Source organism: Mesocricetus auratus, unplaced genomic scaffold, assembly GCF_017639785.1.
Source record: "Mesocricetus auratus isolate SY011 unplaced genomic scaffold, BCM_Maur_2.0 Super-Scaffold_100014, whole genome shotgun sequence".
Lineage (NCBI taxonomy): Eukaryota > Metazoa > Chordata > Mammalia > Rodentia > Cricetidae > Mesocricetus > Mesocricetus auratus.
The window spans coordinates 42,192,426-42,769,141 of record NW_024429197.1 but is presented as its reverse complement, the minus strand read 5'-3'; the positions used below and the strand labels follow the sequence as shown (position 1 = coordinate 42,769,141).

General features: G+C 38.4%; 2 pseudogenes; one reads left to right on the top strand and one right to left on the bottom strand.

Annotated features, from left to right (window-relative positions):
- Positions 1 to 374,855: 374,855 nt before the first annotated feature.
- Positions 374,856 to 374,954, bottom strand: LOC121144211 (annotated as a pseudogene).
- Positions 374,955 to 569,908: 194,954 nt separating this feature from the next.
- LOC101841723 lies at positions 569,909 to 571,312 on the top strand (annotated as a pseudogene).
- The last annotated feature ends 5,404 nt before the right edge of the window (positions 571,313 to 576,716 follow it).

The following is a 576,716-nucleotide window of genomic DNA, read 5'->3' as shown; positions in this document are numbered from 1 at the left end:
GCTTCATAATTAATACAGCGTCCTGTGTGTTTATTTGGGACTGATGCAGATCTGGAACCAGGCGGGCAGGAAAGCTCCTATCTAAAGAAAAAGCTTATCTTAACAGAATGTAAAATGAAATTTAAAAGATTAAATAAATTATTAAAAACCAATTATTTGAAAGGAAAAGACATTAAACTATTGAGAATATAATACATTTAACAACCTAAAGTGGACCAGGTATCTTAGTGGTGAAACAAAAATGCTATCTCTGTGTTTCTATAGCTACAAAACCACAATTTTCCATCAACATGTAAAAAAAAAAAAGACAAAGTGTGAACTCAACCCAATAGACGGTAATTTTTTTCATAGAATCTGGAATGAGCTGTCCTAGACTCACATCCTTGTTGATTCTATTTATAGCATCTTGTTACTTTCTGGCTGTTTTGTAAGCTCAGGGATGTTTCATTAAGTTCTTGCTCTGTAAAATATGGCTGAAGTATATAGTGTCAGTATGTGTGGTTTATATATAGTAACAGTGAAGTAGTTATGCAGAAATACAGTCAGTGAACTCAGATACAATGAACAATTTCTGCTATTTTCCACAATGAGGGTAATTTCAGTTCAGGTCTCATTGGCCAGATACTGTGACAGACATATCAAGTAAGCAATGGACCCCAAATCAGAGGATCCAGGAGAGAAAAATGCTTCTATAATGATAGGAGAGAGAAAAGATACAAGAGGCCTCATTTTCTTAGGCATAATTCTCAAGGTTTTCAGTAACCCTTTGGAGGCATAGAAATAAATGGCTTGTTTCCATGTGCATTATATGTAGTTGAATATACTTTATAAATTCATTATGCCTACTACAGACTGTATGTCATTAGTCCATAAAGGAGCCTGCTCATGCCTTAGTGGTCTTGATAAGGTCCCAAGCAAAAGGAAAGGTTCTCTATATGTTTCGAACACTGATGGGTATATCTGAGAGCAAGTGTTGTACAATCACAGAATGGGAACAATCATGTAGGAGTCTTCAGGGTTGGTCATCCTTGAACCCTGAGGAGAAGCTTTGGAGGGTTTTGGAAGACTGACATTGACACTGTGAAGGGTGGCTCTGTGAAATGGAAAAGTTAGAAAAGACCAATTATTAGACACTGGTTTATGGATTTATTTAATGAAACTGCAGCTTGCCCCACGTATTGTAAAAAACGACTATATCTTGCTACCTGGAGCAGAATGACCTGGGCAAGGCCAAAGAAATTGAAAAGCCCTAACCCCAAAGTGGATGTTGCCTTTAGCATCTTGACCACAAAAGCTTACACCTGTCAACTATAGCATATGCCTTTGGAAAAAATAAAAGCAAAGCACCAAAACTACCTGATCTAGAAAGTTCTGCTTGCTTGCTTGCTTGCATGCATGCTTGCTCCACTTTGTGTATGGAATGAGAATGCAAACTGGACTGTAACCAAAGTTTTCCAGGAACTACTCTCCCACTCTCATTCATGGTGGAGTGCTAAATCCTGAGAGATTCCTGTAACAGTGAAAAGTAAAGTTCCCTACCCCAAGACAACAGGGAGCAAACTGCTAGGCAAAAGCAGCCGAAATTCACAACAAAAACTGTCAGTCACTCATTCACAGCACATGTCATACTCCAGACACCAACTGCTAATGTGTTAGAAAACGTTAATTAGGGATTACTGAAGCTGCCTATAAGATTTATGGTACCATTATTTAAGAACATCAGAAGTGAGTTGATTCTAATTCTACAAGCATTTTATGTTTGTCTTGTAGGTTTCAAATCTGAGAAAGTCAGCATTTATATTTAGATGGGAGAAGTGCTTATGTTGAATACATTATCAAAGAAGAAACTAACTTAATGAATGTAAGTATCCACTTTGCATATACTGCAGTTTTTGGAAAGTGATTTCTACCCTGTGCAAAATTAGAATTAGTCTGTTCTGGTTAGTTTTTGTCAACTTGACACCAAATTGACTCACCTGGGCAGAAGGAACCCCAGTTGAGGAATTGCTTCCATAATACTTGCCAGGTCAAGACCTGGGAGCATTTCTTCTTGATTAAAAGATTGATTTTGGAGGCTCCAGTCCACTGTGTGTCGTGATGTTCCTGGCAAGGTAGTCATGGGTTGTATAAGACAGCACATAGCTGAGTAAGCTATGGATCAAGACAATAAGTAGCATTCGTCTATGGCCTCTGCTTCAGTTCCTGCCTGCAGATTCCTGCCTTGATTTCTTGTTTGATTTCCTGTGATGATGAATTATGATCCTTTAAATATGAAATAAACTGTTTTCTCCCTAAATGGTCATTTGTTATGGTGTTTATCACAGTAACAGAGACAAAACTAGGACAACTTCCAAATTGGCTAAGTTCCACAGGGTTGGGCTTTTATGGGTTTCTTTGCAAATTGATATATGCCAAGTATATAGAATGTTTTGGTGTAAGCTATAAAGTTTCAATAGTAAATATTGTTTGACTTGAAGTAAAATATTCTTATATTTTAAAGCAAAAGTGAATTTATACTTGGTTAAATAGTTTACAGTCTAAAAAGTGGATGAGATAAATCTTCCTAAGGGGTTCATTCCACGGGAAACTGAAAGTTTGGAAAACTATAAGAAGTGAGAGTATAACAAGGTCTTAGGGTTGTTTGTCATGGCTTCTGTTAGTGAAAATTGAAGCCATTAATGCTAAACTTTAACAAAGCAGAGACAACCACATAGTGACTTTAGACACTGTTCTATCTACTTTAAGACAACAAGAAGAAGATATGGAAACAGGAAGCAAAGAAATATCAGTTGTTCACATAGGAAAACCCGTCTGTGCCTTCTCATAACCAAAAATCATTTATTGTTTGTGTTTCTAGCCATTGTTTAAATTATTTATTAATCAAAATCACACACTAATTACTTTCAGTTTGTTTAGTGTGATGATGTGGAAGATGGAAACGAGTCCAATATGGTACTGTCCTTAGTGAGCACTAAACCTGTGAGGGGCAAGAAAGCTCTGTCAGCCATTATAGTAATGCTGAGAGAGGACCTCATGACCCCAAGGGCACACAGAACAGCGCTCTCGAAATTAAGCTTGAGTGAGGCTATGCTTTCCAGAAGAGCAGATTTTGAAGTAGGCTTTTAAAGGAAAGTCTGAGTTGACCGAGGAACAAGGATGATAAGGTTAGCAAGTCTGAGGTATTTCAGAAACCGTGTTATTTAAATTTCTGGCTGACTAGATTGTATATTGAAGACTAAGCCTCTAAGAGAATAGGGCAGAGTGAAAGCAATAAGGAAAGTGATGACAGGCCCAGAGGGTCAAGTCAAGAAGCTTGAACTCTATCCTGGAAACTATGAGTATCCAAGACCACCAGCAACATGGGATCTTAGTGACTCCAAGCAGTTCTTCAATCCTGGCTGAAGAATAGCTTTAACTTTGTTCTGAGAGGTCACTGTTGACAATTTCTCTCGTACTAGACAGGCATGGAGTTTTCTTTCTTTGGTGTATCACTGGACTGGAGAACCCCTTGAGACATTCCTCACTGATAGAGAAAAAAAAAAGAGACTTAGAAAGGGCAGGTGACTGAACAATTCTGATCTCCCAGGGAAATACTATAAAAAGGACAGAGACTGCCAGCTGAGTTCAGATTTCAAACCTGAAGTATCTTTGCCCCCTTGAGAAATTTGTGCCAACTGTTTGAGCTTCAGTCTCCTTGTAATATAAAACAGTTAATGGTGACTGCTTCAATAGACATACTTGATGCTGGAAAAATGGGGAATGCTTATAAATGCCCCCCAAATGTGGTCTAGTTGGCATAAGAGTCTGAAACTTCAGTAATCTTTTCTTTAAATGCCATCTAGGATGGTGGAGTCCATATAACAACTATCTTTCTTTGATTTTTAGTCCACAGTTATTTACCATCATTCTGGTTCCAGGACCCAGCTGGACTGGTCCAAGGGGACCCTTTGAGTCAGGGAGGTTTTGTCTGTAGGGCATTCTGAAACAACCTCAGAGCAGCAAACTTGTGAGTTTCTAGAGTTAGGGTAGGTAGCAGGAACATGTGTTTCTTACTGAGAATTCTGGATGAACATTTCAAAGTAAGCACAGCCAGCATCTACCAGCACATCTGCAGTTGGAAGACAAACTCATCAGAAGCTGAACACTGGTCATCAATGATGACACTGCTGTAGAATGGGCAGCATGTGCAAGTGTGAACTTTACTGAGGACACGGAGGCAGAGGCAAATTTCTGAAATCAATTTTTCTTAAAATCAACTCACCCAAATGAAGTCATTATAAAGCTAACCAAGGATAACAGCTCCATCAATCAAATCTTTTGCCTTCGCAGCTGAGTGAAATTTTTTTCTTCCTTTTATAACCCAAACTCAGAAAGTCATTTAATTTCCCAGTTTGAGGAAAAGAATCTTTTTATCTGCCCCTTGCTCTTTACCTCCATCGAGCAGCTCACTCCTTTCTAATGCTGAACAGCCTCATTCATATCACTGGTATTGAAAATTATTCAGGGGTGGAGTGGTGTGGGGATGGAAGATACAACGATAAGTATCTGGCCTTTTATGCAAAGAACTAATCAAATTTCAGGAAGATGTGCCAATGTACTGTAGGGTTTCAAGGCAGGAGGTTAAAATAAGCTGTCCTCCCCCATGGTTGGAGAACCATGTGGTTAGCAAAGAATGAGCTTTCAGGGCTTTAGAACGAGAGTTCAAATAAGGAAGCAGAGGACCCTACTGGGTAGCAGCAGGGAAGAAACCAGGCTAATGTTAGGATCATTCCCTTTTGAAAAATTGCAATATACTGTAATAGCTATAGTGTATTCATTTTTGGTCTCATTCTAGGAAGAAATGAAGTTATTATGGAAGGGGTCTGCCTTGAAAAGGATAGTTGATGAGACGGGTTGATTATGGCAGATAAATTACATTTGCCTTATTGCATTTCACAAAGCCCAAAATACACAGGAAAATTCTCATGAGACTAAGCCAGGACCAGCCACGTGCTAGTATCCCGTACACAATAGTCAGAAATCCAGACAGGCCTGTGAAGTTTTTCCAGCTAATAATTCTCTGGGATTTCCAAAATGAAGGTGAAACAAACAAGAATTTTTAAGACATAGGGAAACCAAATAAACTCTTTTTTTTTTTGTTTTTTTGTTTTTTTTGGTTCTTCCATTATTTTTTTCTTTTTTTTTCTATTTTATTTTCCAGTTTAAATTTAGATAAGAAACGAGGTTGCTTCACAAGTCAGTTCCAGGTCCCTCTCCCATTCCCTCCCCTCCTCCCGTGCCCTCCCCCCAAACCCCCCGTTATCCCCTCATTCCCCCAGGGAGGGTGAGGCCCTCCGTGGGGGTGTCCATAGTCTGTCATTTCATATAGGGCAGGGCCTAGACCCTTCCCCAAGAGTTCAGGGTGAGAATGCATCTCACATTGTTCTATGGGAGTCCAAAGTCCGTGTGTATACTTGGGATGGGTACTGATCTGCTGCCCAAGGCTCAATAGATTACCTAGGCCTCCTCATTGACACCCACATTCAGGGGGTCTTGATCAGTCCCATGCTGGATTCCCAGGCTGATGCCTGGGATTCAAGAGTTAACCTTTGTCTGGTCAGCTGTTTCTGGGGGTTAAACCAGCCCAGTCTTAATCCCTTTGATCATCAGTCCTCCCTCTCTGTTACTGGCTTTCTTGAGTTCAGCTCAGTACTTAACCAAGGGAGTCTGCCTCTTCTTCGATCAGCCACTAAATGAAGTTTCTGTTTCCCAGACTATCTGGCCATAGAATTGTAGGCTGGCACTCCCCAGATCTATGTCTAAAATCCATATATGAGAGAGTACATGCAATGTTTCTCTTTTTGTGACTGGGTTACCTCACTCAGGATGGTTTCTTCTAGTGTCATCCATTTGCCTGCGAATCTCATGATTCCATTATTTTTTTCTGCTGAATTACTCCATTGTGTAGATGTACCACATTTTCTCTATCCACTCTTCAGGTGAGGGACATCTAGGTTGCTTCCTAGTTCTGGCTATTACAAATAAAGCTGCTATGAACATAGTGGAACAGACATCTTTGTTGTATGAATGGGCATCTTTTGGATATATGCCTAAGAGTGGAGTTGCTGGGTCTTGTGGTAGGTTTATTCCCATTTTTCTGAGGAATCTCCATACTGATTTCCAAAGTGGCTGAACCAGTTGGCACTCCCACCAGCAATGGAGGAGTGTCCCCCTTTCACCACATCCTCTCCAGCATAAATTGTCATTGGTGTTTTTGATTTTAGCCATTCTGACAGGAGTGAGATGGTATCTCAGAGTTGTTTTGATTTGCATTTCCCGGATGGCTAAGGATGTTGAGTACTTTCTCAAGTGCCTCTCAGCCATTTTAGACTCCTCTATTGAAAACTCTCTATTTAATTCTGCAGCCCACTTTTTAATAGGGTCCTTTGGTGTTTTGGAGACTTGCTTCTTGAGTTCTTTGTAAATTTTGGAGATCAACCCTCTGTCAGATGTGGGATTAGTGAATATTTTTTCCCATTCTGTGGGCTGCCTTTTTGTCTTGCTGACTATGTCCTTTGCCTTACAGAAGCTTCTCAGTTTCACGAGGTCCATTTATTAATTGTTGATCTCACTGTCTGTGCTACTGGTGTTATGTTCAGGAAGCTGTCTCCTGTACCAATTCGTTCAAGGGAGCCACCCACTTTCTCTTCTAAGAGGTTCAGTGTGGCTGGATTTATGTTGAGGTCTTTGATCCATTTGGACTTAAGTTTTGTGCATGGCGATAAACATGGATCGATCCACATTCTTCTACATGCCAGTCTCCAATTATGCCAGCACCATTTGTTGAAGATGCTTTCTTTATTCCATTGTATATTTTTAGCTTCTTTGTCAAAGATCAGATGTTCGTACGTGTGTGAGTTAATACCCGGGTTTTCAATTCGATTCCATTGGTCTACCTGTCTATTTTTGTGCCAATACCAAGCTGTTTTCAGGACTATAGCTCTGTAATAGAGCTTGAGGTCAGGGATGGTGATGCCTCCGGACATTGCCTTGTTGAACAGGGTTGTTTTGGCTATCCTGGGTCTTTTGTTTTTCCATACAAAATTGATATTTGTTCTTTCAAGGTCTGTGAAGAATTGTGCTGGGATTTTAATGGGGATAGCATTGAATCTGTAGATTGCTTTTGGCAGGATTGCCATTTTTACTACATTGATCCTACCTATCCAAGGGCATGGGAGATCTTTCCATTTTCTGAGGGCTTCTTTAATTTCTTTCTTTAAAGATTCAAAGTTCTTATGATACAGGTCTTTCACTTGTTTGGTTAGCGTTACCCCAAGGTATTTTATGTTGTTTGTGGCAATTGTAAAGGGTGATGTTTCTCTGATTTCTCTTTCAGCCCTTTTATCATCTGTGGGCCTTCCTGTTTAAATTCAAGTATCAGAGACTGAATATTTTGTGAGTTGTTTACAGTCGCAAGGATCAGGGCCAAAGGCAACTTGTGAGGTCATGTCTTGAGATTCAGCTGTGGTCTCCTTCTTACACTGCATGCCATAGTTTCTGAACATGACACAACTTATAGATGAGGTCAAGAGTTTGGGGAGTAGTTGGACTCAGTTAATGGATACTTTGAAGTTATCACTAACTTCTGTGTACATTTCAATATATGGATGCAGAAGTTGCAGCTCACACAAGCTAACTTGGCTAAGTCACCAAGGGATAAGACAGTGACACTGGAACCAGCTATATGTCAGCAATGCTCTGACTGTCACAGGCTAGCTAATATTTTAGTAGAAGGGCTCAAGGAAGTATCTAATTTCATATGCTGAAACAGGAATTAAGGAAAACCAAGGGTTTTCTCTGCAGAGCAATATTTATGAGTTTCTACTTGAATGACTGTAGATATGAATAACGGACTCCCTTACAATATATATAACCATTCTACATATGAGGTGTGAAATTTTCCCCTATCTGATTCATTAGTCTAGCTTTATAATACATATTCTCTAGTTCTTTCTGTTAGTTGTTTTAAATTCAATCATTTATTTGTTTATCCATAAGTGCATTGAAATGTATCTACTTAATATTAGGCACTATACTCTCCTGAGAATAAAATGCTAAAATACTACAACAAATACCATCTTTTGCCTGACATGCGTGCATGTGAATGTGAGTGGACACACACCATGGTGTGCATGTAGACGTTAGAAGACAACATATGGTTTTGGTACTTGCTTACATCCCATCTTCTTGTAGATAGAGTCTCTTGGTGTTTGCCACTGCATATGCCAGTTTGGCTGACTCAAGAATTTCAGGACCTTTCCCTGTTTCTATAGCAATACTGGAATTATAGATACAGGTGCTTTAATCACTGGGCCATACTCCCCAGCCCACTATTGCCTTCATAGAATTTATACTGTTTAAGTCAAGTATTTGAATAACAAGAATAGGGAACATGAATATCAGAATATATAGAAGTTTCAAAAGGATAGACTGAACTTTGAAATATGGTTTGCACAAGCATATAATAAAATATTTGTAAAGAAGGCCACTGACATGCCTCTGAGAATTTCTTAGAAGATGATGTGGGGAATAATTTTTCCTGTGAAAGCTACAAAATTCTTGCTTGGAGTCTTGAAAAATTTCCTCAGAGATCTGGTTGAGCTATGGCTGATGACATAGAGGAGTCCCAAGAAAAGGGCCTGGTTGTTTTGCCTCAGGTAAAATGTGTTATATATAAGGTATTCCATTGTGCAAATGCCAACTTCCAGGCTGATCCTGAGGTAGCACATCTTCAGATATCCTAACAGGAAGCAGGCTTGTTGATGCCTTTTCCATTGCCAGATTGAACAATGAACCCTATTGTATGCCAAGCCCTTTCTCTCAGATAATTTGTCAATAACACAGTGAAGAATGATATTGTTCATTCCTATGATGTCAATCACACTGGGCTCTTGTCTCTCAAAGCTAAGTCTTTCAAAGCACCAAGTTCATAACTTATCACAAAGTAGTTGAATTCCCAACCATGTGTTTTGACCGTTAGTTATATGCCATTTTGTATTGTAGGGTGCTGTTTTCCTTACATTCTGAGCATACAAACTACTGACTCCTCGACCCTTTGATTTAAGATTTAAGAGTAAGCAACTTAAAAGTAGAACAGTTTAATTTTGGGTACCTTCATTTGCATAGGGTCCTTTCCAGATCTGAGGTGGAAGGCCTTTGCAATTAAGCCACAAAAACCTTGCTTCTGAAAGATACCTTAACAATTGTTTTCTCTAAAATGGTCTTTACCTGGGCTGGAGAGATGATGGATCAGTGGTGAAGAGCATGTCTTCCAGAGGACCCAGGTTAGGCTCTGAGCATCCACATATCCACTCACAACTGTCAGTAATTCCAGTTCCAAGAAGTCTGACACTCTCTTTTGGCCTTTGCAGACACCAGACATGCACTTGGATAACAGGCATACAGACAAGCAAAAAACACATACACATGAAATAAAAATAAATAAATCTTTAAAAACTATTCCTTAGAATGTGGGCTATTTGAAAAAATGGGAGCAGTGGTAGTGGAAACCAGGATAGCCAATGATAATGAGCAATGACTGTGATCAAAGTACATTAAATAAATGATGAAGATATCAAAAGGAATCCCTAATTTTGTATAATTGATATTTGCTAATAAAATTTAAAAATCATGACCAGTTTGCTCCCTAAAATCTGTACTAAATTCACATATAGAAATACTTCATCAAATTAATATTTATTATCATATATTCATTGCACAAAATAATGGATTTCATTCTGACATTCTCATGTCTATGTACTAGATAGTTAGATCTTTTATTCACCTATTAATACTTTCTGTTTTCCTACTGTCTCCCTCAACTGGACCAATTATTCTCTCCCAAAGTTTTCCCTATGCTTTCAAGTCTTATTTTTAAGATCTATTTTTTGTTCATGTGAATGTATTTGTGTGCACATGTATGTTCACATGCATATGAAGATGCCCATGGGGGTCAGAAGATCCCTTGGTGTTAAAGGTGGTTGTTAGCTTTCCCCCATTGCTACTGGGAACTGAATTTAGTTCCTCTGCAACAATATCAAGTGCTCTTAACCGCTGAGCCCCCTCTTGTTTCCCTTTTAAGTCCAGATTGTGTACATGAGAGACAATGTCCAGTGTTTGTCAGTTTCCTGCTTAACAGACCTGACTGATGTAGAAAAGTTAGTGGTCTAGTTAATTGTGGCCTTGGACTTATGTTCCTCCTGCTTCAGGATCCAATGTGCTGGAATAGTAGGTATGTACTCAGCTCAAAAAGTTTTTATTAAGTATCTAATAGATGCCAGAATTTGTTCTAGATCTTTAGGAAAAAGCTATAGTTGTACGTTTTTACCTGTGGAGATAATGGCCTAAAGAACTATTTATTTCTGTCAACTTTGCTTCAGGACTATAACTGTAAAGTGGATTTCTTTGAAATGGTCTTTAGATGGGCTGAGGAAATAATGGATAAGTGGTTAAGAGCACTTACTCCTCTTCCAGAGGTTCTGTGTTCAGTTCCCAACATCCAGGTAGCCATTCACAACTGCCTATAACTCCAGATGCAGGGAGTCTGACCCACTAACATCTGACAGCAGAGGTGTGTGTGTGTGTGTGTGTGTGTGTGTGTGTGTGTGTGTGTGTGTGTGTATGTGTGTGAAGAGAACTGGTAGACAGGGAATGAGGTCTGAGGATTTTAGTTGACAGTCAATCCCCAACTCTGTGAGGAGGGGACAGAACATGCACTCAGCTTCATTTCCTTCTGTTGTCTGTTTACCTGATGACATTATTTGTTAATGATTAGAGAACAGATTAGCACAGCACCAAGGGTCTTACAGGAACAGCCTCCTAGACCACGAGTTGCAGAATAGTGGACAGCATTTCTGGGAGTAATGGATGGATATCTGACATACTGGTGTGTGGTGTTTAACACTTAGAACCCCAGCAAGGATGTATTTGGGGAAAGGGATACGTAAAATAAACTGTCCATTCTGATATGGGCATTGCTATGTAGCAGCAGCAAGAACAAACAGATGTGGCGAACAAACGTGCTGCCTTGTAATTCTGGGCGGGGAGTTCCCAGTATCTGATATCAGAGAAGTTTACAATCTAAAGAGATCTAGACTTTTTCCTTTTGCCAGTTTGGAGACATTGTTACTAGACACATAAAAGGTTAATCTGCCCAAGGGATGCTACTTTATATTCACTTACATTACAAATGAGTCCATGGTTTTAAAAGTCAGTTAACCTTGTATGTAAGTAATTTACAATCCCCACAGCCTCAGTGAGAATCATAAAATCTGAGGAAGCACTACTTGAAATGTGCATTTGGTGGAAAAAAATATCTTACTAACTCCTTGGTTGGCATTTAAATTAGATGTTCTACAGGTCCATTCGAGTTGGGAGACAGAGTTTGCAGGACATTAGACATTGTCTCCTTCTTGATGTGTTCTTAAGGAGAAAGACTATTCCCAAAAAAGAAGCAGCAGAGAATGGCCCACCCTTCACATTGAAATGATTTGTCCACATGAGAGACATGTTTCCAATATCTGAGGACTCTCTGTTGACTATGGAAATGAGATCCTCCAAGATTGTTTCAGTGTACCCTTGACAAAGGTAACAGTCACTCTCTCCACATGCAGGCACTAGCTAAACTAAATAGCCAGAAAGCCTTGCCTCAATTGAAGTAAATTAGATGCCTAAGAAAATCAAGGTAATGTGAATCCTAAATTAACTTAGTCAATTAAAGGAACTTTTAGGTGTAAATTGAACTTAAAAATTCTCTCCATGAACCCTATCATTTGGAGGAAGAGAAAAGTGTGGCCTAAAATTGGAATGTGGCTTTCTGAAGTTCACCCCTCAAGTCAGTAGCAGCTCTAAAATGGCAGAGTTGTGTTCTGCCTCACACAACAAGATTGTGGATTCTTGTTTGCTTCTTTTTCTTTGAGACAGGTTTCTCTGTATTGTTTTGGAGCCTGTCCTGGAACTCGCTTAATAGACGAGGCTGGTCTCGAACTCACAGAGATCCCCCTACATCTGTCTCCCCAGTGCTGGGGTTAAAGGCGTGAGCCACCAACACCCGACTTGGATCCATTTTTGGTGGTGGTTTTGTGTGTGAGTTTTTCCCCTATTTCTGACTTCTGGTATGTTGGGGAAGTCCTGTTACTTGCCTGTGCATTTGTCAATAAAGTACTGTCTGGCCAATAGAAAACCTAGATAGGAGGGACTAGGAGTCGAGGAAGATTCTGGGAAGGGGAAACACAAGAGAGTCAACATGTGACGCCATGGGGGTAGGACGCCGGGAACTATTCTCCAGTAAGAAACATACTTAGATTAACAATTATGGGGTAATTACTTAAGGCAGAGCTAGCCAGTAAGAGACAAACAAGGCCAACAGCTTCATAATTAATATAGCCTCCTGTGTGTTTATTTGGGACTCATGCGGATCTAGAACCAGGCTGGCACGGCAGAGCCCAGGCGACTGGCGGGGGATAAACCAAAGCGGCTAGCAAAAGAAAAAGCTTCTCTTAACAGAATGGTGTCAGGAGTGGGATCATGAATTTCCACGCAAAATAACAAAAGCTTTAAAGGAATTTTAGAAACAGAAGAACAGAGAGAAGCACAGATTATTGGTAGCAGCATTTTTCTCAGGTGTGCTCTGTTTTGCTATCGACAAGCCGAGATTCACGCGGCTTGCTTACCGGAGTCTTCCTGACTCGGCATAAAAAGAAAAAAAAATAAAACCAGCAAGGTTGTTTTAAGAGACTCTACTACCTATTGAAAGGTGTGTACATACAGTTGGAAGTGGCAGCTTTTGCTAGAGGTCATCATGGACTGAGGCGGTAAGCTGGAGTCACGCTTACGCCTGCCATCTTGACGAAAAACCGGCAGTTTAAACTGCCGCGGTTTTACAGATAAGACACGTGGCCAGAAAAACATAAAGATTTACTGTAAAGTCAGACTTGGATGAAGAAAAACCTCTAAAGGTTTACAGTGTGTTTAAAAATATACGTGAGATTAAGAGAGAAAATAAAACAGCAAAGTGGTATATAAATACAAAAGCCGGCGTTGTGGTGGCGCACGCCGGTAGGATTTACTCCAGAGGCAGAGGCAGGCAGATTTCCAAAGAGAAACCCTGTCTCAGAGAAAAATAAATGAAAGTGAAAGAAATAAAGTAATAATAGATAAATAAATAAGCCACGTAAAGATGGAAATCACACAGAGAGTCTGGATACTGTACACTATTGTGTTTTTCAGTTTTTTCATTGCTAAGGAAGGAGCAACTGCTAAAGTACACTTGATTATAAATGCTGCTGAATTAATTCAACTTATATCTTTTAAAAATGCCTTGACTTCAAAATTTAAGTATAAGGATATGTTACTCGGAAAAGGAGTTTTTGGTTATGTTTCCACAGAACATAAAAAGCTGAGGATTTCTTCCAGACTTCTGTGGTTTGACGAACCAAGACCCCCAGAAGCAGTGGACCAGATGTTCCAACAATTGAAATAGCTAAGATGATGCAGTCTTACAGACCCCGAAAATATGGACTTATACAGGTTTCTGAGATATGTCATGATCCCCATGGTGTGAACAGCGCCCCCTTCCAGCAGGAAGCAGTTTGGAATGAGCGACGTCCCAATTCCCATCTTGTTTATAAATCTTTGTTTTCATTTAAATGGGGTTGTTTATAATTGGCTAATGATCACAGCCAATATTTTTTTAATGGTAAAAAGGGGAATTATGGTATGGGTATTGTTTTTCATTTCTTGAGACAAAATCAAGGTCAATTTTGTGATGCTTATATTTCTCCTCTTGATTAAGTATTGTGCTTATACTGATCTTTTACAACGTAATGCATAATTGAATACAGACTATAGATAGTTACTTATAATAGAATTTCTAGTTACATAAGTTAGGTTTCTAGATATACAGAAATATATTTGAGATGGACAGTCTTCAAACCTCTCAAAGACCTTCAGAACATGGCATTTAAAATGTCTTAGGGTTTGTCTTGACAATGAGAAATGTCTGCTCCTGGCAGCACCAATTACGTCTGAGAGGAAGATGGGCATCGAAGAAACTCGTTATAAAGTTTGCTTTCAACATGGCAAGATTAGCCATTTGGGTAAGAAACTGCTCTTGCCTAGATTGTTTGACTGTTGTTGTATCATCTGGACATGCAGGACCCACAGGAAAGTGACTACTGAACTCAGTCTTACAGGGTTCCTGCTTGATGAAGAGTCTACGAGACTTTCTGCAGGACAAAGAAAAATGACTGACAGACTGCCAACGCAGATGGACAGTTTGAAATTTCCTGCTTTGCTGAGAAGTGTTCCAGACACATTGTGGCTTATGGGCTGAAGATGGATGCCCCAACCTTACAGAGGAACTTCGGGTGACTGTCCAGGCAGTAAGATGTCTCTGTCAATCCTAGTGTTTATATATTATCCTTCTGTGGTCTTTGATGGAGTTGAAGACAGATGGTTATAGTTTTCCTTAGTTATGATAAAAGATAAACTACATATAGAACTTTGGACTCACAAGGATGGGATGGATGATATTTTCTTTAAATCTTGCTAAAATATTGTAACTATGTTCTTACTTGATAACTGTTCTGTCATATACAATTTGACTATGTTAAAATTAAGACCTTTCTTTTGTTTAAATAGAAAAGAGGAGATGTTGGGGAAGTCCTGTTATTTGCCTGTGCATTTGTCAATGAAGTACTGTCTGGCCAATAGAAAACCTAGATAGGAGGGACTAGGAGTCGAGGAGGATTCTGGGAAGGGGAAACACAAGAGAGTCAACATGTGACGCCATGGGGGTAGGACGCCGGGAACTATTCTCCGGTAAGAAACATACTTAGATTAACAATTATGGGGTAATTACTTAAGGCAGAGCTAGCCAGTAAGAGACAAACAAGGCCAATAGCTTCATAATTAATATAGCCTACTGTGTGCTTATTTGGGACTCATGCGGATCTAGAACCAGGCTGGCACGGCAGAGCCCAGGCGACTGGCGGGGGATAAACCAAAGCGGCTAGCAAAAGAAAAAGCTTCTCTTAACATGGTAGAGTAAGATTATCTACTGACCATGTTATTTTGAGTGTAGTTAACTTCCTTGGTTTGGAGTTTTCCTTCTAGAACACTCTGTAAGGATGGATTTGTGGATACATACTGCATAAACCTGGCTTTGTCATGGAATATCTTGTTTTTTCCATCTACAGTGATTGAAAGTTTTGCTGGGAATAGTAGTCTGGGCTGGAATCTGTGGTCTCTTAGTGTTTGTAGAACATCTATCCAGGACCTTCTGACTTTCATAGTTTCCATGGAAAAGTCAGGTGCAATTCTGATAGGTTTGCCTTGGCCTTTTTCCTTTGCTGATTATAATATTCTTTCTTTATTCTGAATGTTTGGTGTTTCGATTATTATGTGGCAAGGAGATTTTTTTTTGGTCCAGTCTAGTTGGTGTTTGGATAAAAAAACTGAACATCAATCCAGCCACACTGAACCAATTAGAAGAGAAAATGTGAAATACCCTTGAACGAATTGGTACAGGAGGCTGCTTCCTGAACATAACACCAGTAGCACAGACAGTGAGATGAACAATTAACAAAGGAGACCTCCTGAAACTGAGAAGCTTATGTAAGGCAAGGGACACAGTCAACAGGAAAAACGACAGCCCACAGAATGGGAAAAGATATTCACTAACCCCACATCTGACAGAGGGCTGATCTCCAAAATTACAAAGAACCCAAGAAGCAAGTCTCCAAAACACCAAAGGATCCAATTAAAAAGTGGGGTACAGATCTAAATAGAGAATTCTCAATAGAGGAGTCTAAAATGGCTGAGAGACACTTGAGAAAGTACTCAACATCTTTAGCCATCAGTGAAATGCAAATCAAAACAATGCTGAGATACCATCTCACTCTCTTCAGAATGGCTAAAACCAAAAACACTAATGACAGTTTATTCTGGAGACAATGTGGAGAAAGGGGAACACTCCTCCACTGCTGGTGGGAATGCCAACTTTGGAGATCAGTATGCAGATTCCTCAGGAAAATGGAAATTGGTCTACCACAAGATCCAGCAATTCGACTCTTAGGCATATACCCAAAAAATTTACACTCATACAATAAGGACATCTGCTCAGCTGTGTTTATAGAAGCATTATTTGTAATAGCCAGAACCTGGAAGCAACCTAGATGTCCCTCAACTGAAGAGTGGATAGAGAAAATGTGGTACATTTACACTCAGCAGAAAAAAAAAAAAAAACAACGGGATCCTGAAATTTGCAGGCAAATGGATGGCACTAGAAGAAACCATCCTGAGTGAGGTAATCCAGGCACAAAAAGACAAACATGGTATGGAATCACTTATATATGCATTTTAGACATGGAGCAGGTCATTGCCATCCTACAATCCCACTGCCAGCGAGTCTGGGAAGCAGGGAGTACCCTAAGAGAGATATGCATGGTAACCCTGGAAGGGTTATGGGAAGAGATCTCCTAATTCTATTGGGAGTGGGGAGAGGGGAGGGCAGAAGGAGATGGGAGAAACAGGAGGAGAGAGGAGGACGTGGGAGAGCAGGAAGGTTGAGCCAGGGTAGGAATAGAGGAGAGACGGATGAGAGATACCATAATAGAGGAAGCTATTATAAGTTGGAGGAGAGTTCTGGCACTAGTGAGATCTTCACAGATCTACAAGAATGACACCAACTGGCATTAAGGCTACCTTAAATGCCCTCCCATTATAATGAGATTGATGACTACCTTATATGCCATCCTACAACCCTCATACAATGACTGTTGGAAGCAGAGACAGACACCCACAGCTAAAGACCGAATTGAATTCCTGGAACCCAGTTGCAAAGAGGAGTAATGAGCAAAAGAATCAAGATCATTCTGGTGAAACCCACAGAAGCAGCTGACCTAAACAAGGGGAAACACATGGACCCCTGATTGATGACTGAGAGGCCAGCACAAAAATGATCCAGATACCCCTCCTTTCCCGAACCTGGGTGTCAGAGAAGAGGCATTGGCAGAGTAAACCAGTATTTATTCATGACATACAAATATACTCTGGGAGCCCTTTTCACATGGAGGGATGGTGTCTTAGCATGGACACATGGGGAAGGACCTAGGCCCTGCCGGGATGATATGACAGACTCTGAAAATCCCTCCTGGAAGCCCTTACCCTCCCTGGGGAGCAGAGTGGGGTAGGGGATTGGAAGGATTGGGGGCCGGGGAATGAGGGGAGGGAGAGGGAACTGAGAGTAACATGTATAAAAAGCTAAATTAAAAAAAGATTGTAAAGACACATACAATTATCATTTAACTAAGGTTACTCTGTACTGGAGTTGGTATCAAGATTCCATGTAGTATAATCCAATATAAATAGGATTCAAAACATATTGCAGTTTTTCTTTAGCTGATTGATTCTTTAATTCAACAAATAGTAACTGAGTGTTTGCCAAATGCCATATATTATATGAATTGGTCATGAAAACATATGCCCTATGTTACAGAATTTTTTAATAAAAGGACAGCATATATATATATATATATATATATATATATATATATATGACAGAGTTCTATGCTTTTAATTATACATTCAGAAGAGGAGACATATACTTCTTTTGGAATAGGCTTAGAGATATATGCATGGTTTCCCTATGTGCTTCTCTGTATTATAACTTAACCTCCAGCATATTACCTTGGCTTGTGTTTAAAAATATGGAAATCAGCTGTCCATCAATACAGTAAACATCTGAGGTAGCCAGTTATATAAGGTAGACACACTGAACCTCTTGCAAGTGCCTTAGACCATTACAGGGGTATTTAGTAGAACAAAAATGATCACTTCCTGCCTAGGATGTTACAGGATGGAAGAGAAAGAGACTAGTGTCTACAGTTTCCTTCAAGGGCACACTTCAGTGGCTTTAACACCAATTCCTCACTAAACCTCCTGTCTTAAAGTTTCCACTACCCGAAAGGCACCACTTTGGGAAACAAACTCACTATATATGAGGGGATTTAAGATCCAAACTTCTGCCACACGACAACAAAAGGGGATCAAGGGGATATGAATTGGGAAGGAAGAGGTCAAACTTTCACAGTTTGCAGATGATATGATAGTTTACATAAATGACCCAAAGAACTCTGCCAGGGAACTCTTACAGCTGATTAACACCTTCGGCAAAGTGGCAGGCTACAAGATCAACTCAAGAAAATCAGTAGCCCTACTATATACAGATGATAAGAGGGCTGAGAAAGAAATCAGAGAAACATCACCCTTTACAATTGCCACAAACAACATAAAATACCTTGGGGTAACGCTAACCAAACAAGTGAAAGACCTGTATCACAAGAACTTTGAATCTTTAAAGAAAGAAATTAAAGAAGACCTCAGAAAATGGAAAGATCTCCCATGCTCTTGGATAGGTAGGATCAATGTAGTAAAAATGGCAATCCTGCCAAAAGCAATCTACAGATTCAATGCAATCCCCATTAAAATCCCAGCACAATTCTTCACAGACCTTGAAAGAACAATAATCAATTTTGTATGGAAAAACAAAAGACCCAGGATAGCCAAAACAACCCTGTTCAACAAGGCAACGTCTGGAGGCATCACCATCCCTGACCTCAAGCTCTATTACAGAGCTATAGTCCTGAAAACAGCTTGGTATTGGCACAAAAATAGACAGGTAGACCAATGGAATCGAATTGAAAACCCGGGTATTAAGCCACACACGTACGCACATCTGATCTTTGACAAAGAAGCTAAAAATATACAATGGAATAAAGAAAGCATCTTCAACAAATGGTGCTGGCATAATTGGAGACTGGCATGTAGAAGAATGCGGATCGATCCATGTTTATCGCCATGCACAAAACTTAAGCCCAAATGGTTCAAAGACCTCAACATAAATCCAGCCACACTGAATCTCTTAGAAGAGACAGTGGGTGGTACCCTTGAACGAATTGGTACAGGAGACAGCTTCCTGAACATAACACCAGTAGCACAGACAGTGAGATCAACAATTAATAAATGGACCTCGTGAAACTGAGAAGCTTCTGTAAGGCAAAGGACACAGTCAGCAAGACAAAAAGGCAGCCTACAGAATGGGAAAAATATTCACTAACCCCACATCTGACAGAGGGTTGATCTCCATAATTTACAAAGAACTCAAGAAGCAAGTCTCCAAAACACTAAAGGATCCAATTAAAAAGTGGGCTGCAGAACTAAATAGAGAATTTTCAATAGAGGAGTCTAAAATGGCTGAGAGGCACTTGAGAAAGGGCTCAACATCCCCATCCATCCGGGAAATGCAAATCAAAACAACTCTGAGATACCATCTCACTCCTGTCAGAATGGCTAAAATCAAAAACACCAATGACAATTTATGCTGGAGAGGATGTGGTGAAAGGGGAACACTCCTTCATTGCTGGTGGGAATGCCAACTTGTTCAGCCACTTTGGAAATCAGTATGGAGATTCCTCAGAAAAATGGGAATAAACCTACCACAAGAACCAGCAACTCCACTATTAGGCATATATCCAAAAGATGCCCATTCATACAACAAGGATGTCTGTTCCACTATGTTCATAGTAGCATTATTTGTAATAGCCAGAACTTGGAAGCAACCTAGATGCCCCTCAACCAAAGAATGGATAGAGAAAACATGGTACATTTACACAATGGAGTACTATTCAGCAGAAAAAAAGTAATGGAATCCTGAGATTTGCAGGCAAATGGATGACACTAGAAGAAACCATCCTGAGTGAGGTAACCCAGTCACAAAAAGAGAAACACTGCATGTACTCTCTCATATGTGGATTTTAGACATAGATCTGGGGATTGCCAGCCTACAATCCCATGGCCAGAGAATCTGGGAAACAGAACCTTCATTTAGTGGCTGATGGAAGAAGAGGCAGACTCCCACTGAGCTGAACTCAAGAAAGCCAGCAACAGAGAGGGAAGACTGATGACCAAAAGGATTAAGACTGGGCTGGTTTAACCCCCAGAAACAGCTGACCTGACAAGGGTTAGTTTGTGAATCCCAGGCATCAGCCTGGGAATCCAGCATGGGACTGATCAAGACCCCCTCAATGTGGGTGTCAGTGAGGAGGCCTAGGTAATGTATTGAGCCTTGGGCTAGATCAGTATTCATCCCGAGTATACACATGGACTTTGGACTCCCATCAAACAATGTGAGATGCACTCTCACCCTGAACTCTTGGGGGAGGGTCTGGGCCCTGCCCTGGATGAAATGACAGACTGTGGACACCCTCATGGAGGGCCTCACCCTCCCTGGGGAAATGAGGGGATATTGGAGGGTTGGGGGGAGGACACGGGAGGAGGGGAAGGAAACGAAGAGCGACCTGGAACTGACTTGTGAAGCAACCTTGTTTCTAATCTAAATTTAAACTTAAAAAATAATAAAAAAAAGCAAAGCAAAAAAAAGATTCAAACTTCAGCAAAACACAGGCAAAATGATTTAAGTTAGTACATTATTTTAAATATTAGTGTATTTATTTTTACATCATTATTATTAAATTGTTGAAGGATAAATTTATTTTTAGAATAGAACTATGAAAATATTGTGACTTTTATTTCTTGATTTATAAGATAATATCACATATGTAAATGTACTTCCATGTTAACCAGAAGAAAGTATGTGTGAGTTCTTCTTGGAGTCCTACCTCCACTGACTTTCTCCCCTAGTAATATTTATGGAATACTCATGTCCCACAGGTCTATACTTAAGAGCTAGCGATTGAGTCTATTATTTTATACAATGGTTTCTTAATTTTTTTTTCATGGTGTCTAGTGTCCAGATGTTTGGTTCTCTTCAGGGACAGGAGTTTCTTCAGAGAGTGCTGTTGCTTCTGCTGCCACAGGAATTCATTTACTGTAGTGAGATGAGCCCACAACAAGGTCAGACAGTAAATAGGAGTGAGAACATTTCATCTGCTTTTCCTTTGGGGAAGACTCTTGGCTCTTGGGGATTGGACCTACAGCCTCCCACATATGCGATGAGATTTTTTTGTTCTGAGTTGCATTCCTTGGACCCATCTAGTTTTCCTCTTGTGGATTTCTCTAAGAAGAAGGTGTTCTTTGCAGCCTTTTAAAGAGTGATGAATACCAAGCAAATGCATCTGACAGCAAAAGACCATTTCTTCCTGAAATCTGAAGAAAGGCATCTGGTCTAAGTCAGGCATCATGTGGCTTCTCACATTTCTTTCTCCTAGTTCACCTATCTTCTTCATTTTAAGCTTTTGTTCTTTAGATAGAGCACCCTCATTTCACTTCTTTGGCCCATGTCTTTCTTGGGAAAGTTGGCTAAAATGTGATTCTAGAACACAAGACTTTAGAACTACATTGCATCTTGGCTCTAAGCAAAAAGCATCCATGACTGGTAGTAAGATGTACAATGTAATTAGCTAAGTTTTCACTTGTGGATAATTGGCTTATCATCATTGGCGAATAAGACATCAGGACAAAAGATGTTATTCTCTTTAATTGGTAAAGCAGCAGAGTGGGTTGGCTGTATTTGATAACTCTGGAGGCATACCTTAACAAATGAAAGACTGGAGAGTCAGTCTAAACTTAAGGAATGATCTGGAAACAAGCAATAATTCCACAATAATTAGTTTTATGTATCAGCTTGGCTGTATTAAGGAATTGCTACATAGGTAATATAGCATCATTTCTGTGTACACCTATGAAGGTATTTCGGGGGGACATTGTGTGAGCTAATGGGCTGGGAGGAAAATTGCCCTTTTAAACAGTTTCTGTCAAGGATGTACTCATTTTAGGAGGTATAGAACCATGATACCTGGGATAATAATAGTTAACTAAATATATCTGAATGTTTGAGTTCTACCAAGTCTCAGATAAGGCCTGACTACCATTCACACACTTGGCCTTAAGAAGAAGATTATCAGTGCTAATGGAGACCAGGATTTGCCTGATTCCATCAAAAGCAGAAAAAGAGAATTTCTATAAGAAAATAAAGAATTGTGTGCTTAGTATTTAGTACCTTGACAAAATATTTAGTTTAGATATAGAGTCTGACCTGTGATTAGGATGTCAGTCATATGGTTGTCTTGGAACCAGTGCTGTGTAGTTAGCAGAGTGGGCTTGGAGGCAAATGTGTAGGTTATATTTGGGCTGATCTACTGAAGTCATGGCCAGGTGCAAGTCCATTTGTATCGAGGAACAAATCATGATTACTCAGACCAGACAATTGGGCCAGATTAAAGGCCATGCAAATCTTTTCCCTTGGAAAGGAACTTCATCTAAGTCACTCCTCATCTTTGCTGGGGATGGTTTTGAATCCCTTCCTGGATCTTGTCATTTTTGCTATTTGAAACCTTGTAGAAAACACAGCTTATTTTTGTGAGTCGCATTCAAAATTGCCTGTGACTAAGGAGACACTCCTGCAGCAAAAGAGGTGTCCCAGTAGACTTACTTTAGTGTTCTTAGTATGCAGTCTATTGCTAGATAACAGAAAGCCTTATCCACAACTGAGCACAAGTCTATCTCCAGGACATTATTTTCAGTGGTTGGACACTCCCTTCAAGATGTGGTGTAAGCCTTGAATTTGTGGGCACTTTTATTTATTAAAGTCCCATGACTGGCTTGGGAAGAAAGGGTGAGAGTGAGAGTAGCCTTGACACTTGTACCCATGGGCTACTCAAAGAATTTGTGCTTTCATTCCCATCAGCTTGAGCCCTGATTTAACTGGAAAATAAAGTTCTATATTAGAAATAAACCCTTCCCCTGGTATCATTTTAGGAGTGTCCTGAACACAGCTCAATTGCTTTGGGCTTATCCAATATTCGTGGAGCAATAGACGAGGAAGCACATCACTGTGCTGGCCATGGTTACTTATCCTGTCAATGCAAGAAGAGGTGATCACCACACTATGGGAATGTCTTAGTTGGGGTTTTGCTGTGAAGAGACACCATGACCATGATAACTATTTTAATTGTGGTAACTCACTTACAGTTCAGAGGTTTAGTCTATTGTCATCGTGGCAGGAAGCAAGGAAGCATGCAGGCAGACGTGGTGTTAGAGAAGGATCTTGGCTTACATCTCGGCAACAGGAAGAGGTCTGACACACTGGGCAGTATCTTGAGCATATGTGAGACCTCAAAGCACATCTCCACAGGTACACTTCCTCCAACAAGGCCATACTACTCCAACAAAGCCACACCTTCGAATTGTGCCACCCCCTTTGGGTGCATTTCCTTTCAAGTTACCACATGGAGTAAGCTTGGAATCCTCAAAATTCTTACAGAATAAGGGTAAAACAGTAAATGTTCAGATGTTGTAGAGACCAAGGCTTGAATTATCTCTACCAATCAAACAACCAAGCCTAGGTGAAAGGTTACACAAGGCTCAAAATAGGTGGGTGTCCATTATTGAGTTGCATTACAAAACAAGGCAGTGTTCCCAATCCAAGAAGCTATATTATATAGAGATGATCAGAAAAATAGCCATATAAATTAAAGATATCACATCACTCATCTGATTGAAATGCTACTGGGTACTTTATCTGTTCTCATGGTCAAAGAACAGATTACAGAAAGAGCAGATGAGTGTCAATTGTGTTCCCTATACAAATCGCAACAATGGCATAATGGTTTCTTATACAAATTCTCCCTTCTAACTTAGTCTTTTAAGTTTTATTTATTTAGTGTGTGTGTGTGTATGTGTGTATGTGTTGTATATTTGTGAGTGTGGGTACATACATTCCTCAGTATTCATGTGGAGGTGAGAATATAGTTTTCATAAACTTGTTTTGTCATTCTATAGTGAGCTTTGAGTCTTGTGCTGCAAGTTGATGTGGGATAATACTCTTGTTCACTGAAAAGATTTGTCACTCATATTGGTTTAATAAAACACTGATTGGCTGGTAGCTAGGAAGGCGGTATAAGTGGAACTATCAGACTATGAGAATTCTGGGAAGAGGAAAGGCAGAGATGCGGTTGAGAGCCAGGTGCAGAGGAAGCAAAATGAGAATGCCTTACTGAGACAAGGAACCTAGCATGTGGCTAACCATAGATAAGAATTATGGATTAGTTTAAGTTGTAAGAGCTTGTTATTAATAAGCCTGAACAACAGGCCAAATAGTTTAAAATTAATATAAGCCTCTCTGTGTTTATTTGGGACTCAATGACTGAAGGATAGGGTGGGACAAAAATGTCCATCCTCACCAAGTGTTTGTAACTACTGAGCAATCTTGCTGGCTCTTAATCTTCCTGGTGACCCCAATGTTTATCTTATTAAATTTGCATTGCTTAGACTTTACCATTCTCTTAGAATATCTCCATTGTAAACATGTGGTTAGTAATACTAGGATCCTTGAGCTTCAAATAGCAGAAGACAACAGATGGGTCAGACTAGTATAGATGTTGAATCTAAACCTCTTTTGCAGAAGAATAGTACTGGCTTCATCAATATCTGTTTGAATGTTCTGGTTAATCCCTGTGGTTTTGTTGTATACATAGATCCTGGTAAATCCAATCCAGATGCTTTCCTCAAACTCATAAATGGCTATAAGCAGAATATGAGTCATTGGTTAGCTCACACTGACTTCAGTTCAACTTATTAGCTCATAAGTATGGAAATTTGGCTTTAAAGGAAACAGTAGAAATAAAATATCATGACAGAAAAATGCCATAAAACACAGAAATCCAACTAGTGCTCACCAAATATTTTGTTAATTGATTACATGTCATATGTTAAATAATATAAATATACACCACAAAGCACAGTTTCTGCACTCCAGAATATATGTATTGCACAGGTGACAAGATATTTAGCAATGTAAGCTAAAAGGGTCAGTGATTCTTTTTTTTTTTTTTTTTTTTTTTTGGTTTTTACGAGACAGGGTTTCTCTGTATTGTTTCAGAGGCTATCGGTCCAGCCCGGCCTCAAACTCACAGCAACCTGCCTGCCTCTGCCTCCCGAGTGCTGGGATTAAAGGCGTGCGCCACCACTGCCCGGCAGGGTCAGTGATTCTTACAGACATACAAACAAGTTACTTTATAAGGTCTTAGATTCTCAGGAAGGCTGCAGAGGGCAGACACTTAGAAACCCAGGAGCTGTAAATTATACTTTAATTGCTAACTTAAGAGACGATGAGGTAGAATTATGAATAGACAGAAAGTTCCCCCTGGCTAGTGTTCTGGTGAAGAACACGGTGTTGCACACTGAACTCTCATACTGTCTCCTCTTTTTTTTTCCAAATAAGAACAGTTGTCTTCTGCAGGCTCCCAGAATCTGAGGCAGATGTTGTATTTCCTAGATGTGTGAATGGTGGGCCAAGAAGAGCTAAGCCCAGCGGTTGTCTGGAGAGCAGCACCCTTTCTTCTAGTTCAAAATGGCTTTATAACTTCAGTTTTAAATTACAGAATAAATTGGTGGTAGATAGTTAAGACTCCAACCAGTTTTAAGCAGCATAGAGCCTCTGGTCCTGCAGTGTGGAACTTATGTAATCCAGATATTATCTTTCCTGAATAAGTGTAATATAATTGTATGAATAGTTTACAAACAGAGAGAATTCCCTGGCTGTTACAAAAATATTTGAGACACTGTTTCTGGGTTAAAGTTGGAAGGGATCCTGTGACAGAAATCTGGGGAGGTTCAGAAAGCTGAAAAATTCCATAATACAGCTATAAAGCAAGCAGAGATGCACTACTACAGCTTTAAGAGGTAGAACATTGTTGGTAACAGAAATTATCTCAGAAGTCCCTGAGCTCCAGATAAAAATATGCTGGTGTCTTAATTTTAGCACAAGCGGAAAGCACAGCTACGAAGTGCTAAATGACTAGCCTATGGATTCATGAGATAGGATTAAGAATATATTTTAGTGTGTATTATAAGTATTATGAATAATATATGTTAGGAATATCTACAATATGTATTATTATATACACCAGGAATTAGAAAACATGTACTATGAATAGTATGTATATATTCATATATACATATAAATAAATTTGACTCATAAGATTGTTGTTGCAATTAAGTATGGTTCAGATGACAGAATACCAGTGCTTTGGTAAATGCCATTTGTAGTCAGACTTTCTATGGACCATCAGCTCCCAAATAATAACATGGAGACTTATTATTAATTATGAAAGCTTAGACTTTAGGTTTAATACCACCTGCTCTGAAAACTTAACCCATCTGTAATAATTTACATTCTTCCATGCAGTACATGACTTCTCCTCTATACTGTTTGTTCAGCTCTTCCACATCTTGCTGGCAAATTCCCCTCCTCTCCAAATTTGCACATATCTTCTCCTGCCCAGCTATTGGCCATTCTGCTACCTCTCCTGACTAAGGTGCCTGTTGATACTAAACCAATTAGAAGGTGCCTTAGGCTGGTGAGGTAAACAAGAGTCATCTTCAGAAAGTGAATGGTCATTTACCATACAGAGAGATTGATTACAAGAAGACCCTCAGGAAACATAGGAATTGCTAATAGTAAAGATTGTGGTCTTTGGAGGATTATATTTCTCAGATATATAAGCAACTGCCATGATTATTGTTGGAGAGAAATAGGTCAGTGTACATTATGAACACAGGTAATAACCTTGATGTCAACCATAGTAGAAACCAAGATATCTAGGGTCATAGATGAGACTGGCACAAATACAGTACTGAGAGTCTCACAAGTCTGATCTAGATTTGCTTTGAGGAATCTACAGAGTGGCAGTGGTGCCAAGGTGCCTATATCTTTGGTTAAGGACAGAGCAACTTTTGTTTTTTGTTTTGTTTTGTTTGTTTTTTGAGGTAGAGTTTCTCAGTAGCTATGGAGCCAGTCCTCGAACCCACTCTTTAGACTAGGCTGACCTCGAACACACAGAGATTTGCCTGCCTCTGCCTCTGAGTGCTGGGATTAAAGGTGTGTACCACCATCACCCAGCTAAGAGCAACTTTCCAAATATGCATTCCAAGGTGGATTCAGTGTGGGCTTGGCCCTGAAAGTCACCAGAGGTGCCCAGTGAATCAGAGTTTATTCATATTTCAGTGTCAACTGCTAATAGAGTAGTACAGATATCTGAGTTTGGTGGCAGAGGCTTGCAGTCTGATCAGCAGACAGACTGAAGCTGGAAGGTTGCAAGTTCTAGGCTACTCTGGACTGTTGTGAAAACCTTAGACTTGTCTCTTCACAAAAGAAATTACCAACTTTAATTTTAGATTCATCTTTGGCTACTGTTAGTTAGCAAGCCCTCGATTGCCTAAAGCAGAAAATGAGCCTACAGAAAATAGTAAGAACCATAGTAACTTACTTACACCAATAATTTTGAAATAGGAGGAATGTGGATGTGAAAAATCCAAAGAAACAATGGAGTACTAAGCTACATGAACAACTATGGAGGAACTGTCTTTAAAGGCTCTTTATAATCTGCTTCCTGCATAACCAGTCCTTATCCCAATGTCAAGAAGCTGCTTCCTGCTGAACTGTTACAGTAACAGAAACAGCCTCATCCCAGCATTGTGGACAACTTTTAGTAGTCTACTGAAGCAGGTGATTAAGACATATCTTATTTGGTTGTGACACCAAATTCAAATAGGGACCACCAAAGATAATCTAGTTGGATAATGTCTCTCATGATTAATCTTAAAAGATGTCCGTAATGCAAGAAGACATGCTGTGTTGTGTTTAGATACAATGTCTTGGATAGGCAAGTCCATCAAGACAGCAAGCAGATTAGTGGCTGTTGGGGTGGGCAAAGAGGAATTACATTTGTGAGACAGAGAAAGTTCTAGAACTAGTTTAGGGCAATAGTTTCATAGCATTGATAATATACATAATGGTATTGAAAATGGCTAAAATGATGGTATATGTGTATTACTGTAATATATTAAAGAAATTATATCAAGGGCAAGCTTGACAACCCTAGTTCTGCAGTTTACCTGACTTGACTTTCTAGTCACACACTGCCAAAGTCAACATAACACAACATCAGCAGTAGGCTGTCTACCTGCTGCTCCTCCCAAACAACTGCTTATTTCTTATATTTTGGAAACTACAGAAGTTGTTTGACTGCTCCAGTCTTTCATGAGAACCATATGGACAGGCAAAACCACACCACCCTGAAGTGGCCCCTTACATGGAATGCCATATGAAACACATCGTTTAGCAGTTACATATGCCTCTTGTCTTCTGTGGCAACCAGAAGCCTCTACACTACTGCTGGTTTTGTTCTTACTGGACTGATTTCTTTCATGGAATGTATGGTCCTAATTCTTAATTTTAAGGCCAACATCTTTTCTGACTAGTACCATAAATGTTTAACAAGTATGACTAAATCATTCCGGCTTTTCTACTTTTATTCTCTGGTGTTCCTCAGGAAAGCAGCCAGGCAGGAGATCAACTGTTCAGGTTGGGCACTTTGAAGTGACTGTCATCATCAATGTCCTAACAGCTGAGACTCTGCACCTGCTCCTGAGATCCTGGAACAGGAGCAAGGACACAGATTAAGCCTTCAGAGGCTCAATGGTGAGGAGTCTGTCCTCCATTTCCATAGACTAGAACCAGGTCTACTATTTTATGTACCAGCCTGGGGCCATGGAGAAAGAACAGGCCTTGGAGTTAGGATTTTCTTTGTTGGCATATTGTGTACTGGTGCTGAGGATTGAACTCAGCTCTCATGACTATCAAGTATATACTTCACCACTGAGTAAAAACCCCAATACCCCAATGTCTTCTAGCCAACTCATTGGTAGACAATGGGAAAACTAAATTATGTTTCACTGTAATATTCTTTTCTTGAAAATGAGGAATGTCATATTACTCTCTTTTCTTTTGCTATTAAAAATACATATAGATGAATAATGAATAAAGAACAAAAAACTTTGTTAATCTCACAGTTTTGGAGTCTCAGTGGTGTGATGCCAGCATCAACTTATCTCTAGTGAGGATGTCATGATGCATGATATTGCATGACAGGAGTGAGTGCAGAGGGAGGTAATGTGTTGAGACAGGAAATTGGAGTGATGATCCCCAACATGCTCTTTAACCGGAACCCATGAGAACTTATTGAGGTCCTATGGAAACTACATAATGCATTCTAAGGACTATGCTTTGCCTTACTAAATCACTTTATACCAGACTTCACCTCTTAAAGATTATAACACTTTCCAATCTTGGTAGTGGGGGGACACTGCCACTTGTAACATACTAACTGTTAGGTAACAAATTATATCCAAACCATAACTGTTGTTAAAAGAAATTAAAGTATGTTTGAGTGCTAACTAACCCAGCATATTTGTTCAATGAAATACTAGGCATAATAGTGATCTCTCAGTAAACAGAAATTATATTTGTCACAGCAGTAATCAGGCATTACTATCCAGAGAAGCGACTGAACAGATGTTTGAGATGGGGATTCAGCAATGTGCAGAATCATCAGTCCTTTACTCTTTTCAGTTCAGAACGAAAGAGCACGTGCTTTCTTCTGTTACAAAAATAATACAGTGAATTCTTTAAAAAGAATAGTATTTAACATTCTGGTTGAGTACCCCTACAGTTGATGCTAGAAGGAGAAACAAATGCATAAGGGTTTCATGACTTCAATGATAGAGGCTACAAACCCTTTATCTTTTCTAGTCTTATCTTGGAGTCCCTGTAACAGTAGATCCAATTTTGGTATTGAAAGATAGTTTTTCAGTAATTTAACTGTTAATTTTAGAGCTTTATTTTCCCTAAGAAGTGGTATTCTGGAATAATCTGCTAACATAAATGAAAAGAACAGTTTCTAGGGAAATAATGCTTTAAATTGTAAACTCATTAAGATGCATTAACCTCAAGGAAATTTTGTTTACTTTTTATTTATCCTAGGAAAGGATATTTAAATATCTGCTATTAATTCGTTGAGAATTTTATAGTGTGTTTTGAACTTATTATACCTCCCCAAACTTTTACTGTAACCATCTATTTCATGCCCCATCTATTCCAACCAAACCTTGAAGAGTCCTCTTTCTCCTCTGATTCTCTTCTTTCTCATCAAATTGTGTTGCCAGCTTACTTGCTTTTTTGCCATTATTATGCTTGTTTTTATTTTTTCATTTTTAAAAATTTATTTAAATTACAAACAAGCTTGCTTCACATGTCAATCCCATCTCCATTCACTCACTTTCCAGGGAGGGTGAGGCCCTTCATGGGGTTCTCCAAAGTCTGTCATATCATCCTGGATAGGACCTGGGCCCACCCCCATGTGTCTAGGCTCCCAAAGTCCATTCGGATGTCAGGGATCCTCATCTAGTACTCAAGGCCCTAAAGGTTGCTGAGGCCTCCTCACGTTCAGGGGGTCTGGATCAGTCCCATGCTGGCCTCTCAGCTCCCCCTTGTTCAAGTCAGCTGTTTCTGTGGGCTTCACCTGCCTGGTCATGACCACTTTGCTCATCACTCCTCCCTTACTGCAACTGGTTTCCAGGAGTTTTTAGTGGTTATCTGTGTGTGTCTGCCTTTGCTTCCATAAGCCACTGGATGGAGACTCTAGGATGGCATAAAAGGTAGTCCCCAATCTTATTATCAGGGAAGGGCTTTTAAGGTAGCCTCTCCACTATTGCTTATAATGCCAATTGATGTCATCCTTGTAGATCTCTGGAAATATCATTAGTGACAGATCTCTCCTCAAACCTAAAATGACTCCCTCTATTATGGTATCTCTCATCCTGCTCTCCTCTATTCTTCCCCCAACTCAACCTTCCTGCTCCCCTATGCCTCTTCTCACCTCCTCTTATCCCCCTCTCTTTTTCCTGGTTCCCTCTCCCCTCTCACGATGTTCCCAATCTGCTCAGGAGATCTTGCCTCTTTCCACTTCTCTGGAGTACCATGCATCTCTCTTGGGAATCTCTGTTTCCCAGACTCACTGGCACTTGGATTGTAGGCTGACACTCCCCTGTCCATATCTAAAATCCATATATGAGTGAGTACATACCATGTTTGTCTTTTTGTGTCTGCGTTACCTCACTCAGGATGGTTTCCTCTAGTGTTTTCAATTTGCCTGCAAATTTCAAGATTCCATTGTTTTTTCCACTGAGTAGTACTCCATTGTGTAAATGTACCACATTTTCTCTATCTACTCTTTAGGTTGCTTCCAGGATCTAGCTATTACAGATAACGCTGCTATGAACATAGTGGAACAGACATCCTTGTTGTGTGAATGGGCATCTTTTGGGTATATGCCTAAGAGTGGAATTGCTGGATCTTGTGGTAGACTGAATCCCATTTTCCTGAGGAATCTCCATACTAATTTCCATAGTGCCTGTACAAGTTGGCACTCCTACCAGCAGTGGAGGAGTGTTCCCCTATCTCCACATCCTCTCCAGCATAAACTGTCATTGGTGTTTTAGCCATTCTGACAGGAGTAAGATGATATCTCAGGGTTTCTTTGATTTTCATTTCCTTAATGGCTAAGGATGTTGAGTACTTTCTCAAGTGTCTTTCAGCCATTTTATTCTCCTTTATTGAGATTTTTCTATTTAGTTCAGTCCCCCACTTTTTAATTGGATCCTTTAGTGTTTTGGAGACTTGCTTGTTGAGTTCTTTGTAAATTTTGGAGATCAACCCTCTGTCAGATGTGGGGTTAGTGAATATATTTTCCCAATCTGTGAGGTACCTTTTTGTCTTGCTGACTGTTTCCTTTGCCTTATGGAAGCTTCTCAGTTTCAGGAGGTCCCATTTATTAATTGTCGATCTCACTGTTTGTGCTACTGGTGTTATGCTCAGTTCAAGGGTACCTCCCACTTCCTCTTCTAACAGGTTTAGTGTGGCGATTTATGTTGAGGTCTTTGATCCATTTAGACTTAAGGTTTGTGTATGGTGATAGACATGGATCTATCTGCAGTTTTCTACATGCCAATATCCAGTTATGCCAGCACCATTTGTTGAAGATGTTTTCTTTACCATTGTATAATTTTAGCTTCTTTGTCAAAAATCAAGTGTTCATAGGTGTGTGGGTTAATATCATGGTTTTCAATTTGATTTCATTGTTTGACCTGTCTATTTTCTGTGTCAATACCAAGCTATTTTCAGTGCTATAGCTCTATAATAGAGCTTGAAGTCAGGAATGGTGATGACTCCAGAAGTTCTTTATTGTACCAGGTTGTTTGGGCTATCCTGGATAGAGTGGTAGATTGTTGACCTGCAGGTATTATATCATTAAAGAAAATTGACCCTTGCTCTACAAGCAGCTATCAAATGGAAATAGCTCCTATGGTAGTGATGGGATTTTATTCTAACTTTCCCAAATCAATGGGGTTTGGGGAGAAACTAGGAGGAGTAGGAGGTGAGATTTTAAGTAGGATATATTGCATAGATACATTTTAATGTCTGACTTATTATTGTTGTTAGATGTTTTACAAATATTGACAGATTCTAGTACTCCAGATTTTCAAAATAAAACACTCAATTTTCTTGGATCTATAATTAAGAACATATAATTTCTACAATATAGTCAACTTAATAAATATTTATAGTAGAATTTTACAAATATTATTATATAATTCTCCCTGTAATTTTAGGATATTTCTATTTATTTCATTTCAAACTACATTTGCTGATGTTTTTCTTACTTATATTTTCAGCACATTAATATCTAACTAATTTTATAAGGGAACACTTCTTGATTTAATTAAGCATATAACCATATAACTAATACTTTAATATTAAGCATATAACCATATAACTAATACTTTAATATTTTAATTTATGAAAATCATTTGAATTTTCCTGTTGGTGTATCCTTGGCAAAGTTAAAGTGACTTCAGTATTAGTGTCTTAATCGTCTAATTTTCCTGGCACTTCTAAGTAGACTCTTTTTTAAAAAACAAATTAGGAGGCCTTGTCTACATTTTTTAGTGTACTTTTGGTGTCTGTTCTGTTATTTATATTTAGTATTGTTGCATTTAATAAAAATGTAGTATGTGGTAAGTTTTTTTAGTTTTATGGAACTTAACTTTTTATAAAATAGAATTATACAAAGCATCCAACTAATCTCTGAAAAGAAAGTGAAGTTTGTACTAATAGAAAAGGTTTGATTCAAGTCATTTTTATTTATTTGTATAGATATTTCTCTAGTTTTAGTTACATCTACTCCATATGTCAAATTACATGTTATTTGAGGTTTCTTTGCCTATAAGTTTAATACTATTTAGCCCAATTCCATCAGTTTTGCTCCATATGATTACATTTATTTCAATGATTTGAATGCCTTTAGAGTTATCACCAAGGTGTGGTTTGCCTTGAGTTCCAGTTTTGGCTATGTTCATAATGAAAAGTATGATCCTCACATTGATATTTTATAACATAGCATCTTTAGCTTCAGATACAGCCAGTTAAAGTCATGATAAATGAGGACCATCTTGTGCCTCTATGTTTATCCAGTCTTCATCTGTCTATGTGTGTTTCTATGTGTGAGTATTCATACAATGTGTGTACATACACAGGAAAGTCAAAGGTTGACATCTGATGTCTTCTTAAATCCCTCTCCACCTTATCTTTTGAGACAGGACCTCTCTCCCTCCCTCCCTCCCTCCCTCCCTCCCTCCCTCCCTCCCTCCCTCCCTCCCTCCCTCTCTCTCTCTCTCTCTCTCTCTCTCTCTCTCTCTCTCTCTCTCTCTCTCTCTGTCTTGTTTATATGATCTGGACATTTTGTATCTATTAACTTTAGCTAACTTATTGTCACTTTCATATTTTCTCATTTTTATGTTTGTTTTCCTGACAGTATATAGAAGTCATCATTGAAGGTTAATCTAGTTTGCATGGGTCAGTCCTCAACAATAGTCTTCTCATATCATTTTTTCCCAATTATTTTTTGAATTGTCTTTGTCCTTTGGGTGAACTACATTTTTGTTCAAAATTTTAAGGAAAGATATAGAAATGACTTATTTCAAGAGACTTTATAATCATTATAATATGTTGAATTTTAGCAGAATATGACCTAACCAAAAGGACATTTATCTAGCTTAAATAGGATTTTCTTTCTTCTACAAATTATAGCAGGCATATAGAGGATGAAACATAAAGAGATAATGTATCATATATTTAAGTGTTCTCTGAAACCATGCTTCTTAGGCATCATCTGACTTAGTTTTCAGATGTCCCAGATTAGGAATGTAGTATTCCTTCTACTGGAGGTAGGAAGTTGAAACCCAAAAGGTGGACGACTCTGTCTAAAGTCTCAGACCTCAGAGATGAAGTTGGCATTGTCTATTTTACTCTCTGGTCCTTCCCAGAAGAGGAAGTGACACATTAAAGCAAGAACAGAGTGCTACAGGACTGGGTGCAGCAGCTCTGACCATCAGTTCTACCATTTGGGAGCCTGAGGCAGGAGGATCATCAACTTAGGTCCAGGCTGGGCTATACAGTGAGAATCTGTCTCAAAAGCAAAATAGAAGTCATCACAGAGCAGAAGAATTAACAAATTCTTCCTGAGACCTGAGAGCCAAGAGCCGGGGAAGCAGGAGATATCAGATGATATGTGAGAAGAGTGAATTATTCATACATGTTTTCGCAGTGAGCAAGGAAGGAGAAAATATTCCAGGCTAAGAAGACAATAGGAACAAAGGACATAAAAGCTTCTATACTTTATATGTGTAAGTCAGTTTTTCTTTAATTTATTGTCAAAAATATCTTATTTATGAAGGATTATTGACTTTCATTATGCAATAGTGCAATAGTCCTCTTTGATGCATATAGTGCACATTTCATCGGCCTCTGTCATATTTTCCTACTCTTTCTCCTAATGACAGAACTAGTTTCATCAGCAGCAGAATATACTATATTTATTAACCTCCCTCGACATTTGTGGTCACAAACATATTACTGGGCAACTGCTGGAAAAGCTCTATTGGAGATTACTGAGAAACGACATTTCCTTTTACTTCCTGGCTGAATATTTTGATTCCTTCTCAAAATCTTGTATGTTTTAAACCATAGAGCAGACTTAATGTTGGAAGTTGCAATGTTAGTAATCATAAAATTGCAGGGCAACAAGAGTCTGGGTTCCCTGGTGACAATGACAGCTCACCATACAAATACAAATATCTGTTTCAACACGATCAATTTCTAACTCGTATTTTCCACATTTAGCAATTATTCTGTGCATCATAAGGCAGGTCCCTGAGGTGCTTACAAACTCTTAGTTTGAGGAAATACTATATGGAAAACGGACAGGAATACCAAAAGAGTTCTCATCTTGAACTTGATTTCCAAGGTGGACTCAAAGACATTCTTATAGCAACTGGGTAACCTGGAGTGAAGCCAGGAGCCTTTCAGGAAAAGAAAGTGTTTGTGTCACTGCTGATATTGCTATAGTTTAGGAGAAACTGAAGGGCTGGAGTGATGACCTTTCTGGAAGAACAAATGTTATTAAATAATGGATTTTTGTCCCACCTCCTGCTACAGTCAAGAGCAAAAGGATGAAAAGGGAATCCCATTCTTCTATTAATAACTCCTTAGTCAGCCTCATGCTGACAAAGCAGAAAGGCACTGTAAAATTAGCAATTGTGTCTGAAAATTAGTCCCTGTCAAAGCCATTAAAAGTGTAAAGGAATTAAAGAGAATTCTATTAATGGAGTCGAGGATGGAAAACCAGGAGTGTTAGAGTATAAATGCCCAGAAAACTGATTCTTATATTAAGAAAGGTATTACCCTGGCATTAAAGAGCTGGTTGCTGCTTTACGTGAGAAAAATGGTAATTTATAGCCCCTAGGTCAGTGCTTTTCTTAATGGCTCCGTGGAGCAAATCTATCAGAGCTTGGAAGCACACATGATGTACCTGCTGTTAATGAATTCTTCCCCTCCCTCCCTCACTTCAGGAATTTCCTGTTCTGCCTTAGAAAGGCAAAGCAAGCAGTGGAAAGACTTGGAATGTTAGAATGCAAGTGAAGTTTGAACCCAGCTCTTTCCCTCCAGTGGCCATGGGAAAGCCTCCTCACCATTTGAGACCTCTATATTGTCAGATTCCCATGTGTAACATTATTCAATATCCTGTGTTGGGCAATAACCAGTTCCATTCAATTTGATGCCCTCTTCTGACTTCCACAGGCACCGGGCGTACATAGGGTACACATACCTACATGCAAATGAAACACTCATGCATAGAAAATAAAATAAATAAACTTAAAGATACATTTTAAAACTCAAACTACACATGCACAGACATGCACACACATACACACTATACATTTGAGAGAACATTTACTATATATGCAAGAAGCAAGATTTCATCACTTACAGAGGATACTCAATTTTGTCCTGAATTTTTACTAAAGAAATTATTTATCATAATGTCAAAAGAAGTTTGAGTAGTCTGATTCCTAGTTTACACCTAACCACTGAATTGATAAAAGGGAAAAGGCATAGGACTTATGCTGTGTGATATAGTCTGTGCTAGATAAGTTTTGTATCATCTCACTGTATCCTAAAGCAACATGAAGGAACAATAGCATGGGCTTCAGAGTAAAGGGACATTGTCAGCTATGTATTCCCAGAGCCCTTTTCCTTTTTGTCTCCACTAGAGCTGAATGTGTCTTGGGTAAGGAATTCATTTGTTAGAATATCTGTAAGATGGGCATCAAGGTGAACCTGTGTTTTAATGGTAGTTTAGCAAAGATACCTTCACGATTATTCCTACTCAGTAGGACTGCTTTTCTTCCAAAGGTATAAGAAAGTAGTTCAAGCAAAGCTTATAGTATACCAAGGACTGCTTACTGCCCACTGCATGGGTTCATGGTGAGCCAGTAGCACCTCTTTCCATGACCCACTGAAACCAAAGGAGGAAATTGAGCCAGGCTCTAAGTATGGGAATCCATTATAGCATTTCAGTCCCTTGGTTGTGTGTTCCAAAGAACGAGGCTCTGCATTAGCTGGAAGTGATTTTTTACTTTCCAGACTCCGAGGTAGACAGCCAGTCTCCCCAAGGCCCTGCCGTTCCACCTGAGGACCTAGTCCAAGTGCCAGGTAGATGAGCTCTCCAGATGGGTTTTCTTTTTAGAGAAATCCTGGGAGATTTGCAGTTTGGAAGAGTAGAGGAACCATGGACTTGATGTCTGTTTCTGTGCTTTTTCCTTTTTACTATTGTCTGTATGACTTAGTCTGTTGGACACCAATATGAATCATAAAAGCTTTCCAGAATAATATATTTTTCTTATTCTTTAGGGCAGACTATCTTCAAGGCATTTTATGAGTAGTTTTCTCTGAACTTACTGAATAGACTATACTTGCTCCACTTGTCATGAACTTGAAGCCTATTTGAAGTAAAAAAAAACTAAAACAAAAATAAGAAAGAAAAATTTCTAACGAGTATTGTTGTCAGTTTGGGTCCCTAACTGTAGAAACCTCATAAAGCAGTAGATCTCAGTGGAGGGGTTGTCATACCTAAAAAGATGTTTGGGAGTGTCTGAGATGGCTTTTGTTAGTTGTCATAACTGTGTGTGTGTGTGTGTGTGTGTGTAGGGGATATCTCACCATCAATATTTTCTAGAAGAAATGATTGCTTCTAAATACTCCTACAGAAAGAATTGTTTTGTCCGAATATCATTTCCAGTAGAGCTGAAAAACTTCACTCAGGGGAATATGCTTTCCTTTAACCTTTAGCTGTTGGCAAGGAAACTGTGTAATAGAGAAGTGAATACAGTAGAATCTCCAGTAATTTGTGGGCCAGCTGGCTTGACTAAGTCAGACTTAAGAGACACTGTCTCAAACAAGGCAGAAAGACAGAAAGATAAGGACCTGACCTCCACACATGTGCCATGGCATTCACATGCTTGTAATCCTCTACACGAACACACACACACACACACACAGACACACACACACACACACACACACACATACACACACTCTGAAGTAAAGCCTATTGACTTACTATTACTTAACTATTAGCAATTAAACAAGTAGAAAGAGCACTGAAGGCCATTGTGAGCAATAAAAATACAGCCTTTATAATGCTGTTCTCTTTATCTTTTATTGTGTATGAAGAGCATGTCCTAATTTTAACACAGTGATACAAAGGTGACAAAGATGTACCATGCTGTGAACTATGCACCTCCAGTGCACTCAAGATCTCTAGTTAAGATTTCCACTTCTCAAAAATTCTACCAACATGTTATAGTTGCCACCCTGGGAATCAAACCTTTAATTACAACAGGACACTCCAAGGTCATAGATTCCATCTCTGTGTCCTCAATACAAGGCTATAGTCTTCTGAGCTTAGTCTAGGAACTTGGACATTTATTCCAAATTCTTGACTGTCTAATGTTGTACTATCTGAGGAACTTTAAAGTCTGGCTTCATTTTAAGCAAGACAGTAAATTTTCTACTCATTGAAGGATGTTTTAATCTCAAAAGCAGAATGGATGTTGATGCTTAAAACACAGGCAGGGTTTAAATCTTAGATTTAGCACCCACTATCTCATATATGGCCTCTTGTGGGGTGGATAAATGTTTCATACCTCCCAAGACCCATAGAATTATTGTGACCAATTATTAAAGGCACCAATGGAATATGGATCATAACAAAGCTATACTGTTCAATAAAATAAGGTCCTCTTAACACTATCGCACCAACTTTGCCAGGAGAAAGGCACACGATGGGATTCAGAGTTTTCATTTTGTTTACTTCTTCCACCACCTCTGTAACTGAACACTTCCATATTGATTTACTTTCTCAACTCTGAGAGTTTTACATCCTTTGATTGTAAGAAGTAACAGCCCCGGAGGCCTTGGTGAAAGCCTAGTTACTCTGTGGAGTCTGCAGAACTGAAAATGAGCACTGATCATAATCACCATGGCTGTGGGGATTGTTAGAAGAGAGAATGGAGTTGGGCACACAGGGACAGTGGAGTGCAGAGGGTGGGATGCGGTAGAGCATTGGGCAGGGGTCAGAGAATGTGGACCTGAATTGAGTATAGTACACACATTGCTTTTGTGTGGCAGCTTCCAATGTTGTCCTCAATGTTAAATTTACAGGCTCTCTCAGCTGATTCTGATTTGTTTGTGTCTGCTCACGACAATCTTCTGGATCCACTCTGCTCCACCCTGTTGTGTGGCCATCTTCCTTCTTCAATAGTTCTGTGGCCCCAGGTTTTAAGATGTCTTCGCATTTACCCACCAGTTTATTAACCATGTCTGGTTACCCGACAGAAATTCTAGAGTAATGCAGGGCACCTGTCTGATGTGCATAGATTACATTCAGCCTGATCATAATGAGCTAGTGGGACTAAGAACAGAAAAACGAGCTGATACGGAAGACCTAAATGCAACAAGCGAACCTTCCACAGAACCCAGAGAAGCTTAAGCAACAGCTGACCTGGAGCTGCCTGGAAGCAAATAAAACCAGGAAACAAATCTGTGACACACAGACTCAACCAAACCTTTTCCAGAGAGGCAAGAGAGAATTATGGAGACAGGATTCATTTAGAAGCAAATAGACAACTAAATACACCCACAGTATACAGGAATGGAGGGGCTTCCAGGAGAGGAGCCCTGGCCTGTCTCCTGGGTCAGAAAAAGGCATGGGCAGAGGAAAGTGGAATGCACCTATTTTGTCATGGGCATTGTCTTGTGTTGGGTATTTGTTAAATGCTTCCTTTTTGATTCCTTTTGACAGTTTAATACAGTATTCTTTTGTTCAGTTTTGTCAATGAAGAAAACTAAGGGTAAAACAGTTCAGCTAAGTCAACTTACATTATTCAGTGGCCCTTGATACTGATCAATTTTGTCTGGTTCCAAGTAGTAAATCTTTCTACCACACTTTGCTTTTATTTAAAGCTTTTTAAAGTGTTGTTCCCTTTAAGATTTTATTAATATTAATCTGATAAGACCTTGTAGTTTTACAGTATTTAAACATTATTTACATGGATGTACTTTAAACAAAGCTGTATAATACAGCTATACTGGGAAAACTGTTACTTTCCACACATAGATAGTAATTACAACAATAAATAAATGGCTGTTATAATTCTTATTATAGAGCTTGTGAGGCTCTGTGCCTAAGGCACACTTTCTGTGTTAAAAATGAAGTTAGCAAGTGTTTGAGAGCAGCTAATGATACAGAATACCATTCCCTGTAGTGTAACTGAAAGGATCCAAAGGCAAATTTAGGGACTTCTTATGGTGCATGCCATAGCTTCAGCCCTTTCCTAAGGACCTCCAGTCTCATGCCCACTTGTGAGGAAGCCTTGCCCATGGGAGTGATGGTAATTCAAACTTTGCAGTTCAGCAAGCAATTATACTGAACTTCATCTCTTCAGTTTGAATAGAAGGATGCAGAGCATCAATTGATCTGGGTTGTTCTAGAAAGCTCCTGACCTGGCTTCCCTACTGCAAAGTTTTTATATGATGTGTTGCAACTGGAGGTTATGATTGCTTTCTACTGGGAAACAAAATGGTTTCTTGTAGTGGATAATTAATTCTCCATTCCTAAGCCTATAATGTAATGCCTTGAAAAATGTTAATATGCCCTACAACCAGCTTCACATTTAAATCAGAGTAAATCAAATCAAATCAAATCACTCATGTTTGTTTTTAGACTGTCCTGTCTTCTGCTACTGATAATCTATTTTCTCTATTTGAAGAATCTGTCCTTGTTCCAACAGCATACCTGCATGTTTAATGATGGTATAGAGATGCCAAACTGGGAAGATGAGGGTAAGAGGAAAATACTGAGTTCACAGGGACATCTAGTTTACTGTGGTCCATTTTTATCTACAAGGTAAAGCATTGGAAACTTAAAAATAAAGTTAGCAAAAAGCTTTCACAATGTTTAAGTAAGTCTATGATTTTGTGCTTGGCTGCATTTGTACATGCTTGACTATGTGCAGTCTGTGGGGTATGGGTTCACATGCTGGGAAATGCCTACTGCGATTAGCAAATGGGAAGCTCCAAGAATATTTACTTGGGAGTGTTTAAGTGTAGCACTGGGAATATGTGAGGACTATTGAATAAATGGGAGCTGAGTAAACAGAGATAACAAATACAGTATTGACTAAGATGTAACTTGCAGCATAGGACATAGGGCAATACTTGGCATTTCTGGGCTTATTTTAAACTATAGAAGCCAAAAGTTTGAGAAGGAAGTACATTAGATTAAGAAGAGATGGGAGAAAAAAGGATTAAGAAAAATGAGTGGAAGGTGTATATCATAAAATCAATGAATTTCTTTATGCAGAATGGAATTGCCAGGCTGATTTTGTGTCACACATTTAGCAAGAAGTGGCCAGCAGGAAGTTGAGATCTCCCTAATTGTTGCCATCTAAATGTGATTTGAGGAAATTCAGACTGCTAATTCTATGTGGATTCACAAAAGAATGCTAAAGAAAGCACAGCTCTCTACAGCTATACTTGAATCTGTGTCATGTGGAAGATGTATGTCTAGTCTCCCAATCTAGGCATGGATTAATTTCCATGTGCAAGAGACAAATTACATTTTCAAAGACTTGGGTATCAGCATCCCACTCTTTTTCTTCCCTTACTCTCTCACTGTGTAGCCCGGATTGCCTTGAGGTTACAGTCTTCATAACTTAGCCCCTTGAGTCCTGAAACAGAAAGACCTTCTCTTAAATATGTATTGTCTACACTCCTGCAATATGCTGAAAATTTGTCCTTCATACTTCCTAAAGTACTCAAATTCCTCTCCAAATGGGATATAATGATGGATGCTTATTCGTAAACCAAAAGTACTAAATACTTGAATAATTTTTATTTTGACATATTTTTCAGAACAGTTTATTTTTAAAGGGATTTTTATTGTATATAGCACCTTCTATGTAATCACAATCCCCATATAAATAAAAGAGAGACATCATATTGATATGCTTTGATCAGAGAAAATTATTGTAGAGTTCATTTTAGGCACAGGGTTTCATTAAACTCTAGCCAAGTTGGTGATTGAGAGTTACTGCACACAAATTATATATGGGTAATCTCCTAAGACTTGTAAATATACAATCTTATTTAATCTTTATAATAATCCCACAGAGAAGAAACTGTTAATATTCCATTTCACAGATAAACAATGGGAAGCTGAGAAGGACTGATTAATCTTCTCTAAACTAGCAAGTGACTGAGCTTGGATTTGAGCTCAGGATTGCTTGAGAGGTCAAGCTTCCATGTTCTCATTCACAATCTCCATTGTGCTCCTGTTTGCTTTTTGCCCCCCCCCCCCCTCAGTGTTCTCTAGGTAGAGTTTTTGTATTTTTTTTATTCGTTTTTTCTTCCATTTCTTGTATTTTTTGTTTGCTTTTTCTTCCATTTCTTGCATTTATTGGTTTGCTTTTTCTTCTAGTTCTTGTATTTTTTGGTTTGTTTTTTCTTCCATTTCCTGCCTTTTTTGGTTCGTTTCTTCTTCCATTTCTTGCTTTTTTTTCTTCTTCTATTTCTTGCATTTTTTTGCTCTGTTTTTTCTTCCATTTCTTATATTTTTTGCTTTGTTTCTTCTTCTATTTCCTGCCTTTTTTGATTTGTTTTTTCTTCCATTTCTTGAATTTTTTTGGTTTGTTTTTTCTTCCATTTCTTTGAGGGATTTTCCTATATCTTCTTTTAGGGCCTCTATCATTTTCATGAAGGTGGTTTTAAGGTCATTCTCTTCTGCTTCATTTGAATTGGAATGTTGGAGTCTTGCTGGTGTGGTGTCTCTAGAATCTGGCTGTGTCATATTTGTTTGTCTGTTGCTGAGTGTGTTTTTGTATTGTCTGTTTCCCATCTCTTCTTCTGGTGGGTGCAGAAAGAGCCCCTTACTGGTTTGGTGGTTAGGGGACCAGAGTTCCCTTCTGGTGGGTGCTACCAAGTCCAATAATCTGGTAGTTCCTCTATTCCTCGTCCTCGTTCTGGTCCCATGGGTGGAGAAGAAGACCAGGAATCTGGGGTGCTTAGCCTCCTGTCAGGATTGGAAGCTCTGTGCAGTTCCCAGGCAATCCCCAGGCACTGGGACACAGGCCCAGATGTAGGGCCTATTTTACCTGGTCCTGCTGGAACAGCTGATCCCCTGGTCTCCCTGGGTCCACTGGTTTCTTGGTCTTGTTGGTGGGAGAGAAGACCTGGAATCTGGGGTGCTTGGCTCCTGCCGGGATTGGAAGCTCTGTGCAGTTCCCAGGCGATCCCCAGGCACTGGAACACAGGCCTGGATTCAGGGCCTGTTTTACCTGGTCCAGCCGGAACAGCTGGTTAGGTAGAGTTTTTAAATAAGGCTTTGAACACATAGTATGACATGGATATTAACATACTGACAGCTTCAGTTTAATAGATGAAATAATTGAGGATCAGTTTAACAACAGATAATTCTTAGATTCTGATGTAAAGCAGACACAGCACTGTCAACAGTGAAAGATAGAACCATATGAAAGTACAAACGCACAGCTCTGAACCTATAGGTCAAATTGCCCAACACTTTCTTATCAAGCAAAATATCCACTCATAATACCTGTTCAGGATAACAAACATGTCCTCTCTTGAAGGCTCTGGAGAGAAAGACAAGTTCTCTTTGAAGAGTTGTTACAGAGTCTAAGTCAAGGAGCTGACAGCCTCTCATGCAAACCATAGTATTCTAAAATGAATGTACCCATTGAGATGTGACATTGTTCCAGATAAATATTAATGATATGAAAGGAGCAATGACTGCATTTCATATCAAGAGGACCATGCTTTTACCAGGTCCTCACCAAGCTTTTAGCCAACTCTTCTCCCTAGAACATCCTCTGCTATCTTTCATATGTTAGCCGATGTCTGGAACTATCCTCACAAAGAGCTTATCTTTTGCACTCCTTTTGGCAGATGACAGAATCCAATGATTCTCATAAAGTGTTTTGTGATGTGCTTAGGCAGCCACTTGATATGATATCTTTAGAGTAAACCTGACTCTGCCTCTCAAGTTTTGTAGAGGACAATTATTTCATTATGTTATATTGTATAACAAGGGAACATCTATTTCAAGTACAGGGTTAGTGTAATCTACAAAGCATTCAGGAAAGAAGCTGAAGGTTTTCTCTCTCTCCTCTGCCCCAGAAGTAAAAGCGTCAGCCCTTCCTCAAATTCCAAAGAGCTCTTGTATCCTTTCAATAATCAGACGGGGATACCTGTTTCTTCACAATTTCTGTTAAAAAGAAATAAACTATCAGTAAAGACTTACAGAGCTTCTCATTAAATGGAAGTGAACTTTCCTGGGGCCAAGGGGCTTCACTAACACTTTCCAGTTCACTTCTGCTCAGGTAAAGGTGAAGTCTAAATCCTCACAAGTGTTAAAATGAACATTTCAAAACAATGGCTGCAGACCTCTGCAAAAACCATTGCTTTTCAGTACAGTACTATGTCAGAAGTCCCTCAGTAGCCAAAAATATCTCTGAATAAATGGAATAAAACTACTAGAAATTCCATCTTACTCTAGTGATAGACAGGATATCCACAAGGGACTATGATTATGTCTTAATCTGTGTGACGTGGAGCAGAGAAATGCTTCTAAATACATTGAACTATGCTGGAGACTGCAGTCAATAAGGCCATCCTCAGCGTTGGTGTTGAGACAACAGATTGTAAGTGTCTCCTATCAATTAGTTATTCCAATCAGAGAAGGGCTGGCTAAATGTGTGGGGGTGAGGAAGTGGCAGGGTTTTATGCCTTATTAATTGAACATTGCAATTTAAACTCTGGAAGACTCCAGATGGCTTTGGCATGCAATCAGGCCATAAAAGAAATGGACTCAAGAGGCAAAAAGAAATACCCTGAGTTAGGTTGTTTCTTGTTCCCCCTTAGACTCACACGCTGTATCTGGTATTGAGATTTCAAACCTCACTGAATACTCAGCTAGCCTTTTAATGTTGTCGCCACTGAAGCTCTGCAATGGAAACTCCTCTCATTTAAAGTCTGAGCTTCAGTACATGGTGACAGGAATAAACAACCATCTTTATTTTAAATCAGTCACTGGCTGTGTCTCTGCCTAAAGAATTTGCCCAACAAATAAAACTTTGCTTAGTTCCCTTTAAGGACTATCTGGCAGATTTTTGTCATCATTTCTTCCTTTTGAAACTGCTTTTTCTAACATTCACCCTAAAAAGGAGACCTCTAAACCAGTGCTTCTCAACCTCCCTAATGCTGAGACCCTTGAATACGGTTCCTCATGTGGTGGCCCCGACCATAAAATTATTTCATTGTTACTTCATAACTGTAAATTTTCTACTTGTATCAATTGTAATGGAAATACCCGGATATCTATTATATGTCTCTTGTAGGGTTCATGATCCACATATTGAGAACCTCTACTTTAATCCAAGTGAAGGAGAGGTTATGTTTCTGGGAAAGAAGGTGAGAAGAGATGCAGGTTAGATTTTTTCTGTCCCACCTGCTAGCTCTAAAATAAACAAACAGAGACTTCTTATTTAGGATGAGAGATGAAAGTTTGGATGATACTATAGGTTTCAAACTGGTTCTTTTATTATTTTTCAAAACAAGTTTCTCTTTGTAGCTTTGTAGACCAGGCTGGCCTCAAACTCACAGTGACCCGCCTGCCTCTGCCTCCTGAATGCTGGGATTAAAGGCATGCACCACTACTACCCAGCCTAACTGGTTCTTACAACTTCAATCAATCCATATCTTTTAATCTATGTTCTTTTACATGGTTTGATTACCTTTACTTTGTAAAGGTTATGATTCTTGCTCTGTATCCCTGACATCTCCTCATGACTCAGCTCTTCTTCCCAGTATTCTCTGTGACCCCAAAATCTTGCCTAGCTATTGGCTGTTTAACGCTTCATTAAACCAGTCCGAGTGACACCTCTTCATGGTGTACAAAAAGATGGTAGCACAACAGGGAGAGATAAGCATAGAGGTCATTCTAGTTTCCTTCCTTGAAAATAAAAATATGAGACCAGTCTGCTTCATCCATGAAATGAACAGAGGCAAAAAGTGCTGACACCCTGTCCTAAGTGTCACCAAGATCCATGTTCTTAACTTTCTTTCTTCCAGCAGATTGTATTATCATCCTTAGTCACAAGTATCAGGTCAGGGTAATCCTCCATGAAAGACTGAAGACATGCTGCTTAAAGTCTACTTACTAGGGCTTCTGGGAAGAGCTGGGCATAGAAGCCAGTGACTCCAAGTTCAATCCAGATGATCCACAGAGGGCACTGCTCAGGGTGATACAAGAGGGAAGGGGGAGCCCCATCTGTGCAGGCCCCTCCTCACACCAGATGTGATCCTAAGCGTTCCAAAGGTGGTGTTACACTTATACACCACACAAGCAGCTTGAAAGGGTTGTCATTGTCCCCATTTTATTGGCAAGGAAAGTGAAGTGAAGAAATCTTCAATGACAAGATGTGTGGTGTGGATGCTAAAACAGAAAGAGCACTCCTCTTCTGAAAGTCCTTGAAGCTTCTTTCCATGGTGCTTTTGTTGTTTCTTGTCACTGTAAGCACACTCCATGCTGATTGTTCTCTCCTGCTTCTATTTCAGTGACACAGAGTGGTGTTGGCTGGGTTTCTCAGCCCTTACCTTGAACTCATTGTCTTAGACTCTGATGACTAATGTTCTTTTCCTCCCAAATCAACTCCACCTGGACACTACCATCCTATTGTTTTCCCTGAAGGTTTCTTGACACTCTGTGAGGATACATGGATACCTTCATCAAGAAGAGATAAATTCAAAACTCTTTTACTAATTTAAGGTGTAGTTCGGCACTAACAATGTGTGCCTTTGGTTCATACACATGGGTATCCATTCTTATTAGGTGGTTCACCTTGAGTGTTTCTTGTGACCATCAACTTCAGCATGCTCACAATAAAATGTGGATGGGGATGTGTTCCTCCCTGGTTCATTGTTAGAAGCCTGGGAGACAATAGGTGGAAGCACTGAACAGTGTGTCACCTTCCCACAGTTCACTCTAAGTGGAAGCTCTCTCTTAGGGTGGGTATTTAGAATTAAAAGGTTACCATGTTTATTTTAGAGTTGATAAATGAAGCTTTGATTCAAGGGAGGAAACGACAATACAGTACTATGCTGACAGCCACTCACCTTCCCATGGGATGCTGAGGTCCTTTCTACCAAAATATTTCTTGCACTGCGATTTTTCATGTCTTCCAAGGTTCAGTCAATACAATAGATTTAATGATTAATTTATTGTGTCCCTCAGTAAAAGCCCAGCATTGACTTCTTAAAATGGGATTTCTGCATTTTAGCCAAAGGAAGCTAATTGGCATCAATCACTTAAAGGGGAAGCACAAAACATTATAAATACACACACACACACACACACACACACACACACACACAAGCACTAGCAAAGAAAAATACCTTGTCTTACTTTAGGAATGCAGCAATGGAGAGACGGGCTTTCATGGTCATCCTTTCTGACTGACTGACTTTGCACTTGAGCTGGGCAGTTGACCTCTGTGCATTGAGGATCCTCTTGACCTTTACTTCTAGCCCACTGTCAGTGCCTCAGAATTCTTTTCCCCTGCTTCTGTTATTATTAGGTGCAGTTCCATTGTTATTTGGGTCTCAGTTTGATTATTTTTGTAGGACAGACTATTATTAATGAGTGCTCTGTCCATTCATTCCCTTACAAAAAGATGGAAGTGCAATCCATGTCCTACTCAGATGTGTTCTTAGCTCTGCTCATTTATATTGTTTCATTTCTGAACCTGTACTTTTTCAACCAGTATTTCTCTTTGCTTCCCTTTTTGCAATAGATTATAAAAATGACCTTCTAATGGAATTTCAGACATCTTTTAAAATTGTGTGTTGGAATAACTTTCCTTAAAAAGTGGGTTTATAAACTAATAAATACATCAAAGCTGTTTAAAGGGTACATTTTCCATCCTCTATGTCTCAAACTAATTGGTGCGTGTAATTGGCTGGAGACGTGATTTCCATAGAGTACAAGGTGCCCTCTTCTATATTCTCCATGCCTGTGCTTGGCTCTTTGTTGGTTGTTTTGTAGCTAGTTCCTTTCTGAGAAGTCTAAGAGGCTGGTGAACTCTCACCTAGAGGTTCTTTGGCAGGTGACTTACAAAGTCCTGGGAGGCTGATGCAGCCACATGGTGTCAGTCTTGAAGCACTGGTAGAAGGACTCTGGTGTCCTCTTTGGCAACAGGGTATGTTCCCTGCTTCCGTCACAGATCCCTTAGTGTATCAGGGTACAATAGCGCCCATGGGAGCACTTCCTTGCCCTAGAGAGAATATATATACTATATATATATATATATATATATATATATATATACACTATATATACACTTCCCAAGTTACTCAATTCCTCCCTCCCTGATTCTTCACATTCCTTCTCTACATCCCCTCCCCCATTTATGTTTGTTCAAGGCAGTGGGAGAAATTGTACTTGCACAAGATCATTTTCTTTCCCTATAGTGCTTTTAGTGAGATAAAGGACATCCCCAGAAGCCACTGAGGCACCCAAGGCTGCTCAGTGACCCTAGGCTCAAGCTGAGTTTCAGTAAGTGCTTTCTCTGTACTACTGTACCCTTAGTTGTATAACCCCAACCAATTTTTAGACACTCTCTGCCTCAGTTTCCCAGTCCCTTACACAGAATATAAGGAATCTATTTCTGAAGAATTCTGAGACTTAACTTGGGTTGTATTTATAGTGTATAATTTATAATTGGTATTCAGTATAAGAGTGCAATTATTAATCAAATGTGAGGAATGATTGCAGCTTAATGTAAGTATATGGTAAGACTTTGCACCTTTTTCCAGTATCTGATGAGACAATGTAGAATTATGTGTACAGATGAGAAACAGGGCTTGATATATATATATATATATGTATACATGTATATACAGAGTTAGTCTATGAATATAGAGTTCAGATAACATGTACAGGAATCAAAGTATTTGAAGGGCTCCTGACACATTATGTGACACAGCTGCTAGACCGGTCCTATTCCACCTGACAGCTCTACAGCTTTGTTCAGTGGCAGCTAGTATTTGTGAAATACTCATGACAGGTGGTGGTGCAACAATGAGGAAGGATTAGTCTCTTCCTCAGAAACAACTCGCCAATCCTGTGCTCCAGAATCACTTAACACCAGTATCATCATACACCCATGGGTAGAGGGAGACCAAATCACAGGAGCATGGAGTCAAGGGCAAGTTGAAAAGCCAGCTCCTGGCCTCACTAGCTGTATGAAGAAGAATAGCCATTTACCCTTTGGAGTTTCTCTTTCATCATTTGTAAAGATGGGAGACTATGACTTTATTTTTAATGTTTCTTCTTGGAGATTAAATAAGAGAGTACAACAGTAGCACTAAAAGCAAAGGAAGTGTGAAGTCTTTGTGTTCTCAGTTAGCCAACAGGATTTAAGTAGATGCCTAAAACGGTAGTGTGAGTGAGACACAGGTTTTCTTTTGAAAATTCTGACTGGGGATTGGTTTGGTAGGCTGATAGAGGACTCTTAGAAGTTGCATAGATGGTGCATCACTTCAGAGGAACTCTACTTGGAGACTGGGAAGTCACTTCCTGTGCTATATTGTACTCAGATAGATACCTTCTTTCTGGACATGGTTTTCTGACTCTTCCCTCCCCAACTCAGTTTAACGAGTAACTGTCAGCTCTCTAGGCAGAAAACTGTTCTGCTTGGTCCATACACCTATAGGGAGTCAGTCCTTATTTTATTGTCTAGTATTACTGAATGCAGAATCTGCCTGAAAGTGACATTCTGCTCCATATACCATGGTTCCCTGACCTACAAATTGAGGGTGTTGAGATTCAGAAGATTCTAGACTAAACAGTGACATGATGTGATAAAATACTAGGGATATGCTGATAAAGTATGGTTGTGAACCCATCATCTATTTCATAAGTAAAAAATAGGCACAGCAGTCTAATTTTTCCCATGCCTGTGAGGCTCAGAGCTACCACATCAGACTGACTCATTACTTGCAAAGCAACAGGTTATTTCCCAGAGTGTGCCTGGGTTTGTTTCCTAGCACCCACACGACAGCTCACAACCATCTGCAATTCCAGATACCCAAAAGGCAAAATTAGTGCATCATCCTTCATACAGCCAACTGTGGTAGGCTACAGAGACCTTGACTGGCAAAATTCTTAATAATTAATATGAATCCCTGTGACATAGACTCAGATGGTCCTGGAATAAAAATAATTAACCTTCAAATGTAATGAACACAAAGACAGATATATTGAAGCTATGCAGTATATCTAGCCCAGTCTTGGCCAATAGTTCTTCCTATAATTATGGAACCACGGGTCCCTTGGGATGTTTGAAAAGGTTCTAAAAAGTTTTGTATACTCCCCCTTTCTCTCACATCCTTAAAGATTCACAACGAAAACAATGTATTAGTGTTTCTAATTCTAAATGAATCTGTTCAAAGTTCGTGTTATGTAGCTGTATCATCCAGATTGCATCAGACCATAAAGTGTAGAGCATGTGTTAACTTTCAGTAGACTAAATATTTTGAGAACAGTATTACACACTTGGAAATTTCTGAGTTATAAACATTGTCCTGGGTACACTATTGCTTTTTTACTTTACATCATGGTAATAATCCACTGATGTGGACATTATTTACAATCATTTTATATTGAGAAGGTGAAAGTTCAGAAAGTAAAACAATTTCCCTCTACCTCACTTGGGATTTGTGTGTGTGTGTGTGTGTGTGTGTGTGTGTGTGTGTGTGTGTCTAGTGTGACTTTATTGGTAATGGTAGCTATGACTGGGACTTGATGTCATCATTCTAACTCTAGTTCCAGAAGATTCAATGCCCCTTTCTGACTTCCACAGGCATTTGGAAAGCACATGTTATACAGACATATATGTAGGCCAATACACATACACATAAAATTAAAAAGAAAATCAAGTGTTGTGTATGTGAGTCATCTTTCTTGTAACCTGTCAATTCATTCAAAGTGGTGCTGCCTTCATTTGTCTTAGTATACAAGTACACACACAGTGCTGATATTGTGAGAAATTTATGTGTTTTTAAGCTCTGGTAGTTGAGGCTGAAAACATTTCTTGCACTTAAGAGAACTGTACTGCAGCCAGTTTTCTGTAACTTCAAAGACTCAAATGTTTTCCATTACATCACACTGCATCCCATTCCAGTCATAAAAGTTCTATTATGTTTTGGCCCAAATAACCAATGGACCCCATTTTTTCTCCCATGGTAGTTGATAATTCTGTGGAGAATTATAGGGAACAAATTTGGGAAAAGAGTAGGTAGCTACATTCATATTTCTCTGACAGCATGGATTGCATTAGGCATCTAAATATAATTCCTGCCATACAGGGCTGAAAACAAAGAGTGTTCTGAGTGAACATTAGCTGATATTTAAGCTTCTACAATCCAGAGAACAAGTTCAGTTATTGTCAGCAATACTTTTCTTTTCATAATGCCTTGAGTCAAAGGTTAGATTCCAGTATTTTTGATGATCAATGTCTTCTTGGCTGTGTAGATCAATGTAAAGTAAGATTCTGGAGGTAAGGCACTTGGCACACACAGATTCATGCTCCACCCCTCTCCCCTCCACACACACACACTTCCTGCAGAAACATTAGGACACATACAGAAGAACTATGCCTGGAACTTGAATTGAATCTCCCTTTTTTGTACCACACATAGCCGATCAGGAGAACAATTGACTTGTCCATAGTATGCAAATGTGACATTATAATTCTATGAGATTCGATTCCAGTGTTTTACTATTTATATCCATGTGTGTTATTCCCCTTCCCCAGGATGGTTTGAGGCATGCTCCTCCTCCTCTTAGCCCTGAAGAAGATCATTCTTATAACTAGATCCCCATCTTTCCTGTAGTCAGATCCTCACAGGATCATTTCAATGGGTTCTTGTCTTTCTGCTCCTAGCTTGGTTAAATCATGTGCATTTCATACATTTCATATTTAGATATCACCCATGAGCCCTCGGAACAGTTAGGACAAGCAATATTCTCTACCATCTATTCTGATTGCTCCTATGTCCGCTGCTTCCTTCATGGCTCCTGTCCAGATATTGAGGTGCACCTTGAAACTGCTGATATTCACCACTATGACTCTGAACACTCTTGGTGTCTTCTGTCAGGGATTTTCTTTCCAGGCCTTTAGTATTTCCCACTAGACACACCTTAAGCACTCCCTCCTGTGAGAATCCTTCTTTCCTGCTTTAAGACTCTGTGCTGCCAGGCCACAGTTGACATTGGCTAATGGGCAATTCTGCTGTTTTCAAGCAGAAAGAGCCTTCCGGAAATGCACAGAAAGTCCTTTGTTGGAACAGCAGAGGGATTCAAATGACTAACTACTTCCTGTGGTGTACTATTCTCACCTGCAGCTAGAATATAAGGTTTAGGCTTAGTGTGTTTCCTCCTGTTATCCCAAGACAAAGAGAATAAAAAGAGAGGGATTGAGCATCACTAGTGAGTAGAAAGAAAAATTGCTGGAGACTGGTTCTGAGCTCAGTCCTACAGGGATTTGCTAGACTCCATACAAAATTTCTATCAGACAATAACCAAAGCACACATGAATGGCAGGAATTTGAAGGTGTACCTCAACATCTGGATAGGAGCCATGAAAGATGCTATAGTCAGAGAAGTAATCAGAATAAATGGCGGCCTCCATTTTTAAATTATATTTTCTTTGGTACTTACATGTCCAAGCAAGGATTTTGGACACTTGCTCTATCACAACCACACAATACCTTCAATGGGATATTAAAGGGTATTGTTTCTGATTATTTCCCTTGTCAGTAAGTCTTCCTTTGCAGGGTTGAAGAAGCACATTGGACTTTGGGGGCAATCAGCTAATGCACCGATCTCATTCATATTTCTTCATGGAGTGAGCTTTCTGGAAAATTCTATGAGTTACTCATGTTCGAATTTCCCCATGCTCAAAGTAAGATCAGCAACTGTGTTTTTCCTATGTTAGTAACAGAATTAAGTGCTTGAATGAGTCTACAAAATATGTTTCTTTCAAGGCACAGAGTATTTCCCTATTAGTTATTCATCAGGGAGTCCTCAAAGCATTCAAAACAGAGTAAGCTACTGCCACTGCTCCATTTATGTACTATAACTAGACAGTAAGATCCCATTGCTGAAGATAACACTCACTTTGGATGAGAAATTAATCTTGAACGGAAACTCTCATTAATGGCTAGCTTACATCATGCCAGAAGATACAATAAAGGCTACTGGGGGATAAAAGACATCAGTGGTCTTACCTATCTCTGGACCCTGCGTGCTACAACACTTTAATGCTGTCTTGATGTATATACTGGTTCGAAAGTGGCATGACAGGGAGGTAATAAACTGCTTCTTGATTAGATTAGATATAAGGCTGGTTTCACAAGAGTGATTTTATGTCTGGTATTGTAAACCTTGTCAAAAGCCCCAAAGTGGTGATCATAGACTTCAGAGGTGGTCAAGGAAACTTCTTTTGCAGTAGAAAGTGGCCAGTGTAGAGCTTCCTCGCTGTTCAAAGTGCTGAGTGCAAAAAAAAGGGGTGTCCAGCTGTGTATCTGTATCAACCTGTATCAACCTCCCTCTATCCAAAGCTCAGGAAACTTGACAGAAGAGGAAGCTGAAACAATAAGAAAGTCATCATGATGGGGAGTAGAGCTGTGAAATGCAGACTTCTGAATGGACACGGCAGTTGAACATGTCAGCTCCCAGCAGCTTGGGTGGCCAACACAAAACCTGCGAGAGATAAAATTAGTTAGAATTCTGCATGGGCAAGGCATGGATACCTGAGGCCCACCCCTAAGTGTAAGAACTATTTTCTACTATGGAAGGTATTGTCACTTCCTTTGTGGATATGGCTGCCAGTAGTTTGCTTATACTCAGGATTGCTGTATATTCATGCGCATAAATGTGGTACTAGTTGGACTCAGTGTTTTATAATAATGATAAAAAAGACACGAAGTTGGGGGAGGTAAGTTGGGAGACCATAGGAGAAATCAGTTAAAGATAGTGGTGGATATATATAATCTATATACTTTGTATAAACTTATGTATAATACGTTCAAAAGATACAAATATTATTTTAAAATAAAGGGATTTGGCTAAATATTAATATAATTATATATCTTCTTTTATCTCCTCCAATTCCTCTTGGATCCCTCTGAACACATCTTTATTGCAACTTTATGTCCTCCTTAAAAAAAAAGACTCAGTGAGTGTCATTAGTTCTGTGCTTATATACATGGGTGGGGAACCATCAACTAGACTATGTATAACATCCAGCAGTTGTACTCTCAGAGAATTATTCTCCCTCTCCTATTAAATATCAGCTGTTAAAACCACTCCCACATTCATACTGGAACTTTGACTGGCTTCATCTTAATGTAACCACAGCTACAGTGCGATCATGGTATAGGCTCCAAATATAGAGTTTGACAGTAGTCACCCCATTCTCCAGCTCTTACATGCTTTCTGTGTCTTCTTCCATGTTGTTTCCTGAGTTTGAGGGAAGGGCGCAGGCATTGATAAAGGTGTCCCATTTATAGCTGAGCACTAACATTGATTTATTATTGGGAATTTGACTACTTAGGAATCTTCATTGACTGTTGGCTATCTACTGTAAAAAAAAAAAAAGTTCTTTGACTAAGGTTGAGAGCAAACCAAGTCTCTGGATATAAGCATAATTAGAAGGCAAGTTGTAAATGTGACTAGCTAGCAAAATAACAATACCAGGTTTCACTCTAGGGTCTATGATCTCTTTAACCATGGGCTTTGGACCTTATTTTTAGTTCCAAATATGTGATCCCTTCTGCGGAGCAGGCTTTTTTTTTTTTCAACTCCAGTCAGAAGGCAGCACATAACATTCATGTCACTATTTCACCAATGGGCACATATTATCTGGTTGGTCAGTATTGTACTATGCAGGGTCCAGTGCTGGAGAAGACCACTAATATCCTTTCTCCACCATACCACCTACCAGCACTGTGATAGTCAGCTGGGAGGGATTTTATGGACAGCTCAAGTTTGATTTCTCTTTGTCCTGGCATCCAAAGTGAGTGATGTCTTCAATAGGGTCTTACCATGTTCTTATGATGGGAAGCAAGAGCGATGACTCGAGGAGCTTATAGCTGTTCATATTCTTCTCAGACATGCTATTTTCATTGTCATATGTTAGCTAATAATAACAGAAAAGTAATTTAACCCTGGATGGCTAGTTTTGATGGTACCATATTTAGCTTGGTTTGGGGTAACGAGGCAAGGAAGTGCTGCTAAAATCCACGGTGGTGGCCAGAAGTAAGAGTTTCAATAGCTCTGACTTATTTTACTGTCACTAACATGGGTGTCATTTCATCTGTCTCAGCTCATACAACCTTATCTTTTCTGGAAGCGATCTGTATTGTCCCCAACTATTTTGTTTGTGTCTTCACACTTGCTCATTGTGCTAGTTTCTAGGTAAAGACCTAGATGAATGGAGACTTTGTAACTGAGTGAGAGGGAATGTGACATGGATATGTATGAGCCTTGACTCCCAACATCTGTACTTTACACATACAGGCTCTGCATATTTTGACTCAGAATTTAGTGTGGTCCTTTATTTTGTAAATTTGTAAACAAACAAGTTTGTATCTACCATTTCAATTATTTTGGGAGATACTTGGCAAACCCATCAATTCCAATATATTTTGAAAATAGGTAATTTATCTAGTAAATTCATTTAAATTTTAATATTGATAATAATTAAAACCAAAGATATTTACTTTAATTCAACATTTATCCAGATTTGCTAAAATGTTTAAGGAGATGTTTTTCTGAGGTCTGCTGTACCTGGCTGTTCTCTGAGCAAAGCAATCTACATCTTTGACAGTTCAGCTGTGCCCACTTAAATAGTATCCCAGTTGGATTTGCTGATTGTTAACAATCCCCCATAGATGAAGGGGAGGGAGGATCATGGAACCTTCGCTTGCATATCCAGTCACCCCATACCACTTTTTGTGTTACATTCCCCCCTAATTTCACATGGTCTCAGGGAGGGTTTAGAGTATATAGGCCAGCAAAGATGGAGGCAGGTGTGCTCCATCTATGTAGCCATGGAAAAGCTGGAGAGAGACATTCTAGTGTAGCATTTTGAGGGGAAACAAATATATGCTACCCTCATATATATTCTGTAAGTCAACCCAATAAGCTTATTGGCTCCTCAGGGTAAACTTTGTTGGAGTCATTCCTCAGTTGTCAGGACTTTAGTAGGAAAGATAGACATTGTTTACATTTCTGGGAAGGAACTTTATCACCATGCTGTTTTGGTGAAGAGAATTATCAGTTAAGACTATTTGGAGCTAGGAGGCAATGAGATGGGTTCCAATTGACTGAACACTCATTTTACCTCAGCCTTCCCAGTATCTGTTACCCTAACCATCACCTTGTTAGGCATCATCATGTCACTTACAAAGCATGAAACTGAGATAGACTGGAGGTGTAGTCATTCCAGAACTATCAGCAAGAACCCTCCTCCTTTTGTATGCCAACCTGTGTCAGGCAGCAACGGTAAAATTTCCCAGGGCCAAGCATGCAGTAGGGTCTCTGGGGTTGTCAATGATGTCTATCAAAATTTCCACAAGGACTAAGGTGTTAAAAGGTCATAGAGACAGGAAGAGGCTTAGAGATTTTAGGGAAGTAGGGAAGAGTCCCACTCTTGACATTGAAAGCCTAGACACTAAGAAAAGAAGTCTGTGTTCCAGACTTCTCCACTTCAGCCCTTTTGGCTGAGCTGACAAGTTAATTGCGCAGCTATCAAGAGACAACTTGGTTGCACTAACGCTTGTAACTGTGTAATTATCAAGGAGTTTCCATGAAACACCATGTGTTTGTAAATATACAATTAAGTGGTTGTCACTACCATTTACTATGAAACAATGCCAGCCTCTGGTATTTAAGGTACCAGCTGCTGATCCCTGCAATTAAACTTTTCTTAAAACAGAACTAACTTTCTCAAAGGTGCCAAGTCATAGGGCCCCACAAAAGCACAATAAATGGATACTGCCAATTATTCAATCCCTCAACCTGAAAAATCAACTTTGCTGTCTCCTCTTAGGCTTTAATGACCCATGTCTATTCCCTGAAGCTAGGCTCAAGGGTCTGTTCTCTTTCTTAAATTGTAGATTCCTTTGAACCAGATGTTTCTTATACCTCTTTTAGCTCCTTAGGTCTTTAATATCTCTTAAGATTTTTAACACATTATGCCTTGCTGCCAAACCACCAGTCTTGTCTCAGATATATTTGGGTCTTTGGTTTATGCTAAGCCCTGTTTAAGGAAATAGGTACAGAGTCATTAATAAAGTAGATATGACCCCGAACAACATAGAAGGAAAATAACTCTATTCAAATCACTGAATATATGACACATTTTCAAAAGATTTAAATTTTGTATTACATTTATTTGTGTGTTGGGGAGGTTGTGGGAGCATGCATGTGTACATGTGTGCCTGCATGTCACAGTATGTGAATGGAGGTCAGAGAACAACTTCAGGAAATCAGTCCTCTCCTTTTACCACATGGGTCCTGGGGATTAAACATAGGTTTCAGGTGTGGGGAGATAATAACGTAAGAGTATTTTTAAGCCAGGTGGTGGTAGCGCACAGACCTCTAATGTCAGCACTCTGGAGGTAGGTGAATCTCTGTGAGTTCGAAGCCAGCCTGTCTACAAAGTCTTGAAAAAAATTTTAAAAAGTCATAGATAAACACATTATACTATAAATATTAAATATATGTATTTATTTAATTTTACATAAAATACACTTGCATAAGTGTGTGTGTGTGTTTGTGTGTATAATTGGGTAGTTGTGTCACACAGGATGATAATATTTGCTCCAAGAGCTACAGACTTCCTAACAACACCCAAAACCTCCCTTTGAGTTGTTAGGGAAGTCCAAGAGATCTCCCCAAACAGTACAGGTTCTTGCCATTGCTCTTAGCTGCTTTCCAGAAATTGGAGGGTAGACCCTGTTGCTGAAAACAGCACATGTTTCAGAAAAAGGACATGGATGAATTGAACTGGCATTGATCTAGATTTCCCCTGCCTGAAGACTAGCTTTCATAGTCTCTGAATGTGCTATATGTGCTGCCAAGGGAGAAAAGCCCTACTCAGAAATCAAGCCTATAAACAATGACCATTCCAGCAATATATCAAAGTGCTGTAATAGTTATAGCCCATTCATTAAAAGGGAACTTATGCCCAGGACTATAAACATAGTCAACTGCCAAAGGCCAGGGAGACCATAGACTGGAGAGCAGAACCTACTACTGACATTTTCTTAAACAATACAACTAATTTCTAACAGTGTTTTAAATACTTATCTCTTTTTAATTTTTATTCATTTATTTTCCTGTTTTTACATCATAACCAAGCTTCCCGTCCCTCCTGTCTTTACAGCCCTCATCACACTTCTTCTCTCCCCTGACCCCAGCCACTTCTCTACTGTTTCCCTTTAGTTACAGGTGAGCATCCCATGGATATCAGCCAGCCATGGTATGTATATCAAGCTGCAGTGAGACCAGTCACCCCTTTCTCCACCAAGGCTGATGAGGCAATCTGGCAGGAGGAATACGTCCTCAAATCTGGAAACTGAATCAGAGATATCCCCTGCTTTCACTGCTAAGACTTCCAGAGTAAGACAAAGTTACACAATTGTATCATACATGTAGAGAGCCTAGGTCAATCCCTTGCAGGCTCCCTGATTGTCAGGGAGCCCCTATGAGCCCAGCTGATTTGGTTCTTGTGGTGCCCTTGACACCACTGGGTCCTACAATCCTTCCTCCCATTCTTTCACACAACTCCCTGAGCTCCACCTAATCTTTGATGTTTGGTCTTTGTATCTGTTTCCATTAGTTGCTGGGTGAAGCCTCTCTGATGATAGTTGGGCTAGACACCAATCTATGAGTATAGCAGAATATGATTAGGAAATATTTCATTATTTTTATGTCATTCATGTTTGATTCTATCCTACATCTCTGGTGTATCCTGCTTCGTGGTCCTGGCCCTCAGTGCGGGGTGGGGTGTGGGGGATGCTCTGGGGACATGGGTTTCCAGCTGGGCCAATCATCAGTTTGTCCCTCCCATAATTTCTGCTTCATGTTTACCCTAACACATTTTGTAGGGGTAGTAGTAGTTTAAAGCGTTTGTGGCTTGGTTGGTGTCCCAATCCTTCCATGGGAAGACTTACTTGGTTAAAGGAGATGGCTCATTCAGTCTCTGTATCCCCTATTACTATGAGTCTTAGCTAGGATCACCCTCATATATTCCCAGGAGTTTCCTTTGCTCTAGATTTCTAGCTCATCCCAGAGACACCCCAGATTCCAGTTGTATCTCCCAGTACTCTCTCCCTCCATCTTCTCCCCCACCTAATCCCTCCTGTTCCCATCCCCATTCCTGCTTCCAGGTCCCTCTTACCATCTGCTGGCAATGTGTATTCTATTTCTCCTTCATGGTGAGATTCATGCATCCCCTCCCCCCTGAGCTTTTCTTATTACTTCTATTTGTGTGTGGGTTATAGTCCAGTTCTCCTTTACTTTACAGCTAATATCCACTTATGAATGAGTACATATCATGTTTGTATTTCTGGGTCTCTCTCAGGATGATCTTTCCTAATTCCATCCATTTGCCAGCAGATTTCTTGATGTCATTTTTTTAACAGCTGAGTAATGCTCCATTATATAAGTATCCCACTTTTTATAACTATTTCTATTTCATTAAAGATTATGGGTCTATTTAAGTTGCTTATCTCTTCTTGATTTAATTTTGGTATGTGATACCTATTCAGAAAATTGTTCATTTCCTTTAAACTTTCCAATTTTGTGGAGTATATGCTGTCAAACTATGACCTGATGATTCTCTGGATTTCCTCAGTGTCCATTGTTATGTTTTCCTTTTCATCTGTGACTTTGTGAATTTGCATGTTCTCTCTCTGCCTTTTGATTAGCTTGGATAAAGTTTGTCTATCTTGTTGATTTTCCTCTAAGAATCAACTCTTTATTTCATAGATTCTTTGTATTGTTTTCTTTGTTTCTATTTTATTGACTTCAGTCCTAAATTTGGTTATTTCCTGATGTCTACTCCTCCTGGGTGAGTTTGTTTCTTTTTGTTCTAGAGCATTCAGATGTGTTGCTAAGTCAATAACGTGGGAGGTCTCCAATTCCTTTCCTTGTTCCCCAGATACCACCTAATCAGTAGGTCATAGCTAGTCAGAATGAAAGTGGATGATAAGTAGTGCCTACTAGGTCTCTCTCTACAAGTGAATGTAGGTGTCCTTGAGATTTTAGTATTCCAGTCTCACAATGTTTTATGAAACTGCCACTTTCCTTTCGTGGGAGCTATAAGTCTCAGAGTCTGTTCTCAGCACTCTTCTTTTCTAACTACTCTATCAGAAATCCCCACTGATTTTTACTTTCCTGAAATCCCTCTGTTTCATCTACCTGTTTCCCCTACTACTTCTGTTCCACCATAATTTTTTCTTCCAGACTGCTTTCTAATGGGTCTGCCTACCTCCACCCAAACATATGTTCATAATCCTTGTGTCTCAAATAAACTTTTATTATAAAATCCATATGTGTTACTTACCTACTCAAAACTATTCACTGTTCTCCTTTTTGTTTGTTCGTTTGTTTGTTTTTTCGAGACAGGGTTTCTCTGTATTGCTTTGAAGGCTGTCCTGGAAATCTCTGTAGACCAGGCTGGCCTCAAACTCACAGAGATCCACCTGCCTCTGCCTCCCAAAGTGCTAGGATTAAAGGCATGTGCCACCAAGGCCCGGCTTCCATTTTTCTTAAAGAAGCCATACCCTTAGTCCAGTGCCCTGCTCTTAGATAAAATTCATGGCTTTAGCCTATCTATAGCCTCTTTCCCTACCTCTACAACCTGCATTTTAAGACAATTAACCTACCTGGCAGTAGCAGAATCTCTACTTTCTCACACTAGTCTGTATTTCCTTTAGTTCTTCAAACTGCCAATGTTTTAGTCATTCTAGGAGTTTTATGGACATTGTAACTTTACCTTTCATAATACAAAAATATTAATTTTCTCTTTGATCACCTGGGAACTTTTTCTACCAATTCTTTCCACATTCTCTATTTGTGGGTTTCTATACCCAACAACCTTCATCTTCCTTCTAGAGACTGGATACCTGGTTTCTTCAACCGTTTTGCTGAAGGAGTTATCTGTGAATACAAGATAGTCCCCCTCTATGAGACCTTCAATGAACATAAGTGAAGGAGTTTGAAAGAACAGAAACCTTATTACCATGGGCAAAACATGCAGTCCAGCATTCCCCAGGAGCTGCCTGAAGTTCTCTCTACTACTTTGCGTGTAATCAAATGATTTTGATTTCTCTGCTTCTCTATCTACCCATTAGTCCAAGACTACCTCCCAAATATAGGTAGCAAATTCAGTAATAGTATCTCAAGGCCTGCCCACATCTTGTTGAAGTTACTTAGAAAGCTTGTATTCACTTTTTAGTTATCAGGCCAAACATTCTTTCTTAAGAGTTTTCAATTATCCAACATTCTTTCCTTACCCCAAATTATGAAACTATAGCCATAGTAGCATGTTCCAGTATAAACTGCATGTAAGTGGGTAAAATTCGTGGGATCAAAGATAGTTTATGAAGCATAGGCCATGTATGTTAGCTTCTTCTTTGTCCTCAATGCTTGCCATAGTAGCAAGAGATTCATCTATAAAGATTTATTAAATGATGAATGATGGCATATACTGTGTGTTATACATCTGATGATATGAAATTCTGAATTATTTATAATATAATTACTAAAGCTCTTTCATATAACACTAGAGTGTTAATATTTTCTTGCTATCTTACCCATAGTACACACTTTAGAAGTATTTGTGCAATGAATGAATATACTGAATACATGATAGTACATAAGCCAGTTCGCAATAATAAAATCACAATCCAGTTTGAAGATATGAGACGTGAGTATGTGAAAAACAACAGTTAGCAAAATAAACTCAGGCTCCTGGACATTTCTGAAGGTTTTCAAGTTGGGATTATATGTACCTTAACAGCAAGAAGATTTTCTTCTTTTTAAATACTCACTAGATGTACTACTTCCAATGTCATTTTAATTAAACTGGCTGAAATCAAAGTGCTTTGTAAAAGCTAAGGCTCATTTATAGTCCCAGTCTTTTCTATACTTTCAACCTCACTGCCAAGATTTTTGCCTTAACATAATCTTCTTTTACAACTGCTTAGAACTGAAAGCAGTTGAAGCCTCATGGTTTCATGCCAGTGTGTTTTAGAAGCACAGGGAGTCCTTCAGTTGGACAAACCATACCCAAGAGAGTGCACACTCCCATTTACTTTAGCAGGAACTCATAAACTAGAATCAGCAGTTCATATTGGAAGGCCTATATGTTTGTTCTCCTTAGACATTAGATTTAATTCAGAGTCTCATTCTTCAAATTCTTCCACTTCTCCAAAGTTGCAAGAATAAGCCTTTGCTCTTTTCCAATATTACAGACTGATTCTTCTTTAAAATTTTCACTTTCAAGCAGTATCAATTGTCTGTATATGAAAAATTTACCATCTATATAGTATGTAGATCAAGTGGATTAAACTGGAGTGTTGAAGAAAAATTCTAATTCTTCTTTTATTGGAATGCTTATTCTGGCTGGTAAGTGTGGGCTAAGGAAAGAGGACATTTTTCTACATGATAATTAGCAGTTGCTTTGATTTATGCAGATTGTGAATTTCTTGGTATGACTTAAGTTACTGTTTTCTTATGTGTACTTCAATCACAATGTCTACCAACAGCTACTGAACACTCATCAAATGAAACAGTTAAATGAAACAGTCACACAGACAAAGACATAAAAACAGATAACCTCAATTTTAGAGCTGTGTACAAGGACTTATTCTATCAGTTTCCCTCTCTCTGCCTCAATAGATCCCAGTCAACAGAAGTTTAGCTGGATTTGAATAATGTATAGATTTCTGCAGTGTCAGAACATGGAAAAAATGGGTCAAAGGGTCTGCATTCAAATTCCCCTTGCACTGTGTATTTTCTGGTTCAGAGGCAAACTGCTTGACTTTTACTATTGTGTTGTGGGGACACACCAACCTGAAATATGGAAAAAATAACAGATGCAACACCTTCTTTGTACAGATGGAATCAAATTAATGATATAATGCTTAGCAAATACAATTAAATGATTAACTCTGCCATTTGTTCACTGACATTGCATGTTCATGGAGAAACTCCTTAAAGTGTTTGAGTTTACTTTCTGTATCTGCAAACTGAGCCTAAAGATAAATTCTTCCACCAGCATTTTGGGAAACTATGTAAATGATCTGAGAGAAAACTCATTGTTGATCACAAAGCCCATAGCTTGAGATATAGTGAACATTTTTAAATGCTGCATGAAAGATTGAGGGAAATTGGGTGAATATGTGTCAACTTCATGGAATCCTCACTGATTTATTTCACAAAAGTCACTGAGTATCTTGTAAGTGCTGGCTTCTTTGTTAACTCTTAGAGAATGTGAAGAGAAGGTGCCTCTCATAAATATTGGTCATCATATGAGAAATAGACATTTGTTAAACAACCAGGCAATCTGTCATTACAGAAATGTGTGTTACCAACTCCACTGATGCAAGATATGTGACAACCAGATCCATCGGGTGCATTTATCTCATATTTCAAATGTAGAACAAGGGTTGGCAGAGGTAGATGAAAGTAAGGGAATTACATTTAAGCATTGTATTGTATGTTGAATGATGGCTCTTTTTATACCTCATAGATTAAATTTTGCATGTTAGGTCAAAGTGTGTAGCCTACTAAGGGATAAATAGACACCCGTTTACTAAATTGTCTTTTTCCATGAAAGGTAATTTCAAATAAAATAATATAAATAATCATGGTTTCCAACTGTCAACTACCTTATACCTACAAAGTACAACACCCTTTGTTTAAATTCTCATGACAACCTGAAGATAAGTATTATCAAAAACCAAAACTGGAATCAATTTTGAACAACTTAATTTAAGACCATGAGGCCAGCAAGTGACACCAACATTTAATATTTAATCACAGCATTGGTAATCTTTCCACCATAGCCCACACTTTCCGCCTAAGTTTAAATAATTCTCAGGTCGCATGATGCAGCAGATCATTAAGTGGTAAGATTCACATCTGAATTTCTGACCAGTGGGTGCTGTGCTGAGTACATATATGTTACTTGATCCCTTGAGCACATTATTTATTTTGTTCCTTGATGTGAGACACATACACTTGGGATTTAGGTATAAGGGGGAAAGAAAAAAAGGGACAGGAAGAAAATGATGACTACCTTATATGCCATCCTAGAGCCTTCATCTAGTGGCTGAAGGAAGCAGAGGCAGACACCCACAGCTAAACACCTAACTGAACTCCTGGAACCCAGTTGCAGAGAGGGAGGAGTAATGATCAAAGGAATCAAGAACTGGCTGGTGAAATCCACAGAGGCAGCTGACCTGAACAAGGGGGAGCCCTTGGACCCCAGACTGGTGTCTGAGAGGACAGCATGGAACTGATCCAGAGCCCCTGAACCTGGATCTCAGCAACGAGGCCTTGGCAATCAATGGGACCTTGGATAGTAGACCAGTACTTATCCCTGATGTACAAATGGACTTTGGGAGCCCATTCCACATGGAGAGATGCTCTCTCAGCCTGGACACATAGAGGAGGGCCTAGGTCCTGCCCAGGATAATATGACAGACTTTGAAGATTCCCCATGGATGGTCTCACCTTCCCTGGGGAGCAGAGTTGGGTGGGGGGGGGGGCTGGTGGGGGCAGGATAGGAGGGGAGGGTGAGAGAGCTGGAATTGACAAGTCAAGCAAGCTTATTCATAATTTAAATAAATTGAAAAATGAAAAAAATTAAAAAGGGAGGTTTAAGACACCAGAGGATACATCACATATTACAGAGAAATTGGGAAGAAATTCCAAAATACTTTTGGTGTTCTGAAGCTCATTAGTTTTCCAGCAGCTCAAATTAGTAGAGAATATGACTATATTTGAAGGAAATACTATACATAGTGTTGCTCATCTACAACTTATTCCTGAGTAGGCTATTCTCTACTAGTGCTCAGAGTCTCTACTTTGGGGGGAAATTCCTAAAAACATAGGAAATTTTGCGTCAGGCAAAGACTTATATTGATCATTCAAGAAGTCTCTGAAAAGAGCAAAATGACTTATTCTAAAGAAATCAGCCCTCAACTACACAGAAGAAGCAGAGACAAGTGACACATCCATTATTTGAGTCATGGGCCAAGCACTCTGTTAATATTTACATACACACTCATACATCTTACTTTCTGACAGTTCATTATATTCCCAACAAATCAGCTGTCATTCAGATGGTAGAGTTGAAATTTCCACACTAGAGAGATGGGTCAGAGGGTAAAATACCAGCTTCCAAACCTGTTGGGGAAGTCCTGTGTATATGTCAATAAATTACTGCTGGCCAATAGGAATCTAGATAGGTGGGGCTAGGAGTCCAGGAGGATTCTGGGAAGGAGAAACACGAGGAGTCGACATGTAACTCCATGGGGTAGGAAGCCCGGAACTATTCTCTGGTAAGAAACATACTTAGATTAACAATTATGGGGTAATTACTTAAGTCAGAGCTAGCCAGTAAGAAACAAGCAAGGCCAACAGCTTCATAATTAATACAGCGTCTTGTGTGTTTATTTGGAGACTACAATGCAGCAGAGCCCAGGCGACTGGTGGGTGATAAACCAAAGCGGCTAGCAAAGAAAAAGCTTCTCTTAACACAACCCTAATGATATGAGTTTGATTCCCTAGGAAACATATGGTGGAGGACAGAAGTGACTCCTGCAGCTCTTCCTCTGATACACACACACACCCACACCCCCCCCACACACACAAATTTAAAAAATGAATGAAAAGTTTGTTCATGGTAAATTCAAATGCAGTCTTTTTCTATCAGAATACATCAAAAATAGTTAACTATAAATGAAGGCGGGAACAAAAGGAAGCAGAGACAGTGGGGAGAGGCATGGAGGAAGAAGGAAGGAAGGAAATCTGGACTTCTGGCAAGTTATTTGTTCTTATGGCTGTAAGATCCTTCTTTGCCTTCCATTTCATAGTGCTCTGCCACTTCTCAAACAAACGCAGATTTCAAATGCTCCTAGGGGGACTTCATCATTAAAAGCACACTGGGGAAGGCGGCAAGAGTAGTGTTTCTGAAATCCATTACCATGTGCAAGCTGCCTTCTCCCACATCCCACTCTTGAAATATCACCACCCATTCAGTTTTATGCTGTCATAGTAGCTATAAAGCAGTTCTCTGAAAGATATGTGAGAAATCCATCTCTCCTCACTAGAGCAAAGAACTTTAAAATGCAAGGCTAAGAGGAAGAGGTGTTTTATAAAACTCAAACCCAGGGGGAAAAACTACATATGTGATGGAGGTAATATTTGCATGCATTTCTCCTCATAAACACTTAAACTTTTCGGGTCGGCCTTTCAGTAGGAGAATGCAATAGAATTTGTCTCCTAGTTCCATTTCTTTAAGCATGGAATATAGGGGGAAAAATCAACAACTGCAAATCAAACCTAGTGGCAATATTCATTTGCAATTGTTTAAAGATTAAGGATTCAGAACCAAAGTGGACTATACATACATAAAAAGGATTTAAGTAATGAATGACTTATATGATTATATCCTTGATGGTTAGAATATATTATATTAATGAAACATACATAATTCTTTTATTGTGACAAACTAATTGTTGCTATGTGTAATATGTCTACACCAGTATTCTTGAAATCAGCTGACAGTCCCAGGAGAAGAGAACAAAACAAAGGCTATGGGGAGTGGCTTTGGTCTTCTTGTTTTCCTTCTAGTTAAGCAACTTCAGTTTCTATTGTTCTCAACTCTCTGTTAGCAAATACAGAGTATTACACCTGATGCTAAATCCAATATTTCAGTGTTTGTCCTTTTTCATTACCTGTGAGGAATATCAAGCTCAATACAACAGAATCCTGGTCAGTAAAGACTGTGTCAATGGGTATGTGGTAGATTGTAGCTGGTGATTCTCAAGTAGTTATGAATCAGAATCATCTGGAGGGCTGGATTGAAACTAAAATTCCTGATTCATCAGGTCTAGTCGAGGTGTATTCTCTTGATTCCTATTGTAATAAAATCAATATAACTAAAAGAAACTTGAGGAAGAAAGAGTTTATTTGGCTTCCATTTCCATACCATAGTTCATCATTGAGGAAAGCCAATGCAGGAACTTAAGTCAGGAAACTGAAGGCAGGAAAAGAAATAATAGACAAGATGTAGTAGTCTTCCTTTATTTAGAGATATATGTTACAAAATTTTCAGTGAATATAGTACTCATAAGTATATATTTTCTCTGATTATAAACTAATAAAGTTTAACTATTACATTTTTTCACAAATAGATGAGCAACAGAAACTCATAACATAATGGTAAATTAATTCAATATACAATAATAAATCTGCCTCCTCCTGCTTCTCTCCTCTAACTTTCCACACAATCAACCATGTTTGGTGGTATGTGAAATCGTAAACAATGAACCTCTGGATAAGGAAAAGGCTATTACTTTCTGTTGAGTATTCTCACATGGAATCTAATTAGAACTTCACAAACAGTTATTGTAAAGTAAACAGCTCTTCCACTTTAAAGATGGAACATGAAATAGAATGGTAGCTTCCTGTGGCATGCAACTAGACTATGCAAAGCCTACACATCTGACTTTACAGTAACAATTTCTTAAAAATGTGTTTTAATTTGTATTTCTAAAATTCCTTTTAAATATATGTAAAATATTACTAAGATGGAGTTTAAAATGCATTTTAGAAGAAGAATAAAAAGGAGCTTATTTTTACTATAAGAAGGAGATTAGGCCTTTTCTTGGGTCCTAGGAAGAGAGATGAAAAGGCACCAACACATATATCTTTTGGTAGTCATTCTTACCATGTGTCTGAGAAATAGTTCTTAAAACATGCGGCTTATACTAAATTGATTTGCTTACTTCCTAAGATAGTTGATTGCTCTTGCAGTTTTCCCTTATCTCCTCAACATTTACAATATTGGACATAAAAGTAAAGCAATTTATTGAACAATAAAAATGCCCTTATAAAACAAAGGTGGTAAATCCTTCCAAGAGACAGCACAATGACATTCTTCAGGAGCCCAGAGAGAAGGCTTAAGTGTTGAAGAACTATCTCTACTGTGGGAGAATATTGAATCTTAATGTCACCAAGAAACAAGTAAATAACAAGTGTATGTTTAGACATATAATGTTGTATGTCAGGGACAAATCAAGACCCTGGTATGTCTAAACCACCCACAATATTTCTACTTACACATGATCTGCATTGACATTGAACATTCAAAGATGTTGTGAGTCACACTGGTAGCAAGATTGATAAGGTATTGTGCGGCAAACTCATTTAAGTGACAGCTCACCTGTCACAGGCAATGGAATTGTTTTAAGTAGTCTCCATATTCATACCGCTCTCTATGGCATTTTCCTTTAATAATACATTGTGAAAAAATAAGATATTTAGCCAAGCCTGATAATTCTTTGAAGCTCTAATCATTTAAGCTGTCTAGCCTTGTTCAGGATAATCATTTCTACCCATTATCTATCATGCTAAGAAATGACAGCTCAGGGACAAAGAGACTTTTCAAGTAAATGCTTTAAGACAGTGTTTCAGTATGCTGGCACTGACCAATGTTAATTAAATTATGTAAACAATGACTCATGCTATAAACGCGGAACAGAGAATCCTGAAAGAAAAAAAATACAGTTCAATAACTTTAAAACCATGGATTCTTCCAAAGAAAATGAAAGAGGACCTTTTTACACTTCTGAATTTGAGCTTATCTCCCTAAAATTTCAACTGTAAAAATGTATACTCTCTAAAAGTCTCACTTCTTTGATTATAGTAAAAAAATGAATATGTCTTTATTCTTCATTGCATGGTTCCCAAATAATGCTTCAGAAAGTCCCAGTGAAAATGTTGTATACAGGAGCTGCTCCAATTTGTACCCATGAAGGCTCACCAGAAGAACCAAGAATGGCTACAGGGTAAGGGGAGTAATAAGAAGAATGTCCTGTTTAAATCATCATAAACTTGAAAGAAAGAAATGCCAAAGGAAGAGAAAATTGGAATCTTATAGTCATGGGGCCTCCCCCTTCTGTTCCACTCATTTCCTCAGTTGACTACATAAAGGCCCCACATTTGGGGAGAGACATCTGCTTACTCAGATGCTAATGTCTTTCAGAAACACCTCAAAAAAACTTCCATAAAATCTCTATTACTAGATAATTGAATATCCTATGGTTTAACCAAGTCTACAAACAGAATGAGCAAACAGACCTCAAGTATAATTCAAATATAATATTAGAGGAATGATGGACATAATTCCACTATCATATAGGTTTTTCATTGGTAAAATGCCCACCAACTCATGAGGGAATTGTAGCTTTTTAAAACTCCTATTAAATTACAAATAAAACACAAATAAACAAAGAGCCAGAAAGTACAATGTATGAAGCTATGCCTGTACTGAGAGTTCACATCAATGGCTGTGGAAACTGTGGAAAAGTGAATTTTTGAGAAACAATTTAGTGTACTCAATTACCAGCAGTCTAGGCACAAACATAAATGGGCTTAGCAACACTGGTGGAACTTTTGTAGAGTAGCTGACTGCATGTTGATATGACCAAAATTACATACCAAACTTGGTCATTGATCTTGATAAAACATAATATTGAACAGTTCAACAGAACATTCCCTACTGAAGTTTTTACTTTACTCAAACTTTCATTAGTTTCTGCTTTATCCTAAGAGTAACTGTACCTGAAAAGTCAGCTACCTAATTGTCTTTATTTATGATGACACTGTTAAATGAAGGAAATCCAGTGGATAGGAAAACCTGGATTTCTGCTAAGGATTATCTTGTGACTCAATATTCTTTTAATGAACCTAAAATCATATTAAACTATTTTTTAACTATTTACTTGGGGTATAAAATGTCCTACTTCCTCAGTAGACTGAGGATACTCAAAGGAAAGAGGGTCAATTGAACACATTTGTTTTATAGAGAAGAAAACAAGAACAATGTACATATAATAATAGCTAAATGATGTTTGCTAAATGGGGAAATGACAAAAATGATAGTCAATTTGATAATTAAAAATGGTGATAAATGTCAAACCATACCCTTGATTGTGCTTTATCTGACACAATGAATGTGGTACAGAGGAAAAGTAGATAAAGAGGCAAACAGATAGATGTTTATGTCTATGTCTAAAATATATCAAAGTACATGGCATACTGCACAAGCAATGATCAGAAGAAAGTTTATGACATTGGATGCACACATTGGAAAAAATAAAGACATGTGATCAATTGATTAAACCATAAGAAATTAAAAACAGAAAATTAAATTCTTTGCAATCAAAAGGATATAAGCAAGAAAAAATAGGGCACAAATAAATTGTATATACAAAATCAATATAAAATCACTTAAACTAAATACTTTGCTAAAATCAGTTAAGGGATGCTAACTGTGCAATCTGAGGTCCTTTCCCTGTGCCACATGCCTGCTCACTCCCAAGGTGGTCCTCCCTTTCAGCTCCCTCTGGGACCATAGTACCAACCTATGACCTACACCAAATGCCAGCTTCATTTAAGGATAGCCCTCTGTCTCTCTCACTCTGAGAAACAGACACTACCATGAGTTGCCTTGAGTGCTTTCTCACCCTACAATTAACCCTCCCCTCATTTTCCTTCTGAGTCCCCAAAACCACCATGCGCACACATATACCAAGTGCCTGCACACTTGACAGGTAGATTCCATCTCTCCTTCCCTCAGTGACTTTCCAAGACTGTCATTTGAAGACCTGTATGGCAATCTGTGTGGTCTGTTATCACAGGCATTCTTGGACCCCAGCCACCAAATCATGACACAGGCTTATTATTAGTTATGAATGCTTGACCTCAGTTTAGGCTCATCCCACTAGGTCTTATAAGTTATTTTAACCTGTTTCTCTTCATCTACATTTTGCATTTACCTTTCTTTATTCCATTTGTCCTTCTTTCCCGCTTCCTCCATGTCTGTCCAGCCCCAGGCATCTCTGTCTCTTTCACACTCATTCTCTCTCTAATGCCTAACTATTGGCTGTTCAGCTTTTTATTAGACCAGTCTGGTGCCTTAGGCAAGCAAGGTGAAATATATGAAACACATCTTTACATCATTAACAAATCAAGCATAAACAAACATAATATATCTATACATAATTGGACAAGTGTTCCACAACCCTTTGTAAAAAATCTTTGCCTCTGCTTCTCTCCAGCACTCTAATCTTGACTTCTGAGGAGACACAGGAAGAACCTGTTCATTCTATAGAGTGCCTTCTGGGAAGAACAGTAGCTCTTCCTTTCCTTAGATGAAATAGGAACTTGGCTGCCTCAATCATTAGCCAACTTTCAGTGATCCCTGTTGTGGGATTCCCACCTGGGTCTCATTGCCACTTTAGTATCCAAATAACACACAAGACACTATATTAATTATGAAGGTGTTGGCCATTTTCTATGGTTTCTTGTTGGTTATCTCTGACTTAATTATTAATATATATTTTTATAAGTTCTTATTGTACCAAGAATGCCAGACATGTGACCTCTCCTCTTAGGGTCACATGGCAACTCTCTACTATTGACTACATTTCCCAGAATCCTTTTGATTCCTAGTCCAACTATCTTGCTCTCCTATTGGCCTACAGTGCTTTATTTATCAACCAATAGGACAACATATACACAGAAGGACTTCCCCCATCATATCCCAAGACTGAATTTCAAGCATCATACAGTTGACTCTAAATATGACAAGCCAGGGTAAGAACAAATAGATATCCAAATGCCCATTCAATAAATATGGGCTTTGCATATTAAAGAACACAACCGATGTCCTATTTCCATGTCTAACTATATTAAACAAAAAAGCACAACATATCTCCTGCAAAAATATTAATTCCCAAGTAAGGGTCCCAATTCAGAGTAGCTTGGATGAAACTTAAGAAATGAATTTAAATAACAATGTTAAATATGTTCAAGGAACTAAAAATTGATGAAAAGTGTTAAAATTCAGAAAAAAAATTAAAGTAAACTAAATAAAGAAGACAAACCAGGACATGAAAGTAAAATTCAGCAAGGAGAAATATAAGAAGTGAAACCAAAATAAAACTTGAATTGGAAAATTCAGTAAGTCTAGTAAGTTCTGATGGAAACCTCTGCAGTAGAATGAATAAAGTCAAGACAGAACATAAAAACAAGGTAAAGTAATCAGAGCACTTGATAAAGAAAATGACAAATAACAAAAATATCTCACAACTATGAAAGAAGCATGAGATATTATGAAAGATCACATCTATGAATCATAGGCATTGAAGAACAAATCCAACTGAAAGCTAAGAAAAATATTTTCAATGGAATAGTAAAAGAAAAATTTCAAAATTTAGGTAAATAGATGCCTATTCCAGTGTAAGAGTCACACAGAACACCAAATAAACAGAAACAGATAAGAAATCCCAAACATCATAGGATTGTCAAAATACTAAATGTATGAAAAATAGAAAATTTATTGAAAGCTGCAAGAGACAAGGACCAAGTCACTTATAAAGGCAGGTGTATCAGAACACAAACTGATTTTTTAGTGAAGACATTAAAAGAAAGAAGTTATTGAGCTGATGTCCTATGAGTTCTAAAAAGCCAAAGATGTCAACCCAGACTATTACATCCAGTAAAAGTGTGATAATTACATAAGCAAGAAGAAGAGCAAGGAAAGAGATACCTTAATAGAGGGAGCCCTTAAGGGCTTAAGGAGAAACCTGACACTAGGGAAATTCCCAGGAATCCACAAGGATGACCCCAACTAAGAATCTAAGCAACAGTGGAGAGGCTACCTTAAATGCCCTTTCCCTATAATGAGTCTGATGACTACCTTAGATGCCATCATAGAGCCTTCATCCAGTAACTGATGGAAGCAGAAGCAGAGATTCACAGCTAAGCACTGAGCTGAACTCCAGGAATCCAGGTGTAGAGAGGGAGGAGTGATGAGCAAAGCAGTCAAGACCCTGCTGGGAAAACCCACAGACACAGCTGACCTGAGCAAGCAGAGCGCAGGGACTCCAGACTGACAACTGGGGAACCTGCATAAAATGGAAGCAGGATTCCTGAACAAGGGTGTCAGTTGCAGGCTTGGGCAGTCTATGAGGCCACTGGCAGTGGAACCAGTATTTAACCCAAGTGCATGAACAGTCTTTTGGAGCCCATTCCCTGTGAATGGATACTCTCTTATCCTAGATAAAGGGAAGAGGGCTTTGGTCCTGGCCCCAAATGAAGTGATAGCCTTTGATGATCCCCATGGGAAGCTTCACCCTCCCAGAGAAGTGGATGAGGGGTGAGATGTGGAGAAGGTGGGAGAAATGTGAGGATGGGAGGGAGAAGGAACTGGGATTGGTATGTAAAATAAGATTGTTTTTAATTTAAATACAAAATTTAATTTTAAAAAACTTTTCACAATAAGAACAGACTAAAAGAATTTATGTACGTAAAGTTACCCCACCAGAGAAACTGAGACTGAAGAGAAGAAAACATGTTTAATAGGCTACTGGAAATAATACAAATTCTATGTTAGTTATACAAAGGAGGACTAAAACACAACCCCATAATATTAACAAAGTCATGAGAATTTACACAAATCTTCCAATAATAACTTTGTGTGTCAACAGTCTCAAGTTCTTGATCAAAGGACAGGCTGGTAAACTGGATTTTAAAAAGCAGGATCTATCATTTTATGGCTCCCGCAAAAATCATCTCAGCACCTAAGATACTGCGAAGCTATTCCAAGTAAATTCAACTAGGAAATAAATAGAAGTGTTATTCTAATATCAGACAAAATAGACTTCCAATCAAAACTAATCAAAGGAGATAAAGGAGATCACTGCATACTGATCAAGTAACAATCAATCATGAGGACATTACAATTCCAAACACATATGTTCCAAACACAGGTGCACCCAATTTCATACAGTATCAAAGATTAGTTCAGACAGAGTAATAGTAGATAACTTCAGGATTCTGTTTTCAACAGTGGACAGGCCATCCAGACAAAAACTAAATGGGAAATGTGGGCATTAAATGACACTGTAGAGCACATGGACATGTCAAATATCTATGTAATGTATGGCACCCAAATGCTAGAGAATAAAGTCTTCTCAGCAACCCATGGAATTTACAATAAAACATAACACACTTTGGGACACAAAGTCCATCTCCACAAATACAGGAAAATCAAAATAACTCTCTCTGTCTTATCTTACCACCATGGAATAAAAGTAGGCATCAACTGCTATAGAAACTACAGAAATTATACAAATTCATATACATATAGCATCGAGGTATTTAATGATGAATGAGTCATTGAAGGAATCAAGAAGGGGTATAAATAGGAAAAGAAGTCAAAGTATCTTTATTTGCAAGTGATGTGCTTCTATACTCAAGAGACCCTAAAGATTCCACCAAAATCTTGTAATCCTGATAAAAAACTTAGGCAAAGTGGCAAGTGGAAGGCTACAGAATTAACACACAAAACTCAGTAGTCTGTCTGCATGTCAATAACAAAGACACTGAAAAGGGTGACTGGAAAAATTATAAGGAATAATATCATCTTCCTAACTAAAATTTCATATAATAATTAATGTCTGTGTATATAATACATAGACATATATAGTTTAAGTGAAAATTTTCTATGTAGTCAGGGATCTCAAAGACTCTCAAAATACCATAGGCTATTGCTGTTGCTCTTAATTTCCCGTCCCCAGAATTTGAAAGGAAGTTATTATATAGTTTTGACACATGCCCTGAAGATCCCATCTGGATCTGAGCTGAAAGCTTCCTCCCTGAGGACTATGTTTTATGGTACTGGAAGTCATAATTAAACCTCCCATAGAAGCAAAGCAACAAATAGTCCTATGAACTATGAAACCTATGAACTACCACAATGACCAGCACGTCTCAATAATCCTAAGTGCACATACCTTGGCAGTTCTAATTAGACTTAAAGCCTATTCAACGAAAGGTAAAGTGTGTCTTCTACTGAAAATGTAGGCAATTATCTAGGATAATGAATTCATCAATCTTGGAGGAGAAGCTATAACCACCATTTCTCTAAACCAGCACAATTACTAAATACATTGTAAATGTTTATCCCTATACCTAAAGTACAGGTCTCACCTCTCTTCAAAGAAGTCCTTCCAATACTCATAGTAGTACAGAAAACTACAAGTAAATATGTGGACACATCTCCAACTGATATGTCTGTATCATAGCACCTGCACCTAAGTCTCGGCGATCATAATAGAAGAGTGGGTGGAAATATTACAACACCCAGAGGAATAGGAAGTTTACTACAACATTATGTCTCCTAGAAATTTAAGAGATGCTAAACCTATAAAGTCTCATGAATGTGGCTACCTAAACAAGAGCTGAACCAAGATAAAAACAATAGAAATGCTAGCATGGAAAGTAAACATATTATGGGGCCTCAACCCTAGACAAAAAAAGTATGGACCACTAAGGAATGTTGAGAATGGGGAGATAGTTTTCCCTAGGGAAGAACACACCAACTGGTCAGCCTTGAATTATGTACATACAAGTAACTGTATAGACTAAGTATATTTTGCTTATACAGTTAGGAATATAAATCTATAAACATAATAAATAATGTGTGACATATACATACACACATATCATAACAACAAAGAAAACAGAGGTCCTGAATTTGAGAGAGAGCAAGATAGTAAACCAGGGAATGTTGGAGGGAGGAAAGAAAGTTAAGGGTGAAATTATGTAATAATATTTTGATTTCAAAAAATAAAATATTTAACAAGAAGTCATGAAGTAATTCCATTCACAAGAGTCACAAAATAAAATATCCTGGAATAAACCTAACCAAAATTATGAAAGCACTCTAAATTGAAAGTGTTGACACTGAAGGAAGAAAGATAGTTGGAGCTGAAAAAACTTCAATACTTATGATAGAGAAGAATGAATATAGTTAAAACAGCTACTGTATCAAAAGTATTATATGCATCTAATGAAATTCCAGTAAAAATTCCAGGGTAATTCTTCACATACATTGAAGAAGTAATATTACATTTGTATCAGAACAAAAAATGTCATGAATGGCCAAAACAATACTGAACCAAATAAATACCCAGGGAAGTATCACCATCTTAATTTCAAGTTTTAGCTTTTAGTAATAAAAGCAGTGTGACTCAGAATAAAAACAGACAAATAAGACAATGGAATAAAATTGATGATATACTTTCACATAACTACAACTACTCAATATTTAAAAAATGCCAAAGTTACATTACCAAAACACAGTCTCTTCAACAAATGGTTCCAGGAATAGTGGTTATGAACATGCAGCAGTGTGAAAGTAGGTTTTATCTTGCCTTCTGTCCAAAACGCAAATCCAATCAGTCTGAATGTTGGACTTTATCTTTGAAAAAAAATACAGAGTTCACTTAAAAACATAGGCCCAGGTTCTTTCTGAATAAAATTCTGGTAGTACAGGGAGTAAGAACAATGATTGACAAATGGGACATCATGAAAACAAGAAAGTTCTGTGCCACAAAGGAATCAGTTGAGTAAAGAGGTAGTCCACAGAATGGGAAAAAAATCTTTGTCAGCTATACCTCCAACAGTGGCTTAATATTTAGAATATACACAAACAAAGAAAACTGAACAGTAATAAAATAAAAAAATCCAATAAAAATAGGTCTTCACTCTGAAAAAGAATTCTCAAAGAACAACCAAAGTGCTTATTTGTTTATTTTTATTTGCTGACTTACAATTTTTCGTACAACATATTTGCTATCCCCAGCTGGAGATGCTAGAAAGATTTTGCAGCTTGTGAAAACGGTGAACTTCATCTGAAGAAGTGAGTCACTGGGGAGGAGGCCCTCCAGCATTAAAGCTCAGTACAGTTTCCTGGTCTCTTTCTGCTTCCTTATTTCAGCCTCTTGATTCCACTGCCATGTATTTCCATCCTGCTTCCATACCATCCTCATCACCACAGAATAAGTCACCCAAACTGCCGTCCCAGGTGAACTAAATATTCCTCATTTTTTAAAAGATGTATCTTATTACTTTTGTGTATTTGTGTTTGTACATGCAAGTCCATATGTGTGCATGGTCTCCAGAAACCATAATAGTGGGTCAGATCCCCTGGTGCTAGAGTTACAGGTGGGTGTGAGCCACTTGATGAATATGGCTGTTGGGAGCCACTTACTCTATTCCTCCCATTCATTTACCTTTGATTTCTTCTTCTTTTTATTTTCTTATCTGGTCACTATGCATAGAGGAAGTAATACAGTAACTAAGGAAAAACAAGAGATGATGCAAATTACTAAAATACTTTCACTACAAATCCCTCATACATTAGAAAATAATAGTAAAATACTATTAAACGCATGCCCACGAGCTTGACATGTTACATGAAATAGATGCATTTCTTAGGCATTACGTATGGCTAAACATCTCAAAAGAACAGATAATTTGAATGTATATATATCTGTTAATGAGCCTTCATCCAGTGACTGATGGAAGCAGAGACAAACACCCACGGTTAAACATTGAACTGAACCCAAGGAACCCAGTGACAGAGAGAGAGGAGCAGTGAGTAAATTGGCAAAGAATGGGCTGACAAAACCAGCAGAGACAGCTGATCTGAACAGGGGAGAGCTCTTGGACCCCAGACGCACAGGTGGGAGGCCAGCATGGGACTGATCCAGACCCCCCGAATGTGAGTGTCAGTGAGGAGGCCTGGGCAACCTATGGGGCCCTGAGTAGTGGATCAGTGTTTATCCCTGGCATACAAACAGACATTGTGTGTCCATAACACAAAAAGAAATGCTCTCTCAGCCTGGACTCTTAGGGGAGTGCCTGGACCCTACCCTGAGTGAAATGACAGACCCTAGATATCCCCTATGTGGAAGTAATTGGCAATAAGGTGGGAGGCTGGGGGGCCATGGTGGGGGGGGTGCGGGAGGAGGGGAGGGAGAGGGAACTGGGATTGACATGTAAAATAAGCTATTTAAAATTAAAATAATAAAAAAGGAATAAGTAAATTTGTAACGACTTTTAAAAAGAGGTAACACCATGCCCAGATGAGTTCATTGGTGAATTTTATCAAACATTTAAGCAAGAAATTAAGGAAGAAGGTCTGTATTATCTCTTTAGGGAGAGAAAAGCACATTCTATGAAGCCACCATTATCTTAATACCAATGGTTGGTCATGGCATTACAAAAAAATAAAACCCACAAAACAAAGTACAACTGACTTTATGACTACAGATGCAAAAGTCACCAACAAAATATTAGTGTGTTGAAACCACTAATTTAATAAAATGGAATTCTATCCAAACAAAGACGTAGTAGTAATCAAGGACATGCCAAAAAAGTCTCTGATTCCAAACTCAAATATTGCACCCATTTCTCTAACAGAGCTATGAAAAAAATATTCACATTGTTGCAACAGTATATAAAGAAAAGACATTGAAAAGAAACTTATCTATAACCAAAAATTTAAAATAAAGAATAGACAGAAATATCTTCAATGTAACTAAGAATATCTATGACACCCACACTATTTTCATACTTAATATCAGAGATGAGGTCTATAGGTCTACCTTGACCAGTGTTTTTCAACAATACACTGGAAGTCTTGAATTGGCCTGGACCAGAAGGTCCTGAGCAGGAGGACAATGGGATCATAAATAAAGACAACAGGAAAGTTGGGGTCAGGAGGTGTTGTACAAGCTATGTCTATGCCAAGCAAGTATATTAAGAAGTAAGCAATGTGCAAACTGTTTACAGGGGCAGAATGGGACAGAGAAAGCAAAGAGCTAATTAAGCACTGCTGGCAAAGAAAGCATGAGATACCTCAGATCCAACTGCCTTAGGGGAAGAGTTGGCTCCCAGAAACAGTAACCTTGGCTTCTTCAAGGCCAGAAATAAAACCTGCCTTTCTCCACAGATGACTTGATCCTCTGTGTAGAAAACCCAAGATAAATGGAAAAAGAATGAGGAATAATTGGCGGCCATAGAAGATTTGCAAGAGATAAGATCATTCTGGACAAATACAACTTGCTACTTTCAATCAGCCATGAACGAGTGGGGCTTGAAAATGAAATCATATATATCAATTACATTTGCACCACAAAAATGAAATACTTAAATAAAAATATATATGTATATATATATTATGTCCATGAGAGGAAATTGCTAAAATCTATGTGATAAAATCTATCACCTGTGATAGCAAAATTCTTCCTACCAGATGCCAGCATCTTTATAGCCCACTTCCAACCTTCACAATTATAATAAATAAATGTCTAATCTTTTAAATTTACAAAGTCACAGTATTCTGTTATAGTATCATGAAATGGGCAAAACAAAAACAAAAACCAACATTACGATCCAGGAAAGAAAGAACTGATAAGCTAGACTTGGTGAAAATGAAGTTTCTACTCATCAAGTGACATTATCAACAGAATAAGAATTAACACATAAGTCACATGTTGTAAGGAAATACTTGAAATGGGCATATCAGATAATACACAATGACCCAAATCCACCCAGAAGTGATAAAGTTCATTATACAAACATATGCAATTCAGAATGGTCCATGTGGGGGCTGGGCAGATGGCTCAAATATTAGGCTTGCTATCCATTTGTAAGAGCTGTAGTTCTGGTTTTAGTAACTAGATAATAAGCTAGGCACTCCACAAATGTCTGTATCTTTATCTCTGAGTCTAATGGACTCTTCTGGCTTCCACCTGTGCAGATTTATACCCCCGTAATACAAGTGTGCATATACTCTAGACACACACAGAGAAATGATTAAAATAAGCATTTAAATACTGGACAAATACTGAAAGAGACATCTCAACTAAGAAGACAAGTATATGGCAAATAAATATATTAAGAACGATACGTATCATATGTCATATATTTAACAGTCTTAGAAATGGTAGTACAAGAAGAGGTAGACTTATATAGTGATCAGTTTGTCTTCTGAAGATTGTAAAATGATCTTGTGCTGTCCAGTCAACTAAATGCAAGTCAAAGTCAATAATCTTTTATTACTGTATTTTCAGTATTCTACCATTTCAAATATTAGCTTCAGTTTTCAACTTGATACAGCTGGTTAAATGGAGGCTAGGAAAGTAGGCCTTGGCTGTATGAAAAAGTAGATAAGTGACTCCTGCTCTCCCTCTCTCAGGTCTCCTGGCCTGGGGACTGCAGCCAGGTTACCTGGACCCCATAGGACAAAGCGACTAGGAGCCTGTTGAGAGAGCCAGTCTACTGCCCCCACTCAGGGCAGAGGGCAAAGGATAGAGAGCAGAGGCCACAGAATAATGGATTTGCTTGCAGCCACAGAATGGGAACCCTGGTCCCCTACCCACCAGGAGAGGAAGAAGCTCTTCCTGTACCCACTGGAAGAAGGGATGGTAAAGTGACAATGCAAAAACACACTCAGCAAAAAAAAAAGGAAGAAATATGATACTACCAGAGACTAGAGACTCCACACAAGCAAAACCTGAACACCCCAATGCAGATGAAGCAGAAGAGAATGACCTTAATAACAATTTCATGAAAATGATAGAGGCCCTCAAAGAGGATATGAGAGAATCCCTTAAAGAAATGGAATAAAAAACAAACCAAAAAGTCCAAAATATGCAAGAAAGGGAGGAAAAGACAAAACAAAAATTGCAAGAAACAATTTAAACAATGCAAGGGTTGAAAGCTAAAAGAGAGGGGGAGAAGAGGAAGAGAGAGTAGGTCATGGGGCAACAGGAAGGTTGAGTGGGGGGTAGAATAGGGGGAAGAGGGAATCAGGTTAGAAGACAGATCAGGCACCAGAGTGACCTCTAGTGATCTAAAGGGATGACACCAATTGGCAAGCTAAGCAATAGTGGAGAGACCACCTCGAATGCCCATTCCTGATAATGAATTTGATGTCTATAACCATCCAGGAGCCTTCATCCAGTGACTGCTGGAAGCAGAGGCAAACACCCACAATTAAGCACTGAACTGTACCCAAGGAACCCAGTGACAGAGAGAGAGGAGTGATGAGCAAATTGGCAAAGAATGGGCTGGCAAAACCAGTAGAGACAGCTGATCTGAACAAGGGAGAGCTCTTGGACCCCAGACACACAGGTGGGAGGCCAGCATGGGACTGATCTGGTGAGTGTCAGTGAGAAGGCCTGGGCAAACTATGGGGCCTTGAGCAGTGGATCAGTGTCTATCCCTGGAATACAGTCATCATGTGTCCATAGCACAAAGAGGGATGCTCTCTCAGCCTGGACTCTTAGGGGAGTGCCTGGACCCTACCCTGAGTGAAATGACAGACTCTAGATATCCCCTATGTGGAAGGAATTGGCAATAGAGTGAGAGGCTGGGGGGGATGGGGGAGTGCCGGAGGAGGGGAGGGAGAGGGAACTGGGATTTACATGTAAAACAAGCTATTTAAAATTAAAATTAAAAAAAAGAAAGCTGAAATAGAAACAAACACACACACACACACAGTGTAAAGGAATGCTGGAAGTAGAAAAGCTGGGGAAATGGTCTGGTAGTATAGATGCAAGCATAGCCAACAGAATACAAGAGATGGAAGAGAGAATCTCAGGTGTTGAAGAGGGAAAATAGATTCATCGACCAAAGAAAATCTTAAGTCCAACAAATCCCTAACACAAAATATTCAGGAAATATGGCACACCGGGAAAAGACCAAACCCAAGAATAACAGGTATAGAAGAAGGTGAAGAAAACTACCTCCTAGGGGGTAGAAAACATATTAAAAATCATAGAAGAAAACTTTCCCAACCTAAAGAAAGACATGCCAATGAAGGTACAAGAAGCTTACAGAATACCAAATAAAGTGGACCACAAAAAGTCCCCTCACCGCATAATAATCAAGACCCCAAGCATACAGAATAAAGAATGTTAAGAGCAGCTAAGGAAAAAGGTCAAGTCACATATAAAAGAGAATCCTATCAGAATTACACTTGACTTCTCCATGGAAACTCTGAAAGCCAGAAGGTCCTGGATAGATAGATAGATATTCCAACAACAATAAGAGACCATGGATGCCAGTCCAGACTACTATACATACCCAGGAAGTCTTTCAATCACTACAGATGTAAAAAAAAAAGATATTCTATGACAAAACCAGATTTAAACAATACATATCCACTAACTCCTCCCTACAAAATGTTCTGGAAGGAAAACTCCAACCCAAGGAAGTTAATTACAACCAGAAAAACATAGGCAATAATAGATAATCCCGCTTTACCAATGTCCAAAAGAGAAAAGGGGTGGAAATCCACATACAATTCCAGCATCAACAACCATTCCAAAACAAACAAGAATGAGCTATCAATGGTCATTAATTTCCTTAATATTAATGGTCTTAACTCACCCATAAAAAGGCACAGGATAGCAGAATGGATTCAAAGACAGAATCCATCCTTTGGCTGCATACAAGAAACACACCTCAGCTTCAAAGACAGACATTACCTCAGAGTTAAGAGTTGGGAAAAATTTTCCAATCAAATGGACCCGAGAAACAAGCATGGGTAGCAATCCTAATATCTAACAAACTAGAATTTAAACTGAAATTAATCAAAAGAGATGAAGGAGGTCATTTCATACTCATCACAGGAGAAATCTGCCATGATGAAGTCTCAATTCTGAACATCTATGACCAAAATTCAAAGTCATCCACTTTCGTAAAAGAAACATTACTAAAACTCAAACCACACATAAAACCTCACACACATATAGTGGCAGACGTCAATACCCCACCCTCACAACTAGAAAGGACTACCAGACAGAAACTTAGCAAAGAAACAAAGGAACTAAGAGAAGTTATGATCCAATTGGGTTTAACAGACATCTATAGAACATTCCACCCAAACACAAAAGAATATACCTTATTCTCAGCACCACATGGGACCTTCTCTAATATCGACTGCATACTTGGCAACATAGCTAACCTCAACAGGTACAAAATAACTCCATTTATCTTATCAGACCACCATGCTTTAATGTTAGAATTCAACACCAACACAAATTCCAGAAACACTACAAACTCATGGAAATTGAATGATGTGCAATTTCACCACTCCTGAGTCAAAGAAGAAATAAAAAAAGAAATTAAAGACTTCCTAGGATTCATTGAGGATGAAGACACAACATACCCAAACTTGTGGGACACTTTGAAAGCAGTGCTAAGAGGAAAGTTCATAGCACTAAGTGCCCACATGAAGAAAATGGAGAATAGCCACATTAGTGAATTAACAGCACAACTGAAAGCTCTAGAACAAAAGAAGCAAACTCACCCCAGAGGAGTAGATGCCAGGAAATAATCAAATAGAGGGCAGAACTCAATAAAGTAGAAACAAGGAAAACAATACAAAAATAAATGTAATGAAGAGTTAGTTCTTTGAGAAAATCAACAAGATAAATAAACCTTTATCCAAGCCAAATGGCAGAGTGTGAACATGAAAATTAACAAAATCAGAAATTAAAAGGTGATATAACAATGAACATTGAGGAAATCCAGAGAATCATTAGGTCATACTTTGAAAACCTGTACTCGACAAAATTTGAAAATTTAAAGGGAATGGAAAATTTTCTGCAAAGATATCACTTGCCATAATTAAATCAAGAACAGATAAGAAATTTAAACAGAGTCTTCGCCAAACTCTTTTTTTCGAGGCTCCAATACCCTTGATACCCAAACCACACAAAGATATAACTAAGAAAGAGAAGGTTAGGCCAATATCCCTCATGGACAGTGATGCAAAATACTCAATAAAATACTGGCAAATTTGACCCAAGAACACATCAAAACAATCACTCACCACGATCAAGTAGGTTTCATCCTAAGGATGTAGGGATGGGTCAACTTATGAAAATCCATCAATGTAGTCTACCATATAAACAAGCTGAGAAAGAAAAATCCCATGACCACATCATTAAATGCTGAAAAAGCCTTTGACAAAAATCCAACCCCCTTCATGATAAAGGTCTTGGAAAGATCCAGGATAACAGGAACATGCCTAAACATAATACAGCAAACCAACAGTCAACATCAAGCAAAATGGAGAGAAACTTAAGGCAATTCCTCTAAAATCAGGAAAAAGCAAGGCTGTCTTCTTTCTGCATACCTCTTTAATATTGTACTTGAAGTTCTAGCCAAAGCAATAAGACAATAGAAGGAACTCAAGGGGATACAAATTGGAAAAGAAGATGTCAAGCTTTCACTATTTACAGATGATATGATAGTTTACATAAGTGACCCAAAAAAACTCTACCAGGGAACTCCTACAGATGTTAAATACCCTCAGCAAAGTGGCAGGATACATGTTCAACTCAAGAAAATCAGTACCCCTGCTATGCACAGATGATGAAAAGGCTGAGAAAGAAATCAGATAAACATCACCCTTTACAATTGCCACAAACAACATAAACTACCTTGGGGGTAACACTAAGAAAACAAGTGAAATACCTGTATAGAAAGAACTTTGAGTGTTTAAAGAAAGAAATTAAAGAAGACACCAGAAAATGGAAAGATCTTCCATGCTCTTGGATAGGCAGGATCAAAATAGTAAAAATGGCAATCTTGCCAAAAGCAATCTACAGATTCAATGCAATCCCCATCAAAATCCTAGCACAATTCTTCACAGACCTTGATAGAACAATTCTCAACTTTATATGGAAAAACAAAAGACCCAAGATAGCCAAAACAACCCTCTTCAACAAAGCAATGTCTGGAGGCATCAACATCCCTGACTTAAAGCTCTATTATAGAGCTATCGTCCTGAAAACAGCCTGGTATTGGCACAAAAATAGATGGGTAGAGCAATGGAATCAAATTTAAAACCCTGATATTAACCCATACACCTATGAACACTTGGTTTTTGACAAAGAAGCTAAAATTATACAATGGAAAAAAGAAAACATCCTCATCAAATGGTGCTGGCGTAAGTGAATGTTAGTGTGTAAAAGACTCCAGATTGATCCATGTCTATCACCATTAGCAAAACTTAAGTCCAAATGGATCAAAGACCTCAACATAAATCCAGTCACACTGAACCTCTTAGAAGAGAAAGTGGGGGGTACCCTTGAGCAAACTAGTACAGGAGACTGCTTCCTGAACATAACAGCAGTAGTCCAGACACTGAGATTGACAATTAATAAATGGGACCTCCTGAAACTGAGAAGCTTCTGTTAGGCAAAGGACACAATCAACAAGACAAAAAGGCAGTCCACAGAATGGGAAAAGATATTCACCAACCCCACATCTGACAGAGGCCTGATCTCCAAAATTTATAAAGAACTCAAGAAGCAAGTCTCCAAAACATCAAAGGGTCCAATTAAAATGTGAGGTACAGATCTAAATAGAGAATTCTCAATAGTGGAGTCTAAAATGGCTGAGAGACACTTAAGAAAGTGCTCAACATCCCCATCCATCAGGGAAATGCAAATCAAAACAACTCTGAGATACCAACTTGCTTCTGTCAGAATGGCTAAAATAAAAAACACCAATGACAGTTTATGCTGGAGAGGATGTGAAGAAAGGGGAACACTCCTCTACTGCTCGTGGGAGTTCCTAATCATACAGCCCCTTTGGAAATCAGTATGGAGATTCCTCAGGAAAATGGGAATCAGTTTACCACAAGACCCAGCAATTCCACTCTTAGGCATATTTCTAAAAGTTACATATTCATACAACAAGGATGTCTATTCCACTATATTTATAGCAGCACTATTGTAATAGCCAGAACCTGGAAGCAACCTAGATGTCCCTCAACTGAAGACTGGATAGAGAAAATGTGGCATATTTACAAAATAGAGCACTGCCTACTCAGGGAAAAAAGCAATCGAATCTTGAAATTTGCCGGAAAATGGACAGCACTAGAAGAGACTATCTTGAGTGAGGTAACACAATCATAAAATGACAAACATGATATGAACTCACTCATATATGGATTTTAGGCATGCATCAGGGACGTTTCAGCTTACAATACCACTGCCAGAGAGACTGGGAAACAGGAAGGACCCTAAGAGAGATATGCAAGGTAACACAGAGAAGTTGGAATGGGGCAAGATCTCCTGAGCAGATTGGGAGCATGGGGAGGGGGAGGGAGCCAGAAAAAAGAGAGGCAAGATAAGGAGGGGAGAGGAAGACATGGGGGAGCAGGAATGTTCAGCTGGGGGAAGAGTAGAGGAGAACCAGAACAGAGATGCCATAATAGAGGGAGTAATTTTAGGTTTGAGGAGAGCTCTGGCACTAGTGAGAATTCCTGAAATCTACAAGGGTGACCCCAACTGGCAAGCTAAGCAATAGTGAATAAACTACCTTAAATGCCCTTTCTTGATAATGAGATTCACGACTACCTTGTATGCTATCCTAGAACATCCAGTGAGATGGAAGTAGAGGCAGACACCCACAGTAAACACTGAACTGAACTTCTGGAACCCAGTGACAGAGAGGGAGTGATGAGGAAAGGGGTCAAGACTGGACTGGTGAAACCCAGAGAAACAGCTGACCTGAACAAGAGGGAAATCTTGGACCCCAGGCTGATGGCTGAGAGGCCAGAATGGGACTGATCCAGACCCCTTGAAAGTGGGTGTCAATGATGAGGCCTAGGCAACCTAGGGGGCTTTGGGCAGTAGGTCAGTATTTATACCTGGCACACAAATGAACTTTGCATGCCCATCCCACATTGAGGGATGCTCTCTCAGCCTGGACACTTGGGGGAGGGCCTAGGCCCTGCTCTGAATGAAATGGCAGACTCTGGAGATCCCCCATGGATCACCTGACCCTCCCTGGGAAATGGATTGGGGATTAGGTTTGGGGAAAGGAGAGAAGGGGCAGGAGAGGGAGCTGGGATTGACATCTGAAGCAAGCTTGTTTCTAATTTAAATAAAGAAAAAAAGAAGCAAAAAAAAGTAGATGAGCAATCCATATATATATATGTGACAAGCAATCCACGTGTGTGTGTGTGTGTGTGTGTGTGTGTGTGTGTGTGTGTGTAGATATATGAGAGGACAGAGAGAGATTGTGTTTGTGTGTGTGTGTGTGTGAGAGAGAGAGAGAGAGAGACTGATAGAAAGGGAGAGAAAGAAAAGTATTCCTCCCTGTTTCCTGTTTCAGATCTTGCCTCTAGCTTTCAGCCTCAAGCTCCTGTCTTATCTTTTTCAAAATGAACTGTAACCTTGAAATTAATAAACCTCTTTCCTCCCCCAATTTACTTCTGGTCATTCTTCTATCACATCAATAGATACAAAGTTAAAAAATCACCAAAGTACTTCTTTTCTCTGACATTAGTTTATGTCTCATTTACATGTATTTATATCAAAGAAAGAAAATGTGCCTTGCTACAAATATTGAATGAGTTCAAATTTATTTTCCAAATGAAGAATGATGCGTAAACCCTGAGTTTGTTTGCTTTCATAGCTAGTAGTAGTACTGTTACAACAGCAGTTCAAGTACATGATCACTCACAGTACAAAATTCTAAAGGGCAATGTCTGTTCTGAGACTCAAGACAATTTCTTAATTGTAGCTACTTGTAAAATCAAAAAGCAAATGACAGAATTACAATATACAATGTCACATTGAATGGATATATGGTGAGGAATACCAAACCAAATCAATATTGAAATCCTGGAAGGTATACTCCAAATTCTGTAACTTATGCTTAATGTCAAAAGGCTTAGACCACTCAACTCTTCCAGTTTTGCTGACTGCAACACACTGCTATCTCTTAGGATGGTTCCACTCTCTGTCTGCAGCTCCCATCTATAGATATCCCTTGGCTCTGGCATTATCAACACCTTGGGGTCTCCGATACAAACATTCTAGGCTTCAGTTTCATGGTTTTGCACAATGGCCTTTCAGGGACTTGATTCAGGTATTCCTTTGCCAAATATCTGACGTTAGTGGCTGTTCTTAACCATGGAGGAAGATTCTACAATCCTTTAACTCCTGTATTCTTCGTGATTCTAAAACTACCAGAGAGAAAAAAACACCAAGTTCTACAGCCAGCTTGGGATGGAGTTTGCTAGCTTCCTTGAATTACATTTGCATAAGCTTTCCTTTTTAGGAGCAGAAAATTTCCCAGGCATTTCCTCTTTACAAATTAAAAGCTTAGTTGTGTGAGGTCTTATCCTCAGGGCACCATTCTTCTTATTCTGTTTTGGAACTGGCTTTTTAAAAATCTTTTCATCTCTTTCAGCCTTGACTCCAACCTTAAATTTCCTGGTGCTGTTTTTCTCCAACTGTACATTTTTTATTTGTTTTTGTTATACTTGCTATTTACATTGTAGAACTGCATAGGAGTGATTATTAATAATTATGCAATGGAGTCATTATTTGGTGTCTTAAACCTCCTCTGCCAGAAAGAATTAATTCATTATGTTTCAATTTAGCCCAGGGAAGTTTTTAGTATGAGGAGAGAAAGTGTCTACATTCTTTTCGAAAATATCACAAGAATTATTTCTAGTCCCATTGCTAATATTTTCCCCTTTGAAATATCTCGAAGTTGGCCTCCATAGTTCATATTGGTATCAGAAACACTATTCCAAGGTCCTTCTAGGATGACTTATTAAGTTCTGCTTATATCATCCAACTGCTTTCTTAATCCAAAATCTCCATCTTCGACATTCATTCCCAAAACAGTACTGTCAGGCCTCTCACAACAGTAGCCTATCTCCTGTACCACTTCTGTCTTAGTCACTTTTCTATTGTTGTAATACGACATCATGACATAGGCAACTAATAGAAGAAAGAGTGTTGGGAAGGTCATAATGCTTCAGAGGGTTATAGTTCATGAGCGTCACGGCAAATTGCATGGAAGCAGGTGGCATAGTAACTGAGATTTTACATCTTGATCCACAAGCACGATGCAAAGAGCTAACATAAAAGTGTGGACTTTTGAAACATCACAGTCTGTCCATAGTGACATACCTCTACCAGACAAAATATCCTAAACAATTCTATCAACTTGGAACCAAGTATTTAAACATATGAGCCCTTGGGGGCATTCTTATTCAAACTACCACAGGTAATAGTGAAGATATATGCTGAGAGAGAAGTGTTAGGTCATTGTGTTATGGAACTCAAGTTTCTTTATTTGTCTCTGTGCTTCTTAACTGCTGGGAGGTAAACAGCTTTTCCTCTTCCATGTGGTCTTGCTATAATGTACTGCACCAACACAATGGACAACAGGTCATGGACTTACAATCCTCCCAAAACTGTGTTCCAAAATCAAACTCTGTCCTTATCAGTCTATTAAGACATTGATTTTTATTTCAGTCATGCCAAGTCAACCAACACAGTTACACGACAAAGAGGAAGACATAGGAGTAAATGTCACAGCTCTGAAGAGAAAGGCTTCATCCTAGAAAGTGTTACAGCTCTGAGGGGGAGTGTTTCCCCAATGCATGTGTTAGAGCTATACTCTGTGGGGTGAGGTGTGCAGGCAATGAAAGTGTTACAGTGCTAAAGGAAAGGTATCCTGGTAGTTGGGAGCCAAGGAATGCCACAAAGTCATACCACATAACAGATTTCACACAAGAGATTTATTAGGTGGGAAAAACCCAGGAGGATGGCTGCCTCTGCTTGGATGAGAAGTAACAAAGAACTGAGCAATGGAGAACTGAGCAGAAGATAGGGCTTATTTGGGGAACAGGGCTTTCCAGGGTGGATATTTACAGGGTGTGATTGGTGTGATCTAAATTTCTGAACTTAGGCTGAGCCCAGGGATTGGTGGGATTTCATGCTCAGGGACTGGTAAATTTTGAAGTCCCAAACTTGTACTTTTTATACTACCAGATAGACCTTGGCCATCTGCATCTGGAGAGGCTGGGTATGGCAGTTATGGGCATTGGAGTGTTCTACAGGCAGAGTCTGGCAATTGGAGGTCCTCAGGGGTAGGGTCTGGCATGCTTCAAGGGGTTTACAAGAGGTAAATTGAAATCAGGTTAAAAAAAGGCCTAGTAACTAGTAGAGCTCAGTGCCATATCAATGAGGAAGGGGATATAGATTTCTCATCAGTACTCTCTGGCATCTACAGTGATGGGAAAGCCTTGTTTTCCTCATTTGGTTTGACTCTTGTCCTCTAAGAAATACAACTGCAACACAAATTCTAATTGGCCTTAATAATAAAATCTAGGAGTCAGCTATTGAGAGTGAAAGGTAAAGAAAGGATTAGAGAAGCAGAGTGACCAGGCACTAGAGTTCTTACCTCTATTATTGTTGAGAACAAAGGGGGAAACCATGTCATCAGACTGCCTCCCTAGACTGACTGCTCCTCAGACTGCAAAGAGCTTCTGTTTTTTCCAGCCTTATATATTCCTCTCTCCAACCAGGCATGTCCCTTCCTGTCTCCACCTCCTTATTGCTGGGATTAAAGGTCTGTGACTCCCATATACTAGGATTAAAGTTGTGAGCCAACACAGCTTGGCTGTTTCTCTTTTAGACTAAATCAATTTCATGTAGACCAGCATGGCCTTCAACTCATGGAAATCCATCTGCTTTTTGTCTCCTGAGTGCTGGGATTAAATCCATGCCACCACTGCCTGGCCTCTATGGCTAACTAGTATAGCTAGCTCTGCACTCTGATCTTCAGGCAAGCTTTGTTTGTAACATCATAAAAAACGTATCACCTCATACATCCTAGTCTTTCTTGTTACTAACTACTTACTTCCCTGCATATTTACTTCTACTTTACAATTCTTGGGGGAAATTTCTCCAACTGACATCATACAACTGGTTAAGAAATGAAAAAAAGATTAATTGGTATGACAAACAGCTACTGACTTCACAGATTCTGTTCAGTCTGTAAAATATTCTAGCACCTGCCCAGCCATGGATTCTTGGAGCAGGAAATAATTGGTCACCCCATAAAATTTATAGAACGATTACATCAGAGATCATATTTTTCCAGGCTGCTCATTATTCTCATTCATAGTGCTCATAATTTAGTAAGACTTTGATGACTTTGCTTCTTCACGAGTCTGCATACTGCTTCTTGGCACTGTGAAAGTTAACTAGTAGTGACAGAGTTTCTAGGTGGGTATTGATTTTGTTTCTCCATGTCTTGTGACCAAAGCATGTGATGTCTTCAGCCAATGGGCTCTTATCAACCTGGGAATCTCTTCTTTCTTTATTATCTAAAGAATGCCCTATTATAGTGATTGATTATTTTAAAAGACTGCTTTTTTACTATACCTTTACAAGAACAGGATAGAGAAAAATTTGCCTTCGCAGTGCCTACTTACAATAATTCCCAGCCTGTTAAAAAGTATCAGTGGAAAGTTATTCCACGAGGGATGTTAAACAGCTCCCTTTGTGTCAAAATTTTATATAATAACCATTAGAAAAACAGTTTCATTAAACTATAGTTTCTCATTATATGAATGATAAGTTACTAGCTGATTCAAATTCAGATACCTTAGCACAAATATTTGAGTAGGCAAAGAAAATTTTGCTTTGTTGGGAATTACAAATTACTCCTGAAAAAACATAAAGAAGAGATTCTACTAATTACCTACAATATAAAATAAGTTTGCAAGTGATTCTACTGCATGTGGATCACCTCAATCTTGACCTTGATTGTATTCTGGTTATTTTACCTTCTATACATTCTTCTATGGAGATTCTTATGCATAGATAATATAATATTATACAATATATATTTTCACATACAGAGTTAAAAAATTAAAGACCTATGTAGAAATGGTTTCTTAATCGATTTTGAAAGGAAAATTGAAAATTCATCAATAACAGGAATAGGACCAGCAGAAATTTTAGTACCTTTTATTAATGTTGAAATCACCTCATATGGGCAGAAAATGAACTTGTCAAAGAACTTGCAGTAATTTTTGAGGAGAGATTAGCAACAAATATCCCAAAAGTAAGAGACTTAAATTTATGAAAAGAACTAATTGAATTCTTACTAACATTTTTCATGGGACACCAATTTCTGGAAGCCCTACCTTCTATATTGATGTAAATAACTCATGAAAGGAATGATATAAGTGAGGAAATTTAAGTAAAATGGCTCAAAGCCATTATGATTCCATTCCAGTGTCAGAACTATATGATATTCTCATAGTATTATTAGATTTTTCAGAACCTTTTAATATAACTACTGACTCTCAATATTAAGAAAGACTGATTTTACATATTGAAACCATTGAACTTACTGCAGATGATTCAGAGTTAACTTTGCTATTAATTAAATTACAAGAAATAGTCAGAAATAGAAATCATCCTTTGTATATAACACGTTTCAGATCTCATATAAGTCTACCAGACCATCTAGAACAAGGTAATAATTAAATTGATCAGCTATTTGTAGGAAATGTGCTAGAAGCCTCAAAACTTTTGTAAGGAACACCATCTTAACAGCAAAGGTTTGAAGAAAAAAATTATCACTTGGAAACAAGTCAAGGAAATTATAAGGAAATGTCCTACTTTGGTTTGAATAACCAAAGTCCACTACCTGCAGGACATAATCCAAAAGGTACTCAAAGAAATGAAATTTGGCAAGTGGTTTTAACCACTAAAACAGACATATTAAAAAATTCTCTGCCATTTTCCTTTTTATGTGTAGGTATGCAGTTTAGTCTAAATGAGAGCAAAACATAATTTGCAATAGCTTAAGGATTTAAGAGTTTTCATACATGACAATGTCAAGAATAGTCAACCCTGGGTATATGGTGTATTCACAGCACCCAAACACTTGGATCCTTGCTATTGTTCTGCACCACCCTTCTGTAACTTTAGCATCAGTTCACTATTCAACATGTTTGGTAGAACTTGGGTTGTTTTGCCTACACTCAATGAAGACAAATTGCATGGAAGAAACACTAATTTTACATAGAACTGAAAGTAATCCCCAGAAGAAACCTTCAGAATATCTCTGAAAGCATTTGGCATTGAGCAGATACTTATTAAGAAGCACACCTGATTGCAAGAGTCAGCTGGACAATGTTTGTCTGAATAGCCACAGTGCCAACTTTTGAACTGGTTAGCCTGGAATAAACATGGATATGGTTCTGAGCTAGTTGGTTTGTAGTCTCTAGAATCTATCTTCCAAATAAGAAAACGGAGCTCATCATTATCACCTGATCATTTCCCTGCCCCATTTTATATTTGATCTATTTGATCTGAGTCAACCTAGTGTTACTAGCACATGGATTTAGGGTTGACCACTTTGGATTATATATAACTATATGGGGCTTGTCCCTGAAGAAAACTGATTCTCCCTCCCTCCTCCCCCCTCTCTCTGTGTCTCAGAAGCTGTTGCTTGTCTTTAGCTATTCAACTAAGGGTGAGCCCTTATGAAATTGCCCACATCTATGTTAGCATTGACTTTAAGCAACAACATTGTTGACATTTCGTAAGTAAAGTTTCCCTGTCCTGTCTAGAAGACACTATTTTGCAGTGGGTATCCTGGACCTCTGATTCTTAAAATCTTTCTTCCTCCCTCAGGAAGCCTTACATATATAGGGGTTGCCTTGTAGGTAAACTGATGAAGTTTGGGAATGCCACATTTACTTATTCCTGTATTTTGACCTGTTGTGCATCTCTGTAATAGCTTCCATATTCTGCAAAAATAAACTTTGCTGAGATATAGCTATAGCTATCTGTGGGCTTAACAATAGTTTCTAGAACAGTAAACATTTTTAAAGTTGTACTTTTAACTGGCTTAGAAAGTAAGAGTTTTCTATACAGATTTTTTCATACATCCTTGCTTTATTAATTCGCTTTCCCATTTGCTCACCCTCTTAATTCCTATTTAACCATTATGTCCCTGCTCTCTGCTTTCATGCCACTTATGCTTTTCACATTGTTTCCCTTTTTATAAACTCTAAACTACTTTTTCAGAAACATTTAACTGTTGTCATGAACTTGCACAACCGGATTATCTAGGATCTAATGGAATCCTTTAAAAAATAATTTGCTGTCTGCTTGATTTTGTTCAGTGAAAATGTTTCAAGTCAGTCCATGCTGTTAATGAATGTATCTATGTCAGTTTGCATCTAGAAAAACATATACTAAAAGAATAAGATGATATTTATGAGGAAAGCTTGAAGGTAAGCAGATTATTCAGCTGGTGAAGATGATTAATGGTGGGACTTCAAGCATAGAGAGAGGACTTGCTTCAACAAAGCTTGATATCCAAATTTTAATTCTTACAAAATCCAGAAGGATAAATAATCAGTCACTTCACAAGGAGATTTCTCACCTCTTGTTTATACAGGGAATATCACAAACAGAGACCAATCAAGTTCATAGAAATTATTTTGCCTAAAATATTTCAGAAATAAGATCCAGAGACCTAAATTTCATTTACACGAAGGATATCCACAATCAGTTTTCTAATAACCACAAGTTAGTCAATAAAAGATTGTATTCTAAATTATAAGATTCAAATTGATCTAGGGGAGACCTTCATGTCTATATTGGCTAAATAATTATGAGTTCTGAATAATGAAAGCAAGCTACAAGATTTACATGTTGTATTAGTTCCTATTCTTCTGGTGTGATAGAACATCATGTCCAAAAGCAACATATGGAAGAAAAAGTTTTGCTGGGCTTACAGCTCCAGGGGCACAAGTGTTGATCCTGGTTTGAAAGCATAGCTGCAAACAACAGCCATGTCAGCATGCATGGTGCCAGAAATAGGAAGCTGAGAACTCATATTCTTTTTTTTTCATTTTTTATTTTAATTTTAAATAGCTTGTTTTACATGTCAATCCCAGTTCCCTCTCCCTCCCCTCTTCCCGAGAACTCATATTCTTAACCTCTAGTAGAAAGCAGAGTGCAAGCTAGAAGTAACATGACGCTTTAGTCTCAAAGTCTATCACCAATGACATACCTCCTCCTCCATTAACTGCTCCCCTAAAGCTTTCCAAACAGTGCCACCAACAGGAAGCTACATGTTCAAATATCTGAATCTATGTAAGAAAATTCTCATTCAAACCACTATATCAATATTTCCAAAGCAAGATGAGCATCTCTTTTCTATCTAGGAAGATGGATTAGAATTTATCTATCTAAAGTTTGAGGTAGTTACAACCAACGTTCCCCAAGTCTCTGCAGAGTATAAGAAGCCGAGGCTTTGTGAGGATTGTTTATAGATAGCATTCATCAATAGTTAGTATTCATATATAGGACATTTCTTGCCACATGGAGTGTATTCACAACTTAAGAGTATGTGTGTCAGACAGAGTAAATAGATGGGCAGCCAAATGGCTGAAAGACATCTCTTTAGCAAATGAAATCCAGACTCATGTTTTGTCCATTTGAGTAAGACTTCTAAAGGAAATAGCACTTATTTTAATGATTTTCTGGAGAATTTAACAGGTTCTCAAATTTATGTTTAACACAGTTCAAAGGTACAAAGACACACAGAGACAAAAAAAGCAGAAAGGAGAAATTAAAAGAATATTTTTAAGTGTATAATAATACAACTCAAATATATCCATATGTTTTTTAATAGTATGGCAATACATGGTTAGTGCCTCGCTCTCAGAGGAGAAATTCCTTTGAAAGCAGTGGGTTGTCTCACTTTTTAATTTCTGTGATGTGCGTGCTTCCCCCCAACCATTTCAGATTACCAACAGTCTGTCAGAAAAGGCAGAGATGAAATTATACCTTTTCATGACATCTGACCCCCTCTCAGGCTTAATATTCACACCTCCCTTCTCTTTCTTGTGCTTCAATAAATGACTGCACTTGTCTAGTGTTTCAGTGATCTCCACAGAAAGAAGAATGTATGAACTATGGGCTTTTAAGTTCTAAGGTAAAATTAAACCCAATGTTGAAGAGCCACACCTCACATCCTTCATATTTATTTCACATTTCATTAGCTTATAAACATTACAAATATCACTGAGAAAATTAGTATCCTATTTTCTTTTGGCATCCAAATTCTGGTTTTGCTCAATTATTGGAAAAAGCATATTCAAAGATTTTGAACCACACTTATACCAATATATTAATATCTCACAATATTTCTGAGAAAATTTGTTGACAGAGGTATTTCTATATACTGATAGGTATGGGAATTTGCTAGACACCTATCACAGGTTTTTTCCACACTTAAGTGTGATTCAGTGAAGCAATGGCCACACTGTGTCTTTTTCTAGCCCCAGGCTGGCTTGCATAAGAAAACTGGATCTTCGACTATAGATTCATCTAGTGAAATCCAAGAGAATCACAGAGACAATGACCTAGAACCTTGAGGTGGTTAGCTGGCTGAGTCAACTAACCTCAAATTACTTGGACCTTGACTTTTGTTATACAAGACACTAGCTTAATGGATTCTACAGACTTCTCTAGTGTTCTGCCTTATGTCTTATGGGTTACAAGTTCTTCATTGTCTCATTTCTCCCCAGATTTTACTTCCTCTGCTTTCACATCCCAATAAAGGTAAGATCATGCTATATGGTTTCTTACAACTTTGTTTGAGTCTTTTCTTCATTTTACAGAAAAACCTCCACATTTGTCCTTAGAAAATTCCTTGTTGAGTCTTTAAGACATACCTTATCTAGGTTATCAATGATTTCCTTTAATATGAAATAATATTTCATATTAATAATATTTCATGTACTATATAATGTACACACTGCTACTGTATTTATATTACTCTTTTTTCTTTACTTGTGTGTATTTGTACATTTTTTTCATTTTATACCTAGTATCCAGTTTGGTGCCTAGAACACAGAAAATTCTCTGTAAATGCTTTTAAATTAAACTGGGTTGAGACTCATATAATACACACCTATTGTACTCAAGGTGGCTTTGAACTCACGGAGATCTATCTGCTTTTGCATCATGAGTGCTGTGATTAAAGGTTATGTTCTACCAGGCCAAGATGGCACCTGTATTCAATTAAGATGTGAATGTCAGTTTTCACGGGAGAGCAAAAAGATCAATATCTGACACGAACCATGCCTTTGGGGAGTAAGCGTTTGGCAGTGTTCAATAAGAGCCATGTTATTTGGGAAATAAGTATGTGAAAGTGTATGTTGAGGACTAAATATGAAGATGCTTATCCTGAATACGCCAGACCCTGTTGAACTCTTGGAATCTTATGTCATGTAGAAGACCTAGTAATGGTTGACATGGAGGCCCCAGCACTTCATCATTACATAATAATACAGAAATGTAAAACAGAGTGCTTTCTATTCCCCAGGTGTCTTAGTACACCAGTAGCACAAGAAGGAAAATCAGACCGACTGACTGTCATATGCACAAGAGATTCCTGTATTTTTGCTTCAAGTTGTCCTCAACCTACTAATTTGACTGTAGATCTGAGAATATACAGAAGCCAGGACAAGATCCAGCCTAAGGAAGCAATGATTAGTTCTATTGTATACACCCTGGAGACTTTCTAATCAACTCACTGTCGAATAGATTCTATAAACTTCTCTGGTGTAGTGTCTTATGTCTTTTTTTTCCATTTTTTAAAAATTTAAGTTAGAAACAAGCTTGTTTCACATGTCAATCCCAGCTCCCTCTCCTTCCCCTCCTCCCCTGTCCTCCCCACCACATCCCCCAGTGCCCCACCCAATCTCCACTCTGATCCCCAGGGAGAGTGAGGCCCTCCGTGGTGGATCTCCAGAATCTGTCATTTCATCCAGGGCAGGGCCTAGGCCCTCCCACAAGAGTCAAGGCTTAGAGACCATCCCTCATTGTGGGATGGGCACTCAAAGTCTATTTGTATGCCAGGGATAAATATTACCCAAGAACCCATAGATTACTTAGGCCTCCTCACTGACACCCACATTCAGGGGGTCTGAGTCAGTCCCATGCTTTCCACACAGCCATCAATCTGGGATCCAAGAGCTCCCTGTTGTTCAGGTCAACTGTTTCTGTGGGTTAAACCAGTCCTGTCTTAACTCCCTTGCTCATCAGTTCTCCCTTTCTGTCACTGGATTCCAGGAGTTCAGTTCAGTGTTTAGCTGTGGATGTCTGCCTCTGCTTCTGTCAGTCCCTGGATGAAGGTTCTGTTTCCCAGACTCTCTGGCCTTGGGACTGTAGGCTGGCACTCCCCAGATTCATGTTTAAAATCCATGTATGAGTGAGTACATAAAATGTTTTTCTTTTTTGACTGGGTTACCTCACTCAGGATGGTTTCTTCTAGTGCCATCCATTTGCCTGCAAATTTCCAGATTCCTTTGGTTTTTCACGCTGAATAGTACTTCATTGTGTAAATGTACCACATTTTCTCTCTTATATCTTATTGGGTAAAAATTCTTCATTATTTTGTTTTCCTAAAGGTTTCCCTGCATATTCTTGTCCACAAGCCAAGTCATATAGGAACTCAGAACTGAATACAAGCAGCAGTAAAAGGAGAGTAGAGGGATGACAGGAATATATTTATGGCTCACCAACTAGATACCTGACATTTGAAATGCATTGTCTTATTTAATTCTAAAAACATTGTGAAATGTAGCTATCTATTACTCTGCTCACAGAGGAGAAACCTGAGGCATAAGATGATAAAAGAGTTTGCTGGAGTCATTCTCATAGGAGACAGAAGTGATTAATTCCTCTCAAAGACTAGCGATGGATGCTTTCTCTCAATCTAAAATGAAAGACTGAAACCAAAACAAAAAGAGGGTACCAATCCTGTGCAAAGAATGATCTGGAACTTAGAGGTTGCAGGAGAGGCTGAAATGGAGGGAAGGAAGTGTGCTATATACTTATCATTTAGCATTCTAGCATTGCTCCCTAGACACTATTTCTGACTGACTCACCACATACAGATCCAACAGTACTTCAAATCTATTGTGCTTTAATTTTCCAGAGAAGCAGCTACTGAGCCCTTCCTCTGCAGAGCTGGTTATATAATTATGTCTAATGTTCACAGAGAGATAAAGTTCAATTTGCCAGAAGAATTTTATCCCAACCCATTGTAAGCTAGTTTAAGTTCAGTCACAATCATAAATTATGCCCTTAAAAGTTAAGATATAATAAGCTAGTTAGAAACAATTTGATAAATTAAGAGAAGCTACTTGTAGGATAGTAATAACCTTCGTTGTCAAGCCATTTCAATACCTCTAAAAGAGCAGACAGCTCTCAACTCAATAGACCCATGTAGAAATTGGTAAGCTCTTCTCAAGTGACTATGAAATGTGTCTGTTAAAGGATTTTGTGCAATCATGTTCAAAGAATATTAAACCTTAATTGATGTATTGGTGATTTCAATAATAAAATACCCAGTGTTGTCTACGAAAAAATGGAAAGCACTAAACCAGTGATTAGATTTATAGCTGAATAAATCAAATATACTCATACTCATCAGGGAACTCACTCTGCCTATATATGTCCTTAGTTTAGGAAACTCCCTCCCAGACCATGAGACATTCTGTCAGTGACGCTCTGCTCACAGGAACTTGGAAAACTGCAATATAGAGGGTAGCTGTATGGCTGCAAAGTGACTCAAGAATCCTATTATTTGATGATCCTAGTAACTTGTGTATATGTGTACTGTGCTAGAGGGATTTAAGACTAGAGCTAGGATGAGATACAGAGGCCGTGGGGCCTGAGCTTAGTCAGTATAGAAGCAGCTGCATTGAAACACAGGAAAAACAAAGAAAAAAACCCAAGATTTTTCTTATGAATATATTTAATGTGTTAAACAGATTCTGGCAATTTCCTGATGGATCCAAAAGAAGCCTGAGCTGAGATTTTCACAGAGAGTGTTCCAGGCTCTGAATACTGTACGTCATGTATTGAATCACATCTGCTACGGAGAGGAAGCAATGAATAATTAACTCAGTCTCCACATTACCACCACAGATTACAGCGTCCTTACTGCTGGACTGCCTCGTACACATAGAGCATTTAAAATCCCAGTTCCTCTCTTTCCCTTTAAATTTGTCTTGCTATCACTTACAACTTAAAAGGGTAAATCTTCCTTTGGTTTCAATTAAAGCATTTAAAATAATTTACATTGAAATCATATGTGCTCGGGTCTGTCAGAATTGATGCTTTAATAACATGCCATCCTTTTCTCCATTGCCCTGAAATCTGTTAAATTACCACTAACCTAATTGGGAACAAAGTTGTCAAATGCATGCAGCTCTGACAGTTTGTCTTTCTGCAAACTGCCGACAGATTGCAAGTTACGCATGTGTTGAGCAGATGGGTAAGTTAAAAGGAACACCCCCCCTCAAAAAAAAAAGCAATTTATTAAATCACCTGGAACCAGCAGCTCGGGTCCAAAAATAGTGAGAATGAAATATAGCAGGAGCTGGGAGTGCTGGCACTAGAATATACCAGAAGGTACCGGTTACAAAACAAGATAAACATTTGGAGATGCCTCAGCTGTGTTACAGAATAATGAGAAGTTATTTAACCCGATATAGATTACCAGCCAAAATTAATTTAGGGTGCAGCTTTTTTGGAAAGCCATTTACAAAGTGATTGCTTTAACCCTTTGCTGCCTTATTCTTATTATACAAAGAGGAGCATAATTTTATTCTTCCCGTACTACAACCAGTAACAAACATACACACACACACACACACACACACACACACACACATGCACACACACGTATACACATGCCTACAGGCATCTACAGGCATACAGCACAGTGTCATACATGCATGCATAAATTCATATGTTCATATGAGAATCTCTATGTAAACCTATATATGCAATGTATGAATATATGCACTGATTTGAATATCACATGCAGTCATGGAGTATATATGTGTATGTATGAATATTGATCTCTCCATCTACCTTCCTGTGCCCAGGAAGGAGTGCTTCTTTTTGTGATTTTCGGCAAGGCCTAGGATGCACACTCAGTCATGCTGTTCCACAATAGTTTTCATGTACTGTATGGGGAACTAAACCCAAGCAGGAGATGAGAGAGAGCTGGTATAAGCACTGGGAAAAAGGAGAATAGAACAAGAGGGATGACACATCCAATGGCATCATTTAAGTAGGCCAAGTTTGCATGATCACTTGAAGATTTATGCAGATTAATGTTATGAAACAAAACAAATAGAGAATGTTGTCTCTGGTATTTGTGTTATTTGAACAATCCAAACCCATATAAAAGCATCAATTTGGTTTTTAAGAGGGCAATAAATCAAAATTAAAGATTTCTTGTGTTTCTACTAGTGAATCTTGATAGGCCCATAAATTAACAGGCTTGACAGGCTAAGAAAATTAACCATCTTTCTGTCTCTGGAACTGAAAATACAATAATTCAAGGAGAATCTCGAACTGAAAACTTGGTCTGTCAGCAAAAAGCCAAGAATCAAAAGTGGACAGACAACACAGTGATTCAAATACTGTTGCTGCTCTTGGCATACTTGCTCCACTCTTGAAAACCGTGATAGTCCAGAGTGGCAGCCGCCATGTGTTCTCATGGCTGACAAATCTGCTTCTCTAGCCCTGGTCACTCTCTCGTGGAGTCAATCCTATATCCAATTACCTGTGACAAGTTACCACCTGGATGAACATTCCTTGGACCTCTCCATCTCTTTGTGCACTATAAAATGATATTCTTCAAACCCTCTGCTGGCTTACTGTGTTGGTTGTTACATCACTTGAAAATGTGTCATTCACAGTAAAGTTATGGGAATAATATTTATCACCTATCATATTAGCTATAACAAGTTACCAAATACAGTAAGCAAGATGATGTTTTTGACATTCAATGTCCCCATAAATTTATCTTTTCCATTCTAATTTGATAAAGTAGTTTAGACTTTGCTCATTATTTGGATGGATATAAATTTCCTATCTTCTTGATCCATTTTCTACATAGTTACTAAGGTACTTATCTAATGGTTCTACCATGTTCCTTTGATATTCATTGTAGTGTACTTTTATGTTTGCCCCAGCATATCTGCTATTTACCTTTCTCTATTAGACATTAAAGTAGATTACTCATTTTCCCATTTTAGCAAGTCAAAGTCTCTGTTGAGCTAACGTCTACTTCTTTAATCCAGCTGTGTCTGGATCTTCCTTCAAGTTCTCCTAAGTCTTCCCTCACTTGGTAATCCCAGAATGGTTTATTATTATCATTTCTTAAACTCTTTGCTCTGCAAAGTCATTTTATTACACCTTTCTCAGCTGTATTTTGGTGGAAAGCACCTGTTTTCTCATAGTGTCCTAACTGATACATTCATCCCATTAAAAATGGGTGGAAATTTCCACTTATATCATGGCAAATAGAACTCTTTAAAATCTAGCTCTTTTATTCATGACTAAAAAACGTGGTGTTGCATCTGGAAATTCCATAAGGAAATTAATTACATTGCATGGTAGGCAAATAAAATATAAATCAATAAATAAAATCTAGTGCTGGCTAGCTTCCCCACTCTTCGGGCTGTTGTCCTCACTAGCTCAACATTTAGGCTACCAGGTGAGTACCAAGGTGCTTCCCCATTCTCTCTCTCTTATCATCCTTTGCATTGAGCAATGTGCTCAGCTCCCCTGTCCTTCCCTGGAGCATCTCTGTTTACTCTCTCTGGTTTCCATTTCCTTTCTTTTGATTAAAGTTGATGTTCAAGTATCCTTTTTCCCCCAAAAGTTTCCCTACCTTAAGCCATGGTCAAAAGTTTTTGGAAATTCACAGTGAATGTTACCTATTAAAGGTTCTGAGTTGTTTGAACTATAAATTAATTTTGAAATCTTTCTCCCTTTACTTCCTTCACTCTTCTCATTAGAGTCTCTCTGGGAAGTCAATGAGTATGGTATTTGACTCATAAATTACTTTTCAAATGCTTCCCTTTTTCTTTCTTTGCAGATCTGGGCCTCTAACTCAGGATTTATACATGCTATGCCAGTTCAATCTCACGCAACCATTTCTCAGACCAGTTGTCTCTCATTCATTTTCTTTGTTTAGTTAATTGTTTGCAATTATATTATTTAATATTGAGAAAATTATGTAAGGTAAATGATATTATTATGTCCTTTTGAAACAGTAGAAAGTAAGAATTAAGTACGACAGATGTCCTATAGGTAGCATAATCACAAGCCTGCATAGGAACCAAGATTTGAAGCTGAGTTACCCTTTACACTTTCAAAGACATGGATATGTGACTATATCATTTATATTAAGTATATGTGGAAATAAGCATAAGATTTCATGTAGAACTAGTATCAACATCAAGTTTGTAATTAAATATTTTTCTCTGACCCACTGGTCCTCCCTGGACCAGTTTCTCTCCTGATCATGGTTCCCCACAGCAGCATATGAAATGATCACTCAGAGGCTAATATTAAATATAATTGTTTGGCCAATGGCTTAGCCTTATTACTGGCTAGCTCTCTCTTATAATAAATTAACCCATTTTTAATAATCTGTCTATTACCACGTGGCCATGGCTTATCCCTTCGGCAGCTACATGGCATCTCTCTGACTCTGCCTTCTTATTTTTCTATCTCTATTTGGATTTCCCACCTTGCTATTTTTGGCTTGGTCATTGACCAAATCAACTTTATTTATCAATCATTAAAAGCCATACATATTCACAGCATATAGAAGGATATCCCATATCACAAGTTTATCAAAACAGAGATACAATATGCATCTTTTATCTTAATAGATTAAATTGAACAGAGGTTGAAAGCCGGAGTTAAATAAAAGATCCTTCTGAGTGATATTTAATATTTGGCAGGTTAATATGTGCTTAATTGTTTTGTTTTCAGACTGGTAATTTCTTACATATCTTGACAGTAGAAGAAATGTTAAGGGATCAGATAAGCAGTAGAGAAAGATAGAAATAGTTACTACATATCTTACAGCAAAACTAAAAGGATCTAAAACTTTTAGTTATCAGCAGGGAGCTTTATTGTGTGTGAAAAGAAAGACAGAATATAGGAAACAAAATACAACTATTTCTAAAACCATCAAGCACAGTGAGAAAAAGGGATGTGAATGAATGACGGGAGAGAAAACGACCTATTGTGAGTTAGATTAGTAGTCCCAATCTTCAATGTATTCACATATTCATAGCTTCCTATTAAGAGATATTAATACCTTACTGAAAATAAAAGTACTTGTATAAACTGATGTACAATGCCATGCAAGATTTTATTGTCCTATCCCTCCAGGTAGATTGCAGTTAGAAGGGTACAGAAAGTTACTTTATTATCCTCTTGTGAAATAAGAGGAAATCTCCAGTGAATTGTAAACTAGATAAACAACATGATGATATTCTGATCACCAGTTTTGGATGAGCACTAGCTTCAACAGTTTGGAAGATCTCTCTAGATGAGTGCGATTGTTGCTCACTTCTTCTAAAATATAATTCAGGTTATGCTGCTGTAACAAAAATAAAAACAGGTATCATAGCTAAAGTTCACCTCTTGTTCATGTCACATGGAACCAGGGGAAACAGGGATTGCCATTGTTTGGGACTACATCAGGTTACCTCCTTCTATGATGTTAACAACAGTGAGAAGGCATATGATGGATTATAAATTCAATCTTAAAGCTTCTGACTACTTCTCACGTTTCATTGACTGAAGAAATCACATGACCACCTTTGATCTTTGTAGTAGAAAATATGTGATAGTGTTATTCCCACCTACTGGAAAGAAAGTAGACCTGGAAATGTCTGTGAAAAACTCTAATGGCTGCCAAAAATATTTGATTAAGAATTATGAGTTCAGCCCATTTAATTGATGAAGTCACAGAGATATTAAGTGAATTTACAAAATCACACATAAGAATAGTAGGCTTAGGGTTAGCATGATAGCTTCCTGACTGACAACTTATTTCCCAAAGACTTCCAATTTTACTTTTACACCCTAACACTTATTTCCTCCTTTTTACTATCCTTTTCCAGAAAGATTTCAAAATCAGAGAACTTTCTTCTCTTAAAAATAATTTAATGTTTGTGATTTATTCAGGGGTAGATGTAAATAAGATGTTTTTAACCCCACTTAGAAACAGTACTAATTCATGATTTATAACAAGTCTCTTTCTCTGGCAAATTAAACTCATTTCTTAGGAAATGACTCACAGCTAATCACACTAAGAAAAAATTAGGTATATTGTCCTCTTTGTTATAAAATTAGTGTAAATAACTTTTAAGGCAATTTTTCTAAAATCAGAAAAGCATGTAATAGTTCCCAATTCAGCAACATTATGTAAAACAGCCGAGCATGGGAGCAGTAAATCCAGATGCTGGTCTATTGTTACATGAAGCAAGGCAGAAAAAATGTGCTTCTCTTTTATTAAGCCAAGCTCTATCGTTTGGATTTCTTTGTGGAAATGCTCCATTTTGGAGGGTTAAAGTACCATTAAAAATTCTTAGGCTAAACCCTGTTGTACAGACTTTTTTGGGCCCACTGGAGAGATATAAAACCATTACATTTAAGTATCATAATAGCTAGCATATGCTATTTCTTAGAAATGACACCACCATCTGGATTAAGGTCTACTGATGATTTCATATATTACTCCAGTTTTCTTTGGTAGAGAGAGGCCAAATTGTTCTGACTTTAACCACCCTGTTGTGCTAATGAAAAATAATAAAAGGTTGCACTCATGTTTGACCTTCTTGCTGGAGATCACATGTGACTTTATTAATAAATGATGTAATTATTGTAGTAGTGGGGAATGCAGAAGGCAAGCCAGCCTGCAATAAGAATGTGAGTTGAGACTGCTCGCCATTTTCTAACCATTTCTTATCTTTCATTTCTAACCAAGTAGAACCCAGAGTTTTCTGTTTACACTTCAGAAGCCCTATAGTGGATAGTTGCAGCGGAAAGCCTACCTGTCTTGTGTTCAAACCTTGACTCCAGGTTCCTGACCATGTTTTCAACTTTCTCTGAGCATTGGTGTCCTGAACCACAAAATGAGAATAAATTCTAATAACCATACATTTACTAAGAATCTTAAGAATCATGAGTGTGAAATCTCTAGGAAAGTATGTTTTATGCAGTAACAGATTAAAGGCTATGATTAATAATTTTCATCTTTCCTGTTGTCTTTGTTTCATTTGGTTTACACATAGAGAAGCAAAGCAAGAGACTGGAGGCAATAATGATATGGGATACACAAGAGAGAGAAAATTGGATATACAAAGGTACATGACATGTCTCATCCTAGAATAGCATCTTTGAGTGATGAAGTCACTAAAAAATAATAATACATTCCTGTGTGTGATCTTATAGGGTTACTGATTATGGACATGGTAAGCTAAGTTAGTGGCTGTCTGTCTCTGACAAAAACCAGTTTAATCCTGATGATCTTTCCACTTATTGGGTAATAGTGGGGGCTGTGACACACGAATGCAGAATGATGGTAGAAAGGGAACTTTCACCTGCCTGCTTCTTCCACACCCGTTGGCTACTGCCTTGCAAGCAGCAAACCCTCTGGGCCAATCCATCTGACTGGCTGTTCAGGGGATGGGGCAGCCTGGATAATTGATGGGCTCAATCTGACCAGGCACAGGTGGCAGGGAGACAGCATACAGCAGCTTCTCGGGTTTGCCAGTGCCATCTGTTGCAATAAGAACATCTGTCATCAAGGTCACCCTGTCACCCTCAGTTAAACTTACAGGTTTGGTGAGTAGGATAATGTCACCCAAGAAGAAATGGTATGGATGCTGGGGGTTGGAAATGCAGCAGAAGAAAGACTGAGATTCAAGAGGACAATAGGAACACTCTCCTTTCAAATTATGAAACATGGCTAATAGGAAAAATCATCAAATAAAAAATACTTATGATTTAGAGGGGAACTTCCTCAAAAAAGCTTTGTCAAAAGATTGGTATTACTGCCCTCACTAGCTAAAAATGAGCTTGTTTTACAGAGTAAGAGCATTTTATTAGAGGCATGGAACACATTTATAAGAAAAAAATCTGATATGCAGCTATAGTGGGACTCATTTGTAAAGATAAGCGCTCTGTTCCCTGTTTACTGAGGTTAAAACTAATTTGATTCTTTTCTGTAAGTACATTCAATTAATAAATCCCTCCATCTCCTCTCTCTCCTCGTTTCAATCTTTATTGCTCATCCCCTCCCCGCCGTGTGAGTGTGTGTGTATGTGTGTGTGTATGCATTCCCAGCATGTACAGAGAAGGAACAGAATGGAAAGGGGGTATTGCATTTATCAAACTATTTAAGTGGCATTTGAGCTTTGCTCTGCTGCCAGAGAGAATGACCCATTTGTTAATAAAGAACAATTAAGTTAATAGACTCAAATGAGCTGACAGACAAAGTACTATAATGAAGCAAATGCAATATTGGATTCTTAAGCAGCGACTATTCCATGTGGCCTGACTTCCAGCAGCAGCAGTGTGTCTTCCCTTCCCCGTGTATATTGCTGATGCTTTTTAAAGCAATTTCACCCATTGGCAATGAAAACATCACTCCCATCTGTTTGGAAAGTGCGAGTTTACATATTGGACCAATATTGCTGGCACTGTGGGTTTTCAGGGACTTAATGATTATTATTGGATGGTGAGATGAGAAGGGGAAGATAATCTGCTGGATTTTATCAAATACAGTCACATCTGTCCCATCTGAGCTGAGGGCAATAGATGACGACAATATGGTTTCACAAAGTGTTGGGGCCGAAGGCAAGAATGAAGCATATGGGGTCTTTGCCCTATTTGTTCCTGCAGCATGGTCAGCAAACATCACTCAGAAGGAGAATGTGGGGCTCTTGCCGAAGAGCAAAACCTTGGTCTGGGTGTGGCACCTACCACCAGTCCCAGCTACTTTAAAGGCTGAGTCAGGGCGGGAGGTTCAAAGAAAGCTGTGAAACATAACAAGACCTCATTTCTGAAAACAACTACACTGGGCAAAACAAGGCAAAATACCAAAACAAAACAAACAGTGAAAACACTAATGAGCTGCTACAGACCTGGAGCTGTGAAGTGTGAAGGACAAGGCAGAACTCAGTGGGGTCCTTGACTCAGTACTTCCCTCTTTGATAAAAAAATGACTAAAATCAGGTAACTGTAGTCTTTCCTCTAGTTCTTCCTTTAGTCAAGGCCTCCTAGAATGTGTCTCCCATTCTCCTTTCCTTGGCCATCACCCTGAAAGTTTCTGCACACAGAGATGCAAAACTTAATTCAGACAGAGAAGTCATAACCATTGTTATCTATACTTGGGATTTCAAATTACTTAGTGATAAACATTTGAATCTATATTATAAAATGGAAAATAGATTGTCTCAATAGTTTCATTTCATATACTCCAAAATGTAATTTTTGTAGAAGAAAAGTCCTATGGGTACAACCAGGCCTTAATCTTGTCAAGTTGTTTACAGTGTGACTCTATAGAGAATTGTGATGCAGTTACAAAACAACCATACTTGGAGACTCACTTAATATCTGGGGATTCTGACACAGGCCACCTATCTAAATCTGGATTCTTTATGTACAATTGATTTGATGTGTTTTCCCTCGTCCAGTTTGTAACCTGGTGTCCCTGACCCGGCTTCCTCATTTGATTTCAATATGCTAGCTCAGTGCTCTCTTGGCAGCTGTATTATACAGCTATATTGAACCTTTTTGATAGAGAACACCAGAGGAGCTAGTATTTTGCTTTGGAGCCCTTGTCTTAGACTTAATCTCACTCAAAACTGAGTATAGGTCAGTCCGCTTAGTGACTGACTGACCACAAAGAAGATGTTTAACCTTATCAATCCTTGGGATACTTACCTATAATTAGGAGGGAAAGTGAAGAATTTAATGCCTTACATCACTAAGTGGTGAATAAATAATAGAATACAACATGATTGATAAATTGTTAGCTTAAACTGTTATTCAAAATCCAATGCCATTATTTCTTAGGTACAAATATTCCTGATGCCTGACTTAATTATAAGAATATCAATTCATTTGATTACTTCTTTATATGTAAAGTGGACTTAGCTTGTTTTCCTGAACCTTGAAGTTGTGTTAAATATTCATCTCTATTTTTTTAATTTTAAATAGCTTGTTTTACATGTCAATCCCAGTTCCCTCTCCCTCCCCTCCTCCCACACTCCCTTTCCCCCCCTGCCTCCCACCCTATTGCCAAATCCTTCCACATAGGGGATATTTAGAGTCTGTCATTTTACTCTTGGTAGGGTCCAGGCACTCCCCTAAGAGTCCAGGCTGAGAGAGAATCTCTCTTTGTGCTATAGGCACACGAAGACAGTTTGTATACCAGGGATAGACACTGATCCACAGCTCAGGGCCCCATAGGTTGCCCAGGCCTTCTCACTGACACTCACATTTGGGGGGTCCAGATCAGTCCCATGCTGGCCTCCCCCCTGTCGGTCTGGGGTCCAGGAGCTCTCCCCTATTCAGATCAGCTGTCTCTGCTGGTTTTGCCAGCCCATTCTTTGCCAATTTGCTCATCACTCTTCTCTCTCTGTCACTGGGTTCCTTGGAGACAAGATCCTCTGAATGGATGGGGAACACGGCGAGGGGTGGGGGGGAGTGGGACCTGGGAAGAAGAGAGGGGGTGAAGAGGAAGAGAGTTGGTCATGGGGGAACAGGAAGTTGAGGGGGTGGGGGTAGAATAGGGGGAAGAGGGAATCATAGGATCGAAGACAGATCAGGCACCAGAGTGACCTCGAGTGATCTAAAAGGATAACACCAATTGGCAAGCTAAGCAATAGTGGAGGGACCACCTCGAATGCCCATTCCTGATAATGAACTTGATGACTATAACCATCCGGGAGCCTTCATCCTGTGACTGATGGAAGCAGAGGCAAACATCTCTATTTTCTGAGTCTAGAAAACTTTTGGGTTGTGCAGTCCTTCTCTCAGTAATTCTTTGTATGCAACACAAATGGGCAAAATTACAGGACAGCCAAGATCCCCAACATTGCTGATCACACTGCCTGGCTTACTTTAAGAAATACATCATCTGAAATACTACAATGCATTTGAACCCTGCTGGAGATGATGGTCCCCAAGTTCCAACTCAGTGTGGCTACTCAGACTTCATTGTTATAGTAGTAGAACATATTACACTACTTTTTCACAGGAAACAGTCAGATTAAAATGTATTTTTTATACTTGTTAATGGCTCAGGGAATTCATTCTGAAAACAAGAGTTCTGAAGTATAGGGGGAAGAATTGCAGGCTCCACTTGGCTCTTTTTCCCTTTAGCAAACAACCTCGACTGTGTTACGTCTTTGAATGTTCTTGTTAATCAGATGTTCATCTGTCACCTCTCTTACCTCTTTCAATTTGCTGCTTCTGGTGTGCTGTCTGTCAAATAAGGCACTAAGTGTGTGCAAACCGAGACTAATAAAGCTGTGGGTGAGGACATCGAGATCTCACCCTAGTGAGACACCCACACAGATTTTGTCAATTGGCTGCTCAGTAGTTTTATAAGGGATCATTTTTGTAAGGAGGACCGGCAGAAAATGACACAATTAGATAGGGACGAAAGAGCCTTTATAGCATTTGCTAATTCTTGTAGCATGATAATCTCCTTAGGGCTGATTTTTGTGTGCCATTATCCAGCAAGTTAATATGTGTATAATGCAGTATTCACAGAGATACGTACACACGTTTCCCACTTTGGTTAAGGAAAAGATTGAGAGATGTTTTAAAGTGTAAGACATATTTTGGTTTCAATTGTCTTTTCTGTCCATAGTCCTTCTTTAATTTCTGACAAATTGAATCATCTCAGTTATTATACATGCCTGCCTATGTCAGCAGCTATGGAAATAAAAAGAGAAAAGAAAAAATAAATACATGATTATTGTAATCAAAGTCCACTAACTCAAAGTACCATAATAGATTTTTAGCTTGAATATAATACACTGATGAGCATCACCCAACCACATGATTTGGGCATCCATAAATGCAATGCCATATTGCAGAGGCGTCTAATTTAATTAAATTTAATTAGGCCAAAGTCAGTCATGTGCACATCTCTGCATAGACTGTACTAAAAGGTTGCTTCCTAGAAAAGAGAACAAACCACAATATTTGGAAGAAATGGCTAGCCCTTTTTGGAGGACCATGGAATTGGCTAAATATTAGGACTGAAACATCTTTTCTGTAACCAGAGGATATAGATTTGTCTAAGCTGATTACCAGCTCAACCCCTTAAGAGATGGTCTAGAAAAGCATGTTTCATCATGATTTAGATCTTCTTCTTAACCATGATCCTTGATAACCTACAGGTAGAAATAAAAACTCTTCATAGAAACCTGTCAGACTGGATCCTATGCATGTACAACACAATCATTTTATAGTAAAATAAAGGATGTATACACATGTATGCATATGCACCAATGCACACATACTGGTGTCAGCTTTGCCAAGATGACAGAATTCCAGCCTCAGAAGCACACACTGAGAGGAGTCTGTGAAGTTCATGTGGAGGGGAAATCACAGCTTCCCTCCTTATCCCACAACTCTCCACCCCTCGTACAAATAGGTAGCCATACAATCCTGGTGGCCTCACCCTAGTTAGATTTTTAAAAAGAATGCAGTAAGTTCATTTGTAGCAAAACTGTACACATTTCTTTGCGTGTACCTGGGGGAAAGGGACAAATACAGCTTCATTCAACATCTTTACAAAAGATCAGTCATATTTCATTCACACCCACATGCCTCACGTCACAATAACCCTCCCATCCTGATGCCCAGAGCCACACCTTCCCATTGACTGGAAGGTTAGCTTTCAACAATCATCTTATACCTGCAGACAGATACATCCAGGGTCTATGAAATACCCAGATGATTATTTAGGATTAATGGATCATCCAGAGTGCCAGTTGGCATGATTTGAGTAAAAAGTGTAACAAATGCAGCTGTTTACTAATAAATAAAGCCTCAGCTGTAAGAGAAATAAATGAGATGCATTTAATTGGTAGGCTGCAATACTCCCGTCTTTATTATAATGCAGCTTCTTGTTATTTTATGATGTCAGGGTAGATGGCGGACTGACAGAGTGTTTATGAATCACAGTTTGCAGATGGCACTCTTGTTTGTCAGCAGCTAGGAGCACAAGAAGCACGAGGCCTTAATAACAGATTTTGCCAAAGACGACCCCTGAGAATTAGCTGTCTCCATTCCTCTTGTGCCAATCTCTCCTTGGCAGAATGCTACTTCACAAACCCACCTTTAATAGATTCCAGCTTTCTGGCAGGGATTCAAGGAGAGTCCACACCCATAAATGCCCACAGCTAGAGGCAATTTCTTTGTTGCATCTTGTGCACAATCCTCAGAACTGTGTACTACAATTGCTTTTGGGAAAGATAACCAAGAACTAGGCAGGGTGGAAGCTTCTAGCAGCCCACTTACTTGGCTCCCTACTTGCAGCTGACAGGAGTGATTTCCTGTCTCTCAGTACAGCATAAGGTCTTTGCACTTTGAAGTCAGAGCGCTACTAACTACTGACAGTTTTGTCATAGTACAGCTGGGGGTGGAGGAGGAGGACTCATCCAACCCAAGAAGCTGAGACTTCACAGATTCTGCACACTCCACATTCCCCTGGTCACTAAGCACCTCTGTGACTGGAAACAGGATGCAAGAGCTACCCAGTCATAACTGTCAGCAGATTTGTATATTATTGTCACCAGTTATACTAAAATAAATTTATTTTAGTAAGTTAATTATTATAAAAATGGGAGACTCTTTTTAACTATTGTGTTTTTTATAAATAAAAATAGTATATTATTTCCTTCCTTTCCTCCTTTTAACACCTTCTAAGTATTCTTATAGCTCCCTTTCATATTCATGGACTCTTTTTCTGTAACTACTATTGTTACATATATGTATAAATGCATAAATATATAAATATAACCTGTTAGTTCCATTAAATGTTCCTTGCATGTACATGATCTCAGGCCCAAGCACTTGGAATTGGGTAACAAATTAGGGGGCTCGTTCCTTGGGATAGCTAATTATCCATCTATCAGCAGTCATAATGTGCCGGTAGTTCTTTTAAAAAAGGAACTAAAATGAATAAAAATATGAGGATTTAATTCTTTTGGAGGAAAAGAAACTATCATTTGTATAGATAATAGCAATAAGAGTAATGATGATAATGATATTAATATATTAGCAGCTTCTGTTTGAGTATTCAATATATGGTAAGATAAAATCAGATCCTACAGGGACAAAGAAGTTGTGGCTATTTAAGATATAACAGTGCTACCCTTTATATGGTTTTGCTTCTGTTTCCTATTTTACAAAAGTTAGTCACACAAGTGCTGGCCATAGTCCAAAGGAAACTAAGGAAAATTCTGCTCTTACTGGTTTCCCATTATGTCTGTGTGCCCATTGGTCTTCGGGTGTCTTCTGTAGTTTCAGTGACAATGGACAAATCAGACTGGGGGAAAAGGTACACAAGAAAATACGAATTTTATTTACTGGTCTGAAGCTATGTGAGAAACAAAGACTTCAGATAGAAGAGAAAAGAAGTCCAGAGTTTTAATTTTAGATGAGACATTCTTTCCCATAATAATACAAAATTAATTTCCAATAAGATATAGTTTTACTAGAGTTACACATCAATATGTGCTTTCTTAAATGTGCACAAAGCTCTGAGTTTGACTTTCAATTCTGGAAAAAATTAAATGAGGGATAAGTCATCTATGCAGTATAAAATATGCATGCATTCTTCCAAAGATCAAACATAAGGCAAGGAGCTTGCTATCACCACTTTGACATTGTACTGGAATTTCTAACCAGCAAGAATAGGCAGTCCATGAATATATATGTAAGTGTAGATGTATATAGATGAGTTCAGATGTCAGGAAACAAGAAGGAGGCCAAGAAGGGGAGGCAAAAGAGACTTTCATGGAGAGTACTAGGGAGGGTAGTAGATCATCTGTGACATGAGTGAAATGGGGAAAGCTGAGGTAGATGGACTTAGGGGTGGAAGAGGATGGGGAGGTACAGAAGAAAGGGAGGTGGATACAAAGATACCTTCTACTTTGGATGCTAAAAGAAAATAATTAAACAAAAGCTAAATTATCTCTCTTAAAATAAAAGTAACCCAGCTGTACCCTACTTTAAGAAAAAACAAAGGGGGAAAACAGGTTTGTAAATGCATAATAAATCATTTACTTCAGCATCTTATATAAAGCTGAAGCTCTCATATTGGAAGGGAAGTAAGAAAGAATTTGTTCATACATAATATGCTCCATAATTATTCTATCAAAAACTAAGAAATTATTTCAATTCCATCAAAGGACATAAGCACAAATACAAGAAAAATGCCTTTCTTCTTCCTAGCAATGAACAACCTGAAAATTAAGTGAAGACAATTGCACTCAAATTAAGAAAACAAAGAACCAAGTACTTGAACAACACCTAAAAAAACGTATGTCTGACTTCTTACCCTGTATCAATAAATCTTTGCTCAAAGTTATAGATTAAATAAAAGTTCAATTGTAATATAATTCCTATTGTTTTTATAGATATTTTGTAGAAGCTGCATGCTTATTCAATATTTTATATATAAATGTAGGAATTATGGAACTTCAGTAACCAATATAATCTTTAACTGGAGTGATTAGATACATGGATCACAAGAAGAGATTTTTAGAGTTCAGGACTATAACTGTATACCTATAATTAATGATAGTTTAACAGAGTTGACAAAGGAATCCTGTAATACTTTCAACAATGATTCAGAGACATTTGGATTTCTACATGAAGAAAGATAAATTTTAGAGCTTACCTCACACCATATGAAAAATTAACCTCTAACTAAGCAATCTAAATGTAAGGGCTGAAATTCTAGTGCATCTAGAAATAAGCATGGAAAAATAAACTAAAATGACTTGGAGAAATTTAAATAATTCTAAATAGTTTTCAATAGAAATTGAAAATTTTGGCACAAAAATGTTCTGTGCAGTTTCTCCAAATTAGAATTATTTGAAATACCATCAATAAGCATGTCAATTAAAAATTGTGGTCTATGCATATGTTGGCACGTTGCTCAATGATTAATGGAGAAAGTATATAATCATGCAGGCCACCCAATATTCAATTTTTTATTATATTTACACTTAAAATAACCCATTATACCTTAGTAGTTCCCAAAGCCTTAGCTGAATCCAACATGAACTCAAAAGTCAAAGAAGTCTGGAGTCTCATTTAAATATTATCTGAATTGGAGATGTGTGAAGCACAAGGGAGGATTCCTTTGAGGGCAATTGCTCTCTAGCTTATAAGCCTATAAAAATCAAACATTTTATGTGCTTATAAGGTACATCAATGAGATACACATGTGCAGTCACAGAAGTAGAAATAGGAAAAAAGAAAAGAACAACAGATTCTAAGTGTGTCTCAAAACACAAAGGCTGATAACAATTGTCTAATCTTTAACTTGAGAGTGTCTTCCTAGGTCCACTGAGCAAAGCTGCTTCTGTAGCTTTACCAGCTATCAACAGTACTAGTCAGCCTTGTCCCCATGGCTTTAGGGGACACGACTCCACTAACTTTCCTGTGGCTTGGAACCAAATAAATGCTGATGACCCTTTAAGTCAGAGTCAGTTCTACCATATAAGTGTCTCTACCTCTATGGTGCCACCTCTGTGTGGTTTCTCTGATTTGTGTGCTAATATATGATAGGACACTGCATGTACACTGCCAGGACTCACTGATTATGTTTCAGTGGCTACCATGGCCTGTGTTGTACCTAGCTCAACAGAAGAGCCTGGAAGGGCCTGTACTGCACTGTGCTCCATATAAATGCATAGAAGTGCCAATAATTCTAAACTGGAATACAGGCTTAGAATCTTGGAGCTGTTCTTTTCTGATACATATATATATATATGTATATATATACATATATATATATACATATATATATATGTGTGTGTGTGTGTATTATTTAACTTTTTACGCATGTCACTTTCAGTTCCCTCTCCCTCCCTTCCTCCCCCATCCCCCAGTCCTCCCAAACCCTCATGCCCACTCCATCCCCCCTCTGCTCCCCAGGGAGGGCAAGGGCCTCCATGAGGGATTTTCAGAGCCTGTCACATCATCCCAGGAAGGGCCCAGGTTATTCCCCATGTGTCCAGGCTGAAAGAGCATCCCTCCATGTGGTATGGGTTCCCAGAGTCCATCTGTATGTCAGTAATAAATACTGCTCCAATCTCTAAGGACTCACAGATCGCCAAGGCCACCTCTCTGTCACCCAGGTTCGGTGGGAGGGATGTCTGGATCAATCCCATGTGGGCCCCTCAGTCATCAGTCTGGGGTCCATGTCTTCTCCCTTGTTTATGTCAGCTGCCTCTGTGGGTTTTCTAGCCTGATCTTGATTCCTTTGATCATCATTCTTCTGCACAACTGGGTTTCAGGAGTTCAATTCAGTTCACAGCTGCGGGTGTCTGCCTCTGCCTCCATCAGCCAATGGATGAGAGTTCTAGGATGGCATATAAGGTAGTCATCATTCTCATTATCATGGGAGGGCATTTACGGTAGCCTTAATGCCAGTTGGTGTCATTCTTGTAGATCTGTGAAGATCTCACTAGTGCCAGATCTCTCCTTCAACTTATACTGGCTCCCTCTTTTATGGTATCTCCCATCATTTTACCCCCTATTCTTACCCTAGCACAACCTTCCTGCTCTCCCATGTCCTCCTCTCCCCTCCACTTTTCTCCCTATCTTTCTCCCATTTCCTTCTACCCTCCTCTTCTCCCCCCAATCCAATTAAATCTCATCCCCTAACCTGTATCTGGGTTACCATGTATATCTCTCTTAGGGTCCTCCCTGCACCCCAGACTTTGGTGGTAGGATTGTGGGCTGGCAATGCCCTGCTCCATGTCTAAAATCCATATATTAGTGAGTACATACCATGCTTGTCATTTTGTGAATGGGTTATCTCACTCAGATTGTTTCTTCCAGTGCCATCCATTTGCCTGTAAACTTCAAGATTCCCTTTTTTTCTGCCGAGTAGTACTCCATTGTATAAATGTACCACATTTTCTCTATCCACTCTTCAGATGAGGAGTTTCTAGGTTCTTCCCAGAATCTGGCTATTACAAATAATGCAGCTATGAACATAGTTGAGTAGATGTCCTTAGTGCATGAGGGTACATCTTTTGGATATATGCCTAAGATGGGAACTGCTTGATCTTGTGGTAGACTGATTTCCATTTGTCTGAGGAATCTCTATACTGATCTCCAAAGTGGCTGCACAAGTTGGCATTTCCACAATCAGTGGAGGAGTGTACCCCTTTCTCCACATCCTCTCTAGCATAAACTGTCATTAGTGTTTTTGATTTTAGTCATTTTGAAGGGACTGAGATGGTATCTCAGAGTTGTTTTGATTTGCATTTCCCTAATGGCTAAAGATGTTGAGCACTTTCTCAGGTGTCTCTTGGCCATTTTGGACTCCTCTATTGAGAATTCTCTATTTAGTTCTGTAACCCATTTTTTAATGGATTCTTTGGTGTTCTGGAGTCTTGCTCCTTGAGTTCTTTGCAAATTTTTGAGATCAGCCCTCTGTCAGATGTGGGGTTTGTGAATATGTTTTCCCATTCTGTGGACTGTCGTTTTGTCTTGTTGGGTGTGTCCTTTGCCCTACAGAAGCTCCTAAGTTTCAGTAGGTCCCATTTATTAATTGTCAGTCTCCATGTCTGTGCTACTGGTGTTATGTTCAGGAAGTGTTCTCCTGTACCAATTCATTCAAGGCTACTTCCCACTTTCTCTTCTAACAAGTTCAGTGTGGCTGGATTTATGTTAAGGTCTTTGATCCATTTAGACTTAAGTTTTGTGCATGGCGATAGACATGGATCTATTTGCAGTCTTCCACATGCCAATATCCAGTTATGCAGGCATCATTTGTTGAAGATGCTATCTTTTTTCCGTTGTATAATTTTAATTTCTTTGTCAAAAATCATATGATCATAGATTTGTGGATTAATCTCAGGGTTTTCAATTCTATTACATTGGTCTACCTGTCTATTTTTGTGCCAGTACCAAGCTGTTTTCAGGACCATAGTTCTATAATAGAGCTTGAAGTCAGAGATCGTGATGCCTCCAGACGTTGCTTTGTTGATCAGGGCTGTCCTGGCTTGCCTGGTTTTTTTTTTTCGTATAAAGTTGAGAATTGTTCTTTCAAGTTCTGTGAAGAATTGTGCTGGGATTTTGATGGGGATTGCATTGAGTCTGTAGATTGCTTTTGGCAGGATTACCATTTTTACTACATTGATCCTACCTATCCAAGAACATGGGAGATATTTCCATTTTCTGGTGTCTTCTTTAATTTCTTTCTTTAAACACTTACATTTCTTGTGATACATGTATTTCACTTGTTTGGCTAGTGTTACCCCCAGGTATTTTATGTTGTTCATGGCAATTGTAAAGGGTGATGTTTCTCTGATTTCTTTCTCGGTCCTTTTATCGTCTGATTTTCTTGAGTTGATCTTGAATCCTGTCAATTTGCTGAAGGTGTTAATCAGTTGTAAGAATTCCCTGGTGGAGTTCTTTGGGTCGCTTATGTAACCTATCATATCATCTGCTAATAATGAAAGTTTTACCTCTTCCTTTCCAATAAGTATCCCCTTGATCTCCTTTTGTTGTCTTATTGATCTAGCTAGAACTTCAAGTACAATATTGAAGAGGTATGGGGAGAGGGGACAGCCTTGCCTTGTTCCTGATTTTAGAGGAATTGCCTTGAGTTTCTCTCCAATCATTTTGATGTTGGCTGTTGGTTTGCTGTATATATCTTTAATGATGTTTAGGTATGTTCCTGTTATCCCAGATCTCTCTAAGACCTTTATCATGAAGGGGTGTTGGATTTTGTCAAAGGCTTTTTCAGCATCTATTGAGATGATCATGTGATTTTTGTTTCTCAGCTTATTTATATGGTGGATTACATTGATGGATTTTCATATGTTGAACCATTCCTGCATCCCTGGAATGAAACCTACTTGATCATGTTGGATGAGCTTCCTTATATGTTCTGGATCCGATTTGCCAGTACTTTATTATAGAGTATTTTTGCATCAATGTCCATAAGGGATATTTGTCTGAAGTTCTCTTTCTTAGTTGTGTCTTTGTGTGGCTTGGGTATCAATGCTATTGAAGCGTCGTAAAAAGAGTTTGGCAAAGACCCTTCTACTTTGAGAAGAATTGGTGTAACATGCTCTTTGAATTTCTGGTAAAATTCTGCACTGAAGCCATCTGGCCCTGGGCTTATTTTTTGGTTGGGAGACTTTTGACAACTGCTTCTATTTCCTTAGGTGTTATTGGACTATTTAAATTGCTTATCTGTTCTTGATTTAATTTTGGTAAGTGATATTTGTTCAGAAAATTTTCCGTTTCCTTTAAATTTTCAAATTTGGTAGACTACAGCTTTTCAAAATATTACCTGATGATTCTCTGGATTTCCTCACTGTCCAATGTTATGCCTCCCTTTTCATCTCTGATTTTGTTAATTTGCATGTTCATCCTCTGCCTTTTGGTAAGTTTGGATAAATGTTTGTCTATCTTGTTGATTTTCTCAAAAATCAACTCTTTGTTACACTGATTCTTTGTATCGTTTTCTTAGTTTCTACTTTATTGATTTCAGCCCTCAATTGAATTATTTCCTGGTGTCTGCTCTTCTCGGGGTGAGTTTGCTTCCTTTTGTTCTAGAGATTTCAGTTGTCCTGTTAATTCTCTGGTGTGACTATTCTCCAGTTTCTTCATGTGGACACTTAACACTATGATCTTTCCTCTTAGCACTGCTTTCAAAATGTCCCATAAGTTTGGATATATTGTGTCTTTCTTCTCACTGAATTCTAGGAAGTCTTTATTTTCTTTTTATTTCTTCTAAGACCTAGGAGTGGGGCAATTGTGCATTATTTAATTTCCATGAGTTTGCAGGTTTTCTGCGATTTGTGTTACTGCTGAATTCTAACTTTAAGGTATGGTGGTCTGATAAGATACATAGAGTTATTCCAATTTTTTTGTACCTGTTGAGTTTTGCTATGTTGCCAAATATGTGATTGATTTTTGAGAAGGTTCCATGTGGATCTGAGACGAAGGTGTATTCTTTTGTGTTTGGATGGAGTGTTCTATAGATGTCTATTAAACCTAATTGGGCCAAAGCTACTATTAGGTCCTTTGTATCCTTTTTAAGTTTCTGTCTTGTGGTCCTGTCTAGTGGTCAGAGTGGGGTGTTGAAGTCTCCTACTATAAGTGTGTGAGGTTTTATATGTACTTTGAGTTTTAGTAATGTTTCTTTTACAAACATGGATGGCTTTGTATTTGGGGCATAGATGTTCAGAACTGAGACTTCATCTTGGTTGATTTGTACTGTGATGAGTATGAAGTAACCTCCTTCATCTCTTTTGATTGATTTTAGTTTAAAGTCTAAGTTGTTAGATATTAGGATTGCTACCCCTGCTTGTTTCTTGGGTCCATTTTATTGGAAAATTTTTTCTCAACCCTTACCTCTGAAATAACCTCTGTCTTTGAAGCTGAGGTGAGTTTCTTGTATGCAGCCAAAGGATGGATTCTGTCTTCGAATGTCTATTGCCTATATTTTTCTGGTTGTAGTTAACTTCCTTGAGTTGGAGTTTTCCTTCCAGAATTTTCTGTAGGGCTGGGTTAGTGGATATGTATTGTTTAAATCTGGTTTGGTCATGAAATATCTTGTTTTGTCCATCTACATTGATTGAAAGCTTTGCTGGTTGGAGCAGTCTTGGCTGACATCCATGGTCTCTTAATGTTGGTAGACCTTCTGGCTTTCATAGTTTCCATGAAGAAGTCAGGTGTAATTCTGATATGTTCACCTTTATATGTTACCTGGCCTTTTCCCCTAGCTTCTCTTAATATTCTTTCTTTATTCTGTATGCTGTGGGTCTTGATTATTATGTGTTGAGGGGATTTTGGGGGATCCACTCTATTTGGTGTTCCCTAAGCTTCTTGCACCTTCATTGGCATATCTTTCTTTAGGTTGGGAAAGTTTTCTTCTATTATTTTGTTGACTATGTTTTCTGGCCCTTTGAGGTGGGTTTCTTCATCTCCTTCTAAACCTATTATTCTTAAGTTTCGTCTTTTCACGGTGTCCCATATTTCCTGGTATTTTGTGTTAGGGATTTGTTGGACCTAAAATTTTCTTTGGTCAATGAATCTAATTCTCCTAGTGTATCTTCAACACCTGAGATTCTCTCTTCCATCTCTTGTATTCTGTTGGTTTTGCTTTCATCTGTAGTACCTGACCGTTTGCTCAGTTTTTCTATTTCCAGCATTCCTTCAGACTGTGTTTTTTTTAATTGTTTCTATTTCAGATTACAGCCCTTGCACTGTTTGAATTGTTTCTTGCAATTTTTGCTTTGTCTTTTCTTCCATTTCTTTCATTTTCTGGATTGCTTTTTATTCCATCTCTTTAAGGAATTTTCTCATATCCTCTTTGAGGGCCTCTATCATTTTCATGAAGTTGTTTTTAATGTCATTCTCTTCTGGTTCATATGTGTTGGGGTGTTCCAGTCTTGTTGGTATAGGGTCTCTGGACTCTGGGGGTGCCATATTGGTTTTTCTGTTGCTCCTTGTGTTTTTATATTGTCTCCTTCCCATCCATCCGTGCAGGGGTTTCCAGAAGGTGCCTCTTCCTCTCCTGGTGGGTGTGGGACCAGGGTTTCTTTCTGGTGGGTGTAGGCAAGTCCAATGTTCTGGTAGCTCTCCACTTCCTGGTCTCGTGGGTGGAGAAATGGGTTAGGATGCTGGGGTGATTTGGATCCCATTGGGATGGATGGCAGCCCCAGTGGTGTACCCCAGGCACAGGAGTGTGGCCTGGAGACAGGCCTGATAGTCCTTGTCCCGTGGGTGGAGCAGGAAACTAGGGTACCTTGGCTCCTGCCACCGCCGGGTTGAAAACCACAGTGCAGTTTTCTTTCTTAAAATGCCCAAACTTTTGTAACAAATTATCTTGAATCTGACAGCAAGTGGGCAACAAAAAGTCACTCCTTCCAGTTTCATAGACTGGGAATATCATAGTCAATCCTCTCTAATGTCATGTCTGGTGACTCTTATTATTCCATAGACAGTGTTTTCTTGTGTTGTCCTCACATGGGGAGAAGTGATTCTTGAATTAATTCCATTTAAAAGGACTCTTAATGACTTAGCCAGCTCCCCAAAGGAACCATCTCCTGATTCCTTATTTTACAATCTAGCATTTCAACATTTAAACACAGGGGGATGATAAACATTGATCATAGATAGTAGACATGAAGTTTTGATACATTATCCAATAAGTAATCAATGATAGAGATCTTCTATATTACACACAATTTTGAGATCATTTATAAAACCCATCAACCTGTCCTATGAGTCCAGTAGAATACTGAGACCAAATAAACAAAAAGTTGTAAAAGGGAAAAAAGAACAACAGGTTAACATCTGATAAATACATACAAAAATAAAATAAAATACAGGAAGAAAAAGTATTGCACAATATGCTAGAAATGAACTCATACAGCTACATTTTCCTAGCAGAGTAGTGTACATTACCTCTCTCTCTCTGCACAGATAGATCTGATTAATTGTCTAATCAACACCAAGGTTTTTGTTTTATTTTGTTTTACTCTTACTCCCTGACTTGCTCAGGGTAATAAATCCATATGATAAACTGTCTCTCCTACCTCTTTCATGTATTGCTGTTCATACTAAGACTAGTAGTCAAGACTAGGAAATCATCCCTTCTATAAAGGAAGTACAGTCAATTCATAGACACACATATATGTAAATATCAAGCAGTAATTTGCAACCATGAAATAAATGATGTAAGGATGAAATCACACTCAGGACAGCTGAGGAAAACATGCAATGTCTCTGTTCATCTTGTTGACATGGCCATATTAAAACCATACTTTCCAATTTTCAGCTTCCTATGTGTGAGAATGAACAAGTTCCCAACTAATATATTACATAAAAATGAACAAAATCCCTACTGCCTAAAAGTGTTTCAAACTATAATGAGTAAAGTACTGTGCTTCGTGCTATTAATGTACAAGAGATGAGTGTGTTGTTAGACTATGTTACTTACACAGATAGAGCATGATGTTTATGTCTACACATTCATCTATGTATCTATCACCTATCCATCATTATCTGCTTTCTATAATTCAGGCATTTAAAGTAAATGCCACACTGCGGAAGCTCATTTAAAGGAGCCAACAGATGAAGATTGACTTCAGGAGAACAGATGTGACTACCCAGTGAATATTCTAGAGTCGGGTTCTCTTTGCCTTCATGGCTCCATAATAGTACCCATTTTCTTAAGTCACAGATCTTCCCCAGCCTTCCATTTCCATAGTTGGTCTCCATCACTTTCTGCTCCTCTCGTATCCCTGTCCCACCCTGTCACAAGCTGCCACCTGCTTCCTAACATGGACCTTTCACAGTTGTTAAAGTTTTGCTGACTTACTCCTTAATTCAAAAGTCAATTATCTTGATAATGCTCCATATTCCATCCTCTGCTCTCCTCTGCCATCCATTTATGCTGATTGATTAGGTCAGAGAGCCCAAGCTTTTCATTTAGTCTTTCTTAACACCCTTGTCATTTAAGTCCATTAGTATTTGAACAGTGGATTTTAAAATATTATATTAAATTTTATTGCTTTTTGACAAAGGCAGTTTAAGAATAATTTCTAAGTATCTTATGGAAACCATAAAATGTCAGAAGACAAGGACCCTTGGAGAACAACTGCTGTTAACTCTTGTTTTACTGATGGAGCTACTGAGTGATCCATCTGTCATTGCACATCTCTTAGGGCTAGGATAAAACCTTATAGCTTGCATCTTACTCTCTAGCTATTCAGGCATCCTTGGTTGTAGTACAGCTAGCCACTGTTATTCATCTTACTCTGTCTATTAATGAAGTACTATGCATCCCTCCCAGAAGGAGATGGTCTGAAAACCACAGCTCCAGTATAACTTTTCTTGCTGTAAGCAGCACAATGCAGGGAAAATTAATTATCACCATAGAAATTTAGTGAGGGCCCGGTAACTTTGCTTTGAGCAGTGCTGACAATAGCATCTCAGCCACACATCCCTCCTTTCCCAATGCTGCTGGCTGGACCACATGCGTACATACTTCAGACTTTCATGCTTCTAGCATCTGAACTTCAAGAGCACAGACAGAGTCACTGCAGTCAGCTCTTCCATATGAAGCTTTGTAGAGGAAAGAAACCTTTCTACCATTTTAATGTTTACTAGCAAGAAAATTGATACTGTAATTTAATTACCATTTATTTCTTTAGTCTGCTCATGGAAGATAAAACCCCTACAAAGGAGAAGGATTGATGAATTGGACTCATCCTACTACTTAATTTTTACCTCTGTTTTTAAAATCTTCTATGTTCAAGATAGAAATCTTACAGCAGAGTACCAGTGAAGAGGGGCCCTGGCATGCAAATAGGGCCAACACGAAAATTATATTTCCTACTATAAATTCCAGTTTAATTTTTGTGAAATCTTCCCAATTGGTTTTCTGAAAATTTTATGATTTAAGCAACCTGTTGGAGAAAGTATATAAATTAGAAGATTATTTAATGTGCACATATAGAGTGATTCCAAATTTTGATTCCATAGAATAAATGACACAACAAAAATCTGGAGACCATTGACCTTGAGCTTCAAGTTCTTTGTGTGACATTTAACGGTGCTCAGGTTCCTGTTTAGCATTTTAGTCTTGCCTTTCTTTTGTTACATTTTCAGCATATGTCTTCCAGTTAGTGTTTGTTAGTCTTTATGTACCAGGTACAGCAAACAGAAGGAAAGGGACAGTCCTCTTGCTCATGGATTTCACTTCCAGCTAGAGCTGAGAACGCACACTGCTCCTCTTTATAAAGACGGGATTTGACTTCTGAAGAATAGGTTCTTTCTGGTCATAAGTGACAATGTAGTGGTAGGAAGATAGCTCACTGGGAAAGAGTGCTTGCTCTGAGTTCAAATCCCCCATAGAAAGTTAGGTGTGATTATACAGTCCTATAATCCAGCACTGACAGGCTCAGAGATGGGCAGATCCCAAAAGCTTGCTGGCTAGTCAGGCAAGCTGGTGAGCTGGGTAACCAAAACCCGTCTGAAGTCCATGAAGTGCGGAGTGACAGAGAAGGACAACGAATGCCCTGATCTGATCTCAGTATGTGGAGCCACAGGTGTGGCTCAGGTGAGAGCAACCACACACTCACATGCATGGACCCCTCCACCACCTTCCCCCAAAAATAGCACGATGGCCATGCAATGTGTCAGTTTCTCACTAAAGCCCCCTTGCAGGACTTAGTCCCACACCTACTCGATCATCTCATATTTCACACTCATCTTAGATTTCTCTGGCCCTTCACATTCATCTGTGCCTCATTGATTCTTCCCATTGGCAGCACATTGCTTAGACTTGAATATTCCACACTGAACAGGAACTGCCTGAAGTTCAGTCACATTTGGCTGTTTTTTTTTTAACTTGTTGTTGTTCATGCCAAAACAGGTCTTCCTGGTCTCTTTCTCTTTTTAGGTGTGTTACCTGATGCCACTTTTCCATTTTGTTGGAGGCTTTTTCAGAACACATGATGCAGTATTCCATTCTTTCTTCCTAGACTTCTACCTCCTAGAGTTGCTGACCATTACACAAAATAAGTAAGACTCAGAACTAAGAAAAAGGAAAGTTATAGCAAATCCATGTAACCCATAGTACTTATTTGTTTGTTGTAGGGTTTTTTCTGAGTTTTATTTTTGTTATTTGCTCTTTTGTAGGGCCTGCCACCCAGCTCCCAAATAAATACACACAGAGTCTTATTTTTATTGATGAATGCCCAGCCTTAGCTTGGTTTGTTTCCTGCCAACTTTTCTTAGTTTATCCCATCTGCCTTTTGCTTCTGGACTTTTATCTTTATGCTGTATGCCTTTCTTTACTTCTCACTCCATGCCTTGCTGTGTAGCTGAGTGGCTGGCCCCTGGAGTACTGCTCCTCTCATTCCTAGATCCCTTTCCCCCAGATTTCTCCTGTTATTTATTCTCTCTGCTTGCCAGACTCACCTACCCTTTCTTCTGCCTTGCTGTTGGTCATTCAGTTTTTTATTAGATCAAACAGGTATTTTAGACAGGTACAGTAACACAGCTTCACCGAGTTAAACAAATACAACATAAAAGAATGAAACACATCTTTGCATCATTAAAACAAATGTTCCATAGCATAAACAAATGTAACACATCTTCAAATAATATTCTACAACATTTTGTAGGCTATATTGCTTTCTGAGAGCCAAGTCCCTGGGCCAGAGGCACTGTCCATGTCTTTAGTTCCTAAACATGCCTGGTACATAATAAGTGATTGGTTAAAAATTTTAAATGATTAGTAGATATTGCTTATTTAAACTGATACATACAAGCAGACTTCTAGGAATTTTAAATAGTTTCTTCATTAAGACTTCACAATAACTGTAGGAAGTGAGCAAATGGAGGTCACAAATGGGATGGCATCCCCAAGGTACTCTAACTCATATGTATCTAGGCAGTCACTCAAACCCACATCTCTTTGGCTCCAAAGTTTGTAAATATATTTGTACAGCCAAATATATTTAAATTTGAAAAATTTCTTGTGGATACATTTCTATATTAATCTTATTTCTAGTTTTAGAGGGAAAATCTGTAAAGCAGGAGTAATTATACCATCTTGTATATAGTGAATCATAAACATATGAACAAAGTATAAATTAATTACGACCAGAACATGGCCACAGCCTGGCTCTGAACAGATTTCTCAGCCACATAAAAGACAATAGAGCGGACCAGAAATCAAGGTAGGCTGCCCATTGATCTGGCTCATACCATGAGAGGGAGCCCATGCCACTGGATAGCTAGGAACTGGGCACTGGGTAGCCCAGAGACCTAGGGTAGAACCAAATATGACTGGCAAACCAAACAACAACATACAATCAATGAAATGATTCCTAGTAGATGCATGTCATGTCCAGTAGTCATCAGAGAGTCTTCCCCTGGCAGCAAGTAGAAGCAGGTGCAGATACCCACAGCCAGACATTATGTACAGAGAGAGTATAAACTGGATGTCTCCATCAGGTCCTTCCCCTTAGAGTTCAGGGAACTCCACTAAACGCAGAAGGAAAGATTGTAGGAGTCAGAGGAGATGGACGACACCAGAAGAACATGACCCACCACATCAACTAAGCAGGGTTTACATGATCTCACAGAAACTGCAGTAACAAACATGGGAACCGCATGGATCTGTACCAGATCTTCTGCCCATATGTTGTAGTGGTTAGCTTGATGCTTTTGTAGAACTCCTAAGAATGGGAGCAGGGATATCACTGTCTTTTTTTCCCTGCTTTTGAGACACTTTTCCTACTATTGGGTTACCACATCCAGCTTCAATAGGAGGACATTTGCCTTGTTTTACTGTGCATTGCTTTGTCCTATTCGGTTGTTGTCTTTTGGAGGCCTTCTCTTTTCTGAAGAGAAATGCAGGGAGTGGAGTCTGGAGGGGGGCTAGAAGGAGTGGTTGGGAAGTGGTGTGTGAGAGAAGAATTTAATAATGAAAAATAAAAGACAACAGCGTAGGAGAACTGTCCACATGTGGTACCATACTTTCCTATTTCACTTCTGGGGACTAGAACAACTTTTCTTATGAAGTGGTTAGAGATACATCTTCTCTAAATGCTTTAAGGTGACTTTAATCCCCCATTTTTTGGCTTCTAAGAAGGGCATCGAGGACACAGACAAAAAGCAGTCTGCTTGATGTTGCTTAATGTCAGATAGCCAGGCTTTTGTCTGCCTTTGCCAATTTGTTCAGGAACAATGGCTTCTTTTGCTATACAGTCTTTTTTTTGTTTTGTTTTGTTTTTTTTTGTTTGTTTGTTTGTTTGTTTTCACGAGACAGGGTTTCTCTGTATTGTTTTGGAGGCTGTCGGTCCAGCCCGGCCTGGAACTCACAAGAGATCTGCCTGCCTCTGCCTCCCAAGTGCTGGGATTAAAGGCGTGCGTCACCACCTCCCAGCCAGTCTTTTTTTCTAAACTGACTTCTAGAATCAATTTTGCTCCAGGGCAGCAATGAACTCTTTCATATTCCCATGGATGATAACTTTGTAAACAAAGACAAATGGATACTGAGTGTCATGTGCCATGTTTTCTTACTGGGAAAAATACATGGTGTCAAATTTTATATGATGACACTGGCAACTTCCGAGTCTGATGGCTTGTGATGGAGTTGCACATGAGTAATCTTCAATATTCACAGATGAGCATAGAGAGGCAGTAAAGTATTGGAACAAAGAATTCTAACTTTATCTTCTTTTGATAATTACAAGCCTCTGTTGCTGTTTGGCTGTTTTTCTTACTTTTGTTTTTTGTTTTCTTTTTTCTTTCTTTTTTTTTTTTGGTATATGTCTTGATATATGTATCATTTCTGGATTTCCTGAAATTCATTATCCTCCCACCTTAGCCTCTCATGTACTGTAATAATAGATAAGTACAACCATGCGCAACTATTATGTACACCTTTTTAACACTGTCCACATAGTTACATATGTTCCTATAGCAGTGCATGCATATGCACACAGGGAGCTCTGTGTAGTCTCTGAGGAGATTATACTCAATAGAAAACATATTAAACTAGGTTAAGGTTCAAATCAGGGGCCTGGTGATAAGGCATGGGCCACATGAAGGCTCTAAAAATGAAATTATGAAATTCTCAGAAAAGTGGCTGGAGTTAGAAAAAAATCATGTTGAGTGAGGTAACTCAGACCCAAAAAAAGACAAATTTTGTATGTATTCTCTAATATGTATTTTCTTTAAGTCTTTGATAGACATGCCATAATCCATATAACCACAGAAGTTAGGTTCAGAGCAAGGGACTGGGGGCATATCCCAAGGAGAAACAGAATATATAGTTACGGAGAGGTAGAGGCAAGAAAGGAATAGGAGGGTTAAACAGGTTAAGTAGGAGGGAAGAGGGGAGGGAGGGAGGGAATCATGGAAGGACAACTAACACTAAGCACCCTTTGAGGGATCATATGGAAACCTAGTATAGAAGCATGATATATATATATATATATATATAGTTAGATAGATAGATATAGATATAGGATAGAGTCACCAACTAATGGGAGAGGCAATGCCCCAACTAGACACTATACATCTTTTGCCACCATGAGAAAATTTTAGTGCCAGGAATGTTTTACATTTTACTGAGTTATTGGACAAAGGGACCTCATAGAAACTTCAAAACAACTTGTACTATTGCCAAGTTTATTGATATCTCCTCACAATCTGATGGTAAGGATCTACTGCTAAAGACAACAGTAATATATCTCATTGAATATGGAGAAGTCAAGCTAGCATCTAACTAGAGCCTTCACCCCTACTGGTTAGTGTTCTTAGTTTTGGAAGGTACTTTGCATGCTACACAAGGAGAAAGGTAAGTGCCAACCTATCAGGAAACACTTGATCTACGGCAGCGACAAGCATGACATGCTAGGGAACAGTGGCACAAGTGTTGGGGGAGTAACCAACCACTCTCTGACTAGATTTAAGGCTCAGTCTAGGAGATGGCACCCGTTCCTGACACAGCTTCTTTGGCCAAGAACATAAGGATAGATAGGTCAATAGCCTAGGGGAAAACCAGATAACATTGTTACCTTAAAAGAACATAGCAATAAAATGACTCCTACAGACATTTTGCTGTACCCATAGTTGAGTGACTCCCTCAGCCATAATCAGCAAATGTTCCTCTTGCAGTAGATGGGCACTAATACAGACATCTACAAGTGGAAGGTGTGGAGAGAATGAGATACTTTGGAACACTCTGCACTAAACCCTTCACTTGGGGCTCAGGGAACTGTGGAGAAGAGGAAACAGAAAGATTATAAAAGCCAGAGGAAATGGATGACACCAAGTAAACATTATCTTTTATACACAATAGGACTAAACTAACGGAGACTGGCAGCACATACATTAGTTTTTTTCCAATAACATCTCCTTGGTTCTGGTGATGCAGGCTGGTAGGATTTATTGAAGGAGGAAGAGGCAGGGGGATCTGGAGTTCCAGTCACATTTTAGCCAGGCACTGGCGACACACACCTGTAATCCCATCACTCATGAGGCAGAGTGTAAATTCTGACAGGCTCCAAAGCTACACAGAGAAACCCCTGTCTCAGAAAACAAAACAAAACAAAAAGAAGAAAAAAAAAGAAACCAGATGCTTAGGAAGTGAATTCTGGGACAGGCGAGAGACAATGGAAAGACCAAATAATGGTTAAGGAATCCATCCCAATTGTTTACTGACAAAGGTACCATTTAACCACAAACAACCCAATTTATACTTTGATGAGATATTTTCTTTGGAACAATATGACTTTCAAAATCTGTTGGACAGAGATCTTGCCCTTGGGACACAGAGATTGGCATATTGCAAAGAGCTTTTCTAACAGACACTAAATATAGGTTTACTTTTAATGGTGTGCTATGTTTAGTTTGAAAATTCCTTAGCGTTTTTGGATTTTAGTACTACTGTCTCATAAATGAGTACCAAGTACCAAAGCCATAGTACTTTATGAGAATAAAGTTACAGATCGAATTTAAGGTAGTACATCGACCATAATTTCCTTTTCTACAAAGAAAGTTGATTTGGGAAAACTTACACTATATCTTGCGTACTGGTTATTACTGATCAAAAACTCCTGTGTCAAAAAATATAAGTAATAGTCTCTACTGTAGTCCATGGTTATAAGAATGAAATGACAATTATGGCAGTCACTAATCTAAGGGGAAGGTCTGTTAAGACACCCTGTCCATTATTGCTAGGAGTCTTAGTTGGGGTCATCCTTGTGGATGCCTGAGAATTCCTCTAGCAACAGGTTTCTCTCTAACTCCATAATGGCTCCCTCTATCACAGTATCTCTGTCCCTCCCTACTCTCAGTGCCCCACCTCCAGCAACTGATGGAAGCAGATGCAGTGACCACAGCTAAGCCCTAGACTGAGCCCCTGGAGTCAGTTGAAGAGAGAGAGGAGGGATGTTATGAACAAAGCAGGTCACTGACCAGAGATAGATGTAGCTCACAAACTATGAACTGACAGTTTGGGAAACTGCATGGCACTGAGCTAGACCTTCTGAATGTGGCCGACAGTCATGTGCTTTGATATGTTGGGGCAGAGCCTGGTAGTGGCACCAGGACCTAAACCAGGGACATGAACTGGCTGTTTGGAGCCCATTCCCTATGGTGGGATACCTTGCTCAGCCATGATACAGAGATGGAGGGGCTTTGTCCTAACTCAACTTGGTATGCAGACTTTGTGGATTCCCCTCTGAGGAGTGAATGGGGATGGGAAGGAGGATGCAGGGACAAGGAGGCAGGAGAAGGGGAGGCAGGGGTAACTGGGTTTGGTATTTAAAAATGAAAAATTATTTTTGAAGTAAGAAAATAAGAATGAAATTAATTAATACCTTTGGATATTTTTAAGGTCTAGTAAGTATTATATGATGCTGAAGTGACCATCCAGTCCCTTGGGGGACTGGGTGAGAAGGCGCAGAATTAGTGGCACAGACTCAGGGAGTCAGGTGACAAGCAAAAGTCAACTCCTTCATTTGAGGGTATGGGCAGGGCTCTTACACCCTCTCCTGGGAGCTAGGGGCACTGCCAATCTGGAATGTTGGGTTCTCTCTCTCTTTCTCTCTCTCTCTCTCTCTCTCTCTCTCTCTCTCTCTCTCTCTCTCTCTCATTGGTTCTAGTCATCATGACATCATCAGTCTCCAGGCCTTGGAGCAGACTTCATGTTTGCTCAAGAGGAAGTTAAGCAAGTGCATGTTCTACTGGCCCTGAGGGTGTGTTTCCTCAGGCACCAGTTCTAGCTGGCTGGTCAGCTTCCTCCTATAATACACTGATAGAAATCATTATTTAATTTTAAATATAGAAAAATACTAGGAAGTAGACATAACTGCCCACATGTGATTAATGATGCTGACTGTGAAGTTGAGCATGGGAAAGATGAAGAGGAAGGTAATGATGATGGTGCCTAGGATGGTTCTGGTATAGAGGTTGAAAACAACTTTAAGTATACTTTTTAGCAAACATAGAACATATCCATCTTATTCATAACTTGTGAGTGAATGAATGAATGATTGCTTGCATGAATGAACAGATGAAGACAGAGCTGTACTTATTCTGGCATATCCTTTGGAAACAACTACTTTTTTTAACCTTTGAACATTGGGACTCTGTTTCTTCCAAGAAGCTGTCCTCTGTTGAGTTGGAAAAAAAATTTCAAAATCAAGCAGGCAAATCCTTTCTTTCACTCTGAGAATTTCTGGGAAAGAAAATAGGTCAGCATAAACTAAAGTAATATATTCAGCCTGACAAATTGGGTTCTTTGTGTACTTTGGCTGTGCTCAAAGACAGAAATTTAAGAACAGTGTTAAAATGCAGGAGGTAACAATCTACCCATGTCCAGTTTTGGACTTGACTTGGTTCCACATCATATTTAAAAGGTGACATTGGCACAGCAAGACCTCTTTGGAGGTTGATTGACTAGATGGGAAAGGGATGAGGCCCAAGATAAATAAAGAACAGAAGGGATCAGAATGGAAAAATATTTCACCTGTTAAAAAAAAGGAAGCAACTTCTTACTACCATTTTTACTGATTAAGAGTGTTACAAGAAGACCAAGTCTAGGGGTCTCCAAAGGCTGTTATAAGACCATTTCAGGTTGAAGAGGTAAGTTCATGATTAGTGATGATTCTGAGGTAGGGGAGTATAATTGGTCGAAAGTTGCCCTTTGTACTTCACCCAGTGGCAGCCATCTACACAACAGAACTTAAGAGGTTGGCTTTGTGTATTTTTTTCTGCATGGATATTAGTCCTCTCTGGGACTCATGTACAACATATTCATACCAGGGACCAGAATTAGATAAGTAAGTTTAAGGAGAGTCCTCAGAGAGCTGCTGGGAGAATTCAACATGCTAAGGACCTACAGTTTTCATCTTGAAGTCTATCCTATAGCTGCTTAATAAATATCGAGAATTGTAAGAGGTCTTGTAATTTAGGCAGACTGGTCCAAACACTGAATGAGGTTTAGAGACAACAACGCATAAGAGGAAAATACATGCACCCAAGGCTTAAGGTTCTCACTCCATTGGGTGTGGATTCCAGTAAGTACATGGGCAAAAGCAACATAAAAGTTGTCCCAGTGATAGACATCTTGACCTCACAACACTCTTCCTAGGCAAGACATTTACATTTACATTTGGTGTCAGACTGTCTTCAGACAACCTTAAAAATCTAAGAAAAAGGTACAATTACTTTCCTAGCCACACTAGATTTGCCCTCCTTAGGGGGTAACAACTGTTAATGGAGGGCTATTGAAAAATATAATAATGCCCCACACAGTCAGGACAATAGTAACAAACACAGAGATTATATTCACAATAATGAGCTCTGCCTTTCTGGAAAAGCTTCAACTGTAAGTTGGGAAGCCATCCCACAGCTGCCAGAGAGTGAATGCCAGCACTAGCTTAGAGATTAAGGAGATCACCTAGACATTTCAGTTGAGCACACTTCCTTTTGTCTGGGAGTGATTTGAACTGTTGTACCGATAGAAGCCTTCCTTCTTGACTTAACCTACTCATTGCATTTTCATTTGGAGTCAACATTGCACCCATTTCCCAAAAGTATCCAGTCTGTCTGTATACTAAATGGCAATGCTGACAAAGAAGAAAAACACAGCTTGTTTTTCAAAGCCAAACATACCACATTTGTTTTTCCCTTCCCAAATACACAGTTTATTGAGAGAACCCAGTAACTTGATTCTTGTTATATATTATTCCTAGACATGCTTGCTCATATCCGTGAGTCTGCTCTGTGGGAGAGTTATGAGATTATTCCTTCCATTTCCCCAGATTATGTTTAATACAGATGCAAACCAGATTTTTGGTAGAGTGGCATAGTCTCTTTAGAATGATCAATTTCTCCTCTTTCAAATTTGATGGGCATCCAACCTTGCCTAAGAGAAAGTCTTACCGGGAAGATGTGAATTCCCAGATCACTTATTTTTTTCACCAAGAGAAATGTTGCAAGGCCAGATGCACACAGCTTCATTCCTTTGAGTGTACGGAGACATTTCAGGTTGGTTTAGCTCAAACCGCTGGGTGAACAAGTGCATCTGTGGAAGTTAATGTCCTGTAGCTTAGCCCAGATGAATAAATCGAGGTCTTTATTGGCACCATGAAGACTTTCCATTTTTTTTAAAATATTTAAAGTTCATTTTATGTATTTGGAGAAATATTCAGCCAAGACCACCTGATTTCTGAAACAGAGTTTTTGTGTGTTCCCAGTTGAATAGAAATATCCAAAAAGAAATATTAAAATAATAAAAAGAAATGGAAAAAAGCAGGAAATCTAACCAACCACACTGAAAATCATTTAAGTCCATTTCTTTATGGACTAACTTTCCTCAAACACAGAAAAAGCCAGGAATTTGGAAGCTTGAATTTTTTCCTTCTTTTTAAAAATATTACTTTCTTAAATTTATTTTTATATTGGTAGATGATGTGAGAGTCATTATATTTTACAGGCCTGAACGAAATCTTACAATTTCTTACTAATATTATGTAATGACATAATGCCATTTGTAGAGGTGTCACAAAAAGCAATTGACTTTTACTGGCTTCTGATGGCAGGCCTTGCCATTTTATATTCTGTTTTATGTAAGCTTTCCCCAAATTTATCGACCTCACAGGATTTCTCAAGTTGCTTAATTATGGTAGGAAGAAGATATCTCTGTGGCGACACAAAAGCCTATTAAAGCCATTTAAAGGAGGAGCACAAGAAGTGGAGAGGTGACTGCAGATGATGTTTAGTTTAATGCATTCTGCCCATGGGTTGGATGTTGGAACACTGGGAAAAAGGAAAAGGAGACTGTGATTTACTTGTCACTGCAACTATGTATTTATATCTCTAACTTCATAGTTGAACAAAGTAACACCTGGTTGTTATGTACAATGTCACAGTGTCTATTAGGTGGGGGTACTAAGACATTCACTTAGATTTGACTATGAATCCATGCCATCAAAGAGCAGTGGTGCTTCCTCAAGGTAGTTTGGCCTCTCTCAGGAATGTTGTGAAAGCAGGTACAATCACATTGTGAGATTGCCTTATAATAAAGGGGTACTAGATGTGTCTTATGACTATGATTGTGAATTGAAACAACAAAAGAGTTGTTTTTTTCTATGATCTTCATTCTTCGATGTGTTGGTTAACATGGATTGTCAACTTCACAGACTCTCAAATCATTCAGAAGGCAAGCTTCTGGGCATGCCTCTGAGGGATTCTTTAGACTGGTTTGCACTCTGCAAATTATCATCAGAAGGTTAATAGAGGTGGAAAGACCCATCCTGAATATGGCAACCTCATTCCACTGGTTAGAGGACCACATTTCTTTCTGCTTCCTGTCTGCAGATACAACATGACCCGAGTGCTCTTGTCACCACAATGGACTTGCCCTCAAACCACACCCTAGAATAAACTCTTCCTACCTTCTTTCCTGCCTTCCTTCCTTCCTTCCTTCCTTCCTTCCTTCCATCTTTAATTTGCTTCATTCAGGGCATTTGTCATAGCAATGAAAATGTAACTAATACAGCTGGATCACAAAGTTTAAAACAAGATCTCTGGGATAAACAAAGAAATATCACTACACTTTGCAGATAAGATTTTATTTTAGATTATTTAAAGGTGTGTGTGTGTGTGTGTGTGTGTGTGTGTGTGCATGTGCATAAGTCTGTGTGTGTCCACAGAGTGCAGAGGTATTGGGTCCCCTGGAGCTGGAGATTAGGGTGCTTGTGGGCTGCCTGTGGATGCTGGCAATCAATCTCATTCCCTTTGCAGGGCCAGTGTGTGTTTTTCTCAGTTTGCCAGCCTAAGAGTTTACTTTTATATTGGAGAAATTTGAGAATAAAAACCTAATTTATGCTTTGATTTATCATCATTCATTGATACACTCCATGGAATTAGGTCTGTCCATTGGAGACATATGTATTGCTACAAATTAATGGCCAGGTAGACAAATTTTATCTCTAGTAAGAATGGTTAAATCTCTAATGCTGAGTTTCCTACTCTGATATCATTGACCTGAAGTGTATAATTTTACTAGTAGTAACAGTGTGTGTGTGCGTGCATGCATGTGTGTGTGTGTGTGTGTGTGTGTGTGTGTGTGTCTGTTTATCCTGTTCTGTCTGGTCTTCATGACTACTTCTCTGCTTTTAGTTATAAAAATGAATCTAAATTAAAATTCAAGGAAACCATTTAAGGAGAGGAGGAGTCCCAGATTCTTGCATGCCTGATATCAGATAATTCTGAGAAACGAGGAAAGCAATGAGAAAACAAAGATTCAGCTTAGAATGGAGAAGTTCAGTTGAAAGAGATTAGGTATGTATTACTCCATTTGGAAGACTGAAGAAGCAAATTTCACTAGAAATCAGGAAGGAAATGGAGAAAATATAGAACAAGATATCATTGCATGTGAGTGTCCCACTAGTTGGATGTCTTGCTTTTTGGCCTTGTTTGACAACAGTTAGTCAATGTTTAATGACTGAACAATGAGAGAGAAATTAGTCATATTGCTGGAGTTAGTGTCAGAGAGAAACAACATAGCTCATTGGTCAAGTGAGAACAAAGCAGATTATAATTAGGCAGAGAAGGGCGGGTACCATTATACCAACACAGCACACAGGTTATGACACTCTGTCACATTTTCTTTTTTCTTTCTTTCTTTCTTTCTTTCTTTCTTTCTTTCTTTCTTTCTTTCTTTCTTTCTTTCTTTTTCTACAAGAAACTAGTTAGAAAGCCATGTTATCCAAGCATACACATAGCTAGTTATAAAAGTTACTCATGTTCATCAGGCACTTGGGGGAAAACTCTGTTGAAATATTGACAATATGTGAAGTGATTTGTCTAAATTTACAGTTTGATGCTATAACTAAGATTCAAATTGAAGTCTAGTGGTTTGCCTAAGTGGTTTTTGTCTTTTCACAAGATAAATAAAACAGAGTAGAAAAGAGCTGCTCTCATTAAAGCAGGAGTTATGAAGGATGCTGTCTGAAATATAGTCTTCTATTACAAGCCGTAATTTTGCTCAACCTAAAGGCCACCCTATCAGAGGATAACGCTACATTCTAGGAAACAGGTCCAACTTATATTGAGCAAGTAGAGATTCCATTATAATATTGAAGACAGAAGGATAGACTCATGACTTTGAGACTAATGACTTGAGTTGTTTCTTTCAAGGACAGTACTGTGTCTTTTCTAGGATGTGTGAAGAGTTCTGTAGACCAAAGTATCTCCAATATCAGTTTAGTGAAATTCAATTCCTAGAAATGAAACAAGACAAACTAAAAAAGTTGTTTTCATTTTTTTCCTCTATTTTTTATTTAAATTAAAATAACCTTATTTTACATAAAAATCCTGGTTCCCTCTCCCTCCAGTTCTCCCATATCCCCCTGCATCTCCCCATCCCACCCCACCCTCTTCCCAGGGAGAGTGAGGCCTCCCATGGGGGGGGGTAATAAGTCTGTCACATCATTTGGGGTAGAGCCTAGGCACTCCCACATGTATATAGATGTCTCCATGCCCTCTCATGGCAGAAATAGGAAACAGGTTCTCACTGGCGTTTCTTAAAAGGGTACTAATTCCTGAATAGAACCCTTTCCTTGTGACCTTATGTTCCAATGGCCCCACACTAATATTACCACATTTTCAATTAGGTTTATGATGCTTGTGTTTGGGGAACACCGAGATGTAGCCTACAGCACAGAAGATAGTCCTCCCTAGAGTGCCACTCCATACCCCACCATGCACAAAACCATTTGTAGAACAAAGAAATACTTGCCCAAAACTCTCAGTAACATTGTAGTTAGAACTGCTAATCTATCTTTAGATTACTAGAGAGATATTTCTTGTACAGTACATCTAAGATGGAAATGTGTAGCCTTGATTTGAGTATTTCTAGAAGTTTCATGTGAGTATATCCTTTCAATGATACCTTGGTCTAGTACTGGATGCCAGCTTAATTGCTTTTTCTTAGTACCACAGAATGCTGCTTCACTACCACCATATTTACTTAACCATTTCTTAGTATGTATCTTGTCTTGATAAGCTCTTTGAAAGGCCAGATGTACTTCATATTCCTCACCACACTTCAAGACTCTGGATAATACTTCAAGTAATCAAATCAAGGAATAGAGCTGTTATATTTCAAGTTACAATCTATTTCAAAACTGGTACCCTTATGGGAAGAGGGTCAGTTCTACCCAGTGAAAGTTTGAAGTAGGGCAGACAGCATACTTCACGGACTCTACTTTGCCCTTTGCCTCCAAGCTGTCCTTTTGAATTTGAGAAACGATACATACTCTTTCTTGGCATTTTTCTTTATTGAAAGTAAAACTTACTATGAAAACACCGACCCTGGAGTAATATGGAAAATATTTTATAATCTTTGAGTTCAATTTGCTAAGTGCTGTACTATAATCAATGAAGTAGTTGAGCTGGCCAATTCCCAAACTCCAGGGCCAAACTGAGAAGTATTTTTTCAGTCTTGCTTTAAGTGGCCATGAGCCATTGAACCACCGAGGTTGGATATGAAGGTCAGAGAGTGGAAACCAAACTTCTCATAGCATTGAGAAGGCCAGAGTAACTGACCATGCCTTTTCAACTACAGTGTAAAGTCTGTAAATAACAATGTATTTCATACTTGGGAAGAGGTTGTGTAGGTCTTATCTACCTTTCCCCAAATTTAAAAAGTAGATTTTTGGAGCAAATTTGTTATGTTAAAAACACTAAGGGATCATGGTGTAGGATGTAATATTTATATAATATTTTCATATATCTTCAGAGAAACTCATTCATGGTAGAAATGTACAGGTATTTTCTTGATCATTCTCTCATTTAATTGTGATTATTTTGAAATGTTTTTTCTACATATGCATATATTTGTACCTGTGCCTATGGACGATAGAAGACAGCATCAGATTCTCTGAAGCTGAAATTATTGGTTGTTGTGAACCTCTCTACAAGAGTGTTGGAAAACTGAGGTTCTCTGCAAGGGCAGTACAAGTTCACACCTTTGGTGCTGAGTCATATCTCTAACACCATCCCTCACTTGCTTTTATGAATAGAGTTAGTGGAAAGCTGGGCATCATCTGACACAAATTGTATCTTTACATGGCATAACTGATCCTTTTCCTCCTCTTTCTGAATTTTCTTTTGTCCTCTCTTTCAAACACACTGATATTTCTTCTCATTTCAAAAGTTACTTCCTCTCTGATGACTTGTTTGAATTCCCAAACAGTTGCTTTTTTCTCTGTATCCCATTTGCTTATATTCAGCTACAAACTACTTTGTGATCATGTTTGTGTATCACCAATGCATGGAGATCTTGTGGGAGTGGGAAGTGTCACACCCTATCCTCCACTCAGATTATCACATTATGAAAACATTCTTAAAGGAATACATGATAACAACTTCACCTCATAATTTGACCAAATGATGAGAGTCCCCACAAGACTTTGCTCACATCATCTCTTGTTTTTATTCATTGATAACTTTTTAGTTAATCTTCTTTAAATTTTGATTGATATTTATTTTTAAGGTTTCAGTGTGGACTACATAAAATTATTTTGGTTATCAAAAAATGTGAAAGAAACCCTTAAAATTTATGAAGCACTTTCTCTGTCAACCACCATGCCAATACCAAATAAATAGTAGCTCGTTTGTTTCTTATAACACCCAGAAAATGGATAATTAAACCAAGGAGTACATTTGTCAACAAATATTTGCTGAACTTCTACTATGTATTATATTCTTGGAACATAAATATGTACAAGTTATAGGGCTTACACCTAACTTTTTTCTTGTCATTCCCTAATATGTGCCCTTAGATCCTAGCTAAAGGTCTAGAGCATATGAAGTCAGGCTACTTTGATCGGATCAAGGACTTGATTACTCCTTTAAGACGTAATCTTGAGCTGGCAAGATTGCTCAGTAGTAAAGGGGTTTCTTGATAATTGCAATGACTCAAGTTTGATACCTATGACCTACAGGAAAGAGAGAACCAATTCTTGAAAAACTATACATTTATTCTATGCCAATCACACCCCCTTATGCAAAAATAAACAAACAAACACACAATTACATAAATAAACGTAATAAAATTAGAAAACAATGCAACCTACGTCAGGCCTCCAAATTTTGCTGTCTAACATGACAGTCACACACAGCTCCTGAAAGTTAAAACTACACAAAGGAGAGGGGATTAATTTTTACTGTATTTAATATTTAATACAAATTTTAACATACCTAGTTACATTTTGTGAGTGATCTTCGTCAAAGAATAGCAAAAAGAGAAAATTTGTAATTATTGAATAACACTTATTTTCTTGATGTACACATTACCCAAGGTCTGAGTTATCAAACAGTAATTCTTTCCTGTATCCAGGAAAGCCATAATTAGTAAATTATTTTCCATGTAGCCTAGGAGCTATAATTCTAAGGCATGGTTCGAGGTGCCAGGCACATCCCCAAGAATTCTTAGCTTCTTGCTTAACTTCTAAAATCTTATTTCATCTATGCTAAAACAGTGAAATGTGAGTAGCAGGCAATTATTGTCTAACTTTAGTTCCTGTGATTCATTGAATATGTTTGTTCCTCCTGTTCTTAAAATAGCCAGGCACTAATTTAGTCGTCACACCTGTAGTCATTCTCATTATAGAAATGCTTGCTAGGCTGTGGCTATGCTGACTAATTTTTGTGTGAGTAGTCAAATGATCAGCTTGCAAAAACCTCTTCAAAATATAGGATGGGTAAATGCAGGAGCTTTATTATTTTCAAAACTGGTAAATAAATATAGGGGATAAAATACATTTCAAAACAAAATGTATAGTAGAAAGAAAAAATATTTCAAAATACTCAATTATCATATGACCTAAATTGTTGGAGATTCTTTCCAAATTAAGTCAAATTATTTGTCATTGTTGCATTTTGAACTCAAATGTAAGTCACTTTAAAACACATATCTGAAAAATATAAGAAAATAAACATACACTATATCATTATTCTAGCCATATTGCAGTATCATATGTACTGCTTCATATATACTATGTTCTTTTATATAGACCACACTGACCTTCAATTCACAAAGATCCACCCGCTTCTGCCTCCCTACTTCAGGTATTAAAGGTGTGTGTCATCTTTGGTCTAAGTAACTTCTAATTGCCACTCCTGTTCAGGGCCCATGCCTCTGGTCAGGAATGGCCTTCATCTTATTTTCTAAAACCAATATGCTTCTATTTGGTTTGTTCTTCAAGAGCCAGGTTGAGTACGACCTCCTTTATTTATATTTCCTTAAATTCTCCATAGATGAGGTACAATTTGTATATAACTTACAGGAACAAGTTAACAGTTGTGGATATTTGAGGTGGTTCAAGTGAAAACAAGCACCAAAATTTGGTATTTCACATTAGAATATGTCACTTAAAGTATACTCGCCTCTTGCAAAATGCTCTGTCTTTGATAATACTATGAATTCCCTCTTTCTCCATCAGAAGTAAAATTATCTCCACTTTCAAGCTTAGAGCCCCTGGCTAATTTGACTAAGTAGAGTGAGTCTTTATTGAAATCAGATTCTTCTCTCATACAATACATCATGACTAAAGTTTCCCCTCCTTCCACTCCTATAATGCCACCCCCCAACAGCCTCTCTCTCCCAGATCCATTTTCTCTGCGTTTCCTCTTCAGAATAGAACAAGTTTCCAAGAGATGACCACCAAACCAGAAAAAACAAGATACAATGTGATAAGACAAAAGCCCTTACATCCAAGATGGACAAGACAAGCCAATAGCAGGAAAACAGTCCCATGGGCAGGCAAAAGAGTCAGAGAAACGCCTGCTCCTGCTGTTAGGAGTCCCACAAAACACCAAGCTAACAGCCATAACAACATGCAGTGGACCTGGTGCAGACTGTTGCAGACCCCGTGCTTGCTGCTTCAGTCTCTGTGAGCCCATGTGAGCCCAGCTTAGTTGATGTGGTAGAATGTGTTCTACAGGTGTTCTCCATTCCTTGTGACTCATAAAATCTTTCCTCATCCTCTTCTGTGGGGTTGCTATCACTATCTGCCATAGATCCTTACATTTAGCTAGTATACTGGCTAATTTTGTGTGCCCACTTGACTCAAGCTAGAGTCATCTGAGAGGAAGGATCCTCAGTTTAGGAAATGCCTCCATGAGATCCAAAGGCATTTTCTCGATTAGTAATCAGTGAGGGAGAGTCCAATTCATGGGCGTAGTGCATTTTCTGGGATGGTAATCCTAGGTTCTATAAGAAAACAGTCTGAGCAAACCAGGTGAAGCAAGCCAGTATGCAATACTCCTCCATGGCATCTGCATCAGCTCCTGCCTCCAGGATTCTGCCTTGCTTGGGTTCCTGTTCTGTCTTCATTCAGTAATGAACAGGGTTGGGGAAGTAAGCACAAGCCAAATAAACCCTTTCCTTCCTAGCTTGCTTATTTATTGGTCCTGGTATTTTATCACAGCAATAGAAAACCTAACTAAGACAACTAGTCTAAGTATTACAAAGGAGATGAGATTGTCTACATAAAATATCTACTGATAAAATATATAAATCTCCTCAAAACAGGTATTCCCTTTTATTTGATGACTGACACAAGCTCAGAGTCTACATTAGTACTTTATGTCTAATAAACACTCAAAATAGTTAAAATGACAATCATCAATTGTAAAAAAATAAAAGTCTATATATTATCTTTTCACCTTACATTCACTTTAATACCTACAACATTATTTATACTATCATTACTACTACTCACACTGTGGTCTCTGTCATGGCCCTTGCCACTTCTGCCCTGTTCTAGATAGCAGAACATCACCACACTACCAAGTGATGTTTCTGCAATATCATTATGTTCCCTTGTGACCCCCTTCTATTTATTTAAATTATGCATATGCAACACACATGCAACTCTAGGATAATCACGGTAAAGGAAACTTGGATAAGGAAATGCTCCAGTAGGATCTGGTAGCATAATTGAAACTACAGCACTTGTCAAGGGCCAGAGTCATTTGCCAGGCCCTTTCTATTATTGTGAATTATTTTCCTTTTTGAAAACTTCATTTTTCTGCCGTTAGTTGAGGCATTCCCATGAAGTTCTAGATTATTGTTTACTATTAATCTGTATGTGTGGTCTCTTTCATGAGACTTCTGCCCATCAAAAAGTGTATTCAGTTATCTGTTTTGTTCTAATCAAGTTTGGTCTTCCCAGACAATATAGGAATTCTAGGAGTGGCCGGTGGAAGAAAACTCACTGTTAGAAGAAAGACTTCTTAGGGAGCAAGCTATTCAAAAAGTCATCATTTTTAATAAGATCATGATTGAGGCTAAGGTCTGAACTGACATGGCATTTTAAATAATAGTTTACTATAGAATGAAGAACGGAAATTAGAAGACTGGGTTTCTGTAATGATGTTTCTAACATAGTGATTCATAATATTTGTGGGTTTGTATCACCTGAGAGTTTGGTGCTTTTTCTATTCTCTCTCTCTCTCTCTCTCTCTCTCTCTCTCTCTCTCTTTGTGTGTGTGTGTATCATTTACCCCTTAGCCCAAAAGTTTCCCTTCCTATATGCAAACAAAAATCAGAAAATGGCAAATCTTATATTGCTTCTCCAGTGACAGTAACTGGTGCCTTGAAGTACCATTCAGAGGGGTTTCCAGCCTGACCAGAGCCAGCTGAATGACTGACAGCTGAGACGATTCACCTGAAGTGCTACTGCTTATACTACATTGAGAAGATTTGATTCATAGAATGTGTGATCTGGCTCAAACATCTGTACTAGCCAGCAATAACTCTGAAGGAGACCACATTCACTTCTTAGATGCATACTCCTTGAATAATGTTGCTTAAAGAAAAGAGTTTCAAATTTTTAGAAGACTAAGACCACAAAAAGATTTCTATGAGTTTTGATTATATATATTCCAGTTCAAACACCTTACCTTAGAATTCAACACATTCTATGTTGGGGGTTTTCTTTTAAAATAAAATTCTTTCTCTTGTTCTTCAGATATCCTAAAGCAAGAAGAGCTCCCATTATTTACCAATGACAATTCAGTGTTTTTCCATGATGAATGTGTTTTACTCTCAAAACTGATACTTCTCCTTCACCACTATGCTTTATGGGTCAATTAAAATCCCATTACCTTCACTGAATGTTTTTTGGTCTTCTGAAGAAATAATTTTTTCTTATATGTATTAAAAGCTCTTGGTTAGCCTAACTATCATAGATTGTTATAGTATTACTACTTGCGTATGATTCAATTAGTTAGGATAATCTTTTTATACTAAATGGACACATATTTAAACTGACTCCTAGTGACTTATCATAATAGTCATAAATTACTGAAATCTCAACCCTCAACAGAGATGCATTCTGCAGAGGATGACAATTTAACACAGAGACCTGTAACTGATCAAGGTGCAGAGAATAGGGGACAGTGGAAGGCAAAGCCTTCTATAGTACAACTATATCACACCCTGTGCTGATTAGTTTTCTGTCCATTGACAGGAGCTACAATCATCTGTGAAGGGGGAACCGCAATTAAGAAAATGTCTCCATAAGATTGGCCTGTAGGCAAGTCTTTATAGCATTTTCATGATTAATGATTGCTATGGGAGGGCTCAGCAACTAGGGGCAGTGCCACCCCTGGACAAGTGGTCTTGGAGGTATATATAAATAAAGCAGACTACATAATCCAAGGAGTGAAAGTCAATAAGCAATATTCTTTCAGTCCCAACCTCCAGGTTCCTGCCTTGGCTTCTGTCATTGTTGACTGCAAGCTGTTAAGACGAAACAAACATTCCCAAACTCCCAGTTTTGTACTGGTCACAGTGTTTGTAAAAACCAAGAGAGAAGTAAGCTGATAGATCCTCTCCTTGAAAAGCTCAGGGATCATTGCCAAGGAGAGGGCAGAAAGATTATAAAAGCCAGAGTCAGTGGATGTTTACGAGGGCACAGTATATATTTAGGCTATAACTGCTTGATTATACATATAAAATCACAAATTATTCATAGAACTGCCTAATTTCAAGTCAAACAAAATCTCAGCTTAGAGAGAGGAGTTGGGCATGTAGTTAGTTCCACCCCTACCTGAGATTCTGCTGGCAATTTATATCTGCTAGAGTAGGGAGAGTAAGTTTTCTTTAAAGGTTTGTCCCTACATTAGCCAAACTTCCTCCAGTAGATGTCTACATAATCAGGAGTATATGGGCAGCTCAAATTTGAAGAAAAAAGGAAACAAGGTTGTTTAGGTAGGGAAGTGGCGCATCTGGCAGGAGTTGTGAGTGTGAATATGGTCAAGATACATTGAATGAAACTCAAAGAAGGATAAAAACTAAATAAAAGAAATAGGCTTAGATTTAAGTCTTTTCATTACATATATAACCTTCTAAAATTATTTAAATTTGTTGTGTTTAATTTCTTAAAATCTTATTAGTATAAGGCTATCTATCTTGCAGTCTTAACAAAAAGAGTAGACCTCATATTTATTGCCTTTGTTCTTGCTAATGTGACACTGTAGTTCACTCTTCAGTAGCTGAAGCATATGTCTCCAACTCTTGACTTTTGATTGGACTTGAGGGTTGCTTTGTCCTTTGGAACATGATGAATGGGGATGTTTGCAGATTCTGGACCTAGGCTCCAGGATTCAAAAGCTTTTAAATGTTTCTACATGTTATCTTGGATCCAGTTCAAATGTTATGTAGATAAACTAAGATTATCTTTATTAAACAGTGAAGACCACATAGAACAGGCATGTGCTGTCCCAATTTAAGATTATAGATGGACTAACTCCGTCTGACTCAACAGTAGATTATGAGATGTGAGTCCACACAATTGAATTGTGTACTAGAGATATATGCTCTGAATCTTGATCAGTGTGGGTCTGGGTGTTACATGAAAATCTCCTACAGACAAATTTTCTCTGAGGAGGTTTGAGACAGACACTGATCTGTATTTATAACAGTAAGTCATTAGGTGTAGAGTGAAGCCTTTTTCTTTTCTGCCGCTTTGGTTTTTCACCACTGCCAGTTGCCTGGGCTCTGCCACGTTGTAGTCCCCAAATAACACGCAGGAGGCTATATTAATTATGAAGCTGTTGGCCTTGCTTGTTTCTTACTGGCTAGCTTTGACTTAAGTATTTATCCCATAATTGTTAATCTAAGTATTTCTCTTACTGGAGAAGTTTCCGGGCTTCTTATCCCTATGGTGGTTACATCTTGACTCCTTGTATTTCTCCTTCCCAGAGTCCTCATGGACTCCTAGTCCCACATATCTTGCTTCCCTATTGGCCAACAGTGCTTTATTGACATATATACAGGACTTGTGCATCAATTAGGCATAAGTTTATACACCTAACTCTTTTGAGATAATGCTTCCCAAACTTTAGCTTTGCATATGAAACACTTTAGGGGCTTGTTAAGATGGAGTCCTGGCTCTTGGTGGAGGGCCTAGACCCTGCCCTGGATGAAATGACAGACTCTGGAGAGCCTCCATGAAGGGCCTCACCCTCCCTGGTGATCGGAGTGGGGATTGGGTGGTGGCCTGCGGGGAGGAAGGGAGAGAAAGGGAGTTGGGATTGACATGTGAAGCAAGCTTGTTTCTAATTTAAACAAAAAATAAAAAAACATAAAAAAGAAATGAGTTGAATATGTTAAAATACATGAGATTATAATGATATTTAAATATGTTAAAATACATGAGATATAATGATGACACCATGCCTGGAATCCAAGTACTCAGAATGACAGAGCAGAAAGATTTACATGAGTTTGAATCAACATTCTCCCTCAAAAACACCAAAAAATAAAACCCAAAAAACAAAAAAGAAAAAAAAGATGGAGTCCTGGACCCTAATCTCAGAATTTCTGATTGATATATCCTGAGTGGGTCCCTAAATTTGCATTCCTAACAAGCCCCCATTTAAAGTGGGGGAGAGAATGACTATTTTGCATTATTAGGTTACAGTTCAGGTTGCCATAGCAAAAGCTATCTAATAAACATGGATATTCTAAGTATCTCCAGATTTAACAGGTATTGTTGTTGTTATCTTTTAAAATCATCAGATAATATCAAATTTACTTGATGAAAAGACACATAAGTGATTATGCCAATTTCCATATTGCTTTACCTCCTCACTGCAAGGAACCAGGTGTCAAGCACAGTCACTTTACACTTTGTCACTATTGTCTTTTGTAATATGAAAACATTTTAAAAATCATTTAATATCCTTTAATGAAATCTAAAATCATTTGATACATCCATAAACCTGTGAATATCGGTTCAAAAGAGATCATAAAGGGGTCAAAGTTTTAAATGGTGATTGAATATGTACATGAGTAGCTTGAGAAGTTGAGAATTCTGCTAAGAAATTAGCTTAAGTAATACCCAGGAAAGGAAAAAGTCAAGGAGAGAATTAATGGACCAAAGGAAAACGAAACGACTAACAGTTCACAGGGCTCTCTGAGGTCTAGAGGTGGCTGGCGTAGGAACACACATAAGAAAAGGAGGAGTACGTTTCTTATCTTAAAACATTTAAGAAGTTAAAATATTCCTCATATATAATATATTTCATAATAATATCCTGCTATTTTTTCTACTGTTGTTTTCTACTGCTCATTGAATCCAGAAACATCAGCAGAAAAGAATTCATTTTGGAGAGACAAAGCAGTGATGCTTCCTACAAATTCCATATAAAGAACTTCCAAGTTGGTGTTGGAAGAAGCAAAATTCGCGTGTCTTTCCTGAGGAATGCCGTTTCTTCCTCTGTGGTATTGTAAGCTGTAAAACTCATCAGAGCTACAAAGTCCTGATAGCTGCTAAGTAGGTAGGAGACAAAATTGAAGCTAGAAAACTTCCATACCATGTTAAGTACACCCTTTGCCTAAAAAAGCTCATGGGAGTAAATCCAAATTAGCACTTACATACTTCAGTTCAGTTATTCATAAGCTAGATAACTTCCATATCATGTTAAGTACCCCCTTTGCTCCAAAAATCTCATGGGAGTATATCCAAACTATTTCTTACATACTTCATTTCAGTTATTCCTTGAATGGATTTTTGCTGCAATCCCTTATAGTTAGGAATCATTTCTTTTACATCAGTGTCTTTATACTAAGTAGTATTCTATCTAATCTGTTCTAGGCTCTGGGGAAATGTCTGCTAAATTGTGAAAAAAAATTTATGGCAGATATTAAAGTTATGGCTTGTATTAATAATATTTGGTTGTAGGATTTCTATTTCCCTTTTTGTGGGCTTTTCACTTATATTAAATTCATTGAAATAGATAGCTGAAACACAGCATTATATATTCATACATGCATGTGTTTTGTAATGCTGAAACATGGACAAATACAAGTATCTTTTCAAACATTTACTATTTCCTTGTAGTGAAACCATTCAAAGTTCTTTCTTCTGGCTTTGTGCAAAACACTGCATTGTGTGTAAGCGCAGTACCATCTAATTAACTTTGTGTTTCAAGGAGGCAAATCTTTCTTGTTTCTCATGATATATTTGAAGGAGGGGGGACAGAAAGAAGAAAGAAAGGAATAAAGTGAAAGAGAGAAAGATACTGAGAGACAGACATAGAAAGACAGAGACAGACAGACAACCAGTGTCTATAGTCAGCCCAGAAAGTTGGATTGACTTATCTATTTGAATAATATGAAGAAGCTGAACAAGCTATTATTAGTCTCTGTCCTCTACCTTCCATTTTCCCCAGTTTCGTCTTTTCACTATTCTGTTTTTATTTGGTATTTCCCCTTTTAGTCTTCTATTAATTCCCACTGAACCCTAACTGGCTTTCTAAATTTTTGTCTTGCCCCTGATTTCCCATTATACAAACAATGGTGAATAATATAATGTTGAACCCCATTTTTTTCTAGAGTAGCTCCAGTAATAGTATCTGTTGATAAAACCCTTATGGTTTCTGAGTCAGCTGGTCTTGTAAGCCAAGGTACAGTGTATATGCATCTTTTGGCATTTTGAAGCCTGAGGTTTATGGATCACATCTCTGCTTTCTCTGCATCGGGAGCACTTGTGTCTCTAAGTTGATAGTGGCCCGAATTTCTCTTTATTTGTTCAGGTATAAGAGTCCTTGTTGTTAAGTAAAGGCATGTTCTGGATCTCAGATACTCAGAAGCATTAACTGCAGTGGTATAGTGAAGCTTCAACAACTCACTTTAGAGTAGCCATTTGACTGCTGGAGCATGGGGTTTTGCATCAAGGGAAGGTCAGGACCACTCACTGAAAGATCCTGTGTGTCATAATGGTAAACAGCTCTAGCTGACAGGCACAATACATGAAATGATAATAACCATACCTCAGATGTCTGATTGAAGCACACAAAGCCTACTTAGTAAAGGAATTTGAAAAACAAAAATCAGAAAAAAACCCAGACAAGCATAATCCAAAAGGCAAAACAAAACAAAAAAAATTATGATCCCAGACTTAAGCAAGTGGCCCCAGGGACCCTATAGCAGTGTTTCCCATTGTAGTTGAAGTTCTTACACAACAAACCAGAAGATAGGGGACAAACCCCATCAGCTTTCATCTTTACCGTGATAAGAGTTAGAGGGTTCACATCATAGGCTGGTTATAAATGGAGCCCTAAGACAGATGTATCCACCTACCTACAGCCATAGCCACATACCTGTGACCCCCGGAGGAGACCCCCGATCAGCGGAGATGAAGTGATGAGGGTTGCTACTAATTTGGTGGGTCTTCATGAGCAGATCCGATCTTAAAAGCAAACTTCAAGAGGTTAAGGGAAACAGACTCAAGACAACTTTTGCTGATCAAGAGCGTTTATTCTTGGGGGTGAAATAGTTTTTATAAGTAGAAAATCTCAGGGGGGTGGTATAAGCATGTCAATCAAGTCAAAACTCAAATATATACCAAATAAGGTAAAGACGAAGCTGTAATTTCCATCAGTTGCATTCCGCAAATGTTCATCAGCATAAGCCAGGTGCAGGAAATAGGAAGGGGTAAAAAGCATCCAAAGGAACACATTAACCTTTTGCCAACAAAGGCAATTGTTCTATAAGGGTTACTTCCCCCTGGCTAGGCAGGTGGGCTGCCCTGTGTAAATTTAACTTGTGTGGTTAGCTATTTCCTTTGTCTCAAGGGCATGTGTGCCCGCAGTCATGTAGGCAGAAGGCCAAGAAATGGCTGACAGACTCCATTTTGTTCAAGGTTCTTAGCAGTCCCTAACACATACCTACAGCCTGTTCAACCTGGCAGGACCCCATGAGGCAATGTCATCAGGGATTAGGGAGAGGTGCTGTGCTCCCTGAAAGTGACAAGCATCAAAATGTCTGCGGACCTATTCTGTACATGCCTAGGCTTGTTTCCCATTTTCTTATTGCATGTGCTTGCATGCCTAGCTTGTCTTCCTGATTTTCTGTCTCATGCACTTGCATGTCTGTCCTCTTTCCTTGGACTGGGAAATGTAAACAGAGGGAGATACTGTGGAAATGTGAGAGATACTAAAGAAAGATACTTAAGTCAATCAATACATATGAATGAAAGGACAAAAATGACAAGTAGAAAGAGCACATTTATTTGGCAAAGGTATATTTAGGTAGAAAAGTTTACTTAGGTATAAATCTTAGAATATTGTTTCAAATATCAAAGCACATCTTTATGAGCATTTTTAATTAAAAATTTTTTTTATTTATTATTATTATTATTTTTTATTTTCCATTTTAAATTTAGATAAGAAACAAGGTTGCTTCACAAGTCAGTTCGAGGTCCCTCTCCCTTTCCCTCCCCTCCTCCCGTGTCCTCCCCCCATCCCCCGCCCCGTTTTCCCCTCATTCCCCCAGGGAGGGTGAGGCCCTCCATGGGGGTGTCCATAGTCTGTCATTTCATATAGGGCAGGGCCTAGACCCTTCCCCAAGAGTTCAGGGTGAGAGTGCACCTCACATTGTTCTATGGGAGTCCAAAGTCCGTGTATATACTTGGGATGGGCACTGATCTGCTGTCCAAGGCTCAATAGATTACCTAGGCCTCCTCACTGACACCCAGATTCAGGGGGTCTTGATCAGTCCCATGCTGGATTCCCAGGCTGATGCCTGGGATTCAAGAGTTAACCTTTGTCTGGTCAGCTGTTTCTGGGGGGTTAAACCAGCCCAGTCTTAATCCCTTTGATCATCAGTCCTCCCTCTCTGATACTGGCTTTCTTGAGTTCAGCTCAGTACTTAACCAGCCACTAAATGAAGTTTCTGTTTCCCAGACTCTCTGGCCATAGGATTGTAGGCTGGCACTCCCCAGATCTATGTCTAAAATCCATATATGAGAGAGTACATGCCATGTTTCTCTTTTTGTGACTGGGTTACCTCACTCAGGATGGTTTCTTTTTAAATGAATACTATACACTTTGTACAGACAATGTATTACATGGCTGGCACATTTCAAGCTAATATCTTGCATAAACACATATATAATCTCTTTTTTTACATTTTTTATTTTAATTTTAAATATCTTGTTTTACGTGTCAATCCCAGTTCCCTCTCCCTCCCCTCCTCCGGCACTCCCCATCCCCCCCCCAGCCTCCCACCCTATTGCCAATTCCTTCCACACAGGGGATATCTAGAGTCTGTCTTTTCACTCAGAGTAGGGTCCAGGCACTCCTCTAAGAGTCCAGGCTGAGAGAGCACCCTCTTTGTGCTATGGACACACTATGTCTGTTTGTATTCCAGGGATAAACACTGATCCACTGCTCAGGGCCCCATAGGTTGCCCAGGCCTCCTCACTGACACTCACACTCAGGGGTCCAGATCAGTCCAATGCTGGCCTCCCAGCTGTCGGTCTGAGGTCCAAGAGCTCTCCTCTGTTCAGATCAGCTGTCTCTGCTGCTTTTGCCAGCACATTCTTTGTCAATTTGCTCATCACAACTCTCTCTCTGTCACTGGGTTCCTTGGGTTCAGTTCAGTGTTTAACTGTGGGTGTTTGCCTCTGCATCCATGAGCCACTGGATGAAGGCTCCCGGATGGTTATAGACATCAAGTTCATTATCAGGAATGGGCATTCGAGGTGTTCTCTCCTCTATTGCTTAGCTTGACAATTGGTGTCATCCATTTAGATCACTAGAGATCACACTGGTGCCTGATCTGTCTTCTAACCTATGATTCCCTCTTCGCCCTATTCTACACCCCCCACTCAACCTTCCTGTTCTCCCATGACCTATTCTCTCTTCCTCTTCTCCCCCTCTCTTCTACCCAGCTCCCACTCCCTCCCACCCCTCGCCGTGTTCCCCATCTGTTCAGAGGAGCTTACCTCATTCCTCTTCTCTTGGGTACTATGCAAATCTTTTAGGTTCTTTCCTGTTTCCCAGACTCTCTATCAGTGGAAGTGCAGACTGGCACTCTCCTGATCCATGTCTAAAATCCATATATGAGTGAGTACATACCATGTTTGCCTTTTTGCGACTGGGTTCCCTCACTCAGGATGGTTTCTTCCAGTGCTATCCATTTACCTGCAAATTTCAAGATTCCATTGTTTTTTCTGCTGAGTAATACTCCATTGTGTAAATGTACCACATTTTCTCTATCCACTCTTCAGTTGAGGGGCATCTATGTTGCTTCCAGGTTCTGGCTATTACAAATAATGCTGCTATGAACATAGAGGAGCAGATGCCCTTGTTGTATGAATTTGCCTCATTTTGAGATATATGTAAGAGTGGAATTGCTAGGTCTTGTGGTAGCTTGATTCCCATTTTCCTGAGGAATCTCCATACTGCTTTCCAAAGTGGCTGTACGAGTTGGCACTCCCACCAGCAGTGGAGGAGTGTTCTCCTCTCTCCACATCCTCTCCAGCATAAATTGTTTTCGGTGTTTTTGATTTTAGCCATTCTGACAGGAGATAGATGGTATCTCAAAGTTGTTTTGATTTGCATTTCCCTGATGGCTAAGGATGTTGAGCACTTTCTTAAGTGTCTCTTGGTCATTTTAGCCTCCTCTATTGAGGATTTTCTGTTTAGTTCTGTATCCCACCTTTTAATTGGATCCTTTGGTGTTTTTGGAGACTTGCTTCTTGAGTTCTTTGTAAATTTTGGAGATTAGCCCTCTGTCAGATGTGGGGTTAGTGAATACCTTTTCCCATTCTGTGAACTGCCTTTTTGTCTTGTTGACTATGTCCTTTGACTTACAGAAGCTTTTTAGTTTCAGGAGGTCCCATTTGTTAATTGTCGATCTCAGTGTTTGTGCCGCTGGTCTTATGTCAGGAAGTGGTCTCCTGTATCAACTCGTTGAAGAGTATCTCCCACTTTCTCTTCTAAAAGTTTCAGTGTGGCTGGATTTGATCCATTTGGACTTAAGTTTTGTACAAGGCGGTAAACATGGATCTATCTGCAGTCTTCTGCATACCAGTACCCAGTTATGCCAGCACCATTTGTTGAAGATGCTTTATTTTTTCCATTGTATAGTTTTAGCTTCTTTGTCAAAAATCAAGTGTTCATAGGCATGTGGGTTAAAATCAGGGTTTTCAATTCGGTTCCATTGGTGAGCCTGCCTATTTTTGTGCCAATACCAAGCTGTATTGAGGACTATAGCTCTATAATAGAGCTTGAAGTCAGGTATGGTGATGCCTCCTGAAGTTCCTTTATTGTAGAGGGTTGTTTTGGCTATCCTGGGACTTTTGTTTTTCCATATAAAGTTGATTATTGTTCTTTCCGGGTCCTTGAAGAATTGTGATGGAATTTTGATAGGGATTGCATTGAATTTGGAGACTGCTTTTGGCAAGATTGCCATTTTTATTATGTTGATACTACCAATCCAAGAGCATGGGAGATCTTTCCATTTCCTGCTATCCTCTTTGATGTCTTTCTTTAAAGGCTCAACATTCTTGATATATAGATCTTTCGCATCCTTTGTTAACATTATCCACAGATATTTGATGGTGTTTATGGCTATTGTAAAGGGTGATGTTTCTCTGATTTCTGTCTCAGTCACTTCCTCATCTGTATATAATAGGGTCACTGATTTTTTTGAGTTTACCTTGTATCCTGCCACTTTGCTGAAGGTGTTTATCAGCTCTAGGATTTCCCTTGCAGAGTTTTTCGGGTCAATTATGTAAACTATGATATCATCTGCAAATAGTTAAAGTTTGACTTCTTCTTTTCCTATTTGTATCCCCTTCATCTCCTTTTGTTGTCTTATTGCTGTAGCTAGAACTTCAAGTACAATATTGAAGAGATATGGAGAAAGTGGACAGCCTTGTCTTGTTCCTGATTTTAGAGGAATTGCTTTGAGTTTCTCCATTTAGTTTGATGTTGGCTGTTGGTTTACTGTATACAGCTTTTATTACATTCAGGTATGTTCCTGTTATCCCTGATCTCTCTAGGACCTTTATCATGAAGGGGTGCTGGATTTTGTCAAAGGCTTTTTCAGCATCCAATGAGATGATCTTGTGATTTTTCTTTCACAGTTTGTTTATATGGTGGATTGCATTGATAGATTTTCTAATGTTGAACCATCCCTGCATTCCTGGGATGAAGCCTACTTGATCATGGTGGATGATTTTTCTGATGTTTTCTTGAATCTGGTTTGTGAGTATTTTATTGAGTGTTTTTGCATTGATGTTCATGAGGGAATTTGGTCTATAGTTCTCTTTCTTACTTGTGTCTTTGTGTGGCTTGCGTATCAAGGTAAATGTAGCCTCGTAGAAAGAGTTTGGCAGTGAGCCTCCTGCTTCTATTGTGTGGAATACTTTGAGGAGTATTGGTATTAGCTCTTCTTTGAATTTATGGTAGAATTCTGCACTGAAGCCATCTGGGCCTGGGCGTTTTTTGTTTGGGAGACTTTTCATGACTGCTTCTATTTCATTAGGGGTATAGGTATGTTTAGATTGTTTATCTGCTCTTGATTTAGTTTTGGCAAGTGATATCTATTCAGGAAATTGTCCATTTCCTTTAAATTTTCAAATTTTGTGGAGTACAGATTTTCAAAGTATGCCCTGATGATTCTCTTGATTTCCTCAGAGTCCGTTGTTATGTCCCCTTTTTCATCCCTGATTTTATTAATTAGCATGCTCTCTCTCTGTCTTTTGGTTAGTTTGGACAGAGGTTTGTCTATTTTGTTGATTTTCTCTAAGAACCAACTCTTTGTTTCATTGATTCTTCTCAATGTTTTCCTGGCTTCTACTTGATTGATTTCAGCCCTCAATTTGATTATTTCCTGGCATCTGCTCCTCCTGGGTGAGTTTCTTCTTATTGTTCTAGAACATTCAGGTGTGCTATTAATTCTCTAATATAACTGTTCTGCAGTTTCTTCATGTGGGCACTTAGTGCTATTAACTTTCCTGTCAGCACTGCTTTCAAAATGTCCCATAAGTTTTCATATGTTGTGTCTTCATTCTCATTGAATTCCAGCAAGTCTTTAATTTCTTTTTTTATTTCTTCCTTTACCCAGGGATAGTACAATTGTGCATTGTTCAATTTCCATGAGTTTGTAGGGTTTCTGCGATTTGTGGTATTGTTGAATTCTAATTTTAATGCATAGTGGTCTGATAAGATACTGGGGATTAGTCTAATTTTTTTGTATCTGTGAAGATTTGCTATGTTTCGTATTAGGTGGTCAAATTTAGAGAAGCTTCTATGTGGTGCCGAGAAGAAGGTATATACTTTTGTGTTTCAGTGGAATGTTCTATAGATGTCTGTTAAACCCAGTTGGGTCATAACTTCTATTAGCTCTTTTGTTTCTTTGTTAAGTTTCTGTCTGGAGGTCCTATATATCAGTGAGAGCAGAGTGTTGAAATCTCCTACTATTAGTGTGTGAGATTTTATGTGCAATTTGAGCTTTAGTAATGTTTCTTTCACAAATGTAGGTGCCTTTGTATTTTGGGCTTATATGTTTAAAATTGAGACTTCATCTTGATGTACTTTTCCTTTGATGAATATGAGGTGTCCTTCTTCATCTCTTTGATTGATTTTAATTTGAAGTTTAGTTTGTTAGATATTAGGATTGCTATACCTGTTTGTTTCTTGGGACCGTTTGATTGGAAGATCTTTTCCCATCCCTTTACTCTGAGATAACGTCTGTCTTTGATGTTGAGATGTGTTTCTTGTAACGAAGACAGAACGAAGGTTTCTGTCTTCGTATCCATTCTGCTGGTCTGTGTCTTTTTATAGGCAAGTTGAGGCCATTAACATTGAGGAATATTAATGACCATTGATTGATGATTCTTGTTTGTGCTTGATTTATTGTTAGTGAAGTTATTTTGTGTAGTTTCTACTCCCTTTTTCTGTTGGTGTTTTGTAAAGTGGGATTATATATTGCCTGTGTCTTTGTGAGTGTAGTTATCATCCTTGGATCTAGCTTTTCCTTCTAGCACTTTCTGTAGAGCTGGATTCATGGATGTGTATTGCTTAAATCTGGCTTTGTCATGGAATATTTTGTTTTCTCCATCTATGGTAATTGAAAGCTTTGCTGGATATAGTAGTCTGGGCTGGCATCCTTGTTCCTTTAGCATTGTAGGACATCTATCCAGGATCTTCTGGCTTTCATCGTTTCCATTGAGAAGTCAGGTGTAATTCAGATAGATCTGCCTTTATATGTTACTTGGCCTTTTTCTTTAGCTGCTCTTAGTATTTTCTCTTTATTCTGTAGGTTTGATGTTTTGATTATTATATGGCGAGGTGACTTCTTTTTCTGGTCCAGCCTATTTGGTGTTCTGTAAGATTCTTGTATTTTCATAGGCATTTCCTTCTTTAGGTTAGGGAAGTTTTCTTCTATGATTTTGTTGAATATGTTTTCTGTACCTTTGAGTTGTATTTCTTTGCCTTCTTCTATACCTATTATTCTCAGGTTTGGCCTCTTCATGGTGACCCATATTTCCTGGATATTTTGTGTTAGGGATTTGTTGGTTTTTATGATTTTCTTTTGTTGATGACTCTGTATCCTCTAATGAGTCTTCAACACCTGAGATTCTCTCTTCTATCTCTTGTATTCTATTGGTGATACTTGCATCTGTAGTTCCTGATCATTTACCCAGCTTTTATATTTCCAGCATCCCCTCCTTCTGTGTTTTCTTTATTGTTTCTATTTCAGCTTTCAATCCTTCAACTGTTTGAGTTGTTTCCTTCATTTGTTTGGTTGTTTTTTCTTGGTGCTCTTTAGATTCTTTGAGAGATTTGTTTATTTCTTGAATTTTTCTCCCATTTCATGGATTTTTTGTTTGTTTTTTTCTTCTATTTCTTTAAGGGATTTCTTCATTTCTTCTTTGAGGGTCTCTATCATCTTCATAAAATAATTTTTGAGGTCTGTCTCCTCTGCTTCATCTATGTAGTGCTTTTCAGTTCTTGCTGGTGTTGGTTCCCTAGATTCTGCTGGAGTCATGTTGGTCTTTCTATTGCTGAGTGAGCTCTTATTCTGTCTTCTTCCCATCTCTTCTTCCAGTGGGTGCTGGTGGGGTCTTTCCATCTCCACTGGTCTCCTTTCTTCCTGAAGCTGAAGCTGGGGATCCTGACACTGAAGCTTAATCTGAAGCTGGGGTTGACTGAGGTTGGGGCCTGGAAGGGCTGATGTCTTTCCTGTGTGGGTGGGTCTTCTGGATGCCAGGAGCGGTCCCTGGAAGCTATAGGGGATGGGTGTTGGGCAGGGGATGGGGATTGTCCCCCCCACCCCTGAGACCCAATCTCACCTGAAGCTGGGCTCACCCATATATAATCTCTTACCTGGAAAGAGATGACAGAGATATAGATACTAAACTTTATATTTTCTATCTATACTGTTATTCCCAAACTCACACTTTAACTTCATTGAAACTATTTGTGCTAGCCTTTCACACCATTTTATTCCAAATGATTGTCTTCACATATTCTGAATCCTACATACAACATGTATGCCATCTATTAGGATTTACATCCAAGTCACTAATGAAAATGGTAATTTACATACAGTCATAATTATAACCAACATTAAGCTTTATGAAACTAAGAATGAATGAGGCCTGGAAATATGTCCATTAAAAGGGCAGAACCATAACAGACTCCTGAAAGGCTTCAGATATATCATAAATTTCATGCAAGGTATATAGACTCATTGAAACTAAACAAACAAAAAAAACTATCCTTGCCTGCAAGGATCTGGACTCTAACAATATCATCAGTATGACATGCTACTAATTAGCTGTAAATCTAGAATATGCAATTGCTCAATGAAGTATCATGACATCACCTGAATGATCAAAGTGGCTTGCATTAAGGAGCATGTCCTGACTCCAGGCATTTGCTCATACTTGAGTCTTAAAATAACCACAGGTGTGAGGTATCAATACCCCATTTTATTTCATTTAGGGGAAACAGGGCTAAGTAACATGCCCATTATGCCAAGAATAGCAAAATGAGGCTTTGACCTCAGATTGACTTATTGTGAAATGGTTGTTCTTCTGTGTATGCCAACCAAAACACATCTATAAATACTAAGGGACAGATTACGAGAACCCAAGGACCCTTTGGCTCTCATGTTTCTCTGACCTGACAGTGTAAAAGCTCCTGGTATTTGCTGCTAACCCAGATAATTGTTTTCCTTCTTTCCTCCTTTCATTAGTTCTGCTTCTTCTCTATTTGGGAGTTCCAAAGAGCTAATTGGAAAGCACTTGCACAAATACAGTAAAAATCATTATGAGGTTATCCAAAGGACAAAATGGGGAGGGAATGTACGTTACAAATGGACAACTGTTAAGTCGGATTCACAGTGTGTTTGGACCTGTTTGAGATTAACAGTGAAAAGACATCACACATCAGGAACAGGCTAAATAGATTTATTTTAAAATCCAAGATACAGAGCAGGTTTTAATTAAAATATGGAAGACAAATGTTTCCTATATTGATTGTTATATCTCAAAATTTGAAAGATCTCTAAACAATGACGGGGAATCAGAATGATCCTCATCCAAGGACATTCCCGGAAGTTCTTATCATGTGTATTTCCTAACAACTATTGTGCTGGGAAGCACTGACCTTACAATCAAAGATGGATGCTTCTACACAATGAAAGCTATGATAGTTTGTCTCTCTAAAATTTGATTCTTTTTGCAAAAGACCAAAATAGTACTTATTTTTACAAACTCATTTTAAGTGCCCAAAGAAAGTTAAAAACATTTAATTGCTCCTTTTAGTGCCAGGTTTCTGGGTATTATTAATAAATGATAGACTGCTTGAAAAATCATTGAACATACATTTTATGATTTCAAAATTTCAGATAAATTTTTGTTTGAGAATTGCAATGATGTTGTTAAAACTAAAGATAAATTTTCCTTTTTGTAATTATGTCTTTGACAGGTGCTCTTTTGGTGCTGAAATTATGTCTGGTGGTGTCTTAGACTCTCTGTCTTTACAAATTGATAAAGCTACCAAGTTGTTTACAGCCTAGTAGAGAAAATAGACAATCAGGACTATCATCAAGATGTAGGAGGTAGAAGGATTCCCCTATAAAAACTGTAACTCTAAGAGAAAAATAATTCTAAATATAACCAGGAGTAGTGAACAGAATCATCATTTAGGAAGATACACTTTTGGACAAATCACCTTTTTGAGACATTACTCTGATCTTATAAATTGAGAACATAACATATGCTCTTAGATTCACATGGGATTGAAATTAAAATTGTATATTGTGTCTGAGTTCATCACTTACCAGTCATCATTTAGTCTAGATATATCTATGAACATAGATGTCTTCTCTCTATGAAAGAGAAATCTTCTCTATCTTTCTGCTATCTCTGTCCCCCCCTCTGTGTATGTGTGTCTGTATGTATGTATAAATTAGAGTGGGATTTTAATTTATATAGAATTGTAAAGGAACTCATTTGTTATATTCAAGTCAATAGCAATGTTGTTATATGACTAATTATATGAAGGAAAAAGGAAACATATACATATAACAATAGAGCTGAAAGGTCATGGTAAGTCAGAATTTATCATATGGAACACTGTTTGGTGCTAAAAGGTTCCATCTCTTGGGCTAGTGGTGCTTTGGTTCAGGAGGACTAATATCAAATATGCACATGAACATTACCAAAAGGGACATAGCTCCTTGACCAATGTTTCTTCCCCTACTGAAATCAAATAATATTGCAAAATGTTTCCCAACATGCCTCTCCAGGAGCGTTTCTTGTATATCAAATTGATTTTCATATAGAAACTTACTAGTTGATGAAGAAAAGTCTCTCTGATAGTAATTGTGATGCCTTTTTCTTAATTACTCCTTGCAAGGTTCCAAGCAGCTGTAGGTAATATTAATAAAAAGGAAAAGTTCATTAGGAACGTGTTTTGAAATTATTGTAACCAGATCTGTATCTTCACCAACGCACTCAGTTGTCTGCAGGTGTCCTTACTGAGCTGAGCTACACACTTGATCCTTAGGCCCATGTGTGCTTTATGGTAGCCCTATTTCCCTTAAGGAATTACCTATGCCAAGAAAAAAAGCTGCTTTTAATACATTGGTCATTGGTACAACTAATGTCTATATCTCTATATAGTGTATTTACTTTGTGTTTTTGTATAAATTTCCCCATTTGCATACAGAATACAGAGATTTTAAAACTTATTTCTAGGTACTTTTTACTGCTTGCAATAATGTAATCATTTTTACTTTAGTTCCTATTATAAGCAGCCAGTGTATTACTTGGCTCAGGCTATCATAGTGAGATAACATGCTCTGGGTGGCTTAAACAATAAAAAAATATTTTCTCATAATCCCAGAGACTAGTATTCTAAGATAAAGATACCAGCAGGTAAGTGCTCACTGACATCCTTTTTCTTACAAATAAACACCTTCCTGCTGCATTCTCATATGGTTTTTGTCAGGGAGAGGGAGAGAGAGAGAGAGGGAGACAGAGAGAGAGAGAGAGAGAGAGAGAGAGAGAGAGAGAGAGAGACAGAGAGACAGAGAGACAGAGAGACAGAGAGACAGAGAGACAGAGAAGAGAGGAGCAGAGACAGAGAAAGGAGACAGACAGACAGAGAGGTTGCTGATATCTTCTACTCTCAAGAATACCAGTCTTACTGGATTAGAGCCAGTCTTATGATTCCATTTAACTTGTTTTGACACCTAAATGTCTCATCTCCAAATGTTGAGTAGGACTTCAGCATATGCCCTGGGAAGAGACACAATGCAATCCTTAACAGCTAGGATGCAAAAATTACTTTTTATGTGTTAACTTATATCACACTTCCCTTGAGAAACATATACACTAGTTTTTGAGCATTTTTCTTACTACTCAGAAATCTTCTATAAAGAAAATGAAGCTAGTGGCAAATAGAGAGATTTGTGTATTTCTTTTCACAATGAATGCACTTATTGCTAGAGTTTCTGGTACCATTTCCTACAACATGGAGGTGAAGAGCTTGGGTGTCGTCATTTATTGTTGAACTTAAGGAGGAAGAATTCACCTTCTGTGTGAAGTGAACATTGAGTTTCACTGATCTCTTGACTCAAATTGAAGAAGATTCATTCTATTATTAGTTTGCTGAGAAATCTTATAATAAAAATATTTTGGACTTTAACAGTTTCATATATTTAGTAAAATGATCATTGAGCTTTCATTTTATTCCACTAATTATATGAGTCAATTGATATGTTAGTGTAGAATCAGTTTACACCCTGTGATAATTCCTACATGTGTATGAAATATTGTCTCTGATGTTTGCTGACTGAATGTGAGGGTGGTGCTTATGGAAGCTGTTGTTATATTGGCTTATTTTTGTGATTATTTTGAGTCTTTGGATAATGCTCACTTTATAAAGTGAATTTGGAATCCTTTTGTTTAACTTCTTATAACACTTTTCCAACTATTCATTAATTAATACGTGTTCTTTGTATGGTTGATAGTATTCACCTATGACAGCTTTTTTTTTTTTGCTCCACAGGACATACTGAAGTGGAACTGCAGTTTTGTTCATGGGTACACAATTATTCAAGATGGTTCTAGGCCCTTAAGCACTAGCAATATTCTCTTTGTTTTAGTATGTGTAAGATCTGTTCAGGTAGCCTTTCATTAATGATATTAAAGATTGTATTTTCTCCCATTTCTCATTAGTATAATTAAAGATTTATCACTTTTATTGGTCTGCCATAGAAATGAGATTTTTTTGTTTTTTTTCTCTTTTGGTTTATTTGCTTTTACCTATTTCATATCTATTAGTTTATTTTTATAATTTGTCTTTTAATTAATTTGAAATTGATTTAGTTTTGAATTTTCTTGAATTACTTTTATTTTTTCCTTATAAGTTTTCTTTATGATAAAATAACAAGCTTCAAAAAGACAAACAAACATAATAGTATGAAATCAATGTTCAGAGACATTCTAGGATGATCCCAATTAAGAATCTAAGCTATCTTAAATGCCCTTCCCCTATAATGAGACTGATGACTACCTTAAATGCCATCATAGAGACTTCATCCAGAAACTGATGGAAATAGAACCAGAGACCCACAGCTAAGCACTGAGCTAAACTCCTGGAATCCAGTAGTAAAGAGGGAGAAGTGATGAGCAAAGAAGTCAAGACCATGCTGGGGAAACCCACAGAAACAGCTGATATGAACAAGGGGGAGCCCAGGGACCCCAGACTGACAGCTTAGAAACCAGCATAGGATGGAAGCTGGCCCCCTGCACATGGGTGTCTGGGAGGCCTGGGCAGTCTATGGGGCCCCTGGTAATGGAACAGCATTTATACCTAGTGTATGAGTGGACATTGGGAGCCCATTCTCCGTAGAGGGATACTATCTCAGCATAGACACATGGGGGAGGGCCTAGGCCCTGCCCCAAATGATGGGACAGACTTTTATGATCCCCATAGAAGGCCTCACCCTTTCTATGGAGCAGAAGAGGGATGGGATAGGGGTTGGTGGGGGCCATGGGAGAATGGGAGGTAGAGGGAACTGGAGTTGATATATAAAATATGATGGTTTCTAGTTTATATTCAAAAAGGAAAAAAGAAATATAATAAGATAAAACAAAAACTACACATCAAAGTTTCATAAAGCAAACCAACAAAAGGAAATGAGCCCCAAGAGAAGGCACAAGAATCAGAGATGCCGTCAGTCACTCATGCACTCATGAGTATCATAAAAGTAGTAAACGGAAATCTATAACCTACACTCAGAAGACCTAATGTAGACTCATGCAGGGCCTGTGCTTGCTGCTTCAGTCTCTGTGCATTCATATGAGCCTTGATCAGTTGGTTTAGAGAGCATTGTTTTGGTGTCCTCAATCCCCTTTGTCTCTTACAGTTTTTCTGCCTACCCTTCTATGGGGGTTCTCTGAGCTCTAAGGGGAGGGATTTGATGGAGACATCACATTTAGAGCTGTGTGTTCCAAGCTCTCTCTCTCTCTCTCTCTCTCTCTCTCTCTCTCTCTCTCTCTCTCTCTCTCTCTCTCTCTCTCTCTCTCTCTCTCTCGCTCTGTCTCTCTCTCTGTCTCTCTGTCTCTGTCTCTCTGTCTCTGTCTCTGTATCTTTCTCTCTTTCTCTCTCTCACTCTCTCTCTGCTAGTCTTTGTATTTGTTCCTATCTGCTGTAGGAGGAAGTTCCTCTGATGATGGCTGAAAAAGGCATTGATATATGAGTATAGCAGAATCTAGTTAGGAGTCTTTTTACTGTTAATGTTTTTCTTTAGACCAGTAGTATTAATTTTAGAATTTATTTGTATATATGTATGTTTGTGTGCATATATGTTTATATACTACACTCATGTAGTACTTGGAGGGCACCAGATCCCTTGGAATTGGAGATGAAGACCATATGAGTGCTGAGAATCAAGTGTGAGTCTTCGAAAAAGCAGTAAGCACTCTTAACTACTGAACTGCCATAAGTCTCTCATTTTTCTGCATTGAAGTGAAGAAGTACATAATTTCTGTTATTAACTTCTAGTTTAATTGTATCTTGGTAACAAAATATATGCATCATATTATTTCAGTCTTCTTCAGTTTATTATAAATTGTCTGTACAGCAGCATTTGGCCTACATGTGAAAATAGTCCAAATGAAAACATGTGTGTGCTTGTGTGTGTGTGTGTCTGTGTGTGTGTCTGTGTGTGTATTCTGATTTATTTTGTAGAGTATTTTACAAATGTCAATTCAGACAAGCTTGCTTATTTTATTCAAGTTCCCTGTATTCTTCCTAACTTGTTTGGTTACTTGTTCTCTAAAATATTGTTTGTTAAAATTTCAACAATGCTTTTGGTTCTTTCTTTGAATTTTTGTTTCTATTATTTTTGGTTTGAAATTCTGTTTATATACATATATATGTATATATATCATATATGTGGAGAATTCTTACATTTGCAGAGCAAATGCACCCTTTTATCATTATGAAATGACATTATGAAATGTCCCTGCTTAATGTTAATTTATTGATTAGATTTCTCACCTAAAAGTCTTGAGGAAAATTAAATTCAGTAATGGATTAGTTTTGATGGAGGCAAGGAATCTTAATCAGCCATCCTGATTGCCACAGACAAGCCATCCTACATTGAAGTTGAAGAGTTATATGCATGAAGGCACAGAAGTTTGGAAGTATAGAAAACTCATCCTTGCTGTTTGCCTTTATAATAGGTACTTTACATCTTTGGGACTTTCTCACCATAGAATAATTGTCTCCTGTTTCTAAAGGCCACAGGGATCTCCTCTTTCTAGAGAGGTTGCTTCCAGTGTTTCCCCTAGAGTTGCCTTTTATGGTGCAGAGGCTTTCATTTGGTGTGCCTTGCTCCTCACTTGCTTAACACCTGGTGATACTCAGCATTTGTGGAAAGGATGACAGATGGTATTGAAGGTCTTTTATAACTAACCTTCTGCCTGTGAACTAACCAAGTGAAAGCATGTGAACTAATTGGAAGAATTGTTATTACTAAATCTTTAAAGACAAACTCTCAGACAAAGGTAAATTGAAACATGACCAAAAATCTAAGTGTATGGGAAATGCGAGAAATTCCTTCAGCATCCTATGAGCAGTTCTACTTCTAGTCAAGTTGCAAGCTTGGCTCCAAAAATGTTTTAATCTACCTGAAAAGTGTCATCCTAGAATCCTCCCATTGATCACAAGGCACTTTGTGTCTTGCCTTGAGCATTAAACATACTCTATAAACATCCCTTTTCTCCTGATCTTTTTGTCTATAATAAGCTCTTTCTTTGGTGCCCCTTCTTGAACTGAAGAAAATACTTCTTTTCTTACCTTTTCTTACCTTTTCTGAATGTTTTTCTACCTTTTCCAGGCCAAAAATTCTTTTTACTTTTTCTAATGCTTTATAGCTGGTGCTTTTACAACAAATATCATATCCTATTATATTTTCTAGATAATTTATATATATTTGTTTATAAACAGAAATTATATTGTATTCGTTCATGTTTGTTTTCTCTGAATTTCCATTAACTAGAAGAATGTCAGCATCATAAATATTTTCTAATATATTGGTTGAGTGAATGAATGCCAAGCTCAAGGGTTTGTAGTCTGGAGCAATTATGGTGGCCACCCTAGTGTTTATTAATTTTTTATAGCTTTTGCCATTTAGTCCTATTCAACAGGTAATAGGTTTTATAGTCACATTTTCATATATGTATTATTGTATCTCATTCACATCTATCCCTCTGAAGTACTTCCTCCCTATTTGTCTCCTTCCTCACCCCAAATAGTCTATCCTTCTTTTGCAATGTGACATATATTATATTAATCTTGTTCAACCAATCATCTCTAGATTTATCTCCATCTACTTTTGTGGGAGAGTTTCCATTTAACTTACTGTTGGTCTTCCTGAGTTAGGGTTATTTTGTTTAACAAAATTAGTTCCATCCATTCCCTTTGAGTAGAATCATATTATATGTATGTACCATGTTTTCTTATGTATTCTTTTCTTGGTGGATGCCTATGCTGGTTACATGTCTTGACTCCTGTGAATAGAGCACTGATGAAATTAATATGCAGGTGTCTCTGTGATGTACTGACTTAGAGTCCTCTGTGTACGCACCTAAGAATGGTATGAATCACATGGCAGTTTTATTTTTGGTTTTCTAAGAACTTCCGGTTTAATTCTATAGCAGCTGCACTAGTTTGCATTCTGACAGCTGTATTCGTATTTCTCTACACCACCACCAGCATTTGGTACTGCTTATTTTCTTCATAATACTCATTCTTACAAGAGTGAGATAAAATCTCAATACAATTTTACTTTACACCATAAATATTTGTTGATTATATTTCTGTCTCCTTCTTTTGCAAACTGTCTATTTATCCCATTATCATGTTTGTTGATTGAATAGTTAGGTGTTTAATAACTACTGTTCATCATATATATTCAATGTTAATCATATGTCTAAAATGTAGATGCTAAAATATTTTTCTGTTATGTAATCTGTCTTCTCACTCTGGTGATGATCTCAGATACTCTGCAGAATATTTTTAATTTCATATAATAATATCTATCTGTTATTGGGGTTATTTCTTATGTTATTGGAGTCATTTTCAGAAAGCCCTTGCCTGGAACTATATTTTGAAATATTGTCTGTTTTCCTTCTAGCAAGCTAATAATTACAAAGTCAAATATTAAAGCTATTTGGTGTATTTTGAATGGATTTTTGTATAGGCTGAGAGATGTGAATCTAGTTTCATTGTTTTACATGGTACTATCCAGTTTTTACAGTCCACTTTGTTGAGAAGTCTCTTCAAACATGGCTGTTTGGGTTTATCTCTGGGCTCCTTATTCTAGTCTGTTGGTGTGCATCATTGTTTGCGGGCTTTTACCATGCTGATTTTGTTTCATGGCTGTGTAGTATGATTTGAGAGTAGGCATTGTGATGTCTCAAGTATTGTTCTTTATTTTAGGATAGCTTTGAATTTTCAGGGTCTTTTGTGCTTCCTTGTTGTGAAGTTAGGAGGAATTTTTTTCTAGCCCTGTGAAAAACGCCATTAGAAATTAACACTAACAATTTTTTTGGAAAATTTATGTGCATTACACTAATGTAGAAGCTTCCTAACATACATAGGTACACATATAAAACAAGTTTAATTTGAGTTTATTCTGTAAGAGGGGTAATACCCCTATTAGATACCACAGACTAACCAACAAAAGACCACTACCAGTAATGGAATTTTTCATTTGAAGTTTTCCCAGCAACCCTCAAACATTACATTTCTCTTGGTTAGTCTCTGGAACTTGATGGTAAGACCCTGTTGATGAAAATTTCACATACTTGAGCCATGTTATGTGGAGAAGTTAAGCTGGTATTTACCTGGAAACTTCTTCCCCACTGGCTAGCTTTAATAGTGCTGTAAAGGGCTATGAACACTATAAGGGGAAAAAAGTAGTTATCAATATTATCCCCCTGTGAACCTTATGAGCTACAGTAATAATTAGCCTGGCAAGACATAAGTGTTATCATAGTATCACTTCCTGACTGACTTTAAGTATTGTTCTACAAGATGAAACCCATACATGGTCCTATTATGGGGACAAGCACCCATGACCCAATAAGTCACAGGCCCTAAGGAAAAACCTACAACTCTTATTATGATAAATAAAAAGTTATTAAACTTATTCCAAATGACTTATCACTATACTTATAGAGTAATGCATCTTTCAATTCTCATCAGAGAAGATTCTCTTTGCAGTAGATAGTGATTAACACAGAAACACAGAATCAGTCAAGGTACAGAAAGTAATAAACAGCAAATTTCTCAGCTCTAAATGGAAAACTATATCATATTCCCTCTTAAAAAGGCTCATGGATCCTTGTGGAAGAGACAGCAGAAAGCTTGCAAGAGGCAGAGGCAGCAGAATACTTCAATGTAACAGTGTTTTCTGGAAACACCAGGACAGTTGTACATATTAACTCACAATGGTTATGACAAGTCATCTAAGACCTCCTAGAGCTCAGAATGGTAGGGAAGAGTAGACATGAAATCCCTTTCTTAGCTGAGAGCTAATGGTGATAGATAACTTAAGGGAAAGGGAGGGTTAATTTTCTTAAAGGATATGGTCCCTGATTTGTTGACCACCATAAGTTCTAGAATACACAGTCAGCATAAATGTAACTTGATTAGTTTAAGGGTAAAAGGAGGAAACAAGTTGGGTGGTTAGAGAGACTGAAGGGTTGGAAGGACTTGGAAATGAAGGCATAGATATGATCAAAATACTTTGTATGAAATTCTCAAAATATTAATAAGATATTTTTCTTTTCTATTTATTCTTTTAAGTTTCTTTTTTCCTTTTTAAATTTAAATTTAAATTACACATCAATCAAAGTATTCTCCCTTTCCTCCCCTCCCCTTCCCCCCACTAGCCCCTATCCCATCCCCTTTCTGCTGCCCAGGGAGGGTTAGGCCTTCCATGGGTGTTCTTCAAAGTCTATCATATCATTTAGAGCAGGGCTTAGGCCCTCCCCCACGTGTCTAGACTGAGAGAGTATCCCTCTATGTGGAATGGGTTCCCAAAGTCCACTCATATACTATGGATAAATCCTGATCCCCTGCCAGAGCCCCATAGTTTGCCCAGCCTCCTAACTGACACACACGTTCAGGAGATGTGGGTCTGTCCTATGCTGGTTTCCCAGCTATCAGTCTGGGGTCCGTGAGCTCCCTCTTGTTAAATCTCATTTTACATTTCAGCCACAGTTCTCCCTCCCATCCCTCCTCTTGCCCCTCCTCACATACCTCCTCCCAATCACCCTCCACCTCACCCCCCAGTTCAGCTCCAGTCCACTCCTTCTCACAGGTAAGGACTCCCATGAGGAATCAACAAAGTTTGGCATAATAGGTTAGGGTAGGGTTAAGCCCCTCTCCCATGCATTAAGGTTGACCATGGCACCCCACCACAGCCAATGGGCTCCAACAATGGGCTCATGTAATAGGTTTGGATCGTGGTCATATTGCTAGGAGCTCCTCAGATAGTCTGAGCTTCACAACTGTTTTCCATATTTGGAGGGCTTAGTTTGGTTCCTCTGGAGTCTCCACAGCCATCAGTCTAGAGTTCCTGGGTTTCTATGAGCTTGGTTCAGCTGTCTCTATAGATTCTCCATCATGATTTTGACCTCCCTTGCTCATATATTCCTTCCTCCTTCTCTTTGACTAACTTCTCAGAGCTCTGCCTGGTGCTTGGTTGTGGATCTCTGTATCTGATTACATCAATTACTGGATGAAGTCTCTAAGATGATGGTTGGGGTAGTCACTAATCTGATTACAGGGGTAGGCCAGTTTGAGCATCTTCTCCATTATTGCTAGGAATCTTAGCTGGTGTCATCATTGTAGATTCTTGGGAATTCCCTTAGCACCAGGTTGGGAAAATGAACTCCAAACTATTCATACAAATTGTAATGTCAAGAAGCCATAAATAAATATATTGGATGAAATAAGCCATTCCTGAGTCACGTGTGGGAGTACACATCTATAATCCCAGCACTTGAACACATAAACTACAGGTGCTCATCACACTCAGGAGCAAGAGAGAACAGAAGAAAAGAGACAACATTTAGAATTCCATAGGTTTGAAGTAACTTCTGAATTAACCAGGATTCCCATGCCTTGTATACATTTATCATACTTGCTAACTTTCAGTCATTGTCCTGTCAAATGAAATGTTATAACCTACAAAGACTATGATTGTGAAAGTATTCAAACTTAAGTGTATAGACATATGAACATGTAGTACTCAATAACAGCACATAAATTCAAACCAATCACAGTAATATATCTTCACACAGTGTAAAGGAATATTCTACAACATGTCTCCATTTTGTCTAAATAAAATGGAAAGGTTTTAACTCTAACATAATAAAACTATAAGCAATAAGAACAATTATTAGGTAAGAGTTATATTTACAATGTCCATTGTTTTGGCTGATGTGGAGAAAACACTCCTTATTTATCCCTGACATTCAAATGGACTTTGGGAGCCTATTCCACATGGAGGGATGCTCTCTCAGCCTAGGCACATGGGGGAGGGCCTAGGCTCTGCCCCAGATGAAATGACAGACTCTGAAGCTCCCCCAGGGAGGGTCTCACCCTCCCTGAGGAGCGAAGTGGGGATTAGGTGGGGACCTGGGGGGTTAGGAGGGAGATGGGGTTGATGGTGAGGAAGATGGAGCTGGGATTGACCTGTGAAACAAGTTTGTTTCTAATGTAAATAAAAACAATCAAAAAAGTAACATGCTGATCTGCATTAGCACAAGTACACAAGCCAGCCAACGATCATTTTTTGGCTTATTTTTGAAGAGGTAAAAATATATGTCACCTGTCTTGTAGTTATTTTAGATTTATTTCTTTATGTCTGTAATCAGGATTTTCAGGGGCTCTTCCCTAATTGACACTGATCTCTATCCATCTTGAACAAATCCACAGCTTTTCATTTCCTGTGAAAACAATAGCATAATACCTTCCCCAAAGCAATACATTTTTTGAGTTCCATTTCATAGTTAAGGCATTTATAAAGTTTCTAGGCTCAATTATTTTACATTCATCTTCACAATCCCATGTTTCTCAGAAGCTGTTGTTTGCTTATACTCAATCAAAAAAATTCAAAGACAACACAATAACACAGAGGATCCAGACTCCTTTTGTATTTTCCATCTCTACACTACTTATCCTTTGTATTATTTTGTTTTCTCTTTAAAGACTATTTTTTATTTATAAATTATTTATTTGTCTGTGACGGTTTGTATCTTTTTAAAGCCTATGAACATTTTTTTAACATACTGTAATTTGCCTAAACAAACTAACCTGCTTAGAGGTTTTTTTCCCACCTGAATATATCTTTACTGAGCACCTGCAACATTCTCTGATTGTATGAGACAAATCTTAAACTTCTATTCCAGGCTTGTGTGGCTCAGCTTAGAGCTTGGTGTTAGTAAGTGGTGCTGGCAGCTGACTCTAGCCTGCAAGCAGTTGCTGGGAGATGTGTCTGTACTACAGCCTGCCTGGGAATCTTCAGGACTAAGAAGTCATGTTTGGCTCTTTGTGTGTGTGTGTGTGTGTGTGTGTGTGTGTGTGTGTGTGTGTGTGTGTGTGTTTAGTTTCCTTTTTTAGGCTTTTTCAGGTCTTATGTGGAAAAACATGTCCTCATGTTGGACACCATTTGTTGCTGGTCTTTCTCTGTTGCACATTACCCTTGTCAATGTTAAAGTGTGCTCCATTTTTTCCTAGTTCCTTCAGAGATTTTCTCATGAAGAATGTTGAATTTGCCAAAGATCATTTCTGCATTAATTGAGACAATATGAGATCTTCATGTTTATATGCTACATCACATTTATTGATTTGTATATTTAAACTATTATTGTGTCCCTATAAGGAAACCAATTGGGTCATGAAACAGTCTTGTTAATATGTTCTTAAACTAGGTTTGGAAGTATCTTGTTGAGATTTTTTTCTCTGTGTGTTCAACCAGGGGATATATCTACTTTTAAAAACAGTTATTGTTCTGGGTTAGATAGATGGCTCAGCCATTAAAGGCTAGGATCACAATCAAAAACAGTTATTTTTGTCTTGTCTGATTTCAGTATCTGGAGAATGATTAGTGCTCATTTCGTGTCTTTTTTTTGTGGAACAGTTTGAGAAGCATTAGCATCAGCTCTTAAATGTTTGGAAATTCTTTCAGTATAGGGCTTCTTTTTGTTTGTTTTGGGATGATATTTTTATTACTATTCAATCTTATTCTTGAAAGTCCACAGGATAAAATTTCACTAGGATAAACATAGTAACGAATGGTCTTTATAGCATTAATTTTAGTGTAAAAACAAGATGACAAGAAAACCAGTGTTCATCAATAATTGGATAATTAGTTATTAACAATAATAAAAATGTTGTAGATAACAATCATGGGTTGAAACAAGCAAGGCCAACAGCTTCATAATTAAAAAAAAAGAATCATGGGTTGAAGAGCATGTAGTATGATGTTTCTTTTAGAAAAAATGGTAAAAGTTCTTTGGATATATGCCTAAGAGTGGAATTGCTGGGTCTTGTCGTAGATTGATTCCCATTTTCCTGAGGAATCTCCATACTGCTTTCCAAAGTGGCTGTATGAGTTGGCACTCCCACCAGCAGTGGAGGAGTGTTCTCCTCTCTCCACCTCCTCTCCAGCATAAATTGTCTTCGGTGTTTTTGATTTTAGCCATTCTGACAGGAGATAGATGGTATCTCAAAGTTGTTTTGATTTGCATTTCCCTGATGGCTAAGGATGTTGAGCACTTTCTTAAGTGTCTCTTGGTCATTTTAGCCTCCTCTATTGAGGATTTTCTGTTTAGTTCTGTATCCCACCTTTTAATTGGATCCTTTGGTGTTTTGGAGACTTGCTTCTTGAGTTCTTTGTAAACTTTGGAGATTAGCCCTCTGTCAGATGTGGGGTTAGTAAATATCTTTTCCCATTCTGTGGACTGCCTTTTTGTCTTGTTGACTATGTCCTTTGCCTTACAGAAGATTTTTGGTTTCAGGAGGTCCCATTTGTTAATTGTCGATCTCAGTGTCTGTGCCACTAGAGTTATGTTCAGGAAGTGGTCTCCTGTATCAACTCGTTGAAGAGTATCTCCCAGGGCATCTGCTCCACTATGTTCATAGCAGCATTATTTGTAATAGCCAGAACCTGGAAGCAACCTAGATGCCCCTCAACTGAACAGTGGATAGAGAAAATGTGGTACATTTACACAGTGGAGTATTACTCAGCAGAAAAAAAAAAACAATGGAATCTTGAAATTCGCAGGTAAATGAATAGCACTGGAAGAAACCATCCTGAGTGAGGTAACCCAGTCACAAAAAGGCAAACATGGTATGTACTCACTAATATATGGATTTTAGACATGGATCAGGAGAGTGCCAGTCTACACTTCCGCTGACAGAGAGTCTGGGAAACAGGAAAGAACCTAAAAGATATGCATGGTACCCAAGAGAAGAGAAATGAGGCAAGATCCTCTGAACAGATGAACACGGTGAGGGATGGGGGGGAGGGGGACCTGGGAAATAGAGAGGGGGAGAAGTGGAAGACAGAGTAGGTAGTGGAGGAACAGGAAGGTTGACTGGGGGGGGGTTAGGATAGGGGGAAGAGGGAATCATAGGTTAGAAGACAGATCAGGCACCAGTGTGACCTCCAGTGATCTAAATGGATGACACCAATTGGCAAGCTAAGCAATAGTGTAGAGACCACCTCGAATGCCCATTTCTGATAGTGAACTTGATGTCTATAACCATCCTGGAGCCTTCATCCAGTGACTGATGGAAGCAGAGGCAAACACCCACAGTTAAACACTGAACAGAACCCAAGGAACCCAGCGACAGAGAGAGAAGAGAGATGAGCAAATTGGCAAAGAATGGGCTGGCAAAACCAGCAGAGTCAGCTGATCTTAACAAGGGAGATGTCTTGGACCCCACACCGACAGCTGGGAGGCCAACATGGGACTGATCCAGACCCCCTGAATGTGAGAGTCAGTGAGGAGTCCTGGGCAACCTATGGGCCCCTGAGCAGTGGATCAGTGTTTATCACTCGAATACTAACAGACATCGTGTGTCCATAACACAAAGAGGGTTGCTCTCTCTGCCTGGACTCTTAGGGAAGTGCCTGGACCCTACCCTGAGTGAAATGACAGACTCTAGATATCCCCTATGAGGAAGGAATTGGCAATAGGGTGGGAGGATGGGGGGGATGGTGGGGGGATGCAGGATGAGGGGAGTGAGAGGGAACTGGGATTGACATGTAAAACAAGCTATTTGAAATTAAAATTAAAAAAATAAAAGATGGAGGAAGAGGAAGAGGAAGAGGAGGAAGAAGGAAAAACATTAAAGGCAAGTCTCTTTGGAAAAGTCAGCTCTCCTGTATGTCTTACTTTCTTTGCTAAATACCTCTTTCTCTTACCTCTTATGCTTAAACCAATCTGGTTGATGTGTGTTTTTAATAAACTCCAAGTCTTTCATTAAATAAAATAAATAATAGTTAAGTAAAAAAAAAATAAAGGCAAATGTGGATGTCTGGGCACACTACTATGAAAATTTGAGTAAAAAAATACTCAAAGTAGAAAAAAATGGTAAAAGTCACTGTTGGCCTAGAACTCTACTTAATTATGGTGAGGAGTAGTCAAAAATTGTGCAATGATGTTTTGGGAAGGATAAGGATAAGAAAAGTGGCAAGATGTGCCAACTGTCTGGGCTGCTTCTCTATGGCCTGCACCTATCCACACTACCTAGCAACTGCTTCTGGATGCTTAGGCTTTCATTATGGCTGTAAGTTCCTTGGACCCCTTGCCGTGTCAGCTTCATGGTCTTAGCAATATTTGCACAAAGTAGGTATTTAATTGTCAATTATCATATGGGGAGTTGTGCTGAGATGAATAGTAATAACCTGCAATGAATCCACATATGAATGATGGGCATTCATTAAGGGAAAGCACAACACTCTGCCATTTTTACAATATGATCAAAATATACACAACAAGTACTATATAATGGTCTGAAGAACCTGAAGCTTTGTTTTGAAAATGACAAGTGGCTGTGCATGACTTTCTTCAGCATTGTTATTTAGATAGAGCCATAGAAATACATTGAAAAAAGTAATACAATGTTAAACTATCTTGGTTACATACTGTGATATAGTTTTTACCCTTTACTATATGTTCTTTCTCAAACTGAAAAACAAAGAAAACGAAAGGAAAAAAATACATACACCTCTCCATGCTGTTCTCATGTAAGGTATGAGCCCCAGCCACCGACACCAAGTAAAAAGGTGCCTCTGTCTTAGCTTCTTTTACTGCCTGAATCTCTTGACACCTTACCTGCTACTAACTCTGGCCAATGAGCCTTGATCCTCATGGTTTCTTGGACTCCCTGCCCCTTCAGCCTCATGGTCATAGCACATCTAGTATAGGTAGGTATTCAGTAATCATGTGGTTAACTGTACAGTGAGGAATTGAATTAAATGAACATTATTTACATAATGTAAATGAGAAAGTGATTAAAATAGAACAAAATAAGTGTATATTGCCCAAAATATCCAGTCACTTATGGTGTGACAATGGGACTAAGTAATTAACTTTGTAATTCTTATCTGGGCAAAGCTAAACAGCCAAGAAAATGAAGACATATACATAATGTGTGTGCATCTATGTATATGTATCATGTATATATAAATAGACATGAATAAGATAGATTGCTTAATGAATACAGTTGCACTGAGTCAATTGTATAAACACTCTTGCATACCAGAAATGCAAAATATTAAGAGCAGACTTTCTGTAAAACAATGATGTGTTAGTCCACAGCATATAATTAACCCACAATTGGTCCATCATGTAATCCACGCATACTTAATCTGATACTTATAGAGCTCTGACATGCTCTCAAACAGTGCTTTTTTTGGCACAATGAGAGACATTTGATGATCTCACTGTTCCCTGTCTATGATCTCCTCATCTCTCCCCATGCAGGCCAGGCTTTTTTCTCAGCTGGCAAACACAGGCCCCAGATGCCAGGCTGTGGAAGATATGTATTTGCTACATCTGGTTTCTCAGCAGATTCGACAAGCCTCTGTGCTGGCAGCTTCAGAAATGCCCTTGGGCTGATCACACTGTGAAACCTTCCAACTGGGTGAAACAATTGATGACCATAATTTGGGTGGACACTGGATAGAAGGAGAAAATGGCTGGTTTTGTTCATCGACTGACAATATCTTGGGTAAGTGATTTGTGGCTTTTCACTTGCAAAGTGCACTGCTCCCAAGGACAGTTCAGATTGTCCACCCCCACCCTACACAATTATATAAATTGCACCCAACTAACTTTTCTTCTTTCATCAGAGAGGATATACCCAGAAATATGGGTTATAGCACATCTATCAAACTCAGATCCCATCAGCATCCTAGATTTGGAATGAAAATTAAATCATTAAATCCATCCTCCTACATTTCTGATGGAAAAATAAACATGCAGGCTCTGAAATGGGAAAGGATTTTCACTAGATACATAGAAAACAGGAGAACACAAGGTCCACTGGGTGTAAACACAGCAAGTGAGTATTATGGAAACAAATGAGAGAAGAAATTTGCAGACAAGGGGTTTTGTGCAGTCTCTGTTTCGGGGAAGGCAGCCTGTGGACAGGAAGATCAGTAAAGCTGACACTGTCCCATGCAAGTTACCCTTAAGCAGGCCACCTAGTTTTAGAGGCTTGAGCTCTTACAATGTAAAATTATGTAATTACTATCTGAATTTGTTGACCTTTTGATGGTTTAAATAAGATAATGCATGCCGTATACACAAGAGTATGGTTTAAAAATGTAGAGAGCTTGCTGTATGATGTGCACTATGTATGCTCAACCCTTTATAAAAAGTGATTATCATAATTTAGAAGGTTAAATTTCTAATGAAAGAAGATGTGTAAGAATAAGGCAGAAAAATGAGTTTTCTGAGTGTGCTCCTTGTGGGAAGCATGTGATCAGCCAGCAAGGATGTACTGACCCACACAATGCAATCACAGAGGCCACAATGTTCCAATTCCCTCAGCTGCAGTGAGCAGCCATTTCCAGCAGGGGACATCCACAGCTCAGACAAGAGAAGCACGTCCAAGATGATGAATGGAGATGATCAAGCATCCAGATATGAATGTGAAACCAGCCTGCTAAGACACTCATTCCATAAAATCAAAAGTTCCGGAAAAAGGACCTCCCAAGCCTCCTGTCAGGCACTTGGAGATTTCTTTACTTCTGTATTTACAAGCTGAGGCTGGACAGAGATTTCAACCTTACTAAACTAATGGGTTGGGGGGGGGTGGGGAATATAACATATTCCATTCCATCTGCAGCCAGGCAAGGTAACCAAGTGTCAGAGACTCACAGCTTTGGTAGGGCCATGCTGGGAATACTGTGTGGCTTCAACTTTGCTTTTGCTACTGTCTGGATCCCAGGCTTTGTCTATTGTCTTCTCAGAAGCCATAAAGATGATAGCTACAAGTTAGATGCATCCTGAAGACACTGTAAAACTGACAAATATTTAATAACCATCCCTGTGGGGAAACATGTACAAGTAGATACATAACTAAATTCATGTTTTAGTCTGATATAGCTGTGTAAGATCAATTTACCCAGCTTTATAGCATATGCCAGGAAGCTAATTCTCATACTTAATTAATTTTGCTAAATTCTTTTTTAAATGATTATTATTATTTATTACCTTTTTTAAAATTAGAAACAAGCTTGCTTCACATGTCAATCCCAGCTCCCTCTCTCTCCCCTTCTCCCACACCCCTCCAGCGCCCCCAGCCTCCCACCCTATCTCCACTCCCTTCCCCACAGGGGTTATCCAGAGTCTGTCATCATTCAGAGCAGGGCCTAGGCCCTCCCCCAAGTGTCCAGGCTGAGAGAGCATCCCTCATTTTGGTATGGACACACAAAGTCAATTTGTATGCCAGGGATAAATACTGATCTACTGCCCATGGCTCCACAGATTGTCCAGGCCTCTTCACTGACACTTACATTCAGGGAGTCTGGATCAGTCCCATCCTGGGCTAGCAGCTGTCAGTCTGGGGTCCAAGAGCTCTCCCCCTTGTTCAGGTCAGCTGTTTTTGTTGGTTTAATCAGCCCATTCTTTATTCCTTTGCTCATCACTCCTCCCTCTCTGTCACTGGGTTCCAGGAGTTCAGTTCAGTGTTTAGCTGTGGGTGTCTGCCTCTGCTTCCATCAGTCACTGGATGAAAGGTATGCAATTCTGATGTGACACAATCAGAGTGTGTGTGTTTGCTTGCTATCAGGGTTAGCAAAGAATGTCTCAATGAGTGAGGTTTATATAGGCATGTTTGCTGGTGTTTTTATTTATCTTATCAAGGAGTGATATGGTAAAACAGCAGAGATTTATGCTAAAAATTTATTTGTTTATTAATTTCATGGAACAAAACTTCTCGGAATCCTCTGAATTCGGTCTTTGGAATACTGAAAATATTTCTTCAATTATTCATCCTATATATAATGCAATCTTTGAAGACAGGATGTAATCTCATTAAACAGCCAATACATGTCTATAAAAGTTTACAAAAAGTAAATCAATTCCTTCCTTACAGTTTTTGTCAGTTTCAGGGTTGTAAATAGCTTCATAAAGAAAGGTCATGGCACTAAAAACAGTGTTCAAAAGAGATGCCACCTAGTGAACTATTACATAATGCTTCCAGCATATGTTAAAATGTTAAGCATAATCCTTCAAGCGTATAACATGATAGTAAAATAATTAAGAACTTGTGAATTCTCAGTGCTCAACATTATATAAAGAATACTGTCTACCTCATATATTCGTTATGAGTACATGGTAGTCTACACAATACTTAGCACATGGCAATCATAATTATAAAGGAAGGAGAAGGCCAAGAGACAGATAGGCACATCTAAAATTGGGAGGGGTGTCATATTTTAGAGAGCTATTGCAGGAATATGCTATATGAAAATCACTGTGATTTACATGGAGTCAGCTACATACTTCTTCCAGGGGCCAGAAAGTATGTTTCACTATATCAAAAGGAAATCTCTAACAGAGGAGAACCTCAGGCCTAAAGAAGCAAAGGGACTCATTTGAGTTCAATTAGCTAAGACAAATTAATCTAGGCTAAGAAGACAGTCTGGCTTTAAATACGTGCAACAAATAAGGAAAACACCACTGTCCAATTTCGGTTTTGGAAAAAAAAAACAAAAAACAAAAAAACCCAAACCTGAAGGAGGATGCCTGAGAAAGAAAGAGACATCTGTTCTTGAAATTTTTGAGCAAATAAATTGCTTTTCTAATTTGCTACATGAGTGAGGCTGGAACTTTGGAACCCTATGGAATGTACTCCACTGTGGTTCAAAGCCAAGGCCCTAAAGGCGAACAGCTTTGATGCAGAGAAAAGTGCTGACACATTCTACCTAGCTCTAGCTACTGATGACACCACAGCTACCAAGAGCTGACATGGTAAGATGAGTTAACTGCTGTGTTCCATTCTCCATTCTTCTGTATCTTACATTGTCTGCATTCTTTTTCTCAGAAGACAAGAGGAAGTTCCAGATAAGAACATGAGAACACAAATACCAAATTATTTTCCTTTCAAGATAAAGATGCAAAACTAAAGTTTAAGAACCAAAGAGTCAACCCATGTTTGTTTGTTTGCTTGCTTGTTTTTTGACCACATGAAGCTTCCATCATCAAGGAGACAGGCAATCAGAATTGGAACATACTGAAGGAGAATAAAGACTCCTATGAAAAATTCACCTTCTGGCTGCCAATGCTAGGAATATCTCAAAACTGTACAATGGAGCAGGGACATATCTCAGCTATAGAGTTAACATTTGTAAAGTCCTAAATTCAATCCCCAGTACTGCAAAATATGACTTCCCCAACAAGCAAACAATAAGAAAAGCCAAAACAAGTAAACAAACAAACAATAAGTAAAAGTGATCTTAAATGGCTTTTATATTTAAGAGCCCACAGTGTCACTCAGAATGGACAGCTTTCACTGAGGGCTGCTGATAATATCCAGAACAATGTACTCTGAAAAAAAATCCCAGGAAAACAATATTCCCTCCAATACTCAATGGTTCAGAGTATTTGCATTGCATTTGGGGCCCTGGAAAATGAATTACAAGCATTTCTATGAGAGTAACAGCAAATAAAAGTTTATTAGAAGCTAAGGTACATGATTGGCTCACCTCCATATAGATATATACTCTTTGAGAAGGTTTTATAAGCTATAAGTTACTTCAAAGAGTTATTTATATGTGTTGCTCCTATTATATAAATAGATCTTAGAAAAGTCAGTATAATACATAGGACAGTAGAAGGTTGTTCTCATAGAATGAAAAAACAAATCAACTGGACAGAGCCAGAAATGTCTATGTAATAGTATATAGTCAGTGCTGTGAGTTCCCTATCTAATGAATTAATTGTAAACATTTGTGAAACATAATCTGTATCTATACTCATAAAAATGTTTCTGCATTATACACCTAGTCACCTTAAAAAAGAATCCATTTAAAATTACTTCATTGACTTGAGCAATGTAATTAATCTAAAAATGACTTAAAGTAAAAAAGTAGGTTGTGCATAGGCATACACAAATAGTATACCATTATACTTAAAGGACTTGAGCATTTGTAGATTTGTGTATCTGCAGTGCCGCTGAAACTAATTCCCCATTGGTATGAAGGGGCAACTGTAGCTAACACAAGAGGGAATTGAAGTCCAAAGATAAAATGAATTTCTCAAAAGTCGATATTTACAGACTTTGAAAGAACAATTCTCAACTTCATATGGAAAAACAAAAGACCCAGGATAGTCAAAATAATCCTGTACAATAAAGGAACATCCAGAGATATCACTATCCCTGACATTAAGGTCTATTATAGAGCTATAGTTCTGAAAACAGCTTGGTATTGTCAAAAAAAATAGACAGCTAGACCAATGGAATCAAACTGAAAATCCTGATATGGACCCACTCACCAACAAACACATGATTTTTGATGAAGAAACTAAAATTGTACAATGGAAAAAAGAAAGCATCTTCAACAAATGATGCTGGCATAACTGGATGCTGGTGAGTAGAAGACTGCAGATAGATCCATATCTATTGCTATGCATGGACAAAACTTAAGTCCAAATGGATCAAAGCCCTCAACATAAACCCAGCCACACTGAACCTCTTAGTAAAGAAAGTAAGTAGTGCCCTCAAACGAATTGGTACAGGAGACCACTTTCTGAACATAACACCAGTAGCACAGACACTGAGATCGACAATTAATAAATGTGACCTCATGAAACTGAGAATTTTCTTTAAGGCAAAGGACACAGTCAACAAGACAAAAAGGCAGCCCATAGAATGGGAAATGATATTCACCAATCCCACATGTGACAGAGGGCTGATTTCCAAAAAATACAATGAACTCAAGAAGCTAGTTACCAGAACAACAAATAATCCAATTAAAAAGTGGGGTACAGAGCTAAATAGAGAATTCTCAATAGAGGAATTTAAAATGGCTGAAAGACAAGTAAGAAAGTGTTCAACATCCTTAGTCATCAGGGAAATACAAATCAAAATAACTTTGAGACACCATATTATGCCTGTAAGAATGGCTAAAATCAAAAACACAAATGACAGTTTATGCTGAAGAGGATGTGGAGAAAGGGGAACACTCCTCAACTGTTGATCGGAGTGCAAACTCATGCAGTCAGTTTGGAAATCAGTATGGCTGTTCCTCAGGAAAATGGATATCAGTCTACCAAAAAATCCAGCAATTACACTCTTAGGCATATGTCCAAAAGATGCACATCCATATAGCAAAGATATCTGTTCAACCATGTTTATAGCAGCATCATTTGTAATAGCCAGAACCAGGAAGCAAACTAGATGACCCTCAGCTGAAGAATGGATGGAGAAAATGTGGTACATTTACATAATGGAGTACTATTCAGTGGAAAAATTTGCAGACAAATGGATGGAACTTGAAGAAACCATCCTGAGTGAGGTAACCCGGTCACAAAAAAGACAAACATGGTATGTACTCGCTCATATATGGATTTTAGACATAAAACAAAGGATTACCAGCCTATACTCCACACCGTCAGAGAACCTAGGAACAAGGAGGACCCTAAGAGAGACATATATGATCCCCTGGAGAAGGGGAAAGGGATCTCTAAGGATGACCCCAACTAACAATCTAAGCAATAAGGAAGAGGCTACCTTAAATGCCCTTCTCTGATAATGAGATTAATAACTACTTTATATGCCATCTTAGAACCTCCATCCTGTGAGAGATGGAAGCAGAGGCAGACACCCACAGTTAAACACTGAGCTGAACTCCTAGAATCCAGTTGAAGAGAGGGAGGAGTGATGAGCAAATGGGTCAAGACCAAGCTTGAGAAACTCACAGAAACAGCTGACCTGAACAAGGGGGAGCTCATGGACAGCAGATTGATAGCTGGGAAACTAGAATAGGACTGTTCCAGATCCCCTGAGCATGGATGACAGTTTGGAGGTCTGGTTAATCTATGGGGCCTTTGGTAGTGGATCAGAATTTATCCCTAGTCCACGAATGGAGCCCATTCTGCATAGAGGGATACTCTCTCAGCCTAGACACATAGGGGGAGGGTCTAGACCCAAATGATGACAGTCTTTGAAGATCCCCCATGGAAGGCCTTTCCCTCCCTAGGGAGCAGAAAGGGAATGGAATAGGGGTTGGTGAGGTGCAGGGGAGGAGAGGAAGGAGAGGGAACTGGGATTGACATGTAAAACAGGATTGCTTCTAATTTAAATAAAAATGGAAAAAAAGGTTGAACTTTAGATCTTTCTCAAATCCCAAGTTTCACTAGTTTGTTAACACTGTGTTAAGACAGAAGGTTCATATTAATATTTAGTTTTAATTATGCAATTCTCAGATAAGAAATGAAGGATAATATACTTACAAAAAGTTTTTGTCATTTGTGTCAGAATCATGTTTGACTTGATTTGCAGCTATGCAAAGGTGGATCTGAACAGACAAAGGTTGTTCATACATGTGTGTACACATCCAAGTGGTCAAATACAGGTTAGGCTATTAGAAAAATGTTTTCTGTAATGTGGTGGCTGGTGAATCTCCTCTTACTGTACTGTAGAAAATCTTTTGATCAACCTAAAATAATCTTGATTCTAAAATTAGTTATTTTTCTTATTCCTCTGACCAGAATACTTGATAAGAAACAATTTGAGATCAGGAGAGTTTATTGAGCTCAGAGTTTGAGGGTATAGTCTATCACAGTAGTGAATTCTTGGAAGCAGGGGTATGAAAGTTCTGGTCTGACTGTAACTGAAATCATGAAAAAAGAAAGGTAAATGCTGGTACTCACCTTGATTTCTCAGTTTATTGAGTCCTGGCCCAGCCCATAGGATGATGACATTTGCATTCATGGTGGGTCTTTGTTCTTCAGTTAAACTTTTGTGGGAGGAAAATACTCATACTGATAGGTATGTTTTCAAAGTGATTGAAATCCCAGTCTTTTTGGCAGCTAAAATTCAGCATGACAATGATGGGGAAGTCCTGTGTATATGTCAATAAAGCACTGTTGGTCAATAGGGAAACAAGATAGGTGGGACTAGGAGTCCAGGAGGACTTTGGGTAGGAGAAACACAAGGAGTCAAGATGTAACCGCCATAGGGGTAAGATGTCCGGACACTTTTCTCCGGTAAGAGACATACTTAGATAACAATTATTGGGTGAATACTTAAGTCAGAGATAGCCAGTAAGAAGTCAAGCAAACAGCCAACAGCTTCACAATTAATACAGCATCTTGTGTGTTATTTGGGGACTACAATGCAGCAGAGTCCATGTGACACTCTTCAGATAGGAATGGAAGTCATGGAGAGTTTCTTCTTTGCACTGTATGAAAATAAGAGTGAAAATAAAACCTCTGGAGATAGTGGCTTCTTGTTGGCTTTAAAAGACAAGTTTGTTTCCCTTAAGTGGAAATGGCGTTTGAAGGTCCTACTTCCTTTTTTTCTGTTTTGCACAAGTTTACTTCCAGAATGCTCAAAATACTGTTCAAGAGCCAAATGTTTCCTCATTACAGTAGAACTTGACTATTCGGCAAAGAACATCAACATAAATGATACAACTAGTCAAGTTCTATGAGACAAACACAGGGAAAGGGGCAGAAAGTTAAAGTAGCTCTAAACCAAGCAGTCATCCTACTGGATGATAAAAGAAAGCTGCAGTTGTCTGAAACAACTATAGAAGCAAAACAAAACAGAGATGCATCTGGGCTTACCTTGACAAAGATCCTAATTGATAGGTGATGTGTCTTAAGTACACTGGGACAAAACATGGCTGTAAAGTGCCAAGAGTTTCAGACTGAGAGTACAAAGAGAGCAATGCTAAATGAAAGAAAATAATGTGACTGAGGAACTAAAAGTTTTGACTCTTATGGTTTTTATAATATCTTATGTTGTCACCTGAAGGACAATTATGTATCTCCTTTCTTAACCAAGGTATCTAGCCAAGTGTGACATGAATGAATGAATAAATGCATGCAGTTGTTATTCTACAAAAGCCATCTCAGATGTCATAAATAGGATAAACATTTCATTTATTATTGAGTAGTTACTGGTAAGATTGAGGTTTATCTTTTTGTTTGTTTGATTTTAATTCAACTCTAGGATGAGCTTTTTTAGGGCATATACATTGATGTGGAGCATGTCCTGCTTTTCTTCTGCAGTTTGGATCTATCTCTATTAGTAGGAGTCTGGAGTTCTGTTGCTCATATTGTTCATGTTGCCTCATCTAGCTGACTTGTAATTGGTTTTGTTTTCTCAGAAAAACTTGAAGCAGAAATAGCTCTCACACAGTATTACCTTTCAATTCTAACTCAAGAAAATTAACCTGAAATTTGGAATGTAGTTTAGTTTGTTGAGTCCTTGCCTAAGATATACAGAGCCCTGGAAGATTAAATCAGCATAGCATATAATGGGTCTGGTGTTGCATAACTGTAACTCCAATGCTCAGGGAGTGGAGATAGAAAGGTCTGGAGTTCAAGATCAGTCCTCAACTATGTAACAAGTTCCCTCAAGCACCTGCTTGAGACCCATCTCCAAAAGGAAAGAAAGTAAGAAAATGTGCTGTGTGTTTTTTTGACAGCTTGGCACAAATGTAGAAGTATCTGGGAGGACAGGATCTTAACTAAGAAAATGCTTCATGAGATTTGCCTGGTGAGTCTGCAATGGGTTTTCTTAATTAATGATTGAGATGAATTCATCCATCTGACAGCAGTGTCATCACTGGGAAGGTGACTCTGAGGTAGATAAAATGGGATGAGCTAGCCATGAAGAGAAAGGCAGTGAGCAGCACTCCTCTATTGCTGCACTTCTATACCTGCCCTGACTCCCTTTGATGATGAACTGTAATATGAAAATATAAATGAATGACAAACAAACCATTTCTTCTCCAAGTTGCCTTTGGCCATAGTGTTTTATCACAGCAATGGAAACCTGATTAAGAAAAGCATATGAACATACAGGAAGAAAGAAGAAGTATGGAAGAAAATAAATTTAATTCAGATAAAATTATATCAAAGAGGAAAACATTTAATTAAACCATTTTAAAAATCTGTTTCCAAACTGAAAGTTTTATTTCCATTTTGGCACAACATTAACTATATCTTACAAATTCCTACCATCCATTGTTGCAACCCATATTATACTAGAGAACATGGTTCTCAAGACTTGGTAGTTGCCACAGTCTAGATCTCTGTGGCCATCCCTCTACATTGTGTATGGTGGCCATTGTCTCTCAAAGATATCTAAACAATCTTACACATTTGATTCCAGACGTTAATACAGGTAGGCACCCTGAGCAAACATCAATGTCAAAGCTGAAGCAATGAAAAAATCAGTTGTTGGTGTTTCTTACTTTTATCTTATGTCTTCTCTGATATTGCAGTCAACAGAGTCATTATTCCTTCTTTCTTAGTTTTCCAAATCTACAGGACTCTCCAAAACATGTTTAAAAAATCACAACTTCCCAAATAGGTGGGTTTCACTACACAAAGGCTTAAGTGACTGTCATCCCATTCTGCATTTGCATATACCCATTTATTCCTTCCCCATCTAATGGACAAAAAAATCGATATCTATCTGAGAGCAAGGGTATAGGGAATAATTGTTATAATAATCTCCTTGTGTAAAAGCTCCTACAGAAATTGATATTAAAAATATCCCCCAATGTGTGGCTTCTATTCTCTAAGGACTATAACTCACTCTTAAGTCAATTAGTATGAGGCCAGGAGGAAAAAGGGTCACCTTAAATCATTCAGCTACAGGCTTTAACTGGTGTAAGGCACACTAAATTCACCCAGAACAAGGCAGTGTTTCCGACAGGCAGGAAAGTGAGAGTTAAGACCCACCTCACTCTATCCAACTGCTGAAGGCAGGGCACTCATGCATCCTTTTAGTGCTTTTCTTTCTCTCCTTTCAATTTGTGTCCTTGCACATTTATTATGCATTATTCCTGTGCTTGATCGTAATGTCACTGGGGGCCCTTCATAGAATGCCATATCAATGTGGACTCTGTTCCCGTCTCAAAGATTTTTAATGTCTGGCAGAGTCTATTCCGTTGCAATTCTTCCTTTCAAGTTAGGCCCCCATGTGTGTAGCATTAATTTCTCTGGCTGCATGTAATTCATTCGGGGACTCAGACCAGCTGAGAACCACATATGGGAGTCCAGATTTACAGGGCGTTTTTTATTTTGTCCCTTGCCAGCCCAGAGGAAACAATTTTCTATTTGAATTTTGAGTGTATGCCTTCCTTGTGTAATCTACTAGAGATGGTTGATTAAGGAGCTACATTTAACAGGAGGCCCATCGGGGTAGCAGGTTGGACCACTCAATAATCTTCCACAGGCTTTGTTGTCCTCTCTTTAAGCATCATTCTTTCTCCTTGTCCAAATAAGCTCCAGCTGTTGCTTATGCATGTTGTTACCATGGGCTTAAATGCCATCTTGATATGGATTCTCCTACAAAGAATTTTTTAAAGTCTCCCATGCCTATATTACCTAGTCTTCCTTTAGCTATTTGACCTTGGCATTTTTTCTTTTGTACTAAGTAGGATCTTGCTCCATAGCAAAAGCAGTGCTCATTCCAATCAAGGAAGGTAAGAACTGGAGTCTAGACACACCTTGTAGAATGGAAATTAAATAAATAGTCTTACATCTCTAAGATATTGTGATTTCAATTAAAATTCCAGATCACATTATGATCTCATAGAGCAATCTCGTTCCCAACAGACTGATCTTGAATTTGCTGTTTAACCAGTGGCAACCTTGAACTTCTGATCTTCCTGCCTCTGCCTTCTGAGTTTATTTGTGAATAAAGCCCAGGGCTTCATACATGCTAGGCTTGGATTCTTCCACCTGAGCTGTATGCCCAGCTCTGCCAATAAGGATGGGGCTCAGAACACAAAAAGCGATGCCAGAGCTGGGATTCAATATCATATATGTTAGATGTACTCCCACTTCAAATTTCTAAATAATCTGCCTTTATTCTCCCCTTGATCTTGACATTCTTCCCTGTATCATAAGACATTGACAGGAAAACAAAAGATGAAGATTATTGTCATAGGATGTGTACACCATCTGGAAGAGAATTCTTGACCGAGCTTCTACAGACAAGTTTTTGAGCACAAAGCATGCAGCCCCATGAAGAGTTCATGTTTCTGTAGTTAGAATATGGGGTTTCTTTCTGTCCTATGTTTACCTTGAAAGGCCAGCTTGAAAATTATATCTCTTTTCTGTTATGCCCACGTGGAAGTTTCATGCCCTTCAAAACATACTGCATGATGAATACACAATTATATTGGATCTGGAACAGGAGTATTCCGTTCTGTTAACTGTACTTACGTTGAACATTTATCATGATTCTGCAGGAGAGTTAGAATAAAAAGTGAGACAAAAGGCTGTAATATCCCTGGTCTAAAATTAAGAAGCTAATTGAGCAAATGTGACCAAGGAGGACAGCATAGGTAAGGGGTATAATTAAAGAAGTGATACGCTATGGAGGTGCTTGAGAAGTAGAACACAGCCATCAAATTGCATGGGGGTGGAGGGAACAGCAGTAAATCAAGAGCCCTGGATCAAATAAAATGGGAACAATGGAAAGCAAAAGCAGACTCTTGCTCCACAGCAAAGACAATGCTCACTCCAATTAAGCAAGGTAGGAGTGGGGAGTTCAGACACGCCCTATTTTGCTTAAGATTCTAATTGAGACCCACATCTTAGCTCTAAAGCCACTTTAAAGTCCTCATGTAGGTTAAAATAATTCATTAGACTTCTGTTAGTCATTGACCTACAAATGCATTTACATGGTAATTGTTCCTGGTCCACTTAACTTAATCATTTGGTTGTGTCTCTATGCTTCAGAAGATTACACCTACTGGGTTATGACTTCTACCATCATTTAAGAAAAAAAACTTTGGCTGTGTAACTGCCATGTAATAAGCTGTATATAGTTAAATTGTTATAACTGGTATTCCTGGAGCATAAATATACAATGGTGAAATAGTCACAACAATCAAAATACGCTTATATCCATAATTCCTAAAGTTTTGTCCTTGGTAATCTTTTCCACTTCTCCCACTCTGGTTCCCAAACCCAGTAACCCTCATCTGCTTTTCATAACTATCAGCTGATATTTTATATTAGTGAATTTATATTTTATATTTTTCATGGTCTCTCAGGAAGTTATTTTCAGTTTCATCCATGTTGTTCCATGGGTTAACATTTCTTTTTCATTAATAAATATTTAATTGCATAGAGACACACTGCAAATTGTCTATACTTGTACTTGTTGATAGACGTGTAGGTTGTCTTCACTTTCAGTCTTTTACAAATACAAAGCTTCTACAAGTCCCTGTTTTGAAATATTGGACTATGCACACATTGTTTTCTCTTAAATATGTACAAGAATGCTTGGTTGACCTGGTAACTATGTAGAACTTTAATGTTTTTTTCCAAAGTGCTTGTATGATTTCACACCTCTAGTAACTGCATATAAGAAATTTAATTTCTCCTTGTCTTCAACACTTGACAATTTCACCTTATTCTTACTGAAAAGGAAAACAACAGGAAACATCAAGGTGCCTTTTATTCACCAGCTGAGTGAGTACTGCAGGATAATCCCAGTAATTGGCCATACACAAATGGAACAAAAAAACTAGGAAAAATCCATTATGAAAACAGGACATACAAAAACAGCTGCTAAAATTCCAGAAATCACAAGCTCCAGTGGGGTTAGGAACAGGACTTCAGTCCTCTTCTTGGCCATAAGCGCCATCTCTCAGTGATGCATAGAGTGCCTGTGACAGGGAAGGGGGATGCATTTAAAACGATGACATCTTTACCCTCTCATTAGTGTTTGCTCAGTTCTTCCTGCCAGGCAGGCTCTGCTCACTTCCAGGGACAATAAATAACAGGATTCCTCTTGAAGGATTCCTTGCTGCTTGAGGATGATGTGTGACCAATGGATCCATAGGAAAAAATATATACTGAGAACTTCTGGGGAAAGTACCTTCACCAAGTAAAAGAAAGTCCCAAGAGGAAGTATTGGTCTTATTTGATAGAGAGGGCCATTGCTATAAGCCAGATAGAACAGCCAAGCTCTAGCTCTGAGCAGAGAAGCTGAAAAGAAAGGTAACTGTCCAATGGGCATGGTTGAACCACTACATCTGCCAACTCTAAAGTTGGCCTCACACAGACTTCTAACAGCACAAGATACATTTTCCGTATCATTTAATCCACTTTTCTTTTTTTCAATTATTTATTTTTTTATTTTTTTATTTTGTTTTCCAGTTTAAATTTAGATAAGAAACAAGGTTGCTTCACAAGTCAGTTCCAGGTCCCTCTCCTTTTCCCTCCCCTCCTCCCGTGCCCTTCCCACAACCCCCCCCCGTTATCCCCTCATTCCCCCAGGGAGGGTGAGGCCCTCCATGGGGGTGTCCATAGTCTGTCATTTCATATAGGGCAGGGCCTAGACCCTTCCCCAAGAGTTCAGGGTGAGAGTGCACCTCACATTGTTCTATGGGAGTCCAAAGTCCGTGTGTATACTTGGGATGGGTATTAATCCACTTTTCTTTTGACTTTCTCTTCCATGCATTGAAGCATCTTAATTGAATCAACTTAAAAATTACAGGGCAACCACCAGACTAAGTCCCTTCAAATAAGTGAGCCCATTTAATCTGCAAGACAAGGTCATTGGATAATTATTGCTTTGCTCATTTCAGAGATAAGGAAACAGAAACTCTGAGAGGTTAGCTGACCTACCTAAACTTTAAGCTGATAACAAGTGGTGAAGAGTCAAACCAATGACGGTTTGAACGTGAAGCCCATGAACTTTTTATTAAACCATGACAACTCACAGGCGAGACTGTAGTATAAATGCAAATTTAATTAGAAAATACATTCATTTAATTAATTATGAAGACAGCAACATGCTGACTATTTTATTAAGGTGACAGGGTTCAACCATACTTTTATATATCTCTGCAGTCTGATCATAGCAATCATGAAAATGCTCATATAATCACATTCTTTCACTTGCGATGTTTAAGTGCCGGCTCCCTGTCAGGCTCAGAGCTCAGCGTTGTTAGATGCTAATATTTATGATACAGAGACTGGGAGTCTAATTCTCTTCCACAATATTTGGGTTCCAGAGAGGGCACACAATACCTAGCTAATTCCCAAGTAACAGCATTACATTAAATATTACTGTAACCTGGTTTTCAATTTTTTATATGCTTAGGGTTTAAAGTCCAGAAACTTTCCCACAGACCTCCAGAGGAGAGGAGCTAATGCATACCCAGAGAGCTTGCCAAAAGGAGGCCTCCAGGTGTTCTTCAATGTTTCTCTTGATGGCTTCTCTATGTGTCTCCCAGAGGAAATTCACCCAGGGATCTTGGGGTGGGACTGAATTGGTGCAGCAGTCTTGAATTACTAGGAGTCTGATCAGAACTCCATGAGAACTGAGTTCACAATGAAAAGCATAGGTTAAGAAACCAGCATGTGGTAACCTAATTCTTCCCAACATAGCGGGTTCTTGGTAGAAAATAACAAATAAATTTAAAAAGGAAATTTTCGTACCAACCCAACCAGTGCAAAACAGTGATGTGTATCAGACCGCAGAATACTCTCCCCCTATGGAAGCTGTAAAAATCCTCTCCACCTGAGCCATTTAAAAGTAGCCTGGTTAAAATAATTGAAAATTTGCTCCAGGGAATAATCCATTAGTGGCCAAGGATGTGAGAGATGAATGGATAGATACCTTAAAGTCCTGGTTTCCATGGCACAGCTTTCTGGCCATTTACGTATTTGTTACCTTCTTCGATTTTTTAAAAAAACTTTTTTCTTTGAGTCATTTCCAGTCATTGACTGAATATTAATACAAAGGTGCATTCTAGAGTGAAAATAAATCTCTTTAGGGTCACAGAAAAACACTGTTCTTTCTCATCTTGCAGGCATGGGGCATATAGGAAGGGCAATCAGACATCATCGATTCCTTAAGCAACCCAAGGATGTCAGGGAGGGCAGAAGGACTGAATTATTGACTTCCCCACTGATGCCTTGTTTGAAACAGGCTATGACTTACCTTCATTACACTGTTGTTTTTCTCAAAGAATAAATGAAACAATGAGTTTTATGGAGAGCTGGTAGCCTTTTTCGTGATAGTCATGTGCTCTGCAACACAGCCAACTACAGTGCTTTAAAAAGCCAACTGTAGACAAATTCTCTGTCAAAACCAAGATTTACATGCAGGTTCAAGGCCATGCAGGCCATGCAGGGAATAACAGAGGTCTTGTTCCTTTAGCTATGCTGACTGTGAAGACAATAACTCCAAGGAATGAACAGTGAATTGTACAAGGTCCATGGAAATCGGCCCCTTGAAATAGAGTTTTCAGTAACTCATAGTTTTGTTACTTTGCTCCCCTGTGACTATCCTTCCTATGTATTTCCTCTTCTACTTTTTTCCTATATGAGACTTATGTTACACAGGAAACATTCTGCCACATACTGAGAGTGCAAAGACAGTGGTCTGGGCGGAATGCATGCTGTGTAGAAAGACTCCGCAGTTCAAATTTTATCTCCCAAAGTGATGGTGTAAGATTCATTTGAAAAGAGATCAGATTGTGTGGACTCAGACCTATTCCATATGACTAAGACCCTTATTAAACAGTACCCATTCTTCGAAATTGAGGGAAAAGTTGCAACATTCCCAAATCAACATAAACTAAAGCAAGTGGAAGTACTAGATCAGTCTTGCAAAAGACATTGAAGAGAGTGGAAATGATGCTAGCTGCTCTTTGAAGCAATACAAAGAAATATGTTTCTTTTTTCTTTTATTATTTTAATTTTAAATAGCTTGCTTCACATGTCAATCCCAGCTCCCTCTCCCTCCCCTCCTCCCGCACCCCTTCACAATCCCCCCAGCTTCCCACCCTATTGCCAATTCCTTCCACATAGGGGATATCTAGAGTCTGTCATTTCACTCCGGGTAGGGTCCAGGCACTCCCCTAAGAATCCAGGATGAGAGAGCATCCCTCTTTGTGTTATGGACACATGAAGTCCATTTGTATGCCAGGGATAAACACTGATCCACTGCCCAGGGCCCCATAGGTTGCCCAGGCGTCCTCACTGACTCTCACACTAGGGGCTTTGGATCAGTCCCATGCTGGCCTCCCAGCTGTCAATCTGGGGTCCAAGAGCTCTCCCCTGTTCAGATCAGCTGTCTCTACTGGTATGTTTCTTAATAAAGGTAAGAGCATGGGCAACTGAGAAGCTAGCCTTACTGCAATTTGGATTCAAAGCTCCAAAGTTCATTTTGTATATAATTTAAATAACTAGTGAATTAAAATTATGACTTTGTATTTTCAGATACAATGTATATAAAGCTGAAATAGCATGATGTCACTAACTAAAAAGGATTTGGACAGAATTTGGGGGCGGAGCTTTAATATATTACTCAAGTTAAGCTGACATAAATTTAAATTGGAATGTTACACTTCCATGTTGTTAAATAGAATCATAAAGATAATCACAAAGACAGTGGAATGGACTATCTATAAAAGCAAGAAGAGACAATGCAAGTCTATAAAAAGTTAACTGAAAATAAGAGACACCAATCTAGGAAATAAAAGTTGGGAAACCCTAAGTAATACAAACAAATGACAAAATTTAAGTTCCTTCTTATCACTCATTACTTATTTAAGTGCATTAACTCTTTAATAAAAAAATCAAGATTAATACATCCTGTAGGAAAGGTACTATTCAGAAGAGATCCATATTAGATTCAAAGATACCCAGAAGAGAAAGGAAGGTTATGTTGTAAGAAAAGATAAATATGTTGTAAAAATCATAACAAAAAGATATTAGAGTGTCTATATTAGTATCTGAAAAACTAGACATTTATACTATGAACTAAAGTATGACGGCTTGCATGCCCGAATAACGCTGAACTTGAATAACCAGGTCCTGTTAAACTAAAGCTTCAGGCCAGTTATATGAAATGTCCTCATGAGTTGCTTCTCACAAAGTCACCAGAAGTTTCCAAAACAATAGAGACTGGAGCCATTCTTGTTAGGCACCCATCTGAAATATTTGATAAGGTTCTATTGCTCAGGATACTGCACACCTTGGGTGCAATAAGATGAAGTAAAACCAAACTGGAACTGAGCTTGATGTTCCTTGTATGATGCTTAACTCTAGAGTGCCACAAGGTGTAATGCAGTTGTCTGTGGAAGAAAAGGTAACAGTCCAAACCAGCTGAGAAGCTATGAAGTGCAATACTAGATTGTCAGGAAAATGTGCTCACTGGTGTTAGTATTTAGGCATTTGAACTGGCCTGCTTTTGGTGTTCTGACAGAATACACCCCAGGTGTTGCCACTAAGAGCACCACCCATGGCTGTTAACTATGCTCACTTTTAAAAGGGTCCTGCCCACCTCCAATCCCTCCTTCTTTCTTTTTCTCCCTCTGTCTGTCTGTTCCTTCCTCCCTTCTTCTCTTTATCTACCTCTCTTTCCTCTCTCCCGATGTTCTTCTCCCTGGAGGGTGATCTTCCCAACCCTTTTCCCTTTTTATTTCCCCTAATAAAAACAACCCTCCACTTGAACTCTGTCTCATGGTGTCTTTATCTCTAGAGCCACTTTTAAAAATTACAACAACTGGTACAATAGAGTACAATAGAGGCATGACTGTTAAGGTGGCAACGTATTCATTTTTATGCATGTTACAGAAATGGAATTAATGATAGTTATTATACACTTGGTTAAAATTCCACAGCTCAATAGTTATTATTATCTAGGGAAGAACTTGCTTTTTTTGTTAGATTAAACTGACGCAGCACCAAGCTGTCTTCTAAGTACTTATGTTTACACTCATAGACAAGTGATACTCTCAGTCTTCCTCAGAGAATCTTCTCTCAATGAAAGGTGGTAAATGCAGGGAACCATGAATGCTTGAGATACTTAAAGTAAGTGACAGTCAAGCCCTAAAAAAGACGTTTATACCACCCCTCTGAGGATCACAGAACAACACAGAAGAAAAGGAAACAGGAATGCATGAACTGAGAGACAAGGAGTTGTGAATATACATAACACAGTCCATGAAAAATGACCATACAGCAATGGTTACTTGCAATGGGCCTGCACACAGTCATGCGTGTTGAATCAGTATGGATGGGGAATAGGTCCCAGCAGTACAACTTCCTCCCTACTACACTATGAAATACTGATTGATTATTGGGAGATACACTTATATACCATTTGATGAACTCACCATGCTCCAAGGAATAGAAGCAAAACTACTGCCATATAGATGGTCCTGGGTAAATTCAGTGAGTCATAAAATAAAACAAAAATATGTTGTGGGAAAGGGACTTGTAAGGTGAAGAGGGTATAGGAGTGGGACAGAAATTGAGAAGATTCAGCAACCAGCACACTATTTATGTGTGAATTGTCTGCAAATAAAATTTGATAAGAAAAAGAAAGTGATAGTATGGAAATAGATATGCTGTAGAAATAATGAGAGATAATCAGACAACATAGACATTAATATTACATGTAATATATTTATAATAATGACATGTTCAGTAGAACCCAGGACCTGTGCATGTGATTTGAGTATTCTGCCTCTGAGTTACACTCCTGCACCTTATATGCACTTTAAGATTAAAACAGCTTCTCAATATGTGTGTAGTAAAATTATATATTGATGACTGTTTTAATACAAGGGAAATACTTAATGATTGTAAATATTTACTTAATAACAGACTACAAACACATATAAGGACAAAATAATAAAGTTTAAAGAATAAATAGACAATCCTAAGTGAACATTTGGAGACATGAGACACCTCACTGTCATCAGACACAGCTAAAGAAGGGGTTTGTAAAAGACAGTCGATATCACATTCTTAATAATAGAAAGAATAGGTTTAATATAAAATAAACAAGGAAATAAAGGAATCAATATAATAATCAAGCTAGATCAAATAATGACACACAGAATACTTTACTCAATTAGTCTTCTCTCTCAAATATTCATGTGATTCTCTCCATGATAAATCACGATCCTCACCAATAAATCATCTCAATATATTTAAAAATACATACATTTTATCAAGTATCCTATCTGATCACCATTAGATTACGTTAAAATAGAAAATCCAAACAGCAGGAAAATTCAACAATTTGTGAAACATACTATTCACCAATAGGTACTCTCTGGGTCAATGACAAAATCATTATGGCATTGGAAGAGAACTAAGGTGAATAAAATGAAAAGGCAGCGTACCGAAACTTCTGATACTCTATCCAAGCAATACAGCCTTGAAAAGAAAAACAGTAGGCATTACCTCCTGATTTGAACACTTGTTCCAAAGATATAGTAATCAAGACTGTGGAGCACCATCAGCAGGACAGTCACATACCAAAGCAATAGTACTAGAATGTCATGATAAGCATTTACATACATACTTAATAAGTTTTCACAGAGATACCAAAACTACTTGGTTGGGGATGGGATAATGGTGCTTCTAAAACTGTATATACACCCATAAAACAGCAATGTTATATCCTTATTTACTATCACTTAAGAAAATTGAAAGTAGATCAAATATTTAAATAATAAGAGTATAGACTATAAAACTCTTGGAAGAAAACATACATCAAACCCTCATGACAGTGGGTTGATAATCACGGTTTGGATTAGACAGTGAAAGGGAAAACAGATAAATTGGACCTGATAGAAATGAATTTTTTGAGCACCGTTGATGAGAAAAAACACTATACAGGATGGATATAAATATTTGGAAATTGTTAAACAAATGACCATTTGGAATATATAACAACTACTAAAATAACTACCTGATTCAAAAGTGTAGGGACTTGAACAGGTATTACTCCAAAGAAAATATGAAAATGACCAATATTATTTAAATCAATATTATTAATTAGGAAAATGTAAATTGAAACTACAAAACATCATCTCTTCCAACATGATGGACAGTATTTTAGAAAAGAAAATAACAAGTGTTGGTGAGGACATGCAGAAATTAGTACTTAGGGTGGGTTGATATGGCCTCTAAGGGAAATAGCATATCATTTTCTCAAAATAGAATTGTCATATAATTCAAGAATTTCCCCTGAGTGTGCATCCAGAGGAATTAAATCCTATAACTTAAACATATATTTGATTTCATGTTGATAACCATATTATTTTCAGTAATTAAAGTGTAAAAGTGGTTTAAGTTTCCATTGACAGATGAGTGAATTATCAGCTGTGGTATATGCATTCAATGGAGTACTACTGTGCATAAAAAATGAAAGAATTTCTGACATATGAACTAATACAGACCAGTGTTGGTGATATGCCAGATGAAATCAGATAACCATAGAGAGAAAAGATAATAACCCTTACTTTTTTGAGGAAATTCACAACCTCAAAATCACAATCAAATGGTAGTCTTCAGAGCCTGGGTGGCAACAGGAAATGAAAAATAATTGCTTAATAAATACCAAGTTTCGTGTTTTTGAGAGTTCTGCAGATACATGCTGGTGGTAACAGATGCAGAACAATAAATGCATACTCAACATTTTAAGTAATTATGATACCAGCATTTATGCTATATATAATTTTTTATTTGTTTAAATTAAAAAGTATGCCAGGCTGAAATACAATTTGTTAGTTTTCAGGGCTGCCTGTTCACTAGCTCTTATGCTGAAAATAACACTTAACAATTTGGAGGGTGCTAGCCCACAATTTATTAAATTTTCTGCCTCTGTCTGCGACACTGACTTCTAGTTTTTTGCTTAACTTTTTTACACATCTTGTTATAAGGAAGCTACTAATAAGTAATCACTTTGGCTATTTTTGAACTGCTTTGTGTTTGTTTGTTTTATTTTGTTATTCTTTTTCATGTCATGAATCTGGTACTTTGGGAGTACAAATAGCTGCTCTAGTGCTTTTTTCATTTTCCTGCCTAGAAATACCTCTTATATTTAAATTAAAACTTCTTTGCAGCAATGAAGTTGTGTTTTACCTGGTTACCTTACTTGGCAGTCCTATATGTGTGTGACATCATGGTAAGTATGATTTGTTGTTATTGGGTATGCATTTCATGAGGGGAGAGGGAGTTAAGAGTAAGAGAAGGGGAGAAGAGGAGGGGAGAAGAGGACATGAGAGAGCAGGAAGATTGAGTCAGGGAAAGAATAGAGGAGAGCAAGAAAAGAGATACCATAATAGAAGGAACTATTACAGGTTTAAAGAGAAATCTTGCACTAGGGAAATGTCCAGAGATCTACAAGGTTGACCCCAACTAACAATCTAAGCAATAGTGGAGGGGCTACCTTAAATGCCCTTCTCTGATAATGAGATTAATGACTACCTTATATGCTATCTTAGAACCTCCATCCAGTGAGAGATGGAAGCAGAGACAGATACCCACAGTTAAACACTGATCCCAACTCCTGGAATCCAGTTGCAGAGAGGGAGGAGTGATGAGAAAAGAGGTCAAGACCATGCTGGGGAAACCTACAGAAATAGCTGACCTGAACAAGAAGAAGTTCATGGACTCTAGACTGATACCTAGCAAATCAACATAGGACTGGCCCAGACCCCCTGAATGTGTGTGTCAGTTAGAGGGCCTGGGCAGTCTATGTGACCACTGGTAGGGGATCAGTATTTATCCCTAGTATACAAATGGACCTTGGGAACCTATTCCACATAGATGGTACTCTCTTTATCCTAGACACATCCTCCAAATGATGTGACAGACTTTGAAGATCCCCCATGGAAGGCTTCACACTCCCTGGGGAGCAAAAAGGAGATGGGATAGGGGGTTGGTTTGGGAACCGGAGGAGGAAAGGAAGAGGTAACTGGGATTGACATGTAAAACAAGATTGTTTCTAATTTAAATAGAAAAAGAGAAGAGAAAAAAAAGACCATGCTTGTAATGTTAAATTCAAGCTATGGCTGTTTAAATATAAGGGCGCCTCTTAATTGCTCTGAATTTTTTGTAAGTAATAGAGATGTCGTACTCACTTTGCTTACCTCATGTATTTTTGAGAGTTTCAGTAAGAGCTTTTAAAGGGGATTTCATTGCAGATGCTCAAGTACTATAGACATTGCAGGGATTGGGATAATGATAAAAATTATGGTTAAAAAATAATGGTAAATATGATGATGAACTCCTTTACAATTAAAAGGGAAGTAAAGAGGCTTAAGGAATGCCGTAGACTGTGCCTTATTAATGAAGCTTGTTGGCACTTTTTTGTGACAGCTATGACCACGTGGGTTTTCACAAGGAAAGCATAAGGACTTGGAGCTTTTCTCTCAAAACAGTGGCAAGACCTAGTAAATCATGTGGAAGTCGTACACAAACAAAGTTGCCGCATTTGCAAAAAGCAAAGGCACAGTTCCTTTTCGATTGAATTATCCTCAGTCATATGCAATTACCAAAATGCAGTTAGGTCGTTCATTGTGGAGGGAAGAAAGACGCAGCATTGCTTGTACTATTTCAGCAGCAGTAAAGCAAGTGAATACAAAGCACCACATTATTTTTCTCCTGGTGTTTCTTTCTGGGACTTGATATTTCTCAGAAGAAAAGAAAAATCACTACCATCTTTTGTATACAGCCTTCCATGTTTCCTGTTTCCAAGCTTGTGTGAGAGCTCTGTTAACATTCCACAGCCTCCCAATATGCATCTCTACAGCAACGTCTAGAATGTTGTAAAATATTAAAGTACTCTGTAAACAACTAGAACTAGGATTTCATAGCACTGCTGGACTCAAATACTAATGGGTCAGTCTCAGTTCTGGGATGCTGTTGGGGAGTTATTCAGCCTCTTTTCCATGTACAAATCCTTGACTTCTTAACTTACTGAGTATCTTTGCCAAGCTTTTATTTCCTCAGCTACAACATGGAAACACAACAGAACCTGTCATTCAGAGTTCTGAATATTTACCATTACTACATACAGGTAATTTTAGCAAGGGCATGGAGCCTGGTAATGCCATATGATCAGTGCAGTAAGGATGAGGAGATGGTAGTGAGGGTGTTCAGGTCACATTTAGTTTTCACTTTACAAGTGCCTTGAATGATTTTATCAAATGTGGGACTGATGTCTGAGGAAGTGGACCTTTTCATCTTCAGTTTCCTACCATCAAATCCAGACCACAGCATTTCTAACCCATCTCTCTTGAGATTTGTTTCCTTTTCATTAACCCCTACTGCAAATGTTTTTCTTTATAGATTTGCATCTTTCCTGGAACATTTCCATAGACTTTTAACATTCGTTTTTGAAATAGCATAAAAAGTAATAGATTCCTCACCCAGAACTCTTGGGAAAGGGTCTAGGCCCTGCCCTATATGAAATGACACACTATGGACACCCCCATGGAGGGCCTCACCCTCCCTGGAGAAATGAGAGGATAACGGGGGGGAGGGGAGGGCACGGGAGGAAGGGAGGGAATGGGAGAGAGACCTGGAACTGACTTGTGAAGCAACCTTGATTCTTATCTAAATTTAAACTGGAAAATAAAATTAAAAAAAAAGTAATAGATTCCATGAGAGCATTTTCATGAATGCATTTTTTTTGTTTCATACACACTGTTTTTGTTCAGCATCTTCTCAGACTCCCTTTTCCCACTCTCCATGGCTCCTGCTGGCCATTTTCTTCTTTGTATATGCCTCTTTCTGCTTTCATGTCACATCCAGTGTATTACCTACTTATCCTCTCCTAACCCTCTTCTAAAGCATCTGTTCCCCTCTTAGTGTGCCCTCTTAGTTTCATGAATTATACCTCCACACATACATATGCACATATTAAAATAGAAATTCAGGATCCATGTATAAGAGAATACCTTTAGCTTTCCAATGTATTCTCCACTTTGATGCAAGGGAGGACATTTTTAAACAAATATTAAAATAATATTAAAAGTATTTAAAATATGTTACTAAAATGAATTTGAATTGTGTATCTAGATAAAGTATTTGTATCATTCAAACAGCCATACACTCTACACAGTGACTATTAATTTAGCTAAATGAAATCAGATCATCAAATGTTGAATTATTGTGCATGTGCATATATCAAATTGTCAAATACATAGCCGGACGTAAGGACGGATGATCTGATAAAGTGAGTGCATGGTTTACAATTAAGGAATGATTTCCCATAAAGTTTAAAGTAAAATATATTCATTTGTATTTTGAACACACTTCTATAGTGCCTGCTTTATGCTAAATGTTGAAATGTCCTCTGCTATTCAAAAAATTAATGAAGATAGAGTTCCCTCACCTGAAAGATTTTGCAATCAAACTAAGTTGTCAGATTTATTGAAGACAATATGGTTCAAAGTGTGAATTTACAGAATTCAGAATGCCTATCATCAACACAACAAGAATACAATGAATGTTAGTAAGAGTACGGAAGATGAAAGAACACTTATAGAAAGTTGATGTGGTGGTAAACTAGCTAAATTACTATGGAAATTAATATAGATTTTTTCCTCAAGAACTAAAGCTGTCATATGGTCTATATGATTAATGCATTCAAATTATGCACTCAAAAGAATGACAGTCAAGCTTTTTTATAAAGATGCTTTCCTGTGAACTCATACAGATTGCTGCACCAGTCATAATAAGATACAAATCAGCCTGGGAGTACAGGTGAGTGCATGAAATGTGATATAAACTCATGTGTGATATAAAACACAATGGGGTCAAACTCATCCATAAAAATAAAATTCTGTCATTAACAGGAAAATTAATTGAACTCATTTTGTAAGTTAAATAAAATAAGCCAGACACACAAAGATAATCACATTTCCACACCTATGTGGAATTTGAAGGAAAAAAAGGGTAAATGATATAAATGTAAAAGAAAGACTATTAGGAATGTTGATGGTAAAGAAGTGTGAGAAACAAAGGATAAGAAAAACTAATGTAGTGTTGAATATGATCTAGGTATATTATATTCAATGGCAGAATTTCATAATGAGATTTTTAATAATTAATATACAGTAATAAAAATATGCCAATCAGAATAATGTGAACACAATGACCAAAGCATTTGTGGTTCCTTCACAATTGTAAAGAAGAAATTCCTTATTTCATCAATGATTAGATGTTTCAAGAACTAAGTCTTGAGTTACAAGCCCTGGATGAAATGGCAGAGTATGGACATCCCCATGGAGAGCCTCACCCTCCCTGGGGAAATGAGGGAATATTGGAGGGGCTGGTGGGAGGGTGTGGGAGAATGGGTGAGAAAGGGAGAGGGACCTGGAATTGACATGTGAAGCAACCTTGTTTCTAATTTAAATTTAAATTTAAAAATAAAAAGAAGTAATTAAGACAGATTCAATACAGTCCCTACCAAATTTCCAAAGTTGGTCTTCACAGAAATAGAACAAAAAGTAAAATTCACTTGGAAGCAGAAGGAACCTGCCAAAGCAGTTGTGAGTAAAACTAAAAATGCTAAGTATCACCATTTTGGGAAATATATGTCGTAGTGCAGAGACACATGAACAAAAATATCAGATGAATCATCCATCAGTGGGACAGAATTTAGGGACTGCAGATAGAAATACACAGCAGCTAAAGCCATATGAATTTTGGTAGAAATGCCTAAAATATATATTGGACAGGAGAGAACCTATTCACCAAATAGTTTTGCGAAAACTGGAGTTCACATGTAGAAAATGAAACTAGACCTGTATCACTGACCCAGTATGAAAATCAATTCCAAATGGACCAAAGACCTTAATATAAAACTTTTAACTTTGATATTATTATAAAAAACAGTAAAGTTTCCAAGATATAGTTACAGGTAAGGACATAGTGGATTGCACCACATTCTCACAAGAAAAGTCAAAAATTGACAAATGGATCCTCATGAAATCTAGTTTTCTGCTCAGCATAGGAAACAGTGAAGAAACCAGAATAGTCTTCGTGAGTCATGAATCTAACTGAATAGCATTATGTAGCATATTCAAAGGACTCAAAGAAGTAAATAAGTCAAACAACCCATCTAATGATAGGATGCTCAAATAAAAGACCCAAAAAATTCCATTGCTTTTTTCCGATGAGTAGTGCTCCATTGTGTAAATGTACTACATTTTCTCTATCCACTCTTCAGTTGAGGGGCATCTAGGTTGCTTCCAGGTACTGGCTGTTACAAATAATGCTGCTATGAACATAGAGGAACATGTCCTTGTTGTACGAATATGTATCTTTTGGGTATATTCTTAAGAGTAGAATTGCTGGATCCTGTGATAGACTAATTCCCATTTAACTGAGGAATCTCCATACTGATTTCCAAGGGGCTGTATGAGTTGGCACTCCCACCAGCAGTGGAGGAGTGTTCCCCTTTCTCCACATCCTCTCCATTATGAACTATCATTGGTGTTTTTGGTTTTAGCCATTCTGGAAGGAGTAAGATGGTATCTCAGAATTTTGATTTGCATTTCCCTAATGGCTAAGGATGTTGAGCACTTTCTTAAATGTCTCTCAGTCATTTTAGACTCCTCTATTGAAAATTCTCTATTTAGTTCTGTAGCCCATTTTTTAATTGGATCCTTTGGTGTTTTGGAGACTTGTTTCTTGAGTTCTTTATAAATTTTGAACATCAGCCCTCTGTCAGATGTGCGGTTAATGAATATTTTCTTCCCATTCTGTGGGCTGCCTTTTGTCTTGATGACTTTGTACTTTGTCTTACAGATCCTTCTCAGTTTCAGAAGGTCCCATTTATTAATTTTTGATCTCATTGTCTGTGCTACTGGTTCAGAAGCAGATTTGCAGGCAAATGGATGGCCCTAGAAGAAACCATCCTGAGTGAGGTAACCCAATCACAAAAAGGCATACATGGTATGTACTCACTCATATATGAATTTTAGATATGGATTAAGGAAGTGCCCAGTCTACAATCCCACTGCCAGAGAGTCAGGGAAATAGGGAGGACCCTAAGAGAGATATGCATGGTACCCCAGAGAAGGGCAATGGGGCAAGATCTATCGAGCAGATTGGGAACATGGTGGAGGGGAGAGGGAGCTGGGAAATAGAGAGGGGGAAGAGGAGGATATGGGGGGAACAGGAAGGTTTTGTTGGGGGAAGAATAGAGGAGAGCAGGATGAGAGATACCATAATAGAGGGAGTCATATAGGTTTGAGGAGAGATCAGGCACTATTGAGATTTCCAGAGATCTACAAGGATGGCACCAACTGGCAAACTAAGCAATATTGGAGAGGCTACCTTAAATGCCCTTCCCTGATAATGAATTGATGACTACCTTATATGGCATCCTAGAACTTTCATCCAGTGGCTGATGGAAGCAGTGGCAGATACCCACAGCTAAACACTGAACTGAACTCCTGGAACCGAGTTACAGAGATGTTTCTGTTCACTATTGCTAAGTTTGGGAATCTACCTATGCCTCTGATAACAGAAGAATGGATAAATTAAATGGAGTATTTATACACAATGCAATTTTACCAGTCACAAATAAATAATGTGTGTCTTTTTCGGGAACATGGATGCAACTGAAAATAATCATCTTAAGTGAATTGAATCACTCTCAACCAAATAAATATTTTGTCTTATCCCCATTTGCAGGTCCTATAGTTTATTTACATATGTCTAGTCACATATGAATATATGACATAAAAACAGTATAATATTTATCACATTAGTAGATTACCATGTGTTGAGATCACTGAGAATCTGGCTATAGAATTAGTGTTGCCTCCCCTGATTTTCACACCCAATCATGTTTCACTCAGTGTTTTCCAAAGACCCTTGTCTAAAGATGGGTTGGACCTCCTGAAACTGTGAAGAGAAGAAATAGAAAAACAAAAAAAGTACAAGAGCAAAATCTCTGTGCTTTTAATAATAACTGCAAGGTCAATTACTTCCACAAGAGATTACTAATGTTAACTACACTGGAAAGTTAAGCCAGAAGTTCATCTAAAGGGAGCTCATACCTAAAGAGCAGGTTCACTTTCAAACTCTAATTGGTTGCTTGAACTTCCTATGTGTGCATGGAATGCATTTCTGGTGAAAGGAACACAGCATTTAGTATAAAAAATAATAGACATGGAAGCAGACACTGAGTAAACGGTCTTGGAAACTATACTTTGGTGTTCATTAGATGTTTATTTCAGAAAATACCATTTTAAGGATGATTATGTGAAAAGTTAACACAAGGGTGAAAACATCGGTGACTTTCACTTTAGTTAGGATGAAAAATAGTAAGAACACATAGGGAAGTTTAGCCTTCAATAATATCTGGAGGAGCTTATGACTTAGTAGATGTGCCAAGAGGACAGAAGGGTTCATGTCACAGGTTCTAACTTCAGAGATCATTTGTGTAGTTGCTTATTCTTCCTCTATTTAGTTCAATGATAAATTTTATGAGAGGAAAACTAGATACTCATCCCTTGCTCTTAATACATCTCATATATACCCCTTAACATGTGTGAATTCTCAATTAACCTTTGTTGAATTAGGGGGAAACAAGAAATTCATGATGATTAGATGGTTTAAAAAGAAGATGATGAAAGATACTTAGCCACTTGGTGTTGAAGGTTCCAGGGAAATATGCAGCTAAAGATAAGTTTGTGAGTGTGTGTGTGTGTGTGTGTGTGTGTGTGTGTGTGTGTGTGTCAGAGATAAAGAGAGAGAGAGAGAGAGAGAGACAGACAGACAGACAGACAGACAGAGAGATGTGTGCTGGATAGAAGATAGAAAAGGAATAAGGAAGAAAAGAAAGATGGATTATAGAGACAGATAAATAAATAGATAGATGATAGATAGATAAGAATCTGTAGATAGAAAAAGCTAGAGAAATATTGAAATTATCCTCTGAGGGAGAAGTACATTACATGAAAGTATGTCTCTTTTATTGAAGATTCTGAATACATTTCCTGGTGGGCCAATTGATTTTTTTCCAATTGATTCATTTCTGAATGTAAACCCTCCTTCAGTACTTGTACTAAATGAGATTTTCAACCAGAGTGCATTAAACTCCTTTTCTATGAATAAATGTGCAATATGGGGAATAAATTTGAATCCCAGAAGCTTAAGTATGAATTTTTAATTAATCTCAGGAAAGCTCCAGGTTAACTCTGAAAGGTAAAAAAAAAAAAAAAAAAACAAAAACAAGAAGAAAGATCCTCATCAAACGATAAAGCAGCTGATTAGGAAGCTGGCCAAGACTAACGACTTCATGGTAAGTGCTAATTTGAGTTGTACCTAGGGAAAGCTGAAGGAGATATTTGAGACTGCAGCAATCTGGCAAGTAACAATCACTTTCCTAACTCCTAAGTTAAGAATAGAGAGACTACAGAATCAAAAGCTGAAGCCAATAGCAAAGTTTCATTCACAGTGCTCACTTTAGTGACCCAGCAGTGTGTAAAACTCACCAATTATAGAGACTGAGTAGGTGAAATTTATGTATTTAGAAATATGTATGTATACACACACACGCAAGCACACATATTCAATGAGAAAAGAGGCCATGAAGGTTTGGAAGGAGGAGAGAGAAGGAGGAGATAATGTAATTTTATGTCAATTTCCAATAAAAAAGATATTATTATAAACAAGGGTGATATCTTGGACCCCAGACTGATGAGGTCAGCATGGAACTGATCCAGACCCCCTGAATGTGGGTTTCAATGAGGAGACTCAAGCAATCTATAGGGTTTTTGGGTAGTAGATCAGTATTTATCCCTGGCACACAAATGAACTTTGGGGACACATCCCACAATGAGGAATGCTCTCTCAATCTGGACACTTTGGGGAGGGCCGAAGCCCTCCCAGGAACGAAATGACAGACACTAGATATCACCCATGGAAGGCCTTACCCTCCCTAGGGAATGGACTGGGGATTGGGGGCAGCTGGTTTCGGGAGAGTGAGTGTTGGGGGGAGGGAGAGGGAGCTGGGACTAACATGGGAAGCAAGCTTGTTCCTAGTTTAAATATATAATTAAAGTGTAATAAAAATAAAAAATTAAATATTAAAAAATGAACAAGGTTTTCATGCTTGAAGGATTATGATGCACTGCTATCTCCATAAGTGAAATTTTTGATTTCTAACATTAGCATATTCTTTATAGCACTAATTTTTTATTAAATGTAAGTTGTCTTATCCCTACCAATAGCTAACTACTTGATCCAAGTATATAGCCCGTCTCTTTCTGCCTCTGGTCCCACAGCAGAATCTATAATTCATTCATAATATTACAGTAAATGGAGATAATGTGACTGCCATATGTTTGTTCTAACTGTAATGAAATAGTGTTTGATAGTTCATGTCCAACTTGCTTTTCATTATGCTTTATTTGGTGGTCGTGAGATGCCGAAGTCCTGTACAGCACAAAGCTGTCATTGAAGGAATCAAGTAGATTCTTTTGAGTATCTGAACCAGAGTTACAAACACTCTATTCTTCATTTGATTCTGATACCAAAAAAAAAATGTATGGCAAAAGGAGAAACGCAGTTGATATCTAGAGACAGACAGAGATGGATATTGTTTAAATACAAGTGTGGAGGCATTCCAACACTATGGCTTATCTTATTCCCTTCTCTGTCCAGAACCACCCCACCAGCCAATGAAGTAGATGTTTTGGGTAAGTTCTACCACCAGGAGAATATTAATGGGAATAGGTGTCTGCTTCCCTGTCACACTGGAGAAGCTGCTCCCTGCATGTAAAGAGTTTTCTATAGGTCAATTACAAAGTAACTCCCAGAGTTCAGTTCAGTGTTTAGCTGTGGGTGTCTGTCTCTGCTTCCATCAGCCACTGAATGAAGGCTCTAGGATGGCATATAAGGTAGTCATCAATCCCAGTTGCAGAAAGGGAGGAGTGATGAGCAAAGGTGTCAAGACTGGGCTGGTGGAACCCACAGAAACAGCTGACCTGAACAAGGGGGAGCCTATGGACCCCAGACTGATGACTGAGAGGCCAGCATGGGACTGGTCCAGACCCCTTAACATGGGCTTCAGTGAGGAGGTCTCAGCAATCTATGGGGCCTCGGGCAGTAGATCACTATTTACCCCTGATACAAATGGACTTTGGGAGCTCATTCCACATGGAAGGATGCTCTCTCAGCCTGGAAACATGGGGGAGGGCCTAGACCGTGCCAGGGATGATATGACAGACTCTGGAGATCCCTCGTGGAGGACCTCAAATCGGGGAGCAGGGGGGTATGGAAAAAGGGGTTGGGAGGGTTGTGGGGGGCAGCAGAGGAGGGGACGGACAGGGAGCTGGGACTAACATATGAAGCAAGTTTGTTTCTAATAGAAATAATAAAAAAACAAAGTTACTCCCAACACTAAATCCATAGTAAATGATGCATGACTTTTAAAACAAGGAAATAACCTCAGAAATAAAATTTCAGTTTAAATCTTAGGGGGGGAAAAAGGATTGCTTTTTCCAGCAAATGTTGGAAGTTAATATGAACTGATAGACAAGAAAGTTGAGAACTCCCCAAAGAAAATAACTAATTAATAGGAGATGGTTGTCCCCAAGACTGAGATTTGATTTGTAGTTTCATCCAATGTTGGAGGTCATATTAAGATGAAGCATAACATAAGTAGTCTCTTTGAAGGTTGCCACTTTTACTGACGATGAAAAGTTACTGTATAACTTCTAAACTTTGAATTTTTCTACTAGTATTTCAAAATAAAACCCCAAACAAAAATATTAGAAAGATTGTTCTTAATGTGGTCATTCAGCTGAAGAAAAATATTAAACATAATTATTAAAAGAAATACTGAGGCAATATTTGGAATAAGTATAAAGAAAATGTGCTAAATTCTTTTCATTTAGATAAATTATAGTTAAAAACAAGGTAAACGTGATAAGAAGAACCATAAAGCCAATATTTTTCCTTTTTCATTAAAAAATATACAATATAAATATATACACATATTAAACCAAGGAAGACTGTATTTAATTAAAACAACAAAGGGCAGTAGTCTATCTACAGAAGTAGAGATTGTGTGTCCAGAAATAGGGAATTTGGGATATTATAGAGCAGAATGGAGAACTTTGGTAGAAAACTCCATACACAGATCTGTTTCCCTATGTTCTTCAGGTTTTAAATATCAACCAGATGTTCTCAGCTCACCTGCACCTTTCGGGTCATGAATCTTCCATTCCAGACCCCAAGGACAGAGAACAGAATGGGGAGATAACACATTCTCTTTAATGTTGGAGAACCCCTTTGGACAAATAGTTGGTCCTGAAGGATGTTTAGCTGGCCTGAACTTTCTTTAAGGCTTTCTGAAATCTAAAGCAAAGAAGCCCTCAGTCCAGCTGGTTTTGTTCTGAGTCCTGAAGAAAACATGCCCAGAGTTGTAAGAAGAGGTTTGAATTGGACAACCGATTTATCCCTTTATAGAAGTCACCCAAACTGTTGTTAGGCTGCTAGAGACACAGATTGTTCTAACCCCTTCCAAGCTGGGGAAAGGGGAGATGTAGAAGGGTTGATGAAGAAGTACCACAGAGAAGGTTTGGCTTAGGAACCATGATAAAACCTAACAAATGGTTAAGACACAGATTCAGAATGTAAGATTGCCCTGTGATAACAGCATGCATCCTCCTCGAAGTGTATTATGTGAGTAGTTAAGAAAATAGTTGGGGCAATTTAGAGGAAGAAAACAGGCAAGGAAACCATCTAAGGGATCCTTGGCAGGCTCTGACATAAGTGTTCACAAAACTAATGATTTTTGTCATTGTTGTTCACTGCAATGTGTAATACTATTGGTTTGGTGGAAAAGCTTTAAACATGTTTCAGTCAACAATGTAAGTTCAGAACCAGCCATGTATTGAAAGGTTAAAGTAGGGTCTCCTCTATTTGAACCTCAGGGGGAACACTAAGAAACAAAGTTAAGCCTGGCTGTGGTGGCACATGCCTTTAATCCCAGCACTGGGGATGCAGAGGCAGGCAGATCTCTGGGAGTTCAAGACCAGCCTGGTTTACAAGAGCTGGTTCCAGGACAGTCTCCAAAGCCACAAAGACACCTTGTCTCAACCAACCCCCCCACACACAAAAAGAAACAAAGTTAATAAGGAAAGTGTTTTTAACATTGCGATTAATGGGAGTTTTGTATAGTAAGTTAAATGCAATCATGCAGCTGACTAGCCCATTTACTAGAGTTCTATAGAACAATAAGGTAACTATAATCAGCCATTTGTTACATCAGATTCTTGCTTAAGGAACAAGGACTTGGAAGCTTTGTAAGAGAAATCAAATTCATCTCCTAATTGACAATTAGAAATAGATTTATATTGTATTATTTTTGTAGGATTGTCTGACAACATCCCAAGGACACCACTTGGGTGGGTATCCCAAATAACTTACCAAACCTGCCAGTATCCAGTAGACTCTTCTAATCGGGGAGCATGGGTGGCTAGGGTGCAGAAGAACAAGTTACAGCTGTGAGAAATACTCTACCAGAAAGAGATAGTGTTCCATAGTTGGCAAATTAAGTTTTTAGCTTTGGCCTCAATATTGAAGAATATAGGCATGTTTTTCTCAGTTGTCAATAGATACTGTAGTAATGTAATGTCAAGGTATTATCCTATGGCTAGGATATATATTAGAAATATATTGTTATACAATATATAGTATAATATACATTAGAACAAGAACCATTAGTGATCCAATAGTTGCCCAAATACTGTCTTATATAGTTAAGTTTAATGTCTGAGGCATGAAATCCTTTCAACTTTTCAAGGAACATACTTTCTTGCTTGATGTTGAAGACCATGATGATAACTGAAATTAATTTCTCTAATGGTGACAAGGACAGTTAAGGACCTATTCTCAGGGGTCACTTGAACTTGTGAGAAATTTCTGACTCTTCTACCTGTTGTCCAGCTATGTGAGGATAAGTCAAATGCCTTGCCTGGCCTGACGGTGGATTCTCCTTGAAGCACTGAGGAAGTTTTTGCTCTGTGTTGTCCCTCATCCTAACAGACGGATTAGAATTCATTGAGTGGGTTGCTTGTTGCCTCCAAGAGCAAGAGAATTGGTAACTTTCCAGAGATTCAGAACATTTCTAGGGATGGCCATTGGGTCCCCAGGAACTCTATGTATGGTTATTAAACATTCAGAAGGATTCCGAAGGTCAATTAAACCATTCTGTTAATTTTAATTAATGTCTAATATTTTAATAATCATACATTTAAGAGTAATCTTTGATTAGATATACATTTTAGTCTGTTCTTATCAATGTCAATCACTGGCCTGAGAAACTTTTATACAATTTATGTCACCTCTAAGTATTAGCCTTTAAATATCTTGAATAACTAGCTCAGGCATTCATAATTTGCATAAATCTATTAGTTTTCTTTTTCATTCTGAAAATAGCCATCCATATTAAACTTCATGCATAAATCTTTATAACATTTTAAAAATTTCTTTTATCTATAAGACATAGTAACATTAACAATTGAATTTATTGTCTGTTTTAAGAATTTTCACCTTAAGCAATGTCTGTCTTTAGTCAATGAGTGTATTGGGCTTACATACAGAAAACTTATAAGGGGTTACAGATACGAGTGTAGGTGGCCTAGAAGAAAGAGAAAAGGGAAGTAGAAAAGCAGAGAGGTGCTTTTAAAAATACAAAGGTTTGAGCCGGGCGTTTGTGGCACATGCCACCTACCAGAATAGAAGACCTGGGAGGCATTACTTTTCAAAGTCCCTTCACTCCTTAGCACTTCTCTGTGTAATATGTTGAGTTCTTATTGTTATTTCTCTTAATGTATGTACCAGTAGAGTTAATAGAAGTTGTTCGAATGTTGGAATAATTATGGTGATCATGAATTTGAAAGCAAAAAGTGGGGTATATGGAAGGGTTGAAATGAGGAAAGAGGGGTAAAAGATACAATTACACTATAATCTCAAAAAATAAATTAATGATGAAAGCTTTTTTCCACGGACTGTGATAATATCTACCTCCATTTTTCCTCCATTTCTTCCATAAACTCATATACTAGCCCCTTCCAACACCATGCCTGTCATTTTCTCTCTTTCATTAACCACTAAATCCAGTTAGTGCTTCCCCCATGTGTTCATGGGTGTAAGACCATCCATCAGAGAAGTATGGATATGGCCACTAACCAGAGGTCATAGATGCAGTAAAATGTAATTCTCCCTCCCTGAGCACCTACCCATTGCCAGCTCCTCAGTATGGGAAATTCTACACATAGATCTCATAGTTCACCTATCATGGGACTTTGGCTGGCTTAATTTTCTGTAAGTTTTGATCAGTCAACCATAATTTCTGTAAGTTCATGAGTGAGTGCAAGTCATGTCAGGTTCTGAAGATAGCGTTTAATGGCACTCATGCTCATCTTACAGGTCTTGCATTCATTCCACTTCCTTCACTACATTGTTTCCTCAGTTCTGGTGGTAGTAGGGCTGAGCACTCAATCTCTTATTCTTCCTTCACTGTAATCATATGTATATATCCCTCTACTGACTTTTATTCACTTCAGAATGAAGCTCCTTATATCAAGATTAAGAGCAGCTTAAATGTATAAATATAAACAGTTTGAATGCAATTTCCAAGCATGATAATTCCTCAAAATAGTACTTTTAGACTGAATCTTAAGGCCTATGACTTCCCCACTCATGAACTTTTGAGTAGAATTATAGTAGTAGATCAGAAATGGCCTCTTGTATAGAAGTGTTTGAATCCAAACAGAAAGTGGTAAAGTAAATGATGGTTTATTTGAAGTACTTTTCAGGATGTCTGATATATGGTGAATACCTGGAAATAGTAGCCAGTAGCATAGTGGCAATAAGTTCCAGTAAAGGTAATGACAGATCAAGAAATATATTCTAGATATCATCCAAAGCTCAAAACTTATTAAGAAATGTTATTGTAGATATGATGATTTAATTGAATAAACAAATTGAGAATATGAAAGAAATTTAATAGTTTTTTACTTTTTAATTTTTGAGATTGTAATTTCAGCACTGATCTTTTTCCTTTCCCCCTTCAAATCTTCCCATAAATCTATCTAAACTCTACTTCAAATTCATGATCTCTTTCTTAATTAATAGTTATTTTATGCATATATGTGTGTGCACACACACATATATTCTTAATTTCTTCTCCCTGAGAATTAAAATTCATGATACCAGAAGGTACAATGTAATTTTTCAAAAGAGAGAGGCAAGGCAAGCAACAGTCCTACTTGGCTATGATGGCTGTGGACCACATCAATAACCATCATGGCACCGTAACCTCAGGGGACAGTAGTAGCACATATGGTAGCCAACAGCTCTCTGATCGAACTTGAGACGTACTCAAAAAGAGGTGGATCAAAACTAACTATTTAGTTCTAGTTGAATAATAGTTATTAAAGGAGAATCTAGAACCTCTAATTTCTGAAACAAGCATAATCTATGAAATCAATTGATAAACACTGCTTTTATACTCACAGAGAAGTCTATTCTTCAGCTCCAATTAAGGAAACTACTCTTTGCAAAGACCATTATAGAAAACCACAATTAGTTGAAATGCAGAGTTATAGAGTCCGTTTCAAATGGATACATCTGCAAAATACCACCACATATTAGGTTCAGGGAGAATAGCAGAAGAGAGGGTAAAAGGATATAAGAGCCTCTTTTTAAGGTCTTAAAATCTGCCTTAGCAGTTAAGTATACTTGTTGCTCTCTTACAGAGGATCTGGGATTAGTTCTATTTCCAGCACCCACATGGTGACACACAGCCATCTATAACTCATGTCCAGTGAAACCAAAATTCCATTCTAAGTTCTGCAGGTACCAGATACCTATGTGACACACATACATGCATGCAGTCAAAACACTTAAACACATAAAGTTGAACTAAATAAAGCAAGAAGAAACCTTTAAGGTCTGTATTTTACCTTTCATTAAAAATCATTCATGTGAGCCGGGCGGTGGTGGCGCACGCCTTTAATCCCAGCACTCGGGAGGCAGAGGCAGGTGGATCTCTGTGAGTTCGAGGCTGGGCTGGACCAATAGCCTCCAAAACAATACAGAGAAACCCTGTCTCGAAAAAACCAAAAAAAATCATTCATGTGTCAAAAGAACAAACACTAAGTGCACAGTATCACTTAAGAGGAATTCTTTGAAACTTTCCCAATCTAAAGAAAGACATGCCTATGAAAGCACAAGAAGCCTACTGAACACCAAGTAGACAGGACCACAATAAAGTCCCCTCGTCACACAATAATCAAAACACCAAACAAGCAAAATAAAGAAAGAATATTAAGAACATCAAAGGAAAAAGACGAAGTAACATATAAAGGCAGACCTATCAGAATTGCACCTGACTTCTCAATGGGAATTCTATAAGCCAGAAGGACCTGGGATAGATGCTCTAGAAATGCTAAGAGACCACAGACACCAGCTGAGACTACTATACCCAGCAAAGCTTTCAATCATGATATAAGGATAAAACAAGATATTCCATGACAAAATCAGATTTAAACAATACGTATTCATAAATCAACCCTACAAAAACTACTGGAAGTAAAACCCCAACCCAAGAAGTTAACTACATTCATAAAAAACATAGGCATTAGATAATCTCACTTCACCAAAACCCAAATGGAAATAAGGGCGTGGGGGGATCCATACAACATATCACCATTAACAACATTTCCAAAACAAACAAACAAACAAGAATCTACAATCAATGGTCAATAACATCCCCCAATATCAATGGTCTTAACTCACCTATAAAAAGACACAGGCTAACAGAATTGATACAAAGACAGAATCGATCTTTTTGTTGCATACAAGAAACACACCTCAACTTCAAAGACAGATGAGACCTCAGAGTAAAGGTTTGGGAAAAGATTTTCCAATCAAATGGATCTAAGAAACAAGCTGGTGTAGCTATCCTAATATCTAACAAATTAGACTTCAAACTAAAATTTATCAAAAGAGATTTAGAAGGTCATTCATATTCATCACTGGAAAAATCCACCAAGATGAAGTCTTATTTTGAACATCTATGCACCAAATACAAAGGCACACACATTCATAAAAGAAACATTACTAAAACTTAAACCACACATTGAAACCCACACACTTGCAGTGGGAAACTTCAATACCCCAGTCTCACAACTGGACAGGACAACCACACGGAAACTTAACAAAGAAACAAAGGAACTAACAGAAGTTCACCCAATTGTGTTTAACATATATCTATAGAACATTCAATCCAAACACAAAAGAATATACCTTCTTCTCAGCACCATATGGAACCTTCTCTAAAATCAACCACGTACTTGGCAACAAAGCAAACCCCAATAGATAAAAGAAAAATGGAGTAACCCCCTGTATCTTGTCGGATAACCATGCTTTAAAACTAGAGTTCAACAACAACACTAATTGCAGAAACCCTACAAACTCATGGAAATTGATCAATGCTCAATTATATCACTCCTGGGTCAAGGAAGAAAGAAAGAAATTAAAGACTTTGTATAATTCAATGAAAATGAAGGCACAGCATATCAAAACTTATGGGATACTTTGAAAGCAGTACTAAGAGGAAAGTTCATAGCACTAAGTCCCACATGAAGAAACTGGGGAATAGACACACTAGATAAGTAACAGAACACCTGAAATCACTAGAACAAAAAGAAACAAACTCACCCAGGAGTATATACCATGAAATAATCAAATTGAGGGCTAAAAATCAATAAAGTAGAAACAAAAAAAAGAAGTTTTTTGGGTTAACACAAGTGAGAGGGTGTGGAGTTGCTAGTGGAAAGACAAGGGTAGAATTTAACATTCATTGGATATTAAATATATGCCGGCCACTGTTCTAATACCTTATGTATAATGAATCATTTTACTCTTCAAACAATTTTATATGGTACTACAATTACTTTTCTCATTTTACAGATGAGAAACTGAGATGAAGAACAATTTTGGGACTTAGCCAACCCTGCACAGCGAGAACCTTGGCTCAAACTCAGATTATTTCCAGAACTTTCTTTTAACCACTGATGTTTGCATCCTTCTTTGTTTACTCAGACCCTTCATAAGGAGTTGGGTCTATAAGACACTTTACATATTTTTAATCTATATAACATAAATTTTAGAAAAGAGAGAAGCTAGAACTTCTTTACAATATATGCTCACCACTTTAATATATATGATCATTGATATAATGCTGTTAAATACAGCATTAACATCAAACATAAAGTAAATTAGTTCAGTCTCTACACAGAAGATGCATTGCTAACACAAACTCAGAACATATGAACTTACAACTGATAGGTAAGAATAACATAAAACTAGTCATTTTTAGTGTATAGGGAAGAGTAAGTTCCAGGCAAGATGATCAGATGCTCACTATTGATCTCTTAATCAGTGTTCTGTTGTGCCTAAAAAGACCCAAACACAAGGCCTAGTGGAATTTCCTGAGCATGGCTAGAGTTTGGAGACCTGTCTCTGAGCTATCTCTTACACTTAGGAGTGACTCAGCAAAACTGCCTCTGCCAAGCTATTGCTAACATGGTGGAATATTATTGGCCCTTATACCTCACCCCATCCTGAGGTCTCCATCCTCTATCTCAACCCTATATAAGCACATGCCTGTTACAATAAAGGCAAACTCTGCTTCGACAGCTCTCCATGGCTCAATGTGGTTCTCTCTGGTGACTAGGAGATGTGTCTGCATTGTCAACACTTACCATACAGTTTCAGCCCAGGGAAATGACCAGCTGGACATGTCCTTCACACAGCCCTGACTGCCGGGGGACAGTATTTGGAGGACAAATGTCTCATATCTAAGCTTATCCTGTGTTAGTACTCTTCCAGTGTGGGGCCTTGTAGCTCTCATGGGTACCTTAGAAATTAAGGGGTCTTTTATTCAATGGTCTGAAGACTCTTTTCTCTTACCCCTTATTTCTGAGAAATCTATTGCCTAACAAAATTAGTAAGAACAATTATTAGCCTGATTAATTAAGATTACTGCTCAAGAAGTGCTCATGCAAAAAGAATGTGGAATAGGGTGTTATGAAAAACTCACTTTAAATTCCTATCCAGTCCCACCCCTCAGCCCACCATTGTTTTGTTTGGTTAGAACATAGGCAAATGAGCAAGCTCTTTAAGGTCATCTGAACATGGCCCATTTTCATTCCTCTAGTTTTATGAAACCAGCTTTGGTTTACTGCAACATATGACCATGAATAGAAATGAAAGCAGATATGAGCATGCAAAGCTGTTAAGTAGCTCCTGTTGACAGTAAATGGGGGATATTCTGTTTAGAAAGAAAGGCTTGCTTCATTGGGGCAATGTCTTGACTTGGTGTTTCTTAATCTAAGACTTTGAAAAGAGGCAGTGATTCATATGGCCCTCTGTGAGTTAACAGTGTCAGTTTCCTCTAATGAAATATGCAGCTATCCTCAAGTGACTCTGGAGTCAGACAAACTGAGGAAATCAAGAAAGTCTCTCAGGCCTTAAAGCAAGGATTATTAACATAACAGCAAAGATTATTAATGAGCCAAACCTCACCTGAACAATTTAAATGTGTCTGATTTTCTAGTATGTCTCCAGGAGTGACCTGGGTGAACATTATCAACCCTAAGCTAAGCGTTTTTGCCTCAAGAACATAATATAATATAGTGTGTCTGTCTTCAAGTGTTTATGCACTCAATAGACATTTATTAATTATCCAGTAAGTAGACTTAAGAATTCCCTTAGCTTCCTGGTTTGTACAATTAGGAAACAACATGTAAAAAGGGAATACAGTTGATCAATTTAGTCCTTGCCCAAATGATGTATTTTGTTCTCTGTATATGAATGTTTTTGCCTACGTACAACCATGTATACCATGTGTGCCCTGTGCCTTCAGAGGTCACTTCCCTATTTCTAACTTGAAACTTTAGAAAATGAATTCTCATTTTATTTCCCACATGAAGACCATTGTCAAATGTTCCTAGTCATTTCTTGTTGCTTTGTAGCACAACCTGGATTTAACTCAGGCTGTCTTAGCCTTCAAAAGCTGGGAATCCTGCCATGTACTATGCTGTCCAGGTCTAATAATCTTTCCCTAAGTATTTATAATTTTGCCCTAAATTGCTGGTGATATCACCTCTTTACTAATTGTCTTTCACTCATGTTCCTCTTCTATTACTCATCTTCCCTGCAGCTTCTGGAGGGATCTGAATGTGAAGCCTCCCCAGTGACAAACTCCTTAGTGGCACTCAAGGGAGCAAATGAGACACTACTGGTACCAAGGTTTAGAGCATCCTTTGACTTCTCTTTTTACAAGTAAAATTGATAGGGCAGCACCACCCTCCCTACTAACTGAATTTGCTCACTGGAGCAAGGATGGAAGAACTTCTTCTATACTCATTCTCTACAGTACCTATCAAAATACTATTCCAGACAGGTGCCACCAAAGATTGTCTCTCAACCCATATTACAGTTATAGGAAAACTATAAGTTTGCACAAGCAGCATAGCTGAGGTGACTTACTCTGCCTTCACTTTGCTTCCAACGAAATAGTATTTCCTGAGTTTTAAGTACCAAGGGCCCAGCAAACCCCCAAGTGCATTTTCCCAGGCACATTTTCTCCTCAATTTTTCTAACCTCTTACTACCATGGGGGAAATTTAATCCACATGTTTCTGGTTCATTTACACTCAACTCATCAAAAATGTTGCGCTGTAAGAGCGATTTGATGTCACAGAAGCCTGTGGGCCTCATTTATAAATGTCTTTTCTTTGAACCAGGAAGTTAAAGTTTGCCAGAAAAAGCAGAAATCAACCCTGAGAAGACTCTTTCTTTTTCTAAAGTGAAACTTTAGAACTTCTTACAATGTGAGAACTTTTAAACCCAAAAGGCTGGGGTTTTATTTCTCAGACGTTATTGTGCCCTCTAATCCATTTTCCTTTCTCTCCTTTCTCCCTACTAGACAGTTTGCCACTATTCCTTAAAAAATAGTTGAGAAATAAGGAGCTAATTAGGAAAATGGGAATAGAAAACCCCACTTCCCAAATAAAATTGCATGTAAAAAGTAGAATTCAGAAGTGTTTGTATCACTTAAGACAAGCATATTTCATTCTAATTAACTGAGTTAACAGGAATGAGTATACTGTCAGGAAGCTGACATCATAGACATCAGTAAAATCTGTTGTATTTGCTGTATCTTTCTTGGTCACCCTAGAGCATCATTGAATATTTCTAACTGAGCTGTTTTTCAGAATAACTGTATACTGTGGTGGAGAATGTGCAATGTGACTACTGTGATTAAGAAACTAAATTTTGAATTGTGTTTAACTTCAAGTGTATTAAGACTAAATTCAAATCATCATTTTTGGCTGGTTAAATACGGAATTAGAAAACAGATCTCTGGGCTCTGCAACGATTAAAGAATATTGGCTCTGAACATTCTAATAAAGATTTCATGAAGCAACATGAAAAAGTCCTCAGCCTTAAAAAGGCTAGCTGAAAGGGAATGATGGGCAGGGTCTTCACAGGGGAGGAACAAGGATAGGGCAAAGGGGGCTACTAGAGGAGGGATAACTCATATGATGGATCAGTGGAAAAGCTACAGGGAAACTCTGTATGTATGTATGTATGTATGTATGTATGTATGTATGTATGTATATTAGCTAATTGGAGTTACCCATAAAGGACATTTGCTCTTTCTTGAAGCCATAGGCTGCTAATCAAAATGTCTAGTACCTCCTCTTGAATTGCTGGTCAAAGGTGTATCCCAAAACAGTACAAGTTATATCCATTGCCCTTGTTTCTCCACTGCAACTTGATGTTAAGACTTATTAGATGCTGAAGATACCATAATCATTGGTCAAAAGACATTAAGAAATCAAGTTGAGCAGGAAGTTTACTTCATGTTGACTAGTTTCCATGTACTAGGAGACAGATATAGTAGCTGATTTTTTTTACTCTTTGGGGGCCTTACACCCAGCTCCCAAATATGTTTATGAAGATAAATTCTGACTTCTGAACAAATGCCCTGCCTTAGCTTGACTTGTTCCTTGGCAGCTTTTCTAACTTAACACATTTCTCTTTTTGTTCTACATTTTGCCTCTGGATTTTTATCTTTCCTTATTTTATATGTCTTTCTTCACTTCTTACTCCTAGGCTGGCTGGGTGGCTGGCTCTTAGTGTCCACCTGTTCTCTATTTTTTTTTGCCTCTTCTTCTCCTATTTATTCTCTCTGCCCAGCAGCCTAGCCTGTTTCTCTCTCCTGCTTAGTTATTTGACATTCAGCTCTTTATTAGACCAATAGGGGTTTTAGTCAGTCAAAGTAACACAACTTTACATAGGTAAACAAATACAACATGAAAGAATGCAGTACATCTTTTCACCATTAAACAAATATTCCACAGCATAAACAAATGTAACCCATCGTAAGCTAACAAGGTATAGGCTGTTGGGTAGGGGACACTGGAATAAACAACTTTACCCAGCTTTGAAACCCATGACATACAATAATTACCAGCATGGTCCATCTGTACCCAGGAGTGGAAGAGTGGCAGTAATGTTACAAGAGAAACTGATCTCTTTCTTATTCAATTTAAGATATATTACATAGGAAGAAACATGTGCCTTATGCTGTACATCTGTCCAAGAACAACTGTTTTGGGAGTTAATGGGCTTCAGAATTGAACCTACTACTAATATCATTCTTACTAGGCATAGTATTAAACTGTTTCCCTTATCTGGTGACGAATGCAGCTCTAAAATGTAATCAGAGAAGTTTCCTTGTGTGGTGGAAAATACTTAAGACAGAAAAACATATCTTCTCAAAATGCAGAGAAGAAGTATAAATGGAATAAGAATTGTGACATCTATACCATCAACCATTTCCCCAAATACCAGGGACCATTATGAAGTAAGAATAGAAAGATATGAGCCAAAGTTCAGACAGGACCATACAAAACACAAACAACAACAAAAACAGTTTCTTCTGGAAATAGCAGGACCATGGCACTCATGAAATGGCAGCAACTATAATTGCTTGAATAATATCAGTGTAACCAATATTCTAGTATGGAGTGGACAGGGATGAATGAGATTGCATCCATAACTGAGGTGCTAAGGGCAGATGGTAGAGTGTACAGCCATCCTACTCTGAGTGTTTCTGGTCTCATATGATCTTGTAAGTTAAGAAGGGTCAGTCCTGATGAGTAGATGTATGGGAGACAGTTGATAGTTCATAGAGAAAGAAGAGTTAGTTTTCTTTAAGTGTGTGGCTCTTGGTAGGTTGACCACAACACAGTGGATGTTTCTACACTCATGAACATATGTACAATAAAAGTTGGGTTTTATAGACTGTTAAAAATCAAGAGGATAACAGTATATTTGGAGGGAAAAGGAAGAGGGGTAGTTCTGGAAAAAGTTGGGAGGAGGAATGAAGATGAATATGATCAAGTTACATTATATAAAATTCTCAAAGAATTTTAGTTGTAAGCCTAGCCTTTAATAGCTGAGTCATCTGTCCAGCCCCAGACCAACCAAAGTCTGGTCTAACTTCAGCCCATGCCATGAAAGGGATCCCATGCCTGATTCTCTCTGGATTGTCAGGAACTGGAACCAGAAGCTGGATGACACAGAGACCAAGAACCAATCATGACAAGCAAAAAAGAAAAAGAAAAAAAGAAAAGGAGCTTACAAAACGATATTCTTCTATACAAATAGGTAGGTGCCTACACCAATTGTCAACAGAGAGTGGATTTTGGAGAGAGGGAACTGAGAGTTGGTGGGAGGAATGGAAGACAGGGAGGTTGCAGTCAGGATGTATTATATAAAAGAAGAACAAATAAATAGCAAAAAGAAAAACAAAATCTAAAGAAGATTTTGGGGGAAAATTCTCAAAAATTAATAAAATACATCTTCATAATTCAAACATTTTAATTTTTTGATAGACCTTTTCCAAATCAGGGATAAAATGCATTTTAGTAGGATTTTTTTCAAAGGGATGAAACAAGAATATTATGATGTGATAAATTCCAATTTTAAATTCCAGCTACAGTCTTTAATAGTAGACTTCTCTCTTTAAAAAATTCCTATATAGTATATGAAAAGCAAATAAACCTATATAGCTTCAAGGAAAGCATGACTGGGCTTTAAAAATGGGCTTTGGAGGTATTTCTTGTCCACAGGATTGTTCATTTGCAGATCTTTAGGTCATTGTTGAAGGAGCTGCAATGAATTTGTGAATAAGATGAGTGACAGATGTTAGACAGGCGAACTTCACTTTCAGATTTTTAGATCTGAAGTTTATACAGAGCCTTGAAGTTGATATGAAAGGCTCATGACCACTTCTAGTAATTTATGTTATGATGTTCCATTCATCAAAACAATTAAGAAATATAAAGGAAAAGAAGAGTCAAACAAACAACAGTCAATTCCAATAAGAACACATTTTTAGACTCTGAAAAGCAGCACAATAGCTGTATTGCTGAGCCCAGTGCCCAGAAGAAACTAAGGCACCTACTTATAAATTCATCTTAAGCCATTGTTTTGCATCAACAATTAAGAACCAAGAACTGCCAGAGTGTTTTAATCTCTTATAGGTAACCACTTACCCTTCGTTTTAAAAATTAAACTGCCTCTTTCTCTGCAATTTGTAACTCTGGCCAAATTGTAAAAAAAAATACTGACTTTTTTGGCCACTAAGTGTTTGGAAAAAAATCTCAAAATCATTCATTAGGGAAAGCAAAGGTTATTTGAGCAATGTTTTAAAATAGTGAAGAAGTATTACTGTTATCCCCAAGTCACTGAAACTCTAGAGTCACCTACTGCTATCTTCCAATTAATTAACTAATTAATTAGCCATTTCATGAGCTTCTATACTTTGCATAGCTTGTGATTAAAATAGCATTGGCTCTGTATCTCTGAACCTTATTCATTCCTTCACCTATTAATTCAGCAGTGACTTTGAGACTTGTGCTCTGATATGGCAGTCAATGGATCACTCAAGGCTCATTGAAGGACTGCATTATTGATCACTACATTGAGAGTCTGGGATGCTCCCAGTCAACAATTTTCTATTGGGTACTAATAGAGGGTCCTGTGGGTAACCTCTTCAATAGATTCCTGTAAAACTTCCTGTAATTTATCACAGTTCAGTTTTCACTCCTTGCTTAGTGGGCAATATCTGTAGTAAGCAAAATCTGTGACAAGCAAATGACCAGGCAATACTACAGTGCTACTTCGTTTTGCCTCTGGGCATTAATGCTAGGGCAGATTGTGAATGAACCATGTCTTAGACATGGGTACACAGTTTATATTGTTCATGTACTATAACGATACTCGAGGCTATATAGGGAAAAACAATATATGTATTTATCAGGGAGAGAGTCGCACATACCAGGAGTTAGAAGCGTGGCTGGCTTCCAGGAGAAAAGAGAGAGGCCCCTTTTCCTTTCACTACCTTTTATCTCTACCTTGACCCCGCCCTGTTGGGCGGGTAGCTTTGTGGGGTTCACTCCTACAATGTACTTTGTTGAGTATGTTCCAATATGCATCATCTCTCATTCTTGTCAAACATCAGGAAGTTCTTTGAAAAGTAACTAAAAATAATGAATATTTTATTTAGTTAGCTACATTTTGCTAAGAATGTTATGTTGTCATCATTGTTTCCATTCTATCTTTAACTCTGACTAATAGATTTTGGAAATTTCCAGGTTAAGTCTGTTATTGGGGTGGAAGCATACATTAATTAAATGGAAACTCTGGGACAGATATTACCAGGTTTTAGATTATATGATCTCAGCCTTCTATTTAGCCCTAAAACAATTATGAAAATGTTCTAAGTGGTCAACAATTATAGACACTGATAAGCATGAGACTGATGACTAATTAATTTCATTCTCTCAGTAAACAACCAGGATGGCATCTCAACTGTAATGCAGGCATAACATTTTCTCAGTGGAATCTTGTAATAGAATTCATCACTTAACTGAAGCCCAAAATTATTTTTATATATGCAGCTGGAGAGTGAAGTCCTGACTCAGCACAGAATGAATACCTCCTTGACAGATCCTCAACTTCTCCACAGCAGTGCAGAGTAACACAGACATGAATGAGTTCCCAGAAAGCAAGAAAAAATAGAAACCTGATTTAGCATGGCCATTCATACTCCCTGGAAAGGTCTTAGGTCTTGAAACACACACCAAAAGGTCAAGGGTCATCATGTCTTATGGCTTTAAGTTAATGCTGTTGCCAAGAACCAAGCATCATCAGTAACTATTGACTACAGAACTCTAAAGGAGTGTGTGGACCAAGAGGCATCCATTCACTCAGCAGGACCATAATTTTGCAAGAAGAAGCCAGCATTGGCAGGTGAGACAAGATATATTTGACCTACAGTTGTGAATCCAGCAGCAAGTAGAGAAACCTCTGGACAATATGTTTCCTGCCACCAGGCTACCCATAAAATACAGAACACTTGCAAAGGCAGTCCCAGATGAATATAGCAGCATGCCATTTAGATCATCCAAGAGTTTCTGGACTGCATGGTAATAAAAAACTTTGATAATCTTCTCACATTCAAAAGCTTTGCTCCTTGAGCTTTCTGACATGTCAGCATCTGTATTAATGTCAGAGCTGCATTCCAACCCCTGAGATGCTAACTGCTCTGAAAAATAGAAAGCAGCATTCAGTAAGATAAGCTTTTCCAAAGCCATGGTTAAAATGGCCCTAGTTTAATGATCCAAAGAGAGTCTGATTGGTGTCTTACTGTATCAAAGACAAAGAGATCATTTTAACTTGTAGCTGTGTGCCCTACCTCATTCAAAGTTATATAATTCCATGCCAGAGTTCATAATTTCAAAAGATATTCCTCAGCTGTTCATCACAATTTTGTTGGCTGCTTACAAGGTGCAGGTACTACTGGTACGAAGACAGATAAGAATACCCAAATCCTGCCATTTAAAGCCTAGCAAGCAGGGTGCTGAAGGTTTGTCCTGTAGAGATTTGGCCTTAGGTTTCAGAGGATATGGAGGCTATTTGGAAGTCCAAAGATTAGTCCTGAGGGCAGTGCAGTGCAGGGAAAATGTCCTTAGTGGACTGCCTCTGGGAAGTGTTATAGAATGTGCTCAGGGTTGACAGAAAGGAGTGGATATGAGAGTCATTGTACATTGCAAGTTACTGAGCATTAACAGGCACATACGATGTTGAAAATGTTATCAGTTTCTAGCATGGTACAGACAGCCTGTGACCTTGAAGCACTGGGGATGATTCCATAAGTAAACCAGGCTCAGTTCAGGGGAGGGTTAGATCAATGAATATGAACTCTGTTCACAAGGGAGATCAGTGAGATTATAGGTCTCAGTAAAATTATCTGGTCTCCTGCTAGGAGGGTGTGATTTACTGATAACATTTCAACCAGTAGCAAGCAGTATCTAGGCCTAAGGAAGGCAGGACACCACCTAAATCATTATAAGCTAATGCTCAGAAAGGTCAAATGATTTCCCTAGTCTAGACAACTAAGAACATGAGCAAAATCTGAAGCCAGAAATTTACAATGAAATCTCTGCTCCCTTCTGTGTGTATTGATACCCTGTTGCAAAAATTCCATCTGCCATAGCTCAGTCTTACTGCTAGGGCTAGAAGTGAAGAAAATCAGCTCTGGCATTTGAAGCTGGGACTTAACAAACAGAGGGTCTGACAGGTCATGGAAAGTATTGGCTAGAACTGAGCACTTTTGCTGATTGAATTTCAATTCCTTGATCAGCTTGTTATTAGAGTAAAGCATATTTAAAACTCATTTAATTGGCGTCACATTTCAGTAGATAATTAGAAAAGTGATATACATATTTAGATCACTGTCCTTTTGGCTATACAATAATATAAGAGAGAAATTGTGTAACAATAACTACTAATGGAAATTACTAATGACCAACAGAGCCCTCTGGTCTACTAGATTCCTGGTGTGTACAATTACATGTCACTATTACAGCCACCGCAGGAAGTATGCCATATATCAGAATTAACCATACTTATTTTTCTTGCCATATCCATTTCTAAAGCTTCTTTTCTATTCCTTTTCTTTTTCATCATCTATATCATGAATGCTGTGGAATGAAGCTCCATCAGTCTATCCCCTATATCATAGTTTAAAAAACCTTATAGTAGAAACAGTGAAGAAGTCTCTCTGATATAAACTGTGTTCCTCAAGAAACAAGCTCTGAGACAGAGCCTAATTCTGTGACCCTTTACATAGTTATTCATGTTGTGGTGATCCCCAAGTATAAAATTATTTTCATTGTTAATTCATAACTATAATTTTGCAACTTTTATAAATTGTAATGTAAATATATAATATAAGGGATATCTGATATAAGGCCTCTGTGAAAGGGTTGTTTGACCCCCAAAGGTGTCACAGTCCATAGGTTGAAAACCAATGGTCCTAAAGGATCCCATTCTGTGCAGAAGTAGCAAGTCAGACTGAGGTCTAGGAGAAGCTCAGACATTGAAGACATAGAAAGTGCTTAACCAAACATCCAAGAAGCTACAGTCTTGGGATGACCTTCTGTTTTGTTCCAATTGGGAATGACTCACCACTGGATGCACTGGAAAGGGACATGGTCTTGGGCAATACAACAGAGGGTGGAGATAAGCAGCATCTGGAGGGAGAAGCCTTCTACACTGATATTTTTGGAAAGGGTCAGCACATTGATCCCTGCAAGGACTGAGAATCCTTGCAACCATGATCTGTTTTCTGCTACAATGGAGGTCTTGCAGTTATTTGAGGTGGATAAAGCCAGTGGTGGGGACATGACCATATCATGATGGATGATGCTTTGAATTAGAATGGACCATAGAGGCTCATATATTTAAGTTCTTACTCATCAGGAAGTTACACCATTTGAAAGGATTGGAAGGATTAAGGGGTATTGGAGGATGTGTGTTACTGGAGGTGTGATTTGTGTTTTCAAAAGCCCATGATGAGCCTGGAATCACCCTGTATGCCTACAAATCAGAATATTGCTTTCAGCTGCTGCTCTGAGATGCAGCATGCCACCATGCTCCCTGTCTTGATGGCAATGTATTAAATCTCTGAAACTGTAAACAAGCTGTCAGTTAAATGCTTTCTTTTATAAGACTTGGTCAATAGCGTCTCTTCACAGCAATAAAGCACTCACTAAAACAAATGACACCAACTTTGGAGGAGAAGGGAAGAGGACAAGCAAATTACTCTCTTGTTTGTGCATGAAAATGAATATGAGAAATCAACCGTCTTATTAGTTATTTATCAAATTACACATGTTCCTAGGTACTCTCTCTTATTCTAAAGCACAACTCTCAGGGACATAAAAGAGAAAGTCTATACTACTTTAGTTGCCTGAGACCAGTTATGGTGAGATTGAGGAGTAAACAGTATTTCCTTGTTGTGACATCACAGGAGTTGTAACATCCTTATCACCCACTTATACTACTGAATCCTGTATTTTGAAGGGTTTTGCATGTTTTCTAAGAGAACTGACAGACCAAATAACACCTGTTATTCAAATCATAGAGAAGGACTATAACACTCTGCAGTTATTGGGGAAGGTGGACCAGGGACAGGGGGAGGAGATGATAATACTCAGAATGCAATGGAGCTGCAACTTAAAAGAAGAACTACTGTAATTAGGAATATGACAAAATCCAACAATCAAACAGTAACATCAAAATAATTGAGTTTCTTATGAGCACAGACAAGTACTTCATTACTGAGAATACATGAGTTAACAACAAGGTTAAATATGTAGATATTTATATGGAGTCACATCTGTGTTTTAGGGAGAGGGAGAGAGAGAGAGAGAGAGAGAGAGAGAGAGAGAGAGAGAGAGAGAGAGAGAGAGAGAGAGAGAGAGACCGAGATTGTATGTATGTATGTGAATTTTTCACCTGAATATATATATGAGTACTACATGACTGACTCATACCTGTGAGGCCAGAAGGGATGTTAGATCCCTTTGACTGAGAGTATTTATGAGCAGTCATATGCATACTAAAAACTTAGTTTGCTTCTTCTTCAAGTCCAGCAAGTGTTTTTAACCATTAAGTCATTGCTTTAGTCCCAAAGTTGTCTTTTTTAATCATTTATTTTTATTTGAACTGGCATTAGTGAGATTTTCAGAGATCCACAAGAATAACACCAACTGGCATTAAGGCTACCTTAAATGCCCTCCCCTGATAATGAGATTGATAACTACCTTATATGCCATCCTATAGCCCTCATCCAGTGGCTGATGGAAGAAGAGGCAGACACCCACAGCTAGACACCGAGCCGAACTCCTGTAACCCAGTTGCAAAGAGGAGTGACGAGCAAAGGAATCAAGATCTGGCTGGTGAAGCCCACAGAGGCAGCTGAGCTGAGCAAGGGATAACACATGGACTTCAGACTGGTGACTGAGAGGCCAGCATGGGACTGAGACAGAACACCCCCCCCTCCCCGAGCCTGGGTGTCAGAGAGGAGGCCTTGGCAATATGTGGGACCTGAATAGTAGATCAGTATTTATTCTTGACATATGGATGGACTTTGGGAACCCATTCCACATGGAGGGGTGCTCTCTCAGCCTGGACACATGGGGGAGGGCCTAGACCCTGCTTGGGATGATGTGACGAACTTTGAAAATCCACCCATGGAAGGCCTCACACTCCCTGGGGAGTGGAGGGGGGATAGAGTGGGGATCTGGGGGGTTTGGGGGCAGGGGAGGAGGGGAGGGAGAAGGAACTGGGATTAACATGTGTAAAAAGTTAAATAATTTAAGAATTAATAAAAAATAATAGGTTTCTTTATAAAGTATTTATACATATTTTATTATGTCAGATGATACCACTGGTCCTCATTCATCTACCTGACCCCTTTTTCTTGCTGTTCTCTTTCACCCTCAGGAGCCCCTCCAAGTTTTCCCTACTGTCTTCTCTACAACCTTCCACTAAAAGCCTTGATATAGAGCTCTCCCCTGTTCAGATCAGCTGTCTCTGCTGGTTTAGCCAGCCCATTCTTTGCCAATTTGCTCATCACTCCTCTCTATCTGCCACTGGGTTCCTTGGGTTCAGTTCAGTGTTTAACTGTGTGTTTGCCTCTGCTTCCATCAGCCACTGGATGAAGGCTCCCAGAAGGTTATAGACATAAAGTTCACTATCAGGAATGGGCATTCGAGGTGGTCTCTCCAGTATTACTTAGCTTGCCAATTGGTGTTATCCCTTTAGATCACTAGAGGTCACTCTGGTGCCTGATCCGTCTTCTAACCTATGATTCCCTCTTCCCCCTATTCTACCCCCACCCACTCAACTTCCTGTTCCCCCATGACCTACTCTGTCTTTCTCTTCTCCCCCTGTCTTCTTCCCAGCTCCCACTCCCCCTTACCCCTCACCCTGTTCCCCATCCATTCAGAGGATCTTGTCTCAATCCTCTTCTCTTGGGTACTATGTATATATGCATATCTTTTAGGTTCTTTCCTGTTTCCCAGACTCTCTAGAAACCATATATGAGTGAGTGCATACCATGTTTGTCTTTTTGTGACTGGGTTACCTCACTCAGGATGGCTTCCTCCAGTGCCATCCATTTACCTGCGAATTTTAAGATTCCATTGTTTTTTTCTGCTGAGTAACACTCCATTGTGTAAATGTACCACATTTTCTCCACCCACTCTTCAGTTGAGGGACATATAGGTTGCTTCCAGGTTCTGGCTATTACAAATAATGCTGCTATGAACATAGTGGAGCAGATGCCCTTATGGGGCCTTGAGCAGTGGATCAGTGTCTATCCCTGGAATACAAACAGTCATTGTGTGCCCATAGCACAAAGAGGGATGCTCTCTCAGCCTGGACTCTTAGGGGAATGCCTGGACCCTACCCGGAGTGAAATGACAGACTCTAGATATCCCCTATGTGGAAGGAATTGGCAATAGGGTGGGAGGCTGGGGGGAAGGGGAGTGCGGGAGGGAGAGGGAACTGGGATTGACATGTAAAAAATTAAAAAGAAAAAAAAAAGCCTTGATATACTTTTGTTTCATGGACTTCTTTCTAGTTTCTTGCCCTTTCACCATATTTACTCCCACATGGATTAGCATCTTTAATATTTGCTAAATAAATAAAGGCTATGAGAGAAAGCATGTGCTATTTGTCCTTGTGGGCAGGGTTATCTCAATTAATACAATGTTTTCAGTACCACCTATTTTCCTGCAATTTTCATTTTTCATAAGAGCTGGATAAAATCCCATTGCATATGTGTATTATTTTCAATATCCATTTATCTGTTGATGGACATCTAACCTGATTCCATTTCCCTGCTGTTGCAAGGAGAGCAGCAGTAAATTCAGAACTGTGTCTTTGTAGTAGGATGTACACTCCTCTAGTTATATGTATGACAGGAATGATTGTTTTCATTGCTTTGAAACTAATTTTACTGATAATCCTGTTTGTAAAGATAAAACCTGAAGAGAGAAAATAGTTTCTTTCTTGCCTGCTTAGGAAACTGCTGTGGTTTTGTGGCTTTTGGGTGCTGGGAATAGAATCCAGGGCCCTTGTGCATGCCAGATGAGGGCTTGTCTCTCAACACAGCCTGGTTTGTTGAAACCCATCTGAAAATAGATGCAGAATCAAGCTCGACCTCACATGCAGAAGTACTCAGGGGAAAGAAAAAATTGAGTGCTGCCTTCTACTTAAGCCTTAAGTCCTCATTTTCCAGATAGTAACCACTGGAAACCAAACCTTTCTGCCCAATCCTGTTCTCCCTTGGTATTCTCCCAAATCACATGCACACAGTGTTGAAACCAAACCCAGGGCAAACACTTCCAAAGGAAAGGTCAAAGGTTACTCATCATGTCACCAGCTCAAGTTCTTTTACAGAAAATAGGGAACATTGAATTCACACTGGAGCTTTTAAATTCCCAGAAACCATCGTGTAATTTCAGAGAATCAAAGTTGGCCTGTTTGTAGAGCATTGCTTAATAAAACTTTTAAAAATCCCGAGTCTTTCTTTTCTATTATGATAATCCTGAGTTTTCATTCTCCAATAGGACTAAATGATGGGGCTGAAGCAGATATCTGGAGGGAATGAATTCTGAGAGGTTGTGGGGAGGCTTTTAAGTGTAAGGAGAAGCAGCAGAGCATTAGAACCTTCCTCCCATATAAACTGAGCTGGCCTAAATCATGAATTTCCTGATTGGAGAAAACATGTATTTGAGCATGTGTGATGTGTACATGTGCAAGTTTGGGTGTGATGCTGTGGAGAGCTGCGCCACACCAAGCCTCAAAGATGGTGCCGGCTTCCGCATTTGACCCGAGTCAAAAATGCCTGAGAGCCTTCGTTTTCTATGGATAAACAGTAAAACAGTACTAGTGTCACTGGGTTTGGATCTTGTCAGAAAATCTAGAATTATGAGTTAGCTGGGCTTCCCTCTGACATGCCCTTAACTAGTGGTGTCTTATTCTCACTGTGTGTGAATAACTGATGGTCCTTTCAGAAGTTCTGTGACATATCTGTGACTGTTCCTCTCCAGTCCAGGAAGATACAAACCATGAAATGGTTGAAGACAAGATTTGATCAGGATTTAATGTCCTCCAAAATTCAGTCTTTATTCCCAAATCCTACCACGGAGACATGTCTCTGTTTCCTTAATATCCACACCCGAAATAGTGCTGAAAATTTCTTTCCTGTTGGGTTTCACAGGTTTAGGAGATGAGATATATAGTATTAGTAACCAGCATCTAAGGACTTGATGCAATAATCAAACATGTTTTGAAATGTCAGCAGCTTTTCATGAAGGCAGATATAATAAACCTATGATCTACAGCTTTCTTTGAGCACTACCTTCCAATTACCCAATATACTATTTCTATCTACTCCTAAAATATAGCTTTACTAGTTCCTCTCTCCTGATAGAGACACTCAATAAATATTTGTTGAATTAATTTTGAGTGAATGTAGAAAATACTACCAGAGTTATGAATTAGTCTTGTGTATTTTATAGATTTATTCCATTGATCTTCCTGAAACAAAAAACACTCTCATAAATGAATTCAAATGAATTAAGTTTGATGTTCCCTGAAGAAACAAAGCATTGAACATAAGGATTTTGTAATTGCAAAGTTCTCAGTAAAATGATAAGAATAGAGTCCTTATGCATACTGTACTTGTTAGGGCAGTGAAAACTGATATAATAACCCCCAAATCCCAATGGTTTAACTGAATAAGTATCTTCCTTATGTATGTAAGAGTCTCACACTTTTCTTCTTTCTTGGAATGCAGCTTGTCTCTGTATACAAGTTCACATCACCAATTCCTATAGCATTCAGGCTTTGGATATGGGGGCAGACAAGGAGAGAAAGAGAAGGTGATACAATGCTTACTTAATCAGTTCACATTCCACTACAGAGTTCAGGGCCAGTTTATTGCCAGTTCACATAGGAAGTGGAAAAATCTTATTTCTGGTGGATCAGCAACATCTCTGCCTTAACAGCCCACTACTGAGTGGGAATACCATCCTCCGTGGAGCCTGTTACTCATGTTCTTCTATGTAGACACAGGATCCTGGCAGTCATGACTGTATAGGAGTCTGCCCAAACAGTATTTTAAGTAATCTTTCTACAGCCCTGTGAAGTATTAGCCTGATTATATAAAAAATAAGCCTTAGAAAAGGGGTATAAATAACTCTAATTCCAAAACCTATCCCATACCCACTGGACCAAAGAAAGGATCTAACTTCAGAAGACTTACACAGTTCTCTAAAAGAATCTGAGCAGTGGACAGAGAGACATTTTGCAGAATTGGATAACACTAAACTTGACTAGACAATTTCTCTGTTGTTATAGGTGGATACAAGTCTAGGGAAAAATTTTAAATTACTTATAGACAAAATGATCATACCTGAAATTAAAAATGCAAGTGCTTAAAATTTTCTGTTTCTACATGCATATTTCATATAAATAGATGCATATATATTTAATATAATTGAACTTTAGACTTTTCTGTGTCAACTTTAGTTATTTCCACTGAAGAACTGTGCCTTCTTCCTATTGTCACATTCAAATGATATATATATATATACAAATGTGATATATACATATCTATATCTATATCTGTCTATCTATACGCACACACACACACATATATATATATATATATATAGAGAGAGAGAGAGAGAGAGAGAGAGAGAGAGAGAGAAAGAGAGAGAGAGAGAGAGAGGTGTAATTGCCAGTTGCTGGAGAAGGGAAAGAGAAGTAGTACAGGCAAATGGGTGGAGAGCATTGTTGGGATTGATGGAAATGCTCTGAAGTTGCTGGCTGTAGACTGAGTTTCTCTTCTGCCTAGTCCTACTTCCCTTCAGTCCAAAATAAACACACTGAGGCTTATTTAAATATAAACTTATAAACTGTTTGGCTGATAGCTCAGGCTTCTTGTTGGCTAGTTCTCTTTTAATTATTAACCCATTCTATTAATATAAGTATTTCCATGTTGTCTTGGCTTATTGGAGAACGCCTGGACCTGTTACTCCTTTGGGGCTTACATAGCGTCTCCCTCGCAGCTCTCTCTCTCTCTCTGCCTTCTTCTCTCTTGCATTCTCCTTGTCTGGTAGCCCTGCCTATACTTCCTGACACTAACCAATCAGCGTTTTATTCATCAACCAATAAGGGAAACATATATATATATATATATATATATATATATATATATATACAGAAGGACATCCCCTATCAGCTGGGAGCGGGGTAAATTTATTGCTAAATATAATAAAGTCTAGTGAGTTGCACTATTATAAGTAGTACAGATTGCAGTGCATGGATTAGATCATAATAAACCTATTATTTTAAAAAAGGCTTTAGTAAATTGAAGTAAGTGAGACTGATAAATGCCACGTGTCACATATTCTGGCTCCCCATACTAGATATTGGTTCGTCCCAGATCTATTTCCAACAAATAGGACAAAAAACACTCAAAGGGAGAGCCCTAACTGGCCCAGTCAGCTGTGAGTAAGGGAGTATAATCATATTACACAGAGACAGAGATAGCGTCTTACTTTAGTGAGTGAGGCCATTCTGAGAGAATGAGGAGTGCATTTTAGATCAGTCAGTGGAAGAACAGGTATCTAATAACTATATTTTACTACAAGCATGTGTACTGTGTGATTGTATATTTGTTTGATTATATGTACTCTATGATTTTTATCACAGCCCCCCACTAATTTTTTTAATTTAAATTAGAAACAAGCTTGCTTCGCATGACATTCCCAGCTCCCTCTTCCTTCCCTTCTCCCCCGCAACCCCACCAGCCCCCCACAACCCCCCCAACCAATCACTACTCTGTTTCCCAGGGAGGGTGAGGCCCTCCATGGGGGAATCTCCAGAATCTGTCATTTCATTCAGGGCAGGGCCTTGGCTCTTCCCCAAGGTTTTAAAGCACCTACATCAGTTTTGTCATGATTTTACTACAAATATACATATGATATTAGAAACCCAAATCAATTACATTTTTGTAAATTTGATGATAAGGTTTCTGTAATTTAGTCATAAAAACAAGAGAGGCTTTTATGTATATAAAGAACACAACATGTAGCCTATGCATGTGTGTGTGCTCCAGGATAAGACCGTGTTACATAAATCCTACTGTAGTTTTCCTCATATGTTAATAAAAGGCAGATAATAAGTTGATAATTACCTACACTCAATTTTGGTACCACACTATGGGCAGCATATTGAAGCCTGCAAGAAAACAAGGGACAATAATACCACTTGACAAAGTAGGTCTTTGACTAGTACTGTCTGTGGAGATGCAGAGCTATGAGGTGGCACATGGAGGGCATTTGATGGGAGTATGCAGAGACAGAAGACTGTGACTGTTCAACGAAAGGCTGAGACCATGAGGGGTAACCTGTGTCAGCCCCATTTATTGAAAATGTTGTCTTTTTATAGTTATTTGATTGTAGCTTCTTTGTCAAAAATCAGGTGTTCCTATGTGTGTGGGTTAATATCAGGGTGTTCAATTCGATTCCATTGGCCTACCTGTCTATTTTTGTGCCAATACCAAGCTGTTTTCAGGACTAAAGCTTTATAATTGAGCTTGGAATCAGGGATGGTGATGCCTCTGGACATTCCTTTGTTGAACAGGGTTGGTTTTGCTATCCTGGGTTTGTTTTGTTTTTTCATAAAAAGTTGAGAATTGTTCTTTCAAGGTCTGTGAAGAATTGTACTGGGATTTTGATGGGGATTGCATTGAATCTGTAGATTGCTTTTGGTAACATTGCAATTTTTACAACATTGATCCTACCTATTTAAGAACATGGGGGAATTTTCCATTTTTTGGTATCTTCTGTAATTTCTTTCTTTAAAGACTCAAATTTCTTTCAATACATGTCTTTCACTTGTTTGGTTAGCATTACTCCAAGGTATTTTATGTTGTTTGTGGAACTGTAAAGAGTGATGCTTCTCTGATTTCTTTCTCAGCCCTTTATTGTCTGTACATAGTAGGACTACTGATTTTTTTAGTTGATCTTGTATCCTGCCACTTTGCTGAAGGTGTTAATCAACTGTAGGAGTTCCCTGGTAGAATTTTTTGGGTCACTTATGTAAAATATGGCATTTACTGCAAAGAGTGAAAATTTGACTTCTTTCCCAATTTGTATCCACTTGATCTCCTTTTGCTGTCTTATTCCTCAACCTAGAACCTCAAGTACAATTTTGAAGGGGTATGGAGAGAGTGGACAGCCTTGTCTTGTTCCTGATTTTAGATGAATCATGTTGAGTTCCTCTCCATTTAGTCTGATGTTGGCTGTTGGTTTGCTGAATATAGCTTTTATTATGTTTAGGTATGTTCCTGTTATTCCTGATTTCTTCATGATTTTATCATGAAGGGGTATTGGATTTTGTCAACAAGGACATCACCTACACTGTGTTCATAGCAGCATTATTTATAATAGCCAGAACCTGGAAGCAACCTAGATGCTCCTCAACTGAAGAATGGATAAAGGAAATGTACATTTACACAATGGAATAGTACTCAGCAGAAAAAAAAACAATGGAATCTTGAAATTTTCAGGCAAATCAATGGCACTAGATGAAACCATGCTGAATGAGGTATCCCAGTCAAAAAAAATCATGGTATGTACTCACTCATATATGGATTTTAGACATGGATCAGGAGCATGCCAGCCTACAATCCCACTATCAGAGAGTCTGTGAAACAGGGAGGATCCTAAGTGAGATATGCATGGAACCCCAGAGAAGGCTAATGAGGCAAGATCTCCTGAGCAGATTGGGAGCATGGGGGAAGGGGAGATGGAGCCTTGGAGGGGAAGAAATGGAGAGAAGAGGAGGGGAGAGGAGGACATGGGGGAGCAGGAAGGTTGAGTCAGGGGAAGACTAGAGGAGAGCAGGATGAGAGATACCATAATAGAGGGAGCCCTTATAGGTTTGAGGAGAGATCAGGCACTGTTGATATTTCCAGAGATCTACAAGGATGACACCAACTGGCAATCTAAGCAATAGAGCAGAGACTAACATAAATGGCCTTTCCTGATAATGAGGTTGAGGACTACTTTATATGCATCCTAGAACCTTTATCCAGTGGTTGATGGAAGCAGAGGCAGACACTCATAGCTAAACACTGAACTTAATTCCTGGAACCCAGTTGCAGAGAGGGCAGAGTGATGAGCAAGGGGGTGAAGACTGGGCTGGTGAAACCCATGGAGACAGAAGGAGCTGAGACTGACATGTGAAGTAAGCTTGTTTCTAATTTAAATTAAAAAAGATAAAAATACAAAAATAAAGTGAATCAAAAACAAAAAGAAAATGAATTTATTGTTTTCTAACCAAGTTAATTAATATTTCCTAATACAATGTATGTAATTGTACAAGCAAAATAATACAGGCAAATAATAAGTAAGTATCTGATATGTTATGGACTTGCATAGTTAGATAGAATCATGTTAACTAATTCCTCTCTTTTATAAGTGAGAAAATTACAAAATCTGCACAAAACTAGAAGCCTTTTGTATAGTGTGTGAAAGAAATGAAAATGCAAGGGCTTGAGGAGACGGCTCAATAGTTAAGAGCACTTGTTCATACAGAGGGCATAGGCTATATTTCCAGATCCCATAAGGCACCTCACACCCAATGATAATGCAAATGCTGAGGATTTTCTTCCCTCTTCTAGTCTCTATGGGTACCAGACACACAGGTGGGGATCATAAATGCGTTCTGGCAGCACTCCTACAAATAAAAATAAAAAGTTTCTGAACAAATAAATGAAAATGAAGTAATGTCATGGCTGAATTATATCTCCAGAATCATACACTGCAGGCCCAATCCCATTGTCGGTCATTTTTTGTGGGAGGGGGTGTACATTCATGTACACACATGTGATGAGAATCTTTACAGTGGTGATTAGTAGAGATGAGAAGCTTGTAAGGCTGTTCAGTGGGTAAAGGCACTGGGCACAGAGCCAGATGACCTAAGTTCAATCCTCAGGATCATTTGTAAGGGTGGAAGAAGGAAACTGACGCTTATAAGGTATGCTGTGGCTTCAACAAGCACTCATTGGCTTGTACCCCCTCTTCTTAAATACATAAAATGTAATAAAGTAGAGATCCAAAACCAAATGAAAACAGAAAATGAGGACCTTACAGTGGATCCTCATCTGACTTAATAATAGTTGTTCTCATGGGAGGAGATGGGGGAGAAGAACACACATTGCAGCCTGTGTAAGGAAGACCGTGTGAGGTCAGTGAAAAGATAGCCATCTACAAGCCAGCGAAAAATAACTCAGATAAAACATCCTTCTTGACTCTTAAACTGTGAGCAAATGAATTTTTGTTGCTTGAGCCACTCCATCTGTGGTATTTTGTTATGACAACCACAGCAAACTAACAAACGCCCACACATTTTTATGTTTATACAAACATTTATCATCCTTCCTCCCCCTTCTCCAATTTAAAAACACTTCCACACTTAGTGCTGTGCTTGGGCTTCCTAGAACCTTTTGTTAAGTTGGCAGTGGCAGCAAGGCAGTAATTAGCCTATACTCTGTTGCTTTCCTTCTTTACAGGACCACCTACCTCCCCTGTGTAAATTCCCACATTCCTGCTCTCTCAAAGTATCCAAGACAAACCCTGAAGTCTAAAGCGTCAAAGATCACAGTCACATGTGAGAAAACACAAGTGGTGTTTGCCTCTCTGGGCCTGAGACATCTTACTGATGTAATGTTTTCTAGCTCCATTCATTTACCTCTCTATTTCCTTTTTTCTTTACAGCTGAATGAAATGCCCTTGTGCATGTGTTACCACACATTTATTGTCTATTCATCATTGTCTGGGCATCTACACTGATTCCATTTCCTAGCTATTTTGAAGAGAGCTACGCTGCACATAGATAAGCAAGCATCTCTGTGGTAGGAGATACGTTCCTTCGGATATATGCCTAGAGGTGGATTTGATTTACATAGTAGTTATACCAGTCTATATTATTCTCACCAACAATGAATAAGGCTTTCTCTTTCCCTACAACCACAATGTCATCTGCTACCACTTTATGTTTTTTGGTAATTGCTACTCTACCTGGGTTGCTTTGTAACCAAAAGACAACCTTAATCAGAGAAGTTTCTATATTCAGTGAAAGATGGTGACTGCAGAGATCCAAGGTGTTGAGGATAAATGACATTTGGCTTCTCACTTCTAAATAGGAAATTTATACCATGCTTTCTAAGGATTAAGAACAATTTGGAAGAGGGACCAGAAAGAATGTTAGAGCCAAAAGATAGGAAGAAGGCTGAAAAAGAATGTCATGTTAAGGGCATCACACAGACTTGCAGCAATGTTCTCACAGTAGCATCAATTTGCTGCATGGGAACTGCCAAAGACTGATTCTGTGAATAATAATCTTTAACCATGATGTCCTACCACCCCTTGCTACTGATGGACTTGGGGGGAGGTGCAATCATTGTTCTTCAGTTGTGTAACCGACAGTGAGCCCCTCAGGCCCCACAAGAAAATTTTCAATTAGTGATCATAGAGATGGCTCTGGTTAAACTCAGTGGATCACAAAACAAAAGACCTGAACGTGGGAGAGGAACTTGTCGGGAGGAGTACATATTGGGAGGATGGGAATGGGAGCAAAGATAGTGGGTGTGGAAGTAATCAAATGCATTGTACACATGTGTAAACTAGTCAAAGAACAAATTTAATTAATAAAACTAGTGAAAAAGAAGGGCAATGAGCAATCTTGTCACACTGGAGAAAACAACAAAAGTCCTGGCTCAGAATTTACTCCCAGCTACTTGTAAAGAATTTGAATTTATGGATGACAGGAAGGAGCATGAAAATTGTCTACCTGACTACCAGCCCAATGTACCCCTGGGGCTCCCAGGTACACAGTGTTTCTAGATATTTAAGACTGACATAAAAATATGGGGGTGGGTAGAAGGGGATCTGAGAGGGTCCACACCAAGGTTCTATGGCAATCCCAGGGAATGGAGGTAGCTAGGGTGGGAGGAGGGGCGCCTGCAAGCCTGCTGCCACAATCTTGGGGAAGGACAGGAGAGATCATAACAGAGGGCAGGAAGGAGATAAAATTACGTTCCCGTGCCCCAGATAATTTCAAGCCTAACATCTCCTACATGTAAACCAAACTTCTAACACAAGGTGGATGTCATAAGTTGTAACATTTAAAAGCAAATAACATTTAAGTAAATATTGTCTAGCAAAGTTAACCAAAAATAATGAAATTAATACAGTGTAGCAGCAACCTCAGAAAACTAGTGAAATAAAGCACCAAACCAAAGCTCATTAATCATGAGCACTTGCAATCTTACTTTCTGGAACCTATTAGGCGTCATATCTTTTAAAGCAGGTGTAGTGATATTTTCTAATGATAACTTACAATAGATTTTTGCTCTTCCTAGATTTCTGTGGTTTTGGGATATTGTCCTAGAAAACCCCTATGGGTTCTTTAGACCACAGACATGCAGTTCTCGCTGGAGCTGTTTATCTGAGGGGAATGTCAGTGTTCCTGCAAAATTTTTCAAGATCAAATTCTTCTCAGGACATGTTGACTTCCCCCTTTTGAAAGTGTAAGTATACTGGGCACTGTGGTTCCAAAAGCTTGGACACCTCCAATGGCTCCACCTTTAATGCCTCTAACTGTGAACACCATTTTCCCCTCCTGCACATGAATCCATGATGAAAAAGACCATATGCTGTTATATATCAACATAAATTTCCCAACAAATGTTCATATCTTCGCAGACACAAGGCTTCTGTTCCTCTATCCACAGTAGGGAAATAATATTTTTATGCCGGCATACGGTAATAAGACCTAGTTACCTTCAGATTCTTACACTTGTAGTTCACTGCCAAATGTTCCTGTTCCACCACCAACAGGTGCTTCAGCATAGAGCATGTGGGTGAGAAGACACACACCTCAAGTGCTGGGAGCCGATGATCCTGAAAAGCTGTGCTTCTTTTAGAAGGAATAACAGCTTCTCATTAATATCCCAGGCTTTTAAATATTCTAGAAGGTTGGAGAGCATAGCCCTGTATGTGATGAGTTGCACAAGGCAGAAAAAGCTTCAGACAGTTTAGTGTTCAGCTCTGCCTCTGGTTAGACCTTACTAGAGCGCAGCACATAGAGGCCAGCCTAGCCAAATCTGACACATGAGAATCTTGTCTGTAATAGCTTTCCAAAGTCAGTGAAAGGTACACAGGTGCTGGGGATCTTGTGGTAAAACTACTTGAACAAGATCTTGGTGGCCATGGGTGCAAGTCACCTTCCAGCCATATAAGTATTGAGTAAGCCACAAAATGATAGTGTCTCACTGTGTCAGAGTAAGGATCCTATTAAGTTCTCAGGGTCCAGTACTCAGTTTTCAGGCATTGAGAGTACAGAGAAAATTTGGTTTGGTTCCCCATAATTGTATGTGAAAATGTTCAGGGAAGGTTGTGACGGTCACAGTATCCTCAGCTCTGAGCAAACAATGTGCACACCTTGCACTGGGCATGCTCGGAAACACCTCCTAGAGCACCTCAGCGAAGTCAGGACTATGAATCTTGTGTTGTAGGGTTGTTACTGTCCACATGTTCTGATTACCTGGAAAAATACTGTTTACAGAAAACAGACTTTAAATGTTTTCCCACCCTCAGTCCCTAGCACTTACATGTAAAGGATTTGTAACTGCATTACATTGCATGGAACTGTTTGATTTTTAAAAATGCTTCTGGAGTTTCATTAAAAAAGATGCTAATACATGTACTTCATCTTTTGAAGTGTTTTTGTACTGTTTATTGGGATAGTGCTCCCATTTTCATCACATATGGCTGTATTAGCATCTTTGAAGTTGGTTAGAAGCCTTTTAGATGAAAATAAAAGTTACAATCAGAAAAAAAGATGCTAAATGAATTGTGCCTTGATTTTAGGTCAGAATTTTGAACAATTTCTGAAATAGTCCTGCACATATTTCTGCTATATTTGTATTCTCAATGTTTATTATAAAATGATAATGTTGATCAACTCTGAAAATTTTTGAAAATAACTCAACAGTCAAATAGCCTAAATTTAACACTTTCTGTAATGATAAATGTGTAATCTATCACATTAGCATGAAATATTGCTTTTGCCTCTAATAAATGCTCAAGTTGTATGCACACTAAGAAATAGTTTCAGTATAAATGTCTTTGTAGTTTACTGTTGGTAAATGTTTGATTTGCATACCTATTCAATATGCTTATTTACCTGTGGTTATACAAAAGTTTCTGGGTAAAGAAGGTCAGTGGTGGCAAAGTTCCTGAAGTTCTATTTACACACTCTCTTTCCCACTGATATGTTGAACCCTGGAATGTGACCCCTGAAAGGATCAGGGGTTAGACTCAGCAGAGCCTCTGAGTTATACTCATTCAAGGTGTACAGTACCCTAGGCAGAGCCTCTGAGTTATACTCATTCAAGGTGTACAGTGCCCTAGGCATAAAGTCTGTTTTCTTTGTTAAACACCATTTCAAATCATTCAGAGATAAGCAGCTTGACATAACATATCAGAGACTATTAAAGGGTCAAATTTTCAAGTAAAGTAGCACTTATAGCTTGAACCACCACAACCCTCAGTTTGGAGATGATGAGCCAATTCTTACATTTCCAGAGTGAAAATAAACTCTGAGAAATAAATTGCCATTGTAATTAAAGTTCTGGCATTTAATAGAAGAATCGATCTAAAGGTTTCATCTTCTAAATTTATACTTCTGTTTAGTCACTATAAAAATGAAACCCAGACTACTTGCATTGAATCTTTGTTCCTTCCATAGCTGCTTTGAAGTGGTGTCCTCATGAGCCCTTGTTTTCAGGGGCTTCACCTTTTCAGATTTAGAGTAATTAATAAAACACAAAGAGTATTTAACCCCCTCAACAACCGTAAGGCTTTTTGTTTACTTTTTAGTTTTATTACTTTATTTATTTTTTCCCAGTCTAGATTGACATTGAACTTACTCTGTAGCCAAGGCTGACTCCTATGTCATGAAGATCTTCCTACTTCATCTTCTCAAGTACCAGAATTATAGGCATGAGCTACCTTTCCTAGAGCATTTAAGAATTTTAAAGTCCTACAGAGTTCCATAGTCCTTAAGATAGTTATTCGAAGCCAAATAATCTCATTAATGCATTCCAGAAACACACTGCTATCATCAATCATAAATCACAGCAGAGATTTAATTGTTATTTCATAAGCAACAAGTAACTGCATGTGGCATCAGGGATTGAAAGATAAGAGAAAATAGAGGAAGGGACAGAGATGGAGACAGAGCTGTATAATTTGTGTTGTACTAAAACACAACCAGTTTACAATGTGGCTTTGAACTTACTGGAAACTGACCTTCTGGATGATATCAAGTAACTGATAGAAAGTGAAACTGAGTAATCTATAAAACTAAACCTCAGACAACAGAGTTCATTGGTTTCCTTAAATTCCATGTGCCTAAGAGGTGTTGTCATTTTAGGCTCTGCTCCAATATTCCAACAAAAAAGATTGACATGGTTTTAAACAATTTATTTGGGTATTAACAAACCCTCATGATATTGGGATCACAACCCAAATCCTTACTGTGCACATCCAACAAGTTTAAGGACATGTGTTCTTTAATGTCAAGAATTCTGGATGTGGTCACTGACTTTCCACACCCAGATGGTCCCTCAAATCTTGGTTTTCCATAAAAGTTCACTCATCACTGGGTTTCAACATATATTTGAATAATCATTATGTTCCAGATATTTTAAAAGCCTGTCATTACTTTATATGAACTTGATACTTCCCCTTTCATCGATAAGCGATGACTCAGAGAATATGACAGTCCTAGATGATAATAGCTGAGGCCAGGAAACATGGAAGAATTTGAAATCAGGTTCCAAGTGAGTGGAAAGCCCACTCAACCACTATGCTCACCTGTGGTAGGCAATCAAGTTTAAGATTGAAATATCTGTGTACCCCAAAATGTAGCTATGCATCTCAACCCACACCACATACATAGTAAATAAATGTACTCCTGTGGTTCTTGTCATGTACAATGAAGACTGGGCTCATTGAAGTTCCATGAACCTCTTTCTAGTAAAGGATGGAGTATCATGCTTGAATCTGTATAGTACAGAAAAATCCATAAGGAACTGGAGGAGCTGAGGGTCAAATGGCATGAGATATCTCAACATAAGCTATGTTATGTTTTGCTATAATATAGACAAACTTTCATACCTTTCAGTAAACTAGACTATCAGAGGCAGATGTGCCACAAAGTCTGTCATGTGCATGTGTGTATTCATGTGCATATATCACCTTCAGAAATGATTGTTCTTTTGTATTTAGTAATGATGTACCCTTTTTACACCAGATAATTTGAAAACATGGTCATTTCACTTTCTAAATTTATGTACCTTTCCTAGGTTCCTTCCCTGTATTTTCAAAATTCTAATGGCACTGCATTATTGAGAACATCAGGCCAAGGTCCACAGATACTGCTACTAAATCTTTTGCCTCTAACTGCTTGTCATCATCATATACAGTATTTCTCTTTAGATCTTCCAGTGGGGATTCTTGTGGGTCAGTCTACACATTGGCTGTCAAGTATGTTATTCCTGCCAAATCATGCAGTTGAGATGGGAACATTAATTTATCTCAACAGACATGTGTCTATGAGGTTTAACAAAACAGCCATATGCTACTCCAGTAAGTAGTATTACCAAGAAATCAGTTAGCACCAGAAACCATACAAGAACTTTGAAAAGGACCACGTAACTAGTCTTCACTTTATTTTTAGGAGTAGGTTATTTGCTCTCATGGTCTTCTGGCCTTAATGGAGATTCTTCAGTGCATTATATCAGCTTGTGTTCTTCTACCTGTCTTTCTTTAATGTTGATGACACACAGGGCATGGAAATGAATTTCTGCACATAGATTTCCCCAACCCTACCTAAGACTTAGCAGTAGTGAGGGAGAGATGGGTCTTGTGTTAGGGTTCAGGAGGTAAGAGCCAGCCTCAAAATGAGGTCAATGTGATCCCAAGTCTCCCTTTCCTGGGGTTGGTTGTATATATTTTAATAAATAAAATGTATTGAACCATGAATTCAATACATGCAGAACAATTAGAAATGTACAACAGTGGGATGATAGAAAGTCTTTAATTGAACTATCTCCAAATGGGGACATACATTTTTGTGTATTTGTTACTGTCATGATTTCATGTATACTTTTTAGTACAACATGGTAATTAACATATTACTCAGTCTATATTTGTCTGAAATTGATGCATCCTCTCCCCCATATTATGCTGTTTTAAACAAAATGCCAATGGCTACTGCAATACAAATTTTATAACCAAAGTATTTTTATACTTAGGTTGTTTCCAGTATTTTATTAAAGTAAATGCAAGTGTAACCAAAGAGTACTGTTTCTTGTTGTGTATGTAGCTTTTCATAAATATTTGCTGTTTTGAGGCATGTATGGACTTGTGAATGTTTAGTAAAATAAGAATGTTATGATAACCACATTGCATACTATAACCAAAAAGTATTGTGAATGTGAAGCATCATTCTCATCGCCAGCAGATGTGCTTAAGGGCACAGATTCCAGAGATGCAATGCACGGAACTGAATCTGCACTTCAGCCTAAAACAACTTTGGTGTGTTTGACTGTATGTTTTGTTCACCTATCAAGTAGAAAGGTCATAGCCCCTTCTTAGACATTTATAAGTATTAAATGACACAGTGTTAAAATAAGCAGGTGTCTGGTAAGCTTTTTAAATTATTTAGTTTCCAATAGTAATGTAATATTCCATAATATAGATGTAACACAATTAATTTTATTCTTAAAAACTGATTTTTGTCACCTTTCATGGTTTACCTCGTTAGACTACAGCATAAAGCCTAAAATTCATTTTACTCAAGTGAATGTCTTATATTTGTAATGAAATTTATAAAAATGCAAGTGCTGAGTCATAAAATCATACCTTTAAAATTTGACAAAGATTTTATTTTAATAATTACACTAATTTTGGAAAAACCTTGATGAATATCATAATTTTTTCGTCTTTTATGGTTTATTTACTAGGTAATAAATGTGCTACAATCTATATCCTCCTGATTAATTTACTGGACTGAAAAATATTCAAAGTGGTAAGCTATTTAAAATTTTCTAAAAATTTCCTGGGAATTTCAGATTTGGGTCCTTTAAGCAATTTTCAAAATTGACTTGTTTTGTCTGTCTCTAATGGTGTTTTATAAATAGAACAATTGGTGTTAGTCCAAGATATGGAAAAATTCTAGCATTAACAACTCCCTTCTGCTTTTATTTATGAGCCATATTTCCGGGCACTATCTACTTCTTATATATAGAACTCTGATTCATTAGATTTTAGATTTACAAAATGTACCTGCTTATGGTATATCATGTGATGTTCTCATACATGTGTACATTGTGTAGTGTGAAATTAGGGATTCATTAATCACTTTTTAATAGGATGTCATAACTAAAATAGCTTTCACCACTTAAGATCACTAAATAGTACTGAGCCATAAAAATATTACCCAGTGAATCACCCTGTAATTTTATGTTCCTTTATATGTCTACATCTATATGCAAACATGTTAGACTTCCTGTGTATCTTTCTGTATTTCACTTTTTAAAAACAATAAACTTGTTTAAACATATTACCTCAAAGTTCATTGTTTGACTGCCTGAAATTGCAGCTTTATCAAATAAAACAGACATTCACATATATTTAGGGCTTTTCTTGATTCAACCCCCCATTATTCTGTTGTTCCTGACCAAACTAACTTGAAGCTTCAGATGCTTCTGACACTGATTTGGATTTTAAAAAATTCCTCTATTTTGTTTCTCTTATTTGATTTCACATCTCACTCAAGTGTTGACTCCAAGGAGATTTGAGTGATGTGATATGTCATATTATTTCCTCATTTTAGTGTTTTGGTCTCCTTTTTCTAGGCATAAAAGGTGCTAAGTCTATGGAATGTCATTTGCCACAAAGGTTTTCCTAACAACACGTGTTTACTAGGACATCTGAACAGTTTCTGTACACAATTAATTCTTAGTCTTTATTCTGAATATCTAATGCAATTTTTGTTTCATGTTATAAGATACATGGTATATTATAAGGACTGTCTGGAAGGGAAAAGGTTTGAGTGCCTGGATTGGAAGGACAGGTATATGGGATACCTGCCTCTCTAGGCTGTTCTGCCAAGAAATGTGCTTAAAGATGAGAAGGAAATTATTCTCTTTACTAGTAGATAATCCACTACTATAGTATTTAAATATCAACTATCTTGAGACAAAGCAGTATTTTCTTTTTATAAATTAAATTTAGAAACATTATTTCTTTATACAAATAAATATTATTTATATTGTTTCATATTATAATACATATGGATCAAATGTTCCTTAAAGTAGGATTCCTGTGTTAAATAAATACTCACCAAAAATATTAATACATTGAAGGTTCAAGGGAGTATTGAAATCTCAAGCAATATAATGTGGCACATAAAGTTCACATATTCACTCTGTATTAGTTAGCATCCTTATCACTACAACCAAGTATCTCAGAGAGGCAGACTGATGGAGGAAGAGCTTGTTTGGGCTTATGGTTTCAGAGGTACTAGTTTATTATGGTAGGAGGGAATACCAAATAAAGAAATCCAGTCAAGGTAATCCAGGATCAGAGAAAGAAAAGTTAATATTTAGAGAACCCAGAGCAAAATATTCCCCAAAGCACATCCCTGAAATATACTTTCTCTAACTAGGTCTTACCTCCTGTCTTTACGTACCCCCAATAATTACACCTAATCATGGATCTATCAAGGCATGGCTTGATTAAACCATTGATTATATCAAGACCACATAGTCTCTCTCTGGAAATGCAACCCAAAACACAATCAGAGAAGAGGGGTGCTCTTCACCAGGTCCTCAAGAACTTCTCAACTCAATTCAGTTGACAATCAAAATTAGTCATTATACACCCACTTAATATTAGATTCAAGAAGTTTATTTTTTTATTGAATCCCCACTATAGTCCAAACCAGCTGTGGAGTAGAACACTAAAAAGGGAATCTGTGTCCAGGGTCACATAAGGTTTGGTTACACTTGATTTTCTAAGTTCTCTGGTAGATTTATGACTGTCTTTTTAAACATTATATACATTATAATTATTATTTTGTAGCCTTTCATTCAAATTTTCATAAGAACAAGTCTCCATACCAACTGTTTACTGCGGGGAAAAGTTTTGATATGGCTGTTTGTGCAGATACTTTTTTGAACAGAAAAACAGAGACACATTTTCATCTACTACTGTTCTGTGACACTTTATGATTGGAAAGTCCATATGTGCAGAAGTTACCACAAGAAGGGGCTTCAAACAGAGAGAACTGCGCAACAGGAGCCGTGTAAACTGTTATCCGATCTCCATAGAAGAGAAGATGAGAAGCAGGAAAAAAAGTCAAATCAATAAGGAAGAAAGGAATCTGTGGAAGTGGCAGAGGAGACATGTGAAAGTCTTGAAGGGTGACCAGCTGTTGCATCTCTGAGATTTGTCAAAAAGAGAGACTTGTTGGGGAGAGTCAGTTGACAGAAAGCTGTCGTGGAGGGCTGACGAGGTGGCAGTATCAGAGGAGAGCTGGAGAGCAGGGAGCTATACTGGGAAAGAGCCCGGGGCAGATGCAGGCTTTGAAACGGTTCCTGTTGCTGCACAGACTGTCTGCACACAAAGACTTGGATCTGGCAGCAGAGTGAGTGCTTGGCAGAGGCAAGGCAGCTTCTTTTTCTGGCTCTGCCACTTTCCCATCTTACCATTGTCAGTTTCTGCCTTGAGGAAGAGGGGACGATCTTGCTACATCTTGTTTGTCTCTGAAGATGGCATGAAGGGAAAGCAGAAGTGGCCCCTGGCACACAGCAGAAGAGGGAGCTATGCAGCCTCCAGGCAGGCCTGACCAGTAATGTGTCTCAGCATCTGTGTGAGAAGGTAATGGAGTCACAGTCAGGAGCTAGGGACTGTCCAGTACTTCCCTCAGATGAGAGGCACTCAAAGGGGACTACAAATGGATGCCCCTTGGGAGGGTGCACATTCCTACAGCTAGCCCTGCAGAAATTAGGGGTGGGGTGGGCATTCGATTCAGGCTGGAATTTAAACAACCCTAGTGATCATTCTGAGAGAAAAGAATCAAAGTATTTCTTTTGTTATTCACTGCTGAGCCTTTAAAATGCTGAGTTCTGAAAACTGCAGAGTGGTGCTGTGCCTGTGATCTGCTGAGAATATTTACCACAAACTTCTGCAGGTTGGCTAGGGTTTTTTTTCTTCTTGGTTTTCTAACAGGTGACAGGTCTGAGTGTCACAGCTTAGCTCTGGGCCCTGTGCACCTCACACCTGCCACTTCTGCTTCCTGTCATCCCTCACCGAGGCTATGAAAGTGATGGGATTAAGGAGAGATGCCTTCTGTTGCCTGCTTTGTTTGTCAAACTCCACTGTGCACTACATAGGATGGTACTGTGGGAACCTTAACTTGTCTAGGGAAAAGATTTGTGTTCCTAATTTTCTAGATGAGGAGAGTGGGTGAAACTTCATAGGCTCATTGAGGATCATCTTACCACCAATAAGTTATTGAGCTAGAATCTGAATTCTTCCAATCTGTCAGATTTTAGTTTTTATGTTTGTCTCATCACACAAGTTTGCTTACTAGACTTACAAACATGAGCTTAGCATCAATGGTGCATACACAGACGTTTAACATTCTTACAGACAGATACACCAGTGGAAGTGTAATATTATCCTTTACCATTAAAGGCAAAGATCAATTATTTTAAAAAGCTAGCCTCCGACAAGTCAGAAAATTATGTAATACTTATGTGTTTATAGAAGCTAAACAACATGGCATGAAATGTTCTAAATATTTTAGCATGTACACACCCAAGAACAATTTAAAAATAATTAATATTATTATTTCTACTCTTCAAATGGGCTAGAGATACACAAAAAGTTTGAGCAGTTTATCATCAAAATTGGGATTAGCAGTATAGGATATGTACTATTCTTTTTTTTTTTTTTTGGTTTTTCGAGACAGGGTTTCTCTGTATTGTTTTGGAGGCTATCGGTCCAGCCCAGCCTCGAACTCACAGAGATCTGCCTGCCTCTGCCTCCTGAGTGCTGGGATTAAAGGCGTGCGCCACCACCGCCCGGCTAGGATATGTACTATTCTTGTGGAGGGCAAGAGTTTGGTTCCTGGTACCTACATAAGGTGGTTTATACTACCTGTAACTCTAGCTACAGGGGATCCTTTGCTTTCTTTTGGTCTCTGTGGGAAAGTGCATTCATACCTACAAACACATGCACATACACATTCTTTTAAAAATAGGCATATAAGAGAGTCAGACTGGAAATGTAGCTTGAATGGTTGGGATTCAATATCTAAAATCCAAACCATCACACTGTAAGTAAAATATGCTGGTTTGTTCAACTGAGGAAAGAAACCTTTGTCTTTTAAAGAGAGCATAATCAATTACTTGTATCCTACCTTCTTTCGCACCTATACCCTTTTTACCTACACCTGTTTGGCAGTATGCTCTGAAGACACACAGAAAAGCTGAGATTGAAGGGTAGAAAGGCCTATAAACTTGGCTTCTTTGTGTCTAATTCTCTAACGACTATCAAATTAATTCTAATTCTGATATAAAGGAAAGCTTCTTGGTTCACTTCTGGGGAAAAAAGTCTGCATTCTTTAGAAACAGTTATCATTTTCCATTTGAATGTGCTTGTATCTGGATGTGCTCTATAGTACTTACATAGATATCCTATTTCATTACTTATTATTCTGTGAAAGAAACACCATGACCAAATGAATTTATGGAAAAAAGAGTTTATTTTGACTTACGTTACTAAAAGGATAGGGTCCATAATGGCTGGATAGCACATAGGCAGGTGGCAGGCACTGTGGAAAATATTAGCAGGTACAGGAACCTAAGATAATTCATTCTGAACTGCAAGAACAAAGAGAGAGAATGCAGCAAGAAAGACAAAGCCTTATACTCTCAAAGCTCACTCCAATGACATATTTCCACTAATAAGGCCATACCCCCTAAATCTACCCATATAACACCACCAACTGTGGAGCAAGTGTTCAAATACATGCATCTTTGGGAGACATTCTTATATAAACCACCACACTTGGAATAGACAGTCCCAGGGATAATGAGGGGAGATGGAAAAAAACATTAAATCTTAATCACATTGTTGAGATGCTGAAATAAAAAATATAAAGACTTACCTCATACCAAGACTGTCTCATCGATAATAATAATTGTCCTTAGTTTTTAAGCTATGTGGGGAAAGACTTCCTAGTACCTGTAAACAGCTACATCTCGACCAAAATAATGCCATTCTCAAGCAGATACTGAAACTAAAATGATAAGTTAAGCTGGAAGTCAGGTCTCCTTGAACTGGATGGGACACTTTCTCTTCCTTTCATGAAAGAGGCAAGCAGGAGCCAGGTGACCATTTGAAGAATGGTTTAGACATGCGGTGTTTCCCACAGGTTTGCAGTTTGTTTATTCAGTATCTCACTTGAGGGGCAACTGTGAAAGCTGTGAAATATTTACGAGGTGGGGCCTGGCTGGTGAAAGGGGTCACTAGTAGTGAGTTTTTTAATGTTATCCTTACCCTTGGTCCTGGCTGCACACAATCTCTCACTGCCGTGGATGAAACTGATCCCTCATCTATGCCTTCTGGTGGTCTGAAATCTCTCCAAAACCCCAAGTCAAAAAAAATCTTTCTTGCCTCAGGTGGTTCCTATCAGGCACTTGAGGCACAGAACAAAGTCACTAACATGGAGAATTAATGCATTAATCAATGAAGGATGGAATTCAAGACTTCTTCCAACTGCAAGTTATACTTTCATAAGCAAGATAAAATAAATTCACAAGTTTTTTTATATTTTAGAGGTGTCAGAAACAAGTATTGTGTACATTAAAATATTAAAAGCCATATGTCACACTTTTTGGATAACCATTTTTTTATATTCATATGTTGAAAAATAACCCAAATTAATAAGGCATGAGGTCTTGCTCTGATAAGGAATGAAAATAAACTCTTAAATTGGTCTGAGAGTAGCGGGATTTTCCAGACCAATTAAAATTTCTCCCCTCACCTCTACTCTAACACCACAAAATCCTTTTACATCTGTGATGTAGCCTAGAACTCCTTTTGCCTATTGGCAAAGCAAAGCTAAGCAAAGTTACATGTCAGACACACTTCTTCTCAAACCCAAGCCCCACTTAGGCTTTGGTACCCAGAAACCCACATGCAGATCCTTATCTGCATTGTAAAATAATATTAGGCTAGAATATATTCTAGAGTGGTAGCCTTGGACTTGAAGGGCACATTTTATATTTGGTGTTTTGTCTATTCACCAACCTCTCAAGAGGGCTTTCAAATCCCCAGGCGGTCTTGAGAAAGATTTCCTACTCCATGCTTTCCAAAGTACCTTGACTGAAACAAGTGTGTGTGCCAGAGAGGGACATTTTCTGAGTTCATTTATAGATATTTGGAACACATTCTTTGTGAGAATGTGCATGACTGAGGTAAAAATTCATGATGGCTTATTGTACGGCCCATGTCAGCCTCAGCTGGTGTTGGGTGCAAGAGGGAAGTCAGTGGAGAAGGATGTTGTTGGCAGACCCAGGTCTGATTACTGCACCAACATTCCACAGAACTCTATGGATTGGTGCTTCTCTCCCTGTAGAGCATTGTCCTGACCAAGTGAGCTCATTCCACTCAAGAGATGACTCATCTGGTAATTCTTTACAACAAGTTAATTTGTACCCCTCTCTTCTACAACTCTCTGTAACATTGGGGTGAAGCTTGACTCCATGTTAGGCCCACTGCACAACCCATAATTTCTTCTTTTCACAAGAGATGTCTTGAATATCCTCCCCCTCACTTTGCCCTTAGTTAAAAAAAAAACTCTCACCTTGCCACTTCCTCTCAGGCAGAAGTGGGGGGTCTCCACAGGGTTCCACATTTTAGGGATCTCAGTAACTCAGTTCCTTCAGCCCTAGAGGTGATAATGGCTTCTAGTTCTTGCTACTCTCTGGGTTCCTCATCACTCCTTGTTTATTTCTGTAACCCTGCCCATATTTCGGCAAACAGCCTTTTCATTAGATGCTCTTCATTGGAACCATCTGTGGTAAATTGACTTCCAGCTGGGATTCTGACTGGTACAGCTGGCCTGTGTGTGTATGTGCGTGCGTGCGTGTGTGTGTGTGTGTGTGTGTGTGTGTGTGTACTTTGAGAAATCCTTCGGATACATTTCAAGAAATGGTCATTATTGTCCTCATTTAATTATGAAGTAAATATATTCATCAACTCTTGAATCCTAATTGGCCTTGGGACTTTCCCTGGCCCAAGGGAGATGAACATGCATATGATACATGCAAGAGCATGCAATGTTCCTATATTTCAAGGTTTACCCAGTGTTGACCCTGGCTACTCTGTGACCCTGCCATGTGAACATCTCATGTTCACCTGGTAACAAAGGACACACTTTTCTGACATCCCTACAAATCTCTACTAAATTTTAGTCATACAAGGCTCTGCTACACTGTGTATATGTTGACCTTAGCTGCTGGCAGACATACAGGCAAGTCCAAAACAAAGCAGTCACACTTGTCCTGGATCATACTGACTTAGCTGAGCTATGGACTGTGAAATTAAATGATTGTTATTTAAATCATTATTTTTGAGGGCTGTACATAAAACTAACTGGTACATGTCTGGTGACATGAAATTGAGTCTAAAGCTGTGTGTGATGTGCATGTCATTACTTTTACTAAGGTAACACTCATCTGGTGTTTAAGCAGGATATACTTTCTTACATAGTACCTAACTTGATTGTTTTAGACCCTTTTGAATCTAAAATAGCATCCAGCTATTATCACCTCCTCTGTGGTCTCCCACCACTCTGAAGTTCCCCTGTCCAAGATCATATTCTCCTCGGGTGCATTCAACAATTGGTGGCCAAGCACACCAGGAGAATATAGGTCAGAGTAGTGTTAATATGTACAGGATCACTCTGACAAGAGTCTAACAGATAATGTATACCCAAAGACACTGCTACGCTGGTGAAGGCCATTAGGAAAATTTTTGCTGTTAAAAAATGGCCACTATAATTCTGTTTTTAAAGAGGGAGAAACAACAAAAACATTAATTTTATAGCTTTATCATCCATAATGTTTGTCCTAACTTATAACGGTCAAGTTACTCAGAATATCTTTTTCCCACCAACTCCTGCCTATCTCTTAAACCATGAGTGTTCTTCCTTCTACCAGGAAAAGATTCTCTTTGGCTTTTTCCAGAAGCCTCATCATCCCTTTTAAATGTCATTCAAAGGCACCTAGAAGACCTATCATGTCCCATTTTACCTTTTGTGCTTTTAATTTGTAAAACATGTACTATGTTTCTCTCTACAAACCTTTGTCATTCTTAATTATGTCTTTGATCATGTATTCACTTCCCTCAGTAAAGCATAGTTTCTACAACAGTGGCAACCTTTGCACTCTAGCTTAAACACATATACTTTGGGATTAGCAAAGTGTAGCTACAGATTCAGCGTGGGGTTAATATTTTAAGACTTTTGTAGAGTAAGATTTTAGTAAATGTTAATGTTTAGTAAATGTTTATGTTCCTTAAATGCTCTAGTATGAGTGGAGTGTGTGTGTGTGTGTGTGTGTGTGTGTGTGTGTGTGTCTGTTTGGGGTCATGCCTGCCCACAAACATGGAGGGCAGAGGAAGATGTCCAGTGTCCTGTTCTATCTACCTCTCTTGAGACAAGATCTCTCACTGAACCTGGAGCTAATATGGTGGCCAAAAAGACCCCGTAATCTTCATATCTCCTTCCCCCAAACCTTGGAGGTTAGAGGCAATCTTGAGATACAGGTTCTTATATTTGCACAGTAAACACTTTACCAACTCAGCCACACCCCAGTCCCATCAGTGTCATTTATGACTTGAAACAATAACTTTTTAATTTTATGAATGAACAATATCCTATAATCGTGTCCTATAGAAAAACAAAACAAATAGAAATATGTATCCTTGAGTGTTACTTGAGAAGAAATCTGCAAGCCCAGAAATAAAGACTCCACTGTTCTACATGGCTTGTGCTGTACTATTTTGAATTGACAAGGAGAGTTGACTAGACCATCATCTTCTAGTTTCATGACTATGTCTTAGCTCCCTGGGATCACGGTGACATTGGGGAGGCAAGAGTCTGTAGAAATATGTATTCAGTAGTACAGTACTTACTGAGTGGGCTCAGCAATACAATTATCATATTAAGTAACACTATCAAACTATTGTTTTATGTAGTTTCAAACAGAGAAAAGAAAAAGGAATTTTAGGGCTACAAAACTCTCCAGAGCACTTTTTAAAAGTGGGTCAATGTAATGTGTGTTCAGTGACCACACACGTCTAGTTCCTTGTACACTAAAGGTCAGTGGAATTTTTTTAAAGCTTAACTTTCACAATCACATTTTACTTACACATATTTGAACAAAAAGTCTCCTAGTACTGGAAGGTCCCTGGCTGCTGGAAGAGCTTATCTCAGTTTAATCAAGCAAAGGTTCATGTGCTTCTATTGCTGACACAGCTTCAATAATCAGTCTATAATCTAAATATGATGATATGGGTTTTCAATTGTGTCTAACAGAGGCAGATAGGACTAACATTCTTGGGTACTTGCTGTATAACATTATTGATAAGGAATTAGAAATAAGAATATGCTTCCATAACATATTAAGTTCCCCCTCTCTCTCTCTTCTCTCTCTCCCTCCCTCCCTCTCCCTCTCCCTCTCCCCCCTCTCTCTCTTCCTCTCTCTTCTCCCTTGACCTGCTGCAGAAAGCTCATCATCTAATAAACTGGAAAACTGGAAATTTGGAAATATAATCCTTTTAGTTTCATAGTCTGTATGTCTGTATTGTTTTTGTGGCTTGCACCTCATTTGTGGGATGAAGAACATTCAGTCAATTGTCTATGATTATTCAAGTTTTTATCAAGCATGCCACAGTTCCCTTGTCACTTTGAAACCTAACTGAGTATTATAATGAAGACCCCAAGACATGGACATATGGACAGAGCTGAGGTGTTACACATTTGGTCATTATTCCATTCCTCAATTTCATCTCTTTAAAAAATACATCAGTAATTAATTGTATTCATGCTCCATGGCACAGCCTGCAAGCACTTTAAACATTACTGGTTATTTTAAAAGGCTCCCTAATTAAATTCATCCTCAGATGAGAGTCCACGAACTCATGGTCCACAATTCCCTATGTGTACTGTTTCAGCTTTTCTGATTGAAAAAAAAGATGCAGGACTCTATGTAAAGGCAGCATAATGACATAAAACTCAAATTGGCAGGAAAATAATAATTCAACGGAACACAATATACATGTTATCTCAAAAATCTTATGAAGTCCAGGTTACATTGAAAGATAACACATTTATCAGCAAGGATGGACATCTCTTGAGTGGACAAAAAATGTTATTGGTCTCACAGGTTCATTTTCCATCTGATATTTCTGTTTTGAAATTTAATCTAAATGCAATTAGGCTCAATGATAATCTGATTCTCTGCCCCAATGTTACCTGAGAAAAGCTGCTCTTGCCAGCCACAGCCCAACTCTGTGTTGAGACACCATGCAGTATCACGGTCTATTGGCAAAATTCAGACATTTGCTGAGATGCTCATATATCCTAGTCACTCAAATGCTTTACAAAAGAAGTTCCCGGAGATTCCATACAGTGCATTTCCCGCTGTGCCTACCATTCATATCCCTGGTAGTCTTTACATCCTTCCCATTTCAGCAAGTCTACATTCTGTCACTTCTTGTGAGTAGCCTTACTTAGTCACACAGACTTTTCCAAGTTCTCAACAACTTATTATGAAGTCCTTGTTACTTACTGTGACCCTAATTTCTTTAAATTTAATTCCCATTAGAATTTCTGAGGAAAAGAATGAGTTGAGAATTAGGTATATGAATTAATACATCGGTGGAAATGTTCATCAACTCCTGCTGCCTGACAAACGTCTAGAAGGTTACTGGCCAAGGCTAGATAGAGCTTAAGGATATGGTGGTAATTTCTCGGAAAGAAAGGATGATGGCAGCTACTGGCATAAAAATGACCAGGAAGATGACATCAATGACAATGATGATAAATATTTGCTCTGGGCTTTCTATGTAGCAGTCACTGCACTCGGTACTTTATGGTTTCACGTACTTTTGATGCTAGTGAACTAAGGAAGCACCCAAGAGGAACTACAAGGATTGATACATTGCAAACTTCTCAGCTGCTGACTTTGCTAAGTGGCAAAACCAGAATTTGGACAGTCTGATTCCACAATTTTAGGCACAGGTTTAAATCCATACTCTTAGACATTTGTTTTGGGATACCTTTAAGACACAGTGGAAACATTATATACAATACAAAAAGGAAGACTGAAGATGAAGGAACAAAAGGGGAACTGTCAGAAGACCAAGAGTGAGTAAAAGTTGTCAAGAGCGAATTCAGGTAAAACAGTGTTTGAAATGTAAAGAAAACTATCCACCTGTTATTGGTGATATCATGAAACCTAGAGGACACCCTGCTATTGTCAGTGCCTCAAACCAATGACTGCATCCTGAAATATTTATCCTTACACCTATAGGTGAGAGTAGTGATTACCTTCATGGAATTTGCTTCATCTTACAGCAGATGGAGACCATTACAGAAAATCATGCCTGCTTAAAGCACAGAAGATAACTGACCATTTAATGGCAAGCCCCAATAAATATATGTATAACACAACTGCTATACATATGACTCTGGAACATTTGGGAAAAAAGAACAGAAAGATTTTAAGAGAAAATTTACCATTGTCATTATCTGTCCTTTAGACTATGGGCATCAAGACTCTTTCCTTTTTTCAGTTATTGTGATTATTGCAACCATAAACAAGGAAGAGCAGGGATCTTTGTATTAGGATATAGAGTCCTTTGGGGGCAACTGGAATAGTGGCATAGCTGTATTAGGTGGCAAATATATTTCTACCTTTTGGAGGAAACTCAACACTGATTTCCAAAGAGGCTACAATAATTTATACTCCTACCACCAGTGAATAATGGTTCCATCACCCCATACCCATGCCATAATGTACTATCATTTGTTTGTTTATTTTGTTGGTATAGTTTTATCTTATTCTATTTTATTTTGTTTTATTTTACTTGTATATTACACATTCTGACAGGGATAATATGAAATCACAAAGTAATTTTGATTTTCCTTCCCCTTGTAACTACAGATTTTGAACATGTTAAAATGCTTCTCTGCATATATATTTTACTTTTTGAGAACTCTGTTTTTTGCACAATTTCTTACCTTGGATTATTTGTTTTCTTGATACTAAGTATTCCTAGTTCTCTGTATATTCTATATATAAATGTTAGAGGTATAGCTGGTAAAAATATCTTCATTCTGTAACTTCATTTGAATAATTATGTTGTTTACTGTACAGAAACTTGTTTGTTTTGATTTCAGGAGGTCTTACCTATAAGTTATTGTCTTTAATGTCTGCGCTATTGGGTCCTGATCTGAAAACTCTCTTTTTCCAGGAAACTCAAATGTAATTGCTGCATTCTCTCCTGTCAATTTCAGAGTGCCAGTTCTTCCACTGAAGTACTTTACCAATTTTGAGTTGAGTTTTGTGCAGAGTGGAAGCATTACCAGAAGGTATAACAAACATTGAAGACTTTCCAAAAGTCAAATGGAAACTTACTGCTGTAAAAGTTCACACACATATATAAAAGGAGTTGAAATGGAGTTAACTTTTAATGGGTAACAATGCCCCTATAAAACACCACCACAGAGATAACAAAATTCCAGTGCCAGGAATGGGTTATTTCTTTTGGAGCTTTTGTCCAGTGAGAACCCACAGAGCAAAGGATATTGCAAAGATTTTGATCACCCTGCGTAATTTGATATTAAGACTATATTGCTGAAAATACCACATGCTTGATTAATAGAACATGAAAAAATGCTGATCATTCAGTACTGAATTTAATCAGATATTGTTGTTTTAGGTCACATAAAAACATATGTTGGTTTCTCAAATGCTACAGTGTAAGCTTTCAAAGTTTTCTTTCACTATTTATTGTTACTTTTGCATACATCTTCCAATCTGCATCTAATAATTTTAAAGGCATGAAGAATGTAGGATGTTTCAGGCTTGTGACCCATTCTCCATGTAACAGTCAGGTTGTCTTGTGTGACATGCTACTCTGACCCTGTTACTGTACGACTACAATCCTTCTCCTTTTGTTTTCCCACTACACTAATAATAAGACTCACACGAATTACACACTCCACCAAGTGCTGAACAGCTTAGACATGAGCTGCTGAATCAGTCTTATCTTGTGCTATCCCTTCATGCTTCCACCAATTTTCTTCTCAGGATCACAACTCCTCTCCTGTCCCAACACTAATTATCATTTCAATATTTGAATAAGCAACAATTTTCCTTGGTGTGTTACCTCAAATGTTATTTTCTCAGAAAGGAGTTTATTCTGATTTCCAAATTATTATTATTTTTGCGGGGGCATATGTTTTTAATTGAGGGCCAAGAGGATCCATAGTTTGAGTCCAGCTTGAATCAATGAGATTGTTTAAAATAAAAATGGTAGATGGAAGGAAGGGGAAGGAGGGAAGGGAGGTAAGGAAGGTGGAAGGGAAGGAGGGAAGGAGGGAAGGAGGGAAGGAATTGGTGAGTCTTTTATTATGAAATAGTAATCCTCAAAGAAACATTTCATTCCTCTCTCTACTCTAGGACCCCCAACGAGTGCAGATCTTTGCAAGCCCTATACATACTGCCTCCATCTCTGTGAATGCATATATGTGTATATCCTATGCTTTAGTGGGCCTTGTTTTCTTGGTGTCCTCCATCCACTGTGGCTCTACACTTTCTGTCTTCTCTTTTGAAGGGTTATCTGAACCCTAAGGGGATGTATTTGACAGAGACAGAGAGCTTGTGTTTAGGAAACTTAAAAGGGATTTAGTTCATAAGGGAATAAATATGTGGGCAGAAAGGAATAAGTTGTGCTTCTTTGGGGCCAAACATGGAGGACCATGAAAGCCAATGCCCGAGAGGTATTACTTTCCATTGAGTGTGCCCTGAACAGAATGGCAGTCAGGAGATGTAGTTCACTGACACATCTTCAAGTGTTTCGTCAGTAGCCCTATATGTAGTGGGTTCTACATAAATCCTTTCTAGGTTGATTAGCATGATTTTTCTAATATTAACTCAATGTATCAAAACTCTAATCAGAGGCTGGGTTGAGTACTGCAAGTCACAAACAGGAGGATACCTGGAGCCTGTTGGCTGGTTAGTCTACTCAAAATGGTGATCCTGGAAGCCAGTGACAGACTGTCTCAAAAATTAAAGAGGGGATAGAATAAAAGTAGACACCTATGTTGACCTCTGATTGTCACATGCATGTTCACCTACACACATACATACACCTATACACACTCACATATACTACACATGCAGAATTCTACCAGAAATTCATAGAAGAGCTAACTCCAATACTGTTCAAAGTATTCCACAAAATAGAAGCAGGAGGCTCACTGCCAAACTCTTTTTACGAGGCTACAATTACAATGATACCCAAGCCACACAAAGACACAACTAAGAAAGAGAACTATAGACCAATTTCCCTCATGAACATCGATGCAAACATACTAGCAAACCGGATTCAAGAACACATCAGAAAAATCATCCACCATGATCAAGTAGGCTTCATCCCAGGAATGCAGGGATGGTTCAACATTAGAAAATCTATCAATGTAATCCACCATATAAACAAACTGCGAGAGAAAAACCACATGATCATCTCACTAGATGCTGAAAAAGCCTTTGACAAAATCCAGCACCCCTTCATGATAAAGGTCCTAGAGAGATCAGGGATAATAGGAACATACCTGAATATAGTAAAAGCAATATACAGTAAACCAACAGCTAACATCAAACTAAGTGGAGAGAAACTCAATGAGATTCCTCTAAAATCAGGAACAAGACAAGGCTGTCCACTCTCTCCATATCTCTTCAATATTGTACTTGAACTCCTAGCTACAGCAATAAGACAACAAAAGGAGATAAAGGGAATACAAATAGGAAAAGAAGTCAAACTTTCACTCTTTTCAGATGATATGATAGTTTACATAAGTGACCCGAAAAACTCCTCAAGGGAACTCCTAGAGCTGATAAACACCTTCAGCAAAGTGGCAGGATACAAGGTTAACTCAAAAGAATCAGTGGCCCTATTATATACAGATGATGAAGTGACTGAGAAAGAAATCAGAGAAACATCACCCTTTACAATAGCCATAAACACCATCAAATATCTGGGGATAATGTTAACAAAGGAAGTGAAAGACCTGTATATCAAGAACTTTGAGTCTTTAAAGAAAGAAATCAAAGGGGATACCAGAAAATGGAAAGATCTTCCATGCTCTTGAATTGGTAGGATCAACATAATAAAAATGTCAATCTTGCCAAAAGCAGTCTACAGATTCAATGCAATCCCTATCAAAATTCTGGCACAATTCTTCACAGACCTGGAAAGAACATTAATCAACTTTATATGGAAAAACAAAAGGCCCAGGATAGCCAAAACAACCCTATACAATAAAGGAACTTCAGGAGGCATCACCATACCCAACTTCAAGCACTATTATAGAGCTACAGTCCTGAAAACATCTTGGTATTGGCACAAAAATAGGCAGGTTGACCAATGGAACCTAATTGAAAACCCTGATTTTAACCCACACACCTATGAACACTTGATTTTTGACAAAGAAGCTAAAACTAAACAATGTAAAAAAGAAAGCATCTTCAACAAATGGTGCTGGCATAACTGGGTACTGGTATGCAGAAGACTGCAGATAGATCCATGTTTATTGCCTTGTACAAAACTTAAGTCCAAATGGATCAAAGATCACAACATATATCCAGCCACAGTGAAACTTTTAGAAGAGAAAATGGGAGATACTCTTCAACAAGTTGGTACAGGAGACCACTTCCTGAACATAACACCAGTGGCACAGACACTGAGATAGGCAATTAACAAATGGGACCTCATGAAACTAAAAAGCTTCTGTAAGGCAAAGGACACAGTCAACAAGACAAAAAGGCAGTTCACAGAATGGGGAAAGATATTCACTAACCCCACATCTGACAGAGGGCTAATCTCCAAAATTTACAAAGAACTCAAGAAGCAAGTCTCCAAAACACCAAAGCATCCAACTAAAAGGTGGGGTACAGAACTAAACAGAGAATTCTCAATAGAGGAGGCTAAAATGGCCAAGAGATACTTAAGAAAGTGTTCAACATCCTTAGCCATCATGGAAATGCAAATCAAAACAACTTTGAGATGCCATCTTATTCCTGTCAGAATGGCTAAAATCAAAAACACCAAAGACAATTTATGTTGGAGAGGATGTGGAGAGAGGGGAACACTCCTCCACTGCTGGTGGGACTGCCAACTCGTACAGCCACTTTGGAAAGCAGTATGGAGATTCCTCAGGAAAATGGGAATCAATCTACCACAAGACCCAGCAATTCCACTCTTATACATATATCCAAAAGAGGTAAATTCATACAACAAGGGCATCTGCTCCACTATGCTCCCAGCAGCATTATTTGTAATAGCCAGAACCTGGAAAGTACCTAGACACCCCTCAACTGAAGAGTGGATAGAGAAAATGTGGTACATTTACACAATGGATTATTATTCAGCAGAAAAAAAAACAATGGAATCTTGAAATTTGCAGGTAAATAGATAGCACTGGAAGAAACCATGCTGAGTGAGGTAACCCAGTCACAAAAAGACAAACATGGTATGTACTCACTCATATATGGATTTTTGACATGGATCAGGAGAGTGCTAGTCTGCACTTCCACTGACAGAGAGTCTGGGAAACAGGAAAGAACATAAAAGATATGCATGGTACCCAAGAGAAGAGAAATGAGGCAAGATCCTCTGAGCAGATGGGGAACAGGGCAAGGGGTTGGGGGGAAGGGTAGCTGGGAAATGCAGAGGGGGAGAAGAGGAAGAGAGAGTAGGTCATGGGGGAAGAGGAAGGTTGACTGGGGGTGCGTAGGATAGGGGAAAGAGGGAATCATAGGTTAGAAGATAGATCAGGCACCATTGTGACCTCTAGTGATCTAAAGGGATGACACCATTTGGCAAGCTAAGCAATGGTGTAGAGACCACCCCGAATGCCCATTCCTGATAATGAACTTGATGTCTATAACCATCCTGGAGCCTTCAGCCAGTGACTGATGGAAGCAGAGGCAAACGCCCACAGTTAAACACTGAACTGAACCTAAGGAAACTAGCGACAGAGAGAGAGGAGCTACGAGCAAATTGGCAAAGAATGGGCTGGCAAAACCAGCCGAGACAGCTGATCCTAATAGGGGAGAGCTCTTGCACCCCAGACCGACAGCTGGGAGGGCAGCATGGGACTGATCCAGACCCCCTGAATGTGAGAGTCAGGGAGGAGTCCTGGGCAACCTATGGGGTCCTGAGCAGTGGATCAGTGTTTATCCCTGGAATACTAACAGACATCGTGTGTCCATAGCACAAAGAGGGACACTCTCTCAGCCTGGACTCTTAGGAGAGTGCCTGGCCCCTACCCTGAGTGAAATGACAGACTCTAGATATCCCCTATGTGGAAGGAATTGGCAATAGAGTGGGAGGATGGGGGGGATGGCGGGGTGGGGGAGAGTGCGGTAGGAGGGGAGGGAAAGGGAACTGGGATTGTCATGTAAAACAAGCTATTAAAAATTAAAATAATAAAAATTTTTTTTAAATTTTGGCTTCACAGAAAAGTCTTTCAGAAATTCTAGGTCCATTCTCAGAATATTGATACCCCAAAGTTACAGAGAAACTCAGGAGGTTACTATCCAGGCAACCAGATGTCTCTATAGTTTCATAGTTTTACAAGTTGCTTGCTCTGCAATTCTTGTTTACTCAGGTAATATATCCTTCTCATGTCTCTGATGGAATTGAATATTAGGTAGTTATAGTTACAGTTTCCCTTAGTCATTATAAATATAAGGTACAAAACTTTGAACTCATCAAGAGAGGATAGATAATGGAATATTTTCTCTACATTTTTCAAATACTAGTGGACTGAACATTGTAAATGCATTTCTTACTTGGTAATTGATACATATTGTATACAGTTTTACACTGTTAGATTAGGACTTTCCTTTTTATTTAGTCAAAAAGGGGGAAATGTTGTGAAATAATCTTTTTGGACACGGTAAAATGTATGACTCAAACTGATTTAATAACAAGCTGAATGTTCAATATCTAGGCAGGATTTGGGGGCAGAGAGGATGCTGGGAAGAAGAAAGGGGGAGATGCAATGAGATGCAAGCAATATTGGTACTACAGAGATGAGGTAAAAAACCATGAGGCAAAATGTGTGGGTTAATTTGAGTTATAAGAGCTAGTTAGAAACAAGTCTAAGCTATCAGCCAAGTCATCATATTTAATAATGTCTCGGTGTCATGATTTAGGTACTGGATGTTGGATCAGAGAAAGAATGTGAGGTTGTACAAGAAAATATGGAGAAAGGGTAAGTAATAGCTTGCAGAGTTTAGATGCCCATGCTTATTTACATTGTCTATATTGGTTTGAATGTTTGGCCTTTTGAAGTTTGGATTTGCAATGTCATCTGCTTGTTAAAATTCTTGGTTCTAACTTGATGCTATTAATGAATGGTGGTCTAGTAGGATCTATGGAGGTTTTAGGGGGTATGCTCTTCAAGGGGAGATTGTTACTCATCTGACTCTTCTCTCACCTGGTTCCCAACCACAAAAGGAAGAGTATTGTTCTGGCATACATGTCCCCTCTGATCTTCAGTTTGGCCATAAACTCAAAAGCAAAGATTCCATTCATGGATTAAATAAAACTTGGAAAAGTTTGAGCCAAAGTAAGTATTTTTAACTAGAATACATTTTACAATTTCCCCTTTCTCTTCCCTCAATTCAATCTCCTTTCTCCTTTTCAAATTCATTTTGAGTTGCTCATTTGGGGTATTAACTGCAGTGACTGGAAGCCAGTTGATACATGAAAGAATATAATCCTTCCAGTTCTGGCAGGCTGTTAACAACAGTTTCATGGAATGATCCTGATAGAAGCAAAATAATATGAAAGAATAGAAGAAGAGAGAAATGGAAATCATCTCAGCCCCTGTTACAAGAGGAAATTGAGGCATAGGAAAAGAAAACAACACTCAAGGGTCACATGAGGATTTTAAATGTAAGTACTGTATGGAAATTATTTCTACCCCTTGTACTTTGTCCATCTACCTCTTCTCACATTCCCTTCCTCTCTAATTCATGACCTCTTTTATTTAATTATCACACACACACACACACACACCCTACAGAGTTCATTTATTGTTTCTAAAAAGTACATATGTTTAGGGCTGACCCTTTGGTAGTGTATAACTATCAGAAAGCTCCTCCCTGTATAAAACTAATTTTTCTCTCAGCAGTTATTAAATATTTATGGTATTCATCTAGGTGTGGGGCCACCATCAACATTGGAATGGCAACTGGAGTTTTCATTATTCATGTATGGTTTAGGAAATCATATTGTTGAGATTCAATGTGTATAGTAACCCTGTACTGTTTAGAAGACCAGCAAGCATCCTGGTCATATGATTCTTATGAATCCTCCCGACATTTATGTGTAGGGGTTACATGATAGAAGTATCCCTTAATGTTGGCATCCTCATGGTCAGGAAGACATAAAATTTATTAGACACATGGAAACATGATATCTTGGAACTCTCCTATTTAAAATACTTCTATATTTAAGCACTGCAGAAAGTGGTTTGTACTTCTTTTATTCTTGTACTAATTTTTAAATAAGCTGCACCACATATATTCTCCTGAAAAAAAATGCAATTAAACCTGGAGTATTTGAGGAAGGACAACAACATGTGGCTGTAATTATAACATCTTGGTAACACACTGACTTATTAGTGCAGTAATTAGTGTTGGTGCAATGCATACTGAATAGACCATAAAACAAATAATGTAATGTAAAATTATAAAAAAGGGGGTCATAATTTTCAAATGAACAATCTTTGGCTATTTTGCTTGTGGCAGCAACCGTTTGGACTGAATTGTTTCAGGCACTCCACATAGGAGGCTCTGTCACCCTTACCAGTATAAAATATTAGAATTTCAACTACTGAAAAAATAACAATATTACTGTATGAAACCTGGAAAATTAGAACCAAAATGAACTCTGTTAGGCACTTATTATGTAAATGTTAAAGAGTGAGTGAACATTAAAATCATAATCTTAGATTGTTAAATAGGCTAGGTCAATAAACAGATGTTAAAACCCACAAAATGGATTTAGTCATTCTAATACAAACATATTTTAAGACATCATGTTAAAATCATAAATATATACTAACTTCATGTGTGAATCACATTTGTACCTTGAAGCAGAAGGGGAGAAAGGAGAGAAAAGTAAGTTAACCATGAGCTGTAGTGGTTCTGCTCTGGGCAGGTTTCTTTTCCAAGTTTTATAGGAACAACTGATTCTGCTCAGTAGTTTATGATAATTCTTTGTCTTTTTTCACTTTGATATCTATGAGTGTGAATAATCTATGTGACTCTTAAAGTCACAACAATGCCATATCAGGGGTTCAGATGAGAAATTCAGTATAGCATAATGTCCTAGGGCTACTAGTAGCTCTACATGGAGCTTGGGGGTCAAACCAATGTTTGAGACCATGACTAGAAGTGTTACCTCAGCCTTTACACTGATAAACACCAAAAATCCCACATTCCTGTCTCCCAAAGCTGAAGGTATAGAGCAATGACTTGGCCCCAGACTGCAGGCATTTCCCATGGTTTACTTTATCATGTTTGTCATTCTTTTTTTGAAGATGGCCATAGGAGGAGGACCCTATTTTCATCCTCTTCAACTTATGATGAAAGAATAAGTGTTTTCCAAAGGTTACACAGATCGTGATACAGCAAAGCAGAACTGAACATAACTTGGTTAGTTCAAATGTGTAGTATTCACACCGCTGTTACCTCTTGGTTGGAGTAAGAGGAAGTCTAATACATGACTTGTTGATGACTGAAAGGCTGCCTTAAAGGATGTTTGGGTAGGGGTATTTTAGATAACAGGTGAAACTTACCCCCCCTGTTGAAACAAATCTTCAGTCTACGAAGCTGAAATGAATTAGGGATACAGAGGATTAATGAATACATAAAACTGAACTTTAAGTACTACAAACCAACTTCACTATCTCCACCAGTCCATAAAGGTATGAGGATACTCTCCTTGATAGCCAGGCATACTGTTTTATGCATCTAACCTAGCAGACTACTATTTTCCCAAAACAAATTCAAAGTTTTGGACATAAAGTCCTAACTTTGCTCCTTATTTTTGGTGAAATTCTGGATGTCATTTTTTTCTTTAAGCCACAATTTTCCTATACAGAAGATGGCAGTGAAATTTTTCTTGTTTGTTTTCTACTGCCGTGATAAAGACCATGACCAAAACCAACTTGGGGAGCTAAGTGTTTATTAGGATAGCAGTTTTAGTTCATAATAGTGGGAAGTCAGGGCAAGAATTCAAGGCAGATACTTAAGGAAACATTGGAGGAATGATGATTATTTGTTTGACCTTCATAACATTTTTATCCTAAATTCTTATACTACCCAGGGCCATCTACTGAGGGATGACACATCCCTCAGCAATCTGGGCAGTTCCAAATCAGTTATTAGTGAAGAAAATTCCATACAGACTTGTCTACAACCAAATTTGATAGGGATATTATCACAGTGGATGTTCCTGCTTCTTAAAATTCTCTAGCTTGTGTCAAGTTGATAAAACCTAATTAACACAGAAAAATATTGCCTAGGTAACATCTAAGGATAGACTTTTTAAAATTGTGAAGTGAGATGTCTGGATAGAGAATGCATAGGATGGGATTTTGTGTTGTTCTATGGCCTACAGCTAGAGCTTTAATCACTCTTCACTTTGATTTCCAATGAAAAATAATAATGAAGTCTACTTTATACATTTTTAAAATTTTTATTAGTTTGGGGTTTTCTGGTTTTGTTGTTGTGGTGGTGGTGCTAGTACCAAACTCAGAGCACCCTGAATGCTAGGTCCACATTCACCAGTAGGTTATTTCCTTATTGCCATGATCATCTGAAGATTACATGTTTTAGTCCATGGAAAATACGGAAAACGACCAATTTATGGTTGCTTTTTAAGCGCTGTTGCTAGTAACTAATTCTCTTTCTCTGTCCTCCACATCAAGTCCATTGAATAATAAAGTCAGGGGATTTAGAGATGGCCTGTTACTCACCTCAGTAGCTCCTCTTGCAGACAACCCAGGTTAGATTTCCAGGAAAAATAGCCATGCACATAAGGTTTCTTTTTTATAAAAGGGGATGGGACTTTAAGAGAATTACCTGAATTTCCAGAGTACCCAGGTTTAATTCCCAGCATATACAATACCTCACAACATTTGTAACTCCAGTTACAGGAATTCTGACACACTTTTTTAGTCTCTGTGTACACCAGGCACAAAAGCTGGGCATGCACATACATATAGACAAAATACCCATCATACGTGTAAAAAATGTAAAGTGATTTCAGTGTATGGAATTTAACATCATATTGGATTCTTGCAAAACTTCTAGATACCAGGTTTCTTTTTCGTCTCAGAACTTTCGAGTTTACTCTCAGATATTCCTTTTATACTATATCTATGTAATTTATCATTTTAATTGGTTACATATAGTTATATAATACCACTTTGAATGAATAACTTTACATGGAGTCTGTATGGCTGGAACATCATTAGCTTCTTTTGTTATGATCACATAACACACTTGTTCTGACCCACTTTGGGGAAAATAGGGATCTTCTTTAAATTATGCCACAGTCAGAACATAGAAATTTTAGCCAGTGAGAACCAAATGTGAATCTTAGTACCAGCATAAATCGGCTGTACCCTTGGTAAAATTACTGATACATCCAGTTTCCTCATGAATGAATCACTGTGAATATTAATGGACTCTGCATAAATAGGTAAGACATAAGAGACTTAAGATGGTAGCACGTGTTCATCTGGATGCTAAGGTTCAGGATATGAACCCCTATGCTCTTCTTTCTATATTTGTCCCACCTTTCCTGTATCACTTTCCCAAACTCGAGTGTACATGTAAGCACATTAATTTCTGCCATGTTGACTTGGCAAAAAAATGTATCTTAGCCTCATTTCAAGTGTAAACATTAGGATGGGCAGAGTGATGAGGGGAGTACTCTCTTGGCTGTAGGACATACCTTCCATATGTTCCTGGGACATTTGTCCTTGCAGAGGTGTTATCTTCTACTCAGAAAAGTCTCTTCCACTGCACATCAACCAGACAAAGAATGTTTTCAAAACATCATTCTCAATAATTTTTAAGTACTTTCTAATTGCACTATGAAATTGATACAGAATAACTTGAGAGCTGAAATGCAAATCTTCTCTGAGGATTCCCTTTACTGTGTTGTCTCCTGTTGTCCCTCCCATGAGCCGCTCTGAGGATTCCCCTTACTCTGTTGTCTCCCCCATGCACCATTCTGGGGTTTCTTCTTACTGTGCTGTCTCCTGTTGGCCCTCCACTCCCATGAGCCTCTCTGAGGATTCCTCCTATGTGCTATCTCCTGTTGTCTCTCCAATGAGCCTCTGTGTTTCCATGGACTTATTGATCTGATCTGCTTCACCCTCTGAACTTAGAGCTCTTAAGAGGATCAGAGAATAAGCCATTCCAATTTTTGAATTTACAACATATCTACCTAAGTCTAATGCCTATAATGAGGAGCTTATAAACAATACACAAATGAATGGCTAAATATGAAAATGTGTTCCGTTTCTAGTTTCTTCTTTGCTGTCAACACAGACATGCAGCATTGATCTCATATAGATTCACAAGAAGATATGGACATCATGATTTAGTTAGTAAATTATTGGAAGATACTTTTTATAACTCATGCCATAATTAATGTGACAAGAAATAATAATTGACTTAGTAATGTAATCAAATCAGAATGTATTTGATTTGATCTGTCAAGTTGTTATTCATATCTCTAATCCTTCTAGTCAGAGATTTCAACACTTAATTATTTCTGAAAGCAAGAAACGCAGGCACATGCAATGTCAGTTTTGGCTGGAGGAGATGAAGAATTGTTGGACCCTTGATCCATTCAGTACGGCTGAAGAGATGGTCGGTGCTTCTTTTTCTTGTTTATATGCTTTGTGTGTGTCAGTAGTGTTCACTGAATGATGAAGGCCAGAGGCCTAGTTCTTCAAAAACACAGACCCTTGAGTATCAACGTCGTTTGAATAACATTCTATGAGTCCTCTTACCCCTCTCACCAAAAAAGAAAACTAGTCCAGCAGTGTTTGCATCTGCTTTTAATCCCAGCACTCAGGATGCAGGGGTGTCTCTGTGAGTTCAAGTCCAGCCTGATCTACAGAGTGAGTTACAGGACAGTTAGAGCTGTTACACAGAGAAAACCCGTCTTAATGCTCCCCCAAAAGAAAACCAAACAAACAAAAGCAAAACAAAACAAAATCTACTTGCCTCCAAATGTTTACTTTTTTTCTTTTTTAAAAAACTTGCATCACACGTCAATCCAAGCTCCCTCTCCCTTTCCTCCTAACACTGCTCTTCCACCAGCCCCCAACACCCCCACCCAATACCCACTCCATTCCCCAGGGAGGGTGAGGCCCTCCATGGAAGATCTCCAGAGTCTGTCATTTCATTCAGGGCAGGGCCTAGGCCCTCTCCCAAGAGAACATCCTCATTGTGGGACTGGCACCCAAAGTCCATTTTAATGCCAGGGATAAATACTGATCTACTACCCGAGGCCCCATAGATTGCCTAGGCCTCTTCACTGACACATACATTCTGTGAGTCTGGATCAGTCCCATGCTGGCCTCCCAGCCATCAGTCTGGGGTCCAAGAGCTCCAACTTGTTCAGGTCAGCTGTTTCTGTGGGTTAAACAAGCCCAGTCTTGACCCCTTTGTTCATCAGTCCTCCCTCTCTGTCGCTGGATTCTAGGATTTCAGTTCAGTGTTTAGCTGTGGGTGTCTGCCTCTGGTTCTGTCAGTCACTGGATGAAGGTTCTGTTTCCCAGACTCTCTGGCAGTGGGATTGTAGGCTGGCACTCCCCTGGTCCATATCTAAAATCCATATATGAGTGAGCACATACCGTTTGTCTTTTTGTGACTGGGTTACCTCACTCAGGATGGTTTCTTCTAGTGCTGTCGGTTTGCCTGTAAAGTTCAAGATTTCATTGTTTTTTTCTGCTAAATAGTACTCCATTGTGTAAATGTACCACATTTTCTCTATCCACTCTTCAATAGAGGAGTATCTAGGTTGCTTTCCGGTTCTGGTTATTACAAATAATGCTGCTATGGCCGGGCAGTGGTGGTGCACGCCTTTAACCCCAGCACTCGGGAGGCAGAGGCAGGCAGATCTCTGTAAGTTCGAGGCCGGGTTGGACCGATAGCCTCCAAAACGATACAGAGAAACCCTGTCTCGTAAAAACCAAAACAAACTAACAAACAAAAAAAACTAATAATGCTGCTATGAATATAGTCAAATAGGTGTCCTTGTTGTATGAATGTGCATATTTTGGGTGTGGAGATTCCTCAGAAAAATGGGAATCAGTCTACCACAAATGTTTACTTCTTTAGATAGCTCCTGAAAGTATACATGCACTTCCTATAAGACTTGTCACTTAATGAGAACCCAAGAAATCTGAGATCTTAATACACAGCGTATTTTTTTACTCACAAAATGCACATCTTAGTATCTCTATTTAAAGACAAGTATCTAAAATTCAAGATGTTGAAAAAAAATGGTTACAAAAACATTTCTCACTCATATCTGTGATGTAATAAATCCATATGATTTACATCCATATACATGTTTATTTGTAAGTTAACTAAACTATTCTTAGTTTTGGATATCTGCTCTTGTTGATTGATGTTCTGTTTTGCGTTGTTGTTAAGCAATAGCACATATTTATATAGTTGACTCCAGAGTAATGCATTTTAACAGTATCATTTTGAGTGTTCATTTAGCTTGTTGATTTAACAAAATATTTAGAAACCCAATATGTGAATTACTAAATATGCATAAACAAAACCATAGTTTTTCTATACATGAGTACAGAAATCGTAAGTCATGATGAACTATAATGGCTAAAACTGCTATAACTTGACAACCTGGTAATAGGGAACATCAGTTAAAGAATTGTCTCCCTCAGATAGGCCTTTAGGCATGTCTGTGGACCATTTTCATGATGCCAGCAATGTGGAAGGGCCAAAACCACTGCTGGTGCTGCCATCCATAGGCAGGTAGGACTGGGCAGCATAAGAAAGGTAGTTAAGCATGTTAGAGAAAGTGTGCCAGTAAAGTAGCTTCCCTCTGTGGTTTCTGTCTTTGATCCTGACCTGATTTCCCACAATCATGAGCTATGTTTGGGACATGTAGGCCAAATTAATCCTTTCATCTCAAGTTGCTTTTTGCCAGTGTTTAATCACATCAACAGAAAGCAAGTTGACACTGAATCTGGTACCAGACACATGGTGTGAGGAAACTCATCATGTTGTTTTAAAGGAGATTATGGAAGTATTTTGGAGCTTCTATCTGGAAAAGTCATTGAGTTCTTAAAGACTAATGGAATATTCTGGGGGAAGCTTGAAAGATAAGCATATTGAAAGAAATGCATATGGTGGAGGCCTGGCTTATGAAGTTTCAGAGGGAAGTTTAAGGCTTCTTCTCAGACCTCTACAGGAGCTATTCCCTGATATATTGGAACTAGAATTCTGTATGTGCTTAAGGGTATACCCAATGCCCCGTGGTAGACAGCCAATACAAAACAAACACATTGGTAATTTTTGTACATATTTTTGTTCCATATTGCATTTTTTGGGGCATTTTTCTCTTTAATTGGGTGATCTTATCCAGCCTCAGTGTGAGGATTCTTTCCTTGTTTTATTCTAAATTGTTTTGTCCTGATTGGCTGTCATCCTTTTGGAGGACTGCTCTTTTGTGAAAAGGAAAGAGAAAAGGAGTGGATCTATGGGAGAAGATAAATGGGGGAGAGGGACTAGGAAGAGTGGAGGGATAGGAAAATGTTGTTGGAGTGTATTTTATGAGAGAAGAATCTATTTTCAACAACAGCATGAAAATGAAGTTTACGTGGCTGATGTTTGATACTCATATTCAAACCTGATTTTTTTGCATGAATTCTGTCCAGAATCTCTGGCATTTATAATAGGATACATTTTCTGTCATTTGATATTATATATTTCAAAGCCAGACCCTTCTGAGATAAAACTTATAGTTCATTTATAAATATAGCAGAAACTTCTGGAAGGCAGGGCCAGATATTTTTATCTATGTACCTTCAAAACACAACTAGCACCTGGCATAAATATATTTCTATAAAAAATTGTAATAAGCAAGTTAAATAATTGTATTTTCTCTGAAATTATATTTTTAGTAAAATAGGGAGAGAAAAGATTATATTGGAAATTGGAAGTGGTTGAAATAATCTGGGTATGGATTATGGTTATGAATACATGAGCCCATGCATGAAAAAAGTTCAGAGATTAGGAGAGTTCTTTTTGAGTAAAAGCGCTTGCTGAAAAGGCTTGGATTCCCAGAACTAATACAAAAGTTGGACACTAGGGTACACTTCTATGCAATTGCAGAGCCCATGTTGGGAGACAGAAGGCAGAGATGAGAATCCCCCAAATCTCACAGACCAGCTAGCCTAGTGAATACAGCAGGAAAACAGAAAATAGACACTCTAAAATAAGGTAGATGGTAAGGACTGATACCCAAGGTTGTATAGTAGGGACTTTGCCACTCTATTACAGGATAGCTTCATTTCATTTAAACTCGTAGTATTGCTCTTGCTTACCCTCTAGAACTCTACTCTGAAACCCTATTGTGCAGAATACCACATGCTTGAATGTATAGAACATGAAGAAATCAATCGGGGATTCACTTGGAGGCTTCATTTCTAGCTTTTATAGGGTTAGGTGTTATATACTCCACCAGAGAGGTTACAACAAAAGTAACCTCAATCTTACACAGCCGTGAATCCTACAGTAAAGATAAGCCTAACAAGACATGCTGACTGGTGCCATAGAGGAAGGAATATCATGGGAGTAACCATCAACATCCTGATTTGATTTAAGGCTTGCTTGCCACAATGAAACCTGTACCTGGCAAATTTATAGGATCAAAAACCCTGTGGCTAGACAGGTCCTAGGTCCTAAAGGGAGAAACCTATTAATACTCTGCTAAGTGGGTAAAGTATTAAACTGACTCCTAATGACTTATCATTATAACATAGACTGGCATATCTCTCAACCCTCTACAAAGAAGTTTCTTTTTGAAGTAGATGGAGATCAACATAGATATACACAACTGTGTGGTAAAGATGCAGAGAATAAGAGACTACAAATTCCAAGCCTTACATAGGACACCTACACCGTACTCACTCCTTCCAAGGATCATAGCAGATGAGGGCACAGAAATATTGTAAGAGCCATAATTGGTGGATGGCAACAAGGGAATAGCATTTTCCAAATAAGACACATACATGAACTCGAGAACATACACAATGCCTACCTGAGCTCAAGCTAGAGGAAATCCCAGCATGACAAGCGAAGGTAGACTCAAAGTCCCACCCCTAGCTCAGGAGCTATGGGCAATTAAAAGTTGCCAGGGGAGGGCCCGTTTTCTTTAAGGACGTGACCGTTATTAGTTTAGCCATATGCCAGTGTGAGGCAATACATCTAAAAGAATATAGATACCACAAGTTGCTCTTGATTGACTTAAAAAATAAAAAAGAGGACACAAAGCTAGGTGGTATTGTGGTTAGTTTTTGTCAAATTGACCCAAAGTATAGTCATCTTGAAAAGGGGAAGCTCTATTTAAAAAAACATGTTTCAATCAGATTGGACTGTAGGTGAATCTGGGCCTTTTCTTGGTTAATGATTGATGTGGAAGAGCACAGCTCACTGTGAACAGTGACACCCTTAGCACGGAGCAGAGGGTTGTATGAGCTAGCAGGTTGGCCAAGCCAGTAAGCAGCCCTCCTTCCTGGTCTCTGATTCAGTTTCTGCTTCCTTCTTAATTTCATACTTTGACTTCTCTTCATGATGGACTTTAAGATGTAAGCTGTAATAAACCCCTTTCTTCCTAAATTGCTTTAGGTCATGGTGCTTATCACAGCAAATTATTAAAATACACCATACAAATTTCCAAAAATACTAATAAATGAGAAAAAATAAAATAAGTTGTTGAAGAAGGAAAAATAAAAATCCCCCTATACTTTTCAGTTGTGTAGAGTTTTTTATTTTCCAACACAATATTTTTGGCTAATGTACAGAAAGTGAGACACTCAATCCTAAATAGGATGAGTTTATCAAACCTTTCCAATCAGGGATCTATGTGGAAGAGGAGGGGGAAAGTTTGTAACAACCAGAGACAATGGAAGACTCCAAGGAAACAGTGTCTTCTAGGAATAACAAGACTTATGCACACATAAACTCGGACACTGTGGCAGCATGCACATAACCTGAATATTTTCAAACCAGAAGGGTTCACAACACTGAGAAGAGAAAGTGGGCATGGGCTTCCATTCTTAACCCAGACTTCAACTGGTAACTGCTTGCAAAAGTAAAGAATGGCTTATTTGTTTGTTTCCAATGGAGTCTTGTTGAGTATATTAGCTATACTTAAGGGTAGTTCCCATGCCCAGCAGTAGATGTCCAACATGAATTTGCACATTTTTTCTCATATTGTTTTGTCTGGGCATTTAAAAAATATTATTGATCTTTTGATTATAAATGAAAGAAAACAAAATATTTCTCTGAAGTGTATAGTTAGAGAAACTTAATTGTACCCAGAGTTGACTAAAAATAAAAATTCCTTAGAATCATCCTGAAGTGATTTCTCTGAGATGAAGCTGGGAGAATCATACATTAGAAACAAACAACAAACTGAAGAAAAAAGGAATTCATGAGTACCTCCTGAAATGAAATAAATAATAAAAGATTGAATAAGTAAAGAAAGTCCAAAGTAAATAACAGCTTTGAAGGGATGAAGTGAAACAATGTTAAAAACCTTGTAGTAGAGTTCTCCACTGTGTTGTAACTGTATAGCATGTTAGCCACACAGGAATAAATAATTAAGTTTCTTTTGTTTCCTGAAGCTCTTGAAAACGGAATAACTCCATTCTCCTTTGGTGCATCCTTCCCTCCTAAGCCTTAGTCATCTTCTCTTCTTGGTAAACTGAAACAACACACCCCTCCTGGCATCACCTTACAGCTGATGTGAGTTTCACATGAAAGAGAGATTGGGTGCTACATAAGGTCTGCTCAAGGTGTTGATATGTAAAGTTGTTTACCAACTTCTTCCAGTCTTCCCTCCAAGAAACCTGGGTGATTTTAGATCTCAGCCCCTTGAAGTTAGAATGCCTTTCTTTGAGCAGCCCCAGGAGGAGAATTAATGTGTCACCTGTGGACAAAATCTTCCAGGGGGAGTGTTCTTGAATCTCCACATGCCAAAGTCATAGTAGGCACACATATCTGGGTGCACCTTTTGTGGGGCCGGATGCCTGAAGGATGATGGTAAAGGGTTTGGCTTTTGAGGGGAATAACTGCATACTGTTAACCTGTACTGGAAAAGTGGATTGAGTATGAAATTTGAAGGTACTTTGCTACTTTGGTAAACGCAACATAAATTGGCCAATGAATTAAGATTAATAAGGGGCTAGAGAGATTTCATAGTGATCAAGACAACTGCTGCTTTTGCAAAGAATGGGTTCAGTTTCACACACTCATATTGAGGGCTCATAATGGCCTCGAACTACAGTGTAAGGGAAGCAAAAACGCTTTTTTGGCCTATGAGCATTCTTGCACACTTGTGTGTGTGTTTATGTGTGTGTGTGCACAGACACAAATAAATAACACTTTTTAAAATTTGAGTGAATTCTAATGTTCTTCCCAAAAACATACCCCAATAAAGAAAATCTGAGGTTAAATTTATTTTGGAGAAGAGTTGCCTCTCTTTCTATTAAATGAATGCTTCTAATTATTTCAATCATTTTATGCAGAAAAAATTATTTTCCTCCTAATTTTCTATTTCCTACTAAAATCGTTTTTACTACTAACAAGAAATACAGCAGAGATTACCAAGAAAATCTCACGGAGTAATAATTGTGGCCTTCTCTTCCACAAGAAGACACAGAAGTGTCAGAATTTGAAAACCAGGACCAACAACTTGTTCTTAAGAATGAAGGCAGACTAGAATATAGCTGATGGTAGAGTAATTACCTAGAATTCTCAAGCTCTAGGGTTCTATCCCTACCACGGCAAGGAGAATGGAGAAAGGAGGTATTGCTTAAGTAAAAAAATTGTAGTCATGCAAAATTCACTCACAAATAGTTTTCTTTCAAATTGTGTTCATGTCAGACAGATCATGCATAGTGCCCAAGGGGAACAGATAAAATACCTAACTATTTGAAGGGGATCAATTCAGTTTGCAGATACCTCAGGCAAGTAGGGAACTCCTATTCTTTCCTCCTTTTTTGGTTCTTTATTTATCAAATGTAAGTTTTTCAGCAATGAAAAGCATTTAGAACGGTTGTATCTTTCCCCACGTCCACACTGAGCAATACAGAGTTCAAACAATTTACATGAAGCATGAATGAAAGACTGGCTGTATGAATGCTTTGACGCAGCAAGTTTTCCTAATAATGAAAACTCTTAAGTCATATTTGTTCAATTTGTCAAGCTTCCCTTTTCTTGATAATCTGTTTCCTGCCTCCTTTCTTCCTTTAACTACAAGCAGTGTCAAAACCTCTCAGATCAATTACTTCACCCTATATTACTATTCAGATTCTATGCTGAATGGCATGTCCCATATTCTCAAATTTGTATCTGAAGTTCCAGCCCTCAAACTGTGGAGTGTACAGCCTGGTGTTTCACTGATTCCCTTCTAGTAGATGAATAAATGATAATATCATAGTCTGGCAGTCCCAAGTGCACATTCCCACAGGGAAGAGCAATACTACTACTGTCTTTGTTCTCCCAACACTGAGCCTTCTGATTGCCACACACAGGGATTTAAAAGGCAGATGTATCATGGCCAGCATGGGCTTTGGAGTCATGTTATGATGTTTTTAGCTGTACCACTTACTGACTGGTATTTGGCCTATAGAAGACTCAGTTACCCTGTTAACAGGATGTTGATGCTGAGTAAGAGCTCAACACAAAGCAAATTTTCAGTACAGACTCTTCAATGAGTTTCATCTGGATACTCCAGGTTCCTCAGGAATACTGTCTCAACTCTTACCAGTTTCTCATTTTTTAAAGTGTGCACCTGCAAGCAACAATTTAGATATTAATGTGATCCTTAGTGTCAGACCTTGACTCATATATAGCTTACAAGTAAAGTTCCCTCGCTAACCTAGTGTTCATTTTAAAATTGTGTCTATCGTAGAAAAGATGGCAAAGTATCCAGAGGATTCTACCTTAAAATCTCAGCCTGGAGAAGGAAGAGAAAGGACATCACACCTGATTGCCTCAAGCATGCAGGTGTACCAGAAATTTCTACAGAAGCACTTTTTAACCTTCATGAGAAAGAAAACCAAGTCACTCCCTCTTGTGTGGAGACTCAGTGTCATAGCTAGTGGCATGAATAATTCACCAGCAGGTCCCAAGTCCAGATAATTGCACTTTTGTTATCTGCTCAAAGGGCAGAGGGGCTGTTTCTTCAGCAACAACAACATTAGTTCCCCGGAAACAAAACTGTCTTTTTTACTGTTGAACTTCCCGGGCCTGAAAAATGACAGATACACGAGAGCACCAGGACTAAGCAAAGGGTACAGAAGAGATTTCTGAATAAACAAACAAGAGGAAAATAATCCAAAGCAATCTGCTCAGTAAATTGAAAAGGCTCACTCCCTTCCCCTGGCTTTCTTAAAGGCATCCAACCCCTTTGTACTTTGGGCATGTTCCCCGATGCAAAACTGTCTCCGAACCTGGCACACAACTTCTTTGACATGGCTGAAGGACACAGGAATGTCTTCTTTCTGATAATTAATGTTGCATCTGTAGCACCACTAGGTCTGCTTGGCCACACACAAAAGGATGCATCGTTCAGGTCCTGAGCTCCACTTCTGAAGGACCAGTTCAAATGTTGAGAGGTAAAAGTGAGCAACATATATTAACTGACCCGGAAGCAGAGATGGGGTACCTTCGGAGGTATGCTTATGCGATTAAAATGGGAAGTTCCCATTGACTTCTTAAACACACACCTGTGTCCTCCTAGGAAAAGTAAGGGGGTCTGAAGAGACATTTGAAAAGTCCAAGGAAGTATTATGTGTAAGTACCCCAGAGGACATACCTCCAGAGGAAGTTTCTCAGAGTGCAGACAAATTCTCCAGCCTGCTACCTACACCATTTTGCTCCTTGTCACAGATGGGACTGATTTTGTACTATAGCAATTCCCAGCTCCCAAAACAGATTCCAAGTGAGAAAATAGGAAAAGTAATTGGTTGCTATTAGCTATGCATTCTGAAGTAGAAAGGAATGTGGGCAGTGAGGAATGTCTGGCCTGGATTAGAGGTTCTTTGGTAATCAAACAATTATAGGAAAGAAGATTCCCAGCATCTTGAAACCCAGAAAATAAGTTCAAACCACAAGTGCATCTCTTTCAGACATTCCCCGGAAAACCATCACATTTTTAAAAGGGTTTTCCTCATGATGGACCTTCATCCTTCAATCTTTCCAGGAATGCAGCCTCATTACTGAACGCCAGGGTAAGCTTTCAACCTCACACACACCTGTGGAGGGAGAGTGTGTTTTAGCTTCACTCTTAGATCTGGGACTGCTGGATTTGAATGGCATCCTCTCCTGGCCTTGATACATTTACACAAGTCTTTGAGTTGTAGCTCCGGGACGCATCATATTTTTTCAAGAGAAACAATCTCAGAAGAAATGCATTTTCCCACACAGCAAACATACATGCCCCAATCCTATGAATTACATTTTTAGCAAAGATAGTCATTGCTAAAGTGTAATTTAGGCTAAAAATATGGGGCTTAAAAAATAACCTTTATAACATAGTCTACAAACCACAAAATTAAACATTTTATAAGGTTCAATTTGTCAAATTTTTGTATATTCACAGAAGTTCACATCCATCAGCAAAGATAATTTGTTCCCATCCCCATCATCCACAAACTCCCAATCCAATATTCTTAGCCCTGGGCAACCACTCATCTTCTTTCTTCACTTTTGGATATTTCATACAGATGAATATAATAAGAAGTTATTGTAGCCTGAGTATGAATTTTAAAAACACTTCATATCTGGCAATTCCAAAATTGAACTTCCATTTTCTTCTCTGTGAAATAAAAGAAATTATATTTCTCCATACAGTTGCAAGGTATTCATAAAATAATAACATGCTAAAGTAGGTAACACAGTACTTGGCATACAGAACATGCCAACTAGAATTGGCTTCATTTCTGAGACTAAGTCTGAGGAAGACACTCCAAATCTTCATGTTGAAGGCAGTCCCTACACCTTTGCGCACAAAAGGGAATATCATGCTGTCTGCAAGCTGTATTTTCCAGTCAAAATACCTCTCTGAAAACTGCCTGAAGCACTCCCTTCTGTACCACATCTTCACATCTCGACGTTCCCAATACTCGTGTTCAACCAAGGTCTAGAAAATATTTAAAGAACAGAAATTCTTAGAATGAAATTACTTGTGTGTGTTGAACTCTATGCTATATTGAGAAAAGTGATGGATTCCCATGCAGTTCCCCCCTTGATGTGTGTTGGACGCTTATCCTGAGTAGACATGAACAAGCCTCAGGTGACCACAGATAGGTTACTGGTTACAGAAAAAAAGAAATAAGCTACTCAAATGTAGTTTCTTAGGGTTACTATCAGGAACATGGGAAAAGGGCTGGTATAAAAGATGGTCGAAGGCAGCTGATTTACCTAAAGGCTCTGTTGCTCCTGGGCAATCTCACAAAAGATGCATCACTGCAAAGCTCTGCCCAACTTGACAAACTCACAAAAGAAGATCTCTTCTCTCTCAGCCAATGTTTGATATTTGCATAATCTTCAGGAGACAGTTTATAAATCTTCCTCTGTTTCTGAGATTGCACCTCTTGCCTCCTGAGCCTCCTTCCTTTACTCTAAGAGCAAATGTTTCAATTTGAAGGAAATTGTGGCAAATTCTTCTCTCTCATGCACTCACACTATATTACTGCATTTGCCTACCCACCTGATGCTTACTCAGGAGTCCTCCATTATGAGTTGAACTGTGACAGGGTCACAGTGCTTGCGTAGCTGTCCTGTGGTGTTAGTACAACCCCGCATCATTCATCCCACTTAATCTCATCACACAGAAATGGGACCAGCTTAATCCCATATGCATAGAAAGATGAGTATGCTATCACAAACACTGAGAGTGTTTGGACACATGTACACAGTTCCTTGTGGAATATTGTTATCATAGTTTATTTTATTGTTAATGTTACTACTATGTACCTGATTTATCAGGTTTTTAGTGATAAAAGAATGCATATGTTGCAGGAATTGGTCCTGTTTATAGTTTTAGGCAGACCTTAGAGTAGAAATTGTTGAAGACGCAGAATGTCACATTCGAACAATACCTTAGGAACATGTGAAAGACAGAGAACTTAGAACCTATTAGTAATATAGCCACTTAAGATTTCCATAAATAACTCTAGCACAAACCACTATACATTCATCTACTTTTCCTACCTTTAGATCAAACTGAATGTACATATACAAAACCATATTACTTGTATGTGTGCTAAGATTACACAGTATAGATAGATATAGAAAATATGCAAATAAAAAAGAACATTGTAAATATAAAATTAAGCCCTGACTTGTGTGCACTATTGCTACACTATATCCTCCCCAGAGATAATAATACAAGTGTGTTTTTCTTAGAAAATAGCAATAACAAACAGTTGAAGTAGAAACTTCAAAGGCCAGAAAGATGAAGAACATCTTTTAGTGCTAAGGGAATTAATACTGCTCACTTGTCTATCAAATACTTTTGACTCATGCCACTTTTAGTGTCATTGTCTTATTTCCCAGATAAAGAAATAATTATCGTTATCATGTTGCTTATAAGTAGCTTTAACAATTATTAATTTCCTAGGCAACAGGAAGTTTTTGAAAAATAGAAAGCATGCATAGATCACACTTTATTTTATTTCCATATAAACCCAACCTACTTACTTGTTCACATAGATTTACATGTGATGCTTGGTTTATTTTTGCATTTCTAACTTTTTTATGTTACTAAATATTATTATGTATCATGATGTTTTTGCATGTGTGCTCATGCCATGGTGCCCAGGAGAAAGTCAGAGAGCAACTTTGTGCTATCTTTCCTCTTATTCCTTTACGTGGATTCCAGGGATCAAACTGGGGATAGGGAGATGAATGGGATTGAGATGCATGATGTGAAATCCAAAAATAACCAGTAAAAAGTTAAAATAAAAAAGCTTCAGTCATGCTTATCCATCACATTTCCACCCTCTCACTGGGCCATTATTTTATTTTTTAAGAGATACTTTGTTATTTTAATAAGCAGTTTTAGCTTCATTGCCCAGTTAAGCAAGCAGTACAGATTCCCACTTCCCTCTTTACACATACCTATTTGTTTCCTTCTTTTTATTGTTGTTTCTGTGTGTGTGTGTGTGTGTGTGTGTGTGCGTGTGTGTGTGTGCAAATGTATATGCAAGTGCCTGTGGAGACTGGAAGAGGACATCAGATATACCCTGGAGATGGAGTTACAATAGGTTGTGAGCAACTGCATTTGTGTGCTGGTAAATGAACTCTGGTCCTCTGCAAGAGCAGCAAATTCTCTCTACTCCCCAGAGCCCTGTATTTGGCATTTTAGTAACCCTTGTAGTTGTGTGAAGATGATATGGTGTCAGAAAGAATGTAGTATTATCTGGTCTTGAAACTCTGGACTGTCTTGCACAGATAGCTCATGTGGCTTTTAAAATATAGCATACCATTGAGTTTTCCTGAAAGACAAGTTAAAATGGGTGAGATACAGCAGTTGGTGGTACTTCAGCACCGTTTGGGAATAAAGGCTTGTTGCATGTAATTCTAGGTGTGACATCCAAACAAAGAGGCTACAGGTTTGCAGAAGATTTAAACACAGTATGACTGCCAAAGTTAACAGAAAAATAAAACTGAAGACTCCTTTGTCTTGGGATAACTACATAAAAAAAGCTACTCACAGAATATACATATTAAACGGTTAAGTTGTTAGGAAGTTAATCTCAATTATACCAACCCACTGAAATTATTAAATCGTTCCTTGTCTCTTCTATCAAATAATTCAATTGCATCTAATGCTAAGTATATGCTGAATTATTATTGTGTATTAGAATAATTCTGTGTGGCAAAATTCTGTGCAGTAAATCATGGTACTTGTTATTTGTGAACTTCCTTTTGAAAGTATCTGGGTTTGTGCTTAATGAGTTTCACATATGTCAACACAGTTCCAACCAAGATGATGTCTATAACATAAGAGTTCCTGGATTAGGAGTGACAAAAGTCCTGGATTAAAAAGGTGTGAATGAAGTCATGCTGGGGACCTCAAAAGCAGAGAACTGCCCAGAGGTCGCATCTGGAAGTGACTGGAAAAATGTGGAGTAGAAAATATTTTAGACTTATTATAGGGTTTCAGTTTCCAGGAGTAACACAGAAGCAGGCATTGAATATACAATGTGCAAGTATGGACTGAGCAGAGGGAATGGTGGGGTAGAAACAACAATTATAGAAAGAGAAGCCGGAGCTGTGAATTTAAGAGAGGATGTGGAGGTATATGGGAAGGATTGGAGGTAGAAAAGGTAATTAGGAAAAAATTATGTAATTAAATTTTAATTTAATTTTTTTCAGAAAAAGTAGCATGCAAAAATAATACAAAGCAGGAATCAAGTGAGATTGCTGGCCTCTGGGCTTGCAAAAGCACTGAATTGTTTCCTGTGTCATCAAACTCTGGCTCTAGTCACAGATACTGCAGGTATCATAACACATGGAGGGGAGGCTCCTAAGAAGTAAATTATACTAGCTCTCATTGTCCTTACAGATGAGGTACCACTACTTTGACAAGTGGCAGTCATTACTGTTGGTATATGTACAAGACAATGTGGCTACTCATCGCTTGTACAATACACAAAGTACAATCTTAATGTATGAGCTCCATCATAGCAGAAGTTAGCACTTCAGTCATTTTTAAATATATTTTATTTATTCCTTGGGAATACTATGTAACCCAAGTGTTTAATATAAAGTGTGGAAAATGATAAAGGCCCTTATCTTTATGAGTATTGACTCTAGAAAATGATTGTGTTACAATTAGAAGTTAAATAAGTTCATTGGACATTACAGTAAATATATTTAGATACTATGAAATTGTTAACAAATGATCTTTGAAGGACTGTTATGAGAATATGTTTTCAGCATAAGATGAATTTAGAAAACACACCATTCTAAATAAATAAATAGAATGATCAAACATAAGAATAATCAAGTTTTGGGAAATATTCCCTAAATATCAAAATATACATACAGATAGAGTTGACCTTAGGACTACAGTATAAAACTCCCCTGTATTTTTCTGTGGGGCCAGCAAGAGGGGATCAAAGTGCCCATTAGGTAGATAGCACATGGCCGCTAACCCTTTCCTCAGAGTATAATCACAAATGTGCACTCCATGAATTCTGCACCCTAAATACACATCCTCTTACAATGGGAGCAACTGTCTTGTCTGTGTTCTCATTTCAGCTTGCTTTCTTGGGCCCTCTCTGTATAAAACTGGTTTTAATCCTCACTGGCCTTTTAGAAAACATCTAACTCCATTATTTCCCAGGACATCCCCCTACTTGTCTACCAAGTGCCCTTCCCTGATCTCACCCTTGTCCTCTGCCTTTGATGTTGGCAGCCTCACTTCTACTTCCCTGTTCTCATCCTTGGCTCGCCTGAAGCTGCCCTGCATCACTCACACACTTTTCTTATGAGTCACTCCCAATTTCAAGCCACATTATGTGCACTATCTCACTAATTGCCACAGCTTCTCCACCAAATGGACATTTTCTCAGAATCTTGGAGTACTTTACAACCTCTCAGTTATCTTCTAACTGACGTATAAAAGGCTAATATCTGAAGAAAGATCAAAGAAATCTTTTGCTTTAAATTTGATTTCTGAGTCTTATCTCTGGGTAGGGACAGAAACTGAAAGAAACGCAAACAAAAGAACCTAGTCAAGGGCTGTATTTTTTTTCATGTTGTTAGAACAATGACCAGTCCAACTTTCATTACTATAAACAAACCCAACAACAAACTATCAATATTTCCTATGTTTAGTTCCAAATTACCATAACATAATCTCCTTAAATGTCAAAAACCTTAAACAAACAACAGAAGAAAAGAGCTAAGTAAATTATGGGCTGAATTAAGCAATCTATAATTGCTTATACACTTTAGAGATTAAAAATAGCTTATGTAGTACCAAAGGATGTAAACACTCAGGCAAAGCATTACGTTTTAATATATGAACACACAGCACAAACACAAAACCAGAAATAAGCACACTAAACATTAACTTATTTTGCAGATGACAGTATATATATATAAATATATATACTTCACTTTTATGCTTATCAAAAGGCAAATTTATATAATAAAATGTGTCAGTTTATAATAAAGTTAGAAAAATGATTAAGCTTATTATTGTCTTAGACATAATTTGTTATATACTAATTTATATGCAAGACATTGAGCATGAAATTCCAAGCTTTAAAGTTGAATAGGTGAAAGATTTATAGAGTTGAGAAACCTTGAAAGTTGGACAAAATGCTCTATTATTTTATCAAGAGCATAGTTTGAGTGAATTGATGTTTCTGGGAAAATACCAAACTGAGTTTACAGACTCACAATGAAAGAGAAGCAGAAAGATAGGTGTCTTGATGTCTTCTTCCCCTTGAGTTCTGTCCAGAAGTCTACAGGAGACACAGGTAGCAGATACTACCTGTTCTGGACAACACAGACCAGTAATGGCTATTCAATATCGCATTTTCAGCTACAGCTCTGGTCTTTGGTGAAGAGACGAGTGAGAAAAGGTTTGGAAGTGCTCATTGTCTCCTCATTGCTTTCCAGCAACCCAAATGAGTGATGCTAAGCTCCTCCATGACAATGGCATTCTGGGAAGGAAGAAGGCAATTAACTTGTTTTATGGGAAAATGGAAGTGATATGTAAAGTGCAAGAGTATTTTCTAAATACCATGTAACTCTAGCTATTGTGGACCATAACTCCATTACAATAATGTAGATTTGACTAGAACTTGGAGCAGCAGAACTGATCTTGGACTGGAAGCACTTTCACTTTTGAAAAATTAAGCAGATTCTATTTATGGTCTTTAATTTTGCTTAATTCAAAGAAAACCAATATTTAGCAATGAGTTGGCCAAGATTAAACTGTCAACACAGATCAACTGTCTAGTAGTACAGGTTTTGAGCCAGCAGACTGAAAAACATCAAGAATCTCTAAAATTATTAAAATGTGCAAATTACAGTTCATAAGAAAAGGTAGTGTACACCTCTTCATAAAGGCCTCTGGCTGTTTGCTCCTATTTGTAGATGAAGTGTGAATTTTGTACTCAGTTCACTTTAGAGTCTGTGGTGAAAACATTTCAGCAGCTCACACATGGGAACGGGTCTCAAGGGTGGGATTAACTCTAGTGAGGAAGTGATAACATGTCTCTGGATGAAAGTTCACAGAGGGCAAAGCAGTTTATTATGAAATCTCATCCCCCATGGATAACAAAGCGTCTAGTCTGTATTATCCATTGACGTGCTCCTTGAAACTTAGACTACTAACACTGGGAACAACTCCAGCAACAAAATGCTAGAGCCATGCTAGCTGCAAGGGCAGCTGTAGACATGAAGTCAGAGAAGCTACCTTCAGAATCCTGCCACATTGTGTGTTATCTGTGAGACGTAAGTGAGTATTCCAGCCTTTATGGAGTTACAAAATCATTTATAAATGAAGATAGATGAGAGGTATGAAAATAAAATGGGAAAAATAGTCTCCAGGTCTAAATGCTTGAGAGAAAAAAAAATATATATATGTATGTATGTATGTAGAAACAACCAGCATATAAGACAATTCAATGAAAGCACAGTTTAAAAACAACAATGTCTGTCAGAATAATAGGATTATGGGTGCAATTTCTGGATGCCATTTTAATCTTTTCCATTTACTGTTTACCACTTCTCTGTGAGAACAGAGATTTGGTTGGGAGGAACTGATACACTGGTCTAGATAGTGCGACACAGTTGAATTAATGACCAGAGACCTTCTTTTCTATGTATAAAATGGGGACTATATCCATTTTCAAATTTCCCCAGGGGTCAATCTTTGACCAGATATCAAACAGTGGGTTTGAGAAGAGTGTGAGACGTAAGTGAGTATTCCAGCCTTTATGGAGTTACAAAATCACCAGGATTAGGGCTTCAGATGATCTGAACTGTGAATTTCATTTGGAGAAAACAATTAGAATAAATAAGAGAAGCCCTTGCCTATTACAGACAGAGGCATAAGGAATCCCACTTCAGGCTCTCCTGCCTCTGTGCCTCCATCCATGTACCCTGGAAACAGGAGGCATTTGCTTGCTTTGAATTTAGCATTTAATTATTGCTCAAAATGCCCCATATTTCCTAATGAATACTGGCTCCTCCCAACTCTGGAAATACTAAGAGCTCAGTATTGCCTCAGAACCCGGGGTTAAGAACTACAAAGCACCACAGGAGATCCTGCCCTTTAGGAGGTGAACGTGGGCAATCTTGAATCATTATGGCATTTCTGGATGCTAGTGTGCAATTCTCAGAAGCTAGATCTCCTCCTGAAGAGGCCTCACCTAATCCACAGTGAGAATACATTTCATCTAGTCTCCCACAGGCTCATCGTGCTTTCTGAGGCCTGGGTGAAGGGACACTTTAAGACTCTACCATGGGCAGAACTAAGAATCAGTCTTTAGTCTAAAAAGAACTAGTGAGCAAAGTCCTCCATTTTCTTTGCTTTTCAATGCCAGGAAAAACATGCAAGAAACTGACCGCTGAGCAGGTGCTGTCTGTATCCCATATTGGGCAAATCACCGAACCATCATCCGTGAGTGCATAATATGTGCTTTATACCTGGCATATTTACATATTTTATTAGAAATGCCTGTGGATGTGGCCCAGCTAAAGTGTGACTGTGTGGGAATCATGGTTCAGTTCACACTTCCCCATTAAGTCACTGACTCTTACAAGGAAGCAAGGAAATGATGATTTTTTTCCAAAGAAAATTTAAAAGACGATTATAGCTTTCCTTGAAATAAATATCAGACAAATGTTATTCTTATAATGAAAAAAATCAGAGTAAAAATGAGGAGTCCTACCCTGGAAGTCATGACTGCAAAGGCTATGGAGACAGCACCCACCAGTGAAAGGAGGAGTTTCTTAGAGAACTTCTCAGACTCTCTCCTCCAGGTTCTTGGTTCTCCATGTTCTTTCTGTTTATTGTTATCACATTAACACTTTCAGTGACTGCTCCAATCCAACCAATCCTAAAATCTCCCATTTTCTACTAGGTTTTCAGGTAAGTTGGTAGACAAAAGCTCATTAAATTCAACATTCACATATCAAAACTTCCTCCAACTTTATCTTTCTGTTTTACTAGGAAGTTTACATGCTCTTCAATCACTAAAATGCCAGTAGTATAAATTCATAATGTCTGTGGTATCATCTTCATAGCCTATCAATAATAATTTTTTATAATAATACTACTAAAATGCCATAGCTTCTTACCTGCTCTCATTTACTTCAACCAGGCCTCCATTATCTCATCTCCTCAAGCATGGGGAAAGCAGTTTCTCAGTCCATTCTCACTTCTCCACCAAAGTCAGTTTGCTGAGATTAAATTCCTATATAGAAGTTACCCAAAGTTATTGTTAATAGAAAGTCTCTTTGTGGCACAGAGACCAACAGACACTGGGAAAGTGAAGCTAAAGACTCCCATGTGTACCAGAGAACACATTATCTGTATTTAATTTTTAATCAGCTTCTCCCACCACTAACTGGTTCCAAAGACAATGGCCCCAATTACTGACCTTCACCTTGTTCTTTCTACCTCACATTTCTTGAAAGTTCCAAACGCTTTCTCCTCTGTTTCATACAAATTTATATTCCCTCTTTTGGTGATGATCTTTGTGTTGTTTCTTTGGTTTCTCTCTGTCTTAGCTAAATTTCAGTGCTCCAAGGAAAACACTGGTCCTTTATATCCTAGAACATGCATTGTTATTGACAGAATATGTAGTGCCCCATGAAGCTACTTTGAATTAGGAACACACTTTGTTGTTTGTGATAAATCAGAATGCTATCTGAATGAACCCACTCCAAGAATCTACAGCTACTTACTGCCAGTCCAGAAGACACCTAAAAGAGATGTGAGAGCATCTTAACCCTCAGTGAAATCCACATTGTTTATCAATACAGGACTTTGGCCAATACAACCTGTCCTTGAAATCATGACTCAGTATGTTTGGATACTTATTTGTCATTAGCCTAGATTTAACCAAGTTCTGTCGGTTTCACCATTGGATCCTCATCAAGGTAATTAGAAAATGAACTAAAAAGCAAATGATGTGCCGGGCAATGGTGGCACACGCTTTTAATCCCAGCACTCGGGAGGCAGAGGCAGGCGGATCGCTGTGAGTTCGAGGCCGGGCTGGTCCAATAGCCTCCAAAACAATACAGAGAAACCCTGTCTCATGAAACCAAAAAAAAAAAAAAAAAGCACATGATATATTTGCAAACGGCAACTTATTATTATTATTGTTGTTGCTCTTATATTATGGTAATAGAACTGAACCCAAAACATCAACAGTGTTAGGTTTTTGATTTATTATTACCATTGCAACTTGAGTAAAAGGGTTTATAAAAGGTTACATAAAAGGTTGGAACGTGGACCCATGTCCCCATTTCCTTTTCAAAAAAATGAGACTAGACACTGAATAGAATGCTGATTTTTATTTTCCACATTTGTGAAGTCTCTCTGAGTTGTAGCTGTGGAGGCAGGACAAGTGAAGAGAAGCACCATCTAGAATGCACTTTCTTCTACTGTGGGAACTATAGGAAGCTGGAGACCAGGAACCATGAGCTTGCAGAGATGCAGAGGCTGCTTGGACGATATATGGCACCATCAGAGCTACAGTGCAAGGATACAACACTGAATGCTATATGGAAAATGGTCAGAAACTAAAAGAGTTCATTCCCATAGGATCATGGATAAGAGATCCTGAATGAGAGTTATAGCAAAAGCAAGGATTCACAGGCCAGGCAATGGCAGTAGTATGATCAAGAGAAGTTAGTACAATGGGAACAATTATCTGTCATAGACTTACTGAGACTTCTGATAGGCACAAGGATGAGTACTTGGCATACACTAAATCACTACAGACCTAGATCATCTATGAGATAGTCTCCCCACTTGGGAGATTCCAAACCCGAGGTCTACACAGTCGCCAAAAAGATCACACTTTTTTTACAGTAAAACTGCTATGCAATTTCATGACCCTCAGAACTTCTGCCATGTGTATTAGAGAAAAGGTAGGTAAGACTTACCTTCTAAACACATGTGAAACAGGAAGAGGGAGAAGAACTCGAGGCAAGTGCCAGGCTTGGTGTTTAGTAACTTTTGGACTATTAGACATGAGAATGGGGCAGAGCACAGCACCCTGACTATTTTGAATCCCCAGGAGGTATTTATGTGGATCTATTGGAAGAGTGATTGTAAATGGGATAGAAAAGCCATAACGGCATTTTCCCACATGCCTTGAGGACCAGAGATGGATCATGAAAACAGGCATAAGCTTTCAGACTTCAAAGGCAAATGTAAGAGCTGCATCTCAGCACCAAGGTACCAGTTAAAATTCCTGAACACCGGATAATGCAGTCCCGCTTCCACTCCTAATTTTAAATGGAGGCTCAGAATAGATTCACATCATTATAAACTATTACTTTCCTGCCCTGGGCCTATAAGTCAGTTGCTTTCTTTTCCAAATATGAAGAGAAGAACATCCTTACCAATTATTTACACTTTCTCAGGAAAGCATATAAATTTGAGACTACTATAAAAATCTTTCACTCCTCATTTTTAAAGATACTTCAGTTAGTATGTCTGCCTTGTTTCTCATGTGTGTGTGTGTGTGTGTGTGTGTGTGTGTGTAAGATTTTATTTAGCCTGCTTAAGACATTATCAGTTGGTATTTTATCTTCTGTCATGCCTAGAGTTTATGGTTTTCTTTCTTTAAATATTTTGTTTCTCCTTCTTCTTCTTCTTCTTCTTCTTCTTCTTCTTCTTCTTCTTCTTCTTCTTCTTCTTCTTCTTCCTCTTCTTCCTCTTCTTCCTGTTCTTCTTGTTCTTGTTCTTGTTCTCCTCCTCCTCCTCCTCCTCCTCCTCCTCCTCCTCCTTCTTTCTCCTCTCCAATACTCCTCCTCTTCTTCCTGTTTCTCCTCCCCTCCTCATCCTTCTTCTCCTACCCCCTCTTCTTCCTCCTCCTCTTCTTCTTCCTTTTTACTCAGTACATTAATGAGTAGATTTGATAAGCACTGACAGATGGAGTTTCTTTACAGCACACAATGGTATGCCATGTTAGCACTTCCGCTACACTCTTTAATAAAGAATACACCAATTTAAAACCCTTTAACTCTGTCAATCTTAGAAAAGATAAAGCCAACAAGGATTTGGAAGAAAATATTTCCAAGAGACTTGTTCTTACATGAAAATTAACTACAAAGGCACACAGCCCCCCTAAAAACTGATATAAGAGAAAGAAAGTGTGTGAAGAATAGATAAGTTTGCAGCATTGACATAGATTCATCATCATGTATTTTTCACATATATTTTTGTCAGAATTTAGCAAATTTTTTTGTGCACTTATAGTTCTTAACATCACTCTAGAAGGAGAAAATTTTCTGGTATCCCTTCTGAAGAAGATTTCAGATTAGAATTAATTAGCACAGAACACACACTTCATTTCTTTCTAATCCTTTTTTTTTTTGTTGTTGTTGTTGTTTTTAGAGACAGGTTTTCTCTCTGTTGTTTTAGAGCCTATCCTGGGACCTGCTCTGTAGACCAGGCTGGTCTCAAACTCACAGAGATTCGCTTGCATCTGCCTTCCTAGTGCCTGGATTAAAGGCGTGCACCACCAATGCCCAGTTCTTTCTAATCCTTTTATCATGGCAGACATTACTAGCTACTTGTGATCTTCTCACAACAAGCAGCACTCACAATGTGAGGCACTGGGCAAGGCCTCATATTTTACTTTAGTATTGTGATATAGTATTACAGCCAGTCAATAAAATTTGCTTCATGGGGAAAAACCCATCTGTCACAAAGTATTATGTAGATATATACAAATTAAAATTTCAGGCCCATTTTATTAAATGCTGTATGGAGGATCAATCCCTTTTTTCAGGAGGAGAGAGGGCGGGAGGAATGTGTTTTAAGTGGGTTTTTCAGAAAGGTTCCATAGACTGTTGCTTTGAGATGGACAGTAAATAAGGAGTGATCATCCCCCACTGTTTTTCTTTAAACTGAAACTAAGATCATTCTGGTACCCCAGGCTCACTGTAAGTTGTTCCAAGCCTCAGTTCTAGTTTCACACTGTGTTTAACTTCTCCAACATTGAGAACATCATTGGAACTCTGGACCTACACCCCCTCATCTGTTGAGTAAGAACCCTGAATGGGGTAATTACTAACACTGTAACTTTTTTTATTATTTTATTTTATTTTCCAGTTTAAATTTAGATAAGAAACAAGGTTGCTTCACAAGTCAGTTCCGGGTCCCTCTCCCTTTCCCTCCCCTCCTCCCGTGCCCTCCCCCCAACCCCCCCCCCCGTTATCCCCTCATTCCCCCAGGGAGGGTGAGGCCCTCCATGGGGGTGTCCATAGTCTGTCATTTTATATAGGGCAGGGCCTAGACCCTTCCCCAAGAGTTCAGGGTGAGAGTGCACCTCACATTGAACACTGTAACTTTTTAAATCCTGTGATGTTATGATAATGTTTTGGCTAGAAGTATGGTATGATCAAAAGCCACCAGCCTTAGTCAGTTTCTTTATAACCTAATTATTTCAATCTAGTAAATGATTTAAAGCCTTGATTTTTTTGCTCAAGTAGAAGAAAATGTGGCCAAGCTAGAACACAAATTACTGTCAACTTTCAATAAGGGTGCAAGTCAAAGGTTGGAGGATTTTTTTTTCATACCAGTGCTTAGGTATCCGCGTTTATAATTCACAGTAGGATAGTTGCTGAAGGAGTCCCCCACAACTCTTAGTAGCATAAGAGCTCTTAGTACCATGTGGGAGCTTAGGGTATAAAGACTTTTATCTTCTATACTTCCTATCCCAGGGCTCAGAGTTCTATGGTAATTCTCCCAAATGCAACCAGTTCAAAAAGAATTTACAACGTGTGAGGTTGCCTACTCATAACTGTCTTGTTTCAGATGTGTCATTGGATTTTGCCACTGCCATTTCATTGCTATGATTTTGCCTCAAGACCATATTTACAGACAGGTAAAATGAAAGTGTGATGGAGCAGAATGACTGTAGAAATTATAACATAGCTCTGGTGAATAACTTGTGTTTTTTTTATCAAAGATGAACCAATAAGTATGGAGTAGACACTTTGTTTATCATCATTAAAATGTCTCATCTCCTTCCTAACAATCTGGAATGGAAAGATATGTTCTCATCCTTGCAAAAATATAAGCATTTCATTATTAGAGCCTTTCCCTAAAGACCACTGTTTAGTGAAAGCTTCCTAGTATGCTTTGTTTCATTATGACTTAGTCAAGCACAAAAAAGATAGAACAGAGAGAATTATGGTACCTCAAACATGTCCAGGTTTTAATCGTCATAATCTCTGACTGTATTATTTCACATGGAATTGGCTTGTTGACTATATGGTTAAGTTAAAGAATCAGAGAGGTAAAGCTTTAACCTGGATTTTTCTAGTGGGTTTAATGTAATGGTGATATTTATAAATAAAATAGGGTGGTAGGAGAGTATATATCATAATGGAATATGTCACAAGGGAGTCTCAGTATTATTAGTCCCACAGTATAATGAGAAATGAGGCCAGGTAAACTAAGGAATTTTCTAAAAGTCATATAGCTATTAAAGAATAAGATTATATTATGGATTTATTCTACTGGGGCCATATCATTAAGAAAAAGATTGATGTGACTCCATTTTTGTAACTTTTGGACAATTAAATTATTAATCTCAATCATTACATTCCTAAGCAATGAGAAATATGCCATTTTAATTAAAAAGAGATCAGTCAAAATAGGAATATCTGTAATGAAAAATTAAACTGTTTAACAACATTGACAGTTTTATTAAAATTCTTGCAACTTCTGTATAGGTCATAAAGACTCTTTATAGCCCCGCAGTCTCTAATAACTTTTAAGAAAAAGAAAAAAAAACTTCACTTTCTTTATTCCTTTGGGAAAACAATTGTTCAGCTGTAACTCAGTATGCCAGAAAGCAGATCCTTTTAAAACATGGAGGAAGGTTTTCCAGAATACTATGAGAGAATTACAGAACCCCAGCCAAACAGTCCATGATTTTAGCTGCTGCTGCCTCAGTCCAATTTATTGCAGTGTATTTTGACCTGTATCCAGCCTATCACCATATTGTAGATTTATAAAGGTTCAAGACGAAAACAAGATTCCATAAACCAGTGCTGTTCTTTAACAAACTCCACTCCACTTTTTCAATGTAGTCTTTATAATCCTGGAGTCACCAGAAAATTTCATTTCTTGCCTTAGGTTTCACCTAGGGAAATTATACTACCCTATTTCCCACAATCTTCTAATGTAACTGTACAAAAATCGAATTGTTTTTCTGGAAGTCACCAATAATGTTTCACATTTTAAGCAACACAAAAAAAGGAGCCTGGGTTCCGGCTCATTCAGTGATTTATGACTACCTTCTTCTGAGCAGCTCCTATTTATACATTCATTTGTCGTGTCTCTGGCAGCATCACTAGACACAATATAGAGTGTCCCAATTTTCCTCTGGAATCATAAGAAAACATTTAGCAGAACTGAAATGATATTGCTTTTTAATTTTCTTGTAGAAATCTGTGGTTTGTGTAACATGAGTCAGTCCAGTTCTGATTAATGGGGATGCATTTCTCTCTCCCAATAGCCAAGTCCACAGGTATTAAAAGCTCTCACAATCCAAATACTGCAATTAAATACAAAGCCCCGTGAGCTCAGAATTTACTACACTAAGGAAGAGATTACAAAGAAATTGGAAATAAATCCAATAGTAAATTTAAAGAGGTTCCTGAACTACTGTTTCCACTTTCAATGGATTCCTTGCACCCTGAGTTGATAAACTGCTTGGATAAGCACTGGCCTCAACGTAACCTTTGTACTAGAGTTGATGTAAGGAATGGATCCCTGTTACTGTGGGAGTATCACATATGAAGTTGGGGATTGATGTATTAAACACAAGATAGAATTATCCTGTTGGGACTGTCAGCAGTGAGGTCATGCCTGATGTCAGTCACCCTTACACCAGAGCACAAAAACTGTTTTCTTAAAGCAATTCATGAGCAAGCTAGCATTGCTGCTGACCCGTGCTTGTTGTCCTCTAGCAAAAAGATAAACTCAAAGGCTTCTAGAAGATATTGAAGGATATTCTAAGATTAAAACTTTAAATGTTAGTCTCAGAAATGCCATCTTGTTTTGTAATCTGGCTTCCTATACTTCCTTTCTTAAACCCTAGCTCCTTGAGGTTTTCTTTACAGGAAATGGCACCTTTATAAGATTTTTACATACAACATATTTTGATCATAATATTTACCCTTCCCCAATCTTTCCAGATCTGCCACCACTCCCTCCCTACTCAACATCATGCTCTCTCTAGCTCTCTTTTTCCTATTTTATTGAAAAAATATTTCATATAATTTACTATAATCAAGCTATCTTCTCTCTCAATATCTCATAGATGCTCCCGGCTCCTCACTCAAACAACTCCACATTCCTTCTTTTACTCTCTCTAGAAAACAAACACACACACACACACACACACACACACACACACACACACAAATGATAATACATCCTGTACCATATTTTCCTTGTTGATTCATTAGTTGGTGGACATCCAGTCTGTTTCTAATTTGGGAACAGATATCTTGACAAGCAGCTGCAGAGTCCTCTGGGGATATTCCCATGAGTATACCACTTTGCACTTTCACTAGCAGTTAATAAGTGTTCCCATTTACTGTATCCTCACCAGGATGCGTTATCATTTGTTTTACTAATCTTGTGTAGTCTCAAAATAGTTCTTGTTTATATTTCCCTAATGTCTAAGGATATTGATCATTTTTAAAGTCATACTCAGCCATTTGTACAATACCTTCCACAATGACCTCAAAAGAATCTTATAACAAATTTGACCAAGCAGGTGAATGACTTACATGATAAAAACTTTAAGGATTGAAGAAAGAAATGAAAAAAACACCAAAAGATTGAAAGATCTTCCATGTTCACAGAACAAGAGGATTAATATTGTGAAAATGGCCATCCTACCAAAACAATCTGTATTGTCAATGTACATCCTATCAAAATTCCAACACAATTCTTCATGGAAGTTGAACAAAGTAAATATATATAGAAACATGTATGCAATAAATAATCAAAAAACAAAACAAAGACTAGACTATCTCAAACAATTCTGAATGATAAAAAAAACTGCTGGGGTTATCATGATCCCAGATTTCAAGATGTAGTATAAATATTTAACAATAAAAACAGAATTACCAGTATAAAATCATACATGTTAATCAGTGAAATAAAACTAAAGACTCAGACATAAGTCCACACACCTACAGATACCTATTTAAAAAAAACACATGTTGAAAGTACATACTGGAAAAAAGACATCATCTTCAACAAATGGTGCTGATCAAATTGTATCACTACATGTAGAATAATATACATAGATTCATATTTATCACCATGCACAAAACTTAATTCCAAGTGGGTCAAGAACATCAACATAAGGCCACATACCTTGAGTCTGACAGTAGAGAAAAACCCTGGAACTCATTGTCACAGGAAAGGACTTTCTGAGCAGGACCCTGATTGCACTGGCACCAACACCAACAATGTATAAGTGGGATCTCATGAAAGTCTATGATGTACAAAAAGAACATCATTATTCAAGCAAAAAGGTAGCTTTGGTTGAATGAAAAGAAGTCTTAACCTTCTATGACTTCATGTGGTCATTCTTCAGTGGGAGATCACACAATGAGAGACAGAGAGAGAGGCATCTGTTTGACAACTGATACATTTAAGAACTATGAATGAGAAAATTAGTGCTAGTGGATCAGGATCTTACTCTTAAGACACCATTTTACCTTCACTTTCTTAAAGGTCTTGCTAATTATGTACATCATTCAAAAATACTTACTAACAATTTTCCACTATACTGGACTTTGGAAACTAACAGGGTGATAAAGGATAGTTATCCTACTCAAAGGCTGGAAAAAATATACAAGAACATAAAATCGCACAATAAAGGGTAATGGATGTGATGGGTTTTGTTGAGGGCACATGTGTTACCTTTCCTTTGAAGGTTAATCTCCTTGAGCAGGGTATAAGGTATATCTTCTGGGACAGTGGGTAAATATTGGAGTCTTGGTTAGATGTTTGTCTCTTCAGAGACTCCACCTATCCAAAGGATCTGTAGCACTATAAAATTGTGCATATCTAAAAAGATGCTCCTATATATTACTAGGCCCATGGTCAGCCAAAACTCTTATATGGTCTGAAACTAGACAATGTTGTTACCTAAATGAAAGCCTTTTATTACTTTATATGTCACACTCTTTGCCCCTTCCTTATGTTCAGAGTAGTGTTCTATACCATTTTTTCTAGGCAATCTTCAAACTGCTATTGTTAGTTTTATCTGTTGAAAGCAAAAGCAACCCACAAGATGCCACTCACTTATATGTATCCATCTTAGTTTGTTCAGAGTTGCACAGACTGGAAAATGACCTGCAAGGTGGATCCATAATTAGCTCCCTCCACTTAAAAATTTTATGCTTTAGAATATCTGTTTTGCTTTGAAACAGCACAGAGATCTTTTTGCCTGGGGACTTGGACATGGAATAGGGCTAGTATCCCCAGAGATTATACTAAGTGTTACCCCATTAATTTCCTTTATTAGGAAATATTATAGTTTGTTAATAATAAAATAAAAAATCAATAGTCCACATACTTCATGACTAGTAGCTCAGGACCAAGTATGTAGCAGCCATTCAGAAAATGCTTCTTAAACAACTACCTGAAGCAATTATGGCCTTGCTCCCTGCCAAGAAGTTTACTTTTCTTAGAAGTGTCATAAATAAACCATGTAATTTAATGTCCATAATTGGACTTGACTATCACTGAACTAAACTTCCACTCATTCTCTTCCCTATGAACAGCATGTAAATATTTGGATTAATTTTTTCTGTCAGTTTAGGGGCTATATATGAATCTGCTGATATTTTAATTTCCATCTGTGACCCCACAGCCCCACAATCAGCACCCCACTGACCACTCAGTCCATAGCCTAGCAGGCCACATTATATAGGCTTAAATTAAGTGTCTATAATTCTACTTTTCAACAAGACTTGTGAGTCAAAGGCTGGTGTAAAAACCTGCTAACTCAGAGTAGTTTAGTACAACTAGATGACCTTGCATTTTGGCTGTAGACACTGCAAGAGACATGTCTCTTCTCTCTTCCTAGAACCAAAATAAGAAGAGTCAAACTCAAGTCCCTGATCTTGTCTTCCTGTGAATCTTCTCTATCCAAATTCCTGGCTTTTCTATGGCCAATTCTGACTATCTAGTCACTGGCTCTGCACCTGATTCAATATTTTTCTTTATTGGCAAATCTTGTGAGTCTCAGAGTGTGATCAAAATATCCCACAACATTGAATAAAGTCATTTTCTGTAATGCACAGCAATCACAGGGTTCTCTAGACAACAAGACACCTTCTGCTTCGCAGCCCATGCACAATAGCAAATATCACTGTACTCTTTCTAACAGTTTACTCACCTGTTAGAAAAAAATTGACATCATGAAATTACAAGCAATAGATGGAGCTAGGAAAATATACCCTGAGCAAGACAACCCATATCCAGAAATGCAAATATAGTTATGTACTCACTTATAGGTATGTATTAGCTGTTAAGTAAATCTATAATTTAAATGAGGCTAAATAACAAGAGCTCTGGAGGGACATATGGATCTCCCTGTGAAAAGGAAATAGAATAGATTTTGCAGGTGGATTGGGGGCAAGTAGGGAAGCTAACTGGGGTGTTAGATGGGAGAGGAAGGCGCAGAAGGAGAAAGGATGGGGAGAGACAACAGGAATAGATGGGCATTTGGGAAGTGATATGAAGATCTAGTGCAGTGGAAACTTCCTGGAATCTATAAGGGTGACCCTAGTGAGGTCTCCAAGTATTAGAGGATATAGAACCTGAATAGGCCTTCGTCTGTAACCAGGTTAGGCTGCCAGTAGACCTAGGTGGGTTTAGAACACCAATCCCGTCACAAAACCTTGGACTCACAACCTTTCCTGCAAGTATTTTACTCTGGGGCAATGGTGGCTCAGAGCTTGTAGGTGTGGCCAACCAATGACTGGTCTAACTTGAAGCCCAAGCCATGAGAAGGAGCCCATGCCAAACACTGCCTGGATGGCCAGAAATCTGAACCTAGATGGCTCAGAGACATATAGTAGATCCAAAAAGGACTGACAAAAACAAAAACTTAATGAACTGATTCCTAAATGACATCTGTTATACTCATAAATCAGTGCTTAGCCAAATCAACATCAGAGAGACTTCCAAACTTTATCAGCTAATGGGAGAAGATGCACAAACCCATAGCAAACATTAGGTAGATGTTAGGGAACCCCACAGAAGATAAAGAAGGAGGATTGTAGGAGATAGAGGTATCATGCACACCAGGAGAACACAGCCCACAAAATCAACTAAGCAGAGTTCATAGGGGTTCACAGACACTGAGTGGCAATCACAGGGCCTACATGGGTCTGTATCAGGTCCTCTGCATACAGGCTGGGGTTGGTTGACTTGGGGTTTTGTGAGACTCCTAACAATGTGAGTGGGGGTGTCTCTGACTCATTTGCCTGCTCTTGGGACCCTTTTCTTCTACTGGGTTGCCTCATCCATCTTTAATATGAGGATTTATGCATAGAATTACTACAAGTATGACAAATGTTATTAGCTACTGAGCCATCTATCATCTTACTACTAAGTTACCATTCTGTAGAAATTTTAAAAATGTTTGACTTTGAAGAATGACATTCCTGTCATTTAAGTTACAAAATTAACATTTCACTACACTGACTATAAACTATTATACATCTCTCAGAGCCTAAACCTGGCAATCTTTTTTAACCCAAGTTAGCATTTGAAATCACTGTTTTTATTCCAAGCATGAATTTTAACCCTTGTGCACTCTAAGACAGTCATATGCTCAGGGATCTTACTGAGAATCATCTACTGTGTGAGGAACTGTGATTTGTGCTGAAGACACAGAGATTCATTTGAACATGAAGAAGACTGTGGTGGGAAGAAAGATTTCCACCCAAAGATGTCCATAACTCAACCCTAGAACCTGAGGATATGTAAGGTCACATGGCCGAAGAGTATGAGGTCTGCAATTGGAACTGGTAACCAAAAGAGGAAACAGAGCCAGGGCAGAGACAAAAACAAAAAGCAGAGGTACAGCGTGGTTGGTTTCAGAAATGGTAGCATGCAACCATCAGCCAAAGGGTATAGAAAGCAATTACAAAAGATCTATGAAAAAACAAAGCTTAATGACATTAAAGAATATTCAAGTTGGTCATCTTCAAACTTCTGTGTATCATGTTACACTCGTGAAGATGGAAGATCCAAATCAGGACTGAGATAGAACCATGACCTTTGATAAATGGGAACTCCCAGACGATCAAAGCTGGAAAAGAAGAGGAAAATGTGGGCAAACTCAATTAACTCTCCATTCAGATGTGCAAGCAGAACATAGTGATCAGAAATTTCCTGTGTTAAAAATATTGGCTTACAATATAAATATAGTATTTTCCATTGCATTCTTATTGTCTTGATTTCATACAGGAGGTCTCTCGAGAACTGAAAAGGCTTAGCCATTTTCCCAGATTCAGCTTGCTACTGAGCAATGAAATAGGACAGGAGTTTAGCATTGAATTGCTGGCTCAGGGCTCTTCCAAAGTCTCCTCTCTCTCTCTTTCTCTCACATATATGCACACACATATGCACACACTGATGCATGCACACAGTCACGTACACACCCACACAGGCACCAGATCCACAATGGCAGACAGGCTGTGTGCACACCTCTGTAGAGTTTACATTGCTGCAATTTCCCTTCCTTCTCTTCTATTCCTATCACTCCAGGTATGGTCCAGGACTCCAAAACTGAGTGGTTATTTATTTGCTATGAAGAAAGAAAAATAAATCCAGTTTACACTGATTGTCTGTGATACATGAGTGGCAATGACCCATTTGACCTCAGAGGCAGATCAATCAACTGGCAGGTACAGACCAGAAAGCCTAGAATCCCTGTTGCACAGAGAGGACTAACTTGTATGTAGGTGTAGCTGCTTTCTGGCTTGGTGCCTTTGCATGGTCGCAAACTCTTCCAATACAGTCCTTGGTGTTAAACGAGGAACTCTACCCTCTAATTTTACACTGAGCCTACAAAGTATGGAGCAAATCCTGTTTGTGACATATGTCCTTATTCAAACTTAGGGTAGAGAATCAACTTAGGTTGGAATGATTCACTGGAAGGTCAAAAAGGCAAGGGGGGATGGAAGGATGGAGAGAGAGAGAAAGAGAGAGAGATAGAGAGAGAGAGAGACAGAGAGAGACAGAGACAGACAGAGACAGAGAGAGAGAGAGAGAGAGAGAGAGAGAGAGAGAGAGAGTGAGAGAGATGAGTGAAAAGCACATGATGAAAAACAGAAGGAAATTCATGGCAATGAGAAAGTGGAAACAGATGAATAATAGCCTTTGGATGCCCTCCTCAGATACACAGATTTTTATCTTTAAAGTGACAGAAAAGTCTTGGAGATATCTTACAGTAAGTGACAAGTTAGATCCCCATTGAAAACATCACATAGGACAAAAAATGAACTTTAAAGGGATAAAGGTGAAACACTGATAACTTAGGCAGTGGAACCAATCAGAGAATGCCTAGGGAGATTTCAGGTGGTCAATTGAAAAAGCTTTGGGATTAACCCAGCTATAACAGGTGTGAACAATTCAAGTTTCTCTCCAGATGATAATTATCTCTTCGTGGCTACAACTATAATTTTAGAGGAGACACCAAGGAGTTAAAAACACTTACTTCAATCATTTTTGAAGGTAGAAACTGTCATGTTTCTGGCCAGTGATATGTGGGTGGAAGTCACTGCCACTCTGTGGGGTAGAGAAATCAGTGAAGATTTATGAGTAGGGACAAGCTCAGCTGATTCACAACTCTAGTAATGCTGCTCCCCCTGTTTCTTCTTTATTTTGTGTATATAAGTTTTCTTCCAGCAATACAAAACATAAAGGTGGAAAGGGCTAATAGTCTTGATGACTCTTGCCAAAAGTATCATTCGCTTCTGAAAGTTAGCATCTAAAGTTTTCTGTTATCGAGAAAAAAAGAAAACCAGTTGACCATGTCACAGGAAGGGCCACTGTTAGCCTGGCAGGAACAATTATTATTAGTTGTCAGTTGAATAACTGCTGATGCTGAGGTAACCAAGAGGGACAGGCTCAGTGCAATCTGGAACTTCTGTTGCGCTCATGGAGACATGTGATGCTGACAGATCTTCAGTTTATAGAGCACCCATAGCATAAATGTGGAGACAGCAGAGCACTGGCCAATGCTGTGGGAGAGCAAGGCCTTTACCATCTGCAATCCGTGCTGTATCTACAAACACAGAAACTAGAACAGCAACCCTAGAGAATATGGGACCCAGATCTTTATTGAGATATGAGTGCAGTAAAGGAATTTCACCTTTAACATTATGCAGAGATGAAATCTAATAATGTAGAAATGGTATTTACTGGTGAAGAGTATGGTACTTTAGAGTTTAAAGAGAAGGTAAATGATAGATATACACAAAACTAGGGATCCAGGACTTTGTATAAAATTCAACATATGTACATCTCAGGAGCCAAGGTGGATACACAGAAGTGAATATTGAGTACTTGGAGGCAACAGAGGACTAGTATCTGACCACAGCTAGCAGGTAGACTACAGACCATTGTTCTCTTTAGGGAAATAATTAGCTTGGACTTACTAATAGGAACTCTGACAAGGAGATGAAGAGAGTCAAATAAACGTCTCTAGATCAGAAGAAAATTGATTTGGAAGGACAAGGTTGGCCACAAACCCTGGTCTATGACCTCTTTTTATGAAGTTACATCTGAAACCTAGGTCTCAAGTGTGATTATAAGACTCTCTGGTGACTTGGAAACTGTAGGATCTACCTGCATGTCAACAGAGATGGACTGAGCTGGTGACTTTCTTTCTCTGTTCTCTTTCTTATAAACAGTGGAAGAAACTTAAGTACTAACACAAACCAGGTCAGTGTGGAACAATTTATTTAACTTATTTGTCTTCACTGTTATCTTGCTTATTCAAATCTTGATTCTACTAATGACTGACATCAGTGGTATTTTTTAGAGTTTCTGTAAAGAGACAATATTTTCATTTTTATCTCATGGATAAAACAGATATGAGTTAAAATAGAGGGGGTACTCTCAGAGAAATCTGGAATCAGCTCCCTCTGTAGTATGTGTGGATTTTACTGCGTCTAAACTCAATTTTATTGTATCAGTTGCCAGCTAAGCTCTGAGTCAAAGGAAATCTATATGTATAATGCCATTCTCTCAGAAAACCTATGACACAAGACATTTTATTGTCAAGATTTACAAGTGCTAGAATTTCAAAGGGCTGTAGAATGAAAGACATTTCTAAGTACCAAGACTGCATTTGCCATGAAAGCAAAAGTTTCCAACACCATAATCATGACCAAAACCACAGTCGGGGTATACACCGAAGGAACCCCTTTTAATTTGCCCCTCAAGCCCACTTGTATCTTTTTGTAGATATTGGTTGACCAATTAACACACACACTTTAGGGACTAAATAATTTTTCTAGTTTATTAGAAAAGCTATTGGGGATTTATATAGCATGATTCTCATTTCTCATTGGAAAAGACAATTAATGACACACCATGAGGGTCCAAACTGTGGGATGCCTTCAGATACAGGAAAGCATTACCACTAGAGCACAGAACCAGAAATCTCTGGGAGGTAAGGCATGGGGAAAAAGTAAAAGCTTGGTAATAATACAATAGCTTTGGAAAGTAGAGATGACTGCATGGGATTTTTAAGAACTCAGAGAATCTGCAGCTGTCAGACAGTGTCTGCTACACTACAGTGGTGAGCAGTACAGAAAATCAATAGTCCCTATGAGGTGAGGGAAGTTAGGCTAGTGGACCTCAAAAATACTGAGATCAAGACCAGTGACTAGAGGCCTTGTGGCAATTCAGACATTCAGCTAGGGTGACTATATGCTGTTCTCTAAATTGAGGAAATTTTAACTGAACTAAAAAATAGGTGTTATTGAGCTCATCCTGGGCCAATATAAACAGAGCTTCCTGACTCTGGAGAATAGGCAAATAAAATGAACTGGAGCAGCCAGGATCTTGTGGTAGCCACACTGTAGCCAATGAGGCAGAAATGTTTCTTGTAAAACAAAGTTTTCCACTGTTGACCATTAGAATTTAGATACAATTCTGGAGAACAAAATCCTAAGTAGGTGTTTGAAACTTTAATTACTTACTTTACATAAAATAGATCCTCCCAATTTCAGTTTCTGATGTTGTGATAAAATATTCTGACAAAATCTACTTAGAGGACAAAGTTGCTTTGTAAGCTCACTATTCCAGGCTATAGTCCACCACTTCTGGGAAGCCAAGGCAGCAGGAACTTGGAGTAGCTGGTTACAACACACAGACAGTCAAGAGCAGAGATAAGTTAATGAGCATGCCTCCTATCCAGCTCAATACTCAGAATCTAAATAATCCCTCATTGAGATTCCCTTTTGCACATTGAGATTCCCTTTTTCCCCTTTGTGTCAAGTTGATAACCAAACTAACCATTATGTAAACTTAGATTTTATCTTCTGCCAAAGCGTAAGATGGATCTTGAAAATAATGATTAAGTTGAACTATGAAAAAAGTCTAAGAATATTGTAAGTTTTAGGTAGACAAAACTGTAACTCATAAAACACTATAGATATTACAGATTGAATCTCAGCAAAAATATATTCAATATTTTACAAACAGTTTATGATAATTAAGAGTTCCTTCCTCCCTGAAAATCTATTGCCCCTATCCTGAAGTAAAAATGGTGGAAAGATTCAGGAGGAGATATTGCCTAATGGGATAAAGTTAACCATAAAGATATAGGTTTGGAGCACAATATTTTATATATCTTTTCTGGTCATGGCACTAGCAAGCCTTATTACTTGACTTTCCAAGTTCACTTGATTACACTTTCCTTCATCACTGGATGGATTAACTCTAAATCTTTACTATGGCACTTACAATAGAAACAGCTAAGTCAACAAGTACAAATCATGAGTCAGGCTCTGGGCTAAGCACAGAGTGGCATAATTTCATTGAATGCCTGCAGTAACTCTTAGAGACCCATGCTATTATTATCTTGTTTCACACATGGGAAACACAGTATAGCAGAGAGTGGTGCATACTTACTGAGCTTACTGCCCTCTGTGGCCTAGCACATATCTGGACTGCCTGTTCCCATGAGAACACGGATAATTGCATCAGTCCATATACACCAGTAATGTGAACCTTGTCTTCCCTGTCTGTTGGATGACAATTCCCTCTGTGGTCATCATTTATCTGTAGACTTTGACTGGCTTTATGGTGCCGAGTACTTATAGCATTCTACCAATAGCATCATTTGGGTTTGCATAAGCAAAAATTAAACTTCTCCGTGTGGATTTTGTCGTCAACAGAATCAAACATCACTTATACAAAAGCTCATAGTGAAATTACAGAGTTGTTAAGAGTTTTATAACCACTAAGTGCTGGAATAAAGATTCCAAGTCAGTTAATTCAGTACTGGAATCTGCACATATAGACAAATGCCATGCTGCCTTGCTAAATATGATTTACCTGGTTTCTTATTAAACTCTGAGGTATATCATGGAAGAAATTTTATATTTTATTTATGAATCAATAGCATTTAGTACTTAAAAGGAACTCAGATGGAACTGAAAGTAATTAAATTGAGTTGGATGAAATGTTATATAGTTTGTCCCAGCATTATCATCCCTAGCCAGTTGCAAATTCCCAGGAGCTATTAGTCAACGTTAAAATTTGCTTTGACACTTGCCGTGTAGCAAACGCTTCTGGTACTCTCACATGGATTCAGATTGAGTACGATTGATTAAATTCAGGGAGTAGCTACAGCACTTTTCCCTGCCATTAGTTATTTATACAACAATTCTGCAAAATATATACTTTCTCCATTTCACAGATGGGCAAACATGTGAAAATAAAGACTTGAATATGCCAGCAATTAACCTGAAGTAAATTATTGACAATTCTGTGACCACCACGTGGTATGTGTATGTTTCTGTGTGTACTTCTCTCTCTCTCTCTCTCTCTCTCTCTCTATCTCTCTCTCTCTCTCTCTCTCTCTCTCTCTCTCTCCCTCCCTCCCTCCCTCCCTCCCTCTCTCTCTCTCTCTCTCTCTCTCTCTCTCTCTCTCTCTCTCTCTCTCTCTCTCTCTCTCAGTGCTTTAGTCAAGTTTTTTAATGGGTCTCTCATGTTTGGAACTCACAAAGGTTTTAGTTGTTCGACCCTGAATACATTCAGAATAATGACTCCGACTAGAATCAACAACCCAACAGATTTCCATTGGTGATGCTAAGTGGCAAATCAAATAGTAATTGTGAAAGGCAAATGAGGCTGTCATCATTTGAAGGTATAGGCATAGCATGGCACTGTTGAGCTTCACAGCCTCCTTAAAAGTGTTGGACAATGAAAGATTAGCCAGAAACTAGTCTTAGGAGCCCAGAGTTGGAATAAAGCTGATATTCTTTAAAATGGAAGACAAAATTAAAACTTCTTTAAACAAACAGTAGCTGTGAGAAACCAAGTATAACTCACAGTTAGAGCATGAAAATTCAGAAGACTCTTCTGATGTTTAAACATTTCTGTTCATTACAGGTTTCCATAGCACCATATCTAGGATTCCTTGCTTTAGGGAGAGTTTATAAATTCTCGAAATAGTTTTAAATTAAGCAACATTCTTCTAAATTACCCTTTTGTCAAAGATGAAATCCTGAATAAGTCCTATATAAAACTGTTTATCTATATTCTTAGATAAACAACAATACAATCACAAAATATCATAGGTAATAAGATACAAATAATGCATTGTTTAAGGGTGCAGTGATAACGCTAAAGCTGACATCAGCAAAGTTTTAAGCCAAAAGCTAATGACCTAAATATCCGTGTGAAGAAAGCCAAGCCAAGAAATAGTGTCTATGAGACCAAAAGTTTTAATGAAAGAAAGTCAAGATAAAACACCAAATATAGAACAATGTAAGCTACAAAAATAAAAATAAAAAGCTACTAAGTGAGATTTTTCTCCTAAAGGATGGCTGTGGAGACATCTGGTGACACCCAGAAAAGTCTATGTAATGAATCTATGTTCCAGTAAGTGACTTGAGTGGCTCAAGCACCTGATTTCTTAAGAACTTGGAGAGACACACAGTAAATGCAGAAGGAAATCGAAAACAGAGGCTGAAGAAGGAAATCAGCTTGCAGTAAAACTTAAGCAAGTGTGAGAAGCGTATGGCGATCTGAAATTGAGATTTCCACCACTCACACTACCCTGCTTTAAGTCATTTCTAAGAAAAGCAACTCATCTGACTGTGGGAATGTTTAACCACAGTGAAGGACAAGCTCAGACCTGGGCAAGAGTTGAAATCAGTCAGCCTAGGTGTAAAAGCAGAGAACACTTAAGCAATCCATGGACACAGAGAAAGCCAAAGTACCTTCTTCTGAAATTCTTGTGAAATCTGCACTGCTCATCCAGTCACCCACTATAGGTCTGTAAAACAATAGATCTAATAGAACCACACACAAAAAAATGGTGCAAAACTTGGAAAGTAGTACAGCAGCTAGATTAGAGACACAAACCCCAAGCTACATAAACTGAAGGTAGTAGCAGAAACATGTTAAAGGGTGAGATGTCAAAATATTTCCACATGTGCCACAGCAGGAGAATCTGTAAGGTATTTGTGACAGGACTTGTACAATAACCTCATGGGCAGAACTAAGACACATTCTTAGGGTAGACCCCCAGCCAGACAAGAATGTCATAAACTGAGAACTTAATTCCTATTTTTTTAATAATCTGTATATACATTTTTACTATTTAATTTCTATTTGCTATTTTATATACATATATACTGCTTTCCCCCAAAATTTTAATCTCTGTTTTCCGAGTAGTCTCACTTAATACTTTTTTCCTTTTTTATTTATTTAAATTAGAAACAAGCTTGCTTCACATGTCAATTCCATCTCCCTCTCCCTCCCTTCCTCCCCTGACCCAGCGGACCCCCCCCAATCTCCCACCCAGTCCCCATTTGATTCTTCAGGGAGTGTGAGGTCCTTCATGGGGGATATCCAAAGTCTGTCATATCATCTGGGCCAGGGCTTAGGCCCTCCCCCATGTGTCCAGGCTGATCATCCCTCCAAGTGGAATAGGCTCCCAAAGTCTATTCAGATGCCAGGGATAAATACTGATCTAGTACCCTTAAGTGTTCATCTGATATTTGCATATTGTTGGTAAAGGTCCCTTTGTCTATCCTTCTTTTGCCAAATTTAATGTATAGCACTTTATCCACACTTCCTTTTTTCTTCTAACCTATATGCATATAGACTATATACGTATACATACACGCATTTAACACTCTTGTTCTAATGCAAGTCTTCCCCCACCTCCTCACTCCTTTAAATACATATGGATGCCCTAGCTAAAACAAAAACAAAAACCCATACCTTTTGTTCCTTCCAGGATCCCAGCGCCCCCTTTCCAAGACTCACAGTGAAAATAATTGACGAGCACAGCATACTCATCTGCAGCCAACTCCAGCCCACCCATAAAACCAGCAGAGCTGCTACCAAACACGGTTTCCAATGGAAAATAATCCAAATGAACACAACTCATTAAAACTCACATAAGTAAGAAAAACAAACCCCCCAAAATGGAAAAACTATCAACTAGAGAATATTCACTTACTCCAAGAAAAATGAAAGACATGCAAAATATGAAAAAATACTAAAAGTAAAAATATGAGGCCTATTTGCATACTTCTACATTCAGTCATCCTGTTTGCCCATTTTATCATTTGTTGAAGATCCTATATTTTTCCATTATGTATTTCTATCTTTTTATATCAAAAAAGTCAGGTGTCCATAAATGTGTGGACTTATGTCTGGGTCTTCATTTTGATTCTAATGACCAGAATGACTATTGTTATGGCAACACCATGATGTCTTTCTTTCAATAGCCTTTGTAATGCAATTTGAGACGAGCATTTGCAATACCTCCAGAAGTTCTCTGATTGTTCAAAAAATTTTAGAATCCTGTGTTTTTTGTGTTTCCATATGAAGCTGAAAATTTGTCTTTTCAATTAAATATCCAATGGAGGAATAATACATAAATTGTATAAAGAACTAGAAAACTGGACATGAAAAAAACAAATAACCCAATTAAAATATGTGATAAAGATTGAAACAGAGAATTCTCAAGAGGCAAAAGACAAATAGCTGGCAAACACTTAAAAAACTATTCAGCATCCTTATGGAAATGAAATCAAACCTAACTCTTAGGAAAACACCCAAATGTCTCTGCATCTTCTACAACCACACTTGCACAACCATGTTAATTGCAACTCTATTCATAATAGCCAGAATTGGAAACAGCCTACATTTCAATCAATGGTTAATGGAAAAAAGAAAATGTAGTACATTTATGCAATGGAATATTATTCAGCTGTTAAAAAACATGAAATTTTCATGGTAAAACATAGAGCTAGGGAAAAAAATATCCTCAGTGAAGTAACCCCAAACACAAAAAGACAAATATCACATTTATTTGTTTATATGTATCTGTTCTTTTTCTCATAATGCTTTGTCATGCTTTTATTCATCTTATTCCTTTTGGGAATATATCTTGTTTCTGGTTTTCTTATTTTATGGGATTTCTGTGTTTGAGAACATGAGTGTCTTTGTATCTATGTGTGTTTTGTGCTTTTTTCTTTGGTTCCATTTCTTCTGTTTATTTTTTCCTAGTCTAGTTTCTTTATTTTATGATATTTTACTTTTTATTATTATTGTTTAGATTACTATTTATTTTCTAATAATAGAAAGAATGGTGTAGATTTGGATGAAAGGGGGTGGGGAGGATCTTGAAGGAGTGGGGGAGGAGGAACTGTAATCAGAATATATTGTATAAAAATCAATATAAAAAATAAGATGACATTTCATTATGACACTCCCACAAACTATGAAGCTTCAAATACAGGAAGATAAAGATGATAAAATGCCAGAAAAGGTTTTATAGTTTTGCTCTAAAAACAACAAATAACTAAACAGAGGACTCAAGTATGCAAGTAAGAAATTTAATTTGTTGTCTATACAAGATTTTTGTTCAATCAACTTGAAGCATAGCTAAGAAAGTTAGCAAAGCAGGTGACTCAGTAACATGGAGAAGAAGATTTAAAATATATGAAGGAAATTTTCAGAATGGAAGATAGAATACAAAAACAGAAATAAATTCTAGGAAGGAAATAATCAAACAATCCTCCAAAAATAAAGAGCAGTAGTCAATAACAGCATCAACATGTAAAACCAAGAAGAATGAAGCTCAAGGATACATGTCAAGGTCAAAATCAATACACATTCACGCATATGAAGAAAACCATTCATGTATATGGCCAGAACTTCCAATAAATCTGGGATATACCCAATGTACCAAGCTTAGGAGTCCATGATATAGAATAAAGAGCTCAAAAAATAGACAAACTATTTAATAAAAATTTTGGAAAAAATTCCCCAAACTTAGATGAGGAAATAGACTTGGCCCTTTGATATTTCCCCATAGTTAGAATGTTAAAAGTAAAAGCAGTATCCCAGCATTGGTGCCACATGCCTTTAATCCCAGTACTCGGGAGGTAGAGGCAGGCGGATCTCTGTGAGTTCGAGGCAAGCCTGGTATACAGAGCGAGTTCCAGGACAGCCTCCAAAACAATACAGAGAAACCCTGTCTCAAAAAACAAACAAAAAAAAGTAAAAGCAAATAAACAATCAATAACAAATACATAATAGTAGATACTGTGTGGAAAAATCATTAATGCAGAGAGACAAAAATAAACAAATAAGTTATCAGCAATTCTGAAAGCCAGGAAAGCATAGAAAGATGTAATTGAAGCCTTTAAAGTATACTGTCAACTGATATCACTATACCAAAAAAGGGTAGGTATTAAAGTAGGTAGAGAAATATTCTGAGGTGATGACAAGTTAAGTTCATGGAAAGTAAGCCACCACAGCTGAGAATTATTAAATAGAGGCAATATCTCCAGGAAGTAGAAAGTTTCAACATGAGAACACAGGAAGTATACATTTAGTGAGAGAGCAATGTAAACAGAAGATAGCCAGGAAGGAATCAATCATGTCAAACAGAAAAATATCACAAACATCTAACACTGCCAGCTATACTAGAATGAGTTAACAATAAACCAACCCAAAGAACAAACAAAAAAACTTGCAAGGAAATTTTCATGCTAAAGTATGTGATATATCATCTGGATGTAAGATATCTACAGAACGTTTTAACAAGCGGGTAGGGAATACACATTTTTTTTTCAGTAGGACATGGAACATTCTATGAAAGTGAGCATGTTTAAGACCACAATGCAAGCCAGAGTATACATTAAAAAAATGAAGTATTTTTCTATATTTTGTCAGTCCATAGCAGGTTAAAACTAGAAATCAATAGCAAGACTAACCTCAGAAAATACACGACTTGGAGACTGAACAATATTATTTTCAAAGAACAGTGATTGGCTCATTGAAGAAAGTGTGGAAGCATTTAAATTCCTAGAAACTAATGAAAATGGATAACAACCTATCAAAACCTCTGGCAAGAGGAAAGTTGAAAGTGATGCACTTTCACATTTAAGAAGAGTCAAGGAGATCTCAAAGGTTACAATGATAAGACTCAAAGCACTTACAAAGGGAATAGGCAGGAAAGCTCAAGTGTAATTGAAGGCAAGGGCTAACTACTAAAACAAACATACTTACATGTAAGTATACATAAAAGAGAAAACAGACACTGATCTCAGCAGAAGAAAACACAGATTCTAATTCTTTGTGGAGGGAGGCTCACTGGCCCTACATTAGTACCTGGGCTTGTACAGTCCTGTCATTCACAAACCATGTCAGGAGAGGGCTCTGCTCGTGACTGGAACAGTCTATGTTACTCAAGGAAAATAAAATTCCATGAATTCTGGAACTGAAAGACTTTTCTTTCCTATGACTAGTCACACTAAACAAGACAGTGTGATTGTTATGTCTTCTTCATAGGATTCGATGTACGGAAGCTGTGCATGGGTGTGCACACACTGAAGGCTGGGAGAGGTAATCACCTTTGCTCCCAGTTATGGCTATTCATAAGAGAAGAATATTTCTGCTAGCTGGGAGCTAGCTAGTACTGAAAGAATACTAGACAGAAACTTAGAATATGATTTGGTACAGTAAGTAGTCAAGTATGTGTTTAATCCTCATTCTTTCAGTTATGAAATTTTATTATGACTTAGTAATGTAATAGATTACATGAAAAAAACACTTTTAAGTTATACAATCTGGGAGGAGTTGGGGGAGAGGAAACTGTAACCAAAACATATTATATGAAGAGTCCATTTTCAATTTTAAAGATGGGGTTAATAGGAAGGTCATAGTTGAATTTAAATAGATAAACTCAATTCTAACCCATATTAAACTCTCTAAAATTTTAAATTTTCTAGAAACTTTGTAATTGTTATGAAAGGTAGCATTGAAAAAGGCACAAGGATGGTCACATTTAATGAATGAAAGTGAAATGATTCTATTGGAGAAGTACAGAATGGATCAGTTCTTACTATGTCCTTTCAGTATTGTATGAAGAGTTTATAATCAGTGCAGTCAAATAAGGGAAAAATAATAACAAAGTGTGGACATGTTAGGTTAGAAGGTAGTAAGTATAACCATCTTTATTTATAAACCACTCTTAGCTGTACAGAAAGTTTCAGGGATCTATAATATACATCTAGTAGTTATTAAGTTATATGCACATTTTCTGGATTTAAAAAGTATTTTCTGTCGGTATATATAATCAAAATCAAGTTAATAAAATTGTAAAATAATATAATTTATGATTACACACAAAACATGTTTAAGGAATTTTATAGCAATTTTATTCATAAGAGCACAAAACTGAAAGCTACCCATATACATCAGGAACAGCTTGAGGATAAATATGTTATAACATTTACTCAATATCAGATCACTCAGCAAACCATAAATTAGAGATACATGAAACAACATGGATGCACTTAAAAAAACAGTCCTGTAGAATGTATATACAATATATAAATGTGTATAGAAATGTATACAGAAAAAGAGCAGAAAACTGGATGTCATTCATTGTTGGGGGCAACTGGAATGGACTTGCAGTGGAAACGGGAGGTATCAGATAACAGCAGCATTCTGATTTGTACAAAGTTGTGGGTACACAAACATTTTCACTTATACTAGTTGATTAATGGGTCTGTCAAATATGTATGTACTTCATTGCATGAAATCTATATACCTATCCAAATGCAAAGACAAAATGGGAAAAATAGCAGGAAAAGAGAAACAGAAGGAGAGAGGGGGAGGGGAAAGAGAGGAAGAGAGCGGGAGGAGGAAGGAGAGCAGGGCGGATGATAGCGGCACCATAAATTCAAGAATATCTGAGGCAACAGCTAAGAAAAGTGGAGAGCAGGCCCTGGAAGGGTCAAACTGTTTTAGAAACCTGCAGCTATTTAAAGAGGCCAAATGAAATCCTGAAGTGAAATGAAAACATACTTTTGAGATGCAAGAAGCAATAGATGAGCCCTGACCTCTGACTGGAAGTATGAGAGTTCATTTTCAGGAATTAATTTGTATAGTTCTCTTGTTCAGTCCCTTTAATTTGGAAAGGAAAAGTTGCTGCAAATTGCCCACTGTATTTCTGCCAAACTCTCATGTGAAGAATTGGGCGGCAGGTGTTTCTTTCTGTAGTCGTACTTAGGAGGGTTTGTTCCCATGTTTGAATGGAGTCACTTGTGTACTTCTCCCCTCCCCCTGATCTTTCATTGCAGCCTGGCCTGAAACCTATTCTTCTGGAGTACGGTGGAATGCTCGCCCATTTATAATTGCTGCAATCCTTCATTTCTCTCTCTGTTGCTTAGCTGTGCCAACCACATCAGAGCTGGATTCCTGGCAAAGGACATTTTCCTTGTGATAGTACAAAATACATTTTACTATGCCCTTCCACATATGTCCTGAAGGAAGACGAAGCAAAGTCTGGAACAGCTGAGGGAGATTTTCTCATAGGCATTAGCTTACATGTGAAAATTACCACAACAGCTAAATTGAGGTGTCTCCAGACCGTGGCTACAAGACCAGCAAAAATTAGGAAACACCAAAAACCCAGTTGTAAAATATGTTTACTCAGACCTGTACCTAATTCTCATCACCACACTATTGGATGGTCACTTTATTTCCTCTTTATTTCAAATGATAACATTTATACCTGAAGACAAATGCTAAGTAACTTGACTAAGAAAAAACAAAACCCAAAAACAGTGGGTTCTACAGTGGGGTTTAGAAGACTTTTTGTTTCCCTATCCAACACAATTGAGTTTTCCCCAGCTCAGATTTCTTTATCATTCAGCTCCAGAAAGTTATCACCAACACCTGTCACTATAAAGACTGTGAACCAACATGTGTTAAATGAAGAGCCTACATATGAGAAATAGCTGACACATTCTAGGACAAAGCCATGTCTATCGATTATGTCTAGAACATCTCAATTGTTTGAGAAACACAAGACACAAGGGAAAATGAAATGTATTTGATAAAACTAAATGAACACACACAACATACAAATTTAAAAGGACACATAGATTTCCAAGTATTTGAAAATGTGTTCACATTAATAAATCACTTTCTGGCATGGTTATCAATTTCAGTGACTCACCCACTAGAACCTAATGTATATCAGCTCAGAGACTTTAGATTATTTCATTAATCACTAAGGATATGCTTTATAATTCAAGTGAAAACTTTTAGGCCTTCAAATCCTATGAAGACACCAGTCACCATCTGACAGATAATCAATCTCAGTTGACTTAGATTGGACAGATACTGTTTGGGTTGCTGTTGTAGTTTGTTTACTTGTTGTGTTTTATGTAAATTTTTTGCAAACCAGTGGTCTTCAGGTTTCAGTGAATGCTGCAACATCTCATAGAAATGTGTAGGTAGGTTATATTTTATATTTGGGGAGGTTAGTTTCCATAATTTCACAAAATTAGGCCTCATCCTCCCTGGGGAAATGAGGGAGTATTGCGGAGGTTGGTAGGAGGGCGAGGGAGGAGGGAGGGGAAAGGGAGAGGGACCTGGGATTGACATTTGAAGCAACCTTGTTTCTAATTTAAAAATAATAATTAAAAAATTAGTACTAAATTTATTACTGGTGATTGACTAAACCTTTGAACATAAAGGCTGGTCTTTGAAGTTTCTTCTTGTATCAACTACTTTTTTTAAAAATACTGTAACAAAGTGACTGATTAAAAGAAACATAAGGCTCTATCTTGGCTCAAAGTTTCAGAATAGACCCCATCATTGCAGGGAAGTTAGGGGCACAACAGCAGTTATAGCTGGACTGCCATTTAGACATACAGTAGGTAGAATATTAGGATGCCATAGGCAATTTTTAAAACTTCATTACAAGAATATCTAAGAAACATAAGCAGTGAAAGAAAAGTTTAGCTGCTCTGGTTACTCAGTTGTCAGTGCTTTTGAAGATGAGTATCATCCAACATACCCAAATCTACATGAATGTGCTCTCAAATGATGTGGGCAAGCTCCCACCTCCTAGGAGTATGTTAGTATCTGGATACAACCCTGGTCTTTAAATCAGTGTAGAGTCTTTGATGTGATGTCTTTTTTCTTTTAGTTGATGAAATCATTTATTTTTATCCTTTAAAGAAGACTCTGTAACTAATTTCAAATTACAGTTATCATAGTTAATTATTTTATAATACTTTGTGTTATTTACACAATAGACAAAATTTTATAAGAAGATTCAAGTATTTGTCCATTAAAACAACTTTTACAATAATTATATAATTTAAAGGAATATTCTCCATAGCAATCACTCTGTAATCAAAGTTATAAGTCTTTGTCCAATGGAAAAACATAAAAAACTAAAATTTAATCATAGGTTTTAAATGTCCCTTAGAAAAAGAATATTAAGAACAAATAAATACTTAATAAAATATTCTTGTAGAAAACCAAAAATAATTTTATCTCAGGTATCAAATTAGCTTTAAAAGTTTATAATCTTTGTAGTATTTTTAACTTGGTTACAACCATATTTATTTTGTAAATAAATATAATATTTATTTTGTAAATAACTGCTGTTGTGCCCCTAACTTCCCTGCAATGATGGGGTCTATTTTGAAACTTTGAGCCAAGATAGAGCCTTATGTTTCTTTTAATCAGTCACTTTGTTACAGTATTTTAAAACCTATTTTAATCTTAAAATTATTATTGTTATTGAAATTTTTAGGAAATAATTTTTGGAAATAATTTTTGGTTGTGAGCCTAGCCTTTAACAGATGAGCCATCTCTTTAGGAAACAATTTTAATGCGGTAATGTCCAGTGAAAGTTCAGGAGGCTATATCTAAATCACAACAAACATATCATACCTTAGTTCTCAAATAATTATAAACACAGGTAATTACATTAATCATTTCTGTTTTCTTAATCAAACTTACTCATTAAAGATTTAAGTTTTTATAATATGTATCGTAATATGGTATTTACTAGAAAAGAATTTACTTTTTATTGGTGTTTATCGGGTATCCAAAGAAAGATGAGGCATCTAAAACAGGATAAAGTTTGACATTTATGACTTTATTAGTATTATTTTTTAACTAAGCAAAGATGGATATGTTTAAAGTATGTTCTTCTGCTGAACTATATTAAGATGATCTGTAAATTCTAAGATGTCTGTGAAGGCCTCAGAGTAGTTCATTTTTAAATGACAATTTAAAGATTAGCATGCTTTCTTACATAAACTTGGCTAAAATGAGTGTCTCGGAAACCCTGTTTATTTATTTGTTTGCCTTGAAAATGACAGTAGTGGTCAAAATATTCTTAAGAGTCCTTAAAATATTTATATTTAACTATACTCACATATATACACAATATATCTAAGATTACAGACATAAGTAATCCTTTGGAATAAAGAGTTTAGTGTCTTGATGCTCAATGTTTAATACACTTATTATAGCCCTAAAGGCAATGAAGACATTCTTCTCATTGTGAATAGTCAGTATGGAAAGCAGTGCCCTAAGAAAGTCAATCTTGCCTTAATGTCTTCATTACAAATCATGGAAGGGAAAGGTAGACAGGAAGCAAATCAACATGTAAGAAATCTTTTATCAGACAGTATCTACAAAAGGAATCCAACTTGACTAATAAACCTGGAAACTCGTCTTTGAGGAACAATGACTAGAGAAGGTCAGAAGATAGATAGAGACAGAGGCATCCTTCTCCACCGCACCTCTACTCATTACTATTATTCAATACACCTGTGCTACATTGTGATTTCTCACAAAGCTAATTGAGTGACTGAATTCATATATGGATTCTCCTTGAAATAGAGCAGTGTAATTATCTTGCCAATTTAATTTTTTAAAGTGTTGGCACCTGGGTTGATTTGTCAGTCTTTTAGTAATTGCTTCTTCTTGTATATCCACAACCCAACATGGTACCAGAGTATCACAGATCAACCATAAATAGCTTGAGATTTTAAAAAGTGTCCTTGAAAATCTGAGCCAGAACCAGAAATTCTGAGGGGGGATGGCTCCGGAAGATAAATTTGCAGAGTTGGAGAAATGTCTCAGCCAGTACATCAACTGGCATGCAAACAGGAAGACCTGAGGATCCCAGGAGTCACATAAAAAGCCAAGCACAAGCACTGAGTGCCTCTCATCCAAGCCTGGCGGAGGATGTGCTAGCCAGCCAGTCTATCCAAATAGGTAAATTCAACTTTTAATGAGAGATTCTGTTCCAAAAAAAATAGTGCTTAGCATTTGAGAAAGACACACATCAGGGTGAGTTTGATATATACAAATATTTAAGATAATTTTCTTTACAGTTTCTCCTAATGAAGTTCTGGATCTGGGATCATGATAACCATACATAGCCCCATCTGACAAGCTCATTGATGGTACCTGTAGACACTTTTGGTACAGACATGCATGTTTATACAACTGGCTCCCATGACATCTGATAAAATTTTTCCTTACTGCATTGAGTACAAATGAGGACCTGGCCCAGGTAAACTCAGAAATGCAATATTTGTCAATTAATATTGCTATTGGTGTTATCTCATGTGTGGATTGAAATTATTCAAGCCCATTAAGCTAACATTTCAGAAAGAATGGCAATTACAAAATGTATAGAGAGAAACAAACAAGGGAATAACAACCATTGTGTTTCCTCTCTATAGCCAGAGGAACCTGAAGATGTCAAGACATTTCTTCAAAAGCAGGAAACTTATCCCAGAAAATAAACTAAAATAATTAGACAAGTATTTCTTAAAGTTTTCTATGGGATACTCACCTTAGTAAGAAAATCACATGCATTTTGGCATCCTCATGAGAGCTGTCTGAGGTGGATATAATACTACCCCATTTTGCACATTAAACCAAAAGATATTTAAATCTTACATGTTAAACAATGTGGCTTTGGTGGTTTAAATGAGAAACATACTCTATGAACTCAAGTATTTGCACCCTTGGTGACTTGTTGGTGATGCTGTTGAGGGGGACAGCATATGCAACCTTATTGCATTTGCTGTTGTTTTGAAGCAATCTTGCTTAAAGTTGGGCCACTCCCCTGCCTCTGATAGGACATGTATAGCTCATTCAGATCATATTTTACATCTGGACTCTCACCCATTGTTGATCTACTATTTTCCTGTTTTATTAAAGAAATAGAAATACAAGAAATTTTTGCCACGACTTTTATTTCCTCAAAATGTTTCTTCATTCACCAATTTCTGGCTATCATTAAGATACATGGAGCTAAATTCTGTAAAGTGGAGAACAGAGGCATTTACTCACCTTCTCTCTCCCCCTCCCACTCTGAAGGATGGAGGGAAAACACAAAGGTCCTCACGGTTTAGTCACTTCCACCTGAGTACTCAGCTCTTCACCCTCAGCGAGAGCCCCATTAAAGTAGTGTATCATCTACAGATTAGAAATGATGTGTGAAGGGTCACAAAAGACAGCATCTGGGATGGTCAGAGTCACAGTTTCCCTGTGATCAGAGCTTGGGCTTGTTCATCAGCTCCTCGGTGTTCAGGGACTCGGGAACCTTTGGTGGATTCCCAGAGACCTTTAGGAAGTCAATTGGAATAGAAGAAGGGCAATAGATAGTCCTGTTCCCCATTTCAACTCTTAGTTTTCTTAGTTTTATGTTAACTGTACGCAATCTAGAGTGACCTTAAAGGGAGGAGCCTCAACTGAGAAAATGCCTCCATAATATTTGGCTATAAGGCATTTTCTCAATTAGTGATTGATGGGAGAGGGCCCAGCCCATGGTGGATGCAGCCATCCCTGGATTAGTGGTCTTGGGTTCTATAAGAAAGCAGGCTGAGCAAGGCAGTAGGCAGTATGACTCCATGGCCTCTACATCGGCTCCTGCCTCCAGGTTCCTGCCCTGTTTGAGTTTCTGTCCTGACTTCTTCCAATGATGGACAGAAAGTGTAATGTGGAATCATGAACTGAATAAACCCTTCTCCCCAACTTGCTTTTTAGTCATAAAGTTTGTTCACAGCAATAGACACCTTAATGAAGGAACCATTATACTACTGCAATCTTCTCCACTTGACTGTGTTCTTATGCTAATTAGATATTTTAGGAGATTTGTCTCCTCTGTGGCATTGAATAGCACAGGCAATGGCAGCCAACTTGGACTCACATGTGCATCCTTGACAAGCAGGCCAGAATAAGAGAAAGTCAGAGGCATTAACTAGATTTTTTGTGGATAAAGGTAGAGAGAGGCATGTCACCCAATTCTTCCAGGTCCTGAGTTAATGCTGTGACTTTTGTGTCTTATCCCAGCTGTGGAACTTCGCTAACCTGCAGCATAATGCTAAGAATTCATAGAGGACAGTTAGAGACAATAAAGATAGTGACAGCAGCTTGAATCTCCCTTAAATGTTCCTGAAAATGAAGGCAGCTTCCCTGCTATCAAAATGATAATTTGCGTTCTGGCTCCCTTTATAAAATGAATATATCTAAAATCATCATTATCAAGAGAAGTTAATTTTTTTCTGTGTTTCTTATTTAGAACTTAGCTACAACCAGAAAGTCTAAGAGAAAGGGATCCTGCCAAGATTGCTTATAGCCAAGCCATGAACACTGATCTTGGACTGCTCATAGTTTCCCCTTGGGAAATCCATGCACAGAATCACAATAACATATGCCTCTAATTTAGGAGTTGACACCTCTTGGCTTGGGCGTCACTTGGTCTCCAGGTAGCAAGACACATTCTGTTTTCCTTTTTCCTCTTGGCTCTTGTTTAGGCTCTCAGGGACAAAGTAGGAACTTGTAAATCCAGGAAAAACAGAAGTTGTTACCTATTAAAACACCAATGGCCTTTCCAGGCCTCAGGGAGTGTATCACTCCTGCCCTTTCTAATTCTTAGAGCACATTCCAAGTGCAAAATGGAATCATTTTTGTTTTCAAAGTGATGCTAATTTATTATCCATGGTGCAAATGTTGACTGTGGAAATGAAACTTCAAAAAGAATGTCTGGAACAAAGAAAGCTTGAGGGCAGACAGAAATCAGTAAGAAGTGAACAGAATCATGTAGGTTCTCCATTCCAAATTGACTACACTCAACAATTCATCCATTCATTCATTAAGCTATCTATTACTGACCAATTAATTCAGGAAACTTCCTAGGTTCTATGAGCTTACAGGTATTCAGTATATTCTTTCTCCTCTAATGGAAATGATTGTTGAGTCAGAGACATATGAATAAACAAAGCACTGAAGACTGTGCTGTTACATTAATATATTTTGGTATTAAGCTAGTAGCAATATCAGAAAAGGATTGCAGAGGTTCAGGATGATAAGAAAGGCATGAGGATATAAAATGTTTGAAAGATAAGAAAATTTGAAGGATAATTTGTGCAACTAATTCCAACAAAACTGTAGATCTCCCAAGGAACAACTAAAGGGTATGTTTGAGAAGTTCTCTACAGAGAATAATTGAGATTCATAAGGCTTCCTAGGCTTATTTTGGCTGTTTTCTTCCCCCCTAAGAATTCTGCCATGCTGTTTCCTTGAAGACTATGGTTAGTAAAAGTCCCAATGCCTCAAGACTCCAAGTTACATGTGAAAAAAATCCTCAGTCATTTTAAGCAGAAGTGAAGTACACTAGAAGAGTTGTTAATAATCTGAAAAATAAAGAATAAAGGATAGATGAGAAACAAAAAGTCTTGAAGGAGAAATGAAACAAAGGTGACATGTGCAATTTATATTACTGCCTCTGAGTAGCTGGACCCAGATCATGCATCAATAAAATCCCACTGAAGCCAGCAAAGCTGCAGGCGGTGCCTTTTGTTTCCTACTCTAAGGCATTAACTATTATTCTGGTCATTATTATTGTTTTTCTATTTGTATTGTTTTCTCCATTTGACTATCTGTCTTAGGGATTGTATTGCTGTGAAGAGATCATGGCAACTGTTATAATGGAAAACATTTAATTGAGTTGGCTCACTTAGAGTTTCAGAGGTTCAGCTCATTATTGTAATTGTGGGGAGCATGGAAATGTGCAGGCAAATATGGTACTGCATAGGTAGCGGAGAGTCCTACATCTTGTAGGCAACAGGAAGCTGACTGAGACACTGGGAAGTATCCTGAGCATAGGAAACCTCAAAGCCCACTCCTCACAGTGACATCCTTCCTCTAGCAAGGTCAAACCTCCTAACAGTTCAATTCCCTATGAGATTATCCGAACCAATCACATTCAAACTACACTATCCTTAATTATTTTTAATCTTGACACGCAAATAACATAAAATAGATGGTTTAAAGCATTTTAAGACTATAATGTAATGACATTTTTTTCACATTCATATTTTTGAACAACTATAACCACTGTCCCTCTCCACAGTCCTCCTCATTTTGCAAAACAAAAGCTTTGTAGCCACTAAACAAAGCTCTTCCTTCTCCCCTGAAGATTCCTTTGTGATCCCTATATGATGGTCATTCCTCCCAAGGGGTGTAATTCTTGGATAACTCAATGCTTCCTGTGACAGACCCTCCATTCCTGGACAAGGTCTTCTAAAAAGCAGACAGTGACTAATTTTAGCCAATATTGACTCTGTACCAGGGATTTGTGCCTTCATTCAGTTAGAGTTGCAGAGAAAGAGAGCCAAAAGGATCATAGACTCTTCTGGAACTTGAGATTTTCCAAGTTTTATACGCACCATTAGGCATTGGAGCTTGTGTTTCAGCTCAGAGACTCTGAGGTCATGACCCACAAAATTGTTGAGTTATAGAACTGTATTTTTGTGTCTTTTGCTGAACACAAAATTTGGTGATATCTTTTCCACATGGGTCACAGCAACAGAAAATAAATAGGTCCCTGTTCTAAAGCATTTCTCTTAAATGAGCCATAGATTAACAATTGTACTATAAATTGATGATTATTTCTATTTTTAAAGTTTCTCTTTGTGGGAACACCAGACCTTGAGCAGAGACCCACTTCCCCATCCGCCTGGGAGTAGGCAGCTGTAAGACAATGTTTACTAAAAACATGTTTACTAAAAACAATAAAATGCCCAGGGCAATAAGTTCCTGGAAAAGGCTTGCCCATGGGAACCACCCTGACCTCGACCTTGTCCAAAGACTAACTGCCTCTTCTGACACGCCCAGATCAGTTTTTGGTGTCAGAGAGAGAACCAGCCATGGTAGAGGAGAGAGCAGAAGCTTCTCTGGAGGGAGCCTTTCTTGGGAAGTTTTCTTGAAACTTTTTGGGGCCTGCTTAAAGTTTTCCTTACATCGTTGAACGAGTCTCTGTGTTGTCAATCCCTGACACCCTCCGCACATTCTCAGGAACAGGCTGCACAGCTGATGTGACTTCTCTCCTTTTATTATTATTATTCTCTCATATATTATGCCCTAACTTTAGTTTCATCTACTTCCACTCCCTTCAGTCCCCCCAACTTACCTCTTCCCCAGATCCATTATGTCTCTATCTCAGCTCAGAAAAGGGCAGGCCTTCCAGGGACATCAACCAAATATGGCATAATGTACTACAATAAGGCTAGACAAATACTATCACATTAAGGACGGATGAGGAAACCCAGTAGGAGGAAAAGGGTCCCAAAGGTAAGCAAAAGAGTCAGTACTGCCCACATCCTGGCATGCCTTCCAGTGCCTGGGGGCTACCACAGAGTTTCCCATCCTTGCGGTAGCCAAGGACCCCAGATCCCAGGTCTTCTCTTCCACCAACGAAACCAGAGGAACAGTGGGTCCAACCGGACCAGGTAAAACAGGCCCTGCATCCAGGCCTGCATTCCAGTGCCTGGGGATTGCCTGGGGACTACCACAGAGCTTCCCATCCCTGGGAGAGCAACGCACCCCAGATCCCAAGTCTTGTCTTCCATTAAAGGGACCAGGGGACCAGGTAGGAGACGAAGCACCCCAGATTCCTGGTCTTCTTCTCCACCCACGGGACCAGAACTAGGATGAGGAATAGAAGAACTACCCAAGTATTGGACTTCCTTGCACCCACTGAAAGAGAACTCTGGTCCACTAACCACCAGACCAATAAGGGGCTCTTTCTGCACCCACTAGAAGAAGAGATGGGAAAGAGACAATACAAAAACACACTCAGCAACAGAAAAACAAATATGACACTGCCAGATTCTAGGGACTCAGCACCAGCAAGGCTCCAACATTCCAATGCAAATGAAGGAGAAGAGAATGACCTTAAAACAACTTCATGAAAATAATAGAAGAGGATATAGGAAAACTCCTCAAAGAAATGGATGAAAAAACAAACCAAAAAATTCAAGAAATGGAAAAAAAAACAAACCAAAAATGCAAGAAATGTAAGAAAGAATAAAGCAAAATATTCAAGAATTGGAAGAGAAAACAAACCAAAAAATGCAGGACATGGAAGAAAAAGCAAACCAAAAAATGCAAGAAATGGAAGATAGAACAAACCAAAAAAAATTAATGAAATGAAACAAATGCACGAAAAGATAGAACAAAAATTGCAAGAAACAATTCAAACAGTGCAAGTGTTGAAAGCTGAAATAGAGACAATATAAAAAAAAAAAACACAACCAGAAGTAACCCTGGAAATAGAAAAGCTAGGAAAACCATCAGGTACTACAAATACAAGCATTACCAACAGAATACAAGGGATGGAAGAGAGAATTAAGGTTGAAGATACACTAGGAGAAATGAATTCAACAACCAAAGAAAATATTAAGTCCAACAAAACCTTAACACAAATCATCAAGGAAATATGGGACACCATGAAAAGACCAAACCTACGAATAATAGGTATAGAAGAAGGTGAAGAAAACTACCTCAAAGGGGAAGAAAACATATTCAACAAAATCATAGAAGAAAACTTTCCCAACCTAAAGAAAGACATGCCAATGAAGGTACAAGAAGCTTATAGAACACCAAGTAGAGTGGACCACAAAAAAAAGTTCCCTTGCCAAATAATAATCAAGGCTCCAAATAAACAGAATAAAGAAAGAATATTAAGAGCAGCTAAGGAAATAGACCAAGTAACATATAAAGGCAAACCTATCAGAATTACACCTGACTTCTCCATGGAAACTCTGAAAGCCAGAAGGTCCTGGATAGATATTCTACCAACACTAAGAGACCATGGATGCCAGCCCAGACTACTATACCCGGCAAAGCTCTCAATCACTATAGATGGAGAAAACCAGATATTCCATGATAAAACTAGATTCAAGCAATACATATCCACTAACCCAGCCCTACAGAAAGTTCTGGAACAAAAACTCGAGCCAAAGGAAGTTAACTACAACCCAGAAAAACATAGGCATTAGATAATGCCACTTTACCAACAGCCAAAAGAAAAAAGGGGTGAAATTCCACACATAATTCCACCAACAACAACCATTCCAATTCAAAGAAGAATGAGCAATCAAGGATCATTAATACCACTCAATATTAGTGGCCTTAACTCACCCATAAAAAGACACAGGCTAACAGAATGGATTCAAAGACAGAACCCATCTTTCTGCTGCATACAAGAAACATACCTCACTCTCAAAGAGAGAAATTACCTGAGAGTTAAAGGTTTGGAAAAAATTTCCAATCAAATGGACCTAAGAAACAATCAGGGGTAGCAATTCTAATATCTAACAAATAGACTTTAAAATAAAATCAATCAAAAGAGATGAAGGAGGTCATTACATATTCATCACAGGAGAAATCCACCAAGATGAAGTTTCAATCCTGAACATCTATGGACCCAAATACAAAGGCATCCACATTCCTAAAAGAAACATTACTAAAACTAAATCACATATAAAGCCCCACACACTTATAGTGGGAGACTTCAACACCCCACTCTCACCACTAGACAGGAATACCAGACAGAAACTCAACAAAGAAGCAAAGGGTCTAATAGAAGTAATGACCCAATTGGGATTAACAGATATCTATAGAACATTACATCCACAAAAAAAAAGAATATACCGTCTTCTCACCACCACATGGAACCTTCTCAAAAATCGACCACATACATGGCAACATATCAAACCTCAGCAGCTACAAAAAATTGGAATAATTCCATGCATCTTATCAGACCACCATGCTTTAAAATTAGAATTCAACAAAAACACAAATTGCAGAAACCATACAAACTCATGGAAATTGAATAATGCATACCTGCACCATTCCGAGGTCAAAAAAGAAATAAAAAAAGAAAATAAAGACTTCCTAGAATTCAATAAGATTGAAGACACAACATACCCAAACCTATGGGAGACTTTGAAAGCAGTGCTATGGGGGAAATTCATAGCACTAAGTGCCCACATGAAGAAACTGGACAATTTTTATACTAGAGAATTAACACCACAGCTGAAAGCTCTTGAACACAAAGAAGCAAACTCCTCCAGGAGGAGTATAGGCCAGGAAATAATCAAACTGTGGGCTGAAATCAATAAAGTAGAAACTAGGAAAACAATACAAAGAATTAATGCAACAAACAGTTGGTTCTTCGAGAAAATCAACAAGATAGACAAGCCTTTGTCCAAACTTAACAAACAACAGAGTGTGAACACACAAATTAACAAAATCGGAAATGAAAAGGGGAACATGACAACAGACTCTGAAGAAATTCATAGAATCATCAGGTAATACTCTGAAAACGTACTCCACAAAATCGAAAATTTAAAAGAAATGGACGTCTTCCTGGATAGCTATCACTTGCCAAAATTAAATCAAGAACAGATAAGCAATTTAAATAGACTTATAACCCCTATGGAAATAGAAGCAGTCATCGAAAGTCTCCCAACCAAAAAAAGCCCAGGTCCATATAGCCTCAGTGCAGAATTCTACCAGAAATTCAAAGAACAGTTTATACCAATTCTTCTCTAAGTATTCCATGCAATAGAAGCCAAAGGGTCTTTGTCAAACTCTTTCTACGAGGCTTCAATAACCTTGATAACCAAGCCACACAAAGACACAACTAAGAAAGAGAATTTCAGACCAATATCCCTCATGAACATTGATGCAAAAATACTCAATAAAATACTGGCAAATCATGTCCAAGAACACATCAAAACAAGCATCTACCATGATCAAGTAGGTTTCATCCCAGGGATGAAGGGATGGTTCAAAGTATGAAAATCCATCAATGCAATCCACCATATAAACAAGCTGAGAACCAAAAATCACATGATCATCTCACTAAATGCAGAAAAAGCCTTTGACAAACTCCAACATCCTTTCATGATAAAGGTTTTTGAGAAATCTGGGATAATAGGAACATACCTAAATATCATAAAAGCTATATACAACAAACCAACAGCCAACATCAAACTAAATGGACAGAAACTCAACGCAATTTCTCTAAAATCAGGAACAAGACAAGGCTGTCCACTCTTTCCATAACTTTTCAATATTATGCTTGAAATCTAGCTAGAGCAATATGACGACAAAAGGAGATCAAGGGGATACAAATTGGAAAGGAAGAGATCAAACTTCCACTATTTGCAGATGATATGATAGTTTACATAAATGACCCAAAGAACTCCATCAGGGAACTCTTACAGCTGATTAACACCTTCAGCAAAGTGGCAGGCTACAAGATCAACTCAAGAAAATCAGTAGCTCTATTATATATAGATGATAAAAGGGCTGAGAAAGAAATCAGAGAAACATCACCCCTTACAATTGCCACAGACAACATAAAATACCTTGGGGTTACACTGACCAAACAAGTGAAAGACCTGTGTCACAAGAACTTTGAGTCTTTAAAGAAAGAAATTAAAGAAACCCTCAGAAAACGGAAAGGTCTCCCATGTTCTTGGATAGGTAGGATCAATGTAGTAAAAATGGCAATCCTGCCAAAAGCAATCTACAGATTCAATGCAATCCCCCTTAAAATACCAGCACCTTTCTTCACAGACCTTGAAAGAACAATAATTAATTTCGTATGGAAAAACAAAATTCCCAGGATAGGCAAAACAACCTTACTCAACAAAGCAACATCTGGAGGTATCACCATCCCCAACCTCAAACTCTATTATAGAGCTGTAGTCCTGAAAACAGTTTGGTATTGGCACAAAAATAGACAGGTAGACCAATGGAACCGAATTGAACACCCCGATATTAACCCATACATGAATGAACATCTCATCTTCGACAAAGAAGCTAAAAATATACAATGGACAAAAGGAAGCATCTTTAACAAATGGTGCTGGCATAACTGGATGCTGGCATGTAGAAGAATGCGGATCAATCCATGTCTATTGATATGCATAAAACTTAAGTCCAAATGGATCAAAGATCTCAACATAAATCCAGCCACACTGAACCTCTTAGAAGAGAAAGTAGATGGTACCCTTGAACGAATTGGAACACGAGACAGCTTCCTGAACATAACACCAGTAGCACAGACAGTGAGATCAACAATTAATAATTGGGACCTCCTGAAATTGAGAAGCTTCTGTAAGGCAAAGGGCACAGTCAGCAAGACAAAAAGGCAGCCCACAGAATGGGAAAAAATATTCACTAATCCCACATCTGACAGAGGGCTGATCTCCAAAATTTACAAAGAACTCAAGAAGCAAGTCTCCAAAACACTAGAGGATCCAATTAAAAAGTGGTCTACAAAACAAAATAGAGAATTTTCAATAGAGGAGTCTAAAATGGCTGAGAGGCACTTGAGAAAGTGCTCAACATCCTTGCCATCCGGGAAATGCAAATCAAAACAACTCTGAGATACCATCTCACTCCTGTCAGAATGGCTAAAATCAAAAACACCAACGACAATTTATGCTGGAGAGGTTGTGGTAAAAGGGGAAAACTCCTCCACTGCTGGTGGGAATGCCAACTTGTACAGCCACTTTGGAAATCAGTATGGAGATTCCTCAGAAAAGTGGGAATAATCCTACCACAAGACCGAGAAACTCCACTCTTAGGTATATATCCAAAAGATGCCCATTCATACAACAAGGATGTCTGTTCCACTATGTTCATAGCAGCATTATTTGTAATAGCCAGAACTTGGAAGCAACCTAGATGCCCCTCAACTGAAGAGTGGATAGAGAAAATGTGGTACATTTACACAATGGATACTATTCAGCAGAAAAAAAAACCAATGGAATCCTGAAATTTTCAGGCAAATGGATGGTACTAGATGAAACCATTCTGAGCGAGATAACCCAGTCACAAAAAGAGAAACATGGCATGTACTCTCTCTTACATGTATTTTTGACATAGATCTAGGGAGTGCCAGCCTAAAATCCCATGGCCAGAGAGTCTGGGAAACAGAACCTTCATTCAGTGGTTGATGGAAGCAGAGGCAGACTCCCACGGCTAAGCACTGAGCTGAACTCAAGAAATCCAGTGACAGAGAGGGAGGACTGATGACCAAAGGAGTTAAGACTGGGCTGGCTTAACCCCAGAAACAGCTGACCTGTCAAGGGCTAGCTCTTGAATCCCAGAATGATGCCTGGAAATCCAGCATGGGACTGATCAAGACCCCGTGAATGTGTGTGTCAGTGAGGAGGCCAGGTAATCTATTGAGCCTTTGGCAGTAGTTCAGTATTTATCCCGGGTATACAAATGGACTTTGGACTCCCATCTAACAATGTGAGATGCACTCTCACTCTGAACTCTTAGGGGAGGGTCTAGGCCCTGCCCTGGATGAAATGACAGACTATGGACACCCACCATGGAGGACCTCACCCTCTCTGGGGAAATGAGGGAATATTGGGGGGGGGGGGTTGGTGAGAGAGCACAGGAGGAAGTCCACTCATCCTCCTTTGAGACCTTCTTGTTATTTAGCCTCTCTGAGTCTGTGGATTGTAGCTTATCTCTTATTTTACAGCTAATGTCTACTTATAAGTGAGAACATACCCTGTTTGTCTTTCTCGGTCTGGGTTACCTCACTCAGTAGTTTTTTTTTTTCTAGTTCCATCCATTGGCCTGCAAATTTTACATCATTGTTAACAGTTGAGTAGTACTCCATTGTGTAAATATACCTAATTTTCTTTAACCATTCTTTGGTTGAGGGACATCTAAGCTGTTTTTAGCTTCTGGTTATTACGAATAAACTTAATATGAACAAAGTTGAACAAGTGTTCTTGCGATAGGATGGAGCATCCTCTGGGTATATGCCCAGGAGTGGTATAGTTCTTGAGGTAGGTCAATTCTCAATTTTCTGAGAAACTGCCATATTGACTTCCAAAGTGGCTGTACAAGTTTGCATTCCCATTAGCAGTGGAGGAGTCTTCCCCTTGCTCCACATCCTCAACAGCATAAACTGTCACTTGTGTTTTTGATGTTAGCCATTCTGACAGGTGTTAAGGTGGAATCTCAATCCCCTCAAGGAGGGCCTCACCCTCCCTGGGGAATGATGTGGGGATTGGGTGGGGGGCTGGAGGGGCTGGTGGAGAGACAAGGGAGGAGGGGTGGGAGAGAGAGCTGGGATTGACATGTGAAGCATTCATGTTTCTAATTTAAATAAAAACATATATTGAGGGGGAAAAAGATGGAATCTCAAAGTCATTTTGATTTGCATTTCTGTAATGGCTAAGGATGCTGACCACTACTTTAAGTGTTTCTCAGCCATTTCAGATTCTGTTGTTGCAAATTCTCTGTTTATAACTATAGCCATTTCTTAATTGGATTATTTAGTTTGTTGATGTTCTTTATATATTTTTGGTATTAACCTCTTTCAGATGTGGACAAAATAATCCTATACAATAAAAGTACTTACTGAGGAATCACTATCCCTTATTTTAAGCTATACTATGGAGCTGTAGTAATAAAACTACATGGGATTCCCACAAAAACAGACACATTGATCAATGTAATCTAATTGAAGTCCCATACATAAATCCACATACCTATGGATACCTGAGTTTTGAAAAAACCAGAAATACACAATGGGAAAAGTGAAAGCATCTTAAACAAATAGAGCTGGTCTAACTGAATATCAGCATGTAAAAGAACACAAATTTATCCAAATCTATAACCCTGAACAATACTCAGGTCCTAATGAATCAAAGACCCAAACATAAAACCAGAGAAAATAGAGAATAGCCTTAAATGCATTGGAGACAATTTTTTGAACAGAGTATCAATAGTGTAGGCACTAAGATCAACAATTATAAATGGGACCTCATGAAACTGAAAAGCTTCTGTAAAGTAAAGGACACCATCAAAAGGATAAAAAGGCAGCTTACAGAATGGGAGAATGTTTAACCAACTCTACATATGACAGAGGGCTAGTATCCAAAATATATAAAGAACTGTCCATTATTTCTATAAGATGTAATGGAACAGACTGTGAAAAAGACATAGATTATGTTGGAAGGGATTGGAAGAAATTATTGTGTTTGCTTTAGTCAAATTTTCAGCACTATAACAAAATACCTGGGGCAGCTAATTTTTATAACAACAAAAATCATTTATGTTATGGTTCTGGAGATTCAAGCATGTGATGTATTTAATAGTTCTTTTCTGGTGTGACTGTTGTGGTAAATGCCATATGGCAATGTTGTAATATGTGCAGGAACCAACAGTCATATCTCCAAGCAGGATGTGGGGAGATCTATGTTCTCATGAGACTGTCTTATAACATAATGCCTCAAATGAGTTAAAGATCTACTACCATCAGCAGATCCCAAAACTTGAACCACTTCCCAGGCTATTACCCTGCAGACAAATGCCAGAGTTACCAAGGAGCCCTGCTAAGCACTCAAACAACATCCAACCAATAGTCATTCTTGAGCCTGATCTTAAAGCTTAGTTAAATATACTTTCAACATAAAACCTAAAGACCCAGAGGCAAGACTGGCTTACAAGATGTTATAAGCTATCAAAAGGCTAAATCTTGCTAGAACCTGAGTGAGAGATGAGACATAAACAGAGAGGAATCAGGATCAATGTGTAGACAGACCTTGTTTACAATAAATAAAAATTGTGTTAGTTCTCTAAGCTGAAAATGTGAATACAGATCCTCTGTGGTTTCTAGGAAATTATGCTGAAACAATATAAAAAGTTTCCTGGTGTGTATTGTTCTTAAGGAAAAGAGCTGTATCTTTTCATGATGTTTGCTTTGTGGTAGGTAGAATCTATGGAGTGAGGAAAAGAGAATAGGGACTGCTTGAGACATTACTGCTTTCAATGTTTGTATTTTTCCTAACTCAGATGTGCTTTTCCCTCCTTCCAATGAGAAGTTTACATATAATCTCTTCATTGCTCAAAATTCCACTGCTCATATATTCACTAAAGTGGAATAAGGGGGTATGGAAGGATAGAGCTAAGACAGAAAGAGTGTGAAATAGAGAGGTTGCTTTCTTTTCTCCCCAGGAGTAGTGAGTTTTTTGCCAAAACAGTGAATGCATTCAGAATGCTAATGCCATGAGTTGCAGGTGAATAAATTTTCTATTATTAGACTCTACCCCACAGAATAAGTATTTCTGTCCCCTATTTCCTTGAACAACATCTGCTGTCACAATGTGCATCAAGGATGGGAACACTGGTCACCATGAACATGGAAATAATTGAAACTGTGTGAGAGAAATGCTTATACAGAGACTAGAAAGGAGCCTCACTGCAACACAATGATTTAACTCTGTCCATTCTGGTGGGAGCAATACCTATTGTCCATTTACAGATTTATTATAAGCATTAAGGCAGAGAACATTGCAACACAAATTTTTCATGCCTCCCCTTTGGCATCGCAAGTGACACCAGGCATATATGAAGTGCTTTAAAATGAGATGCCTCACTATCTTGAATTAGACTATAGTGTACTTGATCAGCAAATCACTTAGCAAGGAAGTAGTTGGCACCCTGTTAAGTTCCAGGACAATGAGCACTCCATCTCTCAAGGATTCTATGGGGATGCAATTTCTTTCATGACTGAAATGGCACAACAACACAAACATGTGCTAGGATTTGAGTTAAATGTATCTGGCCTAGAATTATGGCTCTGCAAATTAACTGCACACCTCTTGGGTATGTTATATAACATTCTGGATCTCAGTTTTCTTATGGAATAGAACACTAACAATACTTCAAGTGTTTGTATTTTGCTTGCAGTTGTTCTGTGGATGAGAAACACTATATGTGGAGTAATAATCCTGTTAGATGGCTTCAGTTAGTTTAAATGGTTAAAAATGGCAAGATTTTGAAGAGAATTTTACTTATAGCTGTAGATTATGAGCAATCACAACCTAGCAGACAAAATTTGTCCTGAACTTTGATGGGTATATGCATTTACCATGGAAGAATGGAGTGGGAGGGAGGGTAATTAAGTCCATGCAATTGTAGAACATTGGAAGAGATCCTAAAGATGGGGAAACAGATCAACCAGCATAGCAGAACCAGAAACTCAGTGACAGCAACAGAGTTCTCAGAGGCAACTGGAAAAGGACAGTTAGGATAAACTCAAATCATATGCCACCAGCTTGCTTTGAGAAAAAACATAACCCAATGGTTCAATTAATTTAGTCTATAGGTATTTTTATGATCCCATATTAAAATATGTGTCTAATTTTTCAAGAAGGATCACTCTGGTGACAACCCAACAAAGCCATGATGGTGCACTGGATAACAAATGACGACACTAAACTAAAGCAATAACAAAAGTGGAGAGAGGATGTAAGCTGTTGGGGTAAAGTCTCTCTTCAGAGTAACTGCAGGTTCAGGCAGCAGGCACAGTCACCCTGAGGGGAAGAGTAACATATATGTGAAGGAGAGTGGGACTGTTCAGAAATGTCTTTGTCTGGGGTTATACTCACTTCAGAGATGTTCTTTGGTGCATGCAGTTAAACTCCCACCATGCAATGTATCCATAGAGATAAAAGCAAAATATTGTCTATTTCATTTTTCCATATGAATCTGAGTATTGTTCTGAGGTCTGTGGAGAATTTTGCTGGGATTTTGATGGGTATTGATTTGAATCTGTAGATTGACTTTTTGTAAGAATACCATTGTTAATCCTACCTATCCAAAACCATGGGAGATCTTTCCTTTTTCTGATATCTTCTTCAATTTATTTCTACAAAGACTTAAATTGCTTGTCATAAAGTTCATTTGATTGTTTGCTTACAATTAAACTAAGATATTTATGTTGTTTGTGGCTATTGTGAAAGGGGATGTTTCCCTGATTTTGTTTTCACCCTGTTTATCATCTGTATATAGAGGGATACAGATTTTTTTAGTTAATATTGTATCCTGCCACATTACTTGTGGGGACACCAGACCTTGAGCAGAAACCCACTTCCCCTTCGGCCTGGGAGCAGGCATCTATGTAATGTTTACTGAAAACAATTCAGTGCTTTAAAGCTCTTGATTAGGGCTCAGATAAGGGCTTGCTCACTGAAATACCATGCCTTTCACACCTCCTATGGCTAGATGCCTCTTCCTGTCCCCGCCCCCTGTGGTGTCTCCCTGATTTTGGGGCCTGAGATTAAACCACCAGCCAGGAGGGTGAGAAGTGGAAAGAATGGTATGTAAATAGATGGCAAAAGTCCTTAAAAAGGGAAGCTCCTTTTTCTTGGAGAGACTTCTCCTGAGACCTCTCTCTCCTAAGCGGACTTGGAATCTCCTCCTAAGCTGACTTGGGAAGCATAAAGTTTTCTTAAAGCAACCGACCGGTCTCTGTGTCATCTATCCTGACCACCTCGCTACATTCTCGGATGCAGGCCGCACAGCAGGTGCGACAATTACTGAATGTGCTTATCAGATGCAGGAGTTCCCTGGTAGATTTTGTTGGGGGGTCTCTTATGTATAATAGCATATCGTCAGCATATAGCAAAAGTTTGACTTCTTCCCTTGCAATTTGTATCCCCTTGTTTTCCTTTTGTTGTGTTATTGCTCTAGCTAGGATTCCGGATAAGGCATTGAATAGATATGGGGATGATTTTCCTGATGTGTTCTTAGATTTGGTTTGCCAGTATTTTATTGAGTATTTTTTGCATCAATGTTCTTGTGGGAGATTGGTCTGTAATTCTCTTTCTTAGTGCATCATTGTGTGGTTTGGGTATCAGGGTAACTGTAGCCTCATAAAAAGAATTTGGTAATATTCCTTCTGTTGCTATTGTGTAGAACAATTTGAGGAGTACTGGTATTAGCTCTTCTTTGAAATTCAGGTAAAATTCTGTACTACACCATGTGCTCCTGGGATTTTTATTTGCTTGGGAGACTTTTGATAACTGTTTCTATTTCCTTAGGGGTTATAGATCTATTTAATTTGTTTACTTGGTCTTGATTTAATTTTGGTGTGTGAATCTTATCCAGGAAATTTCCATTTCCTTTCAATATTCCAACTCAGTACAGTACAGGTTTTGAAGTATGACTTGATGATTCTCTGTATTTCTTCTGTGTCTGCTAATTTGTCCCACTTTTCATTTCTGATTTTGTTAATTTATATGTTCTCTCTGTGCCTTTTGATTAGTTTGAAAAAAGGCTTGTCTCATTGATCCTTTGTAATGTTTACTTTTGGAACTTCTGGAAGCATCACCATTCCTAACTTCAAACTCTACTATAGAGTTACAGTAATAAAAATAGCTTGGTATTGGCATAAAAAAAACACACAGGTGGACCAAAGGAATCAAATCGACTATCTTGATATCAATCCAAACACTTCGTTGACAAAGAAGCTCGAACTATAAAATCGAAAAAAGAAAACTTTTTTCAGCAAATGGTCCTGGAATAACTGGATGTCAGAATGGAGAGGAATGCAAATAGATCCATGTCCACTGCCATTCACAAAATTCAAGTCCAGTTGGATCAATGACCTCAATATAAAACCAACCACACTGAACCTCATAAAAGAGAAAATGGGAAGTGCCTTGAATGCATTGTCACAGGATACCACTTCCTAAATATGATACCAGTAGCACAGATACTGTGAGCAATAATGAATAAATGGGACCTCCCAAAACTGACAAGCTTCTATAAAGTAAAGGACACAGTCAACAAGACTAAACAGCAGCCTACAGAATGGAAAAAGATCTTACACAATCCCATATCTGACAGATGACTGATCTCCACAATATACAAAGAACTCAAGAAACTGGACATCAAAAGACCTAATAATCCAACTTTAAAAAATGATCTAAACAGGGGAATTTCAGATGATTGAAATACACTTAGGGAAATGCTCAACATCCTTATTCATCAGAGAAATGCAAATCAAAACAACTCTGAGATACCATCTTACTCCTGTCAGAATGGCCAAGATCAAAAACTCTGATGACAGGTTATGCTGGACAGGATGTGGAGTAAGGGGAACATTCCTCCATTACTGGTAGTACTGCAAACTTGTACAGCTTCTTTGGAAATCAGTATGGCAGTTTCTCAAAACGTTGGGAATCAATCTGCCACAAAGGCCCAGAAATACCACTTTTGGCCATATAGCCAAAGGATGCATATGCACACCACAAGGATATTTGCTCAATTATGTTCATAGAAGCATTATTCATAATAGCCAGAACCTGGAAACAATCTAGATGCCAGTCATTCAAAGACTAGATAATGAAAATGTGGCACATTTGCACAATGAAGTACCACTCCATGGTAAAAACAAAACAAAACAAAAAAACAATGACATCTTGACATTTACAGGCAAATGAATGGAACTTGAAAACAAAAACATCCTGAGTGAGGTAACCCATACCCTGAAAGACAAATATAATACATACTCATTCATAGGTAGATATTAGACATAAAGCAAAGGATCTTACAGTCCACAACCCCAGGGAACCTAGGTAACAAAGAGAACACTAAGAGAAACATACATGGATCTGCCTAGGAAGGGAAAAAAAAGACAAAATCTCCTGAATAAATTGGGAGTGTAGGGAGCATGTGGGAGGGTAGAAGAGGGGAAGGGATGAGGATATGGGAGTGGGGAAAATGTATAGCTCAATAAAAACTAGGTCAAAACAATATTGTCTATCCATGACTACTTTCCTGCTCCCACAACTGATTCAGGAATTCCTCCAATGATACCAATTGAACTTCCAACGCATCACCATCAAAAAAGTCTTTGTGTATTGTATTCTTAAAATGTTTTTTAACCACTATACTATAAAATCTTTAAAAACAAATCTTATCTTCCCACTGTTGTATTACTCATATCCTAGCCCCAATTCAAAACAATGGTTACAATAATGCATCAATTAAATATTTATAGGTAAGAAAACTAATAATAATATTTGACAATGTGAGTGAATGTCTTTTAGAGCAAATGCAAGAATTTTTTTCTTACTGAATATCTTGTGTTCTTTTTGCAAAAAATATGCTGCTTCTCACCTGAGAGAAAACAAGAATGAAGGAATTTGAATGTGCATTTTAACTACGACATCTTTCAAATCCTTTCCAATTACAAGGTTCTGATATAAAATGACTTTGTGAAGCTTGTTAAAAGATTTCTAAGCCATATAATCAGTTCTTCCTAAATGACACAGGAAGGAAATTCCCAATTCATGGCACTTAGAGAGACAGGAATCCTATCAATCACACTTTCACTGATAGGGTTTTAAGGCTCTGTAGACTGACTTTTCATCACTGACATACCCTTAGGAGTCTCTCCCTCCAGGAAGAAGTTTACCAGCTCAATGGAAAGACCCAAGTTACTATAGCTTCAGGAGACAGGTAATGCAGACTACTTGCTCTTGGCTTTTCTTCTCAATTCTCTTCTGTAATTTCTGTAAAACCCTTGCACTTCAAAATAGAAAGGACACTATTGCCAGAAAAGAAGAAAATAGAATTTATGGAATCATTGTCTCAAAGAACAGAAAGTACTCCCAATGGACACATTTTTCATTTAAGGATATTGCATTACATCAATAGCGCTCCCCCCACCCCGGCTCATCTTACAGGAAAAACTGCACATTTCCTTCTAATTTGATATTGAGTTCTTTGCTTGTCATAAGTTTCAAGAATGTTATGGCTAACTGAGTTCTATAAACTGATTCAACAATTACAAAAATAATTACTGTGTATTTAGAACTGTTGCATACTGTTTGGTATTACAAGAAAACATAAGCAGGACACAACCTGCCACAAAGACACCACAGTCAGCTTGTTCCAAGGTGGTGAAGGGACAATACCAAGGCAGGCTCCTCACACTCAATAGCAGACTAACTAAATTAAACCTGGCTCTTTCTACACATGAAGAAAAACATTTTTAATTTGCTTTTGCTTTTGCTTATTTATGAGACTGGCTGCAATTTGTCCTCAGAGTAAGAAAGGTAGGGTTGGTTAACCTGTGTATGGTGGCAGATTTCTGTCCTATCTACTTGCTTTCTCCCTCATCTCTCACTCCCAGCTCAGCCACAGAGACCATCTAACAGACACTTTAAATGTAGTCTAGATGAGTTTGCTACATCCTTGCTTTCTCCAGGACACAGGCTAAAACAGCAGTAAACCAAACATGCTGAAAACAAGACTTCAACAAGGACATGGGCTAATTTGGGGTGGGGGTGAGGCTGTGTAAAATTTAATTTTAGAAAATCCCCATGGGGGGGAGGGCTCGGGAGGAAGGGAGGGAATGGGAGAGGGACCTGGAACTGACTTGTGAAGCAACCTTGTTTCTTATCCAAATTTAAACTGGAAAATAAAATTAAAAAAAAAAAAGAAAATCCCCATTAGACTCTTCCCCAAGTATCTCATAAGCAATAGCTAGATGATAAAATGAAGGTGTAAATCCTGTTCATCAAGGGTGGTCCCCAGTACCACTAATCAAAACAGCCAAATGCTAAAGCAATCCAAGTACTTATGTCTGTCAGAAAAGGGATACACAAAGAAAATAGGATTCCCCTCAGTCTTCGTTGAATATTATTCAGCCTCACAAAAGAAGGAGCTCTCACATTTGAGGGAACATGAATGAGCTAGATAGCATGTTGCCAATGAAATCAGCCAAATACACACAAACACATGTACTTCCTGTTCTCACACACAGGCAGAAAGTTGAATTGATGGAAATGTGGTGTAAAAAGATGGTTGCCACCAGGTGGGGGTAGCAGATGTCTTTAATCTCAGCACTTGGGAGGTAGAGACTGGAAAATCTCTGTGAGTTCAAGGCCAGTCTGGTCTACAAAGTAAGTTCCAGGACAGCCAGAACTGTTACACAGAGAAACCCTGTCAAAGGAAAAAAAAAATGAAAGGAAGTAAGGAAGAATGAAAGGAAGAACGAAAGAAGGAAACAAAGAAAGAAAGAAAGGGAACGAGAGACACAGACAGAGAGAGACAGTGAGAGAGAGAGAGAGAGAGAGAGAGAGAGAGAGAGAGAGAGAGAGAGAGAGAGAGAGAGAGGGAGAGAGGGAGGGAGGGAGGGAGGGAGGGAGACAGAGACAGAGACAGAGAGACTGAGAGACTGAGAGAGAGAAGATGGCTCTCCCTCTATCAAGATATCTTTCATTGCTCTCTGCCTCTATCCCCCTCCCAGCTCCTTCATCAGTCTTGATACAGGAGGGAGGATCTTGGTCCTGCCTCAACTTGGTATATAAGATTTTGTTGACACATCAAGGGAGGCTTTGCCCCCTCAGAGGAGTGGCTAAGGATGGGATGGGGAGAGGTGTTGGAGGCAGAAGAAATTGAGGGAGGGAGAAGGGGAAGGAGAGGAACTGGGGTTAGTATGTAAAATGAAAAAAATTAAATAAAAATTTGTTTTGACAAAAAAAAGAGAGAATTTTTACAGGGCATTCCTGACAGAAAGTACAATCAATACTGGCCTTAGGAAATTGTGAATAAGGATAAATAATTTACCCAAATGTCAATCCCCTCAAAATAAAAATAATTCTTCTGAAATTTTAAAATTGCTGTGTGTGTGTGTGTGTGTGTGTGTGTGTGTGTGTGCATGTGTGTGTGTCCACAAAGACCAAAGGAGGATGCAGGATCCTCTGGAGTTAGAATTACAGGCAGGTGTGGGTTGTTGGAACCGAACTCAGGTGCTCTGGGAGAGCACTACAGAACCATGTTTCTAGTCACCAAAATGATTTTTTTTGAAAAAGGCTATTGAATTATGTGCTTGAAATTTACCAGGGCTGAATGTTCTTATAGCAGAAAGTTCCACTGTGAGAAACACATGGATCACTTAGCTTGATCATGGTGATGCTTTCACATTGTAAAATTGTAGCAAAAATTATTTCGTATATCTGAATAGATGTAATTTTGTCAATTTAACCCCAGCAAAGAGGAAAATAAAAATTATATGTATATGCACATACATACATACATACATACATACATACATACATACATACATTTTTAGTTTTTAAAGTATACCTACCTCCTCCAAGAATGCTAATAAGAAGTTAGCACTCTTGGGAATATGAGAGAATGCAACATTGCAAAACCTATTACAGCTCTGCTGAATCTTAAACTGGGAAAGTGGCCTGAGTTTCCCAAGTATTTCAGTGATGCTCATGGAGGACCTTGGCCCAGAGCCTGAGTACTCTGGCAGAGGGACATTTCATAGCATGGTTCCATATGTACTGGGGGCTAATAGCCCAGCTTGGTGAATTCAAGGCAGGCTTCCCAGGGAAGGTTAGCACCTGACATTTTAAAATCTTCTAATTCAGCATTTTCAGTTCCTTTAAACTCTGCCAAGCCATTGACAATAATGCCATAGTCTAAGAAGAAGAGGGCCAACTGTCACCTGCATGTGTAGTTAATTTGTCACATGGGAGACACTTAGATAGAGAACCTGGGTCTCTCAGTATTAAATGGCATGGCCCTGCTGCTTTTCAGGTAAGGGGGTTGCAGTGGCTGTTGCATTTACTAGTCTAGAGAGTACACATGCTTGCCTGTTATCCACAAGGAAGTTGTCTTTTAAGGTCATGAGCAAGTTCACCCTTTGTTATGGAGGACAGCAGTACCTCAGTATCCAATGATTCTTAAAAATAAATGTCTTTGGGAGCCCACTCCCCATAGAGGGATACTCTAGCAACCTAGACACACAAGGGAGGTCCTAGGCCTTACCCCTAATGATGTGACAGACTTTGATGATTCCCCATGGAATCCCTCAGGCTCCCTGGGGAGCATAAAGGGAATGGGATGGGGGATCAGAGGGGGACATAGGAAGATGAGAGAGAGAGAGGGAACTGGGATTGATATGTAAATTAAGATTGTTTCTACTTTAAATAAATAAAAAAAAAAAGAATGGGGAAAATAGTTTTCTCCAGGGAAGAGCATACCAGTTGGCTACCCAAAACAAAAAGTCAGTCCCAAAACACACATACAAATAACATTATGCAGAGTAAGTGGATTATATTTAGGAATACATTATATATGGGTGCATATACAAGTTTATATTAACAATAATTAATAAAAAGGGGATGCGAATTTGGAAGTGAGCTAAAAAGGATGCATGGGAGGGTTTGAAGGGAGGAAAGGTTGGGAAAACAATGTAATTACATTATAATCACAAAAATAAAAGAAATAATTTTTAGATACTCTAAAAATGTCTATCTGGAGTAAAGAGCATCAAAATTATCCCAAAACTCAAGCAATGCTGTATGTCTGGGAATGAAGAAGTCAGCCTAATTTCAGATGTCCTTATTATAAGGGGAATTACAGAATGCATGCAATTACTTAGAAAGTGAACCCTTGAGGATCCCTTCCCAAAGAGAGCTGGTGAACTTACTAGTTTTCTTAAAACAATTGTGCATGAGGAAAAAATGCTTCCAGAGAATAAGAGAATTTATAACAAAATTCAACAAAGCATGCACTTGACATCAGTAACCAAATGTTGCCATATGCTCCCAAAATACTGTATAGCTTTTTATAATAACTGTAATTTACTAAGCAATTGACTTCTTTTTATTATTTATTTTTTATTTAATTTTAAATAGCTTGTTTTACATGCCAATCCCAGTTCCCTCTCCCTCCCCTCCTCCCGCACCCCCCCACCATCCCCCACATCCTCCAACCCTATTGCCAATTCCTTCCTCATAGGGGATATCTAGAGTCTATCATTTCACTCAGGGTAGGGTCCAGGCACTTCCCTAAGAGTCCAGGCAGAGAAAGCAACCCTCTTTGTGTTATGGACACACGATGTCTGTTAGTATCCGAGGGATAAACACTGATCCACTGCTCAGGACCCCATAGGTAGCCCAGGCCTCTTCATTGACTCTCACATTCAGGGGGTCTGGATTGGTCCCATGCTGGCCTCCCAGCTGTCAGTCTGGGGTCCAAGACATCTCCCTTGTTAAGATCAGCTGTCTCTGCTGGTTTTGCCAGCCCATTCTTTGCCAATTTGCTCTTAGCTCCTCTCTGTCGCTGGGTTCCTTGGGTTTTGTTCAGTGTTTAACTGTGGGTGTTTGCCTCTGCTTCCATCAGTCACTGGATGAAGGCTCCAGGATGGTTATAGACATCAAGTTCACTATCAGAAATGGACATTCGAGGTGGTCTCTAAACTATTGCTTAGCTTGCCAACTGGTGTCATCCGTTTAGATCACTAGAAGTCACAATGGTGCCTGATCTGTCTTCTACCCTATGATTCCCTCTCCTACCCCCCAGTCAACCTTCCTGTTCCCCCATGACCTACTCTCTCTTCCTTTTCTCCCCCCTCTCTATTTCCCAGCAACCCCTTCCCCCCCACCCCTCGCCGTGTTCCCCATCTGTTCAGAGGATCTTGCCTCATGTCTCTTCTCTTGGGTACCATGCATATCTTTTATGTTCTTTCCTGTTTCCCAGACTCTCTGTCAGTGAAAGTGCAGACTGGCACTCTCCTGATCCATGTCTAAAATCCATATATGAATGAGTATATATCATGTTTGTCTTTTTGTGACTGGATTACCTCACTCAGGATGGTTTCTTCCAGTGCTATCCATTTACCTGCAAATTTCAAGAATCCAATTTTTTTTCTGCTGAGTAATAATCCATTGTGTAAATGTACCACATTTTCTCTATCCACTGTTCAGTTGAGGGGCATCTAGGTTGATTTCAGGTTTTGGCTATTAAAAATAATGCTTCTGTGAACATAATGGCGCAGATGCCCTTGTTGTATGAATTTGCCTCTTTTGGATAAATGCCTAAGAGTGGAATTCCTGGATCTTGTGGTAGATTGATTCCCATTTTCCTGAGGAATCTCCATACTGCTTTCCAAAGTGGCTGAACCAGTTGGCACTCCCACCAGCAGTGGAGGAGTGTTCCCCTCTCTCCACATCCTCTCCAGCATAAATTGTCTTTGGTGTTTTTGATTTTAGCCATTCTGACAGGAGTAAGATGGTGTCTCAAACTTATTTTGATTTGCATTTCCCTGATGGCTAAGGATGTTGAGCACTTTCTTAAGTGTCTCTTGGCCATTTTAGCCTCCTTTATTGAGAATTCTCTGTTTAGTTCTGTACCCCACCTTTTAATTGGATCATTTGGTGTTTTGGAGACTTGCTTCTTGAGTTCTTTGTAAATTTTGAAAATTAGCCCTCTGTCAGATGTGGGGTCAGTGAATATCTTTTCCCATTCTGTGGCCTGCCTTTCTGTCTTATTGACTGTGTCCTTTGCCTTACAGAAGCTTTTTAGTTTCATGAGGTCCCATTTGTTAATTGTCGATCTCAGTGTCTGTGTCACTGGTCTTATGTTCAGGAAGTGGTTTCCTGTACCAACTCGTTGAAGAGTATCTCCCACTTTCTCTTCTAAAAGTTTCAGTGTGTCTGGATTTATGTTGAGATCTTTGATCCATTTGGACTTAAGTTTTGTACAAGGCGATAAACATGGATCTATCTGCAGTCTTCTGCATACCAGTACCCAGTTATGCCAGCACCATCTGTTGAAGATGCTTTCTTTTTTCCATTGTATAGTTTTATTTTCTTGTCAAAAATCACATGTTCATAGGTGTGTGGGTTTATATCAGGGTTTTCAATTCGGTTCCATTGGTCTACCTGCCTATTTTTGTGCCAATACCAAGCTGTTTTCAGGACTATAGCTCTATAATAGAGCTTGAAGTCAGGTATGGTGATGCCTCCTGAAGTTCCTTTATTGTATAGGGTTGTTTTGGCTATCCTGGGCCGTTTTTTTCCATATAAAGTTGATTAATGTTATTTCAATGTCTGTGAAGAATTGTGCCAGAATTTTGATAGGGATTGCATTGAATCTGTAGACTGCTTTTGGCAAGATTGACATTTTTATTATGTTGATCCTACCAATCCAAGAGCATGGGAGATCTTTCCATTTTCTGGTATCCTCTTTGATTTCTTTCTTTAAAGACTCAAAGTTCTTGATATACTGGTCTTTCACTTCTTTGTTTAACATTATCCCCAGATATTTGATGGTGTTTATGGCTATTGTAAAGGGTGAGGTTTCTCTGATTTCTTTCTCAGTCACTTCATCGTCTGTATATAATAGGACCACTGATTTTTTTGAGTTTGCCTTGTATCCTGCCACTTTGCTGAAGGTGTTTAACAGCTCTAGGAGTTCCCTTGCGGAGTTTTTCGGATCACTTATATAAACTATCATATCATCTGCAAGTAGTGTAAGTTTGACTTCTTCTTTTCCTATTTGTATCCCCATTATCTCCTTTTGTTGTCTTATTGCTGTAGCTAGGACTTCAAGTAAAATATTGAAGAGATATGGAGAGAGTGGACAGATTTGTCTTGTTCCTGATTTTAGAGGAATTGCATTGAGTTTCTCTCCATTTAGTTTTATGTTAGCTGTTGGTTTACTGTATATTGCTTTTATTATATTCAGGTATGTTCCTGTTATCCCTGATCTCTTTAGGACCTTTATCATGAAGGGGTGCTGGATTTTTTTCAAAGGCTTTTCCAGCATCTAGTGAGATGATCATGTGGTTTTTCTTTCGCAGTTTGTGTATATGGTGGATTACATTGATAGATTTTCTAATGTTGAACCATCCCTGCATTCCTGGGATGAAGCCTACTTGATCATGGTGGATGATTTTTCTGATGTGTTCTTGAATCCGGTTTGCTAGTATTTTATTGAGTATTTTTGCATCAGTGTTCATGAGGGAAATTGGTCTATAGTTTTCTTTCTTAGTTGTGTCTTTTTGTGGCTTGGGTATCAAGGTAATTGTAGCCTCGTAAAAAGAGTTTGGCAGTGAGCCTCCTGCTTTTATTGTGTGGAATACTTTGAGGAGTACTGGAATTAGCTCTTCTATGAATTTCTGGTAGAATTCTGCTGTGAAGCCATCTGGGTCTGGGCTTTTTTTGTTTGGGAGACTTTTGATGACTGCTTCTATTTCATTAAGGGTTATAGGTCTGTTTAGACTGTTTATCTGCTCTTGATTTAGTTTTGGCAAGTGATATCTATCCAGGAAATTGTCCAAAGTATGCCCTGATGATTCTCTGGATTACCTCAGAATCCATTGTTCTGTCTCCTTTTTCATTTCTGATTTTGTTAATTAGCATGTGCTCTCTCTGTCTTTTGGTTAGTTTGGACAGAGGTTTGTCTATTTTGTTGATTTTCTCAAAGAACCAACTCTTTGTTTCATTGATTCTTCTCAATGTTCTCCTGGTTTCTCCTTGATTGATTTCAGCCATCAGTTTGATTATTTCCTGGCATCTGCTCCTCCTGGGTGAGTTTGCTTCTTTTTGTTCTAGAACGTTCAGCTGTGCTATTAATTCTCTAGTATGACTGTTCTCCAGTTTCTTCATGTGGGCACTTAGTGCCATGAACTTTCCTCTTAGCACTGCTTTCAACGTGTCTCACAAGTTTGCGTATGTTGTGTCTTCATTCTCATTGAATTCCAGGAAGTCTTTAATTTCGTTTTTTATTTCTTCCTTTACCCAGGGATGGTAAATTGAGCATTGTTCAATTTCCATGAGTTTGTAGGGTTTCTGCGAATTGTGTTATTGTTGAATTCTAATTTTAATGCATGGTGGTCTGAGAAGATATAGGGGGTTATTCCAATTTTTTTTTGTATCTGTGGAGATCACACACACTAATAGTAGGAGACTTCAACACTCTGCTCTCACCACTAGACAGGACCTCCAGACAGAAACTTAACAAAGAAACAAAAGAACTAATAGAAGCTATGACCCAACTGGGTTTAACAGACATCTATAGAACATTCCACCCAAACACAAAGGTATATACCTTCTTCTCGGCGACACATGGAACCTTCTCTAAAATTGACCACATAATAGGAAACATAGCAATTGACTTCTTTTTAACTCAATTTCTATTGAACTCTCTAATGTATAAACTCTTGTTACTTATGTAAAAGAACACCTTATTTTCAATATTATATTTGGATATATCTAAATAAAAGCATAGTGTTGGGTATCTATTAGGCACAGGGTAAATATATATATGTACATATAATATATATACTTAATATATGCATATACATTTTACATGTGTATATATATATATATACATTATATTCACATCTGTTTCATGTTGACAAAATTGAATTTCATGCCACTTCTTCATGGAATATGGAAATTTAATCACCAGCATTGATTCCATCATTCTACTGTTCATAGCTCTCAAATATATGACTTGAGTTTTTTGTAGTAAGATATCATCTAGCATTTTGGTTTTAATTTACAGAGAAGGCACTGAGAACCAGAAATATCAATGGGTTGTCTGAAGTCAGACAACAAGTTATGAAGGACTTAGGCTGGAGTTTAAGCTTCCTGACTTTTGGCTCTTTCACTGGCTCCCCTAGTGTACCAGAGCAATAATTTATAACACTTCTGTGTTCTTCCACCATGATATGTGCTGAAGTGTTCTTGGGACAATGGTAGGAATAGGAAAATGTCTGAAGCTCTGTACTAACACCACCCAAGTTTCCTGTGTATCACACAACGAGAGTCCCCAGACATAAACAAATCTCAAATCTCAGGGGGATTCACAAGGTTTGGCACTTTTTTTTAATATTCTGGGGAAGGAGGTGTTATGGAACTTAGAAAGTCTAAAGGGCAACTCTACAAATCAAAATGACTGACTCATCCACCAAGCTCAACTTCAAAGACGCAGATCATTACTATTTCTTTCTCTTATATTGTATAAATCAGTAAAAGAAGATTATCTTGCTCCACTTGTCTCTGTTTGTGATGATTTAGCAACCAATCAGTCATGGTTTGGGGATATAAATATGCTAAATGATTTAAAGAAGTTTGTTTGTCTCATGACTTTAACAATGTTATACAGTACCTGTAATGAAATGTGGGTACACCAACAAGTGGACATTGCAGATCCTGGGAAGGCATGCCCATTTCTACTATAAAGGAGTATCTGCCATCTGCTCACCTGGAAGGCACCACAGTATGCTTATTATATACCCTTCACCAGCAGTATAGTGTGACAAAGATGTTACTTTGAATGAAAGGCCAATAAATAAATAGGGATCAGGAATGGCCACATGGTAAAGACAAATACTTACTTGGTTTTTACATTTGAAAGAAATGCAGAACTAGTTCCCATCGTCCACCTTGGAAAAGCCAAGATTTATGTACACAGACATCACCATCCTCACTCTCATGCAGCGGAGGCTATTGGAATGCTTGAGGTGAGATTGCTTTATGGCCCCAGGAGAGCAAATGCTGGTCTGTTTTCTCTTACAGACTAAGTAGTTTCACACTCACTTCTAAGCAATGAATTTCTTCTTTTTAGTAAATTCCATTACAAGATTTTCAGAGGTAGAATGCTGTAGAGCAAATGTTTGCACTGTAGGATGAATGGAAAGATTTCAGAAAGCAACTAGTCATCAATTTCCTGAGCTATTGGCCAAGAATTTCTCCCAGAAGCTGATATCCTACTCAATAGCTTCTCACACATATAATGTGAATATGACTTAATATTCACAATTTAACCCATTGTCTTCATTGGAAGGGGGTGCCAGATGCACTAGACGTGCATGATGTTAGAGCATTCTGATGGGAAGCCCCACCGCTAATTCATTCTTTCCTTTGATCTGAGAATTTGATATTCCTGGAATCATAGTGCTTTCTTACTCCTTTTTAGTTGATTATCCTTTTGTCTACTAAAAAGAGGGCTAACTGTTTCTCTCTGGCTATTCATAACTTTCAAAGTATTGAGAAACCATTAGAAAATCAAATGTGATTCGTGGACTACAATAACATCAGTCTCCTAGCTTTCTGTTTTGAATACAGTCTTCACTTATAAAAGCATTTTCCCTCATCAAACAAAGGCAAAGGATATATAATCTCAATCTCTCTGTCTCTCTCTCTCTCTGTCTCTCTGTTACTTCTCTTTTCTCTCTCCTGTTTTCCATGATTTGAAACTATTTTTATATATAAATTAATTTTAAAACACATTTAAAAGTATGTTTAGAAGATATAAATGTAGGAAACACACTAAAATAATGAACTGACTTCTGTCTGGGCAATTCTGTCTTCTGGATGTTTAACTCTAAAGTGGAGATGGCTCCCAGCCATAGTTGAAATGGCCATTCAACTATGGACATTTCATGCCATTAAATGAAAATAAGTTTAATAGCTTATTCATTGACAGGTGACATGGTATGCCCTACCAGTGGGCATCAAGCTCATGCAATTTCGGTGTGTCTGTGATCTACTCTGCTAATTAGAGTTTCTATTACTGTCATAAAAACATCACTACCAGAAGAAACATGGGAGAAAGGGGTTTATTTCTTCTTATAGCTTGTAGTTCACCATCCAGAGAAGTCAGAGCAGAAACTCAAGACAGAAACCTGAGGTAGAGTTGATGAAGAGGCCATGGAAGAATGAGGCTTACTGGCTTCCTTAGGCTCCTTTCTTACTTACCCAAAAATTATTTGCCTAGAAATGGCACCCCCCACAATGGGCTGGGACTTCCTGCCTCAATAACTAATTAAGAAAATGCCCTATAGTCAAATATTTTCTTTTAATTTTTTAATCTTTATTTAAATTATAAACAATCTTATTTTACATATCAATCCCAGTTCCCTCTCTCTCCTGTCCTCCTATTAACCCCACCACCACCCCATCCCACTGCCCAACCACTCCTCAGGGAGGGTGAAGTCTCCCATGGGGTATCATCAAAGTCTGTCACATCATTTGGGGTAGGACCCAGGTCATCCCCTGCGTTTCTAAGCTGAGACAGTATTCCTCCATAGGGAATGGGTTCCATTTGTGCACTAGGGATAAATACTAGGATCCACTGCCAGTGGCCCCATAGACTGCCCAAGCCCCCCAACTGACACCCACATTCAGGGGGCTTGGTAAAATCTTATGGAAACATCTCTTAATCAAGAGTCACTCTTGCCAAATTACTCTAGCTAATACCAAGTTGACATAAAACTAGTCATAACTCCTAGGAGCTTGATATTTCCTAATATCCAAACTTGAACTGAGACAATGATACTAATATCCCTTGCTTTATAGGATAGTTGATACTATTTATTGAGTTAATATATGAAAAGCTATTGGTAATATAATAATATATGTGTTATTGTAAGGAAACCACTGGACACATCATTAACTAAATACTGCTTTCTTTCCATTCCTAATGCTAAGTACAGTCCATAGGCAGCCTATCAAGAATAATAGGAAATCAAGAACAGTCCATGCCTGTAATCCTAGCACTTCTGAAGCTGTGGTTACTATGTCAAAGCCAGCGTGCACTGCAAGACGTTTGTTAGTTCAAGGGTACTTTGGGCTACATACTAAGATTTCATTTCAAAACAAAACAAACAAAAAAATCCCTGTAGCACAAACAAAATAACTATGGCTTGTACACACACACACACACACACACACACACACACACACACACACACACTTTATACTATAAGGTAATAAGAGAACAATCTTCCACTGCATGAAAAAATAGATAAGAACGTCACAAATAAATTATTGAGTGAAAGAAAGCATCAACCAATTAAGACTTGCTACATGAACAGAGTTATATGAAGTAATAATTAAATCCACCATCTACTTCTGACCATGATGGTATCATCAAGACTGGGCAGTTCTACCACAAAATAAATACTAGACAAAAGTGTGAAGCAAATATATTCATGTATTGGGAACTGGTAGGAAATGCTTTGTTTCCCAAAATATAATAAGTTCTTTTTAAGTTGAGACACACTCCAGAGCCTACTTAAGGAACCCAAGTAGAACATGGCAGTCCTTAGAATCAGGATTCAGCTGAAGGCGGAACTGTTAAACACTGAACAAGGGAGGAAAGTCATTCAAAGAAAATTACATAGAAATTCCTCTCAGTTCTTGACTCAATTCTAAGCTTTTCATGAATATACAAGGTCACACGAGGCAGAGGAAAGCCAAATGTCACGGAAGAGAACAGCAAGCCAAAAGCTGTCATGTCACCCATTACCCACTACTGGTACTCACCAGATTCCATACAGATTGTCAATCTTACCAATATGTAAGAAGATAATTTGCTTGAAGTTTGGAACATTTACATCTGTGAATTTCACTCTTCAGAACATAACTAATCCAACCTCCAAATAAAAACATCTTAGACTCTTGTTCCAGAAGGCTTAAAAAACAAATCAAATTAAAAAATTGTAGCTAAGAAGAGAGTTTAGCAGATAGAGGCAGTTGCTGCCTGTTCTAAGGATGTGAAATTGATCCCAGGTACCACATTCTAGGAAACTTTCATGGGATGTCTTCCGACTCTACACAAGAGTACACATACAGAGTCAGCCAGTAAATAAATAATTTTTAAAGCAAAACAAACAAGATTTTTAAACCATAAAAAGGTATAACAAATTAGGTACATCAAATTATCAATAGTAGTTAAAGTTAAAATAGAACAATTATAACAATATGCTAGTGTCTCAGGTCTCTATCACTGTGAAAAATACTAGCCAAAAGCTACTGTGGAGGAAAGGGTTTGTTTATTTCATCTTCCATCATGAGATGAGAAGTCGGAGCAGAAAGTCAAAGAAGAAACAAGAAAGAAAGAACTGAACCAGAGACCACCAAAGAACAAAGAAATGCTATTTACAAGCATGACCCCAAACTCTGACAATTTTTCATTTTTAATAGAACTTAGGATCATCTGCACTATCCATAGTGGATGGGCACTCTTATATCAATCATTAATAAAGAAAATACCCCACAGATTTACATAACTCCTCCAACCTGATGGAAGTGTTTTCTCAAGAGATTCCATCTTCCCAGAGAACTCTAAGTTTGCAAAAATCAAGCAGCATTGTGATAATGGCAGGATCGGGGTAATACGATGTTGGAGCCCATAAGGATGGCTCTGCTTCATCTTGGCTCAAGGTCAGAGAGTTCAAAGCTGTCCCTAGCAAGTCATAAGACATAAAGGTCTAAGGCATGCTACAGTAGGATGTTTGATCTTGGCCTTGGGTGTCTTATCTAAATAACAACAGATTTGTTATAAGGTGTGAATACTCTTGACCCTCAAGGCCAGATAACAAGAAATTGAATCTAAGGTGTGGTTCCCGAATCCTTGGAGAATTGAGGAAGAAAGTCTGTTTGTTCCATATACATGATACCATGTTCCCTGTTTTGGCTAAGGTACTTAAGAATGGTGGACAGTAAACTCCCTGGGGCATTCAGTATTCACTGGATTGCCATTCTGACTCTAACTTTACCTGACTTCTCTCAATGCACACTCCCCCTTGCCCCATAAAGCCAGGTTCCCACAATATGGGGTAGAAGTGGGGAAAAAATAGGAGGTAGCTCTAGATGGAAGGGGGATTTATGTGAATAATTAAGAAGAGAAAAGGGACAAATATCACCAATGGTGTTTGATAAAGCCTCAAGGTGTCACACTATTTTATATTTATTTAAAATTACATGACACACACACACACAAACCAACACCCAACAGATATATCTACAACACAGCGCCTTCATTGCCATCCCAACTATCATAACATTCAATAATATATGTGACTGTCGACATATACTTATGCATATTGTACACAATTTGGGGTATATATAAAAGGATATGCTTCCTTGAGGCTTTCTTGTACACATGTACTTAATATGTATTGCATATAATTTTAGGCACTGGGAACATGTGGAAGAGGGAACAAAAGATTTGAAGAGCAGAAGAACAAGGAGTCATTTGTGAACCTGTGTCTCTTAGAAATGGCTGCCTAAACAAGAGCAGAACCATGATAAACATTGGTAGACATGCTAACACATATGGGAGAAAAATCTCATGGAAACCCTGTTTCCTAGTCAAAGAACTCCAGAAAACAATTAATGACTGCTAAGAAAGACAGAAGCCTCTCCAAGGGTTGAGCCTCAAATCAGTTATCTGATACAAAGTGGTCAGCCCTGAAATCATATATATATACAAACAACAAAACAGACTCAGTGTGTGTGTGTGTGTGTGTGTGTGTGTGTGTGTACACCAATTACAATCAAAGAAAAAGAATCAGTTTAAGAGGGAGATGGGGCAAGAAGGTATAGGAAGAATTGGAGGAAGGGGATCTGGGATGGTTGGACACAGGAAATGGAAGGGAAGAATGGTGTAACTATATTTTAATTAAAATACGTGAATATAGCCTCTCTTAAAATAACTTATTGTACCATATTTACTCTTCCTGAACAAGCATAACTGAAGCTGTAGAAGGCTAAACACCAGATAAGGAGTGCTGATGTAGGTGACCAGTCAGATCTGACACATGAAATCGATAATATACAGTGTGTCCTTCCAGAACTCATTCAACCATCTCCCCCTCTCAAAAACCTCACTGACCTCCAGTGAAGCAGGATTTCCAAGGCTTGTTTGAAGTACCACCAGCACATTGTCGTTCTGCTATGGCCTCTGTTCAGTGATTAGTGATTTGTTTATTTCTGTCTCCCCACGCACACCTAGCACAAGTTCTAACACATGGCAAATGCATAAAATTGTTTGGAGATGGAGAGAGGGGAGGAAGGCAAAGGGGGAGAAGAAAGAAATGAAAATGATTTTCCCAGCACTGACAGAGGGGAAGATATTCTTGAACTTGTTTGTCCCACAAGTTTCAATTTGCATCCACTGTCACAAGTAATTAGAATCTTTCTAGGTCCTTTCACAGCAACGTCTGCAAAGTCTTTGCAAATATTAATCCACTGTTAGGCTGGCGCTGCATGTCCTGCTATGCCATATGAATGCCTTCCCTTATGATCTGAGGACAGTAAAATATTTTACAAATATTATTATGCCAAATGAGTATGTGTAAAAATTGTCCTCAGGGCTTCCAGTGAGGAAAGAGTATCTCACCAGCAAAATAAACACACTTCCCCAGCCCCAGGCAACACCACTCCTCCCTTCTCCTGACTCTCAGAGCACATTATTCCTCAAGCACTCTGGGAGGCAGCTTGGGAGAGCTATCCGAGTGTCCTGCCTCCCTATTGTATTTCAAGCTTTTTGAGGACAGAGATCAGATGTGTCTTTCCTGCTAACCCCAGGACCCAATGTAAGTGCTGGCACGTGTACTTGTACTACATGTATCATTTGAGTACTTTGGTAAATATGAAAGCATCTCTGTTACTTAGATTTGAAAGTGTTTCAAAGGTTCTGTCCTCATGACAGAGTGGAGTCCTACATTAAAGGCCTGTCCTAAAGAAGGACCAATATGAAGTCCTCCTGAAAAGTGAGCTTCAGCCACTGGTGACAACAATCAACCCCATGTCTGCAGTCAGCAGAATCACCCATGCAGGAAGGCACTTCAGCGACCTTCAGTAACATTTAGTGGCAGCTCCATTTTTCATGTGAAACTTGATAAGCTCCTAGATGTTTGGGTGTACAGTTAAACTATGAAGACAACAAACAAGATAGAAGTAATAGGAGTGAAAAAATGCTTTCTATGGGAACACAGACATATAGCAGGTTCCTTGTTCGAGGCTCAGAATTCAGTGTTAAAGTATGGTGGGCTCTATGGTCTGCCTCACACATACCTTAGTGTCTGTGCAATTCTAAAATGCCTCCTGCTGTAATTTCACAATGTTTTCAGAGCAGTCTAAACAAAATCACTGAGAGTACAACAATTTGGTGCTCAATTTTCATATTCATTTAGCTTTAAAATCCTATAAATCACCATCTTCATTTATCTAACATAACAAACAAGTCAATAAAACACAGCATCCCAGTCATGGTTTCCTTCCCAAACTGCTGCTCTGCAAAGTAAAAGCAGGAGCTTGGCTGCATCTGAGGGAAAGCTGATGCACCCAGCCGTCCTCGTAAAAACTACTATACAAGAGGCTGGAGAAGGCATCTCAACAAGTGTCATGTGGAAGTTATGACAATGGGATTCAAGCAAAATTATTTCTGTGCACCAAAGTATACAATGGTAAGGAAAAAATATTATCATGAACCAGTTTTCATTCACAGGACTGTTGTAGGACCACTCAGGGAAGGATGTCCCAAAATCTCTGAAAAGATGCTTTTAAAGACAGGCAGTAAGGAGAACATTGGCCAAAGGGACAGCCATCTTCAGAGGACTTCTAAAACACTACGTGTTAGGATTTGTTTGAAACTTGATATACTAGAATTTGTTTGAAAACTGTCATCAACCTATGAGAAGAGATTTCCTTGTAGTTCAAATCCTCTAGATGCTTGTTGTATTTGTCTTTTAATGAGACCTGTAGCCCTACAATGAGCCACAAAATAACTCTGGTTAGCAGTTGAGCATATACATGGCAGTGATCTCATTACAGTGTATTATATGTTATAGCTACCATAGTTTCTGTGAATGAAGAATACCTAGTTCAAACATCATCAAAGCACATTAAAAACACATTTCTGAAAACATTTCCTGTCACTGAGGGCTACATGAATACATCATCTTTTTAGGAAAAAACAAAAACAAAAACTCATACTAAAGCAAGATAGCTGTTGTTTCATCTGATTAAAGGAAATCAGGCACATATTTGGTAATGGTTGAGACCTCTTACATGTAATTGGTGTATTTAAAATGTAGATACTCTTCCTATTCCATACATATTTGTACCCCACAGGACATTCATATCCCCCTGCACCCCCCTCCCACTACTTTGGGGTACTTTTGAACTAACTGCTGCGGTGTTCCTATTTCGTGAAGCCCCATGACTTTCTCCTAAACTCTCTTGACCATGAATAGATGCGAAGTAGCAATAAAAAGCAAGTGTTACCAAACTAGAATACAAATGTTCCTCCTAAAACCATTCTATTTCAAATTCCAGAAACCAAGATTTTTGTACTTCAAAAATTTTAATACACCTCTATCAATAGCCTAACTAGCATTTTTGCAAAAGTTGACAAGTTAGTCTGAAACCTAATGGAAATAATAAGAACCTAGAAGATCAGATAATTGTGAAACATAACAGAGATTTCACATTCTTGATTATAGAGCTAATTATAAAGCTACAGTAATGCGAAAAAAAAATGTGGGAATTGTATACAGGAGTCATGTAACTGAATGGAATAGAACTGAGAGTCTGAAAGGAAACCCTCACTGATGGTCCTAAATTCTTCAAAAGTGTCAAGATAAGTTAAGGATTATTATTTAATCAAAGCATTCTGGAACAACAGATAGTCACATACTAAATAATGAATGTATCCCCTTAGTTAATATAACACATAACATGTAACTTAGGACAGATTCTAGGTTTCCAAACAAGAGCTAACCATACAAATGTCTGCAAAGTTAACTTAGGAGAAAATTTTGTGACAACTTGCATTAGGCAGAAAAACTTTAAAGGATGAAGCTAAAATAGGGAATCCTAATTTATTATAATTAAAACCTTTACAATTTAAACCAGTTCAGAAAGAAAATGAAAGATGATACCACAGATGTGGAAAAATAGCTAAGGTTTGTGTATTTGATAAAGAATTTGTATTCAGAAAAAAACCTCTTATCCTCTGATAGACTACAAATGAACTGATTTCAATGTGTAAATAATTGAATAGAATAACATTTCATCAAAGAAGGCATATAGATGACCAATAAGGCTATAAACACAAGTTTTGTATCTTTAGGTATCAAATTAATACAAATTAAAACCATAATCACTAATAGAGCTAAGGTCAGAGATGGAAAGAAAGTGATAAAATATGTATATGAACTTGAAAAAATTGAAATTGAAATGCAAAATGAGGTAATCACATTGCAAAAATTTCAATATTTTCTTTTAAGCATCGTATATTCTATATGAAAAATTTGTTTTTTGACATTTACGTAAGAGAAATGAGTTGAATGTGAATTTTTACCACAGCAGCGTTCCTAATGGAGGGTGGAAACAAGCCAAATTCTCATCAACTGGAGAATAGAAAAACATGTGGTACATCATACAGTGGAAAAATATTTGTTAACAAAAAGAAACAAAATACTTTAACATGAATGAACTTCAGAAAACATTATGTTGGTGAAGATGTTAGTAAAAATGGCCAAATATTAGCACTATATTTATAGGATATATACTTGAAAGAAAACTGATCATGGTTGAAAGGTCAAAAGCTTTGTGTCTCTCAACTAGCATGAGTAGATTTTTGTCTTCTAACTTCCAACATTCCTTTTCTTTGTCAGTTCTTTTTTTTTGCCGTTCTTTCCCCACACACACACCAGAAAAGTTCTTTAAAACCACAAAATATGGTTCAAAATATTGATACCAGTGAAACTTGAGATGTTTCAGAATTTATCAGGATTTTATGCACTCCGTTGACATAGCAGGAGATGTCGTAGCAGTCACAAAGATCATCTCCCCTTCTGTCACGTATTAGGATTGTTTCTGTGAATCCATTGCTGGCCTGTGATAAACTAGAAGACTCTGGATACTTGAACCTGTCATTCTTCCTTCTGGTACTCCTAATGAACATTCTTAGCTTGGCAGAGTCAGGCTCCCTCAGACAATTCTAGTGAGAACTGCCATTAAAGAAGATTGCATTTGTCGGTGGGTATTGGTAGAAATAACCTGAGCCTAAGGATGGAACCCAGAATTCATAGAGAAAACATAATGTAGTGTTATTACCCATTGTACAGTGTATATATACTTTACAATGTAGAATTTATGTTATATCCCACTGCCATACAGTTTTGCATGCACAAAACTATAATAGTCCATAAATCCCAACTTCTCATTTTCATTTACCTCTTGCATTTTCATTTCATTTCAGCATTTACTTATTTTTAAGACTGTCATTTTTCTATTGTTCCTGTGATATTCTGGTTAAGAGTGGAGGGTTTAGAGCCTTGTATACTGGCTGTTTCTTTGAAAGCTTAGTTAGCTTCTCATAAATTAATCTATTAAATTAAGTCAATGATATCTGACACATAGAAGACAGTAAGAATGGAATGAATAACTGTATTGTTTGTTCCATGCCCTAACACAATGAAAAAGAACTTTCAGCATTATTAAACCTAACATCAAAAGCAAAGAGAGAATTAGAGTTGCCCATGTCTCCCCTCCTCTATAGGCTGGCAGTGCTGAGTTTTGTCTTGTAGTCTCAGTGAGTCCAATTCATTCAGCAAAGAGGGCAGGAGCACAAGCAGAAGCAATGGCTGTACTCTGACCTTGGACCAACATTCACTAACTCCATCATACATAAGTCTGAGTCCTCAGTTTCATCATCTATCAAATAACTAACTCTTGCTCTCTCTTAGAATGGTGCTAAAATACTTTGAATGCTTTAAGATAATAATTGCTTCAGCTTTGATTCCTTCTTTTTAGTGCCATTAAGAGATCTCAGATGGGCAGTGGCACACACCTTTAATCCCAGCACTCAGGAGGCAGAGGCAGACAGATCTCTTTGAGTTTGAGGCCAGCCTGATCTACAAGGTGAGTTTCAGGACAGGCTCCAATGCTACACAGAGAAACCCTGTCATGGAAAAAAAATGATAAGAGAGAGAAATCTCCTAGTTCAAGTTATTCCATTTATCTGTGTAATTATTTTTTCCTTTCTGGCACACAGTGTCAATATATTCTCTCCCCCCACCATTCTCCATACAAACTTACTGCAAGTAAACAACCAAACTTAAAATCAAATTAAGTTACAAGAGTCATATATTTGGTTATTAGCACAATAATTCCATCCTTATATCTCCTCATAAGCAGAATGTGGTTTTGAAAGCTGTCTTTATCCAAGACTCCAGCTTCTACTGCAAACTGACCAGAGCATATACACACAATGAAGTCTATTTGGTCATCACAGAGTTGACTTTCATCCACTATGAATACAATATAATTTTAGACTTTCTCCAAGATAGATGTAAAGGGAGAAGGAGGTTACCAGTAGTGGTCATAAACAGGCCAAATATGATACAATTCCTGCCTAACCTGAGCTGTCAGAGCAAATTCACATTTTAATAACAATTGAAAAGTAATGATATAAAATGATCACAAATCATACAGAACATCTTGGACACCCTTCCTGTCACTACCTGCCCTAATATCTCCTGTATTTACTCATACATTTAAAAAGTGTCAGCCAAGCCATCTCCAGTAGACAGAATCTGGCACTTCAGATGCACTGGGAGCTGAGGCTCTGGCAAGCTGCAGACATTAAGAGTTAAGATTACAAGCATCATGGAAAACCAATAGCCTTAGAAAGAAGCAGTCAATTTGAATTAAGACATCAACACATCAGATGAGGAAGGTGTGCTATGGAGCCTATTGTTGAATGCCTGTCAGGTGAAGGCAGTACTAATTACTGTGCAATCCAAATGTGTCTGTTCTCTCTATTCCTCCCAAACTAGGGTCACCTAGTTATTATGGCATAGTGCTTGCACTATTTTGGATTCTGCCAAGTGGCAGGTGGCCTGACAAACATGCGACTCAGCATGTTTTGTTGGGTCCCCACAGCTGTGCTGCCAATCAGTTCAGGATGGCTGCAAGTTAATGCTAATTAGCTTCTGGTGATCTGCATATTCCAACAGCCTCCTAGGATTCCCATTTTGATATGCAAGATTGCCAGTTGGGTATGTGATTGAATTAAGAAGCAAAAAAAAAAAAAAAAAAAGGTTTAGCTTCTATGCAAGGATATGTGGATCTGAAACCCCAGCAGAGCCCCTTACCTTTCCGATTAACAGTTGGCAGCTCTGGCCCTCAGTGAGGGAGTGGGAGCTCCAGGCAAGTGTGCTGCTGGGTTGCTTGTGAAAACAAGATGACACCTTCACCTCCCAGCACCATTAGAAGTAAGCATTCCTTCCATCTGGTCTGTGAACTGTCACTCGCGGTGTAGATGGGCAAGTAACCTAGAGTTTTCTGTGTGCTCTGTGTGCTTCAGATCAGTTTAGTTCCACTGGTTTCTAAACAAGACCAACAAAAAAGTATCAATAATGCATTATTTTCCATGTTGGTCCAAGAGGACTAATTCCAATTGGCCACTTCCAAACTCCCTGTGCAGCCTTGGATAAAGCACATTAACTCCCTGGGTCTCTGTTTCTCCAATGACAATGACAGGAGGTTATTTTAGGATGCACAGTACACAATAAGGATGACAAAATGTTTGACATATGTGAGCGTCTAAATATCATAAAAACTAGACAGTTGTATAATAACAACAGCTTGTACATGTCTGGACGTTCAAACTTGAACAAAAAATTTATTTGTTGCCCATCATCACCGCAATGTAAACAGCAATTACAATGGGATAAATAAGAGCACTCCAAGGGCGATAATGCAGCCCATGTCATATTGTTGAGGGAGTTAAATGAAATGATGTTTGATAGGTTACAGGCACCTAGTCAGTAATAGGTAGTGAACAGTGATTTCCTTCTGCTTTGTCTTAGGAAAGCATGGTAAAATAACAAGCGTGGAAGACAAAGGTGAGAGCAGAAAGGTAGAGGGATTTCTGCTGTGCTGAGAAAGGAACTCGGCAGGAAACGGCTCTGTGGGGCTGATGTATTTAGATTTTGCACGTGTATTTCATCAGGGCAATGAAAATATGATCTCACTGTGTAAACATTACAAAAACAATTTTCAAAAGTTTTACTTGGCTTTAGCCTTTACAAAGTCTGCTTCCCTCTTCCCTCAAGTGATTAAACAATATTTCTTGGAAAACATTTTCTAAAAATAATCATAAGGGGAATTCTTTCCTCATTTTCATGTTGTTGAATTTTGGGGCCCAACCACACCTTTGTAGAATGAATTATTAACAGCATGGGTACAATTATATCTTATATTTGTTGCATATTTTATATTTTCATATTATATATATATGACTCCATTTTCTCTATCTATGCATATATCATATGAACATATGCATCTATATAGTGTATGTATTTAAATGTCATCTATGCATATATAAATATATTTTCACTATGGTTTGAGTTCAAGCACACATGTATATAATACTACATGCATAGTTATTGTTCATTTAAGCATATATTGTAGTGCCTTCAAGGATAGACTGTGGAATCAGATTTTCTGACTTGATTTCCAGGTTACAACTCATTTCATTACCATGTAACTTTTGAACAGTTGTGTAACCTCATTGATCTCTCTAAAATGGGGTAATGATTATGCCTAACACCAGAGGCAATATTGAAATTTAAATACAGTCATGATTATGAAAATATATAAAATAAACCTGAAAAACATGCTCTACTTTACATTATTATTGCTATTTTCATTGTAACATTGTCATTGTATCATTGCTTTATGATTGATAGTGTTATTTCCAATTATGATTGATAGTGTTTGTTTTGGATTACTTTTGTTTTGGTGTTTTTTCTTTTTTTCTTTTTGCTTATAAGTTCAGTGAGCAGAAATTTTTCTTAAAGTATCAGAGCAGAGCTGGTAGCATGTCTACTTACATTGGAATCATATCCTTCCTGCATTTTGAAGAATTGTCTGTGTGTGTACACTTAGCTATGCAAATGTACATTCTGTTTGTCCAACCCACCTAACTGCCTTCTTCCTCCTTAGAGAAAACATCGAATAACCTGAATGCATAGGTTTCAGAATGCATAGATCAATGGGCTACTTGGCAATGAAAACTGAATGTTTGCTTTAGCAAAGTTCCTCTTTTGTGTATTATGGCTGCTTCTGTAAGAGGAAGATTTCTTTAGTAAATAACTTAGTGCTTGATTTGACCAAGCTGCATATGCTTGGCAATCCAGACTGGACTGAATTGGAATCTCTGCTATATTGATGTTAGGCTGCTGCATGGTGTTGTCTAACTACGACCCCAGGGCCAGACAGTCCTTCTGCTGGAGAAAGGTATTTTACATAAAAATTGTGGCCCTTTCTACAGTAATTCTGGGAAATATTTAATTCCTGGTTGAAGTGAGATTAGAAGCCGAATTACCAAGTCTGCGCTTTCATTTTATATCTTTGAAAAATATGTTTACGTCAGGTGGTTATTTACCATACTCTTAGTCTAGGTCAGACTCTTTAGGGTTATAGAAATAAGATGTGTGACCTCTGATTTTTAAATGCTCTTGACAAATAGGGGGCATAAATATGTAAATGTATGAACAAGATCAATATGATAGAGACTACAACAGAGTACAATAAGTAGGTGTGTAAAAGAGGAGGAAGGTGGTTTCTTTAGATGCAAGAGGTTGGGGCTAGAAGGAGTCATTTAGAATTGTTCAGACAGCCCAAGTTTAATTATGAAAATACATGAGGTATCACATCCAAAGCCTTTAACTACAGGGAAGAATGTATTAAACAGTGGGTGGCCACAGTGATTGGGGGGCGGCACTTAGGAACACCATTTCAACATCTTTATCCCGCATATGGTCTGAAAGCCATAGGCCTGGAATTGCTGGAAGACCTGAAGAGTCTCACGATGTATATGCAATGTCCTCCAGAAGCTCTCTGATTTCTTTGCCATGTGGAGCCACTCTGAATTGAGAGGCAACAAAGAATTCATTAATTAAGACTTAAAACAGAAGATTTTAAAATGTGGTAGCCAGCGTTTTGAAAGACATCCTCAAATTTTCTCTACTAGTATGACAGAACAAGACACTTAATTTTCTGTTTGAAATAACTGGTAAGTATGCAAAACACTGAACTCTTTTACAAACAAAATGTCCAAGTGCAAGCAGAAGGACCATATTCATACAGTGGCAGTGAGGAATACTGACTGCTGGTTGGTTTGAGGATTTTTGTAAGAACATGAATGGAAGGTCACCCGATGTTGTGGGTACTGTGTTTCTTCTCTCAGACAATTAAAAGGCAAGATGAAGATCTAATTTAAGAATACATTTGCTAGGGAATCTGAAGAGAGGAAAAACCTTTAGATGTTTCTTATGGATCAAAGACGAGTTTTAATATGTTGGGAGGGGCTGACAGAGCTTATTCTTCTTTAATCAAGGAAATGACCTCAGAGTGATAATATGGTGTTCATGAAATGTTTCCCTTCTTCCAAAATTAGTTTTAAATGATGTCTGTAGCTCCATAGATTTATAATAATAGTACATTTCAGTAATTTATGTATTCTCTAGGGATGGAATTTATGACTAGTGAAAAATTTGGTTTTGGATAAATTGGATGTAGTTGGTTATTATTTTAAGAAGCCATGATAAACATAATAAATGTTTTACAGGAACCTAAGATCTGGACTCTACTCTGCTACAGTGTAAATTGCATGGTGATTGCAGCCCTCTGTTCCATTACTCCCAAACCACTGTTTCCTAAGCCTGCTTATACACATGCTCTTGGAACCCCTGGAAGCTCTGCTCATCCCTACAGACTGCTCAGGCTTCAGGAAAACACAGCTAGGCTTCCTGCGATGCCTTCTCCAGTGCATTCCATGGGTTCTCACTCAAACTAACACACAGTCATATGTGCATATCCACTTTAAATTCATTTGCTCATTTTTATTTATTTATATGTTTTATGTATATTGGTGTTTTACCTGAAGATATGTATGTGCATCACATGTGTGTCTGATGCCTGCATAAGTCAGAAGAGGACATCAAATCCTCATGAATCTTGAGTTATGGAAAGATGTGAGCCACCATATGGGTGCTGGGAACTGAACTTGGTTCCTCTGCAAGAGCAACAAGTGCTCTTAACTGATAGATAAGCCATCATATCCACTGGAGTTTTCCATAGTGATTTCATTTTTATCATTTCCTTTTGAATCTCAAAAATACTTCATAGGACTTTAGAAACAGCTATGTTTAATCCATATTTCAAACAAGGAAGGTGAGAAATCTTAGAGTCTTGCCAAATATACCATTAGAAATAAATAGAACACGAAAAAAACAACTTCTTCGTGACTCCAAATGTAATTGCTCCATTTAAATAAGTAAAAAAAATGGGCCCATGAGTTCACAAATTTATTCCTTCAAGATGTTATCTTATTTGGATAGACATGAGTTGTTTGAAATTGCATAAATCTTTAACTACCTAGTTCATAATCTCAAGAGGAGAGGCTGCTTGCTTACCACAAACCAAGACCTGTATACTATCTGTCATGATAGATGTTACCAGATAAGTTCCCTCCCCTTCCTTACCTAGTTTCTTTGTTTCATGGCTGGTTCCTCTTGACATGTCCTCATCAAATCATTTGAACAAAATCCCTGTCTTCAGTAGTGTGTGTAGGGTATTCACATGAAAGTACTTTCTTTCACTGAACAGTTACTAACACGAGATTTACTTTTTTTTTAACTACATAGATTTTCCTTTGAAAGGTTCTTTATTGAGGAACCCATCTTTACCCAAATGATGAGAAAAATACCCTTGTTTATTCCTCTGTCTTTAAAAACTAATTATTACATTTATTTTTTTCTCAAGGAGGGAACATGTGTCAGCACACACATGTTAAAGACAACTCACATGGGTCATGTTTCTCCTATTATGTATAACCTGGTGATCAGACTGAGGTCATAAGGTTTGCTGGCAAGTGCCATGACCAATAGATACTCTCTTAAGACTAACTTCCAGTCAATATTTCTCACACTTCAGCATTTCTGTCTTTTTGTTTTGTTTCATACGGTGTCATACCAGTATCTTTATTTCATCTTTATTTTGTTCCAGTTGCTTTATAGAGAAGTTGCCCTTTTCTCCATTGGTATCTTTTCACAAAGGTCATGATCTGGTCTACATTTATAAGTTATTGTTACATGTTTCTTTGCTTTTGTTTGTTTTAAGGATATGAGGTTAAAGAAACAAATCCAGAATAAGTGTAAATATGGAAATACCCCTAAAGTCACAGCCTTCTAGCACAATAGGAAAACAAAATGAGTCTTCAGTGGTGGCTACCACAATGTAAGTAGCTGCTTCTCAGGAGAAGTTAGGAAAGCCTGACATAAGGAGTTAAATAACAGTCACTTTTCTGGTGTAAGAAGGTGGGAGATTCTTGCTGTTTCCAAGCTGAAGAAACACCTTTGGTAAAGGCACGGGTGACCATTTTAGAATGCCCCTACAGAATGTGGCATAAGAGCTGAGGTAGCAGATAAGGAAGGACTGAACTAAGAATTTTCAAGGCCTTTCATTGCCAGTGCTACCCTCATTACTGCCCGTTATCTCTCAGCAAAGCCCCATTTACTAAGCAGGTTGCTTGTACTGGTAATAGGAATGATGGGGCCTGGACTTGGCCACACTGTCGTAGACCACAGGACACAGATATTAGTTAGGAGTGAGCATATACCATATACAACGTTGACCAAAATCCTTTTCTAAGATTAAAATATGGATGTTTAAATATTTCTATCAAGGACCAAAATACCAAATTCCCCTAAGGATTTACTGTTGAAGCTGCTTCTTTAGGGCCAAAAGCAATCATATTCCATATGAGACGACTTCAGTTCAATCACAGAGGTAAAGCCTAAATTCATGGGAATAAAAATGAGAAACAGTAGAAATGTGAAGGAGGAGCCACAAGGTCCCAGTGGAGGCATGAAGACCTATATGTCTGTGATAGAACTTCTTTCAATTTTATGAACTCATGTTCAGCCAGTACAGAAATAAATAAGGCAAGAATTAGCTTGATGAAGGAGTGATCAAAGTACCTCTTCCAGGCCAGTGTCCTGGACATAGTTATATCCTTCCTACAGTTTTTGGGTGAAGGGAAACAGAACAAAACAAAACAAACAAACAAACATGTGAAGGAAAGTGGAAGAGATGGGGAAAAAAGAATGGCAAATGTATCTGACAAGACAGGATCCATATCTCCTTGGTTTCACAGTACTTCCATTCCACATCCTCAAGTGGACACTCTCCTATTGGTGGGAACCGTTCAATAACATTTCAAGGTGTTCAAAGAAATGTTGTTGACACATAAATTTTTCCTCAACAACTAAATCAGAAACAAAAACAAGGAGAACAATCTCTTATAAACATGTATCTTTCATTGTTGTAAATTATTAATGAAGGCCATTCAAAAATGAAAAGTTTTAAGATTTAAATTATCCATAACCCTAATAACTAAAGAAAATGCAATTAAATGCAATTTCTTTATTTTTTTTTGGACTCAAAATTTGAAGGGGTAATGATTTATGGAACATAGGTAAAATCATTCTATTTTTAACTAAATTTAAATCTATGCTTTTTTCTGTATAAAATATTATGAATATGTGATTGTTACTTTTCATGATGATTAACAATTAGTTTGGTTTTGGAGTGTTTTGTTACTTCAAATTTTCTTAGTGTTAAACAATCTGTTATAAGCATCCAATATTAAGGTCCCTTTCTGTGTTTCAGATTTTGGAGTTGGATAAATTCCAATTATAATTACATAAACAGAGGTTATATTCATTTTGAGACTCTATCTATATGAGAACTTTGAAAACTGTAGTATTTGCTTTATTTAAATACAGCATGAATTGTCTATGGTGACAGAAGTTTTAAGTCCCAAATTGTCCTCACATGTTAAAAGGGAGGGCCATCAGAGTCCATAGAATTTCAATTGATGCATCATTTTCTATGTTTTATCCATTGTCCTTTTAGGCGACACATATTTGGTAAAGTTTCCTTTCTGTAGCCACAAAATATTCTAAATTCAAATTTAGATCAGTCTGTCTATATTCCTTCATGGTGAGGTACAGTGTGGGTAGTTCTCCTTGAAGATAATCCTGAAAAATGTGGTCTACCAGGTAGAGGACTAGTCAAGAATTTCTCACATATTATATTGTGTTATGTTATATTATCATTCATTTGATATTTTTGAGTAGTATCTTTAAAAAACATATAGGGTTTTCAAGCTGGTTATATTAGTGGATGAATTTTGGTTTTATCAAGTGCTTGTGACCTTAATTGGGCTATTAATTTATTTAAGCTGAAGATACTTTCTTGTGAAATTATAGAAATATGAATAAATGTCTTGCCAAATACCACAACCTACATAGAGTACATATTTCTCTGTCGGAGAGTGCTGAGACCAGAACCTGAGGCATACATGCAATCTAGAGAGAAGAATGGAAAAGAGGAGAAAACTGATGCCATGGGTATTATTACTGGTACATTAAGAAATGTTTCTTAAATCCCTTAACCTAAAAAGTAAAAGGGAGAGCATACATTCATCAACAACCATCCCCCACTGATCAAGGATAGTCCTTTGTACTTCTTTGAGTGTTTAGTAGTCAGTCAGTATCTACTGAAATTTCTGTATTGAGAGACAAAAGAAACATGGTATAACTGATTTTCCTGCACAGTGCTACTCAGAACAGATTACTACAATTGCAGTAGCAGCAAAAGATGAAGCTCACATTGATATTCAGGATATCCATCCTCTTACAGTGACAGAAATCAGAGATTCCAAAATGACCTGTGTGTGTTTGGAGGCTTGCCATTATGGTTCCTCTAGGAGAAAACCAATATCTTGCTTTTGTCAGCTTCTATAGCTGGTGTTAATTCCTTGGTTCATGACTCTCTTCCTTCTATGATACTGCTTGGATCTTATTTCTGTCATAACACCCCCTTCTGGACCTTAACACACAACTATGATATGAGGACCATTGTGATTATCTTGGGCTTCACTCATTGTCTATGACAATCTTCCCATGTCAAGAGTCTTTATACATGAGAGGAGCCAGGGCGTCCAGGGAAGCAGCTGTTCCAGTGGCTGCATCAGGTACAACAGGCACTGCCTCTGGGCCTGTCTTCCAGTGCCTGGAGATCGCCTGGGAACTGCACAGAGCTTCCAATCCCAGTGGGAGCCAAAAATCCCAGACTCCAGGACTTCTCTCCTACCAATGAGACCAGGAAACCAGAGGAGCCAGGGAGACCAGGGGAGCAGCTGATCTGGCCACAGGATCAGGTACAACAGGATTCAGCAAAGGTTCCAGGGGACCAGGTGGGAGGCTAAGCGCCCCAGATTCCAGTTCTTCTTCTCCACCCACGGGACCAGAATGAGGACAAGGAATAGAAGAACCACCAGATTATTGGACTTGCTAGCACCCACCAAAAGGGAACTCTGGTCCCCTAACCACCAGACAAGTAAGGGGCTCTTTCTGCACCCACTAGAAGAAGACATGGGAAAGAGACAATACAAAAACACACTCAGCAACAGAAAAACAAATATGACACCACCAGATTCTAGAGACTCCACACCAGCAAGACTCCAACATTCCAATGCAAATGAAGCAGAAGACAATGACCTTAAAACCACTTTCATGAGAATGATAGAGGCCCTAAAAGAGGATATAGTTAAATCCCTCGAAGAAATGGAAGAAAAAAGAAACCAAAAAATGCAAGAATTGGAAGAAAAAAACAAACCAAAAAAGTCAGGAAATAGAAGAAGAAACGAAGCAAAAAATGCAACAAATGGAAGAAGAAACATACCAAAAAAAGGCAGGAAATGGAAGAAGAAACAAAGCAAAAAATGCAAGAAGTAAAAGAAAAAGCAAACCAAAAAATGCAAGAAATGGAAGAACGAACAAACCAAAAAATTCATAAAAGGCAACAAATGGATGAAAAGATAAACCGAAAATTGCAAGAAGCAATGCAAACACGGCAAGGGTTGAAAACTGAAATAGAGACAATAAAAAAAAACACAATCTGAAGAAAGGCAGGAAATAGAAAAGCTGGGCAAACAGTCAGGTACTACCGATACAAGCATTACCAACAGAATAGAAGAGATGGAAGAGAGAATCTCAAGTGTTGAAGATACACTAGGAGAAATGGATTCATCAACCAAAGAAAACCTTAAGTCCAACAAATCTTTAACAAAAAACATCCAGGAAATATGGAACACCATGAAAAGACCAAACCTTAGAATAATAGGTATGGAAGAAGAAGAAAACCACTTCAAAGGGGCAGAAAACATATTCAACAAAATCATAGAAGAAAACTTTCCCAACCTTAAGAAAGACATGCCAATGAAGGTACAAGAAGCTTACAGAACACCAAAAAGAGTGGACCACAAAAAAAGTCCCCTCGCCACATAATAATCAAGACCCCAAATATACAGAATAAAGAAAATATTAAGAGAAGCTAAGGAAAAAGGCCAAGTAACATATAAATGCAGACCGTTCTGAATTACACCTGACTTCTCCATGGAAACTCTGAAAGCCAGAAGGTCCTGGATAGATATTCTACAAACAGAAAGAGACCATGGATGCCAGGCCAGACTACTATACCCAGCAAAGCTCTCAATCACTATAGATGGAGAAAACAAGATATTCCGTGACAAAACTAGATTCAAGCAATACGTATCCACTAACCCAGCCCTACAGAAAGTTTGGAAGGAAAATTCCAACCCAAGGAAGTTAATTACAATGAGAAAAACAGAGGCATTATAGAATCCCCTCTACCAAGAGCCAAAAGAACAAAGGGATGAAATTCCACACATAGTTCCACCAACAACAACCATTCCAAATCAAAGAAGAATGAGCAATCAATGGTCATTATTATCCCTCAACATTAATGGCCTTAACTCACCCATAAAAAGACACAGGCTAGCAGAATGGATTCGAAGACAGAACCCTTCCTTCTGCTGCATACAAGAAACACACCTCACCCTCAAAGACAGACATTACCTGAGAGTTAAAGGTTGGTAAAAAATTTTCCAATCAAATGGACCCAAGAAACAAGCAGGGGTAGCAATCCTAATATCTAACAAACTAGACTTTAAAATAAAATCAATCAAAAGAGATGAAGGAGGTCATTGCATACTCATCACAGGAGAAATCCACCTAGATGAAGTGTCTATCCTGAACATCTATGCCTCAAATACAAAGGCATCCACATTCGTAAAAGAAACATTATTAGAACTTAAATCACATATAAAGCCCCACACAGTTATAGTGGGAGATTTCAACATACCACTCTCACCATTAGACAGGAATTCCAGACAGAAACTCAACAAAGAAGCAAAGGGTCTCATGGAAGTAATGACCCAACTGGGATTAACAGACATCTATAGAACATTTCATCCACATAAAAAAGAATATAACTTCTTCTCACCACCACATGGAACATTCTCAAAAATCGACCACATACTTGGCAACATATCAAACCTCAGCAGCTACAAAAAAATTGGAATAACTCCATGCATCTTATCAGACCACCATGCTTTAAAATTAGAATTCAACAACAACAACACAAATTGCAGAAAACCTACAAACTCGTGGAAATTGAATAATGCTCAACTGCACCATTCCTCGGTCAAAGAAGAAATAAACCACAAATTAAAGACTTCCTCGAATTCAATGAGAATGAAGACACAACATACCCAAACCTATGGGACACTTTGAAAGCAGTGCTACGGGGGAAGTTCATAGCAGTAAGTGCCCACATGAAGAAACTGGAGAATAGTTATACTAGAGAATTGACAGCACAGCTGAAAGCTCTAGAACACAAAGAAGCAAACTCCCCCAGGAGGAGTAGACGCCAGGAAATAATCAAATTGAGGGTTGAAATCAATAAAGTAGAAACTAGGAAAACAATATAAAGAATCAACGCAACGAAGAGTTGGTTCTTTGAGAAAATCAACAAGATAGACAAACATTTGTCCAAACTTACCAAACAGCAAAGAGTGAACATGCAAATTAACAAAATCAGAAATGAAAAGGGGGGCATAACAAGGGACTCTGAGGAAACCCAGATAATCATCAGGTCATACTTTGAAAACCTGTACTCCACAAAATTCGAAAATTTAAAGGAAATGGATGACTTCCTGGGTAGCTATCACTTGCCAAAACTAAATCAAGAACAGATAAGCAATTTAAATAGACCTATAACCCCTATGGAAATAGAAGCAGTCATCAAAAGTCTCTCAACCAAAAAAAGTCCTGGTTCAGATGGCCTCAGTGCAGAATTCTACCAGAAATTCAAAGAACAGCTTATACCAATTCAACTCAAAGTATTCCACACAATAGAAGCAGAAGGGTCTTTGCCAAACTCTTTCTATGAGGCTTCAGTAACCTTGATCCCCAAGCCACACAAAGACACAACTAAGAAAGAGAACTTCAGACCAATATCCCTCATGAACATTGATGCAAAAATACTCAATAAAATACTGGAAAATCGGATCCAAGAACACATCAAAACAATCATTCACCACGATCAAGTAGGTTTCATCCCAGGGATGCAGGGATGGTTCAACATACAAAAATCCATCAATGTAATCTACAATATAAAAAGCTGAAAAACAAAAATCACATGATCATCTCACTAGATGCTGAAAACGCCTTTGACAAAATGCAAAGCCCCTTCATGATAAAGGTCTTGGAGAGATCTGGGATAACAGGGACATACTTAAACATAATAAAAGCTATATACAGTAAACCAACAGCCAACATCAAAGTAAATGGACAGAAACTCAACGCAATTCCTCTAAAATCAGGAACAAAACAAGGCTGTACACTCTCTCCATACCTTTTCAACATGGTACTCGAAGTTCTAGCCATTGCCATACGACAACAAAGGGGGATTAATGGGTACAAATTGGGAAGGAAGAGGTCAAATTTTCACTGTTTGCAGACGATATGATAGTTTACATCAATGACCCAAAAACTCTACCAGGGAACTCTTACAGCTGATTAACACCTTCAGCAAAGTGGCAGGCTACAAGATCAACTCAGGAAAATCAGTAGCCCTACTATATACAGAGGATAAAAGGGCTGAAAAAGAAATCAGAGAAACATCACCCTTTACAATTGCCACAAACAACATAAAATACCTTGGGGTAATGCTAACCAAACAAGTGAAAGACCTGTATCGCAAGAACTTTGAATCTTTAAAGAAAGAAATTAAAGAAGCCCTCAGAAAATGGAAATATCTCCCATGCTCTTGGATAGGTAGGATCAATGTAGTAAAAATGGCAATCCTGCCAAAAGCAATCTAAAGATTCAATGCAATCCCCATTAAAATCCCAGCACAATTCTTCACAGACCTTGAAAAACAATAATCAATTTTGTATGGAAAACAAAAGACCTAGGATAGCCAAAACAACCCTGTTCAACAAGGCAACGTCCGGAGGCATCACCATCCCCAAACTCAAACCCTATTATAGAGCTATAGTCCTGAAAACAGCTTGGTATTGGCACAAAAATAGACAGGTAGACCAATGGAATTGAATTGAAAACCCGGATATTAACCCACACACGTATGAACATCTGATCTTTGACAAAGAAGCTAAAAATATACAATAGAATAAAGAAAGCATCTTCAACAAATGGTGTTGGCATAACTGGAGGCTAGCATGTAGAGGAATGCGGACCAATCCATGTCTATCGCCGTGCACAAAACTTAAGTCCAAATGGATCAAAGACCTCAACATAAATCCAGCCACACTGAACCTCTTAGAAGAGAAAGTGGGTGGTACCCTTGAACGAATTGGAACAGGAGACATCTTCCTGAACATAACACCAGTAGCACAGATAGTGAGATCAAAAATTAATAAATGGGACCTCCTGAAACTGAGAAACTTCTGTAAGGCAAAAGACATAGTCAGCAAGACAAAAAGGCAGCCCACAAAATGGGAAAAAATATTCACTAATCCCACATCTGACAGAGGGTTGATCTCCAAAATTTACAAAGAACTCAAGGAGCAAGTCTCCAAAACACCAAAGGATCCAATTAAAAATTGGGCTGCAGAACTAAATAAAGAATTTTCAATAGAGGAGTCTAAAATGGCTGAGAGGCACTTGAGAAAGTGCTCAACATCCTTAGCCATCTGGGAAATGCAAATCAAAACAACTCTGAGATACCATCTCACTCCTGTCAGAATGGCTAAAATCAAAAACACCAATGACAATTTATGCTGCAGAGCATGTGGCGAAAGGGGAACACTCCTCCATTGCTGGTGGGAGTGCCAACTGGTTCAGCCACTTTGGAAATCAGTATGGAGATTCCTCAGAAAAATGGGAATAAATCTACCATAAGACCCAGCAACTCCACTCTTAGGCATATATCCAAAAGATGCCCATTCATACAACAAGGATGTCTGTTCCACTATGTTCATAGCAGCATTATTTGTAATAGCCAGAACTTGGAATCAACCTAGATGTCCTTCACCCGAAGAGTGGATAGAGAAAATGTGGTACATTTACACAATGGAGTACTATTCAGCAGAAAAAAATAATGGAATCCTGAGATTTGCAGGCAAATGAATGACACTAGAAGAAACCATTCTGAGCGAGATAACCCAGTCACAAAAAGAGAAACATGGCATGTACTCTCTCATATATGGATTTTAGACATAGATTTGGGGAGTGCCAGCCTACAATCCTATGGCCAGAGAGTCTGGGAAACAGAACCTCCATTCAGTGGCTGATGGAAGAAGAGGCAGACTTCCATGACTAAGCACTGAGCTGAACTCAAGAAAGCCAGTGACAGAGAGGGAGGATTGATGACCAAAGGGATTAAGACTGGGCTGGTTTAACCCCCAGAAACAGCTGACCTGACAAGGGTTAACTCTTGAATCCCAGACTGATGCCTGGGAATCCAGCATGGGACTGATCAAGACCCCCTGAATGTGTGTGTCAGTGAAGAGGCCTAGGTAATCTATTGAGCCTTGGGCAGTAGATCAGAACTCATCCTGAGTATACACACGGAATTAGGACTCCCATCCAACAATGCACTCTCAACCTGAACTCTTGGGGGAGGGTCTAGGCCCTGCCCTGTATGAAATGACAGACTATGGACACCCCCATGGAGGGCCTCACCCTCCCTGGGGAAATGACGGGATAATGGGCTGTTGGGGGGAGGGTATGGGAGGAGGGGAGAGAAATGGAGAGGGACCTGGTACTGACTTGTGAAGCAACCTTGTTTCTAATCTAAATTTAAACTGAAAAATAAATAAAAAAGAGTCTTTATACGTATAATGACCCCTTTGTTGCTTAAGATAACATATCCATTGCTTTTATGAGGCAGAACATAGACATCTTTCTAGAGTCATTGTTCTGCCTACCACAGTGTGCAGTAAGGGATTTTGGTAAATGTCAGTTACAATTCCTTTATCCTACAGTTTTCTGACTTTTCAGTCCTCTTCTACTCACTTATATATGTCAAAGTTCTCTAGAGAAAGATAGGCAGAGAGATGGTAGGTACATAGTTGATAGATGATAGATAGACAGATAGATTATAGATTTATTAGATTATACACAATTGTCTTATGAGTGGTAAATCATGCAATCTGTAAGAGGCAAGCTAAAGATCAGGAAATCTAGTATATTTCAAAAGGTTTGAGAACCTGAGAGCCACAGAACCAATGATACTGATTCTACTTTGAGTATCAAGAGCTAAGAAACAGGAACACCAATTACAGGAGAAAGCCAATTTCCTAGAGTGTACATTCAGTGCTGGATAACCCAACTCCCTCCAGCCTTTCATTCTATTCAAGACTCACCGGGTTGGGTTGGATGATGCCACCCACAGTGCTGGAGGACATCCACATTACTAGGTACACCAACTCAAATGCTTTTCATCTTTTCAAAATGTACAACCACAAATATTTCCCAAATCAATATTCAACCAGCTATTGGGTATCTTGTGACCCAGTCAAATTGACACAACTTTTGATTAAGTTACATAGTACCCTCACTTACCTTAATGACATGATGGTAGCTTGATTAATGACTCATTGCTGAGAGGTGAAGACAATTGTCACTGGTATTGCTGTTCACAAAGGGCTAGAGTGACACAGATATACCCAAGGATGAGCTAATGTGAATGAGGAGGTACATACTACGGAAATGACCTTCCAGCACCTACAATGTCAGATTTCATTTGCAATGTGATTATATTGAATTGCTTTTGATAAATAAAAAGAAGAAATGTACCAGTTTTGAGTTGCCAATGACAAATGAGTTTGACGAAATGGTAAAATCACTGAATCTAAAATCTTGAATAAATACTAAGTGAAAAGTGTTATTTTGATAATTTGCACCAGGGTATAAAGGGTAAATGGATGGAACTAGAAAAGATTACATTGAGTGAGGTGATCCAGATTCAGAAAGATAAGTGCCACACATTCTTTCCTATCTGTGGTACTTAACTTCGAATCTTCAGAAACAGTTCATTCCAGGAAACCACAATTCACCCTGATGGTGAGAAAAAGTGATTGTGTGCTGCCCAGCCCGTATGATGCCTCTACAACATAACACCTGTGCCTAAGGCAAGAAAACATCATGGACAGGGAGGCAAAACTATTGTAAGAAGCCAGGAGACTAGGAAGTTGGCTGTGATATTGTCCTATGAATGTCAGAAAATTCAATTAAGTTTCAATAACATGAATACTTAAATAATACCCGAAGAAGGACTATACCAATAGACATGCTAACAAAGCAGTGGAAAATCTGATGAAGCCCCAGTGCTAGACAAAGAACTACAGGCAACTAAGGAATGCTGAGATAGCAAGAAAGAGTCATTTCAATTGATTATCCAGTATCGAGCTGTAAGCCTTGAAATTGTGCACACACAAGTAACCGTATATGGAGTGAGTATACTATATTTATTTATTAATATACGTTTTCGCATATAGGCATATAAATACGTATATTATATACATCAACAATTAAGGAAAAGGGGTGATGGATTTGAGAGAAAACAAGAGACAGAGTATGTAGGAGTGGTTTGAAGGAGAAAAGAGAAGGGAGAAAATAATATGATGCATTTTAACTTCAAAAATATCCTCCTTGGTTCAGTGTCACTATTTTAAAATTTGTAAGTCTAAGAAAGCCAAAAGGAAGAAACAAAAGTAAATGTATTTTCTTATAACTTTTTAAGAACACAAATTATGATCTGATTAATTCAGTCTGAATACTTATTACAAATATATAAATTAGAAAATTAAGTAAAATAAATGTTTTCATAACCATCAACTGACTGATGAAAACATCTCATCACAAGTACACTTTGAGGATATCTGTGCTTTCTTGACCACATTACTAATCTTATTCCCAAGTACTCGCTCTAGCCTGAATTTTATGACCATTACTTTATTTTTGTAATTGTCTTTCTAAGTTACCTACTTTTAATAATACCATGGTTCTTCATTTTTGGCAATTTTGTACATAAATAATTATATTTACATCATTTAAACCCTTTCTCCCCTCTAAGTCCTCTCCCGCCCCCTATACCCTTTCAAATTCCTGACCTCAACTTCTTTGTTATTATTATTACAATTGGTGTGTGTGTGTGTGTTATGTGTTATTTAAGCAATTTCCTCCAAGATAAGGCATTCATTTCCAAGAGAAATTCGTTAAGACTTAGTATATCCTAAAGGAAAGTGAACCATTCTGTCATGAAGGAAAGTTCCTTAAGACTTACAATGCTACTTGTTCTTGGATATTTAGTTTATTTTTGTGCACATGAGTGCATTGTTTATGTATATGCCTATGCCACATTTGTGCCTGATACCCACAGAGATAAGAAGAAGGCCTTTGAACTGGAATTACCGAGGCTGTATGCTAGAAATTAAACCCAGGTATTTAAACTGATAAGAACAGATACTACACTTGATCTTAGCCAAAAGGCCGAGGAGCGATGACCTAGGTATTTAAAAACAAGTGCTTTTAACCACTAAGTCATCTCTTCAGTCCCAAGACTCTTAATGTTCTAACAGGAGGCTTTTTAAAACTAGGGAATAGAGCCGGGCGATGGTGGTGCATGCCTTTAATCCCAGCACTCAGGAGACAGAGGCAGGCGGATCTCTGTGAGTTTGAGGCCTGGCTGGACTGATAGCCTCCAAAACAATACAGAGAAACCCTGTCTCGTAAAAACCAAAACAAAAAAAAATTAGGGAATAACTCAAAACCCTTGGAAGTCTCTGAAGTTGGCCAAATGCCAAGACAATTCCTTCCCTAAGTTTATACACATAGTAAAGACATAATCATTGGGGTTTCCTGGAAGTGGTAGAGATTGTTTCCTGGAGATTTTATTCTAAATGAGATCAGTTTTTAGGTAGAGAGGAACTCAATTTAACATTTCTGTGTATACAACCTTGTTCTCCTTAGCATCAGGCAATTTTCTATATTTTTCTTTTAAGTGAATTGCACTGTTTGTCTTCAAGCCCACACTGTATTTGCACTTGCCATGCTCTACATACGAATCTTGATAGTCAGTGGATTGACTCATGTCCTCACTTTTTGCTTATTTACCCTCTTGAAATCCTTTGGCTGCTCCTAGCTTTTTCTCTTTAAAAAATTTTTAGGATTAACATAGTCTAGTGTTTTTATTTATTCTTTGAAAATTTCATACATGTATACAATGTCTCTATATCATCTCCACACTCATTCTTCTCTCCACTTTCCCCAGACCCCCAAAATGAATGTATTTTTTGTTTATTTACCCTTTTGCAGCAGATGATAGTTAATTCAAAGATTCCTACTTGCTCAAAGTGCTGAGAATAAGGATATCTCAGCTTTCAGCAAGGCATCGATATAAGCTTTTCTAAGGCGCAGAGACAATTTACAAAGAAAAGGCATAAACAATGGAAGATCCACATGATGAGGAGGGGTAACCGTGAAATGTTTTCTTCTGGGAGTCACATGACTACTGCAGTAATGAACTCACAGATGCTGCCATTGCCCATATACCATATCCTGCAAAGAGTGGGTATCAACATTCGGTTATATCTTGTGGAGGAAACTCATCTGCCTGCCCTTTGGGGGTTATATGTAAGGAAGACTTTGTAACAGTTGATAGTTGATGTAAGAGATGAGTCATCATGTTCAGTGAGGTAGCAAATGCTAGGTTATACATGCTCTAATGGATGGCAGTGACCCTGGTTAGGGTCTTGGATCACAAAATGAAAGCAAAACAAAAGGTACCATAATCGCAGGGTAAATTACAAGGAATAGGATAGTATTGAGTGGAAAGTATTCTATACCTTTATGACATCAATGAATGAGCTATTTTTTAAATAAAATAAATTTAGAATTTTAGAGTCACTATGCCAAAGTGAAATCAATTTAAAAGTTTAGAATCAGGTATGGATGAAGGCTATATTATGGCATTTGAGATAGTAATCAATCTCATTATGGGGGAAAGACATTTAAAGTACCCTCTCCACTATTGCTTAGATTCTTAGTTGGGGTCATTCTTGTGGATTCCAGGGAATTTCCCTAGTGCCAGGTTTCTCGGTATCCCCACAATGACTCCCTCTATTAAGGTATGTCTTTCCTTGCTCTCCTTCTCTGTCCTTCCCCTAACTCAACCTTCTTTTTCCCTCATGTTCTCCTCCTCCCTCCCCTTTTTCCCTCTTCTCTCTCATTACTCCCTCCCACATCCCCTCACACTCACAATTTATTTAGAAAATTTTGTTCCTTTCTCCTTCTTGGAGGGTCCATGTATGCCTCTTTAGTGTCCTCCTTGTTTCCTAGCTTCTCTGGAGGTTATCCATCCTTTACTGTATGTCTAATATTCACTTATGAGTGAATACATACAATGTGTGTCTTTCTGTGTCTGGGTTACCTCACTCAGGATGGTTTCTTCTCGTTTCATCCATTTGCCTTCAAATTTCAAGAATTGGAAGCAGAATCAGAGATTCAGAGCTAAGTACTGAGCTGAACTCCTGGAATCCAGTTGTAGAGAGGGAGGAGTGATGAACAAAGAGGGCAAGACTATGTTGGGAAAGCCCACAGAAACAGCTGACTTGATCAAGTGGGAGCTCACTGACTCCAGACTTACAGTTGGAGAACCTGCATAAGACCAAACTAGGCCTCCTCAAAGTGGGTGTCAGTAGAGGAGGCAGTCTATGGGTCCACTGGCAATGGATCCAGTATTTATCCTTAGTGCATGAACTGACTTTTTGGAGCCCATTCCCTATGTAGGGATACCTTGTTCAACACAAATACAGCAGGGAGGGCCTCAGTCCTGCCCCAAATGATGTGACAGACTTTGATGATTCCCCATGGGAGAACTCACACTCTCTGAGGAATGTATAGGGGGGGTTGGGAGATGGGGGAGTGGGATGACAGGAGGGAGAGGGAACTGGAATTGGTATGTAAAGTAAGATTGTTTTTAATTGAAAAATTTAAATAATAAAAAAGAATCAGGACAAAGAAAAAAGTTTAGAATCAATTTATCAAGTTTTATAAAAGCTATTATTAAGGTTTAAGGAGTACTAAATTTGGGGAAACTTGATAGTTTTACACTATTAGAGCCTCTAGTTCTCTCTCTCTGTCTCTCTGTCTCTGTCTTTGTCTCTGTCTCTGTCTTTGTCTTTCTCTCTCTCTCTCTCTGAGTGTGTTTGTGTGTGTGTGTGTGTGTGTGTGTGTGTGTGTGTGTGTAAATGCAGCTTGCTGAGCCCATTTTCAGGTAAATGTATGAAACTACAAAACATCATACCATGTATGGTTACCTAGATCCAGAATATGACTGTTCTGTGTTCTCTCTTGTTTGTTAATTAGAATCTTTAATATCTCTCAGCCATTTGTATTTTTAAAACTTTATGTTTAGCTCCATGCCCCATATTTAATTAAATTGTTTTCAAAGACATTTAGTTGTTTTAAATTTCTGTGTGTTCTAGACGCTAACCTATGTCAACTATGTAGCTGTCAAAAATTTTCCCATTCTGTGAACTATTGCTTTGCTCAACTGATTGTGTCCTTGGAGAACCCTGATAGTGGAAGCATTAAGATCAGCAATTAATAAATGGGGCTTCATGAAACTAAGAAACTTTCATACAACAATTCATATACACATATTTTTAATTAATTAAAACAAAAACATTTGCACCGCAAGATTCTATACCATCATGAGTCTTGATTGTTCAAAAAGTGATAATACCATCTAGAATTGTGTGGGGATTAAATCAGTTAGCAAAGGTGAAGCTCTTGAAGTCTAGGCTGTTTCAGTTGGCAGAATTATTAATAATAGTACTAACATTTGATTCTTTTAATATAGTAGAAGAGCTAGGGGCCCCGGTACATTATATATTGGACAACCCTTTTAAACTCTCTGGTGTCATTTCCCTTACTAATAAAACAACGGAGTTGAGTTAATGGTCTCTAAATTCAATTATAGTTTTAATGTAAGAAACTGGGATTCTAAACCTATAAAAATAAGCATAAATCCACTTTCTTCCAACAACCTGCCAAGTATTCTGCATTATCTTTACAATATGAATAACTTCCATAACTCTTATTATTATTCCAAAATTCCAAAGGGTATATAATATTTTATCTCTCAATAAACAGTCTGAGTGTGCCATTTAATCACACTTCACATTTTAGTATATTAGTTGGTCCCTGCTATTTTCCAGCTATACTGATAAATTTTGACAAAGTGTAAAATAGCTAAAGACAGATGGCTTGCAGCTCCAACTGTTGGGGTCTATTTTCCTCTACAAGGAAGGTCAGTGACCCTTCAAACATTGTGGCCTCAGACTACATGATGGCTCTTATTTGCATGTTAGAGAAAGAGGGATTCAAGCACTTTAAGTTTCTTTCTAAAACATATGAGTTTCATCATGAAGTCTGACTGTTGCCGCTCACAGGTTTACTGTGGGCAGCCTCACACATGTCTTTGCACATTTTGAAATAAGCAACATATTAACAGAACACCAGTAAAATTAAACACTTCCCAAAGGAGACATCACCTTATACCCAAGAATAAGTCTTACATTTAAATTAATATGCTAAAAGCACTAAATTCAATATTTTCAAAAGGGGGATTTTATAGTATATGAATTACATTCTAAGAATTTAAATTCATTTTCCTATAATCACAATATTTTAGACCATCACTATTATATTCACTAACATTTGAAATTTTAGCAATATTTTTAAGCATTTATGCATTTATTGTGTGTGTGTGTGTGTGTGTGTGTGTGTGTGTGTGTTTGCTCACATGTCAAGGTATGGATGTGGGGGTATTGAGAGCAACTTGAGTAAATGGGGTCCCTCTTTCTATCATGTGCTTCGTGATCGGGGTCTAACACATATCTTCCTGTCAGTAGGCAGTGACGTTTCCCACTGACCATCCTGCCTTTTCCAATCATTCTGTGCTCATCACATGAAAACAATGTCAAGCATGCACAGTTATATTTGCATGGTGTCTCTCTAATTCACTATCTCCAAATAAGGACTCATCTTGAACACCATCACAAGGTCAAGAAATGTTAGTTAATGCTGATTTGTTTTTCCATAGTGCTTTACAGTATACAGTATACAGGTTTTATCATTCATGTATAATTACCAACAATGAGAGAAAAATATCTCATGTGAGTTACCCAGAGGTGAGTGGTTGAACTGGCACTCCATATTGGCTTTCTGAGTTAGGCTGTGTTCAGTCAACTGATAGTGTCTATAAGCAAGTGGTCTCCTCTATTTAATCCTGAAGAAGGAAGATAGAAACCAGAGGAATCTGTGCTGCAGGAGCTGACAGCTTCAAAGGGTGGAGGCCAGCCATCAGTTGAGAGTCATGCTCTGTTCCTGGAGAAGAGGAAACTGTACAGACATCAGTCATTGCACATGGCTGTGGCAGCAGGCTCACCTCATCTGTCAGTACTCAGATTGCCTGATTGTGGGTGGTCATTACACAGAATTATTTTCACATCAGTTAATCATAAAATTTATAGAATTGAGGTTCTCATGGTTGGAGAGTCCCTGTGCCTTAGAAGACATTTGTTAATATCTCAAGATATTTTTGTCACAACTGGATATGGTTGGGGAGTGACACAGGCATGGTCAGCAGGAGCCGAGGAGGATCCTGTTCAGCATACACAATGTACGAGATGGTTCTCTGAAGAATTTCCCAGTCCAACGTCAACAATGCTGAGGTTCAGAGTCACTATTCCAAATGCATTTGGAGTTCCTAAGTCCTTCAAGATGTATTCCCAAGCAGCAACAGACTGCTAGTTTGACTGTACAGAACTCCCACCAAAATAATTCATGGATGATGGAGCCCCGGGCTTTGCTTAAAATAAATAGTTCATGTGGATTCAATTCAGTTGACCTAAAACTTTAATGTTTACCTACTGTGAAAATAGCACTAGGCTACATGCTATGTGAGAATATGTGAATAGTTATAGCTTTGCCCTACCCTTGAGGAAGTTATAATTTATTAAATGTGACAAGATACTGGGAACAAGAACCCTATATCCTCAGCACTTACATAGTAGATGTTTAACAAATTTTAATTTTCCAGAATCTCCCCCAATTTTTGTACCCAACATCCCCTCTGAACTTTGTTAGAAGATTTTGCCTTATGTCTGTCAAAGAAAACTGAAGCCATCAGGAGGAACCAGCTGTGTCTTCTATATCTCTCCATGTTACCTTAATGTCTTAGAGAACATCCTGACTCTTGTGCTATTCAAAGATAACTTTCCCATTTGTTTTCTAGTCCCTCTTCCTCAACTCTATTACAGTCATCAAAAACATGCAACTAGTGTACACAAAACAGTGGCAAAACTCAATCACATTCCATGAATGTAGCTCTTATATGTCATCCTCAGGTCATCCTCTGTATCCAGAGTCACATCACCTATTATGCTGCTTCCTTCTCATACTTTTCAAACTCTTTCATGAATGGTTTCAGCATCCCCTAGTCTCCTTACTTCCCATCTACCTACTATACCGAGAATGGATCCTGCCTCCACTTCTGGTTGAAGCTGATTCCACTCATTCTGCTGATCTACATACACACTAACATTCTGAAGGCTTATCCTAGGATATTCTTGAAGTCTGAAGAAAGTGCCTTTTCCCATATAAACACCATATGTAGCCAGTCATGTCTTTAGTAATGCATGCATGTATATACATGTATATGACAACAATTAGTGGGAGAAGAGGCCATGCATTTGAAAGAGAGCAAGGAGGGATGTGAGACAAATTTAAGGAGAAATAGGAAAATAGAAATGATGTAACCATACTGTAATGTCAAAAAGTAAAAGAAATAATTTTAAAAAGAAAGGGAAAGAAACCTCTGACAACCATTTCCAAAGTATGGTAGTGAAAAACGCAGTCCACACTGAAGACTTCTGTGACAGGTTTTCACTGTTTTATCTCTACAGAATACCTTGGGCCAGGGAGAAAGAAACATTCTAAATTACTTCTTGAGAAAACATCCTAGTTATCTGGAGATAATAGGCAGGATTCTAAAGCAAAGGAAGGATACATCAAGATCCATAGACTCCAGAAATGCAGCAGGAGTATCCTTTGGGGGGACTGAGTAGCTCTGAGATTTTGTGTATGATTGCCCACTTAGGCAAGGATGTCATTCATTTTTAAGAGGATTCAAGGAAAGGAAATTAAATTAGAATAAAATATAAGTCTTCCCTTGATCCTACTGATTGGGGAGTATATGAGATATCCAAATGGAAGAGACCAATGTTTAGAAATAGAGAATGGGAGCTGTTTAGTGATAATAAGGAAGATCTTATACCACTAAGGAAAATGTAAATTAGGGTTTAGTTTAGATGCAAAGGTCCCTATTGCTTCAGGTAACCTCTCCTCAAAAATATAAAATTAAGTTTTGGGGTAAATTAGCTATTAAAAACTGTTGGAAGGTCATAGCCTTTTGAGATAGATAGATTTGATAAGTCTAAATCTATATCCATCGCATGGTATATCTGAGACCTTAATTAAATATGTAATGCTAAAATACTCATGTACAAAATGAGAATATCAGTACGCAGCACATCATGGAGAGAGTACAAGATGCACAGGCTCGATACCAAGTAGGAGAAATCGCATTATACTGATGCCACTACTAATTTTATTATTAGGGTACTATATTTATTAAATTTATTAATGAACTATTAATAAATCTTACATACCACAATGCCAAATATGCAAAATGTTCTAAAGACTAATATTTTCTTATTATTAAAGTCTACATTCAGGAAGGGGGCCAGGAAAATTTATATTTCATGAGTTATAATTTCCTGGCATCAATACCTGGAATGTTCCATACTTTCATCTATCCATGGGATTATGGTAATTTACATCCAAATTATGAGTCAAATACTGTAAAAGTTTCTTGGATACCTACACAAAAGACTGAAACTAATACAGACAAATCAGTCATTCTTTTATTCATTTAAAAGCATACAATGAATCTATTCTGTATGCCAGGACAATGATAGGTGATGGGACTTTCATACAGAGCAGATCCTATTCACATAAACATTACAGCTTCATGAAGATACAAAGAAAGCCACTCTACTGGTCTGTAATGGCAAACTTGGATAAGTTTCCTCCTGAAAAAAGGGCATGAGGGGTTTGAAACCTGCAACAAGGAACCCTAGGATCTTTGTCAGTCCAAAGAAAGCTTCCCTGGGCTGCAGTCTAAATATTCACGTTGGTGGGGATGGGGAGGACAAGGGTTTTCCAGGTAGAGAAACAGATTATGCTAGAAAACTACAGAGGGACAATGTAGAACATCTTAGGAAAAACAGAGAACAGAAAATCTGCCTCTCATTTACATGCAAAAGTTTTTTTTTCTGAAAATATACTATAGATATAAACAGTATTCTCAACAGGAGAATCTCAAATATCTTAGAAACACTTAAAGAAATACTCAACATCCTCAGTCATTAGGGAAATTCAAATCAAAATGACTCTGAGATTCCATTTTATACCTGTAAGAATGACCAAGATAACTAGCAAAAGTGACAGCTCATACTGAGAAGATGTGAAGAAAGGGGAAGACCCCCTCTATTGCTGGTGAGACTGCAAACTTTAGAAATCAATATGGCAGTTCTTCAGAAAATTGGGAATCAATCTACCTCAACATCCAGATATAAGACTCTTGGTAATATACCCAAAGGATGCTCAGTCATAACACAAGGACACTTGATTAACTATGTTCATTGCAGCTTTATTCATTCCTAATAACCAGAACCTAGAAACAACCTAGATGCCCCTAAACTGAAGACTGAATAAAGAAAATGTGGTACATTTACACGGTGGAGTATTACTCAATTATTAAAAACAATAGCATCATGAAATTTGCAGGAAAATGGATGGAACTAGAAAAAAATCTTCCTGAGTGAGGTAACCCAGACCCAGAAAGACAAACATAGTGTGTATTCACTTATAAGTGGATATTAGCTGTAAAATAAAGGATAATCATGTTACAACCCACAGATCCAACAAGGGTAAATAACAAGGAGGCATCAAAGGCATATGCATGGATCTCCCTGGGAAGGGGAAATGGAAGAGAGAGTGAGGGTGGACTGGAATGGGTAGGAATGGGAACAGGAGGAAGTTGGGGGACAAAGTACTGAGAGAGATGAGACAGCTGGTATTGGGATTCATTTTGGAGAGGAGGCAGAAACCCAGTGCAATAGAAACTCCCTGGAATCTGAGGATGACCCTAGCAAAGACTCCTAGGAAGGGGGATACGGAGTCTGAAGCAGCCATCTTCTGTAACCTGCAAGGCTTAGAGTGAGGGATTTGACACTTACCCAGTCACAAAACTTTTGACCTATAATTCACCCTGCCTCCAAGATGTGCTGGGGTAAAGGTGTGGGAGTGGCCAATCTAAGACTGGTCCAATTTGAGACACATGCCTCGAGAGAGATCCCATGTGTTGTGTTGTCTGGAGAGCCAGAAACCAGAGTCTGGATATCCCAGAGACCTAGGATAGAACCAAATATAACTGGTAAAGCAAAAGTCAATTAAATGATTCCTAATAACACTGCTATTCTTGTAAACTGGAGTCTAGCATAATTGTCATCAGAGAGGTTTCATCCAGAAGCTTTTGGGAGCAGATGCAGAGACCCACAGCCCAACATTAGACAGAGAGCTTGGGCAATCCCATGGAGGAGGTAGAGGATGGATTGTAAAAGTCAGAGGTGTCAAGGACACCACAAGAAAATGTCCCACTGAATCAACTGACCAGTGCTCATAGGAGCTCGCAGAGATTGAATAGACAACCAGGAAGCCTGCATGGGACTGACCTATGCCCTCTGCATATATGTTATGTTTGTGTATCTTGGTGTTCTTGTGGGATACCTAACAGGGAGCAAGAGCTGTCTCTGATCCTTTTGTCTACTTTGGGACCCCTTTCCTCCTGCTGGGTTACCCTGTCCAGCCTTAATATAAGGGGTTATGCCTAGTCTTAATGAAACATGATACACCATTCTTGGTTGATAATCCTGGAAGGCCTGCATTTTTTTTCTGAAGGGAAGCATGGAGAGTGGATCCGGAGAAATGGGAGCTAGGGGGAGAGACTGGGAGGAAAGGGGAGACTGTGGAAGGGATATAATATATGAGAGAAACTTATTCTCTGAGAGGCAGAGTTGACAGACAGGCCTCATGCCAACACACTTTGGATCCAGTGAAATATTCACATGAGACCGAGCTGGCCAAGCAGTGCCCAGCCTCAGATGGAACATGATGACATAGTAGAACCAGGGTACTGGAGTTGATGGGGCATTCTTCCAACAGGTGCTTCCTCTAGTCACAGTGCTCTGCAAGACTCTTCTGGTTTGACTTCTTCCTTTCTGTTACGACCACTAAGCATACACTTTCATTCAGTCTTAAATATATAATTGTCATTTTCCTACAGAGTAATTCCTGGCCAAACAGAGCTATAAAATGAGTGGCTCTGATACAATCCATCTCACAAGAGGAAGTTCAGGATACAGGCCACTTGGGTGTTTCTTATCTGAGCCTTCTGTTTCTAGCAGGCCTCTGTAACATGCAAGGAGCTGTTTCTCAAAAGGCCCATACTTCTTTGCTCATGGCATGGCTTTAGATTTCAGGGACCCATCTTGTGGTTCCACGCAGGGCTCACCATGAGCTCTGGACTCCATCTTGCCCACCTGTGACATACCACTATAGGGTCAGCACAAGTGGAATAGTTGCCCGAGATTATAGAAGAGTCTCTGATGAGGAAAGACACCTGTACTTTGAAGAAGTGATGTAGTGGGGTCTGCAGGCCAAGGCTGAGAATATTCATCTCAGAGCAAATCCCAAGACACAGGATTCCTATAACAAACCTGAACAGCACACCACAGACCCACTATGACCCATGGAGACTGGGACTCTCCAATGTTAACTTCCCAGCAGAGTACCATGTATGGAAGAACCTGCATTGTCAAGCCAGACACCAGGGAGAGCTTGGCATCCCATAGTCCATGCTGATGGCAGACACTGAGGACTTCCCTTTGTTCCAGCACTTCTCAGAAGTACCAGCAGTTCCCATCAAATCCAAACTGGGGGCCCCACCCTCAGGACACCCCATTATCAGTATTATCCAATTATAATTAATTTGATGAATAGGCTTTAACTGTTGCTAAAAGCTACCTTCTGTGTTGTATACATAAAAGCCACTTAAGTTTTCTGTGGAAGATCCGGTAATCCCCTAGAAGGCTCCTAAATCATTTGTGCATACTTCCTGGATCCTTTCAGCCTCCCCGACTGCTTAGCCCGTAGGCTTTGGTAGTTTTAAATTTGGTTTTGCCTGCCTGGGTCCCATGGGTACTTACCTCTGACCATTGATTCTCCCCACTGTGTCTATTTCAACCAGAACATTCTACTCTTGTTATACCCCCAGGGGCTCAAACCTCAGCACAAATCCTTCCCAGCTGACACCAAGGCCATTTTCAAAGAAGAGAGAGGAAAATTTTTAAAGTTGTAAAGCCTCAACTGTTCCACTGAAAATTCCTACCTCTTATTTTTCCGTCCTTTCCTTTAGAAAAAATTACGTCTGCTCCCAGGTATGCAAATATTTATTATGAAACATATTTCCCCTTTCCATAGAAAGAGACATAAACACATTGGCTGACATATGGGTCCTTGTGTTCCTTCACCAAGGTGTGATGAGACTCCGTGTGGCATATGTGCCAGGTGAGGGAGAGTTTGTTACAGAGCAGGAGGAAACAGGTGCAGGAAGCCTTCGGGAGCAAAAAACCCCACAGAAGTGTGGGCACTCAGCTCTGACGTTCTACCGCAGGACCAAGGCTCAGACTGCCTCTGTTTATTTAGCACCTTATCTATGTGGGAAGATGAAGAACTTCAGCACGTAGTAAACCTCCAAGTGGGTTTGCAGAATGGAAATAATTTGCTTGTAGTCTAAAGTGGAGGGCAGTTCTCAGACTTCTGTATCATAAGGCTCCTTTGGGCATCACATATAGTACCCTCCGCACTCTTCCTGAACACAGACCATTGCTGCAGCATGGACTGGGCTGTGTCGTGTGCATTGATAGTATTGCAAGTTGATGTCACTTCTGCAAGTCTGCAGGTAGTGAAGATGTACCATGCTAAGGGTAATATTACAACACTGCACTCTAGAGCACACACCACATGTTCGGGGAGGGTTGTGTGTGTTGGGGGGGTGAGAGACGATGTCTCCAGGAATTTAGAAACTGTCCCTGAGTTTAGAGCTCTCAGAACCTAACATGATGTGTCCACTGCAGAACAGAGTATGATCAATACTGGACAGATTAGGGGTGAGGAGAATTCATACATTCTACTTTGAGTGGGGTAGCTCCACAGTGAACAGTGTATGTGCCCTTGGAAGTTGACTGGCAGATCTGTGAAGAGAATCATCTACCTCATTTCCTCCTAAAGTAAAAGAAAAGCATTTTACCTCATGGTCAATTTCATCAATAGTGGAGAAAAAAAAAGCAATTTTTATTTTATTTTTTAATAGGCTTCCAAAATGAGGGATAAATATACAGGAGGAATCGTTGGAGTGAACACATTTTCAAAAAGCAAAGTGTCCCCTTGAATACAAAGATTATTGTTTTAACCCTAATCTCTTTCCTGCTTGCCTTCCTCTAGGGAACATTGCATTTAAAGCCGTTGAATTTCCTGAATTCCACTGTGTGTTTAAACAAATTTCTTAGAGTTGGAGTATAAAACAGAAATTTCTATCACAGAAGCATCCTTTCCAGCCAAAGTTTGCTGGTGCTGTTAACAATGGCAAAAAGTAACAACTCTAAATACACTGCTTCCTTCTTTTTCCATGTTTCAGCAACAGGATCGTCTCACAGGCTTGTCACTGTAAGAGCAAGATGCCAGGATTGTTGGGACTGAGTCTGGTGGGGCCCCTCTGGTTACAGATGGCCCCCTTCTCTGTGCTTACTCGACATGCCCTCTCCTCTATGAACAACACATGGAGAGAGTGGTATCTTGATAGTCCTTCTTTTTGTAAAAGATACCAGGTCTACAAATGAGGATGCCAGTCATATGACCTCACTTAATCCTAATCACTCCTTAAAAAACCCAGCTCTCCCTGTCACATTGGCAATTAATTTTGAGCCTATGAATCAGTGTGTTGGAGTATTATGAGAGGTAACAGATTCAAATGGCTGCTCACCAGCACTTTCCAAATTCTTGTTCAGGGGGACAGGGACACATGGAAACTATCAGAACAGGCATTTCTGTCAAGAAAACGTGCACTTCAAGAGAAGCAGGCCAGATCTGAGAGCAGGATTAGAAAAAAAGTACCCATGTTGAGGATTGGCACTTTTATAGGCAATTTGCAAGGTGTGCTTTTATACTTTGAAGTCTTTCTCTCTGGAATCTGATTTCTTTCTTATGCTTATTTTGATTTCATTCTCTGTCTTGCTCTCCCATGGGGGACAGGAGTATAAATTCAGTCAAAACTGAAAGTTCCTTATGGTGAGAGACGTTATTTCTCTTTATTTAGTTACATTTCCTATTGCCCTTTTCTGGTACACAGTAGGCCATTTGACTTGCACAGAATTCACACTTACCCTTTCATTAAGTCATCCCAACCACACCAAGAGAACTGTTACACTATTCTGAGTGTGAGTCTGAGCATCCATGGTTCAGTGTAAGTACATAACACATGCAGGCATTTGCTCTAAATTCTTCGTGAATCAGCTCTCAGCATTCTCACTTCAGCAGTGAGGAAACTGCAGTTCAGAGAGGTCAAATGATCAACTGAGATGAAACTTTCAGATCTCTCTCTGATTTCAATGGCATCTCCCATCACGCGAGCCAAAAAAAAAAAAATACTAAGCACAAGTACCAAGGAATCCTCTCCTAGCATGGTGTCTTCTTCTGTCCTTCCTCCTCCAATTACAGAATCCAGTCTTCAGTGTAAAGTCAGTGATAGAAAATACTCAAGTCGTGAATTTTCTTCCTTCTAGGAGTTTGTTTGCTTATATGGCAGAAGGTTAAACTGCTATGAGTTGGCATCATCACCCTTGGAAATAGAGTAACTGCCATTCCATAGGAATTGGACGTAGTTTATACAAGTAATTGCAGCCTCTTATTTATAGGTAAATAAAGAATAAGTAGGTTGTGGATGCCATGGACCTAGATAATGGTAAAGTCACATGTCAAGAGAAGCAACTGTGTTATTTTCAGGTCAGTGGGCAGGCCAGGGACTTGGCCTTTGGAAAGAACATGTCTTTGCTCCAGGGGTGTAAGGTGGAGGGGTCAGGAGATTCTAGGATTCACGGTGTTCTTAGACAGTTTAATAAGGTTTTTCATTAGCCCAGGTTGCTTTGAAAGCATCCAAGGAATCTATTTTTATAAAGGACAGCTAAGAACTTCTTTCCTGATCCAGATCCAGCAGTGTGAGACTGGGGGTCAATTTCATCTAAATTGGGTAAATTTTCCTTTTTGCTAATGCCATTACTAGTAAATTTGTCTTCTTACATAAATATTTAACTTCTACTTTTATTCAAACCATTTGACGCTAGTGATTTCTTGTTTTCTATGGTCCGTCCCATTTCCTGGAACTGATTACCACAAGGAATGTGGGCTCAGAAAAATGGATTTACTCCAGTGTTACAGAGTTTTCTTTCCTGCCAGGTTCCTCAGCTGCCTTGCCCCAAATAAATGCACTGAGATGCTATATTAATTATTAAACTGTTGACCAATAGCTAGGGCTTCTTATTGGCCATCTATCTCTGTTTTAATTATTAACCAATAACCATTAATCTATGTATTTCTGCATGGCCTTATCTTACCGGAGAACGCCTGGCACATCCTATCCTCCTGGTCTTCACATGGCAACTCTCTCTGGCACTTCTCTGCCTACCTTTCCCAGAATTTTACTTATCTCCTAGCCTCGCCTATCTTCCTACCTCTATTGGCCAACAGTATTTTATTCATCACCGAGTAAGAGAAACATATATACAGAAGAACATCCCCCAACACTCCAGTCTTCTTCTCCCAATGTGTCCAGTAATCCCCTCCACTCAGGGCTTTCATGTCTGAATTTGTGTGATAAAGAACTGGGTTTCAGAGTGGCTAAAAACCCTTCCAGCTGACACCCTGTCAGTTCCACTACCTGGAAAACAACAGAACCCCTTTTTAAGACTTAATCTCCATCATTTTTCTGCTCCAAAAGGGAAAAATTGCCCATAGTGTAAGTGTAGAAGAGAAGAAGGGAATTCACAGTCAACATTCATATATTTAACCAACAAATACAGACACCTAACAGGTCAACTAGGATAGAAGCCAGAAATTCAAAATGCACAAGAGACATGACTTAGCATCAGATAGACAATCAAATGCAGGGAATGCTAAGAAAGAGCCTCCCTCCCTATGGTAGTTGCTACTGTCATTCAAATGTGTCCAGACTTGACAATAATGAAAATAAGTCTCTGAAACTGATTACTAATGTATCAAAGAGCCCAGACTATATTTGACATGGAAGATTAATGCTGACTCACTTAAATGATCTCTAGTAATACAACCTTCAATAAATTAATTTACCTTTCCAACCACCCCTTCCCAAAAACTAACTAATAAGATTATTATAAAAAGTAAAAGATATATATTCATTAGAAACATAAAACACTTGCCACATGCCAACAACTGGTCTAGGGTTTAAAAATAAATGTTAAGCAAAAAGCTTTGCAATTATTATATAAATAACAAATGTGACAATTTATATATAATACAAATACATCTAGATTTTATCTATCTATATGTTTAAATATCTATATAATTAAATAATTTTATTAAATGTATGTCATATGACATGATATAAAATAATATACTACAATAAGTCTTTTGTCACTCTACAAAGATTGTTTGGGTGATGTGTTCACTCTAAACCGGCACTGACATTTCTTGGAGTGAATGGGAAAGGGCAAGCCTTCAAACAGTTTCTGTGGTAACAGTGTAGAGCCTGCTGCTGGAGATAGACCATCTTAGAACTAAAGTCAAAGAAGGACACAGAACCAGGAGACTATGAAGTGCAGATGTACCAAGATTTTTAATTTGGGCCACCAACCACTCTCAAATCATGACACAGAGATATATTAGTTTTTAATGCTCTGCCTTAACTTAGCTCTTTTCTGGCTATCTCTTTTAATTTTTTTTTTTTTTTTTGGTTTGTCGAGACAGGGTTTCTCTGTGGCTTTAGAGGCTGTCCTGGAACTCGCTCTGTAGACCAGGCTGGCCTCGAACTCACAGAGATCCGCCTGCCTCTGCCTCCCCAGTGCTGGGATTAAAGGTGTGCACCACCAACGCCCGGCTCTCTTTTAATTTAAATTAACTTATTTCTCTACATCTACATTTTACCTCAGGGCTTTTTACTTTTCTTTCCTTACATATATCTTATTTTGACTGCTTCTTGTATCTGTCTGGTGACTGCCTGGCTTCTTGCCCTGAGCGTGTCCCCCTCTTTCTATTCTTTCTCTTCTCTTTCTGTCATTCCTCTCCCAAGCCTAGATATTTCCTACTATTTATTCTCTCTGCCTGACTATCATTTCTTGAACTAGCTATTAGCCATTCAGCTTTTGATTAGACCAATCAAACACCATAGGTAGGCAAGGTGAAACAAAAGTAATACATTTTTACATAATTAAACACACATTCTCTTACATCATTAAACAAACGCAGCATAAAAAAGTAACACACAGTTAAAGCAATATTCTGCAGCATAAACAAATGTAACACATCTTTACATAGTTAAAATAATATTCCACAAAAGACACACAAGGTACTAAGACCTGCCTGTGTTTACACCAGTGTAATCAGGGTTCCATCCCTGATGGATGAGCCCCAGCACTCTGCAGAGCACATCTGGTAGCTTCAGGTCCAGTGATGTAGCAAGTAGAGCTGACCAAATATAGGCAGAAAATACATTGTTTATAGATGGACTATGCAAAGATACTGAGGTGGAAGACATATCTGGCAGTTAAGGGACATTACTATCCAGATAGACCAGGTGCAGCAGACAGATGTCATTTCATTCTGTTATTAATTGACCTCAAGAATTCACTTTTAATGAGAGCTGAAGTAACTGGCCATTTTTTTCTCTCTCTGTTTTTATTATGTTCTGGATAATTTTGGTAGCTACTTTAGCTGCATCTGAAATGAACTGGCTGATACTGACAGTTCTCTGTTAGCAGAATGCACTGGTCATGGAGATTGGCAGTAACATCATACTTACCGTGACTCTTTACCCAGCTGGCCTGGCGTGTCCTGGGGCATGTCTTTTAGCTCTTTATGACCATCCTGTCATTACTCTGGTAACAGTCACTCCAGATGTGACTGGTGTTTCACAGTGAAGAAACTGAGCTTTGGGGAGGGGAAGCAGTTAATTTGGTAATATATTCAGGCTGAGGTGATACGGAAAATTGAAATAAGCATGCTGGCTGTCAAGTCCATGCTCTCAGAATGATTTTTTAAAACGTCTTTCTCAACTAAAGCATGGCATTTTCCAATAATCATAATTAATTACTATGTGATTTTATGAAGACATTTGTTTTCACCCCCTAACTCTTAAAGAGTATTCTGGGCTTCTAAATTCATTGTGGAACACAGCACAATAGTGCAACTGGTCACTCATTAGGAAATATGCAACTGTTAGATACATTTCTCTTGCCAACATTTGTTAATTGACTGTCCTAGAGGTCTCTTGGCTGGAGACATTGTGAAGGTGAGGTAGTTGGACCACGTTATTAGAGCATAGAGAAACAGGGCTATTATGGTGTGGGAGATCCTCAAGTCCTCAGAAATACATGTTGTAATACAGTAAATACCACCTCATTGGGTTACTGAGGCAGCCTCTTTGTTGCTCTTCCTCTTTGTTCTATTCACCCTTTCAACCCTGGAATTCAAAAGCGGTTTGTAACCACAATGATCTGCTTACATCTCGTCCTCCACCTGTTGACCTCTATGTTTTTCAAAGAAGACATGAACTGTTTGACTTCAAATGAACAAACAATGAATGAGTCAGCTGTGTCCAACAAGGTCTCACCCTGTAAATTTGACCAACGAGACAAAGGAATAAAGGACAGATACACAGACATAAATACAGAAAAGCTGGGTTGCAGTGGGCTATGCTTGCTCTGGTGGAATATTCAGCAACAACCTGGAACCTCATCATGCTTATTAAGTACAGCCCAGAAGAAGGGCTTAGCTCCTGTCTGTAGGAGGTCTCTGTAGGGGAGCAGTCTCAAGTTGCAGTCATCTGGGAGGATGAAGCATAAGCTGCCAGTATTTACATATACTGGTCAATCCTTACAAGAAGATATTGCCTTGCCTCTGAGCCCTGCCAGGAGGAAGACTTTGCATTCATTTTACTTAAATTTTACTTTTGGAATCAAGTTGTTTATGTTGTCTACTTGTGTTCCTGGGTTTATGTGTGATAAATGCCTCTTCTTTTCACTGCTGTGGACAATGTATACATTTCTTTTCTTTTTTTCTTGACCACTTTTGCTAAAGCCTGATTCGTTTAATTAGTTTGTATCAGGTAAATCTATTTTGACCTGTTTAATCCTTGTATTATAGCTGCATATCCGGTGTTAAGTTTTATTGTCACTCTTATTATTCCTCTCTCTCTTTCTGAGACTTGAAATCTTATTATGTTTAAGTCTTCTTGAAAGTGTTACACAATCATTGGGCTTAGCTTGTTTTACTTTACCATTGGCACCAAGGGTCTTTATTTCCCTCTACACACGATGCAGCTTACATTCTACTAGTTAAGTAGACTTTTTATTGCCATTCATTTACAAATGTCCAGTTTTCACTGTGACTCCCTTGACTTAATTATCTTTCAAAAGTAACTAGCAAAATATCTAACCATTTAGTGGATTTGATGGTCTTTAGTTTTTCTTACTATTGGTTTCTAACTCAACTTTGCCATGATTGGGAGTGGACTTGACATGATTCCAAGTGTTTGAAATTTGTTGAGAATTGTTTTCCAGCATAACATATGGATTTGTTTTGGCAAATTTTCCTTTACATTTGAAAAATCATGTGTAGTGTGTAGTTGAACAAGTCACTTAAGAAAAGTGTGTTCTTTCATGACAGTGTACCTCTTGTCTTCCATACACATCTTTTGTTATTGACAGAATTGACTAAAAGGCTCCATTGTAATGGTGGATCTCTTTCTGATAGCTTATAGGTCATATGCTTTTATGGTTGTGTTTTTGAATGTGTGTACATTTTTAAATGAAATATCTAGCCGTGGAGTCACCCATGATATTTCTCTACCTCTATCCTGCCCTGCAGTTGTTTCATATTAGAAAAGAAAGTGTATCATGGCATATTTGTGATAAGCTTTGGCAAAGCCCTTCTCTTGGTCCTTTAACCCCAAATATTCTGTCTCCATTTTTAAGATATGTCTTCTAAAACTAACATTCATAAATGCTTGCTTTTACAAGCAAAAGCTTTTTATTCAAATATTTATCTGATTTTATTTCATCTGATGTTGGATTTACTCATATTTTGTGGTTGAATTTTTCTATCCTATTAATTTTCTAAGTTTTTGATATGTTTAATTCCTTTTTGTCCTTTGACATTTTCTTTGGTTTATAACATAATATTTTATCAGATCAATTTACTCTTCATTTGATGAGTACTTATTTGCTTGTTTTTTAATGTTTTCCCACAGATCACAGCACACATTCCTACCAGAATCCTTATAAATAATATTTTGTTATACAATGGGCAAATCAAGAACTTTGGATACTCAATTCACCTTCATCTTGTCTTTGATGTGACTGTTGTTGTGGGCTTCCATGCTACACACAGGCTAAGTAAATAACTATATATTTAAAAATTCTATGATCCATCATTTGCATTTGCCTTTTCCACTATGTTTAGTCTATTGTGTGTGAATTTCTAATGTACCTCTAGCATCTCTTTCTTTTTGTCTGGACTATTCAGTTTGAAGCTTTGGTAGCTTTACTGGCAATAAATAATTTCAATATATTTGTATAAAATGTCTTCTCACCTATACTTTAAAAGAATATATTGCTGGTGATTACAACACTACATTAGCAAGTATTCGTTCTTTATTTAGTATTATGTTATTTTACTCCAATTTCTTCTACATTGTATCATTTAATTATTCAAAATCAGTTAGCATATATAATGGAATTGTAATTGAAGTACCAGAATTATTCTTCTGTAAAAATTAGTAAAATGACTCTAAAATATTTAGGAGATAGACAGGTCATCTTTGTGACAAACAACAAAATTAGGATATTTAAATGATCAGATTTCAAGAAGCATTGCAAATCTTCATTCTTCTAAAAAACTTGGAATTAGTAGAAAAAATGACATTTACATCAAGGCAACAAATAGAAAACAAAACAGGAAGCTGATGATTGCCTCACTTTTACTTGGCAGGCACAAATAATATTGATTCATCCTAGATAGGGCACAGATGACAGATCAAAGGACCTGTTCCACTCAAGTCTGGTGACCCAGTGAGTTTATTGGGGTGCTGACAGGACCATAGGCAACTCAGAGGTAGTTGTGCCACTGAGAAGTCAACCCCAATGCAGATGAGGACTAGGAAAAGCTGTTACCCTGAGTTCCCTGAACAACTTTCAGCCATCTCTGATTAGGAGTACCCCTTTCCCAACACCTGTATGCTGCTTTGCTATTCTTGGAGAGGAAGTCTGCTTTCTGAGCTTCCTAAGTTTCCTGAACTTCCTTGAGTCTTCCAAGCCCTCTTATTCCTCCTTTGGAGGAAATACTGTCATCCAGAAAAAAAAGCTACACAGACATCTCCAAGGAAGATACAAGGGAGTTGAGTATGAAACAGCAAGTCATTTCAGCAAATAGTGTTAGATAACTGGGTACCAACAAAAAAGCAAGCATTAACTCGGGTACCAACAAAGAAGCAAGTCTATATACTCCAAATAGTGTATATAAACTAAGTGTAAGACACAGAATTTTCAAAATGTGTACCAAAGAGCTCCCTTTATTCTCGGAGACTAGAAGTCTTTCTTTCTTTCTTTCTTTCTTTCTTTCTTTCTTTCTTTCTTTCTTTCTTTCTTTCTTTCTTTCTCTCTTTCTTCTTTCCTTCCTTCCTTTCTTTCTTTCTTTCATGGGCTTTTTTTCCTATAGCAGTCAAACCATATGAGACATGAAACAAATAAATGGCCATTCAAGTCAAGTCTTACCACAATTTCAATACAAATTAAGAATACTATAGACAACTCACAAGAACACACATAAATAATACTAGGAATTCAGCCTACCATTGATCAATATGAATTTTAAAATGTGTTCAACACTATTGGGCATACATGATATTTAAATGAAAATCGCAAACAAAGATACACTCATGTTCTAGCACACACATACACCAATCTATTTTTCTATTCTACTGGTTGGTATACCCATGATTATTAAAAACATGCAACCACACAGAACTTTCATGTTGTAATAAGTAGAAACTTAAAATATCACAAGTGCATATATACATGAACTACAACATAATGTTAAGAAAAAAAATGCTGAGCAATGAAAGAAATTCACTACTGATGAACAAGCCACAGTATGATTGGATCTAAAATTGACTGCACTGAATAAAAAAAAAAAAGCCAGGCAAAATGGAATACTGTCTACTGCTCCAGCCACTCCAAAATATAGGATACACAAACTAATGCATAATTAATAAATCCTTCCACTGGAGCCTGGTCCACTCATCAGGAGCTACATCCTTAGGCAAAACTTACCCTTCCTTTCCTAGCTGCTTTCAAGCGGCAACTGCTCCATGGTGAAGGATGAGACTTCTTCATTTCCTCGCACCATGTTAGGATTTGGCCTGGCTTGGACTTGACAGGACATATATATGCAATCTGTCTCATTCCCTGTGAGTTCACATGTATGAACATGTGAGAGAAGGGGGAAGGGGAGTACCTGTAGGGATCAGAAGAGGACATTGGGCCCTTTGGACCTGGAGTTACAGGGTTTTGTGAACCACCTAGTCTGGGTGCTGTTCATTGAATTCAGGTGTGCAGAAAGAGCAGGGGTGCTTTTACATGTTGACATACCTCTCCAGTCTGACTTACTAAGTTCTTAATATCAATGGTTATAGATTTTACTTTACAAACTCTCATAGATTCCTTTACTTGATGGAAGTTTCCCACCTCAAAATTCTGGAGACTTCTATATATTCTATAAGATTCTATAAAAGAACATTATGAACTGTTGGTTTTAATGAGAGACATTTATTTCTTACTGGTCTGGAAAACTGGAAAGTCAAGACGAGGGTGTGAACAGATTTAGTTGGAAATAATTTTCCTCTTGTTGATTTGCATATTACCACTTTCTACTAGACCACCACAAAATAGAGAGAAAAGTTTTTGTCTCTTCTCCCCATCATGAAGACACCACCTTCATGACCTCATCTCAATATAAATCTCTATAGTTAAACTCAGAATAAATGTAAACACTCAGTAATCAATGCCATCTTCATGTGATTCTGTAGTCAGAGGACTTTTGCACTGAAGTCATTCCAAATGGTAGTGATCAGCATGTGTAACTAATTTTGTTTTCTGGTTTCCAATGGTAAAAAACAATTCTCTGGGAATATTTTTCCTTAACATATTCTTCCCCAAACAAATATGATAGACCATGTTGCATACAAAATGGTTTCCCATTTTTTCATATCCTTTAATTGGATGGATGGATGGATATAGCGAATAGAGTAGTCTAGAAATTAGGAGGTATTAGTCCCACCTCTCACATTCCTTGATCTTGCATTCCTTAAACAAATTGAATAAATTACATATGCCTCTGTGCTTATAGTATTCAAATGACTTATTTTTACTTAATATTAATGAGAGTATTTTAAATACATTTGAGACAAAGAAAGGGCACTCTCTGAAATCTAAAATAGAAAAAAATATTGATTATAGCCTCTGATCAAGCAAGTCGTGCAATACTGGAAAAAATGTATGGATCCCAGATTTAAATGGATTCTAAAATCTGTTTTCTCAGTTATCGAATCACTGTAACTCTTCTTCCAGTAGTTGAATGCACTATGCAGCACTTTCCCAAACCAATTCTACAAAAGACATGGATGATTGACCTGATAAGACCTAAGACTAATTAAAGTACTTAAAGAGATACAGATTATGCTCTTTATATTAATTACTTCACTCAATACATTTAATAGTTTCTTGGTGGGTTTTTCCCCACTTCCTTAATAACCAACCTTTTTCTGTTTTATATTCTAGCACTGCCGGTCAGATCTGAGCATGGCTCTGACTCTGGTACTTACTCTGGTCTCAACATAAATGCCACTTTCCTTGCCATAAGTCACAAAACATTGAACTAAGACATGGTTTCTTTCTAAAAACAGATACCTTCTAAGAAAAATGGGGGTGGTATAGAAGAATAGGAAGGAAGACAGTGAATATCACAGGGATTATTGTGGAAGAGGCTGAAAGATTGTAAGAGCAGGATGATCATGGAATTTGTTGTGAGATTGCATCTCCTAGGAATGTCAGCTGCTACAGCCATAAAGTCTCACCAACATGACTGACCCAAGATAACTAGACTAGACAAGTTAATATGGACAGGGGTAGCCCAAGAGGTCTCTACCACACTAAAAACTACAGACAACTAAGTATGTCAGAAACTGAAGAAATTCCTTTCCTAAGGAAGAGCACATCAGTTGTATCCAACACCAAATGGCCAACCCTGAAAGCATATACGCAAGTATCATTATATAGATTGAGCTGATTATATCTATGTACTTCAGAATGTATATGTTTATACATATATATATATATACATGTATGTAACAACAATTAATGAAAAAAGAAGTGATGAATTTGAGATAGAAAGGCAGGGTATATGGGAGGTTTTGAAGGGAGGAAGGGGGAGGAGGAAATGATATAATTATATTACAATCTCAAAAATAAAAGAAATAATTAAAATTAAAAGTGGTAGGATCTCAAATTGGCTGAAGAGTAAGGGCAGCTACCTCACTGCTCCTGCCCAGTCACCAACAGCTATTGGCAGGTCAGAAAAGGGAGGAAACAGACTAGGGTAAACAGCATAGGAAATGTTTGCCAGGTGAAAGAGAAACAGATGTGGCCAGACATGACTGGTCAAAAAGATTAAACACTGCTATCCAAAGTTGTTTCTGAGATTGAAATGTATATCTGCATCCAGAGATTTTAAAAAATGGCTTTAAGAATGTTACAAGTGGATTAGGTTCCATCTGAAGTCTACCTTACAGCTTTCCAAACCCTGCCTGACTTTCATCAAAAAGCCCCTCACCATCCACTTTGATCCTAACACATGTGACCTTCTAGTTTTTGTGAGCTTAGGTCAAACCTATACATTTTATATTAAATACACAGCTTTTGTAATCTAAATGGAATCATACCTTCTGTTTTAGCCACATTCTGTTTGGCTTAGAGATACCTGAATACTAAAAGGTCTCTTTGCTATACATCCTTGACCACAGGTACCTCACATTTTCAGCAAATCTCTGATGAATATTGTTAAAGACACTCATTATGTTTAGATTATGGCTTTAAGAGCCCTTGAGTAAAAAGAGCACTCAAGGAGCGTGATGGGTGCTACTGGATTTTTCAAGTTATGCTGGGCAGCATTCCATTCTGAACCTCTACCATGGTGATAGTACATACTATATACACAGCATAGTTACTGCTGTTGGTATAAAGTCACAGTAAGCATACAGTGTGCTCTACAAGTCAACTGCTGCATAACCTTTATCTATTTTGAAGAAATTAAAAATAATGAATTTGTTTACAGTGTATTTTATATCACTTGACTTTGCATATAGAAAGATGAAATCTCTTCTTTTGCAATGACTCACCATATAGCAAACACAAGGCAGGAAGAGGGTATCTATTATAAGGTGAAGTTTTCATTCTAAAAAAAAGTCCTGTGTAGGCTCCCAACAGTCCTTGCTGTATACCAGCTAGTGGAAGTAAAGAAGTTTCCTGTGTTTGCTTCCCAGGTTAAAAGCATAGATGGAAAGCCCCAGGTTTTGGGGGGATTCTCCGATTGTTTGTTCTTCTTAAGAAGTCTGAACTAGGGGATGGAAGGAGAGGAACGCATGGAGGTAACATTCAGGGAAATTCATTTTGTCAAACATAAAATGTTCTATGTGTACATTCAAAAGGAAATGGAAGCCACATGTTTCTGATTCATTTACATGTAATCCATCAAAATATTATTTTGTAAGAGATACTTAATGTCTAAGGAACCTGCCAAGCTTTCTTGTAAACACATTTCCCTAAAGGAACAGCTGCACTGAGGCAGATTTGTAAGACGTTATCCTTGAAAAAATGGAACTTGTTTCAAAGTCTCAAGTTTAGTTCAAACTTCCCCTGAACAGCTTGCTATGAGATGAATAACTTAGATTTTAGAGTTAATCTGGTTTACCTTGAAGTAAAATTCATAAAAACAGTGCCCACATATTCATTCATTCTTTTTCATGTCTAGTTTATACAATGATAACATTAGAAATGAAGTCATGATAAAGTAGAACGGACTATCTCTTTTCATGGATGCAATTACTAATCTCATGTGGAACCACATTGTCTTCTTGTGAGAAATTGTACTAATGAGCTAATCACTAAATGTTCTCATCAGTTAGACTCTCTGGCATGAAAAACAAAGTTAACAAAAGAAGTTCCCTTCCATTTTTAACTGTTTTCCATGGAATCCACTTTCCCTATAGAATTTTTTCTGCACACAGATTTTCAGGCAGGACCCCTGCTCTTCTAACTCCCACAAATACCACATCATTAGAATACCTTTCATTAGTCTATCCCTTTGTCAGCCTGTAGAACATTTTTCTCTGAAGTCCAAAGCCATATACCTTACATTGAAATAAAATAAGACTTTATAATAATGGCAAAAAGCATGAACTTTGGAGTCAGGAACAATTCTACTTGGATTTAGGATTTACCATTCACAGCCTTTTCATTCTAGTCAAATTTCGTGGGTTCATTTTATACACCTGTAAAGGTGGATTAAAAATATTGTACATACAAAGTTGTTTTTATAAATTAAATCCTGTAATGTCAAGAATGGCAGGTCAGATAACTTCTATGAATAATAAATTAAACAGCTCATAGCCAATGTTTAAAAACACGATATTATAGTGCTCTGAGTAGACCATATAAATTCAGGGCTTTATTTAGTTGGAGGAAAGCCAGCATACTTATCAGCTCTAGCCAATAAACACATGTGAGTAGCCACTAAATGTCTTAAAAATGCCCAGGGTTAAGTCTCCATAACAAGAATACAAATACAAAATATTTGATCTTCCATTTTCCATTAATATGTTCATTTCAGACATGACTAACCTATCACAGACAACTTTCCCACTAAGCAGATGCAGTATCCTAATCCTTTTCACAGGCTTTCATGAAGCCACTGCAAATCCTTAAGACTTGGCAGGGCTTTGACATGCATCCCCCAAGTATTGTGTCGTTCTGCATGAGCCACTTTCCTGATATGTTGTGTTTACTCAGCAGGAATTTGGGTAGCAGTGCCTCTGTCTTCCTGGTCATGGGGATATGGAGATGAGCTACAGAGTAAGAAATGCAACCTTGTCTACCTGTAAAACAGGCAGCATGACTAACCTCTAAGCAGGTTTGAAGTAGAACAGACAGTGAAAGTATTGGAGAATTGAAGGAAATTAGGGTTTATTTTGTTTGTGTGCCTCCTCCTCTCTCCTGGGTGCACCTAAGATATAACTGGAAAATGTTAACACCATAATATACAAACATGGACTCCACACATTCTGTGAGCTCTTACTGTGATGATTTGATATTCTTTGATTTTTCATTTTAAGGATGTTTAATGGTAACTTTTGAAACATTGGAGAGAGAGAGACAGAGACAGAGAGAGATACAGAGACAGAGACAGAGAGGCAGACAGAGACAGAGACAGAGAGAGACAGACACAGAGAGAGACAGATACACAGAGAGAGACAGAGAGACAGAGAGAGAAACATTGTACTGGGCCTTAAAGAGCTGAAAGACATTCTATCAGACAGAAGATGACATCCAGGAAGGGGAAAACTTACTCTGAATCAAGACACAGAATTAGGAAAGTTTACAGCTCTCCATAGCTTTCTGTACTAGCTGATTTTTCACCTCCAAGGCTGAGACAGACAGATTAAAAAAACAAAGCCTGTGGCCAAGCAGAATAAAGCTAGGTCAAAGGAAGTTGGTAAAAAATGCCAACAGGAGAAGCTGGTCTTCATTGTTTGGGGATTTTTCTAAGGCAATTTTTCCCAGCAGTCACTGCTGCCTGCTTGATCATTAGCACCCGAACATCTTGTTTGTTTCCACCAGACGGAAGTAATATACAATTATGCAAATCACCTTAACTCCGAGTAAGGAATCACAGTCCAGTCAATAATGTTGATGCATTATGAAAGGGCAGTTCCTCCTGGAAGAAATAACATCAAGAGCCCATCATAAGCAAACATTTTGAAGCCTGTGGAAGACTAGTCCCTACAGCACAATCTATTATCATATTTCCACATAATTAGTTTGTTTTCCACTTGAAATCAGAAAGCGATTCGACGTTGCGTTCCCTGCCTCAGGATGGAAGAGCATTCAGTGGAACTCTTCTGTGAAGGTTTGCATTGTGAATAATTAGTGAGAATTAATCAGTGGAAATTAAGTTTGGAATATTGTACCACTCATGAATAGTGCATGGGGCAGTTTGGTAGAGGACAAGGAGAGTCACACTTCCATGGCAGGCAATCACAGATGACTGCTGGCAATCCATTTTTAATCAGTGCTGTGCAAGCTTGAGAGTTGAATGTGGCTACAGGCTGTGGAGAACAGTCAATTCCCCTATGATTATGAGGAACAAACTGAGTGGGAGTTAGAGATCAGACAGAGTGAGATGTAGAGTCAGAAAGGGGACTTTAGGTTTTGTATCTTGAAGGTGGGAGAATTCTTCATAATGATGAAGGATAGGGTGTGTCTTTGGGTACAGGTTGCTAATGAAGGAAATTATTGGTGAGTGGATGGAGGTGGGATGGGGGAGTCAATGGGGGACATGACAGGAGGGGAGGGAAAGGGAACTGGGATTGATATATGAAATAAGATTGTTTCTAATTTGAATTAAAAATTTTTGATTACCTTTAAAAATTTATAGGCAGAATAAGGACAGGATTCCAGGATGTGTGTTCATAGTAGTGGTTTTTATTTGTAAAATAGGCCCTAGGATCAGAGGGACATTAACTATTTTAATCCTTGTACTGTTTCCTGGTCTTTGATTCTATTATTCCCATTTTTCTGGTTAAGGAAACACAGTTATTGGCTAGAGTCACTAGTTTGTATGTAGATGGAGACACTGAAATCTGAAGATGGGTCAACTCAGAGGACTAACACCCATAACTTGTGCATAAAAGTTCCAGCAGATGGTATCAAGTCAATGCAACTTCAAACTTTAATTCCTGGATCAGTTTCCCCCCTAAAAAGCAGACATACTGAATTTTATCTTATATGTTTTTAAACGTTGTCTGAAAATCCCACAAGACAGTATCAATGAATCCTTCTCATAGTTGCATACTTTAGGACAACTAAATCGTGCTTACATCAAAATATTAATCATGATTCTTCCTTGGAATGCTCACACTTCAATACTTGGAAACATACACATCCCCCTCATGCCTTGAGAAAATCCCTACACATGATTGCAGGATCAAGCCACACTGCTCCAGCCCTGTGGGTAGGTTTTTTTGAGCATATGTACCTGAGAATAGATTGAAATGGGAAATTTGTAAATAATCAGCGTTAATGTCTCCAATTATTAAGTAACTGGAAAAATGGGACAGCAGGAACACACAGCAGGGGAACATTTTTTAGATGCAGAAAGCAAAGATATTTCTGTAGATTATTGCGTGGTTTTGGTTTTCAGGTCTGCGGTACACTCGAGCAGTTGTTGATTACGGTTACCAGAACAATATGGTCACCAGAGCTGTAAGCACAGTGATTTCCTTTCCTTTCTTTTTTATTTTTTCAACTATTTTTAAAAAAATTGATATAGGAAAAAGTACACAAAGATAGAACAAAATGGCTCCCCATGATCTTAAAGACATTTCCTCTTGATATTTTGTGTGTTTTCCTCTTTGAAAGTAAATGTGGAGGAGGGTGTGTTTTCCATAATAGTTACATCTGCAATTTAAACTTTCTTTTTCCCTTAAAGTGCTAAAACAAGCATGTGCCAACTGTTCTAAACACTATAAGAATTTTAATTTTTGAAAGACACAACCAGTATACATAATATTAATTGTTTTCAGCTTCAAAAAATCACCTTTTGTTCCTTTCTCAGGCAGAGCCATTTCCCATCCAAATGCACATTTCCCTCTCAGGCATCTGTTGAATTTGGAAGAGGTTTCCAGGCTGAGTTGAGAAATGGTCATTACAGTTAAGCTGCAACTTCAATCTTGAAAATGAATGAATGGATCCGGTCCAGTTCTTTGGCTGGGACCCAGTCTTTAAAATCCAGCAGAACAATGAATATGTGGCTTCGTAGCCAGCTGGTATCAGACTTGGGCAGAGAGAGTGTCAAAATATTAGTGACTTTTTTGCATTTGTCAAAGCTGAGGCCAATATGAGAAATGCAGACAGCTTGCAAATGTAGATGGAGCACCAAAGGGTGTTTGTGTGCCTGTGTGTGTGTGCGCGCGAGCACACGGGTGTGTGTGTTTTAATCTTGCCCACCGGATGTCAACATTTCCTTGCTTTATGAATATATCAACAGCGAGGATATCATTTACTTGGAATATGAAAACGGATTTATCACTAATTCATCAACACTAATTTATTATACCGGGGCAACGTACTCAACTGGAATAAAGGAGCCAGCAATATTTCCAGTGCACTTCCTTCTCTTCTTTCCTGAGTCTGTAACTCATCTGCTTACTCTGTTGTTCCTGAACCTGGCAGGCAAGGTCTCAGTGGGAGAATAAATATATTTATACAAAATGTTTAAGAAAGGCTGCCCACACTGAGTTAGAAAAACAAGCATATGCTAGCACTGTCTGGCACTCTCTTTGCAATTCCTGTATCTCTCCAAAAGGGACAAATCTACAACAGAACATTTTTTTTTCTCTAAAAGAAACACCGCTGACAGCCAATGTGCAATATGGGCTTAATGAACATTTTTCTCTTTATCTTTTTTCTTGGACCTCTTCATAGGGAACTACAGGAACACAAGCTCATTGTTTCCATTATAAAATAAAGTCAATTATTAACATTCATATGTCACAGAGAGGCCTCTTACTCTGTTGTTATTCTGTATTCTTAGGATGAAATAGGGCTCTACTGTGCTCTCAAATTATCCCATGCCCTGTGTACATGGTCAGAGGCAGGGTGGAGTCAGACATCACTAGATGAGTATTATCTCCTGTTGTCAGGTTTGTGTCTGTCAGCTCAGGATACTAAACACATATCTTAAGACTTTAGTGAGTATGAACTATTTACATCTGGATGCTTCTCCCTGCCAGTTTATTGTGGCATCAAGTGAATGAGCATAACAAAGTTCAGAGGTTACAGCACTTGTAGTACCAGGATAGGACTTGAGTTCAGATCAACAGTATCCATGTAAAAGACAGGCTGAGGGTAATCAGTTCTAAGTGCATGGAGACAGGTGGATTCTGGTGGGTCCCAGGCCAAACAGTATAGCTGAATGCTGTGCTCCAAGTTCAAGAGATATTTCTAAATAAAGCAGACAGTGGTAGAGAAATACACTTGATTTTGACCTAGGAAAATGAAAATATTTGACAACATTGAATTTACCTGAAACATATGATCCAAGAAAACACCAAAGGAACCTTCCCAAATTAGTATGTCCTAAAAGTAGCCTGCTCCTAATCACCGCTCTTCTCTGTAAGACTGACATGTGACCAATAGGTGAAATTCTTCTTTCTCTATTACAGGGGTAGATGCAGATCCACTCTTGTCTCAGAAATGGTTAGTTGAAGGGTGTCTTTTCATTCACTAATCTAAACAACTCCCTTGACTTTTTGTAGATTTACATTTTCTTGCTCTCCCCAGTCTGGAGTTCCACCCCACTCCATACTCACCCTGAATTTGAGAGTTCCTCTTCTTAGTGCTTCCGAAGAACTAATGGTCCCTCCTGAGAATCAGCCAAACATGAAGATGAGAAGAAAAGGGGTAGCAGTACCTATTTGCTCCAAAGTGGTTCTTTACAGCATTCTTTGTCTATCTAAATAAGGGAAAAAAGCTAATTATACATATGATAAGCTTGCAGATCATAAAACCAAAATATTTGATTACTGCAATTGTCTCCCTTTTCTTACTATGACTGTTTTAAAAAATATTTTCTCTCTTAAGGGTGTAGATTTTTTATTTGAACAGAAATAGTATTAATGATTGGTAACATATGTGTAGCTCTTAGAATTAATAAGCATTTTCACAAGAATCATAACCTCTATTTGCATGATGCTAAATGGCCATATTAAAATTTTTTTCTTATTAATTATCTTTTCAAGATGATTATTATTTTTCAAATTATTATCCACCATCTTTAGGTTAGTCATTATTCCACTTAAAAACAAACCTTAGAAAAGGAAAAATAAAGTGACTGATTCAAAGTTACAGAGTCTAACAAATGGAAATGAAAATGACCGCTACAGACAAGACAGCAGCCTATTTTCTGTTCCTTGGCCCTTCTCATCCTTCAAGGCTGGTTACACTGGTTTTAAAAAGTCTTTCTTTTGGAAGATGAAAATAACAGAAATAAATTTGAAGCTAGAGGGCTCTTCAGTCACACAGACTCTTTTTAACAACTCATTATAATTCATGGTTTTATTTTATTTTTCTTAGAGACTCCCTACCAACTGTATAATCTTCGAGTCCAACCAAGCTTGGATCTACCCCAGAGAATGCTGCCAACATGTTGTTTGAACAGTGTACCCACAGGGCTATTCTCACAGAAATCACTCCTCAGGTGGTATAATACCAACCTTCCACAAAAGCTGGATTTCACTAGTCATTACTTGCCAAAGTGTAGTTTTGTAGAGTGGTAATTTTATTACATATTGACAAGTGACCCACAATAAACTGGTAGTCAAACAAGAGTCAATTTTTTTTCAGGTTGTAGTTATTGTTTTGCTTTGTTTTAATTTGTAGTCCTGCTCAGTTCTTGCTTATGCTAGCCCACATAAAGGTTCTCCATAACTCCTTCTAGACAGAGCATCATTTTATAGTAACATTAAAAAAAATGGCTTTGAGACTGTCTGGATGAAGCCACAAGGAATCTATGATTAAAAGGAAATATACATCACCAGACAACAAAATAAATTAATAAAAGCTCATTATACATTAAGACACATCAGTTTTTCTGTGTTTAGACTTTCAGAAAGACCGTGGAGTAAAAGAACAAGAGAACATATACATTTGGTTAAGCAGTTAGTAAGACATTTGGAGGGGCTGGTACAGGAGGGCAGCCTAGGTAGGGCCTGAGTAGTAAAACATTTTTTTTTCTACAGCAGGAAAAAAATCTTCAAAACTACTTGGGAAAAAATCTTCTGAAACAAAAATAAGAATCTGACAGATACTGGTTTCACAGGCAAGAGGGTCACAACTACTATGTGTGTAACATTTTTAGCTAGAATACTGATTTTGTGAAAATATTCTTTTAGCTTGTTAAGTTAAATTTATTTATTTATTTTACATCCCAACCACAATTTCCCCCTCCCTCCTCCCATTCTCTCCCTCATCTCCCCTCTGTCCTCCCCTGCTTCCCCACCATTTACTCCTCCTGTTTCTGTTCAGAAAGGTCCAGGCCTCCCAAGTATCAACAAAGCATGGCATATCAAGTTGCAATAAGACTAAGATTCTCCATTGTATTAGGACGGGGCAAGGCAACCCAGTATGAGGAATAGGTTCCTAAAAGCCAGTCAAAGCATTAGGGACAGAGTCACACAAGTAGACCAAGCTACACAAGTGTCACCTACATGTAGAGGGCCTAGGTTGGTTCATGCAGGTTCCCTGGTTTTCAGCTCAGACGCTGTGAGCTCCTATGAGCCCAGGTTAGTTTTATTTCTGTGGATTTTCTTGTGATAGCCTTGCATCCTATGGCTACCACAATCCTCCCTTCCTCTCTTCAGCAGGATTCACTGAACTCTGCCCAATGCTTGCCTGTGGGTCTTTTCATCTGTTTCCATCAGTTACTGGGTAAAGGATCCCTGGTGACAATTGGGGTGGTAACCAATCCCAAATCAAAGATTATGTGGCTGGTTGGTGTCTGTTCAGTCTTCCCGGTCACAAGAGATGGCCAGTTCAGGTGACTATCCACTGTTGCTAGGAATCTTAGCCTGGGTCATCTGTATAGATTCCTGGGAGGTTCCCTTGCACCAGGTTTCTATCGGAACCATGCTTTTCTGTCATCTCTTTCAGTATCTCCCCCTCCATCCACCCCAACTCAATCCCTCTTGCTCCATCTGCACCCACTCCCAGTAGCCCCACGAGAGTGCTTATATTTCCCCTTCTTAGGTAGAACCATGTCTCCCACCTTGGATGGTCCTTATTACCTAGTCTCTCTGGGTCTCTGGATTGTAACATGATCATCTTTTAGTTTACAGCTAATATCTACTTGAAAAGAGTACATATAATGTTTGTCTTTCTGGGTCTGGGTTACCTCACTCAGGATGATTTTTTTCTAGTTCCATTCATTTGCCTGCAAATTTCATGAAGTCATTGTTTTCAACAGCTGAGCAGTACTTCATTCTGTAAATGTAGCACATTTTTATGCAGTCTTCAGTTGAGGTCCATCTAGGTTGTTTCCAGGTCTTGGTTATCACAAATGAATAAAGCTGCTACGAACATAGTTAAGCAAGTGTCCTTGTATTTTCATTGAGAATCCTTTAGGCATATGCCCAAGAATCTTACAGCTGGATCTTGAGGTGGATTGATTCCAAATTTTCTGAGAAGCTGCCATATTGATGTCTAAAGTGGCTGTACAAGTTTTTGCTCTCACCAGAAATCGAGGACTGTTCCCCTTGCTCCACGTCTTATCCAGAATGAGATGTTACTGTGATTTTTATTTTAGCTGGTCTGACATACAAGATGGAATCTCAGAGTAGTTTTGATTTGCATTTCTCTGATGTCTAAGGATGTTGAATATTTCTCTAAGTGTTTCTCAATCATTTGAGATTCCTCTGTTGAGAATTCTCTGTTTGGATCTGTACCTCATTTTTAATTGGATTATTTGGCTTTTTGATGTCTAATTGGTTGAGTTCTTTATTTATTTTGAAAATCAGTCCTTCAGAGGTGGGGTTGGTGAAGATATTTTGCCATTCTTTAGTCTGCCATTTTGTCTTATTAATGGTGTACTTTGCCTTACAGAAGCTTTTCAGTTTCACAAGGTCCCAAATATTAATTATCAACTTCAGTGTCTGTGCTACTGATGTTCTATTCAGGAAGTACTTTCTTGTGCCAATATCTTCAAGACTATTTCCCACTTTCTCTTTATCAGGTTCAGTGTAACTGGATTTATGTTGAGTTCTTTGGACTTGAGTTTTGTGCAGGGTTTTACATAATTTTAAAGTTAACTATGTTTAAAGAAAGGACCACTGGACAGAAAGTCCTGAAGATGTACTTTCAAATCCCAGTTATTCTACTTTCAGGTGTTTGGAATTGAACGTGGCTCTTAACTTTCATGAGTCTCAGTTTCCTCCATTTTAAATAAGAGGCAATATCTGCTCACAACTTTGTTGTATCTCAGGAAGATACTGTGTATGGAAAAGTAAGATTGTAGACTACTCTGTGAGAGGGCACTGAAATCCATATGTGCTGGGAGCTGGAAAATGGTTCAATCTATAATGACTAAATTTGATTGCCCGAATTTGTGCAGAAAGTCAGTCACAGTGGCATGTGCTTGCATATTTCCACTGAATATCAGTGACAGGCAGAACCCTGGGGCTCAGTGGCCAGCCAGTCGGGCTAGCATACTTAGCAAGCTCTAGTGAAAAACCCTGCCTAAAAATAATAATAAAAAAGAAGGTAGACGTTTCTTGAGGAATAATTGTCCTCTGGCTTCTACACATGTACCTGTGCACAAAGGACCATATATACCTGTACACAAGCATGCACAAATATGTATGCTGGATATGAACTAAAAGTCAGGGTGGTTAATAGTTTATCACAGTGGAACAGAGAAGGTGAATTCTTTGTTCACACCTACCCAGTGAGAATGAGAAGACTGGAGGATCAATCCCAGGGCCACTGAATTGGGACTTTGTTTTTTTGCCCTCACAACCCATGTACTTCTTTTCTTATGTCTATCAGTCCAAATAAATAAATAAACGGACAAAATGACACTGTCTGTGGCTATAACTTGGACCTCAACAGAGAAAGGATTAAAACTAATCACTGAGAAGATGAGAAACATGCAAGTCAAATCTCAAACTCCAAAACATAGCTGTCTTGTTTCTCCCCAGTTTAAGGCAGTTAGTTTGCAACATTCTGCTTTGAGTTCCAATGACACTATACATTTGTTTCCTGCAACATATATGCTTTTATACACTTCCCTGGTTTGCATTGTGCTATATAAACCTTTTTTATCTCCTGCTCACATAATATTCTACTTTTATTTAATTATTGTTTAATTATTATATATTATTATATATATTAGTATTCTTCCTTTGTGACTCAGTTTAGCTGACTCCTTCCAATTTTCTCAGATCATTTTTGGCCAGTTTTAAGTAACTATTTAGAGTGACGCCGTGACGCCTGCCCAAACAATTACAAGAGCACTGATCAAAAGTCCACTGTATTTTCTTAAGGTTTCTTTTCAATATAAAACCAAAAAACAAACGGTGGTCATTAAGAACATCAGGATCAGCTAGACCGACAGCCTCCAAAACAGAGAAACCCTGTCTCGTAAAAAACCAAAAAAAAAAAAAAAAAAAAGAACATCAGGATCCAAGTCTTCTCAAGGACCAGGAACTCATAGACATCTGATCTATATTATAACATCTCTACAACTCCCTGGCCAATTCTATTCCTCTAGTCTCTGTTTCTTTAATTCAGTATTTGGAAAGCCAGAAATTGACTGTTCTAAGCCAGCTGTCCAACTACCTAGCTGTAGGTCAACAATTTTGTCTGGTAGAGAGAGTAGATGTATACCACAGACACCTGACTTTGTTCTTCATGAGGACTGTGAGGAACATTCAAGACATAATGTACAGCCTGACAGATCTTGACAGCATAAGTTATAGTTTATTTAATATACTGAGCTCCAGAAACTGGATTCTATTTTGACTGTTTCTGCAATCCCACTTTCTACAAAGAAAGAGCACTGTAGGCACCCTGTGAATATAAATGAGAGTGATGGCCTCCACCACTTAGAAACCAGCAGTATGCCTTACACCACCTCCACTCAGTCTCTGAATAGATGAGACCTTGAGTTACGAGAGATTAATTTCATCAGGCAAGAATGCTCACTCAGCAGTTTTTAAATGCAAATCCGATTGTGAATTGCTCACAGTGTAATTTTGTCTTATTTTCTTCTCTTTTTTGAAAGAATTGACTAGGATGCAATTCTAAAGGATAATGACCACAACCAGTTATATTAAAATGTCAGATATAAAGTAGAAGTAATTATCTGCCCTTCAAGAAAATCTTGATCTATGGAGCCCAAAACCCATTATATAGCCCATTCATCAACATCCATTCAATACCCGCTATGTACACAATATTGCACTAAATGCATGGAGTGCTTTCCAAAGAAGGTGAAGACCAGGTCTTGCTACTGAAAATTATAGAAAGTTGGCTAAAATGGATTGTGTGGTACAAGGGGACACAGGATAGTGAACCAACTCACACTTTTTTCACACAGTATTTTTGATAAGTATTTGATGGAGGAGGAATACATAGCCTGAAGAAGAAAAGATTAAAGAGAAAAATGGTGGATATCATTTCAACTAATGCTCATCAATCAACACATCTGCAACACATAGTACCTGAGTCAAGTAAAGTCTTCCTGTGAACCTTGCACTGTGCTGCAGAAAAACAGATACAAATTTCCACAAATAAACATGATGTTTCAAATAGGGATAGGAACAAGTAAAACAACCAGTGCAATGAAAACAATTTATTCCTCCAAAGTAGTCATCACAAATGGGCTAATGAGGGTACATTTTCTGAGCTGAGTTATATATGATAGGGAGGAATAACCACAAAGGTGTTTCCAGAATAATTCCTGATTCCTGGTTCAGTATCAGTGAAGAGCCAAGTCTGTGGGAAATTAAAAAGCTAAGTTTTAAGAAATGAAGGAAAACTTGTGCCATAAGGAAAAATTACAAGTAGAAGAGTGTGTTTCTGGGACTTGGAGATAGAGAACAGATTCAAATGTCAATTTGTAGGGACAGGAAGAAGTTTTCAGGATTTTCAGGTGCAGTGGGACATCAACTAGGCTTTGAGCAGAGAAGTGGCTTGACGTAGTTTTAGGAAGATCTCCAGGACTGTCCTGCACAAGATAGTGTGTAGCTCCTGGGAGTTCAAAAATATACAATTGGAACACAATCTAGATTCCCTCTATGGTCCAAGAGAGAAACAATAGTTAGTGTTCTTGATCTAGAGTGAAGATGGAGAACCATCTTATCATTCCACTATCACACATAATAATTAGGCAAATATTTTTGACATGGGACAAATATAGATGGATCATTGGTGAGTTATTGATCACTGGAATGTTCAGAGGAGACTGAATAGTCACTTTCTCTAAGGAGACAAATTGGATGAGAAAATTCTTGAATTTCTGACTATCTGCAAATCAATGACAGAATCAGGATAGTGTCAGGGTTTGGTTGAAAAATTCATCTCCTGGAGGCAACCTGCTCCGATGGGGGCTGTGGATTCCAGACAGTACAGCTCAGGCACTGTACTGTGTGGCTTCATCCTGCTCCTTTACTTGCCCCATTAATCTATAGAGGATCATAATTTCTAAAAAGATGAAATCAGGGGATACATATTTGAAGCAACCCCAAATTGATATGACTTCCCTTCAAAGCACCCTTTTCCTCTTCTTTTTTTTGACTTTTTTAATATATTTTTTTATTTTTAAATTTAAATTTAAATTAGAAACAAGGTTGCTTCACATGTCAATTCCAGGTCCCTCTCCCTTTCCTTCCCTTCCTCCCGTGCCCTCCCACCAACCACCCCCCAATATCCTCTCATTTCCCCAGGAAGGGTGAGGCCCTCCATGGGGGTGTCCATAGTCTGTCATTTCATCCAGGGCAGGGCCTAGACCCTCCCCCAAGAGTTCAGGGTGAGAGTGCACCTTTTCCTCTTCTTAAAGAGCATTTATAAATACATGCCGCACTGCAAATGAAGCCCCCATCTTAGTTCTCCCTCACTAGCAAAATAAGGTCCTCTCGCATGTCCACTGACATTACCCTGACATCTGAACTACTCGATGTGACATACAAAAGCTTTAATGTGTAGACATGCTAATCAGGAGGGAAATGTCAAATCTACATACATTTCAAGTGACCCAACAATATTTACCTTACAGCAAGTCTCCTGTTTCTCTTACAATCGCCTCACCGAGGAAGTGACTCATGTGCCACACCAAGCCACATGCCACAGGAGAACTTTACTTCAGACTGGTTTAAAGCACCAGAAAGATGAATGTCACCGACTTGCATTTGATAACAAGGCTAATTTGATATGACAAATGATGTTGATTTGAAAGGGTCACTGACCATTAAAAGTTTCAGGTCCAAAAGTGCCTTGAAGCTAGATAAAAACTGAATATTTAAGAATACTGTTAAAGTAAACTTGTTTCCTACCTGTCAGGAGTGAGCATACGAGAGGGCTAGAAAGCTGGTGGAAGGTCTTACTCAGGACTGATGGCTTCCGGCACACACCCTGCTCATTACATAAATCTTGTGTCTGGCAGCCTGGGGTGTTTCTGCTCTCCCCATCCCTTGGAGCTTAATAGGCATATTTCCAGCAGGAGTTCCACCCGACCCACACTTTCTATCTTCCTCTTATTAGTTTTATGTTTTATGTGTATAGATGTTTTGACTGCATATGTCTGTGTACCGCATGCATACCCGGTGTCTGTAGAGGCCAGAAGAGGGCATCAAATCCCTGGAAACTGGAGTTATGAGTCATCATGTGGGTTCTAGAAATCAAACCCTTGTCTTCTAGAGGAGCAACCAGTGTTCTCAATTGCTGAGCCACCTTTCCAGAACCCATCTTTCTATCTTTCATGTTCTCTTCTCCACAGTCCTCAAAGAAAGTGCAGTTGAATTAGGTTCCAAATTAGTCAATTAGTAAATGGCCTCTGCCAAGGTACAAAGAGAGAGAGAGAGAGAGAGAGGGAGAGAGAGAGAGAGAGAGAGAGAGAGAGAGAGAGAGAGAGAGAGAGAGAGAGAGAGAAGGAGGGAGGGAGGGAGGGAGGGAGGGAGGGAGGGAGGGAGGAAAAGAAAAGACAAAAAAACCCATCTTGAGGAAGAAAATAGCATCCTTCTGTATCTTGGGTGTTCCAAAGCAGCGGTGTGTCCTTCTCATCTCTTGGCTCTAAAGAAATGCCTGTCTCCAGAACTACTCCATTTTTCTTAGACTTTTTGGAGTCCAAACTAAGGCAGCCTTTTCACATTAAGCAGAGCAAGGGAGAGTGTGAGATTCTGACATGATTGCTTTGGGTATCTCCATATCTGTGGCAGTACAGGGGTAACATGTATGAAACCCCTTTCTAACATTGTGCTTCTGAAAGTCAATTTACGACCTTTGGATTGGTCGTAGAAGGCTTTTGAGGCATAGCAAGAAACATGGTACTTCCTAAGTGGGTCAGAAAGTCAATGGAGTGATTTGAGCAGTTTCTATTTTATAATTTATAGGCAAGAGAAAGCCCTCAGAGAGTCATTGCAAAATAATACAAGTAAGGCACACAGTGTAAGTCCAGTTAAGCAGCTGGCACATAACAAATGCTACTTGTTGCCATTATGAACATTAAATCCATCGCCTCTTTACCTTGGCCTTTTTTTGTTTTATTTTACTTCCTTTCTTTTTCTTTTTGTGGAAAGGAGAGCACATAATCAATCAAAAGGATGTCCTTGCTCTTGGAAGACTGATGTACACTTCTGAATAGTCTAACAAGAATTTACCCATTCCAGATTGCATGCTTTTAGCTACTGAACCAAAGCCAGATTTCTTGTTTTCAATATCCTCGTACCAGGAGCTAAAACAGTATCTTGAGGCTGGAAGAAATTTAAAACCAAGTATCACTGACCTTTGTCCATTAATTTACTCAAACAAGTCATATGGAATTCACCTATAAAATACAATAGGTTTGAACTAAAAATTCTCTGTGGTTGTCAATGCTACAGTTTACATGACTGTGAACTTGAATCCAATATCTCTAAGTCTGCTCTTCTTGAGGACCTGAGTTTGATTCCCAGTACTCATGTTGAGTAGCTCACAACTAATGGTAACTCCAGTTCTAGGGAATGAAATGCATTTTGCCTGTGTGGACTCCTGTGCTCCCATGCTCATAATTAAAGAGACACATACATGCATGTACAAAATTACACATAAAATACAACCTTGTTATTAATACAGTATCTTGGAAGATAGAAAAATAATAAATGTGTAGTGTGTCTATGATGTAGGTATCGATTATCTTTGATGAGCTAATTGCTAATTAAGAATATTATGGCTCAAAGTTCTACCAACTAGGAAAATATATTTTCTACAACTGAAAATCTATATGCAAAATGTTCTTGCTAATTCCTACAAATGATATACATCTAAAAATTAACTATCTCAGTTAGGGTCTCAGACATAGGCTCAATGCCACAAAGTATGCTGGGTAAAACCTCAAAAGCGAAGGCCAGTTGATGGTCTCCATTCATGAAGTAAGTATGTAAGCTACCCCATCCTACAAGCTCTATCATGATGTTTTACTATTAGTCTAAGATGAACTCACTCTCGCAATAGCTTCTAGTTGTTATGTGTGATAGTTTGAGTAACCATTGAACACAGTAATGTTGAAGATGTTTATAATACAAACCCCGACTCGGATTATTCCCTAGGTGGAGTTTATAATGCTGGTCAAGAAGTCCTTGACCTGCTGATTTCTGTATTCATAATTTGAATACAGATCTGTCCTACTCTAGAAGCTCATTGTTTCCACAAAACCCAATACTTTATTGTTGATATACTATCTGTAGAGATAAATTTGACTCCAACTTAGTGAGTTATAGTGTCCCCATGATGCCATCATTGCCTCTATGATTTAATCAGAACACAGAACACTTGCTTAAATTAAAATATAGCTTAGTCATGCATATGATCATTTTTCCCATCCTCTTTTCCATGGAGCTGTCAGTTTTGCAAACAGGTTTGATTTATACTGATATTTTATCCAGAAATAAATTGAATTAGCAATTTAAAATACAGACTACAAAAGGCTGCCAGTGTGCTAATAATTCCATTTCCCTGATTAAGAAGGCTTTCTCCAAAATGGAAAAAGAACAAAACTTTGTTCATTCCAAAACTCATTTTCACAGTGGGCTCAGAAGCAGTAGATACTGGAATACCACCTTGCTTGACAAATAGTCATCCACCTATAGCCAGACTGTCTTTAAAACTAGTATTTGGTTCACATGCTTTGCTTATAAAACTTTGAGGTTTTCTCTGCTCAAAGAATAAAAATCCCAAATTCCCTTGTCGTTGAAAGCTACAATTTATTTCCCAATATCTTGAGTTTTATCATTTCAACTCTTTTTTTATATTTCATCTTTGTTTTGTCTTAAAAGTAATGATAAAATTTGCCCTCATCTCTGGGGGGGTCTTATATCAAATATCATGCATATCATCAGACATTTACATTGTGACTCATAACAGTAGCAAAATTACAGTTATGAAGTAGCAACAAAATAATTTTACGGTTGGGGGAATCATCACAATATGAAGGACTGCAATAAAGGGTCACAGCATTAGAATAATGAGAACCACAGCATTAGAATAATGAGATCAAGAGGGGCTTAAGTAGAGCAAAGAATCTATAAATACCAAAAGAAAGTACATAGCCACCTGTTATCTCTACTCCACCAAAACTGTCTAGTGATCTCATACAAGAATATACACACATTTTGGTAGGGTTATTCCTCCTCTCTAGTGAGGTTCTTCCCATTTGTGTATGTAGAGTGTTGGCCTTTTCAAGGAGAGCTCAGAATGACCCCAAGCCTCTCACTCTTCTAGTTTTTGAGAATCTTTTTCACTGCTTTTATTTGTCCTTGCCTACTTTGCTGTCCTTCATCGGCGGCTTATCAACTAACTAGCTAATTAGTATTAGGAAAGTCCACTGTGGGCTGTTATGGTGGACATCTACAGATGAAATTTTGTTCCAATTTCAGAGCCCAAGAAGTCCAACATGAAGGTTGATGAATCTTCAGTGGGCAGAAACAGAAGAGGAAGGACAAACAAGGATGCACCAAGGAGACCCTTTAGTAGCAAAATGAACACAGCAGTCTATACCTTCCAAACTCTGGCCTCCAGCACCTGTCTCCTGGGAATTTGGTTTGGAATACATTCAAACCATGGGAGGGAAAATGTGTATTTTATACCAATATGCATCCTTTTGCTAGTTTCTGTTCTCACTACCACAAAATATCCAAAGAGAAACAAACTGGAGATAGAAAAGATTGGTTTGCCTTATCAGCATAATATCCAGAAACTGGAAACATCCTAGATGTCTCACAACCGAAGAGTGGAGAAAGGAAATATGGTACATTTACACAATGGAATATTACAAGGAAGTTAAAATGACATCATGAAATTTGCAGTCAAATGGAATGCAACTAGAAAAATATCCTCATGAGTGACGTAATTTAGACCCAGAAAAACAAAAAACATAGCATGCCCTCATTTATAAGGGTATATTAGCTGTAAAGCAAAAGATAATCATTTATAATACACAGATGCAGAGAGGATAAATAATGAGTACGGCTCAAGAGGGAACAAATGGGTAAAAATATAATAGACTCCATGGGTGGATTGTGAGCACGGGGGTGGGGAGGATGAGAACAGGCGGTATCAGCTGGGGGAAATGAAATAAGAGTGTACTGGTCTGGTTGACTGGAACTGGGGGTGACATTTCAGTGTGATGTAGAAACTTAGTGCAATGGAAACTCACTGGAGTCTGCATGTAACACTAGCAAAGACTTCTAGTAATGGGGGATATGGAGCCTGAGCCAGGCATCTTTTGTAACCAGGCAAGGCTCCCAGTTACAAATCCTTTGACCTATAATTTTTCTAGCCTACATCATGTGCTAGGATAAAGGTGGCACAGAACTTGTGGGAGTGGGGCCAATCAATGAGTGGTCCAACTTGAGACCCATGCGAGGAAAGGGAGTCTACACCTGAAACTACCTAGAGGGCAGGAACCAGAGGCTGGACAGTCTAGAGACCCGGGATGGAACCAAACAAGGCTGGCAAAAAATTAGTCAATTAATCCTAATGATATTCTCTTACAATCATAGACCATAGCCTAGCATAATCATCATCAAAGTGACTTTATCCAGCAACTAATGGAAGCAGATGTAGAGACCCACAGTCAAACTGCTCAAAGTGCTCACAGAGACAACCAGGAAGCCTAAATGGGACTGACATAGGCCCTCTGCATATATGTCATTGTTGTATAGCTTTGTGTTCTTGTGGGACTCCTAACAGTGTGAATGGGACTGTCTCTGACTCTTTTGCCTGCTTTGGGGACCCTTTCCCTCCTACTGGTTTGCCTCTTCCAGTCTTGATATGAGGGCATATGTCTAGACTTATTGTAACTTGTTATATCATTTTTGATTGATATCCCTGGGAAACCTGCTCTTTTCTAATGGGAAATGGAGAAGGAATGGATCTGGGGGAGAGGGAAGGAGGCACAGGCACAAGGAGAAGAGAGGGGAGAGGAAACGAGGCAGGAATATAATACATGAGAAAAACAAATTTAACATTTTTTAAATATCTAAAATATAATTTCGAAAAAAAGACAAAGGTGCAGCCAGTCAAACAAAGACAAAGTGACTCCCTCCATGTAAGCAGAAGCTCGCAGTGGTAGTTTGTGTACATGGAAGGAACCTGAAGACACAAAGCTAAGAAGAGAAGCAGTGACATATCTTTCAAAGGCCCATGCCTAGTACTAGCTAATCCCCATGTCCCAAAGGTCACACAACCTCCCAAAACAGTGCTACCAGCTGGTGAGTAAGGACCCAAAACATGATCCTTTGGAGGTCATTTCAGAGTCAAGTCATGATAAATTTAAGTGCAGATACAGCTAGCATTTTGTTCAATGTCTGGTAGGTACTAGCTCACTCAAGAACAATCTAGGATCATCTTGTTTGGTGTCCCACTTTCCACACATAACATAGGTATTATTTTTCAAATTTTGTACACAGAGAACTGGAAATGCAGAGATGTTATTTTCCCTCTTCAGTATCTCATGACTAGCAATTTGCAAAGCAGAAAAATGATTCCAGGACAGATTTCAAAGCCCATGTTCTTTCCACCAAATTATGCTTTCCCCTTTATTAAGTGCTGGTGGATGCCTATCCTTATTGTATGGCGGTAAGTAACTGGGGCATTAAATGGGGTCTCCAGTAGCTCAGAGCACTAACCATCTGGGCCCAATTATAAATGGCCATAAGGATTCCTATCTGACTATTCATTTTGTAACCATCTATTTCCCTGGCTTTTACTTTTTACCTTGTAAAGTCACATGGGAAACAAAAAAAATGGTAGGAAATAACATGTATAATTCAAATGCTGAATAACCTTATACAAATATAGTTTTAGTCACTCTAACTGTTCTGTGACCCAGTATCCTCTTTGGAAAAAATGAGAAGATGGTTGCTAAACTCACAGGACATCATGAGTCTGAGAGGCACACTCTGAAACCTATTACAGTGGAAATGTTAAGAACTTCAGGAAATTCACATGAGTGAAAACTAGTAATAGCCATTTAATTCTAATTTAGTTATTGTGCCAAGTATCAGGCATATTCTTTATATGATTTCTAAACTGGAATATTCTAGGCAAATATATAAAAGAATGTCAAAATATTATAGATTAATATGAAAAAGCCAGCTTCAGGAAATTAAAGTAATTGCTTGAAGTTTTAAAAATTCTCTTAGAGATTTGTTTCTAGAAGATTCCTAGCATAGGAGTGTTATAAGGACCTCTTCTTTAATAGGTGTCTGTCAGATTTGTGCAGTAGCTATAAAGTGTTAAATAAGACTCCTAAATACTTGCCCTGTGTGTTCTGTTGGCAGAAAGTGGTGGTCAGGGCGCTGATACAATGTCACAGAGGTGTTATCTACTTGCTCTCCAGGAAATATATACTTCAATGGTATTACCAGCCATTTTTTTGCTCATTAGGTAGCTATTACTATTACTCATATTTTGTACACATAGACATCAAAATATGGAGACATTAACTCTTCCTTGTTCTACATCATAAATAATAACACACCATTCACCATATATCTTCAAATATCAACAGTCACACCACCAAAAGAGAGTAACTCTCCCTCCCTCAGTAGTCATATATTGTCAATAGCTCTTAAACCAGGGATAAGTCCTCAGATACTACTCATCCATGCTACAATTTTTACCATGCAGGTTTCATTCATGTCTTTGCAAATAACCAAACCTGCTGTTAGTTAATTGTGCAACTGTCATGACAAGTCCTGGACTCAGAATTTCACAGTCCTGTTCCTCATCTCCCAAATCTTACATTGTTGTTTCAACCACTTGTTCAGTGAAGTTCCCTGAGCCTTAGATGGTGGAAGATCAATGGATATGACCATCCACAACAGAGCACTTGCTCTTACCATGTTTGGTGCTTTGACAAGCTGTGGCTCTCTACATCTCTGCATTAATTGCTACTCATTGAAAAAGAAGTGTCTCTGATAAAAGTTGGGGACAACACAAATGGGTATAAACATGAATATTTAGAATACAAATAGACAGTGTGGCCATTTAGGAAAACAACAATTGTTTCCCCCAAGGTTTATGATCTCATAGTTATAGGCTTTGGGCTAGGCTTATAGTCCCAGGCATGAAAGCACTCTTGAAGAGGAAGCTTTATATTCAATAAAGAACAGCTGGTTTCTCCACAACTTCCATGCAAGTATTGCATTGTGAGTACAACTTGTTAGTGTGTCAGTGTTATAGCATGCAGTGTTTGGTGCTAGGTAATAAACCTTATGTCTTTTCACACCCAGCTATCTTCATAATATCTTCTGGAATTATGTAAGTTAGTCAGAAAGAAGCTTTGTGGTCAGTTCACAGTCAGTTTCTCTATTTCCTACATTCAGTGTAAATGGATTCTTCAGGAATAATGTCTTACAATCTAGGTACAGTGGTCAACCAATAGCAATAGAAATACTGTATTCTCTTGGTTGTCTCTGGGGTTGTGGCCTCTGTGACCAATAGCTTCTAGGGAAGTATCCTATTAATAATTCTTAAAATTTCATCTAATAATCCATGTCTTTTGTAAGCTATACTGTCCACCCTTGCAGTGCTTCCATTTAAACTCCCCCTTTAAAAACAGCATTTATTATATATATAATTTTTTATTTTATGTGTATGAGGGATTTGCCTGCATATATGGCTGTGTTCACTTGCATTCCTAATGCTTATGAAGGCAAGAGGGAACCCATGCCCTAGGACTTGAGTCACAAATGACTGTGAATCACCAGGTGAGTGCTGATAATCAAATCTGGGTTTTTTGAAGGAGCAGTCAGTGCTCTTAGCCAACACTACACACACACACACACACACACACACACACACACACACACACACACACACACACTTTATTTATACATATAAAGTATAGACGTGTGTGTAGTAGGTTTGGGGTTTGGGGGAGGGAGAGTCAATACTATGTTCCTTGTGGCATTTTCAGACACTTATCATTATTTTACCCACCTCTTCCTTCTTGTGTATTTACCTCCCACCCCCTTTCCTAAGGAGCGCCCCATTTCCCATTTGTACCTTGTAATTCTCATTCACTCTGCTTTCACTTTCTTCTGTACTTGTTTTCCCATTCCCAGAGTCCCTCTTTTACCATTTCCCTAATCTGAGCACTATTACTGTCTAAGTCCCTTTCTATTTCTCCCCATTCCCTCTATCCAGGCAAAGGTCCCATTTTACTTTTCTGGTTTCTGTAGTTACTACAGGCTATATATTCACATCTGTACCTGGAACGATGTTAATTTTTCTCCTTTGATAGTGTGAAGGGTCACTTGTCAGTAGGCAATAGGGCTTTAAATAGGCACTAGTTTAACTTTTCCACATTTAATACGTTGTGTATGTGTTGTCTTCAGCAAAAACGGCCTTAGCATCAGTTTGTCGGGAGAAACAAATAGCTTGGATAACATCCTGGATTGCTTGGGGATTCCCATGGGACCCTTTTGGCCAACAACTTGTTAGATATAACCCATGTCCAGAACTGGAATCTTCATTTGGTGACAAAAGATAGTCAGTTGAAGCTTAATTTCCTCCACTCTTTGGTGATTACATTTAGGTCATCACATATATTTTAGGAAGCTTGAACTATGTCTTGTTTTTTACAAAACCCCTCAAACAGCCCTTAGTTTCAGCTACCTTTTTCTGTATTACCTATCTTACCAATGTTTTCATTTCCTGTTTGATTGTAATGTTCCAGCTCCACCATTCATCTGTAACTATCCTATTCTGTTTCCCCATTATAGGGTACTACACCCCCAGTACTTTATTCTAAATGTAATCTCCATTGCTGTATGGATTATAGACAGTTTATCAGAGACTTAGCAGCTAGTATCCATATATAAGCAAATGCATAACTGTGTTTGTCTTTTCGAGTTTGAGTTTCATTATTGAGAATCATTTTTTTTCTCTAGCTACATCAACTCATCTGTGAACTTTATGATTTCATATTTTTAACACTTGAGAAATAATCTATTATATAAATGTACCCACGTTTTCTTTTTCCAATATTCTGTTAGTGGGCCGCTAGTCTATTTCCGGACAAAGGTTAACTCTTGAATCCCAGGCATCAGCCTGGGAATCCAGCATGGGACTGATCAAGACCCCCTGAATCTGGGTGTCAGTGAGGAGGCCTAGGGAATCTATTGAGCCTTGGGCAGCAGATCAGTACCCATCCCAAATTAAACACACGGACTTTGGACTCCCATAGAACAATGTGAGGTGCACTCTCACCCTGAACTCTTGGGGAAGGGTCTAGGCCCTGCCCTATATGAAATGACAGACTATGGACACCCCCATGGAGGGCCTCACCCTCCCTGGGGGAATGAGGGGATAACGGGGAGGGGGTTGGGGGGAGGGCACGGGAGGAGGGGAGGGAATGGGAGAGGGACCTGGAACTGACTTGTGAAGCAACCTTGTTTCTTATCTAAATTTAAACTGGAAAATAAAAAAAAATTCAAAAAAAAAAAAAGAATAGAGCAGTAATTAACACGGTTGAGTAAGTATCTCAGCAGAACGATGTACAGCCAGTCCTTTAGGTAAATACTCGAGTGGTAAAGCTGAATGTTGAGGCTGATGCATTTCCATCTTACTGAAAAGCTGCAACACTGATTTCCATAGTGCCTTTATCTGTTTGCAGTCCCACCAGCAATGGGTAAGTGTTCTCCCCACATTCTCATAGCATTACCTATCATTTGTTTCATTGATCTTAGTCATTCTCATTTGTGTAAGATCAAATCTTAAAGTAATTTTTATTTGTATTTCCCTGATTATTAAGGATATTGAACATTTCTTTAACTTTCTCAGCCATTTGTTTTACCACTTTTGAGAATATTTATTCATATCTTAATATCAAAATTTAGTTTTGCAAATGTTGGAAATGTGTTTATTGTGCACTTATATGAGGATGGTTTGTGCATTTATGTTATAACCTGTATGATGATTCTAATACCTGAAGTTTATTGAGTTGTATCTGCTTCTTTTATCTGTGATTTCTGACAGCACTCATTCATTTGATTCTGTGGTTTCAATTTATAACTGGTAGGCAATATTCCTTAAATCTTTAAATATCATTAAGACTCAGATTAAGAATTTGTTTCTACCGAGTCTCATTTTGGATTCTACCAGTCTAGAATTCTTTAAACTCTCAGGTTTGGTTTTGACGATTTAGGATTTGTAATTTCTTTTTGTTCCTGTTTTATAGGGAAATGGGTATTAATGATTTGGACTACACATTTTAATAATAGCCACTTTATATTTTAAATCATTATATCATAATATTCAAGTTGCCTTAAGTATCTATTAGGTACCAGGTATTTTATATATATTTGGAGATACATAAATAAATGCAAAAGAAATAATTATATTCATGGGCTGGTGATAATGGATTTTTAAAATTATTTACTCTAATTTTATTAAAGTGAAGGATGAAAAGGGAACTAAACATAAGAAAATCACTATTTCCCTCTACTACTGTCCATTTTCTCTTTTCTTCAGCTTCATAGTTCTAAAATAGTCAAACTACTTACACACTGGTGACATAGTCATGAATTATTGCATCATGTGAATTGAAGTACTTCTGCAGTACTAAAGTAGGCATCACTGATTCTGTTGTTGTTACAAAGTCATAAACCCAATGCAAACAAGAAGTATATCAAAACCATTAAGTAAAAATCACTTCTCAGCAAATTGCATACTATATATTTTAGATGAAAGATATCACTGACTGGGCTGGAGAGATGACTCAACAGCTAAGAGCATTTCTTGTCCTTGCAGAAGTCTCAGTTTCAATTACCTCTACCCATGTGGTAGTTCACAACCATTCATTACTTCAGTTCCAGGAGATCTAATGCCCCCTTGTAACCTCTGGGACACTAGGCATATGTATGATACACGTACAAACATGCTGGCGAAACATTCATATGCATAAAATAAATGAATCTAAAAAATTAAAAAAGATACTCTGTCAAGGTGAAATAAGGAAGAGAATCTGATTCTCATTCAACTACATGTTAGAAGTGGAAATAACCAGAGGATGAGCAAACAAAATCAACTGCAATTACAGATGGGTAAAACAGAAATGGTAGGAGGATTAGTTGCTTATCCAAGACCTTGTAGGTATTTCATGATACAGTTAGAGCCAATATTATTTTAATATATTTCATGAGTGTGGAAATGAAAAGAATTAATGCTGCTGTTGTACTGAAAACATTTTATTAAATCTCACATCTTATCTATAAAGGGATTTTTCCATACTGATGATCATATGATTTGTGTATGCACACGTGATACTGTCTAAATTACCAACTTTTCACTTTTTGGGTATTTTGTTTTTCTAATATACATCCTAGAAATATTTAATACAAATCCATTTAGTAAAAATACTAAGATCATCATGAGTACTACTAATTTTCAATATTATTACCAGCAACAAATTTACTATGATAGCATATCACTGTGTTCCTAGCAATATTATTTGCTTCACAACAAATTTAATTACTGTCTCCATTTTACAAGTAAGGTAACTGAGAAGGTTCAAAAATTACATAAATTACCTAAAGGTATGTATATTCATTAGGAAAGATAAATACAGATTCATAAGGGCATTTTAGTGTCAGGAGGTAAGACTGTTACTTTATTATTGTTGTGAAAAAGAAAAATCTAACATATAAAGGAAAGTGTTTAATTTGGATTATGGTTTCAGATGGTTTGAGTCCATGATGGGAATAGCTGACAGATCACATCCCTAACCACAAGCAAGAGCCAGAAAGGGCCCTGGGAGTGGTAGTAAGTCTTTTGATACCTCTAAGCCCATCCACTGTGAATACTTCCTCCAAGACCAAACTTCCTAATCCTTCTAAAACATTTGCCCCAACTGGGAACCAGCTATTCAAACTTTTGAGCCTCAAACATAGGGGTCATTCTCATTCAAAATACCATAATATTTTGAATTCTTGATCTCAGTCTCTCACATATTTTTTTCACATTTTTGTGAAAGTGTACCAAATCACTTATTATTTCCACAATCTTTCCTATTCACATATAAATTGAAGATGACTTTGAGGTTTCCCTCAAGTCCCATGAAGACAGAGATAATTGCTTCATCATGGTGTCTTAACTCAAAGCGATTCTAAGGGAGATGATAGTTTATATTTTTGTTACATTTTTCATGGCCATGTGGCAATTAAATCACTTGATGAAACTTCACAGTTTTTAGTTCTTCATTTATTTCAGAGATCCTTACATATGAGCAGAATCCAGGGTTGTTATATAGACTGAAGCCAACATTCCTTATGCATATGAAAATGATATATTTACAATATAATCTTTTATTGCATAAACAATCACATTTAGCTTTTATTGGGTTCACACATCTCTTTCTGATATTCTGAGCAAATGGGTCATATCTAGACTCATACACCTTCAGTATTTGATGTGAGTCCTGGCAAACAAACAGACATTCAATCATTTTGTTGAATAATTAAAAGGCATCAACTTGTGGCTCATTCATATTTATCCCTCTTTGGCAGACGATAAAAAGAAATTTACAGGAATAGATGTGACCTTCAAGATTACAGAACTTGTTGGTGGCATAGCCAGAATTCAATCCTAGTTTCTTTAACCCAAAGAATATTTCCAATTAGCCACACAACATAGAGAGACAAAGGAATCACTGTATATTCCAGCAACTATGTGGTGACTAAATTCCACTTCGTTTTCTGTGTCAGCTATATAAGAAAACTCAAAGTTCAAAGGAATTGAAGAGAAATAGTAAACCTTATGTTGAATTTATAAGCTGATCCCTAAAAACAGTTTATTTTGTAAATACAGTAACATATGTCAGAAAACCAGCCTAAACTTTCTTTTTACTAGGAAAACTATTTTTTTCTCAAAAAAGACATCTTTTGCCAACTTTGAATTTGAGATTGTGTTAATGAAAAGCTGTTCAAAAAATATCAAATTCCTTCTAACACAAGAAAATCATGGAGAGTTGGAAGAATGCCAAAATACCAAAGGCAGGCTAAGCCTGGTAGAAAGAGGAGAAATAGCAATTTACAAGAGGAGAAATAGCAATCCTCAAGAAATTCAGACAGGTGAGCATGGCACTATCCCAGGAAGAGGTATGGGGTATGGTCACAAACAGGTTTCCTCGTATCATGGGGGCAGGAAGTTGATCACACAGAAACATCATGGCTTCACTTGGAAGAGATTCCACCAAAAAAATCTTCAAGAAAATAATAAGAAAAAAGTTAATGAGATAAAGTCCTTTATGTATGAAACTCTCACACCACATAACAACAGTTCTCATATCTCCCTAATGACGACCAGAATGTTAGAAACAAACCCAATATTGAATAACAGTTGGTATAGTAACTATGAACATTGACATTAATAAATAGTAAATACAGAATGAAACTACCTGCATCAAATCACAACTACTACCACAGAAGTTCACCAATATAATACATGTCCAGACCAAACTTTCAAATGTCAAGGTACAGGAAAATATTAACTTTAAAGCTTGGTAGGAATCCAGTGTCCAAAGTACAAGGTGTTGTTGGTAGATGATCCCAAAACCTTTCCTGCCCTGGACTTCCCACAAACACAACACGTGAGTGAGGAGAAGCAGTCTAAATACTCCTCCCAACTCCCACTTCCCACCATAGAAAGTCATAGCTTGATGAAGCAGAAATGATAACTCTGCATTGTAATGTTGGTACTCTACGCCTCAAGGTCACCAGTGATCTTCATGTGCTATTTCTGCGTTGTATTCATCTTTCTTACTTATCAGAAATGACCATTGTGGACTACCAGTGCCATTCAGGAAACTGACATCTCTGGTTAGTCTGTAAAGTTTCATGATTTTCTTTCTCCTTTGATGAGTATAGAGGCAATACAGGGCCAGTCTATAGAAATCCTTCCCTCTTTATCTGAATTCACTGCCTTTGCATATTTACCTGTTTTCATGTATTTAGGTGCCATCTAGACCTTGACATCTATATCCCAGACCTCTCATCTTACCACTGACTGTCACTCAGACATTCCCTTTTAACTATCTAGTAGCTTTTAAATACTGGTATGAATCAGATGGAATTTTTGTGAATCCTTTGAAACTCACTCCACCCACAATCTTTCACACTGGGATGGTTAGGATTTTTTTAAAACTATTTATCATTATTCTTTGTACATTCATGTTTTATCTGCACACATATCTATGTGAAGGTGTCAGGTCCCCTGGAACTGGAGGCACAGAAAGGTGTGAACGTCTATGTGGGTGCTGGGAATTGAACTCTGGTCCTCTGGAAGAACAGTCAGTGCTCTTAAACGACTAAGTAATTTCACTAGGCCCCCAAAATCATCTTTTTTTATTATATCATGTTTTCTCTTTTCTTTCATTCCTTTTATCATTTTTTAATTTAAATTAGAAACAAGTTTTTTTTACATGTCAATCCCAGTTCCCTCTCCCTTCCCTCCTCCCCTGCCACCCACCAAACCCTTATCTCCATCCTTGTTCTTCTCCCCAGGGAGGGTGAGGCCTTCCATGGGGAGACCTTCAAAGACTATCATATCACTTGGAGCAGGACCTAGACCCTCCCTCATGTGTCTAGACTGAGAGAGTATCTCTCCATGTGGAGTGGTCTCCCAAAGTCCATTCGTGTACTAGGGATAAATACTAATCCACTACCAGAGGCCCCATAGATTAACCAGACCTCCAAACTGACATCCTCATTCAGGGTGTCTGAGACAGTCCTATGCTGGTTTCCCAGCTATCAGTCTTGGGTACATGAGCAACCCCTTGTTCAGTTCACTAGTTTCTGTGGGTTTCTCCAGCCTGGTCTTGACCTCTTTGCTCATCACTCTTCCTTCTCTGCAACTAGATTCCAGAGTTCAGCTCATTGTTTAGCTGAGGGTGTTTGCTTTTGCTTCCATCAACTACTGGATTAAGGCTCTAGGATTGCATATAAGGTAGTCATCAATCTTATTATCAGAGAAGGCCATTTAAGGTAGCCTCTTGACTATTCCTTAGATTGTTAGTTGGGGTCAACCTTGTAGATCTCTACACATTTCCCTAGTGCCAGATTCCTCTTTAAACCTGTAATAGCTCCCTCTATTATTATATCTATTTTCTTGCTCTTCTCTATTCTTTCCCTGACTCAAACATCCTGCTCTCTCCTGCCCTCCTCTCCTCTCCTCTTCTCCCCTTCTCTTTCTTCTAACTCCCTCTCCATTCCCCAATGCTCCCAATTAGTTCAGGAGATATTGTTCCTTTCCCCTTCTCCAGGGGTATATGCATGTCTATCTCTTTTCGGGTCCACCTTGTTTTCTAGCTTCTCTGGTGGTATGGATTATAGGCTGGCACTCCTTTAATCTATATCTAAATCCATATATGAGTGAGTACATACCATTTTTGTCTTTTTGTGACTGGGTTACCTTGCTCAGGATGGTTTCTTCTAGTTCCATCCATTTTCCTGTGAGTTTCAAGATTGATTGTTTTTTTCTGCTGAGTAGTATTCCATTGTGTAAATGTACCATATTTTCTCCATTCAGTTTTTCAGTTGAGGGGCATCTAGGTTGCTTCCAGGTACTGGATGTTACAAATAATGCTGCTATGAACATGGTTGAACAGATGTCCTTGTTGTATGAATGTGCATCTTTTGGGTATATGCCTAAGTACTGGATCTTGTGGTAGACTGATTCCCATTTCCCTGAGGAACCACCATACTGCTTTCCAAAGTGACTGTTCAAGTTTGCACTCCCACCAGCAGTGGGAGGAGTGTTCCCCTTTCTCCACATCCTCTCCAGGATTAACTGTCATTGGTGTTTTTGATTTTAGCTATTTTGACAGGAGTAAGATTGTATTTCAGAGTTGTTTTGATTTTCACTTCCCTGATGTCTAAGGGTGTTGAACACTTTCTTATGTGTCTCTCTGCCATTTTAGATTCCTCTATTTCAGAATTCTCTGTTTAGTTCTGTACCACACTTTTTAATTGAATTATTTGGTGTTTTGTGACTAGCTTCTTGAGTGCTTTGTATATTTTGGAAATCATCCCACTGTCAGACGCGGGGTTGGTGAGTATCTTTTCCCATTCTGTGGGCTGCTGTTTTGTTTTGTTGACTGTGTCCTTTGCCCTACAAAAGATTCTCAGTTTCAGAAGGTCCCATTTATTAATTGTCAATCTCAGTGTCTGTGCTAAATTCTTCTAGTTGCTGAGTTTGAAAAACTTGAACTCATGTGTAGCATCCTTTATTTTCCTTTCTGCAATATTAAAACTTATAGTAACTATAGATAGACCTACTTAGATATAATGCATCTAGAACCACATAATCTTTATCTGTTTTGCCTAGAATTTTGCTTCATCCCCTTTAAGACTAATCACCAGTGCTCACCGAGGCATTCTTGACCAGTTTACTTTATACTTATTCTGTCCACCAATGCTATGAACATCTCATCTCCGTATTACCATAACTTTTAATTGCCCACATTGCTTATAAGCATCTAAGAGTATATTATTTAAAGAATGCTTATATGTTTTCATCTGCTAGAAAGAGTTTCATGTAGACACTGTTATTTTTCTGTTTTATTTATTAGTATGCTTATACTTTCGTAGTCTACATTTTAAAATTTTTGAGTTTGTAAAATAGTCACATTTTCTCCCTGCCTTTTCTAGCCCCAAGTCCTTTAATATAGTTCTCTCTTCCCTCCTTCAGATTCATTGTCCCCCCTTTTTTTTACTAATTAGTATTGCATTTGTGTGTGTGCCTTTGGGTGTGTGTGCGTGTACATACATATATTTCCTAAATGTAAGCTTTTTACTCTATATAGTGTTCCTTGAGTGATACTTTTCATGACTGACTGTTTAGCACTGAACAATATATCGGTGTGCCTTTCCCTACCTTTTCTGCTCCCAGCTTTCCTCATTGGCCTATAGTTCTTTGTGTAGGATTGAGAGCTCTCAAACATTTTCCTGTGCACCTTGGTATATTCATTAGTTTCATCATGTTGAGCTCACAGTTGGGCAGTAATACTGACTTTTGATGCTACATACTCTCTCAGCAGACTCCCTGGTCTTTTGGCTTTTACAATCATCCTGTTTCCTCATCAACAATTTCCCTCATCCTTAGACATGGGAGTGCTTTGTAGAGTTATCCATTGGGACCAGGTTCCACGATTCTGCATATTGATAGAATATGGTTAACTATTGTAGTCTCAATCTATTACAAAGACAAGGTTCCTCAACTAGGAGTGAAGACTACACTTATCTCTGGTATAAGAGCACAAGTTTATAGGCTGTTGCTAAGGGCTGGGTAGGTTTAGTAAATTAATGGTTATTGATTTTCCTTTAATTAACATGACTTAACTAGAACTGAGCAGTTAGCTGAGCTTCCCGTAAAAGGTAAGGTCTCTCTTGTTAAGTAGGTCTGAAGTACAATCAGAGAGCTGTTAGATAACCCCAAGTTATATGCTCCACTACTGCATCCTTAGGTAATCATGCCATACTAGTTTTTTGTTTGATTCATGGGCATAATAGCTGAATAAGACTGTTAGTTGCTCCCTTCTTTGGAATCTTGCATGATGTTTTCCACTACCACAAATTCCAGTCCTCAAGAAGACAACATTGATGCCAGTTCCAACTAAGGGGTCTCTGGACCCTGTTTTTGTATTGTAGTGTAGTGTCTTCAGCAAAGTGTGGCAGGATATAAAACCAGAAATGATAACGGAATCAGTTTGTGAGTGTACTTGAATATCCTCTCAAATAATTAGGAAACTATGATTTGAACAGGGAAGAACAACAAGAAACTCAAATGGCATACAGACAAAGGTGAGAATATGCAGATAACCTGTTCAAAGAAAATTTTGTATCGGGCCACTCATTTACAGAGAAGCAAACAGAAACACCCAATATGTTACATCGAAAAGAAACACACAGAGCAGCAGTACCCTTAGGACATGGCTACCTCAGTTTGGAAAACTGTTTTACAACCTCCTGACTTACAGGACACTGTTCTCTTGGGAAACACAATAACACTGATAGGAATCAAATCTCTTGATAATCTCCCTCTACTGAGCCAAATGTGGGAACTAGGGACAGACACTGAAACAGTGAAATACATTGACTGCAAATCTCTTGAAATTGTCAAGGATACTGGGATTATCAGTGCAAATGCATATATGTTGACTATCATACTCTTAAATGGATCCATGGGAGCAACTGAAGTGCTTGAAAAATCAATTGCTCCCCTGTTGAGCTTCCTCTCTCACTTCAGGATCCTTGGGGTTACCAAGGTGTTTGTTCATTCATCCAGCAAATGTTTATTGATCACATACTTGACACCAAGGTATTGCCCAGTTAGTATCCAGGAATATGAAATTGATCTGAGGACAGTATAGTCTAGGAAATATTTAATGTATGGTTGAGGCATACGTGAATGTTGAAACATTTGAGTAAAGTTTGGCAGTGTTCTGCTACATAAAAAATAAGATATGAGTCCATGTGCTGGCTTATTTTTTTACTTGACACAAACTAAAATCATTAGAAGATAACTTATTTGAAGAATTTTCTCTATCATATTGACTTGTAATCACGTCTGTTTCAGATGCACTGTCTTCTTGACAATTCACAAGGGAGAACTTGCTCTCTCCACCCATTTTTTAAAGGAAAAACAGGTATATGAAGATAGGTCAGACATCAGGAATCTCAGAGACTGAATCAAGAATTTAGTCCTATCAGACTAAAATCACCATGTGCGTGTAATCATCTTGTCAAATTCCCCATAGTTATAAAAGTAGCATCCATGTGCTGTGAACTGGAAAATTGATTAAAAGGGACTCTGAAGGCATCCACGACTGGTTTGGAAGACTGGCAATAATAATGGCTAGCCTAACAAGCTAAAACAATCCAGTAACATCTTGAAGCTCAACCTTCATCTTATGACAGGCAAGACACTACTAAGTGTCTATTTAAAGATTTATAGTGAGAGTCCAATGAGACAAAGGTTCCAAAGATATCAACAGAGGCTATCCAACAATCCTCAACAGAAGGCAGCTTTCCCATTAAAAAAGAATGAGAAGAATGGACATAAATCCTGGGATGCTGTTACCTAGAGAGGAAGGCTGATGAGAGGAATCACAGTCCGGACATCAAACAGTGGGCATGCACTTCAAATCAGACATAGTTTCTACCTGTATTTTTTAATTCCCTGTTTGTTCTGGGTCTAGAAACATCTAATGAAAAAATATTGTATGATAGGGAGCAAGGTTAGCATTCTGGAGAACAAAAGGACCAATCAGAAACAGACTACCTTCAGGTAATAGATTCACCTGGTGATCAAAAATAAATGGTAAGTTTAATGTGAATATTACCAAGTACACAAGAAGAAATGAAGAAGAAGAAGAAGAAGAAGAAGAAGAAGAAGAAGAAGAAGAAGAAGAAGAAGAAGAAGAAGAAGAAGGAAAGGAGGAGGAGGAGGAAGATGTGGAGGAGGAAGATGTGAAGGAGGAGGAAGGAGAAGCAAGATCACCTTTGCCTACAGGGAATGAGTAAAGACATTTGGATGCATTATCTGATGTGGAAGCAAACAAAGAGCCATTGGGAAGCGACAAGCCTTTGACAGAAGTCAAGGGTATGCAGAAAAGTTTCTCCTAGAATGGCTGTTGATGAAAAAGTTTAGGAATCAAAAATTATCAATTGCTTTTCCAATCCAGCATGTCTGGTAAGCTGTCATGGAGGAGTTACAAACAGGCTTATTGGTGGTGGGTTGTGACTCTTCTTTCCCTTAACAACTTGTAATGTAGAAGACAGACAAAATCATTAGGCAGTCATGTACGTTCACCAGACTCTTTTTGATATTTCTTTCTTCCAACTGCTCTCACAAGCCCACATTTGGCACTGGAGAAGCTGACATAGGTTTTTCAGCAAAAAGTCCACCAGAGTTTCTCTTGTTTCTTCCTGACTGGCCTGGCTTAGTTTATAATTTAAAGTTCTCACTAAAGCCCTTCAAATTCAGATGCAGACTTACAGCAGTGTGTCTTTGTTTGTGGTAACATAAATATTTCTTTATAGTTTTTAAATGTATTCCACGTGAACCGATTGACAAACTTAGGCCTAGGAAAGCAGGATATTGCACAACTTACTGTACTGCTGAAAACAACAGAAATCCAGAGAGTTGAGTAACATGCCAGGCATGGCAACACTGACTTTCTCGATCATCAATCCTATACTTCCCACCAAGTCACAGACCTCTTTTGAAGACACATATGACATGGCCCCCAGCATTTTCACTATTACCTGCATCAGTTGTTTACTGCGTTACTGAAAAGCATCAAATAAGAAGCCTGAGGTATAGAAAAATTAAAAGCAGGTGGAATGTTGTGTGTTTCTTCTTTTCTGTTTTGCCCTCAGCAAGACTAATGCTGGTATTAGGTGTTCTTTTTTTGTTTGTTTTTGTTTTTTGTTTGTTTTTGTTTTTTTTTATATTTTATTTTCCAGTTTAAATTTAGATAAGAAACAAGGTTGCTTCACAAGTCAGTTCCAGGTCCCTCTCCCATTCCCTCCCCTCCTCCCGTGCCCTTCCCCAACCCCCCCCCCCCCCGTTATCCCCTCATTCCCCCAGGGAGGGTGAGGCCCTCCATGGGGGTGTCCATAGTCTGTCATTTCATATAGGGCAGGGCCTAGACCCTTCCCCAAGAGTTCAGGGTGAGAGTGCACCTCACATTGTTCTATGGGAATCCAAAGTCCGTGTGTATACTTGGGATGGGTACTGATCTGCTGCCCAAGGCTCAATAGATTCCCTAGGCCTCCTCACTGACACCCAGATTCAGGGGGGTCTTGATCAGTCCCATGCTGGATTCCCAGGCTGATGCCTGGGATTCAAGAGTTAACCTTTGTCTGGTCAGCTGTTTCTGGGGGTTAAACCAGCCCAGTCTTAATCCCTTTGATCATCAGTCCTCCCTCTCTGTTACTGGCTTTCTTGAGTTCAGCTCAGTACTTAACCAAGGGAGTCTGCCTGTTCTTCGATCAGCCACTAAATGAAGTTTCTGTTTCCCAGACTCTCTGGCCATAGGATTGTAGGCTGGCACTCCCCAAATCTATGTCTAAAATCCATATATGAGAGAGTACATGCCATGTTTCTCTTTTTGTGACTGGGTTACCTCACTCAGGATGGTTTCTTCTAGTGTCATCCATTTGCCTGCGAATCTCATGATTCCGTTGTTTTTTTCTGCTGAATAGTACTCCATTGTGTAGATGTACCACATTTTCTCTATCCACTCTTTGGGTGAGGGACATCTAGGTTGCTTCCAAGTTCTGGCTATTACAAATAAAGCTGCTATGAACATAGTGGAACATACATCTTTGTTGTATGAATGGGCATCTTTTGGATATATGCCTAAGAGTGGAGTTGCTGGGTCTTGTGGTAGGTTTATTCCCATTTTTCTGAGGAATCTCCATACTGATTTCCAAAGTGGCTGAACCAGTTGGCACTCCCACTAGCAATGGAGGAGTGTCCCCCTTTCACCACATGCTCTCCAGCATAAATTGTCATTGGTGTTTTTGATTTTAGCCATTCTGACAGGAGTGAGATGGTATCTCAGAGTTGTTTTGATTTGCATTTCCCGGATGGCTAAGGATGTTGAGCACTTTCTCAAGGGCCTCTCAGCCATTTTAGACTCCTCTATTGAAAACTCTCTATTTAGTTCTGCAGCCCACTTTTTAATAGGGTCCTTTGGTGTTTTGGAGACTTGCTTCTTGAGTTCTTTGTAAATTTTGGAGATCAACCCTCTGTCAGATGTGGGGTTAGTGAATAGTTTTTTCCCATTCTGTGGGCTGCCGTTTTGTCTTGCTGACTGTGTCTTTTGCCTTACAGAAGCTTCTCAGTTTCAGTAGGTCCCATTTATTAATTGTTGATCTCACTGTCTGTGCTACTGGTGTTATTGTCTCCTGTACCAATTTGTTCAAGGGTACCACCCACTTTCTCTTCTAAGAGGTTCAGTGTGGCTGGATTTATGTTGAGGTCTTTGATCCATTTGGACTTAAGTTTTGTGCATGGGGATAAACATGGATCGATCCCCATTCTTCTACATGCCAGTCTCCAGTTATGCCAGCACCATTTGTTGAAGATGCTTTCTTTATTCCATTGTATATTTTTAGCTTCTTTGTCAAAGATCAGATGTTCGTATGTGTGTGGGTTAATACCCGGGTTTTCAATTCAATTCCATTGGTCTACCTGTCTATTTTTGTGCCAATAACAAGCTGTTTTCAGGACTATAGCTCTGTAATAGAGCTTGAGGTCAGGGATGGTGATGCCTCCGGACGTTGCCTTGTTGAACAGGGTTGTTTTGGCTATCCTGTGTCTTTTGTTTTTCCATACAAAATTGATTATTGTTCTTTCAAGGTCTGTGAAGAATTGTGCTGGGATTTTTATGGGGATTGCAATGAATCTGTAGATGGCTTTTGGCAGGATTGCCATTTTTACTACATTGATCCTACCTATCCAAGAGCATGGGAGATCTTTCCATTTTCTGAGGGCTTCTTTAATTTCTTTCTTTAAAGATTCAAAGTTCTTACGATACAGGTCTTTCACTTGTTTGGTACACGTTACCCCAAGGTATTTTATGTTGTTTGTGGCAATTGTAAAGGATGATGTTTCTCTTATTTCTCTTTCAGCCCTTTTATCATCTGTATATAGTAGGGCTACTGATTTTCTTGAGTTGATCTTGTAGCCTGCCACTTTGCTGAAGGTGTTAATCAGCTGTAAGAGTTCCCTGGTAGAGTTCTTTGGGTCATTGATGTAAACTATCATATCGTCTGCAAACAGTGAAAGTTTGACCTCTTCCTTCCCAATTTGCACCCCCTTAATCCCCCTTTGTTGTCGTATGGCAATAGCTAGAACTTCAAGTACCATGTTGAAAAGGTATGGAGAGAGTGGACAGCCTTGTTTTGTTCCTGATTTTAGAGGAATTGCGTTGAGTTTCTGTCCATTTAGTTTGATGTTGGCTGTTGGTTTACTGTATATAGCTTTTATTATGTTTAAGTATGTCCCTGTTATCCCAGATCTCTCCAAGACCTTTATCATGAAGGGGTGTTGGATTTTGTCAAAGGCTTTTTCAGCATCTCGTGAGATGATCATGTGATTTTTGTTTTTCAGCTTGTTTATATGGTGAATTACGTTGATGAATTTTCATAGGTGTTCTAAAGGCATTCTCCTAACTGTGGATTATCAGTTATTCACCCTTTTATGTGCTTGGCCTTCTATACTATGAAAGATCTTACACCATGCATCCACATGTCCTTGGTGTGAGGCTATTTGTAGTGAACCCAAAGAGTCACACAGAAATTTTGCATTAATAAGTATGTCTTCTGTTATTATTGCTGTTAAACAATGTATAGCAACATAAAGAAGTTTCAGTTGCTGCAGATCCCAGCTTCTGGGGAGTTAGAAATAGCTTAGGAGGAAGGAGGTACTGGTGACCTGTCCAGATTGCTACTGTCTCTCTAACAGCCATTGCCATGACTCCACCTTTCTCCCAATTTGCTATTGGCAACTTACTTTCTGGTCTTCTTTCTTGCTTACATATGATTTTAGTACTCAAGTTTCCTCTTATCTCCTTACCACTCCAAACACTGTCTTCCTGTTCTGTTTCCCACTTGGATTCAATGAGGTTGAAACTAGTTGAATAGATTGATGATTAACTACTCTGTTGAGCAGTCTGTTATTACAGCCTCTTGACTACTTCTAGCCACCACCCACACTTGGCTCATCAGCTGATAGCAACCTACTAAGGCACATGGGTAACTGTTTTATGGGAAAATGTTCTTCAATAACTCTTCAAGAAAATTGGCATAATGATCATCCATTTATGTGTCACCAAGAGATAAACAGGCCAGGAGAGATAAAGCCATGGAAAAATTCCAACACCTAGAAATACTGTGCCTATCTTCAAGCTGTTTTTGTCTGATCTTCTGTGGAACTGACAAGAAACTCATTAAAAATGCGTAACATAATTGAAATAAATGAAGTCTCAACCAAACAAAGCTAGTGTGCTCAGACTAGAAAAAGCAGTGGATTGAATATTTCTTGCAGAAATGATGTGGGATATTTAGAAAGACACAGATACTGACATATTCCCACTTGAGCAGGTTCCTTTTGGGTACTAATACTGTGTTAAGATTAATTCTCCGATTTTGCACTAATAAATGAATAGTTTTCATGTTTGTTGTGAACATCCAAAAGAGGTAATTCAAGTAAAGTGTCCAGAACACCATAAATGCTCAACAAATAGCATTTAGTAGTCGTTTCCCATCATGGAGGTATTTAGTAAAGATAGAACATTATGGTAGCTAAATTTTTTTGGAAATGATTGGAAATTTTTAAAATTTCTTTGCAGTTTCTTTTTTGAGTAGATGTATGTGTGAAGAGAGTGCAGTCTCTGAAGTCTCTGGGGATGTTAAGAATACCATAGAGATGCTGAGATGACATTTTAGCCACTTTTAAACAAAACAAAGTTTATTCTCAATTCAAACATCATATTTGCATGAAATGTTATATAATAAAATGTAAAAAAGTAAAACCTTGTTCAGTTTCTGTTCTGAAAGAAAATCTTCATTTACCGTGAGAATGAGATTTATTTTAACATATATATATGTATATATATATATATAATGAATGAACAATTAGCTTCTTTACTTTTCCATGGTTTTCTTTGTATTTTGTTTGGGTTGCTACAAATAATCTTGTTGCAATGTAAATATCACTGCAGTCATACTAGTGAGCTTTAAAAGAAATATTTTGGTTTTCAAGAGATGGACATGGAGAACACTGTATGAAGTAACACTAGCCAGATATATATAAATATATATATATGTATATATATATATATATATATATAGAGAGAGAGAGAGAGAGAGAGAAAGAGAGAGGGAGGGAGAGAAACCATGTTTTCTCACATACCTGTGGGGCCCTAAAATGCTGAAATCTTACAGTTAGAGAAGAGAATAGAGAGTGCAGAAGGAAGTGGATGTCGCTTGAAGAGGTTGGTTTGCAGGTTCAAATTTTAGCTAAGTCTAAGTATCCAATTTATAACATAGTGATTGTAATCAAGGCTCTGAACTCTTGAAGATCTGGAGGAGCAGAAAGTAAGAACTGTGTGAAGCAGCACAGTACTCATTGGCTCACCCTGTCTACAAAGTAGACACATTGTCAACACCATTCTCTGTAAAAATAAACACGTCTAATATTTGTCACTTTTAAAAACTGATATAAGACACCTACATTTTATCGATATCTGGAATCATTTTGTTGGATGTGATTATAAAATGAACATAACTCTTTTGGGATTGGGAGGGTACCTTCTCTACCCTTGATACTATGATAAGATATTTGAAAAACAACAGTAACTCAAATTAGTGACATTTTTGTTACCTGAGAAAAACAACTTAGAAGAAGCAGAGTTTATTGTGGTTCAGGCTTTCAGCAACTCCAGGCATGCCTTGTACCTGAGGTGATATAAAATATCACTTCCTCAGGGGTGTGTGACAGAAGAAGAGGTTTATTTCTTGTGGGTGGGGAAACAGAAAAAAGGGAAAGGGTCATGGTCAGGTTACATACCTTAAATGACAAGCTTTGAAAAGCCCAGCTCCTTCAATTAGGCCCTACCCACTAAAAGTCATTAATCTGTGAACTTACCCAGGCATCAATCCCAAACCACTTCCCAACAGAACCAATACCTGGTAAGCAAGTCTTCAATATATAAATAATTTACAGATACATCATAGGCAACCATTTAAAAGGGGGTTCGATGTATTTTGGTTCGTAATTCCAGGGTTTTCAGTTTAATGGTTTCTTGGTCCATATTTTTGGATATGTGGTAGGAAGGCAGAAAATCATGGGGGGAATGATGGGACAAGGAGCAGAGTAGAGCAGCTCAATTCACAATGACTTTGTGGGAGTTGGAGCTAGGATGAGAAGCAGGAGGGGGAGGAGGAAGGAAGATAAAAGAAGAGGAGGAGAAGAGGAGGAGGAGGAGGAGGATGGGAGAGAGGTAAAAGGAGAAAAAGAAGATGAGGAGGACAGGGGGAGGAAGAAGAGGAAGGGAAAGAGGAGGACAAGGAAGAGAAGAAGAGGAAGAGGGGGAAGAGGAGGCGGAAGGGGAGGAAGAGAAAGAGAAGGAGGAGAAGGTGCATGTCACAAAATCTACAAAGGGTTTGTTCCCAATAATCTCGGGGTAGCATTCATCCCCCAGTTTCTACCTCCTCCTCGTGGTGCCTGAGGTTTGGAAATGTAAGCCCTTGTGATGTCCCCTTTCTCAACTATAGCAATTGCCTTCTGTAAGCTTGCCTTTGTGTATTTCATAATTCATACATGAAACAGCATTGTAGCATCCCTGGGGCTCTATACAGCTGCAAGTATGTCTCTTCAGCCTTCCAGAATCTTCTTCCACTACTCTCTCTTTCCTCAGAGATCACACAGAAAAAGAATATACAGATTCCTGTTTGCTTCAATGGCCCACGAGATATCTGAGTAGAGTTCTCATGCTCAGACACTTCAGTTTAGCAATGGGAAAAAAATTGCCCAAAACTGCATCAGTTTTTCAAGAAATACACGTTATGAAGGTAGTTTTGTAATAACATTCAAAGTTTCAGCCTTGGGATTTCTAGCAACCAGAAACAAGATGCTGGTGCCACCATCAAGGTGTCTGCTAGCTGTACCTAAGCTCTTCCTGGAGAGGGAGTGCTCTACTTATGTCATCACTGAGAATAGAAACCAGAGTCCCCACACCATGGTGTCAAAACGTAAGATGGTAAGAGGCATTTCAGGACATCTGTCTTTCATCGGGCATTTTTCTATGGGTTTAATGACTTTCTCCCACAGTCTTCAACCCCATCCATTTCACAATTGAATGTCTGCTATGCAAAACAAATTGCCCTTGTTTTGAAAATGAAGGGAAAACAGAAACTAAAGAAAAGCCACACTAATTAAATGTTGTAAGTTAACCTACATTCATTTTTCCCTTGATTCTAAAACAAAATACCATCAATTTGGCCCTTAAAACAATACAAATTTCCTTTGTATCAGTTGTAAGGGGTCAGAGTCCAGCTGGAGTGACTGAGCTAAATTTAACATGTCAACATCTGAAGTATCTAGGGAAGAATCTATGTGAGTCTTCCCCACCTTGTAGAGAGAGGATGCATTCATTGAATCAGGGTTCCCTTTCTCAGTCCTCAGTGTCCTCATTGTACAGATCTGTGTTCTGTGTTCTGCTGTGTCTTCCTCATCCCCACTCCACAATTTCTCCTCTGTTAGTGGAGAAATATTCTGTATTTTTTAAGAATTTGTAGGACTAGGTAGAGCCTACTAGATAACCAGAGTAAACTGCCTACACCTGAGTCATATCTAGGAAGACTCTATTGCTATATAATTTAACAGATTCTCAAGTTCATAGTATTTGAGAAAGTTCCAAAAAGATGTAGATTATTGTCTCTTATCATCTAATTTCAGAAGTGAAAACCCATCATACTTAAAAATAAACTTCTATCTCAGCAGAACCAGACCACAAACAAAGAGAGGAAAACACAAAGGAGAATTCCTGTCCTCAGAAAAGGACCACAAGGAGTCCTGTGTGAGGCATACCACTTTAGTATTTGGATCACTTAGTGAGCCAATTAGGTTTTTTTCTTTGCTTGATTAATTTGTTTTTTTTTACTTTGTTCTATTTTTGTTTGTTTTGTGTTTGCTTTTTGGTTTTGATATTGCTTTTTTTTTGCAAACTTGGCACAAGCTAGAGTCATCATAGAAGAGGGAACCTTGATTCAGAAAATAGCTCTAGCAGACTGACATGGTAGGCAAGACTCTTTTTCTTGACTGATGATTGCTATGGGTCAACCCTGGGTCAGTGGCCCTAAGCTGAAAAAGTCAATAAACAGTGTTTCTCCATGGTCTCTGTTTCAGTTCCTGCCTCCTATTTCCTGCCCTGACTTCCCTTCATGATGGTCTGTGATCAGAACATCTAAACCAAATAAATAAACTCTTTATTTCCCAAGTTGCTTTTGGTCACCATATTTAATCACAGCAAGAGAAAGCAAACTAAGACATATAGGCACATATTTGCTTCATTGGACCTCAGACTGAGGAGGTGGGAAAATCCTAAGAAAGTTCCCCCTTTGGTAGTAGAAATGCAAGGGAGTTACATGATGACCTTTAAGATCAGGCCAGGGAGTGGTGGTGCACACCTTAAATTCCAGCACTCGGGAGGCTGAGGCAGGCATATCTCTGTGAGTTTGAGGCCAGCCTGGTTTAAAGAGTGAGTTCCAGACAGCCATGGGTGTTTCACAGAGAAACCCTGTCAAGGAAAAAAAAATCACGCCCAAGTTCACAGAAATCAAATCCAGATTTATCTAGCTTAAAATTCCCTTCTCACTGTTTTGTATTAATAAAAAGATGTGCAGTCTCTTGAAATCATTTCCCAAACCAGCGCTCAAAAAGTCCTGTATAGCTGTCAGAAGCCTCACTGTTCTGCCTGCCTCCCTTTTGCCTTGCCAGCCAAAATTATTCTTAACATCGGTAGAAGCAGGAGATGAAATCAGATCTGAAAGAGCGAAAATGGATTTTCTTGCCATGCCTTTACATTGCAAATGGGCCCAGTCCAGGGCAATGATCGCAGCTGCACCTGGACTAGAGCACAGGCACCATGAATAATCCATGTTCCTTTCTCTCACGGTCAGGAAATGCTGACTCAGCAATCTCCTTCCATGCAGCAGAAAATCTAGGTCAGGTGAATCCGAGATATGCAATGAAAACCCAAATGTTCGGTCAGTCTTAGAAACAGAAAAGGGACTTGAAAATCTGATTAGAGATAGTTTCACTTCTCTTCCCATTTTACCCTTTTGATTTCCTTCTCTTGAATCACTGCTCAGCTAGTTCATTGAGGACAGTATTGAAAAGAAGTGCGAGCAGTGGATAGCCCTATCTTGCTTCTGATTTCAATGAGATTGCTTCAAGTTTTTCTCCATTTAGGATGAGGTTGACTGTGGTTTTTTCGTATATAGCTTTCACTGTGTTGAGATTCATTCCCTACTCTCTCTAGAATTTTTATCATGAAGGGATATTGGATTTTGTCAAAGGATTTTGCTGCATCCATTCAGAAATTCATGTGATTCTTGTATTTACATCCATTCATGTATACTGACTTGTGTATAATGAACTATCCCTGCATTTCCCAGATAAAGCCAACTTAGTCACAGTGATGATGTTTTTGATTTATGTCTGTATTTGGTTTGCAAGTATTTTCTTTAGGATTTTTAAGTCTACATTCATCAAGAATATTGGTTTGTAGTTCTCTTTTGTTGTTGTTGTGTCTTTACCTGGTATTGGTGTTGAAATAATATTGGCTCTTTAGGAGGAGTTTCGGGATGCTCATACTGTTTCTATTTATTTTCAATAATTAAGAAGGATTGGCTCTAGATCTTCTTGAAAAGTCTATGATAGATTTGCTGTGACTCCATCTAGCCCACAATATTTCTTAGTAGGAAGGGGTTTTTATTAGTGTTTTATTATCCTTGCTTGTTAAGAGTCTACTTAGGTTGTTGACTTCTTCTTGGTTGAGTTGTGGTGGTTTGGATGAATCTAGAAAAACAACCACTTCTTTGAGATTTTCCAACATAAAGGAGTATAGGTTTTCATAGTCTTTTCTTATGATAATCTGAATTTCTTTAGGAACTGTTGTAATGTTTCCTTGTTAATTTCTGATTCTTTGTTCAATGTGATTCTGTCAATTTTGAGTCTTCTCTTCTTTAATTCCTTGGGGTTAGGTGAACCATGAGTCTTTAGACCTTGTTTCTTCTCGCAGAACCAGGTCTTAGAATATTTGTATCATTTTCTCTATTCTCAGCCCTGAAATCAGATACATACAAGAAACATTATACTGAAAGTTGTATTTTGGCATTTAGGAGTGTTTGTGTGTGTGTGTGTGTGTGTGTAAACAATTAAAGAAAAAAAGGTCATGAGCTTCAAAGTACGGAAGAGAGGGTAAATCCCAAGGGCTGGAAGAAAAATAAGGGGTAAAATGGTGTGATTATACTTTAACTTTTTTAAAAAATTAAAAAATAAATCTAATTGAAGTTCAACTGTCATGTGATTAAATACTTTTCCTTTACAACATTCCACTAACCTCAGAATTAAATCCTGGCCCTAAAATGATGCATACAGCAGTGACTCTAACAACATCTGTATGACCGACCTGCTCTTTAGCGCCTGGCCACTCACTTTCATCCTGTCCCTGTTTACCCCTCACTCACTTTCACTGTCAGCTATGCTAAACCATTTGGACTCCTCCAAAAGAAAACAAGTAGACAAGTCTTTGCTTTCATTGTTCTCTTTTCTAGAAGATTCTTCTCCTGTTAGCTTATAATCTAAATAAAAGTCTATAACTCAAAGGGAACTCATGGTCCTGTCTACAGAAACTCTTTCCCAGCCCCAGGCTATCCCCATCATGTCATTCATTTGTTTTTAGAGATTCTTTCTTAGATAACACCTGAGGCATCATGATGATCCTATCAATCCATATTATAATCACTCTTGTCAGTCTCACAAACACCACACTCTTTAAAACTAACCCTTTTGCTCTGAATGCACACCGTTCTTGACACAGTGCCCAGTAGTCATTAAGTGTTTGGAGAAGAAGGCCATGAGAAGGAACATGGGTAAACAGTACAGGAAAAAAAAAGAAAGGGAAACAGAATTAAAAGGAAGTAAAGGGAGACAGAAACAATAAAAGAAAGATATGGAAATAAAGAAGGATAGGAAAGAAGAGAGAAGGAAAGAAAACAGAAGCTTACAAATGAGAAGTTGTTTTATAAATTTCATATTGCCTCATAGCTCTCAGGAGCCCAATAATCTTCACTGTAAGTATGTTCATATGTTTGCCTTTCTGAGTTCAAGGCAAGTCTGCTTTTCCCTAAAGTCTTCTTCAGCCATCCATACTAACTAACATCCTCTGTAAAGGCAAACGTGACTACCTCTGAGTGGTTTCTCATGGTCAGCTCTTCTCTGTTCTAGTAAGATCAATAACTAATCTGGGTGACAAATTACTATTCATTGCAATTTGAAAAGTCAAAAATTACATAGAAAGGATTTGCAAAGTTTCTCTAGAATTGTAGTATCCTGGAACGTTCAAGAGCCCTGTAGCCATTTGTGAATAAAAAAAAAAAAACATACCGACTAAGATGGAGTGTGTGTTGATTCCAAGGCCATTGGTATCTGTGGGCTCATAGAGGTGGCAGCATCTCCAAAATTCGTGTTCTCATTTATAATGTAAAAATTGAATTTCCAAATCAATGTGAACGAGAGTTTCAGTTTCAAATGCCAATTGCTGCTATTTCTACTTCAGTACTATGGCTGCATCTGATTACTTGATGGTTCTGAAGCTTTTTTCACTGAAATAACTGCATTTTCCAAATTGCACCTGAAACATTAACATACATGATAAGGCCCTTAATTGGTGTTTTAGAATAATCACTTGGAAAATGATTCCCTGGAAAGAAGTTTCAATAGAAGGGAGATCATTGCTGGGTGTTGGTGGCTTGCACATTTAATCCCAGCACTCAGAAGGCTTAGGCAGGCAGATCTCTGTGAGTTCGAGGTCAGCCTGCTCTACAGAGTGAATTCCAGGACAGCCTCCAAAACAATACAGAGAAAGCCTGTCTCAAAACAAAACAAGCAAGAAAAAACAAACAAAAAAAAGTAGGGAGATCATGTGTGCTCCAGAGTTATCTTTTAGAACCACTGTGATGGTGCTCCTTCTTCATCCCTGACCACCAGTAAACTCAACCACTCCAAAGATATAAATTTCAAAGACTCCCCATAAGCTGGAAGCTGTAGATTCCTTTTTCAAAAATCCCTTTCTTCTGTCTCTCTCTATATCTCTTTGTGTATCTCTGTCTCTTTCTGTCTTTGTGTGTCTGTCTATCTATCTCTCTACCTCCCTGTCTCCCTCACCCTTGCTGTCTCTCTCCCTCTCTTACTCTTCCTCCCTGTCTCTATTTTTGTGTCTCTATCTCTCTCTCCCTGTGTCTATCTCTCTCCCTCTCTCACTCTCCCTCCCTATCTCTCTCTCTTTTGCTGTCTCTCAGAAACTCTGCCTCTCTCCCTCCCTGTCCATTTCTCCCTCTCTCCCCCTCTCTGTCTGTTTCTCTCTGTCTTCCTATCTCTCTGCCCCCACCCCAAGTCTCACTCTCTTTCTCATCTTTCCACACAAGCATGTAGCAGAGCAGGTGATTTAGGATTGTGGGGCTGCTGACCTTGGCCAGGCCTTATTTGAATTTGAATGAAATTAGGAATGAATATGAAGGAGGGAGGGTAAAATTTAGAAGTAGCCATAAGCCTGGAACATCTTCTTAGAGACAACTGTCTGAACGTCGGTAAGTAGTTTTCAATTTCATTCCATTTTTTCATTATGAGAGTCTAATGAAATTTAATGCATAAAAAGAAAGGCAAAAACTGAGCTAATCTGTATCATCAAGGGACTAATTAATATTATCATTACAGCATAAAACTGATTGAATGGGAGAAAAAATACAATTCACGTGTTGTAATAACCTACTTGGGGAATCATAATAAAATAGTAACAATGGAGTCACATAACAGAAATCTATTGCCTTGCATGCTGAAGGAGGAAAACGTTATTGTCATAGCCCATAGGTTTCATGTTCTGGGGTAGCTTCTTTTCCTGACTTTCAGGTGAACTCTTGTCTACTTTTTGTCAGTGTGCCAGCCCCAGCTACACTGTGGACTTAAACTTCAAATGTAAAACAGGCACGGAGAGACAATCCTACAGGAGTAACCAAAGGACCGCTCTTCAGCAGTTTCTTCTTTAAGTAATATATAACTGGTTTTCAATTCACTTGGGGCTGATTCAGAAAGTTATCTTTTCATAAATCTCATCTGATGCCCTTTCCAGACCAACCCTGCCTGCTCTTGCACCTTTTATGTCTGTTCTCTAACTTATTGTTTATTAGCACCAATCTGTCTCTAAAGGGATGGAGATCCCTCTGGTTGAGAAGACATCCTTCAGCTTTATGTAGCCATATTATGGAGAATGTGAATATTTTACGACCTTACCACCAACAACCTCTATGCTTAACTTCTTTTCATTGTTACATATGCAGTGTAACATTTCTGTATCAGGAAAAATAATAAAACACGTTTCCTTGTTTCTCAGAAGAGAGCAGCAGAGAGGAAGCTGTGCAGACTGGGCCACAAGATTCTATGTTGGAAATCATATACATTCATGAAAGGTGTGTAGTGATTAACTCTAGGGCTTAGGGAAGTAAGGTTCATGAGCTGTAACATATGAGACATTCTGTGCATAATAGTCTGGTAAATGATGGGCACAACCATATAACTCCAAACACTCTTCTGCTCTGACTCTAGATAGAATTATTCCACACTGGACAAGGATCCAAAGAAGAGTAGGGAAAATAAGAGTGATCTTGTATAATTAGACGTATTATAAGAAAATGGAAGCAATTTGTTTTACTTTGCCTTATGTTATAGATTTGATGTTGGTGTGTTGCCACTCTTTTCAAATTTGTGTATTTAAAATTTCAAATATGATAGCACTAAAATTGGGATTTGGAGAGGGTGCTACTTCCATGAGTGAGTTAATTTCCTCATTCAATTCTTCAGCTTTTGCAACCATATTTATGATAGAGTAAGAACATGGTTTTCTGTGACCAGAAAATAAACCCTCACTACACAAGTTTACTAGTACCCTTGACCAAGGACTTCTCAGCACCCAGAGCTGTGAGGATTGTGTTTACAAGCCATGCACTCTGTTTCTTTATCCTAGCCGTCTAAACCAAACAATACAGGCTGATTGTGTGTATTGTCTCTTGAGGATTTTTATAATCACAGCAATTATACAAATTATACCATAATTGAAATAATATACTATGTAGTGCTCCCAAAGTATTAATTATTGTATTTAATATTTTAAAATTCTAATACGCACTGTTTCAGATTCCAGTGTTGCTGAGAGTTTTCTCTCTCTTAGTGGGAATAAAATAACTTTGAGTCCAGTAAACAGTGGAACTTAGACTTGATTACTAAATGCCTAATATTCACGACAATGCTGTGGTGTCAATTACAATGTTTATCCTGCTTTACTGATAGACAACTGTTACAAGGAGTTTAGTTAGCTAGCATAATCATATGTAGTAAGGAGACAATATAATGATCATTATGTAAAGGGATTACATACATTTATGTGAGTGGGGTTTAACTTTTCTTAATCTCTCACAACCCATACTACTCCACTGAAGTGGCAATACCATGTCTCTGTCATCCATGCTATTGGTGCATTTCTCAAATGTCTTATCAAAGTAGACATTTGCACACTTGTTAGCCTCCTGTACACACTCTCAACTCCTGCTGTCCTCTGCCTGGGCTAAATATCATGCAGCTCTCTGAGCTGCTGAAGTCTTCCTTGTCATTGACTGGAGGGTAACTACAAGATGTGGAGAGTGGGTTTTCACACATTCGATAAGAACTTATGAAGATAACATGGCTTTAGCCTTATTTGGTATTGTATTGGAAACCTGATAGGTTGTAAGAAAGCTTGATACATAAATTTCAAGGTCAGAGATGTGCTTAGTCTGAAAAATGTCATCTTTTCCCTTACAAGCTTCCCTGATTGTCCAATCTTTGCTTTAGAAAAAATGAGATTTGATGCTACATGACACTGTGAGGTACACTTAGTAACCCAAAGCCTTGGTTACTGGAGACAGCAGTGAGGACTATAGCCCTGAGTCACTGCCTGTGAGATCAGTAACAAACGATGGGGTGTATAGCACTCCTTTCCCTATGGCAACTTGTCAGTTTAGCTCTGGGAACAATGGCCTCCTTCTTGGGATCTGTGTGCCTCCCTCTCCCGTTTGCACTTTCTTCTGCTTGACTTCAACTCAGCACAAGTCACTAACCTTGGATTAATCTTCAAGTCAATCCTCCCCCTTACTGATTGCTTTCAGTCAATCACATACCACATCCTGGGAGCACTCTGCCTTCTGTGTACTTCAGTGTTCTCAGAAACTATAGCTTCATTCAGATCACCATCACCTCCTGGGTTAATCTCATTTGAGAAAGTAACTGGTTTCTATGCTTAGTATTAAAGTCCTCAAGACTATTCTCTAGCCCAGGCTATAGATGTGAGCATGCCACTCTGGCACCGAAAAAAGGTTTATGACTGCTCATTGCTTAATGGTGGCTAAGATTTATTAAATGCTTGATACCTGTATAGCATTAAAAATTCTTTAGGTGCATATTGTTGTCATTCCACTTACAGAGCAAGAGATTTAAGCACAGGAAAGCAGTGATACATAAATTGCAAGAATCTGAGTTGATTTGAGTTTTCTCAATAGACATCATATATGATACCATATGTCTTTGTTCCCAATTAAATTGAAAACCTTGCCTTACTCCCAGCACTAAACTTTTCTTTTGCATTTTCACACATATATGGTCTCAGAGATTTTGTGCTGTTTCTATGTCTATAATTCACTTCCTAGGATAATCATTTTCCCTTTACCTCTAACTCCTGACACAATGAAATCCTCTCTTAGTTTTCCAACATATGTATTAAATATATTCATCATTATATTTCCTCTAGTATATGAAGATGTGGCTGTGAGAGTAGATAGATGATAGATGAATGGATAGATAGATGATAGGTTGATTGACTAATGGTATAGACAGAAAGACTGGCAAATAAATGAATGGATAGATACTAAATAGAAGATAGATAGATGATAGATATAGAGATAGATGATATATTATTGGATATAAAGATATTAGAAAGAAAATAGATGACACATATAAATATGCATGTATTTATTCTTTTCTCTTTGAAAATACATATACTAATAAAGGAGATAATTATGATAATTTCACTCACAATAACACCAACATAAAGTCACAACCTCATTTCAAAGAGAATCCAACATAGTTGTTGTTTTATTCTGGAGCCAAATATAGGTGAACATGATCTAGAAACACAGATTTAGTTTTCCCCAAATGCCATATTCCAGCTGGGTAATGCCATGAAGTTTTTAGAGTAGCAGAACAAAGAAATCCACAAATAAAAGTACTTTGAAAATAAACTCGTATAAACATCAGGTCAGCAGGCTACCACACAGTAGGACAATCTCTGTTTTATGCCTTAGACACTACCTGAGAACATTCGTGGACTTTAGGTTGATAGAAACAGAGTTTGTTTGTACATTCAAAAACTGTTTCTCTAATAGTCACAAGGACTGATGTTGGCTCAAGCACAGAGGTGAATAATGAATGGCTATTAAATATATCTCATGATAATTTGGTTCACCACTTACCATATTAAATATCTCTACAGTCTCATAACCTCTAATCAATTAATTAGACTTCTAGCGTTTTAACATAAATGTATTTTTCTGGTAATTTCAGTTCACAACACTATGTAGCTAATAAAACATTAAAAATAACAATAATAATAATGGCAGATAAATAAGAAAACTAAAAGATGTAGCTTAAATTTCAAGTGAGGAAACTTTCAGTGGGATGACTTTTAGCAAGAAAATTTTTTTTCTCATCTTTTTTTCAATTTATTTTTTCAGAATTTCATGCTTGAGTTATATAAATATATGTATATATATATATATGCGTGTATATATTTTTCCATCCCTCTGAGTTTCCTCTCACAATTCCCTATCCCCCTTCAATCTCTTTAATTAAATTGTTTAGGCTTAACCACTTGGTATTGGATAAACTCTCAGGGTACTCGCTCCTGAAGAAGACCATTTATCTCTCAGCAGTTTTTAATTGCCTGTATCATTTCATCTAGGGGTAGGGCTTGTGAAATTTCTTCCATCTTTGTTGTCATGTCAGGTGGTGTTCTCATTACGCAGGTCTTGTTTAGGTGGCAATATTATTGAGGTTTCAAGAGTCATATATGGAAGACTCTATCTATATCCCAGCACACATCCTGGTCCCCTGGATCTCACAATTCTTTGCTTCCTCTTTGAAGAGAGTCGCATTGTGGATTGATTAATGCATGTTGGGAACTTTACAGCCTGTCATTTTGTAGATTCTGACCAGTTATAGATTTCTGTAATAGTTTCCATCTATCACACAAAGAAGTTTCCTTAAGGAGGAGTGAGAACTACAATTATTGGTGGGTATAAGGGTAAGCATTTAGAATTCATTTAGAAATCATGCAAAGTTAAGAAAGTGGCAATAGTAGGTTCTCCTCTAAAGTTCATGACATCAGCAGCTATAACCAGTTCCAGGCATGAATTTCCTCTTATTGAGAGGCCATGAAGTCCAATTAGATGGACTTTTTTTTTTTTTTGCTTTTGCCTGCAAAATATAAGTGCTACTATTATACCACTAAGGATATCTTGTTGGTTTGGTCATTGTTGTGGTTTATAGATTTTATTGTTGAAGAAATTGTCTATTTCCTTTATCCCTTGGCAACTTAAATAACAATGTAAGATGCTATGAAAACTATTCTTTGGGGAGAAGTTTTCCATGTCCATTTCAGTTCAATGACTCCATGTCCTCTGCCCAAGGTGTGTGGTATCTTCAATTTCTGGAAAACAACCAAGAGCAACAGCAAAACTTATATTGTTTTGGGAGTTTTATCGGATTCCCCTAAAGAACAACTAAAAGGGAAATGTCTCTTGCATGACTGGGATATTTTGTTAGTAGGTCTATGGGACTTCAGGGAACATTATCACTACAAGTGATTTAACTACTTAAATTGTAAGTTTATAAACACAAATATATAATATAAATCATATATAAAGCAAACTTTATATATATGAAGAGAAAATGCACAGACTGGGTGAAACTTTTGCCACTATATGACTGATAGGGAGTTTAATATACAGAATATAAAATGAATTTTAAAAAATGAAGAATCAAGAAAGCAAATGAATAAGTGTTATTCTTTCCCCATATCCACACCAGCATTTGTCCCTTTGAAAAACCTTAGACAGTATGATTGTGGTAAAATGAAATCTGAAAGTAATTTTAATTTGCATTTATCTAACAGCTAACAATATTAACATTTAATAAATGTTCCTCATTATTTCAACTTCTGAAGGCTTTCTGTTTAGTTCCATGACTCATTATTAAACTGGGTTGTCTGATTTTTTGATATTTATTTGTTGTTTGTTTTTTTCCTTCAGGTCTTGGTATATTCTGGATATTAAGCCTATGCCATTTGTATAGGTGGTGAAGATTTTTCCATTTCTGTATGCTGTTTATTTACTAGAATGATAATATCCTTTGCTGTTCATAAGGTTTTTTTTTAGTTTCATGAGGTTCCATTCATTAATTGTTAGTTTTAATGCCTACACTATCAGGGTCCTAGTCAGAAAATCTTTTCCTGTGTCAATGAGTTCAAGTATATTTCCTAACCTATAAGATTCAGAGTATTATGTTGAAATCCTTGACCCACTTGGAGTTGAATTTTGTGCCAGGTGAGATACAAGGATTCAGTCCCATTGTACTATATATAGCCAGCACCATTTATTGAATATTCTGTCTTTTCTATGATAAGTATTATTGGCCCTTTTGTCAAAACTCATGAGGCAATAGTAGTGTGGTCTTGCATGATATTTTTATTACTATAGTTCTATCAGATAACTTGAAAAGTGGGATTTTAATACCTCCAGAATTATTTTTAATGGTTTGTGATGACTTTGGCTGTCCAGACTCTTTTGTGTTTCCATACAAAATCTGAGAATGTTTTTTTTCAATTTCTATGAAGAATTGCTGTATGATAAAGATTGCAGTGAATCTGTATACTGTTTTCATAGGGTAGGCATTTCACAATATTAATGATACTTATTCACTAGTATAAATTCTAGAGGGGAAAAATACCTTCAGGTTTTTAGTCTTCCCAAGAAGTGAGTTTCATCACCATATACTCCCTGGATGAGAACAGGATCCCAGGAGTCCATGGGCTATGCTGTGAGAATCACTCCTCTGAGAAAGAATCTGCCAATTTCTTCCCTCTCAGAGGAATCCCCACATTTTAACTTCTAAGATCTCTGATGGATGCTGCCATGATGTCTAAGTAATCCTTCCACTTATTATCTGGCACTGAGCCTGGGAGTAAACAAATGGTTTCCTGTCTTAGTTTCCTTTCCTCTTGCTTTGGTAAAAATACTCAGACAATGGTAAATTAATAGAGAAAGGGTTTATTTGGTACACACATGCAGATTACAGTATTATTGCAAATAAATTAAGGCAGCAGGGACTGGATGCAGCCAGTCATATTACACTCACAGCAAAGGACAGTGATACCTGAATTCTAGTGCTCCGTTTATTTTCTCCACTCTGATACCATCCAGGATCCTATGACCAGAGAGCAATGCCACCCCATAATGGGAGAGTCTTCCTGCATCTCTTAACATAGTCAAGATAATCCATAATCCCTCCCAGATATGCCCACGACCTAATCTAATCTAGACAATCGTCACCGAGTCTTCCTTCCCAGGTGACTGGAGATTATGCTAAGATGCAATTGAGGTTATCCATCACATTACAAATCCATGGCTACATAACCTTAGAATGTGGACTTAAGCAGCCTTTTCTTGCTGTTTGAAAAAAAAGATATAAGAAATTGCCAGTGTTAGCAGCAATAATTTCTGAAAATAACCAAAAGAGGTAAACAGTCTTCAGTAAGAATAATGGAGAGATTAAGGATTGGGAGAAACCTAATTTAAGAGTTCAAATGTACATATTCAGGTTTTCTACACATTTAACTATAGTGATGCCCATGAATATCAATAAACGTTCTGTGTCTCCGCTGGAAAAGCCACTTTCACACGGAGTCATTTTGGTGTTGATTTCTTATTTTGTGAGACAATATTTGATGTAGCCCAGGTTAGCCTCCAACTCACTAGCTAAGGGTAACCTTGAACTCCTGACATTTCTGCCTTCCCCTCCAAGACTTACCACTATGCCCAGATTTAAGTATTATATTTAAAGAGAGGTGAGAACTTCCGACTCAGTACAAACTTAAAAGTCATGTTTTAGCACTATCTATAACTTTTCAGTGTTATCATGGTTTCTCCCTATGGCCTTCCCACAACCCATTTCAAGCTCCTAGAAAGTTGTGTAAGTATAGGTGTTTTAATTTTACTTCCAGGATTAGAAACCTAAATATACAGATGATTAAGCAAAAAGAAAAGAAAGAATGGGAATATTTTTACAACCATCAAGTTTTGCTCTGTTTCTTTCTCGATAAGTCATTTCATTTCTTTGAAACTATGCTAACCCATTAGCAAATTATCTAGGCCCCAAAGCCAAAGCCAAATCCCATAAGACAATTGAAATGCCTTTACTGTGCATGCATAGGTTTTAAAATGGGAAACATGAGATTCTGAAGAGAAAGCTCATCAGTTAAGAGTACATACTAACTATTCTTGCAGAGGACCCCAGTTACTTTGCAGCACCCACATCAGCTGTTTCACAGCTGCTTGTAACCCTGGTCCCAGGGTATTTGATACCTCTGGTTTCTACAGGCATTGCATCCACCTGCACATACTCACACAGAGAAACCACACCATCTCATAAATAAAGATAATTAAAACATATCTCAATTATGAAACATATCCTTGCTGGCTCAGTTAGAAACAAAATAATTATACAGAGTGATAGAAATCCATGGTTATGCTGGATGCTGGTGGCACACACCTTTAAGTCCAGCACTCAGGAGGCAGAGACAGGCAGATCTCCATGAATTTGAGGCCAGCTTGACCTATAGAGTGAGTTACAGGACAGCCAAACCTATACAAAGAAACCCTGTATTGAAAAACAAAACAAATCAGTCAATCCATGGTTATCATAAAGTTTATAAAACAATACATAAACCAGAGGTACTTAAACAGAGCCCGTACATCTTCTCCATTTATATTGTTTCCTTAGTTGGAAAACTTGAAAATTAAGCCCCCAAATCATTAAGTAAAACTCACCCAATTTTCAATTTTATACCTCTCTGAATCTCCATTTCCTGATCTGTAAACAAGATTCACTGAGCTGGTGTCTGCTGAGCAGTGCTGACCATGCTGACCATTAGGGAAACTCTGTCTATATAACCTTTTCTCTCTCCCTGAAACACTATGTACTTTGGGTTTCCTCTCAGGAAGTTGAGACTGAAATAACATTTATAGATGAGCTAACTGTCAGAGACAGGCTCAATTACACAGTTTAAGAATGTTGCCGCCTCAGAGGCCCAGTACAGGCTTCCAGACTCCACATCTGCTCTTTCCGCTGTACATGCAGAGTCTCCCACTCAGGCTAAAAGCATTAAAAGTTCAGTTCAAATAAAACACAAGTATTTCACCCCATCTTCCCACCTTTGGGAATTGAACAAATGGATTCTGCAATAAATCGAAATGGCCTCACAAGCGATCACAAACATCTGAAGATATCCCCAAGTGAAAGCAATGAAAAGCAGAATTCTCATAGGAAGACAAGACTCTTGTCATTGTCCTCACACTAACTTGGTGAGTTGATCAACTTATTATTAAAAATGCACAGCATTTTTGTCACACGCAAAAGCAAGAAAAGAGCATGAACTCATTCTGAGCACTTGTTTCCAAGTGGTTTATAAGCAGTGTCTTGTTTCTTCAAACAACCCTGGTCAAAATTATTTTCCACTGCTTTTGCTAACGAAGAACTTAGGTCTCATGAATGCATTTAACCTGCTTGAGGTCACAAGACAAATACAAGTTATCCATCGTAGACCATTCTGTCCCTCCTCACCACTGTACTTGCCTTAAGATAGCTGTGTAACACAGTGGGATGTGGTAAGGGATCAAACCTGCTAGGTTGCACCATAGGCAAAGACAGGAGTCTGCTTCCTGCAAATCACCTGAAAACATGAGTTTGAAGTTGCTCCCTCACCACGTCCTAAGTGTACAGCCCTGGCAGCACCATCACCTCTCCAAACTTTAGTTTTCTTGTTAGTAAAATGAGTGCACAGACTTGAGGGCCCAGATACCTACCTCACAGAGTTGTAAAATGCTTTGTGCTCTCTAGCACTCTTATACAAAGTACACTATTATTATTATTGCTATTACTATTATTATTATACCATGTTCTTCAGGCAAGACATTTGTGTAAAATTGACACAGCATATAATTGGAGTGCTCAAGTTAAATAAATGAAGTCAGCTGTCCGACTCCTTTAAGATAAATGAGGTTATTACAACATAATTGTATAACCGCATATAGCTTACAGCAGCAAAAGGATGTGTATTTCACATGCCCTCCTATAATTACATCCCCATTATAATTTTGCAGTTAGTTGTGATGAGCTCTGGTCATGAAAACATGCCAATTTTGTATGGGATTGAAGTTTGCCTAATTTTAGCAAATTGAGAGTCACACAAAAGAAAAGAGATAAATACTATGTTGTTATTTTTCATTAGAGAATTGCTATATTAAGAGGCTGTGATCCAGCTGTGTTTGTTTAAATAAAAGTGTGATTTGAATACCTCCTACAGCTAATGTTCCTGCCAATGAATAAAAGATAAAAATGCAGTGTTCGTTGGACGGGAGTCTCTGCCTTCTCGCTGACTCGGAGATTTATTGTTCCACAGAAGGAAGTTGAAAGCGTGGATAGTAGACCACACGCAGCGGCCTTTTGTGTATTGTTTCAAGCCATATCACTAATAGATTTCTTCCACCAAGGCTCCCAGCAATTCAGCTGCGTTCAAATGCTCCACTTAACTGTGGAAAAAAATAAAAATAAAATAGTAATTATGCCTAAATGGCAAGTGCAGCCTAGCTCGCTGCCACAAGGAGGAAAGTAAACAGGAACAAATATCATTTAGTAAGACATGCTGTACTTCAGTGTCCTCATGATAATGGGTTGGAGCCTCCTTTATTTCTTCCAAATAGACCTTTCCCCTTTCAAATCCAGTGACTCTTGCTCTCTCTCCTGTGTGTCCCTCAAAAGCTGGAATACTCTTGGAGTCCATTGTCCTGCAAACTGCTTGCCCATCATAAAGGACCAGAGGAACTAGCCAAGTTGTAGCTCCAATGCAGTATAGTCCTAAGTCGTCTAGAATGATGTGCAAGGAGGGGCACATAGAATTAGGTAGGATTAACACTTCCCCTGGCTGATCACAATGTGATGGTCAGTAGATGTGAGGTCCCCGTTCCCTAGAACAACAATGTGCCATGAACAATGGCAGTATTTCGCGACCTATTCCTGACTATTCACTCTTGCTACCACCTACAGTTTGTCCTTTAATAGTACTAGATGACCACATGACTTCCTGTTCTTATAGACACCCAGTGAATGGCCACACAGACAGAGAATTCTCTCTTCACCTCAGCCTATTCCCTTATATGTGTGACTTCCCATTTCTTCCTCACTATTGTAATATCCCACTTAGGGAATTCTGTTCATCTACATGATTCCATTTAAGGATCACCTCTCAGAATCATTTTCTCTCCTCTCCATGTGTGCCTCAAGTATAACTGAGAATGCCTTTCGTGTGGCAGTGACCTGTCCTGGTCATCCTTACCATCAGCTCAGGAAGCTAGCTTGGCCTAATATGATACCCATAAGATCTTGTTCTTATTCTCACATAGAAGAAGGATATCTTCTCATTTCTTTCTTCTCAATTTTTTTCCTGTCAATCTTTACCATTTACTAGACTAATAGCCATAAGGAATAGCTACTGCTGACACAGAAATGCATTTGTAAGATGTGTTGAGATGAACTTAAGAAAGCTAGTCATGTTGACATATTCTGCTTACTTACATGCCTCCTCTAATGAGACCATGAGGGTTGGAAGTTTCCCTGACCTTGACTGGAACTTCATAGAGCAAATGACTGATGCATGAGTGGATGGAGCTATGCATGGATACATGGATGGAAAAATGAATCTAACTTCAAACTGGTAATATATGAAAAACAAAAATAATTAGCAATAGTAACCAAAATGAGGGCCAATTTATTTACAGCTCCTTAAAAAGGGGTGGGGCGAATGGAGTAAGCGAGTTAGATGAATCTTTAGAAGAACTGGAGCTTGGGAATGGAGCCTCCCATCCAGAGAGAACAGTAAGAGTGACACCTTAGTGAGCACACCAGAGCCTACTGTCCAAAGGGTGGAGTTTCTTTAGAAAGCATCTGTTTCAAAGGCTACACTTTGTTGCACTAACAAGCAACCTCAGGATAATTTAGAAATTATATTCAAGATGACTTAGGAGTTAAATCAATTTGAGATGACCTTTCTTTGTCTCTCTAAAAGAAAATCGAGTCTGGACAAGCTAGCATGATAGATCTTACTTTGAAAATACATGGCTCTTATCAAGAGCATTCGGGTTAAATGAGGAATGAAAGACGTAAACTAACAAACACAGTTCAGTTGTTGCCACCACTTGGCACAACAAAGGTTTCACAGTACTTCATCACAGTTGTACCTTCATGGTGATGATGGATTATGCTGTTCTGGAGGGGGGGGAAACAACACACTCATTTTCTGTATAGCCGTGCATAATATTTAACCATGCTGAGCCTCAATTTCTTCTTTTCCAAAATTGCATTAAAGAGACTGGTGAGATACCTCAGTCAGTGAAGTGCTTTCTGTGAAAACATGAGGGGCTGAGTTCAGGTAACCAACACCTACATAAAAATCAGAGTGTCGTAACACACAACTTTAACCACAGCATGCAACAAAGAAGGAGAGTTGGATGGATCTCTGCAGCTCCTTGGCCATCCAGTAAGTCAATCAATAAACTGTAGGTTCAATGATCAACTTTAGCTCCAAAAGTAAGTTGGAAAACACTTGAGAAAGACATTTGATGTTAGCCACTGACCTCTACATATACTTAAGCACATGTAAATTGTGCAGCCCCATGCATATACACTCAAGCATGTAAACACATATCTAACTCAAAGTTCTCAAAAACAGAGGACTATAAAAACTACAAAAGATAAACATATCAAAAATAAAGAAAACAAGAGTGTTTCAGACATGATTGAATGTTGGACAATTTATTTTAAAAAACTTATAAGCACAGACATTCTGACTACATGTTAAAACAGGTTTTATTGAACTTATACAGCATGCACCCAATTTGAAAGAACTAATGTGTTAGAGCTTACTTAATTTAGGCCAAGTGGAGGTCTGGGTGGCTGACTGCCAGAAGCCATTGACTCTTGAAGGCTTTGGAATGTCAGAGTCTGGCTTATACTGCCTTAAGTCAATTTAAATAACTCAAATGCCTGAAGCTCAAAAGAAATCTGTTCAAATGCTAACCTTTGTGATCAAATTAAAAGTACATGGATTTTTCCAAGGTTATAGCATAGGAGTCAAACTATATGTAAAGTCCTGAAGGAGGACTGATTAACAGCATAAATGTCTGGTCTAAGAAAACATGAAGAATGTATTCTTTTGTGCCATTAGAAACGATTATTGCTAGCACCTCAGTAATAAAACCCTGATATACAACAATTTGCTAAGGTGTTAGGCAGACATGGTTTTTATAAGATGAATAACACTAATATTATTAGTGACCATTTTGATCACATGTTAGAGCCTCTGAAAGCAGTCCACAGACACTAGTGAATCAGGAGAGAAATTTTGGCAGGAAGGATTCAACAATGTCCAGAGTATACACATGGGGAATTCAGTCACATGCAAAATTCAGAGAGCATATCTTAGTGCGGTGTGGAACATAGCCATCAACTCACCCTCAGGAGGATAAAGGATGCTGTGTAGTATTCAAGACTTCCTTTCAGAGAGTCATGCTTAGAAACAAGAAAAGTGAAAGTAAAAATTTATTGACCTGTGAGATTCTCACACAGAACAGCTCTCTCTCCCTCTCTCTCTCTCTCTCTACACACACACACACACACACACACACACACACACACACACACACACACACCTGTAGGTGATATAAGCTAGCCATGAATGTCTGCAGCTAGGAGGCAGAAAACAATAGTGAATAAAAACACAGGCTTGGGGTAATCTTCACCTAGGTCTGAGAATCTGGGAAAATCATATGATTTCTCTAGTTTATTGTTCTTCCATTGAAGGAGTCAATAATCTCTGCCTGCTAGAAGGTTGCACAACCTTTCCTAATCCTTAGACAAACCCCAGAAGGAAATGCAGGCTCTGTGTTTGCTCAGCAACTCAGAGGTTAGGTAGGAGATCTTCATTCAATTCTCCATCCACCAATTCCAGTTCCGCAGTGTCATCCTCAACCATGTACAAAATACCTTCAGATGTCTGTTTTTCCTCTCTTCCCCCCATTCCCCATGGACTCCAAGGATTTTCCTGGAAAACTCAGCTTTCCTCCCTCTTATGAACCCTCATAGCCTCCTCCCATTGTATCCCAATTCCTTCGCACTAGCTCCCAACACCTAGAAGCAAGTTCTACCCAGTGGTCACAGATGGCAGGCACTCATAATCACTGCATACAAAGCAACAGGCAGCAACCACAGTCCTAAGATACTTAGAAAGGAACTGAAACAAGTGAACACATCCCTCAAAGACAAGACCACATGTCAATCAATACCTATAATAATCCCAAACACATGACTAGACACAAGATAAAAAAATCAATAACAGGACAAAATGTATCCTTAAGATCTCAAAAATCCTACTGCTCCAGACTATGAGAAATGCAATATAGATGAAGCTTAATGCAAGGACTTCAAAATATCCATTATTAAAATGCTCAAGGACCTTAAAGGAGATAGAAATAAATCCATTAATGAAATCTATGAAAATACAAACAGTGATATAAAATGAGAAAACATTTCAAGACATGAAAGTGGAAATGGAATCAATAAAGAAAGCCCAACCTGATAGAAATCTGGAAATGAAAAATTTAGGGGCTCAAACAGGAAAGGCAAGCCTCAATGACAGAATACAGAAGATGGAACACAGAGTCTCAGGCAATGAAGACAAGAAAGAAGAAATGAAATATCTTATTCAAAGAAGGTGTTAAATCTAAACATTTTCTGGCATAAAGCATTCCAAAATTTCTGGGACACTGTGTAAAGATCAATCTAAAATTAATAGAAACAGGAAGAATAAATCCAGGTCAAAAACACAGAAAATGAACTGAGCTTCCCCTCCTGGTGGGAGCCTACACACCCCAGATTCCTGATCTTGTTTTCCACCGGCAAGACCCTATGTACCCCAGTTTCCTGAGTTTTTTTCCACAAACGGAACCAAGTAAACCAGGCCCTGTATCCGGGCCCGCCTTCCAGTGCCTAGGGACTGTCACAGAGCCTCCCCTCCTGGCAGGAGCCTACACATCCCAGTTTCCTGGTCTTCTTCTTCACCCATTGGTCCAGTACCTGGGGACGACCAGTGAGCCTTCCCTCCCAGGGGGAGCATATACACCCCACTTTCCTGGTCTTCTTATCCACCCACCGAAAGGGAACTATGGTCCCTAAAACACCAGGCAAGGAAGTCCATTCTGCACTCACCCACTAGAAGAAGGGGTGGGAAGGAGGCAATATAAAAGCACACTCAGCAATAGAAAAACATAAATGACAACACCAGATTCTAGAGACACCACACCAGCAAGACTCCAACATTCCAATGCAAATGAAATCTTCATGAAAATGATAGAGGCCCTCAAAGAGGATATGGGAAAATCCCTCAAAAAAATGGAAGAAAAACCAAACCAAAAAAAAGCAAGAAATGGAAGAAAAAACAAAAGAAAAATTTCAAGATGAAAAGACAGAGCAAAAATTGAAATAAACAATTCAGACGGTGCAAGGGCTGAAAAATGAAACAGAGGCAATAAAAAAAAACACAATCTGAAGGAAGGCTGGAAATAGAAAAGCTGGGCAAATGGTCAGGTACTACAGATGCAAGCATAACCAACAGAATACAAGAGATGAAAGAGTGAATCTCAGGTGTTGAAGATCTAGGAGGAATCAATTCATCCACCAAAGAAAATCTTAAATACAACAAATCCCTAACACAAAATATCCAGGAAATATGAGACAGCATGAAAAGACGAAACCTAAGAATAATAGGTATAGAAGAAGGTGAAGAAAACCACCTCAAAGGGGCAGAAAATATATTCAACAAAATCATAGAAGAAAACTTTCCCAACCTAAAGAAAGACATGTCAATGAAGGTCCAAGAAGCTTACAGAACACCACAAAAAAGTCCCCTTGCCACATAATAATCAAGACCCCAAATAAGCTAAGGAAAATTGTCAAGTAACATATAAAGGCAAACCTTTCAGAATTACACCTGACTTCTCCATGGAAACTCTGAAAGCCAGAAGGTCCTGGATAGATATTCTACCAACACTAAGAAACTAAGAAAGCCAGCCCAGACTACTATACATAGCAAAGCTTTCAATCACTATAGAAAACAAGATATTCCATGACAAGACTAGATTCAAACAATACATATCCACTAACCCAGCCCTACAGAAAATTCTGGAAAGAAAACTCCACATACTTGGCAACATATCAAACCTCAGCAGGTACAAAAAAATTGGAATAACTCCATGCATCTTATCAGACCACCATGTGTTAAAATTAGAATTCAACAACAACACAAATTGAAGAAAACCTACAAACTCATGGAAATAGAAAAATGCACAATTGCACCATTCCTGGGTCAAAGAAGACATAACAAAGAAATTAAACACTTCCTAGAATTCAATGAAAATGAAGACACAACATAGCAAAATCTATGGGACACCTTGAAAGCAGTGTTACGAGGGAAGTTCATAGCAATAAGTGCCCAATGAATAAATTGGAGAATAGTTACACTAGAGAATTGACATCACAGCTGAAAGCTCTAGAACACAAAGAAGCAAACTCACCCAGGAGGAGTACATGCCAGGAAATAATCAAACTGAGGGCTGAAATCAATAAATTAGAAACTAGGAAAACAATACAAAGAATCAATGCAATGAAGATTTGGTTCTTTGAGAAAATCAACAAGATAGACAAACCTTTATCCAAACTTACCAAACGGCAGAGTGTGAACATGCAAATTAACAAAATCAGAAATGTAAAGGGGGACGTAAAAACAGACATTGACGACCAGTGTTCCGGTGGGACCAGGTACAACAGGCCCTACATCCTACATCTGGGCCTGCGTTCCTGTGCCTGGGGATCTCCTGGAAACTGCACAGAGCTACCAGTCCCTGCAGAGCCAAACACCCCAGACTCCAGGTCTTCTCTCCTACCAAGGAGACCAGGAAACTAGCTGATCCAGGGAGACCAGGGTACCAGCTGTTCTGGCAGGACCAGGTACAACAGGCCCTGCATCCCGGGCTGTGTTCCAGTGCCTGAGGATTGCCTGGGAACTGCACAGAGCTTCCAATACTGGCTGGAGCCAGACACCCCAGATTCTAGGTCTTCTCTCCCACCAGAAAAACTGAGAAACCAGCAGATCCAGGAAAGGGACCAGGGCACCAGGTGGAAGGCTAAACACCCCAGATTCCTGATCTTCTTCTCCACCCATGGGACCAGAACGAGGATGAGGAATAGAAGAACTACCATATTATTGGACTTGCTAGCACCCACCAAAAGGGAACTCTGGTCCCCTAACCATCAGACCAGTAAGGGGCTCTTTCTGCACTCACCAGAAGAAGAGATGGGAAAGAGACAATGCAAATACACACTCAGCAACAGAAAAACAAATATGACACTGCCCGATTAAAGAGACTCCACACCAGCAAGACTCCAACATTCCAATGCAAATGAAGCAGAAGGGAATGACCTTAAAATCACCTTCATGAAAATGATAGAGACCCTAAAAGAAGATATAGAAAAATCCCTCAAAGAAATGGATGAAAAATACAAACCTAAAAATGCAAGAAATGGAAAAAAAAACAAACCAAAAAATGCAAGAAATGGAAGAAGAAACAAACAAAAAAGGCAGGAAATGGAAGAAAAAACAAACCAAAAAATAAAAGAACTGGAAGAAAAAGCAAACCAAAAAATGCAAGAAATGGAAGAAAGAACAAACCGAAAAAATTTAAAAATGCATCAAATAGATGAAAAGATAAATTGAAAATTGCATGAAACAATACAAACAGTGCAAGGGTTGAAAACTGAAATAGAGACAATAAAAAGCACAATATGAAGAAAGGCTGGAAATAGAAAAGCTGGGCAAATGGTCAGGTACTACCGATACAAGCATTACCAACAGAATACAAGAGATGGAAGAGATAATCTCAGGTTTTGAAGATACACTAGGAGAAATAGATTCATTAACCAAAGAAAATCTTAAGTCCAACAAATTCTTAACACAAAGCATCCAGGAAATATGGGACACCATGAAAAGACCAAACTTAAGAATAATAGGTATAGAGGAAGGAGAAGAAAACAACTGCAAAGGGGCAGAAAACATATTCAACAAAATCACAGAAGAAAACCTTCTAAACCGTAAGAAAAACATGCCAATGAAGGTACAAGAAACGTACAGAACGCCAAATAGAGTGGATCACAAAAAATTCCCCTTGCCACATAATAATCAAGACCCTAAATATACAGAATAAAGAAAGAATATTAAGAGCAGCAAAGGAAACAGGCTAAGTAAAATATAAAGGCAAACCTATCAGAATTACACCTGACTTCTCCATGGAAACTCTGAAAGCCAGAAGGTCCTGGATTGATATTCTACCAACACTAAGAGACCATGGATGCAAGCCCAGACTACTATACCCGGCAAAGCTCTCAATCACTATATATGGAGAAAACAAGATATTCTATGACAAAACTAGATTCAAGCAATACGTATCCACTAACCCAGCCCTACAGAAAGTTTTGGAAGGAAAACTCCAACCCAAGGAAGTTAACTAAAACCAGAAAGTCATAGGCATTAGAGAATCCCTCTCTACCAACAGCCAAAAGAACAAAGGGGTGAAATTCCACACATAATTCCACAAACAACAACCATTCCAAATCAAAGAAGAATGAGCAATCAATGGTCATTAATATCCCTCAACATTAATGGCCTTAACTCACCCATAAAAAGACACAGACTAGCAGAATGGATTCGAAGACAGAACCTATCCTTCTGCTGCATACAAGAAACACACCTCACAATCAAAAACAGACATTACCTGAGAGTTAAAGGTTGGTAAAAAATTTTCCAATCAAATGGACCCAAGAAACAAGCAGGGGTAGCAATCCTAATATCTAACAAACTAGACTTTAAAATAAAATCAATCAAAAGAGATGAAGGAGGTCATTACATACTCATCACAGGTGAAATGCACCAAGATGAAGTGTCTATCCTGAACATCTATGCCCCAAATACAAAGGCATCCACATTCATAAAAGAAACATTACTAAAACTTAAATCACATATAAAGCCCCACACAGTTATATTGGGAGCTTTCAACACACCACTCTCACCACTAGACAGGAATAACAGACAGAAACTCAATAAAGAAGCAAAGGGTATAATAGAAGTAATGACCCAACTGGGATTAACACACATCTGTAGAACATTTCATACACATAAAAAAGAATATACCTTCTTCTCACCACCACATGGAACCTTCTCAGAAATAGACCACATTGGCAACATATCAAACTTCAGCAGCTTCAAAAAATTGGAATAACTCCATGCATCTTATCAGATCACCATGCTTTAAAATTAGAATTCAACAAAAACATAAATTTAAGAAAACCTACAAACTCATGGAAATTGAATAATGCACAACTGCACCATTCCTGGTCAAAGAAGAAATAAAAAAAGAAATTAAAGACTTCCTAGAATTCAATGAGAATGAAGACACAATATATCCAAACCTATGGGACATTTTGAAAGCAGTGCTAAGGGGGAAGTTCATAGCACTAAGTGCCCATATGAAGAAACTGGAGAATAGTTATACTAGAGAATCAACAGCACAGCTGAAAGCTTTAGAACAAAAGAAGCAAACTCCCCCAGGAGGAATAGATACCAGGAAATAATCAAATTGAGGTCTGAAACCAATAAAGTAGAAACTAGGAAAACAATACAAAGAATCAATGCAAAGAAGAGTGGGTTCTTTGATAAAATCAACAAGATAGAAAAACCTTTGTCCAAACTTACCAAACAGCACAGTGTGAACATGCAAATTAACAAAATCAGAAATGAAAAGGGGGACATAACAATGGACTCTGAGGAAATTCAGAGAATAAACAGGTCATACTTTGAAAACCTGTACTCCAAAAAATTCAAAAATTTAAAGGAAATGGATGACTTCCTGAATAGGTATCACTTGCCAAAATTAAATCAAGAACAGATAAGCAATTTAAATAGACCTATAACCCCTATGGAAATAGAAGCAGTCATCAAAAGTCTCCCAACCAAAAAGAGCCCAGGTCCAGATGGCCTCATTGCAGAATTCTACCAGACATTCAAAGAACAGCTTATACAAATTCTTCTCAAAGTATTCTACTCAATAGAAGCCAAAGGGTCTTTGCCAAACTCTTTCTATGGGACTTCAATAACCTTGATCCCCAAGCCACACAAAGACACAACTAAGAAAGAGAACTTCATAGCCGGGCGGTGGTGGCCCATGCCTTTAATCCCAGCACTCGGGAGGCAGAGGCAGGCAGATCTCTGTGAGTTCAAAGCCAGGCTGGACCGATAGCCTCCAAAACAATACAGAGAAACCCTGTCTCGTAAAAACCAAAAAAAAAAAAAAAAAAAAAAGAAGGAGAACTTCAGGCCAATATCCCTCATGAACAATGATGCAAAAATACAATAAAATACTGGCAAATCAGATCCAAGAACACATCAAAACAATCATTTACCACGATCAAGTAGGTTTCAACTCAGGGATGCAGGGATGGTTCAACATTTGAAAATCCTTCAATGTAATCCACCACATAAACAAGCCGAAAAACAAAAATCACATGATCATCTCACTAGATGCTGAAAAAGCCTTTGACAAAATCCAACACCCCTTTATGATAAAGGTCTTAGAGAGATCTGGGATAACAGGAACATACTTAAACATAATAAAAGCTATATACAGTAAAACAACAGCCAACATCAAAATAAATGGACAGAAACTCAATGCAATTCCTCTAAAATCAGGAACAAAACAAGGCTGTCCACTCTCTCCTTTTCAACATTGTACTTGAAGTCATAGCCAGAGCCATACAACAACAAAAGGGCATCAAGGGGATACAAATTGAGAAGGAAGAGATTAAACTTTCACTATTTGCAGAAGATATGATAGTTTACAAAAATTACCCAAAGAACTCTACCAGGGAACTCTTACAGCTGATTAACACCTTCAGCAAAGTGGCAGGCTACAAGATCAACTCAAGGAAATCAGTAGCCCTACTATATACAGAGGATAAAAGGGATGACAAAGAAATCAGAGAAATATCACCCATTACAATTGCCAGAAATAACATAAAATACCTTGGGGTAACGTGAACCAAACAAGTGAAATCCCTGTATTGAAAGAACTTTGAATCTTTAAAGAAAAAAATTAAAGAAGCCCTCAGAAATTGGAAAGATCTCCCATGCTCTTGGATAGGTAGAATTAATGTAGTAAAAATGGCAATCCTGCCAAAAGCAATCTAAAGATTCAATGCAATCCCCATTAAAATCCCAGCAAAATTCTTCACAGACCTTGAAAGAACAATAACCAATTTTGTATGGAAAAACAAAGGAACCAAGATAGCCAAAACAGCCCTGTTCAACAAGGCAACGTCCGGAGGCATCATCATCCCTAACTTCAAGCTCTATCATAGATCTTTAGTCCTGCAAACAGCTTGGAATTGGCACAAAAATAGACAGGTAGACCAATGGAATCGAATTGAAAACCCTGATACTAACCCACACACGTATGAACATCTGATCTTTGACAAAGAAGCTAAAAATATACAATGGAATAAAGAAAGCATCTTCAACAAATGGTGCTGGCATAACTGGAGGCTGGCTTGTAGAAGACTGCGGATCGATCCATGTCTATTGCAATGCACAAAACTTAAGTCCAAATGGATCAAAGACCTCAACATAAATCCAGCCACACTGAACCTCTTAGAAGAGAAAGTGGGTGGTACCCTTGAACAAATTGGTACAGGAGACAGCTTCCTGAACATAACACCAGTAGCACAGACAGTGAGATCAACAATTAATAAATGGGACCTCCTGAAACTGAGAAGCTTCTGTAAGGCAAAGGACACAGTCAGCAAGACAAAAAGGAAGCCCACAGAATGGGAAAAAATATTCACTAACCCCACATCTGACAGAGGGTTGATCTCCAAAATTTACAAAGAACTCAAGAAGCAAGTCTCCAAAACACCAAAGGACCCAATTAAAAAGTGGTCTGCAGAACTAAATAGAGAATTTTCAATAGAGGAGTCTAAAATGGCTGAGAGGCACTTGAGAAAGTGCTCAACATCCTTATCCAACTGGGAAATGCAAATCAAAACAACTCTGAGATACCATCTCACTCCTGTCAGAATGGCTAAAATCAAAAACACCAATGACAATTTATGCTGCAGAGCATGTGGTTAAAGGGGGACACTCCTCCATTGCTGGTGGGAGTGCCAACTGGTTCAGCCACTTTGGAAATCAGTGTGGAGGTTCCTCAGAAAAATGGGAATAAACCTACCACAAGACCCAGCAACTCCACTCTTAGGCATATATCCAAAAGATGCCCATTCATACAACAAGGATGTCTGTTCCACTATGTTCATAGCAGCATTATTTGTAACAGCTAGATGTTTGAAGCAACCTAGTTGCCCCCCAACCGAAGAGTGGATAGAGAAAATGTGGTACATTTACACAGTGGAGTACTATTCAGCAGAAAAAACAATGGAATCCTGAGATTTGCAGGCAAATGGATGACACTAGAAGAAACTATCCTGAGTGAGGTAACACAGTCACAAAAAGAGAAACATGGCATGTACTCTCTCATATATGGAATTTAGACATAGATCTGGGGAGTGCCAGCCTACAATCCCATGGCCAAAGAGTCTGGGAAACACAACCTTCATTCAGTCGCTGATGGAAGAAGAGGCTGACTCCCAGGGTTAAGCACTGAGCTGAACTCAAGAAAGCCAGTAACAGAGAGGGAGGACTGATGATGAAAGGGATTAAGACTGGGCTGGTTTAACCCCCAGAAACAGCTGACCTGACAACCGTTAACTCTTGAATCCCAGGCATCAGCCTGGGAATCCAGCATGGGACTGATCAAGACCCCCTGAATGGGGGTGTCAGTGAGTTGGCCTAGGTAATCTACTGAGCCTTGGGCAGTAGATCAGTATTTATCCCGAGTATACACATGGACTTTGGACTCCCATACAACAATGTGAGATGCACTCTCACCCTGAACTCTTGAGGGAGGGTCTAGGCCCTGCTCTGGATTAAATGACAGACTATGGACACCACCAAGGAGGGCCTCACCCTCCCTGGGGAAAGGAGGGGATATTGGGGGGGGGGGGTTGGGAGTAGGGCATGGGAGGAGGGGAGGGAAATGGAGAGTGACCTAGAACTGATTTGTGAAGCAACCTTGTTTCAAATCTAAATTTAAATTTAAAAAATGAACAATAAAAAAGGAAAAAAAAAACCAGACATCCAGGAAAGCCATAGAATCATCAGGTCATACTTTGAAAACCTGTACTCCAAAAAATTCAAAAATTTAAAGGAAATGGACAATTTCCTGGATATATATCACTTGCCAAAATTAAATCAAGAACAGATAATCAATTTAAATAGACGTATAACCCCTATGCAAGTAGAAGCAGTTATCAAAAGTCTCCCAACTGAAAAAACCCAGGGCCAGATGGCCTCAGTGCTGAATTCTACCAGAAATTCAAATAACAGTTTACACCAATTCTTCTTAAAATACTCCACACAATAGAAGCCGAAGGGTCTTTGCCAAACTCTTTCTACAAGGCTTCAATTATATTGATACCTAAGCCACACAAAGATATAACTAAGAAAGAGAACTTCAGGCCAATATCCCTCATGAACATTGATGCAAAAATATTCAATAAAATACTGGCAAATCAGGTCCAAGAACACATCAAAACAATCATTTACCACAATCAAGTAGGTTTCATCCCAGGGATGCAGGGATCGTTCAACATATGAAAATCCATCAATGTACATATAAACAAGCTGAGCAACAAAAATCAAATGATCATCTCCCTAGATGCTGAAAAGGCCTTTGACAAAATCCAACACCCCTTCATGATAAAGGTCTTGGAAAGATCTGGGATAACAGGAACACACCTAAATATGATAAAAGCTATATACAGCAAATCAACAGCCAACATCAAACTAAATTGTCAGAAAGTCAACGTGATTCAGCTAAAATCAGGAACAAGGGTGTCCTCTCTCTCCATACCTTTTCAGTATTGTACTTCAAGGTCTAATTAGAGCAATACGATAACAAAAGGAGATCAAGGGGATACAAATTGGACATGAAGAGGTCAAACTTTCACTATTTGCAGATGATAGGATTGTTTATATACGTGATCCAAAAACCTCTACCATGGAAATCCTACAGCTGGTAAATACTTTCAGCAAAGCAGCAGGATACAAGATTAACTCAAGAAAATCAGTAGCCCTAGTATATAGAATCGATAAAAAGGCTGAGAAAGAAATCAGAAAAACATCACCCTTTACAATTACCACAGACAACATAAAACATCTTGGGGTAATACTAACCAAACAAGTGAAAGACCTGTATCGCAAGAACTTTGAGTTTTTATAGAAAGAAATTAAAGAAGTTCTCAGAAATTGGAAAGGTCTCCCATGCTTTTGGATAGGCAGAATCAACGTAGTAAAAATCGCAAATCTGCCAAAAGCAATCTACAGATTCAATGCAATCCCCATTAAAATTCCAGCACAATTCTTCACAGACCTTGAAAGAACAATAATCAATTTTGTATGGAAAAACAAAATACCTAGGATATCCAAAATGTCCTTATTCAACAAAGCAACATCTGGATGCATCACCATCCCTGACTTCAAGCTCTATTACAGAGCTGTAGTCATGAAAACAGCTTGGTATTGGCACAAAATATACAGGTAGGTCAATGGAATTGAATTGAATACCCTGATATCAAAGCATACACATAAGAAATCTGGAAATGAAAAATTTAGGGGCTCGGTGATTTTGTGGTTTCAATGGCTGGGCCATATCCAGAAATCGCTATTGCCCTCCCCCCCCATGTTCCCTAAGCCCTTGTGAGAGCAGATGATATAGGACAGAGCAGTTCCTAGTGACTTACTCTCCACACTAGTGTCTCTGTATTAACTACTGCCAATCGCAGAAAGAAGCATCTCTGGTGATGGCTAAAAGCAGCACTGATCTATGGGTATAGAGGTAAGTATTCAGAAAGCAATTTGCCATCATGTGCACTTAGCAGAACACTAATAGATTCTCCACAAGAACCTATTACCTTACCAGCCTCAGGTTCACAATACCAGTTATGAGCTTCCTCCCGTGGAGTAGGCCACAGATCTGATCACAAAGTGGTAATTTTCATCCATAGAATTTTTTTCAAGATTTATTTAATTACATATACAGTGTTCTGCCTATATGCCAGAATAGGGCCTCAGATCTCGTTACAGATGGTTGTGAGAAACCATGTGGTTGCTGGGAATTAAACTCAGGACCCCTGGAAGAACAGTCAGTGCTCTTAAACTTTGAGCCATCTCCCCAGCCTCCCATCCATAGAAGTTTGACAGGGTCTTTTATAATATTTTTCATTTCTCTATCTGTGAGGAGCCGCCCTCGCTATCGCTATTGCCGTTAGAAGATGGCGCTGACATCCACTGTCAGTTGGAGTTAACTGTCGCTGTCAGTTGGAGTTAACTGTCGCTGTCAGTTGGAGTTAACTGTCGCTGTCAGTTGGAGTTAACTGTCGCTGTCAGTTAGAGTTAACTGTCGCTGTCAGTTGGAGTTAACTGTCGCTGTCAGTTGGAGTTAACCGTTTAAACTGTGCCTCTCCCGTGACGTCATCTGGGGTGATGTGCAAACCACCAATCCCGGCTCTACACATCTCACTCGGAGCTCCTAGGCTTATATAAGGGGCTGGGTTTCTTAGCTTGGGGTCTCCCTCTAAGAAGCTGATCATCTATCTCTCAAGATGCATTAAAGCTTTACTGCAGAAGGATCCGAGTGTTCTGCGTCGTTCTTGCTGGCGAGACGGTAGCGCGGGACATCTATCCTTATATTTTAAAATACAATTAGGACTGGGTATGTTAATCTGATAATTTTAAATCTTTATTTTCTCTGAGTCATTATCAACAGATCAACTTTTGCTCATTTGTTCCATACATGATTTTCCTTATTTGTTGAGTGCCTGCTTATTTTTTAATTTTACATCAAACTTTGTGATTTATACTCTGTGACAGATGCTTGAGATTTCAAAAAATATTTATGAGCTATTTGCTTGAATGAAATTTACTAAAAACAATTCATTCCTTTCAAGTTGCACTTTTAGATTTGTTAGATGGGATCAGAGCAGCACTCAACATGGATCTGTTTATTTCCAGAACTGAAAGAAATTCTCTACATGCTCTGTCTAAATTCAAATGAATTATAGATTTTTGCAGTGTGGCTAGTGTGGAAGTCCTCACTCACCCTGTGTGGATGCCGGGCACTGTCCCTCTGTCGTCTGAGTGGCCCTTCGCCTGCAAGCTGATTCTGTTCAATACCTAAGGGGAATCACCTATCCATATTTGATATACACTCTTACTTCGACTCTTTCCTGTCTAATACTCTTAACTGTAAGGTATAGATATGGTGATGTACATATGCACGGAGCCCCATCTCCGCAGAAGGGATTCTCAGTACCCATGCAATAGCCTAAAAGTTCTCCCAAGTTCCTAGTTTAGGACAATTGATACCCCACTCCATTTTTTTCTTTCCTTTCTTGAAAAATTTATATTGGTGTGTTTTTGTTGCTGTTGTTGATAATTTCAGTTGTTAATTTTTTCTTTGTTTCTTAGTTGTTTCAGTTGAGTAACTAGTTCTCCGTGATTTTATCTTGACAGACAGTTGAAATGTATCATCTTCTTTTGCTTGTATTTCAGATATCTTTCATCTTTAGAAATTAGCTTTATATTTTATGTATAACATCATTCTTCATTGCACTTACATTTTTCTTTAAGCCTTTGAATAGGTTATTTAATCACTCACAATTTAATAATAATAGCTGTGCTCTTCTCTGACACTTCAGATCCTATTCCTCTTCATTAATATTTTTTGAAAGTCAAAACTCACTGTTTCTTCACATACCTAGATTATTTTAATTGGATTATGTATCACTGTTTCTTCACATACCTGGATTATTTTAATTGGATTATGTATTGTTGAAAGACTTTACTAAAGATTACTTTGATGCTTACACATTTTATTTGTAGATACTGTAAAGGATGTATTTCCCACTGTTGCTGTTACTCTATTAATCTTTGTAAAATATTGTCACAACCAACTTACCAGTGTGTTCAGCAAGGCCTCTCGACTCTGACAAATATTATACAAACATAGCCCTGTACAGTGTGAGTCCCTGGTCAGCCTTATGAAATGCTACTGTATAACTTAACAGAGATAGCTAAATATTCAAAGCTATCCCATGACAGTTTTGAGAATGTCTGTTCTTAGCCCTATTCTAGTCTACAGTTTGGGCAATGAATTGTTGCTACTTCTACCTTCACAAGCTCTGACTGAGGATCTTTATTTCCAAATCATTGAGAAAACCGTACTCTTTGTGAGATTCTCCTCCTGAATGGAAGTCCAGGAATGTCCTCAATAACAATCATAGAATTTGTCTTCCCCTTTTCTAACAGATCGCTATTGAGTGTACCTATTGCCCAGTGTGTAAAAATCATTATGAAGTATATACATTCTCTCAGCTGGTGATGGAGTTACTTTACAATCAACCCATTGCAAGTTGAAAATATCATAACTCAATGATACATTAGATACACCTAACCTGCTAAACACAGCTTAACCAATTGCCTTAAATGAGCTTGGGAAACTTATATTAGTCTAGATTTAGGCAGAATCATCCTAGAAAGCTAATTTTCTGATAAAGTTTGAAGCTCATATAATGTGTTAACACTCCTTAAAGGTTCTGCCAACTCCCAGTAACACTACATTGGGACCAAGTCTTCAACAGTACTTATACAGCAACAAGATTTCTATGGAGTCTGCTGTAATTCCTTTCTGTCTCACAAGTGTAATAGGACTCCTTTTCTTGGCTATCCTCAAGATGTTCTCATGCTCTTTTATTTTAAAGGGTCCTAATATGATATGCCTAGTTTTTTTCTTTTGGGTTAGAGAAGGGTTTTCCTGTTTGCTTTAGGGTGTGTTGGTCTGGCAGAATCTTATCTTTCAGTGTCTACTCTAATTTTACATTTTTATTTTCCCCTTATACTGCACCTTACAGAGTCTATTGCTCATACCCATATGCTTTCAGCCCCAGAAATATGAGGTGACCATCATTCCCTACTGTTCATAATAAACATAATTCCTAAGCAAGTATTGCTTTCCTAGAGTGACTGTCTCAGTGCTTTCTTCTTGTCAAGCCTCTGCACTTTAATCTACATGATATGGAAACCTGAGAACCAACACTGTTAGCTTTGCCTAGATGACCTTAGTAACAGACAGCATTTCTCTCAGACTTTTCTCATATAGGCAGAAAATAGAAAAACTCAGTATCTTAAATACTGTTAAATGCTCATCTGTGACACTAGTTGATAAACTTTTTTCTAATTAGCTTAGTAATTAATAACAATCTAAGAATGGCTAAAACTAATCTGAAGAAAATTTGCATTTAAACTAAAGCTTCTGAGGTAGAAAAGCTCTTATTTATTCACCATACAAAGTGAAGGACAAATACAGGCCATCATTAGCACAAGACTACATCAAAATGTAAAGGACTCAAGACAGCAAGGTTCAGGCAATGGCTAAAAAGTCAGGAGTGGTTCTCTGTGTATGAAATGACACCTTTACCTGGAAACAGAATCAGGTGAAATAAAGAAACTAGAAGATAGTGTGAGAGCATACTCAGAGGTCAGAGAATTTTGGTTTAAATCCAAAGTCTATTGTATGAAGTTGTACTAATTTAGGAGAAATTGTTTAATTTCCCTGAACATTAGTGTCTTTATCTGAAACATGACTTTTAAAGATACATAAAATAAAAGGATATATTTAGGAGTCTGAGAAAAGGAAGTAAGATGAGATTCTAAGTCTGTTTACAAAAAAATAAAATGTTAACAGAAGAGAACATCATCTACTAGGAAACAGTAACATGGGCCAAAGCAACATGGAGCCAAGACCCAGAAAGCTAAGAAAGATGCCAAACCAGAAACTCAGATCCCAAGGTTAGGAAGCAAAGGTAAAACTCACGAGCACTACACCAATACAAAGGAAAAAAATTAGCCCCATTTGGGATTAGTGAAGAAGCTCATGAATTAAGGACTTCACAAGGAATTCCAGTTAAGGACTACTGAGCAGCCATTTAACACTTGGACTTTTAGGAGTCCATACCTGGTGCATAAATATTTCTCTCTCCTAGATCTTCCCTCTAGTCCAGAAGAGAGTATGGTACTAAAGTTAAATCTAGGATCTTGCCACAGTCTTCCTGAACTAGTCTCAGCATTGTGAATTTGACCAACACACATTTTAACTGCTCATCATCTAACTCTTGTCCAGTCTTGGAGTATTTTCTATCTTATGAATGTTACTGAAGAGCCTGTGTCTAAGGACAGAACCTGAAGGAGCTGATGCTGCTTTTGTGAACTCTGTAATAGATGGAGCTTGGTCCTATGGGTCTGCAAACCAGTGACATCTCTGTGAGCATTGAACAGAAATTTCAGGACAGGATCAAAGTGCTCTTCTTTAAACCAGTTTCCTGGAGTTTATTTGGGATAACATTCTTGTTAAGTACTATCCAAATCTGTTTCTCTAATAAATCTAAGATTAGTCTTTGAACGTTCCTTTTTTTGTCAAATGTTTTTACCTTTCCTGTAGGTTAATATTACCCTCAGTCACCTCATCCATAAAATGAGACATCAGTAATTCTCCCTGTAGGAGGTGTGACCATTCATTGAAAGAAGACACAGAATGCTTTGAGGGAGCCCCTGAGTTAAGCTTTTGTGGCAAAATTATCATTATTGTTGAGGGAAGTTTCACAAATGCTGTAAAAGCTCACAATAGCAACTAGAAAAATACTAATTTTTATGTTATAGGAACTTAGGTCCGGCAACATCAATTATCCAGAACAGATGTAAGTTGTGAGGAGAACATTATGCACACATAGCTACAATTCACGGGACTTGTGAAATAATAATAAGAGCTGAGGTCAGTGAAAGAAAATTGTGATAAAAGGTACAAAGCTGAGAATCAATTCTGATATTTAAGAATGCAGTAGATGCCCACTTGTAATGTCATCACTCAGGAGGTGGAGGAAGCTACAAGTTAAAAAGCAGTCTGAAATATGTGATAAGACCCTATCCCTTAAATGCCCCAAAATAAAACAAGGAGAAATGAGATGGAACATGGGGGGGAAATAAAGGACAATTATTTAGAAAAAATGACTAAACAAAAATTTTAAGAAAATAATATTTCAGAAATTACTAAAAAAATAAAAATAAAACAACACAAACCAAAATAAAACTAGGTACAGGTGCAGGAGCAAGGCATTTAGTAAAGTTTGGTGAAAGCCAGGGTTCAGTCAGCTCTCACTGGTGAGAGCCACTGCCAGCCACACCATAAAAGGGATTGTGGAGACAGATGTTCCAGGAGAACAGGGTGCCTAATGTGGTCAGAGATGTTTTAGTTTATTATATTTGCAAAGGAGACACTTCAGCAACTCCAACTAAGAAGAGCTGAAGACAAGTTAGAAGGTAGGGGAATGAAAGAAAGAAGAAATGAAAAAAAATCAATGAGATGCAAGAAAGCATAGACATTGAATAAACCTGAGAGAAATGTAAGCAAAATTTAAAAACTGGAGGGGTGGAAAAAGGAGAGAGAGCATGTAAGGGAGAGAGTCAGGAAGGGAAGTTGAGGCATATGCCTCAGCAGGAAGAGCAACATGGAAACATGGGAGTGGCTAACAGAAAGGGTGTTTTAAATGTATGTAAAACATAGCTCTATTTCAGATCTCCAAAACACGAGGGGATATTACATCAGGTTTTAATTGCCATCAGTATCAGCTAGTTACATTCACTGCATTTATAAACAGATATCTTTTGGCAAGTAAATAAAAAAGGCCTCCACCAGACATGCAATTCTGGGCTTCAATCCATTCACTCTGTGAATTAATTGACTTTATTTGAACTCTACTGTTTGCAGTTAGAGAATTCACTGTGAACATGTTGTACATATCTCAGATATCAAATAGCAAATGCACTGCAGCCAGATCCTGAAACAGAGCCAGAAATCTCTCATTAATCAAACAGGGGTTTCTCTATGATTAGGAAAGACAACCAAGAGTAAATAAATGAAACAAACAGTTACACTCTTACAAACAGTTTCCACATTTCTTCAGTTGCTTTGGAAGCCAGGTTTCACTGGTAACCAATGAAGTGTACTTACCAGAGGGAGGCAGGGTATCCAGAACCCGCCTTCAAAGTACCATTTGTTCCTAAAGCTTCCTTTCCAATATGTTTTTCATATTTTATTAAAACAGTCATTTGGCAGCAAGAAATCCCATAAATTGGCTGCTTTCTGCTCTTACAACAAAAATTACATTTACTCTTTTGCTACATGTGAGAAGACCCTTTTAAGCTGATGTGACCATGGAATTTTATTATTATGCTTAATTTTATGTTTATGTTTAATTAATATTATATTTAACTTCTAAAACTAAGACACATTAAAAGGTTTAAATATATAGTATTCTAGCCAGAATTTGTAGGAGTTGTACAAAAGTACTTTGGGCCTTCCTTCATCAAATTAGATGCATGGATATATAGATAGGTAGACTGATACATGAATACAGATATATTGTGACTTTTTCTCAGGAAACTTGAAAAAAAATTATTTACCCAAGAGAGGCACCACCAATAGACAACAGAAATTATTCCATCCAAGGGTAGCTTGGTAAACTAGTGAACTTATTCAAACTATTTATAAGAATATAAATGAGAGATCACTTATACATCTCAAAGCCAGCTGCTACATCACCTCTGTAGAGGAAATTTTTCTCATATCCCACTTGACAAGTTTTTCCCTACCCACTGGTTCTCCGCAGCTGCTTATAAGATAACCATTAACTTTCCAAAGCTTAAGGAGTTTTCTCTCCAGGACGTTTCAATTCAGAGAAGTCTGGTACAGCGCAGCTAAGATGTGTTCATAGGCTAGATAAACAATATGTAGGGAGAGATCTACATACCCTAGCGCTGATCACATCAATTTGGGTGTGTTCACAGGTACGTAGAATGTACAGTGGATAAAAGAGCTAAGGGGAGGAGACACTTTTCTCTTTGGGTTTCAGTTATGCCCTGGAGAGTAGTGTGTGGACCTTTGGTTCTCGACTTACTTGGCTTCTCTCGTAAGTGATTTCATCCTCAATAAAATTTCATAGAACATCCCTATTTTGGGTAGCTTAATATTTCTGAATTAATGATAGATTGGGAAATTGCTATGTAAGAAATGGAAAAGGCTAGATACGTAATAGATTAGTAAATAGTACAAGAGTGATGGGGAGGAAGGGAGAGAGGGAGGGAGGAAAGAAAGAAGGAAGGGAAGGATGAAGCGAGGGAGGGAGGGATCAATGAAGAAGAAAAGAAGCAAGTCTCAGACCTCCATGACAAACTGGAAAAATAGGCTTGGAGCAGTAGCCACAGCTAAAGGTAAACCATGCTGGTAATCCTGTTTGCTTGCTACTGGTACTGTGGCTGATATCATTCTGACTGAAGAATGTCCTCCCTCTCCTTTTTTGTTTGCTGCTTTACCATGATATACTGCTTATCATGACATAACCGGTATACTGGGCTTCATAGCAGTGGGTTACAGCCACCAGGTGACAGCAACTCACAGTGGGAAGAGGTCCAGGGCAAGGAAGGTTAGAGCCTCCATCAGGTAATTTGGGAGCTATTTTTCCAGTCCTAAAGGCTATGAATTCAGATATGATCCTCCACTACCATTTCCCAAACAAGCTATTTGGGAATCATAGTCAGAGGTCCAGACACAAGCCTTTTTGTAGGTCCATATCAAAATAACAAGTCTCTCGAAAGAAATAGGTTTTATAAGGGAAATGATGAGACATTAGAGAAAAGAAAATAGATTGTAAAAAGTGGACAAACTATACAAATGGTACCTAACAAATTAAGCAATTAATAGATCATTAATTAAAATTTATTATCTACAGCAAGAAAGATACAGTATGCAGAAAATGATGGAAGAAAAATAAGGAATAAGAAAGCATTAACATACTGAGTATAGGGTGCTCTGCTTGGAGCCTCCTGTGGCCTCAGTACTGAGAAAAGGGGAGCCTGTCCTGGAGGACCAGGACATGCAGAGTCTGCCATCATCACGGTGCTAGTCCCACCTCCACCCATGGGAGGAGGTAAGCATGGGCCTGTTTCTCGTCTGCCTTCCGGTGTCCTGCTTAGAATCTCCAGAGACCTGGGGACTGTGCACGAGGAAGCGCATCCCAGCAGACAAGGCCATCCATAGTCTGCCCACATCATGGTGCTAGTCCCACCTCCACCCACAAGAAAAGGAGAGTCATCAGAGTATTGGACCTGCTTGCACCCATGGAAGAGAACCTTCGACCCATACCCACCAGGAGAGGGAGAGACCCCACCAGCACCCACTGGAAGAAGGGATGGGAAGATGACTGTATAAGAACACGTTCAACAACAGAAAGATCAATATGATGCCACCAGAGTCTAGGGACTCCACGCCAGCAGAACTTAAATATCCCAACACAGACAAAACAGAAGAGAACTATCCTAAAAACAACTTTAAGACAATGATAAAAATCCCTTAAAGAAATGGAAGAAAAAACAAACAAAAAATTCAAGAAATGGAGGAAAAAGCAAACTAAAAATTGCAAGAAATAAACAAATCTCTTAAAGAAAATGAGGAAATCCAAGAAAAAACAACCAAATAACTGTAGGAAACAATTCAAACATCGCAAGGGTTGAAAGCTGAAATAGAGACAATAAAACATGCACAGTCTGAGCGAATGCTAGAAATAGAAAAAACGGTAAACAATCAGAAACTACAGATATAAGCATAACCAACAGAATACAAGAGATGTAAGAGAGAATCTCAGGCATTGAAGATACACTAGGAGAAATAGATTCATCAACAAAGAGAATCTTAAGTCCAAAAAATCCCTAACACAAAATATCCAGGAAAAGGTCAAACCTAAGAATAACCTAGGCATAGAAGGTAAAGAAATCCACCTCAAAGATATAGAAAACATATTCAACAAAATCATAGAAGAAAACTTTCCCAACCTAAAGAAAGACATGTCAATGAAAGTACAAGAAACCTTGTATTCTGTTGGCTATGCTTGCATCTATAGTTCCTGATAATTTTTGTTTTCTTTATTGTCTCTATTTCAGTTTTCAGGGCTTGGAATGTTTGAATTGTTTCCTTCATCTGTTTGATTTTTTTCTTGACTTTCTTAAAGAGATTTGCTGATTTCTTGTATTTTAGTTTGTTTTTTTTCTTCCATTTCATTAGGGTTTTTTAAACATTTTTTATTACTTTAATTTTAGATAGCTTGCTTCACATGTCACTCCCAGTTCCCTCTCCCTCCCATCCTCTTGCACCCCCCACCATTCCCTCCCCAGCCTCCCACCCTATCTCCCCTTCCTTCCACATAGGGGATCTCCAGAGTCTGTCATTTCACTCAGGGAAGGGTCCAGGCCCTCCCCCAAGAGTCCAGGATGAAAGAGCATCCCTCTTTGTGTTATGGACACACAAAGTCCATGTATGTGTATGCCATGGTAGACACTGATCTACTCCCCAGGGTCCCATAGATTGCCCAGGCCTCCTCACTGACTCTCACACTCAGGGGGTCTGGATCAGTACCATGCTGGCCTCCCAGCTGTCAGTCTGGGTTGCGAGAAATCACCCTTGTTCAGATCAGCTGTCTCTGCTGGTTTTGTCAGCCCATTCTTTGCCAATTTGCCCATTGCTCCTATCTCTCTGTCAATGGGTTCCATGGGTTCACTTCAGTGTTTAACTGTGGCTGTTTGCCTCTGCTTCCATCAGTCATTGGATGAAGGTTCTAGGATGACATATAGGGTAGACATCAAGTTCAATTATCAGGAATGGGCATTTAAGGTGGTCTCTCCACTATTGCTTAGCTTGCCAGTTGGTGTCATCCCTTTAGATCACTAGAGGTCTCACTGGTGCCAGATACGTCTTCTAACCTACGATTCCCTCTTCCCCCTATTTTACCCCCCACTCAACCTTCCAGTTCCCCCTCTCTCTTCCTCTTCTCTCCCTCTCTTCTTCCCATCTCCCACTCCCTCCCACCCCTCACCGTGTTCCCAATCTGTTCAGAAGATCTTGCCTCATTCCTCTTCTCTGGGCTACCATGCATATCTCTCTTAGGTTCTTTCCTGTTTCTCAGACTCTCTGTCAGTGAAACTGCAGACTGGCAGTATCCTGATACATGTCTAAAATCCATATATGCTTGAGTACATACCATGTTTTGTGACTGGGTTACCTCACTCAAGATGGTTTCTTCTAGTGCCATCCATTTACCTGTGAATTTCAAGATCCCATTGTTTTGTCTGCTGAGTAATACTCTATTGTGTAAATGTACCACATTTTCTCTATCCACTCCAGTTGAGGGGCATCTATATTGCTTTCAGGTTCTAGCTATTACAAATAATGTTGCTGTGAACATGTCCTTGTTGTATGAATTTGCATATTTTGGATATATTCCTAAGAGTGGAATTGCTGGGTCTTGTGGTAGATTGATTCCTATTTTCCTGAGAAATCTCCATACTGATTTCCAAAGTGGGTGTACGAGTTGGCACTCCCACCAGCAGTGGAGGAGTGTTCCCTTCTCTCCACATCCTCTCCAGCATAAATTGTCTTCAGTGTTTTTGATTTTAGCCATTCTGACAAGAGTAAGATGGTATCTCAAAGTTGTTTTGATTTGCATTTCCCTGATGGCTAAGGATGCTGAGCACTTTCTTAAGTGTCTCTTGGCCATTTTATCCTCCTCTATTGAGAAGTCTCTGTTTAGTTCTGTACCCCACCTTTTAATTGGATCATTTGGTGTTTTGGAGACTTGTTTCTTGAGTTCTTTGTAAATTTTGGAGATTAGCCCTCTGTCAGATGTAGGGCTAGTGAATATCTTTTCCCATTCTGTGGACTGCCTTTTTGTCTTGTTTACTGTGTCCTTTGCCTTACAGAATCTTCTTAGTTTCAGGAGGTGCCATTTGTTAATTGTTGATCTCAGTGTCTGTGCCATTGGTGTTATGTTCAGGAAGTGGTAACCTGTACCAACTCGTTGAAGATTATCTCCCAATTTCTCTTCTAAGAGTTTCAGTGCGGTGGGATTTATGTTGAGATCTTTGATCCATTTGGACTTAAGTTTTGTGCAAGGCAATAGACATGGATCTATCTGTAGTCTTCTGCATGCCAATATCCAGATATGTCAGCACCATTTGTTGAAGATGCTTTCTTTTTTCCATTGTATAGTTTTAGCTTCTTTGTCAAAAACCAAGTGTTCATAGGTATGTGGGTTAAAATCAGGGTTTTTAATTCAGTTCCATTGGTCTACCTGTCTATTTTTCTGCCGATACCAAGCTGTTTTCAGGAATATAGCTGTATAATAGAGCTTGAAGTCAGGTATGTTGATGCCTCCTGAAGTTCCTTTATTGTATAGGGTTGTTTTCGTTATCCTGGGCCATTTGTTTTTCCATATAAAGTTGATTATTGTTCTATCAAGGTCTGTGTAGAATTGTGCAGGAATTTTGATAGGGATTGCATTGAATCCCTATCTGTAGACTGCTTTTGGCAAGATTGCCATTTTTATTTTGTTGATCCTACCAATCCAAGAGCATGGGAGATCTTTCCATTTTCTGGTTTCCTCTTTGATTTCTTTCTTCTGGTATCCTCTTTGATTTCTTTCTTTAAAGATTCAAAGTTCTTGATATACAGGTCTTTCACTTCTTTGGTTAACATCATCCCCAGATATTTGATGCTGTTTATGGCTATTGTAAAGGGTGATGCTTCTCTGATTTCTTTCTCAGCCACTTCATCATCTGTATATAATAGGGCTACTAATTCTTTTGAGTTAACCTTGTATCCTGCCACTTTGCTGAAGGTGTTTATCAGCTCTGGGAGTTCCCTTGTGGAGTTTTTCGGGTCACTTATCTAAACTATCATATCATCTGCAAATAGTGAAAGCTTGACTTCTTCTTTTCCTATTCCTATCCCCTTAATCTCCTTTTGTTGTCTTATTGCTCTAGCTAGAACTTCAAGTACAATATTGAAGAGGTATGGAGAGAATGGACATCCTTGTCTTGTTCCTGATTTTAGAGGAATTGTGTTGAGTTTCTCTCCATTTAGTTTGATGTTAGCTGTTGGTTTACTGTATATTGCTATTATTATGTTCAGGTATGTCCCTGTTATCCCTGATCTCTCAAGGACCTTTGTCATGAAGGGATGCTGGATTTTGTCAAAGACTTTTTCAGCATCTAGTGAGATGATCATGTAGTTTTTCTTTCGCAGTTTGTTTATATGGTGGATTACATTAATGGATTTTCATATGTTGAAACACCCCTGCATGCCTGGGATGAAACCTACTTGATCATGGTGGATGATTTTTCTCATGTGTTCTTGAATCCGGTTTGCTAGTATTTTATTGAGTAATTTTGCATTGATGTTCATGAGAGAAATTGGTCTACAGTACCCTTTCTTAGTTGTGTCTTTGTGGCTTGGGTATCAAGGGATTTTATCATATCCTCTTTGAGGGTCTCTATCATTTTCATGGACCTGTTTTTAAGACCATTCTCTTCTACTTCATCTGTGTTAGAATGTTAATGTCTTGCTGATTTAGTGTCCCTAGACACTAGTGATGTCATATTGGCTTTTATGTTATTGAATGTATTTTTATATTATCTTCTTCTTATCCCTTCTTCCTGTGGGTGCAGGTGGAGTCTCTTCTTCTCCTGGTGGGAACAGGTCCAAGATTCCCTTTTAGTGAGTGCAAACAGGTTCAATACTCTGATGGTTCTCCTTTTACTGTTGGTGCGGGCAGGACTAGTACTGGTACATTTGTAGACCCTGGCTGGGTTGGTTCACCAGGATGCATTCCTCAGTGTGCAGTTGCCAGGCCTCAGGAGGCTCCAAGCAGGGCGCTGGAAGGCAGGCTGGAAACAGACCCATGTTTTCGTCCTACCATGGGTGGAGGAGGAACTGGGGACACTGGCACACTCTGGCTGGGCTGGTCCACTGAGATGGGTCCCCCAGTGCCAGATATGTTGTATTCTTCTATGATGCATTTGTTTAACTCCGAAAGCTGTGATACTTTGCCTGCCTAAAACACCTGATGGGTCTAAGATAGGGCTGAACAGCCAATAGCTAGGCAGGAGAAAGACATAGGTGGGGCTGCCTAACAAAAAAGTAAATGTAAAGAGAAATCTAGAGGAAAGGGAAGAGCAAGAAAGGAAGAAGAAAAGGAGGATGCTGGGGGTCAGCAACTCAAGTCACACAGTCAGCCATGGAGTAAGAAGAAAAGGCAAATATATAGAATTAATGTAGGTAAAAAGGCCAGAGACAAAATGTAGTCAAGAAAAAACTAGAATTTAAGATGGCTAGAAACAAACCAAGCTAAGGCTGGACATTCACAAGTAAGATTTATTTATTTGGTGTATTTATTTGATAGCTGGCTGGTGGACCTCCAAAGAACAAAAAAGTCTATAAATCTTCATCACAAGATATGCTGTTTAATGCCTATAAAGTTCAGATAATTAAGTGATTTCTAAAATTTAGAATAGTGAATTTTTCAATAAGTACAGTGAATAAAAGACAAATCAAATATTTTTCTTTAGGATAAATGCTTTTAAAATTTTTGAATTAAACTGGATTATCATTTTTATGCAATATGAAAATATCCAAATTTACAAAGAACATGCAATTATAGTAAAAGTTCATGTTATATTATTAATTATAAAGTGCTTTCAATGCTTTTAAAACGGATACTCCCAGAATGTTTTTTAATCCACAAACAATGAAATAATAGATATATTTAGATTGGAGAGAAATAAAATGGATAAAAGTAAATAGATGGAAAGTATATGCCAAACAGAAACTGAGGGATAGCAAATCCCATAGCATCATATTTCATGGCACAAACAGAATTTATGTACCTATTTATATATTTTAATATTTATTTTTAATGTTATGTGTAGAAAAATGTTTGCCTTCATGTATGCATATGTACCAGTGCATGCTTGGTGAGTGCAGAGGCCAGAAGAAGTTGTAAGATCCCCTAGAAATTGAGTCACAGACAGTTTTGAATTGACATGAGGGTGTTAGAAACCAAAACCCATGTACTATGCAAGAGTATGAAATGCTTTTAACCATTGAGCTATCTTTCCAGACCTTAAATAGAATTTGAAAATGATTATAAAGCTAATTATACACACCCTTCTATGTATGTTATACAAGCACACAGAATTTAACTGTTAATCACAATTATTAATGATTATTACAGAAACTGGGAAATCAAGTTGACAAAATGTGAACATTGGAACTGATTTGAACTATGTCATTGGATAATGTAGGAAGAAAGCTTTTTACTAATGGATAAAGATCACATGCTTTTTAAAGTACAGTTAACAAACAAAATTCCACCACATATTACACTCTTAACAGAACAAAAGGTTATGCAAACTATGCTTTCTAATTGCTATACCATAATAACAAATCTCAAAAGAATACACTTTGTCCCACATATTTGAAAATTGAAATAGCACTAGTGAGGAGCTGGAGACATAGCTCAGCATTAAAGAGCATTTGTTCATATAGCGCACCCAGGTTCAGTTCTCCACAACCACATGGTGGCTGACAACCATCTGTAACTCTAGTCCCAGGAGACACCATTGCTCCTTATGACTTCTGGGAGCATCAGGCACATTGTGGTGCACATCTATCTAGGCCAAACACACATACACATTATGTGAAGCAAATAAATATTTTTAAATTTTTGAAAATAGCACTGACTAATGCATGAATTAAAATTAAAAAGAAAAAACAGTAAAATTGAGATCTGTATGACAATAAAAACAATATTTACATGAAAAAGCCTTCATTGAATATAAGTACTGTCCAATAAAAAAGGCTGGAAACAAACATTATGTGAGCATTTGGTAAAACAATAAAGATACCAACAACAACAACACAAGTAATCCAGTTGATAGATTTCCAATAGATCTAAATAAATGTCTCAAAATAAGCTCTGGTGATTTGAAAGTGCCCCATCCAGCTCAGTAGCTTTATGTATTTGAATACTTGATCCCAAGTTGGTGACACATTAAGAAATCTCATCTTTCTGGAGGAAACACTTCACTGGAGTCAGGCTTAAGAGTTTACAACCTCATACTACTTCTTATTCTTTCTCAACTGTGATTACTCAGCTTCCTATTCCTGCTGCCATGCTATGCCTTCCCCACCATAATAGACTACATCCCTCTGGAACCATAGGCTAAAGTAAACACTTTCTTTCATAAGATGATTCTGTTGATCTGGCCCTAGCGAGAATTTCAGAGATTTACAAGTGTAATACCAACTGACAATCTTAGCAATAATGAAGAGGCTACCTTAAATGCCCTCCCTGATAATGAGATTGATGACTACCTTATATGCCATCCTAGAGTCTTCATCCAGTGGCTGATGGAAGTAGAGGCAGATACCCACAGCTAAACACTGAACTGAACTCCTGGAACCCAGTTGCAGAGTGGGAGGAGTGATGAGCAAAGGGGTCAAGACCATGCAGGTGAAACCCACAGAAACAGCTGACCTGAACAAATGGGAGCTCAGATTGGTGACTGAGAGGCCAGCATGGGACTGATCCATACGCCTTGAATGTGGGTGTCAGTGAGGAGGCCTCCAATAGTAGATCAGTATATATCCCTGGCATACAAATGGACTTTGGGAGCCCATTCCATATGGAGGGATGCTCTCTCAGCCTTGACACATGGGGAAAGGCCTAGGCCCTGCCAGGGATGGTATGACAGACTTTGGAGATACCCCATGGAAAGCCTCACCCTCCCTGGGGAGCAGAGAAGGAATGGGGTGGGGGGCTGGGGTTTGGTGGGGACAGGGGAGGAGGAGAGGGAGAGGGAGCTGAGATTGACATGTCAAGAAAACTTGTTTCTAATTTAAATTACAAAATGTCAAAACAAAATTAAACAAAACAAAAATTTCTTTGAAAAGAAACCAAAATAAAAGAAGTTAGCCCAAATAAATGTACACTGCATTGGCCCCATGAAATCCTGGGTCACCATGATGCACTTAGAGGCAAGTATAAAAAAAGGAGAAAAAAAGATGCTTCTGTCAGGGGATTTATCACAGCAGTAGAAAAGTATCTAACACAGAACCCATGAAATTGTCAAGGAAATGCAAGAAAGAACCATGTTAGACATCTCCTCACTCCAGTAAGAAAGCTGTCATCAGGGGTGAGGGAGGAGTGGAAGAAGAGAGATCTGGGATTGACATGTGAAGCAAGCTTGTTTCTAATTTAAATAAAGAAATATAAAAAAGAAACCCGTCATCAGGAAAACCAAAGGATGTACTAAAATTAGAGCCCTTTCATGTTGTTGCTGGTCATGGAAGTTGCTATGGATGAGTCAAATGGAAGCTCCTCAAAGGGTTAGAAGACAGCTACTACAGGATCTGAAATCCTATTACAGTGTATAAGCCAAAGGAAATGAAATCAGTCTGTCAAACAACATCTGCATGCCCATGTTTATTGCAGTACTATTCATTATACCTCCATCATGTATAGATAAACAGTGACATAACATTCAACCTTTAAAGCTATAATGAAACCCTGTCCCTTACAACAATGTGTATAGCACTGGACATCACTGTGTTAAGTGAAATGATCTAAACACAGAAAGACAAATACCGCATGATCTCATCCAGAGGTGGAATCTGAAGTTGTTGATTTCATAAAATTTGAGAGTATAAAGGAATGATTGGAAACAAACACTATGGAAAATAGACAACAATAAGGGATGGAGCCAAGTTGAATAGTAAGTGCTAAATTATTAGCTAGAATTGAGGTTTAGAGTTCAGAAGTAACGATAATGTATGTTTCAAATGACTAGAAGAAAAGTATTTGATGCTTCTACAGTGCACATATATTTGAAAAGCCAGTCTTATATCAACTTTAAATACAAAGTAATTAGAAAGGAAGGAACCTCAGTTGAGAATACACCTCCATAAGATCCATCTGTAACATGTATTCATGGGTGAATGTGGGAACATTTTATTTCTGGTTTATAATGTAGTCCATCTCAAACATGCCTTATTGGCATGATGTTTGCTGATGCTGATTGGCAGAATGTTTTCAATGTATTGATCTGCAACAAGTGTATCTTCTTTCTGCTCAGTCTTTTTCAAGAGCCTTTAACTTAAGAGAAGGGGAAAGAAAAGACATGCTTGCTTAACTACTGTGGATCATAAACAGAGCTTTCCATATTTAGGACATTTTATTGGTTTGAAACAGTTGTACAATCTCATTAAAAAGTTGTGTCAACTGAACATATCTACCCAGCAGGTACTGTGGAGTGCTGTCTTACCTGGACCTACACTCATGCAACCAACTCTTACTAGTGAGAAAATAATGGATTAAAGTGATTTTGTACATCAAGCTTGCCATGGTGTTGAAATTGCTCACTTTCCCACCCTCTTTAATTTTTTTTACAGTGAGACAGCCCCAGAGCAGAGCAGACTACAGATACGAAGGATGCTGGCTGCCTAGAAGACTGTGTGGAATGTTTTCTAATCTGTTTCCCCTTGGCTGCCGTTACTTTAATGAAGGAGAATGGATATGAACTTTTTTGGTGTTAAGGTATAGACATGTTAGAGCAATAGTTACAGTGGCTCAGGTCCTTTGGACAAATACCCATGTCTGTAAAAGTGAGAGAAGAAGAGGAATATGATTTCTGATAACACAGTAGCCTCTCCAACTTTTAAAACTCTGGGAAGAGGAGTTCACTCTCACTACTCATTTATCTGACTGTTTGCAAGCACATTTCATAGTATTTGACTGTTGAATGGATAAATGATTTCTCTCTTTGAGAAGCTCTGAACAAGTACATGTAGCTATTGTAGTCATTTATATATTCTTAGCAATTTTAAAATACTAATTCTTGAACTGCAGAACTTTTCTTTCAGGATCGATTAGTATTTGATGTATCCATGTATGCTCAGTACCAGGTGGAGTGCATAGTTTACAGAAAAATTTCTGTGTCTTTTGGAGTTGTACATGGATGGACAGACAGATTTATTGATGCAAATCCAGGCATAAGAAATACAAATACCATCACTGAGAGAACAGAACACAAAAGAAGTGGAGCTTTGGAAGTATTTAGTAGGTGCAGAGTCAACTGACCTTCAGACTTGTGGGAACTCCCAGTCAACAAATTCAAACACAACTACACAACTCAGGACTGTCCCTTTGGGCAGTTGTCTGAATGAATAGTGAGTCTCCAGAGACAAGGTCTAGCAGTGTTCTTCAAGTGTGTCCGGAAGGGGATCGTGGATCTCTGGACAACCAAATCTCCAATTGCTAAAAACAAAAACCATGTTTGGTTTTAATAATCTACAAGTAACTGTAAATATTATTACACATATAGTATACTGCAGAAGTTTAGTAATGTACATTAGTGACCCACCTTCTCTTGTACAGGAATGCCACTGACTTCATTCCACCTCTGTTTGATTCAAAAATCTATGCTCTTTGCCTTTCTATTCTCCTTGCAACTAGGAAAAGCTGACTTACCCAGATTTTGGCATGTGTTTTCACAGTGCAGGGCTAAAACTAGAATATTTATTGATTGGCTGATTAGTATTTAAATGACTTCCTAAAAACATCTCATCTACTAAAGAATCAATTGAAATTATTATCCTATAAGCATTTATAAATATATGACATATGCAGCCCTAATAGAAACAAATTAACCCTGCTTCTATCTGACACTACACAAGGGCACTGAGAGCCATGTGTCATGTAATGCATCTCTTCTGTGGTTGCAATCATAACAACTGTACCAAATGACTTCTTTTGTGCCTGTGATAACATCATAATGGAAAACTAAATCGATAGCATATTTCCCAACCTAATTATATGCCTTGCATTTCTAAACCAATCCTAATGAAATACAATAAGTGGTGTTGTGGAAATTAGAACTGGCTAAAAAAATAGCAGCTTCAAATTATACTGTTAGTGACAGGAATAGAAGTCTGAACCCTGCCACTGTCTGTGAACAATGGCTCCCATTGTGACTATGCCATCAAAAGCCAAGGGGAGGGGGCTTATCCAAACACACCACCATTTTCAGAAACAAGAAATTTTACAAAACAAGAAATGATTGCACTAATTTAGAACTTTATAAGGAGAAAAAGTCAACTATGCACAAAACTTTGATTTCTCAAGTCATTGACCACCACCTTAGAAACATGGTGAGACTTTTATACAATATCTAAATTGCTCCTTTCCCTATTTTGAAAAATGACTTATGTTTGTTATAGAAACCTTGGAATATGTCAGATGATACAAAGAAAAGAAATATCGTATCTCCAAATCTTAAATCCAGACATGGCATCTTGAAGCATCAGAATACTTTGATTAGATGCATAGTTAAATAGTTCAGAATAATAAAATTACTCCACAAATAGTGAATTCATTTTTCTATGTTTACTACAGCAATTCTTTTACTATGTTTACAGAGCAATCTACTTTCTCATCTTTCTGGAGACTGTAACTTTAAGACCAAAGAAACCAGCAAGTGTGTTTTCTCCTGATTTCCTTTTTCTTTAACATGTCTTCTCCTTCAAGTCATATTCCATTTGCATGTGTCTCTGGCTAAATAGACCCACTTATTTTTCCCTTTAAAAATGTATGTGGGTGTTTGCCTATGTATTCAAATATATACTGTGTACATGCCTAGTCTTTGCAAAGGCTAGAAGGGAATCCCCTAGAACTGGAGTTACAGGCAGATGCAAGGCTCCAGGTGAGTTCTAGGCTCACATTTTCTCTTTTTGTATGGAAACGTGCTATACTGGCTCAGCATCCAGAATAGCAACTTCTTTCCATTCAGTATCTGTTTGAATACCATGCTTCTAAAGAGAGTCCTAATTTGAGTTTAGAATTTCAAAATACCAGAGGGGAATAAAATGCAAGCCATATCTACAGCTATGTGTAGCAACACAAATCTACTATACATGTATGTACATTGCAATCTGAGGTATGTGCAGTAAATAGGTCCCCACATAAGTTATTTTCAAAGCACTCTTGTACATCAAGTCCTATTAGAAATGCACAAAGAGGCTGGCTGTTAAGGAGCCCTGAGGGAACCCTGTGTAAGAACCATCCCTACACAAAGGAAAGGCTGCTGTGTTGGTTGCAGTGCTGTACCTGTGTCCTGGCTTACAGGTTATGCCTGAGCGCTCATCTGTGCTCACACGGTCTGTCCTGCTGCCTGGGACTGCAAAACCCTGGAGGCTGGCACACCACATCTGTTCCTTTCATTGTGACCAGTGCGGCAATGAAACACTCATAAAAAGATTCAAGTGTATGCTTTTAGAAGATAATGATGCAGAAAAGTAGCTCAGTAGGCAGGATATGTGGGGCCTTTGAGAAGATGCCCTGTGTGTGTAGCCTGTCTCTGATCAGTTGGGTCCAACGTAACACACGTGGCATTGGACGTGCAGGCAAAGAGGACCCACTATCCTTGGGAATGATTTGTGTACCGAAAAGAAAAGAGAAACCCTTTGATGAATCAAAGAAAAATATGGTGAGAGAGTGTGAGACTTCATGGGAGACTCCAGGTAGCTGAGACTGGACAGTATTTGAGTTTTCACCATTAACTGCCTTGAAGAAGCTGAACTTCTCTGGGTGCTTCCAAGACAGAGTTCTCTTCAATATGCACTGACTGGTGTCAATAGCCCATTGTGCCACAGCATACTTTTAGAATCCAACTATCTTCCCCAAAGAAGTAGAAAAACCTTTCTGTTGTCTTGGGACTTAAATACTTTAGCCAAAACTTGTTTTTCTAATAAGAAAATTTGTAATGCTATCAACAGTAAATAAGTAGTGTAATCACCAGATCAACTATTACTCATCTCAATCAAAATATCTTGATTCCTAAGTTGTACTAAGTTAAATTTCATAAATAATACTAACATTGCCTCAGAATTATGCTAATACTATGGACTGTCCTCTAACGAAAAAATTATATCTTCAATAAAAGCAAGTCATTTGATTTATTTGACTAATTTCTATTTAGCAGCATTTTTCCATTTTACTTCTAACTTACTAAAATTATTTTAATAAATATTACACTCTTTCCCTTGCATAACATACACTAAATCATTCATTAACTGATTTTTATTTATTTCCAGGTCAGATAAGAATTACTTTTCACAGTATGATCTTTCTTGGAGGCCATTATCACCACAAAGTCTGATCACCTGACTCTATTTTGAATTTGTAAGTTTTATCATAAATTACTTCATTAAACTAATACTTATCAATACTTTATTTTATACATATTTTTTATTTTTAAATTTAAATTAGAAACACATTTGCTTCACATGTCAATTCCAGGTCTCTCTCTGTTTCCCTCCCCTCCTCCTGTGCCCTCCCTCCAATAACCCCTCATTTCCCCAGGGAGGTTGAGGCCCTCCATGGGGGTGTCCATAGTCTGTCATTTCATCCAGGGCAGGGCCTAGACCCTCCCTCAAGAGTTCAGGGTGAGAATGCATCTCTCATTGTTGGATGGGAGTCCATTTGTATACCTGGGATAAATACTGATCTACTACCCAAGCCTCAATAGATTACCTAGAACTCCTCACTGAAACCCACATTCAGGGGGTCTTGATCAGTCCCATGCTGGAATCCCAGGCATCAGTCTGGGATTCAAGAGCTAGCCCTTGTCAGTTCAGCTGCTTCTGGGGGTTAAACCAGCCCAGTCTTAACCACTTTTGTCATCAGTCCTCCCTCTCTGTCACTGGATTTCTTGAGTTCAGCTCAGTGCTTAGCCGTGGGTGTCTGCCTCTTCTTCCATCAGCCACTGAATGGAGGTTCTGTTTCCCAGACTCTCTGGCCATGGTATTGTAGGCTGGCACTCCCCATGTCTATGTCTAAATTCCATATATGAGAGAGTACATGCCATGTTTCTCTTTTTGTGACTGGGTTACATACTTTATAACATGTTGAATTTTAAATTTCTGATTTTTAGTAGATTAACTCCTCCAAAAAACAATTAACTTCCAAGGCATTTTTGTATTTTCTAACTTCTTGATTTTTCACCTTAGTGAAAATTTAGCCATTGTTAATTTATTGCTTACAATAAAATCCTCTTTTGAAAACTTGTTAAGTTCTTCAGTTGCAATCATCTCCTAAAGAGGTCAGCTACTATACAGGCCTAATGCGTAAAAGGAGCCTACACTCATGCTTTCCCTGATGTGAAAACTAAGGTGTTCTTTTTCCAGTCACCTGACCACTGAAGTGTAATTAGGTCTTGGTTCCATCCAGTCTCTTTCTCTTTCCTTCAGCTCAGACTACATAGTTCTAAAAATGAACAATTTGAAATGAAAATGTTTGTGTGTTTGTGTGTTTGTGTGTGTGTGTGTGTGTGTGTGTGTGTGTGTGTGTGTGTGTGATAGTTGCAACAGTGGAGTCACAAGGGGCTTGGATAACCATTAAGGTTTAGAATGCCATGTTCATGTGTTTGGGTCTACTCTGGAACTGCTGAGAGGAATATGTGGCCCTACTTGGGGAATTGCATGTTCAGATTTGAGATTCAAAAAAATGCATCAAGTTGACAAAATGTCAATTGTTTAATCATTGTTGACATGACATGAACAAGAATCACCTGGAAAGAGGAAACCTCAACTGGGCAATTTCCTCCAACATATTAGCCTATGGACATGTCTGATGGGCATTTTCATGATTACTGAATGATGTGGGTTGTTCCACCACAGGATAGCAGGTTCCAGGTTGTATAAGAAAGCAGGCTGATGAGGATATCTTGCGTCTTTCCACTTCTCTGAGCAGATTGGGAACATGGGAGGAAGGGGAGAGGGAACCAGGGGAAAGAGAGAGGAATAAGGGGAGGGTAGAAGAAGGCATGGGTGAGCAGGAATGTTGAGTCAGGGTAAGAACAGAGGGGACCAGGATGAGAGATACCATAATAATTGGAGTCATTATAGCTTTGAGAAGAGAGCTAACACTAGTGAGATCTCCAGAGATCTACAAGGATAACACCAACTGGAAAACTAAGTAATAGCGGAGAGTCTACATTAATAGCCACTACCTGATGATAAGGTTGATGACTACCTTATATGACATCCTAGAACCTTTATCCAGTGACTGATGGAAGCAGAGACAGACACCCACAGCTAAACACTGAACTGGCCCCTGGAATCCAGTGACAGAGATGGAGGAGCGAGGAGCAAAAGGGTCAAGACTGTGCTGGTTAAACCCACAAAGACAGCTGACTGGATAAGGGGGAGCTTTTGAACCCCAGACTGACGGCTAAGAGACCAACAGGGGACTGATCCAGACTCCATGAATGTCGTGTCAGTGAGGAGGCCTCAGAAATCTCTAGGGCCTAGGGTAGTAGATTAGTGTTCACCGTGGAGTACAAATGAATTTTGGGAGCCCATTCCACATGGAGGGATGCTCTCTCAGCCTGGACACATGGGGAAGGGCCTAGGTCCTGCCCTGGATGAAATGACAGACTCTGGAGATCCCCCCCAAGGAGGGCCTCACCCTCCCTGGGGAATGATGTGGGGATTAGGCTGGGGGTGGGCGAGTGGGGGTGGGGCTGGTAGAGGGAGAAGGAGGGGGAGCTGGGATTGACATTTGAAGCATTCATGTTTCTAATTTAAATAAAATTTAAAATTGTCAAAAAAAAAGAAAGAAAGAAAGCTGAGAAAGTCCTGGAAAGCAAGGCAGTAGCAACATTCTTCCATGGTCTCTGGTTTGGCTCTTAACCTCTAGATTCCTGTTTCAAGTCCCTGCCTTGGCTTCTCTCAATGATGGACTATAAATTCATTGTAAGATGAAATAAATACTTTATTCCCCTAACTTGTTTTAGGTCAGTATTTTATTACAGTAATACAACAGCAAACTAGAACATACAGTTTTCCTTATTTTTTGAGACATATTCTCACGGGATAGCTCTGGTTGGCCTGGAACTTTTTACATAGACTGGAATTTCTCAAATATCCCAGAGACCTGCCTGCCTAAGCCTCCCAAATGCTTGGTTCAAAGGTGTGTTTCTAGCATAAACTACATAATTTTTTTGGTTTTACGAGACAGGGTTTCTCTGTATTGTTTTGGAGGCTGTCTGTCCAGCCCAGCCTCGAACTCACAGAGATCCGCCTGCCTCTGCCTCCCAAGTGCTGGGATTAAAGGCGTGTGCCACCAACGCCAGGCATAAACTACATTCTTAATAAATAAAAGTATTATTATTATGAATTATTTTCCTGTTGGAGCTGATTAGGCAGAGAATTTGAGTGTGGAATTTCTTCAGTCTAAAAGCATGGAAATTTTGGAAAACAGGAAAAAGTACCAGCAAAAGCAGAGTGAGTGCACTGGGTAGAAGCAACAGCTGATATTAATCAATATTAAAGCATAACCTGCTGATGGGGGATGTCCTTCTGTATATGTTTCTCTTTTTGGTTTATGAATAAAACACTGTTTGGCCAGTAGCCAGGTAGGAGGGATAGGCGGGGCTACCAGACCAGAAGGCTGGGAGATGAAGGCAGAGAGAGGCCGGAATACATGCCATGCTGAGAAGGAATAACATTCTGGATTACGGGCAAACCACAGCCTCGTGGCAATTCATAGATTAATACAAATGGGTTTATAATTAAGAGAGAGCTAACCAATAAGAAACCATCAGTCAAACATGTTATACTTAATATGGGTCTTTGTGTGTTTATTTGGGGGCAAAGTGGCCCTGGGACCAGGCAAGACAGAAACCTCCATCTTCAACTGGCCTTTTCCTGTTTATCCCCAGGATCTGATGTTACCACCATAATATAAAACACAGAAGTACCACAGTCATTTAAAAATTTCATCACATTAAAAGTTCAGTGTCCTTTTAAAATACCAAGAGTAACTGAATTGCATGTTCCTGTAAAGTCCAAAATAAATTATATAATGTCTTATTCCAAGAAGGAAGAACCAGGGCATAGCTACAATCTAATCCACATAAAACCAGCATTCAGAAGTAGTGTCATCAGAGTGCACTCATAAACTTCTGAGCTCCAAAGCCCTTGGGCAGCTCAACTTCTGCTGCTCTGCCATCCACAGCACACTCTCCCAGTAGCTCATAATAATATGAACACTCGGTGAATTTTTTTTCCAGCCAAACTGCCAAAATCCTATCATAATTTTCTCCAAAGTCAACATGGTGAGATCCAGCATAATATCCCAGTCTGTGACATCAATTTATGTCTGCACTTTCTTCTTGACTGCTGGAATAAGGCACTGACCAAAAGTAACTTGGAGAAAGAAAGGGTTTATTTCATCATATACATTACTGTTCATCACTGGGAGATTCCAAGTTAGGAACTATTGAAGAGACCATGCAGGGACACTGTTTAGTGGCTGGCTTTCCATGGTTTCTTAAGTTTGCTTTCTTAGACAATTCAGCATCTGGTGTGTACTCAGGGATGGCACTTCCCACAGGCTGAGTTCTCTCACATAAATCATTAATACTAAATAAATGCACCATTTTGTGCCCACAGGCCAGTCTTGGTAAATTCCTTAATTAAGGCTCCCTCTTTATGGGTTACTTTAGTTTGTCTCCAGTTGACAAAACACAACCAACAGAATGTGTTTAACACAATTTCCTTCCTCTAACGCCACCAGATAATGAAGTTGAGGTCTAGAAAATCGAATTTGTTTGTTCAATCTTCACCAACTAGTAAGTAGCAAATCCTAAATTTAAATTCAGATTGATGTCAGGGTCCCTGTGTCCTAATCTGATTTCCCACTATAACGGAATACATGAGACTCAGTGATTTATGAAAGACAAAACAGGCAATTGGGTGAGCTATTAGAGAAGCCCAGGAGCATGATCCTGACATCTGCTTGGCTCCTGGTTTGGGCCTTGTGTTGCTTCAACTCATGAAGCAAAAGGACAGCTCAAGCAAGCACATGTGTCAGAGAGCTACGGTTCTTTTCTCTCGCAGGCCAACTGAAAGGTGAAGATTGTGGCAGCTTCACTGAACAGCTATATTTAATTTTGAAATATGTCTTTTGGATGTTCCTGCAATTGTGAATGGATTGCTTGAGAGGGAAAAGAAAATGTTCACATTTGAACTTCATTCTATTGACAAAAAGTCTCCTATGCACATGTTGAAAGAAGCAATTCAGTAGGGCTGTGAGTAGTTGTCTAATAAGCTTGATGCTCAATGTGCCACTTTCCCAGTGAGAGTTCACTGGAATATAAGGGAGAAGGTAATACAGAAACTTTCACTTCATCTCCCTCACCCTTTGCTATCTGCTGCTTTCTCCAGTGCTGAGCACCTCACATGGGCATCATACACTCTTACATCTAAATGCAACCAAGCACAGGTGAGGTTTTAACAGATTACAGCACGGGGATGTCCTGGGGTGGGGTTCACCATGACTGTTTCTCAGTGGCCTTTCTCTTCTGCCTGGTATGCCTGCCACCTCCAATTCCACTTCTTCCGTAGCCTTCTAGAACAAATTCATCAGACATTTCCATCATTGGTGTGGGATATCAAGTGTGTGTATTTGAGGGTAGCTGATTGAAAAAAAAAAGAAAGACAAGAGTTTATTAACATGCGCATTAGGTAGAACAGTGTGGAGATTTATACAAGACAACACACACTCATGCACACACATGCTTACATGCACACATGAACATACATACATGTATACATACACACGCATATAAAACTTTCAAAGTTTTACTAATCTTTCTACCTGTTTCTATAGTTTGAGTAAGGGTACTATTTCCTATTGGTTCAAATGTATATGTTTACTGATTAGTTTTTGAAACAGGACCTCAATATGTAGCTTTAGATGATCTGGAACTCTGTATGTAGACTGGGTTGAACTTGAACTCACAGAGATCCACCTGCTTCCACCTTCCAAATGTTGGGAATGGAGAAATGCACTTCCATGCACAGATTAAAGGATTGATTCTTGTTCCCGAACTGAACTGTTTGCTTTTCCTGCAGAATTTGCCACTTGGAAAGCATTGTTTTATTGGGAGTTAGCTCTTGTCTTTGCTTCAGTGATGAGCTACTTTTTTTTAGTTAAAAGAAGTTGAGAAGTTACCATTCAAAGCTATCGGTAAAGTTCTGTTCTGCTTACTGTCACAGGCTCCCTTGGTAATTCATTTTCTATGATTCTGAACAACAAAAAAGAAGCCTGCTTGTGGACCAAGAGGTGAGTTCTCAGCTGCTGCTCCTGTTGCCTCGTACCATGTCTTCACTCTGCTTGGTCATGGGGTTTTAATTCAGCAATAAAAAGTAATTAATAGAATATTTAATGTTGTTTTTTCAATGGCATGGGAAAGAATGGAGGACCATTTGAAGACAAATTGTTAGTAAATCTGCATGTCATAGGAAAGGCAGTGGCTTTTGTGAGTACAAAGGCAAAACAAGCTATATTGAGGTCAATGTGAAGGATTTCATGAAATGATGCAGTAGGATGTTAGGTAGCTGAGATGTTCCTTTTTTCTTATTCATGGGATCCTTTGTCTCTTAGACCCTGGAACATTATTCTAATATGGAAGGACTTTCCATATCTCTAGTGACATAGTATGTATCACTGATACCTGGTAAGGTCTCACTACTATCAAACCTGTATACCTCGTCACTTATGAATGAAAGATATGGTGATGTGGCTGAGTCATAATACTAGACTTCTTCCAGTGCCCAAACAAGCCAGTAAAACCCCTCACCTCGCTCTCTTTCATAGGTTTGTCCCTAAATCTGTGCTGCACTAGTGGGTTTTGGGTGTTTTTTTAAATTTCCAAATGAGGATTGCGTGAATGAAGATAACACTAGCCATCACAACAAGCAAATTCAAAAATATATACAAACTCAAATGTAATAGTAATAATAATAAGCACATCTCTTTCGAACACAATCTACATAAGTGTCTTATTCTCCAAAATACGGCGTTATTGGGGGTGGATTCCTTTTAAGACACATCTCAAGGGTCCATGTCTCCTGTATCTCATGTCTTTGCCACTTTCAATGTGTAGTTTCCATAATCCCAGCGTTTCGCTACCATGAGACAGTAAAAGGAGGAAACGTGGAAGGTCATGGAAGGTGAGAAAGGTTTAGGCTGAGAAAAAGCACATGCTATATCCACTAACATTAAATCTGATTCAGAATCCATCAAACATCCATACTAAGAAGCAAATGAATCTAGGAAATGTAACCTGTCTCAGAACCATAAAGAAGAATAAATGGGTTTGATGAAAGATTTCTCTTATCTACCAAAATGCTCACTCTGTTTCATGTGACAGATGGCTGTTCACACAGGCATAACATCCCCCTTAGGGGTCCAAGATTCAGGGAAAGATAAAGAAGCTAAACAACTGGTTACACCTGTAACCATGGTAATATTGTTCAGTGTAACTTAAGGGATACAATTGTGACCATGACCACAATATTGAATACAAGGCATAACTCTGATGCGTATTATTGACAGATTTTAAGAAGCTAAGAATTAAGCGGTCTATAAGAAAAAGTAAGAATTAACCAAATTGTGTGCCTGTGTGTGTGTGTGTGTGTGTTTTATTTAAAGAAAGAACTCCATACTATAGAAAGAACATAAATTCAGGCACTACTATTTACTCAATTCCTCTCCTAGCACTTTGAGTGCCTACAATATGGGAGTCAGCCTGTCTCCATGGAAAAATAAAAAGTGAAGTAATCATACTTCTTCAGTCTATTGCATTAAAGAACTAAGTTGGATGAGCCAAGGACTCCTCACACATAACTTCATGTATTTGTAATAATTTCAAGAATGGAAAGAAGAGGGCTTTTATGCCATCAGGTGTCTTGTCTTCATCTACCCTACTAAGCAAACTATTGACCCACAGCCACAGTATCACTATGATCCTCATATTACTGAGACTGAGCTCCAGCTACTTCACAGTAGGCTGAACATCCAAATGTATGTACCACACTCACGGGCTCCTCTGAGAATAACAGCATGAACGTGGTGCTTCTGTGCTGATCATAGTGCTACCTTCTTGATGTACACACCCTCTCAAATCCGACCTCAGTGTTTGAGACTTTAAGACTAGAAGTAACTCAATTTCCATTTGAAGTTGTTTCCTGCTCTGTTATAATCTCTGAAACCATGTCTGTCTGTCTTTCTGTCTGTCTGTATGTATGTATAAAAATAAAAAATCTTTCTGGTTTGGGTGATGTTTTAACTATATGGGAAGAAAATTATCAGTGAGAAGCCAATGGACAAAAAAACTAGGCCCTTGGGTCCTCAGCAGGATACTAGCCTGCCCACTCTAGACAGATTGAGCCTGCTAGATATTTTGTTTCATCATGCAATTAACAAGTGACCAATAAGAGCCATTGACTCTGCTACCATCAAAACTGACTTATCCTGAAAGTCACGGATGGGAGATATTATGAACGGCTCATTCCTTACACTGAACTTGCACTGACCAAACAACCCAGGACAATGCAGCTCCTGTACCCTTCACATCAGCTTGCTCCCCAGTGTGTGTATGGTGTTGAGTTTCAGTGTGCTGCTTTCCTTTCTCTTCTTTCAGAAACTGAATCTTGAAAAGTACCATAGAACTTTTCTGTAGTCACCTAGAAACCTTGCCATTCGTGCTGCTGGCAGAGTGGGGAGTTTTTTACTTTCGTCTTTTGTTCCGTTTTTCTCTCTGAAACCAATGTGATTTGAAGTGATATTTAAATTTGCTGTTATTAAAGAGGCAGTGACTTTTTTTTTAATGGTTACAGCATGGACCTGCAACCCTGGCCCAGCTGCTGTGCCCACTGGGCCACAAGCAGACTTGTAGCATCTTGTCTAAGGCAGACATCAGTGCTCCTGGCTGCTGCCTCCCTTCCTCTCAGCGGACAAGCCACCACCTGCTGTTGGCACAGTGCCGGCCCTTCAGGGAACAAATGTTCTGTTGCTGCTGGGGGATAGGATAGGACAGACAACGGAATTCTAGAGAACAAGGGAAAGCGACTGGCCGGCTGGCTGGCTGTTCTCCTCCACCCATCTGCCGCCCTGTCTAGTACTGGAAGCTACAGGAAAGTGGGTGTTTGGTTCAGTCTCTGGTCTAGATTGTTCTGTCTCCTTTTCTCTATATCCCTTCTCAGGGCTATTTTTACCATTTATTTATTCAGTCCACAAGCATTTATTGACTCTCTGTTATATGCCAAGCAATTTGCTAAGTGCTAAGACTATGGACTTAAACATTTCGCTCTTTGTCCTTGAGAAGGTCATAATTTAATGAGGGTACACAAAACACAGCAACCAATAAATTATGATATAACACCAAGTTTTAATAGCAGACTGAAAAACAAAATACAGATAAGAAGAATATTTAAGTATCACCCAGGCATGAGACATAGACTTTGAAAACTGTTAGCCTCGGTAGAAGCCCCTGCCTTGCCTCATGTTACTTGATTTACCTTTAATAATTTATTTAATGTCACTAATCACCAGTGATCCTTTAGTACAGGACTATGTGAGAGAATGTAATGAAGCTCTTTAATACAGCAGATAATAAATAGTAAACACTGGCCACTGGTACCAAGTAAAAATTGTATTTCCATGCCTCTCCTAGAGATTATGCAGAGTCCCAAGCATTGTTGAAGTGTAAGCCAGATGAGATGGGGAAATGTGATCAGTTCATGGACATCATGGCCTGAAACCAAAAGAGAAAGGGACTAAGGGACTTCCTGTGTATAAGACACTACGCTGGATAATTCCATTCATCAAGGAGCACAGAGTACAGGGTGAAAGTCTGAGGCATTGACCATTTCAAAGTACAAAGAAACAATCTCAGAGCAGGTTTTGTTTTGTGTGCATCATGCAAAGTGAATAGGGGCTTACTGAGAGAGATGTTATGGAAAGTTCTCATTGAAGGAGAGACAGTATGAACTTTCACAGGGCCACATTCAAAGAAAGAGCAGGAATGTGTAAGTTCCTGGAGGATAGAATGAAATGGAAGGAGCTGGGGCTGGAAAAGTGTTGGAGCTAACACAGAGAGGGGGTGGACAGCTGACTGACAAAGACTAAAACCTTTTCTCTAAACCAGCATGGCCACTAATCACGAGTCAAGTGTGAAGCAATGCTCAAGCCACATCACCAATAGTTCTGAATTTAACTAGCTGGTCTGGAGAAAGGTCTGTCCATAAATGTGTTTTCAAGCTCTCCAAGCAATTATAGCATGCAGCCAGGATGGCAAGCCAATGCTACAGTAGGTCAGAAGTCAATGATGGTTCGGTGAGGCCAGGAAGCTGGAAAGCTAAAAGAAGATGTGCATTTAATCTCAGCAAATGTTATAAGCACCGAATTGGTACCAGTCTTGTGCTAGGGTAAGGAGATAAGTGACACAGGGTCCATTGCTTTTTATTTACCTAGAGTAATGATGAATCACTTTCACCTTCACTGACTTACCAGAGGCAATGCGGTTGCAGCATTTCCAGGGAGGCAACCTACATAATCACCTCAGTCATCAGGAGGCCTATCCCGGTCTAGTGCGGGGCTGCAGTGGAGAAAATGAATTGAGCAATCCTTTATAGAGCAAAATCAATAGCCTCAGAACAATGGCCACACCAGTAGCCAGGAATGGTGGGAGGAAGGGAAAGAGGAGGTAAGGAGAGGTGAGGACTAGCATAAGAGCTCAGCAATAGAGATAAAAGAACAGAGGTGCCCTGCAGGCAAGAAGATAAGGGGAGCCATGAAGACAGGGTGGGAGTGAGGTAGTAGCTTCTGGAAGTTTGGACACCCCCCACCTCTCACCTTTTCTTTAGCCTCCATGGCCTGCTCCAAGTACCAGAGGCAAAGCAAGGCAAGAAAGTCTGAGGGAGAATCTAACACTGGGTACATTCTTGTCTCTGTGCCTTCAAAAACTGATGTAAGATAATAGTCACTACTTGCTAATTTCACAAATGAAGAATCTGAAGTCCTAAAGATTGAAGCTTCCAAGCATATGTATAATGGAGTCATTTAGCTCTTCTTAAAAATGCATTACTCTGCAACTTTGCAAAGGAAGGAACACTTAAGAAATAAGATGTCTTCTACCCTCAGCCCACATGTAAGTGCTGTATGACAGAATCTCATGGGCCCTCAAGGTGATTCTAAGCAGGACTTTCATGCAGCCCAAGGGAGATGGATGTCCTACTCCCTTTACACAGGGAATCGATGAAAAAGAGGAGTATGTCCTTATCAGGCACTACATTTTCAGACACTTTAATCTTAGATTTGAGAACTTCCGGATCTACCAAAAATAGTTCTGCTGTTTGAAAGCTACACTGTTTCAGGTCTCTAACACAGTAGTTAAAACTGACTAAGACAGTGTTGGGCCATGAAACTTCAGGAACAGGTGGTTATAATTAGGACTTGAGTTGTTGAAATCTGATAGTCATAAAGATTTGCCTCATCTCTTATCAAAATTTGTTTTTACTTATAGTTTTTTCAAAATTTCCTATGTACAATGTATTTTGATCCTATTTTCCCTCCCCCAACTCCTCCAAAATCCCCTCCCTACCTTTGCCCACCTAACTTCATGTAGTCGCAATCTTATTATAAAATACTACAAAAATGAAAATCAAAAACAAAGAAAAAACCTTCTTCTACTGATGTCCTCTGTTCCCTCTGAGTCTTACACTCTTTCAACCTCCTCTTCTAAGGGGTTCCCTGAGTTCTGAGGGATTTCATAGTTATATCCCATTTAGGGCTGAGGGTTCTAAGCTCTGTCTCTGTCTCTGTCTCTGTCTCTGTCTCTGTCTCTGTCTCTGTCTCTGTCTCTCTCTCTCTCTCTCTCTCTCTCTCTCTCTCTCTCTCTCTCTCAGCAATGTCTGGCTGGGAGTCTCTTTATTTGTTCCCATCTATAGCAGGAGGAAGTTTCTCTTACAATGGCTGAATAAAACACTGAGATATAAGTATAGTCATATTATTGCTATTTTTCAGACTAATAGTATTTAGTTTTACCCTATGTCTCTGATCTATCTGTTCTCTGATATTGGATCATCCACGTAGTGTGGGGTATGAGTTATATGTCATGGAATGGGTCTTAAATCAAATCATTTGTTTTTTGGGTGCTCTCACAAGTTTTGTTCTGCCATTGTCCTAGTATATTTCAGTAACCTGCAGAGTACTGTCACCTACCAAAGACAGTAGAAAGGAGGGGTGAAAGTTCTATGTAGGCAGCATCTCAAGCTCTCCATGCTAGATGAGTTCTGTGGGTTGTTTTCAGCATTGGTACTTGTTGTCTATTAGTAGTCAGTTACCTATTATCTTGGTAACCAATGGGCTGTTTGGGGATTTCCCACAACTCCATTGGATGTAACCCAGTCCTGGTGCTGGTAGCTTAATTTGGTGACAAAATATGCCCCATTAGGACCTCCATCTCTCTCAGCATTTGGAAACTTTAATATGATTGCTTTCATATATTTTAAGAGGTTTTTCACTGTACTAGGTTTCCATACCACCCTTCAAATGCCTCTCAATTCTAGCTGTCTCTACCCATATTCCTTCCCTCAATCTTATCTCCCTCTCAATCACCGGAGCAAAGTTCATAGGAGCTCACAGAGACTGAAGCAGTAAGCACAGGGCTGACATAGGTCTGCACCAGATCCTCTACATACATATTACAGCTTCGAGGTTAGTATTTTTGTTGGACTCTTGACTGTGTTAACAAGTGTGTCTCCGATTCTAGTTCATTATCTTGTGGTCTCCTTTCCTTCTATTAGTTTGCCTTGTTTAGCTTCTATGTGATGGTTTTTATTTTATCTTTTATTTTGCTAAAAAATAATGATAAACAAGCAAATAACTTTAAAAAGATAAAAATTGACAAGCAAAAAATTCCCCAAACGATCCAAAAGCAGAATTTCTTTCATGATGGCCAACTACTCCTAGGCATGGACCTGCTCAGAAGTGTAGTTGATAGATCAAGCAAAATTTCACTGATGAAAACCAATTTTCCCTTTCCCAGCAATGATCAATTACATATATCTTCTTTGTTAGAGGTGGAAGTTTGTGTCCACTTCTTTCAGAACTAGGACATTATGTGCTTGAACCTGTGCATATCTTGTGTGTGCTGACACAGTTCCTGTGTATTCATACTCACATCAGCCCTGCGTCTGGAAAACACTGTTTCCTTGGAGTCATGTACCACTTCTGGCTTTAATCATCTTTCTGATTCCCATTCCACATAGATCACTAAGCCTTGAATGAAGACATACCATTTAGAAATCAGTGCTACAAAGCCTCTCATTCTCTGAACATTGTCTGCCTGTGGCTCTCTGTTAATTCTCATCTACTTCAAGAAGAAGCTTCCCTAACGAAGGTTGAGTGATACACTAGTTTATGAGTATAGCAATATGCCATTAGGAGTCATTTTATGTTCCTTTATCAGGATGTAAAGTAGATTTGTAATAGTACTTAATTGTTTTCTCTGGGCCCATGGCCTATACAGTCTCATGTTATTGGCCATTTTAGCAATATCAGGTATGGGTTGTACCTCATGGAATAGTCCTTAACTAAAAAAAAAAGACTTTTTTTGGCTAATCCAATAACATTTTTGCCACTATTATACCAGTATCTCTCAGAGATGTTGCTGTTTTAGGTCACAGGGTTTGTAGTAGGGTGAAATTGATGATTATCTTTCTCCTCCTATACCATACAGAGTACCTTCCAGAACCATGAAAGCTGGTCAATAGGAAATAGCTTTCAGTCCATATCATTGAGTCTTCTCCATATTCAATAACATGCATGTTTTAGTCAGCTGTAGGACCGTACAAGTTATGGAGAGCAACAAATAGTCTTGGCAATACCATGTGATGGCTAGGGAGCCCATATAGCCTCTTTGACCAACAACTCAACAAGATGTAACAAATTCCTGGTACTGGAGGTTCCGATGCAGAAAAGGCCTTTGACAAAGTCCAAAATCCCTTCATGATAAAAGTCCAGGAGAGACTAGGGATTCAAGGGGCATACCTCAAAATGACTAAGGCAATGTACAGCATGCCCACGGCCAGCATAATCCTAAACAGAAACTCAAAGTATTCCCACCAGAATCAGACATAAGACAGGGGTTTCCAATCTTTTCATATCTACTTAATACAGTGCTTCAAAATCTTACCTAGACCAATAACAGCTAAAGGATAGCAAGAGGATACAAATAGGAAAGTAGTCAAACTATTATTTTCATTTGCAGATGAAATTATTTTATGCATAAAAGACCCTAAAGACTCTACCAGGAAACTGTGAGAGCTGATAAACACTTTCAGCCAAATAGCAGGTTGACAAATTAATGCACAAAATTTAGAAGCCTTTCTATATAAAATAACAAACACTGAGAAAAGAATCAGGGAATGGTAGCTTTTTGCAATAGCCTCAAAAATATCTAGGGATAGCTAACTAAGCAAGAAAAAGTTTTGAATAATAAAAAGTTTAGACATTAAAGAAGACCACAGAAGATAGAAAGGTCTGCTATGTTCATGATCAATACCACAGTCAATAAGATTTGTATTTTAAAAACAACAATCCCACTAAAAGTTATCTACAAATTCAGTGAAATCCCTATTGAATTCCAATGCAACTCTTCCAACTTCATACAGAAGCACACACACACACACACACACACACACACACACACAGAGAGAGAGAGAGAGAGAGAGAGGGGGGCGATAAAACAGTCCTGAATGATAAAATTTCTGGAGATATCACCATTTCAGATTTCAAGTTGAATTACAGAGCTATACTAACAAAAGTAGCACAATATTGGCTGGCATAAAAAAAGACACATTAATCAAGGGAATTGAATTGAAAACCCAGACATAATTAAATGCACTTAAGAACACCTAATTTATGACAAAGAAGCCAAAAATTCACTCTGAAAGGGAAGACAGCATCTTCAAAATATGGTGCTGGTCAAACTGGAAGACTGTATGTAGAAGAATAAAAATAAATACATAAACATAAAAATCTCAACATATGCACAGATACCCTGAATCTGATTGAAGAGGAAGTGGGAAATAGCCTTGAAATCATTGGCCCAGGTAAAGCCTTTCTGAAACGAACACTGATAGCACAAATGATAAAGATAATAAATGGGGCCTCATGAAGCTTAAAAGCTTCTATAGAGCAAAGGGCACGATTGCCCAGAGAATGGGGAAAATATTTACCAGTTGTACATCTAATTAAAGACTAGTACCCAAAATATATAAAGAACTAAAAATACTGAACACCCAAAAAAGAAATAATTCAACTGAAAATTGAGTACAGACATCAACAGAGTTCTCAAAAGAGGAAATCCAAATGAATGAGAAATAATTAAAAATAATTCAACATCCTTAGTCATCAGGGAAATGCAAATGAAAACTGCTCTGCAATTTCATCTTACCCGAGTAAAATAGGCCAAGGTCCCTCCTCCCTGAGCTATATAGTACAGCCCACAGCATTACTGGAGGCCAGGCTGGTCCCAAGGACCCCACGTAAGACACTGCCCACTGCTCCACTAACTCTCCTTAAAGCCTTCCCAACAATCTCAGACTGCTCTCCTCCCCTGCGCTCTGAATTCTGATTTACAACTTTGGAAGAATGCAAAAGGCCCTGGGACCATACAGCAGTAACAACTAGTATTTAGCAAGTCGACCCACTAGATGTTGGAGAGTCTTACTTGGCAAAGCTGACTCACCAGGCATTATTGGGGACCCTAACTTGGCAAAGCTGTGGGGTTATTGGCTGTGAATGACTGGTTGTTTTCTGTCTGTAACTTTCTCCAGTGCAACTGCTATAACCCCCTAATAAGAACAGTTGTGTGGTTCTTTCCACAGCCCTTTGGTGGCATGTTTCATACTTGTTGGGCAAACATATAACTGTGAATGGCCAGAAGATGATTTTCTGCTTAAGTTGTATAGGTAGAAATGTGGCATAAGAGAATCTTCCAGGAAAGTACAAAGATGTCCCCACTGAGATTTCAAGCAACAGTGGATACATACCATGAACTAGTCATTCCCTGTGACCAGGCAAGATTTGAAGTGGAAGGACTGGGGCACCAACCTGGCCACATAACCTTTAACCAGCAGTCTGTCCTACCTATGGGATGTGCTGGGTGACATAGAGATTAAGGGAGTGGCCAACAATGACTGATGTAGTCTAAAACCCTCACCAGGAGAGTAAGCCCACCAGTTATCCTGCCTGGAACACCAGGAGTCATGGGCAGGATGACCCCGAGAGCTAGGATACAAGCAAACATGACTGTAGGGAAAAATGGCAATGTATTTATACCTAATGATGTCCTGCTATATTCATAGATTGGTGGCTAGACAAATTGTCATCAGAGATGATTCCTCCAGTTAATGATGGAAACAGGTACAGACCTACAGACAATCATTAGGTGGAGCTAAGGGAATCTTGAAGAAGAAGGGGAGAAAGTATTGTAGGAGCCAGAAGATTGAGGACATCATATGAAAACCCACAGAATCAGCAAGCCTGGTCTCATGGGAACTCACAGAGACTGATGCAACAACCAGGGAGCCTACCTGTGACTGATATAGGTTCTCTGCATATGTTACAGCTGTGTAGCTTGGTCTTCTTGTGGGACTCCTAATAGTGGGAGCAAGGCTTTCTCTGACACTTTTGCTGACTTTAGGGATCCTGTTACTCATACTCAATTGCCTTTTCCAGGCTTAATATATGGAAAGTTGCTTAGTCTTACTGAAATGTGATCTGCCATATTTTGTTGATATCCATAAAAGGCCTGCACCTTCCAAAACAGAAAAGGAGGAGGACTGAATTTGGAGATGGGAACAGGGCAGGGGGACTGGGAAGAGAGGATGGAGGGGAAATAGCAGCCAGACTATAAAATAAATAAACACAAATTATTTAATTATCATAACAGCCAAGATAAATAAAACAAATGACAGTACATGCTGGTGAAAGTGCAGGGAAAGAGGACCAGTTACTCACTGCTGATGGGAGTAGATGTTGGTACAGACACTGTGGAAATTACTATGGTAAATCTTCAGGAAGCTGAAAAGCTATGCCATTCTTGCCTGGACTCAAAGCCCTGACTACAGATGTATCTTACTATAGAGATACTTACTTCTTCATGTTCACTGCTGTTCTACTCATAGTAGACAGAAATTGGAAACAGACTAGATGTCTGTCCACTGACGAATGGATAATGAAAATGTTGTACATTTATACAAGAGGATATCATTCAGCTGCTAAGAAAAATGAAATTTGCAGGTAAATAGATGGAGCTAAAAATATTCATCCTGAATGAGTTGACATAGACCCCAAAAGACAAATATTGTTTGTTTTCTCTTATATGTGAATGTTTATGTTTTAAACTCTCAATATATGTGTAATAAGTCAAGTAACCTCAGAGGCTAGATACCGAGTAAGGGACTAGGTGACAGCAGGGTATCTACCAATTAAGGGAAAATAGGATATACTCTTATAAAAAGATGAAGGGTAAACTACAATAAAAGGATTAAGTTGGGAGTAAAATGGGAGAGTGTGGGGACACCAGACCTTGAGCAAAAACCCACTTCCCCTTCGGCCTGGGAGCAGGCATCTGTGTAATGTTTACTGAAAACAATTCAGTGCTTTAAAGCTCTTGATAGGGCTCAGATAAGGGCTCGCTCACTGAGATACCATGACTTTCACACCCCCTACAGCTAGATGCCTCTTCCTGTCTCCCCCCCCTGCGGTGTCTCCCCGATTCTGGGGCCGGAGATTAAACCACCAGCCAGGAGGGTGAGAAGTCTGGAAAGAATGGTATGTATATGGATGGCAAAAGTCCTTAAAAAGGGAAGCTCCTTTTTCTTGGGGAGACTTCTCCTGAGAGCTCTCCTAAGCGGACTGGGGTCTCCTCCTAAGCTGACTTGGGAAGCATAAAGTTTTCTTAAAGCAACCGACCGGTCTCTGTGTCATCTATCCAGACCACCTCGCTACATTCTCGGATGCAGGCCGCACAGCAGGTGCGACAGGAGAGCAGGATAGATAACGGAATATGGGGAAGGACACATAATATATATATGAAATAAATTTAAATTGAATTGCTATATAAGAGAGAAGGCAATGCCCCACTAGACATCTTATGCTATAGTATATACTTGTGTTGTTTTTCTGTGAGCTTAGTGGCCACACCTGAATCTACTGATATTTTAACTACCATCTGCATCCTGGGACCCCACCACTCAGACTGCTGCCTAGGTTTTAACTAAGTCTCTATCATTCTATTCACCAATAAAGACTCAGGAGTCAAATGTTGGGGTGAAAACTTGCTAGATCAGAGAAGGCAAGAAGCAACAAGCTGACCTTCTATTTTGGTCACAGACAGAACAAGAGAAGCATCTCTCCATTCATCACAAACCAAAAAGCCCACAAACCTCTAAGGCCCTCCCTACTCCTTCTTGTTTGTCTCTCTATCCATTTTCCTGGATCCTTCACACTCTCTATGGGTAATTCTTGCTAACTAGTCACTGGCTCCACCAATGTTGATTTTATTAACACAGTCTCTCCATATCCCACAACATTTCCCCCTTTTGCCCAAATAAAGGGTTTTTAACTTCTCTAATACAGTAAAACTATAAATAACAACAATTATCAAGTAAGAATTATATTTAAAATGTTTGGGCAATTTGTATTGGGCAAATTCAGAGAAAATACTCTACTACGTATCTGAACTTGGTGAGCCCAAAAGTTTATATCTAAACCATTTTCCATCATAATCTGTATTACCAACCTAAAAGTATCCTTTTAGACATTTAAAAATTTCTTAGATAACAATTTAAGCTTTTATGTTTCAATCTTATATATTTTAAATCTCCTGTAAGTTTCCTATCTGAATTTGGTAACAAAGAAAATGGTATAACTATATAGTTTTCAACATCCACCATAGACCCAAGAAGGATAAAATATTACATGAGTAAACAGGAAGTATAAAGAAAACAACTTTCAAAACTATAGAAATGATAAAGACAGCTGGCTGTCTGACCAGTCACATAAGTTTTTTCTGCAATGTTGGGGCATCCATCTTTGACCTACAGGCCTAGAATATCTGACAGATTTTCTGTGAAGCAAGAATTTTGAAGGATTGTCCTACCTTGTCTTGGCAAAGTTAAGCAGTTGACTTCCTTTGTATCCTGCATGTCCAATTTGGAAAGTATACTGTCAGCAGTTGAGGCAAGGGAAGTTTCTTATCTAGTGGCTTGCATTACCGCATTGAAAGGAAACTCAATATGGAGGTCTTCATGTCCATCATCTTTTCTTGAAGTGGATTGGTAATGCCAGAGTAGACATGTCTCATTGTCATAAAAAAAGCTTGTCATTAAAATATCTTAAATGCCATATTCTGTAGATCTATGAAGTGTTTGAAGACCACCTATCTATCTAAACTGTATGAGACTAAATAAAAGTTTATTTCTGTCTACTTTTAAACCCTTACTATAGGTTTAATTGTTATCTTAATAATCCTAAACAGTTTGTAATATAGCTTTCAAGGACTAGAACTTTACATTACAATTTTAAATGAGTTGCATAGGTACAATATCTTCCAGTATATTGTAACGAAAATAATGCTATGGTATTTCTACTTCAAGGTAGAAAACTTGTCCATCAGCTTTGCCTGAGCTTCATATTACACAGACTACCTCCAGGAAACCAAGTTTATTTCACCACTACAATTTGAAAAATCCAGAAACCGCTTCTGTGGAAGAGTATGTTCAGTCATTTTGAAATGATTCCATTCCTCTAACAATATTCTGTGTTTGAAGAAGCAAAGTTGTAATTGGCAACATGGTAAACCCATTTGTGTCTGTACCAATGGAAAGAAAAACTGCTTTCAGAAATAAGGAGGGAAAGGAGATATTTACTGTGTGTCACCAACATGAAGAAAACTCAACAACACCATCAGAACAAGGTACCAGTAATAGAGAGGTTCGAAGCATACTATCTGTATGCACAAACTATGTGCAGCACAGAGAGATTAGTAAAACTTAGTCCAAGACCACAGAGTATTTACAATAGCAACGTAGAAGGTTGTCACATTATTTTCCTTGTTGGGAATAAAGGTATAGTTCCCAGTCCAGAAATGGTTATGTGAGTGATATCTGACAAATGATATATGGGTAGATCATTTTTAGACATCCACCATGCCATCTTGCATAAGCTTGCTCTGCTGTTAGAAGGGATGTAACAGGTATCCATTAAAACTGGGAAAGCCAGGTATTTAAGATTGCATAACTACAGATGGGATGACTAGATATTTGAGTCACTGTTAGGAAGAGACAGACTAATCACAAACAAGCACATTGCTGTCTTAGATTAGCAAGACAAAATAATATTGAGATGGCAAACACTACAATTTTGACATTTAATTCTTTGATTTGTAATGGTCTCCCTTTGTTCATACAGTTCATAAAAGTTCATTAACTGGAAGTAACTACATTTCTATCTAAACTTATGGCAAACTTGCTGAATGACCTTGAGAAATTGACTTTTCTTCTGAGTCTTCTCTTCAATTATGTCTACAGTGAAGTATTTTTCCTTAATGAATAAAGATAATGCATATGAACAAATGTGAATGCTGAATTGCTTTACAAATTCAGTATGGAATATTAAGATGTGTCTCTGGCTTGCCATTTCTCAAGTATGCCAAGATTTGATTTTAGTGGCTGAGAAACCTTTTGAGTTTATCATCCAGTTTCCTACTAATAAAAGATACAATGTAATTTATAAGAATATAATTTCCCCCATAGAGTCCTATAGTTATTTTCACTTTGGAATTTTTAAATAAGTGGCACTTAAACATTTTTATTTCCCAAATTAGCATTAGGCAAAAATAGCTTGCTAACCATTGATGGTGCCAAGCTGCCTTTATATCTTGAAAACCCAAGACTGAATTAGGAGAAAATTTACCACTTTGCCCTTAGTAAGTGAACAATACCAACCTTGAACCTGCAAATTATCTTCTGATTCTAAGTTAGCAATTCTACTACACCTTGTAATAACTCTCCACTGGAGTATGAAAATGCCTACAGCCATTGGGATGCAAGGGAGTTAAGGCCTGGGCTTAATTTCAACCTCACTGCAGGCCTTGCAGAGCAGACTCAAGGAAGCTGTTACATCAATAATTTTCAGTCTCTGCACTTCTTATCTCCAGTCATTGTGCTTAACTTGTCAACAGAATACTTCAACTCCTGGTTCAACCAGCACAGCAAGATTTTATTTGCTTTGCATACACATACTGAGTTTATGAATAAGATATCCTTTAACAAAGAGTTCTCTGTTTTCGGTTTTCCTTTGCTTTGTTTTTTGAGATGAGGTCTCAATATATAACTCTGTCCATCCTGGAACTCTGGATTTCCCTACTTCAGCCTATTGTCTGCTAGAATTACAAGTGTGTTACCATAACTTACAGAAGTCCCCAATGCAAGTAAACAAAAATAAATAAAATAATTGTAAGCCATTGAATCATTGAATGAGGCTGTCCTTGTCAATACCTCTTTGCTCATATTGTTTTATTTTGCCTTACAATTCAAGAAGGATGCACTCCATCATGCAGGGGAAGATGTAGCAGCAGGCAGACTAGGCATGGTAGATGGACAAGGAAGCTGGCTGATCATATTATATCCATACTCAGGAAGCAGAGATCAAACAGGAAACCTCTGGTCCACTCCCAGTCATCCATTTCCACCAGTAAATATTGGTGTCAAATATTCAAATGTCTAAACCAGTGTGGGACAATTAACACTCAACCACAACCAGGTGAATTTTGAATTCATACTCCATGACAAAGAGAGAAAAGAATCATTTTATAATGCTGTATATTATTTTTATGACTTTAAAAAAGTCTTTTCAAATCTTCAACTTCCTTGTTTGTAAAATGAGAAATTGAAGACTAGGAAATGAAAACCAGCAAGGAGGAGAGTAAGTATGAAATGAGCTGCAAAATCCTAGAGAATGAGATTGCAAATTTGTTTTAAAATAACATAGAGTTACAACTATGAGCTGTGTAATTGTGCAAACATTACATTGAGTCAAATAGATGTGGTATTGATATCAGAAACTTGTCTTTGAGTGAGTTATGTCCATTAGTAAAGAAATATGAACTGTCAGGAAGCAAAGAAATACACCAACTGAAGAATCAACTGGTTCTTGGTTTGTTTGGAGTTTTTCCTCCCTCCCCCCAAACATAAGAGTGTTGTCTTAAAAGAACACTTACTCCATTTTTACTCCCTACAACCTATGGTAGGGACTAAAATGAGTCAAGGCCTTCCTTAACCTATTTATTATCATTCATTTGTCATTGAATAGCCCATACTTTCCAAATACTTCTTGCATCATATACTGTATGCCAGGCACTAAAGATTCAGAGATGAATTGGCTTTGACACCAGCTCTCAGGGTGCTCATGATCTGTCCAGGAGATTTAAAGAACCTGCAATGCAAGGCACTAAGAAGATGATAGAGGGACACAGAAGCAGAATATGAGGATTCTTCAGTGGTCTCTTTACTCGTAAGATACCAGATTCCTTTTTCCCTGACTTCCTCACCTCTCTGCACCTCACCTCTGCCTTTTGGATGCACCCTCTTGTGCTGAATCAACAAGATCAGGTGCAGACATCCGAAGTGAGGAAATAATGAGGGCAACAGAAGGTCAGTGCAAATAGAAGGCCGTTATGTTGCTTCATGATTTAAAGTACTAAATGGTACATTTATTTCCATTAACTTCAATGAGATGGTGCTCACGTGGCTGATAACAATGAGATTTCACTGCATCACTTTAGCATTACTGGGACAGAACCAACAGTATCTTGAGTATTGAATGTTCTTGAAACACTAAGAAATAAAGACCATTATGTGTTTTATCATCCTTTCTCCCCTCTACCTGATTATTTTTAGCTACAGACCAAATCTTCATTTTCCAATCTTTTAGTTAAGTAATATTTGCTGAGTCTTGTTACATTGGAGCCACTGTCACTTTGACAGACGTGTAAGTGATACCAAAACGTACCCTGATTTACAAATTATTAAATTCATGTGATTGGTGCTTTATCAAAGGCAAGATTACATGCCAGAGATAGATATACCCTTTCAGATACCATTCCCCAAAGGCTTCCTTCAAGAGAAAACAAATAAAATTTAAAAGAGAAAGCCATGGCCAGTTAAACAGATAGATTGAAGATGTGTCTACAGAGGTGAGATTGTTCTCCTGGACACACTACCTGGAGAAAGTGTCCAAAGTTTATGTACTAATTACGCCAGGAACATAGTATGTCCTGTGCACTCTAGACTTGGAGAGAGTGCTTCCCCAAAGTTATTCTGTTTCTTCCTTATTGTCAGACATGGTGATGATAGAGTTAGGGTCTTGTCTCTATAAATTTCTTGCCAGTGGCGTCAGGCAGGGAAGGTGTCAATGGGGCACAGGGTGTGAACCAGAGAAGAGGATCTTGAGTGAGTCTCTGAAGGACTAAAAACTTTTAACACAAATAGAACAAACTCTTTATCTCCCATTTCTCTCCATGTAGCCATGTCACCACCATCTAAGAGTATATCCTGCTTGGAAATATTGAGGTCTCTTTGACTTCCATAATAGTGAAGTATTTAAGGGCCCTTAGGAGGTCATAGAGAATGAAAGTTGTGGTCGCCCCCTTGTTTGCCATGACCTCAAGTTTCTGTGTCCTTTACAGAAGGTCAGGAATCCTACCAGAGATCTTCCATCCCATTTTCTATTCACCAGATTGTGTAATCTGCTCCTTCCCTTTATCTCTGTCACACAACAGTAAGCACTGCCAGCTGTTCCAAGCCCCCTCCTTCTGGGCCCTGCATTACCTTTGTGTGCATTTCAATCTAATGCCCTGGCAGAAGTCCTACAAAGGGTTCCAGGAGGATATGTTAGACACATCTTTTTATGTGTGTAGACATGGAAATATTTAAAGGGGTAGGAAAAACACATTCTTCTAAGCAAAAATCCACACTGTTGGCAAAACAATGAAAAGTTTGACCATCTGAGTCCTAAACAAGAGAAAGGAGAGATGGAATCCCCTATGTATCTCTTTCTACTAAGCTGAGCAAAGAAAAGTTTTCATCTTTATTCTGTCCATCTAATATTGAGCTCAGAAACTAGAATGCAACATATATATGCCATAAGTGTTTTGATTGGATTTCCAGAGTAGAAGAGAAGAGGAACATGTCAAATAAGTTGAATGTGTAGAATGGAGAAAAAAACAGAATGAGATAAGAAAAATTGAGTGACAAGTCTGTTTTTGCCATTGCCTCCATGTGTATATATACATAGCTCTGCTTCTTTTTTAGCACTTCAAGAAAACTTCACTGTGTCATCATAATCTCAGTATGCCATGTGTCTGAAGGACACAGAGCAAACTCTTCTTCAATTTGTGGAACTAGAACCCCAAACTACAATAGGATAGAAGCCCTGTGACTGTTTAGAAAACCCAGAATCAGGTAGAAACTTCAATAATGGCAGCTCAGCTCTGCCTGCTCCTGGAAGGCAATGATGGGACAGATCCCCAGTTTCTAGTTTCAGATCCTAAAGTAGTTACTTGTCCCTTATACAGATAGACTCCCTGCATCAAACTTAATGTCTGTCTTGCTGAATCTTGCTGAATTTATCCCTAAGAACACTAAGGTAACTACTTCTTACAAATTCTCTGATTTCTCAGAATTGGGAGAGAATTTGGTTAAGAAATGTGTTTTAGACAAGATCAGGAGGGTCAGTCTTTTGTCTGGGAAAATCTCTGGGCCCTACTGCCACACCAAGCTACACAAGATGATACCAGTTGTAATGACAGCTGTGAGGGAGACTGTGTTCAAGTTTGTTTAAGAGGAGAAATAACTCCTCTTCCCAAATGAATAACTGAGAGGCTAGAGAAATGTCAAAGGAGGCAGAATCTCACAGAATGAGAAGACTCCAAGCAGCCAGAAGAAGATATGCCAACCAAGAGGTTTGTGGAAAGGCATATGTCGGCAGAAAGGTTCTAGCCTGTTAGGTGGTCCTGGGGTCTGGGGAATGTTAGAAAGCCTTGATGCTGGTAAGGCCATGGGCCAAGTAGAAAGCAAGATGCAGATTCGCCATCTTCAGCACTGACCTTGGAAGAGTCACTGCCCCCTCCTTGAAGTGAGAAAGTAGGAGGGCCACCTCATTTCTAAAGGTCTTCATGTTCTATAAATCACCAATTCCAGAACATCTTGCATTTCTGTAGCTCTTCACAGCTCATAAAGTACATTACCTCATTTCATGCTGCAGCACTAAAGGCAGAACTTGGCAGAGTTCAGAGCTGTCCTTACTCTTCCTATTGACTTGTCAATGGCAATGCAAAACTCAGGGCATCTCTTTGGTGGTGTTTCTCAACACTTTATCAGGTATCACATCCTCCCCCACTAAGAGATGGAGAGATGAGAAGAGATTCTTAAGAATAAAATTATTCCTTTTTAAAAATCAGTCCACTGCCCAAGCCCATCCTTAACCCAGAATGTCTACAGAGTAGATATCCAGGAGGGGTTTAATAATACATATAACATTTCTGACCACAGAATATGAATCTAGATTATAGAGAAAGGGATTGCTGATGGTCAATGTCTGGGAGAATGGAGCCAAAGGTACTTAGCTTCCTCAACCTGGATTTCACAATTTTACAGTTGATTCTCAAAGGCCTGAGAGATGCTGGAAAGTTAATATTGTTTTAGATTTTAACTTTGTTTGGCTGATTGACCCTGACAAGTTAATGAACATCCCCGAATCTCTATGCCCTTGTCTATAGCATTGAGTTGGATTAGATGATCAATAAAATACCTTCAGCTTATTATTTCTTCATTCACTAAGTGCCCACTGGTTGGTCATCTAACCCGTATCTAATAATGTGAAAGGCAAAGGAAGAGAACAAAAAAATGTTATTTAAAATTAAATGTGTGTACACTCTTAGAATCCCAAGATTATGGAGCTGAAGAAGGAGACTCATGAATTCCTGACTAGTTTTGGCCACCAAGTGAGTTGCCCTCTCAAATAAAAATTGAAATATGTGCATCTACGCATGTGAACATGTCTTCATAGCTCATCTTTAAGTGGAGAGACAGACAGACATAGCAGCATATATGTGAAGGAATGATATTGCTTGGCAATCATCTATGTAGAGCAAACACAAAGCAGGCAATTCTTCCTGACAGATGAATCAAAGAATCTACAGCATGACTGCATAATGCTTACATCAGACCCAAAAGACACGGGGTGGCATTTCATCAATAGAGAGAGAGCAAATAGAAACAGGCTTAAGAGTTCAGAATTCATTTGAATTTCTTAAAACACAGAGAGATGAGAAGGATACAAAGCAGCTAGAAATGCAGACAGGAGCCAGTCCATGGAAAACCAAATTAACTGGGCCAACACAATGGAGACTTATGATCAGGAACTTATATGACCAATATGAATTCAGAAAATGTCACTCTGGTTGCCATAGAGACCATAGACAGAAAGGAACAAGACTAGAGGCAAAGTCTCACTATGAACATGAAAATATCTACATTATTCTGGATTGTATCCGCATTAAGGTGGTGTTCCTGGAGATAAAAAGGAAGGTGTGACTTTTATAGCTTTATTGTAATGCTACATACAATTTATTTATTTACCCAGCATTTATATAGTTTTTCCTATGCACCAGGCACTGTTATGATCACTTAGAAATATTTAATTATCATACAAAATCTGTGAGTCCGGGACTGCTATGACCCCTTGTAACAAATGCAGTAAATGATACATTGAGTTGTTGAATCACTCAGAAAGTTTTTATAGCTAGTAAACAGGCTTTCTACCCCCTCAATCCATTCTAGAACCCCCTAAAACTGCACTAACAAGCGTGACTCCAAGAGTACTGGCTTAAGACATGCCATTTATTTCCATACTACAAATAGAACAGATTATGGAAAAGAATAAAGATTATTGGAGAGCTTGCTAAGTAAGCCTCCTATGGTAACATGGTGGAAAATCCTATCAGGAACTGAGTAGGTGGGTGTGGAGTAGAAAACAGAGTCGTAGCTGGAAATAAGCTTGAAAGCCAACCATCTTTGTAAGTGGCAATGGTCACTGTAAGTGTGGCCAGGATAGGTCAGCACTGTCATTGACTGGCATAGCTCATGTGGAATGACAAAATAGTGTTCTCATTGCTCATCTGATTTTTGTTGCAGATTAAGAACTGTGCCTCATTTGTGATTCCATGGTTGTGGACAAGCTCTCTCATCACTGTCCTGAAATACACAGGAAGTATCAAATGGTTAACTGACAGGAAATGAGACTTTGATAGAAAAACGTACAATAAGAAACTGAGGAAGTTGAAATTTCTTGCAACCTTTGAAAAGTCTGTTTAACATGTACATCTTTAATATTTTAGAAACTAATTGTTACAAGACATTGGACCTGTAATTTGGTCACACTCCTGTATTTACATTCCTTTTATTAAAATTTAGTAGAAATGAATAATTGAGAGAACAGAACTTAAAATGATTCTGCAGCTACAAGTTAAAGCATGAAAACTGATCTACAAATAATGACTATATTCACTTGAAATTTAAAGAGTGTTTTATTTTATGTTTTAGAGCCCAAAGAATCTCAATAGACTTTATAAAAAACAAGAAAAAATACTCGCTGCCTGTGGGCACACTACCTCATTCATATGCAGCCCGCTCTAACCTACGCTCATAACAAATCAATGTAGTAAACCCATTAATCTGTATGAGGCATTGGGCTGTGTGCCTTCCATCCATTGTGAGCTCACAATGCCAGGCAAGGAAAAGTTATTTTCTTCATTTTAAAGATGTACCCATCCCAAGTATACACACGGTCTCTGGACTCCCATAGAACAATGTGAGGTGCACTCTCACCCTGAACTCTTGGGGAAGGGTCTAGGCCCTGCCCTATATGAAATGACAGACTATGGACACCCCCATGGAGGGCCTCACCCTCCCTGGGGGAATGAGGGGATAACGGGGGGGGGATGGGGAAGGGCACGGGAGGAGGGGAGGGAAAGGGAGAGGGACCTCGTACTGACTTGTGAAGCAACCTTGTTTCTTATCTAAATTTAAAATGGAAAATTAAAAAAATATTAATAAAAAAAATCTGAAAAAAAATAAATAAAGATGATGAAACCATATTTCAGAGAAAAAATACTCATTTCCTCAAGCTCCTTCAGTGAAGTCATGACAAACCAAGAATTGCTTAGTACAATGCATTCTTGAGTTGAGCAGTGAACATTTCCTCAAGCTCCAGATCCCAGCTGTGTCCTCAATTCTGGTGCTCTCTAGAATACCTGAAAAGTACTTTGTAATAACCTGCTCTGATCTTTCCTTCTAGACACATCAAATCATAATACCACCTCTACCACCAAAGAGTTGGGAGCTGGCATTGACTTTTTTTTAACCTTTTCTTGATTTGCTGCACTAGAGCTGCAGTGTTATTTGGAGCTGTGGGATCACCTGTGAATCCTAGATTTCCAACAGCACCACAAGCGCCTCCCAGCCTAGAAGTACAATGCTTTGTGATTTGGGCCTTGCTTCAGCTGCTAACTGTTATCAAATTAACTTAGAAATGCTCTGGGATCCATGATAAATGGCATCTGTGCTGTCCCCATTGGGTCCTGGACAAGTAGACTAACAAACAAAATAGTGGAAGCTTAGGGTCAGGAATAATTTTTAATGTATCTATTTAAGTCTTCAATAGATACTCTGGTTGTTCTAAATAATATCAGCATCACCTGAATGAACCATCCCAACATTTGACATTTCAGATCTTTGAAGTATTCTTGGAGAGTCATTTGCCCATCCAGGTTAACCTTTCTTATATTGTCTCTAGATATAAATTTTCCCTGGCACTTTTATTCCTTTAACATAAACAGCCAAGCACTACACTTTATGATCACTTCGTGATCAGTTTTCATCTTCTCTCACTCATTAACCCCTCGAATTTACAAATACTTCTGCTTTCCATCATCAGGTTCATCTTTAAGTCTCAAGCACAAGTTCCTAGACCCTGACATCAGCATTTACTTGAGTCTACAATTACCAATTCCTTCATCCTCACCAGTTTGGTATGCCACTTATCTATCCTATGTCATCATAACTGTGTGTTTAAAGTTCTACCTTCTCTCCAACAAGATAAGGGTTTATTTCTTATTTATTTATGTTTAACTGAAACAGAGAAACTGTTCTTGTCTGTAGGGTAAAGTGTGGTGACATGTATACAAGTGTGGTATTAAGTCAGGGTGAGGACTACTTCCATCTCCTTAAATGTTTAGCATTTATGTTTAATGCATGCAGTTTCTTCTCCTCTGGTTCTCTTTTATTAATTAATTTTTTCATTCCACAATTTCATGCATGTGTGCGCGTGCACACACACACACACATACACAGTATATTCAGATTATTCTCACTTCCTACTTTCTTACCTACCCCCACACTTGTGTCCACCCAAACTTTTCCTTCTGAAATCCTTTCATGTGTTCATGTCTCTCTGTTTTATTTTGTTTAATTCCCATCTCCCCAACATAAACCAAAGCCATCTGAGTGTACATGGGTTTAGATCCATTCACTGGAGTTTGGCGGGCTCTCTAGCAGGAGCATGATTGGATACTATGCAACCCTCTCTCCTATAAGTTGCTTGCCAAAAGTTCATCCATAAGTGTGCTAGAACTCCATGAGTCCTTTCCTCCACTACTAACTACTACCTTAGCCAGTTCTATGGGGGCCCAGTGACAGTAACCACATCTACTATGAGTTCATGAATGCAATGGCTGTAATACCTTGAAGGTGGCATTTTGAAGCCCTTCTCCCAATCTTGTAGCTCTCATATTATTTCCATCCTCTCTTCCATAAATTCCCTGATCTTAAAATTTATGGTATGAATTTATCCTTTATTACTGAGCATTCAGCCTTCACTTATTATAACGTGAGCAGCTGTGAGCCTCTGAATTCACCGATAGTGACTGCAAAGAAAGTCTTTTCTGATTAAAGCTTAGAGTAACATTTGAGGGAGGGGACTTAAGGCAGGAGTCTCTGTAGATCAGGCTGGCCTTGAACTCACAGTGATCCATCTGCCTCTGCCTGTTGAGTGACAGAATTAAAGGCATGCACCACCATTGCCTGTCATTAGGGTAACGTTTTTTCCCTATGGGTATAAACATAGATATTTGGAAGGCAGTTTGATGTCATGTCAATTTAACTGAAGAGCAATAGTAAGTATGGAATTTAGTATGATTTCCCAAAACTAGGAATAGAACTAACATATGATCTAGCTATACCATTTTTGAGCAAATACCCAAAGCTACTGTACATCCATGTTCATTGCTGCTCTATTCACAACAGCAAGTAAATAAACTCAGCTTAGATATCCATCAACTTGTGAGTGGATAATAAAAATTTGGTACATACATACAACTGAGTTTTATAAGTATGTAAAGAATAATGGAACTGTAAAATATGCAGAAAATGGGTGAAGCTGGCAAAAATTATACTAAATAAGTTACCTCAGACCCAGAAAGACAAACACCACATGACTTACTAATGTGTGGAATCTAGCTTCAAAACCTTATTTTTATGTGTTCAACTTGGAATACCTGTGAAAGTCAGGAATCTAGAAATAGACAATGAGGGTAGATTAGTAGAACATGCCTGAAATGAGAGTAAAGAGAAGATATACTAGAATCCAAAAAGTTTAAGCAGGGAAGAGAGTGAAAGAGGAAGAAAATGAGGAAGTAGAAGGCATAGTTAACAAAAATGAAAGGTGTTGGGGGAAGTCCTGTGCATTTGTCAATAAAGACTGTCTGGCCAATAGGAATCTAGATAGGTGGGGCTAGGAGTCCAGGAGGATTCTGGGAAGGAGAAATACAGAGGAGTTCGAGATGTAACCGCCATTGGGGTAGGAAGCCTGGAAACCTCTCCGGTAAGAGACATACTTAGATTAACAATTATGGGGTAATTACTTAAGTCAGAGCTAGCCAGTTAGAAACAAGCAAGGCCAACAGCTTCATAATGAATATAGCCTCCTGTGTGTTTATTTGGGACTGATGCGGCTCTGGAACCAGGTGGGCGGAACGGCTCCTTCTCAAAGAAAAAGCTTCTCTTAACAGAAAGGTATGTGAAATATACTACCTTACAACCCAAATAAAATTTACAATTAAGCCTGGAGGTGGTACACACCATTAATCCCAGCACTAGGGAGACAGAGGCAGATGGATTTCTGTAAGTTTTAGGTCATCCTGGTCTACAAAGCAAGTTACAGGACAGGCAGAAATCCCTGTCTTAATTAACTAAATAATTAAAACTTATAGTAAAAAATATTAGAAGAGACATACTTGACTGGATATTACTGTTCCTATAAGCTACGAATTTCTATTTAAAAAATCCAGTGCCAGCTGTGGAATACCTTGATATCTTTGTATGACTTGCTGTTTGAGGAGGTCCTGGGCTCTTGCTCTCCAGAGCAAATGTGAGACTTCATTGCTGAGGACACCACACACCTAGCTTGCATTACATAAAGAAATCAAGTGTTTACAATGTTGAGAGATACAAAAATGGATTGTAGAAGAGAAAAGTCAGCAACCAACAGTTTTACCCAGTTGTAAATCCTATGAGCTATAATTTCAACATGCCCATCAAGATGGCTACACTTATACAATAATGGTACAATTGTTATGAAGGTAACCAACTGCTCTCTGATTGTATTGTCAGCCCATCACACAGGACAGAATCATGTGACTGGAAAAGTCATAGGCTTTTAATAAGTTGTTTATAAAACACATTATATTTTAAACTATAATCACCTTCCATACAATGGAACACTAGAATTCCTATAAAAAATGATTTGAAGAAAAAGCCAATTTTAATACCAGCATTGACAAGTTGGAAAATGAACACTAACATAAGAGCCAAATATACAATACCAAAATCAAGAACACAGCAATTTAAGGCTCAGTTACAGCGGGTTTAGCTAGGGAAATTGTGTCCTGGTAGCCGCTGATATTGCTAAGTAGAGGAGAAATGAACTACACTGCAAAGGTCCTGCTTCTTCCCATGAAAAAAGATAACAAAGTGTCCCAGGTACCCTTACATAATTTTTCATAGAGCTTTGCCCACCAAAACAGACTTAAAATATACAGAGGACAAAGGCATTCCTTTTCTAACAATGTAAGTAATTTACCAAATATTCACTCCATTCTACATTCATTTAGTACATGTCAATGAAGAATGATAGAATCTTCCAAAAGACTCACCAGAGTAGCTGGTCGGAGACCACAAAAACTTCTCAATCCTGATAATGAGAGGCATTTGCTGTACAATAGATATTATGCTTCATCTCCTTACAATCACCATATGTTTAACCATTGACTTAGTTACAGCTTCGATTATACTGATGAAAAGAAACAAACTGAATAAAATTTCCAAGGTCCCTATGAAATGAACAATAAAGGACTCCATTCATTTTTTGATACTTTATTTTGGTTTCACTTTGCTTTTATTTAAAGAAGAGAAAAATATGAAATATGAAGTAGAATGAGGCAGGAGAGGAATCTGGAAGGAGTTTGTGTAAGGGAAAGAATATGACCAAAATATATTGTGTGAAAAAAATAGGAAAATGTAAAAAGAGGGGATCTAACCAGAATAATATTCTTTTTAACATCCTTTCTCTAATATTGATGACATTTAGAGTTTAGTCCCCTGAAAACAACGTTTTTCAAGCTTTCTCATGGTACTTTAAAGTGCATTTTACTGCTGTTTTCTGCAGTTGACCTTGAATATCTAAGTTTTAAACACCATATTGATTCTTGATAAACTCATCATTAAAGAGCTACAGTCAAAAACAATAAAAATATGGACTTGGGAGCAGAAGACATAGTTAAAATCTGGCACTGTTAATCCTACCAGTTGGTATGAAATTCCTTGATTTCCAGTTACCACATCTTTAAAAGAGAACCTAGTACACTTGTGAGGTCGTGGCCACTATAAGCTTACTCAATAGATCCTAACACCCTCTGGCTCATTTCCCCACAATTTCAGTGCATGGGTTCCTGAAGAAACTGAGTGTCTCTCCCAACTAAATCTTGAGATCTTCATACTTCTTGAAAATTTTTGTCAGAATTTTGTCTCTGTTTTCTTTCAACCATCCCAGTGATGTTCAACCAGGTGTCTAATCAGAATACCCTGGCAGCATCTTATATTAACACATTTAGAACACTGGTTCTAAGCATTTAACCTATGTCCTTTGAATAATAATCTCCATGGTGTAAAGGTGTATATGGGATTAGAAACATGTCAAAATGATTCTCCTCAAAATGATTACGTTAAAGTATTATTGATCAAAAGTGCTTGTTAAAATTATGGCTTGTATTATATCAAAACCCATAAAGCATGTATATCCTTTAGTTCATAAATGTTCACTTCAAGGGAATGGTCCTTTGGAAAATCATCTTAAATAATGAATACCCTCTTTCTTTGTAAGTGGAAAACCATTAAAGAGAGAGAGGAGAGACATGAACTGTGGAAGAGAAGGAAAATGAAGGGGAAGAGTGTTTACCAACAACAAGACACTGAGCACCAGGACAAAAATGAAAATGTGACAATCAGCACAGGAAATTCTAAAACAGGGTGTCACTTATAATAATGTTTATAAAAGACTATGAGAAGTAGCATGGTGGTACCTCCTAAAATGGCAGTGTCTTTGCCTAGCATGCAGACACTATCCCATGTGAAGATAGTATTCCTGGATACTATCCCCTATGCCATGTAAAATCAGGTGTAATGATGAATGGCTAGGGTACAGGAATTCCAGAAGTAGAGGCAGGAACAATAGAATTTTACAGTCATTCTCAGCTATAAAATAAGTTCAAGGACAAGCTCAGCTACATGAGACTCTGTTTCTGGAAGAAAATAAGAATACAAAAACTAAGTTCATGATAGTGCTCTTGTCATTTGAAGAGGTAACTGTGAGGGATATGTTCAGGACATTAGCAATATCTTTAACTGAGTATTAACATCAGAGTTTGTTTTAGTGTGTTTCGTATTTTCTTCTTTCATCTTTTCCTAAACATATCACTTCTCCATCAAACCTCAAAAATAATCTCTTTTGGCATGATTTAGATCTGAAACTCTCCAGGTCATAGTCCTTTATAAAGGATTGATTGGACATCATCATCCAACTACTTGGTGGGGAATGTCTATCTGTGGAGAGCGGGTTGGAAAGGTACTGGCTAGATTGTCTCATGTATGTCCTTTCAAATGTTCTTCACAGCAATCATGGGTGATGTATGATGTGAGAACCCACAAAAGTATAACAACAAACAATGAAAGGATAAATTCGCAGATACAGAGCAAAGCAGACACCAACGCTGCTTTCATCCACCTGTTCTGCCCAGGGATGAAGAGTACCAACCTCAAGCCACCTCTCCCTGCTTGCTCTCTGACCGAACCAAGAGAGAGCTAGAGCAAGAGAATAATAGACCCTTCCCCATCAGCCTATCAGTTGTCACATAGCAGATAAGACCATGCCAAATGACTGGTACCCCAAGACTATGGGTGGAATGAGTTCCCACAACACACCTCCCTCTTTTGTCTAAATAGGAAAGTTTTAAACCTAATACAAAACTACATACAATAAGAACAAGTATCAAGTATAGTCCAGGAGAAATAAAGGGAAATAACAAAAATGGAACTATAACTATCAAAAGCAACATCAATCAAGAAACACATACAAAATGTCCAGGCTATAGGTAATTGACAAATAACAGATTATTCTGATAGCTTTCCTGTCCTGAGGAGTCTAAGTCTTGTATTTGAGATACCTTAGCTAAGATGTGAGAGGATAATAACTGTGACGGAATGAGAAACCTCCAACTGTAGATGAAACATGGGAAGATTCTCACTTTCCCCATGAAGAAAACATGACTTAACTATAGTAAGTGGTCAGAAGTTAAAAAAATATGGAAAAATACTAAGAACAAAAGAATGGACGGGTAGTTCACAGATTTCCATGTTGTTTCTTTCCTGTTATTTTTAGATAGTCTTGCTACAAAGTGCAGGTTGGTATTGAAGTTACTATGTATCCCAGGCTGACCTTGAAATAGCAATCCTCATCGCCCCCCACCCTTAAAGTAACAGGATTATAGACATATGCCGCCATACCTGTGTCTTTGTATTATTTCTTACAACTGCATGTGAACCTTTAACAATATCAAAAAGATTAGGAATTCATATGTGATGCTGGCAGCTCAATTTGTACCTTCTCAGCAGTAACAGTGTTAAATTGGCCTTAAGAAGCTGCTAGTTGACCTTTCTGACCTTTCTTGCTTGACTTTCCCCATTCAGATTCCTGAGTGACTTTACTGGAACTTTGCAAAGCTCAGTCTGCAGTCATCTGCTGCAAAATTGTTAAAACCACTCCTGAAGACCATTTTGCTAGGTCTGCCAGGAGCAGCAAGGGGCAGCCTGCTGGTTTCCTTGCCAAAGAGTTGCAAAGGAAAGAAGGTAAGAGTCAATGGGCACTTTGCCTACCAAGAACTCTGAGAATGGATGCTCCATAGATATGCAAATTGAACTCTGTGCAATTTGTGCTTTTCAATAACCTCAGCATGTGTTGGATGTGTACAAAAAGAATTATAAAATAAAATTGCAGACAAAGGGGAGAGTCAGAACACAGAAAGGAAAAAAATTGGTTTATTTCACAAGCCAAATAACAGGTCATCATAAATTCACCAGCCATTAGCTCTTCAGTTGCTTGGAACAAAGAGATTGAAATGAAATGGTCGGCGGGGGTGGGGGGGTAGAATCACAGTTAACTGTGAGGTGGCTGGCCTGTTTCCATTTGGCCAACCAGACAGATCAGATGATGGGCCAGGGGACTGCCTTGTGACATGTGCCATCTCACTGGGACAGCCCCCATCAGTTTGTAAACTAGCCACAGTTCTCCCATATGTTCAGGAAGCTACTGGGAAATTTTCTTTTAAGTAAATCATGGGGTTAAAAAATATCCAACTGGGGTTTAGGATAATAGCTCAGTGGTAGTGTACTTGTCTCACATATGCTACCCCTGGGTTTGATCTCCAGTCACTTGACAACAAACAAACAAACAAACCTACTGTGTTTTAAGTGGATACCAGCTACTCCAGTTACAAGTGCCCCAAAAGAACAGTAAGAGAAACAAGGTACAAAATGGCTTTGGAGTAAAAACAAATAAACAAATAACCACAAGGGAACATGAATAAAGAAGCTGAAAGAGAAGATGGTACCAGAGATCACAGCAACCCAAGCTGATAATGTCCTGATACCCTTGGTCTGCCACTCTGACCAGCAGCCCAATCATTAGTTTTCCTTCAAATCCAAAAGCAACTGTCTACCCAAGAACAATAGCCCTAGTGACCATCCATGAATTCTTAGGTGCTGTGAAAATGTCCATAAAACAATCTCCTAGTCAGAAAATGTCTCTCTCAATCACCATATGTGCATATTTTATTTTTAGTTGTCTTTTATTTTGCTCAACCCAATAGAGTCTGGAGTCTTTAATAGCAGAGATTAGAATTCAGCGATGGATCCCAAATGCTAAGCATTGGGCCTGGTGTGTATGAACTACTCTGATGATGTTTGCAAATGAGTTCTGGATGCATCTGGATGGATGGATGGATGGATGGATGGATGGATGGATGGATGGATGGATGGAAACTAGGCATGCCATGTTTCACACATGTCCTATGAGCACTTATTAACTCCATTTTGCAAGTGAAAGAAATAATAATAACCAAGGAAGAAACTAGCCTGAATTTTTACCTTGTAAAATACCATCTCTTAATAGGGATGTTCAGCCTCAGAAGCAGAAGGAAATGAAGACTGGGAGAGGATTGAGCAATAAAAAAATGGAGGAAGACAAAAATAGAAGGAAGAAAAGATTGAGCAGCAGTTGAGGCAAAGCTAAAGCACATGTGCTTGAAAAGAACAAGGCTTCAGATTTATGTGAAAAGTGAGTAACAAGTCTAGGGTGAGCATAAGCCAGAAACCCGTGACGCCATATTAGCACTGAATCTGAACTTTAAGGTGAACTCCTGAATCCTATTTGGCTCTGACCACAGGTAGAAACTGGGGTTGGGAATTTGCAAACTGGTCAAAGTCATCCCTGGTGGTCCTAATGCAAAGGAAGCTCAACAGAGATTTCATAAATAAACAGACAAGCTCTGAGATTTCTCTGTCTGACTCAGGAAAAGGAAAGAGACCAGACAGTTTTGCTTAAGTGAAGTTAAAACAATCTCCCTCTCTAAGACATAAGTCCCATGGACTCTGCCTGCCATAATTTTCAGAGTAATATGATTTTTGACAAATTCATTAAGCAATAAGACATGACAGACTGTAAATTGCTCTACTGCTAATTTATGTCCACCCTATTGTTAGGCATCCAGCCAAAGCTTCATCCTATCTGAGACCAGAGATAAATTGCCATTGTGTGGCCACAGTCTTGTGAGTATCAGAGAGTGATCAAACTGTAGATTTCCCCCACTTAGAGAACAAGAATTAATTCCTGTATGCAGGCATTAATATTACCGTGTGACCATTTCAAAATGGTTACTTCCCTTGAAGGTTCAGCAGGGTTTAGGAATGTACACCTCACACATGCTGTGCTAATCCTTATGCTCAAGATAAGAAGTCCTTTTTAACAAGCACAGAAAAGGAAATGATTATCTTTAATCACAGATTTGAAGGGAGAGTTCCAGTGAAACTTCTAGAATAGAAAAGACCCTTGAATTTACTATGAAGACAGATACAGTCATTTCTCAATGAAGAACTTTTGGCATGTACTTCAAGAAGACCCAGGGACATTGGGAGCTATGGTATGTTCATAGCATTTAAGCAAACTTTCGGTCTGAAAATGGCTACAAGGCAAGGGAATAAGTTTTTCTAGGAGACATGTGGAAGTGTTTTCACTGGGTACCACCTATTCATCTCCATTGCCATTGCTGGTTAAGTAATTACTACAACATAGGGATTTTGGTGACTAGTACATCACAACAGCTAACAAGGAGGATATACACCCTGGGCGGGCATGCTATTCTCATTTAGGTAAAAAGCAATAATTTTTTAAAGGAGCCAATATATATTGATGGCAATGATCAGAGTCACTCTTTGAGTTGTTCTTCTCAGTCTGCAGTACTGGACCAGAGTGTGTCTTCTCAGAGGCTGTTGTTGAGTGAGAAATTTTATAGGCCTATTGTCTTACAAACAGCTCCAAAGCAATCTCTTCCACATATCTGCACACTTATTCAGGGAGCAGGATTCCTCTTCCTGTTCCCAAAAAGCAGAGATAAGGAAAGTTGAGGAAAAAATGATTAACTGCAGGAAGAAATTCCTAAACTGAAGTGGAATCAGGAACCTGGCATTCCACAGGACCCAGGACACCAAGGTTTTAATCTACCCTTTCACATCATCGGCATCATGGCCAGGAACAAAGACACTTACCTGTCTAGGTTGCACAGTTGTTACTGGGATGATGCATGTGAAGCACCTGCCCCAGGGTGGGTCCTCTGCAGGTTCTGTTGAAACTTCGTGACTATCTATCATGAGAAACAAGCAAAATTCGATAGGAAATACCTAATATGTTAGAGAAGAGCTTCAGTCCCAAAGAATAAATGTCATAAAATCATAAATATGATCTCTTAGTGTTGTGAGATTGTTGGGAATTTGAGTGGTGTCATTGTTGTTGTTGATTTTACTTGGTTCAGCTCTCTTCGGTCTCTGGAGATCTCTTGTGAGGTTCTGTTCTGTTGGTAAAGCTGGCATGCTTTATTAGTCTTCTTCAGTCTTCAGAGAGAGGCAGTTCCCAGGAGTTTTGTTGCATGTGGATCTAGAAGTGGGGAAAGTATGTACACTCCTAGGAGATTTCTGACAAGATTCAAACATTCTTTCTGCCCACTGGGGAAACCTTGCAGAGAGGCTTCCTGTCACTTCACTCACTGACAGGAATAAGGAGAGGAGTGGGAAGAATATTGGTGTTGGTCTCAAGAGTGCAGGGTCTTAGCCCAACCATGGAAGGCTGAGCTGAGTAAATGTACTGCTCACCCATCTGACTTCTCCTCAGTGCCATCTTTGACTGACCCATGTGCCCTACACATCACCCCTTTTTGTTTTAGACTATGGCCCACCTCATTTCAAAGTACAGGCCTCTTGGCACCTCTGCAGAGGTTCACCTCTAATAGCACCTTTTGTCAAGGTTCAGTTTTCAAAAGGGAGCTATCCTCAAGGCTGAGCCTATCACAATGTACTCGAGAAGTCATCAGTTGGGTTGCTTGAGTCTTTGTTCTGATTAGTGTGACCAGTCTATTGAAAATGCAAGGCCCAAATACACAAGGGTCCGAGTTTAATGGGTAGGCAAGAGGGATCCTAGTTGCATCCTCCCATCTCTCCTTGATTAGGTAGGCCTCCCCATAATCCAGGTCTCCAAGTCTCGCCCTGTCATTGCCAGTCGATCATAGGGGTCCAGATCCTGTGGATTTTCCCTGAGGGCAGTTATAGGGGGATCCAACCTCTTTGCTCCTGGGAGTGTAATGTAGGGGTCTGGGGTTATCTGGGGCAGATGGTTTGACGCATTCCTCCTCTGCCTCATCTTTGGCGGACCTCTCCAGTCCTTCCCCTTCTCCCTTCTTACTGAAAATAGAGTTACCCCAACTAAGGGTCTCACCTACACTGAGAGACCACTTGGCCTTGACTGAGATTCAGGTCTTCGTGCCCCAAGTTCAGGTGCCAGATGCAGGGTCTTAGCCCAACCACAGAAGGCTGAGCTGGGTCCAAGGAAGGCTAAGTGTGCTGCTTGCCCATTCCCCAGCCTCCCAGAATCCCAGAGACCATCAGACACAGCAGGGAGTCTAGTCAAGCAGGAACTCGTTTATTGTCCCACAGCAAGCATCTTTTAAAGCAAAAAAACTACAAAGCAGGAAACCAGCCAGCCAATGGTTTTAAAGGTCAGCCCATCATACTCCTAGGTGCCCTATGCTTTACCTAGTGAGCACAAGCTGTTCGTGCAGTGACCTCATCTGGTTCCATCTAGGCAACCAATCATCTTTTTTTGTAAACAACTCAGGACTCGCCTATCTGACTTCCCCTCAGTGCCATCTTTGACTGGCTCATGTGTCCTATAAGGAGGTCAGATTTTGGAGCTCACTCTTGTCACCTTGGAGGCCTTTGGCCCATTAACCTCATTGAACCTCAGTCTGTTTATCTAAAACGTGAATAATGGGTCCAGATATTTGTTACTATTTTTTTCGCTCAAGTGGTATAACTTAGGGGAAAGCACTTCACAAGCTGCGACATAACGACAACTGTGAGTGAGCACTAAAACACTCATCATCATTAGTTTCAGTGATACAGTCTGTGAGCCTTGCTGCCCGTTAATCCCAGTGGGTAACCACCATCCCTTGCCCTGCATGATGCAATGGTTCAAACAGGGAGACATTAATAAGCCCCTACTTAGATCTGTGTGGGCTCATTTAAGGAAATTAACAGAGAATGATGAGTCTCCAAGAGGCCAACAACAGCTAGAAGCAGTTACAGCTTCTACTAGAGTTCAATAAAGACTGGAACCTTGTGGGAGAAGAGGTTATCCAGAGGGATGCAGCCATTACCAGGTACATATTGCAGAAACACAGACCTCTTGCTTCTACCCAAAAACCTCTCACTGGTAGAAGCCACGTCTAAAACAGTCAGCAAGGGACCAAAATGAAGCAAACCACAGGATCAAATCTTCAAAGATGCATATGGTCATCTTTCATTCCCTGTTTCGACTCTTCCTGATGTTTTGTGACTGATTTCCATTAGGCAGGATTCTGAGTCATCCAAGACCATCTTCAAATCTGTCACATCCTAGCTGTGCGGTCTTGGTGACTGATTGAGCATCTCAGAATCTCAGTTTTCTCATCTGAAGAAGAGTGACTTTAAGAAGTCAATTCTGTAAGCCAGTGTGAGTTTCCAAAGCAGGAACGTCCGCCAGTACAGAGCACCTCCCAAGACAAGCACTCCATAATAGGAATGATGTATTTCTTGGACCCTCTGCTTACTGCTTTCCTTTCCTCTGCTTCTCAGAAACCTCACCCTCCTCCATCTTGAGCTGTTTGATAGTGTCACCTCCTTTTCTCGGATCTTCCATTTCTTTTCTACTTGCTACTGTCCCCATCTTTTTATGTACATGGGGTTTGCCATTAGACCAAATCATAAATGTTCACATTTCTGTAAACAGTAGAACTCATCCAGAAAGACCTGGATTGGATGTGTCGACACTGTTTTTCATGGTCTCAGTGTTCACTCTTTCCTCATAGCTAGGATTCCTTATTGAACAAAATTAATTTGACTAAATGAAGTTTGTTCATACACAAAGAATGTATGTTTTTATAATTAAACATCTTGAATTTTAGATTAGAGTTTGACGGGTGTTTCTCAAACTAGTCAGAAAAAAGAAATTAGTTTATATTTAAGACCTTGCATAATAGTTGATAGAGATACTATGAACAATTATAATCTAAAGGAAGCATGACTATGCTCTAGTTATTGCCAGTGAGTTGTTAAAAGAAGATCCATTTTCTACTCCAAAAGCTGATTCCCATACTCCGCACTGTTTCATACAACAAAAGCAAATAAGCTTTAAGCTTTTCTATGATCATGAAGCAAACAAGTTTTCAACTGCCAAAAAATACAGAACTCAGTATGGAACACAAGTGGAGATGCTCAAAGACATTCTCGAAACTTTGAAAAATGATAATGCAAGAAAAACAGAAGGGTTTCCAAAGCAAAAGAAATGTCTTAACCTGGTAACAGTGGTATGAATAAGCACCCTTTAGGCACAAGAAGGAATATAAATATATGTGATGAAAAGCAGTAGGAAACGAACATGTAGAGATGGTCAATATTTGTAAAGGAAATATAATATTAAAATCAACGTATACCTTGTGCTGGCCATGGTGATGCATGACTATTACTCCAACACTCAGCAGGTGGAAGTAGTATGATCAGGAGTTCAAGGTCATCCTTAGTAGCACAGTGAGTTTGAGGCCAGCCTGGGATACAAGACCACATATGTGCAGATATAGATGTATGTGCATTTGTGTGTTCTACCTATAACTTAGTGGCCTGCTTTTGAAGGAATCTACTTTAATTGGATTCAGTTGTATTGAGTAAAAATGAACTGCATGTATATTTAAATTCTTGTTAATTTTAATGCAGAGAACTAATTAAAAAGGTTTAAATGTGTATTTATTGCTCATTTCCTATGAGCACTCAGAACAGCAAGTACTTTGACTACAGGATTCTACAGAGCCTACATAATAACTCTTTTGTTAGATGCAACTCTGCTTCCCTTTCCACGGTGAAGAAACTTGGATCAAAAGGGTTAAGACACATTTCCAAAGCATAGAGTAATTAAACTATAGCTCAATCTAGGTCTTTCAAAATCAAGAAACTAAGCCTTTGCCATTCACATCATTCAGCTTCTTGTGAAACTTCAAGATTGATGACAGTGGTAAGTTGAGGTACAATTGGTTTCTGAAGTTTTAACATTGACCTCCTCTTGCCTTTTGAAATCCTAACAAATGAAGTTGTTCATAAAAAGAAAAAAATCACCAAGTATCTAATTGTCAAAATTATGGTTGTTTTAATAAGCAGAAATAAAATCCATGGCCAGGGATAGAAGATTAATACTTCTTCCATTTTCTGACTGCTTACAATATGGTCTACTGTATAATATGGGCATTCATGTCAAGTCAATGAGAGAGACAACCATCCATTCACAGGTCAAGGCCCCAAGAGGAAATTATGGCTATCTAACAGCAAAGAATGCAAAAAATTAAGGAAAGATGGAAGCCAAAGTCCTTTCCACTGGCTTTGTGAACCTTTACCATTATAAAATGCTCCTCCATCTAGGCAACAGAAGCTACAGGCTACTGAGAGAGCGCGAATCAATCTTCCCCAGAAACAAGACCCTTAATAGGTCATCCTATCCTAAGTGGTCAGTCTTAAGCACAGCATATAATAAATGGATATATATATATATGTGTGTGTGTGTATTATAATGATAGTAAAGAAGAGGTTATCGTGGAAATATTAAGCTATACAAGGTAGGGATGTCATATGATATTTATTTAGGGAGAAGTCACTTACATGAGAAGCCAAAAACCCAAGGTCAGCACTCTGCTGCTCTCTGATCTCTGAGACCTGACTGGAACCCAAAGAGAGCACATCTCCTTCCCCACAGATCCTTTATCTCCAGTATATTATACATATCTGTGACCATGCCCAAATAGGCCTGGGAGCATGCTCAGTGGCTTGGGTGTGTTCACTGCTACAGGTAAGTAAGATCTCTCCCTATAATTCCCCTTTTAGTCTAAAGAAAATATTTATACTTAAAATAAGACTAAATTGTGTCAATATAAAAATAGGGTAGATAGTCGTTATATGATCCCAGGAAGAGAGGACATGTCAGGATGGTGTCCTTGGAGAGATAAATCCTTATAGAATATATATATATATACATATATATATATATTAGTAGTCATGGGTTAATACTTAAGGCAGAACTAGCAAATGAGAAGCCCTGGACATTGGTCAACAACATTGTAACTAATAGAGTCTCTGTGTGTTATTTGGGGTTAAAACAGCTCTGAGACCAGGCTAGTGGGAAGAATGAACATTTCAAGAGGTGAATAATTTGAGAGAGAGAAGGGAGAGCATGGGAAGAGATAAAGGAAGAGAAAGGAAAGAAAATTATGTACATACATTATTCACATATGATATTCTAAAATTTTAAATGTAAATTAAAACAGAAAATGTTCCTCTATGTAAACACAGATTTCAGAAGAGAAGACACAAAATAACAGGGTATTGCTTCCCCTGCAAACAACAATAGAAACATGGGAGGCAAATATCATTTTATCCTATACAAATACACCTTAGGATAAAGCTGTGTACTCAGGCACTTCCCATAGTTCCCATAGCATTTTAACATTCATTATTGCCCCTGAACTTCACAGCAGGCCTTAAGGTCAAAAGACGTACAAAAGGTTAAATGATTTCCCCCAAATCAGATGGCTAGTGATTTGACCATCTAGTCTTCTAAATTCCAACCTTGTTTTTCTAAAGTGACAAGGACAAGTCTAACCACTTCATGAGGAGGGTACAGAGGTCGGACAGAGAGAAGGGCCTTGAGAATGCTATGATTAACCTCTTACACATGTCCCACTGCTGAGCATTTGCACTGAGTTCTATCATAAAGTTTAGATGATTACAAGAAACATTGTATGCATCGCATACCAGACCTGTCCCAGCTACTGCTTCCTTCATGATTTAAAAAGAAGGAAGGAAGGGAGGGAGGGAGGGAGGGAGGGAGGGAAGGAGGGAGGGAGGGAGGGAGGGAGGGAGGGAAAGCGAGGGGTGAGAGAAAACAGATCAAATTTTCATAAATCCTAGTTAGTCTAGTCATTGATATCAATACAAGCACAATTATCCATGTAAAAACAGCTAGTTTTCACAGCTGTTAAGAAAGCCTTTCTCAGAGTCACTGTTCTGTGCCAATTATACCATGATGCCTGTTAAGAGAACACCCTAAATGGTCTATAGAGTAACATTTTTCTGCCTGCTCACACCACACTGCCTCAGTCTCCTGAATACGGTGAATGTCAAGGCAGTGTGCTATAATAAGCTTATTTTAAAATAAATGTTAAATATATTTTACTGTAAGTCCACTGCTCCATTCTAGGCATGCAGAAAGCTAGCATTAACATAGATTTCTCCCATCACAATGTCCTCAGTTGCCTGTGCTTTTCTTGTCAAATAAAAATAATATCACTGTAAAAATATAATATCATTTTCAAAGGGTTTATTCTCTATATTTTTCCTGAATTCTTACAAACCTAGCTTTTACATGTAAGTCTTTAAAGATATTTTGAGCTTCTTATTGGGCATGATATATGAAAAAGTTCCAGTTCCATGCTTCAGCATCTGAATATCCAGATTTCCTAATGGTCTCTATTCAAGAAATGATTCTTTCTTCACTGTACACACTTTGTTGTGATGCAGAGATTAGTGTAGTTGATTTTTGATGCATTGTCATCTGCTTTTAGTCGGTACTATACCATTTTGATTTATGTAGCTTTATAATATATTCAGAAATCAGTAAGTGTGGTGATGTGTTTATTTCTAGGTTAAACAGTTTTGTTTTTTTTTCAGATTTCCTATAGATTTCAGGAATTTTATGGTAGTTGTACTAGTTTCATGTGGTACTACCTGAAATTAACCTGGGCTTGTACAGCAAGTAAATCAACAAAAGTAAAATATACCCTACATAAGAGAAGAAAATATCTGTAAGCCACATATCTATAAAGATACAACTCAACACAAATAACCAAATCTTAAGTTTTTCGTAGACCTTAGCAGACATGGTTCCAAAGAGAGATAGCAATAGAAGCATCACGTGTGTGTGAAATTCTGAAAGAAAAAAAAACTTCAGAATAATATTATTTCACATAGGAAGTCTCTTATGAACATAAGACAAAAAGAAGAAAACACAAACATCATCAGGAGAATGACAAAAAAGATTGATAGAAGGAGATGAATCTTCGGGCTGTTCTAGTAGCTTACAAAGAACTTGTGTGGTCCGGGAAGGTTTGGGGGAAACAGCCAACATTGAGCAAGGTCCCAGTGGTTTCATACACTTTACATGTTTAGAAAACATCATCTGGTACTTTTCTGGGCTATGCTACCCTTTTGGTTTCTCAAATGAAATGGCACATAAAAGCAACAGAAAATACCCATTATCTGGTAAGCTCCAGCTATGAGCTATGTGCCAACGATCCCCACAAACCCTGTACACTTATTACTTCCCTCTTACAATAAGATTGTGTAGGATATTGCTTGCCATTTTAGAGCACTTAAGCAAATATGTCTCAGAGTTATGCCCCAAATCATTCTGCTAAGCCTGATTTGACTCCACCAAAGCCCTTTTCACATTCACAATGCCCTGCTAAAAATGTTGGAGTCTCATTAGACATTCCTTAAACCCGAAGCTGGGGAATCTCAATTCCCTGGAGGACAGGAAGTAGCCATGTCTTGTTTACCATTTAACTTCAACCCCTGGGAAGACACAGTTGATACAATGGGACTCTTTCGTAATTGGCAACAGTATCAAACTGAACAACTATTCACCCATGAAAATGGCTTAACTTAAGCGAAGAAAACCAGGTGAGAGACCATAGTGTCTAGTGATTGGGTGATACTGAAGAAGATACTGAAGACATTTTACATTTCCAACATCACCAAACCACTAGCCAAATGGAATAAAGCACAGAGAGATGCTGTGTCCTCTGAGGAGGAAGAAAAAAAGTGAGCTTGGAACTCCATGTCAATGTACCAAGAGAAGCTCAGCACAAGCCACACCTCCATGTGCCCTGCCTACAGGAATGTACCCACAGGCCGAGACTCTGAGCCTGCTCCATTACAACACCAGGAATACAGCCACTAGGTAATAGGCTCAAGTTTGGACCTACATCATACTGCTGAGTATGGTGGAGTTGGGAAAAGAATACCACATAGTGTTAGGAAAACTCTGGGTTAGCAGCTTGGATTTAAGCCCAGCATTGCCAGAGACTTAACAGTTAAAGGATTCTGGACCAGGCTGCACTAGTGTTAAAGAGCACTCCAGAAATGAAACATCTGCAGCAATAATAAAGCCTAAGTTTGACAACAAAACAATTGCCTAGAATTTAAGACTGAGCATATAGTTGTAGGACCACTTAAAAAAGAGTTTAATAGAAAGAGCTATAGCAAAATGACCACTTAAGAAAGAGCTTAACTGAAAGAGCTATAGCAAAAGTTTTCTTCTTCAGTGGCCAGATATTACAAATGGATGAAAAGAAACTAGAAAGAGATGATGTTTCAGTAAGCATCCTGAAAGAAATGGAAATAATCCAAACTCTGATGACATGACAATGTTCATGAAAAAAATCTCACAAGACCTTGCCCCTAGATGAAGAGCTGCCAGCAATTAATGACTGTTGAGAGAAGGAAAACCAGCCTTCTGTAGAGAGAAGCCCCCAGATTGGTCATCTAATACCAAGTGATCAGCCCTAAATACATCCAACACTAGTTGGATCCAGTATGCTTTGTTTATTTACCTGTATACACACATACACAAGTGTGTGTGTGTGTCTGTGTGTGTGTAGCAATAATTAAAGAAAAGAGGCCATGAATTTGAGAGGAAGTGTGGAGTGGAGACATGGGATAAGTTGGAGAGAGCAAGAGGGGCATAATTTTTAAAAAGCACACGTTGAAAGAAAACATTTTAAAAAAAAGGCAAATAAATCGTTTTGGAGAGACCAGCGATAAAAATACAGACAAATGATATCAAAGCATAGCAGCAAGTTTAATGGAGAGATTAAAATAATTTAATCAATTAAACAGAAATCAATCAGATGAAAAATACAATGTATAAAATGAAACATGGAACAGCATCAATGGTAGGATCAACCAAATGGAGTGGGTGGGGGGAGAAATATCTGTGAATTCACAGACAAGCCACTTCAGAGGGACAAACCTGGATTAAATAAGAAAATGTATGGGATATATGGTACAAAAATCATGAAAGGAAAAGGTTAGCTCACTGGAATTTCAAAGAAAGAGAAGAAAAGGAAAGAAGAAAAATCTATTGGAAAAGTATTTTTTTTAATTCTCCAGATTTATTTTGGTAAAAAAAAAAACAGATATAACCTTTCAAAAATTACATTAATGTTTAACATGCATTCAAATAACTTTCTTTTTTTTCCAGTTTAAATTTAGATAAGAAACGAGGTTGCTTCACAAGTCAGTTCCAGGTCCCTCTCCCATTCCCTCCCCTCCTCCCGTGCCATCCCCCCAACCCCTCCCCCGTTATCCACTCATTCCCCCAGGGAGGGTGAGGCCCTCCATGGGGGTGTCCATAGTCTGTCATTTCATATAGGGCAGGGCCTAGACCCTTCCCCAAGAGTTCAGGGTGAGAGTGCACCTCACATTGTTCTATGGGAGTCCAAAGTCCGTGTGTATACTTGGGATGGGTACTGATCTGCTGCCCAAGGTTCAATAGGTTTCCTAGGCCTCCTCATTGACACCCAAATTCAGGGGGGTATTGATCAGTCCCATGCTGGATTCCCAGGCTGATGCCTGGGATTCAAGAGTTAACCTTTGTCTGGTCAGCTGTTTCTGGGGGTTAAACCAGCCCAGTCTTAATCCCTTTGATCATCAGTCCTCCCTCTCTGTTACTGGCTTTCTTGAGTTCAGCTCAGTACTTAACCGGCCACTAAATGAAGTTTTTGTTTCCCATACTCTCTGGCCATAGGATTGTAGGCTGGCACTCCCCAGATCTATGTCTAAAATCCATAAATGAGAGAGTACATGCCATGTTTCTCTTTTTGTGACTGGGTTACCTCACTCAGGATGGTTTCTTCTAGTGTCATCCATTTGCCTGCGAATCTCATGATTCCATTATTTTTTTCTGCTGAATAGTACTCCATTGTGTAGATGTACCACATTTTCTCTATCCACTCTTCGGGTGAGGGACATCTAGGTTGCTTCCAAGTTCTGGCTATTACAAATAAAGCTGCTATGAACATAGTGGAACAGACATCTTTGTTGTATGAATGGGCATCTTTTGGATATATGCCTAAGAGTGGAGTTGCTGGGTCATGTGGTAGGTTTATTCCCATTTTTCTGAGGAATCTCCATACTGATTTCCAAAGTGGCTGAACCAGTTGGCACTCCCACCAGCAATGGAGGAGTGTTCCCCTTTCACCACATCCTCTCCAGCATAAATTGTCATTGGTGTTTTTGATTTTAGCCATTCTGACAGGAGTGAGATGGTATCTCAGAGTTGTTTTGATTTGCATTTCCCGGATGGCTAAGGATGTTGAGCACTTTCTCAAGTGCCTCTCAGCCATTTTAGACTCCTCTATTGAAAACTCTCTATTTAGTTCTGCAGACCACTTTTTAATTGGGTCCTTTGCTGTTTTGGAGACTTGCTTCTTGAGTTCTTTGTAAATTTTGGAGATCAACCCTCTGTCAGATGTGGGATTAGTGAATATTTTTTCCCATTCTGTGGGCTGCCTTTTTGTCTTGCTGACTGTGTCCTTTGCCTTACAGAAGCTTCTCAGAAAAAATATTAACCAGAAAACTTCACAAGTTTGGCAAAAGAGAAAGCCAGATGTTTTCAATCGGGTATAAATAAAATGACTTCATAACATGCTATAATCAAACTATGAAATATCAAGACAAAGATAGGTCCCTGAAAGCAGTTAGAGGAGAGACAAAGCAAGTAGAAGGCAGTGTCAAGATACCAAGCGGTAGAAGGGGATGGGACAGAGAGTGAGAGAAATAACAGGAAGGTTGAAAGGGAAAATACCACCAACTAACATGACTGTACCCAACAGAACTCCCTTCAGAAATTAAGATAAGGTATAGCCTCCCAGAAAAGCAAAACTGAAATAGTACACCCTAAAGGAAATGTTAACGGGGTTTTCTAAATTAAAAAAAGAAATGCAAAATAGTTAGATGAAACATTTAACACTATAAAACTCCTTGGCAATAGTATGTCAAAAATTCAAAATATTCTAATACTTTCATGATCATGTACAAATCATTGTGTCTTTATCATAAAGGTCAGAAAATAGAACTGGTATAAACAATAATAATGGAAATGACTTGTTCAGGGTTATATAATATAAAATGTAAGATGTAAAGTCATCTAAGCACTGTGACACACGTGTATAACTGTAGGACTCAGGAGATAAGAGGTCAGTCTGCATTATACAGCTAACACTAGAGAGAGAGAACAGAAGGAGAAGTGAGAGGAGAAGTAATGAAAGAAAAAGAAAGATAGGGAGGTAGAAGGGATCAGAGTGAGAGTGAAATGGACTAGATAAAGACGAAAGGAAAGAATTATAAAATAAAAAATTCAAAATAAGGAAAGGAATTAAAAGGTCTCAGAGAGGTTTTGTTTTTGCCCTCAAGTTTAAATTTTTATCAACTTAAAATAATCAGTTGTAGGATCGTTTTTTCTGTAAATACATGTTAACCCTTCAGCAGAAACAAACCATTAATACATTTAATAATAATAATAATAATAATAATGAATATGTAAGTATATCCTTCTCAGTCTGTATAATATTATTTATATGTATGTTTTCAAGATTTAACATTTGGTATTTGATAATTAATTATACTTTTCTCTGGGAAAGACTAATTCTGCAACTCTCGACATTCCTTAAGTTGCCTATAGCTCTGTGTATAGGGTTCAGGCCTCACAGAATTTCCCCCATTCCATATTAAACTCTATTGTGGTCATCCTTGATCACTTCATGTTTAGGCAGTCAGGATTATGTAACATTATTGGCTTCTGACATTACTAGGAGACACAGTCTCAAGGCAAATTCTCTGGTCCACTGGCTCTCTTGATGATTATGCTCCATTTTCTAGAATGATCCCTGAACCTTGGGTGGAGAAGTTGTCTTGTAGACATATCCATTGGGTCTATAGACATAATCTGCATTTTGACTGGCTGTGGTTTTCTAAAATTGACTCAATCTGAGAAGTTCTTTTGATGAGAGGAGAGGACTATACTTACCTGTGGGAGTAAAGAAAAATATTTAGTGTGGGTAGGGATTATGTTAGTAAAGTGTTGTTTGTAGGTTCTCTTCTAAGATTCATGGCTTTACTAAGTCTGTGTAGTTGGCTAGGTTTCTGGTACCTGCCATTGTTTCCCTCTTTTTTTATTTTATTTTAATTTTAAATAGCTTGTTTCACATGTCAATCCCAGTTCCCTCTCCCCCCCCTCTTCCCACACCCCCCCACCATTCTCCCCAGCCTCCCACCCTATCGCCACTTCCTTCCACATAGGGGATATCTAGAGTCTGTCATTTCACTCAGGGCAGGGTCCAGGCACTCCCCTAAGAGTCCAGGCTGAGAGAGCATCCCTCTTTGTGTTATGAACACACAAAGTGCGTTTGTATGCAAGGGATAAACACTAATCCACTGCCCAGAGCCCCATAGGTTGCCCAGGCCTCTTCACTGACTCTCACACTCAGGGGGTTTGGATAAGTCCCATGCTGGTCTCCAAGCTGTCAGCCTGGGGTCCAAGAGCTCTCCCCTGTTCAGATCAGCTGTCTCTGCTGGTTTTGCCAGCCCATCCTTTGCCAATTCACTCATCGTTCTTCTCTCTCTCTGTCACTGGGTTCCATGGGTTCAGTTCAGTGTTTAACTGTGGGTGTTTGCCTCTGCTTCCATCAGTCACTGGATGAAGGCTTCAGGATGGTTATAGACATCAAGTTCATTATCAGGAATGGGCATTCAAGGTGTTCTCTCCACCATTGTGTCCCTCTTATTGAACAGTTCTTAAGTCCAATTAAAGACTTGGTGGTTACTGCTGAGGAGTGTGTGTCACTACTACATCCTTACACAATATGTTTGCATTCACTTTGTCAATGGCATATTAGTTGCTGCAAGTTTGGGCTATTGTAAGTAAAGCTTACAATACATGTGCAGGATTTTGTGGGAACTTCATAATCTTCAACTCATTTGAGTATCAGCAAGCACAGTGGTGGGTTGGGAACTAAAAAGGAATTTTATTTTACAGGAAGGCGCCTTGCTGTCTTCCATGGTGGCTGAACCACGAGTTGTTGAGAGATCTTATATTTGGAACATTTAAATGCAAGAAATAGAAGAAAAAGCAAACCAAAAAATGAAAGAAATGCAACACATGGATGAAAAGACTAAGCAGAAATTGCAAGAAACAATTCAAACAGTGCAAGTGTTGAAAACTGAAATAGAGAATAAAAAACACAATCTGAAGGAAGGCTGGATATAGAAAAGTTGGGCAAATGATCACATACTACAGATACAAACATAACCAACTGAATACAAGAGATGGAACAGAGAATCTCAGGTGTTGAAGATACAGTAGGAGAAATTGATTCATCGACCAAAGAAAATCTTAAATCCAACAAATCCCTAACACAAAATATCCAGGAACTATGGGAAACCATGAAAAGGCAAAACCTAAGAATAATAGGTATAGAAGAAGGTGAAGAAAAACACCTTAAAGGGGCAGAAAATGTATTCAGCAAAATTATGGAAGAAAACTTTCCCAACCTAAAGAAAGACATGCCAATGAATGTACAAGAAGTTTACAGAACACCAAATAGAGTGGACCACAAAAAAGTCCCCTTGCCACATAATAATCAAGACCCCAAATATACAGAATAAAGAAAGAATATTGAGAGCAGGCAAGGAAAAAGGTCAAATAACATATAAAGGCAACCCTATCAGAATTGCACCTAAATTCTCCATGGAAACTGAAAGCCAGAAGGTCCTGGATAGCTATTATACCAACACTAAGAGACCATGGATGCCAGCCCAGACTACTATACCCAGCAAAGCTTCAATCACTGTAGATGGAGGAAACAAGATATTCCTTGATAAAACTAGATTAAAACAATACATATCCACTAACCCAGACCTACAGAAAGTTCTGGAAGGAAAACTCTAACACAAGGAAGTTAACTACAACCAGAAAAACATAGTCATTAGATAATCCCATCTTACCAACAGCCGAAGAAAAAAGGGGTGGAATTCCACACATAATTCCACCAGCAACCACCATTCCAAATCAAAGAAGAATGAGCAATAAATGGTCAGTAATATGCATCACTATTAATGGTCTTAACTCACCCATAAAAAGACATAAGATAAAAGAATAGATCTGAAGACAGAACCCATCCATCTGCTGCATACAAGAAACACACCTCAGCCTCAAGTTAAAGGTTGGGAAAAGATTTTCCAATCAAATTAACCAAAGAAACAAGCAGTGATAGAAATCCTAATATCTAACATATAAGACTTTAAAATAAAATCGGTCAAAAGAGATGAAGGGGGGCATTACATACTCATCACAGGAGAAATCCACCAAGACGAATTTTCCACTGTGAACATCTATGCCCCAAATACAAAGGTATCCACATTCGTAAAAGAAATGTTACTAAAACTCAAATTACATATAAAGCCCCACACACTTATAGTGGGAGACTTCAACACCCCACGGTCACCACTAGACAGGAATATCAGACAGAAACTTAACAATGAATCAAAGGGGCTAATGGAAGTTATAACCCAATTGGGATTAACAGACATCTATAGAACATTCCATCCAAGCACAAAAGAATATACCTTCTTCTCAGCACCACATGGAACCTTCTCAAAAATCAACCTCATACTTGGCAACATATCAAACCTCAACAGGTACAAAAAAACTGGAATAACTCCATGCATCTTATCAGACAACCATACGTTAAAATTATAATACAACAACAACACAAATTGCAGAAACCCTACAAACTCATGGAAATTGAATAATATATAATTGCACCATTCCTGGGTCAAAGAAGAAATAAAAAAATAAATAAATTAAAGACTTCCTAGAATTCAATGAGAATCAAGACACAACATACCCAAACCTGTGGAACACTTTGAAAGCAGTGATACAAGGGAAGTTCATAGCAATAAGTGCCCAAATGATTAAACTGGAGAATAGTTACACTAGAGAATTAACAGCATAGCTGAAAGCTCTAGAACACAAAGAAGCAAACTCACCCAGGGTAAGTAGACACCAGAAAATAATCAACTGAGGGCTGAAATCAATAAAGTAAAAACCAGGAAAACAATACAAAGAATCGATGCAATGTAGAGTAGAGTTGGTTTTTTGAGAAAATCAACAAGAGAGGCAAATGTTTATCCAAATTTACCAAAGGCAGGGTGCGAACATGCAAATTAACAAAATCAGAAACAAAAGGGAGACATAACAACACACATTGAGGAAATCCAGAGAATCAACAGGTCATACTTTGAAAACCTTTACTCCACAAAATTTGAAAATTTAAAGGTAATGGACAATTTTCTGGATAGCTATCACTTGCCAAAATTAAATCAAGAGCAGATCAGCAGTTTCAATAGACCCATAACCCTTATGGAAATAGAAGCAGTCATCAAAAGTCTCCCAACCAAAAATAGCACCAGCCCAGTTAGTCTCAGTGAAGAATTCTGTCAGTAATTCAAAGAATAGTTTATACCAATTCTTCTCAAAGTATTCCATGCAATAGAAGCCAAAGGGTCTTTGTCAAACTCTTTTTACAAGGCTTCAATAACCTTGATACCCAAGCCACACAAAGACACAACTAAGAAGGAGAACTTCAGACCAATATCCCTCATGAACATTAATGCAAAAATACTCAATAAAACACTGGCAAATCGGTCCAAGAACACTTCAAAACAACCATCTACCATGATCAAGTAGGTTTCATCACAGGGGTGAAGGGATGGTTCAACGTATGAAAATCCATCAATGTAATCCACCATATAAACAAGCTGAGAACCAAAAATCACATGATCATCTCACTAAATGCAGAAAAAGCCTTTGACAAACTCCAACACCCTTTCATGATAAAGGTTTTGGAGAAATATGGGATAATAGGAACATACCTAAACATCATAAAAGCTATATACAACAAACCAACAGCCAACATCAAACTAAATGGACAGAAACTCAACACAATTCTGCAAAAATCAGGAACAAGACAAGGCTGTCCACTCTCTCCATAACTTTTCAATATTATGCTTGAAATTCTAGCTAGAGCAATATGACAACAAAAGGAGATCAAGGAGGATACAAATTGTAAAGGAAGAGGTCAAACTTTCACTATTTGCAGATGATATGATATTTTACATAAGTGATCCAAAAAACTCTACCAGGAAAATCCTACAGCTGATAAATACTTTCAGCAAACTGGCAGTATACAAGAACAACTCAAGAAAATCAGTAGCCCTTTAAAATTGCCACAAACAACATAAAATATCTTGGGGTAATGCTAACCAAACAAGTGAAAGACCTGTATCCCAAGAACTTTGAGTATTTAAAGAAAGAAATTAAAGAAGACATCAGAAAATGTAAAGATCTCACATGCTCTTAGATAGGTAGGATCAATGAAGTAAAAAAGGCAATCCTGCCAAAAGCAATCTAAATATTCAATGCAATTCCCATTAAAATACCAGCACAATTCTTCACAGATCTTGAAAAGATAATCAACTATGTATGGAAAAACAAAAGACCCAGGATAGCCAAAACAACCTTATTCAATAAATCAACATCTGGAGGCATCATCATCCCTGGTTTCAAGCTCTATTATAGAACTGTAGTCCTGAAAACAGCTTGATATTGTCATAAAAAATAGACAGGTAGACCAATGGAATCAAATTGAACACCCTGATATTAACCCATACATATATGAACTTCTGATCTTCGACAAAGAAGCTAAAAATATACAATGGAAAAAGAAAGCATTTTCACCAAATGGTGCTGGCACAACTGGATGCTGGCATGTAGAAGTATGCAGATAGATCCATGTCTATTGCCATGCACAAAACTTAAGTCCAGGTTGCTTCCAGGATCTAGCTATTACATATAAATAATGCTGCTATGAATATGGTGGAACAGACATCCTTGTTGTGTGAATGCACAAACTAAGCAATAGTGGAGAGACTACATTAATAGCCCCTCCTTGATGATATGATTTATGACTACCCTAAATGCCATCCTAGAACCTTCATACAAGGACTGATGGACGCAGAGACAGATACCCACAGCTAAACACTGACCTGAACTCCTGGAACCTAGTGACAGAGATGGAGGAGTGATGAGCAAAGGGGTCAAGACCATAATGGTGAAACCCACAAATACAGCTGACCAGATAAGGGGGAGCTCTTGAATCCCAGACTTATGGCCGAGAGACCAACAGGGGACTGATCCAGACTCCATGGATGTAGTGCCAGTGAGGAGGCCACAAACATCACTGGGGTCTTGGGTAATAGGTCAGTGTTTACCATGGAGTATGAATGATCTTTGGGAGCCCATTCCAAAGAGAGGGATGCTCTCTCAGCCTGGACACATGGGGAAGGGCCTAGATGAAATGACAGACTTTGGAGATCCCCCCAAGGAGGGTCTCACCCTCCCTGGAGAATGATGTGGGGATTGGGTGGTGGGCTGGGAGTGCTGGTGGAGGGACAAGGAAGGAGGGATGGGACAGGGAGCTGGGTATCACATGTGAAGCATTCATGCTTCTAATTTAAAACATACATTGAGGGAAAAAAAACTTAAGTCCAAATGGATAAAAGACCTCAACATAAATCAGCCCCACCAAACCTCTTAGAAGAGAAGGTGGCTGGTACCTTTGAATGAATTGGTACAGGAGACTGCTTCCTGAACATAACACCACTAGCACAGACAGTGAGGTCAACAATTAATACATGGGACCTCTTGAAACTGAGAAGCTTCCGGAAGGCAAAAGACACAGTCAACAAGACAAAAAGGCAGCCCACAGAATGGGCAAAGATATTTGCTAACCCCACATCTGACAGAAGGCTGATCTCCAAAATTTACAAAGAACTCAATAAGCAAGTCTCCAAAATACCAAAAGATCCCTTGCCATCAGAGAAATGCAAATCAAAACAACTCTGAGATACCATCTTACTCCTGTCAGAATGGCTAAAATCAAAAACACCAATGACAGTTTATGCTGGAGAGGATGTGGAGAAAGAAGAACACTCCTTCACTGCTGGTGGGAGTGTCAACTCTTACAGCCACTGTGGATATCAGTATGGAGATTCCTCAGGAAAATGGGAATCAGCCTACCACAAAACCCAGCAATTGCATGCTTAGGCATATATCCAAAAGATGCACATTTATACAACAAGGACATCTGTTCCACTATGTTCATAGCAGCATTATTTGTAATAGCCAGAACTTGGAAGCAACCTAGATGCCCCTCAACTGAAGAGTGGATAGAGAAAATGTGGTACATTTACACAATGGAGTACTATTCAGCAGAAAAAAACAATGGAATTCTGAAATTTGCAGGTAAATGGATGGCACTAAAAGAAACCATCCTGAGTGAGGTAACCCAGTCGCAAAAGGACAAACATTGTATGTACTCTCTCATATATGGATTTTAGACATAGATCTCGGGAGTGCCAGCCTACAATCCCATGGACAGAGAGTCTGGAAAACAGAACCTTCATCCAATGACTGATGGAGGCAGAGGCAGAGTCTCACAGCTAAACACTGAGCTGAACTAAAGGAACCCAGTGGCAGAGAGGGAGGACTGATGAACAAAGGGGTTAAGACTGGGCTGGTTTAAACCCCAGAAACAGGTGACCTGAACAAGACTGATGGCCGCAAATTCAGCAAGGGCCTGATCAAGACCCCCTGAATATGGGTGTCAGTGAGGAGGCCTAGGCAATCTATGGGGTCTTGGGTAATAGATCAGTATTTATCCCTGGAATACAAATGGACTTTGGGTGCCCATCCCATAATGAGAGATGCACTCTCACCCTGGACTCTTGGGGGAGGGTCTAGGTACTGCCCTGGATGAAATGCCAGACCATGGTCACCCCCATGAAGGGCCTCACCCTCCCTGGGGAAAGGAGGAGGTATTGGGGGGAATTCATGGGAGGGCATGGGAGGAGGGGAAGGAAAGGGAGAGGAACCTGGGATTGACATATGAAGCAACCTTGTTTCTAATTTATATTTAAAAATGAAAATAAAAAAAGACACTGAGAAAATACAGAGAATTATTAGGTCATACTTCAAAAATCTGGAAAATTTAAAGGAATTAGATAATTTTTTTGTTAAGCACCACATACCAAAATTAAATCAAGAACAGATTAACAGTTTAAATATACCTACAGCACTTAAGGAAATAGAAAGTCATCAAAAGTCTCCCCCCCAAAAAAAGCCCAGGGCCAAATGGTTTTAGCATAGAATTCTACCAGAGTTTCAAAGAGCTGACTCTAATACTTCACAAATTGTTTCACACAATAGAAACAAAAGGAACATTTCCAAACTCCTTTTATGAGACTACAGTAACCCTGATACCCAAACTACAAAGACACAGCTAAGAACAAGAATGACAGTCCCATCTTTTTCATAAACATTGATGCAAAAATACTTAGTAAAATACTGGCAAACCAAATCCAAGAACACATCAGAAAAATCATTCACTATGACCAGGAGATGCAGGGATGGTTCAACATACAAAAATCTGTCAATGTAATCCACCATGTAAACAGACTGAAAGAAAAAAAAAACCATGATCATCTCATTTGACAAGTTCCAAAACCCCTTCATGATAAAGATCTTAGAGAGATCAGGGATACAAGGTACATATCTAAACATAATAAAGGAAATATACAGCAAGCCAACGGTCAACATCAAACTAAATGGATGTAAACTCAAAGCTTTTCAACTAAAATCAGGAATAAGACAAGGTTGTCCACTCTCTTTATATCTGTTCATTATAGTACTCTAAGTAAGTTCTAGCTAGAGTAATGAGTCAAAAAAGATCAAGTGGAGACAAATTAGAAAGGAAGAAGTCAAACTTTCACTATTTACAGATGATATGATAGTTTATATAAAAGACCCCCAAAATTGTACCAGGGAATTCATAAAATTGATAAACACCTTCGGTAATGTGGCAGGATAGAATATTAATTCAAAAAAACCAGTAGCCTTCCTATATACAGATGAAAAATTGGCTGAGAAACAAATCAGAGAAACATCATCCCTCTTCACAATAGCCACAAACAACACAAAATTTCTTTGGGTAACTCAAACCAAAAAAGAAAAAGACATGTATAGCAAGAACTTTGAGGCTTTAAAGAAAGAAATTAAAGAAGGTATCAGAAAATGGAAATTTTCCCATGCTTTTGAATAGGTAGGATCAACATAGTAAAAATGGCAATCTTATCAAAAGCAATTTATAGATTCAATGTAATCCTCATCAAAATCCCAGAACAATTCTTCACAGACCTGGAAATAACAATAGTCAATTTCATATGGAAAAACAAAAATCCCAAGATAGCAAAACCAATCCTGTACAATAAAGGAAGTTCCAGAGGCATCACCATCCCTGACTTCAAGCTTTGCTATAGAGGAATAGTAATGAAAACAGCTTTGTATTGACATAAAAAACAGACAGGTGGGCTAACGGAATCAAATCGAAGACTGTGATATTAACCCACACACCTATGAACACCTGATTTTCGACAAAGAGCCTAAAATTATACCATGTGAAAAAGAAAATAAAGCATCTTCAACAAATGATGCTGGCAAAACTAGATGTCCCCATGTAGAAGAATCCAAAATAGATGCATATCTATACCCATCAGAAAATTTAAGTTCAAATGGATGAAAGACCTCAACATAAATCCAGCCACACTGAAACTCAAAGAAGAGAAAGTGGGAAGTACTCTTGAAGGCATTGCCACAGGATACCACTTCCTGAATATATAACACCAGTAGCACAGACACTGATATTGATAATTAGTAAAAGGAACTTCCTGAAACTGAGAAGCAAAGTCAACAAAACAAAATGGCTCCCTATAGAATGGGAAAAGTCTTTACCAACCCCACATCTGACAGAGGGCTGATCTCTAAAATATACAAAGAACTCAAGAAACTAGACACACACCAAACCACAAAATAATCCAATTTAAAAATGGAGTACTAGCTACAGCAATAAGACAACAAAAGGAGATAAAGGGGATACAAATAGGAAAAGAAGAAGTCAAACTTTCACTATTTGCAGATGATATGATAGTTTACATAAGTGACCCAAAAACTCCGCAAGGTTACTCCTAGAGCTGATAAACACCTTCAGCAATGTGGCAGGATACAAGGTAAACTCAAAAAAATCAGTGGCCCTATTATATACAGATGATGAAGTGACTGAGAAAGAAATCAGAGAAACATCACCTTTTACAATAGCCAAAAACAGCATCAAATATCTGGGGATAATGTTAACCAAGGAAGTGAAAGACCTGTATATCAAGAACTTTGTGTCTTTAAAGAAAGAAATCAAAGAAGATACCAGAAAATGGAAAGATCTCCCATGCTCTTGGATTGGTAGGATCAACATAATAAAAATGGCAATCTTGCCAAAAGCAGTCTATAGATTCAATGCAATCCCTATCAAAATTCCATCACAATTCTTCAAGGACCTGGAAAGAACATTAATCAACTTTATATGGAAAAACAAAAGGCCCAGGATAGCCAAAACATCCCTATACAATAAAGGAACTTCAGGAGGCATCACCATACCTGACTTCAAGATCTATTATAGAGCTATAGTCCTGAAAACAGCTTGGTATTGGCACAAAAATAGGCAGGTAGACCAATGGAACCGAATCGAAAGCCCTAATTTTAACCCACACACCTATGAACACTTGATTTTTGACAAAGAAGCTAAAACTGTACAATGGAAAAAAGAAAGCATCTTCAACAAATGGTGCTGGAATAACTGGGTACTGGTATGCAGAAGACTGCAGATAGATCCATGTTTATCGCCTTGTACAAAACTTAAGTCCAAATGGATCAAAGATCTCAACATAAATCCAGACACACTGAAACTTTTAGAAGAGAAAGTGGGAGGTACTCTTCAATGAGTTGGTACAGGAGACCACTTCTTAAACACAACACCAGTGGCACAGGCACTGAGATCGACAATTAACAAATCGGACCTTCTGAAACTAAAAAGCTTCTGTAAGGCAAAGGACACAGTCAAAAAGACAAAAAGGCAGGCCACAGAATGGGAAAAGATATTCACTAACCCTACATCTGACAGAGGGCTAATCTCCAAAATTTACAAAGAACTCAAGAAACAAGTCTCCAAAACACCAAAGGATCCACTTGAAAGGTGGGGTACAGAGCTAAATAGAGAATTCTCAGTAGAGGAGGCTAAAATGGCCAAGAGACACTTAAGAAAGTGCTCAACATCCTTAGCCATCAGGGAAATGCAAATCAAAACAACTTTGAGATACCATCTTACTCCTGTCAGAATGGCTAGAATCAAAAACACCGAAGACAATTTATGCTGGAGAGGATGTGGAGAGAGAGGAACACTCCTCCACTGCTGGTGGGAATGCCGACTCATACAGCCTCTTTGGAAATCAGTATGGAGATTCCTCAGGAAAATGGGAATTAATCTACCACTAGACCCAGCAATTCCACTCTTAGGCATTTATCCAAATGAGGCAGGTTCATACAACAAGGGCATCTGCTCCACTATGTTCATAGCAGCATTGTTTGTAATAGCCAGAACCTGGAAGCAACCTAGATGCCCCTCAACTGAAGAGTGGATAGAGAAAATGTGGTACATTTACACAATGGAGTATTACTCAGCAGAAAAAAACAATGGAATCTTGAAATTCGCAGGGAAATGGATAGCACTGGAAGAAACCATCCTGAGTGAGGTAACCCAGTCGCAAAAAGACAAACTTGGTATGTACTCACTCATATATGGATTTTAGACATGGATCAGGATAGTGCCAGTCTGCACTTCCACAGACAGAGAGTCTGGGAAACAGGAAAGAACCTAAAAGATATGCATATATGCATAGTACCAAAGAGAAGAGGATGGAGACAAGATCCTCTGAATGGATGGGGAACACGGCGAGGGGTGGGGGGGGAGTGGGACCTGGGAAGAAGAGAGGGGGTGAAGAGGAAGGGAGTTGGTCATGGGGGAACAGGAAGTTGAGGGGGTGGGGGTAGAATAGGGGGAAGAGGGAATCATAGGATCTAAGACAGATCAGGCACCAGAGTGACCTCGAGTGATCTAAAGGGATAACACCAATTGGCAAGCTAAGCAATAGTGGAGGGACCACCTCGAATGCCCATTCCTGATAATGAACTTGATGTCTATAACCATCCGGGAGCCTTCATCCTGTGACTGATGGAAGCAGAGGCAAACACACAATTAATCACTGAACTGAACCCAAGGAACCCAGTGACAGAGAGTGTGATGAGCAAATTGGCAAAGAATGGGCTGGCAAAACCAGCAGAGACAGCTGATCTGAACAGGGGAGAGCTCTTGGACCCCAGACTGACAGTGGGGAGGCCAGCATGGGCCTGATCTGGACCCCCCAAATGCGAGTGTCAGTGAGAAGGTCTGGGCAACCTATGGGGCTCTGAGCTGTGGATCAGTGTCTATCCCTGGTATACAAACTGTCTTCGTGTGCCTATAGCACAAAGAGAGATGCTCTCTCAGCCTGGACTCTTAGGGGGAGTGCCTGGACCCTACCAAGAGTAAAATGGCAGACTCTAGATATCCTCTATGTGGAAGGATTTGGCAATAGGGTGGGAGGGGGAGGGAAGGGGAGTGCGGGAGGAGGGGAGGGAGAGGGAACTGGGATTGACATGTAAAACAAGCTATTTAAAATTAAAATAAAAAATGATAAAAAAGAAATATAAAAATGCGTAAAACTACACATCTAAGTATAATTGGATTACTCAGTGATGTATTTTTTCAAGGGGCACCTCCAAAGAGCCATGTAAGTTGTATTTCATCAAGGCAGGACAATTATGTACTTCGACAACTTTCCTTGGCTCTGCTTTTCTCTTGTATCTGTTATAATTAAAATTTAATTGCGAAAAAAAATGGAGTACAGAGCTAACCAGAGAATTCTCAACAAAGGAATCTCAAATGGCCATATAGCACTTGAGAAATTGCTCAACATCCTTAGCCATCAGGGAAATGCAAATCAAAACTATTCTGATATGACATCTTGTACCTGTCAGAATGGCTAAGATCAAAAACACCAATGAAAGCTTATGCTGGAGAGGATATTATTAGGGAGAACACCCCTCCATGGATGCTGCAAACTTGTAGAGCCACTTTGGAAATCAGTATGGTGGTTTCTCAGAAAATTGGAAATCAATGTACCTCAAGACCCAACAATATCAGTCTTGGGCATATGCCCAAAATATGCACACTCATACCACAAGGACATTTGCTCAAATATGTTCATAGCAGCATTATGTGTAGTAGTCAGGACCTAGAAACAACCAAAATGCCCCTCAATTGTAGAATGGATAAAGAAAATGTGATGCATTTATGCATTTACACAATGGAATACTACTCAGTGATAAAAACAACAACAACAACAAAAAAAAATAGCATCTTGAAATTTGCAGGCAAATGGATGGAACTATAAAAAAGCATCTGAGTGATGCAATCCAGACACAGAAGGACAAACACATTATTTATTCACTCATAAGCAGAAAATAAACACAAAGCAAAGGATAACCAGTCTACAGACTACAACCCCAGAAAAGGGAAAATATGCAAAATCTCCTGAATAAATTGGGAGCCTGAAGGAAGATGGGAGAGTGAAAGGAAAGTGCTAAGGGAGAAGGACAGGGGTGTGAAAATGGAAAGCTCAAGATGGGGGAAGGGCAGAGAGGGAAAACAAAGAAAGAGGTACCTAGACAGAGGGAGCCATTATGGGGCTAGTGAGAAACTTGGCACTAGGGAAATTCCCAGGAATCCACAAGGATGACCACAGCTAAGAATCCAAGCAATAATTGAGAGAGTACTTTGACTGACCTTTCCTTGTAATCAGATTGATGACTACCTTAATTGTCATCATAGAACCTTCATCCAGTAACTGATGGAAGCAGATGAAGAGCTACACAGTTAAGCACTGGACTGAACTCCTAGAGTCCAGTTTGTAGAGAAGAAGGAGCAATAATATGAGCAAAGGTGTTAAGACCATGATGGGGAAACCCACAGAAACAGCTGACCTCAGATTGACATATGGGGAACCTGTAGAAGACCTAACTAGGCCTTCTGAATATGGGTGATAGTTGGGTGACTTGGGCAATTTGTGTGATCACTAGCAGGGAAACCAGTATTTATTACTAGTGCATGAACTGGGTTTTTGGAGCCTGTTCCCTATGGAGAGATACCTTGCTCGGCCTAGATACAATGGGGAGGGCCTTGGTCCTGCTGCAAGTTGTTGTGACAGACTTTGATGATTCCCCATGGGAGGCCTCACACTCTCTGAGGAGTAGATGATGAGTGTGAGGGGAAAAAGTGGGGGAAGTGGAGGACAAGAGGGAAAGGGAACTGGGATTGGTATGCAAAATAAGATCATTTAAAAAATAAATATCTTTTTTAAAGGTAGATAATTCCATTGTGAGGGCAGGGCATCAAGTGACTAAGGGTCAAACTTAACTGAGAAAATATAACCTAAAGTATATGTTAAGGGAAAACTTCAAAATAAAGTTGAGAGAATCTTTGCTACTGATGGCAGGAATCCTTATATTTTAAGCTCCTACCATGGGATGATAATGGATTGAAAGATGATTTATAACCTCCTGAAGTCATAGTCTTTTACTGATGCCAACAGACAACCCAATGGGTCATAACAAGCTGCAGCTTTGACCTTCAAAGGGTAGTTGATTCAAGCCCAGAACAGAGGCAACCTTCTTTTTAAATGAGAATAAAGAGTCCTCAGATATTGACTGCATACTTACAACATTCATGCGGACAAGTTTCTACTCTTTGATTTATGTGCCTAGGACTGAGTGTCAGAGTCTTGAGAAATCACAGCTGGATTAAAGAGATGAGTTGTGCATGGAAGTCAAATTTTGTTTTATGAAAGAAACTAGGGCATCAGGGTTTCAATGGCTGGTCACCTATTCAATCAGGGAATGCTGCTCAGTGGGGGCTTTGTAAGTGAGCTAATTAGTAATATGCTACAGCCCTACCTGCTTAATCAAACGATTAATCACTCAGTCCTCTTGCTTCCTGACTGTCTTTGGCTCCTCTGTTTTTTTTTTGTATTTTTAATTAGCATTTTAATAGGTGGCAGTCACCATTTGGGGTAAAAAGAGAGTGGCATTATCCCATTTTAAACATTTGTGTGAATGAAAATGAGACAGGGGCAGGTTTTCTGTAGGATTGATTATGGCTTTCCCAAAACGTGTTGTGTTCAGAGAGAATAAGACTTTGGGTAGGGGAGTAACTTGAAGTTCTGTAGAAGGTCTGAGTACTTCCTTACAAATATGATCCTGGCTAGAGAAAGGATCACTAAACACTGAACCTACAAGTCATCTGACAGATGTTCACAATTGTCACTGTTTAATTTATCATTCAGCATAGCTCTAGTATGGAGAATAAAAACATTCCATAGTTTTGTTGAACAAACTTTAAAGTCTACTTTAAGTTTTCTGATATAAAAAGAAAAAATATTTAAGTGTTTCTGGTAAAAGTACATACATATTAAAAAAAGAAAAACACGTATTTATCTGAAATGTTCTAGCTCTAGTCGTTCCCAGATTAATGATGATCTTGAATTTAGATAACAAAAATGCTAAGGAATTTAATTATTTTAAAAATAATATTGTATTATGTCTTTATTTTAGTTTAATATCTTAAAATGGTTGTCACTCATGAAAACATGTAAGTGGCTAAGAACTACAACACAGTTATCAGTTACAAGGAAGTTCCTCATTATGTCACTATAATCATCCAAGACAGTTTGTCTTCCTACCCTGTGCTGCGTTCATCAGCCCATCCTTCATTTTCACTCACCATGAGAAAACCTACTTTGATGGTCTTAATGATGTTTTAAATGCATAACAATGTAACAACAATTATCAATTTGTTACAGTAATTCCTCTTTATGGTTTGTTCCTGTGTTTGATTCTAATTAAAACATCTTCTATTGCTGCATGTGTAGAATTTCTATGTGTGAGAGCAGAAAGCAATTACGTGGACACGTGGCTTTTCTGAAGATCAGTGTAGCTGGATCTTGAAAGAATGTGCAATTGTACCGTCTTATAAAGTTAGTGATTCTCAGCCCTCTGAGAAATAATAGTAGCATTTCTATATGTATTTTTCAAACCATAAGATTTACTTCTTTAAATCCCTTACCTTGTTCTGTGATAAACCACTGTTTGGAATCATAGAGGACCAGGCAGTTGAGGGTTGATATAGGGTGTGTGTGTGTGTGTGTGTATGTGTGTGTTGGAAAGCTATTCAATATACAGCTAAATATAAAGAAAAATTTCAAGTGAGCAAGTATCACTAAAATAATTTTGAGGGGGTGTAAAATGGAACAAATATATGAAAAACATGGAAATCAGGAATCCATCTGGGGAGACTACCTTTCATTCATCATTTCATTTTTTAACTACTGCCCAAGAATGCATAGATCTTCTGGAAGTCTCTAATGCATCCAGAAGTGGTTCCTGGAATAGAGATTAATTATCAAGAAGACTTATAAAGTGAATATGCATCTACAAATCCCTTTGGTAATCACAAAAGAGTTATCATAGAAATCTAGAGCTAAAGACTACACTGAAATTTGTTCCCAGTCAGTCAGCCCATGATGGAAGTCCTGACAGACAAGAGCTGCTTCTGAGCTAATAAGAACCTGTACTGAGAAGCAAACCTAGAAATATAAGAAATAATCCCTCAATTACCGGTCTCTTTATGTCAATCTTACCCTCTTTAATCAAGAATATGCCAGTCTCCACAACCCAATGTTGTCTTCATGACGAATTTAAGATGCTTTTGACTTGCATGTAGGTTGTCCAGAATCTTTCCCTCCTATCTTACCAGCCTTGGTTCCATCACTCCCTCCTTATACTTTAGCTTGGATTTTCAAAATAACAGTGGCACTTCAGCCATCTTCAAAATTTCTCCTCCAAGTAATTTCTGGATTTGCCTGGGTGAAAGCCTATTTCTAAACAAATCCAATCCTAAAGGGCTTTGATCCTGAATATGACACCATAATAACTACTATGCTTTCTTGATACCTAATCAAACAATGCCCCTGACTCTATGATCAACAAATGGATTTTATGTGGATACAGAATACACTTGAATTTGAGAGACCCAGGTTCAGACAGAAACCAAACAAGATTATTACATTTAAAGTATACATGTGACAGCGCATGTCTTTAATTCCAATATTCAAGATCAGAGATCAAAAGCAGGAGGAACTTTGTGAGTATTAGGCAAGGATGGTCTATTAGTGCATTCAAGGCCAGGCAAGACTACATAGTGAAGCTGTCTCAAAAAATTTAAGGAAGATTGGATTTTTAAAGTGTTAAAAATATGAGCAATGAAGTAGAGCTCTTGTTCTGAACAATTTCCCCCATTAGCTGAGAACAGGAGGTACTCTATCTTAGTCCTTTGTAAAGAATCTTTCTTTTCCCCTTGGGGATTTGAACACAATTTTAGCAGTTCATGTGGCATCCAACCTCAAGAAGTTTATCCCTGGTATATCTATCCTTACATCTGTCTGTTCTGTGTCTAACACTAGTGGACAAATTGGTCCTTCAGCATCAGTATATAGCACAGCAAGAGACTCAACAGTACTCCCTAGACAGCATAAATTAAACATGGATACAGCACAGAGTCTATGGCTGCACCGCATATCTCAGTATGAACAAGAAGAATCTACAATTCCTTCAAACAAGTAGGCACAGATTTTTGCCAGTCATGGACACATGGAGAATACATGGAGCCCTGCCTTGCCCAGAGCAGGAAGAAGCCCTTCCCTTCACTTATCATATTTCTCTGAAGTAGATGATTCTTAGGCTATACACTTAGGTAGAATTATGTTTCTCTCCAGGTGATTCACAATCTCCATTTTTTATCCTTGAAACGTAAAACCTATCATCCAATTCTTAGACAAGTGACTACAACTCAGAATAGGAGTATCTGCTTCGTTGTTGTGTTAAAGTAAAGGAAATGCTGTTTGCCAGGTCAAATACCCAAAAGTAATGCTATATTATTTTGCCCTCATCATTACACTAATCCTCATGATACTAGGCACAGTATCATGATCAAGATGATGCTCATTTTGAAATGAAAAGGCTCCACCATCCTGATCCTTCTCCAATTCATCCTGACCCAATTTTTCTCATGGAAACCCTGTCTTACAGAAATCCTAAGATCATTAAATGGGAATTAAGGTGTGTGTGTGTGTGTGTGTGTGTGTGTGTGTGTGTATGTGTGTGTGTGTGTGATGCATGAACATAGCTGCATATGTGTGCATGTATTACCAGTGTTCAAGATCAGCATCAGATGTCTTCTTCCTTATTTTTTGAGCCAGGTCTCTCACTGAAACTGCAGCTCAACAATTGGCCAGACTCAACAGCTGATGGCAACCAATGATCTTCTTGTCTTTGCCTGCCCTGCATTGTGGTTACAGCTATGCCCCACCATGCCTGACTTTTTGCAGGATCTTGAGAATCCAAATTCAGGTCCTTGTGCTTGTGCCTTAAACACTTTACCAACTCAACTATCCCTAAAGACCTGAGAAAAGAAATGTTATTAGTCTGAAGGGATAGACAGAGGTCCTGCCAGCATTGACCATGCCATGTCAGTAATCTAAATTAGTTCAGCCTATTCACATCTGGCTCTGGAAAGGTCCTCTGAGTAACCCATTGGGCCTCAAAAGAAATGTCCAACCTCCTCCTGGGTTTGGGTCTGCTGTTGTTACCTTCAGCCCATAATCCTGTGACAAAAAGGAGCCCTAGTGGTAACTCCTAAGAAATACCAGGCAAAAATGCTCAAGGCACTGTGGGCAATGAGGCAGATCAGTCACCTGCACAGCATTTGCCATGGGCCAGAGCCTGAAAGGAGGCTTTGTTCACCCACCAGGTGAACTGCAAGAGGAAGGTGCCTCTCAGCCTCCACCATCCGGAGCTACACAAAGCGCTCATTCAGTGCCTGGGTCCTGACCATTCCTCTCATGCTGCTTCTGACTTATTGGGTTGCCTGTGCAAGATCATTTCCCCATCTGTGCCTCCTTGCCCCTGACCCTGTTACTGCACAATGCCACTCTGGGGGCGTGGTAGAATATTACATTCCAGAGAGGAAAGGCTGTGTTCAGGCTAAAGACAGCAGGGAGACTTGAGGACACTCCCTGCTAGCCACAGAGCTCTCAGTGTCCCTGCAGACAATAGGCCTCTGTGTAGCCCATCTTTCACTGCAATGACTGCTTACATGTTTTCTTCTTTGGAAACTTCAAATTGCTCAGAGCCCAGGAGCAGCTGCACAGGGAATTATCTGCTCAGGAGGAAGAGGAAGAAATCAGGTGAAGTTTGGCCCTCTAGAACAACTTATCAGCAAATTTGTCAACTCCTATGCCAATGCCACGGTTTTCATTAATTTAAACAATGATTATTATCTACTAATTGCTAACTATGTGCTGGGCATCTTATCTAGAAGGCTATTAAGAGATGCTTAACCTAATAAGAAACACTAAATATGCTGCCACTGTATTTGGGTGATGTTGAAGTGTGTGAAAAGCTTGTCCTTAATTAATTTTCTGCTGGACAGCTTTTATCCCATTCATTTCTATGTGTAGCAATGGCTTTTGAATCCTTTCTTATTTAGCATTACATAACAAAAAAGCCAAAATGTTAGCTTTCCCAGTTATCTCTTCCTGGTGACAAAACAAAGTGACAGAAGCTCTGTGGAGAATACTGAAACAAAATATTTAAATCATATGTTTATATACTCTTCAATCCAGTAATAACATTCCCAGGAGTTGACTCTGAATATATACCTCTAATGGTGTGAACTATATACATAAAAGTTTTTAGAATGGCAATATTTTTTCCTGTAAAACATTGGAAACTACCTACATATTTAAAACAAGGAAGTTTATTGAGTTAGTCATAAAAATAGTGAATTTTGTAGTTAGTATGCTGCTATAGAGTGATGACCTCTATACGCTGATAAAGGGTGCTTACTGGAGATACTGTGTTAAGTGGCAAGAGCAATATGCCAAATAAAATTAAAATTTTCATATATTTCTATAAAATAAGGAGTAGGAAGACCTGCAAGTCTCTGTTAACTTTGTCCTATTGCCTTAAGATGAAGCAAGAGGACAGGATAAACCTGGAAAATTAACCTGGGTGATGTAACAGAGGTAAGGAAAGAAGAGGGAACAGACATGAAATGGACTGTGAAACCATGCTACTATTTGAATTATTTTAAAAAGGAAACACAACCCAGTGAAGCAAATTTGAAGTTAAGTATGGTCATCATCCAAATATATTCAAAGAAACTTATGTGACCTGAGCAAAGGAAGAAAAAAATTTACAGTTATTCAATTAAAATCAATATTGAATTTTATTAAATAGACATATAGACAGATGATATATGATACAGATGTAGACAATATAGAACTGCGTATATGCTCAATTTTAGGAAGAATAGGCAGAAAGAAATAAAAACATCTGACCTCTTTTTAGTTTGCCTTTCATCTTGGGTGAAGCAATCCTAAAACTATTTTAGGTACATTAAAGGTGTTGAAGCAAGTGCTTCGATACTGATGGGCATTGGGACTCTCATCATTGAAGAAGTATCTAGGTATATAATAGAAGAAATAATATCCTATGGTGTTGGATTAGAATTAAAGATTACTGGTATGAAGTTTTCTTACATATGTTCAACATATGTTAACATATCTTTAGGATAACTTGCAATCCCTAGAAACAAAGGTGGTCCTATTGCATAGCTTATTCCCAATGTTGGTCTCTAGTCCCATTTCTCTCTTAAAATAAGTAAAATATCACAAAGAAGTAAGTGGCTGATTTCAGAGCAACAGCAAGGTGGATATAGTATGATCTGAAAACCTTGCTATGCCAAAAGGTAAGGTAATGCTGAATGATTAGTCACTATGAACACAGGGGATCCAGCTTGAAGGATCTGCCACTGACAGGACATAGGATTATGCAATTGATTAAAACAGTGAGGAATTTGAGAACATTTCAATACAGAAATCCATAGATCTATTTTGATAATAGATTACTGATTAGATAAACACAAGATGAAAGACAGATGATAATTAAGTAGGTGATAAAGATTGACAGATACATAGATGATATATAATAGGTAGGTAGATGATGATAGGTAGATAAATGATAGATGGTAAATAGATGTTAGATGGCAGAAATTGAGAGATACTTAGATAAATGATAGATGATAGATAATATGTATATAGAGAGATGATAGATTGATAATATAGATATTTATAAGTAGATGATAGATGATTGATACATAGGAAGAAAATCTGGTTTGTTGAGTGTAAACTGGTAAAATATGGTGAGAAATCCTAAAACAGAAAAACTAGTCATTTGTAACTATCATCATAAGGTTAGTTCCAGCAAATAATCACTACTGGATGCTGAAACAGTAGGGAAAACTAGGTAAGTACGATGGATGTTCTCATGGTCTTCTTATACTCTGCTAATTAGCATAAAGAGTAGAGAAATCAGACAGTACCACAACTGAGGGACTGATGTTCCCATCCCCAGTGAGGAAAAGGTAAACCATGCAGTATTCTGGGAAGGAAACACTGCATCCCCAACATGTACAGCTGACCTGTAATGCAGAAGCTGAAATCACTTCTGAGGAATATAAGGTCAACCATCTCCCAGATAGTGCACTCTGTTTTAGGGATTGAGTTCTGAGTTATTTTTCGTGTCAGTTGTCATGAAAAGAAAATAAAAATTGTTATGGGAATGTTTCAGGTTTGAAGTGATGAAATAACATGGGAACTGAATGCAATATGTGACCTTATATCAGAACTTACAAGGACGGTGTAAAATAAATGCTATAAGAGATACTGTTGGGTCAATTACTAAAACTGCCATCACATATCCTTTTGAAGCATGATATTGCATCCACTGAAGCTGGTAACCATTTTGAAGTTGTGAAAGAACATAACACCAGCATGTTCTCAAATGGCTGGAGGAAGCTAAAGAGCGGTGGGAGACTAGTGTCTCTATCTAGCTATTGTTTTTTCACTGTTCTGGTTTTGTGGTTTTCTTTCATTTTTTCAGTTACTTTCATCATTTTTTAAAAGTGGGGTTTTTGTTGTATTTTTTTACGTTGGGTTTCCTGGTGATTCTTAGAACAGAAGAGTGAGCCTGATTTCCTCAGAGGATGCTCCGGTGAATATCAGCACTCACACAAAGTAGCTCTTGGCCCAGCCAAGCAGTTTTGCAAAGATGTTTTCTCAAAACTCTGACAAGTACATAATGTATTCTGAGTGCACTCCCCCTGACTGCTGCGAGTGAGGAAAAGGAAGTCAAGGGGCCTCCTGGTTTGACTGGGTGTATTTGGTACATGAGTCACTTGATTGATTTGGGATAACCAGCATATTATGTACATAATTAAGTCAAGAGTTTTATGCACATTATCTCATGTGATCCACTCACAGAATTGAAAGGGGCATGATGCTGTACTTAAGGAAGAAGTTGAAATGGGAAGGTTAAGCTATAAGGGCTCAAGAGCCCAAACTGTAATTCAGATTTCCTAGTTCTTTAACCTCTATATTATACATACTTAAAGTTAGAAAAATGGGTCCAGCTGGCAAATCAAACAGAACCTTCATCCTACAAACCTCACAGGCTATGTACTTATAGTGTCCTTAAGTGTCATATACTTATATTGTCCTTAAGTATCATGCCTTGGTACTCATTGCCACCAAAACACAAGGAATGTAAAATGTTAAGAGAAGATAATGGGTCTCCACCCTCTGCTTGAGGACAGAACACCCTGAGTCTGGCCACACCTCAGTCTTGGGCCCACCCTTCACCCTCCACCTTCCACCCTCTGCTTGGGATGAGTGTGGGCTCTTCTCAGGGCCCCAACTCCATACATCCCCCTCCTTGGATCTTCCTGGGCCTGCCCCTCACCTAGAGAGTCTCAGACCCACCTGTACCTATCGTGAGACCCATCAGAGTATTGGACCTGCTTGAACCTACCCGAAGAGAATCTTGGACCCTTACCCACTATGAGAGGAAGAGACCCCATGTGCACCCAGTGGAAGAAGGGATGGGAAGACGACAATGTAAAAACACATTCAAAAACAGAAAAAACAATATAACACCACCAGAGTTTAGGAACTCTACACCAACAATACCTGAATATCCCAACATAGATGAAGCAGAAGAGAATGACCTAAACAACAACTTCATGAAAATGATAGATGTCCCCAAAGAAGATATGAGAAAATCCCTTAAAGAAATGGAAGAAAAAACAAATCAAAAAATGCAAATGCAAGAAATCAACAAATCTCTTAAAGAAAGCCAAGAAAAAATCAAACAGATGAAGGAAGCAATTCAAACAGTTCATGACCTGAAAACTGTAATAGAGACAATAAAGAAAACACAAACTGAAGGAACGCTGGAAATAGAAAAGCTGGGTAAATGATCAGGAACTACAGATATAAGTATAACCAATAGAATACAAGAGACAGAAGAGAGAATCTCAGCTGTTGAAGACTCACTAGAGGAAATACAGTCATTGACCAAAGAAAATCTCAACTACAACAATCCCTAACACAAAATATACAGGAAATATGGGACACCATGAAAAGACCAAACAAAAGAATAACAGGTATAGAGGAAGGTGGGGAAATACAGCTCACGTGTATAGAAAACATTAAACAAAATCATAGAAGAAAACTTCCCCAACCTAAAGAAAGATATGCCTATGAAACTACAAGAAGCTTACAGAAAATCAAATAGACTGGACCACAAAAAGAAGATCCCTTGCCACATAATAATCAAAACACCAAACTTACAGAACAAAGAAAAAATATTAAGAGCTAGAAGGTCCTGGATGGATGTTCTACAAATGCTAAGGGAACAAGGATGCCAACAGTGTACTGTACCCAGCAAAGTTTTCAATCAATATAGATGGAGAAAACAAGATATTCCATGACAAACAGATTTAAGCAATACATATCCACAAATCCAGCCCTACAAAAAGTACTGGAAGGAAAACTCCAACCCAATGAAGATAACTATACTCACAAAAACATAAGCAATAGATAATCCCACTTTACCAAACACCAAAAGAAAAAAGGAGGATCCACAGACAATAACACCAGCAACAACAAATCCAACACAAGCAAGAATAAACAATCAATGGTCATTAATATCCCTTAGTATGAACAGTCTTAACATGCCTATAAAAAGACACAGGCTAACAGAATGGTTATGAAGACAGAATCTATCCTTCTTCTGTATACAGGAAAAACATCTCAATATCAAAGACAGACATTACCTCAGAGTAAAGTGTTGGGAAAAGATTTTCCAATGAAATGAACCAAAAAAAAAAAAAACAAGCTGGTGTACCAATCCTAATATCTAACAAATTAGACTTCAAACTAAAATCAATCAAAATAGATAAAGAAAGGTATTTCATATTCATCACAGGAAAAGTCCATCAAGATGAAGTCTCAATTCTAAGCATCTATGCCCCAAATATGAAGGCACCCACATTCATAAAAGACATATTATTAAAGCTCAAATCACACATAAAATCTCACACAGTAATAGTAGGAGACTTCGACACTCTGCTCTCACCACTAGACAGGACCACCAAACAGAAACTTAGAAAAGAAACAAAGGAAATAACAAAAGATATGACCCAGGTGGGATTAACAGACATCTATAGAACATTCCATCCAAAAAAAGAATACACCTTCATCTCAGCGACACGTGGAACCTTCTCTAAAATCGACCACATACTTGGCAACATAGCAAATGTCCATAGATACAAAAAAAGTTGGAATAACCTCCGGTATCCTATTGGATCCCCATGGTTAGGATTCAGCAACAACACAAATTGCAGAAACCCTACAAGCTCATGGAAATTAAAAAATATGCCATTGCACAATTCCTGGGCCAGTAATAAATAAAAAAGAAATTAAATACTTCCTAGAATTCAACAAGAACAAAGACACAACGTACCCAAACTTATGGGACACTTTGAAAGCAGTGCTAAGAGAAAAGTTCATAGCACTAAGTGCCTACGTGAGGAAACTGGAGAATAGACACACTAGAGAATTAACAGCACAACTGAAAGCTCTGGAACAATAAGAAGCAAACTCACCCCAGAGGAGTAGACACCAGGAAATAATCAAATTGGGGCCTGAAATCAAAAAAGTAGAAACTAGGAAAACTGTACAAAGATTTAATGTAGCAAAGAGTTTGTTCTTCGAGAAAATCAACATGATAGACAAACCTTTATCCAAACTAACCAGAAAACAGTGAGAGAGCATGCTAATTAACAAAATCAGAAATGAAAAGGGGACCATAACAATGGACATGGAGGAAACCCAGAGAACCATCAGGTCATACTTTGAAAACCTGTACTCCACAAAATTCAAAAATCTAAAGGAAATAGACAATTTCTGGATAGATACCACTTATCAAAATGAAATCAAGAACAGATAAGCAATTTAAATAGACCCAAAACCCCTAATGAGATAGAAGCAGTCTTTAAAATTCTCCCAAACAAAAAAGCCAAGGCCAGATTGTTTCAGTGCAGAATTCTACCAGAAATTCAAAGAACAGCTAATACCAATTCTTCTCAACGTATTTCACACTAGAAGCAGAAGGGTCATTGATAAACTGTTTGTACAAGGCTTCAATAACCTTGGTACCCAAGCCACACAAAGACACAACTAAGAAAGGGAACTATGGACTAATATCCGTCATGAACATTGATGCAAAAATACTCAACAGAATACTAGCAAATGGAATCCAAGAGCACATCAGAGAAATCATCCACCATGATCAAGTTGGATTCATCCCAGAGATTCAGGGATAGTTCAACATATGAAAATCTATCAATGCAATCCACCATATAAACAAACTGCAAAAGAAAAAACACATGATCATCTCACTAGATCCAACGCACCTTCATGATAAAGGCCTTGGAGACATCAGGGATAAGAGGAACATACCTCAATATAATAAAAGCAATATACAGCAAACCAACAGCTAACATCAAACAAAATGGAGAGAAACTCAATGCAATTCCTCTAAAATCAGGAACAATGCAAAGCTGTCCACTCTCTTCATATCTCTTCAAAATTGTACACAAAATTCTAGCTAAAGCCATAAGACAACAAAAGGAGATCAAGGGGATACACATTGGAAAAGAAGTTAAACTTTCACTATTTGCAGATGATATGATAGTTTACACAAGTTATTCCTAAATTCTAACAGAACACTCCTACAGCTGATAAACACCTTCAGTAAAGTGGCAGGATACAAGATTTAAAAAAAAAAAATCAGTGTTCCTAGTATATACAGACGATAAAGTGGTTGAGAAAGAAATCAGAGAATCATCACCCTTTACAATAACACAAACAACATAAAATACCTTGGGGTAATGCTAACCAAAAAAGTGAAGGACCAGTATAACAAGAACTTTGAGTCTTTAAAGAAAGAAATTAAAGAAGATAACAGAAAATGTAAAGATCCCCCATGCTCTTGGATAGGTAGGATCAATGAAGTAAAAATGGTAATCTTGCTAAAAGCAATCTACAGATTCCATGCAATCCCCATAAAAATCCCAGCACAATTATTAGCCAACCTTGAAAGAACAATAGTCAACTTTATATGGAAAAACAAAAGACCCAAAATAGTAAAAGAAAAAAAACTGTAAATAAAGGAACTTCCAGAGGCATCACCATCCTTGACTTCAAGCTCTATTATAGAGTTATTGTCCTGAAAACAGCTTGGTATTGGCACAAAATTAGACAGGTAGACTAATAGAATCTAATTGAAAACCCTGTTATGGACCCATGCACCTACAAACACCTGATTTTTGACGAAGAAGCTAAAAGTATACCATGGAAAAAAGAAAGCATCTTTAATAAATGGTACTGACATAACTGGATGCTGGTGTATAGAAGACTGCAGATAAATCCATATCTATCACCATGCATAAATTTAAGTCCAAATGGATCAAAGACCTCAACATAAATCCAGCCACACTGAACCTCTTAGAAGACAAAGTAGATGGTACCCTTGAATGAATTGATTCAGGAGACTGCTTCCTTAATGTAACCACCAGTAGTGCAGGCACTTAGATCGACAATTAATAAATGGAACCTTCTGAAACTGAGAAAGTTTCTGTAAGGCAAAGTACCTAGTCAACAAGACAAAACAGCAGCCCAGAGAATGGGAATATATCTCCACTAACCCCACATCTGACAGAGGGCTGACTTCCAAAATATACAAAGAACTCAAGAAGCTAGCTACCAAAACACCAAGTAATCCAATTAAAAGTGAGGTACAGAAATAAATTGAGAATTTTCAATAGAGGAGTCTAAAATGGCTGATAGATACTCAACACCCTTAGCCATCAACACCCTTAGCTCAACACCCTTAGCCATCAGGGAAATGAAATTAAAACAACTATGACATACCACCTTACTCCTATAAGAATGGCTAAAATAAAAAACACCAATAAAAAATAAATAAAGATAAAAAATAAAAAAACACCAATGACACTTTATGCTGGAGAGGATGTGGAGAAAGGAGAACACTCCTCCACTGCTGGTTGGAGTGCCAACTTGTACAACCACTTTAGAAATCAGTATGGAGATTCCTCAGGAAAATGTGAAACAGTATACCATAAGATCCAGCAATTCCACTCTTAGGCATAGTCCCAAAAGATGCAATTCATACAAAACAAGGACATCTGTTTGACTATGTTCATAGTAGCACTATTTGTAATAGCCAGAACCTGGAAGAAACCTAGATGCCCCTTAATTGAAGAATGGATGGAGAAGACATGGTACATTTACACAATGGAGTACTACTTACTCATCAGAAAAAAAAAACAATGGAATCTTGAAATTTGCAGGCAAATGGATTCCACTAGAAGAAACCATCCTGAGTGAGGTAACCTGTTAAGGGAAACGAGTCACACTAAGGAAGCCTGGAATAGGTAGTTGGATATTTATTAAGATACAGAGAAGTAACTTGCATGAGAAGCTGAGAACTGGGTCAGTGCTCTATGGTATCTGAACCTCAGCCGGGACCCAAGGGAGAGCGAGAGCCCACTCCTGTCCCTTTTTATCCCTGATTTCTCCCACGTACCTGTGACCACATCCCAAGGGGGGCATGGTCAGTGCTGTGAGTACGTGATCTCTTCCTACAATTTCCCTTTCCCTACAGTTGACTGAGATCCAACATAAAAGTATCAGGCCACTTCTGGAAGGCAGGGATCTTCTGGCAGCCAAAACAGGGAGTGGCAAAACCCTTGCTTTCCTCATCCCCATGATAGAGCTCATTCTCAAGTTGAAGTTCATGCCTAGGAATAGAACAGGAGTCCTGATTGCCTCTCCTACCAGAGAACTGGCCATGCAGACCTTTGGTGTTCTTAAGGAACTGATGACACACCATGTTCCCACATATGGACTGATCATGGATGACAGTAACACATCTGTTGAAGCACAGAAGCTCATCAATGGTGTCAACATCATTGTGGCCAACCCAGGTTGGTTCCTAGACCACATGCAGAATACTCCAGGGTTCATGTACAAGAACCTCCAATGATCAGCCTTCAGATGAGGCTGATCGTATCTTGGATGCTGGTTTGAAGAAGAATTAAAGCAAATTATTAAACTTTTGCCAGTCATCAAGCAAACCATGCTCTTTTCTGCCACACAAACTCAAAAAGTTGAAGACCTGGCAAGAATTTCTTTGAAAAATGAGCCACTGTATGTGAGTGTTGATGACAATGAAGTGGTTGCCACTGTGGATGGGCTTGAACAGGGATATGTCGTGTGTCCATCTGAGAAGAGGTTCCTTCTGCTCTTCACATTCCTTAAGAAGAAGCGGAACAAAAAAGTGATGGTCTTCTTTTCATAGTGTATGTCTGTGAAGTACCACTATGAGCTACTGAACTACATTGACCTGCCTGTCTTGGCCATCCTTGGAAAGCAAACCAAAATAAGCAAACAATCATGTTCTTCCAATTCTGCAATGCAGATACAGGGATACTGCTGTGCACAGATATGGCAGCCAGAGGGCTGGACATCCCTGAAGTAGACTGGATTGTTCAGTAGGACCCTCCCAATGACCCCACGGAATATATTCATCATGTGGGTAGAACGGCCAGGGGCCTGAATGGAAGAGGGCAGGCCTTGCTCATTCTATGTCCTGAAGAGCTGGATGTCCTTCATTACTTGAAGCAATCAAAGGTTCCATTAAATCAGTTTGACTTTTCCTGGTTTAAAGTTTCTGGAAAAGCTGATTGTAAAGAACTGCTTTCTCCTTGAGTCTGCACAGGAAGTATACAAGTCCTACATACGAGCATATGACTCCCACTCGCTCAAGTAGATCTTTAATGTGAACAACTTAAATTTGCCTCAGCTCACTCTGTCTTTTGGTTTTAAGGTTCCTCCTTTTGTTGATCTGAATGTGAGCAGTCATGATGGCAAGCTTAAAAAGAGAGAAGGTGGCGGTAGATTCGGCTACCAGAAAACAAAGAACGTGGAGAAGTCCAAGATCTTTAAACACATCAGCAAGAAGACAGCAGACCTCAGGCAGTTCTCTCATTGAAGGAAATGACTTCCCACCTGTACTGACTTTGCCCTAACTTTCCCTTTCTCTTTAAACAGGAACTTTTTATCAAAAAAAAAGTTAACAGAAATTAATACGGCTTATATTTCAATAATAAATTCAAATATTAGTATTCTCAATTCCCTAATCATAATACAAAAGCAATATGGCTAGGTTAGAAACCCTGGTCCATCTTTTTACTATTAGTAACATCCCAAATCTCCTAGGACAGACACAACCTTAAAGGAAAAGGATGGAAAAAGATATTCCAAGCCGAAGGAAACAATTGGGTGTGATTATGTTAACACATGACAAAATAGTCTGTAAGCAAAACCAAATCAGAAGATATGAAGAAGACAATTTCATTCTGATCAAGGAAGCAACCCATCAAGAGCATACTAAAATTCTAAATGATATGTATCAAACTTGAGTGCCCCCAGTTTCATAAACTATATCCTACAGGTCATTAAGCTACACACCAACCCCAGTTCAATAATAATAGGTAATTTAGTACTCCACCTCCACTACTGAATAGTCACTACACAAAAATAAAAATTATAGAGAAACATCAAGATTAAATAAAATTATAGATCTAAAAGATAGCTACAGGATACCCCCCAAGAATTATGGAGGTTATCTATGATATGCCTATAGAAGCTTATCACACTATGGGACACAAAGTCTCAAAAAATACAAGTAAATTAAAACAACTCCTTGTATTCCATCTGACCACAATATCTTTTTTCCTTTATATTCATAATGTCTGTCATATATCTGATCTATCATAGCTGTTATTTAAAAGCTGTACTGAAGGAATTGGCAATAGGGTGGGAGGATGGGGGGAAGATGGGGGAGTGTGGGAGGAGGGGAGGGAGAGGGAACTGGGATTGACATGTAAAACAAGCTATTTAAAATTTTTAAAAAATGTTAAAAATAAATAAATAAATTTTGAAGTTAAAAAGAAAAGCTGTACTGGATTTTGGTAAGTGACTTGTGAATGTTAAAACACTTGATTATACAAAAATTGCAACTTAAACTTGAGACCTGAGTTAACAACTTGAAAACATTTTTATAGAAGATGATCTCATTAATGGAAGAATTATACATAGAAAAATGTAATAGACATCATGATCTATTGCAGAAGACTAACCAGGCTAGTTACAACTGAGCTCTATGTTCACATACAGGTAGACAAAGGTAAACTGGATGGAATCAGACAGATCAAGGGCAAATAATGCTCAAAGTCAATGCTAAGGGAGTGGGGATGAGAGAAACTAAAGAGAACTTAGGAAGTTTCACATGGCTCTTTCTAAACTCCACCTTTTCTTGCTGAGTACCAAGAGATTAGCTTCAACTAAACAGCAGTCACTAAGAGGATTCAGATTTTATATAATAAAAACATACTCTTGGCCTGTTGTCCAAAAGGAAGAGTGAATCATTTCTAATAGCTGAGTTCTGTTTCTATAGAAAGTGGAGACAATGAGTGAAAGACCATATGTTAAGAATGCTGATAGAGAATCGACTGACCAAGGCTCGTAGGGGCCCACAGAAAATGAACTGATAATCATGGGACTAACCTAGGCTCTCTGCATATATGTTATGGCTTTGTAGCTTGGTTTACTTGTGGAAATCCTAATAGTGAGAATGGGGACTAAGACAAAGGTTGATGTTCCCTCTTCCCTCAAGTTCTATTTACATCTCACATACTCTTAGATGTGAGTCTACCAAGCAGGCATGACATAAAATATAGACTTTTGAGTCTGACATGTCTGGATTCACACCAGGTTTCTTATACTCAGTAGGCAAGAAACCTTCAGCTAACTTTATAGCATCTTTGAACCTCAGTTTCTAATCCTTAAAAGAAGAAGAAAAATTAATGGCTGACAATAATATCATTTATTTGGAACCCAAACACACTGGTTTATGGGGTATATAACAAAAATGTCTGCAACTCTTTGCACTTCATCTAACAAAGGGTAGAGTATACTTCTCCATCCTTTATACCTAGATCAAACATGTACTGCTCTAACTGAGGGATGTTGCAGGAAGACAAATGCTGAGCCTGAACCTCAAGTATCTTACCACGTTTTCTATGTTCTGCTGGTCTTAGAATGCTTCCCGTACATCTTGTGATCCCTTGCTGCTAGATGAAAAGGCACAGTCATTGCTACAGTTGCAGTCAATGGGTAGCCAACAGCTAAAGGCCATTCAAGACCAGGAAGATTTAGCCAGTTCTCTCCATGTAGTTCTAGATGTAGGAGCAACTTCAAATGACTTCAGCCAAGTCTGGTCAATATCACTAGAAACACAGAACTGACCCGTAGAAAAGGATAAGTAATAAATGACATTTTTTTGAAGCCATTGTATTTCAGGCTGGTTCATTAAACTGCAAAAGCTAAGGGATTCAGTTTTCTTCCCAGGTTATATATTCCTGCCAAGTGACCCTGAGCAAGTGATTGCTAATGCCTGCATATGGATTCCATCCCTAGGAAACTCCACACAGTGGTGATTTGATAGTGTCCAGCCAGTGATTAATAAAATAGTAGATGGAATTTAATCAGCAAGGCATTGGCTGAGCTCATATTTATGAATCATGATTTGAACTATTCAGCAGGACAAGATAGTTGCTAAGGTAATCTAAAATGCGGAATCGTCATCCTACTGCTTAAAGGTTAGTGACATAAGATTTCCAGAGATGAAGAATCTCATTGAGCAAGAAAAGTGGGGATGGATGAGGCTGACTTGTTCTGAAGGTCAAGGAGCAGGCATTCTCTCCAGACTTTACATAATATTTGTAATAGTCCTTCAGTGAGCATTTTCAACTCTGTGTACAAAAAGACTGAGGGAAAGGTTACTTAGTAACTGTCCCATGATCCTCCGGGCAGTGAGGGATGTGACCCATGATGTGTAAAAACGGAATGCACCATGGTTCACGGCTCAGTCTGCTGATGACCCACTTTCTACTTGTAATGTCACTTAATTCTGGATTACACAAACTTTATCTCAGCTAAAGAAAGAGAAAATGAATGAGTGCTTTTATGGGTATACTCATTATCTTCCTTAACTCTCTCCATAACTTGTATGTCAATGAAAACATCATATTGTATTCAATATATGCATATGCAAGTCAAACACTTTCATTCCCACCCCTGTTTCCATCCTCTGTTCCCCTCTCACCCCTGTTAATGCCTTTCAATTAAAAATAAGGAAAACCTTGGAAAGCTGGTGCTGTTGTTTTGCTAAATACACAGTATGCTCACCAAGTTGTAATTAGCAAAGCCCATGCCCACAGATTAGTGCTGTTGCCAGCATGAGTCAGAGAAGCTTCTTTTGAAGTGGTCAGCAATGACTATAGAGACTAATAATTGTTCAAAGTACTGAGAACAAGTGTCAAGTGTCTAACAATAAGGGGAATATCTGTCTAAACACCTCCACTGCTCACAGAATAAGGGTCAGAAAGAATGCAAATGCAGGAGAATGGTAGAGAGGAAGCATCATGGAACACTGACTTCTAGCCATCACATCCCAGCTGCTCTCTTGAACTCACAGCAGTTAAGATGACCAGCACAAGATCTGAACAGAAATGGGCCCCTCGATACCATGTCAAGGAAGGGAGAAGTGTCAGAGCCCATAGAAATAACTCCACTTCATCTTGACTTAAGGGCAGAGAGTTTTTGCCAACCCTTACTCTTCTGAGGTGAAGCAACAGGATGTCTGGCCTAAGATGTGAATGCAACAGGATGCTTGACATAAGTGGTCACTGGATGTCCTGCTGGAACAACAGAATACTTAACTAATAAGATAGTTACTTGGTGTTTTGGGTATTGAGAAGGTAATTATGCTTGCTTGTTCTTTGCATCTTGGTAAAGAAGTACTTTGCCTTCTTCCCCTCTTTGACGGGAGTATAAAAAGACTGTACACAATAAGCATGGGTTATTCAGTATTCATAGGATGCTCTTCTGACTCTATTCTCTGTCTATGTCTTAGGATCTTTAATTTTTCTGTCTGCTGTTTTGTAATCCACATGCTGCCCTCTAAACACAGGCACGACAAGAAAGCAGGGAGAGACCTGGATGTTTTGGTCTTCCAGATGCAAGAACTACTGAGAAGGGTTCATGGAGCTTCACTGCCCTTCCAAGATATAGATATAGTTCATTATTAATGGAAGAGGGACACATTTACTCCAGTGATCTAGCCCCTGGTGAGCCCCATGCTCCAGAAACCAAGGCTAATGAAACTCAATGGGTAACAACAAACAACAAAGGACATGAAAGAAGCAGGAAGATATTGGGAGTGGGGGGGTTGACAAGGGAGACCGGGACAACAGAGACTGTAAGGTGCCAGGGTGAATACCATTGAAGTGCATTATGCACATGCATGAAAAATTCATACTAAAACCCATTGTTGTGTATAATTAACATATGCTAAAATATAAAGTTATCTAGCTATGATCTCATAATTCCTCCACTGCACCAAATGCTCAAAATGAACACATATTTTACTAAATTTTTAATTGAATTTATTTTTCATTTTGTTTTGAGACTATCAAACAGGAGTACCTCAGTGTACACTAGGAAACTCCAAAGTAGAAGAGGGACACAGAGATTTCAAAGAGCCAATGGACCAGGATGTCTGTTCTGAGAAAGAAACATCTAGACATGGCAAGGAAGCTGCCTTCATGAAGTATCAATATGATTACCCAAACAAGACCTGCATAATGACCACACCAGTCAAACTGCTATCATGGTTGGGGGATATCTCATAAGGCCCCATGCCTAAATGAAGATCTATAGGCAATCAAAAGCTGCTGAGAGAATAATCAGTTTTCTCTGGGTATGAGCCCCCCTGTAGGTTATCCAATCCCAAATGGTTAGCCCTAACAGATATACATATAACCAACATCAAATGGGGTGTGTGCATGCGTAACAATAACACTTGAAGGAGGACATGAATTTGAGGGGAGTAAATATGGATGTGCAGGCGTGCTCTGCAGTCACAAGAAAAGATAAGGGTGAGGGCAACAGTGCACTTAAGAAGTTCATGGAGCGAAGCAGTGACCAGATCTTCATGATTCAAAGGTTTGATTTACAAAATGTATAATTAAGTATTTTGAATTCACAGCCCCCAGTGAAAGGTATATAATGGGTTGGGAATCTCCAAACCTGCCTAGACATTATCCAAATCCAGCATATCAAATATATGAGACAGATGCTCAGCTTCTGGCAGGAAAACCTGGGGCCAGAAGGACAGCTCTGTGGAGGAAATCCACTGTAAGTACACTGGGGCGAATTTGCCTGGACTGCATTTCCTGGGATGCGGGATGAAAGGAGGCTTTACTGCTGCCTAGCAACACTGTGTTTATGCAGCAGTCCCCAGGACTTGGAGGGAAAAGAAGAAAGAAAAC